General features: G+C 40.0%; 3 protein-coding genes and 8 pseudogenes across 12 annotated transcripts; 5 read left to right on the plus strand and 6 right to left on the minus strand.

Annotated features, from left to right (window-relative positions):
* Nucleotides 1-63651: 63651 nt before the first annotated feature.
* On the minus strand, nt 63652-84051 carry LOC139009549 (protein EURL homolog pseudogene; annotated as a pseudogene).
* Nucleotides 84052-119199: 35148 nt separating this feature from the next.
* INSM2 (INSM transcriptional repressor 2) lies at nt 119200-120876 on the plus strand. Its single transcript, XM_070407187.1, has one exon. It carries the CDS (start codon nt 119200-119202, stop codon nt 120874-120876), a length of 1677 nt encoding a protein of 558 aa, XP_070263288.1.
* A 2035-nt stretch (nt 120877-122911) lies between these two features.
* Nucleotides 122912-406534, minus strand: RALGAPA1 (Ral GTPase activating protein catalytic subunit alpha 1). 9 transcript variants are annotated; one of them, XM_070428048.1, is made up of 43 exons: nt 406029-406534; nt 359741-359851; nt 359137-359186; nt 348038-348095; nt 339322-339365; nt 337845-338022; nt 335498-335613; nt 332690-332828; nt 330986-331194; nt 328361-328600; nt 314412-314609; nt 312148-312285; nt 306242-306390; nt 302371-302500; nt 300507-300744; nt 298746-298907; nt 288865-289005; nt 277081-278622; nt 275190-275314; nt 273615-273831; nt 272354-272530; nt 269781-269897; nt 264747-264899; nt 261570-261763; nt 261220-261318; nt 258314-258469; nt 256350-256478; nt 246617-246742; nt 243433-243491; nt 238686-238794; nt 237282-237392; nt 224317-224385; nt 220156-220290; nt 219330-219513; nt 208991-209852; nt 205458-205529; nt 187352-187475; nt 177757-177912; nt 162000-162158; nt 160454-160581; nt 133713-133837; nt 126103-126167; nt 124095-124238 (listed from the first exon to the last, which is right to left on the minus strand). In XM_070428048.1, the coding sequence occupies exons 1-43, from the start codon at nt 406132-406134 to the stop codon at nt 124188-124190; spliced, it is 7851 nt and encodes a 2616-aa protein (XP_070284149.1). In that variant the 5' UTR covers nt 406135-406534; the 3' UTR covers nt 124095-124187. The 9 variants fall into 9 exon arrangements, with proteins under 9 accessions (XP_070284140.1, XP_070284195.1, XP_070284176.1 ...); XM_070428066.1 differs by lacking the exon at nt 126103-126167 and adding an exon at nt 133085-133115 and having other exon boundaries at nt 124181-124238; XM_070428039.1 differs by lacking the exon at nt 126103-126167 and having other exon boundaries at nt 122912-124238; nt 406029-406533.
* On the minus strand, nt 142427-143106 carry LOC139004292 (large ribosomal subunit protein uL6 pseudogene; annotated as a pseudogene).
* On the minus strand, nt 163162-168736 carry LOC138992608 (eukaryotic translation initiation factor 3 subunit C pseudogene; annotated as a pseudogene).
* Nucleotides 323422-324419, plus strand: LOC138992817 (SWI/SNF-related matrix-associated actin-dependent regulator of chromatin subfamily E member 1-related pseudogene; annotated as a pseudogene).
* Nucleotides 406535-434994: 28460 nt separating the features above from the next.
* BRMS1L (BRMS1 like transcriptional repressor) lies at nt 434995-474311 on the plus strand. 2 transcript variants are annotated; one of them, XM_070428122.1, is made up of 10 exons: nt 434995-435248; nt 439265-439355; nt 445543-445670; nt 447736-447815; nt 464362-464458; nt 466011-466094; nt 466775-466839; nt 468338-468377; nt 471195-471342; nt 472761-474311. In XM_070428122.1, the coding sequence occupies exons 1-10, from the start codon at nt 435107-435109 to the stop codon at nt 472876-472878; spliced, it is 993 nt and encodes a 330-aa protein (XP_070284223.1). In that variant the 5' UTR covers nt 434995-435106; the 3' UTR covers nt 472879-474311. The 2 variants fall into 2 exon arrangements, with proteins under 2 accessions (XP_070284223.1, XP_070284230.1); XM_070428129.1 differs by having other exon boundaries at nt 471216-471342.
* Nucleotides 474312-522023: 47712 nt separating this feature from the next.
* On the minus strand, nt 522024-522638 carry LOC139004298 (large ribosomal subunit protein uL6-like; annotated as a pseudogene).
* An 8618-nt stretch (nt 522639-531256) lies between these two features.
* LOC139009689 (ADP/ATP translocase 2 pseudogene) lies at nt 531257-537446 on the plus strand (annotated as a pseudogene).
* Nucleotides 537447-541913: 4467 nt separating this feature from the next.
* On the minus strand, nt 541914-542674 carry LOC139004305 (14-3-3 protein sigma-like; annotated as a pseudogene).
* An 8790-nt stretch (nt 542675-551464) lies between these two features.
* On the plus strand, nt 551465-555761 carry LOC139009798 (elongation factor 1-beta-like; annotated as a pseudogene).
* Nucleotides 555762-576716: the final 20955 nt, after the last annotated feature.

The following is a 576716-nucleotide window of genomic DNA, read 5'->3' on the forward strand; positions in this document are numbered from 1 at the left end:
TCAATTCCGGTCAAGGGCATGTACCTTGGTTGGGAGCACATCCCCAGTGGGGAGTGTGCAGGAGGCAGCTGATTGATGTTTCTCATCGATGTTCCTAACTTTTTATCCCTCTCCCTTCCTCTCTGTAAAAAATCAATAAAATATATTAAAAAAACACACAAAACGCTCATGTATGACTCAACCCTGGCTCTACTTACTTGGCTCAAGTAATAACAGGCAGCCTAGATCTATTCATTGTCTGGTTTCATCTGTTCCTATGTTCAGTCAAAGGACTTCTTAAGATAAAGAAAATGTGCCCTGGCCGGTGTTGCTAAGTGATTCGAGTGTCAGCCCATGCGCCAAGGGTTGTGGATTCCATTCCCGGTCAAGGGCATATACCTGGGTTGCAGGTTTGATTCCCCGCCCTGGTCTCTCTCTCTCTCTAAATCAATGGGGAAAATGTCCTTGGCTGTCTGGCCGCTGTGGCTCAGTGGTTGAGTCGACCTATGAACCAGGAGGTCATGGTTCGATTCCCAGTCAGGGCACATGCCTGGGTTGCATCTCAATCCCCAATGTGGGGTGTGCAGGAGGCAGCCAATCAATGATTCTCTCTCCTCATTGATGTTTCTATCTCTCTCCCTCTTCCTTCCTCTCTGAAATCAATACAAATATATATATATATTTTTTTAAAAAGAAAAAATATCCTTGGGCAAGGATTAACAACAATATCAACAACAAAAAGATAAAGTAAATGTGAAATATTGATACATGTGGCTAATATGAGAAAACATCTCTAAAGGAAAAAAGTATGATATATGAAAAAACACACGTTAATTTGTCAAGCATTTACTTTGTGCCAGGCACTGTGCTGGGGTCTGGAGGTACAAAGAAAATAAAATAGGGCTCCTGTTCTCAAGGAGCTTGTCGATTGGTGGGAAGATAATCAGGTAAATGAGCGATTCTCGTGAGGAGTGATAAGGGCTATGGTTTCGGGAAGAACAAAATGCTCTGGGAGCATGGAACAGGGGAAGCTCAGACAGACTGGGAAAGTTGGTCAAGGACAGCTTTTAAGGGCCAAGTAGGAGTCAGAAAGGGGGAAGGACATGCCAGTAGAAGGGCGAGTCTGTGGCGAAGAATGGAGGCATGAAACAAGCCGTTGCACGTGGCTTGGTGGGAGGTAGAGGGAATTGATGCGCGGCCATGGGACTGAGCAGGGAAGCTGGAGCAGCACCTGAAAGCCACAGAGAGCCACTGAGGGACTTTACACGGCGCTGTCCTCACTGTGTGTTTTGGAAGACAGCGTGGCAAGCAGGCTGCAGTGGGTTAGGCATGAAGCTGGTGACCAGGTAAAGGCAGTGACTAGAAAATGGAGAATATAGATGCTAAATAGAGATCCCAGAACAAGGATCTGCAGGTCTTGGTGACTGACTGGATGAGAGGGAAGGAGAGAAGGAAGCTTCTAGGAGCTGTTTCTGACGTGGGCTACTTCATGGGAAAATAGGAGAAAGAGTGGGTTGGGGGAAAGATGGTGAGTTTTGTCTTGGACATATTAATTTGAGGGGCCTGTTGGATATAAACAGGTGATTTACTGTGAGGAGTCTTAAGAGAATACAGAGCCAGTGTGGCTCAGTGGTTGAGCGTCAAACTACGAACTAGGATGTCATGGTTTGACTTCTGGTCAGGGCACATGCCTGGGTTGTGGCCTCGATCCCCGGTAGGGGGCGTGCAAGAGGCAGCCAATCAATGATTCGCTCTCATCATTGATGTTTCTATCTCTCTCTCCCTCTCCCTTCCTCTCTGAAATCAACAAAAATATATTTTAAAAAAGAGAGAGAATGAAACATTTTGAAGTCATCATCTTATTCGAGAAATAGCTAATGTCCAGGTGTGGACAGAGCCACCCAGGAATTGTGTATTGAGTTCCTAGGACCAAGAAGGGAACAACAGCATCTAATCCAGTTACATTTAAAGTAATTGTTGATAGGTTTGTAGTTATTGCCATTTTATTGTTTTCTGATAGTTTTTGTAGTTCTCTGTTTCTTTATTATTCTCTTGCTCTGTTCTCTGGTATGTTGAAGGCTTTTGGTAGTGTGTTTGGATTCCTTTCTCCTTATTTCTTAAAAAAAAAGTCCATTGATTTTTTAGAGAGAGAGGAAGGGAAAGGGATTGAGATAGAAACATTGATGAGAGAGAAATGTCATCGATCAGCTGCCTCCTGCATGCCCCCTACTGGGGATTACCCCAAAACCTGGGCATATGCCCTGACTGGGAATTGAACCGTGACCTCTTGGTTCCTAGGTCGATGCTCAACCACTGAGCCACACCAGCTGGGCTCTTCTTGTTTCTTGATTACATCTTATAGATTTTTGGTTTGTGGTTACCATGTACTTCATATATACTGAGCTATGTATGTATCAGTCTACTTTAAGTTGATGGTTGCTTAAGTTTGAATGCATTTGAAAATCACTACCATTTTTACTCACTCCATTTGTGTTTATGTTTTTGTCATTTTTTACTTCTTGTGTGTGTATTTGTGTGTATCCCTTAATTTACTGTTGTAATTACACATGATCTTCCTACTTTTGCCTTTTAACCTTTGTACTAGCTTGATTGTTGGTTGATTCACTACTTTTATTATGTGTTTGTCTTTGTCAGTGAGAATTTTTTCTTTGTGAAATTTTCTTATTCATATTTTTATTTTTTTCTTCTTCTTAAAGAAGTCCCTTTAAATGATAGCTTTGCTGAGTAGAATAATCTTGGTTGTAGGTCCTTGCTTTTCATCACTTTGAATATTTCATGCCAGTCCCTTCTGGCCTGCAAAGCGTCTGTTGAGAAATCAGCTGATTATCTTATGGGAATTTCCTTGTAGGAAACTAACTGCGATTTTCTTGCTGCTTTTAAAATTCCTTCTTTGTCTTTAATCTTTTGCATTTTAATTATGATGTGTCTTAATGTGGGCCTCTATGGGTTCATCTTGTTTGGGACTCCACACTTACTGGACTCATGTGTCTACTTCCTTCACCAGGTTAGGGAAGTTTCCAGTCATTATTTCCTCAAATAGGTTTTCAATGTCTTGCTCTCTCTTCTCCTTCTGGTACCCCCCTATGATGTGCATGTTGGTATGCTTGATGTTGTCCCACAGGTTCCAATTTTTTAAAATTCTTTTTTCTTTTTGCTGTTCCAATTGGATGGTTTCCTCTGCTGGTTAGATCCCCTGGTTCATCTAATTTGCTGTTGATTCCTTCTAGTGTATTTTTTTCTCTTTTTTTTGAATTTGAAATTATTATCTTTATTTTACAGATAAAATGTGTTTATCCAGAGGGTTTGAAGGCTGCACAATTACTAAGAAACAAAATCTAAGAGTCCAAGGTCTGGTCTCATTCCATTCCTTTCATGTGTATTTTTCATTGCAGTTATGGTATTCTTCATTTCCAACTAGTTCTTATTTTTTGACTGATTCTTTGTTTTCTGTCTTTTATTTTTCCTATCTCTTTGTTTAGTCTCTCACTGAGATAATCTATTCTTCCTCTAAGTTCATTGAACATCTTTATGCCAGTGTTTTGAATTCTGCATCTGATAGATTGTTTGCCTCCTTTTTGTTTAGTTATTTTTTGGAGTTTTATCCTATTCTTTCATTTGGGGCATGTTTCTTTGTCTTCTCGTTTTGGCGGCTTTCCTGTACTTGTGTTGGTTTCTATGTATTAGGTAGTTCTGCTCCATCTCCCTATCTTGGCAGAGTAGCCCAACATAGTCGGTGTCTGTGAGGCCCAGTGGTGCAGTCTCCCTGTTCACCTGAACGAGGTGTTCAGGAGTGTCCCTGTGTGTGCTGTGTGCCCTCCTGTTGTAGTTGAGCCTTGACTGCTGTTGGCACATCAGTAGGTGGGACTGACCCTTGGGCTGACTGGCCATGACTACAGCAGACTAGCTGTTGGGTGTGGGCTGACCTCACAGACAGGATTTGCTTGAATGGGGTCTGGTGCCTGCCAAGTTCATCCTTTGGGCGTGTCATTTGCGGTGTCAGTTGGGTGGTGTTCTGGTGTGGTTTGAAGCTGGCCACCAGGTATGTTGGTTCTGGGGCCTCTGGGGAAGGGCTCCAGTGCAGCCAAGTCAGCCGCTGCTTGTGTCCATCCTGGGCCGACCAGATAGGAGCTGTGGAGTGATTTGCAGTTGGTAGCTGCCTGTGCTGGGCTTGGAGGCCCCTGGCAGAGGATATGCTGTGAACTGAGGCTGGCGGCCACTAGTGCCAGGCTTGGGGCTGCTTAGCAAGAGGTACAGGGCACGCTGAGGCCAGCCGCTGCTTGTTTTGGGCATGTGCCCCTTTGAGAGATTTTAGGAAAGTCTGAAGCATGGGCCCAGGCCAGCCACTGGTGTTGATTAGCCTCTGAAAAGAGGTTGGGCCTGGTACAAGATGGGTGGGGCAGGGTACCAGGGAATCATCAGGGTGGGGCGAACCGCGCCAGCCAGGCTCATTAACACAGATTGGCATCCACCTGCCCCTGATGGAGGAGGGCTCAACAGGGGAACAATGGTACCTGCCTGTGCTTTGTCCCAGAGAGAACTGCCCCTTCAGCTTTCACCCTGAGGCCAGACAACTCAGCCCCTCCCTGTATGAAATTGCTGCGCCTTCTCTGGAGCGTAGGTGAGTGTGAGGGGTGAGTCTGTATGCGGGACCTTTAAGAGAGGCTGTGGCAGAGCTAGTTCACCTGGCGGACTCCCTGCTGGGTTTCACAGCCGGACCATACGGGACTCCTTTCCCCTGCACTGGGCTCCGGGTTGGGGAGCCCAGTATAGAGCTGGGAGCCCTGGTTCCTCAGGGCGGCCCGCAACCTAGATATCCCTCCCAATTCTTTTTTTTTTTTTTTTGATCAGCAAGGCAACTTCACTTCTGCAGAAGGGTGCAGCTGCTGCCTGAAAATCATGGGCAAAGCACACTGAACCCTAAGTCCATTCGGGTTTTATTCCCTGACTCAGTCTGCCCTGCTCCTCACTCTGACTCCGACTTGATTGGTCAGAGCTCAGAGCTCAGATTCACATTATTGTGCGATTGGCTAACTCAGAGGAAGGGGAGGGGTAAGGTGGGGCCTAAGGTGGCAGCTGTTCCTTTCTGTGCCTCCCTCCCTATTCTCAACCACCACAGGTCGGGGTGGGACTGGTTAGTGACTCCACCCCTCCTCCCAGTCTCCAGTGGCTTCCTTCTACCCTTAGTTACAGGAGTTCTGTTCAACTTGTCTTCAGGTGATTCTCAAGGGTGGTGGTTCTGTAATTTAGTTGTAATTTTGATGTGGTTGTAGGAGGAGGTGAGCAGGCATTTACCTACTCCACCATCTTGACCAGAAGTTCTAGAGTCATATTTTGCTGAGCCCCACCCCCAGCAGTTTTAGTTCAGCAGGTCTGGAGTGGGGCTTGAGAATGCATTTTTTAAATTAATTAATTAATTAATTAATTAAAATTTTTATTGATTAAGTTATTACATATGTGTCCTCATCTCCCCATTGCCCCCCAACCACCACCCCCCCACACACACACTCATGCCCTCCCCCCCTGGTGTCTGTGTCCATTGGTTAGGCCTATATACACGCATACAAGTCCTTTGGTTGATCTCTCCCCCTTACCCCCACCCTCCCCTACCTTCCCTCTGAGGTTTGACGGTCTGAAAGAGAGAATGCATTTGTTTTAAATTCCAAGTTCTCCATTGCTTCTGGTTTGAGAACCATTGTTCTATATGCTTCTTCCATAAAATGTCACGTTGTTTCTGTCGTTCTAAATTGTACTCTTTACATTCGAGGGAACTCTCGGTCCCAAACCTGAGCTGAAGACCTAATACTGAAGGGTTATAGCCGTTCCCTCCACAAAGTGTCTAATGAGTTTGTTCAGATGCTTGTTTTCCCAAACAACTGGATACAGACCAGTCTGTAGAGACGGATGGAGAAGGAAATATATGTCTCCGGTCACCTTCCACGTGTATTTTTGCTTTGCTCCATCCTCCTTCCCTAACCCCGCCCCCCCCCCCCCCCCCCCCCCCCGACTGAGTTTGAGAGAACTGCCCTGGCAATGTCGCCGCATTTTCCCTGTATTACAGAATTCCATTGTCTGCACTTCTGGGAAACATGGACCCCACCCTATGACTCGTGGGCGGTGGCCAATCTTCAGTTTGTCAGCCTACATTCTTTTTATGGTCAAATCTTTTCTGGTCCCACCCCCAGCCCCACAACCACCTGTACGAGACTCATTTCTGGAAGTTTACCGAACTTATAACCAAACATAAAGAAATCTTTAAAGTAACAGTTGCCACAGTCAAAAGCAACCCTGGAAGGTGGATGGAAAGTTTTGCGTTTTCTTCTCTTCTCACGTAAACAATGGGACTGGGAATGGAATTGGGTCTATGATACAGTGAGGTGCTTGACTGCTGCCTGTGGGGTTTCAGGCCAGGTGCTGCACAAAAACATAGGTTCAAAGGACACCATCCTAGACTCTATGCGGGTATGTCCTAGACCTCTGAGAACGTAGGGGTATTTATGAGGATTAATATTTCCACATTGGTACACGAGAAATATTTTCTAGAAGAACAAAAGAGAATTCTAAGCTTCCCTCAAAATTTGGTTTTGAGTCGTCAGAGACCACATTTGTTTCCTTGAACAGATTATAGTTTTGAAGCCATATTGGCAAATTATCAAATTATATAAAATGCAAATTATGTCAGAATTATAAAGTATCTCTATATATAAAAGCCTAAGCGACAGGCCAACCATCCGACCATCCGACTGGTAGCTATGATGCACACTGACCACCAGGGGGCAGATGCTCAATGCACAGGCATGGAAACATGGAACAGACTGATGAATCTCAGAGGGATGTAGGGAGAGGGGGGAGGGTGGGAAGAGATTAACCAAAGATCTTATATGCATACTAGAGGCCCAGTGCACAGATTCATGCACCATTGGGGTCCCTCAGCCTGGCCTGCGGGGATCGGGCTGAAACTGGCAGTTCGACATCCCCCAAGGGGGTCCCGGATTGTGAGAGGGCACAGACCAGGCCGAGGGACCCTACCGGTGCATGAATCTGTGCAACGGACCTCTAGTTGCATATAAAAACATGTGAGATTTCATTGATGAGTTTTATCTTTTCAGACTTGAATTGGCTGTTAGTAGCCCACAAAGAGAAGAGGGTGACTTTCTGTAGGTGAAGTTTGCCACCTGTCTAGAGCAGGTCCCACCCAGAAAAATATACCACATGGGTGGCTCCAAGACTCCAGGCAAATAGTCCTATTTCTAGGGCTCTTCGGGGCAGGAGCAATTTTTTTTTGTTGCTCTCTAGAATCTTAGGCTGTAGAGGCTGAAGTGACTTAAGGTCATTTATCCGACCATTCCTTTTATGTTTTAAAGCTTGTCTCAGTAGCCTCACCATGTGGTCTAGCAACTGGGGTACAATACCTTAGTGTTTGCAACTAGGGAGAGTATTCGGTGAGAAGGGAGACCCCAATTCCAGTCACTCAGGAAGACCTTTGTGCAGAAGGTAAGTTTTGATGTGGTTAATTGGCTCAGTACAAAAGTATTCAGCTCAATTAAAAGAGAGGAAAAGGAAACTTGGCTAATTCCTCTTTTCCTTTGCCAAATGAAACAATATTGTAGATGGAGAATGAAGAATATCTTTTTGGAAAATAGCTAAATGGCAAACAACTTACACTCCTATTTCCCTCCTAATGAAAAAACACTCCCAAAGGCCAGACCACAATAGCAAAATGCTTAATAGTACCCCGCATCCCAGTAAGCCATCATTCCTTGTCTCTACCAACAAAAACACATTTTATGGCCCAATTTACATGAATCACTCTGTGAAAATGATAGCAAATGTAATAACTCCAGACAGCTGCAATTGTCTAAATGTTTCCCTATTAGCCATTTGAATGGCTAAAGCATTATAATCAAATCAGAATGAATGCTAATTGAAATCTAATAGATGGGGGAACGGGAAGAGATTAACCAAATAATTTATATACATATATGTATAGCCCATGGACACAGACAATAGTGGGGTGAAGGCCTGGGGTGGCGTGGGGGCTGGATGGAATGGGGAAGTGGGGGATTATAGGGGGCATCTGTAATACTGTCAATAATAAAAAAATAAACTAAAAAAAAAAAGAAGTCTAATAGAGCTTATATCTGTGTGATTAGGTATCAGAATTTGATTCCAATATTCTTAAATTACAGACAATGTCCATCAAGTTACCCTAAAAATAAATATTGTAACCTCAATGGCAAAGGAGATGGATTATTTCAATAAACAGAAATCAAACTGGAACTGGTTTGTGCGGTGTCACAGCCACCTAGTGGGACTTAGTGGAACTGCAGAGACAATCTTGCCTTGGGCACAACTATTTTCCTAACCCAGACGTTTCTTGACAAACAAGAGAAAGTGCCCCAATTTGTAATTCTATGGTTGAACGTAATTAGTGATGATGGAGAATATTAATAAAGATATTTTCTGGAAGAAACAGCCACAATATTACAGCTGGGAGGCATGTGCTGGCAAGAATTAGAGGTGAAGTTGGATGGATTTGTGAGGAGAGAATGGAGTGCTGCTGAGTGGATCGCTTGGGAATTGAGCCTTCACACTCCCCATGTCCCAGGTGACTCCCTTCCTCCCCTGGTCTCTGCTAATGGAAGATTCACTTACTGTGTGTAATATCTCTAGAATAAATAACATTTCTTGAATTTCGAATATGTATGAATACAGTCTCAAAACCCGGTTGAGTAAAAGAAATGTAAAATATGGCCCCTTCCTTAGGGTGTTTATGTTCAGTTCTGTGGAGAGATTAGATAAAAATACATGATACCGCCGAAACCGGTTTGGCTCAGTGGATAGAGCGTCGGCCTGCGGACTGAAGGGTCCCAGGTTCGATTCCGGTCAAGGGCATGTACCTGGGTTGCGGGCACATCTCCAGTGGGAGATGTGCAGGAGGCAGCTGGTCGATGTTTCTCTCTCATCGATGTTTCTAGCTCTCTGTCTCTCTCCCTTCCTCTCTGTAGAAAATCAATAGAGTATATTTAAAAAAAAAAAAAAAAAAAAAAAAAAATACATGATACCGTCCACTGGCAATTAAGTACTGACTTTTGTCATAGCGTAGTCTCCTAGAAAGATACCTGGGATGTACATTTTTGAGTCTTTACATGTATAGCAATGCTTTTATTCTAAAACCATGCTTGAGAGAGTGTGGCTAAAGTGTGATTTTCTCTCACTTGTTGAATGCATCAAGAAGCTTGATTGTAAAATGTATGCCCCTGGAATGTGAGAAGAGGGATGGCAAGTCAAATTTGTTGCTTAACTTACTAACTACATAGAAACTTAAGATGTACATATATGTATATTCGATTTGGCCTGAATTAGCCCTGATTCTCTGCCCTCCCCTCATATTATTGTAAAATACACATAACATGAAAATTACTGTCTTAACCATGTTCAAATATACAATTAGGTGGTATTAATTACATTCATATTGTTGAGCAACCATCACCATTGTTTATCTCCAGAACTCCCTTCATCTTGCAATGCAAACTCTGCACCCATTAAACAATAACTCCCCATTTCCCCCTGCCCCTGGCCCCTTGCAACCACCGTTCTACTTTCTGTCTCTGTGATTTTGACTACTCTAGGTACCTCACATAAATGGAATCACACAGATATACTTACCTCTTTGAGACTTTGTTTTTAATTATTTTGGGTATCTATACAGAAGTGAATTGCTGGATCATATATGCTAAATTTATTTTTAATTTTTTGAGGAACCACCATACTATTTTCACAGTGGCGGTAGCATTATACATTTATACCAACAATGCACAAGGGTTCCAATTTCTCCACATCCTTGCCAACATTTGTTATTTCAGCTTTTCTGATGGTAGCAATTCTATCAGATATGAAGTGGTACCTTATTGTGGTTTTGATTTGCATCTCCCTAGAGATTAGTGGTGTTGAACATCTTTTCAGATGCTTATTGGCCATTCAAATATCTTCTTTGAAGAAATGTCTATTCGAGTCCTTTGCCCATTTTTGGACCAGGTTATTTATTTATTTATTTATTTATTTATTTCTTGTCTAAATCCTCACCTGAGGATATTTTTCCAGTGATTTTTAGAGAGAGTGGAAGAGAGAGAAAGAGACAGAGAGAAACATCAATGTGAGAGAAACACATTGATTGGTTGCTTCCTGCACATGCCCTGAACAGGGCCCCAGCACGGGAGGAGCCTGCAACCGAGATACGTGCCCTTGACTGGAATCAAACCTGGGACCCTTTGGTCCGCAGGCCAACACTGTATCCACTGAGACAAACTGGCCAGGGCCCAGATTATTTGTTTTTTGTTGTTGTTTAGTTTTAGGAGTTCTATGTATATTCTGCATATTAATCCCTTCTCAGCTATATGATTTGCATGGGTTGCCTTTTCACTTTCTTCAAAGGCTTAGCTGTCATTATCACTATCTCCCTGGGTGGGCTTGTCAAAGAAACATTCTGCCATGCCAGATTCCCGGGCTGCCATCTTGCACAAGCTGTTTTTGTGGTTCCTCAATTCTCTGATGGATTTCACCTGCTCAATCAGGTAGTGAGCCTCAATGAAGTCACACAAATAGGGGCTGTATTTGTCAATGGCCAGTTTGTACAGTTTCAGTAGTGACTGATTCATGCTTTCCAAGGGTAAGGCATACTCCATGTGCTCAGTCCATTCTCCCAGTCCTCACCGTCTGGTTTCTTGATATCCTGAAGGAATATTGGTTTACCTTGTTGGTTCTGCAGCTTCATTAGTTTCTCAGCATGTTCCCTCTCCGCATGAAATAGGTGAAGAAAATATTTGGCAAAGTTCATTCTACCTAGAATTTGTTGAGTTTTTTGGATGTTTATATTTACATCTTCCATCAAACTTGGGACATTTTCAGCCATTATTTCTTTAAATAATATCTTCCCCTTTCTCACTTTTCTGAGACTTCTTCAATGTGTATGGTGGTTTGGTTATACCATAGTTTCCTTAGGCTCTGTTCACATTTTAAAAATCTATTTTCTTTACATTCTTTATATATGATCATTTCCATTGTCCTAGCTTCGAGTTTGCTTATTTTTTCTTCTTTCTATTCAAATATGCATTTGAAATCTTCATTTCAGATATTGTACTTTTCATTCTAGAATTTCTTTTTGGTTTCCTTTTACATTTTCTATCTCCTTATTGCTGTTTCAATTTTGTGCTCATTCATTGTTTACTTGACATTCTCCATGCCCTATTTTAGTTCTTTGAGAATCTTTAAGACAGTTTTTTTAAAGTCTTTGTGAGGTAGGTCTATCACCTGTTTTTTCTTTGGGACAGATTGGTTCATGTTTGTTTGTTTGGTTGGTTCCTTTGGATGGGCCAGACAGTCCTATTTTTTTGTATGTTTTGTGATATTTTTGTTGTTGAAAACATGAAACTTTTTAATCTAATGATATGGTAGCTCTGGAAATCAGATTTTTCTCCCTTCTCCAAAGTTTGCTAGCTTTTTGTTTTGCTTTTAAAAAATTGTTGTAGGCTGTCTCTTCTGAGGATCAACTTGAGGTATAGACTTAAGGTATTCTGGAGTCTTTTTAAAGCCTGTTTCCCTGGGCATGTGTGGTAACTTTCTAATTCCCCCCTATATACAGTTGCTTTTTGAATGTCCTGGTGTTTGTCTGGCTCTTAAAATGGTGAAAAGAGAAAAATGGAGGGGGGCGGGGAAAAGGGGCCGACCCTTTCAGTTTCACAGAATTGCTTCAGTCAGCAAGGGAGACGCCTGCAACCATGCAGGGAAGCCGCAACCATGGCTGCTGATCTCTGCTTCTGCACCTCTGATCAGACACAGCAGTTAGTGACCAGGGCAGTTAGATATCTGGAGGACAGGATTCTTATTGCTCACTCTGGCTCCCACAGTCTGTGTGCAGTGTGCTCCAGGAGGGCATGCACAGCTACTTGCCACGGGACTCTGAAATGGGGCAATCTATGCAAGCCCTTAGCACAGTAGCACAGTGCCTTTGATAAGCCCTAAGATACATGAATTGCTAAGGCGGCTCTCACCACTTCTCCCTTAGCTTTCATATGGGGTCGCCCCCTCCCGATGATTGGGTTTTTATTTACGAAATCATCTATACAACATACACATATTTAGCCCAAATTCACTTTCCATGGGAAGTAATACAGTTTAAAATTACATTAGAATTTTGTATATAACAAGGTTTTATTTAAGAGAACATCCAATTAAACCCGCTTCCTCTAATCACATTGCAGGCTAGGTGGCTCCCGCACAGCAGGTGGCAGGCCTTGCCTCCCAGAGAGTGAACACAGGCCACTTCAGTGGCAGCAGCTATTCCTGAAACCCTACTGGCAACTGTGGCTCCAGGTTAGTAAAATTAAATTTGCTTCTTATTAATCATGATTATCAGGTACCAATTTAGAGTGTCACTCTTATTAAGGTTTTTGGAATGATTCATAATATTAAATATGGCTCTAATATTTGCAATTGAGGACCTTTTCTATGTAATTTTTTTTACTTGATAGCTCTCCTAATTAAAAGTCAGTCATTTTGTGTTAAATATACAATTCATATAATTACACATAATTTCAACTTTTTATTTTAAAATAATTTTGTACCCACAGAAGTTGTGAAAATAGTAGAGAGAGCTCTGTGTATCCTTCACTTTAGCTTCTTCCGATGATAACATTATCAAAAACAGAAATTTATGGCCTTAGCCGGTTTGGCTCAGTGGATAGCACATCAGCCTGCAAACTGAAAGGTCCCAGGTTTGATTCCGGTCAAGGGCACATGCCCGGGTTGTGGGCTCGATCCCCAGTGGGGGACTTGCAGGAGGCAGCCGATCCATGATTCTCTCTCATCATGGATGTTTCTATCTCTCTCTCTCTCCCTCCTCCTTCCTCTCTGAAATCAATAAAAATATATAAAAAAACAGGAATTTGTAATTAACTATGGATTTTATTCAGATTTCACAGGTTTTGTGTGTGTTTGTTAATCCTCACCAGAGGATATTGATGTTTAGAGAGAGTGGAAGGGAGAGAGAAACATTGATGTGAGAGAGACACATTGATTGGTTGCCTCCTGCATGCACCCCAACCAGGGCTGGGGAACCTGCAACCAAGGTACGTGGCCTTGACTGGAATTGAACCTGGGACCCTTCAGTCCACAGGCCGACACTCTATCCACTGAGCCAAATCAGCTAGGGCAGTGTGTGCATGTTTTAAAGATTGTAAATTGATTTTAGAGAGAGAGGAAGGGAGAGGGAGAGAGAGAAACATTAATTGGCTGCATCCTGCATGGCCCCCAGCATGTGCCCTGATCAGAATGGAACTGCAACCCTTCTGTGAAGGGGACAACTTCCAATAAACTGAGCCACACCAGCCAGGGCAGATTTCACAGTTCTTACATGCCCTGGTTTATTTTATTTGCGTTGCTGTCCAGTTCTATGAAATTTGATCAGATGTATAGATTTGTGTAACCAGTAGCACAAGCAAGATACAGAACTGTTCCATTGCCACAAGACACTCCCTTGTACTACTCCGATAGTCACATCTTGCCCTGGCAATGACCCATCTGTTCTCTGTTACTAAATTTTGTCATTTTAATTTTACAATATGTAAACTTTTGTTGAATTGTCTTTTTTTCACTCAGTATAATGCCCTTGAGACCCATCCGGGTTGTTGCATGTGTTAATACTTTGTTCCATTTAATTAATGAGTAGTATTCCATCATATGGGTGTTCCCATAGTCTGTACATTCCCTTATTGATGGATATTTGAGTTGTTTTCAGTTTTTGGGTCTTACAAATAAAACTGCTATGAACAGTCATGTACAGGTTTTTATGAACATACGCTTCTTTTCTCTAAGATAAATACCCAGTTTTATAAGGTTTTAAGGGTTAAATAAGATCATAATGTTAAAATACTCTATAAATGACAATGCTCAATTTAAACTTAAGGTATGTTACTCTGAGTGATATTAATAAGGATAAATACTGACACAAGTCTGGAAAAATTATAGGAAAAGAAGTGGTAAGAGTTGCTGACAGATGGGCTGTGAAGAGGGGACCAAGTTTTGTGTATTTTCTTTTATAAGAAACAAAATGATGTTTATTAGGTAACAAAGGGTGTGAGTCAGTGGAAATGTGGGGTTGAACTGTGTTGGTCCATTGGTGAGCCTCTGGAGGATATCCACAATGAGGGGAGAGAATGTTAATAGGAAGAAAGATGAGCAGAAACAGAAAAAAAAATGGCAGATTCATTCATTCATATATCTAACAAATATTTACTGAGTTCCTATGTTTGCCAATAATTATTCTGGACCCCGGATACACCAGTGATTTTCACTACTGGATAAGGTCCCTGCATTTATGAAGCTTATAGGCTAGAAAGAGTGTAAGACAATAAACAAGTTAATAAGATAATGTCAGGTAGTTATAAGTAATACTAGAGGCCCAGCGCATGAAATCATGTGCGGGTATGGTCCCTAGGCCTGGCCTGCGACCAGGGCTATCTTCCCCAGCGACCTGCAGCCGGCCCTGCACCCCACCGCCACCCATCCCCAGTTCCCCGTTCGCCATCGGGTGATCGGTGCCTGATGGCCGGGGAAAGGTACCAAGAGGTGGTCAGTGCACCTGGTCCAGTGATCGTTCTGGTTGTTCTGCCATTAGGGTCAATTTGCATATTACCCTTTTATGATATAGGATAGAAGCCTGGTGCAAGGGTGGGGGCCGGCTGGCCTGCCCTGGTGCCCAGATCGGGGTGTGGGGTCCCCGCTGGGGGTGGGGCCGGCCTGGGCGAGGGGCCTTCATAAGGTCAAGCTTAATTATGCTAAGAGGGCTGTGCCCTCTAAGCTGGGACTTGTTTGTGGCTTTGCCAACAGGTCAGTCCGAGGCTTAATCCTATAGCCGCTCCTTACAATATAGTTATTGTATTCTTAATTTATGACTGGTACTTTTTATGATTTTTAGCTCCATTTTTTTATGTTTCTTATCTCATCATTGAAGTTCTCACTAAGTTCATCTTCCCCTAAGTTCATTGAGCATCCTTGTGACCAGTGTTTTGAACTCTGCATCTGGTAGATTGCTTATCTCCTTTTTATTTAGTTCTTTTTCTGGAGTTTTGTTCTGTTATTTCATTTGGGACATGTTTCTTTGCTTCCTCATTTTGGCTGCCTCCTGTGTTTGTTTCTATGCATTAGGTAGAGCTACTACATCTCCTGGCCTTAGTAGAGTGGCCTAATGTAGTAAGTGTCCTGTAGGGGCCACTGGTGCAGCCTGCTGGGCATGCTAGGTGCACCCCTGTGTGGTTGCGTGTATCTTCCTGTTGTAGTTGAGCCTTGGTTGCTGTTAGTACATCAATGGGAAGGATTTATCCTCAGGTTGATTGGCTGTGAGGACTGGTCACAACTACAGTGGAGGATCTGCTATGTAGGGGCTCACCGCATGGAGCAGAACTCATTTCAGTGGGGCTCTGGTGCCCAGAGTCTGTGCCTTGAGTGTGTGGTTTATGGAGGTAGTTGGGTGATGCTCTGGCATGATTTAAAGCTTTCCAACAATGCCCTGGCTTTGGGGCCTCCTGGAAGGTACACACCAAAATCAGCCACCCCTGTGTCCTGCCTGGGGCCGCTTAGCATGAGCTACCAAGCATCTGCAGATGTCAGCTACTTTTGCTGGGCTTGAAGGTGCCTGGGAAAGGCCCAACTGCAAACCAAGGCTGTCTGCCACTACTGCCAGGCTTGGGCTGCTTAGCAAGATGTATGGTACACACTAAGGCCAGATGCTACTTGTTTGGGATTTGTGAACCTTTAAGAGATTTTAGGAAAGTCCACAGAATGAGCTAAGACAGGCCATTCATGCGGAAAAGTCACTGGAAACAGCTTGGGTGGGCCCACAATTGGGTGGGGCGGTGCCTCAGGGAACCACTATGGTTGGATGAACAGTGTTAGGTTGATGGAGATTCAGATATAGTGGCCACCTGTGCCTGCAGGGGAAAGGCTCAGCAAAGGAACAATAGGCTCTGCCAGTACTTCAGTCATACTGGTCGGCAAACTGCGGCTCTCGAGCCACCTGCGGCTCTTTGGCCCCTTGAGTGTGGCTCTTCCACAAAATACCGACTTCTGTGCATGGGCCACGAAGTTTCAATCGCACTGTACGTGCTTGCCCGCACGTGGTATTTTGTGGAGGAGCCACACTCAAGGGGCCAAAGAGCCGCATGTGGCTCGCGAGCCGCAGTTTGCCGACCACTAGTCTAGGAGAAAGCTGCCTCTCCAGCCCTTGCCTCAAAGCCAGACAATTCAGTTTCTCCCTGTGTGTCCCTGGCACCTTTCAAATTACTGCTCAGTGCTGGAGCTCAGTGTGAGTGAGTCCAAGTAAGGCCAATGTGCAGGCCCTTTAAGAGGAACACCTGGGACCCCAGCAGTTCTCTGTCTCAGTCAGCCACAATCCCTACTGGTTTTTACAGCTAGAAGTTATGGGGATTTCTCTTCCTGACACTAGAACCCTGGGCTGGTGGGCCTGGTATGGGGCTGGGACCCCTCACTACTCGGGGGAACTCCACAGCTGAGATATCCCTCCCGATTTTTAACTACCATGTGGTTGTGGACCAGCCCATTCTGCATCTATGTCCCTCCTACCAGTCTTGATGTGGATTAGTCTGTAAATCCTTAGTTATAGGACTTCTGTTCAGCTAGATTTCAGGTGGATCTGTGCAAAATTCTTATCTTAGATTTAAAAAGGTAAAATTCCTCAATCATATTGTTACTGGTCCAAAGTCAGAGTTTAGAGAAAGGAATGTTTATTGATTGAGAAGGCACCAACTGAGAAGTTGGGAGCCCACCTTAAGAAAGTGCAGAGTTCAGGCTTCTTTTATGTCAAGAGAAGTTGAAGTGGGAGGGGCTAATTTTTTGTAAAACTCAAGCTGTAAGCAGAATTCCTCTAATGATTAGCATGTTTATATGCAGGACAAAGCAGATAGCCTGAAGGCCATGGGAACAGCTCACATTTGAATAAGACAGAGTCAGAGAGACCAAGCATTTCACTATGTTACAGAATATCTAAGCTGCCCTAGCTGGTTTGGCTTAGCAGCAGTTCTCAACCTGTGGGTCGAGAGCCCTTTGGGGGTCAAACGACCCTTTCACAGGGGTTGCCTAAGACCATCGCAAAACACATATATAATTACATATTGTTTTTGTGATTAATCGCTATGCTTTAATTATGTTCAATTTGTAACAATGAAAATACATCCTGCATATCAGATATTTACATTACGATTCATAACAGTAGCAAAATTATAGTTATGAAGTAGCAACGAAAATAATTTTATGGTTGGGGGTCACCACAACATGAGGAACTGTATTAAAGGGTCGCGGCATTAGGAAGGTTGAGAACCACTGGCTCAGTGGATAGAGCATTGGCCTACAGACTGAAAGGTCCCAGGTTCCATTCCAGTCAAGGGCACATGTCTGGGTTGCAGGCTCTATCCCTAATAGGGGGTGTGAAGGAGGCAGCCAATCAATGATTCTCTCTCATCATCAATGTTTCTCTCTCTCTCTCTTCCTCTCTGAAATCAGTAAAGAATAAATAAATGTCTAAGCTGACAGCACACAATATTCCTAGCAGGCCTTATGGAATTGGGTAAGTGATTCAACAGTGAGAGAAGCAGCGCTTCAGAGAGCAGAAGTGAACTGCATGTTGGTTGGCGGTAGGGAATCTGGCAAACAATTATTATTCTAATACACCATTACACCTTACAAAGCCTGGAAGAATTTTCCTAACTAGGGAGTGACTTCTACTTCCTGACTAGGGAGTGACACTGCAGGGCTCTCCCATCTACTGGTGATCAAAATGTGTTTGCTAGGATGGTCCATTGTGCACAAGCACCCTTCCATCACCCCCCAATTTATTTGTTTTGCTTTGCCTGGCTCAATTCAGGGGCCTTGCAATATAATGCCTAGAGGTTCAATTTTGTCACTGTAGAAATCAAATGAGCTTAGAGGTTATTTGGTTTTAAGTATCATTTATTAAAACAATCAATGTAGAGGATTTAGTCATTCAAATGGTTAATGGGGGGACATTTAGGTAATTACAACTGTTGAATGTTCTCTCTTCTGCTAATTGTTTTTATTGAACAAGATTTATGTCTAGGTCTTGAAAAGAAGTGGTTGAAGCTGTGGGTATCACAGGCCAACATTTTGGAATAAGTGGTGGAGAGAGATCTGGGTCCTAAACCTGGTCCCACTTTCCTCTCTGCTTCAATCTGTTTGTATTCCAAAGAATAGAAGGACAGTAAATAATCCCGTGGGGCTCAAGGAAAATACCCAGGTCGATTCTGGCTGTATTTGGACACTTGTGCCCTCAAGTAGCCTCCTAAATTAGCACTAATTAATAATTAGTCTATGTACTTGGTATCATGTTGTCTTTGATAAATGGCCTTAGCTTATATACTCAGCTCACCCTTTCTCAAATATTCTTCTCCATGTTTTTTAGCAATCCAAATCTTACCCTTTGGGTTCAGCCAGCGTCCACGGCTTGGGCGCCATGAGCGGCCTCTTAGGTGGCGCGGTGCTGAGGGAGGTGTTGTGCAGCTCGCGGGCCTGGGTCCCCAGCCTGCTTGTGCGCCCCAGCTCAGGTCTGGGAAGGCCCCAATGTGGTCCGCACCTCAAGGGCCATGATAGGGCACATTGACTCAGCTGAGGCTGCCCCCGGCACCATTCGAAGAGACTTCAGCTTCCACATCAGCTGGGACAAAGTCGCCTTCATCACAGGCGGTGGCTCTGGGATGGGATTCCGGATTGCTGAGATTTTTATGAGGTGGGGCCGGAAACTTCCTGGGCCCAGCCAGCTCATTGTCTTTCAGTGCCTTCAAGGCTGTGACGGACATCGATACCTTGGGCACATTCAATGTGTCTCCTGTGCTCTCCAAGAAGTTCTTCCGGATGCAATGACGTGCCACTTGGCTGTGGAGTGGGGTCCCCAGAACATCCGAGTCAATAGCCTTGCCCCCGGCCCTACCAGTGGCACAGAGGGGTTCCAGTGGCTAGAGAGGAAGGGAGAGGAAGAGAAAAATAGAAACATCAATGAGAGAGAATCATCGATCAACTACCTTCTGCACACCCCCTCCTGGGGATTGAGCCCACAACCCCGGCATGTGCCCTGACCGGGAATCCAACCGTGACCTCCTGGTTCATAGGTCGATGCTCAACCCCTAAGCCACACCGACTGGGCCAGCAGCCTCTTCATGGAACGATGAAAACCAGCGCTGCAGGAACGCCCCTTTCCTGTCTCCTCTGGACCTCTGAACATCTCCTTCCTGTTTCCTCACAAACCTGTGCATTGGAAGGTACAGGAGTGGAAGTGCTGTATTAGGAATGTGACTCCCCATACTCTGCTAGGATCAGAGTTAATTTTTACTCTGGTTGGTGTCAAATGCTATCTTTATTCATTCCCTTGAGTACCAATGTAGTTCAGCATCTTTTTTATGTTTACTAACCACTTGAGTTTCCTCCTCTGGAACGGCTGATTCATATTCATTGCTCATTTTTTAAGGGGTAGCTGTTATTTTACTGTTGTTTTTTTTTAGGACTTCTTTGTGTATTCTGCAAATGAATCCTTTATTAGTTATATCTGTTCTAAATCTCTTCCAAGTTGCTATGGACTGAATTGTGCCCCCAAATTCATTAGTTGAAGCCCTAACCCCCAATTCTATGGTATTTGGAAATGGAGCTTTTGGGAGATAATTAGGGTTAGATGAGGTCATATGTTGGGGCCCCAATGATGAGATTAGTGGCTTTGTAAGAGGAGGAAGGGAGAGAAATGGCTCTTTCTCCCAGGTGAGGATACACCTAGAAGGAAGCCCTCACAAGCCAAGAAGAGAGCTCTCAACAGGAACAGATTTGCTGCCATCTTTTTTTGTTTTTAATATATTTATTGATTTCAGAGAGGAAGGGAGAGGGAAAGAGAGAGAGAAACATCAATGATGAGAGAGAATCATTTATCGGCTGCCTCCTGCATGCCCCCTACTGGGGATCGAGCCTGCAACCCAGGCATGTGCCCTTGACCAGAATTGAACCTGGGACCCTTCAGTCCACAGACCGATGCTCTGTCCACTGAGCCAAACCAGCTAGGGCATGCCATCTTGATCTTGGATTTCTCAGCTTCCAGATTTGTGAAAAATAAACATTTGTTTAAGCCCCAAACAAACAGACAAACAAATCTTACCCTTTTTTCACAGGCTGATTTTAAAACCACTCATTCATTCAAATTCAATCACTTTTTAGTCATTTATTTAAATTTATTATTTCAACCAACCAGCAATGTGCCGGGTCCTGTGGATGGCCTTAGAGAGTACAGCAGGGAGAAACTGAGAATTTCCTGGCAGCACCCACGCTTTCGCTTATTGTGAAAAATTCTTTCCATGACACTAGTGTTGTGCTATTTTGTTTGAATATTACCTGTCTTTTGTCAATGAAAGAACACCCAGCCTAAGGAAAGGTCTTTTAAGAGTTTATTTGAGCCAAACTGATGACAATAGCTGGGGAGCAAAATCTCAAAGGACTGAGGAAATGCTCCAGAGAATGGCCAGTTTTTCAGCTTATTTTGTACAAAATAATTAAAAGAGGAGACCTAAGGGGGGTTAAATGAAATTCATTGGTTGTAGATTAGGGAGGTGGGAGAAAGCAAACAAACAAACAAACGAACAGAGAGATGCATACTACTTTCACGCTGTGGGTACAGTATGTTAACATTTACCGCACATATAGGTGTATGTGGGCAACCAGAAAACAATGTGGTCTCATTCTCAGGGACAGGCAGCTGTGCCTTCGAGGGGTCTGGAAAAGAAAATTGCCCTGACAGTTCAAAGGTATAATTATCTTAGGTGCACAAAGACAATAGACAAGTTCTAGGTTAAAAATTGACCTTTGTCAAGGAAGCTACAGGCCTAGGATGGGACTACTCATCACGACCGGCTTTTAGTTAGGAATTTTTATGTTCAGACCACCCTGTGTGGTTACTTTGGTTTCTGTAAGGCCCACCATGCAGGCCTCCCCTGATCTTGTCAGATAGAATATGTGGCCCCTTTTTTGTCCACAACCTACAGTTTCAAACATAAAATTATGATAACAATACCCCAGTAAAATCCTTAAAAGTACTAAGTGGTAATAGCTGAGGTTAGAAATAGAATAAATTAAATATGAAATATGACTGAGATCCTGATAGGAAATAACTCACAGAGACTATGCTAAAAGAATTGAAAAGACTGATTATTTTAAAGTCTCCTTTACGTCCATGTGGTATTAAGTCCAGGTTTGGCCATATATAGACATATTGTTATTCTACACTGCTGCCTTGATCCTTATTACCATATCTATATCAAAAAGTCTCACCAATTCTATTACCTAAATATCTTTTGGAAACAGCTCATCTCTATTTCCTTTCCTTGGGAAGACTTGCTGAGTACCCCACCCTACCTTCTAAAAAACACACAGGCTGATTTAGGTGGCCCAGCAATCCCTTGAACTTGTCTTCATCATCACTATATTATAAATGTGGCCATTGATAGCCTTCCTTAATGTATGAATTCCTTAAGAGTAGGCATCATGTCTTATTCATTTTTGTATTATCATCACCAGCAGAGTACCTGGCACAAGAGAAGCATTTCGTAAATGTTTGCTGAATTTAAAAAATACATTTAATAAACTAAGGAACAGTTTTCTTAAAACTCACAAGGGGGCAGCAAGGAATACAATTCTTTCTATCATCTGCAAAATCAAACATCTTGTGAACTAGAAAAAACATTAGAGTAGTTGAATGAGCTTTTCTTCTTAGAAGGTTTAAACTTTTGTGGGTTTTTTTGAGTAACATTTCACTTCACTCATTGGGACCCTTTGATAGTGGCCTCACTTCCAGGCTTTTGTTGTTGTTGTTGTTAATCCACACCCGAGGATATTTTTTCCATTGATTTCTTAGAGAGGATGGAAAGGAGCATGGGAGGGGGGAGGGGAAGAGAGAGAGAGAGAAACATTGTGAGAGAGACATGTCGATTGGTTGCCTACAACTTGCACCCTGACTGGGGCAAGGGATGAACCTGCAACCCAGGCACACGCCTTTGACTGGGAATCAAACTCGTGATCCTTCTGTGCACAGGCTGGCGCTCTAACCACTGAGCACACTGGCCAGGGCACTTCCAGGCTTTTAATAAAATATCATGTAAGCATAGAGTCTATTGGCCATCCTCACAAACATGTAATTTGGCCATAGTTTCCTTAACAGACTGTCTTGAAATTATCCAATATAATAAAAGGCTAAGTCACCATGACGTGCGCTGACCACCAGGGGGCAGCGCGGAACATGGTGGGCAGCAGCAGGAGGCAGAGCGTGGAACATGGTGGGTGTGGGCCATGGTGGGATGGTGGAGCAGGTGAGCGGGGCACCAGACTAAGGCGGGGTGCTGGTCGCTGTAATCAGGGTGAGCCTCTGGTGGTTACTAAACATTCTTTGCTCTCGCATGCTGTGGTCCTGCCCAGTGCTTGCGTCCGCTGCTGGCGCCAGCCCCACTCACACCTGCTGCCTGCACCTGGCGCCGGCCCCAATCGCTCGGCACTGTCAGCAGGTGACAGGGGTGGCAGCCAGCCCCAATCGCTCCTAAGGGCTTCTCCACCTCCCTCTGCTCCTGAGGGGCGATTGGGGCAGCGGCCACCGCTCGCACCCGCTGATGGCGCTGGCGACACTCACACCCACTGCTGGCGCCAGCCCCAATTGCTCTGTGCCATCAGCGGGTGCAAGTGGGGCTGGCGCCATCAGTGTGTGGAAGTGGCGGCAGTGGGAGTGGGGCTGCCGGCAGACAGGGACCGGGGGCTATGGTGGGAGGGGCCGGGCAGGGGCATGGAGGATGGATGGAGACCTGCCCCTGTGCCCACAGCAGCCTTGCGGCCCACAGTTCCTTTCAAGGTGCACAAATTCGTGCACTGGGCCCCTAGTATAAAATAATAGGCACAGCTATAAATGGAGTGTAGTAATTGTTTGGCTTCTTGATTTCTTCCATATTCACATATTTTTACCACTCTAATTTTTTAGTACTATCTTCCCATTTTCAGAGATAAAGAAATGAAGGCCTAGAAAGGATAAAGGGTTTGATTTTGTTCACACAGCAAATTAGTGATTGAGCTGGAACCAGACTCCCAATCTCCTGACTCTGAGTTTTATATTTCTGCAGATCAGGACCCGGCAGAGGCTTTGGCTGGAAGCAGAAACATAATGTGGGCTTTAGTCACCAATTCGTACAAGACAAGCAAGTGTTTGCATTTCAGCCTCAGAGAAGGTTAGTTTTAGCATCTAACAATGGTGGACAAGGATTTAGACATGTTCTCCTTCTTATTCTTTATTGAATAAGGAAATGCAAACCAAAAAAATAACACCTTTACAATCTCTTAATTCTGAAATAATTCAATTCCCATTACAGGGGACGAAAAAGTTTTCCTCAACGCTCTTATGTTCCTGGCTCAGTCTGAAAATTAAACCAACAAAAACAGATTAGCAGGAGAAAAGCATACGCATTTAATTGAATTTTTACACGTACATGGGAGCCTTCACAAGAGAATGAAGACAGAGAGACGTGACCAGAAAGACGTGACAGAGCAGAAAGCTTTTGTACTTTTAAAACAAGGAAATGATAACTTGTGAAGAATTTATAAGACAAAGACACACAGTATGTACAGATACCTAAGAGTAGGTTTGGGCCTAGGAGTAGCAAATGGTAAAGAAGAATCTAGAAAAATAAGGGTTAGTTTAGCAAATACCATGTCTGGGGATAAGAATGTCTTCTTTCCTCCTGGTACAAGACAGGTCCCTTTCACGTGGGAGTTTTATGTCCTGTTTCAGGGAAGAAGGGCAGGCAGGGAAGGTCAGAGTGACTTTTCTACCTCTGCTATTTTTAAATTACTTCAGCTTAAGATATTTAATATGCCATATTTTTGAGGTAGCGTGTACTAAACTCCATCATAACTGAAATAGGTATTTTGAAATATCTCTGATGAAAGGAATATTTTACTGGTTCAATTATACTTAAACAACCAGACTTTTGCTTCCTAGAAAGGGCTATTCTTCTCAAATGATTTAATATATATTTTATCTGAATATAAATGCTCTTTTACTAGAAATGCAAACACTAGAGATATATGCAACATGGACATTGGCAATACACCATGTCTATCACCCTCAGAGATAATCACTATCAATTATTTAGTATCTCTCTCTCTATGCTTTTTTTCTATGTACGTACTAATAGTATTATTGCTTTCCCAACAGAAAATAGTATCATGTTATCCATATTGTTTTTTTAAATTGAGGTAAAATTCACATAACATAAATTCACCATTTTGACCATTTAAAATTGTTCCGTTTAACGGTTTTAGTATACTCACAATGTGTGCAACCATCATCACTATCTAATTCAGGAGCATTTTCATTGCCCATTAAGGAAACCTGTACCTTATTGTTACCAGGTGGAACTGGGTCTGAATGCTCAGTATTTGCCAGCCAAAAGACAACCCTGAGGTGATTTTACGAGAAGGAACTTTACTGCAAGCCAGCACGGGTCCCTGAACAAAGCACCCAATCCATCTTTATGAGGGGAAACCATGCATAAACATCAAGGTAGACTTCCTCAGTGCTTGCATAGGTGGGGGCGTTCCAGCACAGGTGCAGTCAGAAAACATGTCTGTATAGACATCGCATGTTCAAAATATTGGAAAAACTCCACCTTGATGGAAATTGTATTATTATAATGAGGGTATAATGAGGAAAGGTCACTAGAGGGTCCTTCAAGCTGCTCCAGGTGGCCTCAGCTGGTTTCAACCAGTTCACCCCCTGGTCCTGCAAAGTCTCCCGGGCTTGTTCCAGGTGATCAGCGTCAGGGATTGTGTCGGTGTGAATTACATCTGGCTAAGTCTTGGGCTCTCTGTGAGACTTTCAGCAAATTACAAGATAGCAGTACACAAACCTTATAAATTTTAGAGTGATCTAAGTGGGGTTACAGGTTAATTGAGGCAAAGTTATAAACTCGAAATAAAGGTTAATGTATGCTAGACTACTTGCTAGGCTACATGTGTAGGTTAGGTTATGCTATTCACACTGTTTTGCAACTTGCTTTATTACTTAATGCATCCTACTACATAAAAATATGTCTTATTTTTAAATAGCTTTATAGTATTCCATTATAAGTACCATAGTTATTTAACCAACCTTAATTAATAAATGGTTGGGTTATTCTAGATTTTAAAAATATTATGAACAATGCTGTATTGAACACCCTTAACACTTGCATACTTCTTTGAGACAAATGACGAGAAATTGAAACGTTAATATAACTAAACTACAGAATAAGCACCATTCAGAACCGCCTGAAATCTAGCTGAATAGAAGTCCTGCAACTGGAGATTTAAAGAAGCCACATCAAGACTGGTAGGAGGGGTGAGACACAAAACAGTCTGGTCCCACACCCATGTGTGGTGGTTTAAAATTGGAAGGGATACCCTGGCCAGCATAGCTCAGTGGTTGAGCATCAACCTATGAACCGGTAGGTCATGGTTTGATTCCTGGTCATGGTACATGCCCAGGTTGTGGGCTCGATCCCAGTGTGGGGCATGCAGGAGGCAGCTAATTAATGATTCTCTCTCATCATTGTTGTTTCTATCTCTTTCTTCCTCTCCCTTCATCTCTGAAATCAATAAAAAATATTTAAAAATAAAATAAAATAAAGTTGGGAGGGATATCTCAGCTGTGGAGGTGTCCCCCTGAGGAATGAGGGGTCCCAGCCCCAAACCAGCCCCCCCCCCCCCCCGCCCCAATCCCAGGATCCCAGAGCCAGGAAGAGAAGTCCCTATAATTTCTCACTGTGAAAACCAGCAGGGATTGTGGCTAAGACTGAGGGCTGTTGGAATGCCAGGCATTCCTCTTAAAGGGCCCACATATACGAACTTACTTGGAGTCACTCACGCTGAGCTCTAGGGCTTGGGCAGCAGCTTGAAACAAACCAAGCACATATGGGTAGGAACTGAATTGTCTGGCATCAGGGCAAGAGCTGGGGTCCCGCTTTCTGCCGGACAAAAGTGCTGGCAGAGGCCATTGTTCCTTTTCTGAGATGCCCCCACCCCTCACTTGTCATATCTGAGTCTCTATCAACCTGGTTCACACTGTTCACCCAGCCCTGGTGATTCCAGGAGACTCCACCCCACCCAACTTGCAGAGCCCACCCAAGCCCTTTCCAGCGGCTTTTCCATACAAATGGCCTCTTTTGCCTCATGCTTCAGACTTTCCTAGAATCTCCCAAACAGGAAGCATCTGGACTCTGTGTACTTTGTACCTCTGCTAAGTGGCCCAGGCGTGGCACTAGTGGCAGGTGGCCTTGGTTTGCAGAGTGACCTCTCCGGGGCACATCCAAGCCCCACACAAGTAGCAGCTGCTCTAACTCGTGCCAGGTGCCCAGACAGAGCACAGGCAGCGGTTGACCTTGCACCTCCTAGGAGGCCCCAGAACCAGTGCAACCAGTGGGCAGTTTTAGACCCTGCCGGTTTACAACCCTACCACCTCCAAGAGTGAAGAAAAGTCCTGCTTCAGTGTCAACTCCTGCACAGAAGCTCTTTCTCTGTAGTCACAGTCGATTCTAGCAGCCGATCAGCGCTGGGGAGTCAATCCCTTCCAGTGATGCCAACAGCTGTCAAGGCTTAAATATGACAGGGCAGTGCACACAGCCCACACAGGGGTGCACTTGGAGAGTCCAGTTCAGGTGACTGGGGAGTCTGCACACTGGACCCTTTAGGACACCTACTACACAAGGCTACTTTACCAAGTCTGGGAGATGTAACAGTTCTACCTAATACATAAAAACAAATATAGGGAAGCAGCCAAAATGCAGAGACAAAGATAAAGGTCCCAAATGAAAGAACAGGAGAAATCTCCAAAAAAATAACTAATGAAATGGAGGCAAGCAAACTACCAGATACAGAGTTCAAAACAATGGTTATAAGGACACTCAGGAACTTTGTGAGAACTCAACAACATGAAAAAGGACATAAAAGCCATAAAAAAGAATCAGTCATAAATATAGGATACACTAGCTGAAATAAGGAATAATTTAAAGGGAATCAACAGTAGACTAGATGAAGCTGAGAATCAAATCAGCGATTTGGAATATAAGGAAGGAAAAAGCACCCAATCAGAATAGCAAAAAGAAAAGAGAATTCAAAAATATGAAGATAGTGTAAGGAGCCTCTGGGACAACTTCAGGCATACCAACATTCTCATCATGGAGGGGATGGAAGGAGAAGAGAAAGAGCAAAATATTAAAAACCTATTTGAAAAAATAATGACAGAAAACTTCCCTAACTTGGTGATGGAAATAGACTCACAAGACTAGGAAGTGCAGTGAATCCCAAATAAGATGAACCCAAGAAACCCACACCAAGACACATTATAATGAAAATGCAAAAGGTTAAAGACAAAGAGGATCTTAAAAGCAGTAAGAGAAAATCAGTTATTTATGAGGGAGCTCCAATAAGATTGTCAGCTGATTTCTCAACAGAAACTTTGTAGGCCAGAAGAGAGTGGCAAGAAATATTCAAAGTGATGAAAGCAAGGACCTACAACCAAGATTACTCTACCCAGCAAAGCTATCATTTAGAATTGAAAGTCAGATAAAGAGCTTTACAGACAAGAAAAAGCTAAAGGAATTCATCACTGGCAAACCAGTATTACATGAAATGTTAAAGGGTCTTCTTTAAGGAGATGAAGACAAAAAAAGAACAATAAAATGGCAATAAATACATATCTATCAACAATTGAATCTAAAAAACAAAATAAACAAGCAGAACAAAAACAAACTCATAGATACAGAGAACATTTTGATGGTTGCCAGATGGGTAGGAGTGAAAAAGGTAAAGGGATTAAGAAGTACAAATTGGTAGTGACAGACTAGTCATGGGGATGTAACATAGACAACAATATTCTAATAACTATGTATAGTGTCATATGGGTGTGAGATTTATTGGAATGATCACTTAGTAAGTTATATAATGTCTACTCACTGGATGTACACCTGAAACTAATATAATATTATATGTCAACTGTAATTGGAAAATAGAGAGTTTTAAAAAAGAAATAGAAGCCGAAACTGGTTTGGCTCAGTGGATAGAGCGTTGGCCTGTGGACTGAAAGGTCCCGGGTTCGATTCCGGTCAAGGGCATGTACCTGGGTTGCGGGCACATCCCCAGTAGGAGATGTGCAGGAGGCAGCTGATCGATGTTTCTCTCTCATCGATGTTTCTAACTCTCTATCTCTCTCCCTTCCTCTCTGTAAAAAATCAATAAAATATATGAAAAAAAAAAAGAAATAGAAATGTTGAGTGAAAGGAGATTAAAGTTAAAAATGTAATAAAAATGGCTACATTTTCCTCCAAAAGACTTGTACTTATTAATAATTCTAACAAGAATATTTTCCCGTTTATGTTTTCCTATCCTTGCCAATTTTTACATCTTTGTTAATCTGATCGGTAGAAATAATTACATTTTTGTTTTAATTTTTATTTAATTAATTATAAGGGAAGTTGGGTGGCTTTTAATGTTCATTCACAATTTTGAGTATGTGTATGTGACTTGCCTGTTCATGCTCTTTGCCCATAGTTCTCCTGAGGTGTTTTACTTTTCCCTGTTGATTTGCAGGTAGTTAAGAAATTTTCGTTTTGAAAAATATTTTGTGTTCCCATTTTAAATAAGCTTTTTCCTTTCCCTGTCCAGGAAACATGTTCTCTGATTCATCTGTGTTAAATGCTTCTAGGCCATTTAGTTAATGAAACCCTTTTCCTGCTGAAGAGGGCTTGGTCTGTGATCATCAAAAGGATGATAATACCCCATTTCCGTTTCCTTGAGAGCCATCATCCTCTTTCCCTCTCACATTAATTGCTTTGTGTCCTCCCTGCTTGATGCATTTGACCTTAGGTTTTTCATGTAGTTCTTTCTTGCTAAAACCCAGCTGCATTGTTTCAGAGGAAAATTAATTTCTTTGGAGTTTTGAATACATTGCATAAGGAAACTCCATTGTATTATGTTATGCCCAGATTTCAAGATTCCCAAGAAACCACATCAGGGAGCCAGCCAATCCGATGCAAAAGCATAAGAATCTGTATTTCAAGCTAGCTTGAGCTCCCCTCCACCAGACTCACCAACACAACGGCAAACCAAGTGGCCGAGAGACCGAACCCCGCCTAGAGACGGGTTTTAAAGGGGGGGTTGGAGTAAGGGGAGGAGGAAGGACTGTGCTCTGCTGATTGGCCAGGCGCAAGTCGATGTCTTGTTCCTGGGTGTGGCTAGCAGACTTCCGGGAAGAACCTTCTTGCCAAGCACGTGGCCAAGGTTGTAGCCCTTACCCTGGGGCAAGGTGGAGGGTGTAGCCCTCGCCCTTTCATATTAGTGTTCATTTCAAGATGTATCAAATTTTTGTCTCAACCAAAGGGTACCCTTTGAGGTAAACTTCATTCTTTGCAGTCCACCTGTTCTAAATGTTTATGGACGCCTGTGGTGAGCACCTCACCTCAGAGTCCATGACAGCCATTATTTCTTTGTCAGGGTAAGAATAACCGGCTAAATACCAAGTTAACTGGTCATATGCAGTTTTCCTGAGGTCCCTATAGTGGGAATGCTTTTCTGTTTTTTAATTCGAATGGCCATCCTGGGTTTCTGTGTGCTATCTGGTAGTGTGTGGTTCAAAAACAGCAGCAGTGGCCTCTGGGGCTTGCTTGAGAAATTAACGAAGCCTTGTGGGATCCTTGGCAAAGGGAGAGTTGGCATAAACGTGAGCTGGGTTCTATGCGTTTCTCAGAGGAGCTGAAACAAACCAAGGATGAAAATATGCTACCACAGCTGCTATTGTCTGTGAGTAATGTGAGGGCAAAGTGTTGACAACACCCAGATCCCCAGAGAAAACCCCTGAGTGAGACAGTCACAATACTGCAATGCTGTTTTCATGGTCTTAGCATTGATTTTTCAAACAACACATTCACTTAAATCCAACCTGACCACCGTGTGGGGTGGGTTGGTTATGCAAGGCCCACAGCAGCATTATTATCTCTACTGACCTGGGATTTTTGGACTGGAACACGTGGTATTCCTCTGGGCAGGATGGTTCCCGGGCTCTTTGTCCGTCGAAGTCAAAGAATGAATCCACGGACGGAAGATGGTATAGCAAAGGTGGAAATTTATTGAAGAACAAGTACAGACTCCCACATGGGGAGAGGGAAAGAGTCCCACAGAATGGACTCCCACATGGGGAGTCCCACCCAGTCCCTTCTTCCACAGTTTATAAGGGCTGCAGGTTTCTGTGCATCAATATCCCTCCTGATTGGCCACTATCCCCTTTTGATTTGGTCACTATAGTAACTTCTCAGCTCAAAGGTCAAAACCTCACCTGGGACATGTGAGGCCCTCCTCCCTCATTGTTCTCCTATTCCCTCTGGGCTTTCTTCCTCCTTCTTTATTTTGTAAATATAGACCTTTTGCTACTCCCAGCTCCCTTATCTTATGGAAATGTAACTGTTGCTTCTCCCTTGTCTAATGGAAATGTAACTTCTCCCAGTCTGTAGCCCTGCCTATATCCCCTTAAAATTCCCATTACACTACCACCAAGCATCAGTGTGAGAACAAATCACGGATTCTCAGTCTATTTCAGCTCCCAGCTCATAAGTAAGATTTATTTGTAGATGGGCTGAAAGAGGCAAGCCAACAAGACTTCCCTTCCATGCCTTTCACAATGAATAGAATGAAGCTCTGATCTGTTTTGTTTTTATAACTAAGCATAATATTATTGTCACCTTTCTGCCACCCACCATTCCAGAGGGAGAGCCCATGTACTCAACTAGGTGTCTCTTTTCTATGGTTATTTATGCCACTGGTACCTTTAGAAACATTTATGTCCACTCTTTATGGCTTCCTGAATGTCTTTAATTAGTTTAATCTATTTTCATGGTCTTACATTTACTTATTATATAACCAACTTTTCCTTAATTATATATATTGCACATGTTGCTGATAGAAAATCTGGCAAATATAGTGAAGAATAAAGAAAAAATTTAAAAAAGCAACCACATTCATATTATTAAAGATAGCCATTATTAATGTCTTGATATATATCCTTCCATATTGCTCATATATATCCTATATAATAAAAGAGAAACATGCAAATTAACCGCCCCTCTGCTGTGCTCAAGCCACACCCACTAGCCAATCAGGAGTGAATATGCAAATTAACCCAACTAAGATGGCAGCGGCCACGGAACTGGAGTGAGCAGGAGGCTTGGGTTGCCCCCAGCAATGGAGAAAGCCAAGCTTCCCGCCTGCCCTGGCTGGCCCTCGGCTCAGCTCAAGGCTACAAAGTTTCAATTATAGAAGATAAATAAATCCCAGAAAAAGAAAAAGAAAAAAAGGAGAGGCTGGGAGCTTGGGTTGCTGGGGGGCGTGGCCAGCCTGAAAACAGCCATCAGCCCCTCAGGTTGGCTAGGCACACAGCGGGACCCCCCACCACCCTGAAGGGGCTGTGGCAGCCTGAAAACAGCCCTCAGCCCCTCACCCAGGCTGGTCACATCCTCATGGGGTGAGGGTCCCCACTGGAGGGCTTGGCCAGCCTGCAAACAGCCATCAGCCCCTCACCCAGGCTGGCCAGGCACCCCAGTGGACCCCCACCCTGATCCGGGACACCCTTCAGGGTAAACCAGCTGCCCCCACCCGTGCACCAGGCCTATAATGAAAGGGTAATATGCAAATTGACCCTAATAGCAGAATGACTGGGAATGACTGGTCACTATGACACACACTGACCACCAGGGGGCAGACGCTTAATGCAGAATCTGCCTCTTGGTGGTCAGTGCACTCCCACAGGGGGAGTTCTGCTCAGCCACAAGCCAGGCTGACGGCTGCCAGCACAGTGGTGGTGGCGGGAGCCTCTCCTGCCTCCTCAGCAGCACTAAGGAAGTTGGACTGCAGCTTAGACCTGCTCCCCACTGGCAAGTGGACATCCCCTGAGGGCTGCCGGGCTGCCAGAGGGATGTCTGATTGCCAGCTTAGGCCCGATCCCACGGGGAGTGGGCCTAAGCCAGCAGGTGGACATTCCCTAAGGGGTCCCAGACTGCAAGAGGGCACAGGCCGGGCTGAGGGACCCCCCGAGTGCACAAATTTTTGTGCACTGGGCCTTTAGTATGTATGTGTGTGTGTATATATATTTCTCATTATTTGTGGTAGTTATGTTCCATAAAGTCCCCCTGATCCTAAGAGAAGCACAGGATTAGGTTCCTATGAGCCTCTAGTCACAACATTTTCACTTATCCATCAATGTATAACCTTGTTTTATACATTGTGTTTCAGTTTGAAGGCAGTTTATTTAATATATATTGTTAATTTGTTAACATGGAACTCATAGCCAACAGAACTAAAACTCATGCCTGAATGAACCTTACTGAATGCATGAATTTTCTTTGTGAGGCCCACACAACCTTCTTGCCCATAGGAACACTAGACAAGTCTTCAGCAGTACACTTGGGCACCATTTAAAACAGTTAATCAGGAGAACCAGGATGGCAGCCTAGGTAAACACTGGTACTCATCGTTTCCCACAACCACATCAAAATTACAACAAAAGTACAGAACAACCATCATCCAGAACCACCTGAAAGCTGGCTGAATGGAAGTCCTACAACTAGAGAAGTAAAGAAGAAAGTGCATCAAGGCTGGTAGGAGGGGCAAAGGTGTGGAACAGGCTGGTCCAACACCCACGTGGGTGTGTTTTTTAATTGGGAGGGAAATCTTCGCTGTGGAGGCCTCCCATGAGTAGCAAGGTGTCCCAGACCCATACCAGACCATCAGCCCAGGGGTCCAGAGCACGGAAGAGAACTTCAGGCTGTAAAAACCAGTGGGGCCGAAACCGGTTTGGCTCAGTGGATAGAGCGTCGGCCTGCAGACTGAAAGGTCCCGGGTTCGATTCCGGTCAAGGGCATGTACTTTGGTTGCGGGCACATCCCCAGTGGGAGATGTGCAGGAGGCAGCTGATCGATGTTTCTCTCTCATCGATGTTTCTAACTCTCTATCTCTCTCCCTTCCTCTCTGTAAAAAATCAATAAAATATATTTAAAAAAAACCAAAAAACCAGTGGGGCTTGAGGCTGAGTGACACTGAGGCTGCTGGAGACTCAGCCTCTGTGTCACTCAGCCTCCGTGTCATTTAAAGGGCTGGAACATGAACTTACTCAGATTCTATCGCTTTGAGCTCCAGTACTGGGTGGCAGTATTGGGTGACCCAGGGGCATATGGGGAGGAACTGGATTGTCTGGCACTGGGGCAGGAACTCAGAGGTGGCTTTCTCCCAGACAGAAGTTTGCAGGGGTCATTGTTGCTGTGCTGAGACCTTCCTTGTCACAGAGCTGACTGGCAGGGGCCCTATCTATGTTTCTATCAGCCTTGCTTAGTCTGTTCCTTTGGCCCTGGTGATTCCCTGAGACCACACTCCACCCAATCTGTTTGCAGTGGCATTTCCATTTGAATAGCCTGTCCTGGCTCAGGCTTCAGATGTTTCTAAAATCTCTTAAACAAGTAGCAACTGGCTTATTACCTATCAATAAGAGGCCCAAGACCTGGCACTAGCACCAGCCTGCCTTACTTCACAGCTTGGCCTCACCTGGGCACTTCCTAGCCCAATATAAATAACAGCCAACTGCAGATCCTTCTGTAGCTCCTGCCAGTGGCTCCAGGCAGTGGCTGACTTTGAACCTCCTGGGAGGCCCCAGAGCCAGTGCACTCAGTGGACAGCTTCAGACCATTCCAGATTACAACTCTACACATCCACGAGGGACACACTCAAGGGGTAGACTCAGTGAGCACCAAAGCCCCACTGAAGCAAGTCCTGCTCCATAGGGGTGTCTCCTGCACAGCAGCTCTTCCACTGTAGTCACAGCTGGTCCTCACAGCCAAGTGGCCTGGAGGTCAACTTTTCCCAATGATACCAACAGCAATCAAGGCTCAACTGCAACAAGGCTGTGCACACAGCCCACACAGGGGCACACCTAGAATGCACACTCAGGTGACTGGGGAGGCTGAGCCATTGGGCACTACAGGCTCCTACTACACAAGGCCACTCTACCAATTCCAGCAGACATAACAGCTCTACCTAATACATATAGTGTGTCCCAAAATTCACGCAAGAAGTAATTTTGATAGAAAACACAGGTTTATAATTAAAAATTGTAAATTTTTTATTGCTTCATAAAGTATACAGTATAGGGTTATGTGTGAAATAGCACATCAGGTAAATGGCCTCCATGGCTTTGCTGGCACATACGTAAAGCCATGGTCTTCATTGGTCTTCATTGTCTCTGCTCCTGGGCCATAATTGGTACTTGGTAATGCTTATCAAATTGAAGGGATTGAAATCAAAGGGCAACAGATATTAGAATCTGATTCAATAAACCAAGTAAAATTAGGATTTTATTTTTTGTTGTTGTTGTTGTTAATGCTCACGCAAAATTCAAATCTTGCGTGAATTTTGGGACACCCTATAGAAACAAACACAGGAAAGCAGCCAAAATGTGGAGACAAAAAAACAACCTGGAAAAAAGATCATTGGCTAGAAGGGTGGAGCCACTTCAAGCAGGGGAAATCTTGGAAGGACAAAATCTCCAGACAAAGAGTCCCCTCTCTCTTGCTCCCTTGCTCCCTCTTGCTCTCTTGTTCTGTGACCCTCACTTCTATGCCTCCATAGCCATGTGGCTTTAAGCAGCTGCATGGCCAAGGGGACCCCACACACAATGGACTGCAGCTGGGAACACAAGCTAAGCTAGCCAGATGCTGGACTGGACAGTACTTTAATATGGAACAGAAACTCTGGGCAGTGACCTAACCCTGGCCCTGCTGAAGACAAAATTGGACTTATTCCATGGAGGACGGAGATGGGACCTTGGAGGGGAACCCCCTTATTTTATATCATCAATAAAGCCTTCCACAAAACCCTATCCGCCCATGGAGGCATCAGGTACCCTGAGAACTCCACTTCCACTGATAACACTCCTGGTGAATTATTGAAACTGAGGGTGGTCTTGGGGACCAACATAATCTATTACATATTTATGCATACATGTAGGATTCTGTTTATCAAATCGTGTATACTGTATTTTGGGGAGATTTAAGAGATTTTCAAGGGTAATTAGCTATACTGTACTTGATTTTTGCCTTACATTCTGTTGTTAGAAATCAATCTCTCTTAGCTGCAATTGCACTATTAAATATATTTTCAAATGTTTATTGACCCTTTGAATTTCTTCCTCTGTGAATTGTCTATTCAGATTCTTTTTCTTGGCTGAGCTGTTCTTGAATTTAGAAAACAGTAAGCAAGCACATTCACATATACACAAAGGAAATAAAATTTTATTTTTCTATTGGTGCATGGAGCTTGGTGCACTATTTTCCAAATAGTTAGGGATTTGCTTTATCTAAATGATCCCTAAAATTGCTCACCCCCTCAGGAATACCAGCTTTCTTCAATATCTGATTTACTTATGTCCTGCCTCTATTGTTAAGTCATGTCAGTCCCGCCAGCATTCTCTCTTAGGCCTTCTTTTTCTTTGTGCAAAACTTATTCACTGAGTTTGTTGGTTTTTCTTTTCCAGTGTCTCTAATATAGGCATCTTCCTTTACATTACAACCTTGCAAGTTTAGACTTTAGACTCATATAAATGATTGTTGTAATAACCCTCTCATGAATTCAGCAACTATTAGTTTCAAATCCATCCTATAGATTTTATACTAACACTCTTCTTTTTCTTTCTTTCTTTTTTAAAATTATGTATTGGTTTTGAGTGTACAGCTTAGTGGTTAGACAATCATATATACTTTACATAGCGTTCCCCTTGATATTTCTAGTACCCCAACTGGCACCATACACAATTATCACAATACTAGAGGCCCGATGCACGAAATTCGTGTAAGGGGCTTGTTCCTTGCAGCCCCAGCTTCGTCTGGAAGGTTGTCTGGAAGGACATCCAGTCTAATTAGCATATTACTCTTTTTTTTAAAAAAAATATATTTTATTGATTTTTTACAGAGAGGAAGGGAGAGGGAGAGGGATAGAGAGTTAGAAACATGGATGAGAGAGAAACATCGATTCAGCTGCCTCCTGCACGCCCCCTCCTGGGGATGTGCCCGCAACCTGGGTACATGCCCCTGACTGGAATCGAACCTGGGACCCCTCAGTCCGCAGGCAGATGCTCCATCCGCTGAGCCAAACCAGTTAGGGCAGCATATTACTCTTTTATTATGATAGATTATTGACTATATTTTCTTACTTCCCCGTGACTATTTTGTAACTACCAATTTGTGCTTCTTAGTCCTTTCACCTTTTTCACCCAGCTCCCTAATCCCCCTCCCTTCCTGCAACTACCAGTTTTCTCTCTGTTTGAAGTCGGTTTCAATTCTGTTTGTTCATTTATTTTGTTCTTTAGATTCCACATGTAAGTGAAATACACGGTATTTGTCATTCTCTGACTGACTTATTTTACTGGACATAATACCCTCTGGGTGCATCCATGCTGTCAAAAATGGAAAGATTTCATTCTTTTTACAGCCAAGTAGTATTTTATTCATTTGTCTAGTATGAACACTTGGGTTGTTTCCATATCTTGGCTACTGTAAATAATGATGCAATGGACATAAGGATGCATATATTCTTTTGCATTAGTGTTTTGGGTTTCTTCAGATAAATCCCCAGAAATGGAATCACTGGGTCATAAGGCAGGTCCATTTTTATCTTTTGAGGAAACTCCATGCTGTTTTCTACAGTGGCTGCACCAATTTGCATCCCCACCAACAGTGCACGAGTGTTCCCTTATCTTCACATCCTCGCCAAAATGTGTCATTATCTTTTTTAAAGCACAGATTTTATTGTACCACTCTCTTGCTCAAAATTTTGTAAAACTTTCTTTAGGTTCTCTTATTAGATGTGAAACTTCTGAGTGTGCTATCTACTTGGTTACTCATGGAACCAACTTCCAAGAGAAGTTGTATCCAGCCAGGAAAAAGGTGAATTGTGACCTCGGAGGTTGAAGTGATGGAAGATGTTACAGCTGTGAAGGTGGTTCAGGCACCTTATGCTGAAACAAGTATGCTGTTTCCTGGAAGAATCAAGCTTGAAGCAGGCTGAGAAGAGTGATATCCGTGATAGCAGGATTGTGTGTCATAGACGCCACGTCCTGATCATAACATGTTTTTATGTTTGGCCTTTTCTTCCAGGGGTCATACTCCTGTTCTCTACTTTTGGTCTTCACTGTGAATTGGGGTAGACTCTGAGTTTTTACAGATTCTTTCCAGGGAAGCCTGTCAAAGGGTTAGGAGTATGTGTCAGGCAGGCTACAGGTCTCCTAGGCATTGCCCTCATGATCTACCCATTCCTGTCTGTTTGTATTTCACCTGGAAACTCATGTGTAGACCCTGCAATGGGTGGAATGTTGTGAAATGTGTTTCTGGAAGAACTAGTGGATCAAGTATGGCCCCATAACCCCAGTCCAGACTTGAGTTTGGACTTGAATGGCTAGGACATAAAAACAAAGTTTCTGCTATAAGAGGCCTTAATCTCCCGCAGAACCATACCGGATAAAGTGGCCGGAGAAGGCCACTGGGTGAATGTCAACAGGACCAGATGGGGCTACATTCCTGTGAAATCTCCAGCTGAGCTGATGGAGTGGCTGGGACCCTGATATCCTGTCCTATAATCCACTTCTGGGTGAGACCCCCTTTGCCTGTCTGCCTGTTCCCTTCAGAAAAGGATTTGAGACTACATTAGACATGGGTACTCGAAAAACAGCCAGCTGTGCCTGATTTGACTCAACGTGTAGGAAACCCACAGTCCATGGCGATATCTTAGATGTTACGGGGGGCAGGCCTCTCCCAGGTAGTGCTGAAGGCAGCTACTGTAGGAGCTTTCACCCAAATGAGCTGGGCTTAGACAAAGAGGTGCATTTACAGAAGTGGGTTTTGGCTATAAAAGCATTCATCTAGAGTGGATTGCCAGATCTCTTTCCTGGAAATTGTCATTATTGATCTAGGTTTGGGCCCAGGAATCTGAGATTCCTATCTTCAGGGAGGTTTAGAAAGCACTGGCCTTGGGTTCATTTATGAAAAAATAGCCCTGACGGATTTTGAAAGTGTTGGCCTCTTCCAGGAGCAGGCATTGTGGGGTTGAAGGAGGTTAACACTGTAGCATCAGCGAGGCCTCTTTATTTTGCTGAATAGCTTGGATTTATCCATCCAGGAACCGGATGCATAGCCCCCCTTGAGTAGATCCATCAGCAGGGCGGTCACACTGATGAGATGTGGGATGAACCCCAGGAACATCCTTGAAGATTTAGGACTGTGGAGACTTTGTTGGGATCCGTCATTTGCACTTCTTGGGTTAGGAGACGGTAAGCCCTAAGAACTCCATCTCACAGGCTCCTATAGTCATTTCTTTGAGTGTGCATTCCCAGAAGGAGCCTCTCTGGGTGATGGCAAATGAGGGCTTATATAAGGCCACACAAGGCATGTGTTTGTATATAAAAAAAACTTCACAAGTAATTTTGATGTTTCAGTTGAGAATTCGTGCTTTAGAGGTATCTGTGGCTTCAATTATTATAACCTGGCCACAGACTCAGCCTTGCCTGGATGCCTCACAATAACTCTTGCTTTAATACTTTAGAATCTGGCATCCGGACTGAATAGATTCCCGGACTTTATCCACAATGACTTATGTGGAGCTTTTTAATATTCCTTTTCTTTGGCTTGGCCTGGTAGTCCCGCTAGGTTTACTCTCAGAAGCAAACTTGTATGGAGCAGCTCAGCATCCTAGGCTTCCCCCTGTTCCATTCCAGTCTCAGGAAGCCAGGCCCCAGAGGGTTAAACTGGCATTCAAGGCCTTCATCAGCTCCTAATTCACTTTTCTCAGTTTCTCTCCCACAGTCTCTCAGGAGAACCCTTGGAATCAGTCAGACTGACCCCATTGTTGCATCCAGACTATTATGTCTACCCTATTATGCTATTTTAAAGCTATTTTACCCCCATAACTTTGCTCAATGCAGCCCATATACGTGGAATGCCCCTTTCCTTTTCCTTAATCTGTTTGAACTCCTCTGATTTTTAGAATAACTTTTTCCTGATTTAATACATGTTTACAATAGATAATTTGAAACACATGGTAAATTATGAAGGAAAAAATAATGCACAGAAAAGATAACCCACTGTTGTTTCTTCCAGCCTCTATTTTTTTCTTTTTTTTTTTTTCAAATATATTTTATTGATTTTTTACAGAGAGGAAGGGAGAGAGATAGAGAGTTAGAAACACCAATGAGAGAGAAACATCGATCAGCTGCCTCCTGCACATCTCCCACTGGGGGTGTGCCCGCAACCCAGGTACATGCCCTTGACCGGAATCGAACCTGGGACCTTTCAGTCTGCAGGCCGACGCTCTATCCACTGAGCCAAACCAGTTTCGGCCTCTATTTTTTTCTTATGTGCACAAGTGTACATGTGGGATTAACAGTTATTGATAATAATAATAGCTTTGTATTTACATATCCTTTTTCCTTGTCCACTTGTTTTTCACTCCCTCCCCTTCTTACTTTTCCTCTCCAAAACAATGAATTCCTCATTCAGCCTCACATAAGGCATATTTACCTCTTTCTCATAATACCCTCAGGGCACCATCTTCTACTGTACTTTGCAAAGAAAGTTTGTATTTAAAAAATTCTGATGCTAGCTCTCAAGAGAATAATAATTTTATAACAAGAGTACAGATAAGGAAATTAATTCATGTATTTAGAAATATTTTTTCTTATAGAATGACTAGAGGCCCGGTGCACAAAAATTTGTGCACCTGGGGGGGTCCCTCAGCCCGGCCTGTGCCCTCTCGCAGTCTGGGGCCCCTCGGGGGATGACCACCTGCTGGCTTAGGCCTGCTCCCTGGGGGGATTGGGCCTAAGCTGGCAGTCAGACATCCCTCTGGCAGCCCAGGAGTCCTCGGGGGATGTCCACTTGCCAGCCGGGAGCAGACCTAAGCTGCAGTCAGACATCCTTAGCGCTGCTGAGGAGGTGGGGGCTCCCGCCACCACCGCTGTACTGGCAGCCATCAGCCTGACTTGTGGCTGAGCAGAGCTCCCCCTGTGGGAGCACACTGACCACCAGGGAGAAGCATCTGCCCCCTGGTGATCAGTGTGTGTCATAGTGACCAGTCATTCCCAGTCATTCTACTGTTAGGGTCAATTTGCATATTACCCTTTTATTATATAGGAGTGTCTGGCTAGCCTGGGTGAAGGGCTGAGGGCCATTTTCAGGGTGGCTAAGCCCCCCAGCAGGGACCCTCACCCTATGAGGGTGTGGCCATCCTGGGTGAGGGGCTGATGGCTGTTTGCAGGCTGGCCACGGCCCCCAGCCACTCAAGCTCCCAGTGGAGGCTGGCTGGAAGCAGGTACCTGGGATTTATTTGTCTTCTATAATTGAAACTTTGTTGCCATGAGTGGAGGCCACAGCCGGCTCAGGGCAGGCAGGAAGCTTGGCTTCCTCCATCACCCGAGCAGCCAAGCCTCCTGCTTGCTCCAGCTCCGTGGCTGCCGGCTGCCATCTTGGTTGGGTTAATTTGCATATAGTCGCTCTGATTGGCTGGTGGGCGTGGCTTGGGGTGTAGTGAAGGTATGGTCAATTAGCATCTTTGTCTTTTATTAGTGGAGATTGTAAATTCATTAGGGCCAACAATCAATTTTTGTTGTTAATCTTCACCAGAGGATATTTTTCCATTGATTTTTAGAGAGAGTGGAAGGGAGTAGGAGAGACTAGAGAAATATCGATGTAAGAGAGAGACATCGATTGGTTGCACGCACCCTGATGGTGCATATAACAAGGGCAACTGAGGTATATGCCCATGACTGGAATCGAACTCAGGACCCTTCAGTCTGAGGGCCAATGCTCTATCCACTGAGCCAAACCAGCTAAAGCAACAATCAATGTTTTGATGTTGGGGGAAAATAAAAGGAAGGACAATTTCTAAATGATCCAAATTTTGAAACTATAGGAAAGTTTATACTCCATCTAATCCAAGAATCCAGAAATGTTATTAATGTTTTGTATATGTTCTACAGTCTTTTTTTGGTATACATTTAAAAAATAGAATTGGCTTGTATGCATGTATATAAGCATAACCAATGGACATAAGACACTGGGGGGTAGGGGAGGCCGGGGGATTGTCAAGGGCGGGGGAAAAAAAAGGACACATATGTAATACCCTTTGTAATACTTTAAGCAATAAAAAAAAAAAAAACCAATTAACAATGAATAAAAAAAAAATGTAACCCAATAAAATAAAGCATTTAAATGTAAAAAAAAAAATAGAATTGGAATTTTATCATAGTTGGTATCCTATTTCATTACTACAATATCACTAACACTTAAATAATCTTTAAAATAAAATTTTAAGGTAGTCTTTAAAATATAATTTTCATAATGTACATAATTTAATTATATATATATATATAAAGCCAGTGACCGTAACACCATAACAACCGGTCTCTATGATGCCCACTGCGGCCAGCGAACTGGTCTAATGGGGGGTGGGGGGGTGGGGCTGGCTGGCCAACCTCCTGCAGCCCCTCCCCCCAGCTTCCCTGCCCCCAATGGGACCCTACCACCCCGATCAGCCCCCAGCCCCTCCCCCCAGCCAGCTCCACCCCTGATCGCTCCCCCACACCAATTGGGGGTGGGGCTGGCTGGCCAACATCCCATGGACCCTCTCCTGGCCACTGACCCCTGATCAGCCTCCCCCACCCCATTCAGGGGTGGGGCCAGCCGGCCCACTGCCCACGGCCCCTCCCCTCAGCTGGCCCTGCCCCCAGTCGGCCCCCCCACCCCAATCAGGGGCAGGGCCTGCTGGCCAATTGCCCGAGGCTCCTCCCCGCAGCCGGCTCGGTCCTGATCGGGCCTCAATCAGGGTGGGCCGGCTGCCCAACCTCCCACCATCTCCTCCTCCTGACAGGCCCAGCCCAAATCCGTCCTGATTGGGGCTAGGCCAGCTGGACCCCCCCCCCCCCCCCCGCACGAATTTGTGCACTGGGCCTCTAGTATGTAATATAATTAAATCACACTAATCAAAGATGGATTTTTTAAACAATTTAACAATACTTACCATTGGCTTCTTCTTTTTTTTAAAAAAATATATTTTTATCGATTTCAGAGAAGAAGGGAGAGGGAGAGAGAGATAGAAACACCAATGATGAGAGAGAATCATCGATTGCACGTACCCTCCTAGGGATCGAGCCCACAACCCAGGCCTATTCCCTTGACCAGAATCGAACCTGGGACTCTTCAGTCCATAGGCCAATGCTCTATCCACTGAGCCAAACCAGCTAGGGCACCACTGGCTTCTTAACAGTTGATCTCTCCAAGATCATTTCTGTCCCATTCTATTTTTGATTATGTTCATGTTATATTTGTCAAATGTAAGTATATGTGGTTGAATGATATAAAATTGTGTATGCTTGACCAGTTTTCACTACAAAAATGGCAGCTTCATGCACACGCATATGCATACAAACACAGAAGTACTTAGTGTTTGTCCTGTGCTTTGCAACTCCAAAGGTTCTTCAAGAGAAGCATTCTTCATTTGTTACTCGGCCTGTGCCTCATAAGTCATGTTGCATGCCTGGCACTCACTCTCAGTGAGTCCTTATCATCATGAACTCAGCTCTGCATATGGGAGGTGGGCAGAGGGAGAGGCAAACAGTGAAGAGAGTGGGATAAACCTTCTGATCCAGCTTTTGTGCTGTGGTCTGCTGTCACTCTGCGTTTGCTCACAGCGTTTTCTGATGATAACCCTGACTGGCTTAGAAATGTCAGAGGCAGCTGTGGTTGAATCAAGCTTAATAGTGAGGCCTCTCTCAATGGCTTCTGCTTCTTGCTTTCCTCTGGGGAGACACACTTTAAATGTGCCTGAATTGTGTTTTTCTGGCAGGTTGCTACAGTAGAATATTGACTCTCTGATTTGAAGCCAGGTTTGTCGCAGGGATTGTCTGCTTTTCTAAGAGCTAATAATGAGAATTGATCAATGGTGTTGGTGGTGGGGGGAGGGGGCTAGGATGGAGGGGGAGGGAGGAAGAACAAGCCCTGATAATTGTACAGAGACCGCTGAATTATGTTTGACTATTTATCTCTATTATTTTGCATTATTTGTTTCTCATCAGAAATAAAGCAAGTTTTTAATAGACATTGTATAACTGAATTAAAGCAAAGTAAAGCCAACATAGCCAATCTAAATGTTGTCCTTTTCTTCCTTTTAATTTCCTAATCCTTTCATTCTCATCACTACTGTGTCCATATAGGTCAAGTCTGATTACAACTAACCCCATAGGGAGTTACATAATTTTCAATGTAATGGAATTTCATTATTGCAATAGGAAGCCTGGGAAGATGGAGGATCAGGTTCCAATTTACCCTGGGGAAAGAAAGATAGATAACTTACCCTTCTGATTAATCATTAGTCCTCATCTTCAAAACAAACAGCCAAAGGAAATCCATTTGCATGGGAGGGGACGGGGTGGTGGAGATGCAAGCCAATAATTTTTTTTAAGTCCCCCTTTTTGATAAGTGATCTTATCTCATCTTATCTTATCTTAGTTAATCCTCCTGTGAGGCTATTTTTCCATTGATTTTTAGAGAAAGGGGAAGAAGAGAGAGGGAAAGGCAGAGAGAAACATTGATGTGAGAGAAACACATTAATTGGTTGCTTTCCTCATGGGCCCTGACCAGGCCCTGGGCCCTGGAGGAGCCTGCAGCCAAGGTACATGCCCTTGACATGAATGGAACCCGGGACCCTTTGGTCCACAGGCCTACGCTATATCCACTGAGCCAAATTGGCTAGGGCAGGTTTACTTTATTTTAAGCAATATTTCTCTGCTCCCTGTCCATCTCAAGCTCCTTTGTTAAAGGTAACTGTCACATGCCATCTCTCCTGTAGCCTGCCCCCGGATTCTGATATGACTCTTACACGTGGCATGCCCCTTGTTGGGAAGCACTATATCTTCTGTGCCACCTGAAGGCAAAATAATTTTCTTAAGCTTTACTTTCTTTGTTTGCAATATGTGAACAATAGGATATTTTCTTCCAGATATAAAATTATAATATTGTTGCCCGGGCTGACGTGGCTTAGTTGGTTGGAGCAGTGTCCCATACACCAAGAGATTGTGGGTTAGGTTACTGGTCAGGGCACACACCTGGGTTGTGGGCTCTATCCCTGGTCGGGATGGTCTGGGAGGCGGCCCATGTTTCTTTCTCTCTTTCTTCTCCCTTCTCTAAAGTCAGTGAACATATTTTTGGGTGAGAATTAAAAAAATTTATTTTTCAAAAAAATTATAATATTGTTGATTCAGTGTTTGTTTTTTCAAATTAGATGTGGTTTTTTCCCTTGCTAGCCTTTCAGACCCTAAAATGATGATAAGCCTCCAAGATACTTCTCAAAGGAAAGTTCTGAATAAAAATTTTTTCTTTTGTTTTTGAGTGTGTTTGTGTACAGCATATAGATAAGCTTTCTGTTTTTATATTTCTTTCTTTCTTTTTTAAATTGATATATAGCCCTAACTGGTTTGGCTCAGTGGATAGAGCGTCAGCCTGTGGACTCAAGGTCCCAGGTTCGATTCTGGTCAAGGGCATGTGCCTTGGTTGTGGGCACATCCCCAGTGGGGGGTGTGCAGGAGGCAGCTGATCGATGTTTCTAACTCTTTATTCCTCTCCCTTCCTCTCTGTAAAAAATCAATAAAATATATTAAAAAAAATGAGATATAGTTGACATATAACATTATATTAATAGTAGAGGCCCGATGCATGAAATTTTGCAAGAGTAGGCCTTCCTTCCCCCCGGCTGCTGGCACCAGCTTCCCTCTGGCACCCAGGACCAGGGCTTCCCTTGCAGCCTTGGGTTTGTCCGGAAGGATGTCTGGTCTAATTAGCATATTATACTTTTATTATTATAGATTAGGTGTACAACATAATGATTTGATATTTGTATATATTGTGACATGATTACTACAATAAGTCTAGTAGACATTTATCTTGTGATGAGAACTTTTAAGATTTTCTCTCTTAGCTACTTTAAATATACAGTACAGTATTATTAACTACTAGAGCCCAGTGCACTAATTCGTGCACCAGTGGGGTCCTTTGGCCTGGCCTGTGGGATTGGGCCAAAACCTGCTCTCTGACATTCCCCAAGGGTTCCCAGATTGTGAGAGGGCTCAGGCCAGGCGGAGGGATCCCACCAGTGCATGATTGGGGCCGAGGACGCAGGAGGTTTGGCCAGCAGGGGAGGGACTGCAGGAGGGCTCCAGAGCAGGTCTGGCCCATCTCGCTCAGTCCCGATCTGCTGGACCCCAGCAGCAAGCTAACCTAGTGGTTGGAGCATCTGCCTCCTGGTGGTCAGTGCACATCATAGCGAGCGGTTGAGAGACCTTAGCATATCATTAGCATATTACACTTTGATTGGTTGAATGGATGACCGGACGACCGGACACTTAGCATAATAGGCTTTTATTATATAGGATAGTCATCATGCTGGGCATTATATCCCATGACTTATTTATAACTGGAAGTTTGTACCTTTTGACTTTCTTCACCTATTTCACTCATCCCAGCTCCCGCCTGCCCTACCTCTGGCAACCACCAATCTGTTCTCTATATCTATGAGGTTTTTTTTAGTTTGTTTATTTTTTAGATTACACACATAAGTGAGATCATACAGTATTAGTCTTTTTCTGTCTGACTTATTTAACTTTGTATAATGCCTTCAGGGTCCATTAATATTGCTGCAAATGGCAAGAATTTTTTTATATGGCTGCATAGTTTTCCATATATATAGGGTGTCCCCCCAAAATGTATACACTTTGAGTAATTATAAATACATTTCATTTTCAAAATTGAGCTATTAGCTGTTAAAGTGTATATACATTTTTTGGGGGAACAACTGTATATATTCACATTCTCTTTATACATTCATTCATTGATGAACACTTGGGGTGCTTCCATGTCTTAGCTATCTATAATAATAAAAGCATAACATGCTAATTAGACTGGACAGCCGAACGACCTTCCGGACATCATTCTGGATGTCCTTCTGGATGAAGCTGCGGTGGTGGGGGCAGAGGCAGAGGCGGTTAGGATTGATCAGACAGGTAGCCAAGCGGTTAGGGGCGATCAGGCAGGCAGGCGAGCAGTTAGGGGCGATCAGGCAGGTAGGTAGAGTGGTTAGGGGCAATCAGGCAGGCAGGTAAGCAGTTAAGGGCTATCATGCAGGCAGGCAAGCAGTTGGGGCAATAGGGCAGGCAGGCAGAGTGATTAGGGGCAATCAGGCAGGCAGGTGAGCGGTTAGGAGTCAGCAGTCCTGAATTGTGAGAAGGATGTCTGACTGCCAGTTTAGGCCTGATTCCTGCCAGGAGTTCCGGTTAAGAGCCAGGGGTCCTGGATTGCAAGAGGGTGAAGGCCAGGCTGAGGGACCAAATTTCATGCACTGGGCCTCTAGTCCTATATAATAAAACCCTAATAATAAAATTGACCGAACAGCTGAACGACTGGTGGAATGACTGGTTGCTATGATGCGCACTGACCACCTGCATTGAGCATCTGTCCCGCACACCCCCCCACCAGAGGGAGGCGACCGGCGGCGGCAATTGGGGGCGGGGCCAACCATTGGTTGGTGCCAGGCCACCAGCCAAGGTGGGTGCCAGTGGGGCCCCCTGATCACCCCACCTGCTGGTTGCCCCACAAATGGCCCTGATCGCCATACCCTATATATTGGGAACAGTCTCTTAGATTTAAAAATTAAAACCTGGCAAGGCTACTCTAACACTGAAAAAAACAGGATGATACAGCGATGACATGCATGGACTCTGGCTTGCACATCTTGTGGTCAGCCCTGGGATTCTGACACTTATAACTGTGTGACAGAGCCAATTACTTAACTTCTCTCTGCTTCAGTTTTTCCACCCATAAGATGGGGAAAATGGTACTACTGCCTCAGAAGGATCATGTTACTGGTATGTACTACTTTTTATAATCAGGGCAAAAAAATGTAGCTGCCCATGCAACAGCAAGATACCTTTCACTGATATGAAAAGTATGTTCACTGAAAAGTATGTGCATGCAGCGTCCCGGATTGGGAGAGGGATGTCTGACTGCCAGTTTAGGCCCACATCCCCCGAGGTGTCCTGGACTGCGAGAGGATACAGGCCTAGCTGAAGGGCCCCCCCCCCCCCCCGCTCCCCGCCCCCCGCCCTGTGCACGAATTTCGTGCACCAGGCTTCTAGTTGTAAATAATGCTGCAGTGAACATGGGGATGCAGTTATCTTTTCACATTAGTGTTTTTGTTACCTTTGAATAAATATCCAGAAGTGGGATTGCTGGATCATGTGGTAGTACTATTTTTAATTTCTTGAGGGACTTCTATACTTTTTTCCATAGTGGCACTCTCACCAACAGTGCACAGGGGTTCCTTTTTCTCTACATCCTCGACAACACTTATCTCTTGTCTTTTTGATAATAGCCATTCTAACAGGTGTGAGGTGATGCTTCATTGTGGTTTTGTTTGCATTTCCTTGATGATTAGTGATGTGGAACACCTTTTCATGTACCTGTTGGCCATCTGTATGTCTTCTTTGGAAAAATGTCTATTCTGATCCTCTGCCCATTTTTTATTTTTTGTATAATTTTAAAAATAATTCTTTATTGTTGAAAGTATTACATATGTTCCTCCCCCCCCCCCCCATTCATCCCCTCTCTACCCCACTCCCTGCCCTAGGCCCTCACCACCCCATTGTCTGTGTCCATAGGTTATGCATATATGCATACAAGGTCCTTGGTTGATTACCTCCCACCCACCCACCCTCCCCCATCTTCCTTCGGAGATTCCACACTCTGTTTCATGCTTCCATGTCCCTGGATCCACCTCTGCCCATTTTTTTTTTTATTGGATTGTTAAGTTTTTTTTGAGTTGTATGATCTCCTTACATATTTTGGATATTAACCCCTTATTAGATATGTGATCTGCAAATATTTTCTCCCAGTAGGCAGGTTGCCTTTTCATTATGTTGATAGTTCCCTTTGCTGTGCAGAAGCTTTTTAGTTTGATGTAATACCACTTACTTATTTTTGCTTTGCCTTTTTTAAAAAAAAATCTCACCCAAGGATATGTTTTTATTGAATTTTAGAGTGAGGAAGGGAGAGAGAAAAAGAGAGAGAGAAAGAGAGAAACATCAATGTGAGACAAAAATATCAATCAGTTGCCTCCTGTATTCGCTTCAAATGGGGATCGAACCCACAACCCAGGCATGGGCCCTGACAGGAATTGAACCCAAAATCCTTTTGGTGAATAGGACGATGCTCTAATTAACTGAGTCACCCATCCAGGGCTGCTTTTTTAAATTATTAAATTTATTGGAGTGACATTGGTTAATAAGATTATGTAGGTTTCAAGAGTACATATCTATGATACATGATCTTCATATTGCATTGTGTGCCCACCTCTCAAAGTCAAGTTATTTTCAGTCACCATGTATTTGACTTTATTTTTGCTTTTCTTGCCTTTGCTTTGGTGTCAAAATAAAAAAATCATTACTGCCCTAACCGGTTTGGCTCAGTGGACAGAGCATCGGCCTGTGGACTCAAGGGTCCCGGGTTCGATTCTGGTCAAGGGCATGTACCTTGGTTGCAGGCACATCCCCAGTAGGGGGTGTGCAGGAGGCAGCTGATCAATGTTTCTCTCTCATTGATGTTTCTAACTCTCTATCCCGCTCCCTTCCTCTCTGTAAAAAAATCAATAAAATATATTTTAAAAAATCATTGCTAAGACTGATGTCAAGGCTTTTATTGCTTATTTTCTTCTAGTTTTTATGATTTCAAATCTTACATTCAAGTTTTTAATCCAATTTGAGTTAATTTTTTGTGTATGATGTTAAGATAGTAGTCCAGTTTCATTTGTGGGGCTAACAAAAATAAAGCTTCCTCCCCACCACCACCTTCTATTCTTCTAGCTGGGCTAATATTCAAATTATCAGAGACAGATTAAGAGGAGAAAATAAAATTTTAATTACATGCACATGGGGGATTCACATAAACATGAAAATTCCAAAGACAGTGAAGCAAAATTGGGTATATATGTCATTTTGGACAAAGGAGAAAAGGGGAAACAGGATTTTAGATTTCAAAAGTAAGAATACAGTTATTTAAGTCTAGAAACCTGAAAATTTTGAAAGATGAACAGTTATTTTAGATTTAAAATTTTAAAGTCATTCCAATTTTATAAACAAATAAAATGACCAGAATTTATTATAATTTATAACTCATAGTTAAGTAGTAGAAAGGATCACAGAGAACATATGTGTATGTGTTTGAAGATTAAAAGATACATAGTAAGAGTACCATTATGGCGATTTGAGTACACCTGTCATCTCTGGCCCCATTTACCTGGTTTCTACCTCCCCAGCACAATCACTTCCTCTAAATCTTTACAGAATTTTTACATATACAAGCAGTTATGAATATATATTTCCCCCCTTTTTTTACACAAAATATAGGACTATTCTACACTTTAAAAAATATCTTTAAGTATCCTGGAGGTTTCCCCCTTATCAATATATACAGCATTCTCATTGTTTTCATATATCTGCAAAATATTTCAATGTATAGATGTACTATAATTTAGTTAGCAAATTCTCTATTAATAAACACTTAGATTGTTTTCCAATATTTTGCTATTACAGTGTTTCAGTGGATAATGTATTCAAGGGTATCTAAAGGATAAATTCCCAGCAGTGGATTTGCTAAGTTAGGGAACATACACATTTGTACTTTGGATAGATACTACAAATAGCCCTCCATAGGTGTTGTATTAATTTACACTTCCACCAGCAATGTATGAGAGGCCTATTTCCCTATAGCTTTGCCAACAGTGTGCATTCTCAAACTTCTGGGTTTTTGCCAATTTAATAGCTGAGAAGTGATATTTCAGTGTAATTTTAATTTGCATTTCTCTTACTATAAGTGTAGTTAAGTATCTTTTTCTGTATTCAAAATGTTTTTATTTCTTTTTCTGTGAATTATTCCTATTTTTAGTTCATTTTACTGTTGAATTGGATTAATGGTCTTTTTCCTTATTTTGTTTAAGGATCTTCTTCTAGATAAACATTTATCTTTTGTCTGTGGCAAGAATTATAAACATTTTCCTCCAATTTGTAATTTGTCTTTTAATATCATATATTGTTTTATTTTTGCCATCCTGAATTTAAAAATATTTGTATGAGACTATCCATATTTTCTTTAATGATGTCTGGCTTTTGAATTAGAAAGACCCTACCCTATGCCAAAGTTACAAAGGAATTCTTCTACCTTTTCATACTTTTATGGCTAGCTCTTTCCTTTTTTTTTCTTTCTTCATTTAGATCTTTAATCTATATGGAATATTTCTAGTATGTGGTATGAGGTATGGATAATATTTTGTGATATTAACTGTTTTTATATCCATACATTTTCTTTTTTACTTCTTCCATTTTATTAAATAGCCTGCTCAGGGTCTCTATAGGGCAGAAAGTGGAGGTATTATGCAAGACTTTTTGACTTTTGTTTCCAAAAGCTTAAGCTCTTGGAAAAATTTAGAGAGTTTGTGGAAAATGAAAAAGAGAGGAAATTTCCAGGTAGGCATAGAGTGTCTTGGAGAAGTGAAGAAAAGTGACGCTTCTCCAGAACCCCAGATTTATGGGATTTAGTCAGTTTGGAGGAAGATTCTAAGTCCCAAATATGAAGCAAAAGAGAACCACTGATACCACATTTACACAGATCATGGGAGACTCAGTGGTAACCTGTGTACAGAGGTGACTGATTGCTAGAATCAGTTCTACCTCAGTTTGCCCTATCCCAAAATGCAGAAGATCAGAATCTTGACACAACTCAGAAGAGGTGAGGGAAAGACTTTAAAAATAACTAATCCTAATTTTTCCAGTAGTCCAGGAGATTAGGAGGCCTGGAGTCAGAAATTAAGTTTTTATATAAATAAAGTGATATTTCTTGCTACCTGAATTTTTTATTATACCCACTACATTGATGTTAATTTAGGTGTGCACTATTTGTTATATATTGTGATGGCTGCATCCATCTGCAGCTAGGGTTCAAGGTCTGGAGAAGGGGCTGCGCACAAACGGATACACTAGACAAGAAATATAAATTTAGAAGGCATGGGGGGAGCCAGGCAGAGACTTACTCTCTAGTGGAGAGGTTCCCCGAATGCCCGGACCCATTGGCTTTAAAAAAAATATATATATTTTATTGATTTTTTTACAGAGAGGAAGGGAGAGGAATAGAGAGTTAGAAACATCGATGAAAGAGAAACATCAATCAGCTGCCTCCTGCACACCTCCTACTGGGGATGTGCCCACAACCAAGGTACATGCCCTTGGCTGGAATTGAACCTGGGACCCTTCAGTCCACAGGCTGATGCTCTATCCACTGAGCCAAACCGGTTAGGGCCCCATTGGCTTTTTATTTACTAGAATACACATTTGCCTTTTAGCAAAGCAAACACGCATATCAATGGTAAGGTTTGGTAAGCAGTAAAAGATTATCAGGTTAGGGGATTGCCTTGAGCCACCATTGTCTCGACAGAACAATTGGTGCATAGCTTTTAGCCCTTGCTGAAGCCCAAGGTCCATCAGCCTTCTGTGTTCCCTGTTGCACTTTCATGGTAGTGTAGACCAGTGGTTCTCAACTTTCCTAATGCCGCAACCCTTTAATACAGTTCCTCATGTTGTGGTGACCCCCAACCATAAAATTATTTTCATTGCTACTTCATAACTGTAATTTTGCTACTGTTCTGAATCATAATGTAAATATCTGATATGCAGGATGTATTTTCATTGCTACAAATTGAACATAATTAAAGCATAGTGATTAATCACAAAACAATATGTAATTATATATGTGTTTTCCGATGGTCTTAGGCGACCCCTGTGAAAGGGTCGTTTGACCCCCAAAGGGGTCGCGACCCACAGGTTGAGAACTGCTGGTGTAGACAATGGGTAGCTTCCAGCAATATATGATAACTTATACCTGATAACTCACAAAATCTGCTAAAATTTAACATAAATGATTAGATAATTATAAATTTAAAAAATTATTTACTTATTTATATTTTAAAATTTTGCAATTGCAGTTGACATACAATATTATATTAGTTTCAGGTGTACAATGTGGTGATTTATATTTCCTATGAAGTGATCACCCTGATAAATCTAGTACCCATGTGACACCATATATATTATTACAATATTATTGACTATATTCCCTATGCTGTACTTTATTTTTTTTAAAAATATTTTTATTGATTTCAGAGAGGAAAGGAGAGAGAGAGAGAGAGAGAGAGAGAGAAAGAGAGAGAGAGAGAAACATTAATGGTGAGAGAGAATCATTGATTGGTTGCCTCCTGCACATACCCACTTCTCCCCCCCCCCCCCCGCACCTGGGATGGAGCCCACAACCTGGGCATGTGCTCTGACAGGAAATTGAACCATGACCTCCTGGTTCATAGACTGATGCTCAACCACTGAGCCAGGCCCGCTGGGCCCTATGCTGTACTTTACATCTCCAGAACTATTTTATAACTGCCAATTTGTACTTCTTATGTGCATCAGTAGATGAATAGATAAAAAAGCTGTGGGAGCCCTAACCGGTTTGGCTCAGTGGATAGAGCATCGGCCTGCGGACTCAAGGGTCCCAGGTTCGATTCTGGTCAAGGGCATGTACTTTGGTTGCAGGCGCATACCCAGTAGGGAGTGTGCAGGAGGCAGCTGATCGATGTTTCTGACTCTCTCTATCCCTCTCCCTTCCTCTCTGTAAGAAATCAATAAAATATATTAAAAAAAAAAAAAAAGCGGTGGGACATTTACACAATGGAATACTATATAGCTGTAAAAAAGAGGGATCTTTTATCCTTTGGGAGAGCATGATGGACCTGGAGACTATTATGCTAACTGTAATAAGCCAATATGAGAAAGACAATTATCACATGATTTCACTTATTTGTGGACTCTAATGAACAAAATGAATTGACTAATAAAATAAGAACCAAAGCAAAAGCCAGTTCTTGTTGACCAATATAGGTGATTGTAGAACAAGCAGCGCCAGTGTAATAAGCAAGTTGCAAAAGGAGCATAACTCCTTTTGGATAACATTCTAGTGGTCTTTTTTTACCTATAAAAATGAAGTTAATACTGAGGTTAGCGAACAGGTTCCATATCTAATTTAAAAATATACAATAAAGAAAAATGAAATAATTATGAAATGTTTATGATTTTGAAGAGAAAAGTTATATAAATATCAAGCGAGCTTTCAATTATTGAATGAGCTAAATAAAGAAGCAGCAGAAATCTTTGTGTATTAATGGGAAACCTCAGAAGTCTTTACTTATTGGTACGTCAACTACTCTAAGATTGTGAGGTTAACTCACTGATCTGAAAAAACACATTTTAAACCAGTGTGAGATGCGGCTAATTGACTAATCAGAGTAAGAAAGGCCCAGATGACTTTTTAGAATAATTCACATCAGAGTGGATATTGACAGGGCAGATGGTGGATGGCACTGAAAGGCAGATTTAATTTATTTACTCTTGGTTTTCTAGTGTTGGTAATTTTAATTAAAGTGAGTAAAACACAAAGTCTTGTTTAAGCATTCTTTTCCTTCTCAACATGAAAGGTGTTGACACATCCTCTCACTGAGTTGGGAAGATAAAGGCAAGGGAAAGGATTGGAATTTGGTGTAAATTAACATATCACAGGGCCCTTGTGTCTGTAAAAGGTGAGGAAACAAACACGTGTTAATGTAACTCCAACTGTAAGGAAGGCTGTCAAGGCATGTGTGTGTGTGTGCTTGGCCAAATGCCATGGATTCCACACATGTAATTTCATTTGATGAATTCTATTATAATTAACACAAGGAGCTCCACCAACTCAGAACTCTTAACTCGATTATCTTGGGACAAGAATCATATTTTGCAGAGATTTGGGAACCTTCTGGGATTATGTCCTCAAAGTTGCAATTAGGGTTTCTGCTTTGCAACCTCGTGTGGTTTACCTGGAGCAGCTTATCTTAAATGGTACAAATAGAACTTGGGAGCTCCTCAGGGTGGGGCCTCGGATGTCACTGTTGTTTGCAAAGCACTAAGTTCACTGCTGGAGAAAACTGGCAGTCACCTTTGTGTACATGCCATCATTCCTTTAAGTCTGGTAGAGCTCATCTCTATCTAACATTTAGCAATTCATAAAAGCAATACAGTTTACAGGAGTACATTAATAGTATGTAGAGGGTTATCCATTTTAATAAGCAAAATTTTTGAGGTAGACAAGGTAAACAAAAGGGAAATTAATACAGGGAGTTATTTCTTCACATCGTGAATAGGGACAGTTCATTTCCTGATGTGTCTGGAAGAAAAGCTTGGGTTTGGAAAAGAGCTGCCTGGAAATACGGAAGCTCAAGCTTTCGGATGGGCTCTTCCTGCAGCGCCGGGCTCAGCTCACAACTTGGATACTGTCAACGCAGAGTCTGCCCTTTCAAACTCTCCTTGGGAAACTAATTAGCAGAATAATAAAAAGGCAAGATCAGCTCTTGTCTTCCAGGTTGGGGATATAAAAAAACAGTAGTTCTAATTAGCAATAATTAAAATTTAATTAAGAAGCTCTTTGCAATCCTTCCCCCTCCTCCCTCCTTCACGGGTGCTTGCCAGCTCTTGGCCGCGGAGCTGTTTTTATGCCTGTGGTGCTGAATCACAGCTTAATCACAAGCCTTAGATCACAGCTTACCCGGCCCTTCACGCTAATCACCAGTCCTTCCATGAGTGGCAAGTAAATATTCTAGATTTTAATAACGTGGGCGATTCACTTTTTTCAATTTTATAATCATATATTGTGATTCTTCTCCCCTGTTTATCAGCTGATTACAAATACCATTGCTTTCCTTTTTAAATTCAGTATTGGTTCCCCCATTTCTACCCCTTGTTGAAACAAGAGGACAATAGGAGATCTCCAAGAGTATGAAATATTTGAACCCAAATGTCAACTTCTATGCTTTAAAGTAAAGCATAAAATTGGCTGAAAAAGAAAAAAACTAAAACATTGGTGAAACCATACATTCAAAATATGAAAGTATTTGACTGTTAAAAATAAAACAGCACACTGTAGACAAAGGTTAAGGAAAGCAAATACAATACTTGATGCTCATCACAAGCTTTATAGAGTCATCTAAGTCTTAATTTGAATCTACAATATTTCAAATTATAAAAAGGAACTCCTCTGAATTGTATGCTTTAATGTGGTTACAATGGTGAATTTTTTTGCTATGTGACTATTATCTCAATAGTAAAAAGAACTCAAATTTTGATTTTGTCCTAATTAAGTCACATAGTTTACAGAAAGGGGACCCCCCCCCCAAGATTTGATAGATCATTATGAGCAAAAGAAAAAGGAAATAATCAAGAACAGAGAAATTAGGTTTTTAAAAGCCATTGGACTAAGAAATATAACCCCAGTTCTTTAATTATTAAGGGAAGGGCTCTGAATCTGCTCCATTATCTTAATTATGTTTCTGAAGCAAACATTATTTCAAGGTGATAAAAGATGACATGACACTAAAGGTAAAACCACAGCAGATGTTACATGAGTAACAAGCCAATAGGCCCACATTCTGATAATTTCTTCCCCTCTAGACATGTTCTCATTAATCTGTGATTAATAGGATTTGAGTATAGTAAATGATGATGATCTATTGTCTGTCTTTGTTGAACACCATGGAGAGAGTAATTTGTCAGCTCAGCTTTTGTGTGACTATTTAATAGCAAAGAGGGAGAGAGGAGAGACGCTAATCTTCTAATTGGCATCTATAGAGAAGGTCTCGGTGAATACTGCCTGCATGGGAACAGCCCAGTCTAATTCCTATGCCTGAGGAAAGCAAATGTGGACTGTATGTTTCTTTTATGTAATTGTGTCTTATAGGGAAAAAGGCAAGGTTGGGATAAAGAAAAAACAACAGTGGTGAAACAATCTTAAGAGATAATAAGCCAACATTTACTAACCTATTTATGAGCCTTTTACAATTGTAGTGACTTGCTAATTTTTGCTAAAAAGTAGACAAAAATTTTAAAAATCACTTTTGGTTTAAAAACAATTGCTCAGATGGACCGAAAAAACAATATATAAAATAAAAAGCCACCACCATCATAGTTGTCACCATCAACAATACAGAATGCCTTAACATTATGATTGTAAAAATTTTAATTAAGTCATTAATCAGATATTTTGAACTAAAATGATTTGATGATTAGTCCTATCAAATCTGTGGTAGAATATTCTTAAAATGCCTATATCTTAATCAGAACAAGATGTGAAATTGCTTTTCTCCTTTCTCTCATTTTATCTTTAAAAACTTTTGGTACATTTTTTCTGTATTTTATGCACTCTTCAGGTTGCTGGAAATGAATAAAACAAGGGCTCACTGGGAAAACATATTTACAGTGTGTTATGCCCAGATTTCAGGATCCCCAAGAAACTACATCAGGGAGCCAGCCATGTCCGATGCAAAAGCATAAGAGTCTTTATTCGAGCTAGCTCGGCTCCCCCACCTTGCCGACACAGCAGCAGGAAGCAGAGAGAGAAAGAACTCTATGTGGAGAGGGGTTTTATAGGGGGTTGGAGTAAGGGGAGGAGAAAGGGCTGTGGCCTTGCCGATTGGCCAGGCGCAAGTCGGTGTCTTGTTCCTGGGTGTGGCTAGCAGAGGCTTAGACTTCCGGGAAGAAGCTCCTTGCCAAGCACATGGCCAAGGTAAGATAGAGCACTTACCCTGGGGCAAGATGGAGGGCGTAGCTCTTACCCTGGGGCAAGATGGAGGGCCTATCCCTTACCCTGGGGCAAGATGGAGGGCCTAGCCCTCGCCCTTTCACAGTGCATAAAAGCAACAATGATTAGCATATGTAGACTATATAAAAAACTATTATTGATCAACTGTTAGGAGAAATTGGCAAAGAATAAAAACAGACAATTGACAAGAGAAAATCTAATATGGGTCATAAACATATGACTAGATAGGTGCTCAATACAACTAATCCAGGAAATTTAACACAAAACGATAAGACCCCATCTATATCCATCAGGCTGGCCAAAATTAAAAATGTTTGTTTAGACCAAACTGGGGACTCAAAATCTGGTGGGAGTAAAAATCAATCACTCTAGAGAGCAATTTTTCAATATTTAGTAACTCACCTTGTTGTTGTTTTGTTAATCCTCACCTGAGGATATTTTTTCCATTGCTTTTTAGAGAGAGTGGAATGGAAGAGAGAGAGGGAGAGAGAGAGAGAGAGAGAGCTGTGAGAGAGACACATCAATTGGTGGCCTCTCTTACGTGCCCTAACTGGGCCCAGGGACTGACCTGCAACCCAGGTATGTGCCCTTGACCAGGAACTGGGTCTGGGAAGTTTCAGTGCATGGACTGATGCTCTAACTACTGTGCCACACCAGCCAGGGCTAGTAACTCAGTTTTAATTTGTCAATATTTATAGCAATTCTATTTCTAGAACTATACCCCAAAGAAACCCTTGCACATGTGCACAAAGAGACCTGTAGAAGAATATTCACTGCAGCTTTGTTTATAAGAGTGAAAATAGTGGGTTTGGCATTTTGGGGGGCAAAAGGACAAACACTAGATTCCAGCTTCTAGGAATAGTGCTAATATCATTAGGCAGACTTCTTGTTTTTCCAATTTTTTTTTGTTTTCATGAACTTGAAAATTTAGTTTAATTTCTTGGTGCTTCAGTTTCTTTATCTATAAAATAAGGGGTTGGATAGACAATCTTTTTATTTGCCACAAATTTATGTGGAGGTCAGAAGCCCAAATTCAGTTTCCCTCGGCTGAAGTCAAGGTGTCAGCAGGGCTGGTTCCTCCTGGAGGCTGAGGGAAGAGTCCATTTCCTTGCCTGTTTCCAGCTTCCACAGTCCCTGGCTTGTGGTCCTTCCTCCACTTTAAAGCACACCACTCCGATCTCTGCTTTTATCATCACCAGACAGACAGTCTTTTAAGGTACCTTCCAGTTCTACAGCTTTAAGATTCTATCCCCTCCCCCAAACACTAATCCTTATTTGTATGAAACCAAAACAGATAAACAAGATTTTCCAAGATTTATTACCAAGTTAGTAATGAGGCAGGATAAGAAGAAGCTAGGAGAATTCCTGGGCAAGTGGAATGGGGAAACTAAGACAAGAAAATTAAACAAGACCAAGCAACTAAAAAAAATTATCTTTATTGTTGAAAGCAATACAGATGTACTTCCCTCCCCCTCCCCCCTCATTGATCCCTTTGAGCCTGCCCTCAAGGCCAAACGATTTGAACAACTTGCAGACAGCTAGTGAATCACAAGACCTTATCTTCCCTGGCCATCCTTGGTCCTTACTTGAGAGCAAATGATTTATACCTCCCCTCCCTAAACAGAGAATATATAGCTTAAATTATCCTGGTTGGCGAAATAAAGGACAGAGACCCAATTCATGCCATTTGTGCTGGATAAACTCAAGGATGGGTGAAGTCAGGGGAACAAATACCAAAAACCTGATTAAAGCCAGGCAGACCCATGATAAAGGTAAAACAGTAAAGCAGACCAAAGGATAATCCCAAACTGCCTTATGTGCTCATTTTGACTCATCAGCATATTAAAAACACATCTGGAAAGCTGATGAATATTATAATAAAAGCCTCCCCTAAGATTCTCCCCCCAGAAGAGAGATAAAAACCCTCAAAACAAAGACCCAGTGAGGGCTCACTCTAGAGCTTGCCCATGCCCCTTCTGGAGAATGAACTTTTTTTTTTTTTTAATTAAATCTTTATTGCTCAGATTATTACAGTTGTTCCTCTTTTTTCCCCCCATAGCTCCCCTCCACCCAGTTCCCACCCCACCCTCTGCCCTTACCACCCCGCCCCCCACTGTCCTCATCCATAGGTGTACGATTTTTGTCCAGTCTCTTCCCCCACCCCCCACACCCCTTTCCCCCCTGAGAATAGTCAGTCTACTCCCTTTCTATGCCCCTGATTCTATTACATTCACCAGTTTATTCTGTTCATCAGATTATTTATTCACTTGATTTTTAGATTCACTTGTTGATAGATGTGTATTTGTTGTTCATAATTTGTATCTTTACCTTTTTCTTCTTCTTCCTCTTCTTAAAGGATACCTTTCAGCATTTCATATAATACTGGTTTGGGGTGATGAACTTCTTTAGCTTTTTCTTATCTGTGAAGCTCTTTATCTGACCTTCAATTCTGAATGATAGCTTTGCTGGGTAAAGTAATCTAGGTTGGATTGCTATTCATCACTTTGAATATTTCTTGCCACTCCCTTTGGGCCTGCAAAGTTTCTGTTGAGAAATCAGCTGACAGTCGTATGGGTACTCCCTTGTAGGTAACTGACTGTTTTTCTCTTGCTGCTTTTAAGATTCTCTCTTTGTCTTTTGCTCTTGGCATTTTAATTATGATGTGTCTTGGTGTGGTCCTCTCTGGGTTCCTTTTGTTTGGGGTTCTCTGCGCTTCCTGGACTTGTAAGTCTATTTCTTTCACCAGGTAGGGGAAGTTTTCTGTCATTATTTCTTCAAATAGGTTTTCAATATCTTGCTCTCTCTCTTCTTCTGGCACCCCCATAATTCAGATGTTGGTACACTTGAAGTTGTCCCAGAGGCTCCTTACACTATCTTCATATTTTTTGGCTTCTTTTTTCTTTTTGTTTTTCCGGTTGGGTGATTTTTGCTTTTTCGTATTTCAAATCTTTGACTTGATTCTTGCGATCCTCTAGTCTGCTGTTGGAACTCTGTATAATATTCTTTTATTTATTTATTTATTTATTTAAATTAAATCTTTATTGTTCAAATTACACTTGTTCCTCTTTTTTCCCCCCCCATAACTCCCCTCCTCCCAGTTCCCGCCTCACCCTCCGCCCTCACTCCCCACCCACTGTCCTCATCCATAGGTGCACGATTTTTGTCCAGTGTCTTCCCGAATCTCCCATTCCCCTTTCCCCCCCAAGAATAGTCAGTCCATTCCCTTTCTATGTCCCTGATTCATTATAATCACCAGTTCATTCTGTACATCAGATTAGTTATTCACTTGATTCTTAGATTCACTTGTTGATAGATGCATATTTGTTGTTCACAATTTGTATCTTTACCTTTTTCTTCTTCCTCTTCTTAAAGGATACCATTCAGCATTTCGTATAATACTGGTTTAGTGGTGATGAACTCCTTTAGCTTTTCCTTATCTGTGAAGCTCTTTATCTGACCTTCCATTCTGAATGATAGCTTTGCTGGATAAAGTAATCTTGGTTGTAGGTTCTTGGCATTCATCACTTTGAATATTTCTTGCCATTCCCTTCTGGCCTGCAAAGTTTCTTTTGAGAAATCAGCTGACAGTCGTATGGGTATTCCCTTGTAGGTAACTGACTGTTTTTCTCTTGCTGCTTTTAAGATTCTCTCTTTGTCTTTTGCTCTTGGCATTTTAATGATGATGTGTCTTGGTGTGGTCCTCTTTGGATTCCTTTTGTTTGGGGTTCTCTGTGCTTCTTGGACCTGTAAGTCCATTTCTTTCACCAGGTGGGGGAAGTTTTCTGCCATTATTTCTTGAAATAGGTTTTCAATATCTTGCTGTCTCTCATCTTCTGGCACCCCTATTATTCTGATGTTTGTATGCTTGAAGCTGTCCCAGAGGCTCCTTACACTATCTTCGTATTTTCGGATTCTTTTTTCATTTTGCTTTTCCGGTTGGGTGTTTTTTGCTTCTTCGAATTTCAAATCTTTGACTTGATTCTTGTGCTCCTCTGGTCTGCTATTGGGTGTCTGTATAATATTCTTTATTTCAGTACATGTATGCTTAATTTCTAGTTGGTTCTTTATCATAGCATCGAGGGTCTTATTAGTTTTTGTGAGGCTCTCATCAAGTTTATTGCTGCTTCTAGCACATTATTGCAAGCCCTCAAAATTGCGTTTTTTAGCCCATTTCCTCCATTTCTGTCATGTTTTTTTGTCTCCGCATCTTTTATGCTTTCTTGGTGCACCCCCTTGTGGTCTTTGTGCGCAGTCTTGTTCTAGTTAAGCCTTGATTGTTGTAGTTAATACTAGAGAGATTTGACCACCAGGCCGACTGGCTGTGAGAATCAGCTGTGTGGAAAACTTCTGTCCTCTGGGGAGGTGCTAATCTAGCCTTTGTATGTATTGTGAAATGGTAACAATAATAAGGCTAGTTAACATCTGACACCATATATAGTTATAAATGTTTTTTGTGTGATGAGAACTTTTAAGAACTACTCTCTTAACAACTTTTAAATATGCAAAATACAGTACAATTAACTATAGTCACCATTCTGTACTTGACATCCCCATGAATTACTTATTTTTCTATATGTTTTTATTGATTTCAGAGAGAGGAAGGAAGAGAGATAGAAACATCAATGATGACAGAGAGTCATCGATCAGCTGCCTCCTGCACATCTCCTATTAGTGATCGAGCCTGCAACCTGGGCATGTGCCCTGACCAGAAATTGAACCATGACCTCCTGGTTCATGGGGTCAATGCTCAGCCACTGAACCACACCAGCCAGGGCTGAATTACTTATTTTATATTGGAAATTTGTACTTTCTGACCCCATTCACCCATTCTGTCATCTCTTACCTCCCTTCCTCTGGCTATCACCAATCTGCTCTTTGTTTCTATGAGTTTGTTTTTGTTGTTGTTGTTATTGCTTTTAGATTCTGCATGTAAGTAAGATCATATGATATTTGTCTTTCTCTGTCTAATTTATTTCACTTAGCATAATGTTGTCACAAATGGCAAGTTTTCATTCTTTTTTATGGCTGAATAATATTCTGTTGTGTACATATAGCATTTCCTTCTTTAATCTCTTATTTTTTGGCTTTTGTCTTCACTCTACAAGACATATTCTAAAATTAACTGTTCTTGGCTTGCAAACCACATATCTAATAAGGGGTTAATATCCAAAATATATAAGGAACTCACATACTTAATAGCAAAAAAAGAAATAACCCAGTTTAACCCAGCTGGGGTGACTCGGTGGGTGAGCATTGTGCCAGGCACCAAGAGGTCGCTGGTTTGATTCCTGGTAAGGCACATGGCTGGTTTGTGGGCTCAATCCCCAGTGGGAAAGTGCAGGAGGCAGCTGATTGATGTTTCTCTCTCATCAATGTTTCTATCTCTCTCCCTCTCCTTTCCTCTCTTTCTAAAATCAATACAAATATTTTTTAAAAAGAAAAGAAATGACCTAGTTTAAAAATGGACAGATTTCCAGTCAAAATGCAGGCATAGGTAAATGTGGTACTTACATCCTCCCACAACCACGCCAGAATTCAACTAAAGTACAGAACAACCATTATTCAGAACCGCCTGAAAGCTGGCGGAATGGATGTCCTGCAACTAGAGAAGTAAAGAAGAAAGCATGTTGAGACTAATAGGGGGACGGAGGTGCCAGGAAGTGTTAGGAGACCCAGACACATACAGGGGAGGAACTGGATTGTTTGACAGCGGGGCAGGAGCTAGGGGGTGGCCTCCTACCAGATGGAGGTGCTCGCAGGGGTCATTGTTCCTATGCCGAGACCTCCCCTGTCCCAGGGCTGACAGGAAACCATATCGAAGTCCTCATAAACCTGGAGCACACTGTTTGCCCTACCCTGGTGTTTCCCTGAGATCCTGCCTCATCTAATTTGCAGCCCCACCCAAGCTGTTTGCAGCAGCTTTCCCATATGAATTAACTATTTTTAACTATGTTTAATAAAATTATACTGTAATAATATATTTAAGTAGTCATATGTGGTAAAAGTTAGAAAATTTAGTAATTATAGGAAAAAAAAAAGATTCCCCAAATGATTAATCCTAGAAGACTAGAGTGTAATGATCTGCTTTATTTGACAAAGATGTTAAATACTGCTTCGAAGCTTTGCAAATTTAATGACCATAAAAAAAATGGACCTTAACTTTCTTCAACTTGTGCAAAGTTTGTTTGCCTGGCAGACCAGTGAACGGTAGGGCATAGGAAGTAAGTGTAAGTTTAGTTCCGTTGTTTAGGGGTTGCATGACTTCATTCCTGCTCACCCAGGTAACTTGCAGACATGGTAACTTGGAATAGTTCCTGCAAAGCTGTTTGATGGCAATGGGGTGGACAAGGAACTCTGAGGCCAAAGAATCTTTTTCTTTAAAAAGAAATTTTTTTTATTGATTTCAGAGAGGAAGGGAAAGGGAGAGAAAGATACAAACATCAATGATGAGAGAGAATCATTGATCGACTGCCTCTTGCATACTCCCTACTGGGAATTCATCCCATAACCTGGGCATGTGCCCTTGACTGGAATCGAACCCGGGATCCTTCAGTCCACAGGCTGACACTCTATCCACTGAGCAAAACCAGCCAGGACAAGAATCTTTTTCTTGCACTTGGTGTGTTAACTAATTCTTCAAGCGCTCACTGTTTTTGCCCTCAGAACTTTGCAGTCAGTTGCTTTACTCTCTGCTGTAATGTGGATGCTGGGCCTGTGGGTTAGGGATTGTCTCTTTTTTTCTCTGTGCCTGGTCATGACTATGAGGCAACAATACACTTTTGTGGCATGAAGTGGCACCTGAATCTTGTACCTTAGCAAGCCCAGAGTCTTATTTTTTTCTGCTCTGATATTCTTTGTGTGCAGCCCAAGAGGCCACCGCACTGCCCATCCATCCACTTTGCTTAGTACTTTGGTACTTGGGAATCAAGCTGTGGGAGTAACTTTCCATCTGGCTTATGCCTGAAATGAAACAGGTGATGCTGGGAGTTTTAGAACATTTAGAATCTGAATCCACATCCTTCTTTTCTGTGTAGTATGCAATCCAGTTTATCTTCTTACTCAAAATGGTGTTAACAACTTCACAGTAAGTACTTTTTGAAAGCTTAGATCAAGGACAATTCGGGCTTGCAATCAAATGGTATTTTTCAAAGCAGTCTTTATGGCCCCTTACTGATATGGTGTGCAAGAGATTAGATTGGTACTCTCAATATTCAGCTCAAAACAAACGTGGCAGAAGGAGAGTGTTTCTTTGCCTGTTACCAGTTGACAAACACTGCAAATGTTGTCATCACAAACTGTTCCTCTTTATTTATAGTGCCTGTCCAGCTCAGCGCACCACCGCAGCCATTCTGTGCATTGGGCTCCTGCAGTATGTCTTTGTTTTAAATAAATAGCAGTTGAACATTGTTGTACACCCCTGAGTGGTTGGGAAGTCTTATTATGAAAAATGACAGAGTAGAATAGAGTCTGTGTTTATAGCTACAGTGGATGAATCAAAGGAAGAAGATAGGATTGGATTAACATCATTAAAGTATCCCTAACAAAAGCAGAAAAGTTCAGACAGTTATAAAATTAAGTTAGCCCAGCAAATTGGCTCAGAGGTTGAGCGTCGACCCATGAACCAAAAGTTCACTGGTTCACATCCCAATCAGGACACATGCCTGGGTTGTGGGCTCGATCCCCCGAAAGGGGGCATGCAGGAGGCAGCTGATCAATGTTTCTCTCTCATTGATGTTTATCTCTCTCTCCCTTTTGCTTCCTCTCTCTCTAAAGTCAATAAGAACATATTTTAAAATTATGTTAAGTTCAGACATAAAATTATATTAAGATAGACTTCAGCTATAAAGAAATGAAGAGGTTGACAAGTCCTCTCCTCAAAACACAGCTATGAGCCCTGACCAGTTTGGCTCAGTGGATAGAGCATCGGCCTGCGGACTGAAAGGTCCCAGGTTCGATTCTGGTCAAGGGCATGTGCCTTCGTTGCAGGCACATCCCCAGTAGGAGGTGTGTAGGAGGCAGCTGATTGATGTTTCTCTCTCATCGATGTTTCTAACTCTCTATCCCTCTCCCTTCCTCTCTGTAAAAAATCAATAAAATATATTTTTAAAAAACACAGCTATGAAACTGAACAAAGTTTTTAAAATCACTTATTTCAGGGTGATGAGAATCTATAGGGCTTAGCAAACAGCAAATTGAAAACTGTATATTTGTTAAGGATTGCTGAACAATGGAAGTCTTCAATTGAAGAATGGGTGTTCTGGCCGAGGGCTTCCTCCTTCTACATCCTAATTTGTTGGAGCTGTTGTCCTATTAGGGTGGTTGTTAGGAACTCAGTTCCTTTATCCTGCTCCACTACAGCAATTGTTGGGTCTGAGTTATCCCTTTGACAGGGACTGGACCTCCTTGGATATCTGGTATCAGAAGACAGAGAAGCCATGAGAAGTTGTGGGTATATAAGAAAGTCTTTATTATAGAAGCCAGTGGCCATGTAGCCATTGCTAACAAGGAGCCATTAGACAAAACAGTTCTTCAAAGCCAAGTCCCACACAGTAGCCGCACACCTGGTAGGTAACAATACATCTTTCCCACACAACAGCAGCAGCCTCTGTACCTACAGCAGCCTCACATAACAGCAGTTTAGCCTGATATAGGAGCAGCCCTCAGGCTCTACATAGCAGCCGCACCTGAGCTGCCGGAGGGTCAGTAACAACTTTACACTACTTAGACAAGAGAGGCTTCTTTCCAAAAGAGTGACCTCAGTCTTTTGGGCTATAGAAGGGCACGCTTGCGCAGTGTACATAAGCAGATTACTGTGGCCTTGCTCTTGCAACTGTGTAAAGTCCTTGGACACCCTGAGTAAGATTCCCACGCTCAGAGCGGCCTTAAGCATCCGGTGTACTCTGAATAGGGTACCCACAGTGGTGTTGGCTGTGAAAGCCAGTTGCTTTGCTGAAGCAAGAGGCTAACTTGATTTGGAGTCGTGGTTGGAAAACCCACACCCAGCAAATAGGAAATACCTGCAGCTCTTTTAGCTTTAAGGCAGATAGGAGGACAATCCAGAAATTTAACAGAGATAAATCCCACCCCCCAATTTTATTGAGATATAATTGACACACATCACTGTGTATAGCATAATGGTTTGACTTACACATATGTATTGTAAAATAATTACTGATATAAATTTAGTTAGCATCTATCATCTCCAATAAAAGGGAAAGCAAAGAAACAAATTTTCCTTATGATGAAAACTCTTAGGATTAACTCTTTTAACAACTTTCACATCCTATATAATAAAAGGCTAATATGCAAATCAACCGAACAGCAGAAAGACTGGTCGCTATGACATGCACTGACCACCAGGGGCAGACGCTCAATGCAGGAGCTCATGGCTGGCGAGCACAGCCACAGTGGCAGGAGCCTCTCCCACATCCGTGGCAGCACTAAGGATCTCTGACTGCTAGCTTAGGCCCGCTCCTTGTGGGGAGCGGGCCTAAGCCATCAGTCAGATATCCCCCGAGGGCTCCCGGACTGCAAGAGGGCGCAGGCCGGGCTGAGGGACCTCCCCTCCGAGTGCACGGATTTTGTGCACCGGTCCTCTAGTATATCATAAGCAGCAGTGTTAACTATAGTCGGCATGTTGTACATTATATTCCTAATACTTATTTATCTTATAACTGGAAATTTATAACTTTTGACTACCTTCCTCCAAATCTCCCTCTCCCACCTCTGCCTCTGGTAACCACAAATCTGATCTCTTTTTATGAGTTTTTTATTTTATTTTTAAAAATCTTTATTGTTGAAAGTATTACATAGGTCCTCCTTTCCCCCCCATTAACTTCCTCCAGCCTGCTCCCATCTTCCCGCCCCCGCCCCAGACCCTCACCACCCCATTGTCTGTGTCCACAGGTTATGCATATATGCATACAAGTTCATTGGTTGATCTCTTCACATATAAGTGAGGTCACACAGCATTTGTCTTTTTTCTGACTTATTTCACTTAGCATATGCCCTCATGGTCCATACATGTTGTTGTAAATGGCAGATTTCCTCATTTAAAAAAGTTTTTTATTGTTGATAGTGTTATAGATATCCATCATTTCCCCTTCTCCTTCTGCCCAGCCTCTACACCCCTCCTCTCCATGCCCCCAGCCTTTACCACTCTATTGTCTGTGTCCTATGGGCTATGCATATCCTATATAATAAAAGCCTAATATGCTGGTTGGCCGGTCAGCCATTCAACCAATCAAAGTGTAATATGCTAATGATATGCTAAGGCCACTCAACCACTCACTATGATGTGCACTGACCACCAGGGGGTAGACAGTCAACCGGTCGACCAGTTGCTATGATGTGCACTGACCACTAGGATGAAGATGCTCTGACCAGTAGGTGAGCTTGCTGCTGGGGTCTGGCTGATCGGGACTGAGCCCTCCCGCTGTTCCTCTCCAACTGGCCAACCTCCCATAACCCTCCCCAGCCCTTATCATGCACCGGTGGGGTCCCTCAACCTGGCCTTCACCCTCTCACAATCTGGGACCCCTTGGGGGATGTCAGAGAGCCTGTTTCTGCCCGATCCCACAGGCCAAGCCTAGGGACCCCACTGGTGCATGAATTTGTGAACAAATTTGTGCACCAGGCCTCTAGTAAGTATATAAGTTCTTTGGTTTATATCTTCTGGCCTCCCCCCTTCCCCATCTCAAGGTATGTCACTCTGTTCAATGCCTCCATGCCTTGGGACTTATTTTGTTGGTCAATTCATTTTGTTCATTAAATTCCACATATAAGTGAGGTCATGTGATACTTGTCTTTCTCTGACTGGCTTATTTCACTTAGCATAATAGTCTCCAGGTCCCTCTATGCTGTTCAAAGGGTAAGAGATCCTTCTTTTTTACAGCTGCATAGTATCCCATTGTGAAAATGCAGCTTTTTTATCCACTCATCTACTGATGGGCATTTGGGCTGTTTCCAGATCTTAGCTATTGTAAATTGTGCTGCTATGAACATAGGGGTGCATATATCCTTTCTGATTGGTGTTTCAGGTTTTTTAGGATATATTCCCAAAAGTGGGATCACTGGGTCAACTGGCAGTTACATTTTTAACTTTTTGACAGAACTCCATACTGTTTTCCATAGTGACTACACCAGTCTGCATTCCCACCAGCAGTAAATTGGTGTTCCCTTTTCTCCACATTCTTTCCAGCACTTGGTGTTTGTTGGTATATTATCAGAAAAGGGATAGATGGGGAAAAAAGGGTACATCTACACATTGTATACTCTCAACAGTTAAAAATGGTTAAGTAGTTCTCATGTGTTGACATAGAAAACTAAGCTGTTGTTGAATAAAAACTGCCAGGTGGCTTTTTAAATAATGCCATTTATATAAATCTCAATCTCTTCCTCCACGGGGTGTGTGTGTGTGTGTGTGTGTGTGTGTGTAGGCTTGAAAGGTTCTAAAAGAAACAGAGGTTTACTCTAGGAACTGGGACTTCAGATATATTATACTTTGTTATTTTTTTGTACTATTAGAATGGGGAAAGAACATGTGTCATTTTTAAAATCAGCAAAAGCTATTTTCATTAAAAGTGTAATTGCAACCATCACTAAAGAAAAATCCCAAAAGTGTTCATAGCATACACTACTTAATATACAAATTGCATAAATGAATATGCAACATAATAGTCAATGCCATCTTTTGGTCACCTAAGTAACAAAAAAAAAAAAAAATGAAAATAAAATAAAAAATGATTTCAGGAAGGGAAAGAGAGAAAGGGAGAAGAGCAGAGGAGAGGAGAGGGAGAAACATTAATTTGTTGCTACACTTATTCATACATTCATTGGTTGGTTATTGAATGTGCCTTGACTAGGATCAAACCTGCACCCTTGGTGTATGGGATGATACTCCACCCCACTGAGCTACCCGGACAGAACACATAAGCACTTTGGTGCACGCTCAAGCACTTTTTCATGTGTTACTAAATTTCATGACCGGGTAGCACAGGCTGTCTTGCCCCAAAGTACTCTGCCAAAGAGTTTGATTACTATGAAATGACATGCTATAATATAGTATCATCAGTTCTAGAGCTATCTGGCTGGGAAATCTAGGCAAGTTCCTTAGCCTTTCTGAATCTCAGCTTTCTCCTTTATAAAAATAGTATCTGCACTGTTTACTTAAACAAAATTGTAAGGATCAAATTATCTAATTTGATGTGTTACCTAATTACCTAATGTATGTGAAAACATTTTCTAAACTCTAAAGTATAAGGGTTTACTCATGTTTATTAAGAAAGGAAACCTGCCTTTAATAACCGAGAGGATGGATATTACCGCATTTAAAACCATGTCAAGCAGAGAACTTTGGAAGAAAGTTCCCAGTGAAATGGGAAGGGTAAGCCTTAACTCTATAATTAGAATCAAACTTTAACTCTGGCATCTTTATACTAAAAATGATAGGATAATATTTTGATGCTTTGAACCAAATAAAACCCAGAAGCAATTGCTCCATGGTGATAGGTAAGGGAAAGTGTAATCCAAGTCACTAGGAACACTTCGATCCAAAATGAAAGTTTTCTTTCCCTGCTAGTCAGGCAGACATCTAATTACTCTTGTTTGATATACATAATTTTATTGATTTTAATGTTAGATATCCACAAATGAAGGTTTTGCATTTGCACGGAGTTATTTAGCTGGCATTAAGAATAAAACCCAGTCAATAATAGTAATTTTTGTTTTACTGTGATTTGTTCTAGTTTCAATTAAGGAGTTGGCTATTTCATAGGCCCTTTCTTTATGTGAATGCTTTAAAGATAATCTCTCTCTAGTAAAGGGTTTAATGTGGAACTATTTTTCATCTTATATAATGTTTCAGACACAAAACCAGAACAAAAGAATCTTAAAGACAAGCTATGGGAATGTTGGGATAAGAAAGATGAACTGAAATGAGTCTCTTCCCCTTTAAATTGTGTCAATGCTCACTACTGTTTGCCTACTTCAACCCAACGAGGCATGAGAATACTCTCCCTTCCCTCTTGCTGTCCTTTGAACAATGGGACAGTCAGGAGACCTGGGCTCTGGACCCAGACCTGGTCCTTAGGAGCTGAGCGACCTGATGGTGAAGGATCATGCGGCAGAGGGCTAAGAGCTAGCATCCACTGATCCTTCACGCCAGGCATAGGGCTGCACTTTATCCACTTTCTTTTTATCTTCACTATTCTGTAAAGTAAATGGTATTGTCCCTTTTTAAATATTTTTTATTTTTATGTTAATATGTTTTTATTGATTTCAGAGAGGAAGGGAGAGGGAGAAAGAGATAGAAACATCAATGATGAGAGAGAATCATCGATCAACTGCCTCCTGCACGCCCCCCACTGGGGATAGAGCTGACAACCTGGGCATGTGCCCTGACCCGGGAACTGGCGACCTTTTGGTTCCTGGGTCGACGCTCAACTGCTGAGTCATGCTGGCTGGGCAGAATTGTCCCTTTTTTACAGATGAGGGAATTAAACTTGTGAGAGTTAAGTTTACTTGGCCAGGTTGCACAAAAGAGATCTACTTTGAAGACTAGATGAAATAATGTTTAAGAAAATGCTTTGACAATTGTAAAATGCTATACTGATTTGAACTATAATTGTTTTAGTTCTCAGGAAAGTAAAAATCTGTCTTTTCCAAGTGCTCTTTCTAGATGGGCACCCACCTATTTTGCATTCATATAGCAGCTGCTTCCATTTCCAAAAAGGGCAGGATGAGTATTTGCAAGGTTTTCTGCTGGCCCTACCGTCAAAACCAGCAGAAACAAGTATTTTGCAAAGATGACAGTTCTGAGAGGAAAGCAAAAGGAAATTTACATTCCTCACTACACTGTTAGGGTGTAATGCAATCGCAGTGTGCTAATGAAGCAGTGAATTTTATTGTATGCGTGGGAATCATTGGGCTCAGAATGGCCTTGCATCTAATCGGTGGTCCTTCGGGGAGGCCAGTCTGCTCCTATGACTTTACTGTCTTGTCTCTTTATTCACACAAGCAGTGCACACACAGCCTATTTGTCAACTTCACAAGCACTCAGCTGTAAACATAAATGACTCTCAGATGATCTTGATAGCTGCTGTGTCCAGAGAGAGAAGACCGTTGCATCCAGCTGCCTCGCTCTCAGAATGACTGGCAACTTCTTTAGAAGAGGCTGCAGCCCTTTCTCTCATACACAGGTTATCAAAACGCCCACCACGCAATTCTGTTTTCCCTGAGGGTTGTAACTACTATGAGAACAATTAGCCTTCTTATGGTCATATGACACCAAACAGCAGGGAAAAAGAGGCAAAACCTCATTCCCATGTTCTAACTAGGACCATGTAGTTTGTTATCTCTTTTCTCAGCCCAATCTTACTAATGATATTTCTAGCCTGTTTTGCTTCTCAGGAGTCAGATCATCAAGTATAGCATTTTGCTTATTCTCATGATCCTGATGCATTACGATCCTCATTTATTTAGTTGGAAAGACTGAGGGAATTCTCAGCAGCCAATTGAGAAAGCACCAGAAGCCTTGGTGTGAGAAATCTGATTACTTGACCCCCCCATACTTATGCACGTCACATCGAGTGACCTCTTTTAGTACTGCAATTTTCTTTCTATATAAAAGAAGCTAGTTTTATGGATTTAAACAAGCTGAATGAAATATATCTCAGAGTTGTTTTGCTACATTGCTGTGCCAATAACAGGTTTTTGCCAGTTAAAATTCTTTCTTTTTTTTTTTTTTCTTCTTTTTAAAACTCTGTTTGGCCCTAGCCAGTTTGGCTCAGTGGATATAGAGCATCGGCCTGTGGACCTAAGGGTCCGGGGTTTGATTCCCATCAAAGGCACGTTTCTCAGTTGCAGGCTCATCCCTGGCCCGGGCCCTGGTAAGGGCTTGTGCAGGAGGCAACCAATCATTGTGTTTCTCTCACATCGATGTTTCTCTCTGTCTTTCCCTCTCTCTCCCACTCTCCCTAAAAATCAATGGAAAAATATCCTCAGGCGAGGAGGATTAACAAAACAAAACAAAAAAACCAACAACAAAAATAAAAATAAAAAACCAGAGGCTAAAAAAACAACAACTCTGTTTGTTTGGAAGCAGTGTGGGCATTGACAACTGTGGGCTTTTATAAGGGGCTCTCTGGTCCAATGTCTGGGACTTGGAACTTACTTACTTTTAACCTTAAAAAACTTGAGAGCAGAGCTTGATGGATTCTCAGAGTCATGGAACAATCTTATTCATGAAGCCAGAACTAAGGGTCAAGTCAAAATATGGAGGAAGCCCCAATGGATTGTCAGGGAAGGCTTTCCAGAGGTGGAGTTAATTAACTGTCCTATCCATTATAGATTGCAGCAATAATCCCAGCCAGCTATTTCTTAAATGTATTCTCTTGGTCATGTGATGTCATATAAGGAGACTTGAAGGAGTTGAAAAATGAATGGTAAGACTTATTATTCCTTTGGTAATATTCATTTATTTTTACCTTTTTAGAGAAACCACTTACTGAGCACAAGACTGATAGCTTTATATATATTATCTCATTTAATCCTCATAACAACTTCATGAGGTTTGTGCTGTTATCCCTGTGGGGCTCCAAAGTTCAGGCCTTTAACTATGATCTTATATTTTATTCTATGATGTAGGTTTATTATTCAAAGCTGTAAGTAAACCATATTTTTATATAATATATCATAACTTAAATTCACCAAAATAGCTTGTTTCATATAGGAATTCTAGTGTAAAAATATTTTAATATATTTTTATTGATTTTAGAGAGGAAGGGAGAGGGAGAGATAGAAACATCAATGATAGGAGAGAATCATCGATCAGTTGCCTCCTGCATGCCCCTTACTGGGGATCGAGCCCACAACCCTGGCATGTGCCCTGACTGAGAATTGAACGGTGACCTCCTGGTTCATAGGTCAACGCTCAATCACGAGTCATGCCAGCTGGGCTATGTGAAATTTTTAAAAAGTGAGTATCAGATTTATCTGAGACCACATTTTCTTAGACATTAAATTCTTTTTACTGTGATAGTCATAAGTTTTAAAAAATTCAGCAAATATTGGGCACCTACTGTGTGCCAGATATTGGGGAAAGAATAGTTGTCAAACTGTACGTAATTTTTAACCTCTTGGAACTTACTGTATAGTGTTGAGTGTTGTGTCTACATTTCTTTGGAAATCCTTATCTGATTATTTCTTTGGGCTTCAGTACACCTTTTATGTGCTTTTATAATACTCTGCTTTTATGATAAATATGTAATACAAATTATTTTACTATAAATATATAATTAAAAGTATAAAAATATACTAAAATATTCATGTACTCATCATACAGTTAATAAACAGAACATTAGCAATGAACCCCTATGAACCTCCCCCAATTGTATCCCCTCCCCTTCTCTATAGACAGGAAAGCCATATCCTGAATGACAGCCATTAGTACTTTTTCTTTCTTTTCTTTTTTATTGTAGTAGAATACATAGATATTTACATATAACATAAATCTGCCATTTTAAGCATAAAATTCAGTGACATTAATTACATTAACAATGTTGTGCAACCATCACCACTATTCTGAAAACTTTAAAAAATCACCGCAAACAGAAACGCTATAACCACTAAGCAATATCTCTTCATTCCCCCTTCATCCAGCTCCTAGCAGCCTCTAGTCTACTTTCTGTCTCTATAAATTTGCCCGTTCTAGATCCCTCCCCCACCAACATATTTTGGGCCAAAAAGAAGAGATTTTAATAATAGGGCTGGGTCAACCAGATAACATTTGGAAAGTATCTTCTCCCTCCCCGTTTTATTGAGATATAATTTACATATAACACTGTATAAGTTTAAGGTGTACAATGTAATGATTTGATATATGTATGTGTTGTAAAATGATGGCCACAATAAGTTTAGTTAATATCCATCACTTCACAGTTACACATTTTTTTCCCTTCTGATGAGAACTTTTAAGATTTACTCTCTTCAGCAACTTTCAAATCTATAACACAGTATTGTCAACTATAGTCACACACTGTACTTATCTATATTTATAAAACCATAATATGCAAATAGACCGAACAGTGGAACAACCGAACAACTGGTCGCTATGACGTGCACTGACAACCAGAGGGCGTGGGTGGAACATGGCAGGCGTTGGCAGCAGGCGGCAGAGCGCGGAACATGGGGGGCATCGGCTGCGGAGGGATGGTGGAGCAGGTGGGTGGGGGGCGCCAAATCAAGGCGGGGCGCTGGTCGCTGTCATCGGGGCGAGCCTCTAGTGGCGCTGGCCCTGCTCACACCCACTGCTGGTACTGGAGCCACTGCTTGCACCTGTTGCCGGTGCTCAGCGCCGGCCCCAACCACTCAGTGTTGTCAGCGGGTGCAAGCAGTGGCTGCCCTGATCGCCTCTCAGGGCTTCTCCACCACCCTATGCTCCTGAGGGGCGATCAGGGTTGGCAGCTGCCACTCGCACCGCTGCCAGCGTCGGCCCCACTCACATCCGCTGCCAGTACCAGAGCCACTGCTCGTACCCACTGCTGGTGCCTGGCGCCGGTGCCAATTGCTTGGAGCCGTCAGTGGATGCGAGCGGCGGCTGCCAGCCCTGATCGCCCCTTAGGGCTTCTCCACCTCCCCCTGCTCCTGAGGGGCAACTGGGGCAGCAGCTGCTGCTCACACCTGCTGATGCCACTGGTTCCAATCTCTCAGTGCCATCAGCGGGTGTGAGCAGGGCCGGCGTCGTCAGTGCATGGGAGCAGTGGTGGCAGGAGCGGGGCTGCTGGCAGACAGGAGGCTGGGGGCCATGGCGGGGCATGGAGGATGGGCCAAGACCCATCCCTGTGCCCACTGCAGCCTCGTGGCCCACAGTTCCTTTCAAGGTGCACGAATTTGTGCCCTGGGCCCCTAGTTTACCTTATAATTGGAAGTTTGCACCTTTTGACTCCCTTCACCCAAATCCCTCATTCCTCACCTCCTGCCTCTGGAAACTTCAAATCTGACTTCTGTTTCTATGAGTTTGATTTTTTTAGTTTCCATGTAAAGTGACATCATACAATATTTGTCTTTCTTTGTCTGACTTGTTTCACTTAGCATAATACCCTTCATTCCATCACTGTTGTTGCAAATGGCAGGATTTCCTTCTTTTTTATGGCTGAATAATATTCCATTGTATATATACCACATTTCCTTTATCCATTTATCTGTTTATTGACATATAGGTTGTTTCCATGTCTTGGCTATTGTAAATGATGTTGCAGTGAATACAGGGGTGCAGATATCTCTTTGAAATAGTGATTTCCTTTGGATATACAGAGGTGAGCAAATATAGGTTTATAATTGTGAGTATGTGAAAGTTTATTCTTGTGTTATTATTTATTTATTAATTATTGTATTACTTATTGTTATTATTATTAACCTACTTGTGCCCGCCCCTGTATACCCAGAAGTGGGATTGCTGGATCATATGGTAGTTCTTTTTTAAATTTTTTGTGGAGCCTCCATATTGTTTTCCACATTGTAGTCCAATTTACAATCCCACCAATAGTGCGCAAGGGTTCTCTTTTCTGCACATCCTCACCAACACTTGTTAGCCCTTGTCTTGATGATAGCCATTCTAGCAGGTTTGAGGTAATATCTCATTGTGGATTTGATTTGCATTTCTCTGATAATCAGTGATGTTGAGCACATTTTCATGGACCTCTTGGCAATTTAGATATTTTATATAAGTGGAATCAAAGAACATTTTTTTCTTTTGTGTTGGATTATTTCACTTACCATGCTTTCAGGGTTCATTCATATTGTAGTATGTTTCAGAACTCTATTCCTTTTTAAAACTGAATAATATTCCATTGTATGTATATATCACATTTTGTTTATCCACTCATCTGTTCATAAAACTTGTGTTGTTTCCATCTTTTGGCTATTGTGAGTAATGTGCAATAAACATTGGTGTATAGGTATTTGCTTGAATCCTTGTTTTCATTTCTTTTGGGTGTATCCCCAGGAGTGGAATTGCTAGGTCACATGGTAATTGCATATTTACTAGTAGCTTTCTGAGGAGCTGTCAAGTTATTTAGCATCGCAGCTGTACTACCTTACACTTTCATCAGCAATGCACAAGAGCTCAACGTTTTCTATTTCCTCACCAAAACTTGTTATTTTCCATTTAAAAAATTATAGTTCAAAACAACAATGAGGTACCATCTCACACCTGTCAGACTGGCTATCATCAACAAATCAACAAACAACAAGTGCTGGAGAGGATGTGGAGAAAAAGGAACACTTGTGCACTGCTGGTGGGAATGCCGACTGGTGCAGCCACTATGGAAGACAGTATGGAATTTCCTCAAAAAACTGGAAATGGAACTCCCATTTGACCCTGTGATCCCACTTCTAGGAATATATCCCAAGAAACCAGAAACACCAATCAGAAAGGATATATGCACCCATATATTCATAGCAGCACAATTCACCATAGCTAAGATCTGGAAACAGCCTAAATGCCTATCAGTAGATGAATGGATTAGAAAACTGTGGTACATCTACACAATGGAATACTATGCTGCTGTAAAAAAGAAGGAACTCTTACCATTTGCAACGGCATGGATGGAGCTGGAGAGCATTATGCTAAGTGAAATAAGCCAGTCAATGAAGGAAAAATACCACATGATCTCACTCATTCATGGATAATAGAGACCATTATAAACTTTTGAACAATAATAAATACAGAGGCAGAGCTGCCTCACACAGATTGTCAAACTGCAGCGGGAAGGCCGGGGAGGGTTGGGGGGCAAGAGGGAGGGGGGTAAGAGATCAACTGAAGGACTTGTATGCATGCATATGAGCATAACCAATGGACATAAGACACTGGGGGGTAGGGGAAGCCGGGGTATTGTCAAGGGCGGGGGGGGGAAAAAAAGGACACATTATTACATATGTAATATGTAATATTGTAATGCTTTAAGCAATAAAAAAATAAATAAAAAAAATAAAATAAAAAACAGTAGAATATTAAAAAAAAAAAATTATAGTCATCCAGTAGGTATGAAGTGGTATTTCATTATGGTTATTCTTTGCATTTCTCTAATGACTAATGATGTTGAGCTTCTTTGCATGTGCTTATTGGCCATTTGTATATCTTTGGGAAAACATCTATTCAAGTCTACTTCCCTTTACCTCTGACAATCACCATACTGTTATCTGTGTCTGTGAGGTTTTTATTTTGTTTGTTTTTTGTTTTTTGCTTAGTCTTTTTAGATTTTCACCCAGGCCTCCAACCCCTATCCTCTCTGACAGTTGTCAGTCTGTTTTCTATATCTCTGAGCCTGTTTCTGTTTTGTTTGTTAGTTCATTTTGTTCACTAGATTCCACATATAAGTAAAATCATGTGGTACTTGTCTTTCTCTGACTGGTTTATTTGACTTAGCATACATAATACTCTCCAGGTCCATCTATGCTGTCGCAAAAGGTAAGATTTCCTTCTTTTTTCACAGCTAAGTAGCATTCCATTGTGTAAATGTACCACTGCTTTCTTTTTCTTTTTTTTAAATTGAATTTATTGGGATGACACTGGTTAACAAAACTATACAGGTTTCAGGTGTACAATTCTACAATATATTATCTGTACACTGTGTTGTTCACCACCCTAAGTCAAGTCTCTGTCCATCACCATTTATCCTCCCACCTCCCTCATCCCAGCAGTCACCACACTGTTGTCCGTGTCCATCAGTTTTTTCTCTCTTTTTTTTCTTTTTTGCTCAATCCCTCCAACCCCACCCCCAACCCCCATCCCAGCTCCCTGACAGCTATCAGCCTGCTCTCTTTCTATGAGACTGTGTCTATTTTGTTTGTTAGTTCATTTTGGTCATTAAAGTCCATGAATGAGTGAAATCATATGGTACTGTCTTTCTCTGACTGGCTTATTTCACTTAGCATAATACGCTCCATGTCCCTCCATGCTGTCACAAAGGATACGATTTCCTTCTTTTTACAGCTGAGTTGTATTCTATTGTGTAAGTATACCACAGCTTTTTTATCCATTCATCTACTGATGGACACTTGCACGTTTCCAAATTTTGGCTATTGTAAATAATGCGGCAATGAACTAGGGATTCATATGTTCTTTCAAATTAGTTTTTCAGTTTCTTTGGAAATATTCCTAGAAGTAGAATTGCTGAGTCATAAGGTAGTTCCATTTTTAATTTGTTAAGGTAACTCAATACTGTTTTCCACAGTATCTGCACCAATCTGCATTCCCACCAACATGCACAGGGTTTCCTTTTCTCCACATCTTCACCATCACTATTATTTGTTGATTTATTGATAATAGCCTCTGTGACAGGTGATTTCTTATTGTGCTTTTAATTTGCATTTCTCTGATGATTAGTTATATTGAGCATCTTTTCATATATCTATAGGCCTCTTTGGAGAAGTGTCTATTTAGGTCCTTTGCCCATTTTTAAATATGACTGTTTTTATGGTGTTGAGTTGTATCAGTTCTTTATAAATTTTGGATATTATGCCCTTATCAGATGTATCATTGGCAAATATGTTCTCCCATTCAGTGGGTTGTCTTTTCATTTTGTTGATGGTTTCCTTTGCTGTGCAAAAACATTTTAGTTTGATGTAGTCCCATTTGTTTATTTTTCCTTTTGTTTATTTTTTCTGATATATCTAGAGGAGATATATCAGAAACAATATTGCTATAAGAAATGTCCAGGATATTACTGCCTATGTTTTCTTCTTAGATTTTTTATGGTTTTGATTCTGACATTTAAGTCTTTAATCATTTTAAGTTTATTCTTGTGTATGGTGTAAGAAGGTGTTTTTGTTTCATTTTTTGCATGTATCTGTTCGATTTACCCAACACCATTTATTGAATATAGTCTTTACCCCATTGTATGTTCTTGCCTCCTCTGTCAAATATTAATTGACTATAAAGGCGTGGGTTTATTTCTGGGCTCTCTGTGCTGGTTCATTGATCTATCTGTCTGTTTTTATGCTAGTACCATGCTGTTTTTTTTTTTTTTTATTACTATGGCCTTGTAATGTAGTTTGATATCAGGAAGCATGATTCCTCCAACTTTGTTCTTTCTCAAGATTGCTGTCTTTTGTGGTTACAAGTACATTTTTGGAATATTTGCTCTAGTTCTGTGAAATACACTATTGGTATATCAATAGGAATTGTGTTGAATCTACAGATTGCTTTGGGTAGTATGGATATTTTAATGATGTTAATTCTTCCTATCCACAAACACGGTATATGCTTCCACTTAATTGTATCTTCTTCAATTTCTTATAATTTTCGAAGTACAGGTCTTTTACATCCTTGGTTACATTTATTCCCAGGTATGCGATTTTTTAATGATGCAATTGTAAATGGGACTTGTGTGTGTGTGTGTGTGTGTGTGTGTGTGTGTGTGTGTGTGTTTTAGTTTCCCTTTCTGATAGTTCATTATTGGTATATGAAAATGCCACAGATTTCTGAGTATTAATTTTGTATCCTGCTGCTTTGCTGAATTTATTTATTAGCTCTAGTAGTTTTTTTGGTTGAGTCTTTAGGGTTTTCTATGTACACTATCACGTCATCTGCGAAAAATAACAGTTTCACCTCCTCCTTTCCAATTTGGATGCCTTTTATTCTTCTTGTCTGATTGCTGTGGCTAGGATTTCCAGTACTATATTGAATAAGAGTGGTGGAAGTGGAAACCCCTGTCTTGTTCTTGATCTTAAGGGAAATGCTTTTAAGTTTTTGCCTATTGAGTATGATGTTGGTTGTGCATTTGTCATAGATGGACTTTATTATGTTCCCTCTATTCCCATGTAATTGTTTTCTTAATTGGCGTTTGGGATTGTTCATTAAAGTTATATAGAAACACACTGATTTTTTTGTATTGATTTATACTCTGCAAATTGCTTAATTCCTTTATTAGCTCTAGTAGCTTTCTTGTGGTTTCTTTGGGATTTTCTATACGTGGGACCATGTCACCTGCAAATACAGATAATTTTATTTATTTATTTCCACTCTGGATGTATTTTATTTATTTTTTGTCCAATTGTTCTGGCTAGAACTTCTAGTACAATGTTGAATAGCATTGGTGAGAGTGGACATCACTGTCTTGTTCCTGATCTTAAGGAGAAAGCTTTGTCTTTCACCTTTGAGTATGATGTTAGGCATGGGTTTTCATAAATGCCCTTTCCTATGTTGAGGAAATTCCATTCCATTCCTAGTTTTTTCTAAGTTTTTAGAGAAATTATAGTTGACAATAATATGTTAGTTTCAGGTGCACAGCATAATGGTTAAACATTTATATAACTCACAAAGTGACTCCTTCACTAAGTCTAGTACCTACCTGACACTGTGCATAGTTATTATTGTTGACCTATTCCCTAAGCTGTGCTTTATATCCACGTGACTATTTTGTAATGGCCAATTTGTATTTTTTAAGCCCTTCACCTTTTTTTACCCAGACCCTCAACCCCCCTGCTATCTGGCAACCATCAGTTTATTCTCTGTCTATAATTTATTTTTCTTTATCATGAAAGAGTGTCAAATGCCTTTTCTGCATCAATTCAGATAATCGTGTTTTTTCTTCATCCTATTAATGTGATTTATTCCATTGGTTAATTTTCATATGTTGAATCTATTGCATTTCTAGGATAAACCTACTTGGTCGCAGTGTATAATAATTTTAACGTGCTGTTCAATTGGGCTTCTTGTGTTTCATTGAAGATTTTGCATCTACATTCATAAGGAATTTTAGTCTGTGATTTTCTTTTCCTGCTTTGTTTGTATCTGGCATTAGTATCTGAATAATGATGGCTTCATAGAATGAGTTTCAAGTTTTTGAAAATGTTTGATAAGAATTGGTGTTAATTCTTCTTTAAATATTTAGTAGAATTCACCTTTGAAACCATCTGGTCCTGGAGTTTTCTGTGTGTTTTTGTTGTTGTTGTTGTTTGTTTGTTTTTTGTCTTTTATCATATTCAGCAAGTTTTCTGCCATCATTTTTCAAGTAATCGTCCTGCTCCTTTCTCTCTCTTTTCCCTCTGGGACTTCCATAAATTCATGTTTGTCCATCTGGTGGTATCCCACACATCCCTTAGACTTGGTTCAATTTTTTCTTTTTTTTTCTCTTTGTGCTTTTCAAAATTGGTAATTTGAATAATCTACTTTCAAATTCACTATTTTTTTTCTTTTGTCTGCTCAAGTCTGCTATTGAATCCCTCTAGTGAACTTTTTTTGCTTCAGTTATTGTATTTTTCAGTTCCAGAATTTATCTTTGGTTTCTTTTTATACTTTCTATACCTTTATTAATATTCTCATTTTGTTCATACAGTGTTTCCCTGATTTCCTTTAGAGATTTGTTCATGTTTCCCTTTTACAATTTGAGTGTATTTAAGATAGTTGTTTTAAAGCTTTTGTCTAGGAAATCCAATACCCAGGCTTCCTCAAGGATGGTTTTGGGCACTTGAGTGGGCCATAATTTCCTGTTTCTTTGTACGCCTTGTGATGATTATTGAAAACTGGACATTTGAATATTATGATGTGATAACTTTGGAAATCAGATTATCTCCCTTCTCTAAGGTTTGCTGTTTTTTGCTTGTGTGTGTGTGTGTGTGTGTGTGTGTGTGTGTGTGTGTTTAATCGAAGGCTGGAGTAGTCCATTGTTTAGTGACTTTTTCAAACTATTTTGGAAAGACTGTATATCTTGTCATTTGTAGTCCCTGAAGTCCCTGTTCCTTCAGAGAATTCCTTGAAGCCCAGGGGACAAAATAAAATAAAATACACAACCTCCCTTAAAGAAACAGAAAACAAACAACCCACCAGACACCTGTCCCTGTCTTTACAGATGGCTCTGTGCTGGGGCACTCCAACACTTATCCAGACTTGCATTGAGCCTAGGGATCAGCTTTAGATGAAAACTTAGGGTCCTTTCAAGTATTTCTGAGCATCTGTTTTACCCTGGCCATGTGTGTGGTTCTTTAAATTCTCCTCAGTATTCCTTGTATACAAGGATGCCCTTGACCGGAATCGAACCCGGGACCCTTCAGTCCACAGGCCGACGCTCTATCCACTGAGCCAAACCGGTTTTGGCTGACTTTCAATTTTAAATGATAGCTTTGCTGGGTAGAGTAATATTGGTTATAGGTCCTTGCTATTCATCACTTTGAATATTTCTTGCCACTCCCTTCTGGCCTGCATGGTTTCTGTTGAGAAATCTGCTGACAGTCATATGGGCACTCCCTTGTAGGTAACTTAATGCTTTTCTCTTGCTGCTTTTAAAATTCTCTCTGTGTCTTTAGCCCTTGGCATTTTAATGATGATGTGTCTTGGTGTGGTCCTCTTTGGGTTCCTTTTGTTTGGGGTTCTCTGCACTTTCTGGACTTGTAAGTCTATTTCTTTCACCAGGTAGGGGAAGTTTTCTGTCATTATTTCTTCAAATAGGTTTTCAATATCTTGCTCTCTCTCTTCTTCTGGCACCCCCCATAATTCAGATGTTGGTGTACTTGAAGTTGTCCCAGAGGCTCCTTACACTATCTTCATATTTTTTAATTCTTTTTTCTTTTTGCTCTTCTGGTTGGATGGTTTTTGCTTCCTCATATTTCAAATCATTGACTTGATTCTCAGAATCCTCCACTCTACCATTGAATCCCTGTATGTTATTCTTTATTTCAGGCAGTATATGCTTAATCTCCAACTGGTCCTTCTCCATTTTTTTAGAGGTTCCTAGAAGATTATTGAGTAACCGGTTAACTGTGATTTTGAACTCTATTTCCAGTAGTTTGCTTTCTTCCATTTTTTTCATTTATGACATGTTTCTTTGTCTCTGCATTTTGGCTGCTTCCCTATGTTTGTTTCTATGTATTGGGTAGAGCTGCTATGTCTCCTTGAGTTGGTAGAGTGGCCTTGTGTAGTAGGTGCTCTATAAAACCCAGAGCTACAGAGAGATTTGCAGATTCCTCCTCTTTGTATCAAGTTTGGAAGTGCCCAGATTAGGCCCAGCCACAAAGCAAGGCAGGCTGGTGCTGGTGTCAGGTCTTGGGCCCTCTACTGACAGGTTTGGAGCTCCTTGACCCAGCTGCACCTTGCTTGAGAGACCCTAGCCTGAGCAAGGACAGGCCATTCATATGCAAAAGCTGCTGCACACAGCTTGGGTGGGGTTGCAAATTGGATGAGGCAGTGTCTTAGGGAATCACCAGGGTGGAGCAAACAGAAATGGCTGCCAGTCAGCCCTGCAATCAGGGAGGTCCCAGCATAGGAACAATGATCCCTGCAAGCACCTCTATCTGGGAGAAAGCCATCCCCGAGTTCCTGCCCTGGTATGTGTCTGTGTTCCCCAGAGCCTCGCCCTGGTGCTGGAACTCAGAGGAAGCAGGACCTTGTAAGTACAGTTTGTGGTGCCAGCTTTTTAAGAGGAACAGCTGGGTTTCCAGCAGCCTCTGTGTCACTGAGCCCCAATCCACACTGTTGTTTTTTCCCTCAAAATGTCTAAAACACTTACGACGTTTTATTTGAAAATAATAAACTACAGAAACACCAGATTCTTGTTTTAAAGCAAAATTGACAGCATTTCCCAGAACTTTCCTAGTACTGCATCATTCTTATCACTATTAAAAAGCAAAACCAAGTTCCAAATCCAAAATAATTAATGAACTTGCTGGTAAACATTCTTCTCATGGTTCTAGTTATTTTCCTAAACTTTACATTTGCACCTTTTCAAGAATGAGGTGTGTTTTTTTTTTTATTTGACTGATTAATATTTGTGAGAACTGGACTTACTTTCTTCATATTATTTTTTAAAAAAATAATATGTATTTTTTTAAAATACACATTTGTTCATTAAAGTTCACCTGCTTTAGATAATTTTTCATCTTCATACATTAGCATAGAAAGCCAATGTTTGATCCATGCTGCAAAAGCCTTTAGAGTCTGAACTTCTGAATTAAGGTCATGTAAAATTCTCATTGCATAACCTTCAAAGTCGCTGTCTTCCCTCTCCAGCGCCTGCAGCCCGTGGTTTCTGTCCCAGGTGACCGCCAGAGACCGCAGCTTCGCACAGAAACTCGGGATTGGGTCCATGGTGACCACACAGCGCCGCAGGGCCCGCCATTCCTTTGAACCACAGCGCCGGAAGCTCCCGCCCTGGTTTTCACAGCCCGAATGTGGGGGGACTTCTCTTCACAGCGTTAGGGGCCCGGGCTGGGGCTGGGACCCCTTGCTCCTCCGGGCAGCCTCTGCAGAAATGATGCCCCCCATTAAAAAAGCGGCACACGTGGGTGCCGGACCAGCCCGCTCCCTGCTTTCTTCTTTACTTCTCTAGTTGTAGGACCTCCATTCAGCCAGCTTTCCAGTGTTTCTGGATGATGGTTGTTCTGTATTTTAGTTGTACTTTTGATGTGATTGTGGGAAGCGCGCGTACAGGCAGTTACCACCATCTTCTCCAGTCTCCTCAGCAACCCTAATTTCTGTAGAGACTCAGAGTTTCTGGAGTGGTTTGAGACCTACTCATTTGTCCAGTTTATTTATACTCTTAAAGAAAGATATTGATCCCAAGGATGACCACAGTTTCTACACTCATGCTCCTTTAAGTCAATAGTTCTCAACCCTGGCTGCACGTTACACTCACCTATGGAGCTTTCAAAAAACGGAGATGCTCAGAGTCCTCCTCAGACTTGGAGAATTAGGAACTTTGAGGGTGAGCAGCAAAGTGAATTGAACATGCATCCTTTTTGGTGTATGAGACAACACTCCAACCAACTGAACCGCCTGGCCGGGCTCTTCTTAAGTATTTTGCTTCAATAAAGACAGACCATGCTATTTAAAGTTAATAAATTATTAACTTTGACAACAGTAATGTACAAACTTGAATTAGTTTTTCTAATAGTGTACTTATTACATATATGTATCTATATCTGGTTCTATCTATCTATCTATCTATCTATCTATATATTTAGATAAGTAGTTATTCTAAAAACTAGAATCTTTAAAGTAATGTTTAATTTTGCACTATTATACATTAATAGGGTGAAAAAAACCCCAATACAATGTACGACTAAATATATAGTTCCATGACCAGTAGTAGTGTTTATTTATGTAAGGTTATTCTGCTTAGGACTTTTAACTTTTAGGAAATATCAGTCTAAAATAAATCATTAATTCAAAAATGATAAAGACATTTTATGGAAAAAAGACGCTGGGCCCTACTGGATCGCAGACTCTCAGCCTGTTCCTCAAACCTTCCTAATACTGGCCAACTCCCTTTCCACAGTCAAAAGCTATCTCGACCCTCTCCCTTTAGTTTATTCTCCAGGGGAAAGCTGGGGCCCATTTATTGATCACTATTCAGCTTCTCTCTTTCTTCTACAAGAGCCAGTCTGTTTATCATTCTTTTTCTCTAATGGCTAGACAAAAGAGAGAGAGAGAGAGAGAGAGAGAGAGAGAGAGAGAGAGAGAGAACTTCAGACTTTGTTAGCAGCCAACACACATTATTAGTTACTCCCTTAAGCAGGAGTTTAAAAGAGAATGCCTCAGAACAACCCTTTAAACCAATGTCACAAATGCTTCCTTTAAAAAAAGAAACCCTCTGAAATGATGCTGTTCCCCAGAGGGCCGTCTGACAATTTTGTTGCTATCTTCTCATTTCTACTACCTTTGCGTAATCATTGTGGTGAAAATTAGTGGAGAAAATAGATGCTCTACATTGAATCTTCACATCAGGGTCAACTTCCCTACACCCTCAAACCCACCTGTCATTCATGGGCACATGGTATTATCTCTGAGAATTTACATTTTAACTTACTGCACTCAACTTGTATTTTTATCGGATGGAGCTCTGATTGGTTTGCTATATGACGAATAGTATATTTTTAGAAACTCAAGTTGCTCTCTCTTTGTTTCTCACTGGTTAGAGGAGCAGGTCTCAAAGCACAGAACTGGGACAGCCACTGCTTATGTTTGTGCTTTATCTCATTAAGTGCTGGTCGCCAGGAAAGCAAACAGCCTGTCATGAAATTTGCCTTGCAAACAATGTCACAAAGAAATCTTGTGAAAAGAGGCTGAACAGAAGGGGGCTTTAATCTGTTGTAGTGTTGGTTAGCCCCAGTTTCAGACTAAGAGTGATGACACTTGGACAAAAATTGGGAGGCTGCCTGCAGGCAACATTTACCTCTGATGTAGAGATTGTTACAGAAACCTAACCATTGGAAGTTTTCAACATACAAATAAGGATTTATTAAAGGAATTATCTTTGAAGGCTCACAAAGCAATCCTGTTTTCTTGCAAGATGGATGAAAGGCAGAGATTTCAAAACATTTGCTAGAAAACATCAATAGCCAATCCTGCTGATTTAATTTCTTCAATCCCTCAGGCATCAAAAGAAGTTGTGACTTGTCCACATTTGCTTCTGAAGAAAAGCAATATTGTAAATTAAAAATGGCTGAAGCTTAGCTGGCCGCATTTCATTTTTAATTAGTTGGAAATTCATAATATTTATTATTATTTCTTCAGCTCAGCAGCTAAGGAACTTCCTCCTCACATTTGTTGTGAACAGGGTACAGGGAATATTGGTGACATTCACTTATACACCAACGAAAAGTTCTTAGATTTAGCTGTCCATCACAAATACTGAAAGAAACAATATTTAGTCAGCTCCATTTATTTTGAATTTTTATTGAATTTATTGGGATGACACTGGTTAATAAAATTATATAGGTTTCAGGTGTACAATTCTATAATACATCATCTGTATGTGTACTGTATGCTCACCATCCAATGTCAAAACTCTCTCACCATTTATCCCCCTTTAGCTTTTCCTATTTCCTCCTACATGCCTTCCCCTCTGGTAATCACCATATTGTTGTCTGTGTCCATGAGTGTTAGTTTTGTTTTGTTTTTTTGCTTAATCCCTTCATCCTTTTCACCCAGTTCCCCCAAACCTCACCCTTCTAACAGCTATCAGTCTCTTCTCTGTATCTATATGCCTATTTCTATTTTGTTTCTTTTGTTAATTAGATTCCACATATAAGTGAAATCATATGGTATTTTTCTTTCTCTGACTGGCTTATTTCACTTAGTATAATACTCTCCAAGTCCATCACAAAAGGTAAGATTTCCTCCGTTTTTACAGCTGAGTAATATTCCATTGTATAGATGTACCACAGCTTTTTAATCCTCTCATTTATTGATGGATACTTGGGCTGCTTCCAAATCTTGGCTATTGTAAATAATGCTGCAATAAACATAGGGATGTATATATTTTTTAGAATCAATGTTTCAGGTTTCTTCAACTATATTCCCAGAAGTGGTATCACTGGGTCAAAAGGCAGTTTCATTTTTAACTTTTTGAGGAAACTCCATAATGTTCTCCACAGTGGCTGCACCAGTCGGCATTCCCACCAGCAGTGCACGAGGGTTCCCTTTTCTCCACATTCTTGCCAGCACTTATCGTTTGTTGATTTGTTGATGATAGCCATTCTGACAGGTGTGAGATGATATCTCACTGTGCTTTTAATTTGCATTTCTCTGATGATTAATGATGTTGAGCATATTTTCATATGTCCATAGGTCATCTGTATGTCCTCTTTGGAGAAGAGTCTATTCAGTCCTTTGCCCATTTTTTAATTGGATTGTTTGTTTTTTCTGGTGTTGAGTTGTAGAGGTTCTTTTTGAAAATGTTTTTTTTTCAGAGAGAGGGGGATAAAAACACCAATGATGAGAATCATTGATTAGCTGCCTCCTGCATGCCCCCTACTGGGGATAGAGCCAGGGAATCAAACTGTGACCTCCTGGTTCATAGGTCGATGCTCAACCATTGAGCCACACTAGCTGGTCAAGTTGTACAAGTTCTTTATAAATTTTGGATATTAACCCCATATCAGATTATATCATTGGTGAGTATGTTTTCCTATTCAGTTGTTTGTCTTTTCATTTTGTTGATGGTTTTCCTTTGCTATGCAAAAAGTTTTTAGTTTGATGTAGTCCTATTTGTTTATTTTTTTCTTGTGTTTCCCTTGCCAGAACAGATATATCAGAAAAAATATTGCTATGAGAAATGTCTGAGATATTACTGCTTATATTTTCTTTTAGGATTTTTATGGTTTCAGTTTGACATTTAAGTCTTTAATCTATTTTCAGTTTATTCTTATATATGATAAAAGAAGGTGGTGTAGTTTCTTTTTCTTTTTCTTTTTTTTTTGGCATCTATATTTTCAATGTTACCAACACCATTTATTGACTATACTGTCTTTACCCCATTATATGCTCTTGCCTCCGTATGGTCAATATTAATTGATCTATATGCCTGTTTTTATGCCAGTACCATGCTGTTTTGATTATTATGACCTTGTAGTATAGTTTGATATCAGGTGGTATGATTCCTTCAACTAAAATATATATTCCTTCAATATATATTTTATTGATTATTTACAGAGAGGAAGGGAGAGGGATAGAGAGCCAGAAACATCAATGAGAGAGAAACATTGATCAGCTGCCTCCTGCACACCCCCCACTGGGGATGTGCCTGCAACCAAGGTACATGCCCCTAACCGAAACCGAACCCAGGACCCTCCAGTCCACAGGCCGGCACTCCATCCACTGAGCCAAACCGGTTAGGGCTCAACTTTGTTATTCTTTATCAAGATTGTTGTCGCTACTTGGGGTCTTTTGTGGTTCCACGTAAATTTTTGGAATATTTGTTTTAGTTCTGTGAAATACACTATTGGTATCTTGATAGGAATTGGGTTGAATCCATAGATTGCTTTTGGTAGTATGGTCATTTTAATGATGTTAGTTCTTATCCATGAACATGGTATATGCTTCCATTTATTTGTATTTTCTTCAATTTATTTCTTCAGTGCCTTAAAATTTCTAAGTACAGGTCTTTTACATACTTGGTTAAATTTATTCTCAGTTATGTAACTTTTTAATCATTCAATTGTAAATAGAATTGTTTTTTTAATTTTTCCTTTTTTTTTTGACAAACCACCTCTTTTTAAAAATATATATTTTTATTGATTTCAGAGGGGAAGGGAGAATGAGAGAGAGATAGAATCATCAATAATGAGAGAGAATAATTGATTGGCTGCCTCCTACATGCCCCCTCTGCCCCCCCCCCACCCCCCCTCACACACACACTGGAACTCGAGCCCAAAACCCTGGCATATGCCCTCTTGACTGGGAATTGAACCATGACCTCCTGGTTCATAGTTTGATGCTCAACCACTGGGCCATGCCAGCAGGGCTTTATCCTTTATTTTTTTATGTGGTGTTCACAACTATTGATTTGCTGATACTGTACCAACCTTGCATCCCTGAAATAAATCCCATTTGGTCATGATGTATCATCTTTTTAATATATTGCTGATTGGATGTGCTAATATTTTGTTGAGGAACTTAGCATCTATGTTAATCAGGGATATTGGCATATAATTTTCTTTCTTTTCAGTGTCTTTATCTGGTTTTGGAATTAGGATAACGCCGGCCTCATAAAATGTTCTTAGGAGTCTTTCCTCCTCTTGAATTTATTTGAATAGTTAAAAATATATATATATTTTATTGATTTTTTCACAGACAGGAAGGGAGAGGAATAGAGAGAGTCAGAAACATCGATGAGAAACATCAATCAGCCGCCTCCTGCACACTCCCTACTGGGTATGTGCCTGCAACCAAGGTACATGCCCTTGACCGGAATCGAACCTGGGACCCTTGAGTCCGCAGGCCGATGCTCTATCCACTGAGCCAAACCGGTTAGGGCTATTTGAATAGTTTGAGAAGGATAGGTGTTAGTTCTTTTTTGAATGTTTGGTAAAACTTACCTGTGAAGCTGTCCAGTCCAGGACTTTTGTTTGTTGGGAGTTTTTTTTATTACGGCTTCAATGTGATTAGTTGTAATCTGTCTATTCAGATTTTCGGTTTCTTTCCTGATGTATTTCCCTGATGATTAGTGATGCGGAGCACCTTTTCATATGTCTGTTGGCCATCTATTTACATGTCCTCTTGGGATCCAGAGATCGGCTACTAACCCGGAAACAACGGAACCCAAGCAGCGCGACTACGTGAACTTAGAGGAACCCTGCTTCTCCCCACGGAAAGCTGTGTGTGAAGCCTCCCCCCACCAGCCAGAGGAGCCACCACAACTGTGAACAGCACCCACCAGAGGAGCTGCTGCCAACTGAGGAGCAGCTGCTACCACAACCACCCGAGGAGCAACTGCAGCCAGAGGAGCCACTGCCACCCAGGGAGCAGCCACTGAACAACTCAACATCTAGATATGTCGGTGAGATCAAACATGGGTAGACAAAGAAACCTCCAAAGGAAAGAAAAGGAGGACTCGCCAGAAAAGCAGCTAAGTGATACAGAGGCATGCAACATGACAGAAAAAGAATTCAGATTAAGGATCCTAGAGTGCATAAACCGGATGGAGGAAAAAATCAACAACTTATGTAAGAAGAAAAAAGAAATGGATGAAAAAATCAATAACTTAGGTAAGAACCAAGAAGAAATGAAGAGTGATATAGCTGCAATAAAAAACACCATTGAAAGTTTCAACAGTAGCCGAGGCCGGTTTGGCTCAGTGGATGGAGCGTCGGCCTGCGGACTGGAAGGTCCCAGGTTCGATTCCGGTCAAGGGCATGTACCTGGGTTGCGGGCATATCCCCAAGTAGGAGATGTGCAGGAGGCAGCTGATCGATGTTTCTCTCTCATCGATGTTTCTATCTCTCTCCCTCCCTCTCTGTAAAATCAATAAAATATATTTAAAGGAAAAAAAAAAAAAGAAAGTTTCAACAGTAGACTAGGAGAAGCAGAGGACCGAATTAGTGAATTACATGTCCTCTTGGGAGACATATCTACCCAGATCCTCTGCCCACTGTTAGTTTTTTTTAAATCCTCACACAAGGATATGTTTTATTGATTTTTTGAGATAGAGAGACACCCACAGAGAGAGAAAGAGAGAAACATCGATTGGTTGCCTCCCATACTTGCCCCAATCGAGGATCAAGCCCACAACCTAGGTATGTGCCCTGACTGGGAATAGAACCTGCAACCTTTTTGGTGTATGGGATGATGCTCCAACCAACTAAGCAACCTGCCTGGGCCCTCTGCACAATTTTTAATTGGATTGTTTTAATTGGTGTTAAGCTGTATGTCCTTATATATTTTGGATATTAACCACTGATGAGATATATCATTATGAATATCTTCTTGAATTTAGTAGGTAGTCTTTTCATTTTGTTAATGGTTTTCTTTGCTGTGCAAAATATACATATATTGAAGGTTGATTTGTGTGTGTGTGTGTGTGTGTGTGTGTGTGACAATAAACAGCATTTCAATTCCTTGCCAAATGATAGGTAAGTAGCATTTATTAAGTTGTAGAATGCACTGAGCTGCACAAGGCTACATCTTTCCCGGCTCTTTAAGTACCAACAATACAAAACTAAAACCAAAAGGAAGCTATTCAATGCCCTGGCCAGTGTGGCTCAGTTGGTTGGCCCTCGTTCTAGGCACCAAGGGATTGCCGGTTCAATTCCAGGTCAGTGCACATGCTCAGGTTGGGGGCTCAATCCCTGGTAGGGGGCATGCAGGAGGCAGACTATCGATGTGTCACTCTCACATTGATGTTTCTCTCGCTCTCCCTTCCTCTCTCTCTAAAAATCAATTAAAAAATCTTTAAAAAAGAAAAGCTATTCAAAACAACAGTCAGGTCATCCCAGAGATATCCCCAATAGCACCCTTCATTTGCCATTTTCTCTTAAAGATCCAATGGTTAGGGAGTATGTGGGACAATCAAACCAATTTTGCTCCTCATTCTTTTAAAAAAAATATATATATATATTTTAACTGATTTCAGAGAATGGGAGAGAGAGATAGAAACATCAATGATAAGAGAGAATCACTGATCTGCTGCCTCTTACACACCCCCTACTGGGAATTGAGCCTGAAACCTGGGCATGTGCCCTGACCGGGAATCGAACTGTGACCTGGTTCATGGGTTGACATTCAATCACTGAGCCATACTGGCTGGGCTCAAACCAATTTGAAAATAAGTCTCACACATCCATTTTAATACTTTTATTTATATTGCTATGGTCTCAGGCATCCTCTTATTCTTTTTCAAACAGGTGTCTATAATTTTTTTCTATTTAGGACCTTCTGTAAACTTTAAAAATTGAGCTGTTTTGTTAAGCAGCATCTGCTAAAACCTGGGCCTACCTAATATCAGTAAATGTGCTTCTATTTAACTTTCTATTTACAGTCATAAGAGAAATAAACATATAAAATAAATGCATCTCAATGCATAGCTGTGCAGAAGTACAGATGTTTTATTAATGAAAATGAATCCAGCTTTTTGTAAGTCATGGCAGCAATATAACATTTCATTGTTTGGTTCGGTGCTAGACAGTCCCTGCTGTTTCTACATAGAAATTCCTGTAATGCTTAATGGACATCTGGAAGAATTCAGGCAATTAATCGAATTCACGTAGGAGCTGGGCTAATGGCTGTCTGAAAGGCAGATTACATTAAATCAAACTTGCAATATGAATGAAAGCACTTAATCATACATGCAACATTCATTAGATGCGACACAGCAAGTGTTTTGATTACTTTAATGAAAGATCAGGTAAAGTGCATCAGCTGAACAGATTGAAGAGACAGCATGCTTACAAATGTTTGATTATGCTGAATATCAACAGAAACAGTGCCAGTAATTTATAGCAAAACATATTTGTAGGCGGCTAGAGCTGGTGAACTCAGCGAAATTTGGGGCCTTTGCTTAAAACAATAATTAATATGTGATAAAAGTTTAATCAAATGTCAGGAAAATAGACAGATTGCCAGAAGTTTAGTAATTTATAGTCACTGGGTATCCTCATGATTTGAGTGACTTGAAGTCTCCTTGAACCCCATTGAGGTACACAGTTCTTGTTTCTCAGTTTTGTTTTTAAAAAAATATATTTTATTGATTTTTTACAGAGAGGAATGGAGAGGGATAGAGAGTTAGAAACATCTATGAGAGAGAAACATCGATCAGCCGCCTCCTGCACACTCCCCACCGGGGATGTGCCCGCAACCAAGGTACATGCCCTTGACCGGAATCAAACCCGGGACCTTTTAGTCCGCAGGCCGACACTCTATCCACTGAGCCAAACCAGCCAGGGCTTGTTTCTCAGTTTTATGGGGCTATAGTAGACATATGATATTTTGTAAGTTTAAGGTGTATAATGTGATTATTTGATATACATATAAATTATGAAATAATTACTACAATAAAGTCAATTAACACATCCATTACCTCACATAGTTACCTTTTTTTGTGTGTGTGTGATGAGAACATTTAAGATTTACTATAATGTACACAGTTCTTGAGTGGAGAGGTATTGCTATACTGAAAACATTGTATTAAAAGAAGAATTAACTTTGTATGTTGGGCTTTAAAATCTCATGCCAAGAATCAAAATGCTATTCTTAATAGTTGTTCCTGCCTTCTAGATTCATGAATATTTTTCACCTTTTCTTCACTAATTATTGATTCCCGCCCTCCCCCCCCGCCCCCGATATTCTGTAGAAAGAAACCTTATAAGATACATTTCCTACATAATATTAATGTAGCATAGGCCATTTGCAGATTTTTGGATAAACAAAGATAAGTGATTTTTCTATCTATCTATCTATCTATCTATCTATCTATCTATTCATCTGCTACCATTGTAATTAGCTAGTTACTAATAATAGGAAAGGAGCAAAAGGAAAGCCAGACATCATAAGCATGGCCATTTGGGCAGCTTCACCAGGAAGCTGCAATCTTACACTCCCCAGGGAACCACTGGCCCATTCCCCACAGACCACTGGAGGAAGGGATCCAACAAAGGGGAGATGGGTGCATGCGCATTAAAGTCGGGATGACATAGGGAAGATGCCTGTCAAACCTGGGGACAGAGATCATTGGCTAGAGGGGGCAGGGCCAATGCAAGCCTGTGAAAATTTGGGAACACATAATCCCCCGAACAAAGGAGCTCACACTCTGGTGATCTCTCTGGGCGCTTTGGTTTTGCTCCTACTTCCTTGCATTTACCCATGTTCCCTCCATAGTCATGTGGGCCTGCGGACTCCACATGCAATGGACTGATGGACTACAACTGGGAACACAAGCCAAGCCCGCCTGGTGCTGGGTTAGACTGTGCACATATGGAATGGAAACGCTGGGCAACTGCTTTAATCCCAGCCCTGCTGCAGTTACAGTTACACTTTTTCCTTAGCAAGACAAAGGGAAATGAGACCTTGGAAACCCAGGGGTGTAATTCCACAGAAACAAAGCTTTCTACAGTATCTCATCCTCCTGTGCAAGTCTCAGAAAATTCCTTTCCTCGAGATATTGCAAGAAGCCCACATCCCCACAACAGGTGGGGAAATGGAGCCTTCCCCACAGATTACACATCTATCCATCCACTCACCTACCTATCTATATCTACACAGACATAATTTCCTGTCAGTAATTACTTTTGATGTTAGGCAGGACTGTCTTTAGAGGTGGTGGAAACTCCTTTGTCCTGCAGTTTCATCAAAGGACTGATTTTATCTCTCTAGGTTGATGTGTGATCCTGAAAACGAAGAAATGGATATAAGACCTTTCAAGTCCTTTTTAGAAATGTTATTCAAGTCAAGCCAATGAATATGTAGTAAGTACTGAACTGTTTTAGATGATATCAACATGTGAAAGTGATGGTCATGGCAACCACGAGTTTATAATATTCTATCCACCAAGCACACAAAGAAAAAATCAAAGCGATAGCCTTAATGAACAAGAGAGCAACATAGTCCAGAATATAGCCAGTCAGTAGAAGGCAAAGTGCAGATTTGTAAATTTTGTAGAAAATCAGAGAAGAGCTAAAATAATGGGGAAGTTTGCACTGAATGGCTTAGTTCACTTGTTAAGAGATGTAATTTAGAGAATTAAAGTTTTATTATTCCAGAATTAAGCATTACAAAAAAATCTATGAATACTGTTTTTAAAAAATATATTTTCATTGATTTCAGAGAGAAAGGGAGAAGGAGAGAGAGATAGAAACATCAATGACGACAGAGATCACTGATTGGCTCCTCCTGCATGCCCCACACTGGGGATTGAGCCTGCAACCTGGGCATGTGCCCTGACCGGGAATTGAACTGTGACCGCGTAGTTCATAGGTTGATGCTCAATCACTGAGCCACACCAGCTGGACTATGAATACTGTTTTGCTTTTTTGGAGAGATAAAAAATTGAGTGTATCTCCAAGTACTTTTCAAATATCAAATTGCACACTACATTTTTAGGCTAGATGAGTTGATTATTTTTACAACTGGCTAGAAGTCTTTCTCAAATTCCTCTCATTACACACATTCACAAAAAGGGAAAGAAAAACAAGCTGGCCCAGAATATAACCATTAATGATAGTCTACCAACTAAGTAATTATTTTCCACCTAAATGTTAGCAACATACTAGGAATGTAACTAGAAGAAAAGCCTCTTGAAGTGCTACTGACTCAGGACTTCCCAAAATCACTTAGTTCATGTCACAGTTACTTCAAAATGTCCACATTGCCAGCTATTAAATGTATCTGCACTAATAAAAGAGAAACATGCAAATTGGTGTCACTCTGCTACACCCACCAGCCAATCAGGATGAGTATGCAAATTAACCCAACAAAGATGTCGATTAATTTACATATGCAGGCACGGAGCGAAGACTGAAGATGACTGAAAATTGAAGACAACTGAAGACTGAAGAGGCTTGGCTTCTCCACTGCAGCCGGAGTGGAGAAGCCAAGCCTCACTGTGGCCAGAGCGGAGAAGCCAAGCCTCCCCAGTGCACGAATTTCCCTCCCCAGTGCACGAATTTTCATGCATCAGGCCTCTAGTATATATATATATAATTAAAAAATGGCATTGCTGTTCTGAACTATGTTGCCCCATTTAGTTGTCCAATCTCTTATTACAGTGGGTTATGTGATCTTAGCATTCTAAGCTTCTGTTTGGAAATGGAAAAATATTTGTATTAGCTCAAGTAGGTTCAGACAAACTAAAAGACTTTATGTTTCTCCACACTGGCAAGTCTTCACCTATTTATTTGACTGATTGATTGATCAGGAACGGTCACTTCAAATACATTTTTAATCTCCTTTGAAGCATTAAGTTTGATATTCTTCACCCTGGGAAGCCTCCTATGATGGGATTTTCACTAATAACAGTTCTCATCTGTCAGACTATTACTACCTATCCATCCGATGATCTATTTGCCTGTATCTTTAATTCTTCTGGGACTTTGTTCTTCAGACAGTTTAGAGGAAAAGGCATCTGTAAGGATCTACATCTATTGTGATTTATGATTGTATTTTCCAGGTATTTGTGACCATATGCTTCTGAGGTATCTGAAAAACTGTTTGCATCTAAAATATATTCTTTGGTATTCCTCCAATTTACTTTCTTAAAAATAAACTGGAGGAATACCCGAGGATGGAGGAGGCAGGTCTCTGTGTCTGGGACATGCCCCTTCTCCCAAGATTCTGGAAGAAAACATAAGAACCTATAGGAATAAGACATGGACATTTTATTAGATCATATGTTTGCCTCATTGCACTCCTTTCTTCTCCTGTTTAATTAAAACTGGCTAGATAATTGAAGGACTTGTAAAATCTAGCCTTCATCCTTTTCATGGTGGGCCCCTATGAGAAAAGTGAAAATCATTTTATTCAAACTCAGTGGTTTTATATTCTTGATTTTGTAATTCTTCTACCAAAGGCTTCATTCTCTGAACCCAACTAAGAGTGAGATAGGACAGAGAGAAAGCTGTGCGTTCCTTCCTAGTCACTGATAAAAACTTCCTGCTGTTAAGTCTACTAGGCTTATCCTACGGCTATTTGTCAGTAGGTAAGTGTTCACTGTTGCTTTGGTTAAGGTGACTCTTCAATTGTTCATTTTTATGAACCCTTAAGTTATGAATTGTTCATTTCATGGTTTGTTTTTTTCCATAATAATAACAATGCCTTTTACTGAACTTCTGGCTTATGTTAGTATTATTTACAGTAAAATTATCATCACAGCTCTCCAAGAAAAGTATTATTTTGAGGATGAGAACACAGAGCATCAGAGAAGTTGTTCAATGTAACACAGCTAGTAAGTTGCACAGCCAGAGCATAAACTTGGGTCTGTCCAACTTCAAGGCCTCTGTAGCTAACTAATCACCCAACATCATCCTTTCCTTGTGTACTTTATGTACTCCTCTCTTCACTTGCTCTTTCATCATGTATTTTGATTCATTCTACAAGTACCTTTCTGGAGAAATGGTTTTGTAGTAGATAGAAAAGGGGCTCATATCCTTAAACCTGACAACGGAGTCCTCTACTAGCAGCTCCAAAGACAAGAGTTCAGTCAGCATGTGGCTTGCAGACACATAAAAAACATCCAGGTCAATTCCTAGAGCTTTGTCGAGCAGTTCTCAACACTGGGATCTCTCTGAGTCTGGAAGTAATGAGTAGAAGCATTGCTAGGCTCAGTCCAATTTGGCTCCAAAAACATCCTCAGCGTAGCTAGCTTAGGAAGCATTAAGGTTCGTTTTAATTACTTTCAATCACTTGTAAGTAATTACTAGGAGTAGAAAACTGTGCTAGGTACTTTGGAGACAGACCCAGTTACTTCCCTCAAGGGTGTTCATAATGTAATAAGAGAGAGAATATATTTAATTAGTACACATGTAGGACTGGTAAACAGAGGTTATGGGTATAAGGCAGGGGTGGGCAAACTTTTTGACTCGAGGGCCACAATGGGTTCTTAAACTGGACCGGAACAAAAGCATGGATGGAGTGTTTGTGTGAAGTAATATAAATTCAAAGTAAACATCATTACATAAAAGGGTACGGTCTTTTTATTTTTTTAGTTTTATTCATTTCAAACCGGCCGGATCCGGCCCGTGGGCTGTAGTTTGCCCACGGCTGGATAAGGTCATGTAGTGGCCACGGTGTCCACCCAGTAACGCCATTATGAAGCCTTAAGTTATGAATTGTATTTGGGAGGGTCCTTCGTTGTAATATTAGACCGTATCTGATGCTCCTGCTCTAAAACACATCACTTGAGTTAGCCCGTGTGGGTTCTTGGAAGCAATCTTCGAGTCTATGGTAATGAAACCAGAGAGGAGTGGAAAGAAGTTGAAGGAAATAAAGCTAAGCTTCAACATTCAATAACAAAACAATATTTCTTCTTAACACTCAAACAACGAACAAATAAAAAAGGAAAAGGCCAACTTGAGAGGAACTGGAAGAATAGATGGCAATACAGTTATTCCCATTAACCCTCAGCTCTAAGGTTTTAAAAGTGCTTTACAAAATATTATGCCTCACAATAGCTTTATGCGTGAGGCAAGTGTGATTGTCGCCATGTAGAGGTGGGGAAAAGAAGGAACAGAGGTTTGCTGCTTTTATGCCAAGTGAGGCCAAATATTTTGTGGAGTATTTGAAATGAGACTTGAAAATAGAGAAGGAAAGAGAGAGAAGGCTGGAAGAATTTGTAATTGAGGGGCATAATTTCACACCACATAAGTGTCTAGAAAACGTTAATATAGTGAATCTTCATTTCCAGTGAAGTGGAATGAAAGCCTTGAATTGCTTCATGCACCACATCGGGTAAATAGCAATTTCAGTTTCAGAAAATCCTCTACTCACAGTAGAGTTGTTCAGTGAAAATGGTCATGATGAGGATTTCACACATAATTGTCCGAAATATATTCATAGTTGTGTGTGTGTATATGTATGTGTGTATATATATATATATACACACATACACACACAAAATATATCTATACAGACTTTCTCAGTTGAAATATAAATATTTATGGGCATTGGGTGTACTCTTAAAAACTGTTATTTGTTCACACATTTCTTTTCCTTCCCCTCCTTGACTTTTTATATACTGCTTTTCTGTGGTCTCTTTCATTTTGGAACTTCCTTTAAGGGATTCTACCCAGGGAAGACAGATGCAACAGCTTAGTAAAAATAAATACTGCAGTTCTAGTTTCTTATTTATATAAAAAAAAAACATAAATACATATTGATTTACTTTATGTAAAGACTTTAAATCTCAACATTCCCAGTGAGAAAGGCAGTTCCCATGGGTTTTGGTATATATATATTTTAAATTTAACTAACTGGGGTGACATTGGTTAATAAAGTTACACAGGTTTTCAGTATATAATTCTATAATACATCACCTGTACATTGTATTGTGTGCTTACCACCCCAAGTTCCTCCTTTATCTTCTTCTATCTCCCTCACCCCTTCTTCCCTCTGGCAATCACCATACTCTTGTTTGTGTCCATGAGTCTTTTTTATCTTTGCTTAATCCCGTCACCCTTCTCACCCAGCCCCAGGTTTTTATATTTTTCAGCAGAGTGTTTGAAGTCAAAATATTTAGAAAGTTAGCTTGTCTATCAATAAATTTCTGACAAGACTAGGAATAAAATCTATGATCTTAACACCAAGTTAGGACTTTTCAAGCAGTTAGTGCTAATGAATATACTACGCGGCTCTTGTTTTAATTAACTAGCACCGTAATTCTTGTTCCATAAAAGATTTGACGTAACAATGATGCTTTCATTGTTAAACTAGTTTCAAAGTATTAATCACAATTAACCCTTTTTGAGGAGCAAGTCAATCTCTTTATAATATATTAAAATTATTAAAGCTGCTTACATCTGATTTTTTACTATATTTTAAAGTTACAATGTACTACTTAAGGAATTATAGTTAAATATAGCTGTAAGCCTTTCTCAACTGGTTTAGGGGGATAATTAAACCCTAATGCTCTAAGGCAGCCATTGCGTGTAACAAATTAACTTTTCTCCTGAGCGTCTAGAATGGCACTGCTTATATACTATCTTGGGAAAATTGATAAAATAGTCAAGTAATTTTCTGTATACTGTAGCTCAGATGAGGAATCTTGGTTGAGAATGCTAAAGTTCTTTGCATCACTACCCTCTTTTAACAATCTCTTCTCCCTGGCAAAAAAAATTAACAAATAAGCCTTTGGGAAAATCTATTTTATTGGAAAGCATAACAGTGCTTACATATCAACATTGTAGTTACAATGTACTAAGGCAGGGAGAGGTTTTATTTATTTACTAGAGGCCTGGTGGGGTCCCTCGGCCTGGCCTATGGGGATCGGGCCGAAACCAGCTCTCTGACATCCCCCGAGGAGTCCAGGATTGTGAGAGGGCAGTTCTCGAGTGATGCACCCCTGAATTGGGCTCCCTCCTCTCTGGCTCCAGGTGTGTCACCTGAGAACCACAGCTGCCAACTCACCGCAGCTCGGCAGCTCCTGTGTTGTGGTCATAATGCATCATAGCTACTGGTCAGAGCATCTGCCCCCTGGTGGTCATTGCGCGTCATAGCTACCAGTCGGATGGTCAAACGGTCGGATGGTCACTTAGGCTTTTATATAAATAGATTTATTTATTTATTTATTTATTTATTTATTGTTAATCCTCACCCAAGGATATTTTCTCCATTGATCTATTAGAGAGAGTGGAGGACAGAGAAACATCGATGTGAGAGAGACACATTGATTGGTTGCCTCTCACACCAACAGGTATGTGCCCTTGGCTGGAATCGAACCCATGACCCTTCAGTCAACAGGCCAATGCTCCAACCTGTGAGCCAAACTGACTAGGGCAGGAAAAGGTCTCATTAATGACAGGGAACTCTATTAGACAATAGCAGCCAGGCCAATATTCTAATTATCTCTATGTAAGGTCCCTACAGAAATATAAAGGATGTAAAAGAAATGTAGTTAATTTTGAGATGGTCTATCCTGCTCTCTCACAATAATACTGTCTTCTTTAATTATCATTTTCAACACACACAGTATATATTTTTATTTTTTTAAATATTTTTTTATTGATTTCAGAGAGAAAGGGGGCGGGGGGAGAGAGATAGAAACATCAGTGATGAGAGAGAATCATTGATCGGCTGCTGCCTCCTGCACGCCCCCTACTGGGGATCGAGCCTGCAACCTGGGCATGTGCCCTTGACTGGAATCGAATCCGAGACCATTCAATCCACAGGCTGATGCTCTATCCACTGAGCCAAACCGGCTAGGGCCACACACAGTATTTAATGTCTTTCAATAAACAAGCATAATTGATATTTAAGTAATAGAAAATCAAAAGCCAAGAAAGATGTTACTATAATTGATCTCATGAGCTATGATGTCCTTAGGTTAAAAAGAAAACCAACTTACCAATAAAAACAACAAAGATTAGAGAGTACAATAATTTCATATTATACATATTCACTCTAGTATTTATTCATATTTCTCATGAGTTTTGATTAATTCATTATTGGATAGCAAAACTTCAACTATACTCTATTAGTAACAGAAATACTTTTAGTGAGTAAATACTCTATGCTGCCTTTAGTATCTTCTTCCAAATTACTCGTTTCTTGGGCTGTGTGGATTTGGTGCTAGAAATGCTGATCAAAATGGCTAAAAGCAAAAAATTACACATACATTCTTCCAGTGGGTGAATTACTTCTTGGAAGTTCTGACTGAATTTTGGATTCTGGGTTTATTTGTTTTAAACAAACAACAGTACATGTCAGTTCAAACAGAAGCTGGTTTAGATAATGGAACACGAAAGGGAAGCAGAAGCATGTTCATCTCTCCCGGAAACAGGCTTTGCAAGTCCATGGAATGTGTTAGCCAGCCTAGCGCCTCTTTCCGTTAATCCCAAATTAACATGCACAGGTGACCCTTGAACAAGAGGGTTTGCACGGTGCAGGTCCACACCTATGTACGGATTATTAAAAGCTAAATACAGTCAGTCTTTCCTATCCGTGGGTTTGCATTTGTGGATTTAACCAACCACAGGTGGAAAACAGTATCTTTTACATTCCCAGTCGTGGATTGAAGACTGTTTTTGGTCTGAGGTTGGTTGAACACATAGAGGCCAAGATCTGATTACAGAGTCAAAAGTTATTCGCAGATTTTTAGATTTTTGACTGAACAATGGGGGAGGTGCCCCAACGACTCCTTATTCAAGGGTCACCTGTAGTTTTAGGTGAATATCATTATAGAGAGAAGCCACAGGTTTCAACGGGTATCATATAAATGTAAGAGGAATAGCATTAACAAATTTATACATTTTATGTAATGACATGGTAAGTAATTAATGGTTTGTTCATTTACCTTGAAATACAGAACCATAATTTTTCTTGGATAAAGCACAATGATCATTCTCTCTTAGTATAAGATATAAGAAATTTTTCAATGAAATAATCTCATTACTAATCCAGTGTGTCACATTATTAATTTCTGATATAAAGCTCAATGTCAACTATATCTAATTATGTAGCAGGGAATCTAGTGTTAGTATGTACTCTAAGTACAAATGAAAGGAAAACATTTTTTGTTTTGCCTACATTTCCAAATGATGTGACATAAAATATTACTTATGGCATCTAGTACAATGATTTAGGTAATAATGCCACTAGTTAAAGCTATGACATGGATGTAATACATAGTTTCAGCTAGCTTATCAGACACAAATCTTCAGGAAAATAGGCTTTATTGGTTCAGATACTTGCCTGCTTGCTTTACAGAACACTTTGTTAAGTGAAAGGAAGAATAATGTCTCCAATTGAAAAACAGAGGGAGTTTGGGGCTGGCAGAATGCAATTGCCCAAGTTAGAGTGAACCAAATTGATCTGAAATCATTTAGATAACAATGTGATGGGCAGCGGACAGCATTTGTTATGAAGACAGATTATGCCAGGCAAATCTGATTTCTTCGGTCTTATAAAATTACTCAACAAGTTTGTGGATAAAGAAAACTCCATGGACAAACAATATATCTAAATGTTTATAAAAGCTTTTGATGTGGGTCTGTATGAGATTAAGATAATTGAAATGCTGGGAAGATGTTGTCTGGATAGCAATGCAATGGTGTGGTTATCAGATTTAAAACAGAGTAATCATAAAAAATGGATCATGATATCTAATTGGCAAAAAAACATAAAAGAGCCAGCGTCTTTATAGATCAATATTGTAAGCAAGTATGAAAATTATTTAATACACAAAAATTAGTTTATTCTTTCTTTAGGAAGTAACATATCATAAATAAAAATTAGTTCAAAATACTCTATTACTTGTCCAAAATGAACTATTACTTTATTTTGGCCTCTACTGATATTTACAAAATTTGAATTTGTGGTGTCTGCCAAAAGTATTAAAATAGATAATCATAGGTTTGATAGGTTTCCAAAACACAGTAAAATTCAATGAAAATATGTTTGTGAAGAAATTCCTTTATAGATTTTTAAGAGCTGAGAGATTATTTAAAAGAAAATAGCTGTTGTAATGGTAATAACTCTGAGAGAACAACTAATTATAAATAAGAATATGGAAGGAAAAAGGAATACAGTGCAATGTGTTTTAAAGTCTTATTGTCAAGTGGAAAAAATGCTTTCAATATATATGCACATGGGTTACACTAAAATATTTAACAATATCTATACATGGTTATTAACCAGTCAGAACTGATATTGTCATAGAGCTAGAGCAGGTGCTAAAGACCTCTTGTTATGCTGGGCGTTAACTCTTCAGCTGATGGGTGATGGGGAGGGGTGGTGGTTTGGAGAGGCTGGAGTGACAGGGAATTAAGGGGAGAACATTTTGGAAAGGTAGTGGCTAGTTGTTAATTGAGATGGAAGCATTTAAATATTTAAAACATAAAAATAAATAATATTTACATTTAAAATACTTAAATATTTAAAATATTTTAGTATTTAAAATATTAAAATACTTTAAATATTAAAAACTGATAAAGCTTTTCTGGTGGGTACCAGCTTTATAATAGCCAAAGGATCTATGAAAAATAACAAACTGGTTGAAAATTTGAATAAGTTAAATTATAAAAAGTGGAATATACCAGTAATTTCAATAAACCACCTACAAGATGTTAAACTTCATTAGTAATTAAATAAGTATAAGTTTATTTTAATAGAACAATAATTTTTATTTAATTAAGCAATAAGTATTGTTTTTTAAGTTTTTATTAAAGTATAATCAGCATATAATAGTATATTAATTTCAGGTGTACAACATAGCGATTTGACATTTATACACTTTACAACATAATCACCACACTAAGTTTAGTAACCATCATTGTGCAAAGTTATTACAATATCATTGACAATATTTCTGTACTGCATACTACATCACAGTGACTTATTTATTTTATAACTTATTCCCCTTCACCTTTTTCAGCCATCCTCCATTCTCCTTCCCTGTGGCAACTATCAGTTTGTTCTCTGTTTCTATGACTGTTTTTGTTTGGTCATTTTTTTTTTTAAATTCCACATATAAGTGAAATCATATAGTATTTGTCTGACTTATTTCACTTAGCATAATACACTCAAGGCCCATCCACATTGTTGCAAATGGAAATATTTTATTATTTTTTTATTGCTGAGTAATATTATAATGTACTGGTATATATATTTTTTATTTTAATCACATATCAGATATATCACTTGCAAATATCTTTGCCTATTTATAAGTTATATTTTTGTTTTGTTGATAGTTTTATTCACTGTGCTTTTTAGTTTGATGTAATCCATTTGTTTATTTTTGCTTTTGTTTCCCTTGCCCGAGGTGTTATAGCCAAAAAGATACTGCTAAGACCAATGTCAAAGAGTTTACTACCTATGTTCTCTTCTAGGAACTTTATGGTTCAGTTCTTACTTTTAAGTTTTTAATTTATTTTGAGTTTATTTTTGTATATTGTATAAGAAAGTGGTCCAGTTCCATTTTTTTTTGCATGTATCTGTTCAGTTTTCCCAACACCACTTATTAAAGAGATTGTCATTTCTCTATTGCATATTCTTGCCTTCTTTGTCATAGATTAATTAATTAACCACATAAGTGAGGGTTTATTTCTGGGCTCTGTATTCTGTTCCATTGATCTATGTGTCTGTTTTTATGCCAATACCATGCTATTTTGATCATTACAGCTTTGTAGTATAGTTTGAAACAAGGAAATGTGATACCTCCAACTTTGTTCTTCTTTCTCAAGATTGCTTTGGCTATTTGGGGTCTTTTGTAGCTCCACATAAATTTTAGGATTATTTGTTCTAGTTTTGAGAAGAATGCTATTGATATTTTAATAGGGCAATATTTTTTTCTTATAAGTCACAGAATATAGTTAAGGGAAAGTGCCATTCTTAAGCCTGCTGATAGAAGTATGAACAGATACAACCTTTCTAAAGGACAGTTTCTCAATATTAATTTAAAAAAAAAAACCATTTAAAATGTTAGGTAAATGGTTCTTGTAGTGTTAGGCTAACTTAGATGGATCAGTTTTCTCAGTGAAAATAACTAAAATATCTGGATTTAAAATATATTCTTAAAGCATAAAAAGACATGAAAAGATAGTATAGAATTACCAGTCTCAAGGCAAAGGAGAAATGTGGAAGCTGTTCTGCCTTGAGGGAATTGGTGGCAAATTTGTGAAAAAATTAGAATCTTTATTTTGATGGACTTTCAGTGCAAGGGAAACAAGAAGCAAGACCCAGGACCTGTACATGATGGGGAGTCTAACAGGAGACCCTTCCCCCTGAGACACTGGGACTCCAGAGCCCGTGAGTATTTACCGCTTGTATTCAAATTGCTGGGTCAGTGAACCTCAAGCCTTGAACTTGGGTTAAAATATTTCTGGATTGACCGTGCCTCCAGGTACTTGGCAAACACAAATATAAGGCTACTCTTAAGTAAGATACCTCCATCATAAGCTTAAATAACTTCCAAAATAATTTTTAAAGTATAATGTGCAGCATATTCATGATGATAATCAGGTACAAACACAAAAAAAACTAGATTAAATGAGCAAGAATCAGCATATACAACAAACAACAAAAATAGACTCATGCAGAGTTTAAATATTGAAATTATGGGGCATGGACTATACAACAAGACTATTACACAATTATGCTGACTATGTTTGAAGGCACAAAAGACCAGCATGATGATACCTAGTGAGAACAGGAAACCACAAAAAGTAACATAGCAAATTTGACTTTGGAAAAGAACCAAATAGAATTTTATTGCGATTTTAAATATTTTCATTTTATTTTAAATAACATTTATTTTAAAAATTTAATAAATATATTTATATTTTGTAAATAAAAATAAGTTTTACAAGTAAAATTTATAAATAAAAACTTAAAACCCAGCAGGATTTTAAGTGTAGCTTCGACATACCTTAAAACTCAGCGAACCTGAAGATACAGCAAGAGAAATGAGCCAGAATGCAGCGTGGAGAGGGGGAAAAAGGGAAACATATATGAGAAGGTAAAAGACACAGAAGATATAGAGGGAATGTTCAACATAGGTCTAGCCAGAGTTCTAGAAGGAGGAGAGAATGAGGTGAGCAGTTATTTGGAGAGTTTAATTGCAGAGTAATTTCCAAAATGACAGAAGACTCCGGACGCTCATTTATAGAACTCTTATCAACCTGAAAGCATGATAAATTAAAAGAAAACTATACCTACACACACTGAAGCAAACCATTTAAAAACCAAAGACAAGGAATAAATATGCATTAAAAGCAGCCAGATAAAAAGATAAATTACTTTAAAACGAGCAACAAAAATACCAATATGCTGACAGCTGACTTCTCCCTAATAAGAATGGGAGGCAGAAGACAGTGCAATGTTATTTTAAATGTGCTGAAAGAAAATAATTACCAACCTAAAATTCTACAGGTAGATAATAAAGATATCTCAGACACACTGCAGCTAAGATATTTAGTCCCTAACAAATTTCCTAGTGAAGGAAATTTCAAAGCATGTATTTCAGGCAGGAGGAAAATGATTCCACATGGAAAGTCTGAGGTACAAGAAAGAATTAGCAGCTAAGAAAGTGGGAAACATGTGGGCAAATCTAATGAATATTAACTATATAAAATAATAATAATGTCTTACGGATTTTTAAAAATACAAAATAAAAAACACAACAATAATAGCACATGTGAAGAGAGAGTAAACGCAGTTAAAGTGTTCTAACTTTTAAAGTATTATGTTAAAACACTTTGATAAATTAGAAATGTGTGGCCCAGCCAGTGTGGCTCAATGGTTGAGCATCGACCTCTGAACCATGAGGTTGGGGCTCAGTCCCCAGTGAGGGGCATGCATGGGGCAACCAATGGATAATTCTCTCTCATCATTGACGTTTCTATCTTTCTCTCCCTCTCCCTTCCTCTCTCTCAAATTAATAAAAAGAAACAAAAATTATAAATGTGTGATATAATTTTAAAATTAATAAAAGGATTCAAACAAAAGGTATAATTTTAAACTGGTAAAGAGAGGGAATTTGATAAATGAAAATTGGAAATCTATCTAAAAGATAAAGAAGAACAAGAGATGTAACATTAGACAAATGGAAAACACTTTTGAAGATGGCAGATTTAATTAGAAATATAGTAGAATTATGTAAATGTAAAAGGATTAAGTGCTCCAGTTTAAAGATTGTATATCTGGTTAAAAAATCCAACTACTGTTGCCCTAGCCAGTTTGGCTCAGTGGATAGAGCATTGGCCTGCGGACTGAAGGGTCCTGGGTTCGATTCTGGTCAAAGGCACATGCCCCGGTTGCATGCTTGGACCTCAATAGGGGACAGCTGATCAATAATTCTCTCTCATCATTGATGTTTCTCTCTCTCTCTCTCTTCCTCTCTGAAATCAATAAACACATATTTAAAAAAAATCCAACTACTGTTAATAGGAGACACATTTAAACACAATGATAAAGAAACATTGAAATCAGAAGGAAAATATATACCTTCCAAACACCAACCAAAAGATAGGTGATGTCTCTAGAGGAAAACAGACAAAACAGACTTTAAGTCAGAAAGTATTTCTACAGACTAGAAGCCCGGTGCATGAAATTCGTGCACTCGGGGCATCCCTCAGCCCGGCCTGTGCCCTCTCGCAGTCTGGGAGCGGGCCTAAGCCAGCAGGCAGACATCCCCCGAGGGGTCCTTAGTGCTGCCGCGGAGGTGAGAGAGGCTCCTGCAACTGCCACTGTGCTCACCAGCCATGAACCCGGCTTCTGGCTGACAGGCACTCCCGCTGTGGGAACACACTGACCACCAGAGGGAAGCTCCTGTGTTGAGCATCTGCCCCCTGGTGGTCAGTGCGCATCATAGCGACCAGTCGTTCTGCTGTTCAGTTGATTTGGATATTAGCCTTTTATTATACAGGATAAGAGGGATACTTTATACTGATGAGACATTCAGCTAACCAAACAGATATTGCTTTTAATTCATATGCCTATGAGCAAAAATTGAGAGAATACCAAGTGAAATAAAATAATGTGGGAAGGGACATATACATATACTAGAGGCTCAGTGCGCAAATTCATGCACAGGTGGGGTCTGGCCAGCCCGGCCCCAATTGGGGCAGATTGGGGCCGGGCCTGTCAGGAGGAGGAGACGGCTGGAGGTTGGCTGGCTGGTCCTCCCCAATCGGCCTGATCAGGGCCTGGCCAGCTGGGGGGAGGGGCTGTGGGCGATTGGCTGACGGGCCCCACCCCCAATTGGGGTGAGGGCAATTGAGGGTGGGGCCAGCCATGAGGAGGGGCTGTGGGTGGTGGGCCAGTTGGCCCCACCCCCAAATGGGGGGGTCTAATCGGGGGTTAGTGGCTGGGGAGGGGTCGTGGGAGGTTGGCCGGCCAGCCCCACCCCAGCCAGCCCTGCCCTGGATCAGGTTGGAGGGGCGATCTGGGGTGGGGTCAGGTGGGGGAAAGGGCTGCAGGAAGTTGGCTGGCCGGCTCCACCCCTATTGGGGTGGGAGGGTGATCAGAGGCGGGGTTGGCCAGGAGGAAGGCTGTGGGGTGTTGGCGGCCACCCCGCCCTCGATTGGGGTGGGAGAGTCCGATCAGGGGTGGGGTGGTCTGGGGGGGGAGGGTCCGCGGGAGGTTGGCCAGCTGGCCCCATCCCCTGATTGGGCTGGTTCACTGGCTGCAGTGGGCGTCATAGCGACCAGTCCTTCCGGTTGTTGACTTTTTATATATATAGACTAGAGGCCTGGTGCACAAAATTTGTGCATGAGGGGGGATGTCCCTCAGCTGGCCTGCACTCTCTCCAATCTTGGACCCCTCGGAAATGTCTGACTGCCGGTTTAGGCCCAATCCCAATCGGGCCTAAACCGGCAGTCAGACATCCATCCCTCTTGCCATCCAGGACTGCTGGCTTCTAACTGCTCGCCTGTCTGCCTGCCTGATCACCCCTAACCCCTCTGCCTGCCTGCCTGATGCCCCTAACTTGCCCCCCTGCCAGCCTGATCACCCCTAACTTGCTACCTTGCCAGCCTGATCACCCCTAACTGCCTCTGCCTCAGCCCCCAGCCTAAGCCACAGTCTGGCCTCCCTCTGCGGGAGGTGACCTGGTGGATCAGGGGAAGGCACCGCCCCCATTACCCCGCTGCTGCTGCCACTGCCAGCCTGAGCCTGGGCCCTTCACAGCTGGCTGAGCCTGGGCCCTTTGCAGCCAACCACGGCTGCCTGAGCCTCGGCCCTCGCAGCTGCTGCAGCTTTGTCAAGAAGGATGTCCAGAAGGTCGTCTGGAAGACGTCTGCTCTAATTAACATATTACCCTTTTATTAGTATAGATAATACTTGGTATGTACAAAACTGCAAAATACACATTCTTTTCAAGCATATTAATGGAATTTATTTATTAAATCTAAATATACAGATACAGATAAAGATTGATAAGGCTTTTTTTCCCCCTCCAACCCAGATAGATTACCTTCATTTTTATTCTAGAATGTTTTTTGAAACACACATACACATTATTCTGTATAGTAAAAAGGTGGTTACATGGTCAGTTTCTACCCGTATACATTTATAAGCAACATCAAGTACATATATACCAATACTGAGCACTAGTGTGACCCAGTGCTAGAGAGAATATTAGTTTAGCTCAATCACTTTAATTCTCATTCTGTGATGCAGGCATTGTTATGCCTAATTTATAGATAAATAACTGAGACTCAGTGAGATTAAGAACATTTTCTAAGATCACCTCTTTAGTAAATGACAGCGCTAGAATTCAAATCTACTCTTTCTATGAGCAATGGACCGGCTTCAGAAAATACTTAATCCTTTGAGACTGGAAGTGAGGAGAATTTTTTAGAAGAACCTCTATAAAATTAGGAAGATGCTGTCCTTGTGCAGCACTGACAAAGGTTTAAGTGTCTGCTGTATAGGATAGTTATATATTCAGCCAAAGAAGTGGCTAAATAGATTGATGAGGGAGAGTTATCTTAGAAAACTGAGATGATACTAGTGATTTGAAATGTGAGAATAGCTGAGGATAAAGAACTGTCATGTACCCAGCATAACAGAAAATAAATGCTTCTCCATTAAGGTATCTTATGCCATTGAAAATCCTTTTCCTCTAGCTCAAGTTCGCTCCTTTCCAATTACTTATAGTTTCTGAAGTGAATCCCGATTTCAACAGGCAGTCTGTCATGACCAAGTGAAAGTCAAGTGGTAAGTTCTCTCTACTTACCAGTTTTTAGAATGTCTAAGTTATCTATTTACTCCCTAACAAGGGAGAAAAACACGCATAGAGATAATATAATTACATTCTTCATCAGCAATTTATTTAAATCCATTCAATACGTAAATAATTAGGACTATATCATCTTCTATTAACTATTTTAATATTCTCCTGGCTGAACTCCCTGCCTCAAGTCTCATCCCTCGCTCCCAACCTTCTCCACATCTTCACCGCAGCCCCAGAACTTTAGTCTGACACAGCCATTAGAGTTCTTTCCGAAGCAAAGATGTGGTTATGTAATTTAAACGCTTTAGAAAAATCAGTGGCTTTCAGTGAATAATACCCATGCTCCATTTTAGTGTGAGTATATAATTAATGCTCTTTGCAATTCAGCCCCAACTTATCTTCCCAGCCCAGCTCCTCCACTTCCTATCATATCCCCTTACCGTGAGAAACCACAGACCCACACCCTATGTATGGGGAATGCTATGCTGTTGTGCCTATGAGATAAGAAAGTGGGGCCAGGGAGGTTAAGTAACCTGCCCGTCCACGTCTACAGCAAGTAAACGGCAGAGCCAGGATTCAGGCTGAGCCTGACTCCAAATCAAAGGCTTCAGCCAGTTAAACTACATTGTCTTCTTTTATATGTTTCATGAATCTTGTTTTAACCCTGTGAAACAAAATTAATTTTGAGCATATTAAATGTTATGCATAATCAATGCTGTCTTCTTATATCATAATTGTATAAAATATGTCAGTCACATAAATTATTCTGTTATTTTGTAAAATTTACAGTTGCCATTAATGTCAATAGTTTTCTTTTACCTCAGACACATAAATAATAACAATATCTTCCACTCATTTAGGGCTCATGATGTGCCATGCATTATGCTAGGCATTTTTTATACCAAATATTTAATGATCAAAATACTCTTTGAGGTAAGTATTACTATTTCAATTTTGTGACGTGGAAACTGGCTACAGAAGGCTAAGCAAGTTGCTTAAGATTAAACAGCCAGGCGGTCTCACTTTACAGCCTGTGCCCTTGACCACCACCCTATGCCATCTCCCTTTGAAACTTCTAGATTGAACTTCTCCATAAACAACCTGGACCCTACCTTCTATGCCCAGTGCCTGAAATTCCTTGTGTTGCACACATATAACCTCATCTTGCAAGTCTTGTCTTTACACCCAAGTCACTAACAACTTTCTGCTCCCATTCACCTAGTTTCATGGATACCGAACACCCTAAGAGAATAGAAAGTCTGGTTCTGAGCTGGGGTTCATTTTCCCTGTAGAGAATGGTTTCAGAGGCAGAAAATGGGAGTGACCTAAGTGATGGATCAATTGCCTGAGGTGGGGAAGAAAACACCTTCCAGTGGGTATATGATGCAAGGAAACCCTTTCTATTCCTCTCATTTTTCTGCACCAAGATTCCCCAGTGCCTAGAATCTGGGCTCCTATGACTTTATCTTCCCTCCCCTGTTCTCAGGCAGAGTGGGCTCTAGATCTGTAGGTTGCAGCAATAAAAAGCAGTGATGGTTTTTTGAATCATTATACAGCCATCAATTCATTTACCCATATGCCGGGCACTGTTCTAGATACTGGATATGCAGCTGTGAACAAAACAAGTAATCTGTCCTCGTGGACCTTGCAGCCTGCTGGGGGACAACAGACAATTAACAAATAAACAGATAAATCTATGGTGACAGACAAGCGCTATGCAGAGAAGAAAAGCTGAATAAAGGGAGAGAAAATGATGAAGGGTAATGGTGGGTGTAGGGCTGCTCTTTTGTTAGGGTGGTCAGGGAAGATCTTCCTGATGTTGTAGTCTTTGAAAAAAGACCCAAGTGAAGTGAAGGAATAATTTGTGAGCATATCTGAAGAAAGAACATTCTGGCAGAATAAATAGCCTTGAGATGGCAGTGTCCTCGTCATGTTTGAGGAAAATAAGGAGACCAATGTGCATGGAACAGACAGACTGAGGGAGATGTGGGTTAAGAATAGCCAGGGCCCAGCCAGTGTGGCTCAGTGGTTGAGCATCAACCTATGAACCAAGGGGTCATGGTTCTATTCCCGGTCAGGACATATGCCTGGATTGCGAACTCGATCCCTAGTAGGGGGCGTGCAGGAGGCAGCCTCTCAATGAGTCTCTCTCATCATTGATATTTCTATCTCTTTCTCCCTCTTCAATCCTCTCAGAAATCAATAAAAATATATTTTTTAAAAAAAGAATAGCCAGGGATTTGAATTTTATTCTAAATATTAGAGGGCTGGTGCAGGAAATTCGTGCTTGGGTAGGGTCCCTAGGCCTGGCTGGCGATCAGGGCCGATCGGAGTCTTCTGGCTACTGGCCGGGGCCTTCCTTCATTCCACACCGCCCCCTGGTGGTCAGCACATGTCATAGGGATCAATTGAACTCCCGGTCTCCTGGTCAAACTCCCAAGGGGACACTTTGCATATTAGCCTTTTATGTATATAGGTGGTGAGAAGTCATTTGAAGATTTTGAACAAAAAAGTAAAATGATCAGATTTACATTCTAATAGGACCCATCGGGCTACTGAATGGAGACACACTAGCAGGCAAGAGTAGAAGCAGGCAGACCAAGGGGAGCACAGTGGGAGAGGATCTGAAAACCAGATTCAGAAAATGCTTTCAAGGTAGAGTTGATAAGAATTGCTAATGGACTGAATATGGGGTGTTTGGCTTGAACCAAAAGTTGCTGGGTTTAGGTTTAGGCCACTAATTGAATGGAGGTGTCATTTACCAACATGAGGTTTAGGGGAGGAAAGCAAGAGTTGTTTGAGATTTGTGAGAGAGTTTGACCTCCAAGTTACAGGCCTGCAGTAGCTGCCACTGGGTTTAACCTTTCACGGGGGCATATCGAGGCAAGGGAGCGAGAAATAGAAGAAATACAGTTCCTTCTGAGTAATCCTTCACTGTTCCAGTGACTGAGAAGTAGGCCAGTAGTCCGAGCTTCTCTTATACTCACGATGATGCCAGGGCAAGAAGTCTCTCTTCAAAATTTTCTGATTACTATTGTCTCAAAATTTTTGAATTTAAATCAAAGTAATTTATTCCACAATTAGAGATAGCTTAAAATGCAAATGGCTTGAGAGATAATTCACTGTTTATGAATTTTTATCAAAATAGAGTAGATGAAGGTCCTGAGTGCTTAACAGGGGGAATTCACTGGCAAGAGAAAGAATGTAGATAAAGAAAGCAAAGATTTCACTATCATGCCAGGGGTTTCCCTGTTTACCATAATTTATTTATTTTTATTGTTGAAAGTATTATATATGTTCCCCCTTTCCCCTCATTAGCCCCCTCCAGCCCAGGCTGCCACCAACTGATTGTCTGTGTCCATGGTCATGCATATATGCATACAAGGTCTTTGGTTGATTACTTCCCACCCACCCACCCACCCTCGCAGCCTTCCCTCTGAGATTCCACACTCTGTTCCATGCTTCTATGTCTCTGGGTCCTCTCTGTTCATCAGTTTATTTTGTTAATTAGATTCCACATATGAGTGAGATCATGTGATGCTTGTCTTTCTCTGACTGACTTATTTCACTTAGCATGATACTCTCCGGGTCCCTCCATGCTGTCTCAAATGGCAAGAAATTCTTCTCTTTCACTGCTGCATAGTATTCCATGGTATAAATGTACCACAGCTTTTTTATCCACTCATCTACTGATGGGCACTTGGGCTGTTTCTAGATCTTAGTTATTGTAAATTGTGCTTCTATGAACATAGGGTTGCTTATATTCTTTCTGATTGGTGTTTTGGATTTCTTAGAATATATTCTTAGAAGTGGGATCGCTGGGTCAAATGGCAGTTCCATATTTAATTTTTTGAGGAAACTCCATACTGTTTTCCATAGTGGCTGCACCAGTCTGCATTCCCACCAGCAGTGCACGAGGGTTCCCTTTTCTCCACATCCTCCCCAGCACTTGTCATTTGTTGATTTGTTGATAGTAGCCATTCTGACAGGTTTGAAGTGATACCTCATTGTCGTTTTAATTTGCATCTCTCTGTGTTTATCATGATTTCCAAGTGGGAGGATGGAGAAAGAAGAGTACACACATTAAGGATCTAGGGTTATACCCAAGTGGAGGGCATCCATCAACTCTTTCTCTCTCCTGCCTTTTAGCCCTTCGTCTCTTCCCCAAAGTGTTCCTCCACCGGAAGGTCTGCGGCACGATAGAAGCTTGTCGCCTCTGTTCCAGGGCCAGGGTGCAAGCAGGTGACTCTGGAGAATGCTGCTTACCTGTGTGGCTCCCATTCGATGTCGCACTGTCATTTCCCCCGCAGTGTCTAAGGGAAGGGGCACCACAACTACCACCAGAAAGGCTCCAAGGCAGCTTTTACTTGACTTGTTTCTGATATATGCTTATTGCAAAATAATTCTAACAAAAGTTTAAAAGAACTAAAATCCCTACTAACTAGAGGCAACACCAACAACATTTTGGCATATTTCCTTCTGGTGTTTTATTCATTTTGTTCTTTCATAATCGAGCTCTTTATTGTGCATGCAACTGTTTTTGCTTAACATTATGGCATATATATTTGTCCATGTCATTTTGTTTTCATGGCTACGGAATTATCTGTAGAGTAGCTGCACCACGATTTACTCAAGTTATTTTCTGATTTTTTACAATTACAAATAACACTGATAAACAGCCTTGTGCGTAAATCGCTGCCCTTCTTTTGGGTGATTTACTAAAAGAGTAATTGGTGAATAAAAAGGTATGTTTTTATTTTTTTCTTCTTTGGGTATATATGGTTTTTGTGTGTGTGTGTTTTCTTTTGGAGGGGTGTCACTTTTTTTAGAGATAGACAGTGAAAGGAAGGAGGGAGGGAGGAAAGGAGAGAGAGAGAGAGAGAGAGAGAGAGAGAGAGAGAGAGAGAGAGAGAGATTGGTTGCTTCCCACACACGTGGACCTGGAGCTGGAGGCGAACCCGCAATCCTTAGTTAACCTGCAACCCTTCCATGCACAGGCTGCCGCTCTCACTGCTCCCGGAGTTTTTAAAAACTCCCAAATACAGTGCCAAACTGATTTCCAGAAAGATTATCAAATTATACCGGGGCCGGGGCGGGGGGGGGGGGGGGGGGGGAGAAATTACTGGATTTGTTAGAAAATGTGACAGCAATTCTCTTTTTTCTTTAAATAATGAGGAGACCCAGCTGTGCATTATTACACTAATCATGGTGTGCTGTTGCATGGGACTCACGCAACGGTGCTGCGGGTACAAGTGCTACAGGGTGCGGAGAATACAGACGCACGTGGGCAATGGAACTCAGGAGGCCGTCCTTTCATGGAGTCTGGCTGCTCACTGGGTGTTGGGGGTTGAGGGGCCGAGGAGCAGAGAGGGCAGAGAAGGGGTGGAGTGGGAATGCCGCCAGGAGAGCGGAGCTGCGCGGTGGCAGCGCGGCAGCACCCAGCCGCCCCCTCTCGCAGGAAGGACTGCAGGGCGCCAAGGGCGGCGCCGAAGCAAACCCTTTGGCCACCTGAGTGATGATGATGTCCTTTGGGTTAACCAGAGATTTCGGGGGAAATTTCTGTAAAATGGTGGCCAGAAATAAAAATAGCTGCTGGCGGGCCTTCTCCTACACAAATTAGTTTTCCTGAAAACGACAGGAAAGTTACTCCTTGAACTGACACAGAAAGAATACACAGCGATTATCTGATGAGTGACTGAGTAGATGTACACAGGGAAGACAGGACGGCTGGATAGACGGCTGCACACGTCTGCTGTCCACCTAATAACTAGCACCATTCATTCCAAAATGTTTATTGCACATCAGTCCTGTCAATCGCTTCATTAAACATTCCACATCATTAACTGCTCTTTTGACTTTGTATGTTTTCATCTTTTTTTTCTTTTCTAGAAACAGACACCCATTTTCAGTTGTTTAAAAGGGTCTGAGAGGAAGAGGCCCACATATTGGCATGTCCCTTTTTCTCTCTGGCAGGAAATATAGCTAAAGATATTTTCCCTCATGCAATTTCAAACCCAAATGTCACTCCCTAACTTTAAAACTTTAAATGGTTCTCCTTGCCTGTCACATGTAATAAAGTTCAAATTACGTTACCTGCTCCTTTATATTCTTTTTATAATCTGACATATATCATGATTTTTCCTTCCATTCTTTTGTGTATGTGAAAATTTTTTGCGTGGTAAAAAAGTATAACAAAAATGTTCATTTTAACACATTTTAAATGTGCAATGCAGTGGCATTAATTGCATTCACAATGTTGTCCATTAATCACTACTCTTGATTAACAAAACTTTATCACTCCAAAACAAACTCTATAACCAGTAAGTTCCTATTTCCCCAGTGCCTGATAGCCAATAATCTATTTTCTATCTTTATGAATTTGCCTATTCTAGACATTTCATATAAGTGAAATCTTATGTTTGTCCTAGTGTGGCTCATTTCACTTAGCATAATTTTTGCAAGATTCATCGATGTTGTAAGTATCAGCATTCATTTTTTTATGGCTGAATAATATTCTATCATTTGTATATATCCCACCTTTTGTTTACACATTTATCTGTGATGGACAATGGTTTGTTCCCCCCTCCCCCCCATCTTGGGGCTATTGCGAATAATGCTACCATGCACATTAGTGTACAAGTATGTGTTTTAGATGTCTTCAGTTCTTTTGTGTATATACCCAGAAGTGCAAATGCTGGTTTAAGTAGTGATTCAGAATATTAATTTTGATTATAAAGTGTCAGGTTTATTTAGTTAATTTTATGCTATTTAGTAGAAAATACCATAGTGATGGTGTTTTTCAAACTTTGGGCCCTAATCTATTAGTAAGTTATGAAATCAATTTGTTTGCTATGATCAGCATTTTGAAAAATGAAATAGAAAAACAAGAATGCAATGGACTACTTAAGGGCATTATTTTGTGAATCTTTTATTTCAGTCGTGTGTGTACTGTAAAATATGTCTTATTGTGGGATGTGATCAGAAAAAAATGAGTTGAAAAGTGAGGTTTGGAATTAGCCAGGACTCCATGTGAGTCTGGGCTCCTGGGGACTTTTACCAGTTATCTAACTTTTTTTTGTGGCTCAATCCCTTCATCAAAAAAGGAGAGTAATAATATGTACTTGTTTTTTGTGCCACTGTGTGAAAATATTAGAGATTACTTAAGTAGAGTGCCTAAAATATAGCCAATGATTAACATACTTACTTCCAAATCTGCTTAAAAATAATACTCTCCCTGTAAAAACACTTCATTCGCTGGAAGGGAGACAGTATGTGTTACTGATGACTAGACACATTGCTCAGGCTGTTTCTCCAATTTGGTTTTGTAAGGAGACTCAGACACATAGCCCTTTCCCCTTCTTATTCTCACACTGTACTTATGTCTATATTATGGATTTGGGCACTTTATTATACATCTGTCATGTATTTCCTAATTATTTCACAGCTCGGCTAGTATTACACACTTTCAAATATCTTCCAGTGTTTAAAACAGTGTGGGGCACATTACAGGGTGCTGGATGGAAATCTAGGGAGTTTGGCCTACGGCACACTTTTTGCAAAGTATCACTTCTGTAAGGGGAAGCAGACATAATCCTGATTCCACCGGTATTTCTCACTCGATCTACTCCATGCTAAACATGCCAGTTAAGCACCAAGTCATGTCTCTGGGCAGTACAAGTGGAAGGTGTGAACAGAGAAACCACTTTATCTGAGGACAGTGGAAATTAGATTCTAGCTCCCCCTCCCCACGCCTGTTCCCATCGGGCGGGGGGCGTTGATAATCCCCGAGGACCGGGGCCCAGAAGCGCGCCCGCTCTGAGCCCCAGCAGCCGGCCAGCACGCACGCTCCCCCGCGCTGAGAGCCCTTCTCCCCAGATGAATCCTCATGGTGTCACAGACGCGCGCAGTCTGGATCGATACTGGATGGCAGACGTGCTCCCGCCGCCGTCAAGTGTAGGAACCGGGCGGTGGATTTAGCAGCCCTGCCGCCCGGGCGCAGCTTCTCATCAGCTCGATCCAGGCAGAGGGCCTTAACCCATTCCCCGGCTGACACCCACCTGGTCGCCTCCCTGAAACCCGCCGCCCCTTCCTCGCAGCTCGGCTCCGCACGGCGGGGCTTTGCCATCAGGGCCCGCGCTGGGGCAGCAGGGCCGCGGCGCACGGGAGGGAGCGCAGGCGGGAGGGCGCCGGTAGGTGGCCCCCAGCAGGGCTCCCTGTACAGTCCCCGGAGGGGCTGCAGTGGGGAGCGCGGAGCTTCCTCACACTCCGGGCCACCTTCTTCCGTCTTTTCGCTCTCCGGTGGGGCGGCGGCGGGGGCGGGGGGCGCCTCGGGCAGCCCCTAGGCCGGCTGCTGGGGCCGGAAGACGCGCAGGTCGCGGGGAGGCGGGCAGGGGCGCGCTCGCCGCCCGCGGGCCGACCCCGAGAGCCGGGCTCCGCGAAAACCCCGCCCCGGAGCCCGCTCCCACTCCTGATTGGCCAGCGCAGCCCCCGGGCGCCGGCGGTGCGCGGGCCTGTGTCTCAGCTATAAAGGCGGAGCAGGCATGACCGCCGCAACGAAGCTCTCCGGGCAGCCGCGGTGACCGCCCGCTCAGCCCCCGTAGCACCCCCATTCCTCCCTGCCCCCGAGCGCTCCCGACTCCACCATGCCGAGGGGCTTCCTGGTGAAGCGAACTAAACGGACAGGCGGCGCGTACCGAGTGCGCCTAGCCCAGCGGGTCTTCCCCCTACCGGAGCCCCAGGGGGCGCCGCCCTTCGCCAAGGAGGCTTCCCGGGCCCCCCGGCCGGATGCGGAGCAGGCGGCACCCTCTAGCCAGGAGCCCGGAAGGGGGCTGGAGGAGGCGGCGGCCCGGGAACTGTCGGGGTCGCCTTGTCGGGCAGCTGGGGTGAGCCCGGGGGCGGGTGGGCGGGAAGGTGCCGAGTGGAGGGCGGATGGCAGGGAGAGTCCCAGGCCCAGCTCCAGCCCTGCAAAGCCGGTGGGCGTGGAGCTGCGCCGGGCGTTTTTGGAGCGCTGCCTCCGCTCGCCGGCCTCCGCTGAGTCCTTCCCCGGGGGCGCCGCTGCCGTGGCCGCTTTCTCCTGCTCACTGGCACCGGCAGCCGCACCGACCTCGGGGGAGCAGTTCCAGCTGCCGCTCCGGGCTCCGTTCCCAGAGCCCGCGCTCCATCCGGACCCCGCGCCGTTCTCGGCCACCCTGCACAGCCTGAAGCGTCCCGCCACCGGCGAACGCCGCGCCAAGGCGCCTCCGGGCTGCGTGTCTGGGCCTGCGGCCGCAGGAGTCAAGAAGCCAAAGGCCATGAGGAAGTTGAGCTTCGCTGACGAAGTGACCACATCGCCGGTCCTAGGCCTGAAGATTAAGGAGGAGGAGCCCGGAGCCCCGTCCCGGGGCCTGGGGGGCAGCCGCACGCCTCTGGGGGAGTTCATCTGCCAGCTGTGCAAGGAACAGTACGCGGACCCCTTCGCACTGGCGCAGCACCGCTGCTCCCGCATCGTTCGCGTTGAGTACCGCTGCCCCGAGTGCGATAAGGTCTTCAGCTGCCCGGCGAACCTCGCCTCCCATCGCCGCTGGCACAAGCCGCGTCCCGCAGTGGCAAACGCCGCCACAGTCTCCTCGATTGACGCGAAGCTTCCTCCTTCGTCCTCCCCGGATTCCGGGGCTGTTGCTTCTTTTCTGGCGGAGGGAAAGGAGAACAGCCGGGCAGAGCAGACGGAAAATCAGCACCTGCAGGCCAGGGACAGCTCCGGGGTGGAGCCGCGCCCAGACGGCGCCCCATCCCAGGGCCTCCAGGTGTTGTCCCACCTCGAGGCACCGCTGCCTCGGGTCCCCTACACGGAAGGGGTACTGGGGCGTCGACTGCCTGGGCCGGGCAGTGCCAGTGGTGCCGGGGGACCCGAGATCTTCGTGTGCCCCTATTGCCACAAAAAGTTCCGTCGCCAAGCCTATCTGCGCAAGCATCTGGGCACTCACGAGGCGGGTTCGGCCCGCGCGCTTGCCCCCGGCTTTGGCTCCGAACGCGGGGTCCCACTGGCCTTCAGTTGCCCATTGTGCGGGGCGCACTTCCCGTCCGCAGACATCAGGGACAAGCACCGGCTGTGGCACGCTGTCCGGGAGGAGCTGCTCCTGCCAGCTTTGGCTGGGGCAGCCCCGGAAGCTCCGAGCCCAGGAGGGGCATCCGACGGGAGTGCTCAGCAGATTTTCTCGTGCAAGCACTGCCCGTCCACTTTCTTTAGCTCCCCGGGGCTGACTCGGCACATCAATAAGTGCCACCCCTCCGAGAGTCGGCAGGTGCTGCTGCTGCAGATGCCATTGCGGCCAGGCTGCTGAGGGCCCGGAGACCGGAGAGTTTGCGAGGTTGGCCCCTGAGGAAACAGATCATGGGAATTTCTGTAGGGCTCTCTTCAACTTGCAAGTTTACCTCATGTCCTTCCTGTATGTTCTCTCCTGAAAGTCTCAGTAGTCGATGTTCTGACATAGGAGCGGACAGCAAAATGTAAAATCCCTTTCCAGAGCAGGTTATGTATATGGATGGTTATAAACATTCGAGGCCAAGGACTGCCAGCTTTAAATCCTTCTCTTTCCCCATGAAAATAGGATCCCCCTCGCCTCCCAAACTCTGAAGGTCCTAATGAATCCCATATGACTTGTAATTCCTATGGAAAGTCGCAGTGAATGCGTGCATGTCTCAATGTCTACAGTCATTTTTTTTTCCTGTTGTCATCGCAGGCACCTATTTAGTTTCTGTTTCAATAGGGTCAGATATCTTGCATTGTATATTCTGTGAATTAAAAGTTGTGACTGGTGCCAAACTTTTGGGGTGGGGGGAGATTCAAGACCTGTGTCTGTAGGTAGGAAATAGGAGGATATTTTTTGCTTTGGGGGATGTGGGCGTCTCCCTGTAAGCTTTCCTTTTCTCAGTATTAGTCTACTTTTAAGTTAGTGTTTGGAGGTGGGGAGTGAGCTACTTGACAGGAAGCAGCTGACATATCCCCAAGATTCTCACCTTTAGCTATTTTGTGTGTAGTAGGCAGGAGGAGATACTTTAAACCGGAAAAAAAAAATAGCTTTCTGGGAATATAGAACTCATTTCCTGAAGTTGAACTGTTTTAGTAGGGTTTCATCCAAATTGTTTGATACTTCCGTTGTAAATCTTGTACTGTGTATTATAAATTAAACTATGTTCAGTTTAAGGAAGATGTTAATACCTATAATCCACAACGGAGCTGAATGGCAAGCCATTCAATATCTAGTATTTTCTTTTTTATGTAAACCATAACCGGTGCACATTCTGTACCCATGTCCTAAGAGCCAGAGTGTAGGACACTAGCTGAGTGAGTATCGCTTGACAGACCGCCTGTGTTTATAAGATGCTCACCACCAAATAAATGTCCATAGCTGGTGCTTTGTTGTGTTCTGTTTGTCTTAAGAATTCCATTAAACACAGCCTATTTTTCAAAGCTACATCTCCCCAAAGCCGGTATCCTACTTTATAATTTTAGTGACCCACTTAGATTACAGCCAGGAGAAATTATATTTTGTAATTGAATGTGATGGTGAGGAAATGCAATGGAAAAATTTCCTTTAAAGTATGGCTGTGCAGATAGAGCTCCAAAAGGCAAAGAATATGCACTATTCTTTCAAGACACTTCACCACCCCAAAATATCAACAGAAAAATATTAAAAATTTTTTAAAAATCTAGTGGTTATCTTAAGATGAAAACAATCATGTTAATTGTGCTAATTAACTGCTATTTCAAGTTGGCATTTTCACTCCATTTTGTTACATATCATGAAACCATTAGCTGTTCATTAAAAAAATTTTGAAATCACTGTAGAAATGTGTAAGCTGTTACTTTGATTTTTCCTCTTTGTAATTCTTTACCTAGGTTGTGGGAAACTGTATTGTTTAATCTTGTTCCAAGGGACATGTTTATTGTCTTTTGTAGGAATTTTAGTTTATTTTCTACCTTGTTTCATAGGAATTTTTTATTTATAAAAAAATTAAAAAGTACACAGGTTTTAGAAACTATAAAAGTTTTGTTCCTGAATGTATACTATAAGCCAAGTAAATTTAAGAAATCAAAGAAACATGAGGCTGAGATAAAATGATGCTTTAACCAAGTGCACTGGGTGATGTTTCTAGCCAGCCCTTATGAAGGATAAAATTTCCTGCATTTTTAATGATTGTGGTAGGATTCCTGTGAAATAAGTTAGGGGTGTATCCTGAAAATTCAAGCCCATTTTTCATGATAATCTAGATTTATGCTTCACATCTTTCCATTAATTATATAGCCCTGATTATTAAATCTGAAAATACATAAAAGACAAAAACACTAATGGACATAAGTGATAATATTTTTATTGTATTACTAAATACTATATATTTTTTTCACTGTTACAAATTTGTAGATACTACATGAAAGATGATACATAATTTATATTTTATAGTTTGCTGTATGATGTATTTACACATGCAGTTAGTACCGATGCCATGCTACATTTCCTTAAGAGATGCCAGTTTAAAACAAAATATAAGCAAAATGTGAGCAGCTTATCTACTGTAGGAAAATACCTCTGGAGAGTGGAATGTATACCAACTGCACCTGCAAGTTCAGTATTAACAATATTAGATTTAATTTGGACTCCTGGGTCATGTTCCTTTTTTTTAAAAAAAAATACACATAATTTAATTAACACATTTATATCAGAAAAGTTTTTTCCTTCTTTTCTTTTTTCCTCCCAAGTCCTCCCTTGATGGTATTTAAGAAAGAACATAGGTACACCAGGATCCACCAGCCAATAATAAAGGGCCACAATCTCAAAAAAAAAAAAAAAAAAAGAGGCATTTAACAGTGATACCATTTAAAAAGCAAAACATTAGAAAGATATTGAAGCTAAACTTATATCAAAGTTAGCACAGTGATTTTTCTGGTTACTAGATATGCCACGGCGTCACCACACAGCCAAGAAACGAGGCATTGCTTTGGGAAGAAAAAATTAATGCTAAAATTATTTCAGTTAGAATTTGTGATGCTAAAAGACCATTTATTTTAATGTTTTATTTTCATAACATAAATAATCCATACACATCCTGTGTATTAACAGATTTGCAACTTTTGCTATAACTTTACAAATGCTTAAATTTAAAAATTTACATTTGTAAAAAAATTATATATTTACTGAGCCCATAAAGTTGCAATGGGGCATGATAAATAAAATAACGAGAACCATTCTATTTTGGTTCACAGGTAATCATGAAATTAAAAGTAAAACTTCTTAGACATAATTATCTAGAAAGGTGAAGGGATATTGAATGCCCCTCTCCCCCAAGGCAGTTTGGAGTGTGGGGGGGAAACCAAGTGAATAAACAACTCAAATCTAAAATATTAAGTTACAAATTATTTAAATCCAGTGTTCTTTTTACAATAAATGTTCAGGAAGGAACATGCATGCTATGGCAAACATAAGAGCCCGAAAGGGTTAACACTATGTTCATGCTAAGGTGGCTACTGCTGATCTCTGCTTGGGCTGCTCGTCTCCTTAGGATTTATTGGCTGAGCCAGAGGATCGACGCAGCTTCATGGACATACGGCTTTTGCTAGTTCGAGGAGACATTGGAGAGGCCAGGTCGGCCCCATCTACCTGCGTTGCTGTGGGAGTTTCACTGGGTAGAACCTCTGGGTAGGAGCCTGTGGGAAAAAGCAAGAGCATTAGTACAGGTCAGGTTATCCAGCCTCTAATCCCATATAAAACAACCTGTCGCTACTAATCTGTAGCAATGGATCCCAACCTTGAATGAGGTCTTTTGAGAGGAAAGAACAAGCCCCAAACTTGCTTGTTATAAGTTAACTAATATTTTATTTAAAACCCAATGATCTGGTGGCTCATGCCATCATATTAGCAAGAAAGCGCCAATCCTTATTTCCAGAGCCAGAATCAAGCAGAGAGCTCCCCAGAAAAAGCAATGGGAAGCAAAGTCTTTGGGCCAGAAAGGACAGGGATCCAAAGCACTATTAGCATGCAGGACGGGCTTAAGAAGCAGGTAAGAAGGACCAATTCCCATCTCTAGGGCATAGGGTATAACCAAGAAAAGGGCCTTCACTGCCTAAACTTGAAAATAACAAAGCAATCAGTTTCAAAAGGAATTCAGCACGATGAGACCACTATACATCTAGGTATTAAAATATGCTTTCAAGAAGGAGGAAGAGGACAAGAATTCACATTTGAAAGTCAGTTAAAAAGATAAACTAACCCCCCAAAATGTCTCAATTTAGAAGAGATAAACAATACTTTCTTTTCCTTAACTTAAACTTTTGCAATTATATTATCCAGTCCTAGGAAATAGGCAACCAGTAGAATTAGAAGATATAAAAATTTAAAAGCAAAGTTAAGTTCAAATTAGAAAATTATTTGTGTCATTTATAAAGTAGTTCTTCACCTCTGTACTTTATTTCCATGAATTGATTCTTTAATATACAGCAACTCTACAGAACTTTGCACATTATAGGCTCTCAAATATTTTCTGAATAAATAAGAAATTATATTAAAAATAAAAGCCCTTGCCTGGCTGGTGTGGCTCAGTGGTTGAGCGTCGACCTATGAACCAGGGTTGATACCCAGTGTGGGGAGTGCAGGAGGCAGCCGATCAGTGCTTCTCTCTCATCACTGATGTTTCTGTCTCTCTCTCCCTCTCTGAAATCAATAAAAATATATTGAAAAATAAAAAATAAAAATAAAAGCCCTTAAAAAAAAAAAAAAACAAACAAAGGAAATCAGCAAACATAACAGAATAACAAAGTTTAAAAAATTCTGTATATTTTAAAACACTTTAATCCAGATTTTCTGGGCCCTGTGTACATGGAAATTTTCTTTATATGTGTCACAAACAGATAGACACACACCATATAGGTTGCAGGCTTAAATTTACACATCTCTTTACTCTGTAGGGAAAGCTTTGGCATATTTGTTAGCCAAAGTAGCACCTCACTGACACTTTAAGCTTGGATATAATCATACTAGAACTTCCATATAATAAAACATTTGTGCCTAAATTGAAATTATGAGTATTTATAAGAAAACACAAGACCATTCAATAGGGATACCGGTCCTACTGAGATGTATCCCTGTTATTAAGAATGTGTCTTGGTAGGACACTTCAAAATGTTTTAAAGGCCAAATGTTCTCATTATACTTATGAATAAACATACATTGTCGAAGAAAAATATTTTATTACTCATAATCCAGGTCAACTGCCCTGCTTTTCAAAGCAACTTCTTCAACATTATTTTTTTTCTAACTGAAATGAGGTTGGCCTTCAAAATACAAGGAAAAGGAATATATATATTTCTGTTCACCTTTACTCATCCTGAAGATCTCAATTGGTTGATCCTGGACCCCTACTGGAAAACCTCAAGGAGAATATGAACCCATGGCCCTTTTTAGGAAAGCACTGCAGATGGACGGCAGAAGGAAGGTGAAGAGCAGTGGCTCATGCTTTTCTGGTAATGCATATTATTCCCGCCAATCATGACAGGCTTTCCCATGGCTATTTACCTTGAGATGGCCAATGTTTTCTAGCGGAGGTTTTGGGAGGAAGAGAACTATCACTGCATTTCTTTCTTTGTTGTAAATGAAGAAATGGAGTAGCGAGCAGAAGTGAGAAAACAAAAGAGAAGATAGATAACAGATATGAGAGACACTGCAGAATTTTACAGGTGTTAACCAAGGAGCAGAGAAGAGAGTAATCAGGTTTTTAATATGAAATACAATTGGTCATGCAATGTGTTAGAGTGATGATGTATCACAATGAATGCTTTGTAATTTCAAATGTTATACTTACCAACTAACACAACAAGTTCAAATAGGAAAAAAGAAAAGAAAAAAATTGTCTATGAGAGATGCTATAAACATCTATCTTTCAAAGTGCTCACTGTACTGGAGGTATGTCATCCTGATCACTCAGTCATAGAATCTTTAGAGCTATATTTACTGCCCCACATGTTAGCCATAGCTGCCACATAAATTAAGTTAAAATTAAATATAAAAAATTGGCTTCTCAGTACACTGAGTGCACTTGCCACATTTTAAGTGTTCAGCAGCCACATGTGGTTAGTGGCAAGCATACTGGACAGTGCATTCAGAATATTTTCATCATCATACAAAGTTTTATTGGAGAACATTGCTTCAGAGCAGCGGTTCTCAACCTGTGGGTCGTGACCCCTTTGGCGGTCGAACGACCCTTTCACAGAGGTCGCCTAAGACCATCCTGCATATCAGATATTTACATTACGACTCATAACAGTAGCAACATTACAGTTATGAAGTAGCAACGAAAATAACTTTATGGTTGGCTCACAACATGAGGAACTGTATTTAAAGGGCCAGAAGGTTGAGAACCACTGCTTTAGAGTATGCCAAATTCAAAGAATGCTTTACTCAAAAACAGGAATTCCCATGTCTCCCTTACAGGCAGCTCGAAATCCCCACTTTAGTAAACTGAGTCAAATCAGGCTTCTTAGTGTGTGTAGAATATAGCTACGAGTACCTCTTCACATTTTAGCAAACAATTATGGTATATACTCAGCATTCCCGAACTCTATAAATAATTCAGAGTAGACAGATCTCAACTTTATTTATTTATATTAAAAACATTTTTATTTATTGATTAGAGAGAGAGAGAGGGAGAGAGAGAGAGAGAGAGAAACCAATTTGTTGTTCCACTTACTTATGCATTCTTTGGTTGAATTTTGTATATTCCCTAACCAGGGAATGAACCTGCAACTGGCATTTTGGGATGATGTTTTAATCAACTGAGCTCCCTAGCCAGGGTTAGATCTCAATTTTAGATGTAAAGAATACAGTGATACCTACACTTCATTTCACATCCTATTCTGCCTGAGTACTGATTTATATCACCTGAGTTATAAAGAATGTTAATTTATTTCTATTATTAATATATCCTCAAGTATAAAGTTTACAAAGTATCTATGGACTCCTATATTTATGCATACTGCATCTGTTACTAACACTGGTACAGTACTCACACAGACTGTGTCTGTATCTTAAAGGTATAATAAATTGACTCATATATTGTGCACAGATTACAATAAACTATTATTACAAATACATGTAACATGATGACTATGACTGTGGGGATCTATACAGATTATATATGGGAACTTAATGAATAATTTATTGTGGCTGACAGGCATGACCAGTTTAAACTGCTAAAGTTATAGGGTAGATATAGGCTTTAAAAATACTGTGACTTTGAAAGCGATTCCAATTAATACTAAACTAAGAGGCAATGTGATCTGTTAGAAAGCATGGGCATGGGTTAGACAGGTATCATTAAATGCCAAATTTGTCATGTTATTAGCTTTGGATCTTGGGCAAACTGACACCGGACAGTTTTTTTATTTGTAAAATGGAGACAACACTAGTTATTTTGCAAAGTTGTGAGTGATAAATGACGACATATGCAAAGATCCTGGCACAGAGCAGGTACCCAATAAGTGTAGCCCTATAAGATTACTAAACACATACGAGTGACAATTAACATTCTTTGAATCAGAACAGATGAGGATTAGAAAAGAAGGAATAGAAATTAGAAATATTTTTGAAGAAAATGACCACTTATAAAATATAATTGTTGAAATGTGGAGAACACAGCATACCAAAAAGTTTAGTTTTGGGGAAATTAATTTATCTACTCTTATGCTAATATTCCTGTAATATATAAGCTTATATTAAAGGATGCAGATTACCTAAATAATCTTACTGCTTTAATATTGTTACAGGAGGTGATAAGCGATTAAGATTAGCATGGATTCACCACTGAATGTCATAAAGTAAATAACACATTTAAAATAAAGTGGCACAGAAATATAGGCAAAGTGGTTTCATTTTAAGATATTCAAGAATTACCATTATTGCAACTTAGAACATATCTAAGCTTGTCATATTTTACCTCCTTACAAATGGGAAAACTGGGTTTAAGATACATTAATTTATTTGAGATCATGCAGATAATAAACAGCAGAACTAGGATTTAACCCAGATCAGTCTGATTCCAAAGCCCATACTTCTCCATGGCAACCTTAAAACTATTTTTAAAAAAAAGAAGAAAGAAGATTTTTCAATGAGTGGTAAAGTAGAACCTTAAAAATAAAAATCTTTTATAATTTCTAATTTGTAAATATGACACGTGATTGGGCATTTTCTCTCTTTCCTCTCTTTCAACAGCAAGAAGGAGTTGAAAATATTTAGATAAAATGGGTAATTATAATAGTTGAGATCATGGATTCTGAAGTCAGAGCCTGGCTTTAACAAGTACCAGCTGACTCTGGATAAGCAATTTTTTATTTGGTAAGCATATTTTTTAAAAAAACACCTCATAGACTTGCCATAAAGATTAAATGAGAGAATGCATGTATAGTACTTAACACAGTGATTATTCAATTATTTTACTATTATCATTACAAAAATTTTACTCTGAATGAATGTTTTATATGGAAATTGAGCATAGTAATTATTGTCACAAAAGGTTAATGGGCTCTAACCGGTTTGGCTCAGTGGATAGAGCGTCAGCCTGTGGACTCAAGGGTCCCAGGTTCAATTCCGGTCAAGGGCATGTACCTTGGTTGCGGGCACATCCCCAGTAGGGAGTGTGCAGGAGGCGGCTGAATTGATGTTTCTCTCTCATCAATGTTTCTAACTCTCTATCCCTCTCCCTTCTTCTCTGTGAAAAATCAATAAAATATATTAGAAAACAAAACAAAACAAAAGCAAAAGGCTAATGGTTAATAATTTTAGGCTAACCTAGTGATATGATTAGGAATCTGTTTTTAAAAACATAGTAAACAAATTTATAGCTTATGCTATATGTTGAAGGAAACTGATTTTCCTGTTGGCATTTACAAATATTATTTTAAAGATTATATATATAAATATATATATAAAATCTTCTGAGTTCCTAAAATATATTCTTCCAGGTTACTTCAGAGCCTGGAAAGTAAAGTGCAAAATGACTTTTAAAGGACACTGAGCTTAAATGGTTACCTAAAGCAATGGCTAAATTTTGATGATTCGTTCTATCCAAAGGTTCAAAGAGATGGATCTGATCATCATAGCGCTATCCCATCTACATGTGGCAATACAGATTTTGTGAAATAATAGTAAAATAGATTAGAATGAAAGATGATTTGACACTACCCTAGGTTTTCATAATCACTCTTATCTAGATTAACTCTTACTTTGATGGCATACATAGAAATATTTGAATCTTATTACTAATTTTTATAATATTTATTTAAATAGCAGCCTAACTCAGTTAGATTCCACCAGGGCACATGCCCCCATTGAAGGCTTGATCCCCAGTATGGGGCATGCAGGAGGCAGGAGGCAGCCGATCAATGATTCTCTCTCATCACTGATGTCTCTATCTCTCTCTCCCTCTCCCTTCTTCTCTGAAACCAATAAAAACATATCAAAAAAATAGCAGCCTATACGTTTTCTAAAGGTTATTATACAGTTGTATGTAGGTATTGGTATGTATACTTATGTGTGTATATGATTATGTGTATATGTGCATATACAGTCAAACACCGATCAATCCTTTAATTTTTAAAGTACTAACATTTCTACACTTAATTTGCAGAAAAACAATAAATCCAAGTGGAGTTATATACTAGTTCAATACTACACAATAAATATTAAACATATTTATGGCCGGTGATACTAAAAAGACAACACTGGAAAAAAATGAGTGTTATTTTTAATTTTGAAATTAAGACAATATTTATTGCACTTTTCCAGCAAAAAAAAAAATCCTGTCTTTTGTTGGCATTCCATAATTTCTTTTATTAAAATAAGACTTGATTTGAAAAGACAATGTGGTATTAGGGAAAAATATCTAGATTTTGAACTACCAATGTAATTTGGTCAAGAAGAGGAGTAATTCCATTGCAGAGTCAGAGGAGAGGTGTTCATGAATATAAAAAAAGTTAAAAAAGAAGGTCACTGTAAAACTTTTGATATTTTCTACACGCATGCCTGACAAAGATAAAGGGATTTTTTCTGTAATTTTTTTAAAAATAAGGGACAAGAACAATCTAATAATGTTTTAATGTAGTTATCATGATGTCACACTTTGTTGATCTCCCATATCTCCCCTCAATGACCTTAGGGATAAAAATAATTTCCCGTATTAGTCTACTGCCACAGAGTCCATTTTGAGAAAACACAGTTATGAAATTTATGGAGCAACTATGATATATCAAAAATGCTCTTCATATCTATTTAAATAACACTAAAAATTATTTTTTTAAATCTTTATTTTTGTATTTTAATGTCATCACAGTTGGTACATTACTGTTAAATAGAAAGTAGGTTTTAGGTCAGCTTAAATCAACTTGTCAACTTAAAAAATAGTATTTTTTACATTATTCCACCAAATAAAATTATGTTATAGGATTGGTTAGAAAGATGATATTCTTTATATGATTATCATATTGGCATTACTTTAAACTTAATTTCAAATTATTGCATTTGTATTGATGAGTATTATTTTATATACATGAAGTATGCATAGAATATTTAAAGCTAATTTTCACTTGCAATTATGAATGCATTTCCTCAATATGGCAAATTTTATGTAAAAAAGTAAAAATGAACCAAAAAACTTCCATACTGCTATTATGTAGTTTATTTCATGTCTTCTCTCCCCTGCTTTGACTTACACTTTTAAAGAGAATTCTATATGTATGGGGTGGTTTAGGACAGAAAAATTTGAGGTGACTGGAAAAAAAATAAAACAATCATTCATCAGGTAACACAATGCTTTTGTTACTACAGAAGTAAATATTTAATTTTTATATTGTGTTGAATTGAGAACCACTCTGCTAAAAATTTCTATCTTTAATAACTACGCAGTCTGCAAAAAATATATAAAAAGGTATTTGGTAATACTGGACCAAATTATTTACAGGCAAAAACAACCTCTTACAGTGTTTGTTTCTAATGGTTCCTAAAGGTAAAGACAATTTAAAAAAATTAACTGAACGTTCTACAGCATGCTGTAAAACGATTGAGCTGTTTTGCACTGAATAAAGTTTTCTTCTTCACTGCACCCCCAAAAATATTTAACTGAAAGAATTTTTAACATGGCATTAGGTTTACGTTAAAATTCACATCTGCATTACTATTTAGATAACTGTCAGTTTTATGTTAAACAAATTGTAAATAAAACACTGAAAACATTAAAAAAATGAAGCCAAAAGAGCCTTGACTTGGTTACTGTATCATCCTTTACTTAATGCCTCAGAAAGTGAGAATACTATTTACTTCCCATATTATATATATATATGTATCTGGCAAAATATGCAGGATAATATGCAAAATAGAAAGGAACATGAAGAGGAATGTGAAGGACTCCAGTTGGTAAACAACTAGAACATTAAAATCGACACTCTATCTACATTTAACGGGAAAACTTAGTCTGAGTGTGGTCTCATTATCAATATTTTTCAGTTGTGAAATATATAGCTTGACTATGTGATTTACAAAAGTATTATTCATATCTATTTTAATAATCTAGTCTATTTATCAGATATTCTCTATTATTAAAAAGGACATTTTCAGGTAAGAACTTAACTAGTTTTTATTTTGTTGTTCATTAATTTACTCTTATTATCTTTCTTTTGCCATCTTTCTTTATGCTAAACTGAATAATTTTAGATAGTATCATTCCATTGAAGTGAATCTTAGGTTTTTTAATCTTTCTTTCAAAAGATTCAACCTAGTCATCATTGCTAATAAGTCTTTTATATTAATCAAAAGAGCTCTAAGATTTTAGGTATAGTTATTTTTATAATGCCCAGTTAAATGGTCACAGAAATGGAAGCTTTAATTTCATCAACTAAATCTCAATTGAGAATTACAGTAATTTTTTTCCCAAATAAATTAGGCAAGAAAAATAGTACTGTACCTTTTAAACTTATTTAATATAAAAAAACTTACAAAAGAGAATTTAAAGAGTTACTATAATAAACTTCAAGCATATTGTATTATCTTTTCCTGCTTCCTTTGAACACCATTAAAATAGTCATCTTTATATTTCAGGTGCCTAGTACAGTGCAAGGCACACAACAGAACAACTATTTTGTGAGTTAAGATACTCAATAAAAATGCAACACATTATAAAATACAAAGACATACCATTTCAGTTCAGTAGTACTACTTTTTCATGCTGATAAACAAAGAAGGTCAATATAAGAAGATGTAACTAATTTCAACCAAGGGGTTTATTATTAGTTATTTTTTATACCAGAACCAGTGTTAGTGTTTCATGCAGACTTGGGTTAGTAAGTATAATTCTGGAAAAAATTTAGTGACCATTTTTGAAATGTTTAGTATGAACCAGGGCAGTGTTAAGTTTGCTTATTGTTTGAGTTACAAGCTTGGTGCTTGCTAATTAAAAAAAAAAAAAGGAAATAGGGGAAGAACAAAGAATGTTTTGGTTGACACTTTGTCTTACCTTCAGATAAACAGAACTGATATTTAATGATCTAAAGAGGGAAATAAAATAAATGAAACAATCATAAGGAGTACAAAGTATTACAGAATAGGAAGGCCATGAGTCATTTATTTTTTACTGATTTCTTCAAAATTAGTTAATAGTAAAAATGCAGTACCCTTTTATACTCTTTAAATATTGTAAAATAATTAACTATTTTAAGTACTTTTAAATCTAGACCATTCAACTTTATTTGTAAAATCAGAGATAAGACAATATTCTTGGCCATGAAATCTGATGCTCTAAAGTTGACAGTACATGCTCAACTTATGTTTCTTTTGCAGATACTTCCTTCAGTAATGATTCCGTGAAACACAATAGTCACCGTCCATTAACTCAGATAAAATGTGGTGTATGCACTTCTATGAAGATTTTCAAAGGAATTCCATGTAGGTAAAAGAAAATATGAATCAAATTTATAGGCCAGATTCAAATATTAAATGATGATGAAAAATATTTATATTTCAATGTTGGAACTGGAATTTTATTCAGGCATGTTTTCTATTATTTTAAGAGTTTTTAGAACAAAAGGGCATTGCATTTCAAGTTCAAATAATGACAAGTAATGAATACTTGCTTTTACCCTTACCAGCATCCGGTGGTAAGTGATGGTAGGGAGCTGGAGAAAAAACCTGCGCCGCGAAATCTTCAAACGTCGTTGGTTCTAAATGGTGCTGGACAATTGTTTGCAGGTACCGTGCTCTCTCCTCATAGCTGATTTCCTTCAGTTAAGGATGAAGTTAATGCAGCTTATATTGAAAAAGAATAGGCTCATCAAAAGGGACTATTGTGATTGCTAAGCCATCAGTTCTTGATAAATATAATGATTCATTAACCTTGCATATATCAAAAGTATGGCTTTTTAAAGAGTAAAAAATACGGTTTTTAACATATTTACATTTCTGGATATCACTATAAATGGCAGCTTAACAGGGAGACATTTATTAGAAAGTAATTACTATACTGAACTGTTGGAAGAAAGAAAGTTAAGTTTACTTGAGAAAGGATTCAACTGCTATCAGGTCAGCCTCTTTTTAGTCAGCTTCAGATCTGCAGATTTACTCTGAGAAGCCACACAATAAATACGATAATGCTGTTGAAAATACTATGTCTGAAATTCTATATTTTTCATTTGTAAAGATTTATTGTGAAAAATTCCTGCATATCTTCCTTTTTTTTCTAAAATCTCTGCATTTTCCCAACAATTGTCCTCATTTTGAATGGAAGACTACTGTTGCTATAATCCTCGAATAACTCCATGCGGTTAAGATAAATACATAGTTGAATCTGTATGTCAGGAAAAATCCCCAGTCAATTATAACACTGAAACAAGCAGGAATATTTGTAAAGAGACCACAGGACTCCTAAATACTGTCTAACAAAGCATCTACAGGGCACTGACACTGACAGAAAAACATTGTACTTCCCTTTCACCACATTTTCTTCTCTGATATTATTGACAAGCAACCAGTACCTTGAAGTGTTGTTGCTTTTGAACAACCCACTCCAGGCTTCCTGTTTCAGCAGGCCTGATTGTGCTGTTAGCACAGAGAGGGCGAGAAAGAGAGAGAATATTTCTGTTGTTCACGAAAGCAACTATGGAAATGGCTGTCAAAATGTAGAGCAGCAGGCAGCAACATACAATTATCAGGAAAAGCTCACATGCTGACTTCATGTCGTATAGTTCCTGAACTGAGAAATCAGTTAACCTTTCTTCTACAACTTTTAAAAGTTTTCCTGCTGTACTCAATATGCTCTGTTGATAGGCTTTACATAAGACGTTTAAGTAAGTATAAAGAAAAATAAAAAATCTGCCTATTGGTTGTTGTTTTTTTCACTCTGATTTTCTGAAACTCATTTAACTATTTTCTCCCCAAAATTCCTTATTCTTTTGAAAAGAAAATTACAATTCAATTACTGTAGTTCTATAATTCTAGCAATTGTATCCCAAGTCTACAATCAAGATCAAGAAGAAAAGTTGTGAAAGATAATTTAAAATTCTAATTCAATGGGAGCTACCATAGTCAGTTATATTTATAAAAGTTATTAAGAAGAGGGGAAAAAAAGCATAAGAGTAAAGGGAAGCCTATTATCAATAGGTACTTGACTGAGACTGTGATATCCTTTGCCCTCTAAATGGCTAGAGTACTTTCTCCTTGTATTAAAATTTATTTTATGCACTGAAATAATCTAAATTCCAATTCCTTGCCATCCATTATTTTCAATTCTGCACACTGAGGTTGAACTTCAAAAGAATTTTACTTCTGAAATGAGTAGCAACAGGACAAGATTATTAAAATGATCAATGGTAAGAGTTTTAAGGAAGGATCATATAGACATTTTTGAGTGTTAACATAGAAAAGAAATATAGCACACTTTAAAAAGAAGGTATATGGTTATAAATGGAAAAGGATGAAACTGATGGTTCAATCTAAATAATACCACATATCTCACAACTTGTTGGAAAGTACTTTTTTCATTGGGGGAGATTCACAGCTGCTGAATTTTCTGCAGTTAATAGAGTCCTTTGATTCACAGCAGTGCCCCTTGTACAAAAAATACTGGCCTTTGTGTATTACCAGAAACTAATTTTCTATTTGGCTGAAAAGGGAAAAATGGGGTTATTGCTTCTCCCTCCTACAGAGCTTTTCATTATGCCTGATGCACTCAACTTCTAAGCTCTTCTGAGAAAAAAAATAACTGAAGAGGCAAGAGGTAGAAAAATGAGCTTGTTAGCACATTAGAAGTGAAGTATCTTGGTGGGCCCTAGAAATTCCCAGTGGTGTGTTAACTTATCGCTCTATGCACGCTGGCACTGACAGTCTCCCAATTGATCACTCTCTTCTCGCACCAAAGGTGCTGCCAGGAAGCAAAGGCTGCAGGCCCACAGGAGAGCAGTTTGCTATCAAAACAAGCTGTGTTTAAAAGTCTGCCTGAATGGGTAAAACGCTTCATGGAAAGTAGGGTGGAGGCACCTACCTGCTTTTAAAATGCTCTACTTTCAGAGGGCTTATAAACGAAATATTTCACTTTATCTTATTATATTTAGAGTTTACACAAAAATTAAGCAGAAAGAAAGCAAATGTTAATATTTCTAAAGCAGAAGGGTATTTCCAATGTAGTAAAATTTATAAAAGCAAGACATGACTATCTAGGTAAAATATATTTTGGAGTATAATTCTGCTTCACTATACAAAAAAAAGGAGATATAAAACTATACAAGCTAAAATGATCCAGATATAATATATTCATTTATATAAAAACACAGGATGTATTTAATAAAATTACAAAACATCTTCGTTAGTGAAAATGATGCTTTCTAAAACGATTCTTAAAGAGTGAAACAATCAACCCTAGCTGGTTTGGCTCAGTGAATAGAGAGTCGGCCTGAGGACCAAAGAGTCCTGAGTTCGACACGTTGGTTACAGGCTCTTCCCCGACCTGGGCCCTGGTCAGGGCTCATGCAGGAGGCCACCAATCAATGTGTTTCTCTCACATCAATATTTCTCTCTGTCTTTCCCTCTCTTTTCCACTCTCTCTAAAAATCAATGGAAAAATATCCTTGTGTGAGGATTAAAAAAAAAAAAGTGAAACAATCATTAATGATTGAATTTAAATTAGGCAGGCTAATGTCTGAAGTTTTCTTTTTGAGGGATTATCTTCAGAAAACACTGCTAGCTTAGTAAATAATTAGGGTTTACCTACAGTAACTCATCTTCTAAACATTTTTTATAATTTTCAAAGTTTGATGTGGCCAAATAAATAAAACCAACCAACCCATTCTATAGTATTTAAATATTTTCCTCTCTTTACTTCAGAAAACATATAATATTCAGGAGATTTAACAAACCCTGAGTACTTAAACACAGTCCTAAGTCCACAAACAAGGTGCTTTATGTGATTGCGATAAGATAAGGTTCCAAACAGTGCTGTTAGCATCTGCATTGGTAATCATAATCCAAAGTGGTTAATTCCTATTTCTCATATAATAGGTTAGACAAAGTTAGACATGTATTCCTTAAAAGGCAGCTCTCTAGGAAAGAGTTATCAGTATCTATAAATTAAGTGGCATACACAAACTTGAGGGCTAGCAATAACAGGATAGCTCAAGCTATATTCCTTCTGTGAGTGCGTGTTGCCATTGGCATTGAAATTAAAAAACTGAAATGGGTGAGATGATAAAAAGGTAATGGTAAACTAACAAATTCAGAGCAAAATTTAAAGTATAAGTCTAAACTGAATTAAGAAGGTTTTTATTGTAAATTTAAAACCACCCAAGCCAAACTAGCTAATAAAAAGCTATTTGATGAGGGAGACTTTTAGCTGGTAGGAATCTTTAATACAAAACTAGCCAATCAAAAAAAATAACACACAGGTGCTGCAATCACAGCAATACAATTATCCACTAATCCTTCCTTCTACTTTCTGCAAAAGCAGAAAAGGGGGGAGGAATATTGCTATTCTAAAAATAATAAAAAGAGCCAACCAAACATTTTCTATAGTACAAATAATTTAAACCTAATCTGTACTTCATAATATTAAGTTAACATTATTACTCATTTTAAGTAACTCCTATTGATTTTAAACTTATGTATGAAATTATTTGTGGTCCCCTGTAACTGTGTTGAGACCAGCTGTCAAGAAAATGGGGTTCAATTTCAGCCCAGTCCTGGAAAGAGGTGCATGAATCCTCTGTGCCACAGTTTACTTGTATGTTAAATGGGGATACCACCACCTGCTCTTATGTCACAGGGATGTCAAAGATAAAGAATATAAATACAGGGTAACCCAAAAGTCCCATGACATCTGTGTTAAAAATAGTTTATTTTGACCTTTGGGTCAAGCCTTTATAAATAGCAGGCGCTGTCTCCAGGAGGGCAATTTTCAATGCCAGTTTAAGAAACATCTGTATTGATATGCAAGAACTCTTTGCTAATATTTCTTGTTTGTAGTATATATAGAGGGACTTATGTGGATGAGATGAAACTGATTTCTCATGAAAAAGACAATATGAAAAGGTATAATAAAAGGTTAAGTAGTACCACAATTTTCAAATTTTACTAATGTATATAAAAATAAATAAAAGGTAGATCTGGTTATAAAAAAGCAACAAACTTTCATGCTCCACAATACATTTTTTAATAATATAATGTAAGTCCTAGCTGGTTTGGCTAAGTGGATAGAGAGTCGGCCTGCGAACCAGAAGGTCCAGGATTCAATTCCGGTCAAGAGTACATGCATGGGTTGCGGGCTCGATCCCCAGCAGGGGGCGTGCAGGAGGCAGCCGATCAATGATTCTCTCTCATCATTGATGTTTCTATCTAACTCTCTCTCTCCCTTCCTCTGAAGTCAATAACAATATTTAAAAAAAAAACAATGTAATTTTGAACTGCTTTTACTGTCAGAAAAGGCAAAACTTTCAGTTTTGTGATCACTACTTCCATGGCATGCCCATTAGGTTGTTCAAACATTTAGCTCCCAAGACCACATCAAAATTACAACTAAATTATAGAACAACCATAGCTAATTATAAGTCCAAAAACCAAGAATTATAAAGAGGAAGCCAGGATGACACTAGAGGGGTAGAGACAAATAAAGGGCAGGTCCCATACGATTAAGAAGCAGAATGCCTATCTTGGATGCAGAGGTTCCACCTCAGAAGTGAAGGGTCCCAGCCCACTGCAGCAGTGCTGAAAAGAGGAGTCCCCATGACATCTGGCTTTGAAGGATTGGGGCTAAGTAAGATGAAGGGTTGCTGGAGTCCCAGGTGTTCTCCTTAAGGAGCTACGCAAGGACTTGATGTCTCAGATTCACTTGCTCTGGGCTCCAGTGTGAGGGCTGGAGGGGCAGGGATCAGGGAGGCTCTTTCTAGGGACTAAGTGGCGACAACACCATTGCTCCTTTGTTGAGCCCTCTCCAGACCAGCCATGAGGAGCAGGTGGGTGCCAAATCTGAGTTCTCCATTAACCTGGCTAACACTGTTTGCCCCAACAAGGTGAGATTACCTGAGACTCCCCCCCCCCCCCCAACACTCTAGCTGGCCTGAGCTGCTTCCAGCAGTGTTCCCCCAGGAACAGCCTGCTTCTGGCTCATGCTGACAACTTGCCTAAAATCTCTCAAGGTCCACACAACCCAAACAAGCAGCAGTGGCCTCAGTTCGCCCTGTGCCTCTTGCTAAGCAGCCCTGAGCCCAGCACAAGGGCGACTGGTCTTGTTACAACTTGCATTGTAATTTCCTTCAGATAGTCCCAAACCTGGCGTAAGTTTCAGCTAGTGTTGGCTGGAACGTAGCTTAAAGTAAGTGAGTTCCAGAATAAGAGGTGGCTGGCCTCAGCTCACATCATGGTGTCCAACAAAGGGTCCCAAGGCTGGCACTAGTGGCAGCCAGCCTGGTTTGCAGCAATAGCCTCTCCTAAGGCCCTCCAAGCCCAGCACAAGTGGTGACCAAGTGCAGGTCACTTTAGTAGCTCCCACTAGGTGGCCCCAAGCTGGGCACAAATGTCAGCTGATCTTGGCCTGAAGTGGAGCCCTTCCAAAGCGTCTCCAGAACCAAAAGAACTGCTGGATAGATTCACACCACAAGAGAGCATCACACAACCAGCTCCACAAACAACATACCCAAAGGGCACGCTTGGATGGCACCTGAGCAACTCCTGCTCTGTGGGGTCAGCCCCCACACAACAGCTTGTCCACTGTAGCCATAGTCAGCTCTCATAGCCTGTCAGACTGAGGGTCAATCCCAACTACTGATATGTTAACAGCAATCAAGTCTCAACAAGAGGAGGAAACCCACAACCCACACAAGGGACCATGTTGGAGCATCTGGCTCAGGTGAACAGGAAGACTGCACCACTGGGTCTCAGAGTATAACTACAACATTGAGGCCACTCTGCCAAAACAGGGAGATGTGGCAGATCTACCTAACACAAACACAGGTAGCTAGTAAAAACAAGGAGGCAAAGAAACATATACAAAATGAACAGGATAAAACTCCAGAAGAAGAACTGAATGAAATGGAGGCAAGTAATCTACCAGATACAGAGTTCAAAACACTGGTTATAAGGATGCTCAATGAACTTAGAGGAAGAATAGATGAACTCAGTGAGAGCCTAAACAAACAGGTAGAAACCATAAAAAACTACTCAGAAATGAAGAATAACTGAGATGAAGACTACATTAGAGGGAATCAACAGCAGATTAGATGAAGCAGAGGACTGAATAAGCGACTTAAAGATAAGGCAGTGGAAAACACCCAATTGAACGAGAGAGAGAGAGAGAGAGAGAGAGAGAGAGAGAGAGAATATGAATATTTTGGAGGGGACCTCTGAGATAATATACAACATAACATCACTCTCATAATAGCTGTACCAGAAGGAGAAGAGAGAGAACAAGGGATTGAGAACCTATACAAAGAAATAATATCTAAAAACTTTCCAAACAAGTGAAGGAAACAGACACATAATTCCAGGAAGTGCAGAGTCCCAAACAAGATGAATCCAAAGAAACCCACAGCAAGACACATCATAATTAAAATGTGTAAGGTAAAAACAAAGAGAGAATCTTAAAAGTAGAAAAAGAAAAGTAGTTAGTTATCTACAAGGGAACGTCTCATAAGACTGTCAGCTGATTTCTCAACAGAAGCTTTGTAGGCCAGAAGGGATTGGCATGAAATATTCAAAAGTGATGAAAAGCAAAAACCTACAATAAAGATTACTCTACCCAGCAAGGCAATCATTTAGAATTGAAAAAATGATAAAGAGTTTCCCAAACTCCCCTCACCACCTCCCCCCAAAAAAGTGAGAGTTCATCACTAAACCAGTATTATGATGTATGTTACAAGGACTTTAAGTAGGAAAAAAAATCAAGTGCATGAATAAGAAAATAAAGGGAAAAAATTCTCACTGACAAAGGCAAACACTTAGAAAAAGCAGTGGATCAACAAACACTAAAGCTCTATAAAGGTTAAAATAGCAAAATCATGAATAACTACAACAATGAATTAAGGAATATACACAAACACACACACAAAAGAAGTAAAAACTAATGACAAAAACATAAATATGGAGAGGGTGAGTAAAAATGGTAGTGATTTTAGAATGGGTTTGAACTTAAGAAGCAACCATCAACCTAAAATAGGCTGCTATACACATAGCTTGGTACATATGAAGTATATGGTAACCACAAACCAAAAATCTACAATATGTACACAAGAAATAAGGAGAAAGGAATCCAAACACAACACTATAGAAATGCATCAACATACAAGAGAAGAGATAATGAGAATAAGAAACAAAATAGAGAATTTCAAAAACAACCAGAAAACAATTAATCGAATGGTAATAACTACATACTATCAATAATTACCTTAACTGTAAATGGACTAAATGCTACAATCAAAAGACATAGGGTGGCTGAGTGAATAAAAAAAACAAGACCCATTCATATGCTGCCTAAAAGAGACCTACTTCAGATCAAAAGCCACACATACAGACTGAAAGTAAAGGGATGGAAAAAGATATTTCATGAAAATTGAAACAAACAAACAAACAAAAGGTGGGTAGCAATAGTTATATCAGACAAAATAGACTGCATAACTGAGGCCACATCACTTTCACACTGTAGATATTTTTACTCATATAAATGTTCTTTGTAATGCTGTATTTTGTGGCATTAAGTTTTTTAGTTTCCTTTTCAGAAAAGGAAACTAAAAAAAAAAAATCCCATTTACAATAACATAAACATACCACCTCCCATCCCCCCAAAAAACACCTAGTAATAAATTTAACCAAGGATTTAAAAGACCTGTACTTGGAATATTATAAGACATTGAAGAATGAAACTGAAGAAGATACAAATAAATGAAAGGCTATACTATGGTCATGGATAGAAAGAATTAACATTGTTAAAATGTTCATAATACTCAAAAGCAATCTACAGACTCAGTGTAATCCATTTGAAAATACCAGTGGCCTTTTTCACAGAACTAGAACAATTAATTTATATAGAACCACAAAAGTCAAAACAGCATGATATTGGCATGAAAATAGATACATAGATCAATGGAACAGAAAAAGAATCCTAAAATAAACCCATGCCTATACACTGAGTGGCCAGATTATTATGACCACCCCATCAGTACTTCGTTGGGCCACCATTTGCCTTCAATACTGCAGCGATTCTTCTTGGCATTTACTCCACGAGATGTTAAAAGGTGATGCGAGGAATCTGACACCATGCCTGATGAATAGCACTGTCCAGTTCTGTGAGATTTTTTTTTTCAATACAAGGCTTTTATTATACATCTTTATAGTTTCACAAACAAATGTGGCAAATCATTCGGCATCTCGGTGTTTCTATAGCTGGACAACTTAGATCTTATTCATCAGCCTGCTGAACTGTTCCTTTTTCAGAAACATAGATACCATCCAAAAATTTCCTGATATCCTTGTTTTTAACTGTTGTGGCTTGCTGAATCAAAACAGCTGAATTTGATATAAGTTCAATGTCATTTCCTTCAAGAATCAACTCATCTTTCTGGGCTTGAGATACTGAACAAGCAATGCCTGACCTCATCCGAACTCTGCGGATGTATTTTTCGCCCAAGAAATTTCTAATTTCAACAAGAGAACCATTCTCCTGAATAACGACGTCGATGGGGAAGTGAGCGTACACAGACCTCATCTTGTAACGGAAGCCCAGTGTAACACCCTTGATCATGTTCTGTACATGACTGCAGATAGTACGAACTGTGGTCAGTTCCTTTCTATTTCCCCACCATTTGTCAACCCGGAGCCTCTTCTTCTTCTTTCTGAGGAGACTGAGCTCTACATTGATGTGGTTGAAGTCCCTCCGCAGGGTGCCTCTGGGGCCCTTCACAATAACAGCGCGCCTCTTCAGAGTGATGTCCACATTTTCTGGGATGTCCACAGTCTGATTGCTGAGAATGGTCTTCATCCTCGCAGTAGATGCGGCAAAAAAAAAAGAGAGCCAGTTCTGTGAGATTTGATGGTTGTGGAACCAGCTGCCTGATGGCTCTTTTAACTTTGTCCCACAAATGCTCAATTGGATTGAGATTGGTGATTGTGGGGGCCACCTAAGCAAGGTAAAGTCTTCCTCATGTTCTTGAAACCACTCCCGCACAATACAAGCACCATGGCATGGCGAATTGTCTTGTTGGAAGAAGCCATCTCCATTGGGATACACCATCAACATGATAGGATGAACTTGATCAGCAACCATACTTAGGTATGTTGTGCTATTCACACGTTTATAATGATTTGGCCCTCTAGCAACTTCAGCGTGAAATTATAGCTAATTTGTCTACAAACGTCAGGTGGTCATAATAATCTGGCCATTCAGTGTATATATGGTCAATTAATCTATGACAAAGAGGGCAAGAATACACAATGGCATAAAGACAGTCTCTGCAATAAATGGTGCTGGGAAAATGGACAGATACGTGTGAAAAATAAAACTGCATCACTTTCTTATACCACTTATGCAAATGAACTAAAAATGAATTAAAGTCTTAGATGGAAGAACGAAACCATAAAACTTCAAGAAGAAAACAGGCAGTAAACTCTCTGACATCACTTAGTAATATTTTTTTTGGATATATCTCCTCAGACAAGAGAAACAAAACACCACTAATCATCAGGGAAATGCAAATTAAAACCACAATAAGATATCACCTCACATCTGTCAGAATGCCTATCATCCAACAAGTGTTGATGAGGATGTGGAGAAAAGGGGACCCTCATGCACTGTTGGGGGATTGTAAACTGGTTGCAACCACTACCAAAAGCATTATCGAGGTTCCTCAAAAAATTAAAAATAGAACTACTATATGATCCAAGAATTCCACCTCTAGGTAATTATCTTTAGAAATCTAAAACATTAATTCATAAGGACCTATGCATTCACAAATCTAAAACATTAATTCGTAAAGACATATGCATTCACCTGTTCACTGCAGCATTACTTACAATAGCCAAGATATGGAAGCAACTTAAGTGCTCATTGATTACGAATGGATAAAGAAGATGTGTTACATATATACAATGGAATATGACTCAGCCATAAAAAAGGAATGGAAGCCTGGCCGGTGTTGCTCAGTGATTGAATGTTAACCTATGAACCAGGAGGTCATGGTTCAACTCTTCTCAGGGCACATACTGGGTTGCAGGCTCTATCCCCAGTAGGGGGCATGCAAGAGGCAGCGGATAAATTATTCTTTCATCACTGATGTTCCTAATTCTCTCCCTCTCCCTTCATCTCTGAAATCAATAAAAATATATTAAAAAAAGAATGAAATCTTGCCATTTGCAACAACATGAATGGACCTAGAAGGTATTGTCAGACAGAGAAAGACAAACACCATATGATTTCACATATTTGTGGAATCTTAAAAACAAAATAAACAAACAAAAGAGAAACTTATAGATACAGAGAACAAATTGATGATTGCCAAATGGGCGATGGTTTGGGGGATGAGTAAAAAAGGGGAAGGGATTAAGTTGTACAAACTTTTAGTTATAAAAACAGTCACAGGGATGTAAAGAACAGCACAGGGAATACTGTCAATAATATTGTAATAACTATGTATGGTGTCATTTAGGTACTAGACATATTGGGGTAAGGAATATAAGTGCCTAATCACTATACTGTATGCCTCAAACTAATATATTGTATGTAAACTGCAATTTAAATAGAAACTTAAAGATAAAAAGTAATTTGTCTCAAAGAAATGGAAATTTGTATATGTATATGTGTACATATATATGCACATATATATGTTGTACACATGAAGAATGAAAGCATAATTTTTCACAAAAGGGCATTATGAAAAATAAATGTAATTGTAAGGAGACTTCAAAGACATAGCATTGCTTAACTAATTTCCTCTTAAATTGAGGTTTAATGTTTTCTTTGCTAAAAAAGAAAAAACTATTGGCTCCTTTTTAAGTAAAGGCAAAGTATGAAGTGTATAGATCTGTGCTTAGTATTAGAGCCTCAGGGATTTAAGACCCATTCTGAAATTCCTAATTCAGTAAGCACTCCCTACACTCATATTTCTGTGGCTTCTTTGCAGTTTTAGCACTTAGAATTTCATCTCCCTTCTTTGTATGAAGATTCCATTAATAGTAATTATTGGAAGAGGGAGAGTTTTGCCTACTGACTTAAATTTCTTTTTGGAGTACTACTAACAACATTCACAAATTAAGATGGCTGGTAGCTTGAAATTGGCAATGGTGGGAGTTTTTGCCTCACAGAACTTGATGAATGCCATAAATTGGGGCCTCTCCCTGCTCTCCAGAGTCAGTTGTTAAACACTAAATGTGCCTCTTTCCTCGTGCTTGTTCTTCTAATAAACTAGTGGGGAGACTAGTGTCATGGGAACAGAGGCCATGTCTTCTTATCTTTACATATATCTCTAGCACTTAACACAGGGCCCAGTAGTACTCAATGACTATTTATAAATTATAGAATGAATAAAATTGGTTAAGAGATTGGTATCCAGACAGCCTCCTTCCTCTAATGCCAATTTTGCTCTCCAGGGGCAAACCCCTTTTGGGGCAAATATATATGGGACTTTCCTATGATTGGTTTACAGAGTTTAAATCTTACTTGTGAGAAAGAGTTTGGTTCCCTCATACCTTTGATCTTGCTGACCACCTTTGGAAGAACAAAACTGAATAAAGTATAATGTATATTAAAAAAGTGAAAAAAGCACACAGGTAAGATTTGATATTAAGAGAAAACTGGTAACTTCTCAAAACAAGTATAATAATTGCCTAAAGAAAAAAAATCTATAAATGTTGAATGTAATTATAACTCACTACAATTAGGACTGAAATAAACATTTTGCCACATTGGTTGTAACAATTTTTTTAATTAAAAATTTTTAAAAGTTTTTATAAATTATATAATGGTATGAGGCAACAAGTTTAGTTAAACTATTTCCATTCATTTAAATGGCCATCTATAGAAAAAAGGGAAACAATTTTATAAAAATGCTCATAGAAAAAATCAAACGGAGGGTAAATTCAAAAAATTTTTAAACAGATCTCCAAAACTCCTCTAGGTACCATAAGAACAGAGGTAATAATATCTTTGAAAAATAATACTTAGAAAAAAAAGTTAAATATTTAGGTTCTTCAAAAGGCCATCTTGAGAAGGTTTGTATCCAGGCATCATTTATTGAGAATATTTTAGAACAGTTTGAACTAAAGGAAGGATACAATAATGATCCCTTAACATTATTTTCAGGAAACTCAGCAAAATCAGGCAAATGTTTGTTTAGCAATAAGCCTTGCCTCGATGGAGAATATAGCCAGAGCTTTGCTTGGAAAAAGAAAGCTGCTAACTGGTAAAGTTGGGACTAGAACCCTGGTCATTCAATGGTCCAATGCTCTTTCTACATCCAATCTCAATGACCTGAGTTTTATAAAAAGAAAAAATATATAAGAGGTATTTTAGTTAGCTCAAGAATGGCCAATACAGTGAATATTAGCTTAAATTATAAGATTCATAGTTTTTGGAAAATGTTTATATACTAAAATATCATATATAGCATATTAAAAGTCCCTGATGTACTTTAGAGAAAAGTGAGAAAAGAATCAATCTACATTTGGCTTTTTAGTTCTAAGAGGCCTTGAAATATCTTCAAACATCCTGAGGCAGTATCATTACACAGGGTCTTGAAAAAATAAGAATTTTATTGAGATATAGAATATGGGTAGAAATATTTTGCAAGTATATCTCAAGGATTTCCTGACTGCTATTATCAGTAGTAAAGTGGCCAATTTTCCTGAAATACCCAGGGCAATTAAGTATCTCATGGACTAATGTGCACTACTCATTTGTAAGATGAAAATAAACTGTAGTGCTACCCTTAATAAATTAATACTCCATTTCTTTCCTATTGTAGCTAATTTCTTCAAGAAACATGCTGTCTAGTTCACATGCAGTAAAAATAAAAGTCCCTTAAATAAATAGCATGAATCTTGGTATAAGTAATGTTTATTTGTACTATGTTAATAGAAATTCTTCTGAAAGTCTGCAACAAGTTATCCCAAATTATTGTGTATAATTTTTATGATGCCTCATATTAATGAAATTCTTTGGTAGTTGATACTATGCACGCCATGAAGGAAAAGCTGTGATTTGTCAGAATAGACAAAGCTGGGCTTTAATCCATCCTTTTAACCCTACTGCCAAGTCTATATTGTTTTCACTGCGTCTCAATTAGGAGACAGGCAGGACACCTGGTACTTCTTTATCTAAGTCCCATGGGCTGCCAGATGACTCAAAATCCATAACAGGTGCTAAGGCAGTGTGAGGATAGACCTATTATTGAAAGCTGGAGTTGAATAAAATTTGAACCATATATAATTGCTCATAAATCAGTCAATTACTAAATGAAAACATTAAGTAAAAAGTTTATAAAAGCCCAATTCTACCAAAGTTCATGTAAACACATTTAAAAATATCAATCTTAAATAAATAGGATTAAAAATTTAAACCTACCAGAAGGTTACGAAAAATCCTTCCTGAACCCAATAACCACTGGTTTCTAAAAAGCACAAACATGATTATTAAATGTGTACCTATTTTACTTTCATGCTATTTGTATGAAGCAAAACATCTAAAAGAAAAGCAAGTTACCTAGATTTCAAATTTAAGGAAATTAAAATTATGGACTCTCATTCTTGATAAGGTCTACTTGAAAATATTATCATTAAGTAATAATGGGACTTTCATAGTCAACAGAGAACTGTTTTAGAATCACCAGTCTTAGAGTAAGAGTTTAAAAAACATGGAGGGGGAGACTAGAAACAATCACCTTTGTGTTCTTCCTTTTGGGAACAAAAATTTCAGTACATTAATATTGAGGAAATGCATATATGTGTTTGAACTAAATACTAAACTTGGGATCTGCTAGAAGATTGTAAAAAAGGGAAAAAAAGTAACTAAATAAAGTGAAATTTTACAGTGTACAATTACTTAAGTGTTATCTCTACCTAAATGTGCACTAACTAAATTAAGGTTTTGTTTAAATGCTAAAATTACCAGGAGTACAAAAAAAGTGATTTATTATTATGGTAAGTAGTTACAAAGTACAGCAAACTGTCATTTAAGACCGTGCCATAGAATCTATGATAAACAGTATATTGGCTTAAACTAATGCACTATATGCCTCCAGGGAACGATAGGCTTAGAGACTGGACTTTAACATCAAAATCTACCCATTAATCTTGACTTAAATATAATCTACTCTGCAGTAAAAGGAAGAATGGGCATTCAATGAATTACTGTTTTTGAAATATTGCACTGGAGCCCATTTACTAAAATCATTTAAGAGGACATGAGGAGATGGAATACTAGTAAATTTTATAGACTGCTACAGATTTACAAAACGTGCGTCTTATTTTCCCTCAACTTAGCAAGAGAATTATCATTTAAAAATTTTCATAGATTAAAAGTTTTCTTAAAATTTCTTCCTCTAATCCTTTGAAAGAACATATTTTATAAATTATAACAATGCAATATAATTTAGTCAACTAATGTTCAATTGAAAAAAAGAATTGCCTATGGAAATATATAGTAAGGTTCAGGATCCTGAGGGCTAAAATAAGCTTTAATATTTTAAAAATATTGTAGATCCTGTTTCTTTGAATCAGAATCACTAACTACATGATTAGACTGACCAGAAAAAAATGGATAGGCCAAAAGTAGTGTTTATAGAAATATCATGGCATACAGTGCTTCAGAAAAAGGAAACAACCCTCACATTTTGAAAGATATCCGAAATAAAATTAAATAAGAGATAACCATGATGACTAAAATAAATGTTACTCACTTATATGATAAATCCAGTATTTAACCTTAAGATTTGCTGACTAGTTTATCTTTAGTGCATTATTTTAGCACTTGCAATTGTTACCCATAATATTAATTTACATTTCTATATTAATATAGCTCATATATTTTCAGGTGATATTTGGGAATTCTAAAGGGCACAGTATAAAGAAAATTAAACCAAATTCATCTTTAACCTCACCTGATATATGAATTGAGGTGGTTTTAACCCATTTTCCCTTATTTTGAATTTTTATAAAGATTAAAAAATACATTTTTTTTCTTCATTTAAACACAGTATCATAAAGCAAAACTGAGTTTTGCTCTGCTATAATCTGGTGGGTTGAAAATACTGATAATGACACGTTAACAAGGAATTACTATAAGTGGTTGCTTAAATGTATTTTTTTCTTTTTTCTTGATAGTAGGTATGTGCTAAATAAAAGTCAACACTCCTATCAAGAGAGGAAGTAAATGTAGAAACATCAGTTCTGCAACAGCTATTTTTGTTCCTTCTCTTTTCTAAACAGCAATTAGTAAAGCAACCCCTTCCCCTCCTCCCTAGTGCTGTCAAGCTGTTCAGAGCAGTTTGCAACTCGACAATGGTACCATTGTGAATGCTCTCTGGGCTTCCTTCCCACAGAGAGTTAAATGGGCAGTTCCTGCTGCCCATGATTGGTGTCCAGTGAAATAATACTCAAGAGCCAGGTTTTATCAGCTTCACGCCAAAGAAGTGAAGCCAGGGAACCCAAGCCTTCATATCATACTGAACCATATGCCAACCCTGATGGCCCCAAAGGTTTATCACTAAGAATCAGGATCCATCATGTCCCTTGTGAAATTTCACTTCACATACCTTATGTGAAATGCAAAGCTTCACTAAAAACCAAACCTTCCTTACAATTGGTAAGAACAGATGGACGGTAACAGTGGTTTGGCAAGCAAAAGTTAAGATTTAAATAGGCTGTATTCTAGTGTTTGAGAAAAAAAGCAGAAGAAAATGGGGGAGATTTGTGACCCGTAGCTTAATTTTAATTCCATTATTGAGTTATTAAAAATTCAATAGCAAAAGCCCTTATGTTTATTAAAAAGAAAAGAATGGATATGGATTAAAAACACTGCAATTCCTATGTCAAACAAAGTTAGACTAATTTCAGCTTCACAATTCTTCATTCTTTGCTCTGAAATCCCCAAACAGCATCTCAATCTACTGCTGCTTTTATATGTAAATAATGACTAGAATAAAACTTGCACATCAAGTGGTAGGTGTGGTGAATAATAATGTGAGCATACCAAATGCACCCTCATCATAATATCAACTTAAGGGTTTAAAGGAGAAAAAAAAAATCTCCGTTCTAGCATAGGTGAGAAGTTGCTAAAGACAGAAGTAGAGAAATTTCAAATTTTGTTGTTTTTAGGGAACAGTTTGCCCATCACCTGATAGAGTTCTCTATCTTCTTTCTCGTGCTTTATGATATGACCCAACTGTCTAGATTGGCAAATGTGAACAATACTGTCACACTGGATTTGACAAAAGAGAAAAAATGGTGATAGTACTTTCTTTTCCTTTGATATTTTTGTTGTGAAGCCAATGTACTATCAGAATAAGATAAAAATACTTCATTTCTCCATAATGTGTAAAATTATAATAGTGCATAAAAGCACAATAATGTATAAAAGTACTTTACATGAAAAAGTAAAAAGAAGGATTGTTATGCAGAAATGAAGAGTCTATCACGAAACTTAAGAATAATGAAAATCTCAAATTGTCTTTTTAAATTGGCAAATATGTGTAAATATTACCAAACATTTAGAGACCTTCTTAGTCTCATTAAGAAAAATAACACTAGCTATTATTAGCCTGGCAATTACTGTACAACTAATTACCATAAAAACAGAGACTTTATTTAAATACTGATCTATTTATTTGGAAAGGATTTACTAGAAAAAGAAAATAATACATTCAAGCCTGTGTTCTGCTACTCAACAGGTAAAAATTATATCAAAGCGGAAGGAACTGTCACAGTACACACTGGTTGTTAATATTATTGGAAGTAGCATTAGAAAAACCAAGTTTATGTTGGTTTTCTTTCTGCTTGACTACATTATCTGGTTTTGACTTACTTCTTGGATCTCATCTGCTACTATTCTTCCCTTTGTTGTGGAACTCCTTGAATTTCTTGACCATATCACACTTTTATCCCTTCATGTCCATTTCCTATCCTTGAAAAGCTCTTCTCTGGCCCTGTCTGAATGGCAAAATCCTATATAGCTTTGAGGTAATTAGCAGAACATGCTTCCTCAGTAAAGCATTCCTAATTTCTCCCCGCCACTATCCTCTTATACTTTAATACCTTTACCATCCTACTTTGCAATATCACTATTGTTGGGTCCTTCAGAGTGCACTTCAATCATTGATTCATCCATCCATCCATCCATCCATCCATCCATCCATCCATCCATCCATCCACTCACAGGGGTCTTCCTCTCTCCTAAACCAGACTGTAAGCTACTTGGTTGTATCCCTAGCTTTTCTCTCACAGTGCCTCACATATAAATATTGGTGAATAAATGAAAGATTGAAAATTGCTTGGTGACCATTTTTTTTTGGTTGAAGAAATAAAATCTTTAAAAAATACTTAAATTTGCCCTAACTGGTTTGGCACAATGGACAGAGCGTCAGCCTGCGGACTCAAGGGTCCCAGGTTCGATTCCGGTCAAGGGCATGTACCTTGGTTGTGGGCACATCCCCAGTAGGGGGTGTGCAGGAGGCAGCTGATTGATGTTTCTCTCTCATCAATATTTCTAACTCTCAATCCCTCTCCCTTCCTCTCTGTAAAAAAATCAATAAAATATATTTAAAAAATACTTAAATTTGCCATAAGTGCACTGAATTCTTGGTAGAGAATAAAAATTTAAACTATTGCTAGAATTTGTACAATGATAATAGAAATAGCAGTTGATCATGTACTAAAGTCCTTTTTGTGAGTTCCCATAGTTTAAACAGAAGAAAAATAATTATTACTAGTCCACATTAGCAAAACTTTCAAAGAGATCATCACTAGAGAATATTAAGAAACAAATGCTATTTTCAGACATACTGGTTTCATTTCCACAGAATACATTTCCTTCATTATTATTAAAAATGTATTACATGCCAGATAAATTTATATTTGTTGCTTTTGCATCTTTTTGAAAAGACACAGACAGACTGGTTAGAACCAAACTCACATCTTTGAAGGTATGTAATAAAATATTACTACAGTGATTGTAAGGAAGCCTCTAAAATACCAGCAACATCATCAATAAGCATATATTGCCATTCCTCAAAAAGAATAGCTGAACAAATTAAAATTGATGTAGTAAAGAATATATTAGAGTCACAACAGAAGTTTTGCACATATCCAGGGCCCCTGTTTAAATAATGCTCTGTGTACATACACAGACTATAAAGGTTTGGCAGCAAAATCCAGGCCAGGGTTATGTTTAATCAAAAGCTTTTCAGCAAGAAATTCTTCAATAGCAATGCCCATGTCTTTGACACACAAAACTTAAACGCTCCCATTACAAAGCAGATTGTTAGGTAAATGAGAATGTCTGCTCTAAGGTCCTACTGCAATGATTAATATCAAAGGCACAAGGGCTATAAGCATTTCAGAGGCCACAAAAACCTGGATCACTTAGTTCAGGAGTGGGGAACCTTTTTTCTGCCAAGGGCCATACAAAATTATCAACTTAAAAATTAGCCTGCTATATTTGGTCAAACATTTAATTAATTCACCCCTAATGCCTTGGCAGGGCCAGACCAAATGTTTCTCGGGAGTTATGTGGGCCAGATGTTCCCCACCCCTGACTTAGTTGGTGAGACATTTTATTTTAAAAATTGCCTTCTCTTCTTTTTATTAGGTTTTACACCGCCGCAAGGAAAAACTGTGAGTCCAATCAGAGACCAGATTAAACAGGCTTTATTGGGAGCACACGGGTGGGTTCACCAGCTCGGAGAGGGGAGCTGGAGAAGCCGCGCCAAACTGGAGCAAGGGCAAATTTTTATGCTGGCAGAAATTGGTGGCAGTGGGGGTTTTCCGGGGTCAGATGAAACCTGCAGTCTGTCCTGCGGTTTTGGCCATTTCCAGGAGCCGTTTGTCCGGCAGGGACTTTCCACCGGGGTGGGGCAGTTTCTGGACGTCAGTGTGGTGAGGTCAGTTTCTCACCGGCCCAAGAGAGGGAGGGGGTCTTTTCGCCCCCAGGGGCAGGGTGCCAGCGAATACCGGACACTTTTGACGCATGAATGACCATAACCATAGATCTTAGGATATTTAACAAATAACCAATTTGTCCATGAAGTTTAAGACTTTCATTTAGAAAGCATGTAGAACAAATGACACTTAAAAGATACTGAGACTGCCTAAAGATGTAGATAGTGCTAAAGTTCAGAAATAAAATTGAGGACGTCAACAGTGCCTAGACTCCCACAGCTGACCCCCACCCCACCGTTGCTCTCCTGTGGGTACCCACCTTCCTTGTCATTCAGCAGGAAGTGTGAGTCTTCAGGGCTTTAGCTATGTACTGCCTTGTTCCTGGGGAAGACACAAAACTGTACTCTCCCCACCTGTCACTGTCATGAAGTCAAGTCTCTTAGTATACTTAGATTTGTGTTTTAGAAGAATATTTCCAGTGTCAATGTAGAGGATAATAATAATGATAAATCATCAACAACCAGGTAGCTATCATTGTCTGAGCTCTTGCTACATGACAGACAGGCTGCTTAGTGCTTCAAGTGGATAATTTAATTTAATCCTTACAATAATCCTGAGTTTTGTACACTTCTAACAGATTTTTAAAAAATAGACATAAAGACAGTGGCACATTTAATAAGTGGTTCCAGACTCTGTAGCCCAATGCTTACTTCCCAACAAACAGCTTCCAAAATTTAAAATATAGCTGATACATAAATTAAGCGTACTTATCAATATTATCTTCTAAATCAATGACCTACAAAAGACAATAGATCCATAAAATTATGTAGTTTCTTAATAAACACACTTTCTTCTAACATGAAATGGCAGCAATATTGATGAGCCTTCCTAAGAGGTTTTATAATGTTCTATCATAATGAACGGCAAACTGCATTAGTGGAGCCAATCAATTACACTTCATTTCATTTTGGCTCTCATACTTTTGCAACAGGTTCTTTACATTTGAGAAGTAAAACTGCAGGGATAACAAACTGTGACTAATTGAAGAATGATCATTGACTTCTGGTAATGTGTCTGATAAAGTTAAACAGAAAACCAATTCTGGCATTTAAGAAAGAGTCAAATCTAAACAGATTAGAAAAAATCAAATAATATTGGTTTGGTGGGAAAGAATAATAAACCTAGGAAGAAAGTGTTTTTTAAAGATGACATTTAATTCTAGAACATGCCGCATACTGACTATTTCAGAATATTACATGTATATTACATACATATATGCATATACATAAAGCCCCAAAATGTAAATTATAAGAAATGATAAATGACATGCTGCATTCCATCTACGCGAATCTCACCATTTCAGGCCCAGATTTTCTATACATTCTCCCTGGAACTACCACAGCCTTTCATATATAAACCTACTATGACACATTGTTCCTTGTGATATAACAATGGACATATTATTCTCTCCCCATTAAATTATAAGCTTATTAAAGACAATGTTACCACCTAATTTGTCTTTGCATCTCTCAAAATCTTTACCACTACCATGTTAGTGATCAATAAATATATGTGATAGAAAAAAAGCACTAAAGTTCTATTTCTTGACCTGGTGGCAGTTAAACTGTAATTATTCATATATAGTACATTTAGAATTAATGTACTTTTCTCAAATTACATTTTGCAATAAAAAAGGTTAAAAAAAACTTATGAAAAAAGAGGACATGTGAGATGGTTAAATTTTTTTAAAAATCCTCATCCAAGGATATGTTTATTGATTTTTGTGAGAGAGAAAGGGGGAGGGAGGCAGGGAAGGAGGGAGGGAGAGAGAGAGAAAGTGAGAGTGAGAGACATCAATGTGAGAAACACCGATTGGTTTCCTCCTGCATATGCCCTGACTGTGGATTGAACTGCAACCTAGGTATGTGCCCTGACCAGAAATCAAACCCACAACCTTTTGGTGTATGGGAGAATGCTATAACTAACTGAGCCACCCACCCAGGCAAGATGGTTAATTTTATGTCAACTTGGCTAGGCGATGGTACTCGTTTTGGTCCAACACCAGCCTAGAAACCCAATTCTGGCATTTCAGAAAAAAGTCAAATCTAAACAGATTAGAAGAAATCAATCTGCTTTTAAATCAGGACTCTAAAGCAGAATACTCCCCATAATGTGGGTGAGCTTCATCCATCAGCTGAAGGCCTTACTAGAACAGATGAGGTCCCCAAGGAAGAAAGGAATTTTATCTCCAGATGCCTTCTGACCCAGACTGCAACATCAACTCTACTCAGGAATTCTGCAGATTTCAGACTTGCTAGTCAACAATAATATGAGTCAATTTCTTAAAATCAGTCTTTCTCTATGTATGTATACACAGATTGTATTGAGTCTGTTTTTCTAAGAACTCTAATACAACATGATTGTATGCTGTAACTTCTGAAAATTCCTATGTATAATCTCACATTAAATTTCTATGTATAATCTCTGGGTCAAAATAAATAATTGATTTAAAATTTTTATTTAAGAAATAGAGAGCCCTGGCTGGGTAGTTTATTTGGTTAGAGTGTTGTCCCAATATGCCAAGCTGGCGGGTTCTATCCCTGGTTAGGCACATAAAAGAAGCAATTAATGAATGCATAAGTAAGTGGAACAAATCAATGTCTGTCTCTCTCTCTCCCCCCTAAAATCAATCAATCGAAAAAAAAAAATAGTCATGATAGCTAAGAGCATGAAATTAATGTTTTGAAATTATTATTTCCAATGCAAAGAAGCCAAAAAACAAACAAACAAAAAACCCAAACAACTTCCTCCCAAAACTCAAATCTCTCTCTTTTAACAGGTAACTGATAAATGATAGCTAAAATCAACTTGAAATACCCCACAGGTCCAATGGTTACCCAGAATCTGCCTCCTCTTCCTCTCTAGTGCTATACTTCAATTGTAATTACATGCTCAAACCAAGAAGTTGAGCTTGAGGCAAAAAAAGTATATAGCTGACAAAGTCAGAGACAGCAAAAAATATGCTTTCCAAGTACAAGTAATGCAAGAAATGACAAGTGAAGTGAAGGAGAGATTTCAAAGCTTGAAAAACAGTCATCAATACTGACAGATTACTGTAATTCTAGCTGCTAGCAAGATCGATTTGGGCAGCATTTGACAATCAATATTGTCCTCATTTAGTGAACAACATTAGATTCATAGTTACAGAAGATGTTCCAAGGATAAAATTTAAACTGTATTTAATGATCATAAATAGCACAATTTATGCTGTGGAATCTTAGTGGGTACTTTTATTGGGCATAAAATAAGTGACAAAGCAGTGTAATTATCAAATATAATTGAGTTTATTACATATTATTTTACCCCTTCACTTCTCTTATGAGGATTAAAGTAGTAACTCTGGTGATTTTCAAAGCCTACTTCTATCTCAATTTCTAAGTTTTATTGATCTGTTTTAGATCACATAACATTTTTCCTTATCCAGATTTGTCAAAAACATACATTTTAAAATTTAATATATTTCTGAAATATTTGTTATTTTAAATTAAAAGACATACTCATATTTCAATATCTTAAAATAAAACATCACTGTAATTTAGTATGTAAATTTTCACTTAAAAATCAAGTAATTCACTTGTATCAAGTCTTTCCTCCCAATGTTTAAAATTAATATAGAATTTTGTGAATCTTTGTCAAATATGACTATGTGTTCTTCAGATTAGCAAAGGCTAGGAGTATCTCTACATTTACTTAAAAAGCATGGGAAAATAATTTCCATAAAGCTTCTAAATTCAAGCTTCCAAGTCAAGAAAAATTTGATCTGTCTTATTTAATGTTTTTACTCTGTTCAAGAATCGATTTTGCTGATAGAAATTGCTCATATTTGCTGTGTAAATAAAGTGTTCATGTTTACTGTTTTCATCTGAAATTATCTCTCTTCATCTTAGATTTTCCTCCAATGTGGTATCCATTAACGTCTCAGCAAGATTTAACTATTACGAACTTCTCTAAGCAGACTTGAAAATCCAATCCAATCAATTAACTTACCAACCAAGCAAACACAAAAACCCAATTAGGCAATTCCATGGTGTTGGGAAGAGTTGTTTTATATTGACTGTAATCTTTACACATAACAGAATTAATCACTGCACACAAAAATGTACCTTATTTTATTTACTAAGTACATCCAAATTCATTATCTCATTTAATCTTCACAACAATTCTGAGATGGGTATTAGCATGTTTTTTACAGAAGAAAAAAGTGAGGTTTAGAGATTCTGTGACTTCGCCAAGGTCACAAAGCAGAGCTTCAATTAAAAGCAGTGTTTTCTAACTGCAAATCTAGTTATCAGACCTCTAGTGTAATGTGCAAATCTGAAATAGCTCTCAAGAGTATGAACTTAGGTGCAGGAAAAGAAATGAAGCCATATCCCCAACACTTTTAATTTTGCATTTAAAACTACTTTGTAAAGTGTGCATATTAAATGTTACTTGTACCTTGGGCCAGAAATAGTGTGTGTTTGCCCAATAAATCCAGTTCCTGCTATATAATACAAGAGGCAAATAGAGTTTGTATTACAATCTAATCTCTCTCTTACCACTTTCCCAAAAGATTTAAGGCATTCTTTCCACCATCTCTTTTTATTTTATTTTTAAAAATATATATTTTATTGATTTTTTACAGAGAGGAAGGGAGAGGGATTGAGAGTTAAAAACATTGAAGAGAGAGAAACATCGATCAGCTGCCTCCTGCACAGTCCCCCTACTGGGGATGTGCCCGCAACCAAGGTACATGCCCTTGACCGGAATCGAACCTGGGACCCTTGAGTCCGCAGGCCGACGCTCTATCCACTGAGCCAAACCGGTTAGGGCTCCACTATCTTTTTAAAAAAATATGTTTTTACTGATTTTAGAGAGAGGAAGGGAAAGGGAGAGAGAGAGAGAAACATTGATGTGGAAAAGAAACATCGATTGGCTATCTTCTACAAGCCCCCTACTGGGGATTGAGCCCACAACCCAGGCAGGTGCACTGAAAGGGAATTGAACCGGGGTCAAGGGCACATATCTCGGTTGCAGGCTCCTCCCCGGTAAATGGGACGATGCTCAACCAACTGAGCCACATTGGTCAGGGCTCAACTGTGTTTTAAATAAAACGGAAGAGGACGCTAACCTCAGGATGAACATCAGAATCAGGCGGGCTATAAAGAAGCAAAGGTCAGAAAGAAGACAACCTCAATGGACCTGACAATGTGGAGAAATTAGTTAATGGGTAATAATCTGTATATTCCTTGTAAGATTAATTACTTTTGTAGAGCTATGCCGGGAATAATAAACCGAACTCTTATATTTCACTACAATAACCACTTCAAATCTGAGTTTTCAACTTAAAGTGAAGCTCTAACTGCCATACCAGGTAAATAAGAAATGCTATATAAATGTCATTAATGTTAATCAATGTAACATGGCATGATCCACCTATAATTCCATTTCATGGTGTCAGAATACATGAAAAATTACATAAAATTCAGATAATGTAAGCTAATTTTCATCAAAAGAAGAAAATGCGGCAGACTTGTAATAAATCCATTTCATATGGAAAAAAACATAGTATATATATATTTTTAATTCTTATCTGAGGATATTTTTCTAGTGATTTTTAGAGAGAGTTGAAGAGAGAGGGAAAGACAGAGAGCAATATTTTTTTTTAAAAATATATTTTATTGATTTTTTACAGAGAAGAAGGGAGAGGGATAGAGAGTCAGAAACATCAATGATGAGAGAGAAACACTGATCAGCTGCCTCCCGCACGCCCCCGACCGGGGATGTGCCCGCAACCAAGGCACATGCCCCTGACCGGAATCGAACCTGGGACTCCTCAGTCCGCAGGCCGACACTCCATCCACTAAGCCAAACCGGTCAGGGCAGAGAGAAATATTGATGTGAGAGAAACATTGATGTGAGAGAAACACATCATTAGTGGCCTCCTGCACAAGCCCCGACCAGAGCCCTAACCAGAGCCCAGGCCGAGGAGGAGCCTGCAACCGAGGTACGTACCCTTGACCAAAATCAAACCTGGACCCTTTGGTCTGCAGGCTGATGCTCTATCCACTGAGCCAAACCAGCTAAGGCTAGAATATTTTTAAAAACCTTCCCTGTAAAGCTTAAATCCATAATCCTATAAAATAAAAGGATAATATGCAAATTGTCACCTCGACCGGGAGTTCAACCAGTGTTTGACCAGGGGGTGGGGCCAGCCGGCCAACCGTGCATGGGGCCCCTCCCCACCGCCAGCCCACACCTGATTGGCCCCCTACACCCCTCCCCCCAGCTGGCCTGGCCTGGTTGGCTCCCGATCAGGGCAGGCTGGCTGGACCCCACCCGTGCACAAATTCCTGCACCAGCCTCTAGTTTATTATATAAAAAGAAATAAAATGCTTTTAATCATATAGGAAAAGTAAAAGAAAACATAAACCTATTTTACAAAGGAATATCAGAAAACAATTTAAAATTTAAAACTGTGTGCATATCGTGTCCCAGGCACTGTTCTAGGAGCTTTACACATATTGCTTCATTGAGTTCTCATAATACCATGAGCTAGATATTATCATTCTCATTTTATATACATGAAAAATTAAGACTGACTGAGATTAAATAACTTGTCCAAGACTAGCTATATAGCATTTGAGGCCAGGCAATCTGGCTCCAGTAACCATATTCTTAAACACTCAATTTCCTCGCAAACTTCCATGTCTCTCTGTTGTTCCCTCTGCTTCTGGAATGCTCTTGATCTCACCCACCCAAAAAACTCAATCATCCTTCAAGATTGGTTCAATCCTCATATTTCTCAGAAATGTTTCCTGATACCACAACTCCTTTCAGCTAAGTAAGGCCCCTTGTTATGATACTTCCAGAATATGCTGCATAACTACTATAGCACATGTAAGCACATATACTGAAAACAGTATATTTCTTTAACTAGATTGAGTACTCTCCGATGACTGTTTTGGTTATTTCTGCACATCCAGAGTAGCAGAGTGCCTAGCACATAATGGGGCTCTAATTAATTAACCAAAAGGCAATTAAGCACTGATTTAAAAATATATAAAATAAATTACCCCATTCAACTATCGTAAGTGCTCAAATTCATACTGGGGAGGAACTCTACCACCTATATATCAGTAAACAGAAATTCAAAGGTCTTAAAAACAGAAGAAACATTTACCTTGGAAAGTAGACAAATATTAGAATAAAAACCATATATTAAAAAGGATACAAGTTTTGATACAGTGGAATCAGTGATTTCAGAGCACGGCTTGCATTTATAGCTGTTGCTCGAACCATAATGGGTAGGACCTTTCCATTCACAATAGCACCATCAAAAAGTGGGCCAAAGAAGGGAACCTAATTGAAAAATTAGAACATAATTTTATACTAAAATTGAAGAAAGGTTTATGTAAGAACAATCAAGACACTGCATACAACAATGTTTCTGCTTTCCCTTTAGTTCTTTCTTCTGTAGAAATACTATTCAAATTCAATTATTTTCCATGATGGGTCATTCACACTAGAACAATAAACAAGAAATGCAAAAGGTCTACATGGTTTCATTCAAAAGAACTGTGTACTTGATGTAACAGACTAAAAAATTTATATTCCCTGCCAACTTTCAAATTTTTGTAGCCTCAATTGTACCAAAAAATTCAACACTGGAAATAAATTCCTCTTTCTCCATTAGTAAACACAGGCAAGCTATACATTCTTATAGGCAGCAAGTTAATTTTTTAAAAATTATTTTTGTGTGATATCCAGCTTTATTACAAAACCTGAAACATTTCTATTACAGAATTTCTTAGAAAAATCTTTGTTTTGATAATTGTCATTTTTATCACATGACTGACAATTTCAAGTTATTCTGTTTGACTATGGTTGGTACAAATGGCAGCTGAAGGCAAGCACATGAGCTGTGAATAATACAGTAAATATTTTAAGCTTATGGCCACATATTGTCTCTGCTGCATATTATTTTTCAATTTAAAAAAACACACATTAAAATGTAGAAAACATCCTTAGCTTGTGGGCTATACAAAAATAGAAAGTGGGCCATAGTTTGCTGACCTCTGGTTTAGATGAACCTTATAAAATCTGGCCATAAGCTTAAATTCACACATAGGGAACTTAACTAAAGGAATTCTTAAGATTCATGATCAAATGTCAAAAAGTAAGTTTTCTATAAACTAAAAGTATTAAATTAAAAAAGTAAGAAACATGAAAATACTACCAAACATTTATTATTTTGAAGGAAAATACTTACACAGGTATGTTTCAATCCCACAGTATAACACATCCAACCAGAACAACTTACTTGGCTTTAAAAAACACACTTTTTAGAACACATAGTTTTAGTACTCTAACTTATTAAGTGACATAACTAAATAATCACATAATCTTAACAAGATATATCAACTAAAATATAGGAATCACATGTTCTAGTTATAAAGGAAATTATTACTTCTGACTGTGTCTTTTAGGAAATAGTAATCATTCTTTCAATAAAAGGTAAGCCCTTTTGTGAGCTTAGCATAAAAGAACTTGCACTCTGGTACTACCAAGCTTTCTCCCTTTTGAACATAGTTTCTTGCTACTTTTCCTGTTTTAGCTCCTTCTGAACCAGACTAAGACAATTCACATAGCTACCAGAGTTTGTCTCATTTCCCACCATTTTCACAACTTGATGTCTAGTCTAAATCCTTCTGAAAGAACAAACAAAGCCATATAGAACTCAAAATATATTACTAAAATGTAAGATAAGAAGTTCTTACCTCTGGTTTTTTCATTATCTGGATACTGAACATGTGATTTTTCATTGGATATATTACAATAAGGACATCACCAAATTCTGTAGGAATAATTCCTCTTCTGTAGTCTCGAGTATGCTCTGACCAAACAATGTGTACTTCATCATTTCCTAAATGTCTCAACTAGAAAACCAAGAAAACAGTTCAGAGTGCTTTAGAAAAGCTCTGTATTTATGTAACTACTGTTAACATACTATAAAAAGATGAAAAGGTAAATAAATAAAAAACCATATTTTAAAAATTTCATTTGACCATTTTTTACAACACATGAAACACAAACATTCAAAGACATCAGGTGACACTACAGAAAACCAGACAGTTTTTAATGATCTATAGTTAATGGGAAACAGAGAACTTAGATTAAAAAAGATTCATATACATCCCCAATACTCTCCTTAACTAGCAATTGCACCGATTCTCCACTACCAAACTTTTTAAAAGATCGTTTAAAAGATTGTTTTTAAAGTGATTGATTTAGCCCAGCTGGCTTGGCTCAGTGGTTGAGCATCAACCTATGAACCAGGTCACAGTTCCATTCCTATTCTGGGCACATGTCTGTGTTGCAGATTCGTTCCTCAGTAGGGGGCGTGCAGGCGGCAGCTGATCAATGATTCTCTCATTGATGTTTTTATGGCTCTCTCTCCCTCTCCCTTTCTCTCTGAAATCAATAAAAATTAAAATAAAATAAAAAGTGACTAAGATTCCTTTTTTTTAAAAATCATTCTCTGGACGTGCTAATAAGCAGTGAACTGGTCTAAAAGAGGTAACAGGAAGAGAAATAAAAGAAATAGATCATTCATAAATTGGGTAATCACCTATTAAGTATGAAAAAGTTGACTATCTGGTTTAACAAATTTATTTCCAGGTTTTCTTTGTCTATGAAACTATGCCTATGAAATTTATCCAAATAGACTTCTTTAGAGTTGGTAGACTCTCAATATGTTATTTAAATATTTGTGATGCTTACTAAGATGTTTTTGGCAATCAGAGAGAGATCATTGTTATTAACTTAATTAGGGTACTCCTAAGGCTTAGGAAGAGCCACACTCAAGGGCCCAAAGAGCCGCATGTGGCTTGCGAGCCGCAGTTTGCCGACCACTGGTCTAGGCCATGGGGACAGAAGTGGTCAGTAGGCTGTCTGAGACTGCTGCTGGCAGTAGCCACCCCAGTGCACGTAGCCTTTGTTTTTGCAGTAGCCATCCTTCTGGCCTCGGAAGTAGCCACCACAGGTACCCTGCTTGTGGTCAAACTCCACTCATTGTTTTCTACAAGGCTGCTCAGCTTCTCCGCCAGCTTACAGAGCCATGTAAGCTGGTCATGTTGGGCACTGGGCTCCGTGTTGGCTGGTTCAAGGAGGCCATCAACTCTTCATTAATAATCATCTTGCTAGTGATGGCGTGCACAGTGGGCAGGTTCAGCCTAACCAGTGTCTCCATGCTGGTGTAGTCATAGATACTGCTGTAGGTAAAGCAGGTCTGCAGTGACTCTTCCTGGATCTTCCTAACCAGTATGATTCAGACTTTGTTGGCCTCAAAGACAAGGTCCCCATACTTTGGGGACCTTATCTTCTCATTAAAGGTCTTCCAGTCGCCCATCTTCATTGATTCAGGGGGATCCAGGAAGGGCTGTCATTGGCCCACTCGCAGATGGTAATGGAACTGCTTGCTGATCATATATATGTTGGTGGGCATCACTCTGTTGGGCGGCCATGTAGGGGATCTCCAGGAGCACGGCAGACAACATGTAAACACACTCCAGTAGCTCCAGGTTGATGTGCAGGTGGAAGGGCACCTGCCATTCCACCTTCTCCCGCTCCTGGCTGGGCTCCTTTACGCGGTGTAGTAGAGACCCTGGCCCAGAAGTTTCTGGGCCTGACTCCTTGACTGGATGTCCAGCAGGGCATTGTGAGCATCATTGGACAGTCCTTGGTGGAAGGCACGGATGCACAGCTGTACCGTGGTGTGGTTTTACAGGATCTGTACTGGACGGACTGTGTGCTGTCTTTTTTTGTTGTTGTTTTTTAACTTTTTGTGAATGCTGTCTTGTAGGTGTCTCATAGCATGAGGTCGTGGACCTGGTACCAGTGGGAGATATAGCAGAGGATGGCGCACGTGCAGTCTGTGCAGTTTTTGGCATAGATGTACTTGCAAAGTCTCTCCATTAGCACAGCTGAGTCCTTGCCCTCATTTTTTGCTTGATCTTGGTTGGACTTTGAGGAGCCCTTAGGGAAGGTAAGCTGCTGCTGATGGGCCTTATAATTAAACTTGCAGGTGTGCAGAATGCACCTCAAGCAGACATGACAGATCTCCTCAGTGGTGCCCTTCTCTTTCAGGTAGCGCTGCACAAGCTCAATGATTGGAATATACCTGCGCCTCATCCTTCAGGTGCTCCACATACTCTTTGGAATGAGGATCAGTATTTTGCATTATTTTGGTAAATTCTTCATCCATTCATTCCACCAGAGTTAGGATACAGCCATAAACACGCAGTGGCTGGTCAACATTATGTGGCTTTTCACTCTCTTCCAGAATGTTCTCTTCAACAAAGATGTTAGGTTTTGCAAACAGGATGTCCATCAGCTCATTGATGCAGTCCAGGCTTCATGTATGTGGCCAGGTTGGCGTTGTAGTCATAGAGAGAACTTGATTTTGATGATGACATCCTCCCCAAGGTTATTTTCAGAAGCAATCTGAACCAGTAGCTGTAGCAGCTCAATCTGGGTTGCACAATCAGTTCCCTTCTTGCCTTGTACCTGTAGGATCTCATTCAGTTTCTTGATAACAACAGTGTGGATGGATGATCTCAGTTCCTCTGGCAAACATTTTTGGTTTCTCCTTAATGAGCACACTCCATCTCGGACCCTTTCCCACTCCCCACATTCATTGTCCTCCTCCTCATCCAGGCGCTTTGATTTCCTATCGTGCTGCTTCTTGGCTTTGTCCTCCCATTTCTTCTCAGTAGCCCTCTTGTCCTCCTCTGTGGCCAGAGCCGTTTTAATGAATCTTGAGGCCAACATGGTCTGTTTCCCTTCCTCTTCCTCCTCCTCTGAGTCAGAAGACGTTGAACCTGTGTCCCACCCTTCATCCTCTTGAGTCCTCATCTTTATCCTCCATCTTTTTTAGAAACTTTGACTCTCTCCAGAAGAAGTTTCTGGTTTCTTCTTCAAGAAAGCTGCAGCACTGACTCCGTCTTCATCCCTATCTGAAGAGCCTTTTGAATCCTTTCTTCTCAGCATCTTCATCTGCAGACTGTTCAGGGTTCTGCTTATAATTTGTAATAAGGGACTCAAAATCTTAGTGTGTTTTTGGATCCTGTGGAGCAGGGTGCTCAAGGCCTTGGCATTGTTCTTATTCATCTTCTTCTTCCCTTCCTTATCTTTCCATAACTCATTAAGATAGTCTCTTAAATCAGCCAGGATATGGATATAGAACTGGGGACACCTTTCTTATCCACAATGCTTTTAGCCTTCCCATATGCTTTTGCCAGGAGCTCAAACTCTTCCAGGCACTTAGTGACATCCTGAATCTTCATGGCATTACCAAGGGTCTGATAAGGTTGGTCAACTCCTCAAACCTGTAGTCCTTGGCACTTCGAACCACTCTCTTGATATCTTCTTCATCTTCACTCAGCAACAATGGCTGTTTGTGGTAGTTACGCCTGACAGGTTTGGTGACAAGCTCCTCCCTGAACAGGGACAACTGATGCTGAAAAACTGTGATATGGCAGATCAGCTGAGCCTACGAGTCACACCACAGAACTCTAATTGTTCTTAAAGTCCCCAATACTAATCTATCTAGAAAATCCTAATCACTATGGATGTTAAGTATTTGAGAATACAAGGTAAATTCCTGAACTTTAAAATTTGTATTACTAAACAAGAAATGTCTTCTCAGATACTTTGATGGATTATAAGATATAGGCAGCTATTATTATTCTAAAAATAATAACCAGCTAAATCTAGACACCAGAATCTATTTTAGAAATATAGTATAAATATTTTTTCTTTTAAGGAGGACTTTTTTTTATAGGTTTAAGTGGATTAAATAACTTTTTTTTTTTTAAATTTTGGAAACCATAAATGTGCTTATTGCTCTAAATAAATGATGGTAGACCTCAAATATCAAAATATTGTATAAGTTTTAATTCCCATTATTTATATCACACACAGACTTGAATGATATACTAGTAAATGTAGGACTTAGGCTTTGTGACATATTTAAAAACCAAAAAAGATTACACAACTCAAAAGCCATGGCTCTATAATTTCATTTTTTAATCAAAATACTTTAAAAATATCCTTCCTATACAGCCATCCCCATGTGTCAGTTTTCCTAATAGGTTTATGTTAACTGAATACAAAAGAAATGTGAAATAAATTTAACCAGGAGGGATGATCCAATCTAATTTTGATACATTAATGTCATATGCTGTACATGTTACAATAGCAGCCAGATCTAATACTAAGCTCCAGGCTATACTGAGATTTCCAAATGGCAGATTGTTCTAAGTGATATCAAGTATAATTGAAGTAATAAACGATAGCAAAAGCTGAGCACACTGTCAGGAAGAATTTAAGTATTTACTTTTTAAAATTAAGTGAGTTAGGTTAGGAAAGACAAGACAATTGAAATAATGCAGGTCTCAATTTACAGAAAATTCCTTTTATTTATCTGCTACATTAACCCTTGAACTCTTGCCAAAGCTATCTATAATTTCTACTGTTCACTTATCTAAAGAAATGAGAGAAAAGGGCAACTGTAGTTTTATCTTATAACCAAAGCTTCCCTTCAAATATCTACTACAGAGTATTAAAAGTCTGTTTAATGGAAAAGAACAATACATTTTTACCAAGATGTTGTAATGAAGATATTTGTGGTCCAGAACCATGTGTATAACAAAGTTATTCTAAACATGGTCAAGCAATTTAAGGGAAAGCTTCAAGAATATCCCTTATGATTTATATTCAAATGCTAAAAAAGTAATTATTTTATTCTGTCATGACAAGGCATGCTTTTATATCTATATATAGAATAATCCTACTATATAATAAACACAAATTGAGAAATTACTAATCATTGTTATATATCTTAGAAATTTCTGAAAAGACTACTAAAAAATCAATTTTGAGTGCTTAACAGTTAACAGAAATTTCAGAAGTGTGTTTGATATATTTTATTTGACATAAAAACTTTATATAAGATTTTATATTTACTTATTTCTTATCTCTCATGGATTTACAAGACTATGTATAGTCAACGAGTTTTTCTATACTCTGAAAACACTCAAAGGGGTTCCTAACTACATGTACTACATTTGTACCAGATATCAATCACTTCTGAAATAGAGTACAAGACTTATGTATATAGGGTAGGTATGTTAAAATCACTAGCAACCAACTACTCTTCCAAATTCACTTCAACTACTGCTGAAGTTATTTTGGAATTCAAAGTATATAACATTGGCTGTAGATTATCATTACCAGTTTATGAAGACAAAGCAGTTAAATGAAATTCAACATGTGTAAAATCGAAGTCCTCAAACCATTATAGAATATTAGCACGAGAAGAGACCTTGAAGTTCTATTTTCCTACCCAATACAGGAACTTCCACTGCAATATTCCTGACAAGTAATCCTGCCTCTGCTTAAATACTTCTAAAGTTAGGTAGCTTAAAAATTCATAAATCAGTTCATTTATTTTTAAAGAGCTTCAATCATTAGAACATTCTTTTTTTTAAATATATTTTATTGATTTTTTACAGAGAGGAAGGGAGAGGGACAGAGAGTTAGAAACATCGATGAGGGAGAAACATCGACCAGCTGCCTCCTGCACATCTCCCACTGGGGATGTGCCCGCAACCCAGGTACATGCCCTTGACCGGAATCGAACCTGGGACCTTTCAGTCCGCAGGCCGACGCTCTATCCACTGAGCCAAACCGGTTTTGGCATTAGAACATTCTTTATGCTAAGCTAAAATATCCCTTTCTGAAGCTAGTTCTGCCAAAATGAGAAGGATTATCAAGTAAATCCAACCTATATTCTATATATTTTCAGATCAGTCTAATAATATATCTCAACTTTACTTTTCCAGGCTAAGTGTTCTTAGTTCCTCTTCTTACAGTTTACAAACCAATTCATTATCCTGAATTATTACCTCAGTTTATTGATATTTCTATTAAACTGTGGTGTTCTGACAAAGAGCACTGGCCTATCTATCTATAGTGGCATACTACTTTGTTTTGTTCATTACATTTAATTTTCTGCATTTTTATATCTTTGGCTCAAATAGAAGTTGCAGTCAATTCAAACCCCTAAGTCTTTTTCTACACAGTTCCTTTAAGCTGGTACAACTGAGTGCTAGAACTGAAGAGGGGATTTCATATTTATTCTCATTAAATTTTACCTTGTTAGGTTCAGATTATCTTTAAGCCTATTAAGGTCATTAATCTGATTCTGCTACTCAATGTGTTGCCTCTCTCTTTCCCAGATTTGTGTTATTCTTAAATTCAGATTCTTGTGTCTTCATGTAAATTTTGGATACCAATGTCAAATGGGACACAGGTTTGGGTAAGAGCCATTACAGATGTTCCTCCTGGTTAAAAAAATATCCACACTTACTAAATATTTACCAAGTGCTTTGTGATAACTTATTTAATTTTTACAACAATGCTACATGGTAAATATAATTATAATTACCTCCATTGTTATAGGTGAGGCACTGAAGCTTAAAAAGATAAAGCAAGCTTGGCAAAGGTCACATAACTAGTTCCAGAAACCACACTTTAACCACTTCCCTATATTGCCTCTTATTAAATAATTAATTTATGTCTCTAGATATAATTACACAACTAGTTATGAATATACTAACTGAACTATTATAAAGACTACATTTCTTCAATTTGTCCACAAGAAATGACTTTGTTAAATGCTTTATACTGTCTATGGCTTTCCCTGATCTAGTAATCCTATTAAAACAAATTAAGTTACTTTGATGCAATTTGTTATGGTGAACTCATCGTGGCTCCTAGTGATCACTACTTCATTACCTAAGTGCTCACAAAACATCTGTTTAATAATCCTATTTTGCCAGGCATTGACATGGAGTTCATGAACGTTAGTAATTTTTGTAGTTGGTGGCCTGTTCAATCTCTTTTAATGAAAATCGGATGCCTGACTATCTTATGGTAGTGTTCTCATTTTCCATGATTATGAACAGAGAGAGATTCCAGAGTCAATTCTAGATTTCCTCATGGCCACAGAACATCACTCTTCTGGAGTTGGAGACTAAAATTCATGTAAAGTAATTTCATAAAATCAGCTTACTCTATGACTTTCCCATTTCTGTTAAAAGCACCAAACAATTCATTATACTCAGGGTCAAAACCTGAAAATCATCAATTTCTGTTTTCCTTACTGTATCTCTAACAGGCTCTTCATTAAAAAAAAAAAAAATTATACTCCTTTTTTGTACTTTCCTATTTCTTCTACTGTTGCCCAAGGTAAGATGCCAGTCATCCTACAGAACTGAACTAGTTCATGAGTTTCTAAAAGGCCTTCTTCTCTCCTCCTTCCTGTCGTCCTTCCTACCCAATTCTTTCATACGTTAGAAAATACTGAGAGCTGAGTAAATGCACTGTGCTAGCTACTACAGATACAATGGTGAGGAAAAAACAGACATAGTCTCTGCTCTCACAAAGCTTCAAATCCAGTGGAGGAGACAGAGTAAAATAACTAGGCAATCTAATCTAATAAAAGATAAACATGCAAATTGACAGTACTTTCGCTATGCCTCAAGCCACGTCCATCAGCCAATTAGAGTGACTATATGCAAATTAACCCAACCAAGATGGCGGCCGGCAGCCACGGAGCTGGAGCAAGCAGGAGGCTTGGTTGCCCCAGTGATGGAGGAAGCCAAGCTTCCACCTGCCGCAGCCAGCTCTGAGCTCCACTGAAGAAAACAAAGTTTCAATTATAGAAGGTAAATAAATCCCAGAATAAAAAAGAAAAAAAGGAGAGGCTGGGAGCTTCGGTCGCCAGGGGGCTTGGCCAGCCTGAAAACGACCCTCAGCCCCTCACCCAGACTGGCCAGGTACCCCAGTGGGGACCCCCCACCCTAAAGGGGGTGTGGCCAGCCTGAAAACAGCTATCAGCCCCTCACCCAGGCGGGCCAAATCTCCATGGGGTGAGGGTCCCCACTGGGGGGGGGGGGGGGGGGGGGGGGCTTGACCAGCCTGCAAATAGCCATCAGCCCCTCACCCAGGCTGGCCAGGCATCCCAGTGGGGACCCCCACCCTGAAGGAGGTGACCAGCTGCAAACAGCCATCAGGCCCTCACCCAGGCTGGCCAGGTACACCAGTGGGGACCCCCACCCTGAAGGAGGTGTGACCAGTTGCAAACAGCCATCAGCCCCTCACCCAGGCTGGCCAGGCACCCCAGCGGGACCCCCACACTGATCCGGGACACCCTTCAGGGCAAACCAGCTGGCCCCCACCCATGCACCAGGCCTCTATCCTATCTAATAGACAAACATGGTAATTGACCGTACCTTTACCACGCCTCCCACTGGCTAATCAGCACGATATGCAAATTAACCACCAACAAAGATGGCGGCTAATTTGCATACTGCAAGCAGGGCGGGACAGTGTAGCCGCCAGCACGAGCCGCTGCCATCCCGGGCTGCAGGCCGGCCCCAGAAGTCGCCCAGAAGCCGGTGATCTGGGGGAGATGGGGGTCCCCTGCCCAGGCCTGACACCTCTGGCGGAGGCGTCAGGCCTGGGCGGGGGGGCGAAGCCGGCAATCGGAAGGGTCTGGGGGTCCCCTGCCCAGGCCTGACACCTCGGCGAGAGGCGTCAGGCCTGGGCAAGGGGCTGATCTGGCGATCGGAGGGTGATGGGGGTCGACGCCTCTGGATGAGGCGTTAGGTCTGGGCGAGGGTGGAGCCGGTGATTGGGGGAAGATGGGGATCCCCTGCCCAGGCCTAAAGCCTGGGCCAGAGGCGTCAGGCCTGGGGCGGGGGGGTGGAGCAAGCCGGCGATTGGTGTGAACTACAGAGGAAACACCTTTTCTGACCGCTCATTGGTTAAGCTCCCTGTATGCCACTGGTAATATTCTTAGTAACTTGGGTAATAAGAATCCAAAAAGGTGATCTAGGGTTTTTCACCACACTCCTGGCGAAAAAAAACGAAGGTCCGCTGCTGGAGGGGCTAAGAAATGTCATATCCTGCCCTAGCCGGTTTGTCTCAGTAGATAATGCCTTGGCCTGCTGATGGCAGGGTCTGAGTTCAATTCTGACCAAGGGCATGTACCTAGGTTGCAGGCTCCTCCCTGGCCGGGGCCCAGGTCAGGGCTCATGCAGGAGGCAACTAATCAAAGTTTTCCTCTCACTTTGATGTTTCTGTCTTTCCCTTTCTCTTCCACATTCTCTAAAAATCAATGGAAACATATCCTCAGGTGAGGATAAAAAAAAAAATAATAAAGAAATTATTACTTTATGAAAGACACATCTTGAAAATGCCTAAAGAAAGTTGTCATTTTTTCATGGTGAAGGGACTGGAGTCCATGTTGATGAAAAAACCTTGCTGGCTGTGGTGACTGGCAGTGGCTGCAGCAGCGGGGTGATGGGGCTGGTGCCTTCCCCTGATCAGCTCGGTCACCTCCCACAAAGGGAGGCAAGACTGCGGCTTAGGCCCTATCCCCAAGGGGAGCAGGGAGCGGGCCTAAGCCGTTACTAGGACATCCCCTGAGGGCTCCCAGTATGTGAGAGGGGGTAGGCTGAGCTGAGGGACCCCCCCCCCCCACCCAGTGCACGGATTTCGTGCACTGGGCCCCTAGTCCTATATAATAAAAGGGTAATATGCAAATTGACCCTAACAGCAGAACTACTGGGAATGACTGGTGACACACACTGACCACCAGGGGGAAGACGCTCAATGCAGGAGCTGCCCTCTGGGGGTCAGTGCGCTCCCACAGGGGGAGCTCTGCTCAGCCACAAGCCAGGCTGGTGGCTGCTAGTACAGCGGTGGTGGTGGGAGCCTCTCCCGCCTCCTCGGCAGCACTAAGGATGTCAGACTGCAGCTTAGGCCGGCTCCCTGCTGGCAAGTGGACATTCCCCGAGGGCTCCCGGGCTGCCAGAGGGATGTCTGATTGCCAGCTTAGGCCCAATCCCCTGGGGAGCAGGCCTAAGCCAGCAGGTGGTCATCCCCCTAGGGGTCCCAGACTGCGAGAGGGCACAGGCTGGGCTGAGGAACGCCCCCCCCCCCCCAGTGCACAAATTTTTGTGCACTGGGCCTCTAGTCTATACTAATAAAAGCCTAGGTGGCCCTTGCGCCCTTGCACGACGCCCTCACGTCATCACAAGTTAACCGCCCCCACGCTGTCATAAGATGGTCACCACAAGATGACTGGCAGGGGAGGGCAGTTGGGGGCAACTAGGCCTGCAGGGGAGGGCAGCTGGGGGCAACCAGGCCTGCAGGGGAGGGCAGTTGCGTGCGACCAGGCCTGCAGGGGAGGGCAGTTGGGTGCAACCAGGCTGGCAGGGAGGGCAGTTCGGGGCAACCAGGCCAGCAGAGGAGGGCAGTTGGGGGTGAGATCAGGCCGGCAGGGGAGGGCAGTTGGGGGTGATCAGGCCAGCAGGGGAGCAGTTAGGCGTCAATTAGGCTGGCAGGGGTGCCATTAGGGGATGATCAAGCTGGCAGGTAGAAGTGGTTAGTGGCAACCAGGCAGGCAGGCAGGCAGGCGAGCAGTTAGGAGCCAGCGGTCCCAGATTGTGAGAGGGATGTCTGACAGCTGGTTTAGGCCCGATTGAGGGGTCCCAGATGGGAGAGGGTGCAGGCCAGCTGAGAGACACCCCCCCACCCCCGTGCACTAATTTTGTGCACCAGGTCTCTAGTAAATTAATAATTAACAATATAGACAATGCTCTAAATATACTCCCCCAAATGCAAGTATCAAAGAAAACTAAGCTATAATGGCAACTTGAAGAATGCAAAGAAGGTAATTAGGTTAGGTAGTTACTTCAGCAGATAGTGGGTATACATGCAGAAATTGAAAATGAGTAATACTGCCCCACACCCTCATGTTTTCCCTAATCTTCCAGACACGCGTATGTAGCAAAACATACAATATCATATACTCCTCAATCATGTGAAAAGCATACGTTCATACACATTCTTATAGCCACATACGTTTTCATACATTCACTTCCTGTGTGGATCATTCATTTATTTTTTAGTAACTAAGAAAAGCATCTTGCTCTAGCTGGTTTGGCTCAGTGGATAGAGCATCAGCCTGCAGACTGAAGGGTCCTGAGTTCGAGTCCAGTCAAGGGCACATGCCTGGGTTGCAGACTTGATCCCCAGTAGGGGGTGTGCAGGAGGCAGTTGATCAATGATGCTCTCTCATCATTGATCTTTCTATCTCTTTCTCCCTCTCCCTTCCTCTCTGAAATCAATAAAAATATATATATTTAAAAAAAAGCTTTTTGACGCAATAGGCATAGCATCTATCTATTACATGATACCTTAGTAGAGTAGACACTCAATAAATAATACTCAATTAATAATTAAAAGGATAATACCACAGTACTAGTTAATTTTTCCCCTATCATTACATAGTGTAAGCATAAAAACAATTATGGCATTTATTTTAATATGCCACTTTGAAGGTGATAAAGGCTATAAACAAAATAAAATTGGGTATGTGATGGAGTTACTGGGTAGAGGGGGCTACTTTGCTAGGATGATCTGGAAAGGATTCTCTGAGGAACTGTCTATATGAGTCTGAGAATAGGACAATGAAAATGAGAAAGCCTGATGATGTGGAGAAAGAGCATTTCAAATAGAAAGAATAGTAAGTGCATACTCCTGAGATAAGAACAAACTTGACATGCTGGCAGATTAGAATGACAGCCAGTAAGGCCACATGTGGTAAAGGGAAAAGAAAGCAACAGAAGATGAGACCAAAGGGGTAGGCAGGAAGGTGGCCAAGTCACGTAGGGCATTGAAGGCCATAGTGGGGAATTCAAATTTTATTCTACATGCAATGAGAAACCATTCCTATACCACACAAATTATATCATTTCCAGTAGTGAGATAAATTTACTCTGGAGCATTTGTATTTTCTGGTTTCTCTATCTATTCTTATCATTAGGAGTATATTTATAGAAATTGGGGTTAAGGATAGAGTCTATGACATTAAAATAGAATTATTTTATGTAAGGTTGTTATATTTTGGGACTGAAACCATGGGTATAATTCCATAACATTTATTAACTATTATATTACTACACTTTTACTAAAATAATTAAAATTTTGTTATTCCTTAAATTTTTTTGAACTAATTCTCCAGACTATATTTAGCATATAGTTCTTTGGAAAGTAAAGTATATTGCAATTGTATTCCCAAATAAAATAAAAATAGGAAATATTAAAATCAGACCAAACGGGTCTATAAAAGCTCACTCATTTGCTAAACTATTGTGACCAAATTTTTTTTAAAAAAATGAATTGCTGTCCATTACACTAACAGTATTTCAGAAGAAACTGACATCAATAAAAGGCTTCTTTCCCCTCTTTTGGCGGGGGGGGGGGGGGGGGGGGGGGATCCAGGAAATGAAAGATAGACTAGAGAGTCCAACTAAATATGTTACAATTATCTGAACTTGATCTTTATCAAACTCGTAAAAGGATGATTCAGCTACCTATGAAGCAGAGTATCAGCAAGTGGCTAGAACAAGGAGACAGAGGAAATGAGACAAGCTCCTGTGAACACTTTATACCAATGCTTGCAGCACTTTTGATTTTTTTTAGGGGTGAATAAACTCAGTTAAGTGGAAATTATTTTTAACCATTTTCCATCAATCCTCCTCAGGTAGAGATAATTTATAGAACAGATGATTTGAACTAGGGTTATATCAGGATTTTTGATATGGTGGAATAATATTTCTGAGAGAGACTACTTTGTTAGGTTGAATGTTTGGTTAATTTGTTCAAGAAGTACAGTCTAAAAAAAAAGAAGTATAGTCTATATTGTAAAAATTCTGTTCCTACTGTCTTGAGCCTTGAAAAAGCTCCTCATCACAAGAAATAAAAGGATATATTTAAATATGTTCAAAGATATTTACCTCTTATTCTGAGAAAATAAAATGCTTAAAAATAATGTACAAAATCACCACATATTTTAAATAAAAAGTGAGATCTCAAATTAGTTTCTGTAAACTAGATATAAATGAGTTTCTCCTTTCAAGTTTAAAACAAAGAACCAGAGTCATAAATAATTCTAGCTTGCCAGAGGCATGGCTATTTCTTTATACTGACTGTCGACTATCTAATTTAATTAGAGGTATTAAACTCCATGCTGAGGTCAACGAGCCTTACATCCTCCAATATTACACTTCAACCAGTGCTCATTAATGTGTCTACTGAATGGATTAACACACTAAAGATATATGTACAAAGGAAAGGGGGACAACCTAATGATATCCAATTGTTCATTTGTAATAGGACACATGTTCTAGGCCTCAACTTATTACCTCTAATGTGGAATTTATTAAATTCAGGAGAAAAAATGCCAATACAGAAAGTGATTTTTTATTAAGGGGAACTGGTATAAGACAACTGGTTTCTATGATTAAATTTAAACATTTAACCTTTTATTAAAAAGAAATTGATACTATAATAGAGCTAAAATATAAGCCTGTTACTTAGAAAAATCTTACATACTAGCACTCTGAAGAGCAGATTAAGGACAAGAGTAATAAAGAACAGGAAAAAGGAAAACTCAGTATATAGAGTAATAAATATTAAGTTGACAGGTTTTACTTTTATATGGTAGGTACTATATATGTGAAAGCAGTGACATTTACAGTTTCAAAATACTTAGAGATTAAATAACACACTTCTAAATAACACATGGGTCAAAGATTCTCAAGAGAAAATAAAAAATATTTAGAACTAAATGAAAATAAAAAAGTTCTGGAAAAGGATACTAGTGATGGGTGTATAACAGTAAATGAATTTTATGCCAATGGACTGTACATTTAAAGTAGTTAAAATGGTAAATTTCATGTTGCATATATATTTTATATTTAAAAAAACACCTTTCTATACTTATATGAAACTCTTAGTGTTCAAGGTTTAATCCCTCAAAATTTCAGTATTTAAAATTTTCACCATTTAAAAGTATAATTTCAAATAGAACTCAACTGTTTAACAATTCTTAAATGGTGTTATCATTTCCAAAATTAATTTTGTTGTGATACCTGATTGTTAAACATCCATTTCAGATTCTTCTTATATAGAGACAAACCATTGTGAATGTTTTGATGAAATAATAAATCTTACTTGACATTTCTACAAAGGTCACAGGTACGAAAGTTTAAGTACCATATAATGATCAGGTTTGATATAGTGAAGTAAAAATATCCTGACATAATTTTTAAAAAGTATTTTAACAAAAAATGATATACTTTATTCTGCTCTTATGCTTGCAATCTAAGGTACTATTAATTTTAGACTGTTCTGGGGTTTAAAAGTTGTATCCATGGAGCCAAAAAATGATGATGATGATAAATATGAGTCACTGCCAAGTTCTTAATGATTAAAATTATTTATCTTTTTGTATTATACTCATACTTACATACCTCCTCCTAAACCTACCACACTATTGTCTGTGTCCATCATGGCTCTTTTTGTAATTCTAAAAACTACATGCCAAGAAATTCTATAGCAAACCTCTATTGAACATGCTTTCCTACATTTACCAATTATCTTCACCTTTATTACTCATTTCAATCTAATTAGCATCCTTATATTACTTTTACTAACCATTACTGATTTAGTAAGCATTTTCCAACAATATTCTAAAATATAAACAAAATGCATCAAGGATATTAAATCAATCTTATAAAATATTTGAGAAGAGTTCTGAAGTTCCTTTTCAATAGTATGATAAGAGCACTGTTTTCATAGCTTATTAATGAAGTGTACAGAGCTTTGATATCAAGCAACAAAATATCAAGTAAAATGACCTATGATATTAAGTTGGTTACATGCAGCAGTTTTGAATAAATGGAGGAGGAAGAAAGGATGGAGGAGGAAGAAAAGATGGAGGAAGTGGAGAAGGCAAAGAGAAGAAATGTTGGACAAGATTTTAATTTTAAAGTGTTTCTTCCTAACAAAACCATATACACACAACTGTTCTCTGAGGTATCCCTGTGGTCATTAAAATGATTTTTGAATAACGGTGCCAGCTACAGTAAAATGGTGTCATAGGTTTTAAAAGGTGTGGGCCATCAAAATTACTCCACTATTTCTCTCGTAAAAATTTATTTAAATTAATTAAGGCTTATTTTATCTGCTATTTTAGTTTTAATTAAAATTTATAATAAAGAATGTTATATTTTAAGTGCTTTTGTAATAATTTACTTTTTCCCCCCCTCCTTCAATCAATATAAATATACCTATCCATACAAAGGGACTTGAAATATAATTTCACAACTTTGTATACACAAGTTTTTCAATTTGTCAGGTCTCCATTTTCTTGAAGGCAAATTTTTAGTTAAAACTATCAATCATATCATTAAAGAAAATAGAGTTTGTTCTATAACAATACTGTTTCTGAAGATATTGGGTGAGTACTCAGAATTAGTGTTTGATCAACTAGATTACTAGTACTTACATATTTTATATATTAATTTTTGTAAATACCAGGATTTTAACACTTACTTTTTTGGTCAAAGAGTCATCAGACTCAGAAGGCATTCTTGTTGATACATGAAAAATTACTTCCATTGTAGAGGTAGCAAAATATGGTGTGGTCAATCCAGTGCTTTTGTTTTTTTGTAGTCCTCCCATGAAACCACAATGGTTTGTAAGATTTACCTAGAAGCAATGAAGAGACACAATATTAATCAACTAAACAAAATTAAAAAAAACTCAGTTGAAAAAGAGCAAACTTTTCACTTTGCAAAAACAAGGGGAACAAAGGGATCAATCAATGCTTGACCCAGAATTACCAGTTAGAGCTGCTCTATTCACTTTAGTATTTTTTCTTAAGTATTTGAAGATCCCTAATTAATAGGAGTTAATTAGAAAAGAAATGAACTGCTGTGTACTATGAATCTTTAGTTAGGCTACTAGGTGTTAATGGTAAATTATAAAGGCTGTGGGGGGACACCAAGGCCACAGAGTGAAAATCAAGTAGCAAAAATCAAGACTGGAAATGATTTTGGGAAAAGTTAAAACAGTAATGCCACTTTGATAAAATTATTCATTAGGTGTATCATATTTACTCCTCAAAACTGCCTTCCTAATTATTAGTACGTATCATTAGCCCAAAACAAGAATATCAAAATGCAGAACTTAAGCATACTTCAAATGCATCGAACTAGGAATCAATCTGTGCAAAGATTTTTAAATATCTTTTTTTCTAATTCTAGATACAATAAAGGCTAATATCAGGGCTGTTGCATTGAATTATATTCCCTGGATCTCTGTGATGCATGGAAGTCAGCAACTTAAGTTCATTATAGAAAATTAAAGAAATAATGGTGAAAAAAATTTTAAACACTGCTTAAATTTCTCCTTTCAGAGAAACCACTTATACATATGTTTTTAAATAATAAATCTGGATATCTGATAAAGTGAAGAATTATAAAAATAAAATCTCTGTACTTTGTGAAGAGATATGTCTTTTAACCATCAGTATCAGCTACTAATGGGTGAACATACCACTAATTTTTTTTTTTTTTTTTTTTAAATATATTTTATTGATTTTTTACAGAGAGGAAGGGAGAGAGACAGAGAGCCAGAAACATCGATGAGAGAGAAACATCGACCAGCTGCCTCCTGCACATCCCCCACCGGGGATGTGCCCGCAACCGAGGCACATGCCCTTGACCGGAATCGAACCCGGGACCCCTCAGTCCGCAGACCGACGCTCTATCCACTGAGCCAAACCGGTTTCGGCAACATACCACTAATTTTTATACCATTACTATATGAGATTGATTCAGTAATACATTCATATAATTAACAATTCAAAAGATATACCTTCCATATCTCATCTCTGGCTACTCAGCTTTCCCAGAAAGCAATTTCTTAAGTATCCTTCCAAAAATGTTCTCTGTATATACAATTAAATTATTTTATGTATGTGTGTATATACATACACATAGCACGCATATACAATGTTCTGCACTTTGCTTTTTTTGCACTTAAAATGTCTTGAAAAATACTCCTTATTAATAAGTAAAGAGTTTCCTCATTTTTTGTTTTCATAGCTTCACAGTTCATTTTCTTGATGAACAATAATTTAACTAGTCCCCTACTTGAAGGATTTCTAAGTGGTTTCCAATCTTTTGCCATTATAGTCAATGCTGCAGTGAATAACACTGAACACATCATGTTGCATTTGTGAAAGTAGATCTGTAGGACAAATACTCCAAAATGGAACTGTAAGTCAAAGGGCATGTGCACTTTTAATTTTGAAACCCACTAGCCAAATTGCTTTTCATACATGGCACCAATAGTGTATGAGAGTACCTGTTTCTCTCACACCATTTCAAATTATCAAACTTTATGATCTTTGCTAATCTGATAGGTGAAAATAGTATCTTAGTGTAGTTTTTTTTGTTTTTTTTTTTAGTGACAAAGTTATTTTCAAGTCAATTATCTGATTTATGTAAAGGAGAAAGTCTCAGTTTAATGTTCCCTTGCTGTAAACACTTCGGTAACACTAGCTGATCTCTATTCTTTTTAAATAACCTTTTTATCTGGAGATCATTGAAAATTCACATGAAGTTTTAAGAAATAATAAAAAGAAATCCCATGTACCTTTTACCCAGATTCCTCCAGTGAAAAACTATATTACAACCAGGCTACTGACATTGATAAAGTTAAAAGACAACATTTTCATCATGAGAGGATCCATTATGTTGCCCTGTTACATGATTCACTCCCACCCTACTGCCTCCTTAATCCCTGGCAATAACTAATCTGTTCTTCACTACCAAAACTGTCATTTCAAGAATGTTACATAAATGAAATTATAGAGTATGCAACCCTCCCAAGTGTTTGCAGATTTTTCAGTTAATGATTTCCAATTTGACCCCATTATATGATTTCAATGCTTTTAAATTTGAAGTTTGTTTTATGGTTCAACATATGGTCTATTTTGGGAACTTAAAAGAATATGTATTCTGTTCTTGTCAGGCAGAGTGCTGTATAAATGCAATTAACCCCTCCTGATGATGGTGTTGAGTTCTTCCACAGACTTGCTGATTTTCTGTCTGGTTCTTCTTATAGTTGTTGAGAGAGTGGTGAAGTTTCCATCTATAATTGTGGATTTGTTCATTTCTTCTTTCAGTTTTGTCAGTTTTGCTTCACATATTTTGCAGTTCTGCTGTTTACTGCACATACAGGACTGTTATGTCTTCTTGGTGGAGTGACCCTTTTATCATTACACTAACTGCAGCTCGTGAGCCACATGCGGCTCTTTGGCCCCTTGAATGTGGCTCTTCCACAAAATACCACGTGGGGGCGCGCATGTACAGTGCGATTGAAACTTTGTGGCCCATGCACAGAAGTCGGTATTTTGTGGAAGAGCCGGTATTTTGTGGAAGAGCCACATTCAAGGGGCCAAAGAGCCGCATGTGGCTCACGAGCTGCGGTTTGCCAAGCCGCAGTTTGCCGACCACTGCACTAGAGGCCTGATGCACGAAATTTGTGCGAGGGGCTTGGCTCTTGCAGCCGCGGCAGCTGCCTCAGCCCTCACAGCCCTGGCTTCATCTGGAAGGTCGGTTGGCTGTCCTTTCTAATTAGCATATTATGCTTTTATTATTATAGACTAGAGGCCCGGTGCACAAAAACTTGTGCACTCGGGAGGGGAGAGGGGGTCCCTCAGCCCGGCCTGTGCCCTCTCGCAGTCTGGGACCCCTCAGGAGATAATGACCTGCTGGCTTAGGCCTACTCCCGGGTGGCAGAGGGCAGGCCCAATCCCTAGGTGCAGCCCCTGGTTGGGCTCAGAGCAGGGCCGATTGGGGAGTTGGGGCGCCGCCCCCTGTCATGCACAGAGCAGGGCGGATTGGGAGGTTGTGATGCCACCCTCAGTCACGCTCAGGGTAGGGCCGATTGGGGGGTTGGGGCACCGCCCCGTCACACTCAAGGTAGGGTCGATGGGGAGGTTGCGGCACCACCCCCTGTCATGCACAGAGCAGGGCGGATCAGGGGGTTGGGGCTCCATACCCTGTCACACACAGAGCAGGGCCGATCAGGGGGTTGAGGAGCTCCCCCCTGTCACTCACAGAGCAGGGCCCATCAGGGGGTTGAGGAGCTCCCCCCTGTCACTCACAGAGTAGGGCCGATAGGGGAGTTGGGGCACCGCCCCGTCACACACAGAGCAGGGCCGATCAGGGGGTTGGGGCGCCACCACTGTCACACTCAGGGCAGGGCCGATGGGGAGGTTATGACTCTACCCTGTCACACACAGAGCAGGGCCTGTGGCGGGGGGGGGGGGGGGGGGGAAGGGGGGTTTGGGTCACCGCCCTCTGTCACCCACTGAGCAGGGCCGATCAGGGGGTTGGGGCGCTGCACCCTGTCACACACAGAGCCGCAGGGCGATCAGGGGTTGGGGAGCTCCCCTCTATCAGGCACAGAGCAGGGCTGATCAGGGGGTTGGGGCACCTTCCCCTGTCACGAACAGAGCAGGGCGGATAGGGAGGTTGTGGCCCCGACCCCTGTCACACACAGAGCTGCAGGGCGATCAGGGGGTTTGGGCGCTGCCCCCCGTCACGCTGATCCCGGTGCCGAGAGGCATATTACCCTTTTAATATATAGAATAGAGGCCTGGTGCACGGGTGGGGGCTGGCTGGTTTGCCCTGAAGGGTGTCCTGGATCAGGGTGGGGGTCCCCACTGGGGTGCCTGGCCAGCCTGGCTGAGGGGCTGAGGGCCGTTTTCAGGCTGGCAGGTGACTGAAGCTCCCAACCGCTCCTTCTTTTCTTTTTTTTTTTAAATTCTGGGCCAGCTTTAGCTCTGAGGGCTCGGCTGCTGAAAGCAGGTTTCTGGCCTTTGTTTACCTTCTGTATTTGATACAATGTTGTGGTCCGGCTGGCTGAAGCCCGGCTGACTAAAGCAGGTTTCTGGGGTTTGGTTTAGCTTCTATATTTGCAACATAGTTGCTCAGAGTTGCAGCTGAGAGGCCGGCAAGTCAGGCAGGGAACGTTGGAGTCCGCAGTCACTGGAGCAAGCAAGCCTCCCTGTTCGCTTCAGTGCATGGCTGCCGGCCGCCATCTTGGCTGGCAGTTAATTTACATATCTCCCTGATTAGCCAATGGGAAGGGTAGCGGTTGTACGGCTAATTACCATGTTTCTCTTTTATTAGATAGGATAATGTTCTCCCTGTCTATGGTAAGTTTCTGAAGCCAACTATTAATTGTAGCCACTCTGATTTTTCTTTGATTAATATTTGCATGATATAACTTTCCATCCTTTTACTTTCTAGTAGCCTATATTTTTATATATTAAGTGAGTTTCTTCTTCCTTTTTACTTCTTCGAAATACAAACATAGACTTTATTACAAAGCAGTTTTTCACACAATTGCAAGTTAAGATATTAGAATGGTATTCTGGTAACAAAATTTGTGAGAAATACTTGACCAAGAAAAGCATGTAAGACTTCTCTATAGTCAACGTTCTCAGACCTCTACAGAGGAGGACAACTGCATTCCCTCTAAGTAAAGCCAGGCAGTGACAATGAGCACTGTGCATCACCCCGTTGTGGGGCTCAATGCCTCCATCCCCAGGACTAGAGAAAGGGCAGGTTATGAGGACTGGAAGGGCCCTGCCTTCAGCCTTTGGGGGAAGGGGAGGAGGAACAAGCGAAGTAGGAGAGAAGGAAAAGAGGAGAGAAGGAGGAGGAGGGGGAGGAGGAATGAATTGAGAGGCAGCTGAGTGCTCACCTGTGCTGCCTCCACTAATCTGTGCTCATCACTCTGGGGAGTTGCAGATGAAGAGGGATGTTGGTGAGGAACACTAAGAAAAATTTGGTTTACTTTCCCAGCTTGTATTTATATTTTGTGCTTTAAAAATCCTGGAGATTTAAGCTTCTGCTCAAATTCCAGAGTACAGTAATATCTCTAATGAAGGAAGGCTTAGGGCAGGTAATTCCCATCATATTTCTGAGAGGGACAAAGGTTAGGAAAGGATTATAACTTAGTTTTATTTTAGGAAAATACTCTTTTTCCTAGTGCATATGTGGATTTTTTAATCCAGTCTGCCAATTTTTAAGTGGTATATTTAGACATATTTAGCATACTTATATAATGACTAATATGTTAGGGCTTAAGCCTGTAATTTTATTTTTTGTCTTCTGTTTTATTGTTTCTCTTTTATTTTTCCTGCCTCCTATGGGTTAAAATTATCTAGAATTCCATTTTTATTTCTCTTGTTTTTAAATCCTCACCCCAGGATATACTTAGAGGGAGGAAGGGAGAGGAAGGGGGAGGGGGGGGGGGAGGGAGAGAGAGAGAGAGAGAGAGAAAGATTCTCCCATACATGCCTCTACCCAGGATTGAACCTACAGCGTTTTGGTGCATGGGATGACACTCCAAACAACTGAGACACTTGGTCAGGGCTTATCTATCATTTTTGAGAGTATTTTTAAAGTGTATTTCTTGGTATGTTTTTTAGTGGTTGCTCTTGGTATTATATGTACACTAGAGGCCTGGTGCTCGGCATTTGTGCATGGGGGGGGGAGGGACTGTGCCCTCTCGAAGTCCGGGCCATCCCTGAGGGGTCCTTAGTGGTGCTGCGAAGGCGGGAGAGGCTCCCGCCACTGCCATTGTGCTTGCCCGCCATGAGCCCGGCTTCTGGCTGAGCGGTTTTCCCCATGGGAGCGCACTGACCACCAGGGGGCAGCTCCTGCATTGACCATCTGCCCCCTGGTGGTCAGTGTGCATCATAGCGACTGGTCGTTCTGCCGTTCGGTCGATTTGCATATTAAGGTTTTATTATCTAGGATAGCTTATCGTAGTTATGTATATACTAATGCCCCAGTGCATGGATTTGTGCACATTGAAAGACTTTCTATTTTTTTCATTTGTTTCAACTGTGTTCCCAATTGCTTGTTGAAGCATTTCCATTATGTCACTTTAAAGTCTTTGTCATTTTTCCCTGGCTGGTGTGCTAAGTGGTTAGAGCGTTGACCAGTGCACCGAAGGGTTGTTGGTTCGATTCCTCATCAAGAACATGTACACCTCGGTGATGGGTTCACTCCCTGCCCGATTGGAGCACGTATGGGAGGCAACCAGTCAATATCTGTCTGTCTCTCTCCCTCCCTCCCTCCCTCCCTTACTTCCACTCTCTGAAAAGCAATGGGAGAAATACCCTTGGAGAGGATTAACTAAACAAACAACCAACCAAAATCTTTGTCCTCTTGGTTTTGGCATCTATTGTCTTTTCATTCAGTTTGAGACTTTCCTGGTTCTTTGTATAATTTCTGATTGAAGCCTGAATATTTTCAGATGTCAGTACTTCATTCCTTTTCATGGCTGAATAATATTTTCATATGGATATACCATATTTTGTTTAGGGTTCAGACTGCTCCAAATCCTAGCCTACAGTTATTATTACTGCTATAACTATTTGATTCTAGTCATCCTAGTAGTGGTATCTCTGTGGTTTTGATTTGCATTTCTCTGATAATGATAATCGGCATTTTTTTCATGTGCTTACTGGTTGTTTATCTTCTTAGGAAAAATGTCCTTTGGCCATTTTTTAAACTGGGTTGTCTTCTAATTATTAATTTATGTAAGTTATTTGCAAATTTTAGAAGTGATTTGCAATTATAGTTGCCAATTCTGTGGGTTGTCTTTTTACTTTGTTGATAATGCTCTTTGAAGCACAAAAGTTTAAATTTTAATGAAGTTCAATTTATTGTTTTCCCTTTGCTGTTCATGTTTTTAGTGTCATATCTAAAAATTCCCATTATTTATAAATTATACTTCAATACAGCTGGAAAAAAAAAAAAGAATCCCTTGCCAAATCCAAGGTCATGAAGATTGACCCATTTTTGTCTTCTAAGAGTTTTTTTTTTTAAAATATATTTTTGTTGATTTCGGAGAAAAAGGGAGAGGGAGAGATAGAAACAGCGAAGATGAGAGAGAATAATTGATCGAATGCCTCCTGCAAGCCCCCTACTGGGGATTGAGCCCAGAATCCGGGCATGTGCTCAATTGGGAATCAAACTGTGACCTCCAGGTTCTTAGGTTGAAACTCAACCACTGAGCAACACTGGCCGGGCCTAAGAGTTTTTTTTCCTCTTTTTTATTGTTAGATTTTTCAAACATACAGCAAGGTTGAAAGAACACTCCTACATCTACCACTTAGATTCAACAACTGAAACCAGTCTTCTAAGAGTTTTATAGTTTTAGCTCTTACATTCAGGTCTTTGATCCATTTGAGTTAATTTTTATATACAGTGTGAGAGGTAAGAATCCAACTTCATTCTTTTGCATGTGGCTTTCCAGGTGTTCCAGCATTATTCATTAAAAAGAGTATTCTTTCTCCACTAGATGGTCTTGGCACTCTTGTTGAAAATCAGTTGACCATAGATATATGGGTTTATTTCTGGAATCTCAATTGTATTTAATTGATAGATATGTCTATCTTTTTTTAAAATATATTTTATTGATTTTTTACAGAGAGGAAGGGAGAGAGATAGAGAGTTAGAAACATCGATGAGAGAGAAACATCGATCAGCTGCCTCCTGCACATCTCCTACTGGGGATGTGCCTGCAACCCAGGTACATGCCCTTGACTGGAATCGAACCTGGGACCCTTCAGTCCGCAGACTGACGCTCTATCCACTGAGCCAAACTGGTTTCTGCGATATGTCTATCTTTGATGCAAGTACCACATTGTTTGATTAGCACTGCTGTGTACTAATTTGTTCCTTTTTCATATGTCCCTTGCTTTTACTAATACTTATTACCAATACTTTTCTGCTTTGTATTTTTTAAACTGTAAATCTATTTACAATGTTTCTTTATACTTTCCACATACATAATCTCAGCTGGACTTCACATCACATCTGATGGGTAAAAAAAGTATATTACCTTTGACAAATAAGCAAACAAACCCAGAGAGCTCAAATTAACTTAGGGTGAAATAGCAGGTTAGATCAGCCATAAAATATAAACTGAATGATAAAGGCTTATGTATTGGACACTGTGCAAGAACTGGAATTTAAAAAGAAAACAAAATGGGGTAAAAGTGTCTGCCTTCTAGTAGCTTACAGTCTAATGCAGTGGCCTTCAACAATTTTGCTTATGTATTCTCTACAAAAATTTTGAGAAACTATATATTAAATTGACAACTACAATGAAAATTTTCATCATGTTTAATGATGCAAGAGATAATTTCTAGTATACTGTATGTTTCATATATGTGCTTTAAACATATTTTCATCAAAATCTTAGAGCTAAAGATTTTGCTGAATACTTATAAAATGTCTGCTACTAACTTAATGACATATCAATCAGCCACATCAAATTCACTTTCTTGTCAGAACATGTCTGACACTTCATTTTTCAATTAAAATAAACATATTAATATAAGTTTCTGTGGTAAATATCTCACTGCTGTTTTACAATTCTAAGATAGATTTGACATAGGAAACTTGATGTGAGTTGGTAGCCAGAATGACCTAAAGTGCAGTACCTTTCCGTATTTCTTGCTTTGCTTTTAGAAACACACCCTCTCGGGAACATGATCTCTTGAATGAACTGTCTTTTTTTGGTTCTAAACCTTCTGGGGCAATGCAGGACTCGGTGGGTGAGTGGTAAGCCTTTCTTTTACCAAAACAAAGAATAGAAAAGGAGAGGAAAGAGACTGCAAAAGGGTTCTCAGGCATTAACTTTAGTAAAGTTGAGAATCTATCTGAAAATTAATCTCCTTAAAACTAAACATGCTGATGTGCCCCCTAGAGAGCCTTGGTATAGTTCCAAGGATATTTGTATCTTGGTTTGAAGACTAATAGTCTACTATTCATAGCTGTGAAGAAAAGCCAGATCTCTAAACCTATGTGTTTCATACTCTCTGACAATATATTGTCTCATAAAGTAGTCAACAATTTCTGTTCAAAGTCCCAACTGCTGCTGTCTTTGCAGATGAGATATAGGATAGAAACAATAATAAACCCACCGTATAGTTATTGAGTCTCCTAATATAATGCTTCTAAAATAAGCTAGAAAAAACCCCACTACTGCTTCCAAACAGAAATAAAATATGATATTTGGTATACTAGTAATTTAACAACAGTACCTCCCAACCAAGACCAGCTACAAAATCTTCATATGCTTGACTTCCTCCTGTATTTGTGAGAATGGAATGTTTATCTTCTTGTCCTTCAGCAACATAAAATACTGCGATCTTGTGTGTCTCTCGGCTATAAAATAAAAGATTAATTTATCGGTTATTATCCAATAATGATGTTCTGTGAACAAAGTATGTGGCAATAAAAAGATGAAAACGCTTTAAATCTTATAATCTGTAGAGGGAGAAGAGTAATTATAAGTAAAAAAATTATAAAAATTACAAAATTGCCATTGGAACAGAAGAAAGGTATGATTACTTCAGGCTGGAGAAACTTGAAGAAGAAGGTAATATTGAGTTGAGTCAAAGTAAGATTTGACGAAGAAGAGGAATTATATCAGGAAAGACACATAGGTGTGAGGGCATGAAGCATCTTAAGAGTTGCCTGCTGTACAATGTGGCTGAATCCCAGAGTTAAAGGAACTGTTGTTTAGAAATAATATAGGAGAATAGAGATGAGAAATGATTCATTTCTTCAAAAGTACTTATCATACAGAAGAAATGTGTACACAAATATTATAAAACTCTCATCCATGGCAGTCTGGAAGACTGTGCAAGCCCAAGGCAATACCTTCTTTGGAGCAATCAGAGAGCGAACCTCCAAGCTACTAATCTCTGGGTGAACATGGGGCAAAAAAGCACTGGAACATAATAGCTGCCTCAAAGCTACATCCACAGTAAACAATAAAAATCTAACTGTTAAAGGAAATAAAGCACAAACTTTTATTAATAAGTAGATTAGGTCAACCGATGGAGAACCCTTGGTAGCAAGACTAAAAGAAAAAAAAATGAGCATGGAGATCAGAGGCACATACCCTGGGCCTGGGGAATAGAGTTTGCAACATTAGCTCAGCCAACTCACTAGAAAATAAACAAATAATCAAGCAAACCACCACCACCACCACACTTTTATTTTTTTAAAATATATATTTTTTATTGATTTCAGAGAGGAAGGGAGAAGGAGAGATAGAAACATCAATGATGAGAGAGAATCATTGATCGACTGCCTCCTGCACACCCCCTACTGGTTTATACTAGTAGGTATGTGCCCTTGACAGGAATAAAACCCAGGACCCTTCAGTTCACAGGCCGATGCTCTATCTACTGAGCAAAACCAGCCAGGGCCCCCACAAACACACTTTTGATTCAAAGACACAGATAAAGTTGATAGCAAAAGAAATGGAAAAAGATACCATGCAAAGAGTAACCAAGAGAGCTGAAGTGGCTATACTAGTATCAGACTTGAAAACAAAAAATGTTATTAGAGATAAAGAGACATTTCATACTGTTAAAAGGTTAATCTAACAGGAAAATATGAAAATTAAAAACATATATGCACCTACCAACAGAGCTTCAAAGTACATGAAATGAAAGAAGACAGAATTGAAGGCAGAAGTAGACATTTCTACAGTGTAAGAGACATCAATACCCCACTTTTTTTTATTGATTTTTTTTTTTACAGAGAGGAAGGGAGAGGGATAGAGAGTTAGAAACATCGATGAGAGAGAAACATCGGTCAGCTGCCTCCTGCACACTCCCTACTGGGGATGTGCCCACAACCAAGGTACATGCCCTTGACCGGAATCAAACCTGGGACCCTTGAGTCCGCAGGCTGACACTCTAGCCACTGAGCCAAACGGGTTAGGGCAATACCCCACTTTTAATAATGGGCAAAAAAACCCTAAGAGAATATCAACAAGGAATGAGAAGATTTGAGTAACAGTATAAACCAACTAGACCTAACAGACAACTACAGAAAACTATCCAACAGTAACAGAAAACACATTCTTCTCAAGCATACATCGAATATCTTTCAAGACAGACTACATGGTAAACCATAAAACAAGCCTCAATAAATTTGAAAGTCCTGAAATTATGCATAGTGTATTTTCTAATCACAATGGAATAAAATTAGATATCAGTAAAAGAAGAAAATTTGGGAAATTCACATGTATGTGGAAATGAAACAAAGTACTTCTAAATAACTGATGGGTCAAAAAATATATCTGAAGGGGAATTAGAAAATATTAGAGATGAATGAAAATGAAAGCATAACATACCAAAACTGATGGCATGCAGGTAAAGCAGAGCTCATTGGTAAACTTATGGATGTAAATGCCTATATTAAAAAGAGGAAATATCTCACATCAATAACTAAATTTTCCACCTTAAAAAACTAGAAAAAGAAAACCAACTAAACTCAAAGCAAACAGAAAGAAAAAAAAAATAAAGGCTAGCATGGAAATAAATGAAATAGAATAGAAAAATAATAGAGAAAAATCAAGGAAACCAAAACTTGGTTGACATGATAAAAAAAAAAATTTGACAATCTATCAGTAGATAAGCAAGAAAAAAAGAGAAACTCAAATTACTAAAAATCAGGGAAAAAAAGAAGAGACCTCACTACATAGCTTACAGAAATAAATACCTTATGAATTATAAGGGAAGTAGTGACCTGGTGCATGGATTCGTGCACATTGAAAGGAAATTAATTAGAAGATGGCTGGTGGGGTGGGATTGGGTGAGAAGGGCTGGACACGCCCTGGAGCCAACTTTCCTCAGTCCCCCCCACCCCCTCCCTCACCTGCAGAGTGAGCAGGGTCCCTCCAATAGGTGGGGTCACTTGGGCTGGTCTGTGGGGACCGGCCAAAACTGGCTCTCTGACATCCCCCAAGGGGTCCCGGGGGATGCAAGAGGGCACTCTGCAAAGTTGCTGTCGTACAGGGTGTGGAACACAAATGCAAGTGTGCAGTAAACCAGATTCGGGGCCGACAGTGCCCCAGCAACAACATAACCCACAGCCGAAGGTAGAACTGTGTGGCCCTGTGAGGAATCGGACTCCCTCCTCTCTGGTTTCGAGGTGCGTCACCTGAGAACTGCTGCTGCCAAGTCACTGCAGCTCGGCAGCTCCTGCGTTGAGTGTCCTGGTGGTCAGTGCACATCATAGCGACCGGTCGGACAGTAGGAGGGACACTTAGCATATTAGCCTTTCATGTATATAGATACTACCAACAACTGTATGCCAACAAATTAGATAAATCAGATTAAATGGACAAATTCTAGATAGACACACATTACTAAAACCAACAGAGAAGAAATAGATGCCTGAACAGATCAATAACAAATAAAGAGATTGAATTAGTAATTTGATTGAAAAGGAAGAGGTAAAATTACCTCTACTTGCAGATGAGATGATTTTGTACACAGAAAATCCTAAGGAATACATCAAAAAGCTATTAGAGCTTTCAATAAATGAGTTCAGCAAGCGTTCAGGATACAATATGTATATAGAAAAACCAATTGTATTTCTATACACTAGACACCTAGGATTTTGATGTTTCTATCTCTCTACATTCCTCTCTCTAAAAATCAACAAAAACTTATTTTAAAATTTTTTTTAAAAAAGTTAAGCTCCTGCTACATATTTCTAGTCACAAAACCATCACCAAACTCTTAAATACTTTTAATAAACATTAAAGTAAACGAGCTATACACACACTTAAGAAAAACTGATAAAAAGAAGATATTATTTTTCAACCTGCTTATTCCAGTTCAGAGTTACAGGTGGCTGGAGTTTACCCAAGTAACTCAGGGTACAAGACAGGAACCAACCCTGGACAAAATGCCATTCCATCACAGGGAGCACTCAGACACTCACCCACACTCACTCATACTTGGGACAATTTAGATATGCCAATTAATCTAATGTGCACATCTTTGGAATATGGGAGGAAAATGGAGTACCTAGAAAAAACCCACTCAGACGTGAGGAGAATGTGAAAACTACATAAAGAATAGATTTTCCCTCCTCATCAATGATATAATGAACATAGTTAGCTCTAGCTGGTTTGACTCAGTGGATAAAAGGGTCCTGGGTGCGATTCTGGTCAAGGGCACATACCCGGATTGTGGGCTCGATCCCCAGTAGGAGGCATGCAGAAGGCAGCCAATCAATGATTCTCTCTCATCAATGATGTTTCCAACTCTCTCTCCCTCTTCTTTCCTCTCTAAAATCAATAAAACATATGTTAAAAAAAAGAAACATAGTTAAACAAAATGTTATTCGAGGACCTGCTGTACTCTGAAAACTATAAAACACTGTCAAAGGAAATTAAAGATCTTAAAAGAAATCCCACATTCATGGACTGGAAAACTCCCCAAATTGATCCACAATCCTAATGCAATCCCTATCAAAATCCCAAGTGTCTTTTTTTGTAGAAATTGGCAAGCTGATCCTAAAATTCACAGGAAATGCAAAAGATTCAGAATAGCTAAAACAATCTTAAAAAAGAAAACAAAGAGGAGGACTCATAATTCCTAATGTTAAAAGTTGATACAAAGCTACTGCAATCAATGCATTGTGGTACTGCCATAAGAACAGAAATGTAGATATATATGGAACAGAATCTTGGGTCCAGAAATAAACCCTTATATATGTCATCAATTGCTTTTTGACAATGTTACGAAGACAATTCAATCGGGAAAAGAATAGTATTTTCAACAAACGGTGCTGGGGCAACTGGATAGCTACATGCAAAAGAATGGAGTTGTCATTATATAATTACATTTTTCTCCCTTTTGACCATATTTTTAAAATTCTGAGTGGCTTTTAGAATTACCTTCTTTGTTTTTTCAAATATGTTTTTATTGATTTCAGAGAGAGGAAGGGAGAGAAGAGAGGGATAGAAACATCAATGATGAGAGAGAATCATTGATCGGCTGTCCTCCTGAATGCCCCCTTACTGAGGATTGAACCTGAAACCTGGGCATGTGCCCTGACCTGGAATCAAACTGTGACTTCCTGGTTCATGGGTCTATGCTCAACCACTGAGCCACACCTGCCAGGCTCTTTTGATCATTTTTAACTCAAAGTCTATTTTGATACATGTATAGCTACCCTTGCTTTTTTTCTGTTTATCATTTGTTTGAAATATCTTTTTCTACTGTCGTTTTGTTCATTGTTTTCTGACTGTTTTATAGCTCCTTTGTTCCTTGTTTCTTCTCTTGCTGTCTTTACTTGTTATTTGATGACTTTTTGTAGCAGTATGCTTTGACTCCTTTATCATAATCTTTTGTGTATCTACTGCAGGTTTTTCCTGTGTGGTTACCATAGGACAAATATAAGTTCCTATTTTTAAGCTGATAAATTAATTTTGAAACATACAGAAACTTTTTACTTTTCTCCTTTCATTATAGATTATTAATGCTATAATTTACATGTTTTTTATATTATGTACCAATAACAAGTTATTTTTTGGGGGTTATTTTTTAAACATTCTTTTTTTGTAAACTAGGGTTTTAGGAGAATTAAGCACTACCACTATAGTGGGCTTTTATTTTTATATGTTTTTATTGATTTCAAAAAGAGGAAGCTCATTTTAAAAGGCCTGCATTATCCTGATAAAAGGACAGATAAGAACACTACAAGAAAACTATAGGCCAATGTCATTAATGACTGTAGATGCAAAAATAACAAAATGTCGGCAAAATATTAGCAACAGAATTGAATAGCACATGAAAGAATCATATAACATTATAAAGTGAGCTGAATCCCTTGTATGCAAGGATGGTTCAACATCTGCAAATCAACAAATGCAATACATCACATTAACAGAATAAAAGATAAAAATCACACATTTATCTCAACAGATTCAGAAAAAGCATTTGACAAAATTCAACATCCATTCATGATAAACCCACAGCTAACACAATACTCAATGGGCTTTTACTCTAAGATCAGGAATTAGATCAGGGTGCCTACTCTCATTATCACTATTCAAAATAGACATCAAGCAAGAAGAAGAAATAAAAGACATCTAAATCGGAAAGGAAAAAATAAAATTATGTCTGTTTACAGAGGACATAATTTTATATGGAGAAATCCAAAAAATTTCATCAAAAAAACTGTTAAACTAATAAACAAATTCAGTAAAGTTTTAGGACACAAAGTTGACATGCAAAAGTCACCAATAATAAGTTATCTGAAAGAGAAATAAAGAAAACAAGCCCGTTTATAACAGCATCAAAAAATACTTAACAATAAATTTAACCAAGGCAGTAAACAATCTTTACAATGAAAACTATAAAACAACAATGAAAGATACTCAAGAAACAAATAAATAGAAAGATTACCTATGCTCATGGATTGGAAGAATTAATATTGTGAAAATGTTCATACTATCCAAAGTAATCTATAGATTCAGTACAATCCTATCAAGATTCCAATGGTATTTTTTACAAAGTAGAAAAAAAAAAGTCTAAAATTTGTATGAAACTACAATAGTCTATATAGGCAAAGCAATCCCGAGAAAGAAAAACCTAGCTGGAGGTATCACACTTCTTGATTTCAAGCTACCATATATTACAAAGCTACGGTAAGTGAAACAGTATAGCACTGGCATAAAAACATATACAGGTATATCACAAACATTAACTTGAAATGGATTAACGAATTCAGTGTAATACCTGAAACCATAAAATTCCTAGGAGAAAAACAGTATAAGTTCCTTTATATTAAACTTGGCAATGATTTTATGGATATGATATCCAAAGCACACGCAACAAAACAAAACAAAAAAATGAACACAAACAAGTGGGACTACAAAGTAAAAAGCTTCTACACAGCAGGCAAAAGAAATGATAAACAAAATGAAAAGTAAACATATGGAACAGAATAAAATATTTATAAACTACATATCTGATAAGGGGTTAGTAAGCAAAATACATAAGAAATTTATATGCCTCAAATGCAATAAAACAAATCACCCAATTAAAAATGGATAAAGGACCTAAATAGACATTTTCCCAAAGAAGATATTCACATAACCAACTAGTACAGGAAAAGGTGCTCAACAATCTTAATCATCAGGGAAATGCAAATCAAAATGACAAGGAGATATCACACCTATTAGAATGACTAGTATCAAAAAGACAAGAGATAAAAAGTGTTGGCAAGGATGTAGAGAAATGGGAATATTTAGATACTGTTGGTGAGAATGCATTTTGGTGTAGCCACTATGAAACAGTATGGAGGTTCCTCAAGAAATTAAAAATATAACTATAATATGATCCAGCAATCCCACTTCTGGCTACATAGCCAAAGGAAACAAAATCCCTGTATCAAAGATATATCTATACCTCATGTGCACTGTAACATCTATATATATGAAAGGCTAAGTGACTGACCGTCTAGCCCAGTGGTCGGCAAACTCATTAGTCAACAGAGCCAAATATCAACAGTACAACGATTGAAATTTCTTTTGAGAGCCAGATTTTTTAAACTTAAACTATATAGGTAGGTACATTGTTATTGATTAGGTTATGCCTAAGCTGGCCTTTGCTAAAATAATAATAAAGCCACCAACACAAAATAATTACAATTCTTAAATTGATGACAAAAATACCTGTAGGATTTGCAGCTGGTTGGAAAAACATAGGTAACTTTATGCTTCGAGTAGGTACTTTTGTCACCTGCGTGCGATTTGCGGACGCAACTAGCACTAACCACTGCACAATGATATTGCTGACTGGCTCACTCAATTCCTGCATGAATCGCGCACACCTCCCCCGCGCTGCATATCCCGGGGCCCACATGCACCACGTCCCCGTCGCCCGACTGACCGACACCCCCCACTTCTTCTAACGCCATTTCTTCAAAATAGACTTGCCCAGGCCGAAAACCGACTTCTGTGTATGGGCCACGAAGTTTCAATCGCACTATACGTGCACGCCCGCACATGGTATTCTGTGGAAGAGCCACACTCAAGGGGCCAAAGAGCCGCATGTGGCTCGCGAGCCGTGGTTTGCCGACCACTGGTCTAGCCGGTACATATGATGCACACTGGCAATCTACACTAATAAAAGAGAAACATGGTAATTGGCGTACGACCGCTACCCTTTTCACTGGCTAATCAGTGAGTATATGCAAATTAACTGTCAGCCAAGATGGCGGCGGGCAGCCAGGCAGCTGAGAACAGGATGCTTGGCTGCCCCAGCGATAGAGAAAACCAAGGTTCCCGCCTGCAGCTTCGGGGCTCTGAGCTCCTGAAGCAACAGCTCCAAAAGATACAATGTTTCAAGTAGAAGCTAAAAGATGGCGGTTAATCTGCAAACTCAGGCTCCAAGCGGTAGAGTGAAGCCAAACAGCCCTGAAGCCGCAGAGCAGAGAGGCCTCCCAGCCCGGGGATCAGCGGAGCCGAGAGGCCTCCAGGCCGCCTGGATCAGTGGAGCCGAGAGGCCTCCCTGCCCGGATATCAGCAGAGCCGAGAGGCCTCCTGACCCGGGGATCAGTGGAGCTGAGAGGCCTCCCGGCCCGGGGATCAGCGGAGCCGAGAGGCCTCCCGGCCCGGGGATCAGCGGAGCCGAGAGGATTCCCGGCCGCCTGGATCAGCGGAACCGAGAGGCCTCCCGGCCGCCTGGATCAGCGGAGCCGAGAGGCTTCCCAGCCCGGGGATCAGCGGAGCCGAGAGGCCTCCCGGCCCCTGGATCAGCCGAGCCGAGAGGCCTCCCGATATCAGCGGAGCCGAGAGGCCTCCCGCCTGGATCAGCGGAGCCGAGAGGCCTCCCAGCCCCGGGATCAGCGGAGCCTGATGGAAGCCCTGTGTGTTTATGCACCCTGGGGGTGCAGAGGTCCTGTCCTAGGCAGAGGCCTATGGCGAAATTTTTGACTCTGATAAGCAGCCTATGGGCTGGAAGGCAGCTCCTCTGACCTCAGTGCTGGAGAAGACGATTAAGCAGAAAACTAAAGAAACCGATTTTACATCATTTCCCAGGTGGAGAACAGTTGGCATGTAAGCCCCTGACCAGTGCCCAGCCTCTCCTCTGTCAGTCTATCTCACTCTTAGGTACCATGTTCTTTGTTCTGTCTTAACTGCAACTCATTTTTAAACTAGATTGCTTTTAAAAGAAGACTAAATAAAGTTTCCCTTAAGTTATTTAGGTGGTGCTGGGGCTGCTGGGGGCCTGATAGAAGACACAAACACGCAACAGGTGGCCTGTACCCAGCAGCTCCAAGGCCGGCCACCTTGGTGCTGGGGCTGCTGGGGGTATCAGAGACACAAACCCGCAGGCCCGGCACCCAGCAGACCCAAGGCCTTTGTGGCAGCACTAAGGAGCAGCAAGCCAAGTGGTAGGAAGCAGCAAGCAGCTGGGCAGTAACAAGGGAGGGGTCCCGGACTGCAAGAGGGCACATGCTGGGCTAAGGGACCCCCCACCCATCCCCAGTGCACGAATTTCGTGCACCGGGCCTCTAGTTTAAAAATAAACGTTGACTCGCGCATGCGTGATACATATAAAGCTCTCACTGGTGCCAATCACACGCGTGTTTTAATTTTATAACACTATATTATATATACTATTTTGACATGTAATTTTTTGCAGTAACGTAATTACTGTGCAAATCTTTTAATTCATTTTCTTTCAATGTGCAAGAATCTGTTCACCAGGTCACTAGTTATTTATAATAGTCAAGACAAGGAAACAACCTAAGTGTCCATGGATGGACCAAGAAATTGAGAAAAAGTTATCTATATTTATATCTAATCTATACTTATACCTATGAATTCAGCCATAAGAAAGAAGGAAATCCCTTCATTTGTTAACTTAAATGAAACTTGAGAGCATTACATTAAGTGAAATAACACAGTGAAAGAAAAATACGTATGAATGCCCTCATTTATATATGGAATCTAAAAAAAAACTAAACTCATAGAAACCAAGACAGAATGGTGGCTTCCAGGGGCAGAGGTTGGGGGTGGGCAAAATGGGTGAAGGTGGTAAAGGGTACAAAGTTCCAGTTACAAGACAAATAAGTTATGAGAATGTAATGTACAGCATGATTACTATAGTTAACAATACAGTATATTTGAAAATTATTAACAGCAGATTTCGAAAGTTCTCACTACACAAAAAAATTGCACCTGTGTAAGGTGATACAGAAGCTTACTAACTTTTTTATGGCAATCATTTGACAATATATACATGTATAAGTCATTACATTTAAACTTATATAATATTATATGTCAATTATATTGCAACAAAGCTGGGGAGAAAACTCTGAAGGGATGATATGAGAATACATAAATAAATTAATTTGTTCTTAAAATGAAAAAGCAATAAATAAATAAATAAATAAATAAAACCACCCACCCCCAAACCTAAAATAAGAAAAGAAATGTAACAAAATTATAGCACCACATATGAATTTCTAGGAGTATTTATTTTGAAAGTCTCAATGAATTGGATTTTTGTAAAAAACAAAACTACTAAAATTGACCCAAGACCTAAAATAAAACCTGAGGAGGCTAGTAATAATAATAATAATAATAAAAGCAAACTAAAAGAATTAGAAATTTTACTTATTCTTCCAAATTTTCAAAGAACAGATAATACTTTATAAAACTGGCTATAACTTTAATTTTAAGAATCTAATAAGGACAAACAAAAAACTAACTATAGAATATGCTAACAGATAGATTATATGCCCTAATTCAAAATAAAATTCTAGTAAATTTAATACAACAGGAAGTCAAAAGACCTAGCAGAGTTCATCCCAAGAATGTAATAATTATTTAATATCAGTAATCTAGTGATATTGAAATACAATATCCATCAATTAGTCAAGAAAGCAACACTATATGAAAATCTGAACCAATGCTGAAAAAAATTCTGGTAACATTTAACAACCTTTCATTATAAAAACTTCCAGAAAACAGGCTATTTCCTTAGCATGATAAAAAAAAAAAAAAAGTACCTATTTTAAACCAGCAACCAAAGATATCCATTCTTACTATAACTATGTAACACTAGTGCAATTTCTGGTCAGTGAAATAAGACAGGATATAAGCAAAACATGCATGATGTTTAGGAAGGAAATTATTTGCAGAAAATGACCACACAATTAAACAAATCCTAAGAGGGATCTAAGATGGCAGAGGAGCAGGTAGAAGTTACACTTATTTCCTCCCAAGACCAAATCAGAATTACATCTAAATTATAGAGCAATCAAACTGAGTAACTAACTAATCACTAGCTGAACAGAAGTCTTATAAGAGGATATACAGAAGAAACCCATCAAAAGTGGTAGGAAGTGTAGATGCTCCAGTGCCAGAAGAGGAGCCCACAGGGCACCTGACTGTGAAAATCAGCAGGGAATCCATCCATGAGGGTGAGACAGGATACTGCTAAAAACCCAGGTGCCCTCTTAAAGGGCCAGCATACACGATCTTGATGGGAGACACTCACCCTGGGCTCCAATGAGGGATGGCAACTCAGAGTAGACTGGAGTCATACCGGGAAAAATTTGGTTATATGGCTTTAGGGAGAGGAATAGAGGGACAGCTGCCAATGTCACTGTACTGAGTTAGACGCTATCTCACCTGGGATGAGCCCAGCCTAGATACAGCATAGTTTGGGGAGATGCACTAGCCCAGGGGTGGGCAAACTTTTTGACTCGAGGGCCACAATGGGTTCTTAAACTGGACCGGAGGGCCGGAACAAAAGCATGGATGGAGTGTTTGTGTGAACTAATATAAATTCAAAGTAAACATCATTACATTAAAGGGTACGGTCTTTTTTTTTTTTTTTTAGTTTTATTCATTTCAAACGGGCGGATCCGGCCCGCGGGCCCTATTTTGCCCACGGCTGCACTAGCCCAACCCTCCTGATTCCATGTAGAGCCATCCTGCCAATCACCAGGCTCTGCTGGGGCAAAGTCCACTTCATGGGATTAGGCTCTGAAAAGTCAGCCTGAGGGTCGATCACACCCACAGATGGGCCAAGATAAATTAAGACTCAATTGCAACCACTCTAGCTGGTTTGGCTCAGTGGATAGAGCACTGGCCCTCAGATTGAAGAGTCCCAGGTTTGATTCTGGTCAAGGGCATGTACTTTGGTTGCAGGCACGATCCCGGGCCCTGGTATGGGTGTATGCGGAAGGCAACCAATCAATGTATCACTCTCAAACATCAATGTTTCTCTCTCTGTGTCTCTCCCCCTCCTTTTCACTCTCTCTAAAAATCAATGGAAAAATATCCTCGGGTAAGGATTAACAAACAACAACAACAAAGAAGAGTCAATTACAACAGAATGGAACATATAACCCACACAAAGGACAATCTTGGAGCACCTAGCTCAGGTGATCAGGGGCAATGCACTACTGAGTCCCAAAGGACACCCACTACATATGACCACCATACCAAGACGAAGATAGAGTAGATCTACCTCATACACAGAAACAAACACAGAGAGACAGCCAAAATGGGGAGACAAAGAATCATGCCTCTAATGAAAGAATAGGAGAAAATGAACTCAATGAAAATGGAGAAAAGCAATCTATCAGATACAGAGTTCAAAACAATGGTTATAAGAATGCTCAAGGAACTTAGGGGAAGAATGGATGAACACAGTGAGAACTTAAAAAGAGAGATAATAAGCATAAAAATGACATAGAAACCATTTAAAGAAGTCAGAAATGAAGAATACAACATCTCAAATGAAGAATGTACCAGAAGGAATAAACAAGTACCTATTAGAAGGAATAAAAAATAATCTAATCAGCAATTTGGAAAACCAGGTAGCAGAAAACACCCAGTCACAACAGGAAAAAAAAAAGAATTTTAAAAAATGAGGATAATTTAAGGGACCTCTAGGACAATATGAAATGTAGCAACATTCACATCATAGGGGTACCAGAGAAGAGAGAGAGCAAGCAATTGAGAACCTATTTGAAAAAATAGTGACTGAAAACTTCCCTAACCTGGTGAAGAAAATAGATATACAAGTCCAGGAAGCACAAAGAATCCCAAACAAGATGAACCTGAAAAGGTCCATACCAAGTCACATCATAATTAAAATAGCAAAGGTTAAAGACAAAGAGAGAATCTTAAAAGCTGGAAGAGAAAGACAGTTACCTACAAGGGAACTCCCATAAGACTGCCAGCTGACTTCTCAACAGAAACTTTGTAGGCCAAATAAGATTGGCACAAAATATTCAAAATGATTAAAATCAAGGACCTAAAACCAAGATTACTCTACCCAGTACAACTATCATTTAAAATTGAAGGAGAAATAAAAAGTTTGCCAGACAAGAAAAGGCTAAAAGAATTCATCACCACCAAACCAGTATTACATGAAATGCTAATGGAACTTCTATAAGAAGAAAAAAGGGGGGGGGGGGGGGGGAAGAACATAATTATAAAGAATAAAATGGGAATAAATATGAAACTATCAATAATTACTTTAAATGTAAATGGCTTAAATTCTCCAATCAAAAGACATAGAAGAATGAGTAAGAAAGCAAGACCCATATATAAGCTATTTACAAGAGACCTATGTCAGAACAAAAGATACACACAGACTAAAAGGGATGGAAAAAGATATTTCATGCAAATGGAAAGGAAAAAAAAGCTGGGGTAGCAATACTTATATCTGACAAAATAGACTTTAAAACAAAGGCTAAATTAAGAGACAAAGAAGGACACTACATAATGATAAAGGGAGCAATCCATAAGGGGTATATAAACATTTATGTGCCCAACAAAGGAGTGCCAAAATATGTAAAGCAAATCTTGATGGGCATAAAAGGATTGATCAACAGTAATACGGCCATAGGGGATTTTAATACTCTAATGACATCAATGGATAGATCTCCCAGACAGAAAATAAATAAGGAAATGGTGGCCTTAAATGACGCACCAGATGAGGTGGATTTAATTGATATCTTCAGAGCATTTCACCCCAAAGCAGTGAAATATACATTTTTCAAGTGCAGATGGAACATTTTCTAGGATGGACCACATGTTAGTACATAAAACAAGTCAATAAATTTAAGAGACTGAAATCATATCAAATATATATATATATATATATATATATATATATATATATATATACATACATACACACACACACACATACACACACATATTACCATAATGGGATGAAACTAGAAATCAATCACAAGAAAAAACTGAAAAACCCACAAAGACATTAATAGTAAATAATATGTCATTAAACAATGAATGAGTTAACAATGAGATCAAGGCGGGAAAAATCAAGATACTTTGACACTAATGAAAATGAGAACACAACAGCCTAAAATCTGTGGGACACATCAAAAGAAGTCCTAAGAAGAAAATAGCAATACTGGCTTACCTCAAGAAACAAGAAAAATCTCAAATAAACAATCTAAACTTCCACCTAAAGGAATCAGAAAGAGAACAACAAAGTCCAAAGTGAGAAGGAAGGAAATAGTAAAGATCAGAGTGGAAATAAATAACATAGAGTCTAAAACAAATAAAAACAATGTAAAAGATCAATAAAACCAGAGGATGGTTCTTTGAAAAGATAAACAAGATGGATAAACCTTTAACCAGACACATCAAGAAAAACAGAGGACCCAAGTAAATAAAATGAGAAATGAGAGAGGAGAAGTAACAACTGACACCACAGAAATACACAGGATTATAAGAAAATACTATTAATTATATACCAACTAATTGGACAATCTGGAATAGATAAATTCCTTGAAGCAAGGCTGAATCAAGAAAAACTAGAAAATCTGAAGAGACAAATTCCAACCAACAAAATTGAAGCAGTAATCAAGTAACTCCCAATAAAGAAAAATCCTGGATCAGATGGCTTCACAGGAGAATTTTACCAAACATTCAAAGAACTAATACCTATTCAAACTATTCAAAAAAATTCAAGAGTAGGAAGGTCCCAAGCTCCTTTTCTGAAGCAAACATTATCCTGATTCTAAAACCAGATAAAGACACTACAAAGAAAGAAAATTATAGGTCATTATCTCGGATGAACATAAATCCAAAAATCCACAAAAAAATATCAACAAATCAAATTCAACAATACATTAAAAAGGTGATATACCATGGTCAAGTGAGATTTATTCCTGGCATGCAAGGTTGGCAAAATATCTGCAATCATCAAGAAATCAACAAACAAGTGTTGGTGAGGATGCGGAGAAAAGGAACCCTCATGTATTGTTGATGGGATTGCAGATTGGTGTAGCCACTATGAAAAACAGTGTGGAGGTTCCCAAAATAAAAAATGAAACTGCCTTATGACCCAGTGATTCCATTTCTGGGTATGTAATTGAAGAAACCCAAAACAGTAATTCGAAGGAATATGCACCCCCATGTTCATTGCAGTGTTATTTACAAGAGCCAAGATTTGGAAGCAGCCCAAGGTCCCATCAACAGATGATTGAATAAATATGTGGTACATATATACAATGGAATATTACTTAGCCATAAAAAAAGAATAAAATCTTACCATATGCAACAGCATATATGGACCTAAGTGCAGTAAGTCAGAGAAAGACAAATACCATATAATTTTACATATATGGTGAGGTTGAAGTTATATAGGTATTCTTATACAATGTTGGTAACACTAGAAATTAGTATGCTTTGGCTTAATAATTATATTTCTAGAAATCTACTATAGGGTAAGACATTTTAAAAAAATTAAATGTCCAATAACTGAGCATCATAAAAAAATTTTTTTGAAGAATATCAAAATGGCTGAGAAAAATGTTTACAATATAATATAAATTTTAAAAAAGATAACTTACTATATATTACTGACTCCAGTTTTGTAAAATAAAAAAAATTGTAAGTATATGTCTATCAAAAAAGAAATAATAAAAATACATAAGCAATTGTTAACAATAGTTTTATAAATATATGGTTTATTTTTGTTTTATAATAGCCAAAGAAATGAAACATTATTTTAAAAAGATCATTCTAAGGAAAGTTTTTTAAACAAGCACCTATCAGTTAGGAATTAAGGAAACGAATAAAGATTATACTATTCCATAAATCTGGTAGTAATAGGCATGAAGAGATAGACTATAACTTGGAAGGATAGTAACAGGGAAGTTTTGTTTTCTTTAACGGCAGATTACAAACATGCATATGGTAAGAGGAGTAAGTAGAAAATCAAGATAAAAAAGAGATAACTTTTTGAAGATCCAGAGCAGGCAGAGAAGGTGAGAAGGAAAAGTATAGATGGGGGGCGGGGAGGCTTTTCTGAAACTGAAAGAGAAGAGAAGATGGTTCAACATAGAAATTTTAAAGAGACACAGATGTAAGGCAGAGTGTTTGATGTGGGAAAGACCTGAATGATCCTATTCAAGTTGCATTCCTGTAATATATGTAGTGATGGCATGGTGGATGGCTTGTTTCAAACTAGTTCCCCAACTGTCAGAAATCACTGGGTTTAATTAATGACACTGTGTGTCAAATGTGAATGTGTGGAGGAAGACTAAAGGTTAAGAACTGCTGTTCTAGCACACTGTTCTTTCATACAGGAGGTCAAACATTTGAACTGAATTCTTAGTGAAGTTAGAATAAAGAGACCTTTTGACAATAAGGAAGGTTTTGAGTGAACAGGAATAAGAAATTTGACAAACAGTTGGGAAGACTGTTGAAGTAAAGAAGTATTAATCTACAGTAAGGCTTTATATCACACTGGTTTGATAATTTTCTCTAGTAATGTACTGCTGCCTTGGAGTAGAGAAAATACATATTAAAAATGATTCTGGCTCGGCCAGTGTGGCTCAGTGGTTGAATGTAGACCTATGAACCAGGAGGTCACAATTAGATTCCTGGTCAGGACACATGCCCAAGTTGCAGGCTGGATCTCCAGTAGGAGTGTGCAGGAGTTCGCCAATCAATGATTCTCTCTCATCATTGATGTTTCTAGCTCTGTCTACCTCTACCTTCCTCTCTGAAATCAATAAAAAAAAAAAGATTCTGATTATAGAATTGATTACTGCCATATATATAAAGTCAAATATAGAACAGTTTTTAGGGTCTTAAATATGGCATTTTAAAAGTAGGTGACAGTGTGTGAGTTTGCTAGACAGAAAGACAAGTGGAATCAGAGGTGGATGGGCATATTTATTGTGGGAAAAGTAAAAGTAAAAAACTGGAGATATGAAAGTATAAAACCCAAGTTGAGTTAAAATGTGAGAGTGAGAAATGTGGATGTTAAGGAGGTTGTAAATTTTAGATCTAAGAAATACAGGTATTTGCCCAGCCAGCCTGGCTCAGTGGTTGAGCGTCAACCTAGGAACCAGGAGGTCAGAGTTCGATTCCCGGTCGGGGCACATGCCCGGGTTGCAGGCTTGATCCCCAGTGTGGGGCGTGCAGGGGGCAGCCCATCCATGATTCTCTCTCATCATTGATGTTTCTATCTCTCTCTCCCTATCCCTTCCTCTCTGAAATCAATAAAAATATACTTTAAAAAAAATACAATTATTCTTAATAATGATGATATCCAAAATGCCGCTTTATTAATGAATTTCTAGTTATATTGCCCAAAAGCACCTATCCAAAAATTTCATTTTTATGAATCTAGAAAGGAAAGTAGCACATATACATGGATTAACCCTATGAGAATTTCAGTTAAGTAATATTTTGTTGCTTCTAGTACTGGTTTCCCATTAAATTTTATCCAGATACACCAGGAAACTATGATATAATGGGGTTTTATGCATAAAAATCCACATTACCCAGCTTGCAACCTGGGCATTTGCCCTGACCGGGAATCGAATTGTGACCACCTGGTTCATAGTGGCAATTAACTGTATTTGGATATACCAAAAGGCATATCCAAGGGCTTAAAGAGAAATCAGATTTATAGCAATAAAACCAACTACATCCATTTTCTTTATGCCATTAGTATTTTTTGTTAGGTACTAGCTTGTATTCATCAGTCATTTCAATTGGGGCCTCTTAGACTAATCAAAAAGGTATATTTGCGCCGTCTAAGTATGGGAAAACAAACAAAAAAATTTATAGGTTCAATTAAATTTCTGTAATTCAAAAGATGATTCTGAAATGCATAAAAAAGGTATAAATAATTCAAATATACCTAACATTTTGATATTTTCATATAAAAGTTTATTATTTCTAAGGTATACAATACAGTTTCTGCTCAGAAAGCTGTAACTCAGCAATACAGTACTATTCATACAAACAGAGAAATAGCTGACAGTTGACAGTTATAAATTTGAGATTTTCCAACAACTTACCACTGTCTTGAATCCAAGTTCCTAAGTTCTCTAAGTAGTTTTTCATTTTTCTTTAGGAGATGAAAGCTCCTCCTAAACAGATAAATTTATAAACATTTTCATCACCTTTGCAGTGAGTGACATGGCAGTCCCAGAAATATTTTCTATTCTACTCATGCAATTCTTCATAGTTGACTTGCCTTACCATACTTCTAACACAAAAGAGAACAGACCTTAAAAAACAAGTAAGGCCCGAGCTGGTTTGGCTGTGAATAAGGCCTATAGACTGAAGGGTCCCGGGTTTGATTTTGGTCAAGGGCACATGCCTGGGTTGAGGGCTTGATCCCCAGTAGGAGGCATGCAGGAGGCAGCTGATCAATGAATGATTCTCTCTTATCATTGATGTGTCTATCTCTCTCTCCCTCTCCCTTCCTCTCTTGAAATTAATGAAAAAAAAAAAATTTTTCAAAAAAGAAACATATGTCATTATTTCTACCCAGACCCTCATATATTTCTATCAGTGGATCATTATCTATTTCATTTTTCTTTGCAGATGCTGTGAGCTTCCCAAACTCATATCCAGAAAAAAAAAAAGAAATAAAAATACTTGTAGATTCCTTCTCAAGAGTTTCATTAGGTTAGAAAGTTTTTTCCTCATGAGAAATAAAATATTCTCAACATTGAAATCATTACCAAGTAAGCATGTGTAATATAGATGGAATTTGCTTTGTTCCTTGATTTATATTGTATTTTTTACATGTAAAAATGTATGTATAAGTTTTACCAAATATGTTCTATAGGTACAAAATGCAGCAGTCTCCCCTGCCCTTTATCCTGGTTTCAGTTACCAGTGGTCAACTGAGGTACGAAAACATTAAATAGAAAATTATAGAAATAAACAATTCATAAATTTTGCATGCCCTTTTGAGTAGCATGATGAAATCTCACTGTCCCGCTCCATCTTGCCTGGGACATGAATTATCCCTTTGTCCAGTGTATCCACATTGTATACCCTACCTGTCAGTCACTTAATAGTCACTTCGGTTATCAGAGACAGAGAAACCACATTCACATAACTTTGTTTACAGTACTATTTTATTATTAGTTATTGTTAATCTCTTACTGTGCCTAAGTTAAAAATTAAACTATTTAGAGGTATGTCTATATATGTATATGTGTGTGTGTGTATATATATATCTATATATATATGAAAAAAATATTCCATATATATGTAATACATATGAAAAAATATTCCATATACATGTAGTTATGTAGCACTATCCCATTTTAGGCATCTACTGGGAGTCTTGGAACTTATCCACTTCAGATAAGGGAGGATTACTGTATTTACAAATTGTTTATTTTAATTTTAATATTTATTGATTTTTAGAGAGAGGAAGGGAGAAATAGGGAGGGAAGAAAGATAGAGAAATAGAGACAGAGACAGAGACAGACATCAATTTGTTGTTCCACTTACTTAAGCAATCATTGGTTGATTTCTGTATGTGCCCTGACTGGGGATCAAACTGTCAACCATGGTGCATGGGAACAGTGCTCTAACCAATTGACCTACCTGGCCAGGGCCTATATGTACAAATTATAATCACAAAATCAATGCTTGCTGAGGTAAAATACAGCCTCCTGACCTTTAATTTTTCTTGAGATAATATAGACCATTCTATAGCAAAAGAGTAGAATGCATTTATATAAGTAGTAATTAACTATATTTGGACATACCATAAGGCAAATTTGTTCCTGATATAATGTGGCTTTCCCATAAGGCAGAGGATATTGCCTTCTAATAAATGGAAGGGTTTAAATCAAGTTAAACACTAAGTAAGCAAGTAGAACTACATTTCAATGCTTCACATGCATGTGAATTACTTTGATTTATTCATCTACCGATATCTTCCCACCTACTACAAATTGAACAGAAGCAATAAATTAAATGATGCTTCTTCTATTTTCCTAGTTTTCAGTTTCATAGAAATTTAAAAATTAAATGTATATTAATAACGCTTTATAACAGTGTACAATTTTAGTACTTTACGTACATTAACTAATTTAATCCTCACCATTATGTTAGTTGGGAGTTATTTCCTCCAAGTTTAAGTGACTCCAATCTGGGTCTTCTTATTTAAGTCTATGTAATGCCTTTTCATTTAACTCCTACCTAACTTACTTGAATACTTTGTGTGTTGATTGCAAGTTTTTACAACATGCATAAAAAAAAAATGATATCCAGATTCTTTTCTTGATTTGATGTTAAATCTTGAGTTAATTCCTCTGATAGAAACAAGAAAGGATCATATTAGTATTTGTCTAAAAAAATTTGTGAGGCTTCTGTGAAATAAGAAGAAATATATATTGGCTCTACCCCCAGTCCCTGACACAGAGCTCCTAAAACCCTTGTAAATTCCCGATGATGGAGGTGACAGGAACATCTTCACAGAGTTCCTAAATCCCTTAGGATTTCCTGGGTAATTGGAGAGCTTTTGTTCTAAAGAGGTGACTCTTGGTGGGCTCCTGGATAACTTCAGGATGAAGCCTTGTCACCAGAAAGAGTAACCATGATTAAAAGGTTGGTAAGTGAAATAAGCCAATCAGAGAAAGACAAGTAGCACAGGATCTCACTTATATATGGAATCTAATGACAAAATAAACTGACGATCACACAATCCAGAGACATTGAAGCATGGAACAGACTGATGAATCTTGGGGTGGGTGTGGGTGGGGAAGTGGGAAGAGATTAACCAAAGAACTTATATGCATAACCCATGGACAATAGTATGGTGAAGGCCTGGGGAGGGGGCAGGAGTGGGATCAATGGGGGGGACAAATGGGATATCTGTAATACTTTCAATAATGAAGATAAATTAAAAAACAAAACAAAAAAGTTGGAACTTTCAGCTCTAACTCGGAGTAAGGGTTAGGGCTGGAGATTGAGTGAATATCAATATGGCCATATGATGAAGCTCCATAAACATCTCTAACTATGGGGCTCACAGAGCTTCGAGGTTGGAGAACACATTGAATGTTCTGGGAGGCGAGCACACTCCAACTCGACAGAGACAGAAGCTCCTACACAGGGGACCCTTCCAGACCTCACCCTATGTACCTCTTCATCTGGCTATATGTATCCTTTAACTATCCTTTATAATAAACTGGTAAGTGTAAGTAAATGTTTTGGAGCCATTAGAGCTAATTATCGAATCCAAGGAAGGGGTTGTGGGAACCCGATTTACAGCTGGTTAGTCAGAGTATGGGTGGTCCACAGTGGGGGCAGTCTTCAGGTCTGTGTTAACTCCAGGCAGTGCTGGAACTGCATGGTGTGGAAAACCCCACATTTAGTATCAGAAGTGTTATGAATAAGAATAAAGTTTTTCCTATTAGCTTCCGTGAAGGTTGGAAAAATAAGATTATTTTCAATTGTATGCCCTATAATTTCTAAGTCAGATAGTGAGGAAGAGAACTGAGACTAAAATGCTTGATCAAAAGATAAATAAGACTAATGTATAAAAATAAATTAAGAAAAACTTCTGCTTTATTCTTACCTTTTGTCCCAGGAATTCATTCCCAATATACTAAGAAGCAATCTGCAATAATAAAATGCTGACTGAGGCTTTTGAGGTGCTGGTTCATCTTGCTCCACAGCTTTCATGTTTAAGTCATTAAAGTGTTTCTCAACAAATTCTTTTTCCTCTGTATGTTGCTTAAGGATAGCATTAATAACATCATTTTCCTGTTTTTCAGAAATGCACACAGGTTGTGGAGCAGGAATATTAAGTGAAATTCCAGTTCTCTGTAAGCACTCAGGACTGGTTACACCTAAATACTGCAAAAGTTCATCAAGGACATCTTCATCATCTCTGATTGTATCCCAAGTTGGTACAGTTTCTCTAAATCTTTTAAACTGACAGGAAATCCCATCTTTTATTGTTATATCTTCTAAGCATTCGTTAGATCTAGGCGGCTCTTCTGGCTTCTCTTGGTGAGACAATGAAAGTATGAGAGATGCAGGTTCTGACAAGCCACTTACAGGAGGTGGTCCATATAGGATGGCAGAATCCCATGAATATTTTCCAGAAAGATCACGTACTATGATTCTGACATTTGAATTGGCTGATGCAAGACCAGCAGATAAACCTCCTCCAGGTATACTCTCTTCTGATCTGATCTGAATACAGGACACTAAGGTTGTATTGTTCAACACGAAGAACTGGATATTTGGACTCTCAAAGAGTTCAGGAGAAAGTTCAGTACTTTCACTGTAATGATTGTCATGATTTTCACACACCTGACTTGTTAACATAGCAGGACCACCACTCATTGGATAATGGCCCAAGTGATTTACCAGATGTGTAATAACAGTGCGAGCAGCTATAGAAATTAATCCTTGTTGCATCTGAGTTTTCACTAGAATAAAAAAAAATAAGTGAGTGGGAATACTGTTGCTTCCTAGGATGTCATATAGCAATGAGACACTAGACAACAAATAGGGACATTATCAAAATCACACTCAAATACTTCAGTAATTATTATTTCCAATATAGGTTATATTACAGAAATGATGGCAAATAACAAAACTGTTCTTTAGTGAAGTTTTGCTGTTAATTTTATAAAGAGCCCCTTTTTGAAATTTTTGCTTATGGATTCTTAATTTAAAGTGAAGTCTTTAAATGTACATCATGCCTTAAAAGAAGGATCAAAAGTATTAGAAATCACTTGAAATCACTTAGCACATAGATTAGAAAGCCAATGAAATCCAACTGATAAGTTTATCTCATGAGCAGATTCAGAACAGTTTGCAGCATGCCTTAAATTTCACTTAATTATGACTTTTATCAATGATGTAAAAGTTTCAGAGAAAAGTGATCTTTCACTAAACTTTAAGAGTTGTGATCAATTTAAACAGTGAGCGTAGCCAGTATATGCTAAGGAAGCTTTATTTTAAAGAAAAAAATATCTTATGGCCCTGCATATGTTTTTTCCCTCCTAAGGTATCCTTCAGCACATTGTGGTCTAGTCTGAGCAGTTAGTTGTATGTAAGAAGCATTTCCCCCCTTGCTTAAGCACATTAGAGAAAGCAAATAGATAAGGAGCATATCCATGTGAGTAACTTAAAAAAAAAATCATAGGAAACAGTAAAAAAGAAAAAAACTCAAAAAACATTGCAATATGAGGCCTGAAAAGGCAGGGTGCCTAATGGCAGAACCTAAAGAAAGAAAAGAGAGGGGACAAAGAAGACAGAGAACACAAAAAGAGGGTGTAAAGGGAGGAAGAAAGAAGTAGAGATAGACAATAACTTGTCAAAGTCCACTAGTCCAAGAATGCTAGTGTCATTCTAAGGAGGGTTGATGTGGAAACCAATTTTGGAATGAATGGTGTCAAGAAATGGGGACAATTTAGTGATGTTTATCTTGACACTTTTTACCTAGGAGATGGAAGGAGAGCTGCCTGTGGTAAATAAGTACTAATCATTTATGTAGGAAGAGGACTTTGGTTGGTTGTGTGTGTGTTTACAGTATTCTGGTCTTAGTTATAGACATGATTCAGAATGATTGTGTCTCTGGATTTACAGAGTGATCAGAGTATTGTTTATATTCTGGAAGTGAATCATTTGGGAATACTATAGTCTAGCTGCTAGAATAAATATAGGTTGATCAAAGTATTATCTATATCAATAAATTCCTTAATTTTAAGTGTACTTTGTGATGAATTTTGGTAACTGTATAGAACTGTGTAACCACAAACATAATCAATATATAGTAAAATTACTACATGAAAAAAGGATAAATCTACCCTAACTAGTTTGGCTCAGTGGACAGAGCATTGGCCGGAAGACCAAAGGGTCCCGGGTTCGATTCTGGTCAAGGACACGTACCTTGGTTGCAGGCTCCTCCCTGGCCCGGGCCCTGGTTGGGGCACGTGCAGGAGGCAACCAATCAATGTGTTTCTCTTACATCGATGTTTCTCTCTGTCTTTCCCTCTCTCTAAAAGATCAATGGAAAAATATTCTCAGGTGAGGATTAAAAAAAAAAAAAGGACACATCTTAGTTTATGTAAATTATATCTCAATAAAACCAATTTTATAAGTTTAAAAGGAGACTAGCTTGTGCATTGCTGGTGATTACTTTATAAAAAAAGGCAAGAGAGCTCTGGCAGGTGTTGCCAAATGGTTAGAGTGTGAGCCCATGCACAGGAGGGTCGCAGGTTCGATTTAGGGTCAAGGGCATATACCTGGGTAGCAGGTTCAATCCTTGGCCCAGCTCAAGCGCGTGCAAGAGGCAACCAATTGATGTTTCTTTCCCTCTCTATCCCTCCCTTCCACTCTCTCTAAAAAATTAATGGAAAAAAAGGAGTGAAGATTAATAACAATAAAAAAAAAAAGGCAAAAGAGAACAGTTACATTTTTAAGGCTATAGCCATAAAGATTCAGAACACCACTGGGTATAGGCAGAGTTAGCAACAACCCAGCCACTAATATTAATAACATCATCTCCATTATTCCACTCTATAAAAGAACAGTTTTCTTTGTTTGGGCTATGGTTGATTTTGAAATGTTGTCAAGCATCAAAATTTCAATCTTCTTCCATTATCAATCAAGTTTTACGTCTACATAGATGTACATATGAACATTTTTCAATTTACTTAAAAACTCAATTACACTGAGCTGTTCCAGCCATTATATTTATGGCTAGTTTCAAAAACCAGTTATCCAACACTAGAGAACAACACTAAATAATTAACCTTAATTCAGTTCTACATTTTCAAGACTATAAGCAAAGTAAAAAGATATGTCACTAGCTGATGAGAAACAGGGGGTAGCTTGCTTTTTCTTCTCTAATTACAACTTAGAGTATAATAAATATTAACACTATAAGGGGCCTTACAGATACCCTAGCCAGTACTTATTTTCTATCTGAGGACAAATAGGTTCACAGAAGTTAAGCAATATGCCTGTTTTCTATAGAAGATTTTTACATTAGTACTAGTCTTTTGCTTCCCAGTGCAGTGTTATTTCCAACCACAACTCTGACTTACATATTTTTTTCTCTTTTGTTCAACTGCCTTTTCTTTTGGCAAATCACTGACATATGCAAACACCGAATTCCATTTTTTCTGTGTACAGTAACTTCAAAAAGCATTACTTAGCATAAATAATTAAATATATGGCCATTATCAACTGAAAACACTCATTTAAATAAGACTAAATTTATTTTAAACTAGAGCCTGGTGCACAGATTTGTGCACCAGTGGGTCCCTCGGCCTGGCCTGCAGGGATTGGGCTGAAACCAGCAGTCCAACATCCCCCGAGGAGTCCTGGATTGCAGAGGGCGCAGGCCAGGTCGAGGGACCCCACCGGTGCATGAAACTTTGCACTGGACTTCTAGTATGCATATAAGATCTTTGGTTACTCTCTTCCCGCCCTCCTCCCTTCCTCCTTCCCCCCTTTCCTCTGAGATTCATCAGTCTGTTCCATGTTTCCATGCCTGTGGTTTCTTCTCCTGTGTTGAGCGTCTTTCCCCTGGTGGTCAGTGTGCATTATAGCTACTGGCCGGTCAGCCGGTAGCTTAGGCTTTTATATATATAGATGGTAATAAAACATAATTAAAGATTTAAAAATTTTTGATGTAGCAAAATACTTTTCTGTTCTTTATTTTCTTTTTTATTTTGAATAAGCTTACAACGGTGACATGTATTTTTTATTTGTTTTCAACACAGAAGCAAATTATCTTTGTTTCTAGCTAAACCAGGGCAATGGGAACAACAGATCTTTCTGATTCAAATTCTCTAGAGAGCATTCCTTTTGCAAGTTTACAGATGAGTAAACCTCACATGCTAATTAGGACCCATGGACCTTTGTTTTAAAATTTTTTTTGTATATTTTATTGATTTTTTACAGAGAAGAAGGGAGAAGGATAGAGAGTTAGAAACATCCATGAGAGAGAAACATTGACCAGCTGCCTCCTGCACACTCCCCACAGGGGATGCGCCTGCAACCAAGGCACATGCCCTTGACCAGAATCGAACCTGGGACCCTTCAGTCCGCAGGCCGACGCTCTATCCACTGAGCGAAACCGGCCAGGCCTTAACATTTTTTAAAAAAAAATACGTTTTACTGATTTTAGAGAAACAAGAATGAAGAGAGAGAGAGAGGGAAGGAGAGAGAGAAACACTGATTAGCTGCCTCCTGCATGGCCTCCACTGGGGATAGAGCCTGCAACCTGGGCATGTGCCCTGACCAGGAATCGAACCTGGGACCTCTTGGTGGATGGGTTGACACTCAAACACTGAGCCACATCAGCCAGGTGTGACCTGTTTTATTTAAGCAGAGAATCATTTTTTGCAGAAGCAAGAGAGTATAATTTAATAGATCACAGAAAATAGAGAATTCTTGATGTCTCTGACTTGCTCTGTGATCATGGACAATTACATAAACTCTTTAAGACCCATTTTTCTCTAAGAATAACAGACTTTTTGTAAAAATAAACTGAAAACTCATAGACAAAGTTAAATATAACAAAATAATATAAATCCTTCAATTTTGAGAGCATTCTAAATAACATAGGTTTTATGAGTTCCTTTTTAAAACCTGCTTATAAATAAACTGTAGGAATGAGCCAGCTCTTTCCCTAAATCATAAACACCTAAGTCCAGGTACCAGTCCATCTATAGATTCTCTTCCCAAAGGAAGTATTAGTGGGCATGCAATATAAATGAGTTTATTCATAAATCTGTCATAATTATTAATATTATTCATATTAAAAATACATTTAGATTTCAGATATAGGCAAAAGCATTTTCTTTCTTAAGTAGTTTCTCTAAATTTAGAATATGTAAATACAAAATGATAAAAATCTCTCAACATTTTAATTGGGAGGATAGATTTATTTAGATTTACTTTTGAGTTATAAACTATAGAACATATCTCTCTTCTATAAATATGCTTAGATATAAAGAAAATGTATGAAATGCTCTAATTTAGAAATTCAAAATGAAATTCTAAACTAACTGGCCTTGTGAGAATATGCAAAATGAAGATATCAATGCTGCTAAGGCTTTGTGTAACCAGCATTCATTTAAAAAGTCTATTCAGGGTTGTCTTTTCAGATTGTCAGATTAAACAAACCTAACAGCATTTGCAGCAAATCCATAATTACAGATTATTATGGCACACAAAAGCAACAAGACATAAAAAGCTGCTGCAATTCACTGCACTCTAATAGAACATGCAGAGGAAGTTAATTTTGGCAAATGCTTTAAATATTAGCTTTGCATAATATGTATAGGTGAAACTATAATTAGGACAGAATGAATTCTTTGGAGCCTCCTTTCACTCCGACTCTGCAAATGATGACTTTTTGCTAATAAGACTACTGCCATTTGACAAAAAGCCAACTTCACTACCTTTCTTTATTCTTTAGTAAATTTAATAATTACAGCTACTCCTGCCAATAGTTCTGAAATCAGACTTGTTCAATCCAATACTGAGCTTATTAGGGACACTTTATGTTTAGAAATCTTTGGCCAAAAAAGTACTTGAAGATGATGAAGCATGCCTTAGACAAGGGCACAATGATTAGTCATTTTCTCCACATTAAAAAACCCAAAATGCAGCATGTAGTCACCACAGATCACAGAATCACCTGCTGTTAGTTCACAGCTGTTCCTAAAAGCTTCTGCATTTATCTGGCCCTTGATACCTTTAAGAAAGTCCAAAGGGAATAACTGAATACATTTAGAATAGTATTCCACAGAGTATCTGGTACCAATATAAAGTTCATCTACTTAAATTTTTACCTTTGTGTCTTTAAAGTGACTGTTGTTAACAGTACAGTAAATTTGGTGTGAAATACAATAAAACTTCCCTTTACATAGTAAACCATTTATTTCACTGTTTAAGAAATACACTATACTGCCCTTAATCAAACTTTCATCATTTTACACCTTTAAAAATGCAAAAACTGTGCCCACCAATAGACAAGTGGATAAAAACAGCTGAGATATCCTATATAATAAAAGGCTAATATGCAAATCAACCGAACAGCGGAACAACCGGTCGCTATGATGCACACTGACCACCAGGGGGCAGACGCTCAACACAGGAGCTGCCCCTTGGTGGTCAGTGCGCTCCCACAGCCAGAAGCTAGGCTCACAGCTGGTGAGCAAAGCGGCGGTGGCGGGAGCCTCTCTTGCCTCGAAGGCAGCACTAAGCCGTCAGTCGGACATCCCCTGAGGGCTCCTGGACTGCAAGAGGGTGCAGGCCAGGCTGAGGGACCCCGCCCCGAGTGCAAGAATTTCGTGCACCGGGCCTGTAGTGTACACACACACACACACACACACACACACACACACACGGTAATAAAAAGGAATGAAATCTTACAATTTCTGACAGAATAGATGGGCCTAGAGAGTATTATGCTAAGTGAAATAAGTCAGAGAAACAAATACCATATATATATAGTCAGACAGAGAAACAAATACCATGTGATTTCACTTATATGAGGACTCTAAAGAACAAAATAAAGAAACAGAAACAGACTCACAGACAACAGAAAATAAAAATAAATTTATAGTTATCAGAGTGGAGGGGGTTGGGGGACTGGGTGAAAAAGGTGAAGCGATTAGGAAGTACAAACTGGTAGTTATAAAACAGTTATGGGGATGTAAAGTACAGCATAGGGAATATAGTCAATAATATAATAACTAAGAATGGTGCTAGGTGGGTACTTGAAATACTGGGGGGGATCACTCCGTAAATTAAAATTTTCTAAACACCATGCTGTACACCTGAAACTAATCTATAATAATAAAAGGGTAATATGCTAATTAGACCAATGTCTTCTGGACGTCATTCCAGACGTCCTTCCTGACAAAGCTGGGGCCGGAGGGAAGCCAGCCGGGTCCCAGGCGCCTGCAGGTGGCTCTGGGAAAGCTAGCCCAGGTCCCAGGTACCTGCTGGCAGCTGGAGGAGGGAAGCCTAAATCCCGGGTGCCAGAGGGAAGCTGGTGCCGGCAACCGGGGGAAGGAAGGCCTATTCTTGCACGAATTTTCGTTCCTCGGGCCTCTAGTATAAAATAATAGTGAATGTCAATTTTAATTGAAAAATACATTTTTAATGCAAAAGGCAACTAACTTTTTCATATAACTTTGTTTTTAGATAAAATAAACTCTATTTTACTATGCCAAATCTAGAAAAATAATTATAAGTTGAGATATTAATTATTGTCTAAATATTTTGTACTGTCCAGTATATCTCTATTATATCTGAACTATTTCATTTGTATATTATGTGGTAGACAAACTATTACCAACTTGTGGTCAACTCAAAATACTATCATGATCACATCTTAGATGTTTTAATCATTTATAACTACTCTGCCTTTAAAACTCAAACCTTCCTTTAATTTTGTTTTGTAGAGTCTTTGGAGTTGGATAGGACAGAAGTTGGTAGGATCCCAGACACTATCCTGCTGCAGCTCTACTTTAAAAAGTTTTACAAACAGGGCTTCCTTGTGAAATTTATTTGAAGAAGTTTCACTGCTTAAAAACTCACTTTAGAAACCACTGTCCTAACATACTGATTCCCTTAAGTCAGTAGTGGTTCTCAATCTTGGCCGCACATTAGAATCACCTGGGAATCTTTTTAAAATCCTGATTTCTGGGCCTCACCCTCCAGAAATTCTGTTTCTTTGTTACTAATGTTGTGGCACCACCCCATAACAAAGAAACAGAATTTCCGGAGGATGAGGCCCAGAAATCAGGATTTTAAAAAGATTCTCAGGTGATTCTATTGTGCAGCCAAGGTTGAGAACCATTGCCTTAACTAGTCTTCAACTTTGGCCGCATATTCATCACCTGCAAGGCTTTTAAAAATCCCAGTAATCCCAGATCAATATATCAAAATCTTTATTGACAGGATGAGTGAGCATCAGTATCCTAATGTGAAGCCAAGGCTGAGAATCATTGTTCTAACTTCTTATTACCAACCATATCTACTTTCTGACTCACTGGATCACTCCATTTTCTTCCAATTTATTAGCCATTTACCAAGCTTAGATTCCATGGTTACACCATATACCAATATTCTGAAAGTCATAGTTTGTGTTTCTGCCATATCCACCTTACTGAATGTTGATTGGTGCAAACAAAACTTTGTAGTTTTTTCTTTTTCTTTCAGGCCCTCAAAAACTTCTCTTAATCCCCCTAGTTTACTTCCATCTTCTTTTTTCTGGTCTCAGAAGAAGGGCTAATGATAGCACCTACACTCTCCAGCTCACATGTCAGCAACACTTCACTCTACTAATGCTGATCACCTTCCTACCTTCCTTCTCACCTTCTTCATCTTATAATTAATTTCAACTCCCTTAATCCTTAAAAAAATCCCTTAACCCCAAATCATCCTTTAGTTTACCTACTGTTTTATCACTTATCTTTTTTAAAGTAGTCAAGCTTCTTTAAAGAGTAGTTTTGACAGATGGCCCTACAGTACTTCCTTAACTCCTTTTGTTCCTCAACCCATAGATATCCGCTTCTGCCTCCTACTTCTCTGCTGAAACTAAAGCAGACATACTTGTCAGTGTTTTATACCTGACCTCTCTATCATTTAATACTGCTGGCCAATCTTTTAAAAATCTTTCTCTTTGTTTCTGAAAATTACTCTCTCCTGTTTTTCCTTCCTTTCCAACTTTTTCTCCTCAGAACACACACAAACGTAAATATATATTCCTCTCTGCTAAGATCTAGACCTGTATATACAACAAAATGTCCACTAGATATCTTCATGCAAATATCCAATGGGCACCCTGAATTAAACCATTCCCAACACTGCCCTCATTTCCCCTCCCAAGCCTCTGAACTCTTTCGCGTTCTTGGTCTAGTTTGGGGAAAATCTATCTAATTTAAGCCTTTAACAACTCTTGGTTGGACTATTGCAACAGCCTCATGATTTGTCTCTTTATTTCTGAGTTAACTTCCCTCAAATCAGTCTAACATACTAGATCAGCAAACTTCTCTGTAAGAGGCCAAATTATTTTCTGCTTTAGGGCCACAAAATCTCTGTCGCAACTACTCAACACTACAGTTTTTGTACAAAAGCAGCCATAATGATACATAAATGAACAGCATGGAGATGTCCCAATAAAACCTTATCTATAGAAACAGGTGGCAGGTGTGGGCCATAATTTGCCAACTCCTGTAAAATATTGTCAAAGTGCTCTTAATACTAATTCTATCATGTATATCACCTCTTAACCCCTTCAATAAACTGGATTCCTCTGAGCTACCTCTGTATCCTGAATGCACTTTTATTTTTATACTCATAAGGTTGTTTACATCTTTGCCTTACCCTTATATCAAATAGTAAACTCTGAATGTAGAAGCAATGTGGCTTTAAAATACCTTACTGAAGTCACTATGGACCAAGAACTGTGCAAAAGGTTTTATACATATTATTTTATTTAGTACTTAAAACGACCCTATGAGGGAATAAATATTATCCGCACTTTATAAATAAGAATACAGACATAGTCACTCAGCTATTTAATGAGAGTCAAAATTCAATACCATGCCTGCCAGACTCCAAAGCTAAATCTCTTATTCAATCATAGAAATCCTATGATATAGAAAGTAAAATATCAAAAATAATTTATCAGAATAACTTAGTTAGAAGTATAAAGGGAATGTCATCACATGTAATCTTAGCAATTGTGTATATAAAGTTATTTCTTAAACTGAAAATAAAATTTGCAGTAATATACATGGTGAGGTAAACAACTACAAAGTAAAATATGTAACATCCATCCTCACTCATCATTTCTACCCAAGGTCTAAAATCATGCCTTGAGAGAACCCAAACAACAATACTGTCCTGAAGAAAATCCATTTTACCTTCTGTCACTGGTTGGAGTTTAGAAGATCGTTCTGAATCAGGAGAGTGCAGAGGTTCAGGTTCTTTCAGACTTTCCAAATGCAGAAAGGGATCATAATCTACAGATGCCAAGTCTGATAGGCTTATTGGAAAATACTTCGGATTGCTAAAACATTGAGCTCCATAAACACATCCATGTAGTACCTGAAAATACAGGGGAGAAACATACAAGTTTTCCTTTTCAGTAAAAATAAATAAATTAAATTAAAAAGAGAAAAAAGTCCACTGGTAATAGAAGAGCTTGACAAAATTTTAAATAGTTTAAAACTTAGCTCTTTGATCACAGTAAAATTTAATACCTCGTAAGAAGAAGTAGTAAAATTTAACTAATGATGCTTATATTCAACAAAGATTTGACTTTTCAAAATCTGGCAATAATATAACAGTGTACTGTAGAAACTACTTTTTAATTATCAAGGTACTATAAGATAAATTTATGTTCTTATAAAATACCTAGTCTAAATGAAAACACTAAGAAATGTTATTTCTTTAGATTTTATAAACCCTTGGTTGCCAAAACCGGTTTGGCTCAGTGGATAGAGCGTCGGCTTGCGGACTGAAAGGTCCCAGGTTCGATTCCGGTCAAGGGCATGTACCTGGGTTGCGGGCACATCCCCAATAGGAGATGTGCAGGAGGCAGCTGATCGATGTTCCTCTCTCATCGATGTTTCTAACTCTCTATCTCTCTCCCTTCCTCTCTGTAGAAAATCAATAAAATATATTTAAAAAAAAAAAACAAAAAAAAACCCTTGGTTACCAAATAAATAATAAAGCAAAGAAGTTTACCTTATAAATGCAATTAAGGACAGATTTTTCTATTTTATCATTTTCTGCTCCCGATGCATGGACTGGTTGGAGCAGTGTCTTGAGGGGTAAGGCCATGATCCAGTCCAAAAGGCACAGAAGTAAAGATACCACCAACTGTAACAACAAAAAAGATCATTATTATTGTCAACTCATAAAGTAAGAGTTTAATACTTAACAGAAATTCACCAATTAATTTTTTTGTTGTTAATCCTCACCAGGATATTTCCCCCCACTGATTTTTAGAGAGAATGGAGGGAGGGATGGGCTGGGGGTGGGGGGGGGGGGTGGGGGGAGGGAAGGGGGGAGTGCAGCACTGGGGAAGAGAGAGAGAGAGAGGGAGGGAGTAACATCGACGTGAAAGAGACACATTGATTAGTTGCCTCCCGCATGTGCCCTGACCAGGACTGGAGATTGAATCTGCAACCCAGGTACATGCCCTTGACTGGAGTCAAGCCCGAGACCCTTCAGTGTGCAAACAGATGATCTAACCATTGAGCACCACCGGCCAGGGCTCACCACCTTATTTTTTGTTTTCCAAATTTATTTCAGAAACTATCGATCCTAAATTGCAACATTAATATTTATCTAAACCTAACTTTTAAGATGTTTTTATTGTGGGTTTCAGTGCAAGCACAATGAAAAATAATAAAATAATGAAAATAGGAATATTAAATTTCTTTAATTAAAACACACATTGAGCTTAAAAAATAATAGGCTTCAATTAGCTATACTTATTTAACTGCTCAAGGAATGAAATACAAATGAAAAGTTTTAGTCCATAAATATTACAATCACTTCCACATTCCTCTTCTAATTTAACACCTCACTGAGTACCCTGCCAGAAAGACTAGACTATCTTAACCATATTCTGAAACTGTTATTAATATTTAAAATAAATGTTTCCACTAGATTCTTTTAAACTAATGGATGTTATAACCAAAACACCTTTATCAAAATGTGAAGTAAAATAGCAGTACCTCTGTGGCCCATTTTGTTGTACAAGGAATCACAATTAGAGCCTTAAAAGCATTAATCAAGTAGCAGTAAGAGATCTGTTGATTTTTAGACTGAAAGACTAATTTTCCAACTCAAGGAGTAACGCTGGTCTAAATCTCCCAACATGTTCTCCAAAAAAACAATAAAGAACAAAAAGAACCAATAAGACATCACAAAACCAGTAAGACATCACAAAACCGCAGTTTAACCAGAAAACAGAACATCCAAATTTCAAATTATATGTAAGTAGAAAGTATCAGAAATCCCAGCAAGCTTTTTCCCATTCTCCTAGTGTAAGCTTTCATGAAGAGCAAGGGCAGTTTGGGGAAAACTGCAAGGAAGAAGGGAACTAGGTACAAACGTAAAACCACTCAGAAAGAAAAAGACCACCCTAAGTGTGAGTACTGTGGTACTGACCACCACCTGTTAATAACAAACATTATCGTAAAGCTAATGAAGAGCACTAACAGAATTGCAATGCCAAAATATAATTCCTGATGGATTTAAAGGCCACAGAGAAAACAGAATTGCACTGTTAAACTTAATTAAGTGAGAACTAGAACTGTGGGCTGAAACTAGGAATACTATTAGGGAAGAATGTTGAAAGATAATGCCAGAAGTAAAAAGGAAAGAAAAATTGAGATGCATGACAGAGAAACATGAAAAAGAGGTAGGTGAGATAAAAGGTGACAAAAGCAGGGTTGGAATCCTGAATGCAATTTTTTCATTGACTATCACGTAGTGATAAAAGAACTATTACAATAGTCAGTGTAAGGAGACAGAAGAGAATCAACCAACTAAACAAAAGACATTAAACAACAAAAAATAAATAAAGAGAAAGAAAAAATAAGAGATCTCTACCAGAAGATTCAAGAAATAAAAGGGAAATTCAAACCCAGATTAGGAATATCAAACAACCAACAAGGAAGGATATTATCTACACTAATAAAAGAGAAACATGGTAATTAGCGTACGACCGCTACCTTTTTCATTGGCTAATCAGTGAGTATATGCAAATTAACTGTCAGCCAAGATGGCGGCCGGCTGCCAGGCAGCTGGAAGCGAACATGAGGCTTGCTTGCTGCAGTGACTGCAGACTCCAACGTTCCCCGCCTGTGCTGCCGGCCTCTGAGCTGGCAGTTTGAAACATTCTAACAAATATAGAAGCTAAACAAAACTGCAGGGATCTCAGAGCTGGAGTTATACATTGTTTCGATTATAGAACCAAACAAACCAGCAGCGGAAGCCTCAGAGCTAGAGCCAGAGCTAAAGATGGCCCAGAATAAAAAGAAAAAAAAAGAAAAAAAGGATCGGTTGGGAGTTTCAGTCAATCGCCAGCCTTAAGGCAGCCCTCAGCCCCTCACCCAGACTGGCCAGGCACCCCAGGGGGGACCCCCACCCTGATCCAGGACACCCTTCAGGGCAAACCAGCCAGCCCCCAGGCCTCTATCCTATATAGTAAAAGGGTAATATGCTTCCCAGCACCGGGATCAGCGGAGCAGCGAGGCCTCCTGGCACCGGATCAGCGTGACAGGGGGCAGCGCCCAAACCCCCTGATCGTCCTGCGGCTCTGTGTGTGACAGGGGGCGGCGCCCCCCCCCCCCGCCACAGGCCCTGCTCTGTGTGTGACAGGGTAGAGCCATAACCTCCCCATCGGCCCTGCCCTGAGTGTGACAGTGGCGGCGCCCCAACCCCCTGATCGGCCCTGCTCTGTGGGTGATAGAGGGCGGCGCCCCAACCCCCTGATCCGCCCTGCTCTGTGTGTGACAGGGTAGAGCCATAACCTCCCCATCGGCTCTGCCCTGAGTGTGACAGTGGCGGCACCCCAACCCCCTGATCGGCCCTGCTCTGTGGGTGATAGAGGGCGGCGCCCCAACCCCCTGATCCGCCCTGCTCTGTGTGTGACAGGGGGCGGTGCCCTAACTCCCCTATCGGCCCTACTCTGTGAGTGACAGGGGGGAGCTCCCCAACCCCCTGATGGGCCCTGCTCTGTGCATGACAGGGGGGAGCTCCCCAACCCCCTGATGGGCCCTGCTCTGTGAGTGACAGGGGGCAGCACCACAACCCCCTGATGGGCCCTGCTCTGTGCGTGACAGGGGGTGGCGCCGCAACTTCCCCATCGACCCTGCCTTGAGTGTGACAGGGGGCGGTGCCCCAACCCCCCAATCGGCCCTACCCTGAGCGTGACTGAGGGTGGCATTGCAACCTCCCGATCCACCCTGCTCTGTGCATGACAGGGGGCGGTGCCCCAATTCCCCAATTGGCCCTGCTCTGAGCCTGACCAGGGGCTGCACCTAGGGATTGGGCGTGCCCTCTGCCACCCGGGAGCAGGCCTAAGCCAGCAGGTTGTTATCTCCCGAGGGGTCCCAGACTGTGAGAGGGCACAGGCCGGTCTGGCCCCCCGCCCCCCGAGTGCACAGATTTTTGTGCACCGGGCCTCTAGTTAATAGATAAAAGTGAAGATGAGCCCTAACCGGTTTGGCTCAGTGGATAGAGCTTTGGCCTGCGGACTGAAGGGTCCCAGGTTCGATTCCAGTCAAGGGCATGTACCTTGGTTGCGGGCACATTCCCAGTAGGGGATGTGCAGGAGGCAGCTGATTGATGTTTCTGTCTCATCGATGTTTCTAACTCTCTATCCCTCTCCCTTCCTTTCTGTAAAAAATTAATAAAAAATATATTTAAAAAAAGTAAAAGGGAAGACGAATATGGAAGAGTCATTTGTTAAATGACATATGATGTATATTATGTGTAGAAATAAAGTAACTAAAAATGGAGGTGAAGAGAGAGCTAGAGAAAAGTAAAATAAGATCATTTATCTTTATTGTTGAAAGTATTATATATGTCCCACTTTCCCCGCCATTAATCCTGTTCAGTCCGCCCCCACCCCGTCCCAGGCTTTCACCACCTAATTGTCTGTGTCCATGGGCTATGCATATATACATACAAGGTCTTTGGTTGATTACCTCATACCCACCCATCCTCCCCCGTCTTCCCTCTGAGATTCCACACTCTATTCCATTACAGTCGATTTTAAATACAAGATGAATTAATATTTACCATGTAAATATATATAACTTTGCAATTTTAAAATATAAATATTTTACTATGTAAGAATATTAAATAGCAAAGAAAGTTTTTAATTACTCTCTTGTCCATTTCATAAGATGAAGCTTCTGTACTTGGCAAAAGATGGGTAATAGTGGCTATCAGGATCTATAATCAAAAAAAAAAAAAGAAAAGAAAAAAAAGCACAAAATATATTAAACTAATGTTCATTCTAAAACATTAATGTTAATGTAAAAACAATATAAAATCTATTGCGGCAAGGTTATTCTGAAACATTAACATTTATTTCAAGGTAATTTTTAATATGTAATCTTTTCAAGTACATTAACTATCAATTATTTACAATCTTCATTTATAGAACCAACATTATATATGTGTTAACTATGAATGGATTTCTCATAAACTCAACTCATGAATCAATATGTATAAACACACAGTAATATATGTTCTAATAGAAAATTAAAATACATATAGAAAAGCAAAAAGATTTATAAAAATCATCTGCAATTCTGTCACTGAAGATATCTATCCTACTCAACATATTAGGTATAGAAGGAATATACGTCAACATAAATAAAGGCCATAAATGACAAGCCCATAGTTAATATCATATTCAATGGTGAAAAGCTAAAAGCCTTTCATCTAAGTTCAGGAATACAAGGATGTCCACAATTGCCATTTCCATTCAACATGGTACTAGAAGTCCTACCACGGCAAGTGGGCAAATAAATAGCACCTAAATCTGAAAGAGAGAAGTACAATTATTTGTTTGCAGATGACATGATATTATATATAGGAAACCGTAAACACTGCACCAAAAAACTGTTACAACTATAAATGAATTCCGTAAACTTGCAGGATACAAAATCAAAATACAAAAAACTGTTGCATTTCTATACACAAGCAACAAACTATCATAAAGAGAAATTAAGAAAGATATCCCTATTTACAGTAGCATCAAAATCAATAAAATAGGAATACAGTTAATTAATGAGGTAAAAGACCTGCACACTGAAAACTATAAAACACTAATGAATGAAGAAAGACAGTACCATGTGAATCCACTTATATGTGGAATCTAATGAACAAAATAAACTAACAAACAAAGTGGACAGACTAATGGATACAGAGAACAGACTGACAGCTGTCAGAGGAGTGGGGGTTGCGGCCTGAGTGAGAAGGGTGAAGGGATTAAGAAAAAAAGAAAAGAAAGAAAGACTCATGGACACAGCAATTTTCACCATTTCATTTAAAGGAAGCACTCTACAGCTTCTCTTTGGCATATCTGAATTGTCAGCATCACTATTCTTACACTTTGCAGCCTTTATTAGTAAAATAAGGTTTACTGAAAACAGGCATTGGGATACCATGACAGATGATCCAATAACTGAGATGGCAACTAAATGACTAATGGTTGAGTAGCATGTACAGTGTGAATACGCTGGACAAATTGATGATTCATATCCCACTGGAGAAGGACAATGTGAGATTTTATCATACTACTCAGAACAGTGTACTATTTAAAACTTAGTATAAATTGTTCATTTCTCAAATTTTCCATTTAATATTTTCAGATTACAATTGGCCATGAGTAATTAACATTGCAGAAAGCAAAACTGTGGATAAGGGAGGACTAATGTAAATGGAAAGATATTCCATGTTTTAGATTGGGAAAATTAATATTGTTCAATTGTTCATACCACCCACAGCGATTTACTCATTCAATGAAATAAAAAATTCCAATGGCATTTTTCTCAGAAACAGAAAAAACTATTTTAAAATTTGTATGGAACCACAAATAAAGAGCCAAAGCCATCTTGAGAAAGAAGAAAGCTGGAGGCATCACACTTCCTGATTTCAGGTTAATTATAAAGCTACTAGAGGCCTGATGCACGAAATTCGTGCACAGGAGGGGGGTGTTCCTAGCCTGGCCTGAACCCTCTCCAATCTGAGATGTCCCTCTCACAATCCAGGAACTCTGGCTCCTAACTGCTCACCTGCCTGCCTGCCTGATTGCCACTAACCGCCTCTGCCGGCCTGCCTGATCGCCCCTAACCGCCTCTGCCAGCCTGCCTGATTGCCCCTAACCGCCTCTGCCTGCCGGCCTGATTCCTCCCCTGCCGACCTGACCGCCTCATAACTGCTTACTCCCCTGCACCAGCCTGATTGCACCCCTAACTGCTTGCTCCCCCGCACCGGCCTGATCTCGCCCCTAATTGCTTGCTCCCCTGTGCCAGCATGTTCTCACCCCTAACTCCTTGCTCCCCTGCTGGCCTGACTGCCCCTAACCACCTCTGTCTCAGCCCCCACCTCTGTGGCTTTGTCTGGAAGAAAGTTGGATGTCCGGAAGATGTCTGGTCGACCTGGTCTAATTAGCATATTACCCTTTTATTAGTATAGATAGTAATAAGAATGATGGTAAGGTACACAGGCAAATAGAAAAGCAGATCAGAATAGAAAGCCTATACACAAACCCACACTTACATGGTCAACTCATTTTTAAAAAGTTCACCAAGAACACACATTGAGGAAAGGAAAGTCTCTTCAATAAATGGTGCTGGGAAAACTAAGTAGCTATATACAAAAGAATAAAACTGCATCCATATCTTATACCACTCACAAAAATTAACTCTAAATGAATCAAAGACTTAAGTATAAGGCTTGAAGCCATGAAACTCCTCGAAGAAAACACAGGGAAAATGATTCCTGACATTGGTCTTCGCATTGATTTATTGGAAAAGACACCAAAAGCAATGGTAATAGAGCTAAAACAAACAGGTGGGACTACATCAAACTAAAGAGCTTTTACAAAGCAAAGGAAAAAATAAAAATTAAAAGGATAACCGATGAAATGGGAGAAAATATTTGCAAACTATGCATTGAATGTAGGGTTAGTATCCAAAATATATAAGAAACTCATACAACTTAATAGCAAAAAACCAAATAATCCAATTTTAAAATGGGCAGAGGACCCAAATAAACATTTTCCAAAGAAGACATTGAAATCATTACTAGCTATAAGAAAAGTGATCAACATCACTAATCACCAGAGAAATGCGATTCAAAAGCACAATGAGAAAGCACCGCATATCTGTTAGGAGGGCTATTTTCAAAAAGACAAGAGGTGCCCTAGCCAGTTTGGCTCAGTGTATAGAGCATCAGTCTGTGGACTGAAGGGTCCCAGGTTCGATTCCTGTCAAGGGCACATGCCCGGGTTATGGGCTCGATCCCCAGTAGGGGGCAGGCAGGAGGCAGCCAGTCAATTATTCTCTCTCATCATTGATGTCTCTCTCTCTCTCTCTCTCTCCCTTCCTCTCTGAAAACAATAAAAATATATTAAAAAAAAAAAAGACATGAGGTAACAGATGTTGTCAAAGATTTGGAGAAAACGGAAGCCTTATATACTATTGGCGGAAATATGAACTAGTACAGTCATTATGAAAAACAGTATGCAGTTTCTCAAAAAATTAAAAATAAAACTACAAGATAATCCAGCAATCCCACCTGATGGAAATGAAATCAGTATCACAAAGAGATACCTGCACACCCATGCAGCATTATTCCCAACAGTCCAGATATAGAAACAACATAAATGTACTTCAACTCATGAATAAGGAAATGTAGTATCTATATATATAAAAGCCTAAGCGACCATTACGACCGAATGACCAGAATGACCGGTTGACCAGTTGCTATGATGCACACTGACCACCAAAGGGCAGATGCTCAACACAGGAACTGCCCACAAGTGGTCAGTGCGCTCTCACAGCCAACCTCCCGTGGCCCCTCCCCCTGGCCAGCCGGCGCCCAAATTGGCCCTGGGGGGCTGGCTGGCCAACCTTCTGCGGCTCCTCCTCCCAACTGGCCAACCTTCTGCGGCCCCTAATCCAGCGGGCCCGCCTCCTATATCCCCTCCCCCTGGCAGGTAAACTTCCTGTGGCCCCTCCCCCTGGCTGGCCAACCTCCCACAGCCCCTCACACCTGCTGGCCAGCCCCCTGATAGGCCTTGATCACCGGCCAGGCTGAGGGACCCCACTCATGCACGAATTTGTGCACCAGGCCTCTAGTATGTATGTATGTATTCAGCCATTAGAAAAAGAAGGAAATCCTGCCATTTGTGACAACATGGATGAACCGAGAGGACATTATGCTAAGTGAAATAAGCCAGATAAAAAAGCCAAATACTGTATTGTATCACTTATATGTAGAATCTAAAAAAATATTTAAAAGCTGAAATAGAGAGTAAAATAGTGGCTGCCAGGGGCTGAAGGAAGAGAAGGAAAATGGGGAAATATGGGTCAAAGGGTACAAACTTTCAGTTATAAGGTTAAGTTCTGAGGATCTAGTGTACAACATGGTAACTATAGTGAATTATATAGTAAGTAATGAATATCTGAAAGTTGCTAAGAGTATATTTAAGTATTCTCATCATAAAAAAAAGTTAACTGTGAAATAATGAATGTGTCAATTATCTTGATTTTGGTCATCATTCCACAATATCAGATCATGTTATGTTGTATACCTTAAAGATATATAATTTATTTGTCAATTATTCCTCAATAAATTTGGGGTGGTGTATTAATCTATTCCCTTGTCTTTCTAAATGTGTGTGTGTGTGTATGTATGTATGTGTATATATATATATATATATATATATATATATATATTAGAAGCCTGGTGCATGAAATTCGTGCATAGGGGGAGGGTCCTTCTGCCCAGCCTGCACCCTCTGGCAATCTGGGACCCCTTGGGGGATGTCTGACTGCCGGTTTAGGCCAGATCCCACAGGGACCCTGCGGGATCAGGCCTAAACCGGCAGTCGGACATCCCTCTAGAAATCCAGGACCGCTAGCTCCTAACCACTGGCCTGCCTGCCTGCCTGATTGCCCCTAACCACTCTGCCTGCCTGCTGATCACCCCTAACCACTCATCTGCCTGCCTGATTGCCCCTAACTGCCTCTGATTGCCCCTAGCCGCTCACCTGCCTGCCTGATCACCACTAACTACTTTGTCTGCCTGCCAGATCACCCTTAACTGCTCGCCTGTCTGCATGATCACCCCTAACTGCCTCTGCCTTGGACCCCGCTGCCGTGGCTTCATCGGGAAGGATGTCCGGAATTACGTTGGAAGGTTGTTAGGCTGTCTGGTCTAATTAGCATATTACATATATATAACAAAAGTCTAATATGCTAAGTGTCTGATTGTCCAGTTGGCAGTTCAACAAATCAAAGCGTAATATGCTAATGATATGCTAAGGTCGCTCAACTGATCGCTATGATGTGCACTGACTACCAGGGGGCAGATGCTCCAACTGGTAGGTTAGCTTGCTGTTGGGGTCCAGCTAATTGGGACTGAGCGAGATGGGCCAGACATGCCCTGGAGCCCTCCTGCGGTCCCTCCCTGGTTGGCCAACCTCCCACGTCCCTCCCCGGCCCCTATTGTGCACTGGTGGGGTCCCACGGCCTGGTCTGCACCCTCTCGCAATCCGGGACCCCTCTGGGGATGTCAGAGAGATGGTTTCAGCCCGATTCTGCAGGCCAGGCTGAGGGACACCAATGGTGCACAAATTCGTGCACCAGGCCCCTAATAAATAAATAAATAAATAAATAAATAAATAAATATATCTCTACACTAATAAAAGAGAAACATGGTAATTAGCGTACGACCGCTACCCTTTTCATTGGCTAATCAGTGAGTATATGCAAATTAACTGTCAGCCAAGATGGCGGCCGGCAGCCAGGCAGCTGGAAGCGAACATGAGGCTTGCGTGCTGTGGACTCCAACGTTCCCCGCCTCACTAGCGGGCCTCTGAGCTACAACTCTAAGAAACTATGTACTATGTTGCAAATAAGAAGCTAAACAAAACACCAGAAACCAGCTTTCATTCAGCCAGGCTTTAGCAACATTGTATCGATGTTTTTAGCAGCGAGGCCTCAAAGCTAAAGCTGGCCCAGAATAAAAAAAGAAAAAAAAAGAAAACAGGGAGCGGTTGGAAGCTTCAATCACTCACTTTGGGAAAACAGCCCTCAGCCCCTCACCCAGACTGGCCAGGCACCCCAGTGGGGACCCCCACCCTGATCCAGGACACCCTTCAGGGCAAACCAGCCAGCTCCCACCCGTGCACCAGGCCTCTATATAGTAAAAGGGTAATATGCCTCCCAGCACTGGGATCAGCGGAGCAGCGAGGCTGTCGGCACCGGGATCAGCGTGAAGGGGGCAGCGCCCAAACCCCCTGATCGCCCTGCGGCTCTGTGTGTGACAGGGGGCGGGGCCACAACCTCCCTATCCATCCTGCTCTGTGTGTGACAGGGGGCTTAATATGTGCATTTCAAGCTATAAATTTACCTCTATCCACTATTTTAAATGCATACCAGACATTTGTATCTCATTTTCATTATATGTTAGGTTAAAATTGTCTAATTTCCATTGTGATGTCTTCTTTGACCATGAGTCATTTTAGAAGGATATTGTTTAATTTCCAAACATTTTGGGATTTTCTATTTCTCTGTTACTGATTTCTACTTTGATGCACTGAGATCAGAGAATACAAGTGTTCTTTCAATACTCTAATTTATTTAAACTTGATTTGTGGCCTAAGCACTTTATTCTTGCAAATAATCTGTTAAAAAAGTATATTCTGCCATTGATGATTATCATCTACACTAATAAAAGAGAAACATGGTAATTAGCGTACGACCGCTACCCTTCCCATTGGCTAATCAGCATATCCTTAAGCAAATTAACTGTCAGCCAAGATGGCGGCCGGCAGCCAGGCAGCTGGAAGCGAACATGAGGCTTGCTTGCTCCAGTGACTGCGGACTCCAACTTTCCCCGCCTGACTTGCTGGCCTCTGAGTTGCAATTCTAAGCAACTATGTACTATGTTGCAAATGTAGAAGCTAAACAAAACCCCAGAAACCAGCTTTCAGCCTGCCAGGATCTCAGAGCTGAAGTTATACATTGTTTCGATTATAGAACGGCAAACAACCTAGATACGAAGCCTCAGAGCTAGAGCCAGAGCTAAAACTGGCCCAGAATAAAATGAAAAAAAAAGAGAAAATAAAGGAGCGGTTGGGAGCTTCAGTCAACAACCGCCAGCCTGAAAGCAGCCCTCAGCCCCTCACCCAGACTGGCCAGGCACCCGAGTGGGGACCCCCACCCTGAAGGGTGTGTGACCAGCTGCAAACAGCCATCATTCCCTCATCCAGGCTGGCCAGGCACCCCAGTGGGGACCCCCACCCTGCTCCAGGACACCCTTCAGGGCAAACCAGCCAGCCCCCAGGCCTCTATCCTATATAGTAAAAGGGTAATATGCCTCCCAGCACCGGGATCAGCGGAGCCGCGAGGCCTCTTGGCACCAGATCAGCGTGACAGGGGGCAGCGCCCAAACCCGCTGATCGCCCTGCAGCTCTGTGTGTGACAGGGGGCGGGGCCACAACCTCCCTATCCGCCCTGCTCTGTTCGTGACAGGGGAAGGCGCCCCAACCCCCTGATGGGCCCTGCTCTGTGTGTGACAGGGTGCGGCGCCCCAACACCCCCCCCCCCCCCCCCCACGGGCCCTGCTCTGTGTGTGATGGGGTAGAGCCATAACCTCCCCATCGGCCCTGCCCTGAGTGTGATAGTGGCGGCGCCCCAATCCCCTGATCGGCCCTGCTCTGTGGGTGATAGAGGGCGGCGCCCCAACCCCCTGATCCGCCCAGCTCTGTGTGTGACAGAGGGCGGTGCCCTAACTCCCCTATGGGCCCTACTCTGTGCGTGACAGGGGGGAGCTCCCCAACCCCCTGACGGGCCCTGCTCTGTGTGTGACAGGGGGCAGCACCCCAACCCCCTGATTGGCCCTGCTCTGTGCGTGACAGGGGGTGGCGCTGCAACCTCCCCATCGACCCTGCCTTGAGTGTGACAGGGGGCGGTGCCCCAACCCCCCAATCGGCCTCACCCTGAGCGTGACTGAGGGTGGCATCGCAACCTCCCAATCCGCCCTGCTCTGTGCATGACAGGGGGCGGTGCGCCAACTCCCCAATCAGCCCTGCTCTGAGCCCGACCAGGGGCTGCACCTAGGGATTGGGCGTGCCCTCTGCCACCCAGGAGCAGGCCTAAGCCAGCAGATCGTTATCTCCCGAGGGGTCCCAGACTGCAAGAGGGCACAGGCCAGACTGAGGGACCCCCCCCCTCCCCCCCCCCCCCCCCCCCGCCCAAGTGCACAAATTTTTGTGCACCGGGCCTCTAGTATGTATGTATGTATATATGTATATGTATATATATATATATATATATATATTTATGCTTTTTATTTTTTTATTTTATTTTTTATTTTTAAATATATTTTGTTGATTTTTTACAGAGAGGAAGGGAGAGAGATAGATAGTTAGAAACATCAATGGGAGAGAAACATCGATCAGCTGCCTCCTGCATATCTCCCACTGGGGATGTGCCCGCAACCCAGGTACATGCCCTTGACCGGAATCAAACCTGGGACCTTTCATTCCGCAGGCTGACGCTCTATCCACTGAGCCAAACCAGTTTCGGCTATTTATGCTTTTTAAAGAAAAAAACAAGACATATTATGTGGTTTTAAATTTACATACACTGGCTAGTATATGAATAAATTTGATACAGAAATATCAAATAGTAACAGACATTATTAAAAGATGGAAAAATATTAATATACTGTGTTATTTATCCTAAAAATCTCTCTTTTTTTAAATCCTCGCTCGAGGATATTTTTTCCATTGATTTTTAGAGAGTAGAAGGGAGAGGGAGAGACAGAGAAAAACACTGATATGAGAAAGAGACATTGCTTGGTTGCCTCCCGCATGACTCCCAACCAGGGCCAGGAGACTGCAACCGAGGTACCTGCCCTTGATCAGAATCAAACCTGGGACTCTTCAGTCCACAGGCCAATGCTCTATCCATTGAGCAAAACTGGCTAGGGCCACCCTGAAAATCTCGTGATCACATTCAATTTTTTATGTGCTTGTTAAAAATGTACAGGGATAAATTTATTGTAAGATATTTTGTACACGTTATTCTGTACATTAATTCCCGAGGAAGCCTATCTCTGAGAGACTGCTCCTTTTCCTCTAGAAGCAGGCTGGCGGTGGAGAGCTCGGGACCCTGGGACACAGCCTTGGGGTGCTATTATATTTTTATAAATTATTGATTTGATGCATCAGGTAGGAAAAAATCCTCAAAATATACTGTATATATAAAGGTTTACCAGTAGAATCTAGTATATTAGATGCACCTGCTTAATGATACTAGAACTGAGCTCTATTCCTAACTATGTAAATAGGTAATAATTAGTGAAATGCTCCATTATTTTGGGATTCTAGTCCTAAATTCGATTAGAGGTGAGTTATAGTAACTCTTCATGTTTAACTGTAGCCGTTGGCCACTATAATCTACGGTGAAGCAATTTGCAACAAATCTTCACGCTTAAGTACTTAGTTAAGTATTAATATACTAGAGGCCCGGTGCATGAAATTCGTGCTCTGGGGTGGAGGAGGGTGTCCCTCAGGCCAGCCTGCACCCTCTCCAATCTGGGACACCTTGAGGGATGTCTGACTGCCCATTTAGGCCCGATCCCACCAGGCAGTCGGACGTACCTCTCACAATCCAGGACTGCTGGCTCCCAACCGCTCACCCACCTGCCTGTCTGATTGCCCCTAACTGCTTCTGCCTGCCAGCCTGATCACCCCCTAACCACTCCCCTGCCAGCCTGATCGACACCTAACAGCTCCCCTGCCAGCCTGGTCGCCCCTAACTGCCCTCCACTGCCAGCCTGATTGCCCCCAACTGCCCTCCCCTGCTGGCCTGGGTCCCCCCAAATGTCTTCCCCTGCAGGCCTGGTCGCCCCCAACTGCCCTCCCCTGCTGGCCACCTTGTGTGTTGGAGTGATTGTCAATTTGCATATTACTCTTTTATGAGATAGAATAAACTGATACAGAAAATAAGGGAAAGGATTTGAAAGCTTCAAATGAAAAAAATCTGCTTAAAGAACAAACTTAATTTTCAAATAGAATAAGCAATCTTAAAGGGTAGGTAAAATTTTCAAATGTTTTCTTACTAGCATACAGATGCATAGTTACATTTTCATCCAGTTATTATAACCCCATTGATAATAACAGCTGCAGCCAACGTTTATTAAAATTTATGTATTCCCCCATCTTAATGGCAAAAAGTGTGAAGTGCTTCATATGTATTTTTTCATTAATCTTCGGAACAATTCTGTGAGGTATATACTTTTATCCCAAATGTAAAGATAAGAACACAGAGTTCAGAGGGCAATGTAACTTGTTCATAGTTACAAAGTTAGTAATTGGCAGACTCATGGCAGGTGTGTCTATCCCTCAAATCCAACCTCTCAACCTACATTAAACTCAACCAATATTTATTGAACAGATTCTACATGAAAGTGATGCCCCTGTCTTTAAAAAATTTAGAATTTGTACACAAATATATTTACTGTTACAACATGGTTGCATTGGAAAAGCCTGGACTTGAAATCTTACAGACTTGAGTTTGAAAACTGCCCGGTCAGCTGTGACTTTACATAGTTACTAAATGCTCAGTCCTCTCATCTTAAATTAAGGGGGACAAAACAGGGAGCAGGAAGATAATTGCTCATCTTAAAAGATTTTTAAAAATTAAATGAGATAACATATGGAGATGACTGGTGTATTAGCTGGTACATAGTAGGTGCTTAATAAATATTAATTACCATCTTTCCTAAAAATGTTACAAGAATATGAAGAACAATAAATTCTGGTTAGAGAGAACAGATAAGAGTTTTAATTTTTTGATGAGATAGATTTAAACCCCAAACTGAAAATGGGATGTAAAAAGGAAAATCAGAGCAGTTCAGGTAAGAAGAGTGAGGGGTATGTTTAGTTGATAGTAAGCGAACTCAGGTGCCTGGACTACAGTGTATTTCAAAGGAATATGTATGTGATTCTGAAAAGATGGATTGGGTCCTCATCAGAAGGCCTGGAAAAGCCTAAGTAAATAAATTGGATCTTATTTTATAGGCAAATGAAAATCACTCAAGAGATTTTGTTTTTTTCAGGTAACTGACATAATAGTCATGTAAATGTGAATGATGATTTGATAGGGAAGACCTCAGAAGCCAGGAAATCAATTAGAAGTCTATTATAGTATACTAGAGGCCCGGTGCACAAAACTTTGTGCACTCGGGAGGGTCCCTCAGCCCGGCCTATGCCCTCTTGCAGTATGGGACCCCTATGGGACCCCTCGGAGGATGTCCACCTGCTGGCTTCCTGGGGGATCGGGCCCAAGTTGGCAGTCAGACATCCCTCTGGCAGCCCAGGAGCCCTCAGGGGATGTCCACTTGCCAGCGGGGAGCAGGCCTAAGCTGCAGTAGGACATCCTTAGCGCTGCTGAGGAGGCGGGAGAGGCTCCCACCACCACTGCTGTACTGGCAGCTGTCAGCCTGGCTTGTGGCTGAGCAGAGCTCCCCCTGTGGGAGCACACTGACCACCAGGGGGCAGCTCCTGCATTGAGCATCTACCCCCTGGTGGTCAGTGTGTGTCATAGTGACCAGTCATTCCCAGTCGTTCTGCTGTTAGGGTCAGTTCGCATTTTACCCTTTTATTATATAGAATAGAGGCCTGGTGCATGGGTGGGGGCTGGCTGGTTTGCCCCGAAGGGTGTCCTGGATCAGGGTGGGGATCCCGCTGGGGTGCCTGGCCAGCCTGGGTGAGGGGCTGATGGCTGTTTGCAGGCTGGTCAAGCCCCCTCCAGTGGGGACCCTCACCCCATGGAGATTTGGCCAGCCTGGGTGAAGGGCTGATGGCTGTTTTCAGGCTGGCCACACCCCCTTTAGGATGGGGGGTCCCCACTGGGGTGCCTGGCCAATCTGGGTGAGGGGCTGAGGGTCGTTTTCAGGCTGGCCAAGCCCCCCGGCGACGGAAGCTCCCAGTCTCTCCTTTTTTCTATTTTTTTTTTTATTCTAGGAATTATTTATCTCCTATAATTGAAACTTTGTAGCCTTGAGAGGAGCTCAGAGCCGGCCAGGGCAGGTGGGAGGGAAGCCTCCTGCTTGCTCCAGCTCCGTGGCCATGGCCAGCTGAAAGCAGGTATCTGGGGTTTATTTACTTTCTATAATTGAAACTTTGTTGCTTTGAGTGGAGCTCAGAGCCGGCCGCAGCAGGTGGGAAGCTTGGCTTCCTCCATCATTGGGGCAACCAAGCCTCCTGCTTGCTTCAGCTCCGTGGCTGCCGGCCGCCATCTTGGTTGGGTTAATTTGCATATAGTTGCTCTGATTGGCTGATGGGCGTGGCTTAAGGTGTAGCGAAGGCACAGTCAATTTGCATGTTTTTCTTTTATTAGTGTAGACTAGAGGCTCGGTGCACAAAATTCGTGCATGGGTAGGGTCCCTAGGCTTGGCCAGTGATCAGGGGTGATGGAGGCTTTTCTTCCAGCTACTGGCCAGGGCCTCCCTTCCCTGGCTGCCGGTTGGGGCCTTCCTTTGTTCTGTGCCGCCCCCTGGTGGTTAGCACACGTCATAGTGAGTGATCGAAGTCCCGGTCTCCCTGTCGAACTCATGAGGGGACACTATGCATATCAGCCTTTTATATATATAGATCAAGACAGAAATAATGAATGGCTGAAATAGTTCAGATATAGTAGAAAGTATAAAAGACATGGAATTAAAACAAAATAAAAACTATAAATAATTGGCTGAAGAGGAAAGAAAAGTAATGAATCAAAATAATGTCCTGATATGGTAACTGGACAGATGGCATGTTTTCTTAACCTAAGAGATGAAATGAAGCCAAATCCACATTCATATAGACAATGGCAATTATAAATTTGCAGCTAACATTTAAAAACAAGAACACAATCTCCTAACATAAAACACAAAGGAACTGTCATGAACTTTTGATACTCAAAAATGTACCTTAGGTTGCCATTATTTACTTGTGCAAAATTTGAAAACTATTAAGTAATTTTATATTTCAAGGTATCCAAATTTTAAAATCCTTAACAAAGGTCATTATGAAAAATAAATAAGAAATTACTTACTTGAATAATTTTCAAAGGAGAATCAGGCTGGTAAATCTGAAGTCTAGGTACATAGTGAACGAGCATGTGAAGCATGTTACAAGCTACATGGGCTACTGTTTTATTAGTAAACTGTAAAAATAACAAAAGAAAGAAAAACACATAAAAATTTCTTCCTGAACTATTATGCATCAATGCATTAGCGGCTAAAAAATTTTAAACTTCATATTTTTTGTCATTCTATATTTATGTATTTATTAAAGTATTATTAGAAAGATAAATATACACACAACTGCAAAAGATAAAAAACACACAACTCATTCCAAAGACACAACATTATTTTTTCCTTTGTAATGCTTGACTGTCCTCATTTAAGCCTTATTCCATTTTCTCTTACCTAGATTTTTACAACAGCCTCTAATCATATTACCAATCTTTCCCCATTCAAATCTACTAGACACAATACTTCCAAAATAATCTTCTGAAGAACTCCTCTGATGTTAATATTCTCTATGCTTAAAACTCTTAAATGACTCCCCAGTGGCATAAAGTTATGCTTTTTATGCTTATCTCTCTATGATCAAATCATACCCCTCTTCAAGCCATGACCAAAAGTTTCCTCTTTCCAAAGTCTTCTCTGGTACCTAAGTCAAAGTGATCTCTGCTTCCTCTGAACTCAATCAGCAGTTTACATACACCACTCATTTGGTTATCTCAGCTTTTTATACTTTATTCCTCTTATTTTAATCTTTTTCAGCATCAGAGCATTAATCTCTTGAATCTAGTATTTACAATTCTTTTCATTCTGGTATCCCTTGCTCTGCCTAACAAAGCACCTCAAACTAGTATATGCTCAGAATTATCTGTCAAATCGGTAATATTTGTACATTGTATCTTTGGAGTCCTATACAGACAGTGTATTAGAAGTCTTAAGACAGAAAAAATATTATGCTTCTGTTCAGAAACAAACAAAAAAAATATCCATTTATTCATTTAGACTCCCGAAATAATTAGGTTATTTCTGAACAAATCTTATTTTGGCCACAAGGAGGCCATTTAACTTGAAGGATAAAGTAAAAAAAGTTGAGCAGCTCAAGAATTCAGAAGTAGTAAAGATCAAATAGTAGGTTAAAAAAAATACTGATAAAGAAAAAACAAACAACCCATGTTGTTAAATGACTGGTTTCCTTTTTTAAGAGCCACCCATATGTTTCCTATGGACAAAGCCAAATACATAAAAAGATGACTTAGGACCACTCTTAAAGAAAAAGTCAGGAGCAAGCAAATAATGTAATAATAAATTAATGAAAACATTTATTAAAGAGCACAACATTTAATTAACATTTGGAGAAAAATAATCATGATTCTATACTATTTTAATATATTCCACTAAATAGTTTTTTGTTTGTTTGTTTGTTTTTTTACCTTCAAGGAAACACAAATTACATTCAGAGCTTCCTTAATTTGAGGATGATGAGACTCATGGACTAGTTCTTCACAAATCCAAATACCTAAACTGCAAAGTGCTACACATCTGCAAAAAAAGGCAACCAATAAAAATGTATGAGCTTTTAAAGAAATGAAACCACCATCACAACCAAACATCCACAACTAGCCAACATAGAATGAACATGCACTGTTTAAGTAAATTGATCAATTTGTTACTTTGTACGTTAGCTCTTCTTAGGAAGAGAAAGGAGGATGAAAGCACATCCCTAAAACTTTAAATCTAATTTTCAATTATAATTTATTAACAAAATCAAAGGCAGAGATAATATAAAGGATTTTTCTAACAAATCCATATTAAGAAATTGATATTTTCATAAAGATTCCCAAACATATATGAAACCTGCTTTCAAAAAGGAAAGAATGTCATTTGATTAACTGATAGTAGCAAAGTGAATTTAGGCAAACTCAAACTCTTTAAAAAAACAGATTAGGTACACAAATAAAATGTATATACTTCATAAAGGGATTCCAATAGAAATAGAACTTGTAGGATTTTTGCTTTGTTGCTTAATGTCTTCATTTCCCTACTTGAATTGTATCAGCTTGAAGGGAGTACTTTGCGATCACAATCAGTGGAATTCCATTAGTGTGTTCAAATATAAGCTTCTGATGACGAATATAATGGTTCTATGAACAAAAAAAATTGGCTCCTTCTAGGATCCTAGTTATATACGTGGCATGTCCTGGTACTGATATTCTTAAATTCAGCGGAATGCTAAATTCAGAACAATTCAATGCAGTAACATTTTACTGAACACATTGAATCAGAAGTTCTTAAGCTTCTCTTTTAGTCTAGCATAGTGTCAATGCTAAAAATTGTTTACTATCAAAACTACCAGAAAGTCTTTTAAGCAAGTCTACCGCTTTATTTCTTCTCTACCATTGTCTATCTACCCATGAATCTTAGATAATATTTATAGATCTAAATAACCAAATTTCATGGTTAGCAGTAGAAAGAGCTGTAATCATCAAGTAACATTAAACTCTAAAGTGAGGCAAAGCTCTCCACAGAAGCAGCTAACTAAAGGCACAGACTAGGAGTACAAGTGAGTAACAGGCTTTTTTCTTTTTCTTTTGTGATCACACACCTGCGTACACAGTTTCCTACATTCCTAAAGATGTCCAAATAATCTAAATTATTCCCAATATTGCTCAACTCTCTGCTCCATATCAATTTTGGGGGTATAAGCATCTGAGGCAGTGGTTCTCAACCTTCTGGCCCTTTAAATACAGTTCCTCATGTTGTGACCCAACCATAAAATTATTTTTGTTGCTGCTTCATAACTGTAATGTTGCTACTGTTATGAATCGTAATGTAAATGTCTGATATGCAGGATGGTCTTAGGCGACCCCTGTGAAAGGGTTGCTCGACTGTGAAAGGGTCGCGACCCACAGGTTGAGAACCACTGATAAGGTCTATCCTAGCTAAAAAAAGAGAAACATGGTAATTAGCCGTACGTCCGCTACCCTTCCCATTGGCTAATCAGTGAGATATGCAAATTAACTGCCAACCAAGATGGCGGCCGGCAGCCAGGCAGCTGACGGGAACAGGGAGGCTTGCTTGTTTCAGTGACAGAGGAAGCCAAGCTTCCCCACCTGCCTTGCCGGCCTCTCAGCTGCTCTGTAAGAAACATTGAAACAAATATAGAAGCTAAACAAAACCCCGGGCTTCAGCCAGCAGGACCGCAACATTGTTTCAAATACAGAAGGTAAACAAAGGCCAGAAACCTGCTTTCAGCAGCAGAGTTCTCATAGCTGGAGCTGAGCCTCAGAGCTAAAGCTGGCCAGAATAAAAAAAAAAAAAAGAAAAAAGGACAGGTTGGGAGCTTCAGTCACCCGCCAGCCTGAAAATGACCCTCAGCCCCTCACCCAGGCTGGCCAGGCACCCCAGAGGGGACCCCCACCCTAAAGGGGGTGTGACCAGATGCAAACAGCCATCATCCCATCACCCAGGCTGGCTAGGCACCCAAGCGGGACCCCCACCCTGATCCAGGACACCCTTCAGGGCAAACCAGCCAGCCCCTACCCGTGCACCAGGCTTCTATCCTATATAGTAAAAGGGTAATATGCCTCCCAGCACTGGGAGCAGCGAGGCCTCTCGGCACTGAGATCAGCGTGACAAGGGGCAGTGACCAAACCCCCTGATTGCCCTGCGGCTCTGTGTGTGACAGGGGGTGGGGTCACAACCTCCCTATCCGCCCTGCTCTGTTCGTGACAGGGGGGAGCTCCCCAACCCCCTGATCGCCCTGCAGCTCTGTGTGTGACAGGGTGCGGCGCCCCAAACCCCCCCCATCGGCCCTGCCCTGAATGTGACAGTGGCGGCGCCCCAACCCCCTGATCCGCCCTTCTCTGTGTGTGACAGGGGGTGGTGCCCCAACTCCCCTATCGGCCCTGCTCTGTGAGTGACAGGGGGTGGCGCTGCAACCTCCCTATCGACCCTGCCTTGAGTGTGACAGGGGGCGGTGCCCCAACCCCCCAATCGGCCCTACCCTGAGCGTGACTGGCGGTGGCATCGCAACCTCCCGATCCGCCCTGCTCTGTGCATGACAGGGGGCGGTGCCCCAACTCCCCAATCGGCCCTGCTCTGAGCCTGACCAGGGGCTGCACCTAGGGATTGGGCCTGCCCTCTGCCACGCGGGAGCGGGCCTAAGCCAGCAGGTCGTTATCTCCCGAGGGGTCCCAGACTGCAAGAGGGCACAGGCCGGGCTGAGGGACCCCCTCTCCCCCCGAGTGCACAAATTTTTGTGCACCGGGCCTCTAGTTCTTAATAAAAGTTCTTGTGTTAATGATTCCCAAGTCTTTCTGGGCATCTATGTTTTAGACTTCAATATTTTTTACTTGAGAGGCAACACAGTTAAAAAGAAACACACAGAAAATCTAGAATCTGAAACTCTGGGTTCAAATCTGGTTCAGCCATTATTATTTATGCATCTAATAAGGCTCTGAAGACAAACTATCATAGTTTTAATCATGGCTCTGCCATTGCTGGGTGATAGGGATAATTATTTAAATACTCTGGGCTCCTATAATAGGGAAGATACAAATTGTAGCTGTCTTCTAGAGTTGTTACAAATGAGGTAATAAAGTATTTAGAACAGTGTCTGGCACTTAGAAAGGATTTAATACATGTTGGCTTTCTAAGACATCGGTTTCATGCTAGCAAACTTGGAAGAATAATGATGGTTCCATTAATTTCTTAGAATTGTGATGAGGAATAAATAAAACAATATTATAGGAAAATTCTTGGAAACTTAAAAGATTGTCATTATTAACATAGAAAATACTAGAGAATTAATATTTAAAATGATCACATTTGAGGGTAAAGCTACCAGAAATGAAAATATGGTATAATGGAAAAGACAGTGTCATTTTCTAGGGATGTCCAGCATTAAAATGAAATTAAAATAAAAAATTTACTCAAAAAGATTTGGGGTTTTTAAAAAACATTTTTTTTATTGATTTCAGTGAGGAAGGGAGAGAGAGAGAGAGATGAAAACATCATTGATAAGAGATAATCATTGATTGCCTGCTGCCCTCATGCCCCCTACTGGGGATCAAGTGTGCAATTCGGGCGTGTGTCCATACTGAAATCGAACCCTGACTTCCTGGTTCATAGGTTGATGTTCAACCACTGTACCACACCAGCAAGGCTCAAAGAGATTTGTTTTTAGTTAATTTGACTAATAAGTGAGAAAAATATGGAACTGAATTAAAAAGCTGGAGCTATGTCTCATTTAAGCAAACTACTCATTTTACATTACTTTTACTGGTGGAAAAAATAAGAGACTTAAATTAGAATTAATATTCAAATGGTCAAAGCCATGATCTGCACTTTCATTAACCTGGGTCAAAAAAATATGTAGGTAATTGGAAAAGAGAAAGCTTTGCAGAGATGTAGGTCAGAGGAGGAGTAACATCGGCTACTTTTGAAGCTAATGACATTTTATTAGAATTAGATTCAAGAAATATAATACTGTATGAATTAAGGATATTTGGGGATGAGAAGAAACATGATGCGATATTGGCAACCAGCTGATTTAAGTCTCAACCTTTTTTAAAAAAGTTTAGTAAAATAGAAAATGATAAGTTTTTGCCCCTAAATAAGGCATTTAAAAAGGTTATCTTATATTTATAATGGAATACACATTTATATAATATATTATATATGTAAACCACATATATATTACTTATATTCTACTTTTTAAAAATCCTGATCAAATATTTATTAATATCAATATATACTATTTTCTTAAATACAGTCAGTACATTATATTCTGTAATAAAAATATTTTATTTTAATTCAATTTAAGTAACATTCACTGGGTAACTACTACTACAATTCAAGGTATTGCAGAAAAGACTGTGAATATATAATCTAAAGGGAAAGCAAAATATATTTAAATATATAATTGAAAAAGTCATTTTCAATACTGAGAGTAGAGGTACTAAAACGGGTGACTAATATTTTATCTTTTTAATGAAAGAAGGTTCATATTTAAGTCATGATAAAAAGTATTTAATCATACAAATAATTTGAATTTGTAATTCAGAATAGCTTTTGTGTATCTGAAACAATGTGGACTGCTAAATAATCCAACCAACTTCTAAGGTGAGACTGCAAACACAGAATAGTTATAACAAGTCTTAAGAATATCTGACCTACCGTGCAGGGCCAGAGGGCTCATCTCTTGCTGAGCTTAATACAGTTTTGATTATAAGTTCCTAAAGTAAGGAGGAAATAGTAGCAATGAGTAAGAGTTCATTCGTTAATTCAACAAATATTTATTAAATGGCGACTATGGCAGTTGCTAGGAATACTATCTACAGTAATAAAAGACAAAGATGCTAATTAACTGTACCTTTGCTATGCCCCAAGCCACGCCCACCAGCCAATCAGAGCAACTCCATGCAAATTAACCCAACCAAGATGGCGGCCGACAGCCACGGAGCTGGAGCAAGCAGGAGGCTTACTTGCCTGGGCAATGGAGGAAGCCAAGCTTCCCGCCTGCTCTGAGCCGGTTGTGGCCTCCACTCATGGCAACAAAGTTTCAATTATAGAAGACAAATAAATCCAAGATACCTGCTTCCAGACAGCCTCCACTGGGAGCTTGGGTGGCTGGGGGCCGTGGCCAGCCTGCAAACAGCCATCAGCCCCTCACCCAGGCTGGCCACACCCTCATGGGGTGAGGGTCCGCGCTGGGGGGCTTGACCAGCCTGCAAACTGCCATCAGCCACTCACCCAGACTGGCCAGGCACCCCAGCAGGAACCCCCCCCCCCTGAAAGGGGTGTGGCCAGCCTGAAAACGGCCCTCAGCCCCTCACCCAGGCTGGCCAGGCACCCCAGTGGGGACCCCCACACTGAAGGAGGTGTGGCAAGCCTGCAAACAGCCATCAGCCCCTCACCCAGGCTGGCCAGGCACTCCTATATAATAAAAGGGTAATATGCAAATAGACCCTAACAGCAGAACGACTGGGAATGACTGGTCACTATACACACACTGACAACCTGGGGGAAGATGCTCAATGCAGGAGCTGCCCCCTGGTGGTCAGTGCGCTCCCACAGGGGGAGCTCTGCTCAGCCACAAGCTAGGCTGGTGGCTGCCAGTACAGCGGTGGTGGTGGGAGCCTCTCCCACCTCCTCAGCAGCGCTAAGGATGCCTGACTGCAGCTTAAGCCTGCTCCCTGCTGGCAAGTGGACATCCCCCGAGGGCTCCTGGGCTGCCAGAGGGATGTCTGACTGCCAGCTTAGGCCCAGTCCCCTGGGGAGCAGGCCTAAGCCAGCAGGTGGTCATCTCCTGAGGGGTCCCAGATGCGAGAGGGCACAGGCCGGGCTGAGGGACCACCCCCGAGTGCACAAATTTTTGTGACTGGGCCACTAGTCCTATATAATAAAGAGGTGATATGCAAATTGAGCATCACTCCAACACACAACGTGGTCACCCCCATGTGGACACAGATGGCCGGCAAGGGAGGGCAGTTGGGAGGGACCAGGCCAGCAGGGGAGGACAGTTGGGGGCAACCAGGCCTGCAGGGGAGGGCAGTTGGGGACAACCAGGCCTGCAGGGGAGGGTAGCCGGGGGCGACCAGGCTGGCAGGGGAAGGCAGTTAGGGGTGATCGAGCCAGCACGGGAGGGCAGTTGGGGGTGACCGGGCTAGCAGGGGAGGGCAGTTGGGGGCAACCAGGCTGGCAGGAGAGGGAAGTTAGGGGCAATCGGGCTGGCAGGGGAGCTGTTAGGCGTTGATCAGGCTGGCAAGGGAGTGGTTAGGGGGTGTTTAGGCTGGCAGGCAGAGGCGGTTAGGGGCAATCAGGCAGGCAGGCGGGCGAGCGGTTGGGAGCCAGCAGTCCCGGATTGTGAGAGGGATGTCCGACTGCCCGGTGAGATCGGGCCTAAACAGGCAGTCGGACATCCCTTGAGGTAACCCAGAATGGAGAAGGTGCAGGCTGGCCTGAGGGACACCCCCCACCCGTGAACAAATTTCATGCACCGGGCCTCTAGTATTGAAGTAAAACCAACAGTCTTTGTTCTCATGTACATACTTTTAATAGTCTAATATTACTCATAAAATTAGCTAAATAAATAAAACAATGGTATAGTCTGAATGTTTGTCCCCTCAAAATTCATATGTTGAAATCCTAACTTCTAGAGATGATGGTATTAGGATGTGCTGAGGTCATGAGGGTGGAGCCTTTATGAGTGAAATTAATGCTCTTACATAAGAGACTCACACAGAGCTCCCTGGCTCTTTTTACTTTGTGAGGCCACAGGGAGAAGGCCCAGGATGAACCAGGAAGAGGTCCCTCACCTTAAAACGACTATGCTAAACCTTTGATCTTGGACTTCTCAGCCTCCAGAAATATGAGAAATAATTTTTGTCATTTTTATAAGCAACCCAGTCTGTAATATTTTGTCATAGTAGCCAAAGATAACTTTTTACTGATTTTTCACTTGAAATTTTGAAAAAGGTTTATAAACAATTAGAAGCATATCTGCTCCTAATCAGTCACTATTATTTTTATTTTTAAGTTTCAGTATTTAGAGTGAGTTCCATCAGCAATTATATAGTCACTTTAATTGTGCACCATCTCCTGTTCAAGCCTATTAATGCTTTAGGTACATGGGATCCCAAACCTCAATTTCTACAGCAGAACAGAATATTCCATTACATTACATTTGATTCTTCACATTGGGAAATTGGGAGAGGGGAGAGTCAATATGCAGGTTTAATGCCATCTTAATCTAAGAAGCCTATATTACCAGAATAGGATCTGGCACATAGAATCTTACCTAATGATAGACAAACCTGTAAATTGACCATACCTTCGCTACGCTAACCAGCCAATCAGGAGAGTATGCAAATTAATCCAACAAAGATGGCGGTTAATTTGCATACGTAGGCTCCAAGCGCGGAGTGAAGCCAGGCGGCCCCAGTGCTGGCGGAGGGAAGCCAGACAGCCTCGGGGCCAGCAGAGGGAAGCTGGACAGCCCCGGGGCTGGAGTAGCGAAGCCGGACGGCTCCAGCTAGAGCCCGGCCAGAGCGAAGGCCTGGGTCCCGGGTGCCAGAGGTAAACTGGTGCCAGCAGCCAAGGGAAGGGAAAGCCTATTGCACGAATCTCTTCATGCAACAGGCCTCTAGTGTTTCAATAATAAGAAAAAACATTTCCAAAGAAGTTATAAACACAAAAAAGGCTATGCTCCTAATAAATATTCCAGCCTGTGTTCTGAGGCTGGTTAATGTTCTTTAAAAATTGTGTGGATTTCTAAGAAAAGAAAGAATACACATTTTATTGAATATACATTATTATTATACATCATTTAAATGCTAACAATTAACACCTGATTTCTTACCTTAACATCTGTAAATTGAGACACAGCAATATCAGGAATATTGGGATGAAGAGCAGGCAGTTCACAATATAAGTTAGGAAAGCAAACTAAAGATCCCAGAAGAACTTGCGCTTCCACTCTTGGTGCCTACAAGTAACCAGATTTTTTAAATCTTTAAAATATATTAGTATTATTAAGTTATCAGAAAAATTACTTCATCACCTAACCATGTTACACAGAGAAGTAAGCGAATAAGACAAAATTAATAAAGAAACAGGGAAACACAAAAAGATTCACGTTTTCATTTATGTTTTCCATATAGACTCCAATCATTCTCAAGGGCAACAAATAGCAGAGCTTTCCTCAAGAGCAGCTAATAAGCCGAAATTACCCTCAGTTAATAAGACCATAAACTTTTAAAAAGCTTAACAGCACAAAATTACCCTAGTTTTAAGGAAAAATATACTTTTGTTTTAAAGACAACTCATACATCATAACACACTGATCTTTTTTTAAAAAGTTTTATTACATTCATTAGGATGATACTGGTTAATAAATAACACATTGTTCTAAAACATTCAAACACATGGAGACTAAATAGCATGTTATTAAACAATGAATGTATTACCAATGAGGCCAAGAAAGAAATAAAAAACTTCCTGGAAACAAATGAAAATGAACACACAACAACCCAAAAATCTCGGGGCCCAGGAAAAGCAGGCATATCTCAAAAAACAAGAAAAATCACCAATAAACTATTTAACCCTACAACTTAAAGAACTAGAAAGAGAACAATAAGAAAAGCCCAAAGGAAGCAGGAGGAAGGAAATAAAGATTAGAGCAGAAATAAATAACATAGATACTAAAAAAAAACAATACAAAAAATCAATGAAACCAAGAGCTGGTTCTTTGAAAGGATAAACACAATTGATAAACCATCAGCCAGACTCATCAAGAAACAAAGAGAGAGGACCCAAATAAATAAAATCAGAAACAAAAGTGGAAAAGTAACTACAGACACCACAGAAATACAAAGGATTGCAAGAAAATACTATGAACAACTATATGCCAAGAAGCTAGACAATGTGGATGAAATGAAAAATTCCTAGAAAAATACAATCTCCCAAAACTAAATCAGGAGTAATCAGAAAACCTGAATAGGCCAATAACAACTGATGAAACAGAAGCAGTAGTCAAAAAACTCCCCCAAACAAAAGCCCAGGTCCAGATGGCTTCACAGGGGAGTTTTACCAAACATTCAAAGAAGAACTAACACCTGTACTCCTCAAACTATTTCAGAAAATCCAAGAGGAAGGAACATTTCCAAACTCTTTTTATGAGGCCAGCATTATCCTAATTCCAAAACCAGATAAAGACACTACAAGAAAAAGAATTACAAGCCAATATCCCTGATGAATATAGATGCTAAAATCCTCAACAAAACATTAGCAAATCACATCCATATTAAAAAGGCCATACACCATGACCAACTGGGATTTATTCCAGGGATGCAAGACTGGTACAATATTTGCAGATCAATAAATGCGATACATCATGTAAATAAATTGAAAGTCAAAAATCATATGATCATATCAATTGATGCAGAAAAAGCATTTGACAAAATCCAACACCCATTTTTGATAAAAACTCTCAGCACAGTAGGAATAGAGGAGTACATCTCAACATGATAAAGGCTATATATGACAAACCTATAGCCAACATCATATTCAATGGGAAAAAACTAAAAGCATTTCCCCTAAGAACAGGAACAAGACAGGAATGTCTGCTTTCACCACTCTTATTCAACAGAGTGCTGGAACTGCTAGCCACAGCAATCAGACAAGAAGAAATAAAAGGAATCCAAATTGGAAAGGAGGAAGTAAAACTCTCATTATTCGCAGATGACATGGTATTGTACATAGAAAACCCTAAAGATTCCACAAAAAAACTACTAGATTTAGTAAATGAATTTGGCAATGTAGCAGGATACAAAATCAACACCCAAAAATTGATGGCTTTATTATACACCTATAATGAATTCTCAGAAAGAGAAATTAAACAATCCCATTTACTATTGCAATAAAAATTAAGATACTTAGGAATAAACTTAACCAAGGAGGCAAAAGACGTATACTCAGAAAATTACAGGAAGCTGAAAAAAGATACAGAGGGAGATATAAACAAGTGGAAGAATATACCATGTTCATGAATTGGTAGAATCAACATCATTAAAATGTCCATACTACCCAAGGCAATCTACAGATTTAATGCAATCCCTATTAAAATGCTAATGGCATATTTCACAGAGCTGGAACAAATACTCCAAAAATGTATATGGAATCAAAAAGACCCTGAATAGCTGCAGCAATTGGAGAAAGAAAACCAAAGTTGGAGGAATCACAATACCAGATTTCAAGTTACACTACAAAGCCACCGTAATCAAAACAACCTGGTACTGGCTTAAGAACAGGCATATAGATCAATGGGACAGAATAGAGAACCCAGAAATTGACCCAAGCCATTATGCTCAATTAATATTTGACAAAGGAAGCAAGAGCATATGTTGGAGTCAAGACAGTCTCTTTAATAAATGGTGTTGGGAAAATTGGACAGATACATGCAAAAAAATGAAACTAGAACACCAACTTACGCCATACACAAGAATAAACTCGGATAAAAGACTTAAATATAAGTCATGAAACCATAAAAATCCTAGAAAAAGCATAGGCAGCAAAACCTGAGACATCTCTTGTAGCAATATGTTTACAGATACATCTCCTAAGGCAGTGAATACTAAGGAGAAAATAAACAAATGGGACTACATCAAAATAAAAAGCTTCTGCACAGCAAAAGGAAACCATCAACAAAATGAAAAGAGATCCCAGCGTATGAGAAAACATATTTCGCAATGATACATCAGATAAAGGGTTAACAGCCAAAATATATAAGGAACTCAAGACAACTTAACAAAAGGAAGACAAATAATCCAATTAAAAAATGGGCAAAGGACCTCAATAGACACTTCTCCAAAGAGGACACACAGATGGCCAAGAGACATGAAAAAATGCTCAAAGTCACTAATCATCCAAGAGATGCAAATCAAAATGACAATGAGGTACCATCTCACACCTGTCAGAATGGCTACCATCAAAAAATCAACAAATGACAAGTGCTGGCCAGGATGTGGAGAAAAGGAACCCTAGTACACTGCTGGTGGGAATGCTGACTGGTGCAACCATTATGGAAAGCAGTATGGAGTTTCCTCAAAAAATTAAATATGGAACTGTCATTTGACCCAGTGATCCCACTTCTAGGAATATATTCTAAGAAACCCAAAGCGCCAATCAGAAAGAATATATACACCCCTAAGTTCATAGCAGCACAATTTACAATAGCTAAGATCTGGAAACAGCCCAAGTGCCCATCAGTAGATGGGTGGATAAAAAAGCTGTGGTACATTTGTACCATGGAAGACTATGCAGCTGTAAAAAGAAGGATCTCTTGGCTTTTGAGACAGCATAGACGGACCTGGAGAGTATCATGCTAAGTGAATAAGTCAGAGAAAGACAAGTATCACATGATCGCAGTCATATGTGGACTTTAAGTAACAAAATAAACTGATGAATGGAGTGGATCCAGAGACATGGAAGCATGGAACAGAGTGTAGAATCTCAGAGGGAAAGCGGGGGAGGGTGGGTGGGTGGGAGGTAATCAACCAAAGACCTTGAATGTATATATGCATAACCCATGGACACAGACAATAAGGTGCTGAAGGCCTGGAAGAGGTCAATGGGGGGAAAAAGGAAACGTAATTTTTTCAACAATGAAGAATTATTAAAAAAAATAATAACACATTGTTCTAATAAGCATATGATTCAATGCCACTAGATTATATTTATTACTACCAAAGGATGAGTAAAATAACTAAGGATGAAAATGTTAACTATATTTTAAAAGACACAGGCACTAATCTAGATAGTTTTTATATTATGCACTTGACATAAAACACTGCCTGTACTACTTACTAAAAGCGAAATTAGAATTTATGCTTGGAGTGAAGCTAACTTTTCATCTTTTTTCCCTTAGCTGTACTGAGCCATTTCTGAAGTACCAGCACTGAACATTTCTTTTTCTTCTCTGAGTTCTTACATGCCTACCAAACACTAACATCAACCTACTTATACATTGCAATGTTTACTAAAATAAGTACAAATTGATTTATATATTTAATACCTAACAAAGATTCTAAATGAATCTATTAGAAATATAATACTTCTATTCACATAAATCAAGAACCTATCTTCAAGAGAATTAATTGCCTTATGTTAATAAATGCCATAATAGAGGCAATGGAGTACTTACTCTATTATGATTTTCAACAGAACTCATTTCTGTATGTAAAAAATAATCAAGATTTATTACAAGACAGCAGCATAAATGGGCAGGTTAAGCTGGTAGCCACTGTCCCAACCTAAAGTTATCCTGTAAAAATGAACCTGATTTAAAAAACACGCACACAATATTTAATGAAAGAGATTACCTACAGATTTTTCTTGACAGGTGAATGAAGTAACCAGGAATGTTCAGGTATATGGATAAAATGGGGGCAGGCCTAAAATGCGATAGTACTTAAGAAAAGCAAAAACTAACCAATTATTTTGTAATCTGCCTTGCAGGGGATGGGATGGGCGTGATTAACAGGAAGAAGTTGGTATGTTTAAGATCTAAAATGGAAATCCAAAGAGCAAGGTTTAGACTGTGTACTGCCAACATTATCCAGAGGAAAAAAATGTCCTTAACCTTATAGTGGAGATGTGGATATCAGGTTTGATTCCTGCATTTATTTTTTGTTTCCTATGCTGCCTATCTCAACAGGTATTCCTCATGTGAACCAGAAAATGACTATTTTCTAAATTTTTCCAAGATATTGCATACATAGTCTTCTAGATGTGTAGGAGGGTTGTGTAGTCACATGAAATGGATGCCTAAGGGCATTAGGGTTTAATTCTCCTGCAGAACCTTGAGAAAGGCTGCAGGAAATATGCTGACTAGTCACCTGGAATAACTGGCCCATTGAACAGTAATGGTTTTCATGATAAATTGATAAAAAATGACATTGGTTTAGCCCAGCCGGCGTGACTCAGTGTTTGAGCATCGATCTATGAACCATAAGATCACTGTTCGATTCCAAGTCAAGGCATATGCCCAGGTTTCAGGCTCCGTCCCCAGTAGGGGGCATGCAGGAAACAGCCAACCAATGATTCTCTCTCATCATTGATGTTTCTATATCTCCCTCTCTGAAATTAATCTACACTAATAAAAGAGAAACATGGTAATTGGCCAACTACCCATGGCCCCTCCCCCGGCCAGACAAGCCCAATGGCCCCCATCAGGGCGGGCCAGCCAGACCCCACCTGTGCATGAATTCATGCACTGGGCCTCTAGTAAAAATATATTTCAAAAACAAAATGACATTGGTTTATGTACTGGTCTCCCCTGAGTTCTGTAAACTTTTTGCCAGTATCCAAAAGATTGATAATCTGTGTGTGCTGATAATTCTATATAATAAAAGGCTAACATGCAAATCGACTGAATGGCAGAATGACTGGTTGCTATGATGCACGCTGACCACCAGTGGGCAGACGCTCAGACCAGGAGCTGCCCCCTGGTGGTCAGTGTGCTCTCATAGGGGGCGCGCTGCTTGGCCAGAAGCCGGGCTCACAGGCTGGTGAGCGCAGCGGCAATAGCGGGAGCTTCTCCCGCCTCTGCAGCAACTCTAAGAATGTCCGACTGATGTGGGGAGTGGGCCTAAGCCAGCCGTGGGCAAACTACGGTCCGCGGGCCGGATCCGGCCCGTTTGAAATGAATAAAACTAAAAAAAAAAAAAAAAAAAGACCGTACCCTTTTATGTAATGATGTTTACTTTGAATTTATGTTAGTTCACACAAACACTCCATCCATGCTTTTGTTCCGGCTCTCCGGTCCAGTTTAAGAACCCATTGTGGCCCTCGAGTCAAAAAGTTTGCCCACCCCTGGCCTAAGCTCTCAGTTGGACATCCTCCAAGAGCTCCTGGACTGCGAGAGGGCACAGGACGGGCTGAGGGACCCCCCCCACCCCCCCGCTGCCCTCAGTGCACAGATTTTGTGCACCGGACCTCTATATATGATAATAGCTTTATAACTTGTTTAGCATTCTTAGTTTGTCTACCATTTAATCTACTCCTAAGTTAATATACTTATTTAATACTAGAGGCCCAGTGCACAAAATTCGTGCACGGGGTGGGGAATGTCCCTCAGCCTGGACCGCACCCTCTCCAATCTGGGACATCCCTCTCACAATCCAGGACCACTGGCTCCTAACCGCTCACCTGCCTGCCTGCCTCATTGCCCCTAACTGCTTCTGCCTGCCAGCCTGATAGCCCCCTAACCGCTCTGCTGCTGGCACGATCGCCCACAAATGACCTCCCCTGCAGGCCCGATGGCCCACAACTGCCCTCCCCTGCCGGTCTGATCGCCCCCAACTGCCCTCCCCGGCTGGCCCGATCACCCACAACTGCCCTCCCCTGCTGGCCCGATTGCCCCCAACTGCCCTCCCCTGCCAGCCTGATTGCCCACAACTGCCCTCCCCTGCTGCAACCTGCCTCCTTTGCCGGGGCCTGCCTCCTCCACACAAGGTGGTGGAGAAGCCAGGACCAGCCTCCTCCATGCCACATGGAGCAGTGGGACCCCCAGGCCTCACCGCGCGGAGCGGCTGCCGGGCCCCACCTCTGCTCTGCCATCTTGTGGCGGCCATCTTGTGACAATGTCATGCGCAAGGGCATGAGGACCACCTAGGCTTTTATTAGTATAGATTCCCAAAGCACAGATTCTCTCTCTTTAAAAAATTTACTGTAACCTAGGATAGAATTATAATCTGAATCCTAGAATTCAAAACCTTCCAAAATATAGTAGTCTGAAGCAGTGCTTCTTAACCTTTAATGTCCATATCAATCATTTGAGATACAGTTAAAATGTATATTCTATTTCAGTACGTCTGGGATGGGGTCTGAGATTCTGCATTTCTAACAAGTGCCAAGATCATGACAGATGTTTTTAGTGTGCAGATCACATTTTGGGTAGCTGGAATCTAAAATACCTTTTTGTTCTTTCTGTCTACTACTCTCTAGTTAGGTTAACTAGCTTCTAAATAAAACGAATTATTTGTCATTCCTTGACAGCTTACTCATGTTTCCCCCTGCCTTAGAATACTACCCCTCATCTTCATCCTGACTTATAAAAATACTAATCTACCAAGAATATATTCAAGTATCTTTTACATGAAACCTCCCCTAAAAAAGTAAGATCTCTTCTTTGTCTGAATTACCATATAATTTTATTTAACAAACTCTCTTATTGCAAATTGTGTCAAATAATGTCCCAACCATGTTACAATTATTATTTTAATCCTTATAAAATAACCCTATGAGGAAGGTCATCTCCATTTTATAATTAAAGTAAGTGAGATAAAGAAATTAAGTAGTAACTTGCACAAGGTCTTAGAGTTAGTAAGTGGCAGAGCTGAGATTTTAACCCAGGCTGATTAACTATAGACTCCATGCTTTTAACCACTATACCAGCGGTTCTCAACCTGTGGGTCATGACCCCTTTGGGGGTTGAATGACTCTTTCACAGGGGTCGCCTAAGACCATCGGAAAACACATATATAATTACATACTGTTTTTGTGATTAATCACTATGCTTTAATTATGTTCAATTTGTAACAATGAAATTGGGGGTCACCACAACATGAGAAACTGTATTAAAGTGTCGTGGCATTAGGAAGGTTGAGAACCACTGGACTATACTAAGCTCCTCCTACTGGTACCTATTTGTTGTCCTATATTCTATAGATGTTAATATACTTTAGAATCTTATCTCATTTATTCTATATCCTTCTGTATTCTACCCAAAGGATCACAAGGTGAAACAAAAGTTTAATAATCATAGCTTAGCACTATGTTTAACACATACTAGGGTGCTAAATAAATACTCACACATCCTATCTAATAATAGACAAACATGGTAATTGACTGTACCTTCACTATGCCTCCCATTGGCTAATCGGCGTGATATGCAAATTAACCACCAACAAAGATGGCGGCTAATTTGCATACTGCAGGCAGGGTGGAACAGCGCCATCCCAATTGCCCTGCCGCCATCCGGGCCTGCTATTTGCGATCTGGGGTGGCAGGCGTCTGTGAGCGACCCGACCCGGGGTGGCCGGGCGGTGCAGCAGCGATCGGCCAGCCCACCTGGCCTCCATCTGGGCGTCCCTTGTGTGACCCGACCCGGGGTGGCCGGGTGGGGCAGCAGCGATCCGCCGGCCCGCCTGGCTTCCCGCGTACAACCCGACCTGGGGCTGCACCCCAACCCCTGGATTGGCCCTGCCGTGTGTGTGACCCGGGGAGGAGGGGCAGGCACCGAGGGATTAGGCCTACCATCTGCCACCCGGGGAGTGGGCCTAAGCCAGCAGATGGTTATCTCCTGAGGGGTCCCAGACTGTGAGAGGGCACAAGTGGGGCTGAGGGACACCCCCCCACACCTCCCCTCCCCCGCCAGTGCACAAATTTTTGTGCACCGGGCCTCTAGTTCAATTAATAAAAATCTGTAAGTATGATGCTGGGCTAGGCCCTGGAGATGCAAGATGAGTAAGACATGATCACTGTTCTCAGGGAACTAGAGAAATGAGATTAATAACTAGCTATAAACACAGGTTTTTCCTTTATTTGCACATTTCCTCTGGTGATTGCATCCAGTTTCATGGGTTTCAATACTATCTCAAAAGCAATGTTTCCCAGCTTTACATTTTCAGTCCTGATGTCTCCTTTGAGCTCCTGACTCAGGCATACGATGGACCTCCTGACATCTCATGCAAGTCTAATGGGCAGCTTACTATGTCCCAAATAGAACTCCCCCTCATTCACTGTTGGTCTTTTGCAGCTTATAAATGAAAAAATGTTTGTAAAACTGCTTTGCAAGTTATAGAGTGCTAGTCAAGTATTACCGATTTTTCTTTCCCAAACACTCTTTGAATTTTCTAGTAGGTTTTCAGTAAATTATTTCTTATTTATACTTTGCTACAGAGTGATCTTTCTAAAATACAAATTTGATCATGTCACTCTTTCCTTAAAATTCTTCAATGGTTCTTCATTATTTCCTTAAGATGAAATCTATTCTCCTTAGCACTATAAACAGTCACTGTCTTTCTCTTCAGTTCACCCCTGCCTCTTAAAATGAACATGTTCCAATTATACTGAGTTACTTGGCACCGCCTCAGCTCCATAGCTGCATAAAAAAATCCCACATGCTGTTTAGAGGTTAAAGTGTATTCCTAAGAGCATATTTCTGGGTTATCTCACCTCTGTTTCTTTCTTTTCTTTTGCTATAGTCCATTGCCTTTTCTTTACTTTCTTCCCTCCTCCTGTCCGTTTCCTTAGATTTCCTCGGTTTAAAATTCTGTTTTGCTTATCAGATTTAGTCCATTTTTATAGTCCTTGGGTCAATTCCTCAACAAATTTTAGTACTTTCTTATACATTAGAACTTCTTACTTTTTTAATGCAGAAGACACAATTCCAATTAAACTGTGAAATTTCCTGAACATTAGATTGCTATATTTTTATCAAGAACAGCTTAGTTCTTCCTTTGTTGCTCTTTAGTAGCATCTTGGTTAACTAATATTTGTTATATTATGAAGAACAGGAAATAAAAACTTACATTGAGAAAAGCTGAAGAAGCCACTCTGCCAGCTGCTACAATAAAATCCATAATAAGCATTGTGGCACCAGGCAAACCAAGTGAAAAAAACTGAGGTGAGCAGTGCTTGATGATTGTATTGACAATATCCTGAGGAATAAGGAAAGAAGGGAGAATGTCACAAACGTAATTTTGAGTATCAGCTAATCAATATCCTTAAAAATAGATATCACATGAAATAATAAAACAGGTATTCCTATATAATAAAAGCCTAATATGCTAGGTGTCCGGTCGTCCTTTCAACCAATCAAAGCGTAATATGCTAATGATATGCTAAGGCAGCTCAACCGCTCGCTATGACATGCACTGACCACCAGGAGGCAGACATCAACCGGTCGATCAGTCGCTATGATGTGCACTGACCACCAGGGGGCAGTAGACCGGCCGACCAGTCACTATGACATGCATTTACCACCAGGGGGCAGACGCTCTGACCAGTAGGTTAGCTTGCTGCTGGAGTCCAGCCGATTGGGACTGACTGAGACAGGCTGGACACACCCTGGAGCCCTCCTATGGTCCCTCCCTAGCTGGCCAACCTCCGGCGTCCACCCTGGCCCTGATCATGCACCGGTGGGGTCTCTCAGCCGGGCCTGCACTCTCTCATAATCCGGGACCCCTCGGGGGAATGTCAGAGAGCCAGTTTTGGCCTGATCCCACAGGCTAGGCAGAGGGACCCCACTGGTGCACGAATTCGTGCACCAGGCCTCTAGTTACTATATATTGGCTGACTAATTACAAATACTAATTTTAATTCCTCCAAATAATCCATACTTATTATATTCTGTCAAAGGAGAATACACTTAAAACATATTTGTTTAACTGACATCAATACAGCATTTTTTTTCACACTACAGAGGAAGTTGGAAGGATCTTTGTTTCAGAGGGTTAAAACTGAATTGCAGAGTAGTTCCTCCTGTTACCTATTTGTTTCCATGTGATGATTTTGATCTCTGAAGTTGCATGACCTGTTATATTACAACGGAAGAGATTCTCTTTTTTAGATAAACTGAAGTCCTTTGATGATAGATATCTAGCAATGGAAATCTAGATGTAGTCACCTTTGAGGGAATATTCTTGACTTGATTAATAATCCACTTTGCCTTTGGAATTTACAATGAGAATGTGGCATATTACCTTGTATTACTCAATGTGATTTATCTTACACAAAAGCTCTCTTTTTCTAGTTATCAAGATCATCGATTTATCTGAGACATATTATAAGGTAGAACATTGTAATTAGTTCTAATTAATGCAAGAAGTTTACTCATTTTTCAGAAAGTAAAACATCTTTTAATATAAATTTAATGCTCTCTAAATGAACTCAAAGTGAAATTTAACCATATTTGATAGAAATGCTTGCATTACTTTGACTTGTAACCTACCACTTTTCAGTTTTTTGGCCAGAATCAAGACACCTGAAGTAATGTTCTAGAGTCATAATTATGACTATATAATGTAATGATTGTGATTGACACAAATGCTAAGTCAATATAATTGTCATTATGCTCATACAATTTATGGTAATAAGAAAATGTGATGTGCTGACTCTTAGAGTAGAAAAAAACCTCTGAATACTACATGACTAGATGAGTAAGTCCATATGCCTCAAGTACCAATTATCAAGTAAAAATTACAAAATGTTGTCAACATAAGCAAAGGATGGCTTAATCTCTTCAAAAAGTGAACTATTTGGTATAACACTAGAGGAACAATGCATTTAATAGTCAAGTCAACCCCTTGTTACAATAGCTTGTTTTTCCACGTACATTTCAAAAACAAATAAGGTCATATAATAAAAAAACTTGTAAATAAACCACTACATAGGAAAAAATTTTAATTCTAGACTTTGAATGTCAGGAGTTAAACAGAATTGAGAATCAAAGATAAACATATAAAGCAACTTGCTAGAAAGTGCATATATTTACCTGATCAATATGAAGTAATCCACAATGCATTATGTTATAAAAATGTGTCAGAAAATCTCTATTTGGAGAAACATCTTGTCTTCTTTTCATTGTATTGCAAATAAGTTTATAAGCATGTAATTTACCTTGCTTATATTTATCAGTCAACATGGTTGCCTACAATTTAAAAATATTGGCTTTATTACTCAAAAACAAATACTGTTTATTAAATACTTAAACATTTAAATATATCAAGAAATATATATACATATATATATGTACACACACACACACACACACACACACACACACACACTGGAGGCTTAGTGCATGAATTTGTGCACGGGTGGGGTCCCTTGGCCTGGCTGGTGATCAGGGCCATCTCGAGGCCAGCTGGCCAGGGAGAGGTACCGCAGGAGGTTGGCCGCCCAGGCAGTGGGAGCACACTGACCATCCGACCGGCCAGGGGGAGGGACTGCAGGAGGTTGGGCAGCCATGGGAGGTTGACTATGGGAGTGCACTGACCACTCGGCCGACTGCGGTGAGGGACCCCGGGAGGTTGGCTGGCTGGAGGGAGGGACTGTGTAAGGTTGGCTGTGGGAGCACACTGATAACCAGGGGGCAGCTCCTGTGTTGAGTGTCTGTCCCCTGGTGGTCAGTGTGTGTCATAACAACCGGTTGTTCAGTTGACTGGTCCTAAAGGTCATTTAGGCTTTTATATATATATTTTTCAAAGCACGTATCTTATTTATATAACAAAGAGTTATTTATATATCCCTTACAGTAGGATAGTTTTGTTAGTAAGTTTTCTGTGCCTGTAACATCAAATGCTTTACTATTCATTTTTGTTTTGTTTTTAAATAGACTTTTTAGAAGAATAGTCTTAGGTTCATAGCAAAATTGAGCATAAAGTAGTTTTCATATACTCCTTAACCCCACACATGCTATTTTTTTTATAATTTAAATTCTTTATTGTTTAAAGTATTACATAAGTCTCCTTTCTCCCCATTGACGTCTCCCTGACTGCCCCCACTCCCCTGTAAAGCAATATATTTATTTTCATTTATTTCTATGTTCGCTCAATTTCTTTGAACTAAATATCAGAATTACCTAAACCATTACCATTAAAATGGTACAAAATAGTATGAATAACCACACAGTTTCGCTTAGAAAAATGTATCAAACATATCAAGTGATACTTAAAAGAATCACATCTTTAAAAGTACATACATACTGTGACACAAATTTAAGATTAATATTTCATTAAATATAATCTTATATAATAAAAGCTTAGTATGCAAATTGTCCCCTCCACCAGAGTTCTTCTGGGAGTTCAACCAGGGGGCGGGCAGCTGGGGAAAGGGAGGGAGTACCTGGCCGGTGGCCGGCAGCTGGCAGCTGCTAGGGACCCTACCAGTACACAAATTTCTTGCACTCGGCTTCTAGTAAAAACATAATCCTATATAATATAAGCCTAATATGCAAATCTACCGAATGGCGGAACAACCAGTGGACCAACTGGTCGCTATGATGTACACTGACCACCAGGGGGCAGACGCTTTAATGCAGGAGCTGCCTCCAGCCCACAGGCCAGACCAGCAGCAGCAGCAGCGGGAAGGGGGGGTGGGCAGTGAGTGGGTAGTGCCAGGCCAGCCAAGGTGGGTGCCAGCAGGGCCCCCCTGATTGGCCCACCTGTCACCCCAAAGATCAGCCCTGATCGCCAGCCAGGTCTAGGGACCCTACCTGTGCACGAATTTCGTGCACTGAGCCTCTAGTTTTCTATAAAAATGATGCATCCTGTACAACAAGCATATCAAACTCATGGCCGGCGGGCCACAATGAATATTTTTGCAGCCCCACCAATGTAATGGTATGTAAGAAATGTTTAAAAAATTTTGTAACTTAATTTTTACAATTTCCTGTTATACATAATCTTACCTAATAATAGACAAACATGTAAACTGACCGTACCTTCACTATGCTAACCAGCCAATTAGGAGAGTATGCAAATTAACCTAAAAAAAGATGGTGGTTAATTCGCATACGTAGGCTCCAAGCGGTGGAGCGAAGCCTGGCGGCCCCGGGCCAACAGAGCAGCAAAAGCCTCACGACCGTGGGGCCGGCAGAGCAGCGAAAGCCTCACGGCCCCGGGGCCGGCTCCAGCTAGAGCCCGGCAAGAGCGAAGGCCTGGGTGCCAGGTGCCAGAGAAAAACCGGTGCCAGCAGCCAGGGGAAAGGAAGGCCTATTGCACGAATCTCTTTGTGCAACAGGCCTGTAGTTATTAATAACAAACTATAATGTTCGCTAATGACTGATTACTATAATCATGTTGCATTCATTTCCCTTATGTGCCTTACGTGCAGGGGCACCATTTCTTTCCACTAATACTAGCAGGGTATATTTTAGCAGCCGAATGCCATGCTATTAGTCTTATACTGATTCATTTGGTGTGCGCAACAGGAAATATTTCGCTTTTGGAGAACCAGAAAAATAGGTTTATTTGCGTTATTAATTTGTGCTGTTATTCAGTGTCTGGTAAGTTAATGTTCAAAAAAAAATATTAATTTTTATTAAAATGTTCTATTATTTTATGTTAATGATTACTCATTTATTTCAGCTCTTTGTATTCAGCATGTCTCTATTGAAATAAACCTACATTTCTATGAAAATTAAAGCTTTTGTTTTTTTGCGGCCCACATAAACTTAACCCCTGTTTATTTAGCCCATGTTAGCCTTTGAGTTTGACATGCTTGCTGTACAATAATTTTGCTATGCCCACTCTCTTTGCTGTATAACCCCTAGTGACTAAAAACTAAGTGTGCTAGAAGACTACACAACAGCTCAAACATCTGTCAAATGTGTAAGACTGACACATACTTATATCCTAAATGAAATGTTTCAATTAATATTTTATATATTAAACTTACCTTGAAAAGCCAAGGTGTAAGAATTCTCAATGGAGGTATCAAAATTGGTGGAGAAGGGGAGGTCAAATTATCAGTCGAAATGCCGAGGTTATCTCTAATCTGTAATTTTCAAAAAAAATGCAATAAACCAACGAAAGGTGTTCTTTCTTCTAATTTGTTTTACCTTAAACTTGAGATCAAGTCCAGTATCTATCACTAACTACATATTTAATCATGGTTAAGTGACTTTATCATGGTAAGCACCAGTATATAATAAGGGGGGGAAAAGGATGGTGTGGCTATGTTATTTAAGGCTTCTGCTTCTTAATACTTTATTTTACTTTCCTTCTCTTATATCTTTTCTTTTTTACCTTAGCTAAATTCTGCCAAAGTTCACAGAGGTAATCAAAAACTTGAGCATGTATTTCAGGATCCATAATAGCATTGACGTCTCCCAAAATGCCTAGCATTCTCCGCCACATTACAGTAGCAACATCAGCATGCCATCCTGTAAGAGTACCCCCTGCCATCACACTACAACATTCAGATGGAAATTCACTGATTTCTATAGAAAAAAATAATACACAAGTATTAGTAATTTTTCTGGAGAATTGATCATAAAAACACAAAAGAGATGAATTAACTATCTTAAATATCTATAAAAGTAAATAAAAGAAATGTCAATATGCATTAGTGTTATTTTTTTCTTGATAAGGTAACAATATTACCAGTTCATAATTCCTTATTATGGCAATAATTACTTATTCCATAGTGCTTCTATCTAGCTTTAAATAAAGAAGAAATGATGAAGATACCAGATAAAGAAATTTATGTTTGATATAAAGATCATATTTACAACTACATACTCTATCTAATAACTATTTCAGATTATATCATCAAATTAATATAAAATCTCAGGCTACAGGCAGATCTTGTAGGAAGTCTTTATAAGCCAGTTTTTTTTTTTTAGTTAAAACTTCCAAAGAAATACATTTCACAATTATATCAGACCTACCATTAAAAGGATATCACAATGACATTGAAAAATACACATTTTTACTAAAATTTAAACATAATCTAAAATTTCCATATTTATATTCTTATTAATATTGGAAAGATTATATGTAAAAAATGTTACCTTGGATCCTAGTCACTTCTATCACAAATTATGTGATGTATAAGTTATTTAATAACCTCCCTACGGCTACGCTTCTTCATTTGTTAAATAGATGGTATAGCTGAATATCATTATAGGCCTCCTCCAGCTTTAAAAAAAAAAATCTATTACTCTTTAAAAAATTTTTTTATTAAAGTTATTGGGGTGACATTGGTTAATAAATTATATAGGTTTCAGGTATATGCCACATTAAAAAACTCTTTCTATTCAATGTATATAATAAAAAAGGGAAACTCATTTTTCAGTAAAAATGAGTAAACAATTTTCCTGCTTGATAAAAATCTTAATTATTTATGTTTATTAGCATATGTACATCCTTTACTCTTAATGTTTACCTTTTTTTTCTTTGCTTATAAGGTATACAATAACTGATTGTATTATTAAAAAGCTACTGAATAGTCTTTCACAATAATAAAAAATGGGCTCTGGTATAAACTCACTAAACTAACAGAAAGCGTGCAGTTTTTACTATCTCTGTTAACATTTCCCCTCTCTACAGGCCCTTCATAATATAGTGATAAGTCAACTTTGTCTCTAATTTATCCTTCTCAAACTAAACAAAATTTTAAATGATTACAAAGCAAGCAACAATTTGCTTTTATTTTTTAATCCTCACCCGAGGATATTTCTAAAAATTGATTTGAGAGAGAGAAGAAACAGAGAAAAACATTGATGTGACAGAGAAACATCAATCTGTTGCCTCCCATATGTGCCCCAACTGAGGATCAAACCCACAACATTTTGGTGTACAGGATGACACTCCAACCAACTGAATCATCTGGCCAGGGCACAATGTGTGATTCTAGATTGGGCTAATAGTGGTATAAGGTTGCTATAAAGGATATTATTGGGACAACTGAGGAAATTTAACTATGAACTAAAACTGCAGTGACATATCAACATTAAATACCTTGAATGTGGCCATTATATTGTGGGCATGCAGGAAACTAATGTATACTTATTCTTAGGACATTCTCGCTGAAGTGTTGAGGTGTGTAGAGTCTGTTATTTCTAATTCACCCTTAAATGACTTAGCAATGCCGAAACCGGTTTGGCTCAGTGGATAGAGCGTCGGCCTGCGGACTGAAGGGTCCCGGGTTCGATTCCGGTCAAGGGCATGTACCTGGGTTGCGGGCACATCTCCAGTGGGAGATGTGCAGGAGGCAGCTGGTCGATGTTTCTCTCTCATCGATATTTCTAACTCTCTATCTCTCTCCCTTCCTCTCTGTAAAAAATCAATAAAATATATTAAAAAAAAAAAAAATGACTCAGCAAAAAAATAAAATTTAAAAAAAGGGATGGTGGGATTTTTTGTGTGACTGTGTGAGTATACACAAAGGGATAAAGTGGCAAATATTAACAACTGGTGAATTTAAAGGATTTATGGATATTTATTTTACTAGCCTTGCAATTTGCTAAAAGTTTAAAACTTATTCCAAATGCCAGGAAGAAAACTGAAAACAAAAAATTGTAGACCAAAGGAGGAAAAAAAAGGTTAGAAACAACGCACAACCAGAAATAGGGCTATGTAATTCCAAGTTAATTGCATGCTAAGAGAATGAGTACCTTAAAAAAAAGTGTGTGTGTGTGTGGGGGGGGGGACAGAAGCTATATGGCTTAAAATTTCTTCCTTTGGTCAGAGAACAAACCTGCTGCATTATCAATGAAACTGGTATTTTGTATTATTTATTGTAAATATCTCAACAATGATGTCCTTGACCAAAGTTTTTAGCACATTTGCAAAATGACTTCTTATCCTGATGCTTATTACATCATGCAGGACTTAGCAAAAATAACTTTTGTTTTTAAATTTATAGTTTCTAAGGTTTCCTACTTACTTTTTAACATTTACTTAAAAATAAAGTACTTCATTTGGATTGCCTACTTTTTAATTAAATTTAGTTGATATACTTGAAGAATCAAGTTCAATGAAAAATTATTGATTTGATCAATTGTTTTGCTGAAAGCCTGATTAGCAAATGATAATTCTACTTTCTCCTGTGAGTCAGCAGGTTCTTCAGATACAACACTAAGAATAATGATGCCAAATTATGTATTTCCTGTTTTAGAAAATGAATGGCACTATATCAATGATAATATAACACACAAAATTAATGTAATCACTAATGCTAGAACTGTAATCAACTATAAAATCACAAATAACAAAAATCAGAATATAAATATTATTCTTTAAGTGTAAGAAAAAATGTTATAGTAACAAATTTCCAAGATTAGAAAACCCCAATGACAGAATAATACATAATAAATATGTATATAATACATAATCAAATTTAAGATGCCTTATTTTAAGATCTCTTAACACTAATGCCCTGAAAGGAGAAATGGCAAATATCTAATTTCCAAATATTGCCTAGGTCATCTGGCGTCTGAAGAACAGAGTGGTGAAGTTTCTCATCAAGCTGCAGATCTTTCTGTTCCATATGTTCTATATTCAATGTAGAAGGAGAAGGTGTTTGTGACCTGGATCCCAGAGCTGAATGAACTGGAGAAGCACTTTCTGAACCTGTAGATATAATTTCATAAAATTAGCATAAAGAAGATATTCAATACCCTCTAGGATGTAATGCTTAAGCCCCAATAAAATAGAAATTAAAAATATCAAGATTAAAAAAAGGTTATAAATTAGCCAAAGAGGTAAAATTAAAGTATTATACAAGACTGTATCTAGTGGTCTCATCTTATGTCTACCATGGAACTAGTATGGAATCAGAATTGGACATATCAGCTAATAGAAGCCATCAATGAAGGCAAGAATATCTACTCCCATTCCTGGTCCAGCTATAGAGATTCTGGTACCCAGTGCTATTCAATTTCATTTACTTCAACCTTGGGGCAATTAGATTTATTTTATGATTATTTTTTCATATATTTTTTATTGATTTCAGAGAGGAAGGGAAAGGGGGAAAGAGAAAAACCAATGATGAGAGAGAATCATTGATCGGCTGCCTCCTGCATGCCCCCTACTGGGATTGATCCTGCAACCCGGGCATGTGCCCTGACCGGGAATCAAACCCTGACCTCCTGATTCATAGGTGGACACTCAACCACTGAGTTGCTGATCAGGCTCTTGGGGCAATTGAAGAAGAACTTGCTCCTTAGGCTATATATACCACTATGGTTGCTAGCCTGAATTACAGTGGTCCCTGGTGGTCCTAGTCTTTAGTCTCCCTCTAACCCCTAACCCTTCTTCCTAATCTATTCTCCATAAGGCAAAAAAAACACCCAAAAAAAACAAAAAAAGCAAGAAACAAAAAAAAACAACAACCCAAAATAAAAAACCCTAAAAATGAATCTAATCATATCATTCTCTTATTTAAAATCCTTCTATGGCTCTTTAGGGGACTCAGCATAAGCCCAAACTTCTTAGTGGTTTTCCAGTCTTTCTGCAACTTTCTTACCATTCTACTCTCCCTCTAATACAGCGATTTTCAACCTTTTACATCTCATGGCACACATAAGTTAATTACTAAAATTCTGTGGCACACCAAAAAAATATTTTTTGCTGATCTGACAAAAAAAAGGTATAATTTTAATTCATTCACACTGAACAGCTATTGCTGTGTTGGCTGTTGTCATTTTTTTAAAACTTGACAATCTAAGGGAAAAGAGGTAGGTCAGTGTCCCTGACTACAAAGTCAGTTACTGCATGTTTTAAAAATTCTTGCGGCACACTGGTTGAAAATTGCTGCTCGGGTACTTTTAAGTTCTAGCCATAGAAAGTAAACTGGTATTTATCAGAATGCATCATACCTCTGGCCTTTTTCACATGTTTTCCTTTACATGGAGCCCTAACCCTCTTCTTTTAGGCCTGGTTGAATTTTATTTATTTTTCAAGTCACAGCTTAAACACTACTTTCTAAGAAGCCTAATCCTGACTTGACCTGACCAGTGTGAATAAGGATTCTCTGCTATAACACCTTGTATCTCCCCATTATATCACTTATCACAATGACTTGAAACTGCCTGTTTAGTTTTAAATATTCTTCAGTAGCACATATATTCTGTAAGAATAGGGACTGTATCTATGTTATATACTATAGTATTGCCAGTGTCTACTACAATGTCTGGCACATAGCAGGCATTCTTCTTATTTTATTTTTTATTTTTTTCATTCTTCTTATTTTAAATGATATATAATGCAAATTAATATCGTACTGAATAACTGGTGGTGGATGTAGTGGAGTACTGCGAGTACCAAGCAAGTAGTTAAAATATTAGGTCTTTTCATTTTATTTTTAAGCTTCTTTCTAGCAGAGGCCCTAGCCTGGTAACTCAGTTGGTTAGAGAGTCATCCCGATACACCAAGGTTGCTGGTTCATCCCTGGTCAGCAATCAAACACTGAATGCATTACTAAGTAAAACAAACTTTTGTTTTTTTTCTCTCTCTTTCAAAAAATCAATAAAAAAAGCTTTCTAGTAGAGAAATATCAATATTCTGTACTCAATAATCATGAAACTCTCCGATAGTTACCTCTTTCCATACAATAAAGCAAAAAGCACATAAATGAAATACATGTGTATTATTTTATTTCCACAAATGTGTCATTTCATATTATTTATATAATTTTTAAATATAACAGAGTTAAGTCCCTTAAAAAGTACATATGGAGGTATGAATGCCTTATTTAATGATAATCATATGAATTAATCTAGGTTAAATTATGATACATAGTATGTGGTAAGTTTCCTGTCCTTCATTTGGAATTTGGTGTAAATTAATATGATACAAAATCATGTTAAAGGGCAGCTACAGAAACTTAAGGATACTATACCTTAATACAAACACAAACTGCTGAGGGCACAATGAAAAAAACCTCCTTAACATTTATCAAAAAATGTAAGTATGTGACAAAAACATTCATTAGCTTCGTAGTCAAAAGCAAAAGAGATTTTTTTGCTTTGTTATAAATATGTACAGTATATCCAAGATATGACATTAAATATTATTTACATTTTTTTATCCTTACCCAAAGATATTTTTAAATTGATTTTGAGAGAGAGAGAGAGAGAAACTTGGTTGTAAGAGAGAAACATCGGAAAGTTGCCTCCTATAGCCACCCAAATTGGGGATCGAACCCGCAACCTAGGTATGTGCTCTGATTGGTAATTGAACCCGGTTCAACCAACCAAGCCATCCGGTCAGGACTAAAATATTAATTTTTTTAAAATAAAGATATTGCTTTAAATATAGCCATGCCCACAAAACAAGCTATTTAGTTTTTGTTTTTATGACCTATATGAGATTTTATTTTGTAGTTCAAAAAAAGTTATAGGAAAACAGAAGGGTATTTCAGGACTACTAACATTCTTTGATAGAATACAGCTATTCTTAAAGTAAACAGTGTGATAACATGCAAATTTCACCTTCAGAAAATACTGTGTTGAATTGTTTTTATATTGAGTATATGAAGTTGTATACTTCGCTGAATTTTATATCTTCTAAACAAATTAATCCAAGAACTGGGTTAGTTTTTTAGAAAAACACCCCTGGCACTAATAATAATGGCCCCATTAAGATTAGAATACCTAATAAAACTTCCTAGTAGAGTCCTAGAAACAGTCACTATGTATAGCAAACATACGTTACATAAATATTAAAAATTCTTAGAAATTGAATTAGCCCGAAATCATTGTGAGGCAAAGGCCTAAAATAAGTTCTCTATACATATCAAGTTTTATTTTCAGAGCTTTGTGTGAAACTTTATTTTTGGTAACTAAAAAGAAATAAGAGCTGAACCGGTTTGGCTCAGTGGATAGAGCGTCGGCCTGCGGACTGAAGGGTCCCGGGTTCGATTCCGGTCAAGGGCATGTACCTGGGTTGCGGGCACATCCCCAGTAGGGGGCGTGCAGGAGGCAGCTGATCGATCTCTCTCATCGACGTTTCTAATTCTCTGTTCCCCTCCCTTCTTCTCTATAAAAAAATCAATAAAATATATATTTTTTTAATATATTTTATTGATTTTTTACAGAGAGGAAGGGAGAGAGAAATAGTTAGAAACATCGATGAGAGAGAAACATCGACCAGCTGCCTCCTGCACATCTCCCACTGGGGATGTGCCCGCAACCCAGGTACATGCCCTTGACCGGAATCGAACCTGGGACCTCTCAGTCCACAGGCCGACGCTCTATCCACTGAGCCAAACCGGTTTTGGCATCAATAAAATATTTTAAAAAAATTAAAAAAAAAAAGAAATAAGAAAGAAAAAGTGGGGTCATACTTCTTTTACATATTATAATCTTTTGAAGATACAATAGTCTGATAAATAGCTTAAAGAAAACTAGAATATGGCTTATATGGTAAACATCCCTAGTTCACTCAGAGCAAGATGTTTAGAAACTTTTCTTACCTTCAAAAAAGTAACTCGCCTCCAGATTAAGACAGAGGCACATATGGTGGGATTCTGAGTCATAAGCTGGGATGGTTATCAGGAGATCTCTAAACTACTGAGCAAACTTCTCAGGCATTTTATTATTTCTACTTTGAAATTCCAATCTTTTCAAGGTTCAATAATCTCTCTACACTGTCCAAAAATTTAGTTTTGATAATATTAAAATGTGTGTCACAGTAAAATCTAAAATCTTACTTTTTTCCCCACACATTTTAAGTGTACAATTATATAAAATTGGCAACTGTATATAGTCCTATATTCAACACAATAAAAATATATAACAGATCACCATTAAAAGCTTTCTTATGCCTATTTCCAGTTGATCCCCTTCCCTAACCAAGTTATAACTGATCCGCTTTGTCACTACAGTTTTGTCTTTTCTAGAATTTACTATAGATGGGAATAATAAAGTATGGTATGTAGGCTTTTGTATTTGACTTCTCTCATTTAGCATGTTTTTGAGAGTCATGGTTTTCATATATTAACATTTAATTCCTTTTTCTTGAGTACAATTCCACAGAATATTCAATGAATGAATACATAACATGAAAAGTTGCTGAATATAATTATTTACTGTATAAACATAGAATATTAGTATATTGAAAAATAAGCTCAATAGCCAGTACGCTTTACATTTTTTATAATACTTGCCAAAGAAATTTATAAAAATCTAGGCTGATTCTGAAAGACAATGAAAAAGGTAGAGTGCAGTAATTCTTAACTTTTGTTTGTTTGTTATCTATTTAAAAATTGCTGCAGAAAATGCTCTAATGTCAACATACACAAAATTTCACATACAATACTAGGAGTTCACAGAATCCCCTGAAGCTTATGCATGATTCTAGGTCAAAAAACTCTCATTTATTTTTTTCTCTATTATTACATAAAGGTGAGTGAAAAAATAATACTTAGCCCTACCCGGTTTGGCTCAGTGGATAGAGTGTCAGCCTGCGGACCAAAGGGTCCTGGGTTCGATTCCAGTCAAGGGCACGTACCTTGATTGCAGGTTCCTCCCCGGCCCGGGCCCAGGTCAGAACTGGTGCACAAGGCAACCAATTGATGTGTTTCTCTCACATCGATGTTTCTGTCTTTCCCTCTCTCTTCTACTCTCCCTAAAAAAAATCAATGGAAAAATATCCTCGGGTGAGGATTATAAACCACAACAAAATAATAATAATACTTAAATAGTTATAAGTAATACTTAAAATCTATCAAAATTGGAGAAACAAAGATGGCGGCATAGGTAAACACCAGAAATTGCTGCCTCCGACAACAACTTCAAAAATACAACTAAAAGACAGAATGGTCATCATCCAGAACCACAGGAAGGCTGGCTGAGTGGAAATTCTACAACTAGAAGGAAAAGAGAAGAGCACACAGACTCAGAGGAGCTACGAAAGTAAAGTGCAGAGGTACGGAGGCTCCGGCGCGTGGGGAAAGGGGCAGGCACCTGAGGACGCGGCTGTCTTTTTGAATCGGGAGGGAGTCACAAGCTCCCGATTGCTCTGAACTCCGGTTCCGGGAAGTCTCTGGGGTCCCAGGGCTCATACGGGGAGAAATTGGACGGTCTGGCAGCGGGCAGAACTCGGAACTTGAGGACGGCTTTCCCTCAGAGGTGCTGGCAGCAATTACCAGGACACTGAGACGTGGGGCCTCTTAGGGCAGGGCTGAGAATCAGCCATAGCTGCTTGCTCCGCCCTGTTGATTCCGAGACCCTGCCCCGTCCAGGCTGCTGCAAAGGCTTTTGCATATGAATGCCCGAGTCCTTTGCAACCTGAAAATTACCTAACAAATTGCAGCTGGGCCAGACAGACCCAGAACTTCCAAGAGAAGGCCCAAGGCCCCACAGCAGCTTGCATTGCTACACAGCTGGGCCTCATCTGGGCACCCCCAAACCCCCCAAAAAGGAAGGGGAATCTGCATATCTCTTCGTAGCTCCTGCTGGGTAACCTCAGGAAGAGGCTTAATTAGCACCTCCTTAGATCCAAGAGCCAGTGTACCTAATGGTCAGAGTGGGACCATCCAGATTACAACTCCTCAGATTCATAAGGAACACACTCAGGGGGCAGACTCAGTGAGCACCAAAGCTCCACTGAAGCAAGTCTTGACCCAGAAGGGTGTCTGCAGCACAGAAATTCTCCCATTGCAGACACAGCTGATTCTCACTGCCAATTGGCCTGGAGGTCAATTCCTCCCAGTGACACCTACAACAATTAAGGCTTAACTACAACAAGACTGCGCACAAAGACCACAAGGGGGTGCACCAAGAAAACATAAAAAATGCGGAGACAAAAAAACATGACAGAAATGGAGGCTATAGAGCTAAAAAACACACTTTTGAGGGCTTTCAATAATTTGCTAGAAGCTGCCGATAAACTTGATGAGAGCCTCAAGAAATCTAATGAGACCCTCGATGTAGTGATAAAGAACCAACTAGAAATTAAGCATACACTGACTGAAATAAAGAATATTATACAGACACCCAACAGCAGACCAGAGGAGCACAAGAATCAAGTCAAAGATTTGAAATGCGAAGAAGCAAAAAACACCCAACCGGAAAAGCAAAATGAAAAAAGAATCCGAAAATACGAAGATAGTGTAAAGAGCCTCTGGGACAGTTTCAAACGCACCAACATCAGAATTATAGGGGTACCAAAAGATGAGAGACAGCAAGATATTGAAAACCTATTTGAAGAAATAATGGCAGAAAACTTCCCCCACCTGGTGAAAGAAATGGACTTACAGGTCCAAGAAGCACAGAGAACCCCAAACAAAAGGAATCCAAAGAGGACCACACCAAGACACATCATAATTAAAATGCCAAGAGCAAAAGACAAAGAATCTTAAAAGCAGCAAGAGAAAGAAAATCAGTTACCTACAAGGGAATACCCATACGACTGTCAGCTGATTTCTCAACAGAAACTTTGCAGGCCAGAAGGGAATGGCAAGAATGTTCAAAGTGATGAATACCAAGAACCTACAACCAAGATTACTTTATCCAGCAAAGCTATCATTCAGAATTGAAGGTCAGATAAAGAGCTTCACAGATAAGAAAAAGCTAAAGGAGTTCATCACCACTAAACCAGTATTATACGAAATGCTGAAAGGTATCCTTTAAGAAGAGGAAGAAGAAGAAAAAGGTAAAGATACAAATTATGAATAACAAACATGCATCTATCAACAAGTGAATCTAAGAATCAAGTGAATAAATAATCTGATGTACAGAATGAACTGGTGATTATAATGAATCAGGGACATAGAAAGGGAATGGACTGACTATTCTTGGGGGGGGAAGGGGAGTGGGAGATGCGGGAAGAGACTGGACAAAAATCGTGCACCTATGGATGAGGACAGTGGGTGGGGAGTTAGGGCGGACGGTGGGGCGGGAACTGGGAGGAGGGGAGTTATGGGGGGGAAAAAAAGAGGAACAAATGTAATCTGAACAATAAAAATTTAATTAAAAAAATAAAAATAAAAAAATAAAATATATCAAAATTAAATTCTAAACAGGTTCTTTGGTGGATTTAAAAAATGCATTTAAGAAATACATTCCCTTGAGTAACTTTACCAGTAACCGTTGCAACTTCAGCAGAGAAAGCTTGTTGATTAAGACTGCTTGTTTCAGAATCTATGTGAAGCGTGGTTAGACTAGCCACTTCTTGCTCTTCAGTACTCTGATGGTGACCAGAACCTGAATCCACATCAGCAGATGATGCAATCCCAGTATCAGCTCCAAAGCCAAAATCTATAGGAAAAAGAAATGCTAGTACATAAAAGTCCCAATCACAAAACAAAAATATCTACAAGAGACACAGCTACTTCAGCAAAATAATTAAACATTGACATTCTCCCTAAATCTATTCTATTTATATACCACTCACACAAGTGTAAATAATGTTAATACTTGGAAGTTTACAATTAGAAAATTTTTTTAAAAGTTCTCATAGATAATTATTAACAAACAACAATGATAAAAGACACCCAGACATATATCATCACTATTCTTACCCATGTTTCTGATAGTTAGTAATACACTTACTGCTCTTAAAGTACTTTATAATCTTTAGTGTGTGTGTGTGTGTATACATACACACATATATATAGTAAAAATAACACATATGTGGATGATAAAAATCATTTTTCTTTTAAATCATATTTCTAGTCTGAGGTAAGAGCAGTATATATCCATAAGGGTGGCAAACATGTAATTCTCCAATGTATCTCCCAGCTCTTCACAAACTTGGTTCCCAAGGTTTTGACTTCTTTTTTTAAAATTTTGGTGCCCTTCACTGACTGCCAAGTGTAATACAGAATTACAGTAGAAAAGATATATGGTAGTGATATAATACCAAATAATATCACTGATGTCATTTTAACATGAATTATTCAAGAAACATTCTCAATAGTGTAGCAATAAACATAACTATACTGAACATACTGAAGCACTGAACATAATTAGGTTCCCAAATATGAGTATATAAAGTAGTAACAACTCATAATCATGACTATCTGACCTTTATTCTAATATCAAGTTCATACTAATTTTTTTCCTTCCTACATTTTTGGTCTTTAAATCATTCATTTTATAAAAGGACAATATATTTGGTCTTTTAAAATGTCTTTAGTCTGCCAAAATAAAGTGGCCCCAACTTGAAAATGATTCCCTAAAAATTCCTTTGGAATTTCACTGAAAAATGAAATCAAAATATGTAGAAATCCCCTACATAATATTAGAGAGGAAGGTGATGGTCATGTGATTCATAACTCAATCTCGAACAGAAAACAGTCAACAAAAAAATAATAATGCTCAAATAGAAAAAGATACTTGCTGTCAAATTTTCGTCCATCATATTGGAAAGCACTGAAAGAATCCGAATGACTATCTGAGCTGATAAGATCACTGCTCCCTGCACTGGCAGGAGAAGTCCATTCTGAGGGTACACCGGGGTCATCAATAGGGCGCATTTGGTTCTGCTTGTTTAGAATATCAGGGAGGTCTTTGGGAATTTCGAGGCTGCCTGGACTACTTCCTCTTCTTGTCATAGTCTAAAAATTTAAGAAACATTTACCATTTTAAAAAAGCTCTTAAATTCTCACTGGACATCTGAAATCTTTCATTCCTGAGACAATTATCACAATAAATGTTGTGAATTAGGGCCTGAAGCAGGAGGGGAAAAACATACTAATGGTACAATCTATATTAACTGTATGGAGCTGGGAGCTGGAACCTGAAACTATTAGTCCACCTAAAGCAAAGACCCAAATATCAGATGGTGCTGGGCCTAATACTCTTAAGCCTCAAAAGTATCCATAAAGTAAATATAAGTTAAGAGAGTAGAAAGAGGAAAATATTCAAATGGAAAAAGAAGAAGCAATAAGAGATAGTGAAAGGAGGAAAGAATGCCACTCTACAATAATGTCATTCTATAATGATGCTAGAAAGATGTTATTCTATAATGATCCTATAATTTTTTTCCCACTCAAGAAAAAAAATAAGGGTGGGAAATGTAATGGTCCTGCAGACTTTCATTAAAGACAAGTTGAGTTGGTGAAAGAGGGTATAGGGGGTATAAATGGTGATGAAATAAATTAATTAGTTAAAAAGAAAAGTTGAAACCCAATGGAATATGACCATTCTTTTTGTTGTTGTTGTAAATTTTCACCTAAGGATATTTTTTCCATTGATTTTTAGAGAAAGTAGAAGGGAGGTGGAGAGAGAAACATTGATGTGAGAGAGACACATCGACTGAACTGAGGGGCCAGTGATTGAGCATGCAACTAAGGTACATGCCCTTGACCAAAATCGAACCTGGGACCTTTCAGACCACAGGCCAGCACTCTATCCACTCAGCCAAACCAGCCAGGGCTGGACTATGACAATTCTAAAAGGCAATTCCACATATATTTATCTTTCCTTAACAATTAAGCATTATTAGGGATAAAACTGCTTCTATTTTCATTTGGCCATAATTCTAATACTCAAAACAAAGATAACTTTTAAATCTATCTCAAAATTATCTGTAATGACTGAGAAATTTATGCTCTCAGTGTTATGGGAGTTTGGCCAGAAGACCTCCACTGTTATCTTTTCTGCTACGGGCTGGCAACAGGTATGAGGGTAACCTACGAGCAAATAGAGGGAGGGTTAAGAAGGCAGTCGTTTATAGTTAAGTAGTGGAGCAAACACCTGCTTTACTCTGGTCAAAACTATATGCCTGCTTGTTTTATTCTTTGAATATGAAAATATAATTTAAAATGTTTAATTAAAAAGGGTTAAATTTGGGGGGAAGGCTGTTTTGAATAAAAATTTCCATATATTATATATAGATGAACATAGTTATACATCTTTTAGTTTCTCTACCTTCCTCTCTAAAACCAGATATGTAAAATAAAATAATACTTACTGAGGCATTACCACTTCGAAGTCGTTCTGCTATAAACTCATCCATCAGATCAGGAACATTAGCATTGCTGCTGCCAATATCACTATTAAGAGGAGGCAGTTTTGGGCTCATATCCTCTTTATTGACTAAAAATAAATAAATAACTATATATAGTGAGGAAAGACTTAACCGCATTTTCTAAATTTGAAACAAACAAGAACAACTCAAAACAAATTACCTATGCCATATCAATTATTTGCCAAACATGCATTTATAAATAATTTCTCTCCCTTTAGATTTAATTTTAAGAATTAGTAAATTGATATTTACTTTAACTAAGCAGATGTTAGTCAATCTTCAGTATAACCTTAAATAGCAAGAAAGCTTATAGATAAGCACTAGTTGGAGTTAGGTTAATATTGATTATAAAGAAACTGGTATATTTATCTTTCTTTCTGCCTCTATGCTTCTATTTAGTCTTAATTTATAATTCCCCTTTTTTCCGAAAGAATATTTGCAATAAATATATCCCTTGAATCTATGCAAATCTCAGTGGGACATAAATGCATTTAAATTTAGATATTTATAAATAAAAATTCTATGATTTTGACATGTTGCTTCTATTCACTACAAAATCTAATTTTATTGCTTTAATAAAAGGTATTTTCACAAAGGTTTTTCTGTAAAAAGAAAAGCCCAAAATAATTTTCTTGATATTTTTTGTTATCTTGATTTTTTAATGTCTACATTCTGATTAACATTACCAAGAAAGTGTTAAACTTGGGAATTTAAATTACAGAAAATAAGATATTTCACTATTATGCCATTTAAAAGTTGATTTCTCTTCAATTAAAAGAAAATCAGCACTTGTTATATTCCTAATTAACTACAAAGCATTTCAGGTTAAGAAAATACACTGATCAGGAGCTAATTGTGAAATACCATTATCTTTATAGTAATGGCCAGGCTTTGCTAAGCTGTCAAATACTGCCCTCAAGTGGCATTAATGGCTCAATGCAAGTTGCATTCATTGTTAATCATGCTAACAAAACCATGTTAAACAAATAAAATCAAAACCTACCTTACTGCTGAAAGCTAATTCTCTATATATGTAAAGTTATTATAAATTTGAATCAAGACAAAATAGTTATCACAATCTCGCTTTTTTAAATCTGTCCATAGAGGTTCCATATTTAAATCATGATTGGTTATCATGAAACCTTTATGCACATCTAAAATCTCAGAAAAGAGAAAGTAACAATAAGTGTTTCAAGGACATAATTTGCATTCTATACAAATGAATGCAAAACTAAATAGTCTATAGCTTGTTTGGAAATCATTTAAATAAGAAATAACTATATACACTTTTAGATTTAAGAAATAATTTCCTTTTTAATTATAGTTAACTAAAAATGTTGGTGCTGATTATAGGACCTTGATTTCCATTATGTTACAAATGTCAAAGTAACATTCTACCAAGAAAAAAATATAAGCAGTAAAAATAAACTCAATGATATAGCTAGTGCCCTTTTAAATATAAACTATAGGGGTGAAAGTATTCTAGCTCCTCAGAAAACTTAATTTCAAGGCTCATGTAGTAAACACTCAGAAAAAAAATATTTTATTTAGATAACCTTTGAAAGGTTATTGAAATTTTCCTATATCTTCCTTTTTCTTATCTTGTTCAGCAGCAAAGAGGTTTAACTAAATGCCTTATAAGGGAAATTAGTAATTTAAATAAACATTTTATGCTGGGAAAAATATAGCTGGGAAAAGGCGCATGCATAACCAAACAGAGAGAAAGCAGTGACCATCCCAAAGCTTTTTGATTGCTTATAGCTTGCTTCAGTTGCATTAAGCCAAACTGGTGCTGTCTTTCTCCTTTTGCGCTCTGCACATTGTTAGTGCTCACCTGCAGCTTTCCTTCCAAAATAGCCCATTACATGACTGTACAGATCCCTCAGTGGAGCCTCTGGTGGCATTCTGTTCTGCCTCTGTGGGGAAACATTTGCCTTCGGCTTTGAAAGAGCATGTACAACAGTTTTATAAACGCCACCCAGGGAGCCCTGCGGTAGTCCTGTATCATGACTTGATGATCTAAGAGTACTACGACTACCTAGCTGATTACTTGCAATTCCTTCCTTTTGTAATATGGTGGGAATTTCTGTAGCCTCCTTAATTGTTTTACTACTTACTGATGTTGTACCAATTGTATCTAGAGGTCTGTACACACCAGGTTTTACTAGCTCAGAAACACTATTTGAGCCGGTATGGGGGGGGTTACTGGTGTTGCTATTGCTACTACTACTGAAGCCACCGAGCTTTCGCAGTCTCATCTTCCATGGGGCCTCTTTGTTTTCCATAGGATTATAAAACTGAACTGACTCAGTAGATGGTCTAAAAGTAACATGAACACTAGTTCGTTTTTTAGTAGCAATTTTCATGATTTTGGCTCTATGAGTTACTGTTTCAGATAAGCTCCTTTTGGTTGGAGAAAGCTTGCTAGTGTTTGTAACATGAGGCATTCTACGGTTAACAGGTGCTTTTAGTGTGGTTTTCTTGGCATGCATAACATGAGGGACAGTTTTGTTTTCATTAATTTGCATATCCATAACCTTTTCAACTAGTGTTATATCTACACAAGCATCTAATTCTGTGGCTGCTTGTCGATATAGATATTTTCTCTTTTCTTTATCACAAGGGATACCTGAACTAGGTTCCGATGACTGTTTATCACTGTTTAGTTGCTTAGATTTTTCAGAAGTCTTTGTTCTCATAAAACTATCTAATTGGTTAGATGAAATATTATTCATGAAGACAGATGAGTTTTGTTCTTTTTGAAACTGTATGTTTACAGGAGTCCCAACAAAAGAGGAGATATTTTCTAATTTATTTTCTTGATCTAAGTATTCTAATTTATCTAAGGATGACCTTTCATCCCTATTTACTGCAATAATCACTTCCTGAGAAGCTGCATCTTTACCTAACTCATTTTTACTGTGATTTTCCTGGTTTTCCTTAAAATATTCTTTCAGGGAGGAAAGAAGATCGTCATCTCCTTCAAGGTCAATGTACTGGATTTGTTCAAAAGCTGAATCTGCGAGTTCTACTGGATCTATTAAGTGACAAAGGTGGTCATATATGCTATCACCAACTTCCAGAGAAGACTCTCTACTATGAGTATCAGTGACGTGGCTTTCAGTGGATCTAGTTATTGAAGAAGCCTCTGTGGAACTCTGCAAGCTTGGCGCATGACGGGACGAACTGTCAATGACAGGAACTGCACCTTTGGCTCGTTCAACAGTGAATGGTTCCAAGATGTCAGAAGTGCTGCTACTTCGAGGCAGTGGCTGTTCCTCATTCAATGCACCAAAAACTTCATTCCCAGTGTCTTCACTTTGTGAAAAATGTCTGACTCTAGTTGGGCGGGGAAGTATTTGAGTATCATCAATATCTGTAAAAAAGAAATATTACATAGAGTAGAATGATATGAATATGAAAAATAAGTATTACTTTCGACCATACCCTAGTCATATGCTTCAAAATAAAAAAAATTCTGAGATTTTTGTAAGCTCAATGAAAGAAAATTTATTAAAAGTACAAATCCGTTTTTAAATAATGATGGGCACAAGCCAATACAGCAGTGTCAATGAATTAGAAAACTACCAGAATATATTTTAAAATGTTAACATGCATAGAAAGAGACAGTAAGGTGATGAAACATTTGGAAGTGCAGTTAAAGATAGAGCTGTGCCAATAAATCAAGCAATTCAAACTGCTGTTCAGTTTTTCCTACTTAAGTTCCAAGCAGAAAAACTAGATCTTAACATAGAAAGCTGATCTAAATATACCATTGTAAAGTCTTATAGGGCCTCATAAATTCCCGTTTTCTTCCTTATCAGGCAAGAGTCATCATCTTTTTTGCAAATCTAGCCTATCTGTTTGATCATATATTACAAATGAAAATCTCCACCCTCCTCCTAAACTTCTCTTTGTCAGGAAACTATCTGTTCTATTAAGTATTTTATTTAATTTTATTATAGCATCAACATCTATTCATCCCTATCAAATAAAATCAAAACATTGTTTTTAAAAAAACTAATTGTATTTTTAAATTTCTGACTAAAACACCATTTAATCCACTAGGAAGAAACCTCCTCTGCCTATCACTAGCCCTTTCCATTAAACAACCATCAAACCTTAAAAACTATCTGTTTTCTTACATCTTTTTAAAAATCACAGATTTTTTAATAAAAGTGGACATTACAGACTGTCTACTTTAACTCTCTCACTGAGGAAATCGAGGATTAAAGAAGTGAAGCCACTTTCTCAAATTTATAATCATAGTTTGAGAAGCAGGCTTAATGTTCCATGTTATTACATTGTTTTTGCTGCCTGAATTGCTAAGTATATGGTAAAGGCTCAAAAATATTTATGAAATCAGAAATAACAAAATGAAATACTATTTAACTGTACAGATATATACAAATTAGAAATATTAGAAGTAAAATACATCTTTGAATTTACCATGGCCTTTACATTACCTAGAAATAACTAAAATATTTTTTTTCAGAAGCCAGCAAAATACAATGAAAAAAAAAGGACGAAGTCAAAAAGTCAGATGTTGCTACTCTTTAGGTTTGTAACACAAAGGTAATAAGCAACAGGACAGTAACTGAACATCAAAACGAGAATTCAGATGCAGAGTAAGATAGATCTTGTCCAAGATCACATAGTAATTTATTGATGGTGCTGTCTAGAATTAGGCTTTCTTACTTAGACTGAGACCAGTTTTCTCATTTTTAAAATGGAGAGAGCAATTCAAAATATTTTCAGGATTCATGCTATGGATGAAAGGAGACTAGTCTTGCTGCTACTTCATTCACATCATCCTCTTTGTATGATGTCCAAAAGGAGCCACCTTATACCAAATTCAGGTCAAGAGAAATTTGTATTATGCCAAGATTCCACTATATTCCTGAAAATATACATTTATACTCCCTACATAGGTCAAATTTTACAAAGTTAAATTTCTTTTATTATTAAGTTGAGAATATAATACTAAAATGATGCTGGCTTTCTTCTTCATTACCCCCACCCCTAGAAATTCTTCTAAATGAGAAGTAAAACATCTAAGAATCTTCACGTTTATGCATATATACTTATTATTTATTATTGCAGCAGATAACTAATGCATATTTGTGCATCTGGATGGATGTAAATATTTTGGTTATATCTCTCATAATGATCATAAGAATCTCTGTGCAGAGGACAGAGATTATGTTCAACATGCATAAATATTCTTTTTTTTCTTGCACAAAATATTCTTTCCACAAAATATTCTCATAGGACTCAGCAAAGTTTATGGCAAATACTATATAACTTTTCTACAAAAATTCTTAAGAATTACGTAGTTGAAAATTTATCAGCTCCAAATTCAAAATCAAGATCATAGCCTTATTAAAATCTAATGTTATGAGACTAGCAAATAAATGAACTTCAGAAAAAAAGCAGTTTTAATTTTTAGTTTCTTTTATTGATATCTCATTCTAAAGAAGCTAGTAAAAATTACTATAAAGTTCTGATTTTAGAAATTTCTTCCCAAACCCAGTTTCCCCCTTGCATGTTAGAAAATTTAACCATTTATTTTAGCCTAAGTTTTTTCCTAAGCTTTTGTAACCACATATGAATATCCAAAACTTTTATGCAAGTTTGAGAGCTTTTTAAAAAAATATTTTTCTATCAATAATACAGTGTTAAACAATTTAAATTTAAACAAAAAACTTTATGAAAGTTTTAAGCTTTAAATACAGTTCTTACAGCAGCATATGACAATACTAATTGTATAAAATCAAAGAAAATAATTGCTAACAGGAAGCCAATGTCAGCACTTGCATAATTGACTCTAATAAGCCTTAAATTGAAAGAAACACAGTAAAACCTTGATATAATGAACTATTCTGGCGAGGGGTTGTCTGTTAAAGCTGAAGTCCGTTATATAAAAGTAGGTTTTCCGAATGCATATGTTAAAAATTTGACAAATTAATGAGTTTAACTTTTTTACTTATGTAGACACATTAATGTAATTAACACTTGGAGTGCGGGAAACGAGTTAAGTCGGCTCGCGTGAATTGCGCGTACTCCGCAGGAGCCGTCTTAACTCGGTTCATATAGATTTGCGGTGGAGTGCGGGAAACGTGTAAACTCGGGCCGATTGTAACTGCGTATTACCAAATATTTGTTTGTTTGCCGTTCACAAAGATACCTACCTGCGTATGCGAACCGTTTCATACCCATTGGGGTAATGGGTATCATAAAAATCCCTGATTTTGCGCGGGAAACCTAAATAATTGCCCGCGCCATCTTATATTTTGGCGGGAAATTCACCCGACATATATTCACCAAAATATAAGATGGCGCGGGCAATTATTTAGGTTTCCCGCGCAAAATCAGGGATTTTTATGATACCTATTACCCCAATGGGTATGAAACGGTTCGCATACGCAGGTAGGTATCTTTGTGAACGGCAAACAAACAAATATTTGGTAATACGCAGTTACAATCGGCCCGAGTTTACACGTTTCCCGCACTCCACCGCAAATCTATATGAACCGAGTTAAGACGGCTCCTGCGGAGTACGCGCAATTCACGCGAGCCGACTTAACTCGTTTCCCGCACTCCAAGTGATAAGTATGTATGAAAGTTTAATTTCACAGAAAACTGTTCTATATGTATTACAGTAATTTTAAATTCATACTGAATAGGTCTAATAAATGTATGCATTCAACCAGTCACCACGAGTAAACAAATGCACACAGCTGGGGTGTGGCTTAGCGCATGTCGGAACATAAGCCAGCACGCCATAAACTGCTATAGAAAGTCATGCCACGCGCCAACAGAACCAATTTCTGGGTGTGATTCGGTGTGGTCATGTGCTAATCATTCAAACACTGTTTACAAGTAGTGACTCTTGTATTTAAATATGTAAACTATAGTTGTAGATATATAATATTTATGTTGGCAAAGTTACAGTGTTTTTTCCAACATATGGCCTAGTCACTATGATTTGTTAGAAATAACAGTGAACAACAAAAAAAAACCTTGTTGATTTAATTATAAGCAAATCTTCATTAAAAGCATTTTAAGATTAACAAGGTGTTAATTTTACATATGGACTGTTAAGTTTTGTCCATTAAATCTGAAGTCTGTGAAATTGAAGTCCACAAAATCAAGGGTTTACTGAATAATTAAACTTTAAGGAGAAAAGGCCAAATAATAGCTAAACCATATATAGTCTTTCCTACACTGTACGCATTGTTCTAAGAATCTTATATATACTAACTCATTTGATTCTCATAACAACTCTGTGAGGTAGGTGTTATTATCTCCATTTTATAGACAAAAAAGCTATTTAAGTGATTTACTTTAGGTTACACAGAGAGTGGAAAGTTGAGATTAGAAGGCAAATATTAGTGCATGTCTTTATACTCTTGAATAATATTTATATATTTATGAAATAATTCATTAATTTTTTTAAGTTGGAAAAATTATATTATTAAAGCAGCACAGTGAGTTATCTCCATAAAGATAAAAATCATAGAAGTCAAAACTTAGTCAAATACAATATTTTTAAATTGTACAGAAGAAAACGATTGACAGTTTGTATTAGATTGCTGAAAATAATGGTGGCATCAGGTTAAAATAAAAATGGCCTTCACAATATTCTAATTATACTGCTTATATTTTACCTTAAAAAGTAACAGCCTCTAAATTAAATTAATTTAACCTAAAGTGTTAGTAAGCACTAAATGAGCAAAATATGAAAAAAGTTTTTTTAATAAACTAAAAAATACTAATACTTTTGAACACTGAGAAAATGGTTCCTACAAAATATTGGAAATGTCAGTTTTATCTCTGGATAGCCTTAAAATGTTTAGCATTCAAGTTTTCTGAATTAAAAAGTAATTTTTTTTACAATATCCTGCTTCAGAAAAAAACAACCTTTGCTATTTCAAAAGATAAGCTGTAAATTAAAGCATAATGTGTAAAATAAATAATTCCTTACACTATAATTTTTTATTAACATAATAATATCCCCATTGCTTAAAATAGCTCATCACAGAGTAGGAGCTCAATAAAATTTTTAATAATTTCTAAAACAAGGTACAGAATCAAGTGCCAAAATCCCTTTTACCAAAGTTAATTTCTATTATCAGTCAATCATAATAGCTATCGGTAATAATACATATTTTTATAGCTCCTAAATTCATTAATATCATTTACATTATACCGAAATTGATGCCACTCTGAAGCTCAATATTGTTTTCTGGAACTGCCTAAAGGAAATGACAATGTCCTTTATGTAATTTTTGCCTATTTGGGTAATAATGGTAATGTACCTTCAAGGTAACCAAAAACTATAGAGCATTCTGTTTATAATTTTACTAACAGAGGCTAGTAAAAAATTCTACATCTTTTTAAGACTAGATGTTCAGTTTGTAGGTAATTCAAAGCAGTTAACTACATCACTGAAATCATGAAATGACTAAAAAACAACAAACCACATTTAATTAATTTTCATTTTAGACCACTAAAACTTAAACCACTAAACTATCTTTTGTTCTTTTATCCTTCTAATAATTTTTTCCTTGACTCTTAAATTTTGGAAACAGGCAAATAACCACTGATCACCTTTTATGATAAGAAAAGTATATTGTTTAATTTGTTCATAAACATGTTATATAATGTCATGTTTAAGTTAGCTTCAGATTTTTCCTTGAGATGTACTTAAAAAAAAATCAGCACAAAAGTTTTCAGCAAAAAATTTCTAACTTAGAATTATGCTTAAACCAGCAGATTATAGGCAGTAAAGCTGTGAAATATTACTACCACATATTGATGATAAGAAGAAAGTTCTTTGTTGTATAAAGAAGGGCCTACTTGTTTGATTAGAGATGAAAAATTCTCTTCCTGATCAGGCAGAATTTAGGAACAGGATGGGGTGTGAGAGATACCATCTTGTTTCTCCTAATACTCAGAAAATAGAAACAAAAAGATAAAAATATTTTGCTCTACAGAGCTCAATTCAAATAATGAAGCATTGTTAATAGCATTAGCAGTCTATATTATATGGCCTAGACAGACTAGACTCTGGGGTTAATAGCAACAAATATGGCAAACAAATTAGCATCTTTGATAACTTATTGAAAGAAAGTAGGTCTGAAAACTATTTCAGGGTGAGAAACCCACAGTGCTTGATTAGAAAGTAATAATAGTTGCAAAAGTATAAACAAAGTCAGTTGTACACAACATGCTTATGTTCTTTTACATCCCTTCTTTCATTAAAGTATTATTTTTTATAGTAAAAGCTAATTTGAATAATTATTGAGATTTCGAACTTCTCTCTAATCTGTTTATCAGGAAAATTAAAGACCGTTAGGCTGGGTTAACAAACGTGTAGAAGTAGAAATTAGTACAGAGGAAGAACAGGGAGTGTGCTTGCCAAAACACCAGTTTAATTTACAGAACTTTAAAAATGATGTCGGATGCTTGTGCAATGTCCAACATATAATATCAAAACCTCAGGCAGGAGCCTGGAAAAAAATACTTTTCAGCATCAGATGTTAAGAATTAAGGTCATTGACACAGTGCCAATGCCCTTGAACCAGTCTCCAGAGCTCAAGAAACTCTTCAAGGATATTCAGCTACTTAACTAAGTTTAGCCTGTAGAAAGCTATAACAAACACATAGCATCACACTGACAGTGAAGGCAGAATGGACATCTTAACCAATATTTGGAGGAAAAGAAGAGGAGAAAAAAAGGTTGGACAAAATAAGGTATTTTGAAAACTGGTGGTTGGTTTTTTAAATCTTAGTGTGTTAAAAAAAGAAGGGAATTAAAAGGAGTTTCTTTTTACCCCCATAAGAATCCAAGAATATCAGGTAAATATTGTTCTGAAAAATTCTACCTCTAACCAAAAGCCAGAGTGATTATCTATGAGTAGTTTTGCTGTTTTTTTGTTTTGTTTTGTTTTGTTTTTCGGTGTGTGTGTGTGTGTGTGTGTGTGTGTGAAGTTGTTATAGACATCTCAACTCTCTATCTTAGATGACAAGCCCAGGATTTGAGTTCAATTATATATGCTCTCATAAGATACAGAATTGTGAAAAACATTTTTTTTTATGTACTAGGTCACTTTCCTTATTATTTTTCTCTGTACATTAAACTATTTTAAAGTAAAATTTATTCAAACCTTGGAAGAAAATAGTTTAGTTGAGGATCTAAGACTGTGATTTCCTTTAAATTTAGCACTGTTAATACAACTTCATTTTCTTCTCTCTCTCTCTCTCTCTCTCTCTCTCTCTCTCTTCTTCTCTCTCTCTCTCTCTCTCTCTCTCTCTCTCTCTCCCTCCCTCCCCCACCCCCTCAATATACCTAATACCTGAAGAAGCAAACTCTAAGCTTCAATTTGCCTCCAAGAACCACAGGAGCAATAAAAAAATCCAGTAATTCCAATTTCTACTGTGTAAGCTTATGTTAGAATAATCCTGTCCAATTTTCATAAAGCTAATATTTAAAATTATGACATTGGTTCGATATCTTCCAAATTTGCTCCCTCTGAAAACTTAGTGTTATAGGACGAAAATATGTGTACCTGGAAAAATTTTCCATGATTAAATAAGTTTGAGAAATATCAAATTAAACAATTTCTTAACAGGACTTCTGGGGGCCTTTAATGTATTGATGTACACTATAAATCTTTAACCGTTTTTATGCCTATTAACATCTCCTTGAAAAGGTTTTCAATTTACACATCAGTTTCGAAAATGCTGGATTCATTCACAAGTCAGTTCTCAGGAAAGGAGAGTTTTTGCTGCTACTTTTTGTTCCTTGCTTCTTTTAAGTCCTAAGAGAAAAATGATTTTTACTCAAAGTCTAGTTATGGTTTTATACTTTATATATATATATATATATATATATATATATATAAAAAAATGGAGGAAATTTTTTTTCAAGTTATCAATAAAAAAACACTGGTTTGGAGGATTATGTATATTATTCCCTTTACTGTCCCATATAATCCATATTTCCTAAAATTAACATTATTTTCATAATCAGATATAAAATTTATTTTTAGTAAATAGTGTCTCACTATTATATAAATCTTTAAAACTACCATAGAAGGAATTTTATCCCAAAAGGGGGAAATGAAAACAACAATTAAAGCATCCATTTAGAAAATTCCTTTCAAACATTCTACATAAAACAGCCCCCCATCAAATTATTAAAAGGTAATTTTCCTGAATTATGTTTTGACAGCAAAGCAAGAATTCTGAAACAGGAATTGATCCTGGTGAAGAAACAACTTTAGAATATTTTAAAGGAAACAACCTCATCTTTATTTGAGCGTTTTAATATTTTAGCACTTAGCATGCATATTTTCCAAAATATTACTTAAGTTGCAGACAATAGATTTTGTAAAGCCCTTAAGACTCTGAAAAAAATAAGTCTTCCTGACAGTTTTAAGATGGTTGTAGAATATTTAATCCAAGCAAACATTTAAGAATTAATGGTCAAACCTCATTTTATTTTTCTAAGATGGTAGTAGAATATTTAATCCAAGCAAACATTTAAGAATGGTCAAACCTCATTTTATTTTTCTAAACACATCAAAAGTGGTTTGCATTAAATGCTTTAACTGTATTTAAACAAAGCTTGAAGCAAAAAATATATCTAAGAGAAGTTTACAACAAATTGGGAGTATCTTTTATTTGTATCTAATTTAGTTAAAAGAACAGAAACATTATTTTATTTGCCATTAGGATAAATATTATAATCTGATATAAGCAACCAAAACCAGGGCTGCTTATATAATAAGGTATAGTGCTTCCATGGAGCACTGAAAAGAAAAAATATCCTAATTCTTTATTTGGAGGTAAGTATCAAATGTAACAAAAATATGTGTTATTAAAATTCATAGTATTCCATTTATTTATTTCCAATTTTACTACTTTTTGTACTAATAGCTTAATTAATTCAGGTAGCCTAATTTTATTGGGATAAAATACATTCATTTGTCATCAAATACTTATTGAGCATCCAGATTTAGATCTAAGGTCAAATTTTCTATTTTATTATTGTCATCAATAAAACTGCACAACTGTATCATAAAATTCATTATTTCTAATTAATTATATTTTGGGTTCAAAAATAATATTGAATACCTCTCAAAAATATCATAAAGAATATATTAAAGTAACCTTCCCAATCAAGATATCCTGAAATACAAAAATATTACATCTGATAATTGACTTTTATTTTCTCATTTTAGAAAAAGCCAATACAAAAATTTTTTTTAAGTGAATACTAAGTTTTTTCATTGACAGTATTTCCAAAGAATACCAAACACAAGAATGTCTGTGTGTCTACATGTTATCTAACTCTTGGTTTTGAGAGAAACCTCTGATCTTAACAGTTTTAGAGATGGTGGAAGGGACTTCACCTGAAATCTTAATAAAAATGCACCTTCCCTCACATAAGCCTAGTCATTAGGAACTGAAAGGGAGATAGGTTGTTTTAAAAAAACAAACCGAAACAAAATCAGCAACCTCACCATAAGTGGCAATGTACTCCTAAGAAGAGAGATAGGAAATACCAAGAATGTACAGGTAACTTTCTTTGAGCTAGCACATTTTGCATAGTAACTACATTCAACACAGGTTTGCTTCTTTCTAAAAGACAAGACATTATATGATTTTATTCATTGAAAACTTATTTTTAAAAGAAAAAACTTATCTATGGTGATAAAAATTAAAGTGGTTGTGTGTGGGGGTATGCATGTGCATGTGCTAGTACATCGGAAAGGTACTGATTTAGTGTTACTAAGAAATTATAGGGGGAATGGAAACTTTCAATATTTTGTTTCTGGTGATGGTTAACAGACGTGTGTACAATTCTCAAAACTCATTAATCTGAACCTGGATCTATACATTTTATTATATATTAATTAAACCTTATTAAAGAGACCATACCAGTAACTGGGGATCAAGAACATGAGGTAGAATTGAAAAGTTGAGCGGGTTTTAAGGCTCCTTAGAAATTGAGGCTTCACAGAATGGTTTCTTTGTTTGGTTTTAAAATGAGTGAGTTCTTAGAATTCAATATATTATTATAAGCTAATATAAATACAAAGATTTATTATAAAACAACTTTTAGATTATGTACTTTTCTTGATATTAACTCGCCTTGCTTACTTCCATTACTATAGATGACAGAGACTGCATTATTCAAGATATACCAAAGTGTTAGTGAAAACAATGGAAAATTAAAAGTCAAGGCTCTGACTATCTTCCAAGTCATCTTTTGTGAAACATTATAATGACATAAATATATACTATTACATCTTTTAACCATCTAAAAAGAAAAAAATCAAAACATGAACAGAAAAAAATTGGCCATTTACAACCAAAAATACTAGACATTGGCACAGCACTAAACTTAGCACTTCCAGAATGAACTGCAAGGATAGCATTAGAGTTCAAATAACTCAAAATGTTGATTTCTCAACCACTTTCCCAGTTTCCCACACCTCCCCCAAAGAAATTAACTTTGAAGAGTTTATTTGATTAAGCAAAATTTGAAAGCAGAAGGATTAAAAAGTGAAAAAGGTGGTGCAGAAATTAGCAGAGGTGGCACTACCTGAAAGCTCATCAGAAAGGGGAGTGAGAACAATATCAGGCAAGAAGGGTTTGGAAGTATGGATCAGAACAGGAGCACTTTTAGCACTGCGTATATAGGCCGATGGCAGAGCACATTCACCAATGGATCGGCTTCTCATGGCTTTAAAAAAAGGAAAAGAAAGAAGTGGGAAAGGAAAAAAGAAGAGTGACTATAATGAAAGGCTTGTGTCACAGAAAAAGCAGCAACAGAGAAAACTAAAAGATACAAAGGAAGGAAATTTTAAATTAAAACATTTCAGCACGGCAAATATTGGCAAGCTGTAAGAAAAGAAATCAGAGAACACATATGACCTTTCGAATGTAAATATTTTGGTGTAAAGCAGGAAAATGCTTTTTATTATTAGCAGTTACAATGGTATAGCATTAAAAAACAGCAGACACTTTAATACGCCCTATGTTCTCAAAACCAAGGGTTGATAAGTTCATTGAATGGAAACATCGAAAAGAACTCAGTATTGTTAGTTCAAATAAATTTTTGGTACCATATTTGGGCCTTTCTTTGAGCCATCTGAAGCAATTCTGAGCCATTCTTCTTAATAAAGCTGAATTCCAAGAAAAATAATCCCTGCTTTCATACACTTCCCTAATAAACTGTCAAGGACATTCACAGATTTTTTTTTAGAAAATTGTATGTAATTCATAATCTGAAGAATTGAATCTTATGGTTAGTATTTGTTTCTGGTAAGAGAATACTTAATCAAATCAGTATCTCTTATTTACATGAAAGTTAATACAATTTTATTTATTTTTGCAATCTTTATTGTTGAAAGTATTGTATGTGTCCCCCTTTTCCCCCACTGACCTCTTCTAGCTTGCCCACGCCCCCACCCCCACAATTTAAAAAATTTAAATAGAAACACTTACAGAATATAGAATTTGTAATCAGCATGAAGAATCAATTACTAAGGAAAGTAGACAGTTTGTGCTTATTCAAAATCTTAAGCATAGTATATAAAAACTTAGCACTGCCCAGCTGGTGTGCTTCAGTGGTTGAGCGTCCACCCACTAACCAGGAGGTCAACAATTCAATTCCCGGTCAGTGCACACACTTGGGTTTCGGGCTCGTCCCCAGTAGGGCGTGTGCAGAAGGCAGCTAATCTATGTTTCTCTCTCGTTGTTTCTATCTCTCTCCCTTCCTCTCACTCTAAAAATCAATAAAAACAAATTAAAAAAAACAAAACTTAAAAACTGGATTACTTTTTAAAAATTGCATTTGTAGCTGTATGTCTTGAAAGGAGTGTCACAAGTTCACAAGACTAAAGGCAAATTTTATTATATTTAAAACGAAATTAATAATTAAGTTTAGCTCAGCCAGCATGGCTTAGGTTGAGCATCGACCTATGAACCAGGAAGTCACGGTTCGATTCCTGGTCAGGACACATGCCCAGGTTGTAGGTTCGATCCCCAGTGTGGGGTGAAAGAGGCAGCTGATCAATGATTCTCTCTCATCATTGATGTTTCTGTCTTTCCCTCTCCCTTCCTCCCTGAAATCAATAAAAATATATTAAAAAAGAATAGCTTTTAATAATTAAGTTTATACTTCCCAAACATTTTTTAACGTGACTACTAGTTTAGAAATTTTTTAATAAGTAGTTATGTGTATTGTCGTGTACAGAGGACTTTTAAAAAACAATATTGCATAATATACAGTGAAATCGTGTTTGGTAAAAAACATTTGGTTCACTGATACCTAAATTCCTTAGCCTGTCACACAGGCCTTTGCAGCTAGCTGCAATAAGAACTGAAACTTCATCTCCAACTCTTCTCCCATCCTGCTGTCACACAGAATTTTACACTGTTCCCAGAAAATTTCATGCTTTCACAACAGCACGGCTTTGTGAGTTCATGGCTTTGTACTTGGTCTTTTCTTCCTGAGACACCCCTTCATACTCAAAATGGCATTTCATCTGTGAATCTTTTCTCACTCTCCCACATAATTGACTTATTAGCAATAAAGCAATGAACAAAACAAACAAGAACTCCTGCTTTTACAAAGCTTACAATTTATTTTTAGTGGGTTGTATGTTTCCTGTGTCAGCCTCCCACCTTTTCAAATGTAAAAACTATATCCTCTTATCTTTATATCTCTTCAGACAGGCTCATATGAACTTAATAAATGTTTACTGAGTGAATACGTGTATTTGAGCAGCCCAACATAATCATTTCAAAAAAACAAAACTTTCAGTTGTGAACATATAGGGGAGAAAACCAGAAAAATTATTAACCAAAAACTAAAGGTATGTCAGAGTTTATAACTGAAAAAGATAGATTTTTCAAAAATTTTTATTTATGTTGACAAAATAAATAATTCCTGAAGAGCAGTTTTTAGATAAATTTATGTGCAGCAAAACATGGAAGGTAGAAATATATTAAGACAATGGCAACAATTTTTCTTCAGTGTATGGCTGGTATTAAAAATAAGTGTATTTTAAAATGGAACACATATACAAAATGTTAGAATCTGGCTCTACTCATATTTTCCTGCTAGCTTCTTGTTTTTGTGAAAGTGACCAATAATTTTATAATCCAATCTGAAATAACTGTTCTGTTGATTTCAAGATAATCACTCAGTAAAACTTGTTACAGCAAAGACACACACAAGGCACAACTTGAAGTGCTGCTTGTTAACACATACCACCTACAATTATAATCAGATGTGATTTGCAGAGATAATCTTTTAAAACTAAACTGAATCAAATTTTTGATTACACAAATGAATTATAATATGTTTTCTCCTATTTTTTCCCTTGGGTTAGATAATTCCTTCTGTTCCTCTTTTCCACCACCAATTTGAAGAGATGGGGCATTTCCCTTAGAATTTCTTCCATAATTGCAGTGGTATGTCAGTGTTATGACCTGGGATGAATTCTTCAAATACCGACCACTACGTTTGTTACTATACTACAGGTCTTTATGCATACCTGTAAATCTGGCAAGTGCCTCTCAACCATGCAACCCCCAGTATAGAAAATTAGAATAAATTAACTACTGAAATTTTTGAGATGTAGTAATCTAAAGCTTAGGTCAGAGAATCTCTGTTAAGCCACTAACATTTCTATTGCTGCATACAATCCAAGACCACATTCATCAGTGATCTTCTTACATCTGTAGTATCCTTTTATATATAGATGAAAGGGCACTATCAAAATATAACATCAAAAAGTAATATCAGCATGGCTGATGTGGCTCAGTGGTTCAGTGTCAACCTAAGAACCAGGAGATCATGGTTCGATTCCAATCAGGGCACAGGCCCGTGTTGTGTGCTCAATCCCCAGTAGGGGGCATGCAAGAGGCAGTGATCAATGATTCTCTCCCATCATTGATGTTTCTATCTCTCCCTCTCCCTTCCTCTCTGAAATCAATAAAACTGTATTAAAAAAAAAAAAAAGTAAAAACACATTTTCAAAACTACAAGCATGCCAATTTTTAAAGGATTCTTATCTTCACTTCACCCTTCTAAAAATAATAAATAAGAAAAATAGATCCACTCTAATAAATTCATTTTGGACCACACTATCAAAACCTGTAACCTTCACTCCAGAGTTCCCATGCAGCATAAGAATGTATACAGCATATGTGAAGGATCACTAAAAGCATACAAACATATAAAATAAACAGGAGGAAGACAACTCTGGCCTTTTCTCACTTCCAAAATGTAACACATATTTCTCACTAATTTGAAATTAAATTCACAATATGTATGCATGTGTGTTCACTGGAAGAAATATACCTATAAGTCCTCAAATTTAGGCCCAAATCTATAATAAACATAAACTAAGAGGAGAATTTGAAAACAGAAGCAGTGATATATTTATTTCAAATGTTGAATACCAGGTTCTAAATCATAACTGCAAACATTTAAAATTGCTTCTCATGAATATATTCTATATTAAGTCCTAAATTCACTGTACCTCCTTTTAATATTTGCTGGCATAGCAAAACCTTAAAAAATTTAATTACATTTTAAACTCAATATGAATAATAGAAAATTTCTTATTAAGGCCATCCTGAGAAATCTGAGGGCTAGAGGATTATGGAATGTTTAATATTTTTTTAAATGAAGACAAGTTGCCTTTAAGTGAAAAATAAATCCTCTTAGCATTATTCCAATCTGAAAACTCTAGAAAGCAACCAATAAAATAAGTGTTTGGATATAACAAAGTTACTATTTTATAAATTTCACCAGAGACTACACTAGTGCCCTCATGAAATATAAGGACATCAAATGCATAGATTAGTTTAGGCTACAAGTATAAACAAAGCTGCTTAAAGTTAAATTAGTCTTTAAAAGTTATATATTTTATCACTCTATCAGGTAAGTCAGTCGTGAGAAAAAAAATTCTTTTTAAAAAAATATAGTTTTTATTGATTTTCAGGGAGAGTAGAAGGGAGAAGGAAAGAGAAAGAAACATCTATCCGCTGCCTCCCGCACGCCCCATATAGGGAATGCAGCCCACAACCCGGAAATGTTGTGCCCTCACTGGAAATTGAACAGGCAACCTTTAGGTTCACAGGACAACCCTCAACTGAGCTACATTGGCCAAGGCAAAATATGATACTTTTAACAAGAGGAATTTAGGTTTGTTATTTAAAGGACTATTGCATAAAAGAGAAATGTAAAGTATATTCCCAATGTGATTTATTTCTCCCAATTCAAGTCATACAATTAAGAAATAGAGAATGATAGACTTTTAAAAATAAAATTTTCAAAGGCAAATCTGTGATTATTTCAAATGTCTAAATCACTTTCTGTTCCTAATGAATATTATATATTTTTTAAATTAATTGGGGTCTACAGAAAAACTGAGTGGCAAGTACAAAGAGTTCTAATATATTCTCTTCTCGCCAGCACCAGGTTCCCCAAATATTAACATCTTGCATTAATCAGCAAGGAATATTTGCTACAACTGATGAGCTAAAACTGATAGCTTATACCAGGGATCACTCTTTGTGTTGTGCATTCTATGGGTTTTGGACAAATTTATAATGACACATATACACCATTACAGTATCATACAGAATAATTTCACTGCTCTAAAAACATTCTATGCTCCCCACCTATTCAGCCCTCCTCCTTGCCCTGCAATACTGCCTTACCCCATAACCAGTGACCATTTTACAGTCTCCTTAGTTTTCCGTCTTTCAGAATGTTACATAGTTGAAATCATAGACAGCCATTTCAGATTGGCTTCTTTCATTTAGCATTTGGGACTCCTCCATATATTTTCATTGTCTAATAGCTAATTTCTTCACATCCTATATAATGAAAGCCTAATATGCTAAGTGTCCAGTCATCTGTTTAACCAAAGTGTAATATGCTAATGATATGCTAAGACCGCTCAACCACTTGCTATGACGCGCAATGACCATTAGGGGGCAGGCAGTCGACTGGTCACTATGATGTGCACTGATTACCAGGGGGCAGACACTCTGACCGGTAGGTTAGCTTACTGCTGGGGACCAGCCGATTGAGACCGAGCGAAATGGGCCAGACACGCCCTAGAGCCCTCCCACGGTCCCTCCCTGGCTGGCCAACCTCCCAAGTCCCTCGCCGGCCCCGATAATGCATTGGTGGGGTCCCTCGGCCTGGCCTGCACCCTCTCGCAATCCGGGACCCTTCAGGGGATGTTGGAGAGTTGGTTTTGGCCTGATCCTGCTCCACGTAGGAACTGCCCCCTGGTGGTCAGTGTGCACTCCTCAGGAGGAGGGTCTCTCAGCCAGAAGCCAGGCTCACAGCTGGTGAGTTCTCCCCCTGTGGGTATGCACTGAGGGATCCCAGATTACAAGAGGGTGCAGGCTGGGCTGAAGGACCGCCCCCCTGCCCCCCCCCCCCCCCACAACGTGCACCACTTCATGCACCAGGCCTCTAGTCTCTAAATAATATTCTGTGTGTGGATGTACCAGTTGTTAATCTATTCACCCACTAAAGAACATCTTGGTGTTTCCAAGTTTGGATAATCCTCCTATACAATAAAAGGCTAATATGCAAATTGTCCCCTTGACCGGGAGTTCGACTGGGAGCTCGACCAGCAAACTGCCCACGGCCCCTCCCCCTGGCTGGTCCCGCCCCAGATCGCCCCCTCCAATCGGGGGTGGGGCCAGCTGGCCAACTGCCTGCAGCCCCTCCCCCAAGCCCTCCCCTATTGGCCAGCCCACCAACCACCCGCAGACCTGCCCCTCCCCGGCCTGCCCCATCCCTGATCGCCCCCCCCCACCTGGATAAGGGGCGGGGCCAGCTGGCCAACCTCCCACGTCCCAGGCCCGATGGGCCCCGATCAAGGCAAGCTGGCCAGACCCCACCCGTGCACGAATTCGTGCACCAGACCTCTAGTTATGAATAAAGTTGCTACAAATACTTGGGTGCAGGGGATTGTATGGATGTCATGTCTTCATGCTACCTGAATAATTATAAAGGATGGTAAGAATATGTCTAGTTTTTTAAAAAACTAACAAACTGTCTTCCAAAGTGGCTGTACCATTTTGCATTACCACCAACACTGATAGTTACTATTGCTCCACCACTTTATCAGCACTTGCTGTTCTCAGTGTTCTGGATTTTAGCCATTCTAATAGGTATGTGGTGGTATTTCATTGTTTTAAGGGCAATTTATTTTTAAATCCTACAGATTAAACCTATAGATATATCTGCATATATGTATAAAGTATGTAAGTATACATAACTGTATTCTGTACTGCCGGGAGCCAGTCCATCCTTGCTGTTTCAAGGGACCTGGCATATATAGCATACTGTTCTTAATATGTTTGCTCACCTTCTTGGCGCTATGTGTTTTAACCAAGGTCACCTCTCCGAGAAAGGTTGTTTCCCCAGGTAGGGATTTTTCCCTGAGGTTAGGGAGGGGATACAACCCCTTAATTAAGTGCCACGCGGGTAGTTAAGCTACATAATCTTTACTCCCTGGAATGGAGATAAGAAACGCCCTAACCTTTGTAATAGAAATTGACAGGATTAAAATCGGCTGGTATAAATACGGATGTAACAAGACAATAATCATCAGATCCACATCAGCTCCACATCAGATCCACATCAGATCCACATCAGCTCCTCATCAGCTCCTCATCAGCTCCTCATCAGATCATCATCAGAACCTCATCAGATCCTAACCAGAACCTAGCCAGAGAACATGGCAAAAGATCCTGGACAGAACCTGGCTACAGAACTTCACTGGAGAACCTAGACAGAACTTGGCAAAAGAACCTGGATAGAACCTGGCAAAAGAACCTGGCGACCGAACCTGGCTGGAGAATTTGGAAACCCTGGCTGGAGAACCTAGCAAGAGAACATGGCTACAGAACTTGGCTGGAGATCCTGGCTAGAGAACCCAACTCTGCTGATGAACTGAACACTGCCTTCATGTCACTCCTTCTTCGCCGACTCCGTCCACACCTTTGGGGACCCCTGGACCCGCTGGGATTGGACCCCAGCACTGTACCATTTTAATAGCACAAAATTGAAAATTAACTAAATGTTCATCTTCAGGATATGGTACTTCCATGTAATGAAATATAATGTAAGAAATTCAACAATTTCTGATATACAATAATCTTTAAAATGTATCATTATAGCTTGACTTCACTTCCTAGCACTCTCTTCGTTTCTTATCCCATACTCCAGCCACTATGACCCCTTTATTCTTTCTTCCTCAAATACCCAAGCACACTCCTCCTGCAAGCTTTTATGTTTTTTCTTCTGCTTAGAACACTCTTTCCTCTAGATATCTGCTCTCACTTTATTGTGGTCTCTGGTCTTAAATAATATTAGATAGGCCTTCACTGACTTCCCTATCTAAAACAGTCTCATTTTATATCCTATACTCTCTTGTCCCTTATTTTACTTTACTTCATAGCACTACTTCCTGCAATTTTTACTGTTTTATCTATTTTTTTATATGTCTCCCCAACACTACAACTGTCAGCTTCAGTAGAATTTGTTAGCGTTGTTCCTTCCAAAAGCCTCAATGCTTAGAACGGTGCTTCCATAATGAGTACTTAAAAATACTTTTTTTGTTTGAAATGTCTAAAAAGCCATGGTTCACAACAGTGTGTATATTATACTATATACACAGGCTATATGTAGAAAATATCTTTAGCAGCATGCTCAAGAAACTGAGAATAGTGGTTGTCTCTAATGAAATGAAGTGGGAAGGTGAGGAGTAGTAATGAGGGAAAGGCCAGAATGTATATACTTACATAGTTTGAATTTTTAACTAAGTTCATTAAGAACACAAAATATTAATTTCAAAAACTAAAGAAAATATATGTCCAAAGAATATCCTAATTTAATTTGCTGCTTCTTTTAATATTTTCTACCTTTAGCAGGTACCTTTATTACCAAAATTTTTAATGCTTTAACTTTTTACTTCATAGGTTTCTTCAATTAACAGGTATGATTTAAAGACGAATGTTACTCATATATATAAAATGTCTTTTAAAAATTAGAGATATACCGAGATGTTAATAATGATTACTTCTAATTAGATAGCTAAAGAGTCTTTACATTTAAACTTTTACTCCCCACACTAAGCATAAACTACTTCTATAAAAAATACATGAAGAATCTAAAGATATTCAAGTAAGATTTAAAAGACCATGATTTTGCCTGGCCAGTGTGGCTCAGTGATTGAGTGTCAACCCATGAACAAGGAAGTCACGGTTTGATTCAGGTCAGGGAATATGCTCAGGTTTCGGGCTCGATCCCCAGTAGGGGGTGTACAGGAAGTGATTATCTCTCATCATTGATGTTTCCATCTCTCTCTCCCTCTCCCTGAAATTAAAAATAAAATAAATAAAAGACCATTATTTTTAAATCTTTCAAATGTTTAATTTCTATATTCTCTTTCTAGTTTTGTTTCTTCATTTAGAATGTAATTCTTAACACTTGAGAACCCATCATCTTATAGATGACATATCCTTACAACAATGGTTTAAGTTTCTTTTAATTAATAGTGTTTTCCAATGATTACCATTAAATACAGATACATTCCTACAGAAAATTCTCCTTCCATAGAATTGTAGATTGTAAAGCCTGAAGTAACTACAAGCAATTTTGTTTCAGGCACTACATAGATGAAATAAGTAAAGTCTAGAAAGTTCAGTAAATTTTCTAAGGTTATCTAGCTATCTAGTAATGAAAGAAGAGTAAAAAAAGAGATTAGAACGCAGCCCGATTGCTTTTCCTTATAGCACTCATTCTACTACAATTCAAACCAAGTTAAAAATCTCTGAGAGGAAAAGGAATAAAATGGAGCTAAATCTATAGTATCCTGAGTGATCCTCCATCCAGAAAATCTTCCCATCACTTACTTTGTTGCTATTCCCAAGATTATAGAAATTTTTTCCATGTCTGTTAAAAGCAGCAAGGAACCTAGCAATAGACTCCACCTTGGACTCAGCTGTCTACAGGTAGAGAGCATGTATTCCTTGCTGAAAGTCTGAAGCCAATCTAAATATGTAATTGTAGTACTGAAAGTTTTCCATGTTTGTGAGTATATTCACTTAGTAGAAACTATACCAGTTAATGCATGAGTTCTGGAAAGTGAATCAGTTCTATTTCAACTCTGTAAAATAACAGTTTGGAATTATTGACAGTACAGTAAAATAAACTACAAAAAAATAATGTAAGATAAATCTTAATACCATAAAGTAATAACACAGCATGTCATTGGACTCTTGAGTACTACTAAAAAAAAATGGTTTTGCTATAAAAGTGTTTCATTTAACAATAAAAATCAACTGATGAGAAAAATGCATTTAGATACATTGTTACCAAGGATTATAAATGGATTCCCCTGTACAATTCTCATGATTTTAAGGAGTACATACCAACAGTTTTTTGTCGTACTATACTCCTCGCCTTTTCAGTTCCTGGGGAACCAGTGGTTGTTGCACTTCTCTGTCTCATTGGGGCTTGGCCAGGCTGATCACGACTCCATCCTCTAGAAAATGACTTGTCAACTGAGACTTTCTGAAATTCATGTCCAACTCCTAGAAATGTAGTTTTGCAATCTTAATATATCTTATCAATAATCTTTTCAGATTATGTGTGCTACCTAACCTCAGATTCTTAGATTTATTCATAATATATATATCTAAGTGACAGTTTGACTGGTAGCTATGACATGCACTGACCACTAGGGGGCCGATGCTCCAACCAATAGGTAAGCTTGCTGCTGGGGTCCGGCCAATTTGGACTTGGTGAGAAGGGCTGGACACACTCTGGAGCCCTCCCGAGGCCCCTCCCCAGTTCGCCAACCTCCCACGGTTCTTCCCTGGTCAGCCAGCCCCGATCAGCCCAATTGGGACTGGGCTAGACAAGCGAGACACGCCCTGGAGCCCTCCCACGGTCCCTCCCCGGCCCCAATCATGCACCAGTGGGGTCCTTCAGCCTGGCCTGCACCCTCTCGCAATCCAGGACCCCTTAGGGGATGTCGGAGAGTCAGTTTCGGCCTGATCCCTGCAGGTTAGGCCGAGGGACCCCACTGGTGCACAGGCCTCTAGTATATTATAAAGTAACAAGATAAAATGCTTGTGTACTGTAAGGATTTACTGAACTTATTTTATGTAGAAATCATATTCTAAAACAGATGCAGAGTTTTTAAAATATGCCATCGACAATAACTATTATAAATTCTCTGCCACCCAATTGACTCATAATAGAAATAAAACATCTGGATAAGCCGAAACCGGTTTGGCTCAGTGGATAGAGCATCAGCCTGCGGACTCAAGGGTCCCAGGTTCGATTCCGGTCAAGGGCATGTACCTGGGTTGCGGGCACATCCCCAGTAGGAGATGTGCAGGAGGCAACTGGTCGATGTTTCTCTCTCATCGATGTTTCTAACTCTCTATCTCTCTCCCTTCCTCTCTGTAAAAAATCAATAAAATATATTAAAAAAAAAAAATCTGGATAAGCCAAAAGAATAGGAAATGAGCTAACCAAAAACCATCCTGACGTGGAAGTTACTAAATATCTACCTGTCAATAATAGTTACTTGGGAAATAGTCCTGGAAAAAGTAGTTTGGTCACATACTTACGATCTAGTGTTAAGTGTGAAATGTGACTTAGATATAATCTCTAGTTAGAAACTATTAAGAATGGAAAGTACTAACAAACCAAGGATCATAAAAACATGTATTAGTGACATAATCACTGTTACTGCCCCTCTATCCCTTTTAAATATTAGGGAGATATGCAGTCCACATGTAGAGTGTTTGCTTTTAGTTAAAAACTAAGAAAATGTTTTCAAAATAATTTTCAAATAATTATTTTTAAGTAGAAAAATACAAAACCATCATCTAACAAAAATTTATGTATGATAAAGGAAGAGTGTTTGATACATTTCAAGTTTGGCTAACTATTAAAAATAAAATATTTAAGATTCTGACTTATTTATCTATAACTCTTTATGTACAGAACACTTTGTCCCATATCAACATTATTACTGATTTTAAGGTTCTTCAACCTTCAGGATAAATGAAGAAGGAAATAATGAAGAGAAAACATGACTTTTAAACTCAGCTCTCTCCCTGAGGAGACCAAATTATTTTAACAAATTTATATGGAACATCTCTGTGAACAACTCTTACCTTTCCCTTTATGCTTTTTTTGCTTCTGTTCACTCAGCTTATCCAATGGTAAATCACTGAGATCCAAACTATATAAATTTCTAGCTAAAACTTTAGTTAGTGTCTCCATAGTCAGTGACCATTCAGTGGCTAATTCTTCCCAATAGGTCAACGATGACAAAACTGAGAGTAAATCATCCCAAAGTTCTCGGGATATGTACACATTTAGATTTGCTTTGATCCAGGCAACTATAAGAGTCTATAAAGACAAATAATCAGAAATAAAAATGAAACATACTCAAACTCATATATATTCAATTATTTTAAAATTACTTAAAAACAAGTAGAATAATATCCATGACTTTTTCTTGGTACATAGTAATTCATGCAATCATTAGTATCTACTATATATTTCAATTCAACAATTGCCAACTCTCAACATTCTAGCAATTAAGACAAGGTGCCAAAACTGAAGAGAAATCTCCTTAAAGTTGCTCTTTTACGTTAATATTAAATAAATGCTTTTTATAAAGATACAAAATCTTCCCCATACTATTAACCGTTGAAATTACTGAGTAGTTAATAGTTACTGAACTAAAAAAAAACCACACTACACCCTCAAATTAAAGCTAGAAATCACTAACTATAAAACTTGAACGTTCTAAAAATAAAAATTAGAGATGTACTTAACTTAGTGAATGTATTTTTGAAAAATAACATGTAAACTGAAGAATAAAATTAAATTTCATTGTAAAGATACCAGAGGAATTAAGTGTTCTGTAATAAATCCAAGCATAGTAAAAAACTTATACTGATACTGCAGATATAACCTATTAAAGAAATAAGTCAAAAAATAGTTTAAAAGCTGAACTCTAAAAATTTTATTAAGAAATTAAATTTACACATTAAGTGTAAAGATGAAAATGAGCAAAGTTTATAGTACAGAAGAGCCTCCATTCTATCTTTAAATGTTCAGATTACAAAAAAGTTATTCCATATAGCAAGGTAAAATTTTATCTTCCTATAGCTCCCACCATTGGGTTAGTTCTAACAGTGGGAAAATTAAAGAGAGAAAGAATAAAGGCTAATGAAGTCAAGAGGAGTTTAGATAATAAATATAGCTGGTTTCAAAGGATTTTTCACTAACAGCATAGAATTTTAGGTAAACTAGCATATTTGAAAATAAATTAATTTGAATGGTTATACTTATGGTCAAGAATTAGATCTCAGATTTTGACATTAAGAACTATTTTTACCCATATATTTGTATTCAATGTGTCATATTAAGAAAATATTTTGCTTTCTATTTTCCAAAAAAATTCATAATACATTCAAAGTCAGTATTTTATCCTCAGGTTGGAAAACATGATGTATAAATTCCTATAAAATCAAACTACCACTGATACTTCAAATAAAGAAGTGAAGAGAATAACATCTTATGAAACAGCATAAGTAAAAATCTTGATTATTTACTACTTTTCATTACTGTGGAACAATATAAAAGAAAGTTTTGGCTCTCCAACAGGACCCGAGACTTGGAAGCTCATAAAGCAAACAATCAGGCTGCTACTACTACTCATGAAGCCCTCCAGCAGCTTTTTGCAATCATACAAGTATGCTACACAAAAGATAAAGTAAATATCATCAGCCTGGGTTAACCCTTTTTTCTCAGACTCGATATTTCCTCCACTTTTATAGTAGATTATGAATTTGTATATATGGCAAATAGCATATTTAAAAAAGCAATTTTTAATTTAGCTTTACAAAAGATACTTTAATATAAAATGATCCTTCCCCCCCAGGTAACAAATACAGAACTCAGTGAATCTTAAAAAAATACATATCTATCCTTCTATTTAACTATCTATTTATTTATTTTTATTGCCTGAAAAAGTGGTCCTGCAAGTCGACCTGCCAAGGTCATATTTTTTTTCCCCTGGAACTGTAGAAAAGCTTGTGATGGCATCTTCAGTACAGACTCTGTGACTCTGAGCAACACAAGCAGCATCTGTTCCCTTAAAGTAAAAAAATTAATTAGTTTCCTTCTTGCATATGTTTGCTTTTGATTAATGAGTAACTTTCAAATTATTATTTGTTTTAAAAATTGTATTATCTTTAAATAACTCAAATAGCAAATATCTTCCAAAATTTTAGAATTCTGAAATATTAAAATTTTAAATTCTACTTTATAAATCTATATCATTTTAATTTTTCAGCCACAATACCCTCTCATCAAATAAATATTTATGCAAAAGCTGAAAATTTGGGGTGAAAGTGGTGAGACTGTTCCCATTCTACACCCCACAAATTAAGTAGTATACTTAGGAAACTGTTTGAAGAACATTCATTCAACTATATAATATAGTTCTGCCTTGATCCATCTTTACAATAGGGAGAACCACCACATATCTAGAATTGAAACAGGCTCAATTTAAAAAACTACATGATTTTATTAACCAATGTCATACCAATAAAATTCAATTAAAAAAGAAACACTACATGATATTTTAAGATTAATAAATTATTATGAGCCTGACAAGTAATCAAGGACCATCACTCTATTGCCTCTTCCCATCTTTTAAGTTTGGCCATTTAAAAAATATATATTTTTATTGATTTCAAAGAGGAAGGGAGAGGAAGAGGGAAAGAGAGATAGAAACACCAATGATGAGAGAGAATCATTGATTGGCTGCCTCCTGCACGCACCACATTGGGGATTGGGCCTGCAACCTGGGCATGTGCCCTGACTGGGAATTGAACCGTGACCTCCTGGTCCATAGGCTGGAGGTCCATAGGTTGACGCTCAACCACTGGGCTGGCCATTTTTTAACCCTTATGTTCTTCGTGTATTGCAAACCAAGCCATCCTAATAATACCTTTACCTTTCCTCTTTCTCCTTGATGTTTATTATTAAGACCACAAAACTACCATATTTGCACCTAATAATTCAACCATACGTGAAAAAGAGGCTGACAAGGGAATTACAGTTGGATGTATAGTGAGGCTAACAGCCTAAGTTCCTATCACAGCCCCTCCTCTTTGGCTTTATTTGCTGGCCCATTTTAGACATAGCAACACATGGAGCAGTCCATGTGAGAAAAAATACAGCAGAAGCAGCAACCGATTCCATATTTAGATGTCATGGTTATTCTGGAAAGTGAGGACAAAATAAAATAGAAAAGTATCATTCAATGAAAAATATCCTGAATTTATTAACAAATGAATGCATGGAATCATTCATAAAATAAAAATCAAAGGTGCCACATTTGTAATCCTAGGCTTCTAGCTTAGCTTTATGAAAAGCTATTTGAAGTAAACTGCATATGCAATAAAGTATAGATTTCCAAATAAATCTTATCTGATTTGTGGTCAAACCTTAACTCATTCATGTATTAGATAACCTTTCACTTTATGATACAATAATAATGATTTTAATTCATAAAGACTTGTAAACTCAATAAAAATATGTGGGTAATCTTTCATTATGCTTTTACTTAAAGGAATTGATAACATTTATGAAAAGAATTCTAAAATTATGTTCCAATTTTAAAATAAGACTCTCTTTAACCTGGCTCCACAGCACTGATCAAAGCATTTAAAAGGTAAAAAAGGGCAAACTAACAAAATAATTATTCAAAGTATTTTAGTTACTGGCAAATAATAACTAGGGCTCTGAAGTCAGAAGGACCACAGTTCAAAGCTCAGCTGTGTGAACAAGGATAAATTACTCAATCTCTTGTGCCTAAGAATCATAAAAAATAGGTATCATCAACCTCATAGGATGCTATCAGGATTAAGAAAATACATGTAAAATGCTTGAAAAAATACCTGGCACAAAAAAGTGCTCTAAATAAGTTAATAACAATAACTACTTATAAATACAATTACATTAATACTTTTAATAAAGATTTTTTCAAAATAAAGCCATTTTTTCATACAGCAAAATGTAAATTAAGCATGTTCTTTGAATAAGAACTTCCATTCTTTAAGAATGAATCAAGGAGAAAAATTATATGTATAAGGATTTTGACCGTCCTCCCCTCCTCAAACAACAAAATGGAATAACTACATATCCATCAATAGGTGACTGGTTACGAAAATTATGGTACACATATATGGCATAATACTATGTAACTGTGTGTGTGGTTTGGTGAGAGAACTTTTGGCCATCTTTTATTTTCTTTTTCAAACTTTTCTTTGAATTTCATAATGAACATGTGCCATTTTTATAAAAACGGAAGAACAGCTCTTCTCATCTCCCCCAAAGGCCTATCTTTTTCCATTCAATTAAACAAATCTTTATAGAGTACCAATACTAGCTAAGGTACTATACTAAGAAATGTAGGAAATATAGAAACAAAACAACCAGTAATATACCTTTTAGGGCCTCTCAATTCAGTGAGATAAACAGAAATTTATACAAGTAATTTAGGGATTAAGACAATTTGACAACTATAACAGAGGTACAAATACAGAATTAAAGGAAGAAAGGAAAAAAGTACAAGGATATGTGGAAAAATGAAGCTGAAACTAAGGACAGTTAATGATAACAAAAAAGAATGGCAGGAATTAGACATTGTAAAGGAAAGTTCAGATGTGCTCAGGAAATTTGATAAAGCTGGAGGCAGAATCCCACCCTGCAAGACATTTAGGTTTGAGGAAGGGCTGGAAAGTAAGTAAGGGCCTGACTGTACATGGCCTTAAATGCTAGGTTGAGGAATCAGGCATTCATACATTCCATATTTACTTATTCATTCATTCACACATGCATACATGCATTCAATCCTGGGGACACAGGAGGTTATCATATGCTCATTTTAGAAAAATAAGCCACGGGGCCTTTGGAAGTTTGTACAAAGATGTTGAGATAGCCCGGCTAGTGTGGCTCAGTGACTGAGTGTCAACCCATGAACCAGGAGGTCACAGTTTTATTTCCAGTCAGGGCACATGCACAGGTTGTGGGCTTGATTTCTAGTAGGAGGCGTGCAGGAGGCAGCGAATCAATGATTCCCTTTCATCATTGATGTTTCTATCTCTTTGTCCCTTTCCCTTTCTCTCTCTGAAATCAATAAAAACATTTTTTTAAGATTTTTTTTAAAATATATATTTTATTGATTTTTTTACAGAGAGGAAGGGAGAGGAATAGAGAGTTAGAAACATCCATGAGAGAGAAACATGGATCAGCTGCCTCCTGCACACTCCACACTGGGGATGTGCCCGCAACCAAGGTACATGCCCTTGACTGGAATCGAACCTGGGACCCTTGAGTCCGCAGACTGACACTCTATCCACTGAGCCAAACCGGTTAGGGCTAAGATTTTCTTAAAAAGATGTTGAGCCGAAACCGGTTTGGCTCAGTGGATAGAGCGTCGGCCTGCGGACTGAAAGGTCCCAGGTTCGATTCCGGTCAAGGGCATGTACCTGGGTTGCGGGCACATCCCCAGTGGGGAGTGTGCAGGAGGCAGCTGATCGATGTTTCTCTCTCATCGATGTTTCTAACTCTCTATCTCTCCCCCTTCCTCTCTGTAAAAAATCAATAAAATATATTTAAAAAAAAAAAAAAAAAAAAAAAAGATGTTGAGATAAAGTGAAGGAGACTATTGTTGTCATCATAATTATATAAAATGTTATATTCATTTATTCATTAATGGAAGCCTATAAAACATTTTAACAAGCCCTATTCACAGACACTGTTCTCTAAAAATTACTATCCCCATACACACAATATAAAAAACATAAAGAATAAATATTTTTACCAAGTCTTTTTGTCCATTGATACTTGCACAACCATGAACCGATAAATGTTAAGAATACGTTTACACATATCTGTGTGCTCATCCAGAAGACTTTTTATTTCATTTGCAGGTTCAAGAAGAAATATATTTGATGAGTTTATAATAAACACCTAAGACAAAAGAAATCATTAGCCATTCATTATAGAATTTCAATGACAAATTTCTTATTCAAAGAAAAAAAAACCTTAGATGCTAATAAATTTAATAATAATAAATTTAAAAGCATAAGACGATAGATTAACCCTACACAATAAAGAGGTAATATGCAAATTGACTGTCACACCCTCTCACAAGATTGCCGCCACCATGTGGTCACAAGATGGCCAGCAGGGGAGGGCAGTTGTGAACGAGCAGGCTAGCAGGGCAGTTAGGGGGGACTGGGCCTGCATGGGAGGGCAGTTAGGGGGGGGGGGGACCAGGCCTGCAGGGGAGGGCAGTTAGGGGTGACTGGGCTGGCAGGGGAAAGCAGTTGGGGGGGACCAGGCCTGCAGGGGAGGGCAATTAAAGGCGACCGGGCTGGGAGGGGAGGACAGTTGGAGGAAATCGGGCCTGCAGGGGAGCAGTTAGGTGTCAATCAGGCTGGCAGGGAAGTGGTTAGGGGGCGATCAGGCTGGCAGGCAGAAGCGGTTAGGGGCAATCAGGCAGGCAAGCAGTTGGAAGCCAGCAGTCCTGGATTGTGAGAGGGATGTCCCAGATTGGAAAGGGTGCAGGCTGGGCTGAGGGACATGCCACCTCAGTGCACAAATTTCGTGCACCGGGCCACTAGTTACATATAATTCTACTTCTACCACAAGCTTGATACCTTTAAATATTAAATCTGTGTATTTTATGTTTATCTAGACTAATTTTAAATTACTATTAGGCATGCCCCAAGTAAGTAAAAAACAGCATTTTTTAAAACTGAGAGCTTTCACATAATAATGCTAGTGCTGTCATAAAATGAAAAGAACAATAAAAAATACAAATAGTTTAGAATAAAAATGATACCCAAATCAAGAGTTTTCTGAATGAGGTGTTCAAAACCATCTTTCCTCTTTTTACATGTTTATTGGCAATGTCTGTACATCTCTTTTGATAATAAACAGACTGTATAAACAGACTATATATTATAGTACTACTAATTAGGATCCATCAATATGTATCTTCAATTAAATTCATTACAATCAAATCATTAATTATACTTTGTTATTGAGGACAAAATTATCATGGTAACAGGTATGTGGCAAAGGCACTCAAGGACACTTTGCAAAAGAGAACATTGCATCCATTATAAACCTAGGATATTTACATCTTTTACATTCATAATTCTGATTTAAATCCCCTGGATGAATTACGAAACAAAATACGTTGTAAAATCATGTGAGAAAAGTACATTAAGCTAACTTTAAAAATAGTTAAAAATAGAAAAAAGTTGACTGTAAGCTTAGCAACACTGACCAAGAAATGCAAGAGAGATACAAATAAACATTAGAAATAAAATAAGGATACAACTATATATCCAGAAGAGAATTTTAAAATGATGATAGTTCACTGGATAACTTTATGCTAATAATTGAAATTTAATGCTTTTTAAAAATATATTTTGACTGATTTTTAGAGAGAGACAAAGGGAGATGGAGAGAGAGAGAAACATTGATGTTAGGGAGAAACATCAATCAGTTGCCTCCTGAACCCCAACGGGGGATCAAACCCACAATCTGGGTATGTTTCCTGACTAGGAATCAAACTAGTGACTTTAGGTGCATGGGACAACACTCAACTAACTGAGCCACACTGGCCAGGGCAAAATAAATTATTTTGTAGACAAACATAAATTGCCAAAAGTGACTCAGGAAGAAATAGAAAAGATGTATGCATTGAAACCATGAATGAAAGTGAACTGGTAATCAAGATCTCCCTGACCCATCTCTGAACACCAGGCCTGGAAAGCTTTACAGGTAAAGTTTTGCCTAACCTTCATGAAAGATGAGCCCTATTTTACACAAGCTGTTTGAGAGACAAGGATGAAGAAAAACCACCCAACTTATTTTTATAAAACTACTAGAGGCCCGGTGCACAAAAATTTGTGCACTCGGGGGGTGGGGGTCCCCCAGCCCAGCCTGTGCCCTCTCGCAGTCTGGGACCCCTCGGGAGATAACGACCTGCTGGCTTAGGCCTGCTCCCGGGTGGCAGAGGGCACGCCCAATCCCTAGGTGCAGCCCCTGGTCGGGCTCAGAGCAGGGCCGATTGGGGAGTTGGGGCGCCGCCCCGTCATGCACAGAGCAGGGCGGATTGGGAGGTTGCGATGCCACCCTCAGTCATGCTCAGGGTGGGGCCGATTGGGGGGTTAGGGCACCGCCCCCTGTCACACTCAAGGCAGGGTCGATGGGGAGGTTGCAGCGCCACCCCCTGTCACGCACAGAGCAGGGACCATCAGGGGGTTGGGCGCTGCCCCATGTCATGCACAGAGCAGGGCCGATCAGGGGGTTGGGGCGCCGCCACTGTCACACTCAGGGCAAGGCCTAGGGGGAGGTTATGGCTCTACTCTGTCACACACAGAGCAGGGCCTGGGGGGGGGGAGGGCACCTTCCCCTGTCACACACAGAGCAGGGCCAATCAGGGGGTTGGGGCGCCTTCCCCTGTTAAACACAGAGCCACAGGGCGATCAGGGGATTGGGGAGCTCCCCCCTGTCAGGCACAGAGCAGGGCTGATCAGGGGATTGGGGCCCCTTCCCCTGTCACGAACAGAGCAGGACGGATAGGGAGGTTGTGGCCCCGCCCTCTGTCACACACAGAGTCACAAGGCGATCAGGAGGTTTGGGCGCTGCCCCCTGTCACGCTGATCCGGTGCCAGGAGGCCTCATGGCTCCGCTAATCCGGATGCTGGGAGGCATATTACCCTTTTACTATATAGGATAGAGGCCTGGGGGCCAGCTGGTTTGCCCTGAAGGGTGTCCTGGATCAGGGTGGGGGTCCCCACTGGGGTGCCTGGCCAGCCTGGATGAGGGGATGATGGCTGTTTGCAGCTGGTCACACACTCTTCAGGGTGGGGGTCCCCACTGGGGTGCCTGGCCAGTCTGGGTGAGGGGCTGAGGGCTGCTTTCAGGCTGGTGGTTGTTGACTGAAGCTCCCAACCACTCCTTTTTTTTCTCTTTTTTTTATTTTATTCTGGGCCAGCTTTAGCTCTGGCTCTAGCTCTGAGAGCAGGTATCCGGTTTGTTTCGGTTCTATAATCGAAACAATGTATAACTCCAGCTCTGAGATCCCGGCCTATATTTGTTAGAATGTTTCAAACTGCCAGCTCAGAGGCCAGTAAGGCAGGCGGGGAACGTTGCAGTCTGCAGTCCCTGGAGCAAGCAAGCCTCATGTTCGCTTCCAGCTGCCTGGCTGCCGGCCGCCATCTTGGCTGACAGTTAATTTGCATAAGGATACGCTGATTAGCCAATGGGAAGGGTAGCGGTCGTACGCCAATTACCATGTTTCTCTTTTATTAGTGTAGATAATCTTATTACCCAAAACAAAAAAACACTATATAAGGAAAGTAAATAAAAGACCAATACCACTTATGAACATATGAAAGAAAAAAAATAGTAGCAATTCAAATTGAGCAAAATATAATACTTTATGACCAACTAGTATTTACTCCAGAAATGATAGGATGTCTTGACATCAGAAAAGCCTGTTAATATAATATACTCTATCAATAGATTTAAATGGCAAAAAAGTATGATCATCATAATGTATTCAGAAAAACCATTCAGCATTTATTATTAAAATAAAATACTTTATTTTAGCAAACTAGGAAAAAATGTATAATTCCTTAATTTGAAAAAGAGTACTTATCAAAAATATAACAAATGCTATAACAGCAACTGAACCTGAGAAATACTGCCAAAAGTCAAAAACAAGACAAGGGTACTCACTATCATCTCATTGTCCTCAATGATGCCACTCATTCAAAAGAAAGTGGTGGAGCGCGGAGCAGAGAATGAATATAAATAGGAATAAATTGAAAAGGAAAAGACAAAACTGAACTCTGTAGCAATCTGGGAGAAAAGCTTTCCAGACAAAAGAAGATGCAGATATAAGGTAACTGAGGTGACAGCTCGTGCAGCACATATGAAAAACAGCAAGGAGTACAGAATGAGGTGAGGAAGGAGAAAAGGGAAATACATCAAGAAACAGAGACAGAGCATGTGAAGCATAGATTCTCACACTACTAGTGGTAAAAGAACAAGTTTCTTCCACCAATCTTTAGCAGAAAGTTTCTATTATAAATATGATAAAAAAAAAAATAGGAAAAAGGAAATGCAAAAAGACATACAAACTCAAACTTTCATTATATTCAATGACTCAGTTTATAAACTTACTCCCAATTTTACGATTATGTTGTGGGCCAGCACTAGTCAGTCTATGGATTACACTCTGAGGAACAATCTACACTAATAAAAGACAAAGATGCTAATTAACCATACCTTTGCTACGCCCACCAGCCAATCAGAGCAATATGCAAATTAACCCAACAAAGATGGTGGTTAATTTGCATATACCGGCTGGAAGCGAAGACTGAAGACAACTAGAAGGAAGCCAAGTGCTGCAGAAGGGAGGAAAGTAGAGGTGGCAGAGACGTGGTGGCAGGCGAGAGGCGGCAGGCAATGGGGGGGGCGGCGGCGGGAGGCGGGAAGAGGAGGTGTCGGCGGGAAGCGGGAGGCGGCGGGAGATGGGAGGAAGGAAGCCAAGGCGGCAGAGGCGGGAGCAAAGCCCTATTTTTGCAGGAATCTTCCTGCAACAGGCCTCTAGTCCTTTATAATCCTATATAATAAAAGCCTAATATGCTAAGTGTCCGGTCACCCGTTCAACCAATCAAAGCATGATATGCTAATGATATGCTATGGTCGCTCAACTGCTTGCTATGATGTGCACTGACCACCAGGGGCAGATGCTCTGACTGGTAGGTTAGCTTGCTGCTTGGGTCCGGCCAATCAGGACTGAGCTAGACGGGCTGAACACGCCCTGGAGCCCTCCCACGATCCCTCCCCAAGCTGGCCAACCTCCTGAGTCCCTTGCTGGCCCTGATTGTGCACTGTTGGGGTCCCTTGAGGGACGTCAGAGAGCCGGTTTCGGCGTAATCCTGCAGGCCAGGATGAGGGTCCCTACTGGTGCACGAATTCATGCACTGGGCCTCTAGTGATGTAAATAAAACCTTACAGACCATTAAAAAGGCTTTTGCTTTTATGATTAATGATAAACTTACTAGAAAGTTTTAAGCAGAAAAATGACATGGTCTGACTTTTTTTAATAGGATCATTCTGGCTATTATTTTGAGATTACCAGGGTGATGGGTGGGCAAAACTGGAAGCAAAAATACTAATTAGGAGTTTATTGCAGCCTGGCCAGCATGGCTCAGTGGCTGAGCATCAATCTATGAACCAGGAGGTCACAGTTCAATTTCTGGTAAGGCACATGTCCAGGTTTCAGGCTTGATCCCCAATGGGGGGCATGCAGGAGGCAGCAATTTATGATTCACTCTCATCATTGATGTTTCTATATCTTTCACCCTCTCCCTTCCTCTCTCTGAAATCAATAAAGACATATTTTTTTCAAAAAGGAGTTTACCGCAATAATCCAGATGAAAGATTATGGAGGCCTGGACACAAAAGGTAATGTGAGTGCTCAATCCTAGTTCCAATACATTAGGAAAACTGACAGAATTTGTTGTCAAATTGGATGTAAGATATAAGAGAAAGATAGGAAACAAGATGGGCTGATAAAGGTGGTCGGCAAATTTATTACATTTAAAAAATTATACTCTACATTGAAATACTGAACTATGTTCAAAATATTTAATGATTATGTTATTTTTAAAAAACAATCAAAAAGTGATCCACCTGCAAAACTGCCTGGGTACCAGCTCGTATGTTTTGTTCTGTGGCTTCTTCAGAGGCATTATGAAGAACATCTTGGTAAGTGCCATTTTTTGCCCAAGTGGAATTTCGAACATGATCAGCAATATTGGTCCCATTTTCCTGAAGCAAAATACCAAGTTTTTAATATGTCATTAATTAAGAATGCTATGACAAATCAGTAAGTTGAAGTAACTGGAAATTATTGGATACCACTGCTAAGCATCTTCTCAAAACAGAAGATGTTTTATTTGATTACAAAAGCTGTTTGTTCACCAGAGATTACTGTATCATTTCAGATATAGAGACATTTTCCTATGTACTGAATGAATAAACCTCCACTCTGTATACTTACACACTTACACAGCCTTGAAAGAGATGAATTTCATTCCAAAGTAAATGCCTTAATCTAAAAAACTTAAATAAAATAGAAAATTGCTTCTATTTATCCTACTTAAGATTAGTAAAATTCCCTTTATCTGTAGAAATATTCTGATACTTGAAACCACTAAACTTGCAGCTTTCTGCTTGAGTTTTAGCTGTCAAAATCTTACTAGAGATTTCCCTTATCTGTGAAAAGCCACACAAACAGAAATTTCACTCAACATTGTTCCCTTTCTTAAAGTTACTCTCTAGTTTCTTTCAGCTTTTGGTCACTCACCAGTATCTTCAAATAGTTTGTTTTTTTAAAATATTTTTTTCTAGAGCTTATTATTATAAAAGGCAGGTGGTTTCATCTAATACTTTGCCATTGCCAGGAGCAGCACTGAACTCAGCTCTGAGGAGCCAAAACAATACCTTTCGCATAAGCTCCAGATATCATCTAAATAGCTCTTCCTGAATGATCCACAAGCACCTCAAATTAAAAATGTTTAAAAGGAAGTTTATTAACTAAGTCTCCCCCATCCCCACCCCCCCCACCCCCTGCCGCCCCAACTTCCTACCAACAACCTCTCTAGCCTCCTTGGCCACCACCACCAAACTTGCATTTTTAAAATTCCTATTCGAGTGAATGGCAACTACCCAAAGAAAGAAACTTGGGCCACCTCCCCATTTCTCATTTCTCTCAGCGAATTTAATCATCAAGGTATATTGATTTTACCACCAAAGTAGCTCATATATCAGTCTTTTTCCTTATATTCCCATTGCAACTGCCACTGTCCTATCTCTATCAGGTACTTAGCATCTCCCTTCTGAACTTGGCTAATATTTCCTAACTAGTTTCTTGCCTCCAGATTGGCCTCCGATCTATCTTCCACCTGAGACTTGGTATAATACTCCTGAAATATGTAACTACTCATGCATTCTTCTATTTATAATCCTTTGAAGGCTTTCCAGTGTCTAGAACAGTGATGGCGAACCTTTTAAGCTCAGCGTGTCAGCATTTTGAAAAACCCTAACTTAACTCTGGTGCCGTGTCACATATAGAAATATTTTGATATTTGCAACCATAGTAAAACAAAGACTTATATTGTTGATATTTATTTTATATATTTAAATGCCATTTAACAAAGAAAAATCAACCAAAAAAATGAGTTTGCGTGTCACCTCTGACACGCGTGTCATAGGTTCGCCATCACTGGTCTAGAATGTAATCAAAGCCAATTACAATGGTATACCTGTCACTGAACAGAGTCTAGTTCTTGCCTATCTCATATTTCCTATCATTCTCCCCCACCTGCTCATAGCTACAGCCAATTGAAAAATATTTTAAGGTCTCTCACATTTTTGTAGATTCTATTCACACTATGCGGTTCCTTTCCCATTTGTTACCTGCTCTTTACATCACGCTACCTCCTCCATGAAGCCTTCCCTAAACTGTTAGATATTACCTCTTTCACACACTAGATCACAGAAATAATATTGTTTTATACTATTTATTTTGTATATTTGTCTTCCTGCTAAATCATAAGTTATGTGAAGATAGAAATGATGTTTTTTCAGGCTTGTATCTCCAAAACTTTCTCAATTGGCATGTTTTATAGAACACTTTGAAATTTGTGCTAGTGTTTTGTTGTCACAAGAAATGAGAAGACCAGAGATTTTTAATAAACTGATCTACGGAATGCTAAAGGTACCCGAGAATCTGCACATAAACAAACTATCCTGTATCCAACATGTCTTACTGAAATTATAAAATATACTGTTATCTTTACATTCCCATTTAGTAAATATATGTGTGTTAACATCACACTTTTTAAAAATCTAATCTATTAAATGAATAATAAAGTATGTAAGTCTTATTTTACCTCTTCTCTCTTTTCTCCTTCTTCCATTGAAATATCATGGTCTGCAACACTGTCAATGCAAGGTAAGTCAGAAGAAGAAATCACATTTTCTTCAGGCTCTTGCATGAACAAAGGTTTTTCCTCTTGCTGAATCCATTCTTGATATACTTTTACCACTTTCCTCATTGCTGCTGCTTCACAAATTGGTAATAAAAATGCCTAGTGAAAAAAAAAAAGGAATGATACTTTTTAGATGCCTTTTACTTTGTCAAAAACCACTAATACATACCTTTCTATCCTATTATAAAATGAGATATAGACCATATAAAAAATATATGTTTTATTGATTTTAGAGAGAGAGGAAGGGAGAGGAAGAGAGATAATGATGTCAACCCATAAACGAAGAGGTCACCAGTGTGATTCCTGGTTAGGGCACATGCCCCGGTTATGGGCTCAATCCCCAGTATACATGAGGTAGTCAATGGATGATGTTTCTCTCTCATTGATGTTTCTCTCTATATATTCTTCTCCTTTCCTCTCTCTAAAAATCAATAAAAATATATTTAAAAACAAGATTTTAATTGAAACAAAACAAAATCTAACTCTGAGAATAAAAATCACATGAAACAAGTCAACTGAGATTTTCTAAGCATATAAAGAAAAAAAATGTTACAACTTTCTTATTTTTTTTTACATATAACAATTTATATAAATTAAATAATAAGGCAATAATACTTAGAAAATTAAAAGAAATACTTTACAGTTATTCTTTTCTTTAGGTACTTTCCCGGTTGCCTTAACTTTTTAAAAAAGAAATATGTCCTTGTCACTCACAAGAATACCACATTTTCATATCAAAATAATTTTTTTTTAAATCCTCACCCGAGGATATGTTTCCCATTAATTTTAAGAGAGCATGGAAAGGAGAGGGAGAGACGGAAAGAAACACCAATGTGAGAGACACACATTGATTGGTTGCCTCCCGCATGCCCCTGACCAGGGGCAAGAGCCTGCAGCTGAGGTATGTGCCCTTGACCAGAATTGAACCTGGGAGTCTTCAGTCTAATGCCCTATCCACTGAGCAAAATTTCAAAAGAAATTTTTTATACAATTCAGGCAACAAAAGTAAAACAGTAAAAATACTCTTAACCTAATTATATAAAAAGGGTTGAAAATACTTAAAAAAAAAGACATGAGGCTAATTCTAATAAAAAGAAAGCAATATAAATGTACTAATAATAGATAAAATAGATGTTAAGCAAAAATAACTTCTACAGATGACAAAGGCCATAAATAAAAGGTTTAATTCACCAAGATCTATATATATAAAAGGCCAGCGACCAAAATGGCGGAACGACCAGAATGACCGGTGGCTATGATGTGCACTGCAGCAGCCAACCAGCCTGATCTGAGCCCTGGTCAGCTCTCCGACCCCACCGGGCCTGGCCCCCGATAGTCCCCCAACATCCCAATTGGGAGCAGGGCCGACCAGCCAACTGCCCAACAGCCCCTCCCCCTGACTGGCCCTGCCCCAGATCGGCACTCCACCCCAATCAGGGGTGAGGTCGGTTGGCCAACCGCCTGTGGCTCCTCCCCCCCACTGACCCGGCCCAATGGGCCCCCATCGGGGCAGGGTGGCCAGACCCCACCCATGCACAAATTTGTGCACAGGGTCTCTAGTATGATTATAAACATGCCTGTTATTTAATTACATAGGTTCAAATTATATATATATTATATATATATATAAATCTATGAGCCCTAGCCAGTTTGGCTCAGTGGATAGAGCGTCACCCTGCGAACTGAAGGGTCCTGGGTTTGATTCCGGTCAAGGGCAAATGCCTGGGTTTCGGGCTCTATCCTCAGTAGGGTGCGTGCAGGAGGCAGCCAAATAATGCTTCTCTGTCATCATCGATGTTTCTCTCTCTCTTTCCCTATCCCTTCCTCTCTGAAATCAGTAAAATATACATTTAAAAAAATACATGAAACTATAAAGGAAAACATAGGTAAATCACCATCAGAGTAGTAGATTTTAACACACCCCTCTCTCTAACTTGATGTCAAACTGACAAAATATCTTAAGTGTGGACATAGAAAAGTTAACAAACACAATAAGGTTGATTTAAGACACTTTAATAATTACTGAACTCAAAATAATACATTATTTTCAAGCACATAGGATATTTATGAGAATTGACTACATATTGAACTATACATTTTAATAAACTTTAAGTAATTAGTACTATAAGGACTATATTCCTGACCAAAAAAACTGTTAGCAAAAAGAAAACTAGAATTATATAAAATGTTTGAAAGATACACATTGATAAGTGACTCATAGGACAAAGAAGGTATTAACATGAAAATTAAAAAATATTTAGAAGTAAACAATAACATCAAAATTAGTAGACTGTAGCTATAACATTATTAAGAGGTAATATCATAGCCTCAAAAATGCTTATATGAAAAAAAATGTGAGGCTAAGATTAATTAGCTAAAAAAAAAAAAAAAACCCACCAAAATAAAATCAAGAAAAAGGAGAAAGAAAAAAGCAAAAATTAGTAAGAGAAAAACAAACATAAAATGGAAAAAATTCTATTTTATTTATTTTTTATTTTTTAAATAATTTTTATTTCTTAAAGTATTACAAAGCGTATTACATATGTCTCCTTTTTTCCCCCCCTTGACATTCCCCCGGCCCCTACCCACCGCCCCCCCCTCCCGCCCCATGTCTTGTGTCCATTGGTTAATCTTATATGCATGCATATAAGTCCTTTGGTTGATCTCTTAATCCCCTCCAAACCCTCCCCAGGCTTCCCACTGTAGTTTGACAGTCTGTTCAATGTTGCTCTGCCTCTGTATCTACCCCTGTTCATCAGTCTATACTGGTCCCCTTTATCTGCCCCAACATCACTGGAGTAATCTCAACCTCACCAGGGCCATTTCAACCTCACCGGGGCTGTCCCGACCTCATTAGGGCCGTTTCAACCTCACCGGGGCCGTGCCAACCACACCAGAGCCGTTTCAACCTCACCGGGGTCGTCCCGACCTCACCGGGGCTGTTTCAACCTCACCGGGGCTGTCCCGACCTCACTGGGGCCGTTTCAACCTCACCGGGGCCGTCCTGACCTCACCGGGGCAGTTTCAACCTCACCGGGGTCGTCCTGACCTCATCGGCGCAGTTTCAACCTCACCGGGGCCGTCCCTACCTCACGGGGGCCGTTTCAACCTCACCGGGGCCGTCCCGAGAAAATTTTAAAAGCAAAAGTTAAGTCCTAACCAGTTTGGCTCAGTGGATAGAGCGTCAGCCTGCGGACTCAAGGGTCCCAGGTTCAATTCCGGTCAAGGGCATGTACCTTGGTTGCGGGCACATCCCCAGCAGGGAGTGTGCAGGAGGCAGCTGATCGATGTTTCTAACTCTCTATCCCTCTCCCTTCCTCTCTGTAAAAAAAAAAAATCAATAAAATATACTTTTTTAAAAATAAAAGCAAAAATTAATTCTTTGAAAAGACTAATGAGAGTGAGGGAGTGTGAGTGAGTGAGGGAGCGAAAGGGGAGTACATATGTAGTATATGTGTGTGTGAGTGAGGGACAGTTATATCCTGCAGGACTCTCAGGGGCTGGCAGACTGGGCTCTCCTAGATGGGAAGACCCTACCTCTGCTGCGAACACTCCTAGAGCAACCAGCTCTGGCACAGAAACCACACCATCTTGAAGGGGAGAGCTGCTGTGACTAGGAGCCCAGCCTCACCACCACCCAAACTGGCCTCAGACACCATCCTGGATCCTCTAGCCCAGTGATGGCGAACCTTTTGAGCTCGGCATGTCAGCATTTTGCAAAACCCTAACTTAACTCTGGTGCCGTGTCACATATAGAAATTTTTTGATATTTGCAACCATAGTAAAACAAAGACATATTGTTGATATTTATTTTATATATTTAAATGGCATTTAACAAAGAAAAATCAACCAAAAAAATGAGTTCGCGTGTCACCTCTGACACGCGTGTCATAGGTTCGCCATCACTGCTCTAGCCACTCTGACCAAAGACCTGCCACCTCATCTGCAGACCCACAGACTCCGAGACTGCAGCCTCCCCGGCCACAGGCTCCTGTGAGCCTAGAGTGCGCTCCCCTCCCGCTAAGCCTGATGTTTCAGACAGAGGCCCCATGCAACTTGGCGCCTGGAACATTCAGTGAGTCTCAGAGTACATGACCCCTCCCTTCCCCTCCAACACCGCTGCTTCAGCCTTAGGACCCAGAGAACTCGGCTCCTGCACCCCTTGGTGAGACTTGGAGTACGCACCCCTCCCGCCAAGCCCGCTGCAGGACCCATGCTACTGGGCACCTGGGCCCCTTGGTGAGAGAGTGCACACCTCTACCACCAAGCACACTGCGGGCTCCGCAACCCAGTATAGTCAGGGCCTTTGGGCAGTGTAGGCTCCGACCCCGACACAGATAGAGCTTTCACCTGGTGCACGCCCTACCCCCAGCCCAAGTCAGAGCTGCTAGTGCAACCTGGTGTGCCCAGCCACAGGTCATAGTATCACGCTGCATGTACGCTGCCAGAGGGACCTAGGGCACCATTCTGCCTTGGGTGCCGGTGCCGCACAATGAATTGCACGCTAGAAGACTCTGGGCCCTCACAGGAAATCACACACCAGAGATTTGTGCATGTGCCCCCACTGACCCCGTGAATCTGAGGTGGATAACTGAGGGTCCAGGACCAGGGGAGAAGGGGGTATATCTCAGAGCTGAAACAATAAAGGTGTGAAACTCAAGGCAGACCCAGTCTCCGGTCTATTGAGTCCCAGATCATTGAACCACTAGGGCAGGGGTCCTCAAACTTTTTAAACAGGGGGCCAGTTCACTGTCCCTCAGACCGTTGGAGGGCCAGACTATAGTTGAAAAAAAAACTATGAACAAATTCCTATGCACACTGCACATATCTTATTTTGAAGTAAAAAAACAAAACGGGAACAAATACAATATTTGTATTTGCATGTGGACCGCGGGCCATAGTTTGAGGACCCCTGCACTAGGGTCTTCAACACCTGAGACCACAAGCAAGGAGCCCAAGGGCAGAAAGAGACAGCAAAAAAAGGGGAGACAAAGAAACAACCTCCAAAGGAAAGAAAAGGAGGAAGCGCCAGGAAAGGAACTACATGAGATGGAGGCATGCAATATGTCAGAAAAAATTCAGCCTAAGGGTCACACAGTTCATAAACCAGATGGATAAGAAAATCAACTTATGTAAGGTGCATAAGGAAATGAATAATGATATATCTACAATAAAAAACACCATGGAAGGTTTCAAAAGTAGACTGAAGAAGTGGAGGACCGAATTAGCGAATTAGAAGACTGGGCAGTAAAACACACCCAATATTAACAGCAATTGGAGAAAAAAAATTAGAAAGCAGGAGGAGAGCTTCAGGGAGCTTTGGGACAACATGAAACAAAGTAACATCTGCATAACAGGGGTACCAGAAGGACAACAAGAGGAGCAAGGATTAGAAAACCTATTTGAAGAAATAATTACAGAAAACTTCCCTGATTTTGGCACGGAGGTTAGGGGGAAGTCACACAAGCACAGAGACTAACAAGATGAATCCAAAAAGACCCACACCAAGACACGTCATAATTACAATGGCAAACATTAACAAAAACAGAGACTCTTAGAGGCTACAAGAGAGAGGCAGAGAATTACATACAAGGGATCTCCCATTAGATTATCAAATGATTTCTCAACAGAAACACACCAGGCCAGAAGGGAATGGAATGAAGTATACAAAGTGATGCTAAGTAAGGGACTGAATCCAAGAATACTCTACCCAGCAAGAAGAAATCAGGAGCTTTGCAGGGAAAAAAAAAGGCTAAAGGAGCTAATCACTACCAAGCAAGAAATGCTAAAGGGATTGCTCCAGAAAGAAGAAATAGAAATGGCAGAAGGAACACAGGAATACAGAATAAAAATAGCTACAAACAAGTATCTATCAATAATACCATTAAACATAAATGGATTAAATGCTCCAATCAAAAGACACTGGTTGGCTGAATGGATAAGAAAACATGACCCAAATATATATGCTGTCTACAAGAAACCCACCTCAGAAAAAGGGACTCACACAGACTGAAAGTGAAGAAATGGGAAAAAAAATTTTTCAGGAAAATGGAAATGAAAAAAACAAGTTGGGGTAGCAACACTTGCATCTGAAACAATAGACTTCAAAGTGAAGGCCATAACAAGAGATAAGGAAGGTCACTTAATATTAAAGGGATCGATACAAGAGGATATAACTCTAGTAAACATATATGTACCCAATGCAGGAGCACCCAAATACATAAAAAAAAAACTTCTGGAAGATATCAAGGGAGAGATCACAGTATTACAATCATGGTGGAGAACTACAATACCTCATTGACATCACTGGATAAATCCTCTAGGGAAAAAAAAAATCAACAATGAAACAGCAACCCTCAACAATTCACTAAATCAGATGGACTTAATTGACATCTTTAGAACATTTCACCCCAAAGCTACGGAATATACATTCTTCTCAAGTGCACATGGGACATTTTCAAAGATAGACCACATAGTGGGACATAGGCAAAGTCTCTTCAAATTCAAGAAGATTGAAATCCTATCAAGCATCTTCTTATATCACAATGCCATATTAGATATCAACTACAATAAAAACAATTTTTAAAAAATCAAACACTTGGAGTCTAAATAGCATATTATTAAACAACTAGAGGCCTGGTGCGTGGATTCGTGCACATTGAAAGTAAATTAATTAGAAGGTGGCTGGTGAGGCAGGACTGGGGGAGATGGGCCAGACAAGCCCTGGTGCCAACCTCCTACAGTCTCTCCCTGGCTGGTCGCACCTGGGGCAGTGTGCCGGGGCTTGAAGGGTACCTCAGGCAGGTGGGGTCCCTCAGCCTGGCCTGCGGGGATCAGGCCAAAACTGGCAGTGCAACCTCCCCCAAGGGGTCCTGGAGTGCGAGAGGGCATTCTGCAAAGTTGCTGTCCCTCGGCAGCTCCTGTGTTCAGCATGTGCCCCCTGGTGGTCAGTGTGTGTCATACCTACCAACCGGTTAGCGGTCACTTAGCCTTTTATATATATAGATGATTGGGTTACCAAAGAGATCAAAGAAGAAATAAAAAAGCATCCTGGAAACAAATGACAATGAAAACACAACAATCCAAAATTTATGGGACACAGTGAAAGCAGTCCTGAGAGGGAAGTTCATAGCATTACAGGCCTACCTCAAAAAAAAAACAGCACAAGAAAAAGTGGTAATAAATGATCTAACTCTACAACTTAAAGAATTAGAAAGAAAGCAAGAAAAGCCCAGAGTGAGAAGAAGAAAGGAAATAATACAGATCAGAACGGAAATAAATGGCATAGAAATAAAAAAAAAATACAAAAGATCAATGAAACCAAAAGCTGGTTCTTTGAAAGGATAAACAAGACTGATGAACCTCTAGCAAGACTCAACAAGAAGCAAAGAGAGAGGACCCAAATAAACAAAATCAGAAATAAAAGAGGAGAAATAACAACAGACCCCACAGAAATACAAAGGATTGTAAAAAAATACCATGAACAACTCTATTCAAACAAACTGGTCAACCTAAAAGAAATGAACATATTCCTAGAAAAATGCAACCTTCCAAAACTCAATCAGGATGAATAAAAAAAATCTGAATAATCTGATAACTGAATAATCTGAAGCAGTAATCAAAAAACTTCCAGCAAATAAAAGCCCTGGGCCAGACTGCTTCACAGGGGATTTTTACCAAATATTCAAAGAACTAAAACCTATCCTCCTGAGATTATTCCAAAAAATTCAAGAGGAAGGAACACTTCTAAGCTCTTTCTATGAAGCCAGCATTGCCCTAATCCCAAAACCAGATAAAGACACTAAAAAGAAAGAGAATTACAGGCCAATATCTCTGATGAACATAGATCAGGGGTGGGCAAACTTTTTGACTCGAGGGCCACAATGGGTTCTTAAATAGAACCGGAGGGCCGGAACAAAAGCATGGATGGAGTGTTTGTGTGAACTAATATAAATTCAAAGTAAACATCATTACATAAAAGGGTACGGTCTTTTTTTTTTTTAGTTTTATTCATTTCAAACGGGCTGGATCTGGCCCGCGGGCCGTAGTTTGCCCACGGCTGACATAGATGCTAAAATCCTCAACAAAATCCTAGTAAATCAGATCCAGCATTACATTAGAAAGATCATACACCATGACCAAGTGGGATTTATTCTGGGGATGCAAAGATGGTACCGTATCTGTAAATCAATAAACGTGATACATCACATAAACAAATTGAGAGACAAATATCAATTAATGCAGAAAAAACATTTGACAAAATCCAACACACTTTCTTGATAAAAACTCTCAGCAATGTGGCAATAGAGGGATAATACCTCAACATAATAAAAGCCTTGTATGATAAACCTACAGTCAACATCATACTCAATGGGCAAAAACTAAAACCATTTCCCCTAACAATAGGAACAAGACAGGGATGCCCACTCTCACCACTCCTGTTCGACATAGTACTGGAAGTGCTAGCCATAGCGATCAGACAAGAAGAAGAAACAAAAGGCACCCAAATTGGAAAAGAAGTAAAACTGTCATTATTTGGAGATGACATGATATTGTACATAGAAAACCCTAAAGACTTCATCAAAAAGCTAGATACTTAACAAATGAATTCCGCAATGTAGCAGGATACAAAATTAACACCCAGAAATCTATGGCTTTTTTATACACCAATAATGAACTCACAAATAGTGAAACTAAAAAAACAATACCATTTACCAATGCACCAAAAAAATTAAGATACCTAGGAATAAACTTAACTAAGGATGTAAAAGACCTATACTCGGAAAACTACAGGACATTGAAAAAAAGAGATATAGGAAGACAAACGAATGGAAGAACATACCATGTTCATGGATTGGTAGAATCAACATCATTAAAATGTCCATACTACCCAAAGCAATCTATAAATTCAATGTTATCCCCATTAAAATACCAATGGCATAGGTTGGTTGGCGAGGCGAGGCGCCGCAGCCGAGAGGTCTGGGAAAGTTTCTTTGGAGGTGCGGCCGGGAGCGGCCATGTCCCATGGCCCCAAGAAACCCGGCATGGGCGGCGCCGCAAGGCTCCTGCAAAGCATGGGGGCCCGCGAGCCAGTGAGAATGGGGTCCCACGAGGAGGAGCCTGTGAAGAAGCGAGGCTGGCCCAAGGGAAAGAAGTGAAAGAAGATCCTGCCAAATGGCCGCAAAACACCTGTCACTGGCTACGTGCACTTCCTGAACCAGAGGCAAGAGCAGATTCACAAGCACCACCCGGACCTGCCCTTTCCTGAGATCACCAAGATGCTGCGTGCCGAGTGGAGCAAACTGCAGCCCACAGAGAAGCAGCGGTACCTGGATGAGGCCCAGAGGGAGAAGCAGCAGTACATAAAGGAGCTTCGCGCTTACCAGCAGTCAGAAGCCTACCAGATGTGCACCGAGAAGATCCAGGAAAAGAAGATCAAGGAAGAGGACTCAGGCTCCGGGCTCATGAATACCCTCTTGAATGGACACAAGGGTGGGGACTGCGATGGCTTCTCCACCTTTGATGTCTCCATTTTCACTGAAGAGTTTTTGGACCAAAACAAAGCTCAGGAGGCGGAGCTGTGGCGCCTGCGGAAGATGAACGTGGCCTTCGAGGAGCAGAATGCGGTGCTGCAGAGGCACACCCAGAACATGAGCAGCGCACGCGAGTGCCTGGAGCAGGAGCTGGCGCTGGAGGTGCTGCGGACACTGGCGCTGCAGTAGCAGCTCCCGGCTGTGCGCCAGGCACTCGCTGCCTGTCCCTGGGACCTGCGAGACGCCCACACTCAGCACGCTGGACTTCTACATGACTCAGCTACACGGAGCCATCGAGCGGGACCCCGCCCAGCACAAGAAGTTCGTGGTCCGCATCAAGGAGATCCTGGCCCAGGTTGCCAGTGAGCACCTATGAAGGTGTTGGTCATCTCGTGGGGATCCAGAGAAGACCAAGCTCTGCTCATGGCCCCCACCCCATGGAGGAGGGATGGAGGTCCACCCTTTGGGGCCAGGCCCAATACTGCACCTTGGGAGCTCCAGCCCCTAACATTATTCTACACCATCCCATAGCTTTCAACCTCCCCAGCACCCCAAATCCAGAAAAGTCAGCTGCCATGCACAACACACATAGAACCCCATGGCCTCATAGAGCATGTCATACTACAGGGCAGTGGGAACACCACACATGGGCAGCATGACCCAGGACACAAGAGGATCAACAGCAACTCTCCACACTGGTGTAGGGAGGGTTGACACAGGCTACAGTGGCTCTAGGGATCTGCCCCAGGACACAGGGCAGTGAAAACCCATACCTGACACACAAGGAGGGACTCCCCGAAGGTGCTGACCACAAGTGCCCCACACAAGCAGGCACACTGCAGGACATGCTCTCATGCTTGGGTGAGAGCCTTCTGCCTGTGGTCCTGGACTTCCTGCACCTCAGAATGCAATAAACAAATTCCTAAAAAAAATAAACTTATTCAAACTGACACAAGAGCTAGAAATCTGAATAATTCTATAAGCTTTAAATGTTCCCACAAGGAAAATATTCCAACAACATTAGTCAAATATCTTCTCCTTCCCATTTATCATATATCTGTCAACACAAACCCTAAACTTGGCAACTAGAACCACTGCCAAAGCTGGACAAAATATTACAAGTTTGTTTCTTTTCCAAGGCTAATGCTGTCTCATACTTTGTTTCACATATTAATAAATGTGTAGGACATGAAGATTTGCTTTGCCTATAGAGCTCCTGGCATGTGAAGGAAATATTGCATAGACTAAAGAGCACTGACATGGGAACCAGATCTGGGAATTTTAGTCCTGGGTCTACCACTTACTTGCTGTGAGATTTGAATAATCCCCCTCAGCTACAAAACTCAATGACATTTACCTGCAAAAGTTAAGTATCTTTACTATTAAAAGCAAATAATCAGTTTTCATATGGTTTATTTTCCACAAAATTTTTATGTAATTGAGAATATGCATTTAGAAATTTCTAGCTATATTTATGTAAAATAGCTTTCACTTTTTAAATTTCTCTCCTTTATTTTATTCCCCAAATAATATATGCCTTAAGCAACTTTAATTTCAGAATGCCTTCGAGGACAAAACTAAGCCACTTATAGGGAGGATAAAGGCAAGTAAAACATTACTTCTTATATTTATAAACCACTTTATTGATCGGAAGTGAAAGATGAAATGATTTTATTGTAATTTACTAATCAAATGATAGAAAGAAAAGTTTCAGAGAAACCAAGATGGCGGCATAGGTAAACACCTGAAATTGCTGCCTCCAACAAATTCAAAAATACAACTAAAAGACAAAACGGACATCATCCAGAACCACAGGAAGGATGGCTGAGTGGAAATTCTACAACTAGAAGGACAGAGAAAAGCACTGAGACTCAGAGGAGCTGAAGAAGTAAAGTGCAGAGGTACGGAGGCGCATGTGGCAAAGGCTGGCAACTGAGGACGCGGCTGTCTTTTTGAATCAGGAGGGAGTCACAAGCCCCCGACTGCTCTGAACTCCAATGCCGGATGAGTCCCTGGGGACCTAGACTCATACGGGGAGAAACTGGACTGTCTGACAGCGGGAAGAACTCGGAACTCGAGGGTGGCTTTCTCTCAACGGTGCTTGCAGCGATTACCGGGACACCGGGGCCCCTTTGGGCAGGGCTGAGGATCAGCCATAGCTGCATGCTCTGCCCTGTTGATTCCCTGAGACCCCACCCCACCCAAGCTGAGGCAGAGGCTTTTGCATATGAATGCCCTGGCCCTTTGCAATATGAAAATTACCTAACAAACTGCAGTTGGGCCAGACAGACCCAGAACTTCCAAGAGAAGGCCCAAGGCCCCACAGCAGCTTCCATTGCTTCACAGCTGGGCATCATTTGGGAACCTCCAAACCCCAAACAAGGAAGGGGAATCTGCAGATCTCTTCGTAGCTCCTGCTGGGTAGCCTCAGGCAGAGGCTAAATTAGCACCTCCTTAGATCCAAGAGCCAGTGTACCCAGTGGTCAGAGAGGGACCATCCAATAACAACTCCTCAGATCCATAAGGGACACACTCAGGGGGCAGACTCAGTGAACACCAAAGCCCCACTGAAGCAAGTCTTGCCTCATAAGGGTGTCTTCAGCACAGAAGTTCTCCCACTGCAGACACAGCTGATTCTCACAGCCAATTGGCCTGGAGGTCAATTCCTCCCAGTGATACCTACAACAATCAAGGCCTAACTACAACAAGACTGTGCACACAGCCCACAAAGGGGTGCACCAAGAGTGTCCACCTCAGGTAATTGGGGAGGCTGAGCCACTGGGCACTATAGGACAACTAGAACACAAAGCCACTCTACCAACACAGGGAAGCATAAAAAATGCGGAGACAAAAAAACAGGTCACAAATGACAAAAATGGAGGAAAACAAACGACTGGATATAGAGTTCAAAACCACACTTTTAAGGTTTTTCAAGAATTTTCTAGAAACCGCCGATAAATGTAGTGAGACCCTCAAGAAATCTAGTGAGACCCTCGAGGTTATGATAAAGGACCAAATAGAAGTTAAGCATACACTGACTAAAATAAAGGATATTATACAGAGTTCCAACAACAGACTAGAGGATCACAAGAATCAAGTCAAAGATTTGAAATATGAAGAAGCAAAAAACACCCAACCGGAAAAGCAAAATGAAAAAAGAATCCAAAAACACAAAGATAGTGTAAGGAGGCTCTGGGACAGCTTCAAGCATACCAACATCCGAATTATAAGGGTGCCAGAAGAAGAGAGAGAGCAAGATATTGAAAACCTATTTGAAGAAATAATGACAGAAAACTTCCCCTACCTGGTGAAAGAAATGGACTTACAGGTCCAAGAAGCGCAGAGAACCCCAAACAAAAGGAATCCAAAGAGGACCACACCAAGACACATCATCACTAAAATGCCAAGAGCAAAAGACAAAGAGAGAATCTTAAAAGCAGCAAGAGAAAGACAGTCAGTTAGATAGAAAAGAGTACCCATACGACTGTCAGCTGATTTCTCAACAGAAACTATGCAGGCCAGAAGGGAGTGGCAAGAAATATTCAAAGTGATAAATAACAAGAACCTACAACCAAGATTACTTTACCCAGGAAAGCTATCATTCAGAATTGAAGGTCAGATAAAGAGCTCCACAGATAAGGAAAAGCTAAAGGAGTTCATCACCACCAAACCAGTATTATATGAAATGCTGAAAGGTATCCTTTAAGAAGAGGAAGAAGAAGAAAAAGGTAAAGATAAAAATTATGAACAACAAATACATATCTATAACAAGTGAATCTAAAAATCAAGTGAATAAATAATCTCATGAACAGAATAAACTGGTGAATATAATAGAATCAGGGGCATAGATAGGGAGTGGACTGACTATTCTTGCGGGAAAAGGGGTGTGGGGGATGCGGGAAGAGACTGGACAAAAATCGTGCACCTATGGATGAGGACAGTGGGAAGGGGGTGAGGGCGGAGGGTGGGGTGGGAACCGGGTGGCAGGGAGCTATAGTGGGAAAAAGAGGAACAACTGTAATAATCTGAACAATAAAGATTTAATTTAAAAAATAAAGAAAGAAAAGTTTCAAATCACAAACTAAGAAAATTTTTCTGATAACAAGTATGAGGGGGTAGTTATTAAACTAAAATCATCATAAACTAAAAATATAAAATACTAAAGGATTACATGTAATAAAATTTAAAAACTAAGTATGAACTTTAAAAACCATTTTTAAGAAGAGTAAATTTTAAAGAGCTAAAAGTCAGTACAGTATATTCAATATTAAAGACAAAAATGTGTATTATAAGTTAAAAATACTGAGAGGTACTTACCTGACGAAATATCTCCGTGACAAAGTTTACGTTACTTCTTTTAGAAGAAAAAACTCTGCGAACTATTTCAATGTCTGTGAGATGTTCCTCATCAATACTACAGAGGCTAGATGAGCTAGGTTCTCGCTCCGTCAGAGTGCTTGTATTAGAATGAGACTGTTCTGGTTCTGTAGTTCTATCTGTTTTATCAGTATTATCATTTTTGTTTTCTTCTCTGGATACCAAACTAGCTGCTGCTCTCTAAAATAAAAACAAAATGGGGAAAATATAATCATTAACTAGGTATTTTATCTTCTAATAACAAATACTGGCAGAATCCAAAGAATTTATTCTTAACTAGAGGCCCGGTGCATGAAAATTCATGCACTGGAGGGGGGTTCCTCAGCCCAGCCTGCCCCCTCTCACAGTCCGGGAGCCCTCAGGAGCAGGAGGTGACCTGGCGATCAGGGGAAGGCGACGCCCCATCACACCTCTGCTGCTGCCACTGCTGGCAGCACAAGCCTCGGCCAGCCCTGGTTACCTGAGCCTCGGGCTGGACCTGGGCAGCTGAGGGGCCTGGGGGACTCTGGAGGCAGGCACGTGGAGCGGCGGGGCCCGCTTGGGGGCAGGGCCAGCCTTGCTGCGCACCTGCCACCCCGGTGGGGCTGAGGGGACTGGGCGCCACCATCTTTGAGGGCGTGGCAGTAAATTAGCATATTCCCTCCTTATTGGCTGTGGGTGCCACCATCCTTGAGGGCGTGGCAGTAAATTAGCATATCCCCTCCTTATTGGCTGTGGGCGCCGCCATATTTGAGGACGGGGCAGTCAATTAGCATATTCCCTCCTTATTGGCTGTGGGCGCCTCTATCTTTGCGACACATGAGTGTCAATTAGCATATTCCCTCCTTATTGGCTGTCGGTGCCACTATCTTTGCAACTGTGTGAGGGTCAGTTAGCATATCCCTCTTTATTAGATAGGATAATTAAATGGCAATACAAGTGATTCAACATCTAAGTGACACAGTGATAGTTGCCACTAGTCATCTACCCATCTATAATTAGATTTGTTTTTCAGCATGTCTGTAGTACAAATAAGTTACTAATTAAAGCTGGGTAAGAAATTAATGCAGATAGAGTTAGCTCAGAACTTCAATCATAAATAAAAAAAACATAACACTGGACTGCCTGTTCAATAAAACCTTAATGTTTAAAATCATCTCTAGACAAAAATTATACAAGTTTTAAACAAAAAACAAAGAAATTGAAGAAAATTTATAACAGAAATAGAAATGAAGCCAAAAGGTTTTTTAGAAAAGTCTATATTCTAATAACAATAAAATTTTTACCATGACTGGAGATGAAAAAGTAAAAGTGTTAAGGTGGTGATGAAGAAATGACTACCATGATGTATGATAGGAGAAGCACTATTCTGTTAAGTATCATAAATTACTTTGGTAAGTTACTCAATTTTTGGTCTCAGTTTTGCCATCTATCTAAAATAAGAAGTTTTTAGGTAAATGATCTCAAATATGCCTTCCCAATAAAAAAACTCTATGATTTTAGACTATTAAGTTCTGAGATCAGAAAAATAGTTCACCTTGAGTTTCCACATTTAATAATTCTTATTAGAGAACAAAGTTTTGGGGAAAACACACACATAGCCATATAAATAGAAGGCTAAGGGGACGATAAGTCAAATTTTCTAAATGCTAAGAAACTAATAACACATTATAATTCCACTTAATTTTTAAAGATTTAAGAAATCATACAAAATACACACACAGTATAAGATTTTTAAAATTAAATGAGAAAATCTGAGAAAATTAAAATAGTAATATGGACAAGTTAGGAAAAATGTACATTGAGGGGAAAATTAAAAGAGGAAAACTTTAATTAAAAATAACAGATTTTTAAATATTAGCTCCACCTTTGTGGAACTGTATACTTTTACATAACATTTCTGGACTCTGTGTTTATTAAAAACAACAACAAAAGGAATAAAATGGTGACAGAATTTTAAATCAGCATTCTATGAATGCCTAGAAATCTAACAAGAATTATAAAGGTCCTACAGCCATTTGATTGCAAACTGTTTCCAATTGCAGGAATTTATTGCAAAATTCAGAATATTTTTATTCATACAATTCAGGATATTTTTAGTACTATAAAATTAACATAAACTACAGAAATAAATTAAAAGCTGAGACTCAGCTCTGGCTGGTGTGGCTCAGTTGGAGCATTGTCCATACACCAAAAGGTAGCAGGTTCGAATCCCTATTAGGGCACATATCCAGGTTCTGGGTTCAATCACTGTCCTCCGGGCTCATGCAGGAGGCAACCAATCGATGTTTCTCTCTATATCTCTCCCTTCCTCTCTATAAAATCAATAAAAATCGTTTAAAAAAAAAAAAAAAAAAAGCTGAGACTCAGAAATGACTGAAATTATCTTCTATACCTTAAAAGTCTTATATGTTTGCTAAGAAAACTATTGGTCCTATAATTATTGTTAAAATTTAGATTTATAAAATATATTTATACAAAATAAATATTATTATTATTTTATTTAAATGTGTTCTACACCTAAAGCAAATCAGTGGACAAATCTCTTAAGCCATTTCTAACTTTAGCAAGTTATGAGTGTATTACCTGAATATTCTTTGGCAAGATTTCACCTTCCATCCCAGGAATATGAGGTCCTGTATGTGGCTTTGGCTCAAGCCAGAAAGAAACCAGCCAACGAATGACAATAACACGAGCCTTAATGAAAGGCTCCTTCGTACAATATATTGCTTCATTTGTTTCAGCATCCTTTTTTATCATGACATAATGTGGCTTTGGTCTCATCTGTGGAATATCTATGCAAAATAAAAGAGGAAAAAAACAAAATAAGAAAGGAAATATGCTTAGATAAATCTACATTTTTAAACATTTGAGAAACCTCTATGACAATACCCTGATTTTAGAAGTAGATTTAGCACAAAAATGACATTTTAAAATAATTTGCACCCTGGTGGTTTGGCTCAATGGATAGAGCCTCGGCCTGAGGACTGAAGGGTCCCAGGTTCAATTCCAATCAAGGTACATGCCTGGGTTGCAGGTTCAATCCCCAGTGGGGGACATGCAGGAGGCAGCTGATCAACAAATCTCTCTCATCCTTTATATTTCTGATTCTCTCTCTCTCTCTCTCTCTCTCTCTCTCTCTCTTCCTCTCTGAGATCAATAAAAATATATTTAAAAACAAATTTTAAAAAATTTGCTACATATAAGCATAGAATCTAGAAGAGTAAAACCATACATTGCTGATATATAGAAACATGTCCTTTTGAAAAATATCATGAAAAGGCTCAATGAATTCTAAGAGCAGAGAAACTTCAGAGCCATTTAAAATTAATGAAAGCTCATTTCAATTAACCTAAAATTTAGACATATTTTTTTTTAAATATATTTTATTGATTTTTTACAGAGAGGAAGGGAGAGAGATAGAGAGTTAGAAACATCGATGAGAGAGAAACATCGACCAGCTGCCTCCTGCACATCTCCCACTGGGGATATGCCCACAACCAAGGTACATGCCCTTGACTGGAATCGAACCCGGGACCTTTCAGTCCGCAGGCCGACGCACTATCCACCGAGCCAAACCGGTTTCGGCAATTTAGACATATTTTGAAGTTATACAAAACATGACATTTTTTTTCTTGATTTTTAAAACAAATAATATTCCCAGTGGCAAAGGCTTGCTACCTTGACTATTTCTACTAACCATAATGGTTTTGCCTATACCTGTTAGTTGCCTAAACTTGGCAGAGCTTAAAATAGAAACACCTTTCTCAAAAAGGACATTTTCACATAGAACTACCAATGCTTTCTATATATAGCAGATGTCTGCTTCTAACCCAGGATTTTCCCACGAGACTCTAGCTTTGAGGCTCCAACAGACATCTTGGCACTGCTACTAAATAGTGGACAAGACATGATCAAAATATATGACAATGTAATTAATTATTCATAAATAATTTGAGTAAGATATATTAAATTGAACTCCTGGGGAACCTTAAAAAGAAGATTTGTAATATAGTAGTGAGACCTATCTCAACCAATAGGTGAGATCCAGAGAATAAGCTTTTTAAAAAAAAAAAATCTCTTCACTCATTATAAAAATGTGCTAGTAATAAGTTTCCACTTTGGATATAATCTACATCTCTAATCAATCAATACAAATATTAAATATTATCAGTTTTCTGCAGGTAAAAATGTCAACTTTACACTGAGGTATGTTTTATTCTTAACTTAACATTGAGGTATGTTTTATTCTTATGCATGATCTTTTAGAAAATTCCAAAGGCAACCTACCAAGTACAGGATGATATAAACTGCTCTCCTTGCACATGTTTGGAAAAATATAAGACAAGTAGTACTTCTTAAAATGTGAAAACAGAAATGAAAATCCCCTTTCTTGATTTTCTTTGTTCTTCCATTCTAAACTTTTTACCTAAAAGACACAATTAGAATCATCCCAGGAAAAGGAAACAATTATCTATAATAAACAAACTTATAAAAGGTTACTTAAGCAATATACTAAACTATTACACTATGAAGATATACACACACACACACATAAATATATATATATGTATGTATGTATATACATACATACATATACATATATAAAGAAGAAATTTTAAAAACTGGTCTAATGACACACAAATACATTATATTCCCAAAATCTTAGAAGTTAAAATGTGCTCTGAAAAGCTGTCAAAGTTTATTTAAAACTCAGTTCTATTAATGACAGAGATACTAATGTTCTTTCCTCTTTGCCTTTTCTAGAATAATTCAGTCTAAAAGTTATACAAAGTATGTGAGGAGGTGGGGGATGTAAAAGCAGTGGCCACCAAGTAAAGGTAAATAGAGCCTGACCACAGGAAGTAGGGTATCAATAATGGGAGTACAGCAGAGATAGCAGTAGCCAAGTGGGGACTCAGAGTCTAAGAGAGATGAGATGAGGACAGTGTCCATGAAGTGGGGGGAGATAGGGGTTGGGGAGGAGCAGGAGGAAACAGAGCAGTAAAATATACCATGTGAGAATTCCAATAGGGTGAGAAAGTTACCTAAGTAGGGGGATGGTAAAGGCAAAAAGTAGGCCACAAAATGACATATCACTATATAATCACTTTAGAATGGCTAAAATTAAAGACTGACCATACCAACTGTTGGTTAGGATGGGAATCAACTTTAAGTCTCATACATTGCTGGCAGAATGTAAAAAGGTATAACCATTTAGAAAACAGCATGGTAGTGTCTTAAAAAGTCAATACATACCAACTCTTCAGCCCAGCCATTCCACTACTAGGTATTTATCCAAGGAAAAGGAAAGTTTATGTCCACACAAAGACCTGTTTACCAATATTCATAGCAGTTTTACTAGTAATAGCCAAAAACTGGCACAACTCACATTACCATCAGCAGGTGGCTGGGTAACAAATTATGGCATATCACTAAAATGGAAAGCTACTCAGCAATAAAATAGACCAAATTACTAATACATACTATATAAATAATTTTCAAAATAATTATGATTTAAAAAACCAGACCAAAAGAAAGCATATACTATATAATTGCATTTATATGAAATATAGAAAAAATGCAAACTAGAGAGACAAAAAATCAGATCAGTAGTTCCCTGGGGATGGGGTAGTAGAAAAGGATGGATTACAAAGGGATCCAAGAACTTTTAATGGTATAGATAGGTTCATTATCTTGACTGTGATGATGGTTTCATGGGTGTATATAAGTAATAAAATTAATCATATATATTTCAAATATTGCAGTTTATTGTATGTTAATTATATCTCAATAAACCAGTACAATTTTAACACTCTTTATTAAGTACAAAAGTATTTTAAAAGCAAAAAAAAACTGATAATACTAATGATAGTAAAAACTTCCCACTATAGCACAGCAGGTGTTGCTCAGTGGTTGAGCACTGACACATGAACCAGGTCACACCTGGATTTCTGGTCAGGGCACATGCCCGAATTGTGGGCTCGATCCCCAATAGGGGGCATGCAGGAGGCATCTGACTGATGATTCTCTCTCAACACTGATGTTTCTTTCTCTCCCTTTCCTTCCTTCTCTGAAATCATAAAAAAAACAACTACCCACTATAGAACATTTTTTTATTCTAAGTTCTTTACGCTAATTATTTAAGCCTCAAACACCAAAATGAGATAGGCATGATTTTTATCTGTTTTAAACACAAAGAAGTAGTCTGTCAAAGGTCACACTATGGCAAGATGTAGAACAGGATTGAAACCCTAGCAAACTCATTCAGAATCCTCGTAATGTTTGAATCATAGAGAATTTTTGTGTTTGGAACAGTTACAAGAAATGTGTATGTGCTAAGAGCGTTTCCATCAGTCAGGACATGCCCATTTCATGTCTGTAGATAAATAGGTTGCTTTACAAAATACATGCACCTGGCCAAGCCAACATGGCTCAGTGGTTGAGCTTCAACCTATGAACCAAAAGTCAAGGTTCGATTCCCAGTCAGGGCAAATGCCTGGGTTGTGGGCTCGATCCCCAGTGTGGGATGTACAGGAGGCAGCAATCAATGACTGTCTCTCATCATTGATGTTTCGCCTCTCTCCCTCTCCCTTCTTTTCTGAAATCAATAAAAATATATTAAAAAACAAAGACAAAATATATGCACTTGAAAATTTTAAAAGTACAACTAGGTTTAAGAGCAAATTACATTTCCCCACTCCCACCCCATCCTCAGCCCACCTCTCTAGTTGCTGCCTCTTGGCAGACTGTTCCTTAATCAAAGATATTAGATTTTCATTTAAAGTACCACAGCTGCTAATTATAAATGAAAGTATTAGAAAGTAAACTCAATTGACTCACATAAGAAGGTATATACATGAAAAGTCTACTATAAAAATTTCTCCTTCTAGCTTCCTTTCTAAGAGCTTCATAATGTCTCCAATAATTTTTATTTCAGAAAAGACATATTAACATGTTTTCAAAAGTAAAAATTTGTCACTCCTTCTTTAGGATAATAAGCAAATATCTACTATAACAGAATAATGGTAAAAGAGGGGAAGGGGGATTACCCACACAGGATAATAATGGGGTAATATCAAAGAAAATAACATGTACCTGAATTACTATATATTTTAAAAGTGCTTCAAGAAAATAGCTTGTGAGATCTTCTTGTCCTTTATCTCCTGATTGTGGGGGGACAAGAGGAGTGATTTCCTCTATAGTAACTTGAGCTATCCAAAGACAAAAAAAATAAATAAATTTAACAACGCAATAATATAACCCAAATAACATTTAATTGCAAAACATATGCAATACTGCTTGAAAACAGTCTAATGATTAAACCTTGAAATAAATCTGTCATTCTGATAGTCCATCACAATAATCATAAACTTTAATAATCAACTCTTTCATGAACCCTTGATTGAGGGAATGTAACAAGGACTAGACAAAGAGATATGTAGGAATTACAAGTAAATAATATCTCACCCTCACTGGTTTAGCTCAGTGGATAGAGGGTTGCCCTGCGGACTAAAGGGTCCTGGGTTTGATTTCAGTCAAGGGCACACACCTCGGTTGTAGGCTCAATCCCCAGCCCTGGTTGGGGCTAGTGTGGGAGGCAACCAATCAATGTGTCTCTCTCACATTAATGTTTCTCCTTTCTGTCTCCCTCCTTTTCACACTCTCTAAAAATTGATGGAAAAATATCCTTAGGTGAGGATTAACTAACACACACACACACACACACACACACACACACACACATACACATTCAAAAAAAGAGTAAATAAAATCTTACTTGGGAAAGACCTTCTCACGTTATTTTAAAATTCACATTAAGAGCATCTATTACAAAAGTTCCATAATAAGATGAGAAACATAAATAAGAATGTGCTCGTTCATCAATGAAAAGACAATCTGATTACTCTAGGTCAGTGGTTCTCAACCTTCCTAATGCTGTTACCCTTTAATATAGTTCCTCATGTTGTGGTGACCCCCAACCATAAAATTATTTTCGTTACTACTTCATAACTGTAATTTTGCTACTGTTATGAATCGTAATGTAAATATCTGATATGCAGGATGTATTTTCATTGTTACAAATTGAACATAATTAAAGCATAGTGATTAATCACAAAAACAATATGTAATTATATATGTGTTTTCCGATGGTCTTAGGCGACCCCTGTGAAAGGATCGTTCGACCCCCAAAGGGGTCACGGCCCACAGGTTGAGAACCGCTGCTCTAGGTAAAGACCATGCTTACTGTTTAAGGTAGCTCCTTTATTCAAAGGATGAAATACTAATTTCCCTCTCAAAAAAAAAGAAAAAGAAAAATTAACATCTTAGTTCCTTGATTGCAAAAGTGCACTTATAAAATAAAAAACTTTGATATATTTTTACTTCTCAGATGTTCAAAAATATTCATGATAACAAAAGCAAATTCAAGAAAAATCAACCCACAACTAGCTGAATTCTTTTCAATGTTTAGTAAGTAGCAGTACCTGGTTTAGTATAGGCAGATCTCTAAATCTATTCCTCAGTAACTATCAGCTAAGTAATTAAGCTCACAGAAATCAATTTTTTTTTTCACAATCCTCTTTGCACCAAGTGAAACACACTTGTGCTTTTTTAAAAATATATGTTTTTTATTAACTTTTAGAGAGAGAGGAAGGGAGAGGAATAGAGAGAAACATCATTTAGAGAGGAACATCATCAACCAGCTACCTCCTGCATGCCTCCTACTGGGGATCAATCCTGCAACTCTGGCATGTGCCCTGACTAGGAATCCAACTGTAACCTCTTGGACACTCAACCACTGAGCCACATGGACTGGGCCATACATGTGCTTTAATGCACATCCAAATTAACTCAAGGATTCAAGATGATATGTGAGAATCAGATATCAGAGATAAATGTAAACAGCCTATATTAACTATGTATTTTTGATGCTTTGACACCAGGGCCTTGATGGCCCTGGACAGAATCTCTCTTCCACAACTACTTATTTCCCAGAGATAGTAAAGATAGGCCTGACAGTTCACCTTTTATATGCAAACCAATCAACCCAGAGCTCACACCTCCACTGCCTCCTCTACTTGGCTCACACTCAGGGCCACTATTCATCTGACCCAATCACCCTAGGGCCAAGAACCAGACAACTAGGGACAACTCACCTCCCTCACTCCATCTGACTAACCCTGGTGCTTCCCAGTATGGCCACTCTCCCTAGTGTGGCATGCCCTCTCTTATTAGGAACTCTGAATAACAAAATATTTTTTTTTAATGGCAATTGTCTCCTGATCTGTTGTTGGCCTCACCATACCTGAATAATAATGAAGCCTACATTTTAAAATATGGCCTTGGATTACTGTTAATAAATGTACAGACATTTAAAAATATATATATTATCAAACTACACAGAAAATTTTAAATACTAATGTATAAGATCTCATAATCTTACTTTCCTGAAGATTGAGTGGAGGATTAATGAGATTATCTAAAGTTCGAGGTCCATATTCGGATTGTGGTGCCGAAAATCCAGGGATTAAGCATGAAAACATCCAAAGCTGCTCTTTGCTACAGTTACTCTGAAGAGCTTGCAACCATAATAAGAAAAGACGAACACCTTCCCGCCTGATCTAAAATAAAATGAAAAACAATATTTTTACTTATCATGGAAATACTTTCTTCTTTTTAAGGCCAAAATCCTCTATAACAGGATTACAGAATGATGCTTTGCAAAAGATAGGTAGGAAAGGTAGAAAGAAGGTGGAAGGAGAAAGAAAGGGAGGGTGGATATAACACCCATGACCTTTCTTAAACCCTCAATATCTGTAAATCTAAATTCAAAGATTTTGTACAAATAAAGAATGAACTTGACCTATATATAACAACTTAAAACCATCAGGTAATTTTTCATTCTACAATTTCCAATTATAAAAAAAATCAGAAAATCATTTCCTTCTTGTTTACTTCCCTCTCCTTCCCTCCTTTACATAACCCCCAGTCTAATCTAAGAAGCAAGAGAGAGGGCAATTACAGTTCCTTGCTATAATGAATTCAGTAAAAGGAGGAATGATTATGGGGATCTTGGTGAGCTAACTTGCGATTGTTCTTAAAAAGTTTTTCACTGTCTGAAATTATCTCATTTACTTATCATTTGCTGCTGAGCTGCAAAACATGAATTTTGTCCTATTACTATATACTAAGTACCTAGAACAATGCCCTGTACACAAAAGACAATAAATATTTCAATCAATGAATGAATTCTCTCCCAGGAAAAGATTTTTTTTTTAATTCAACTCAGATAAGCAAAACACAAAGTTCTTCAATAACCTAACCTCACTGTTAGCTCTGGAAATTACCCTAACACAGCTCTGTTAACGACCACTGTCATTTATTTAACTGCTTCCACCTCATGGTTTAGCCAAATAGCAGAATAAAGATATAGGAAGGCTTTTTCCTTTGTACTGATACAACCACGTCTTGATGCCAAAAGTACCTACAATATGACTTTTATCTAACCTACAGCAAGATACTTTTGACTGGGTAGCTTCCCTTACCAGTGTACAAGGAGATAATAAAAAAGAAAAAAAATTTATATACATTCCCTACTTTCCTCTACAACTAAGAAAAGCTGTAATAAATGAAGAATAATTTGCTGAATGACTAACTTTTGTCTTCTGGAGACCACAGAATAAAGTATTTCTGGCAGTGGCAAAAGTAAAATAGTTGTGTGTTTTTAACAATAGTTTTCCAACAGACTGGTCAACCTAGTATGTATTCTCATATTGAATATGTTGATATATTTTAAGTGAATTCAGTTCAATTAAGTGGACTACAGACAATTCAAAATTCTTTAGAAAAAAGTAGATATAGGAAAATTACTATATGCTTTAGTTTTTAAAAAGTCATAGAAAAGAAATATAATAATATACCTTCAAGGAGTTTCCTGTGTGAAGTAGTTTCTTTAAAATCAATCCTGAAAAGAAAAAATTATTTTAAATATTCACATCTTAATTTTTCTAAATGTCAGAGTTCTCGGTCAGACTTGAAAACACTTTAAAACAAGTCCTTGGCAACCTCCAAATTATTCTTGGTGACCTTGCTGTCCCTCTGGCCATAATCTTGGGGCCAGAAGGGCATATAAAAAGTCACCTTTTTAACACGTGGCTTACTGAAATTAAACATGATATCATCTATTGAAACAAATTCTAAGCCCCCAAATTATATTTAATACAACAATCTATGTATATGTCTTATTTATACTGAGAATATAATTAAATATTTCTCCATCACTAATTCAAATAAAAAACCACTACAGAGCCCTAACCAGTTTGGCTCAGTGGATAAAGCGTCGGCCTGCGGACTCAAGGGTCCCAGGTTTGATTCCAGTCAAGGGCATGTACCTTGGTTGCGGGCACATCCCCAGTGGGGAGTGTGCAGGAGGCAGCTGATGGATGTTTCTCTCTCATCGATGTTTCTAACTTTCTATTCCTCACCCTTCCTCTCAGTAAAAAATCAATAAAATGTATTAAAAAAATAAATAATAAATCTTAAAAAAAAACCACTACAGAAAATTTAAATTTAGTTAAGCACATAAACATCTATAACTCTAATATTTTCTAAAAATATTTCCATTGTATTAATTTTTTCAAAATGTTCAAAACCATCAAGATATTCAAAACCATATTTTTTCTTTTAAATTACACGTTTCAAAACAACAATAAAATACTGAAATAACAATAAAGAAAAAAAAGAAAATACTGAAATAGCATTAACATAAACCCAGAGGTCCCCATTTTTCGGAACAAATGTCAACAGTCCCATATTTCGTATACTTTCAAAAATTCATTTGTTCACATTATTTATAATGCTTTGCCTAACAGTACAAGTATCACTGAAGCCCCCTGCGAACTCATTCTGAGTCATTTTCCAGAAGAAACCATTACCCAGATTTTAGTATTAATTATTTCCAAAAATATTTTACATTATCACTACTTATTGATGTCCATAAAATATATAGAATTGTTTTATATGTTTAAAAACTTATACCAGTAACAAGAATTTGTTCCACAGCTATTTGTTCTAATCCTGCATTTTTTTTTATTTGTTCTAGGAACATTTACTAGTATGTATAAATGATCAAGCCTGTGACTTTATTTGGTTTAAATTTCATTTGTCGTATAAAAATAAGGTTTAATGTTTCAACAAATTGTGTTGATTTATCTGCATTCCCTTCCTTATGTTTGAACAAATTCAATTTTTTAAAGTAATACTATGTAAACACCAGTCATCAGCTCTCTTAAAAATCTATTAACGCAGTTTGGTATCATGTATTGGATCCTGGAACAGAAAAAGAACATTAGTGGAAAACTAATAAAATCTGAGTAAGTTCAAAGTTTAATTAATTGTAAAAACAAAACAAAATCTTATATATGTGGTACATACAAAACAAGTCATTCTATAGAAGTTGCTTTTCACATCCAACCTTACCTTCTGAAATTTATATTGATGTGTGTACTCTAGTTAATTCGTTTTAACTGCTGTATTATTCTATTCCATTGTGTGAATATACCATTTACCTTCTTAATGTTAGGACATTTGGCTCATTTTCAAAATTTTGCTATTCCCAAGAATATTATCGTAAATGTTTCTGTTCATGGCTCACTGTGTGCATGCGTTTCCCCAGAATACAAAACCAGGAACAAAATTACTCACTTTCAGCTTTACTAAGTATTGACAAACTCTCTCCACACATCTGAGAAAACTACTCAGTGCATAAGGGTGCTGTGGCAACACAAGAAACTGGCAAATGCTCTATTACCGCCAGTCTGAAGAGTGTTAAATATCTTAATGTTTTCATTTGATAACTCCTAGTAATGTTCAGCATCTTTTCATTTGCCCATTCGAGTTTCTGCAAATGGCCTGAAACATTTTTTTGTATATTTTCCAGTTGGGTTATTCTGTTTTGTTTAATATGAGAGCTCTTCATACATACTGACTACTAATACTAAGTCACTTCTATGAATTAGAAATATATTCTTCCGAACAACTCAGCCATGTTTTTGACTGAGGGGATGGTATCTTCTGATGTACAAAAGTTTTACATTTCAATATAGTCAATTCAACAGGTTTTTCTTTTTACATGTAGTTACTGTGTCTTACATGTAGTTACTACCCTACTTTAAAGTTATAAAGATAAACGACACAGTTTCTTCAAAAAATTAAAAATAGAACTGTCATTTGAGCCAGTGATCCCACTTCTAGGAATATATCCTAATAATCCCAAAACACCAGCCAGAAAGAATGTATGCACCCCTATGTCCATAGCAGCATTATTTACAATAGCTAAGATCTGGAAACAGCCCAAGTGTCTATCAGTAGATGAGTGGATCAAAAAGCTATAAAAAAGAAAGATCTATTATCCTTTGAGATAGAAGGGAGGGACATGAAGATTATGCTAAGCGAAATAAGCCAATCAGAGAAAGACAAATATCACATGATCTCACTTATATATGCAATCTAATGAACAAAATAAACTGACGAATAAAATAGAACCAGTGGCGTGAAAACATGGAACAGACTGACTAATCACAGAGACAAGGGGAGGATGGGAAGAGATTAACTAAAGAACTTACATGCATATATGCATTACCCATGGTCACAGACAATATAGGGTGGTGAAGGCCTGGGATGAGGTGGGAACCAGGAGGAAGGGGACAATAGGAGAAAAAAGGGGAGACATCTCTAATACTCTCAACAATAAAGATTAAAGAAAAAAAAGTTTTGCAGTGTTGCTTTTCAAGTTTAGGTCCTGAAATTTATTTCTGTGTAAAGCAATAGAACTTTTTTTCCCAGATGGATAACCAATTCCAACACTGACTCTTTCAGGGTTTATAATGAAATGCTATCACAATCATATTTCAAGTTTCCATTTATAAGCCTAGGTCTGTGGTGGGCCTCGTTGTCCTTTTCCATTAGTCTATTTGTCCATCCTTACATCAATGATAGTGTCTTAATTATTAGAACTATATAATACATCTTATTATTGGGTATAGAAATATCCAACACCATCCTCCCCATCTCAGTTGCTATTCTTCCAAGTTACTTTGGCTTTAATTTTCCACATAAATTTTAGGATAAACATATCAGCCTACATTAAAAAGTCTCTATAGAGATTCTGAATGAAAATTGTTATCTTTACACTATCCAGTCTATCATCCATAAGTATTGAGATTCCATTTACTCAAATCCTTTCTTATTCTTCAACTAAAGGCCTGGTGAACGAAATTCATGCATGGGGGGGGGGGGGGGGTCCTTCAGCCCGGCCTGCACCCTCTCGCAATCCGGGACCCCTTGGGGGATGTCCAACTGCCAATTTAGGGCCAATCCTGCAGTCGGACATCCCTCTCGCTATCTGTGACCATTGGCTCCGAACCGCTCGCTCGCCTGCCTGCCTGCCTGATCGCCCCTAACCACTCTGACTGCCTGCCTGATCTCCCCTAACCACTCACCTGCCTGCCTGATTGCCCCTAATGGTTCGCCTGCCTACCTGATCTCCCCTAGCCACTCTGTCTGCCTGCCTGATCGCCCCTAACCACTCTGCCTGCCTGATCGCCCCTGAACACTCACCTGCCTACCTTGTCTCCCCTAACCACTCTGCCTGCCTGCCTGAATGCCCCAAACCACTCTGCCTGCCTGCCTGATCGCCCCTAACCACTCGCCTGCCTGCCTGATCACTGCGAACCGCCTCTGCCTCGGCCCTTGCCGCGGCGGCTTCATCCGGAAGGTCATTCGGCGGTCCAGTCTAATTAGCATATTATGCTTTTATTATTACTAGTATAGATAATCGTATCATTGCCAAATACTGATGTAATCCTATCTAATAACAAACATGGTAATTGACCTACCTTCGCTACGCCTCCCATGGGCTAATCAGCATGATATGCAAATTAACACTACGGTGTTGGGTGAATTTCCCGCCAAAATATAAGATGGCGCGGGCAATTATTTAGGTTTCCCGCGTAAAATCAGGGATTTTTATGATACCTATTACCCCAATGGGTATGAAACGGTTCGCATACGCAGGTAGGTATCTTTGTGAACGGCAAACAAACAAATATTTGGTAATACGCAGTTACAATAGGCCCGAGTTTACACGTTTCCCGCACTCCACCGCAAATCTATATGAACCGAGTTAAGACGGCTCCTGCGGAGTACGCGCAATTCACGCGAGCCGACTTAACTCGTTTCCCGCACTCCAAGTGTTAACCACCAACAAAGATGGTGGCTAATCTGCATACTGCAGGCAGGGCGGGACAGCGCAGCCGCCAGCACTAGCTGCCATCCCGGGCCGCAGGCCGGCCCCAGAAGCCCCAGAAGCCACCCAGAAGCCCCAGAAGCCACCCAGAAGCCGGTGATTGGGGGGAGATGGGAGTCCCCTGCCCAGGTCTGACACCTCTGGCGGAGGCGTCAGGCCTGGGAAAGGTGCCGATCCGGCGATCGGAGGGTGATGGGGGTCATGCCTCTTGCCGAGGCGCCAGGCCTGGGAGAGGGCAGAGCCGGTGATTGGGGGGAGATGGGGGTCCCCTGCCCAGGCCTAAAGCCTGGGCCAGAGGCATCAGGCCTGGGGTAGAGGGAGGGCCAAGCTCGCGATTGGTGTGAACTACAGAGGAAACACCTTTTCTGACCGCTCATTGGTTAAGCTCCCTGTATGCCACTGGTAATGTTCTTAGTAACTTGGGTAATACGAATCCAAAATGGTGATCTAGGGTTTTTCACCACACTCCTGGCGAAAAAAACAAAGGTCTGCTGCTGGAGGGCTAAGAAATGTCATATCCTGCCCTAACAGGTTTGGCTCAGTGGATAATGCCTTGGCCTGCCGATGGCAGGGTCTGAGTTCAATTCTGACCAAGGGCATGTACCTAGGTTGCAGGCTCCTCCCTGGACGGGGCCCAGGTCAGCGCTCATGCAGGAGGCAACCAATCAAAGTGTTCCTCTCACTTTGATGCTTCTCTCTGTCTTTCCCTTTCTCTTCCACATTCTCTAAAAATCAATGGAAACATATCCTCAGGTGAGGATAAAAAAAAAAATAATAAAGAAATTATTATTATATGAAAGACACATCTTGAAAATGCCTAAAGAAGGTTGACATTTTTTCATGGTGAAGGGACAGGAGTCCGTGTTGATGAAAACACCTTGGTGGCTGCGGTGACTGGCAGTGGCTGCAGCAGCGGTGTGATGGGGCTGGTGCCTTCCCCTCATCAGCCTGGTCACCTCCCACAAAGGGAGGCCAGACTGCGGCTTAGGCCCTATCCCCAAGGGGAGCAGGCAGCGGGCCTAAGCCGTCACTAGGAGATCCCCTGAGGGCTCCCAGTATATGAGAGGGGGCAGGCTGGGCTGAGGGATACTCCCCGCCCAGTGCACGAATTTCGTGCACCGGGCCCCTAGTATTTTAAATGAATACAGAATACACATTCTCAAGCACAATGCAACATTCTCCAGGAGATACTATAGTCTGAACCACAAAATATCTCAAAAATGTTAAAAGCAGCAATACTATTATCAAGTTTATTTTCTAACCACAAAAGAATTATTAGAAATCATACAGGAAAAAAAAAAAACTGGGGTAATATCAAATATTTGAGAAGTTAAAAAAGAAAAACACTCTTAAGTAAGCCATACAGGTCAAGGAGACCAAATGGAATATTAGAAAGTATTTTCAACTGAATGAAAATCAACTAGAGTTCCTGATTTATTTTCCTTTATATGTAAGACAAAAAAAAAAACACACAAAAAAAACACAAGAGTTTTAGCATTCTTCAGAGTGACGAAGAAAAATAACCACTATGTATAATCTCAAGTTAGACATTTATTGGAATACTAAAGGCCCGGTGCATGGATTCGTGCACTGGTGGGGTCCCTCAGTGTGGCCTGAGGGGATCAGGCCGAAACCGGCAGTGCAACTCCACCTGCCACTCCTGCCTGCCGCTCCCACTCATCCTGGCCCCACTGCGTCTACCACGGGCTCTCGCCTAGTCAGTCCCAATCGGGAAAGGCTTGTGCCATCGCAGAGGTGCTTGCCAGCCCTGAGCCCTGCGTCTGGCACCCATCGGTCAGCTGAGCGGTGCTCCAGTTGTGGGAGTGCACTGACCACCAGGGGGCAGCTCCTGCATTCGAGTGTCTGCTCTCTGGTGGTCAGTGCGTGTCACAGCAACCAGTCATTTGGTCGCTTAGGGTTTTACATATATAGATTATCCTAATATATAAAAAACCCAGGGTTCATAACGACCGACCAAAGGCTTGACCAAGCACCAAAAGTCAGTCCTGCAGTCAGTGCTGGGTTGCCCACTGCTGCTGGTATGGGCACAGCGACCCAGCACTGACTGCCAAGGGGGCTGCGGATCAGGCCCAAAGAGAGGCCAGGAGAGGCAGGGTCTGATCCGCAGCCTCCATGGCAGCTGTTGATCAGCCGTTGCCTCTTTCTTTCTCTCTGGGCTTCGCCAGCAGCCGCGACTCTTTTTCTCTTTCTCTGCAGGCCTCTGCGGGGGCTGCTGATCAGCCCCACCTCTGTGATCAAGCCCGGAGACACTGACTAGCATAGAAACTGACCAATCAGAACCAAACTGACCAGCAGGGGAGGGCAGTTGGGGGCAAGATTAGCCTGCAGGGGAGGGCAGTTGGGGGTGAGAACAGCCCAGCAGGGGAGGGCGGTTAGGGGTGATTAGGCAGGCAGAGGCAGTTAGGGGCAATCAGGCCGGCAGCGGAGGGCAGTTAGGGGCAATCAGGCAGGCAGGCAGAGGCAGTGAGGGGCTATCAGGCAGGCAGGCAGAGGGGTTAGGGGCAATCAAGCAGACAGGCAGAGGCAGTTAGGGGTGATCAGGCAGGCAGGCAGGTGAGCGGTCCAGATTTCGAGAGGGATGTCCCCAAAGGGGTCCCCAATTGGAGAGGGTACAGGCTGGGCTGAGTGAACGCCTCCCCCTCCATGCATGAATTTTGTGCACCGGCCCACTAGTTAATCATAACTAGATAGCCTACAGGTCCTATGGAGATTCCTTAGGAGACACAATAATCTTCTAAAGTTCAAATGTCTCAAAAAGTTGCTTCAAGACAACCTTCAAGGACATTTTTATAAGATACAAAATAGGATTTCACTATTCCATTGAGCACCTTATTAGCAATTCATATGTCTTCTTTGGTATAATGCCCATTCAAATATTTTGCCTATTTTTAAAATTTGACTAATCTTATTATTGAGTTGTAAGAGTTCTTTATATATTATGGATGCATTATTTTTAGTCTCAAACTTTTATCTAAAAAGTTTAGCCCTGACCAGTTTGGCTCAGTGGATAGAGCATCGGCCTGCGGACTCAAGGGTCCCAGGTTAGATTCTGGTCAAGGGCATGTACCTTGGTTTTTGGCACATCCCCAGCCGGGAGTGTGCAGGAGGCAACTGATGGATGTTTCTCTCTCATCGATGTTTCTAACTCTCTATCCCTCTCCCCTCCTCTCTATAAAAAATCAATAAAATGTATTTTTAAAAAAAGAGAAAGAAACATAGGACCTAAATAAATCTGACTTGTTTTTAAAGAGAAAGAAACACAATTTTTACACATGAACATAAGGGTTATAACATTCTACTTCAACAATATAGATCTGGTGGCTGTCTATATATTCCCCACAAAAAGGGTAATGAGAATCACTAACAGTCAGTTCTGACATCATTGAGACAGTGAACCAAAGCCAGTAATTGCCTATCTGCAAATTCCTCTAGAATATGAGGGGGGCAAGTGTCTTATTATGACACCTTGAGAGCACTGTGATACTGCAATTGTTAAAGAACCAGACTCAAAACCAGCAAAGCATCTTGGTTTAGTGCCTGGTAACAGAAAGTCTATGACCTCCTATCTGCTTTGTCTGCACAGCAAGGTTCCCTCCCCCCCTCTCCCCCCCCTTTTTCTTTTCAGCTTTGTTACATAATCTGAAAAGCTCCCTTTTGATCTTTCAAGCATAAAGCTTAACTCTAGTTCTCCCCCTTTTTGTGTGGGGCAAACTACCAGTTGACTTTGCTTGCTTTCAAACCTGGAGCCATTGCTTCTGCTCTACTTGGCACTTTGCATTACCTTTTCATTCCTGGTTCACAAAGATATTTATTTTGATGCTGAGCCTGCTTTTATTATTATTTTTTGGTGTTATAATATTACCATCATTGCTAATGTATTCAGAGTACAAGAACAAGTGAAGCCTCTCAACCAGCCAGGCTCAATGATTGAGTGTCAACCACAGGCCAATTCCTGGCCAGGGTGCATGCCTGAGTTGTGGGCTCGATCCCCAGAGAGGGTCAAGCAGGAGGCAGCCAATCAGTGATTCTCCTTTATCATTGATGTTTTTATCTCCCTCTCCTTTTCTCTCCGGAATCAAAAATATATTTTTTTAAATAAAAAGGGGAAACAAAGAAATGTAATGTACCATTTTGTCAGGAAGTCATCTATGTTTTTATCTTTTATTCCTAATAAGTCTAGTCCTGAATCATTTTTGTTTTTACTGAAGCATAAACTATGAATTAATTTCAAGTAATGACCAATCAATTGAAAAGCATTTTCTTATATTATCATTTATTTCAAATGTGAAATACACATTTAAATTACTTACCAATACTATGAAATTGCCATCGCTGATGAATTCTTTCCGGAAGAAGTTGTAAAATTTTCTAAAAATCAACATAAATAAAACAACAACAAAGAAAAAAGAATGAAAATCTAGGAATGCGTCCACATTCTGTGCAATGTGAAAAATTAAAGAGCTTACACTAAAGCTTTAAGAGTTTCTTAGGTAAAAGGTAGTATTACAAATACAAGTTTGTCTTTGAGCTAAGCTGATAATACTGGCATTATTTCCGAAATGGCATATAATCAACATTTGAAAACCCCCAAAAGAACAAACTATACTAATAAAGACATGAAACAGTAAATTAATTTTAACTTTTACAATGATGTGGAAAGTAAATATATTTCTCCATAGTGATTAAATACTAACTGCAATATATTTCAAAATGCTTATTTACCATTTTTAGAATTTCTGCATTGTGGATACTACTGATAAATTTTTAAATTCTTTCAGATGTTAAGATTTGTGACATTTTCTTTTCAAGTAATTCTTTCTGCTGTTTTGATAAATCATGAGAAAATATTTTGATTTCACAAAAATCCCATGAAATATTTATACTGAGTTAATGTATGCAAACCCAAAGGCACTTATATGTTATGACAACTATAGGCTGAAGAACAAAATTTTTAAGTTCAAAAGACCTATTTAGTTAAGCTAATATAGGTTTCTAGTAATTGGAAATAAACACTTTTTACATATAATACTTTCATAATTTTGCCTTTAATTTCATTTACGTGTTGCATATGTGTGGATTATTCTAAATCCACAGCTGCTGTATGTACTATGCTGCTGAACTAAGCTCTCAGTACTCTACTTACTAAATGACACTTGTGTGTGTTTGGTGTTACTGCTGCTCTTACTACTGTAGTTATTAGAAACACCATTAATTGGATGTTCATAAAGGCTAAATACTAAACTAGACACTTCATATAATTGTATCTTATTAATCTTTACACCCAACCTAAAAAGAGTTTATTAATCTCATTTGACAAATGAGAACATGCGTTAAGTAATGTGCTTAGGTTAGAAAGTAAAAGAGCCCAGCTGGTGTGGCTCAGTGGGTTGAGCGTCATCCCATGCACCAAGAGGTTGCTGGTTTGATTCCAGGACAAGGCATATGCCTGATCCCCAGTGAGGGGCATGCAGGAGGCAGCCGATCAATGTTTCTATCTTCTCTCCCTCTCCCTTCCTCTCTCTCTAGAATACCAATAAAAAACATATTTCTTAAAAAAGAAAGCAAAAGATATGCCTATTTCTAAAATTTGTGCTTTTATACTACTCTGCTCAAAGGATAGTATACATGTTTTACTCTTCTCTCATATGATCTCACACAAGAAGAAGATGAAGAAATTACAAAGTTCTTCATAGATCAATGCTGATCTCACATGAGATACATAAACTTCTTTACCTTTGCCCTCTTCATATTTCTCTCATAGCGAGCCAACAGTTGCATAATTATAATTATTTTGAAAAGCAATAAAATTATTTTGAAAAGACAACTTTATGACTATTCAAAAGCATTCCTAAATTATGACTATGAAATTATAATTTAGATTTAACCCCTTATAATATGTAAATGAGGAAGGCGAAGATGGCGGCGTAGGTAAACACCGGAGACCGCTGCCGCAAACAACCATTTCAAAAATACAACTAAAAGACGGAACGGACATCACCCAGAACCACAGGAAGGCTGGCTGAAGAGAGACTCTACAACTAGAAGGAAAGAGAACAGCAAATCGAGGCTCAGAGGCGGCGCAGTGTGGAAAATACAAAGGTACCGAGGTGCGCGCGCAAAGCGGGCTGGTGGCTGAGGGCGCGGTTGTCGTTTTCTGTCGGGAGTGAGTCTCACACTCTGGGCTCCAGATCCGGGCGAGTCTCTAGGGACCCAGACTCAAACGGGAGAAGCGGGATTATCCGGCATCAGTTGGAACCTGAGGGCAGCTTTCTCTCCGAGGTTTGCAGCGGCTGCCGGGGTTCTGAGAAGCAGAGCCTCTGGGAACGGGACTGAGCGTGGCCATAACTGCTCCCTCCGCCCGCCCTGTTGATCCCGCCCCGCCCAAACCCTGCGCACAGCCATTTGCCGATCGCCTCAGGCAAAGGCTGGATTAGCGCCTCCCCAGAAGGCAGACGTTTTCCATACAGCTGATTCCTATAGCCGGTCGGCCTGGTGGTCAAATCCCTCTAGTGTTAACTACAACAATTAAAGCTTGGCTAGAACAAGACTGCGCACAGAGACCACAAGGGGGTGTGCCAAGAAAGCATAAAAGATGCAGAGACAAAAAAACATGACAGAAATGGAGGATATGGAGCTAAGAATCGCAATTTTGAGGGCTTGCCATAAATTTGTGCAGAGCCTCACGAAAACTAATGAGACCCTCGATGCTACGATAAAGAAATTAGAAAGTAAGCATACACAGACTGAAATAAAGAATATTATACCCGCCGAAACCGGTTTGGCTCAGTGGATAGAGCGTCAGCCTGCGGACTGAGAGGTCCCGGGTTCGATTCCGGTCAAGGGCATGTACCTGGGTTGCGGGCACATCCCCAGTAGGAGATGTGCAGGAGGCGGCTGGTCGATGTTTCTCTCTCATCGATGTTTCTAACTCTCTATCTCTCTCCCTTCCTCTCTGTAAAAAATCAATAAAATATATTTAAAAAAAAAAAAAAAAAAAAAAAAAGAATATTATACCCAATAGCAGACCAGAGGAGCACAATAATCAAACCAAAGATTCGACAAAAAACACCCAATTGGAAAAGCAAAATGAAAAAAGAATCCGAAAGTGTGAAGATAGTGTAAGGAGCCTCTGGGACAGCTTTAAGCGGACTAATATCAGAATTATTGGAGTGCCAGAAGATGAGAGACAGGAAGATATTGAAAACCTATTTCAAGAAATAATGGCAGAAAACTTCCCCCACCTGGAGAAAGAAATGGACTTACAGGTCCAAGAAGCGAAGAGAACCCCAAACAAAAGGAATCCAAAGAGGACCACACCAAGACACATCATCATTAAAATGCCAAGAGCAAAAGACAAAGAGAAAATCTTAAAAGCAGCAAGAGAAAGAGGCTCAATTACCTACAAGGGAATACCCATACAACTGTCAGCTGATTTCTCAACAGAAACTTTGCAGGCCAGAAGGGAATGGCAAGAAATATTCAAAGTGCTGAATACCAAGAACCTACAACCAAGATTACTTTATCCAGCAAAGCTATCATTCAGAATTGAAGGTCAGATAAAGAGCTTCACAGATAAGGAAAAGCTAAAAGAGTTCATCACCGCCAAACCAGTATTATATGAAATGCTGAAAGGTATCCTTTAAGAAGAGGAAGAAGAAGAAAAAGGTAAAGATACAAATTATGAACAACAAACATGCATCTATCAACAAATGAATCTAAGAATCAAGTGAATAAATAACCTGATGTACAGAATGAACTGGTGATTATAATAGAATCAGGGACATAGAAAGGGAATAGACTGACTATTCTTGGGGGAAAAGGGGTGTGGGAGATGCGGGAAGTGACTGGACAAAAATCATGCACCTATGGATGAACACAGTGGGTGGGGAGTGAGGGTGGAGGGTGGGGTGGGAGCTGGAAGGAGGGGAGTTATGGGGGGAAAAAAGAGGAACAAATGTAATAATCTGAACAATAAAGATTTAATTAAGAGAATCGAAGATGGCGGCATAGGTAAAACACCAGAGACTGCCGCCGTGGACAACCACTTCAAAAATACAACTAAAAGTCGGAGCGGACATCAACCAGAACCACGGGAAGGCTGGCTGAGGAGAGTCTCTTCAACTAGAAGCAAGAACAACAGCATTCCGACGCTCAGCGGAGGCGCAGTGTGGAAAATTTAAAGGTACGGCGGTGCGGTGGTGAGGGGGCGCGCGCAAAGCGGGCTGGCGGCTGAGGGCGCGATTGTCGTTTTCAATTAGGAGCGAATCTCAGACTCTGGGCTACAGATCCGGGCGAGTCTCTAGGGACCCAGACTCAAACGGGAGAAGCGGGACTGTCTGGCTACGGCCCCTCCGAGGTTTGCAGCGATTGCTGGGACAGAGAGGCAGAGCCCCTGGGGACGGACTGAGAGCGGCCATAGCTGCTCCCTCCCCCCCGCCCTGTTGAGCCCGCCCCGCCCAAACCCTGCGCACAACCATTTGCCGACCGCCTCAGGCAAGGGCTGGACTAGCACCTCCCCTGAGGACTGAAGTTTTCCCACAGCTGATTTCCACCGCCAGTCGGCCTGATGGTCAAATCCCTCTAGTGTTAACTACAACAATTAAGGCTTCGCTAGAACAAGACTGCGCACAGAGACCACAAGGGGGTGCACCAAGAAAGCATAAAAGATGCGGACACAAAAAAACATGACAGAAATGGAGGATATGGAGCTAAGAATCGCAATTTTGAGGGCTTGCCATAGATTTGTGCAGAGCCTCACGAAAACTAATGAGACCCTCGATGCTACGATAAAGAAATTAGAAAGTAAGCATACACGGACTGAAATAAAGAATATTATACCCAATAGCAGACCAGAGGAGTGCAAGAATCAAACCAAAGATTCGACAAAAAACACCCAATTGGAAAAGCATAATGAAAAAAGAATCCAAAAGTGTGAAGACAGCGTAAGGAGCCTCTGGGACAGCTTTAAGCGGACTAATATCAGAGTCATTGGAGTCCCAGAAGATGAGAGACAGCAAGATATTGAAAACCTATTTCAAGAAATAATGGCAGAAAACTTCCCCCACCTAGTGAAAGAAATGGACTTACAGGTCCAAGAAGCGAAGAGAACCCCAAACAAAAGGAATCCAAAGAGGACCACACCAAGACACATCATCATTAAAATGCCAAGAGCAAAAGACAAAGAGAAAATCTTAAAAGCAGCAAGAGAAAGAGGCTCAATTACCTACAAGGGAATACCCATACGACTGTCAGCTGATTTCTCAACAGAAACTTTGCAGGCCAGAAGGGAATGGCAAGAAATATTCAAAGTGCTGAATACCAAGAACCTACAACCAAGATTACTTTATCCAGCAAAGCTATCATTCAGAATTGAAGGTCAGATAAAGAGCTTCACAGATAAGGAAAAACTAAAGGAGTTCATCACCGCCAAACCAGTATTATATGAAATGCTGAAAGGTATCCTTTAAGAAGAGGAAGAAGAAAAAGGTAAAGATACAAATTATGAACAACAAATATGCATCTATCAACAAATGAATCTAAGAATCAAGTGAATAAATAACCTGATGTACAGAATGAACTGGTGACTATAATGAATCAGGGACATAGAAAGGGAATGGACTGACTATTCTTGGGGGGGAAAGGGGAATGGGAGATTTGGGAAGAGACTAGACAAAAATCATGCACCTATGGATGAACTCAGTGGGTGGGGAGTGAGGGTGGAGGGTGGGGTGGGAGCTGGAAGGAGGGGAGTTATGGGGGGAAAAAAGAGGAACAAATGTAATAATCTGAACAATAAAGATTTAAAAAAAAAAAAAAAAGATTTAATTAAAAAAAAATATGTAAATGAACATGTCTACATGTTTTTATGTGGTTAATATAAAAATAAATGAAATTTTGTGTACTCGTAACTGCACAGAAAACATCTTACACCATATTATTAATATTACATAATGAAGTTTTTTTTGTTTGTTTTTTAAATATATTTTTATTGATTTCAGAGAGGAAGGAAGAGGGAGAGAGAGAAAGAAACATCAATGATGAGAGAGTATCATTGATCGGCTGCCTCTGCACACCCCCTACTAGGGATCGAGCCCGCAACCCAGGCATGTGCCCCTGACCGGAATCAAACCCGGGACTTTTCAGTCCACAGGCCGATGCTCTATCCACTGAGCCAAACCAGCTAGGGCAAAGTTTTTTTATTCCCAAAGGAAGAGATCACTTTATAATTTCTTCATTAAAAAAATTATCATTAGTCTCCAAAGGAATAATATTTATTGTCTCCATTATAAGTAGAAAACATAAGCACACAAATTAAATTTTTCAAAAGATGAAAACCCTGTATCTAACATCATTTTTTCCTAATAAAATTTAGTGAATCATTAAAGACAAAGATTACTGTTCAAAGAATTATATAGGGTGTACCAAAAAAATGTATACATAAAACTTAAGTAATTATGAAGGCAGTGTTTATTAAAATACATTTCATTTTTAAAACTGAGCTATCAGCTGTTAGTGTGTATAAATTTTTGGGATACCCTGTATATCTACACTAATAAAAGAGAAACATGCAAATTGATGTCACTCTGCTATGCCCACCAGCCAATCAGATGAGTATGCAAATTAACCCAACAAAGATGGCGGTTAATTTGCATATGCAGGCGCGGAGCGAAGACTGAAGACAACGTAGAAGGAAGCCAAGCGCTGCAGAAGGGAGCGAAGCTGCAGAGAAGCAAGCGGGGCGGCGGAGGCGGGAGGGAAGCAAGCGGGATGGCGGAGGTGGGAGCGAATCCCTCCTCAGCGGGTTTTGCTCCCATCTCTGCTTCACTTGGCCACAGGAAGCCCTATTCTTGCAGGTATCTACCTGCAACCGGCCTCTGGTTACATATAAAAAACTAAATATTACTTTTTAATAGCAGATATATCTTGAAAAGCTTCTATTACCTTATTAATTATTTCAGTTTCCAGAATACAAAGTAAGCATGAATGAACACTTTCTAGCAATTATCATCTTGCTTACTCTGTGGCTACTTTTATTTGTTTATTGGAAAACAATTCAGGCAAACACTTGAGGAGGTAAATATGAGCGATTTCTTCAGGGTTAATGACTAATGAAATTAAATGCAGGACAGGTACCAAGATCAGTTACTTATATCTGGAACCTTGAAAAAAAAACTTTCTTTTTCTAGCTGTGACTAAATCAATATAAATCAACAGCTAAGAGAGATATCAGATTGCTCAAATTCTTCTAAACTATATCAAAATACAAAGCAATGAATTATCTTTAATTCACAGCACATAGAACAGCTCAATCTTTAAAAGTGATTTCCAAATTTTTTACTATGCCTTTTAAGCCACAAGGTCTAAACCTGACTTTCTTCAGATCTCTGAATTCTGGATAAAGATCAGAAAACTCCTATCACTGTTTGATTTCAAAGACAAAAGGCAGAGCAAAGACTTATTTTAAAAGCAGGTATGCAGTGGGTGTGGGTGAGGGCACCCTAATTTTTATTAATGTGGTAAAAATAAAAGACAAGCTTTAGCAAAGTATCAAATGTTATTGTTTCCTTCTTTTTATTTAGTAATAAAGACTTGTCCTACACCACTCCAAAATAATATAGAACAATAGTTTATAAAATATTTAAAACTATTTTATACAAGTTTGCAATGAAAACTAGTTAAAGCAGGAACTATAAATTCCTTAGGTATATAACAGTTCCATAAAGTTATCCTCTCAGGTAAAAATGTTTTAGAATTTTAAAAAACCCAGGCAGGGATGGGAGAAACCAAGATGGCGGCATAGGTAAACACTTGAAAATTACTTCCTCACACAACCACTTCAAAAATACAACTAAAAGATAAAACGGACATCATCCAGAACCACAGGAAGGCTGGCTGAGTGGAAATTCTACAACTAGAAGGAAAAAGAAAAGCACACTGAGACTCAGAGGAGGTGCGGAAGTAAAGTGCAGAGGTATGGAGGCGCACGTGGAAAGGGCTGGCAACTGAGGACACGGTTGTCTTTTTCAATCGGGAGGGAGACACAAGCTCCCGACTGAAGATGAGAGAGAGCAAGATACTGAAAACCTATTTGAAGAAATAATGACAGAAAACTTCCCTTTCCTGGTGAAAGAAATGGACTTACAACTCCAGGAAGCGCAGAGAACCCCAAACAAAAGGAATCCAAAGAGGACCACACCAAGACACATCATCACTAAAATGCCAAGAGCAAAAGACAAAGAGAGAATCTTAAAAGCAGGAAGAGAAAGAAAATCAGTTACCTACAAGGGAATACCCATACGACGGTCAGCTGATTTCTCAACAGAAACTTTGCAGGCCAGAAGGGAGTGGCAAGAAATATTCAAAGTGATGAATACCAAGAACCTACAACCAAGAGTACTTTATCCAGCAAAGCTATCATTCAGAATTGGAGGTCAGATAAAGAGCTTCACAGATAAGGAAAAGCTAAGGAGTTCATCACCACTAAACCAGTATTATACGAAATGCTGAAAGGTATCCTTTAAGAAGAAGAAGAAGAAGAAAAAGGTAAAGATACAAATTATGAATAACAACCATGCATCTATCAACAAGTGAATCTAAGAATCAAGTAAATAAATAATCTGATAAACAGAATGAACTGTTGATTATAATAGAATCAGGGACATAGAAAGGGAATGGACTGACTATTCTTGGGGGGGAAAAGGGTGTGGGAGATGCGGGAAGAGACTGGACCAAAACCGTGCACCTATGGATGAGGACAGTGGGTGGGGAGTGAGGGCGGAAGGTGGGGTGGGAACTGGAAGGAAGGGAGTTATGGGGGGAAAAAAAGAGGAACAAATGTAATAATCTGAACAATAAAGATTTAATAAAAAAAAATTTTACAAAAAAAGACTTAACTACAACAAGACTGTGCACAAACCTCACAAAGGGGTGCACCAAGAGTGTCCACCTCAGGTAATTGGGGAGGCTGAGCCACTGGGCCCTATAGGACACCTAGCACACAAAGCCACTCTATCAACACAGGGAAGCAGCCAAAATGCAGAGACAAAGAAACACGTCACAAATGACAGAAATGGAGGAAAGCAAACAACTGGATATAGAGTCCAAAACCACGGTTATAAGGTTACTCAAGAATTTTCTAGAAACCGCCGATAAATTTAGTGAGACCCTTGAGGATATGAAAAGGACCAACTAGAAATTAAGCATACACTGACTGAAATAAAGAATAATATACAGAGATCCAACAGAAGACTAGAGGATCCCAAAAATCAAGTCAAAGATTTGAAATTCAAAGAAGCAGAAAACACCCAACCAGAAAAGACAAAAGAAAAAAGAATCCAAAAATATAAAGATAGTGTAAGGAGCCTCTGGGACAACTTCAAACGTACCAACATCCGAATTATGGGGATGCCAGAAGAGAGAGAGAGCAAGATATTGAAAACCTATTTGAAGAAATAATGACAGAAGATTTCCCCTACCTGGTGAAAGAAATAGACTTACAAGCCCAGGAAGTACAGAGAAACCCAAACAAAAGGAATCCAAAGAGGACCACACCAAGACACATCATAATTAAAATGCCAAGAGCAAAAAACAAAGAGAGAATCTTAAAAGCAGCAAGAGAAAAACAGTCAGTTTCCTACAAGGATGTACCCATACCACTGTCAGCTGATTTCTCAACAGAAACTATGCAGGCCAGAAGGGAGTGGCAAGATATATTCAAAGTGATGAATAGCAAGAACCTACAACCAAGATTCCTCTACCCAGCAAAGCTATCATTCAGAATTGACGGTCAGATAGAGAGCTTCAACAGATAAGAAAAAGTTAAAGGAGTTCATCACCACCAAACCAGTATTATATGAAATGCTGAAAGAAGAAGAGGAAGAAGAAAAAACTAAAGATAAAAATTATGAACAAATACATATCTATCCACAAGTGAATCTAAAAATCAAGTGAATAAAAAATCTGATGAACAGAGTAAACTGGTGAATATAATAGAATCAGGGTCATAGAAAGGAAGTGGACTGACAATTCTCAGGGGGAATGGGGTGTGCGGGGTGCAGGAAGAGACTGGACAAAAATTGTACACGTACGAATGAGGGGGGGGTGGGAGGGTAGAGGGTGGGGTGAGAACCAGGGCGAGCTGGTGGGGGAGAGGAACAACTGTAATAATCTGAACAATAACGATTTATTAAAAAAAAAAAAAAAAAAAAAAAACCCTGGCAGGTATTGCTCAGTTGGTTAGGCTTCGTCCCATGCATGGAAGGGTTGTTGGTTCAATTCCTGGTCAGGGCACATGCCAGGATTGTGGACTCAATCCCCTGATAAGGGGCATACAGAAGGCAGCTGATCAATGTTTCTCTCTCTCCCTCTCCCGCACTTCCTCTCTAGTATCAATAAAACTATTATTTTTAAAAAACCACAGTTGTGTAAACCTCCCTCAAATTAAAATTTTCATGGTTTACAAACATATTTTTTATATATACATATATGTGTGTGTGTGTGTGTGTGTATATACACACACACACACATATATATATATATATACACACACACACACACACACACACACACACACACACATACATACTAGAGGCCCAGTGCACAGATTCGTGCATTTGGGGGACCCCTCAGCCTGGCCTGCACCCTCTCGCAATCCAGGACCTCTCAGGGGATGTCAGACTGCCGGTTTTGGCCCAATCCCCAGGGAGCGGGCCTAAGCCGGCAGTTGGACATCCTTAGCACTGCCATGGAGGCGAGAGAAGCTCCTGCCACTGCTGCTGCTCTCGCCAGCTGTGAGCCCGGCTTCTGGCTGAGTGGTGCTCCCCCTGTAGGAGCACACTAACCACCACGGGGCAGCTCCGGAATTGAGCGTCTGCCCCCTGGTGGTCAGTGTGTGTCATAGCAACTGGTTGTTCCGCTGTTTATTTGATTTGCATATTACCCTTTTATTACGTAGGATACCAATTTCCTGGTGTCAAATGTATAAAAACATAACTGTATCTATACCTAAAAATAATATATGTACCTCAAAAAATAATTACGAATTAAGGCAGGTATATTTTTTAGTTTAAAAAATGTAATTCAGTTTTTCAAAAGCACAGCAGATTCAGTATTTCATTTATTTAATATATTTGTACTGCTTTCAGTGAGGAAGCGAGAGGGAAAGAGAAACAACAATGATGAGAGAATCACTGATTGGCTGCCTTCCGCACACCCCACAATGAGGATGGAGCCCACAACCCAGGAATTTTCCCTGATTGAGAATCAAACTATGATCTTCTGGTTTACAGGCTGACACTCAACCACTGAGCAATACCAGCCAGGCCACAGTGTTCTATTATATAGTTTATAGTTCAACATATTCCTTTGTATGATCCAGGTACTACTTTTGTAAAGATTAGCAGGTTCTTACCTCAAAAATAAAAAGTATAGCATCCAATTCCTCCCTTTGAGACTTGTGACCTAAAACATTTTTACAGAAAAATATTTTAAACATTATCATTTTATCCTCACTGTTAACATTCACTTAAATACTCTAACATGTCTCGCACTAAAATTTTTTCTGATTTTTTAAAATAAAATGGTTAAAAGTATATTCTGCTCAATGTGAACACAGTATCACAGCATCTCTGTCTACTCTTTTTCAACAACTAAATTTAGACTACACATACTTATGTCTAAAAACAAGTCATAATATATTGTGGAAAACTTTAAATGAACTCTGAAACTAAAAATATAAAAATGACTGTTCAAACCTGATACAAGCCTCTAGGGCAGACCAAAGAATGTGAGGAAACAAGCAAATCATCCCAGAAAAAAAGCAAATCTGCTAAGCCTTTTCAAAATAATAATAGTACTATGAATCCATAGTTGTGCAAGGAGTATTAAAAGCTGTCTGCCAAAATCAAAAAACAAAAGAAAAAACAGCCATTGTCCAAGAGTCTATTTTAAAGTGAAAATATATGACAATTATTGGAAACATCAACATAAACCAGAACCAATTATTAACATCTTACCTTTCTGTTTAAGACTAGCTTCAATAGTCACGAAATTCTCAAAGAACACATAATATATATGTGAAAAATGTTGGTCAAAAAACTGCTTGAGATCGATAGACTCTGCATTCTCTGAAAAATAAATGAAAACAATTTTAGTGGTTACTATTTACAAATATATGTTAAATTATGTTCAGTAGATATGACAGTGACAAGTTTCCTTTAAAGATTTTAGCATTAATTTTATAAAATGATTTAGTCATCATAATGTTCGTTTTGCAAAAGAAAACAATGTCTCAGAAAGACTTATTCAAAACCATTAACCAAACCAAAAAAAGAAGCCAAGTTCCATTTTTAATTCACAAATATGCCGCTAACTTCTCCCTTAAGACAGTTTAAAATCAGTATTTCCACGAGTAATAATGTATTGTGCCTAAAATACATGTTTTCTAAATAGGTATCTAACAACATGTTTTATAAATAAGTATTTTAAGTATTATAAAGCTTAAATAGAGATAATAGGGCTCTAAAAGAACTGTCAGTGTAGTCCAGGAGACACAAAACTAAACATACCAGAGTGGGCTTACAGTTGTGAGAATGTGAAACAGAGTTTATTCTTGTATTAACTAGAGGCCCGGTGCATGAAATTCATGCATGGGGGTGGGGAGGGGGTTCCCTCAGCCCAGCTTGCACCCTCTCCAATAGGGGACCCCAGAAGGATCGGGCCTAAACTGGTGGTCGGACATCCCTCTCGCAATCTGGGAACGCTGGCTCCTAACTGCTCACCTGCCTGCCTGCCTGATCGCCCCTCACCTCTCTGCCTGCCTGATTGCCCTTAACCCCTCTACCTGCCTGCCTGCCTGATCGCCCCTAACTGCCTCTGCCTGCCTGCCTGCCTGATTGCCCCTAACTGCATCTGCCTGCCTGCCTGATCACTCCTAACTCTCCTCCGCTGCTGGCCTGATCTCGCCCCTAACTGCCTCTGCCTCGGGACCCACCACCATGGCTTTGTCTGGAAGGAAGTCGGATGTCCGGAAGATGGCTGGTTGACCTGGTCAATATAGTATATTAACCTTTTATTAGTATAGATAGATTATATAGGATAGGATTGCTTAAATGGGAGGAGGGAGCCTTTTTCAATAGGAGAAGATGCTCTTGGCAGACAAAAATACATAATCCCTATATCTGGACTGATAGCCAGCCATATGCACTATACTGCCAAAGTCGTCATTAAAAAATTGAACTGCTTTCTTACACCTTACACCTAACAGCTGTTGCCCTTAAAACCCTTCCTCAGCCCCCACCTTAGGTTCCACCTTCGCAGTTCACCCAGATTAGGTTCAGATTGGTTGGTTTCTATGCCAGTCAGCGTCAAAAGCTCTACCTCCTACGCAGCCATTGGCTCCTCACACTTCACCCAGATTTGGTCCTGATTGGTCGGTTTCTATGCCAGTCAGCATCTCCGGGCATGATCAAAGATGTGGGGCTGATCAGCAGCCCCGCAGAGGCCCAGAGAGAAACAGAGGCGCAGCTGCTGGTGAAGCCGGAAGAGAAAGAAAGAGGCAACGGCTGATCAACAGCTGCCACTGACGTTGCAGATCAGACCCTGCCTCTCTCTCTGCAGGCCTCTCTCCGGGCCTGATCCATAGCCCCCTTGGCAGTTAGTGCTGGGTCGCTGCCCCGACACCAGCTGCAGTCAGTGCTGGGTCGCCACGGCAACCCAGCACTGACTTCCTTGTTAGGTTGAGCCTTTGGTCGTTAAGGACCCTGGCTCTTTACAGATACAGACTAGAGGCCCGGTGCACAAAAATTTGTGCACTGGGGGGGGGGGGGGGGGGGGAGGGAGGGGTCCCTCAGCCCAGCCTGTGACCCCTCGGGAGATAACGACCTGCTGGCTTAGGCCTGCTTGCGGGTGGCAGAGGGCAGGCCCAATCCCTAGATGCAGCCCCTGGTCAGGCTCAGAGCAGGGCCGACTGGGCAGTTGGGGCGCCGGCCCCTGTCATGCACAGAGCAGGGCGGAATGGGAGGTTGCGATGCCACCCTCAGTCACGCTCAGGGTAGGGCCGATTGGGGGGTTGGGGCACCGCCCCCTGTCACACTCAAGGCAGGGTCAATGGAGAGGTTGCAGCGCCACCCCGTCACGCACAGAGCAGGGCCCATCAGGGGGGTTGGGGAGCGCCCCCCTGTCACGCACAGAGCAGGGTGGATCGGGGGGTTGGGGCACCGCCCTCTATCACCCACAGAGCAGGGCTGATCAAGGGGTTGGGGCGCCGCCACTGTCACACTCAAGGCAGGGCCAATGGGGAGGTTATGGCTCTACCCCATCACACACAGAGCAGGGCCCATGGGGGGGGGGGGGGGGGGTAGGGCGCGGCCTTCTATCACCCACAGAGCAGGGCCGATCAGGGGGTTGGGGCGCCGCCACTGTCACACTCAGGGCAGGGCCGATGGGGAGGTTATGGCTCTACCCTGTCACACACAGAGCAGGGCCTGTGGGGGGGGGGGGGGGGGGGAGTTGGGGCGCCGCACCCTGTCACACACAGAGCAGGGCCGATCAGGGGGTTGGGACGCCGCACCCTGTCACACACAGAGTCGCAGGACAATCAGGGGGTTTGGGCGCTGCCCCCTGTCACGCTGATCCGGTGCCAGGAGGCCTTGCGGCTCCGCTGATCCCGGTGCTGGGAGGCATATTACCCTTTTACTATGTAGGATAGAGGCCTGGGGGCAGGCTGGTTTGCCCTGAAGGGTGTCCTGGATCAGGGTGGGGGTCCCTACTGGGGTGCCTGGCCAGTCTGAGTGAGGGGCTGAGGGCTGCCTTCAGGCTGGCGATTGACTGAAGCTCCCAACCGCTCCTTTTTTCTTTTTTTTTTTTTATTCTGGGCCAGCTTTAGCTCTGGCTCTAGCTCTGAGGCCTCGGCTACTGAAAGCTGGTATCTGGTTTGTTTGTGTTCTATAATCGAAACAATGTATAACTCCAGCTCTGAGATCCCGGAGGCTGAAAGCTGGTTTCTGGGGTTTTGTTTAGCTTCTATATTTGTTACAAAGTTTCAAACTGCCAGCTCAGAGGCCGGCAAGGCAGGCAGGGAACGTTGGAGTCCTCCTTCACTGAAGCAAGCAAGCCTCATGTTCGCTTCCAGCTGCCTGGCTGCCGGCCGCCATCTTGGCTGACAGTTAATTTGCATATACTCACTGATTAGCCAATGAAAAGGGTAGCGGTCATACACTAATTAGCATGTTTCTCTTTTATTAGTGTAGATTATTGTATTACTTGTTTGTATTACAACTGTAAACCTACTTTTGCCCACTGCTGTATAATTCTACCCACAGTAGAAAGTGTTAGAATCTGAAAATGAAGTGACAAAGTATAGTGCCAATTTAGAAACACAAAATTTCTTTCAAAGCTCAATGAGAGGTGAAAGTGGAGGAAAAAAATGCCTGAGGACATATTCCTTATAAAGATCTTTAAGGATAGAAGGACTCTGGATATGAGTTGGTGGGGTTTAATGGGAAGGGCATTCTACACATAAACACATAGAGTGATGAACATGTTTAGTGTAATAGGATTCAGAAAAAATGATTCATTTTGGCTAGAGCTTAAGAGCATTTTAATAAAAATGAAACACTGAAATTTCATACCAACTAATTTCAAAATGAGTTGCTGATTCGTTGACTTGCATATTTGCTACTGAAACCAAGTCTCAGTGTAGCCCAATGCATTCATGGTATAGAATCAAAACCCCTGGAGATAATGCTTTCATTGTATACTTTATGACAGAATACCTGCAAGACTAAAGACATTGTACTCATTCTAAACACCTTTTTCCCCTTACCCACCACTTCCGTGTCTTTCTTATTTTACCAACACAATGTATGTCAAATCTGGACCAGTTCACACTCAGTACCTGGCAGGGGAGGGCAGCTGGGGGCGAGACCAAGCCGGCAGGAATGGGCAGCTGGGGGTGAGACCAAGCCGGCAGGAATGGGCAGCTCAGGGCGAGATCAGGCCAGCAGGGGAGGGCAGTTAGTGGCAATCAGGCAGGCAGGCAGAGGCAGTTAGGGGTAATCAGGCAGGCAGGCAGAGGAGTTAGGGGCAATCAGGCAGGCAGGCAGGTGAGCAGTGAGGGGCCAGTGGTCCCAGATTGTGAGGGATGTCCCCCAAGGGGTCCCCAATTGGAGAGGATGCAGGCTGGGTTGAGGGAACCCCCCCCCCCCCCGTGCACAAATTTCATGCACCAGGCCACTAGTATGTATATAAAAGCCAAGCGACTGGAATGACCGAAACGACTGGTTGCTATGACGTGCACTGTGGCCAGCCAACTGGCTCAATCGGGGGGCGCCCTCCCCCAAATCAGCCCTTAACACTCCAATCAGGGGCAGGGCTGGCCGACCAACCATCTTTGGCCCCTCAGATCGGCTTGGCTGGCCCGACCCAAGATCGGCCTCCCCAGTCTGATCAGGGGTGAGCCAGCCATCCAACTCCTGCATCCCCTCTCCCCCCACCAGCCTGGCCCAAGCGTCCCCCATCAGGGGGGCCAGCTGGATCCCACCCATGCATGAATTCGTGCACCTGACCTCTAGTTATTAATAAAATAAACTATTATAACTTTATTATATTCATTATAATCAGCTTGGAAATTTTTACCTTGGAAAAGATTGCATAACCTACTGACAGACAAAATGACATTCCTTCATCTCAACTATATCTAGAACACCCAAATTTCACTCCTATCTGTGACACAACCTGTTAACTTTACACAGAACTAGCGGGAAAATAATGAACACAAACTGAATGTTTCCTATATGCTAGACATTCTTCTAAGAAGTGTGTAACATAAAATCTGTTTTATAGATGAGAAAATAAGCAGAGAGAGTTTAAGTAATTTAGCTAGTCAGAAGCAGAGCCAGGGATTGGAACCCCACAGAGCCTAGATCAAATGTCCATTTAACCTCTATGTTTTTCAGCTTCCAGTAATTTATAATAATAAAAGTGTAATATGCTAATTAGACCGAAGAGCTGAATGACCTTCCAGATGTCCTTCCGGTTGACCTTCCAGACGAAGCCAGGGCTGCAAGGGCTGAGGCAGCTGCTGCGGCTGCATGGGCCAAGGCAAGCTGCGCAGCTGCAAGGGCTGAGCCCCTTGCACAAATTTCATGCATCAGGCCTCTAGTATATCATAAAAGCAAGCTGCAAAAGATTCAAACTGTTTTCAAGTAAATAACTCAACTGTATCCCAGAACAGAGGTCAAGAAAATTCATCCATAATAATAAAAGAGTAATATGCTAATTAGACTGGACAGCCTTCCAGATGAAGCCAGGCTGCGAGGGAAGCCCGGGTACCAGGTGCCTGCCGGTGGCCGGAGGGAAGCCTGGGTCCTGGGTGCCGGCGGCCGGAGTGAAGCCCAGGTCCCAGGTGCCGGAGGAAAACCGGTGCCGGCTGCCAAGGGAAGGAAGGCCTACTCTTGCATGAATTTCGTGCATCGGGCCTCTAGTAGGTATACTAGAGGCCCAAAGCACAAAATTCGTGCAAGGGGCTCGCCCTTTAAGCCCCTGCCAGCTCTCACAGCCCCACCTTCTGGAAGGTCATCTGAACGGTCACCCAGAATGTTGTCTGGACGGTCGTTCTGCTGTTCAGTCTAATTAGAATATTAGCTCTTTTATTATACAGGATACTGAACCAGGCATGCAAAAAAGTGAGAAAACCTAATTCATCTGAAGAGAATAATCAATCAAATTTAAATTAGATATTAATACATGTTAGAATGAATACAGAAAGGCATTGAAATAGTTATTCTGGACCTAACCGGTTTGGCTCAGTGGATAGAGCGTCAGCCTGCGGACTGAAGGGTCCCAGGTTCGATTCCGGTCAAGGGCATGTACCTTGGTTGCGGGCACATCCCCAGTAGGGGGTATGCAGGAGGCAGCTGATCAATGTTTCTCTCTCATCGATGTTTCTAACTCTCTATCCCTCTCCCTTCCTCTCTGTAAAAAAACAATAAAATATATATTTTTTTAAAAATAGTTATTCTGCCCTGGCTGGTGTAGCTCAGTTGGTTGGAGTGTTATCCCAGACACCAAAAAGTGGCAGGTTCAATTTCCTGTTAGGGTACATAGCCAGGTTGTGGGTTCAATCCTCAGTCAGAGCACATATAGGAAGCAAACAATTGATGTTTCTCTCTCTCTCTCTCTCTCTCATCAATGTTTCTCTCTCTCTCTCTCTCTCTCTCTCTCTCTGTCTCTCTAAAATCAATTTTTAAAAAGTTATTCTAACTGTATTCCATACACCCAAAACACTGAGGACAGAATATACTTCTATAGATAAAAACTACAATGTTTAATGTGAAAAGTAAACTAGATGAAATTAATAGCAAATTGATGCTGCAGAAGAGAAAAAGTGGATCTAGAAAAACTGAAAAGCACATAAGTGAGCTGTGACACAATTTCAAGTGATCTAACATACAAATAATTGAAACACCCAATGAAGAAGGGCAGAAAAATATTTGGAGAAATAATTTACAAACAATGAAAATCACAAACCCACATATGCATGAAGCTTAACAAATACCAGGAACAACAAACGTGAAGAAAAATTCATAAAGGCACATTATAATTAAACTAGAGGCCCAGAGCATGAAATTTGTGCACGGGGGGGGGGGGGGGGTGTCCCTCAGCCTAGCCTGCACCCTCTCCAATCTGGGATCCCTCTCACAATCCAGGACTGCTGGCACCCAACCGCTCGCCTGCCTGCCTGTCTGATTGCCCCTAACCGCTTCTGCCTGCCAGCCTGATCACCCCCTAACCACTCCTGTGCCAGCCTGATCGACATCTAACTGCTTCCCTGCCGGCCCGGTCACCCCTAACTGCCCTTCCTTACCTGCCTGGTCGCCCCCAACTGTCCTCCCCTGCTGGCCTGGTCACCCTTAACTGTCCTCCCCTGCAGGCCTGGTTGCCCCCAACTGCCCTCCCCTGCTGGCCCGGTCACCCCTAACTTCCCTCCCTTGCCAGCCTGGTCGCCCCTAACTGCCCTCCCCTGCCGGCCTGACTGCCCTCCCTTGCCGGCCTGGTCACCCCTAACTGCCCTCCCCTGCTGGTCTGGTTGCCCCCAACTGTCCTCCCCCTCTGGCCTGATCACCTCCAACTGCCCTCCCCTGAAGGCCTGGTCCCCCCACAACTGCCCTTCCCTGCAGACCTGGTCCCTCACTACTGCCTTCCCCTGCTGGCCATCTTGTGGCGACCATCTTTGACCACATGGGGGTGGCCATCTTGTGTGTTGGAGTGATGGTCAATTTGTGTATTACCTCTTTATTATATACGATAACTCAAAATCAGTGAGAAAAGAAAATCTTGAAAGCAACCAGAAGAGCTCTGGCTGGATGGGTCGGTTGGGAGCTTCATCCCATGCACCAAAAAAGGTGTGGTTTGATCCCCACTTGGAAGTATACAGGAGGCAACCAATTGATGTTTCATCTCTCTCACTCTCTTTCTCCCTGCTTCTCTCTCCTAAATCAATAAATATATCCTCAGGTGAGGATTTAAAAAAAAAAAAAAAAAAAGAAGCAGCCAAAAGAAAAAAAGATATATATTACAAATAGAGTAATTAAGTAAAAAATGACAACAGACTTTTTTCATCAAAAATAAAGCAAATAAGCCTGGCCGGCGTGACTCAGTGGTTGAGTGGTGACCTATGAACCAGGATGTCACAGTTTGATTCCAGGTCAGGGCACATGCCTGGGTTACAGGCTCAATCCCCAGTAGGGGGAGTGCAGGAGGCAGCCAATCAATGATTCGCTCTCATCATGTTTCTATCTCTCCCCTCCTCCCTTTCTCTGAAATCAATACAAATATACTTTTTTAAAAAAAAATAAAGCAAATAAAAAGACAAAGCAACAATATCTTATAGACACATAAGGATAAGACAAAGGCAAACAGTTGTAATTACTTTTACTTAACTTTTGCATTTGGGAGGTAGAACTTTTACAGTTACACATACATGATATTACTTATTTCCCAGAAATATATTTTTTAAATAGGTGTATTAATTCAACTTTATAAACTATTTCTGGGAGAAGTTAGGTAACTTGCCCAAGTCACACAAAGCTACTAAATGGTTCCAAATTAGCTCTTCTGAGTCCACAATGAACAATGCCAGAATAGCCATACTTCACGCAATAGGCCAGAGCATAAAATAAACTTGAATGATTTTTTCATCAAATGCATTCCGGAAGAATGGCATTTTTAAAGAATTACTTAAAAATACACAGTCCTCAGGTGGCTAAGATGAATTATTTAACGTTTTAGAAGCATTTAGACTACTCATATGTATACTACTCTAAAGTAGCTTTACTTACATTGGTTGATTATATCAACTCTTATTCACAATAATTAAAAGTTCACTAATTAAATTCATTTATAATAAATAGTAAACCATTCCATCACATAGTATAAAGAGTTAAGCACCACTCATAGGTTAGTATAAATTGGTAACAACTACTTTCCTTACAACATATAGTAAAGAAAAAAAGGAATTCTGATATGGGTATAAAGATGGGGAGAAAAAATTATATCCTTTACTGAGTAGTATCCACTCATTAATAAGGACTGGGCTAGACATTTTTCTTTATTTTATTCATCCTCACAGAAACTTTAAAGACCAGACTGGCTACCATCAGATGAAATCAGGCACATTCAGGGTGGTATGACCATAGACATAAGAATGGCTACCATCAATAAATCAACAAACAAGTGCTGGCAAGGATTTGGAGAAAAGGGAAACCTAGTACACTGCTGGTGGGAATGCAGAGTGATGCTGCCACTCTGAAAAACAGTGTGGAGTTTCCTCAAAAATTAAAAAATACTGCTGTTTGACCCAGTGATTCCACTCCTGGGAATATATCCTAAGAATCCTGAAACACCAATCAGAAAGAATACATGTACCCCTATGTTCACAGCAGTGTTACTTACAAGAGCTAAAAACTGGGAACAGCCCAAGTGCCCATCTGCTGGGGTCCAGCCCCATGGGGTCCAGGGGTTCCCAAAGGTGTGGACGGAGTCGGCGAAGAAGGTTTTACACAGAGACAGCGTTCAGAACTCTCTAGCTTTCCTTAGTCTCCGTGGATCTTCCTGTGCCTGGCTGAGGCCACAGAGAGAGGATCCCAAGGCAAGCTGAGCCTTTATTTTATAGTGAGCGGTAAACGAGGTAGTGGTTTCCATAGTTACACAGTTCTTGTAAGTTTCACTTGTTTTTGTTCTTGTAAGTTTCACTTGTTTTTGTTCTTGTTGCACTTCCCTCAGCCCATTAGCTTCCCGAGTAAGATCTAGGGAGCGTCATAAGGTCAAGCCTAATTATGCTAAGAGGACTGTGCCCTCTAAGCTGGGAATTGTTTATGACTTTGCCCACAGGTCTGTCCTAGGCTTAACCCTATATCAGCTTCCCACACCCATCAGTTGATGAGTGGATAAAAAAGCTATGGTAGAGAACCAAGATGGCAGCATAGGTAAATGCCTGTACTTGCTGCCTCCAACAACCACATCAAAACTACAACTATAAGACAAAATGGATATCATCCAGAACCACAGGAAGGCTGGCTGAGTGGAAGTCCGATAATTAGAGGGAAAGAGAAAAGCGCATCTAGACTGGTAGGAGGTGCAGAGGAGCGGAAGAGCGAAGGTATGGAGGCAGGCGAAACGGGCTGGCAACTGGGTACACTGTGGTCCTTTTCAATCGGGAGGGAGATACAAGCTCCCGACTGCTCTGAAATCCAGTTCCTTGTGAGACTCTGGGGACCCAGACACATATGGGGAGAAACTGGACTGTCTGGCATCGGGCTGGAACACGAGGGCGGCTTTCTCTCAGAGGTGCTTGCAGCGTTCATTGTTCCTGCAAAAGGCCACAGGACACAGAGACCCAAAGACCTATCGGGGCAGGGCTGACGGGCAACCATTGCTGTTTGCACCACCCAGTGATTCCCTGAGACCATGCCCCACCCAATTTACAACCCCACCCAACCTGTGTGCATCAGCTTTTGCATATGAATGGCCTGGCCTTTTGCAACCTAACCTAACAAACTGCAGCTAGGTCAAAGAACCCCAGAACTTCCCTAAGGCTCATCAGCAGCCAGCATTGCTTCACAGCTGCGCCTCATCTGGGCACTTCAAAACCCCAAAGAGGAGGAATCTGCAGGTCTCTCTGTAGCTCCTGCTGGGTGGCCTCAGGAAGTGGCTGACTTTGCATCTCCATGGAGATCCAAGAACCAGTGTACCCAGTGGTCAAAGTGAGACCACAACAGATTACAACTCTTCACATCCATAAGAGACACACTCAGGGGCAGACTCAGTGAGCACCAAAGCCCTACTGAAGCAAGTCCAGCCCCTTAAGGGTGTTTCCAGAACTGCAGTTCTCCTACTGTAGACACAACTGGTCCTCACAGCCAATTGGTCTGGAGGTCAATTCCTCTCAGTGATACCAACAGCAATCAAGGCTTAACTACAGCAAGACTGTGCACACAGACCACAAAGGGGTGCACCAAGAGCATCCACCTCAGGTGACTGGGGAAGCTGAGCCACTGAGCCCTATAGGACACCTAGCACACAAAGCCACTCTATCAACACAGGGAAGCAGCCAAAATGCAGAAACAAAGAAACAGATCACAAATGACAGAAATGGAGGAAAGCAAACAACTGGATATAGTCCAAAACCACGGTTATAAGGTTACTCAAGAATCTTCTAGAAACCTCAGAGAAATGTAGTGAGACCCTCAAGGATATGAAAAAGGACCAATCAGAAATTAAGCATACACTGACTGAAATAAAGAATAATATACAGAGATCCAACAGAAGACTAGAGGATCCCAAGAATCAAGTCAAAGATTTGAAATATGAAGAAGCAAAAAACACCCAAATGGAAAAGCAAAAGGAAAAAAGAATCCAAAAATATGAAGATAGTGTAAGGAGACTCTGGGACAACTTCAAGCGTACCAACATCCGAATTATGGGGGTGACAGAAGAGAGAGAACAAGATATTAAAAACCTATTTGAAGAAATAATGACAGAAAACTTCCCCTACCTGGTGAAAGAAATAAACTTACAAGTCCAGGAAGTGCAGAGAACCCCAACCAAGAGGAACCCAAAGAGGACCACACCAAGACACATAATAATTAAAATGCCAAGAGCAAAAGACAAAGAGAGAATATTAAAAGCAGCAAGAGAAAAAGAGTTAATTACCTACAAGGGAGTACCCATATGACTGTCAGCTGATTTCTCAACAGAAACAATGCAGGCCAGAAGGAGTGGCAAGAAATATTCAAAGTGATAAATAGCAAAAACCTATAACCAAGAATACTCTAACCAGCAAAGCTATCATTCAGAATTGGAGGTCAGATAAAGAGCTTCACAGATAAGAAAAAGCTAAAGGAGTTTATCACCACCAAACCAGTATTATATGAAATGCTAAAGGGTATTCTTTAAGAAGAGGAAGAAGAAGAAAAAGGTAAAGATAAAAATTAAGAACAACAAAGTGACAACAAATATCTATCAACAAGTGAATCTAAAAATCAAGTGAATAAAAACTCTGATGAACAGAATAGACTGGTGAATATAATAGAATCAGGGGAATAGAAAGGGAGTGGACTGACAATTCTCAGGGGGAAGTGGGTGTTGGGGGTGGGGGAAGAGACTGAACAAAAATCGAACACCTATGGACGAGGGGAATGCGGGGGGGGGCGGGTAAGGGCATGGGGTGGGGTGGGAAGCGGGTGGAGGGGAGCTATGGGGGAAAAAATGGAACAACTGCAATAATCTGAACAATAAAGATTTCTTTAAAAAAATATATAGCAATACTCTTCTAAACATATCTAAAGATTCAACGTAACCTCTATTGAAATCCTAAGTGGCTTTTGTTGAAGTTGAGAAGTTGATCCTAAAATTCATAGTAAAATAAAAGGGACCAAGAATAATCAGAACAATGTTGGAGGGAAAAAATTGATACACCTCTGGTTATAAAGTAAGTATTGGGTGCCCTAATGGGTTTGGCTCAGTGGACAGAGCGTCAGCCTGCGGACTGAAGGGTCCCAGGTTCGATTCCGGTCAAGGGCATGTACCTTAGTTGTGGGCACATCCCAGTAGGGAGTGTGCAGGAGGCAGCTGATCAATGTTTCTCTCTCGTCAATGTTTCTAACTTTCTATCCCTCTCCCTTCCTCTCTGTAAAAAAATCAATAAAATATATTAAAAAAATAAGTATTGTAAAATAATGTACAATATTGTGACTATAGTTAATACTGTACATTGTATTTTTGAAAGTTTCCAAGGTTAGATCTTAAAAGTTCTCACAAGAAATAAACTTTGCAATTATAATATGATGACATGTTAACTAGATTTACTGTGATGATCATTTTGCAATATTTACTAATAGCAAGTTTCATATTTGACGTTTCTTTTATTATTTCATTAACTCTTTTAGTCTTTTGCAGTTGCCCAAAACCTAGCAAAGCACTCTATATCATTACTTAAGTATTTGTTCAGATCCACCATTTTCAGATTTTTAAAGATGAATAATAATTTTTCTTAAAAGCATTTTACAAGAAATGGCATGTCTAAAATAAGTGGCTTATAGTAATAACCAACTTTCCTCTAGAAGGATCTAAGAACAACTGATGAAAAAGCACAGATGACCGGAAACCTTGAAGCTACTGATTTAAAACTAGTGACCTGGTGCAAGGATTCATGCACACTGAAAGGAAATTAATTAGAAGGTGGCGGGTGGGGCAGGACTGGGTGAGATGGGCTGGACACACCCTGGAGCTAACCTCCTGTGATCCCTCCCTGGCCGGCTGCACCTGGGGTGGCGCCGTGGCTCAAAGGGCATCTGCAGAGTGAGCAGGGTCCCTCCGGCAGGTGGGGTCCCTCGGCCTGGCCTGTGGGGATCGGGCCAAAACCGGCTCTCCGACATCCCCCCAGGGGTCTCGGAGTGCGAGAGGGCACTCCGCAAAGTTGCTGTCGTACAGGCTGTGGAACGCAAACGCAAGTGTGCAGTAAACCATATTCAGGGCCAACAGTGCCCCAGCATCAACATAATCCACTGCCTAAGGTGAAATTGCGCAGCCCCGTGAGGAATCGGGCTCCCTTCTCTCTGGCTTTTGGGTGCGTCATTTCCTTTGATTAATTCAATTCTTTGTTTTCCCAAAATGTTACTTTTAAATAATTTTCTAATTTACCCTTTTTAAAAAAATAGTTAAAAGACTGAGAATAAAGTACAGAATCTAGGCCAGGGGTCCTCAAACTACGGCCCACGGGCCACATGCGGCCCGCCGAAAACATTTATCGCCCGCCGGGTGTTTTTGCCGCCGCTGTGTGCATAGGAATTTGTTCATAGTTTTTTTTTAAACTATAGTCCGGCCCTCCAACGGTCTGAGGGACAGTGAACTGGCCCCCTGTTTAAAAAATCTGAGCACCCCTGATCTAGGCCATCATGAAAATCAGTCAGGGGTTTGTACTCTATCTCTTAAGAATAAATTTTTACTTGACTTTGAAAGGTCATAATAGCTCTGATTCAATTTTATCACCATTAAGGTTCCAATTAAAATTCAAATAATGTTTTTAATTCTTCCATAAATTCTGTGCTTCAAATGCATTTTTTTCATGTAATCTTCCAACAATATCTAAGGTAATATTACTTTAATTTTACATATAGGTAAATTATCTATATAAGTATTAAATAAATAATAGCTGAGATCAGAATTCAGAAACTCTGACGTTCTCCACTATATCTTCCTACTTACTAGTTATTTAGTACTCAAGTTTCTTGGGGATTAATTACTTTCTACCACACTGGCTGTTGCAGGGATTAAGTCATATAATACATGTAAAATGCTTGGTCCAAGTCAGCCACATAAAAGTGGCCAACAACATTAGCTATCATTACCAATATATGACAGCTGCTTCTATAAAAATGTTCACTCCTTAAAAACTTCTCAAAGATAGTGAAGAAATGAAATCATATCTGAAATGCACTTTTGTGAAAAAGTTGAATTATTTACTTAGTAATTATTAGAATGCTAAAAATCCTGAGAATAATACTCAGCTGTAAGAATATACTTAAAGGGGGGAGGAGAAAATGGCGGAGGCTTAGATGGACGTGTTGGTGCTTTGTCCCAGACCAGATAGGGGCGAGCAGCTGAAACGGGTAACAATCAGCCCGATCAAGCTGGGGAGGTTCAGCTGAGAGACAGTCTGCAGCCAGGAAAGACAGAAAACTCCTAAAAAATGCGGATGGTTAGAGATTGAGGCTGAAACCTCCCTCTGGGCGCCAACGCAGCGGCGAGACCGCGCCATCTCAGGCAGCGGTTACCGGCATCCAGAGATCGGCTACTAACCCGGCAGCTACTAACCCGAAGGCAACGTTTCGCAAACAGCGCGACTGCAAGAGCCAAGGGGAGACCTGCATCCCTCCACGGAAAGGTTAGACTTACCTCAAAGGTGCGGTTCGCAGTTCAGGTTGGAGCGAGGAACGCGCGCCCGGGCGCAGGGGGAAATCTGCGTCCGCCAAAATCCGCGCTCTCCAAAATCCGTGCCCATAGAGGCCAGCGTGTCTCGCAAGTGGGGAGGGCTCCCGCAGGGCTGCTGCCAGAAGGTAACACTATAAATGAGCCCATAGTTGGACTGGATGCAAAAGGGCTGCCTCAGAGTTTCCCTGAGAGCCGGCTACTTGTTGCCAGGGGCTTGAGCGCGCGCAGACACTCCGCGCGGTTCTGGAGGGTGGAACCCTGCGAGTTCGAACAGCTTCCCAGGCCCTTGTTTGCACACTTCCTCTTACTTCTGTGAGTTTGATTGTTGAGCCCAGTGCATGTGAGTGCCCAGTTGGGGTCACTAGCAGAGCTTGTAGGGGAAGATTGTTTTTGGGGAGCCTGGGAACAGAGCTGGGAGTGGCGCCGGGGGAACCACCTCTGGGCGGAGCTGGTTCAGGTACAATAGTCAGCTCCTGGTCAGAGAGAACTTATAGCCTCTGAGGTCAACCCAGACACACTGCCACCCAGAGGCAGAGCCACGAACTGACTCCTCTGTAAATACAGATAAGGCAATAAGGACTGTGGCTTACAACAAGGAGGAACAGTGTATCAGAGGGAAAGTCAACATTCTCCTGAATTCCGGGCGTGCCAATAAGAAGAGTAGAAGATCTGAAGCACCTGCATTACTGCACATTTTTATTTTTATTTTTTTAAATTACTTTTTCTCCTTTTAACTAAGAAAACATTTTTTTTTTCATTTTTCTTTTTCTCCATCACCCGATTTTGCCCTTTCAGCTACTACATTTTTATTTTTAACTAGTATTATTACCGCTACCATTTTACCATTTTTTAAAGTGTCATTTTATCTTGTCTTTATTTTATTTTGGGACAAATGTTCTCCATTCTATTTTCATCGTTCCTTTAGCAACATTTTTCTCTACCTCAATTTGCCTCTGTGCTAAACAATCTTCCCGACTTTTTCCCTTTTGCTGTCCTGTTTCTCTTACCCTACTCCAGCTTTTGATCTTCCCTATTCTTTTTACCCTCTGTCAAAATTTAACCCTGCTTAAATATCCTATGTCCAATCCCCTGTTCTAAATCCTTATACACCTTTCCCTTATCTTCCTTCACTATCCATTTTTTTTTCTCTCTCTTCTTCTTCTTTTCTCTCTCTATTGTTTTATCGTTGTTTGCCTGATTGACGAGTATATTGTTTTTTTTTTGATTGTTTGTGAGGTTAGACTGCTTATTCTTTTTATTTTCCTGCCCCTCCCTCCCCCCCCCCCCCCCCCCCGGTTATTTCTGCGCTTCTCTGTCCCCTTGCGTCGCTTGATATTATTGGTTGTTTGTAGTTTGTATTCATCTCCAGGACTCTGTTGCTGCAATTTGTTGGTATTAGTGGCGGACCTATAGGAGTTTTCTACTCATATAAATAGTCTCTACCCCTCTTACACTTCACTCTCTTTTCTCTCTTACTTTTTTTCTTCTTTTTTTTTTCCCTCCTCTTTTTCCCCTCCCTTTTCCAATCTCATTTTTGCACTCCTTTTTTTCTTTCTTTCTTTTTTCTCTTCTACCTTTTTCTCTTCTTTCCCCCTTATCTCCCAACTCTCTTAGCTCGGGTGGCCACCTTTATTTGGGGTTAGTAATATCGTAAATACAATAGTGTTCAGTGCCTGGTACGTTGTGCCTTGTTGTGTTGTATTTTGTGCCTCTAAATCAACGCAACAGATTCAAGCAACAGCGGCCTCCTGATCACCACACGCTCTGCCTGGGGAACAGTTGCTGCGTCTGAGGCCTCCCTCCACCAGCCAGAAGAGCCACCACAACTGTGAACAGCACCCATCAGAGGCTCTGCTATCAACAGAGGAGCCGCTGCTACCACAACCACCCAAGGAGCAACCACAGACCGAGGAGCCACTGCCACCCAGGGAGCAGCCACTGCCACCCAGGGTCCAGCCACTGAACGATTCAACAACTAGTAATGTCAGTGAGATCAAACATGGGTAGACAAAGAAACCCCCAAAGGAAAGAAAAGGAGGACTCGCCAGAAAAGCAGCTAAGTGAGACAGAGATATGCAACATGACGGAAAAAGAATTCAGAATAAGGTTCCTAGAGTACATGCACCGGATGTTCAAGAAGCAAGAAGAAACAGATGAAAAACTCAACTACGTATGCAAGAAGCTAGAAGAAACAGATGAAAAAATCAACAACTTAAGTAAGTCCCAAGAAGAAATGAAGAGCAACATAGCTGCAATAAAAAACACCATTGAAAGTATCAACAGTAGACTGGGAGAAGCGGAGGACCGAATCAGTGAATTAGAAGACAAGGAAGCAAAACACACTCAAACTGTACTGCAAATGGAGAAAAAAATTAAAAGACAGGAGGAGAGCCTAAGGGAACTTTGGGACAACATGAAACGAAGCAACATACGAATAATAGGGGTGCCAGAACAACAGAAAGATGAACATGGATTAGAAAACCTATTCGAAGAAATAATATCAGAAAAATTCCCTGAGGTGGGGAAGAAAAAAGTCACACAAGCCCAGAGAGTCCCAAACAAGGTGAACCCGAAAAGACCCACACCAAGACACATCATAATTACCATGGCAAATGTTCAGGATAAAGAGAGAATCTTACAGGCTGCAAGAGAGAGGCGGAAAGTAACATACAAGGGATCTCCCATTAGATTATCAAATGATTTCTCAACAGAAACACATCAGGCCAGAAAAGAATGGACGGAAATCTACAAAGTGATGCAAAGCAAAGGACTGAATCCAAGAATACTCTATCCAGCAAGGCTATCATTCAAAATTGAAGGGGAAATAAGAAGCTTCACAGACAAAAAAGGGCTAAGGGAGTTTATCACCACCAAGCCAGCCATGCAAGAAATGCTAAAGGGACTGGTGTAAAAGAAGAAATATCAAGCTCAGAAAGAAAACAGCCACACAAACACACAAAAAAGAAATGGCTACAAACAAGTACCTTTCAATAATAACTTTAAATGTAAATGGACTAAATGCTCCAACTAAAAGACATCGAGTGGCTGAATGGATAAAAAAACATGACCCATACATCTGCTGTCTACAAGAGACCCACCTCATTGGAAAGGACTCACACAGACTGAAAGTGAAGGGATGGAAAAATATCTTTCACGCAAATGGAAAGGAAAAGAAAGCTGGGGTAGCAATACTTATATCTGACAAAATACATCTCAAAGTGAAGGCCATAACCAGAGATAAGGAAGGCCACTTCATAATACTAAAGGGATCAATACAACAAGAAGATATAACCCTGGTAAACATATATGCACCTAATGCAGGAGCACCCACATACATAAGAAAACTTCTGGAAGATATCAGGGGAGAGATCGACAATAACACAATCATAGTAGGGGACTTTAATACACCACTGACATCACTGGATAAATCCGCTAGACAAACAATCAGCAAAGAAACAGCAATCCTAAATGACTCACTAGATCAGATGGACTTAATTGACATCTTCAGAACACTACACCCCACAGCTGCGGAATATACATTCCTCTCAGGTGCTCATGGGACATATTCAAAAATAGACCACATATTGGGTCACAAGCAAAGTCTCCACAAATTCAAGAAGATTGAGATCATAAAAAGCATCTTCTCAGACCACGATGGCATAATGTAAGAAATAAACTACAATAAAAACAACCCAAAATACTCAAACACTTGGAAGCTGAATAGCATGTTATTAAATATTGATTGGGTTACCGATGACATCAAAGAAGAAATTAAAAACATCCTGGACACTAATGACAATGAAAACACAACAATCCAAAACCTCTGGGACACAATGAAAGCAGTCCTGAGAGGGAAGTTTATAGCTCTACAGGCCTATCTCAAAAAACAAGAAAAAATGGTAGTTAATCATCTAACTCTACAACTCAAAGAATTAGAAAGAGAGCAACAAGAAAACCCCAGAGTGAGCAGAAGGAAGGAGATAATAAAGATTAGAGCAGAAATAAATGACATAGAGACCAAAAAAACAATACAGAAAATCAATGAAACCAAGAGCTGGTTCTTTGAAAGGATAAACAAGATTGACAAACCCCTCGCCAGGCTCACCAAGAAGCAAAGAGAAAGGTCCCAAATAAACCAAGTCAGAAATGATAGAGGCGAAATAACAACAGACCCCACAGAAATACAAATGATTGTTAAACAATACTACGGGCAACTCTACTCCAACAAACTTGACAACCTGGAGGAAATGGACAAATTCCTAGAAAAATACAACATCCCAAAACTCAATCAGGAAGAATCTAAAAACCTCAATAGGCCAATAACTATGGAAGAAATTGAAGCAGTCATCAGAAAGCTTCCAGCAAACAAAAGCCCAGGGCCAGACGGCTTCACAGGGGAGTTCTACCAAACATTCAAGGAAGAACTAAAACCTACCCTCCTCAGACTACTCCAAAAAATTCAAGAGGAAGGAACACTTCCAAGCTCATTCTATGAAGCCAGCATCACCCTAATACCAAAACCAGGTAAAGACATCACAATGAAAGAGAATTACAGGCCAATATCCCTCATGAACATAGATGCCAAAATCCTCAACAAAATCTTAGCAAATCGGATCCAGCAGTACATCAGAAGGATCATACACCATGACCAAGTAGGATTTATCCCAGAGATGCAAGGATGGTACAACATCCGTAAATCAATAAATGTGATACATCACATAAACAAATTGAAGGAAAAAAACCACATGGTCATATCAATTGATGCAGAAAAAGCATTCGACAAAATCCAACACCCATTTTTGATAAAAACTCTCAGAAAGGTGGGAATAGAAGGATCATACCTCAACATAATAAAAGCCATATATGACAAGCCCACAGCCAACATCATACTCAATGGTCAAAAACTAACACCATTTCCCCTAAGAACAGGAACAAGACAGGGATGCCCACTCTCACCACTCCTGTTCAACATAGTACTGGAAGTATTAGCCATTGCAATTAGGCAAGAAGAAGAAATAAAAGGCATCCAAATTGGAAAAGAGGAAGTAAAACTGTCCTTATTTGCAGATGACATGATATTATACATACAAAACCCTAGAGACTCCATCAAAAAGCTACTAGACTTAATACATGAATTTGGCAATGTAGCAGGATACAAAATTAACCCCAAGAAATCTGAGGCATTTCTATACACCAATAGTGAACTTTCAGAAAGAGAGATTAGAAAAACAATCCCATTTACCATCGCACCAAAAAAATTAAGATACCTAGGAATAAACTTAACTAAAGAGGTTAAAGACCTCTACTCAGAAAACTACAGGACGTTGAAAAAAGAGATAGAGGAAGACATAAACAGATGGAAGAACATACCATGTTCTTGGATTGGTAGAATCAACATCATTAAAATGTCCATACTACACAAAGCTATCTATAAATTCAACGCACTTCCCATTAAAATACCAATGGCCTTCTTCAAAGATCTAGAACGAACTCTCCAAAAATTCATCTGGAATAAAAAAAGACCCCGAATAGCTGCAGCGATCCTGAGAAAGAACAAAGTAGGTGGGATCTCAATGCCAGATATCAAACTGTATTACAAAGCCACTGTTCTCAAAACTGCCTGGTACTGGCACAAGAACAGACATATAGACCAGTGGAATAGAATAGAGAGTCCAGAAATTAGCCCGAACCAATATGCTCAATTAATTTTTGACAAAGGAGGCATGAACATACAATGGAGCCAAGATAGTCTATTCAATAAATGGTGTTGGGAAAATTGGACAGATATATGCAAGAAAATGAAACTAGACCACCAACTTACACCATACACAAGAATAAACTCAAAATGGATAAAGGACTTAAATGTACGACAGGAAACCATAAAAATTCTAGAAGAATACAAAGGCAACAAAATCTCAGACTTATGCCAAAACAATTTCTTCACTGATACAGCTCCTAGGGCAGTTGAAACTAAAGAGAAACTGAACAAATGGGACTACATCAAAATAAAAAGCTTCTGCACAGCAAAAGAAACCATCAACAAAACAACAAGAAAACCCACCTCTTGGGAAAACATATTTGCCAATGTCATATCTGATAAGGGCTTAATCTCCAAAATTTATAGGGAACTCATACAACTTAACAAAAAGAAGATAAACAATCCAATCAAAAAATGGGCAAAGGATCTAAATAGACACCTTTCAAAAGAGGACATTCAGAAAGCCAAGAGACATATGAAAACATGCTCAAAGTCACTAATCATCCGAGAGATGCAAATCAAAACAACAATGAGGTACCATCTCACACCTGTCAGAATGGCCATCATCAACAAATCAACAAACGACAAGTGCTGGAGAGGATGTGGAGAAAAAGGAACACTTGTGCACTGCTGGTGGGAATGCAGACTGGTGCAGCCACTATGGAAGGCAGTATGGAGGTTCCTCAAAAAATTGGAAATGGAACTCCCATTTGACCCTGTGATCCCACTTCTAGGAATATATCCCAAGAAACCAGAAACACCAATCAGAAAGGATATATGTAACCTGATGTTCATAGCAGCACAATTCACCATAGCTAAGATCTGGAAACAGCCTAAGTGCCCATCAGTAGATGAATGGATTAGAAAACTGTGGTACATCTACACGATGGAATACTATGCTGCTGTTAAAAAGAAGGAACTCCTACCATTTGCAACATCATGGATTGAGCTGGAGAGCATTATGCTAAGTGAAACAAGCCAGTCAATGAAGGAAAAATACCACATGATCTCACTCATTCATGGATAATAAAGACCATTACAAACTTTTGAACAATAATAGATACAGAGGCAGAGCTGCCTCAAACTGATTGTCAAACTGCAGTGGGAAGGCCAGAGAGAGTTGGGGGGCAGGAGGGAGGGGAGTAAGAGATCAACCGAAGGACTTGTATGCATGCATATAAGCATAACTAATGGACATAAGACACTGGGGGGTAAGGGAGGGTAGGGGTTTGTCAAGGGCGGGGGGGAAAAAAGGACACTTATGTAATACCCTTTGTAATACTTTAAGCGAAAAAAAAAAAAAAAGAATATACTTAAATTCTGAAATCAATACATAATAATGAGTATTTAAATTGGTTCAAATTTTTTCACTATTCTAAAAATCAGTGCACAGATCCTACAAACTTAGCCACTTAACATTCTCAGAACACTAAGAAATAAAAATGGTGGTTTCAAAGGGTATACATATGTTCATTTTAGATGTTGTAACTTTGACAACGTTATAATCTTTTCTAAATTTTATAAATTTTTAACGGCCCATAAACTAAGAGAATTAACTATTTTAAACATGTTGCAAATGTTTCTTAGTTTGCAATTCCTGCCTTTTGACTCTGTTAATGATGAGCTGTACTATTAGAAATTTAAAGTATTTTATATAGGCAAATTTATCAATCATTGCTGTGACAATTTCTAAGTTTGGTGTAAATGCTAAGATTGGCCTTCCCTATTCTAACATTTAAATATATCAGCCCTAGTTCAGTTGGTTGAGTGTTGCCCTGTGCACCAAAAAGTCACTGAGTTTGATTCCCAGTTAGGGTCCACACAGGAGGCAGCAGACTGATGTTTCTTTATCTCCCTCAGCCTTCCTCTCTCTCTCAAATCAATAAGAAAAGCCCTAGTTGTTTTTGCTCAGTGGTTAGAGTATTTGGCCTGTAGACTGCAGGGTCCTGGGTTCAATTTTGGTCAAGGGCATATACCTTGGTTTCAGGCTTGATCCCTGGCCCTTGTCAGAGTGTGTGCGGGAGGCAACCAATTGATGTAACTCTCTCTCACATCCGTTTCTCTCTCTCTGTCTCTTCCCCTCCTTTCCACTCTCTCTAGAAAAGTCAAAGGAGCCCTAGCCTGTTTGGCTCAGTGGATAGAGTGTCGGCCCTTGGACTAAAAGGTCCCAGGCTCGATTCCTTCCGGTCAAGGGCACGTACCTTGGCTGCAGGTTCCCAGGCCATGGTTGGGGTGCGTGCAGAAGGCAACCAACTGATGTGTCTCTCTCACATCGAAGTTTCTCTCTGTCTCTCCCTCTCCTTCCACTCTCTCTAAAAATCAATGGAAAAATATCCTTGGGTGAGAATTAAGAACAACAACAAACACACATACACACACACACACACACACACACACACACACAAACCACACAAAACAAACAAACAAAAAGTCAATGGAAAAATGTCTTCGGGTGAGGATTAGTAAAAAACAAAACAAAAAATCTGTAAGAACATATTTAAAATAAATAATAAAATACGCTTATTTTTCCTTCTAGTTTATACTGAAGAATTAGAACTATTTAGATTTTATTCTGTTATAAGATATAAAGTACTGATTTGTGTGTTTTTATCCAAGTGACATTCTTTCTTCTTGACCTTTATCAAAGTCACCTTTTAATGAAGTACTAGTCACATGAGCTCCTTCTGTAGGAAACAGACTCATCCTTTTTAAATTTAACATCCTTTAAAAAAATGTTTTTATTGATTTCAGAGAGAGGAAGAAAAAGAGAGAGAGAGAGAGACATCGATGAGAGAGAAGCATTGATTGACTGCCTCCTGCATGCCTACTAGGTATTGAACTGAGACATGTGCCCAGACCGGGAATCAAACCATGACTTCCTGGTTCATAGGTCAACACTCAACTACTGAGCCACACTGGCTGGGGCTTAACAACCTTTTTAAAAATTATACATATATATATTTTTTTATTAATTAAAAAAAGGAAGGAAGGGAGAGGGAGAAAGGGATAGAAACATCAATGATGTCATTGATTGGCTGCCTCCTGCACACCCCCTACTGGGGATGGAGCCCGCACCCCAGGCATGTGCCTTGACTGGGAATCAAATAGTGATCTCCTGGTTCATAGGTCAATGCTCAATCACTGAGCACGCCGGCCGGGCTTAATGTACTTTTTATTTATTTATTTTTTATTATTTTATTTTATTTTTTATTTTAATTTTTTAACATCCTTTTTAAATGTACTATCTTGACTACCAAAAAAATGTACAAATCTTTCTTAGAGAAAAACATAAAATTTTAATCACCTTCTTCTCTATGTCTATCTACAGGTCAGTTTATTCTGTTAAATGAGGAGTGAGGGGTGTATACTTTAAAACTAACATGTTGTTAGGCTCATTGGACATAAGTTTTCTAATAATTAGATGTTATATAAGGGTCATGAAGATTGCTTTCAATAATGAGAAAGATTATGATAACCTCTGCCATAATGCCATAAACATTTTTCAGTTAATGTTCTGTGTGGATTTTTTTGTATGTTTGTTTTTCATTGTTTTTATATTTTACATAGTGTTGACTTTAGATTCTGAACCATTTTATTTTACTTTATTTTATTTTATTTGCACAGGTACTAAAGACAACCCAACATTTATTTCTGATGAGAATGCTGACTTTAAGTGTTTTTTATTTTACAATTGTCAACTGAAAGGAAATTGCTCTCAAAAAAGCAACTTTGCTCTCCTCATACCTAACATATTCATTCATCATGCACTATATACTATTTACTGAGTATTATATGCCAGGCACTATGCTGAGTCTAGCGACATGAAGATAAAAAGTACACCTCTGCCCTCAAGAAGGTATGAAACTAAATAATTAATTATAATAAAATAAACAAATCACTAGAAGTAAATATGTACAATGCAGAAAAAAACCCTGTACCTACTTGGTAGGGAAGGAAGATTAGAAGCTTTCAGGTGTAAGACTAAAGGGTAGGTATTATGGTACAGTAATATTATTAGCAAAGGCATAGACATCTCAGAAAGTGATTTCTGGTTCAATGTTACTGAAATGGAAAGTACCAGAGAGGGGTAACAAGAAGCTAAAGAGGACAAGATGGTAGACAAAGATAAATTTATATTGGGATACTTGGAGTTTGAGGTGTCTGTGGGACACCCTAACATCCATTTACCTTTTTCAATCAACGTCGTAAAAGATAAAAAAGTAACCTGGAGATTGGTGATACCATATACAGAAATATAGAAGGGGGAAAAAACCCACATTTAGATTGTGTAGACATTTCATTTTGGAAAGAATAGATCTAACAAACGTACTAGTCACCTATTTCTATATTTTCTCCAATGTCTATTTCTATCACAATAGTACTTCTAAAAGAAGACACATTAGATAACATATGAACACATATACACACAAATTGTGATGGGAATTAGAATGAAGAAAAAGTGTTTTAACAACAAAAAGCATGCTATCTTTACTAAGACATTGAAAACATGTAACCCATCATGTTTCAATTTTCACTTTAGCTGCTAGGAAATCTAAGAACCAAATTCAATGCCTACAGCTGTAATCAGCTCATCTCTGAAATCTGATAATGTTTCCTTTCTTTAAGTAGTAGGTATTCAGTTGCTTATCACTAACTGTGCTATTTCACATTTTATTCAGTCCTATAAGCCATATAAAATCCTTTAGATGCAATAGAATCATTTAAAAAAAACTGTTAATGCAAAGATGACTTGCAGTATTTGAAACAGCTTGTTTTACTAAGCAAATTAATCAGTAACATTGTTTATGAAGATAACTTGCTCAGTAAATCACTTCATCAAAAATAACAAAGATAAAGTATTTAAGAGGTCAAATTAATTTTTCAAATCAAATTTTCAAATGAGTGATATTCAAATTAAAGAACATAAATTAAAGGGTATACAAATATTAAATACAAAAGGGTCTAATGTCATGCATATAAAATTACTAATTTTGCATTATCAAATCCTTAAAACATAAAATGCCACATTAGTTTCTTTTTATAGGCAATTTATAGTTTACAATGATGCATGCATTTTCAGATTTCCAGCTATATTGGTTCCAAGTTAATCTATACCATTTTTAAGTTATTTATTTAATGAGCATACAATATTTGCTTCTGTCCTTATATATTACCACTTATACCTACTGAACATGAGTGTTCATGTTTCTGATTTAAGATATTTTAATATAATTTTCATTGTATTATATTGAAAAAATTAATATATTCAGGTTTGAGGTATATCAGATATATTGCACTAATCAACTGATTAAAAATTTCTTCTCTAAATATAAAAAAGTAGCCGAAACCGGTTTGGCTCAGTGGATAGAGCGTCGGCCTGTGGACTGAAGGGTCCCAGGTTCGATTCTGATCAAGGGCATGTACCTGGGTTGCGGGCACATCCCCAGTAGGAGATGTGCAGGAGGCAGCTGGTCAATGTTTCTCTCTCATCGATGTTTCTAACTCTCTATCTCTCTCCCTTCCTCTCTGTAAAAAATCAATAAAATATGTTTTAAAAAAAAAAGTAAAAAATGGGAACCAAGTTGCTTTCTATGAAGCCAATTTTTAGTCTCATTCACTTAAGAGAAACTCTTATTATCAGCATCTGAGATCCAGTGTCTTGAAATCTGTTATGTTTCAGGATTTTGGGGGTTTGTTTGTTTGTTTGTTTCAAGCAGGTGTGGACATTAGATGGAGTAATTGTGATAGAGAACAAACAAACAAAATGCACTTGACTTCTCCTACTTAAGAATTTCCAAGCCTTGGTGAGAGGAAAGAAACTCCAGGCAGAGCCAGTGATATCCAGGAGTTGAGAAAATGGCCTGAGAGTCCAAGAAGACCAAGGTAATTAAGAGATCACAGAACAGAGCATCAAAAAGGAGAAAGCTGCATACAGTGAAAACCCAGGGAACTGGAGAATCCCTTTCCAGTATGATCACACCTTGTAAGGAAACTTCCCAAGAGAGGAGAAAGAACTATGTGAAAGAATTTGAAAGAACAAGTACCAGATTCTTACCTAAGACCAAGAACAGTGCCTGTCCCTAAGAGCTGGGCTATAAAAATTATTCCTCATAATTTAAAGAGTATTTTGGTAGAATACATACAAAGGTATTAACACTCATGTAGATAGTAATTAGCCCTAGATGGACCCATTCAACAAATTGTAAAAGAACTGAAATGATCAAACTGTTTCAAGGCAATTTAATAGCACCACCCCCCACCCAAAAAAAGCTCAAGACTTAATAATAATACAAAATTATTTAATAACCAAGAAGGTAAAATTCACAGTATCAAACCATCCAGAGATTACTCAACATACAAAAAAGCAAGAAAACAACCCAGGATGAAGAGAATAATCAGCTGATTGAAACTGATGCAGATTTGACAGATGTTTGAATGAGCAGAGAACTATTGTTACTTTAATGGTATTTTGTAGACACAATAATTAATACATACTGACAATATAACTTGCACACATAATTTAACATATACAAAATGAACTAGATGAAAACTATAATGTCTGAGATGAAAAATAAACTGGCTGACTGCATATAGCAAAAGAAAAGAGTAGTGAACTTGAAGACATAGAAATAGAAACTATCTAAGATAAAACAAAGAGAATAAAAAAATTAAAAGAATGTCAGTTGTTTTCCTGCTATGAGACTTTCCAATATACTAATAATACTTTCTAATAACCTAATCTAATATTATAGTTACTAAAGCACTCATAAATTTCAAAAAGGGATGGGAGAACTAAGTAGGGAAAAATGGCTAAAATTTTCCCAAACTTTATGAAAACTATAAACCCACAATCTAATAAGCTCAATGAACCCCATGCCAAAAAATATTTTTAAACTATACTCAGCACATATTGCTCAAAACTAGTAATGAAGAGAAAAATCTTAAAGGTAGCCAAAAAATGAAAATGATGTAAACATAAAATAAGATAGCAGAGTTCATATCAGAAACAGTACGAGCACAAAGACAACAGAATAAAATCTTTAAGGGACCAAAGGAAAAAAGCTACCCATCTAGAATAGTAATAAACAAAGCAAATCTTTCAAAAAAGAATGCAAAATACATTTCACACCAACAGGGTCATAAAGAATCCATCACAAGATCATCATCATAGAACAAAGGTATCCTTCAGATAGAAACAAAATGATAATGGATGGAAGGAAATATCTGTCTCTACAAAGAAATGAAGAATGCAAGAAATAGTGCTATACGGGTCAATATATGCTTTTATCTTATTTTAAAGTCTTTAAAAAAATAAGCGTTTACTTAAACAAAATTAAATAGTGTAGGTTTCACAACATGTATAAGAAAATGACTGAAAAAGCATAAAAGCTGAGGTGAGAAATGGAAGTACACACTTGTAAAGTTCTCATCCTATCTAATAAAGAGGGAATATGCTAATGGACTGCCCTGCCCTCAAAGACGGCAGCACCCACAGCCAATGAGGAGGGAATATGCTAATTTGCTGCCCCGCCCTCAAAGATAGCGGTGCCCACAGCCAATAAGGAGGGAATATGATAATTGACTGCCATGCCATCAAAGATGGTGGCACCCACAGCCACAAGATGGCGGCACCCAGTCCCCTCAGCCCTGCAGGGGTGGCAGGGGGGCCCGGCCGCTCCGCATGCCTGCCTCCAGAGACCTCCAGCCCCCTCAGCCCCCTAGCCCCCCAGGGCCAGCCCGAGGCGCAGGCAAGCCTCGGATGTCAGCTGCCCAGCTGCCCAGGGTCGCCCGAGGCTTACACTGCCAGAGTGGCAGCAGCAGAGGTGTGCTGGGGTGTCACCTTTCCCCTGATCGCCAGGTCGCCTCCGCCCCTGAGGGCTCCCGGACTGTGAGAGGGGGCAGGCTGGGCTGAGGGAACCCCCCTTCCAGTGCAATATAAAAAGCAGTATAATATCACTTAGTAGTAGACACTGGAAGATTAGAGATGCATATTATAAATCATAAAGCAATCAATAAAATGATAAAACAAAAGAATATAGCTAATAAGCCAACAAAGGAGATAAAAAATGAATCATAATTTACTTAACTAATAAAAAGAAGGCAAAAAAAGACAGAGAGGGGAAAATGGAAACTGAGAACAGATAAGCCAAATAGAACACAGAGCAAAATCACAGATTCAAACTTAACCAAATCAATATGACATTAAATGTACATTATTCAGATCTCTATAACTAGTTATAGGTCTGAATCAAAACAGAACAATTACAAATAAGGAGATTGGATCAGTGATCAAAAAGCTTCCAACAGAATAAAGTCCAGAACCAAATAACTTCAATGATTTTTTTTCCCTTTTATTTTATTGATTTTTAGAGAGACAGGAAAGGAGAGAGGGAGGGAGGGAGAACATCAATGTAAGAGTGTATCATCAATCGGCTGCGTCCTGCACGTCCCCTACTGGGGATCTGGCCTGCAACCCGGACATGTGCCCTTACCAAGAATGGAACCAGCATCTTTTTGCTTGGGACAATGCCCAACTGGGACACACTGGCCAGGGCTCACTGGTGAATTTTTAAAAGAATACATACCAGAAAACCAAGATGGCAACATAGGTAAACACCTATATTTGCTGCCTCTCACAACCACATCAAAATGACAACTAAAAGGCAGAACAACTAGCACTCAGAACTGCAGGAAAGCTGGCTGAGTGGAAGTTCCACAACTAGAGAGGTGAAGAAAGCACATTGAGACTGGTAAGAGGTGCAGAGGCGTGGAAAGTGGTGGCACCTGGATGTGCTGCTCTTTTAATTGGGAGGGAGATACAAGCTCCCGCTTGCTCTGAACTCCAGTTCCGGGCGAGATTCTGGGGGACCCAGACACATACGGGGAGAAACTGGACTGTCTGGCATTGGGACAGGAACATGAGGGCGGCTTTCTCTCAGAGGTACTTGCAGCGATCATTGTTCCTGCCCAGGGACCTCTCCAGTGCAGGGCTGACTGGCAGCCATTGCTGCCTGCTCCATCTAGGTGATTCCCAGAGACCCCGCCCCACCCAATTTACAAACCCACCCAAGCTGTGTGCATCAGCTTTTGCATATGAATGGCCTGTCCTTTCTCCACCTAAAACCTGTCAAACTGCAGCTGGGTCAGAGAGCCCCAGAGCTTCCAAAACAGTGGTTCTCAACCTTGGCTGCACATTAGAATCACCTGGGAATCTTTTTAAAATCCTGATTTCTGGGCCTCGTCCTCCGGAAATTCTGTTTCTTTGTTATGGGTTGGGGCCACAACATTAGTAACAAAGAAACAGAATTTCCGGAGGATGAAGCCCAAAAATCAGGATTTTAAAAAGATTCCCAGGTGATTCTAATGTGCAGCCAAGGTTGAGAACCACTGTTCCAAAAGAAGGCCCAAGGCCTGGCAGCAGCAGCCTGCCTTGCTTCACAGCTGGGCCTCGTCTGGGCACTTCCAAACTCCATACAGATCTCTCCGCAGATCTCTCTGTAACTCCTGCTGGATGACCCCAGGCAGTGGCTGACCTTGCACCTCCTTGAAGGTCCAAGAGCCAGTGTACCCAGTGGTCAGAGCGAGACCATTCCGGATTACAACTCTTCACATCCATAAGAGACACACTCAAGGGGCAGACTCAGTGAGCACCAAAGCCCCACTGAAGCAAGTCCTGCCCCATAAGGGTGTCTCCTGTGCAACAGATCTTCCAATGTAGACAAAGCTGGTCATCACAGCCAATTGGCCTGGAAGTCAATTCCTCCCAATGATACCAACAGCAATCAAGGCTTAACTACAACAAGACTGTGCACACAGACCACAAAGGGGTGCACCAAGAGCGTCCACCTCAGGTGACTGGGGACACTGAGTCACTGGGCTCTATAGAACACCACCACACAAGGTCACTCTATCAACTCAAGGAGACATAGCAGCTACCCAGTACATAGAAACAAACACAGGGAAGCAGTCAAAATGGGGAGACAAAAGAACATGTCACAAAGAAAGAAATGGATGAAAGCAAAATACTGGATATAGAGTTCAAAACCACAGTTATAAGGTTACTCAAGAATCTTCTAGGGGGAGAGAAAAAAATGGCGACGAGCAGGAAGGTAGGGAGGGAGAGAGTGTGAGAGTGCAAGGAAGTGATAGAGGAGTGTGTGGACGTGTATGGTGTGTGTGTATGAGCTAGGGATAGTTAGATTCTGCAGGTCTTCTAAGGGGCTGCTAAACCGGGCAGTCTTAGGCGGTGGAGTCCCGCTCCCGGCGCGGACACTCCTGGGCGGCCAGCACAGGCACAGCGACCACGCCATCTTGGGAAACAGAGCTGCTTGAGACTAGGATCCTGGCCTCAGTACCACCCAGTCTGATCTCAGACGCATACCAGGACCCTGCAGCCACTGGGGACAGAGACCTGCGACCACAGCTACAGGCCTGCGGACACCAAAAGTTCAGAGATCCCCGCGGCAGATCCGTGAGTACCAGAGCCCATCCCCCCTTCCCGCAGGCTCGCAGGCAGCACCAGAGCAACTAACCGATAGACCCACCCCTTGTCGGGGCCTCAGCGCTGCAGGAACTTTGGCCTGGAAGTGCGCGAGCACCTTGGAACTGATCCTTCCCGCACTGCTGGCTTCGGAGCCCTGGGCTGGGAGCAATCCCGTGAACGGGAATTTGTCCGCCTAGCACAGGCCCCAGGGACTCCGTTTCTCGGGGCAGGAGGCAGCACCAAGCACCAGTGACTTGACTGTGTTTCTTATCACCTGCGCCTGAGATCCAGATTCCCTGTGCATTCAATTCCTGGTGCAAGGGCACACAGGAACCCTGATTCTCAAAGCAAGGTCGCGCGAAGCAACAGAGTCTCTGATACTGGACTCTTGGGGAACTCTGACTCCTGGAGAAAGCTAGGGGGCTCTGGTTTTCAACACGCTCCAGGGGGGCCTCTATTTCAGCACGGTGCAGGCAGGGTCCCTAATTCTAAGGGCACGTACGAGGCCACATTGAGCGCTGGCAACACTGACACAGAGTGAGCCTGGTTCCCACCAACCAACAACAACCACACATCTTAGTGTCAGAGCTCTTCAGTGACACTAGGGTGGTGGGAGCCTCCCACTGCACATGGCCCAGGCCCATGCAACTCGACCTTTGAACCATCAGGAGATAATCAGAATGAAGAAACGACACAACACCCAGAGGAAAGACAATGAGGAATCACCAAGAAAGGAAATTAATGAAGTTGAAGCGTGCAACATGACAGAAAAAGAATCTTCTAGAAACCTCTGAGAAATTTAGTGAGACCCTCAAGGATATGAAAAAGGACCAATCAGAAATTAAGCATACACTGACTGAAATAAAGAATAATACACAGAGATCCAACAGAAGACTAGAGGATCCTAAGAATCAAAGATTTGAAATATGAAGAAGCAAAAAAACACCCAAATGGAAAAGAAAAAAGAAAAAAGAATCCAAAAATATGAAGATAGTGTAAGGAGACTCTGGGACAACTTCAAGCGTACCAACATCCGAATTATAGGGGTGCCAGAAGAAGAGGGAGAGCAAGATATTAAAAACCTATTTGAAGAAATAATGACAGAAAACTTCCCCTACCTGGTGAAAGAAATACACTTACAAGTCCAGGAAGCGCAGAGAACACCAACCAAGAAGAGGAATCCAAAGAGGACCACACCAAGACACATCATAATTAAAATGCCAAGGGCAAAAGACAAAGAGAGAATCTTAAAAGCAGCAAGAGAAAAACAGTTAGTTACCTACAAGGGAGTACCCATACAACTGTCAGCTGATTTCTCAACCGAAACTATGCAAGCCAGATGGGAGTGGCAAGAAATATACAAAGTGATGAATAGCAAGAACCTACAACCAAGATTACTCTACCCAGCAAAGCTATCATTCAGAATTGAAGGTCAGATAAAGAGCTTCACAGATAAGAAAAAGCTAAAGGAGTTCATCACCATCAAACCAGTATTATATGAAATGCTGAAGGGTATCTCTAAGAAGAGGAAGAAGAAGAAAAGAGTAAAGATAAAAAATTATGAACAACGAAGTGACAACAAATACATATCTATCAACAAGTGAATCTAAAAATCAAATGAATAAAAAACCCGATGAACAGAACAGAGTGGTGAATGTAATAGAATCAGGGGCATGGAAAGGAAGCAGACTGACAATTCTCGGGGGGAAGGAGTTGTGGGGGGTGCAGGAAGAGATTGGACAAAGAGCTTACACCTATGGACGAGGTCAGTGGGGGGAGGGGGGAGGGGAAGGCCTAGAGTGGGGTGGGAACCAGGTGGAGGGGAACTACTGGGGGGGGGGGGGGGGAAGAGGACTATCTATAATAATCTGAACAATAAAGATTTTTTAAAAATACAAGAATACATACCAATCCTTCTCAAGCTCTTCCATATAACAGAAGAACAGGAACACTTCCAATATCATTTTACAATTAACATTACTCTCACAACAAAACAAACAAGGACACTACAAGAAAAAATTACGATATCCCTGAAGAACACAGATGTAAAAATTCTCAACAAAATGTCAGCAACCAAAGTCAACAATACATTAAAAGGATCACAACCATGACTAGGTGGCATTAATTCCAGGCATGCAAGGATGGTTTAAAATCCACAAATGAATCAATTTAACACATTAACAAAATGAAAATCAAAATCCTAGTAGGTACAGAAAAAGCATTTCACAAAATTCAACATCCATTCCTAATAAAAACTCTCAACAATGGCATTTTTCACAGAAATAGGTAAAAACAACTCTAAAAGTTGTGTAGAGCCGAGACCGGTTTGGCTCAGAGGATAGAGCGTCAGCCTGCGGACTGAAAGGTCCTGGGTTCGATTCCGGTCAAGGGCATGTACCTTGGTTGCGGGCACATCCCCAGTAGGAGATGTGCAGGAGGCAGCTGATCGATGTTTCTCTCTCATCGATGTTTCTAACTCTCTATCTCTCTCCCTTCCTCTCTGTAAAAAGTCAATAAAATATATTTAAAAATAAATAAATAAATAAATAAAATAAAATTTGTGTAGAACCACAAAAGATCCCAAATAACAATGCAATCTTGAGAAAGAACAAAGGGGGAGGCATCACACTCTCTGATTCAAACTGTATTACAAAACTATAGTAATCAAAGCAGTATAATATTGGCATAAACTAATTGGTATAAATAGAACAGAATAGAGAGCCCAGACAAAAACCTATGCATAAATGGCCAATTGATTTATGACAAAGGAGCAAGAATACACAACAGAGAGAGGACAGACAGTCTCATCAATAAATGGGGTTGGGAAAACTGGATAGCTACATGCAAAAGAATAAAACTAGACCCCTATCTTATACCATATACAAAAATTAACTGAACGTGAATTAAAGACTTGAATGTAAGACCTGAAGCCATAAAATTCCTAAAAGAAAAAAATGGGCAGCAAGCTTCTTGACATTAGTCTTGAAGATTTTTTTAAATCTGAAAACCAAAGCAAAGCGACAAAAGCAATAAACAAACAAGTGGGATTACATGAAATTTTAAAAGCTTCTGCACAGCAAAGAAAACCATGAACAAAATGAAAAGGCAACTGACTGAATGGAAGAAACTATTTGCAAATCATATATCTAATAAGGAGTTAATGCCCACAATATATAAAGAACTCATACAACTTTATAGCAAAATAATAAACAATCCAACTAAAAAATGGTGAATTATTACAAACACTTAAGGAAAAATAATACCAATTCTATGTGAACACTTTCAGAAAATTTAAAAAGAACACTTACAGGAATTAAAAATGGTGACGGAGTTAGTGGATGCTACACAGACGTGCTCTAAGGACCAAACTGGAAATCCAACTAAAATACAAAAATAAACAAAGAAACCAACCCATCCTGAATAATCAACTGAAGACTAGCTGGAGAGAACCCTGATAATCAAGGATGGAAAGTGGAGACTGCATGGAGAGTGGTAGGCAGGGCAGAGGCGAGAAAGGGCTGGCTGGGCTCCCACAGACAGCAGCAGAAGTTCTGGAGAGTTATCTCAGCTTAGGGGGTTTGCCACTAAGAACTCTGGGCTCTAAACCCTAGCTGGGGCCCCCAGCAGAGAGCACCTGGCTACGAAACGCAGCAGGGTTGCTGTCTGCCAAGGAGACAGCTGGAAATGCAGATACCCTCTTACAGGGCCAACACACAAAATTTCGTGTGCAGTCACTCACCTTGGGTTGTGGTAGAGGGAGGGCAGAGTGGACTGGAGTCATGTGAGCAAAAGCCAGGGTTGGGGGCTCTTGGGTTAGAGCTCAGAAGGCAGACACCCCGGTTTCCTGTGCTGAGTGATTCCCTCACGCTGCACAGGACATCATTCCCAGGCAGACTTTTGCTATCCAGGTTTTTGTGAAGAGGGAAGACAGTTGGCCCACCCTATTAAAAAACCCCTTTCCCCACCTTGTGGAGTTTCTGAGGGCCATTAAGAGACTGACACTTTCCCAACCAAGTCATCAATCTCCCTTAGGTAATTTGTACTGGGAAGACCCAACATATGAACCTCCTCATGAGATGTCTCTGAAGTATTCTCACACAAAAAAATGTTTGACTCACATTTAATCAAGCCTCCAAGCCTAACTTTCATTTTAAGGGAAATACAGACTTAAAAGTAAAAATTAAAGGACACAATTAGAAAGCAATTAGGCAAACAAAGAATGTACAACTTTCTGTAAGGCACCTACCCAGGAATCTTCAAAAGGCAATGTCATAAATCAAAACCAAGCAGAAGTTAAGATGGAAGATTTTCTAGAATCTATAGACCTTGATTAGATCCTGGGGAAACTGCATAGAAATCCTTAGGGGACAGTTGGAAAAGTTTGTCTTGTATATTAGTTGTGATTGTAGAATGCTTTTTACTTTTGTAGGTATGATAGTGGCATTGTGGTTATGTAGGAAATTGCCATTCTTAAGAGACTCATGTTGAAGTATTTAGGGATTATGATATCATATTGACAACTTATTTTGAAAATGTGTATGCATCAGTTTGTGTCTGTGTAGGGTGGAGAGAGAGAGGAGAGAAAGGAAATGTAAAACATTGTGGCTCTATTCTTTAAACAACTTTAAGTGTTTTAAATTTTTCACAATAAAAAATAAAACATTTTGGTAAAATTTAAAAAAAGAGAGACTGAAAACAATTAGCCCCCAGGCAAAAGCAATTGCCCCACCCTGTTGAAAAAAACTCTTACCACACCTGTGGACAATTACCTGAGGGCTACTCAAGACGAAATCCTATTAGTCTGTAGGCAGAGGGAGTACCTGAAGGCTTTGAGTCTTTGCCTGATCTAATTAGTCAGAATCAGCATTTAAAGCTGTCCTGCACTAGAGACTGGGAGGCGTAGCAGATCTACCTTATACACAATCACAAACCCAAACAGGCAGCCAAAATGAAGAGACAAAAAAACAAAAAGACCCCAAATGTCCTACTCGGTTCAGCTCAGTGGATAGAGCATTGGCCTGCGGACTGAAGGGTCCCAGGTTTGATTCCGGTCAAGGGCACATGCCCGGGTTGCAGGCTCAATCCCACTGTGGGGAGTGCAAAAGGCAGCTGATCAATGATTCTCTGTCATTATTGATGTTTCTATCTCTCTCTCCCTCTTCCTTCCTCTCTGAAATCAATAAAAATATACTTTAAAAGAAATTTTAAAAAAAACAACAATCCCCAAATGAAAAAACAAGAGAATTCTCCAGAAGAAGAGATAACTGAAATGGAGATGAGAAATGTACCAGACATAGCGAGTTCAGAACAATGATGACAAAGACACTCAACAGCATGAGAAAAGACATAGTAACTATGAAGAATGAAATAGCACTAATAAAGAACACAGTGGAAGGAATACACAGCAGATTAGGGGAAGCCAAGGAAAGGATCAGTGAATCAGAAGATATGACAGAAAAAAATCACGCAATCAGAGAACCAAAAAGAAAAACAATTAAAAAACAGGAGGACAGCTTAAGGGAACTGTGGGACATGAACTGTAACAATATTCACACAATAGATGTACCAGAGAAGAAAGTGAGCAAAAGATAGAGAACATTTGAAGAAATAATGGCAGAAAACTTCCACAACCTGGTTAAAGAAAAAGTCACACAAGTACAAAGGCACAGAGAGTCTCAAGCAAGAAGAACCCAAACAGGCCCATGGCTAGACACATCTTAATTAAAATGCCAAAAAGTAAAGACCAAGAGAGAATCTTAAAGGTAGCAAGAGAAAAGCAAACTGTTAACTACAAAGGAGTTCCCACATAAGGCTGACACCTGATTTCTCATCAGAAACTCAACAGGCAGAGGAACTGGCATGAAGTATTCTAGGTAATAAAAAGCAAGGATCTGAAACCAAGATTACTATATCGAGGTAAGATATCATTCACAATAGATGGTAAAATAAAGAGCTTCACTGATTTTTTTTTTAAGGGTTAAATGAATTTATCACCACCAAACCAGCAGTGCAAGAAATGCTAAAGGAACTGCTGTAATGAGAAGAAAAAATAGAGAAAGATGGGCATACAAAATTAAAATGGCAATCATTAAGAACCTATCAATAATAACCTTAAATGGTAATGTAGACTGGTCTAGCTATTATGGAAAACAGTATGGAGTTTCCTCAAAAAATTAAATATGGAACAGCTATTTGACCAAGTGATCTCACTTCTAGGATTAAACCCTAAGAAACCCGAAACACCAATCAGAAAGAAGGTATGGCCAGCAGGGCGTGGCTCTGGTTGAGCATAAATCTATGAACCAGGAGGTCAGTTTGATTCCTGGTTAGGCTAGATCCCTGGTGTTGGGCTCCCAGTCTGGAGCATAGGAGGCAGCCAATCAATGATTCTCTCTCATCATTGATGTTTCCCTCCCTCTCCCTTTCCTCTCTAAAATCAATAAAAATATATTTTTTAAAAAGAAGAAAGGAAAAGAAAGAAGGTATGCACCCCTATGTTCATAGCAGCACAATTTACAATAGCTAAGATCTGTAAACAGCCTAAGTGCCCATCAATAGATGGGTGGATAAAAAAGCTGTGGTACATTTATACCATGGAATACTATGCAGCAGTAAAAAAAAAAAAAAAAAAAAAAAAAAAATCTCTTACTCTTTGAAACAGCATAGAGGGACCTGGAGAGTATTATGCTAAGCCAGTGGTTCTCAACCTTCTGGCCCTTTAAATACAGTTCCTCATGTTGTGACCCAACCATAAAATTATTTTCATTGCTACTTCATAACTGTAATGATGCTACTGTTATGAATCGTAATATAAATATCTGATATACAGGATGGTCTTAGGCGACCCCTGTGAGAGGGTTGTTCGACCGCCAAAGGTGTCGTGACCCACAGGTTGAGAACCGCTGTCTAAGCAAAATATGCCAATCAGAGAAAGACAAGTATCACATGATCTCATTCATATGTGGAATCTAATGAACAAAATAAAGTGATGAACAAAATAGATCCAGAGACATAGAAGCATAGAACAGACTGTGGAATCTCAGAGGAAAGGCGGGGGAGGTAGGGAGGGGAGAAGTGATCGAAGAACTTGTATGCATACATGCATGATCCATGGACACAGACAATAGAGTGGTGGAGACCTGGGGTTGGGGAGGAGGCGAGAGAGAGGAGTGGGAGGGGTGGAGGGCAGAGGGTTAGAAGTAGTCAATGGGGGAGGGGAAAGGGGACATGTAATACTTTCAACAATAAAGATTTAATTTTAAAAATAGAACACTTATAATATTGTAAGGCTAACATTACCTGGTATCAAACAAAACAAAACAAAAAAATCACAGGAAAATTACAGACTAATATCTCTCAAGAATATAAATATGTAAACAATAAACAAAATTTTAGCAAATCAAATCCAACAATATAGAAGGTTATAGGGCGAGACCAAGATGGCGGCGTAGGTAAACACCGGAGACCGCTGCCGCAAACAACCATTTCAAAAATACAACTAAAAGACTGAACGGACATCACCCAGAACCACAGGAAGGCTGGCTGAAGAGAGACTCTACAACTAGAAGGAAAGAGAACAGCAAATCGAGGCTCAGAGGCGGCGCAGTGTGGAAAATACAAAGGTACCGAGGTGCGCGCGAAAGCGGGCTGGTGGCTGAGGGCGCGGTTGTCGTTTTCTGTCGGGAGTGAGTCTCAGACTCTGGGCTCCAGATCCGGGCGAGTCTCTAGGGACCCAGACTCAAACGGGAGAAGCGGGATTATCCGGCATCAGTTGGAACCTGAGGGCAGCTTTCTCTCCGAGGTTTGCAGCGGCTGCCGGGGTTCTGAGAAGCAGAGCCTCTGGGAACGGGACTGAGCGTGGCCATAACTGCTCCCTCCACCCGCCCTGTTGATCCCGCCCAGCCCAAAGCCTGCGCACAGCCATTTGCCGATCGCCTCAGGCAAAGGCTGGATTAGCGCCTCCCCAGAAGGCAGACGTTTTCCATACAGCTGATTCCTATAGCCAGCCGGCCTGGGGGTCAAATCCCTCTAGTGTTAACTACAACAATTAAGGCTTGGCTAGAACAAGACTGCGCACAGAGACCACAAGGGGGTGCACCAAGAAAGCATAAAAGATGCGGAGACAAAGAAACATGACAGAAATGGAGGATATGGAGCTAAGAATCGCAATTTTGAGGGCTTGCCATAAATTTGTGCAGAGCCTCACGAAAACTAATGAGACCCTCGATGCTACGATAAAGAAATTAGAAAGTAAGCATACACGGACTGAAATAAAGAATATTATACCCAATAGCAGACCAGAGGAGTACAATAATCAAACCAAAGATTCGACAAAAAACACCCAATTGGAAAAGCAAAATGAAAAAAGAATCCGAAAGTGTGAAGATAGTGTAAGGAGCCTCTGGGACAGCTTTAAGCGGTCTAATATCAGAGTCATTGGAGTGCCAGAAGATGAGAGACAGCAAGATATTGAAAACCTATTTCAAGAAATAATGGCAGAAAACTTCCCCCACCTGGAGAAAGAAATGGACTTACAGGTCCAAGAAGCGCAGAGAACCCCAAACAAAAGGAATCCAAAGAGGACCACACCAAGACACATCATCATTAAAATGCCAAGAGCAAAAGACAAAGAGAAAATCTTAAAAGCAGCAAGAGAAAGAGGCTTAATTACCTACAAGGGAATACCCATACGACTGTCAGCTGATTTCTCAACAGAAACTTTGCAGGCCAGAAGGGAATGGCAAGAAATATTCAAAGTGCTGAATACCAAGAACCTACAACCAAGATTACTTTATCCAGCAAAGCTATCATTCAGAATTGAAGGTCAGATAAAGAGCTTCACAGATAAGGAAAAGCTAAAGGAGTTCATCACCGCCAAACCAGTATTATATGAAATGCTGAAAGGTATCCTTTAAGAAGAGGAAGAAGAAGAAAAAGGTAAAGATACAAATTATGAACAACAAACATGCATCTATCAACAAATGAATCTAAGAATCAAGTGAATAAATAACCTGATGTACAGAATGAACTGGTGATTATAATAGAATCAGGGACATAGAAAGGGAATAGACTGACTATTCTTGGGGGAAAAAGGGGTGTGGGAGATGCGGGAAGTGACTGGACAAAAATCATGCACCTATGGATGAACACAGTGGGTGGGGAGTGAGGGTGGAGGGTGGGGTGGGAGCTGGAAGGAGGGGAGTTATGGGGGGAAAAAAGAGGAACAAATGTAATAATCTGAACAATAAAGATTTAATAAAAAAAAAAAAAAAAAAAAAAAAAAAAAAAAAAAAAAAAAAAAAAAAAAAAAAATCCAACAATATATAACAATACACACAGGACCACTGAGCTTACTCCCAAGATTGCAGAGTTGAGTAAACATTTGAAAGTCAATGACTATAATACATCATATCAACAAATGAAAAAAGAAAAAAAAAAACATCTTTCCATCTCAACAAAAGAAGAAAAGTATTTGATAAATTTAACATCCATTCCTGATGAAAAGTTTCAGCAAACTAGGAATGGAATGAAATGTTTTCAACATGATAAAGGCTATCTATGGAAAACCTATAGTTATATTGTATGGTAAAAAATTGATTGCTTAACCAAGATAAAAAAACAAGACAAGGATATCCACTCTCACCACTTCTATTTTACACTTTACTAGAGGTTCTAGTGAGTTCAAAAGGCAATAAAAAGAAATAAAGGAAAGGAAGATTAGAAAGGAAGAAGCAAAACAGTCTTTATTCACAAATGAGATTGTCTATGTAAAAAATCCAATGGAATCTATAAAAAGCTAATAGAACTAATGAGTTAATAAAGTTTTTAAAATACAAGGTTCATGGGCATAGGATATGAAAAAAAAAATTAACTTTTCCAGCAGTCATAATTGGTGATAGTAAAACCAGCATTGTAATCTGATATTGTGTGTATAATGTGGGATAAAAAAATATACAGATCATGTATCACTTGAAACCTACATAATCTTATTAACCAATGTTACCCCAATAAGTTTAATTTTTTAAAAAAGATACAAGGCTTAATATACAAAAATCAATTGTATTTCCTTACACTAGCTACAATCAGACACAAATATAAACATGTCATCATTTACAAGAGCATCAAAAGTAGAAAATAGCCCTAACTGGTATGGCTCAGTGGATAGAGCGTAGGCCTGCAGACTGAAGGCTCCCAGGTTCAATTCCAGTCAAGGGCATGTACCTTGGTTGGGGGCACAACCCCAGTAGGGGGTATGCAGGAGGTGGCTGATTGATGTTTCTCTCTCATGGATGTTTCTAACTCTCTATCCCTTTCCCTTCCTCTCTATAAAAAATCAATAAAGTATATATTAAAAAAAATTTTTTTTAAGTAGAAAATATTTAGGAATAAGTAACAAAAAGACCTGTACATTAAAAACTACAAAACACTAATAGAGAAATTAAAGAAGCCCTATATAAATGGAGAAACATACCTTGTTCATGAGTCAGAGATTTTAATATTGTTGTTAACTTTTCCCAAATTGACCTACAGATTCACCATAATCCCAATCAAAATCCCAGCAGGAAAATTTATCTTATTTATTTTAGAAATTGACAAGCTACATCTTAAAATTCATATGGGAATGTAAATGACATGGCATACTGCCTCCCCCCGCCCCCAAAAGAAAAACCTTTGAAAAGGAAGAGCAAAGTTGAAGGGACAACACTACCTGATTTCAAGATTTACTATCAAGTCACAATAAATTTGAAAAACCATTGTGGTACTAGCAATAACACAAATAGATCACAGGAACAAAATAAGAGTCCAAAAATAGATCCACACATACAAGTCAACTGAGTTTTGGAAAAACTACAAAGGCAATTCAATGGTAAGACAGGGCAGTCTTTTTCAACAAATGGTGCTGGAACAATAGGATATCCATGTGCAAAAAAATAAACTTCAATCCATATCTCAAACCATATTTACAAAGTTAACTAAAGAAGGATCATAGACCAGTGGTTCCCAAACTTATTTGGCCTACCGCCCCCTTTCCAGAAAAAATATTACTCAGCCCCTGGAAATTAATTTTTTTTAAATTTTAATAGCAGTTACTCATCGCCCCCAAATGCACCTGTGGCCATCACCGCCCCCCTGGATCGCTGCAGCGCCCACCGGGGGGCGGTAGCGCCCACTTTGGGAATCACTGATCATAGACCAAAATATAAATCATAAAATTATAAATCTGCTAAAAGAAATCATAAAAGAAAATCTTTGTGACCTTGGGTTAGATAAAGATTTTAGATACAACACCAAAAGTATGAACCATAAAAGAAAAGTTTGATTATATGGAATTAAAAGTAAGAATTCCTCCTCCTTCAAAGAAAATGTTAGGAAAATTAAAAGACAATTCAAAGCTGGGGAAAAAAATCTGATAAAATACTTTTATCCAGAATACAAAGAATTTTCACAGCTGAATAAGGAAACAAACAATTTAAAAATAGGTAAAAGATTTGAGCAGACACTTCATCAAAGAGATTATACAGTGATAAAAAAGCACATGAAAAGAAGCTCAATGTTATTAGATATCAGGGAAATATGAATTATACCACTACATAGTTCTTATAGTGGCTGAAATTAAGAAGACTGGCAACAAGAAGTGGGGTTGGTGCATTTGTAGAGAAAATGGTACTCTCCATACACTGCTGCTGATGATGATTAAGGGCTATCTAGCTAGCTTAATTAGGCAGAAGACAGGAAGAGGGGGTCCAGGGAGGATAGAGGCATTTCTGGCCTGAGCAATTAAAAGCAGCCCTGGCCTGAGCAGCTGGGAGAGCCGTAGGGAGATTAAAAGCAACTCCAACCTGAACAGATAAGATGGATATGTGAAGAGCAGAAATAGCTCCAAGACTTTGAAACTAATACTATGTAACAAAATGACCAATGAGGAAAGCACAGGGGTCCTAAATTGAGGAAGGGTCCAATTAGAAAGGGTCAGGTTCAGACGAAGAACTACAGCCTTTATAAAGCCAGAGACAAAGAGATTTACAGATTTTTTAGATTTAGATTTTTCCCACTAGAGAGAGAGAGCAGGCTTTTCCCATTTGGGGGCCCTTTCTCAGGGCGTCCCCTTTGGGGACACCCCTGCCCAGATGGAGTTTGTATATGCTTCCAATAAACTTATACATTGTTATTTTTAAAATCTGTTCGTTAGTTCTCGAATTTATTCTTCAACTTTGTTGGACAAGGACCCACGAGAAGAAGTCTGCACCCCAAACCGCATGTTTCAATGAAAATGTAAAATGGTAAAAAACAGTATGGCAGTTTCTTTAAAAAGTTAAGCAAACAACTGCCACATGATTTCAGCCATTCCATTCCTAGGTATTTATCTAAAAGAGAAGAAACGGTGCTATACAGGTATACCTCATAGGCGCTTTATTTGCAATAGCTGAAGCTGAAAACCCACATGTCCATCAACAGGTGAATGGGTAATCAAGTTGTAGCATATTCATACAATGGACTACTACTCAGCAATAAAAGCTATGTGCTACTGACATACTTGACAACAATATTGATGAATTTCAAAAGAATAAGGCTGAATAAAAGAAACTACACAAAAATAAATATTGTATAAATACACACACACACACACAAAATGCAAACTACTCTAGAGTGACAGCAGGTCAGTGACAGACCAGGGAAGAGAGTAGGTTCAAGTAGGGATGGAAGTAAGGGATTCCAAAGAGGCAAAAGTAAACTTTAGGGAGTTATTATTCTACTTGTCTGGATATGTTCTTAATCTTAATTGTCATGATGGCCTCACAAAGTATATATATGCCAAATGCCAAAAATTATTCAATTATATGCTTTAAAAATATGTGCAATTTATTGTATGTCAATTATACCTCAATAAAACTATTAGAAAGAATGATCCAACAATAATCAATATATTTATTAGCTAAATAAGAACTCATCTTTTTCTTTTTAAATCTAGAAGGCTGAACTGTTACCTTGCCATAGATGATGAAAAGTAACATTTAGTCACTATATGCCAGGCATTATGTTAGCCACTTTACATGTGCTAACTTAGTGTCATTATCTTAAAGCTATCAGTTATATATATATAAAAAAGGGAGGGGAGATAAGAGGAAACTTTTGAAACTAGACAAGGTTTTATTTCTTTAAAAAATAATAACTCTTAACTTCCAGTTCCTACATATCAAATATATAGCAGTATTTTCAGAATCAAGTTCTATAAATTCAGCTGGAATTGTCCTATAGTGGGAACACAGGCCTGAAAAAAGTTTACACTGGATGTTTGAATATGTTATATATTTGGATCCACTGAATTGTATAAGTACCCTAAATAAAAGGCAGTTCAATCTAAGGGTTAAAAATATAGTTCTGATGGAACCAAATCAAAATCCTGTGTAACTGGCAATACTCAATTATTTTATGTGAATCTTGTACCTGTTTCCAAAAAAGGGTCTGAAGTGTCTCTCCTATACTAGTACACTATATTTTGACAAGGTTTCCAAACCTCAGCACCATTGACATCTAAAGCTAGAATATTGTTGTGAGAGATTATCCTGTGCATCGTAAGATTCCCCCCACTTCCCCCCAACATTCCTGCTACCTACTAGATGCTGGAAGCACCTCTCCCAAGTTTTGACAAGCAAAAATGTTTCCAAACATGAACCTCCTCAAAGCCTAGGGCAGGGAATCTGAAATCACAATGTTCTCTATTTGAAGATTCTTAAGGATATTTTAAATGTTTTTATACAGTATATGCTGTATTTTTTTTTTAAAGCCCATAAGTTACTAAAAGGTAACAGGATTTGTTTAATTGTTGTTTTGTTTTCAAACCAAGGAAACCAGGCCATACCAAATATGAGATATGCGTGACCACTTAATTTAGACCTTGTCTCCTCTCTCATGGAAGAAATTTCTCTGTCAAAAAAGTATATATGAGCCATTCCTTCACTGTAAAATTAAAGAACTATGGCTTAATTTAGGAAATGTCAATACTCCACTGGAATTCAACTTTATAGCTCTGCCATTACTCAACCTACAATTTATCCCAAGTAGGTGCCAAATTCCATGAAGTCTTCATTATCTGTGATACATCTCCTACACTCACACATTCTTTTCCTCACTCTCTGAGCCAAATGTTTTCTTCAATGAGTTAATTCTCAAGTAGAGTGAATATCATAAATTAAAGGATCACAATCTCAACTACATTTAGAAAATTTATATTTTCTTGAAAACTGGGCTTCTTTTTATACCACTAAACTGTATTTAATTGTTTTCTTTCTATTCCACAGGAATAAGTACAACTTACTTGTGATAAAGATTTGCTGTCATAAATGTAGGAAAAGTAAAAAAACATATTGGAGATATGAAATCCTGGCTCCATTTCTGGCTCTGCCCTCTAGTACCTGGATGACCGCTTAACATTCCCAAACGTCAGCTCTCTCATTAGTAAAAAAAAAAAAAAAGGAGGATAATATCTACCTGTAGGGTTATTGTGAGGATTAATTATAATTTATGTAAAATGATTTTGAAAACAGCAAAGCACTATACAAACGTTAGGTGTTACTGGTGGTATCCTGGTGGTGTGATGGGGTGTGGTATGTATGGTATGGTAGTGAAACAGGCACCTCAAATAAGGGACTTACATCACTGAATAAACTCATTAGGAAGAAAGTTTGAGATAAATTCTAAGCTAGAATTCATTCAAACATTTGGGTTCAAAACTCCATTCTGACATTAACTCTGTATTAACTCAGGCAAACTAACTTTCCTTTTCACCTCCTATTTCATCAAAAAGATCCAAGTATGGAACCAGATATTCCATAAATATTATTACAGCCCTATGAGTCTACGAAATGACCCAGTATCCAAGATCCCTTTAACACTATATCCAAAATGCACAGCACTCTTTGGTTTGCCAGCAAAACAGAAGTAGAGGGAAACAGAAGACAAGAAATTTTTAATTAAATAAAAGTAGAATTCTATGTAATTCTCTAGAGGCAAAGGAAGCTGTAAACTACCTTGTTTGCTCTAATTAATAATAGTTCTCCCTACATGACAGTAGTGACGGACAAGGTGCATTAACCCAGGGCGGGGCTCCTTCCCACAAGCTTTTTTTGGGAACCACCCACTTCCCAAAAAAGGTATCACTGCTTCCTCCGGGCCCTCAAGAGGCAAGAAACTTGAAAAATACAGGTCTATGTTGTCCGAGAGAGGATTATTTTCACTTGGGCACGGATGATGGTAGTCATCGATCTGACAAACACATCCTATAAACACCATTATCCACAGCACCACGTCTACCGAAATTCTGAAAAAGATCTGTTTTTAGATAACACTAGGTTAAAAAAAAAAAATGACTCCGGATTATTCACTCAAAATGAGTGGTGATTAGTGGTTGACAAGTGCAAGTTTTCTCTTCCCCAAATTAACCGCCCTCCCGCTTCCCCACAGAGGCGCCGCCTCCCCCTCCGCTCCCGCAGCCCCGCTCCGCGCCGGGACCGGGGAGTCCCCGGGGCCCCCGGGAGGCAGGCCGGCCCCCCAGGCCGCCCGCGCTCCTCACCGATGACGCATCGCAGGTGCTTGAGTCGGGTCAGCGCGTCCTTCTTGGTGTCCAGCACCTTTTGGGTAGATTTCTTCACGTCCCCGTGCGGCTTCTTGGAGAACATCCTGCCGCCACGGCCGTCTCCGGCCCCGGCCCGGCCCGGTCCCGGCGGCGGAGAGCGGAGGGAGTGGGCGGGGAGGAGACTAGCGCGAGCGGCTCATTCACTCCCCAACCCTGCGGGCCCCGGGGCAGCCGACTCCTCCCAGACCGAGGCCGGGGCCGGGGCCGCCACCTCCACCCGCCTCGCGCTGCCGGGCGCCTTCGGCTGCGGCCACAATATGGCGGATCCCTCCTCCGGCCGTGCACGGAGCTGGGGAGACCCGGGGAGGCCGCCGCCGCCGCCGCCCGCTTCCTGTGGCCGCAGCTCGCCGCCACAGGCCGGCGCAGGACCGGCGCGGCGGGGGTGGGGCTCCCGGCGTCGGCAACCCCGCTCCCCTCTCCCGGAGGCCCCCTTAAGGTTAAAGCGTCTCTAGCAGCCCAGATCCTGCAGGAGCCGCGAGGAGACGGAGTGGAGGGGATTTCACGACTCTGCCGTCAGTAGAGTAGGGTCTCCGTGGCAACCGCCTTCTGACGTCGACGTCAACATTTCTTGACGTCATGCCAGCGTGAGATCATCCCTCCCCTTTGGTTTCCCGTGTAAGCAGTCAAGGGAGGAGCCCAAGAAAGTCGCAGAAGGTAATGACTGCGTGCGTTATTTTAAGCAAACTCCCAGAAGAGCATCGTAAATTTTTTGTTTATAAAGGTCCTTCATCTCTGCTGTGTGCTATGTCATAGTAACTTAAGGAAATAGCTCCAAAATATCAAAGCAGAAGTGCAATATATTTTAGGTGCCAATTCTGAAGGCATCGGTTGTAACACCCCTTCATGTACTAAGTTGAATTTTGTTTAAAGGATTTCTGTTTTGCAAAGCGATGATTAGCAATTTACTGTAGTTTAAAGATGTGTAGGGTTCTAGTACATCCCTCTTGATTAAAATTATCTTGTACAAATAAATGAGTTATGCCGTGCCAGAAAAATTACAGGGAAAACACATATGGAGAACTTTAGGGTGAATTTTCCTAATATGTAAAGAGTACACAAATCCAGGAGGAAATTAAGGCACAGGTAGAAAAATTAGTAGAGAACATGGGAAAAAAATCACATAACTAAAACGTGAAAAATATTCACACTCATTAGTAATTTCAAAAATCAGATTAAAACAAATTTTAAAACAATTTTAAACAGCTTTATTTAGGTGTAATTGATAGACAATAAACTACACCTTTTCAACGTGTACAGTTTGGTAAGTTCATTGTTTGCATACAACCATAAAAACATCACCACAGTGAAAATAGTGAACAAACTATGCATCACCCCCCAAAATTTCCTTTTGCCCCTTTGTTATCCCTTCCCCCATTCCCACCCCCCTGGCCCCCAGGCAACCACTGAGCTTTCTTTCACTTAGAGTTTGCATTTTTTAGAGTTTTATATAAATGTAAGCATAAAGTATACTCTTTTTGGAGGGGTCGGGGTGGGGGTAGTCTGGTTCCTTTTACTCAACATATATAATTTATTTTTTAACAACAATGTAATGTTTTATCAGTGAAATTAGTAAAGATTTTTAAATTATCCATCTTACTGATGCTGAGTTTGACACCAGACACTCCTATTGCTTGCGGAGAAGAAGCATTAATTACTACAAACTTACCGGAAATTAAAATTTGGGGTTATGGCCCTGGCCAGATGGCTCAGTTGGTTGGAACATCATCCCAATATGCCAGTGTTTTGCGTTTCATCCCTGGTCAGGGCACATACAAGTGTCACCCAATAAATGTGTGAATGGGTGGAACAGCAAATCAATGTTGCTTACACTCTCTCTCTCTCTCTTTCTCTTTCTTCCCTTTCCTCTCTGTCTCTAAAAATATTTGTCATTATGTATCATGACACAAAATATTTATATACCTTGATTTATTAGTTCCACTTTTAGAACTCTATTCTAAAAAAATTGAAATGGGAAAATTATTTATGTAGCAATATTAAAGCATAATTAGTAACACTGAAAGACTGGAAACAATATGAATGTCGATCAAAAAGGAGATGATTATTCAAAAGGTGGAATGTTATGCAGCCATGAAAATTACTAATGTGAAAACTTTTTAATGACATGGAAAATACTCAAGACAATGTTAAGTGAACTTAAAAGCAGATACCCAAACTGAAAGTATGTATGTTATCAAAGCTGGGAAATATTATGCATATAAATTATAGTTAGAAAAAATATTTTAAAATACTCTAAAATTGTGATTATATCTGCAAAGTATAACTACAGGTGATTTTCATTTTCTTCTTTATAGTTGCTTAGTTTCTTTCATTTTTTACAAAAAGCATAAATGGCTTTTAAAATTTTAAAAACAAGTTTTTAAAGAAAATGAAAAATTCTAATGCACCAATTTTAAACTCACAACATAAATTAAGATATATAGAAACAGAAACTCCTTAAAATAAGGGCTTTATTAAAAATTTATCTTTATGTCCTATAGCACAGAATAAGTATTTTTCTGATATTTAGATTGTTATGCTTACATTATAAAATGTGTTCTTTTGATAATAGAAGAGTCATTCTGACTATCATTTATTTGGTGATTTTAGACACTTGTGTCCCTGCCTATAACCCAAGTCTCTTTTCTGAGATATTAATTGGACCTCGTCGTTTAGAGATTCCACAAACTACTCAAATGTAATATATATACATAAAACTGTACTTGTAGTCTTTGTCCTGCCTCTTCCCAAATCTTATCTTTCTTCTTCACCAACTGTCTTCACTGATAATACCATTTATCAATCCAGTTTATCAATCCAGAAATTAGTATCATCTTAAGGCTTCTTCTCTCTTGTCCAGTCAGTTACCAACACCTGATGATTCTACTTTCTAAACATTTCTTTTTTTTTTTTTTTTTTTTTTTTTTTTGGATTTTTTTTTTTTTAATTAAATCTTTATTGTTCAGATTATTACATTTGTTCCTCTTTTTTCCCCCCATAACTCCCCTCCTTCCAGCTCCCACCCCACCCTCCACCCTCACTCCCCACCCACTGTGTTCATCCATAGGTGCATGATTTTTGTCCAGTCACTTCCCGCATCTCCCACACCCCTTTTTCCCCCAAGAATAGTCAGTCCATTCCCTTTCTATGTCCCTGATTCTATTATAATCACCAGTTCATTCTGTACATCAGGTTATTTATTCACTTGATTCTTAGATTCATTTGTTGATAGATGCATGTTTGTTGTTCATAATTTGTATCTTTACCTTTTTCTTCTTCTTCCTCTTCTTAAAGGATACCTTTCAGCATTTCATATAATACTGGTTTGGCGGTGATGAACTCCTTTAGCTTTTCCTTATCTGTGAAGCTCTTTATCTGACCTTCAATTCTGAATGATAGCTTTGCTGGATAAAGTAATCTTGGTTGTAGGTTCTTGGTATTCAGCACTTTGAAAATTTCTTGCCATTCCCTTCTGGCCTGCAAAGTTTCTGTTGAGAAATCAGCTGACAGTCGTATGGGTATTCCCTTGTAGGTAATTGAGCCTCTTTCTCTTGCTGCTTTTAAGATTTTCTCTTTGTCTTTTGCTCTTGGCATTTTAATGATGATGTGTCTTGGTGTGGTCCTCTTTGGATTCCTTTTGTTTGGGGTTCTCTGCGCTTCTTGGACCTGTAAGTCCATTTCTTTCACCAGGTGGGGGAAGTTTTCTGCCATTATTTCTTGAAATAGGTTTTCAATATCTTGCTGTCTCTCATCTTCTGGCACTCCAATGACTCTGATATTAGACCGCTTAAAGCTGTCCCAGAGGCTCCTTACACTATCTTCACACTTTCGGATTCTTTTTTCATTTTGCTTTTCCAATTGGGTGTTTTTTGTCGAATCTTTGGTTTGATTATTGTACTCCTCTGGTCTGCTATTGGGTATAATATTCTTTATTTCAGTCCGTGTATGCTTACTTTCTAATTTCTTTATCGTAGCATCGAGGGTCTCATTAGTTTTCGTGAGGTTCTGCACAAATTTATGGCAAGCCCTCAAAATTGCGATTCTTAGCTCCATATCCTCCATTTCTGTCATGTTTTTTTGTCTCCGCATCTTTTATGCTTTCTTGGTGCACCCCCTTGTGGTCTCTGTGCGCAGTCTTGTTCTAGCCAAGCCTTAATTGTTGTAGTTAACACTAGGGGGATTTGACCCTCAGGCCGGCTGGCTATAGTAATCAGCTGTGCGGAAAACTCTGTCTTCTGGGGAGGCGCTAATCCAGCCTTTGCCTGAGGCGATCAGCAAATGGCTGTGCGCAGGCTTTGGGCGGGGCGGGATCAACAGGGCGGGCGGAGGGAGCAGTTATGGCCACGCTCAGTCCCGTTCCCAGAGGCTCTGCTTCTCAGAACCCCGGCAGCCGCTGCAAACCTCGGAGAGAAAGCTGCCCTCAGGTTCCAACTGATGCCGGGTAATCCCGCTTCTCCCGTTTGAGTCTGGGTCCCTAGAGACTCGCCCGGATCTGGAGCCCAGAGTCTGAGACTCAGTCCCGACAGAAAACGACAACCGCGCCCTCAGCCACCAGCCCGCTTTCGCGCGCACCTCGGTACCTTTGTATTTTCCACACTGCGCCGCCTCTGAGCCTCGATTTGCTGTTCTCTTTCCTTCTAGTTGTAGAGTCTCTCTTCAGCCAGCCTTCCTGTGGTTCTGGGTGATGTCCGTTCAGTCTTTTAGTTGTATTTTTGAAATGGTTGTTTGCGGCAGCGGTCTCCGGTGTTTACCTACGCCGCCATCTTGGTCGACTCCTCTAAACATTTCTTGATTCGGTCCTCTTCTCTCCATTTTCACAACCTTTATTCGGGTTCACTTGTGCTAGAAATGGCAGTGACTTACTCCCCACCCCCACAACGTGGCAGGATTTGAGCACCCATTCCTTTCTAAGGAAATTTTAAGAATTGAAAACACACAAACACAAACCATGCTCCACTGTCCAAGTTAGACTTCAGCATTCTAGCACCCTGGGCAAAGCAAGTGTGTTGGTAATGGGGCACATAACCAGGTCAGTCCAATCACTCTCCTGCAAGTATTGGAAAAGAGAAACTCCTTTTTTCCAAGATGATGGCTTGGAATTGCTAGGAACAAACATGTGAAAGGAATTGCTGAGGATTAAGCAACAATCCAAGAACAGAGGGGATAGTTAGAAAGGAATAGAGTGCGTCTTGATAACATTCTTTGGGCATTTGGAGCCAACTTGCCTAAGTACAATGATCTTTTCTATTTCACAGGCCAATAAAGTCCTTATTTTGCTCAAGCCAGTTTCAGTCCTTTGCAATAGGAAAAATCCTGATTTATACATTTTAAAGTTATTCTCCTAGGCTGAGTAGGGATTACAAATTTTAAAAAGCAAACAAAAACAAAATTGCTTGTAAATAATATTGCAGTATTCTTCTGAAATCCTCCAGCAGTACTTCCTTTTGTCTTTACCATGACATTCACCACACTCTGTTGTAGTCATTCTATGCTTCATCTCCATTATATTGGACTATAATCTCTCCTTAAGACAGGTTTTTGGGTATGGCTGGTGTGGTTCAGTGGTTGAGCATCGACCTATGAATCAAGAGGTCACGGTGTGATGCCAGTTGGTCGGGGCACTTGCCTGGGTTTTGGGCTGGATCCCCAGTGTGAGACATGCAGGAGGCCACTGATCAGTGATTCTCTCTCATCATTGATGTTACTATCTCTCTACCTTTTCCGTCCTCTGTGAAATCAATAGAAATATATATACTTTTTAAAAGGGGGGGGGGCGGTTGGAAAAAAAATTATAAATAAATAAGGGCAAGACACTTGGGCCCCCTCCCTGTTGCAGGGAACCTGCAACAACCTTTGCTTCCACTTAAAAAAAAAAAAAAAAAAAGGACAGGTGTGTGTGTGTGTGTGTGTGTGTGTGTGGTGTGTGTGTGGTGTGTTTCATGTTCCACAATTCAAGGCTCCAAGGGTTGTCTTCTTCTCTCTCTTTCCCTCCTTCCCCCTCTCTCTTTCTGTCTCCCTCTCTATATATCTGTATCTGCTTCTCTCTTTCTCTGCCCTCCCAATGGTTCCAGGCACGTGGTAGACATTTTCATGGAAAGCATGAGTAAATACTAGACACTCAATAAATGCTTACTGAGTTTATGCAAATATAATAAAGTTGCTGTTTTTTTGCTGTCAATTCCGGAACAGTAATCTGCCTGTCGGGGGACACCAGAAATGCAGAGAGGATGATGGAAGGAGGACAAAGACAGGAGCAGACCAAAATGTAAGCAAAGCCAATCTTTTACTTCACAGGCTTTGATTCATTGGGAAACATGCTTTATGCTTTTCTTAAGGTTTGAGGTGGAATTTTTTTTAAAAAAATACGTTGATCTATTTAAATGTTGGGTGTTAATATTAGGATCGTAAAATATCAGAATGTTGTATATGGTTGAGAAAAGAATAAGGATATAAAGAATAGGATAAAAGGAAAAGAAGAAGAATGTTAGCCTTTATTAAACATTTCCATGATTTATCTGTGAAAATGAGCATAAGTTGTGGTCACCAGAGACAAACAGAAAGATAAACTTGGAGGCTATAGTTGGGGCAATTTATTGTGTCCTAAATCTATTACTAAGAATTATTTCCATATGCTATTTATGTGTTTTCTTTCATACATTTTTTCTGTTTGCTATATCATAACCGAGCTTTTTAGCTGCAAACAACTTGACAACAAAAAGACTTTTAAGCAGAACTTCGTTTTCTATAAAATTAATCTTGGTTTTCTTTCTATTACTTATATTCTTTTTTAAATCCTCTTTTCCTTATTTGTACCCCGTGTAAACATGGATATGTTGTCACTTTTTCATCTGCAAAGAAAAAATTGATATCCTATCACATTGATGGAGTCAGCCAAAGAATCTGCAGTAACTGAAAAAATCAGTGAAATTCTGCGTGCTACAAATTAAAATTGTGCTTGGAAAACCTCCTCTATAAAATAATTTCATTAGGAGTGAGCCTGCTTGTTTGTGAAGTTGTTTCCTCCAGCGTTCTCACTCATAGTGTTGTGGGTGGGTACTAGGCTCTCCCATGGGATCAGGAGAAAAAGCATTTCCGGTTACATGCATGGGAGATTGTGGTCTTGTGGCAGGATTTATTCGGGAAATCTGCCCCAGCCCCTTGGGTTTCCAATGTCCCAGCTCTTTCTATCCCACCATGGGAAAAAATCCAGGCATGTCTTCAGCAGGACCAAAATAAAAACCAGTTTCCAGAATTTGTGCTTCATCTTACTCCTTGGGGGTCTGCACAGTCTTCTGCAGGCCCCAGATGGCCACTAGACCTGCATAGCCATGTTTTCCTGGGTGAGTGCAGACCAGAGGGGCGGGGGTGGGGGAGGGAGAGGCGGGAGAGAAGAGGACAGGGATTAACCAGGAGCTTTCTCTAAATAACCAATCAACTTTCCAAGTTTTCATAGGCTTCTGATGGAGTCCACCCCCTAGCCAAAGATCTTTTTCTCAGTTAGACTGACAGGCCTCTATGGCCAAGCACCTCCCCTTGTGCCATTTTGACTTCTATTGCGCATGTCCTCATCTGCTCCTGCTTCCCCCTTAATCCAGTACCAGAGGTGGGAAAAGGGAAGGGTGTTAATCCTTGGCCAGGCAATGCTGGAACCCCTGGAATGTGTGTGAAACTGTAGCTTCCTGGAGAAGCAAAACAGGCTCAGTGTTCCCAGCTGACCATGCTTAACAATGTCTGGCTTCCCTTGTTCTCTTCCTATTAATAACTAGCTAACTACGGTAACAATAGTACTAGCCCTTTCCAAAATATTTGATCAGCAAAGAAAAATTTAAAAATACAGCAAAGAAGGGAGCTGGAATACTTTTGCCCAAATTAGGTTTAAAAACAATACTTTGCTTAATTGTAGCTTGTTTCAATGACAATATTATAATTTTTTTTAGGTTTACAAAAATCTATTTAGTTCCTCCACGCATGGCTTACATGTTTTTATCATCAAGGTTACAGGGCTTGTTTTGAGGAAGCATTATGATATATTGGAAAAATAATGAATTATTCAAGGGATTTGGGTTCTAATTCCTTACAGTATCAGTTTTCTCATTAGTAAAATCAAGATAGGGTTTTGTGAAATTTAGAAATTAATACTGTGTTTTCAATTATGATTTTTATAATTACATCTGAATTAGACATTCCATTTCAGCATTTACTTGCTCTGGGATCCCTGGCATATAGTTTAATCTCTTTGAGCCTTGTTTTCCTCACATGTAAACTATATCAGTACTTGTGATAATTAGGTGAGAAATGCTATTGGAAGTTACTTCTATAATGGCTGACACATCTTATAACATTCCTTTCCTTCACAGAATTTTAATAAGCCCATTTATGTAATTGTTTAAAGATTTGCTCTCCCACTAAACTGTAAACATCCTGAGGACAGACACCATGTAGGTTTGTTTAAAGCTGTATTTCAGTCTTCTTGCAAAGTGCCCTTTGCAAAATGCCTTAATAAATATTTGTTGAGTAGGAAGACTGAATGCCAGTTTGCCTCCCTTTCTCTTGCACAGGCATACAATAACTCTTTGGTGAAAGAATTAAAAATTTTAGTATATAAAAAAATGTAACATGCCATTAATAATCCTATATAATAAAACCCTAATATGCAAATCGACCTAACGGTGGAACGACCTGTTGCTATGACTCGCACTGCCCCCCTGAGAGGGAGGTGACCAGCAGCAGTGAGAGCTGCACCAGGCCACCAGCTAAGGCGGGAGACAGCAGGGGTAGGGGTGGGGGGAGGGGGGCGGGGGGGCGATTGCCCTGCCTGCTGGTCACCCCACAGATGGCCTTAATCGCCGGCCAGGCCTAGGGACCCTACCCTATATATTGGGAACAGTCTCTTAGATTTAAAAATTAAAACCTGGCAAGGCTACTCTAACACTGAAAAAAACAGGATGATGCAGCGATGACATGCATGGACTCTGGCTTACACATCTTGTGGTCAGCCCTGATTCTGACACTTTTAACTGTGTGACAAAGCCAATTACTTAACTTCTCTCTGCTTCAGTTTTTCCACCCATGTGATAGGGAAAATAGTACTACTGCCTCAAAAGGATGTTATGTACTACTTTTTATAATCAGGGCAAAAAAATGTAGCTGCCCGTACACAGCAAGATGCCTTTCACCTGTATGAAAAGTATGGTCACTGATGCATGCAGCGTCCTGGATTGTGAGAAGGATATCCAACTGCTGGTTTAGGCATGACATCCCCCGAGGAGTCCCAGATTTCGAGAGGGTGTAGGCCAGGCTGAGGGACTCTCCCCTCTCCCCCATGCATGAATTTCGTGCACTGGGCCTCTAGTAATTATATAGCTGGCATACTTGAGAAAAAAAGAAATACTATTACAAACCAAATTGGCATAAATGTAATTTAGATATAACATATCCAAACCACTGCCTGATTTTCTCTTCCCAAGGACTTAAATACTAAAATGTTTTGAAAGTATAAGCCAGCCGTGGGCAAACTACGGCCCGTGGGCCAGATCCGGCCCATTTGAAATGAATAAAACTAAAAAAAAAAAAAAAGACCGTAACCTTTTATGTAATGATGTTTACTTTGAATTTATATTAGTTCACACAAACACTTCATCCATGCTTTTGTTCCGGCCCTCTGGTCCAGTTTAAGAACCCATTGTGGCCCTTGAGTCAAAAAGTTTGCCCACCCCTGGTATAAGCTCTCTCCACTAGAGACATACTTACTATGAAAAGAAAACCCAGAAAATTATCTTTGAAATTTTTTGCTCCTTAAAACTTGAATTCAAACTTATGCTTAAGCCATGAACATTCCAGGAAAAATAGGTCATCAAATTTGCCAAATGTGAACATACTATATTACTATTTTATATAAAACCAGGTTTATTCCAATTTAAGAGATTTTTTAAAACTAATAGATTAGTTTTTAATAGACTTTATCTTCATGAATCAGTTTTAGATTCACAGCGAAATTGAGAGGAAGGTGATTTCCTACGTATTTCCTGCCCCCATACATGCACAGCCTCCTTCTGTATCACTATTCCCCACCAGAATGGGGTACATTTGTTACAACTGATGAACCTACATTGACATATAATTGTCACCAAGGACCATAGTTTACAACAAGATTCATTTTTGGTGATATACATTTTATAGGTTTGGACAAATTTATGATATATGTCCACTATTATAAATATCATACAGAGTATTTTCACTGCTCTAAAAATCCTCCATGCTCCACCTATTCATCCTTCTACCTAATCCCTGGAAACCACTGATCTTAAGTAGACTTACTTTTTTAAAACAATTTTAAAATTTACAGGAAAATTAAGCCAATAGTATAAAGAGTTCCTATATGACTAATTCCCACACAGTTTCCCTTATTATTGTCTTATGTTATTATGCAATATTATCATTGAAGCAATAATATGTCATTATTAACTAACTTTATAGTTTATTCAGATTTCCTCATTTTTTATCTAATGTCCTTTTTCTGTTCCATATTCTTATCCAGGATACCTTATTATATTTATTTATTTATCAACTTCTTATGATCCTCTTGGCTGTGATAGTTTCTCATATTTTCCTTATTTTGATAACCTTGAGAGTGGTGGTCAGGTTTGTTGAAGGATGCTCCTCTATTGAAATTTGTCTGATGTTTTTCTCATGAGTAGGCTGAAGTTGTAGGTTTGGGGGAGGAAGATCACAGAAGTGTAATTGATGTTGACCTTGATCAACTGGCTGAAGTGTTGTTTGACAGATGGGAGAAATACACTCACCAGTCCAAAATTTTAAAAAATGGACATGGAGACACGAATTAAGGCGAAAGCTAGGCATTTAATGTCGGTCTTTCAAGATCTAGTGTCTGGTGGAAAGACATGCCCAAAGTGGTTACAACCAGCATTTTATTCCCTAGTGCACAGCTCACTCCCCTGGTTCCTCATTGGCTGAGTACTGTGGGTGTACAATCTTCCCAGATGTCATTTAGGTTTCATTATTTCCTTATAGGGTCTTCTTTCTTTCCCCTTCCCCAATTTAAATTCCTTTGTTAGTTGATCCCTCCCCAACGTCCTGTTTCCCCGAGGACTCTCCAGGTGCATGAACTTTGTCACATCTGCAGTCCGCAGGCCACTATGCAAGCAAACTAGCAGTAATTTTCCATTCAGGGTTAAATGCCTTGTCTTAAAAAAATGGACCACCACTGACTTTATTTCTAATAAATTCCCTCCTCTTTTCTTTTTACTTTTACTGGTCTTATTTTCACTCTTGTATTTTCTGCTTTTCAGATTGTAGAACCTGTTGACTTTCCTCATCATAGGAGAGTGAATCTAATTTGGTTTCTAATAATAGCAAATTATTTTGTTGATAAGTCATGGGCATCTGCTTGTTAATAGCTGCCTCAATTAGTCTCTGTGCTAATCCTCTTACACAGGGGATTTTACAACACCCTATCACTGTCAGGACTTCTGCTACAATGATGAGAGATGGAAGAATCGAGGCCTTTAAGCCTTTGCATTTTACAAACCATTCTTCCAACCATCCAGTGAAGGGGTCATCAATTCCAGCATTTTCGGCCAGTTCATTAGCCAAAGTCGTTAGTCCTTGGAGTGCCTTTGTGATTGTGCCATCGGGAGCTGTGTTATTGGGAATGAAGGCACAACACTTTCTCCCAACATAACACAAACCCCCCTTTCTCTGCCAGTATCATGTCTAGCACTATTCTGTTTTCCCAAGCCATCTGGCTAGTGGCATCCAACTGACTAGCTACCCACTGAAGAGCATCCTGGGTGTAATTGATAAATTTCTTCTGATTATAATGGATGTAGTTAATCCCAGTCCACATTTTTTTGATAGTGGACCATCAGAAGAGTGCAGACTCAAATCTAGCAGCTACCTGCTTGTAGGCCTTAAATTCATTGGGAACCCCTGTTGAGTCAATATATATATTGGAGTCAAAAGATCTGCTATTCTCTCCATGCCGGTGCTTACTTTCATTCTTTTTGGGTACCTGGTGGAATGCCAGGGTGAATGGAATGGCCAATTGAACTAGGGCATAGGTCCCAGTCCAATTGGATGGTGATGAGTCATGGAGGTTCCTTTTCCCACAAACCACCAGATGTCAGCCTGGGGTATGTGGAGAGCTGAGTAATTGCCAACACTTGACCCATTGGTGACATTTAAGACACTGGTGCAGGTTGTCTGCTCTCCCACAGGTCTAGTGAATTCTGCCCTCTGCCTAGAGAGGCAAGAGGAGTAGTTCACGTTCCCTACAGAGAAAGAGGGGATTATTCTAAGGTCTGATCTTTGGAAAGTGGGAAGGACCAAGGCAGACTCTTATAGGACTCATTTCCCCATGCATCCTGTCTTGGCACAGGGCCAGCATGCAATATGTTCTGCCAGGATCAGTATCCCATCCGAGGGGAAATGGAACCATTTGCGCTTGCGGCCATCCAGCAGCATATGCATAGCAATTGCTCTTGTTAAGTGCCTGTACTATACACTGAGTGGCCAGATTGTTGTGACCACCTGACGTTTGTAGGCAAATTAGCTATAATTTCGTGCTGAAGTTGCTAGAGGGCCAGACCATTATAAATAGGGAAGCAGGTTGTTTACCAAGACAGTAGAAGTGATCTTTTCCTGAAGATATGGGTAAACAATACGATTTAACAGCCTTTGAATGTGGGAGATTATACACACACACACACACACACACACACACACATATACACATATACATATATATATACACATACATATATACATACACACACACACACACACACACACACACACACACACTGAGTGGCCAGATTATTATGACCACCTGACGTTTGTAGGCAAATTAGCCGTACACTGCATCGTATGGGATATGGAAGCTGAAGGCCTGTTTGAACACCTTTGCTGTCTGCAGTTACCAAGATAAAACGTCTCCAATTCACACAGGAACACAAGGATTGGACAGTCGAGCATTGGAAAAAAGTCATGTGGTCCAATGAATCACATTTCCAGTTGCATCATGCAGATGGCAGAGTGAGAATTTGGCAGAAACAGCATGAAAGCATGCACCCCACATACATGAGTACAACCCTTCAAGCTGGTGGGGGCAGTGTTATGGTTTGGGGAATGTTTTCCTGACATGATTTGGGCCCTTTAATTCATGTGGAACAACGTCTGAATAGCACAACATACCTAAGTATCGTTGCTGATCAAGTTCATCCTATCATGTTGATGGCGTATCCCAGTGGAGATGGCTTCTTCCAACAAGACAATGCGCCATGCCACGGTGCTCGTATTGTGCAGGAGTGGTTTCAAGAACATGAGGGAGACTTTACCTTGCTTAGGTGGCCCCCACAATCACCAGATCTCAATCCAATTGAGCATTTGTGGGACGAAGTTAAAAGAGCCATCAGGCAGCTGGTTCCACAACCATCAAATCTCACAGAACTGGGCAGTGCTATTCATCAGGCATGGTGTCAGATTCCTTGCATCACCTTTCAACATCTCGTGGAGTCAATGCAAAGAAGAATCGCTGCAGTGTTGAAGGCAAAAGGTGGCCCAATGAAGTACTGATGGGGTGGTCATAATAATCTGGCCACTCACGTTCAAATATATCCCATGTTCAAAGGCTGTTAAATCGCGTTGTTTACCCATATCTTCAGAAAAAAATCACTTCTACTGTCATGGTAAACAACCTGCTTCCCTATTTATAATGGTCTGGCCCTCTAGAAACTTCAGCGTGAAATTATAGCTAATTTGCCTACAAACGTCAAGTGGTCATAATAATCTGGTCACTCAGTGTAAACCAGACCCATTCAACCCAGGCATTTGTATCACCATACCCAGTTTCTATTTCTAGAGTCTGCCTTAAATCACTTACCTCAACTAATTCCACTCTCCTGGGGTCTATATTAGGTGATGTTAGTTCTGGTTCAGATGTATTAGAAATTGTATTCTTTTCTACTTTAGGAGGGTTTTGAATTTCTATTCTAACCCTAGCAGTTGGATCTCTACCAGTAAGATCTATCCCAAACCCATAAGTTCTATTAACTTCATTATCTGGAACTTTTATAGTCAGAAGGATAGGGTTATATCCTAGGTTTTGACAGTTTGGGCCTGGGGACCTTTCAAACATATGTCATTTTGACTTTAGAGGTTTTCCCTGTGAATAGGAGGCAGTCCAGCCTTGATATTGAGTAGTCCACCAGACATTGCTCCAGCCTGGGCATGGTGGACCTGTGTATCGAGGACTGGAAGAGGAGGTTTGCTGTTCAGGGCATAAATATTTTTCAGAGCTGCTTAAGGCTCTCTGGTCTTCTAAATTTCCACAAGATATAATTTGGCAGGCATCAAACTTAATAGTTTGGGGCGCCAAAGTCGTAGTTACATTGATCACTTGTTTGACCAGGTACCTAGCTTTTGCACTTTGCACAACAACACATCCAAGACAAAGTAATCTGGGAGACAGAGAGCCAGGCCATGATTGGGAGGAGGATTAGTGTGTCTTTCTTTCTTTTTTTTTTTTTTTTAAAATATATTTTATTGATTTTTTACAGAGAGGAAGGGAGAGGGATAGAGAGTTAGAAACATCAATGAGAGAGAAACAGTGATCAGCTGGCTCCTGCACACTCCCCACTGGGACGTGCCCGAAACCAAGGTACATGCCCTTGACCGGAATCGAACCTGGGACCATTGAGTCCACAGGCTGACACTCTATCCTCTGAGCCAAACCAGTTAGGGCTAGTGTGTCTTTCTTTTTAGGACTACCTTGAAAGGGTTTTTTTTTGTTGACACTAGCACCTTCCACTGATCTCCTTCCCTGCCTCCCAGATTATCTTTTACCGGTCCCTTGACTCAAGTGTAATGAGTCCACCCCTTTTCAGCTGTTTATATGGTTGTTTCGGTAGTCAGGAACACCTGATAGGGACACTCCCTGGTGACCATGATGAACCACAAACTCAAGAGGTGGGGTCTGGGCAAGGAGTCCTTTTAACCTGAGGAATGACAGGGTAGAGAATATGGCCAGTATGTAGTTTCTCAAAAATTGATCTTTGGTTTCTGTGGTAGGAGATCTGGAGCTCTGCCCAGGTGTGGGAGCCCATATAACATCTCATAAGGGGACAGCCCCACATCTTTCCTTGGAGCTGGCCTAACCCCGAGGAGTGCTATAGAAAGATATTTTGTCCAAGGTAGTTTGGTTTCTAAGATTATTTTGATAATTTCCCTCTTAAGGGTCTGGTTCATTCTTTCCACCCTTCCTGAAGATGAGGGATACCTGGGGGTATGATAGTCCCAATTAATGACTAATCCTTCCATTCTCCTCAACACTCTTGAGGTAAAATGACTTCCATTGTCTGAGTCAGTGTTCTCCACCAGGCCAAACCTGGGTATGATTTGCTCCAAGATTATCTTTATGATACTCCCTGCAGTGGCGGCCACAAGGGGAAAGGCTCCCACCCACCCAGAGAAGTGATCCACTATTATCAGTAGGTATCTTTGTCATCCCACCCTAGGCATTTCTGTGAAGTCTACCTGAATGCTCTGAAATGGTCTTAACCCTTTCATCTGTCTCCTTACCACCTTTTTGTTATTCTTTGGCAAGTCACACATCCCCCCCACACCTGTTTAGCAATGGTATAGATACCCACACACCCATAATTCCTAAATACTGTATCACACATGGTTTGTGGACCCTAATGACTCCCCCTATGCAGTATGGACATCAGCTTCCTCATCATGGGCTTATCATTTTCCATCAGGGAGCACCCATCTTCTATCTCCTGTTTTAATTGCTCCTATTTTATCTAATTCCTTTTCTTCCTCTTTAGTAAACTGGGGCCTTAATGTTACCTTTGGACGACTTGGGATCAAACTAAAGACTGTTTCCTTCCTCCAGAGTGGCTTGTTTGGCAGCCTCATCTGGGAGTCTTTATCTACAGCCTCCATAGAGCCTCCCTTCTGGCGTCTGTTTACATGGACAACAGCCACTTCTGTCAGGAGTAAAAGACTTTCTAAGACTTGCTTGACTAATTCTCCATGGACCAATTCCTTTCCCTTGCTGTTTATGAAACCCCGTTCTGTCCAAATTTTTCCAAAAGTATGCACTACTCCACAAGCATATTTAGAGTCAATGTATATAGTGCCTTCTTGGCCTTCAAGCAGTTTTAAGGCTTAGTTAAGAGCGTATAATTCACAGGTTTGGGCTGACCAACTGTTAGGTAGTCTACCTCCCTCACACAAGGAATGTTTGGTTCCATTAATGATAGCATAGCCATTTTGTCTCTTTTCCTCGATTACCCAGGATGACCCATCAACAAACAGCTTGGCCCCGTCATGCAGTGGGACCTCACTTAGGCCTGGCCTGACCTTAATTTGGTATTCCATGATGTCTAGGCAGTTGTGTTCGGATGCTTCCTGGTTTTCCTCTACCTTCCATAGAAACCTGGCAGTGTTCAGGCAGCCATAGGTGGTCAAAACCAAATCATCCCTTTCTAGTAATATGGCCTCATACTTCAGAATTCGGGAGTCAGTCAGCCGTCTCCTGGTTCTTTGATTTAGTATGCTCCTGACTTGATAGGGATTGCTTACTATTAAGGCTCCTCCAAAAGTTAATTTCCTGCTCTCCTCTACCAGTAAGGCAGTAGCCACCACGGCCTGCACACATTCGGGCCATCCTCTGGAAATGGGGGTCAAGGAGTTTGGAAAAGAAGGCTACAGGTTGTTTTTAACCCCCAGGTCTGGGTGAGCACCCCAAGGGCTACTCCCTGGTCCACTGTTACAAACAAATGGAACAGTTTCTCCAAAGATGGTAGGGCTAGGACTGGGGCTGAAATGAGAGCTTGTTTTAGTTCCTCTATTGTCTGAATTTCTTCTGGAGTCCATATTAAGGGGTCAGGTTCTTCTTCTCACAGCTTGAGATATAAAGCCTTTGTCTTTTGAGCATATGAGTCAATCCACAACCAGCCATAACCAGTTATTCACAAGAACTTTCTGAGCTCTCTTTTCATTTTGGGTATAGGCAGACTCACTATGTCTGATATCTTCTCTGGGTTTATTCGTATTTTTCCTTCACTAATGAAATGCCCTAAGTACTTAACTTCTTTTACTACAAATTGTAACTTATTTTTGGAGATGCGCAAACCATTTCCTCCCAGAAAGTTGAATGGATTTGTGGTAGTTTCTGACACTTTATCTTTCCTTTCCCTAGATATGAGGAGGTCATCTACATACTATAGAAGCTGGGCCACTGTAAGAGGTTGAAACTCCTCTGGTACTCTTCAGAATCTGGCCAAATAAATTTAGGGGCTCCATAAAGCCTTGTGGTAACATGGTCCAGCTGTACTGTTGTTTTTTCCTGCTTGTTGGATTCTCCCACTCAAAGGCAAAGAGGTCTCTGCCCTTAGGATCTAGACGACATGCCCCAAATGCATCTTTTAGCTCCACTACACTGAACCATTTGTGTTCAAATGGGGTTTTGCTGAGGAGAGTATAGGGGTTAGGCACAATAGGATGGTGGGCCTGGACAATCTGATTTGCAGTCCTCAAATTCTGCACTAGTCTGTATGACCCATCAGGTTTCTTGACCGGGAGGATTGGAGTGTGGTACAGTGACATACAGGCTCCAACAGTCCATCTTTAATTAATCCCTCCATTAATGGTTGTAGGCCCCTCCTTTCTTCAGTAGGGGTGGGGTATTACCTTCTACAAACTATTTTCCCCAACTGTTTTAGCTGAATTTGTAATAATGTGATTTTTAATCCTCCCCTGTTGCCTTCCTTTACCCACACAAGGGAATCAATCTTCTTTTCCTCCTCTTCCATCAGAAGGACCATCATTATTTTTATTTGTCCTTCTTCTACCCCTAATCCTAGACCAAACCTCACAATCAAGTCCCAACCAAGAAAGTTAACTCCTGCCTCAGGGACATATAATAGTAACCCCTCAATTTGTTCTTATCCCATCATGAGTAACATTTTCATGAAAAATGGAACCTGAAATCCCTCCCCTTTTACTCCTGATGCAGTTAATTTTTCCTTAGATAATTCTGTACCCTTTGGTTGATACATAAGAGAGGAGAGAGCAGCCCCGGTATCAATAAAAAAAGTCACCTCTTCTCCCTCCGGTCCCACCTTCAAATTTACCAAGAGTTCTGGTGGGATCTAGTCAGAAAGAACCTCTGACCACCCCCTAATCCTCATCGAAGGTCATGAGGAGAATCACCTTTTCCACTTTTTTTAATTTTGGGCACTCTCTTTTAAAGTGTCCCGGATTTCCACACTTGTAACACGCATTTGTATTTTTAGAAGTCTTCCAGTGCATTTCCCTTTGGTCTTTCTGCTGATACCTAGGGTTAGCATTTCTCCACTCCTGCCAGGAGAAGTCTTAACCTGTTCACTTTCTGACCACCTCTTCTACAGTGGAGACCATGATTTTTGCCTTTTGTTTCTCCTTTCTTCTTACAAGGACTTTCTAAGCCTCTTAGTAATTCTTCTATTGTTTTTTCATTCCAACCCTCAATCTTTTGCAACTTTTTGGTAATGTCCAGCCAGCTGTTGGTCACAAAAGTGACCTTCAAAAGACCCTATCCTATTGGGTCTTGGCCCCAGAGTATTTTCTCATCTGATCTCTGAGTCTTTGTAAGAAGGCCAAAGGGGTTTCCTCCTCCTCTTGTTGGACCTCAAATGTCTTATACACATTTTGTGATATAGGCGACTCTTTTATCCCCTTAATTATAAGTTCTATGAGGTCCTGCATTTGTGCTCGGTCCCTGAGGTCATTGTTATACCAGTTGGGGTTGACATTGAGGAACTTTTGTTCTGCTAGCAAGACCCCTTGCCCGGGGAGGATATTGTCTCTCCTTGGTCATGGCTGCCCTTCTGATCATTCCTCTCTCTTCCCCTGTAAATAAGATGTTCATGATGGATATCATCTCAGCCCAGGTATAGAAGCTGGGTCCTGAGAACTGGTCCATCTGTTCTGCTAAACCCAGGGGATCTTCTAAAAGGGATTTCATCTCTTTCTTAAAATTTCAACCTCTGTACCTGTGAGGGGAGCATTCACAAAACCAATTTCCCTTGTTCCATGGGGACCTCTTGGAGAGGAAACATTGGTTGCTTAGAAGGGATTGGCAAGTTTTCAGTGTCTTTCTTCCATTGCTCTAATTCTTTTCCTAGATTCGGGTTAGGAGCAGTTGGCTGAGCTCCCCCACAATCTTTAGTCCCTGTCTCTTCTGGCTCCTTGGTTGCCCTCTGCTCCTCCTGCTCCCCAGTCTGTGGAATATAAAAAGGAGGTAAGCATGATAAGGGCCCCCAGGGTTTTTCCTTAAGGCCTTCCTCTTCTTCTTTAAGAGGAAATATGCAGGCCTGTCACTGTAACCAGCAAAGGGCATAATGTTTCTCTGCCTGTGTGGACAAGGTCTTTTCATTTACATAAATAACTAGAGTTTGGCACACCCGTCTTCATCTGAGCCAAACTTGGGCCAAAAGATAAAAGGTCTATGAATTGGGTCTTTAGGCCATATAAAACAACAGTATTTGATCATCTTTTGTTTCTTCTTGCTTTGGTTCGGGGGCTGTCTCCCCAGAACCTCAGCATCCTCCCCACTGGACTATCCAGGGGAATGTCTAAGGGATCCTCCTTGGCTGCACTTCCATTGGTTTCCCTAGGCCTAGAATTCTTGTTCCGCATTTTCAGCAGGTCCCTGTGACTATCCTGTGTGCTCAACTGCCTATACTGGAGGATTCTTGCATGCTCTGAGATTCACTTTGTCTGTCTCCAGTCATTTCCCTCACAGGAGAACAAATCCACAGATCAGGACTCCGCACTCGCTTCCTGCCTAGGACACGTCTCAGACACACACACTCAACCTCCGAAAATACGCAACCACTCAGGCAGTACTTATAGGCCAATTTTCCTACCTTGGCTTATGCACAGGGTTGCCTGATTGCTGTGGTGCTTGCTTTTTCTCCCCTGTGTCACCCTCACTGTCTTCCAAATAAAAGTCTCGGGCTTGCCCTAACCGGTTTGGCTCAGTGGATAGAGCGTCGGCCTGCGGAGTCAAGGGTCCTGGGTTTGATTCCGGTCAAGGGCATGTACCTTGGTTGCAGGCACATCCCCAGTAGGAGGTGTGCGTGTACCTTGGTTGCAGGCACATCCCTAGTGGGAGTGTGCAGGAGGCAGCTGATCGGTGTTTCTCTCTCATCGATGTTTCTAACTCTCTATCCCTCTCCCTTCCTCTCGGTAAAAAATCAATAAAATATTTAAAAAAAAGAAAAGAAAAGTCTTGGTCTTGTCTATGGCTTCCGCAGAGAGTCGGGGCACACAGGCAGAGCAGGCCACCCAATATTGGGTGGGATGCATCGTCCCTTCAACTGGGGTCATGCTCCATGCAGACACAGAGATCCTGGACAAGGCCTTAAAATTGTGAGAAACAGGCTCACCAGTCCAAAATTTTTAAAAATGACCATGAAGATACGAATTACAGCAAAAGCTAGGCATTTAATGTCTGTTTCGCAAGACTGGGTGTCTGGTGGCAGGCACGCCCAAAGCGGTTACAACCAGCATTTTATTCCCTAGTGCACAGGTCATTCTCCTGGTTCCTCATTGGCTGAGTACTATGGGGTGTACAATCTTCCCTGACGTCACCTAAGTTTCATTATTTCCTTACTAGAGGCCCAGTGCATGAATTCGTGCACGGATGGGGTCCCTCCGGGTGGATTGCAGAGATCAGGCCCCAGTTTGCACCCGTAGCCTTGCAGCTCCGCAACCCCGCCTGGCACCCCACCTTGGCCTGGCACCATCCCCGCACCTGCTCCACCATCCCACCTGCGGGGCGATCTGTCGGGGCCAGCCCCTCACCCCCCGTCACCGCTGCTGGTCGCTGTCTGTGGGGCGATCGGTTGGGCAATCGATGGGGCATTCAGACCCCCACTCGCACCCACCTTGGCCTGGCGCCGCCTGCTCACCTGCTCAAATAAGCAGCAGTTGGTGTGAGTGTGCCCCATACCTCTCAATAAGAGGCTCAAGACCCAGAACTAGCACCAGCCTGCTTTGCTTCACAACTGGGTCTTGCCTGGGCACTTCACAAGCCCAATACAGGTAGCAGCCATCTGCAGACCTCTCTGTAGCTCCTGCTGGGTGGGCCCAAGCAGTGGCTGACTTTGTACTTCCCAAGAGGCACCAGAGCCAGTGCACCCCATGGACAGCTTCAGACCACAACAGATTACAACTCTACACATCCACAAGTGACACACTCAAGGGGCAGACTCAGGAGCAACAAAGCCACACTCTGTTGCAAGTCCTGCTCCATAACGGTGTCTCCTGCACAGCTCTTCCACTATAGTCACAGCTGGTACTCACAGCCAATTAGCTTGGTGGTCAATTCCTCTCAGTGACACCAAGAGCAATCAAGACTCAACTACAACAAGGCTGTGCACACAGGCCATACAAGGGCATACCTAGAATGCCCACCTCAGGTGAGTGGGGTGGCTGAACCACTGGGCCCTACAGGACACATATTACACAAGGCCACACTGCCAAAACAGGAGACATCGCAGCTCTACCTAATACATAGAAACAAACACAGGGAACAGCCAAAATGCAGAGACAAAGAAATATGTCACAAGTGAAAGAACAGAAGAAATCTCCAGCCCAGAAAAAGAACTAAATGAAATGGAAGCAAGCAAACTAGTGATGGCGAACCTTTTGAGCTCGGCGTGTCGGCATTTTGAAAAACCCTAACTTAACTCTGGTGCCAAGTCACATATAGAAATTTTTTGATATTTGCAACCATAGTAAAATAAAGATTTATATTTTTGATATTTATTTTATATATTTAAATGACATTTAACAAAGAAAAATCAACCAAAAAAATGAGTTCGAGTGTCACCTCTGACACGCGGGTCATAGGTTTGCCATCACTGCCATAGGGATAGATACTGGGGAGGCCAAAACAAGATACCCACTCTACTAACTCTACAGAAAAATTATCTGAAGAGGAATCATATGGATTAAAAATCAAGCTGCATACACAGTATTTAACCTTGAGAAAAATATTAGAGAAAAGGAAATTTCTCTACTTAAAAAAATTAGATAATGACTACAGAAAAGCATATAATTTGAACCATGAGATAGTGGAATAATAATAGTAACATAACTATTGTAACAAATGTTATAAAATTTATAGTTAAAATAACTAATTTCTGCAAGTAGGTAGTTAATGCAAAGATGGGTCCTGTACCAGTGAACAGGCTATTTCAATTACCTTTAGGTTGTTTCATCCTTAAAAAATTGAAGTCATATCTTATATAATTGGCAATAGTTATAAATTGGTCTCATTAGTTGTTATCTAAGTCCCTAAAGTTCCTTTAGTTTGAGTAGTTAAAATGTTTACCATGATTTTGAGTACTAGTTATTAGTTGCAGCCTAAGGTCTTCTGACTTTTGTTTTTCCAGGTACAGTACTGAGCCAATCAGAAATGACAAGATTTGTTGATTTTACAGCTGATATCTCAGCTCCACCTAGTGGTGGTGATTGGATTTTAAGTTTCTTCCCTCAGAGACAAGATTTGCTGATTAAAAAACAATGGAGCCCAAGGAATATAGGTAATGAGTATGAGTGAGAGTAAAACAGGGACTTCTAGCTGCTTCCCTATATCTACTTTATTCCCAACAAAGATGAAATTGAAAATTATATAAATGGAAGTTTTAATATTTTCTTCCTGCACCAGATATACTCCCTGGATTACATATGTCCCACTTTGGAGATCACTGACCTAGAGAAGACCAATCTTCACACCTATGCCCCAAAAGATACATACAATAATATTCACGATTTTTAATAATGAAAAAAGGAAACAATATAAATGTCTATTAACAGGTTAATGAGTCAAATTTTTAATATTCATTAAATGGAATATCTGTACTCAATGGAATACCTTAGAGCATGTTGAAATAACTGGATTTATCACAATGGATAAATCTTAAAAACATTGTTAAGGAAAAAGGAAGCTGTAGCATGATATGTATGTATGAGACCACTTTAAAATGTGAGCCTTTTAAAACATGTTGAAGCAATCCTACATATTACTTATGTACACAAACATACAGCAGTAGTATGCACACATGCAAGGCAATAAAAAACGCCAAAGTCTTCTGAGGTTACTCTGGAAAGAATTGGAATTGAGGAGGGATCTGGAGCAAATGTAGTAAAATGCTAAGACTTGACAAAGTTTAAAGGTGGGTACTGTGTTAGATATATAATACTAGAGGCCCGGTGCACAAAAATTTGTGCACTTGGGGGGGGGGGGGCCCAGCCCGGCCTGTGCCCTCTCGCAGTCTGGGACCCCTCGGGAGATAACGACCTGCTGGCTTAGGCCTGCTCCCTGGTGGCAGAGGGCAGGCCCAATTCCTAAGTGCAGCCCCTGGTCAGGCTCAGAGCAGGGCCGATTGGGGAGTTGGGGCACCGCCCCATCATGCACAGAGCAGGGCAGATCAGGAGGTTGCAATGCCACCCTCAGTCATGCTCAGGGTAGGGCCAATTGGGGGGTTGGGGCACCACCCCCTGTCACACTCAAGGCAGGGTCGATGGGGAGATTGCGGCGCCACCCCCTGTCACGCACAGAGCAGGGCCCATCAGGGGGTTGGGGAGCTCCCCACTGTCACTCACAGAGTAGGGGCGATAGAGGAGCTGGGGCACCGCCTCCTGTCACACACAGAGCAGGGCGGATCAGTGGGTTGGGGCACTGCACCCTGTCACACTCAGGGCAGGGCCGATGGAGAGGTTATGGCTCTACCCTGTCACACACAGAGCAGGGCGGATCAGGGGGTTGGTGTGCTGCACCCTGTCAAACACAGAGCTTCAGGGCAATCAGGGGATTGGGGAGCTCCCCCCTATCAGGCACAGAGCAGGGCAGATAGGGAGGTTGTGGCCCCGCCCCCTGTCACACACAGAGCCACAGGGCGATCAGGGGTTTTGGGCGCTGCCCCCTGTCACGCTGATCCCGGTGCTGGGAGCCTCGCTGCTCCGCTGATCCCGGTGCTGGGAGGCATATTACCCTTTTAATATATAGAATAGAGGCCTGGTGCACAGGTGGGAGCTGGCTGGTTTGCCCTGAAGGGTGTCCTGGATCAGGGTGGGGGTCCCCACTGGGGTGCCTGGCCAGTCTGGGTGAGGGGCTGAGGGCTGTTTTCTGGAAGCGAGTGACTGAAGCTTCCAACCGCTCCTTGTTTTCTTTTTTTATTCTGGGCCAGCTTTAGCTCTGAGGCCTCGCCGCTGAAAACATCGATACGATGTTGCTAAAGCCCGGCTGACTGAAAGCCTGTTTCTGGGCTTTTGTTTAGCTTCTTATTTGCAACATAGTAGATAGTTGCTTAGAGTTGCAACTGAGAGGCCGGAAAGTGAGGCGGGGAACGTTGGAGTCCGCAGTCACTGAAGCAAGCAAGCCTCATGTTTGCTTCCAGCTGCCTGGCTGCCGGCCGCCATCTTGGCTGACAGTTAATTTGCATATACTCACTGATTAGCCAATGAAAAGGGTAGCGGTCGTACGCTAATTACCATGTTTCTCTTTTATTAGTGTAGATTCTGAGTACTTTTTATGTGTTAAATTATTATGTAGTATTAAAGTATTTAATAAAACAGGTTAGAAAAAAGTTACCCCAAAGAAGATATGGGAGGGAAACTAAAAGGAAAAAGTTCAATTTATTTTATATCTACTTTGTACCAGAGCAAACCCAGTAGGAAATAGAGTGGCATAGGATTATCTACGAATCCAGAAGGACCAAGAATACCAAAAGGACCAAGAATTATGATAGGTGGACCATTGGAGTGAAAGGAGCAAGAATTATGATAGGCAGATCATTGGAGCTAAAATATTAAAAAATAAGGGAGAGTGACCTTAGGGCCGTGGTCGGCAAACTGTGGCTCTCGAGCCACATGTGGCTCTTTGGCCCCTTGAGTGTGGCTCTTCCTAAGCCTTAGGAGTACCCTAATTAAGTTAATAACAATGTACCTACCTATATAGTTTACGTTTAAAAAATTTGGCTCTCAAAAGAAATTTCAATCGTACTGTTGATATTTGGCCCTGTTGACTAATGAGTTTGCCGACCACTGCCTTAGGGGTATGTTTTTTTCCAGCCTTATGTTTTTCCTTATGATTCTGCTTTTATTCCCTACACATCTTTTCTAAAATCTGTTTGGGGAGAAACTCTCCTTTTTTTAAAAATGGGGTGACATTGGTCAACATGATCATATAGGTTTCAGGTGTGGGTTTCTATGTTACAAGATCTGTATATTGCACTGTGTGCCCACCAACCAAAGTCAAATCTTCTCAGGTCACCATATATTAGGCTCTCCCTTTTCACCCCACCCCCTTCCCTCTGACAACCAGCACACTGCTATTTGTGTTCATGAGTTTCAGAATTTATATCCCATATATGAGTGAAATCATATGATTCTTAGCTTTTCATACTGACATTTCACTTAGCGTAATGTTCTCAAGGTCCATCCATGTTGTTTCAAATGGCGCTATTTCATCCTTTCTTATGGCTGAGTAGTATTCCATGGTTTACTAGTATATGTACCACATCTTTATCCAGTCCTCGATAGAACACTTTGGTTGTTTCCATGCCTTGGCCACTGTGAATAATGCTACAATGAACATAGGGGTGCATATATCTTTGCAAATACAACCTCACAAGCAATTAGGGAAATGGAAATCAAGACTACAATGAGATACCACCTCACACTTGTTAGAATGGCCATTATTAACAAGACAAGCTATAACAAGTGTTGGAGAGGTTATGGAATAAAGGAAACCCTCAGCCTGGCTGATGTGGCTCAGTGGTTGAGCATCAACCTATGAACCAGGCAGGTCATGGTTCCATTCCTGGTCGGGGCACATGCATGAGTTGCATGCTCCATCCCCAGTGTGGGGCCGTGCAGAAAGCAGCTAATTAGTGATTCTCTCTCATCACTGATGTTTATATCTCTCTCTCCCTTCCTTTCTGAAATCAATAAAAATATATTTTAAAAAAGGGAACCCTCATTTACTGCTGGTGGGACTGTAGACTGGTACAACCACTATAGAAAGCAGTCTGGTGATTCCTCAAAAAATTAAGAATAGAGTCACCATCCAACCCAGCAATCCCTCTCCTGGGTATACCCGAAAAACTCAAAACTCCCTTTAAGCAAAACACTGTCATGCAACTCTAATTGCATTATCTCCTATTATCTGTGTGCTTTACACACAAATATAATGATGGCAAGAATTTTAGAGCTGTAAGAAAAGTTAAAGATCATATAATGCAACATTCTCATTTTACAACTGACCAGAGATGAGATGGTTTGCCAGATTTAATTGGCTGGTTACTAGCAGAACCAAGATGCCTCACATTCAATTTCCTCCTGTATTTCTTTGAAAAGCAGCAACATATAAAACACCTCCTAAAGATGTACTGTATGCTGTCATTAAGTGCAGGCTCTGAGTCAAACTGCCCAAGTTCAATCCTAAGTCTACTTATTAGCTGTATGACCTCGGCCAAGTAATCTAACTACTTTGTGCCTTAGTTTCTTCATCTGCAAGATGGAAGGCATAATCATATCTACTTCAAAGAGTAGTTGTGAGGATTAACTGAATGAATGTACTTAAAGCACATGACAATGCTTGGCACATAAAGAGTGACCAGAAATCTAAGCTATTGTTACTATTTCGCACACACTCTGCTAGCTGCTGATAGAACAGCCATTAACAGAGGTTGGGATTTTACCCACAGCTGTTATTCTTTGGTCTGGAGTTTACGAAACCAAACCAAAACAAAATCCACAGTTGAGATAATGTTTACAAATTTGGATATTTCACATAATATCTAAATTTCCAGTTTCTCTTGAAAATTGGAAGGTGTGACATCTAAGCCAGAATTCTGAGGTAGTAACAACAGGCTGGAACGACAAGCAATTGCTCCCTTTAGTCCGCACTATTCATATAATGTATGTGCATGTGCTCACACTCTTCCAGGTTCCATCTTTTAAAAGATGTACTTCTTTTTAAAAAATGACTTATTTTTTATAATCCTCACCCGAGGATACGTTTTTATTGGTTTGAAGAGAGAGGAAGGGATGCTTTTTGGTGCCCAAGACTAGGCTCCAACCAACAGAACCTCCTGGCCAGGCTCCCGTTTCCATCTTTTAACTTCACCTGCCTGACCACTGCATTCCTTTGAAATTGTATCTGCTACCCATTACACATACAGTGTGACAGAAACAATTACAAAGTTGCAAAGTACAGAAGTAGCCTGAAAGAACACGAGTGTGTGCTGTAGGGTGGAGGTGCTGCTGGTGATGTATGTTGTCAAGAAAGTGGCTTTGGCCCTAGCTGGTTTGGCTCAGTGGATAGAGTGTCTGCCTGCGGACTGAAAGGTCTGGGGTTCGATACCGGGTTGCGGGCTTGATCCCCAGTAGGGGGCGTGCAGGAGGCAGATGATCAATGATTCTCTCACATCATTAATGTTTTCATCTCTCTCTCCCTCTCCCCTCCTCTCTGAAATCAATAAAAATATATTAAAAAGAAGAAAGTGGCTTTGAAAAAAAAAAGGAGCAGAGGAGGGTTGCAGAGAGAATAAGATGTGCAAAGATATTGAAATGGGAAAGTTTGTGTGTTTAGCAACTGAGGGGTTCAGTTATGAAGAACATAGTAAGAAGAGGAAAAGTAGACTGACACTAGATAATAAAAGCCTCTTAGTTTGCATTTTACCCTGTAGGAGATGGATAGCTCTTGAAATGTTTTCTGTCACTAAATCTAAGTCTAACTTTAATGCAATTATCGCTGGATACCCTTACCATCCTCCATAAAATGTCTTTGGACCTCATGTTTGAGAATGAAATACACAATATTCTATGAAATGTCTTTCAATAGCAAATTGGCACTTTAAGAAGAAGCTCTCTCTTTATAAAATACAATTTAGATTTGTCTGCAAATGAAGTTTCCTCATTTGTAAAATAGGGATGATAATAGCACCTACCTCTCAGCTATTAAAATTAAGAATTACATGCAGTATAAACCATGGATACCTGATACAGAGTAAAAGTGTCAACTAATTTTAGTTATGATTGTGATTTTTATTGACTCCTCCTCATGTATCATCTTTCTCATTGAGGAAACAACATTTCACTAAGTCAATTAAGTATTTTTATTGAAAACTAAAGTTAAATCCAGACTAGTGGCATTTTGGGGCTGTATTGGTATAAATGTAAAAAATACTAGATGAATTGCCCAGATAAAACTTCCTTCTATATTATTGATTGCAAAAGCTTCAAGAACAATGTAAAGATTTTTGTGCAACATAGAAAGTGTAAGTTATCGCCTGCAGTTACTAATACAACACTTAATAGTTTATTGGTGGTAATAAAGCTGCTTAGGTAGTAGAGACGTTTTTCCAGTTCCCTCCGGCTCAAAGAGGAGGGAAAACACTCGGAAAATACCTTTTCACAGCTGACAGTAACATCTTAGATAGCTAGGGAGCTCAGACAATCACTTGGCGGGAAAATAATAAATACAGACTAAATTCGCACAATCTGTTTCTATTTAGTTTATAAACTGCGATCGAGACTGTCAGCTTTCGTGCCTTGTGGGACTTGAAGTCCAAGGGGAAGAAGTGCTCAGGGCCATTGAAGCTTGGCAGGCAGCAGCCCCTGCAGGTCTGAGCTGTAAGGACTACAACTCCCAGCAGAAACTGTAGGGCCGCGCTGTAATTACGGGCAACCAACCGTACCTGAGCAGGGCAAGCCCCGCCCCCCGGCTCTGAGGGCTGCCTCCACCAATGGCAGAGCTCCCAGCGCTGAGCCTCTGGGTTAGGTTGTGCGGCTCTGGCTGGAGGCGGGGCGGAGCCCAGAGGTTCAGAACCAGCTCGGCCGCTGGGTGGGTCGGGGCGTTCGGCGCGCCCTACATTGAAGAAGCAGTGGCCGGGCTGGGCGCCGGGAGTGGAAAGCGACGGCGCGGCTGGAAAATGCCAGTCCATTCCCGTGGGGATAAGAAGGAGACCAACCATCACGATGAGATGGAGGTGGACTATGCCGAAAACGAGGGGAGCAGCTCCGAGGACGAGGACACGGAGAGCTCGTCGGTCTCCGAGGATGGGGATAGCTCAGGTGTGCAAGCCGGCGGGGCTGGGACCGAGTCCCCGCGCCGGGCTCGCGACAGGCCGCTCCCCGCACGCCGGGCAGCTGCGTCCTGCTGGGAGAGCGGGGCGGGGAGAGAGGGAAGGGGCGGAGACTGGCTCCCGGCCCTCCGCTGCACCCGGGCGGTCTCGGGGCGCTGTCTGGCTCCAGGCGGGTGCCGGTTGGCGGGGCGGGGCGGGGCAGGACGCGGGCCTGAGCTTGCCCAGCCGGACGCAGCGCCGTCTGCTCTTGGCCCTAGGACCCCGGGCAGTGCCCCCAGGCTGTCCACTCGCCGAGGCCGGGAATGTCCCGCAGCTTGTCTGGGAGGCTCTGCAAATAGCTCCTCTCCCCGAACCACAGACCTCTTTCCTCCTTTTTCATCCCTGCAAGCCTTCTCAACATGGGTGGATTGTCGGGGCCGAGCTTAGATTTGTACCGGATCTTGGATGGTTTAGAATAGACTGTAACCTCAGAGTTCACGTCAACCTGTCATTCCTCGCTTGACATCAATCAGTGCTCTGGCGGGGAGGGGCGGGGGGGGGGGGGGGGAGATCGTGTATGTGTGTGTGTGAGAGACTTGGGAGTTGCCCTGTTTACAGCATCTCTGAAGTTTTCAAGACCGAGAAGAGCCCAACATCAAGGGGTGATTGGGAATCATGCGAATAAATTGGCTGATTTGTGGCAACTTTGAAATTCTCCAAATCTTTTCTTCCCTGCAACCTTTTCTAACTTTGGGCTGTTTTCAGTGTTTTTGTTTTGGGGGTTGTGTGTGTGTGTGGGGGGGGGGGGGGGGGAGAGCAGATTAACACTACAAATCAATTTTGCAAACTTTTACGAATTAAAAACAAATGCAATTTGTGATACCTGAATTTTTTCCCTTCTATCCATATGATGAGGATGAGACTTTTTTTTTCTTAGCCTGATTTTGGCCATGTAAAGCAAGGATTGATGACATTGTGTTACAACACTGACATTCTCTAGGTTTCCCTTTCAAAGCAAATCCCTATGGAAGTATGTAATTTCAATAAGTAAAACAGCCATCCAAAATAAGTATTTATGAGTGACTTAATTGTGGAGCACTTAGTGTGAGCTGTAAGTAAATAGTTATGACCTGTTCTCTATTAAAGAGCAGCCATAAGTCTCCACTTGATTAAATTGCCAAATGAATGCTCATAAACAATGCTGTTGGAATTCAGAGGTGGAGGCAGTCTTTTCAGAATAGGATGAGCAGCAAAGGTTAGTTGAAGAAGGTGGGACCGCCTTCTTTATCATGAAGAATGGGTAGAATTTGGATTGGGGTGGTAATTGTCAGGTGTTTCCGTAGGAGGAGGAATTTAAGAAAAAGTATAAAGGCCAGAGCTTAAGGTTTATTCAAAAGAATGAGAAAACCAGTTCGATTGGGAGAAGGATTTGAGCTAGGAAAGGAAAAGGAAGGTAGAGATGTCAAAGATATTTTTAGAAGCACAAAACAGGATTGATGAGTGCAAAGAAACTGGTTGTAGGATGAACAGAAGAGTAAAGGATTTGAGATGAAGATGGAAAATAGAGTAGTTCAGACATACTGCATAGAGGTGATGGTGGTATATTTAAGTTAGAGTGCCCAACTGAGAGGTGGGAATGTGGCTTTGGAACCTGCCTGGGATGGGAGGCATACTTTAGATGTCATCTGGCAAGCTATGAAAGTAAGTGAGATTGCAAAAGTGAGGAATACAGGGAAAGAACATCTAGGCTGTGAATACATTTCCTAGATCTGTAAAACATTTTATTTTCAAGTGTTCTTTTTTTGAATGGGAGTTAGGATCTCACAAAGTGACATCTATTGCTTAAAATTCTCCCTCTCTAATTTTTGTTAACTCTTCTGACTTTTTACTCTTTTTTATTCTATCCCAGAAAATAATGAAAACCTTTATTATTTGTGAGGAATGTAATAATAATTTGAGCTATAAGTCAAACTTTAAAGAAAAAATATATTTTTTTTTATTGATTTCAGAGAGGAAGGGAGAGGGAGAGAAAGATAGAAACATCAATGATGAAAGAATCATCGATCAGCGGCCTCCTGCATGCCACCCAATGGAGATCAAGCCCACAACCCAGTCATATACCTCTACTGCTAATTGAACCGGTGACCTCTTGGTTTCTGGGTCAATGCTTAACCACTGAGCCACACCCGGCTGGGCATAAGTCAAACTTTTTTAAGTGCAAAGAAATTGTAAAAATAAATTTTGCAGTTTTACTACTTGTAAAAGCATATTTTTTCTACTATTGGCTTACATGTTCAACTTCCACAGTTTTATTCTTCTTAAACCTTGATACTGAGCAGGTCCTAAGGCTACAGGAAAAACTCTGCTATGCAGAGATATTGGGGACTGAGTCATCCTGAGGGACCAAGTTTTGAAGAGCTGAGTAATAAGCTATTAGAAGCCAGACATAATTTAAATGGTTTAGGAAAGTTTTTAAAAAAAGAATCATATACTTCCTCGCTATGTGAAAATAACAGTACATAATTTAGCTCTTGCTCATAGTTTGACTTTCATTTGATGAATATCAATATGCAGATCATTTTATACAGACTGATGGTTACCAGAGGGAGTGTGGGGAATTGGGTAAAAAAGGTGAAGGGAGTAAGAAGTACAAATTGGTAGTTACAGAATAATCATGGGGATGTAAAGTAAGGCATAGGGAACATATTCAATAATATTGTAGTAACTATGTATGGTGCCAGGTGGGTATTGGAAATATTAGGGGAACACTTTGTAAAGTGTATGCTGTACACTATGCTGTATACCTGAAACTAATAGAACCTTGAAGGTTAAAAAAATGATGTAGATTAATTTTACACTTTAGTTATTTTGATGTGTTGATTATATATGATGTAAAAATAGAAAATATGGAATATAGGACAGACCTGGTAATTAAGTGTCTTTCTTAAAATGTTTGCTTGTTTTTCTCCTCATTTCCCTCTTTCTCACCGATTGACAGTAATTTGGGGAGAGGGAACAATGGGAGTATAAGAATAGTAGATGAACCCTGATGGGGTAGCTCAGTTGGTTAGAGTGTCGTCCTGATATGCCAAGGTTTCTGGTTTGATCCCTGGTCAGGGTACATACAAGAATCAACCAATGAATACAGAATAAGTGGAGCAACAAATCGATGTTGCTCTGTCTTTCCCTTCTTCTCTCTCTCTCTTTTATTTTTCAATAAGAAAAATAAAAAAGGAGATAAAGATATCCTGTGGTTAACAAAATTAGATTAGTTTTCTTTTTCATATGATTGGCAAATCAGCCATATGAGCAGTTCTAGAAGAATTCCAAAAGTGTTTTTGAGCAATATTAACCTTTAAAGGATGTAATCATTTTGGTGCTTAAGTTCTGGTGGGTTGGTGGAAAACAAACCAAAAGTAGGTTATTTACTTTATAGTCAGAGCTTAATGTCAGCTCTTTAAAATGATTTAAAAATGAGTAAGAAAAGAAGGCCTAGAGACTGCTACAGTTTTAACTCCCATCTGTATTGTAGGTTAAAACCTATAGTGGAAATTATTTTGGACAAATGTTGTTTTTTGTTTTTCTCTTAAGGCTTAATAGAGGCCTTGCATATCTAACTTCATATTAAAGTTTTTTTTCTTTTTTAACCATTTGAATTAACATGTAGATATATTTGGAGCATAAAACTAATATTACTAAATTACATTAATTAATTGATTTTTGAGAGTACATTTGTTAAAACTAGGGACAGTAAAACAAGGAAGGGTTTAGAATAGAAGAGGCAGCCGGAGAGAGTCTGGGCGGGGCTCCTTAGGCTCAATGAGAAGTCAGAAAAGGAGGCCTGAGGCAGGTTCAGGGGGTTAGGAGCTGCTGCTGCCTATTGCTCCCCTGGTTGCAAGCGTCATGGTGACGCTTAGAGTTTAGGAGTTTCATGCCTATGGGGGAACGTGATGGAGAAGGGAAAGGTGTGGGCTTGCTCCGGCGGGGAGAGTGGAATGTGCCTAATTTTATTTTTGTTATTAACAGAAATGGATGATGAAGATTGTGAAAGAAGAAGAATGGAATGTTTAGATGAGATGTCCAATCTTGAAAAACAGTTTACAGATCTCAAGGATCAGTAAGTAGTGGCTTTAGAAGGTCATTGTCACCAAATCTCAACCATGTCACATGTATAGTAGCACAGGAGAAATTATATTCACTCTGAACTGTTTTCTTCTTTGTGTGTTGTGGGACTGACTGATCTGAAAGAGGCTTCTGTTATTGTTTGCTTAAGACTTTATTAACTAAACCGAAGGTTTTGAGGCAGGTTTTTTGAGGGGTGTAATAAGATTTCTATGTGGATGTTGGGTCTAATCTGCTTTATTCATTCCTTTGTTAAATAATTGGGTAAAGGTAGCATTTTTAAAATTTGAGTATAAGAGAGAGTATTTCCCAAAGATGGCAGAGTGAATTTTGTTTATATCTTAACGTTGGATAGTACATACATGATTTTACATGCATATTTAGTTTGATTCTGGCAGTAACTCTATAAGGTTGGAAGATAGTCTTATCTCCATTTTGCTTGTGAGAAAATTAATGGTCAGAGAGGTTAAGTGATTTGCCCATAGTTCATCAGAGAGTGATAAATTAAGCCAGGCTTTTTGCCTCCTCATGATATCATATTCCTTTCACTAAGACACATTACTTTGGAGGAAATGTAGTGGAGTAGAAAGAGCACAGGCTTCACATCCAGGCTTTCTCAACTGATTAGAACAGTATAATAATAGCTTCTTTATTATTGAATGAGCAATGTATACAATTCTTAGCCATTTGCTTGGTGTGTAGTAGGTGCTTATTTGATACACCCGACTCCCCTTTATAATACCAAATTCTTATGTAAAATTGGTAACAATGAGAATAGGCTACACTGATTTGAAAGAACAAAATAGATGATGATACAGATTTTTAAAAAACTCTTAAAGGTGAGCTTTCAGTTATGATGTTGCTGGCAACGTCATGGGGCGGGCATAGCTATGTATTAGGAATTGTAAATGAAAGAGAGAAATTTCTGAGAATATAGATACCTTCTGTGTGTGAAGACACTTTGGTATATGAATTCTTTGTAGTTTTGCTGCTTATTCTTTTTCCCCCAACCATTTCCCTAGAGAAGCCCAAAGAAGAGATGAAAACTCATTTAATATCTGGAATTGACAGGCTAAAATGGGACAGATTTGTTTACCATAGGAATCCGGCTATTTATGCAATTTCTGGTCTTAACTTTCATTGGTGGTAGAGATGAATATGTAGATAATATTCCATGCTAGTGTAACGCATTATTATAAGCAATTCAAAATCATCCAAAGTTTAAAATTTTGGCTTTAAAAAACATGGTATCATTTTCTTATTCTAAATATTTACATTATTAATATTAAATTAAAATGAGTTTAGATCTCCAAAGAATCCATTATTTGGGAAACATGAAGAGTTCATCCATGATCATTCTGGTAAAAAGGAAACAAATTTGTATTTTTCTATTTTAGCACAAGTAATCAATGAATGAATAATTCTCATACAATTAATTAAGATATACCTGTTAGGTTTTTAAAGTTTATTTTATAGTTATCCAAGAAATGAAAATTATTGTAAAGCTCTAGTATAATATATTACACTAGTGGCCTGGTGCACAAATTTGTGCACATTGAAAGGAAATTAATTAGAAGAAATACTTTAATATCGCTATTCGCCCTTTCTCTATAATAGAAGTGTCAACCAAATTCATGATTGACAATGACAGGTCGAAACACACACATGCGATTGGTGCCAGTGAGAGCTTTACACGTATGTGCATGTGCGAGTCAACTTAGGCTTTTATATATATACTAGGGGCCCAGTGCATGAATCCTTGCACCTTGAAAGGAACTGTGGGCCACGAGGCCATGGTGGGCACAGGGGTGGGTCTCGGCTCATCCTCTGTGCCCCCGCCCAGCCCCTCCCGCTGCGGCCCCTGGTCCCCTGTCTGCCAGCAGCCCCGCTCCTGCTGCCGCCGGTCCCATACATTGATGGCACCAGCCCCGCTCACACCCGCTGATGGCATGGAGCGATTGGGGCCGGCACCAGCAGCACGTGCCATCAGCAGGTGTGAGCGGTGGCTGCTGCCCCGGTCACCCCTCAGGAGCAGGGGGAGGTGGAAAAGCCCTCAGGGGCGATCGAGGCAGGTGCCGGGCGCTGGCAGCGGGTGTGAGCGCTGGGTGGGACTGCGGCGCACAGGAGCAAAGAATTTTCAGTAACCACCAGAGGCTTGCCCTGATGACAGTGACTGGTGCCCTGCCTTGGTCTGGCGCCCCCGCTCACCTGTTCCACCAACCTGCCGTGGCCAATGCCCGCCATGTTCCATCCGCTCCCCTTGGTGGTTAGCGAACGTCATAGCGACTGTTGTTCAATTGTCCCTCTGTTTGGTCTATTTGCATATTAGCCTTTTATTATATAGGATATACTAGAGGCCTGGTGCATGAAATTCGTGCCCTGGGGGGGGGGCGTTGTCCCTCAGCCCAGCCTGCACCCTCTTCAATCTGGGACACCTAGGGGGATGTCCAACTGCCGGTTTGGGCCTGATCCCACAGGGATCCCTCTCGCAATCCAGGACTGCTGGCACCCAACCGCTTGCCTGCCTGCCTGCCTGCCTGATTGCTCCTAACCGCTTCTGCCTGCCAGCCTGATCACCCCCTAATTGCCCCCCCCTGCCGGCCTGGTCACCCCTGACTTCCCTCCCCTGCCGGCCTGGTCACCTCTAACTTCCCTCCCCTGCCGGCCTGGTCACCCCTAACTGCCCTCCCCTGCCAACCTGGTCACCCCAACTACCCTCCCCTGCAGGGCTGGTCCCCCCCAACTGCCCTCCCCTGCAGGCCTGGTCCCCCCCAACTGCCCTCCCCTGCAGGCCTGGTCCCTCCCAACTGCCCTCCCCTGCCAGCCATCTTGTGTGTTGGAGTGATGGTCAATTTGCATATTACCTCTTTATTAGATAGGATTAGAGGCCCGATGCATGAAAATTCGTGCAAGAGTAGGCCTTCCTTCCCCCAGCTGCCGACACTAGCTTCCCTCCGGCACCTGGGACCCGGCTGGCTTCCCTCTGGCCCCAGCTTTGTCAGGTAGGATGTCCAGAATGACGCCCGGTCTAATTAGCATATTACCCTTTTATTATTATAGATAGAATAAACTTGCTTAATTAGACTTGCTCTCTGATTTAGCTAAACTTTTTCCAGCCCAGTGAAGCACCCCAACTTCTCTTTCAGGTAATTGTCAGCAACACAGCAGTAAGTATCAACACAAAGCAGATTATTATTGTAGATCACACAGGGAGAACAAAGGGTAACATATTTAACTGCAGTAGTGTTTGACTATATTCTGCGCAGGGAGAAAACCTGAAGTCATTTTCAAGGTCTACCATTTCTTCTTTTCAGTCGAATCAAGTTTCTAAGCTTTCTAAATCTCCATTTTCCAGCTAATGAAAAGAAAGTAGGATTCTATCAAGTCTCCAATCTACCTACTCCAGGGCTTCTGTGAGGATCAAATGAGATGAGGCACAGGGAAACACTTCACAGACATTTGGTTAAAGTGTAAATCTTTCCACCTGGCTATAAAGCAAGTGTATTCCTGGGCTGAAGAAACTGCAAGGAGGCTAGTTGCTAGGGAGAAGAAGGACACCGTTACCCGGATGGACACTTAGCATACTAGCCTTTTATACATATAGATAGGAAAACTTTGCAGCTAGTAAGTCATTAAACCTAATCTTGTTCATCTTGGGGCTGGCAGTTGCCTTGATTTTTGCTTTCTCATGACTCACTATATCCAACAGCCAGTTACCCCTACCAGCTTCATTCAACTCTGAAAGTTTTAAAAGTAGACCCATTATCACCATTTAATAGGATTCTTTCTCAAAGACTTGGTATCTAGAATATGTTATAGGAAAAAAATTAATCTTTGTGTCTGGTTTATACTTCCTCTTTTGTCTTATCCCATTTGCCTTGTTTGTTATTTTTATCCTGTGTATCTCTGTAAGTTGTCTCAAATCCTCTTTAGAAGGGTGGGAAATAAACTAATATGATAATAATAATGTAATAGTAATGATAGTAATAATAGTAATATAATTATCCTGCTTCTCCGGTTCTAGTACTACAGGGCACAATAGCACTCCTTTCATAAGGCAGAAAGTTCACCATTTGCAGTTTGTAAAGTGGTGGAAGGTAAGTTCTTCCACCTTCTTAAAAAGGTAGAAGAACTTACACCACCCAAATTTCCATTCATTTCAATATTCATTGTCCAACAAACATGAATTAAACATCTACTCTGTGACTGGTATTGTTGCTGCTGAGGGACTCATGATCCTTGACTTCGATGAGTTTATACTTGAGTTTTAAGATTGTAGAAATTGGACTGATTTTGAGGAACCTATTTTTTAAAAGGGTAGTTAATTGAATATTGTTTATTCACATACCTCTTCATTCAAGATGCTGTACATCTATTCAGGATACCTTATCAATGTTTTGTGTAAGTTTGGTGTTTTTAGGTGGAGTCATCCTTTGTATCACATTTTTATCATTTTGTTAAAGTACAGTAAATCCTCACTTAACATCATCAATAGGTTCTTTGACCTTAAGCAAAATAACATATAACAAAACCAATTTAAACATAGGCTAATTATATAAACAAGAGTTAAGTTTCTATAATACCTCATTAGTATTATAACAAAATGACATTGAACGAAATTGTTATTTGAAGATCTGCTGTATTTATAATATCAAAAAGTATTATCATGTTGTACTTTTCTGACATTATACATTTGTTTATCATTGTATTTTGAGTTTAGAAAAATTTAACCCAGACATGATAATGTACTGTTTTGGCGGTTAACTCAGATTATTTTTTCCCTTTTTGTTTATTCTAAAGAATACTTATTTCATTAACACACAAACTTGCTTTCTCTCTTCAGATTCATTATATAAATCTCTATGCTAATTATAATGATCATCAACCAAAGGACTTGTATGCATGCATATAAGCATAAGCGATGGACGCAGACAGCAGGGGGTGAGGGTGAGGGCAAGACTAGGGGGAATGAGGGACAATGGGGGAATAAAGACACATTTGTAATACCTTAATCAATAAAAAATTTTAAAAAATTATAATAACCAATTATAGACAATATTGACTGTCTTAATTGTATTGCTTTATATTTTCAAGAGGAAAAGCAGAATTTTATATGAAAGCCAGGTGCCATGTTTTCAAAAGCCAATGCTAGTTATACCTACAAGCTTAATCAGTGGTTTCTTTTGGAAGTTACTACATGCCATCCTGGTGACATATTATGGCATATTCTTCACCTATGATAAAAGTAATAACTGGCAAAAAAGATAATTCACAAAATGATTTAAAATTTTTAGTCTGCTTTGGAATTTTTAGGGATATCTTGAAAGTGCCGCAAAATTAGGATTAGAAGTGCCTTTCATAAAGAATGACAATGTAAACATTTTCCTGTTAAAAGAGTTCTATCATGCAGAATTTATTTCCAAAAATAAACATTGAGTTATCTCACATACTCATCGTTGATAAACTAAAGGTATTGGTATGATAGCTGGCAAATTAGAATATTTGTATGTGGACTCGAATTCGACAATAGGAATCCCCTGTCCCATTTTCATTCCCTATCCATGGGACAACTCACTTTATTAAGCATCTTGAGTTGTAGTCCGGATGAACTGGGTATGCCTGATCACAAGTTCTATAGTTTTTCTATTTTCTATAGTACTATTGGTTTTACCTTCATCACTCTCCTTCCTCTTTGTTCTTTTTTAAAATCAAGCAGGCTAAATATTTTACTCCTGACTCTTTTTCAGGAAAGGTGGAGAGAAGCCAGGGAACTATTTCTTTTGACGACTAGTAATGTCTCAAGTTGTTCAGAATGATTTCTTTGTTTCTTTTAAACTCAGTGCTTAAATGACCTTTCTGTTAGACTCAACTTATTGTTATGCAATTAAATAAATCCAAAAATCTAGAGTGCCAAAAAGTAGTTATTTCAGTTATGTTTTTTTGTATTGTGAGTTAACCATTAAAGAATAATATATCTATAAAAAGATAGAAAAAAATTTATTTTATGACTAAGTACATAAAGTCAAATAGTGTAATTGAGTTTTTAACTTGAGATCAAGGCAAAAATACATTTGGTAGGTTATTAGAATATGAATATTAGGAAGAGGTAATATTTAGAAATGGTAAATTGTTAGCCTTTGTTGGGCTCTTTAAATTAATATCTTAATTTTTGCTTTGTTAAGACTTTATAAAGAACGATTAAGTCAGGTGGATGCAAAACTACAAGAAGTCATAGCTGGAAAAGCACCAGAATATTTGGAACCACTGGCAACTTTACAAGAAAATATGCAAATTCGTACAAAGGTAGCAGGTAGGAAAGTGAAACATCTTTTTCATATAGTAGAATACGAACTCTTCAGATTTAAAAGGTGTTTGTCAAGTGAGCGTTTGTTGTTAATGGAATCACAAATATATTTACACTGTGGACCACAGTGTTTCACTGTCAATCACTGTCAATCAGCCCACAGTCATTTATTAAATGCCTCTTGCTTTTCTCTGCTGCTGTGGGGTATCAAAAAAACAAAACAAAAAGAAGGCCCTCAAGTTGCTTACAATGTTACAGTGTTGTTAAGATATTTCCGAAAGTGAAACAATTAGTAGTTTCATTAAGAGATACCGTTACTATCACAGTTTCATTTTCAATTAAAGTCCAATTTTAATACTCTTAGTAGTTTTCATCATAAGAGTGATAGGTTTTTTTATTTATTTATAAAAATATTAAAAAGTGTTTGATCAAGATATAGAGAACAGGGAATTAGCCCTCAATCAGATAATTTAATGGTAATTTTGATTGTTAACTCATTTGTGGCTATGAATAAATGAAAATGTACTATAGTATTTGTATGATTAAAATTTCACTCTTCTGTTTGTAAGTGGGATCCTACCTCAGAATTGTGTCCTAGCACTCATCACAAGGATATATCCATTTAAAGGTCACTTGGTTTGTCATAGTCAAACTAAAAACTGAATTTTAATTAATGAAGATGCTGATTGTTTTCTTTTTTCAAACACTAATTGATCCTCATGTACTTGTGATACCAAATGCATTATTGGTAATAGTTTCTTTTTGTTACTAAACCTATCTTAATCCAAATTTTATTCTTGAGTGCTTAATATTAAATACGTAAATATGTAGATGATACTCAACTTGCTTGCTGTCTGCATAATGGTGTAGCACACCCTTAAAAATAAGCATATCTGTAATTTTCTTTGACATTCTGAAAGAACTGAGATTTACTGGATATTTAGGAAATAATACTTGAGTCAATAACTCAATTTTCTAGTCTGTGGCCTTTCTTTAGTTTTTTATTGTATGGAGAGTAGTGTGTATGAATGTGTTGCTAATGGCATAGTTCTGAATATCTGTCCCTTGCTTTTACTATACAAGAAAAACATTTCTAGGGCCAACTATGGCATGGAGTTTAGTATGTACATCTAGAGCCCTTTGCCATTTTTGTGATGGCATATTTGAGTGGCCATGTTGCCTTGGTACCTCTAAGTTAAACTCTCTTGAGCATCCATCCTGTAGGTAAAGCCTGGTTAGAAGCATTCAAACATCACAAATTTTGTCATATTAGTTTATACATTTAGTCCTCTTGGGAGCTTTGGACTCTAAAAATACATAGTACTTAAGGTTATGGTTTTGATGGCTAGAGTATCCAGTTGTTTGAGTATATATGATTAATGAAACCAGAGCTTATTTACTCTGTTTCCATTATGAGTCCTCAAAGATTGTTTTTCATAGGAGAAGAGTTTTATTTTCATTTTGATCATTCTCTATCAAACATTTAGGAGTATTCTCTAGATTCTAAGAATGAGGTAAGAACTAAAATTTGCAGTGTAGTTTTTTTCTAGCTCTTCTTAATATATATATATATATATATATATATATACACACACACACATATACACACATATACATATATATATATATATATATATATATATATATATATATATATACATATTTAAATTGATTCAGAGAGGAAAGGAGAGGAGAGACAGCTAGAAACATCACTGATGAGAATTATTGATCGGCTGCCTCCTGCACGCCCCCTATTGGGGATCGAGCTCGCAACCCAGGCATGAGCTCTGACTGGGAATGGAACCATGACTTCCTGGTTCATAAGTTGACGCTCAATCACTGAGCCACACTGGCTGTGCTCTTCCTAGTTCTTAAACTCTTAGTTTTCTACTCTTCTTTAATAAATACCTTAGCTGAGCCTTTTAGTTTTAGATTTTAAAAGAATAAGTTAGAATCACTGGTCAATTTCTTCTTAATACATCTTGGAAAATTCAGTTAGGACTATTTCTGTAGGAAAGTGATATTGAAACTTTGTTGTGAACATAATCAGAATAATTGTGTTTGGTTGCAGGAATCTATAGAGAGCTCTGCTTAGAATCTGTAAAGAACAAATATGAATGTGAAATTCAAGCTTCTCGCCAGCATTGTGAGGTACTGTTATTTTGCTTAATCTTTAAGCTAATTTCATTTTTTTAAGCCTTTTCTGAGTGTAGAAGTCTAAAAAGTAAATAAAATAAGTTAAAAAATTTAAATAGTACTTTAGTTCATCACTTGTGTGAATTAAAAAAAAAAATACAGTTGTACTGGAAGCTGTATTGGAAATAGGACACAAAGGAAGGACCAGAGAAAAGAACTAGTAGTAAGTGAGATAATTTTAGAAGTTTTGTAGCTGTTACCTTAAAAAGACTTGGTAATGATTATGTCATCTAGCATTACTGAAAATACTGTAGTGTTATTTACAGTAGCCAAGATCTGGAAACAGCCCAAGTGCCCATCAGTAGGTGAGTGGATGAAAAAGCTGTGGTACATTTACACTATGGAATATTATACAGCTGTGAAAAAAGGAAAGAACTTTTACCTTTTGCAACAATATGGATGGACCTGGAGAATATTATGCCAAGTGAAATAAGCCACTTAGACAAAGACAGATACCATATGATCTCACTTATATGTGGAATCTAATGAATGAAATAAACTGACGAACCAGAGGCATACATACGTGGAACAGATAGACAGCTGTCAGAAGCAAGAGAGGTAGGGGGACTGGATGAAAGAAGGTGAAGGGATTAGCCAAAGAACATATATACATAACCCGTAGACATAATAGTGAGGTGATGGCCAGAGGGAAGTGGGGGTGGGGACTGGGTGGAGGTGGGCAAAGTGGGGTGGGGGGATGGATTGGGACATCTGTAATAGTGTCAACAATAACAGTAAAGTTAAAAAAAAATTAGTGTAATGTTCAAGTTAAGACTCAAATATGCATATTCAGTAGTACAGTTAGAATGTTGGGCTATATTATCAATTTCTGACTCTCTAAATCTGTTTTCACATCTTTGGGCATAAATCTCTATTTATGGCAAAAAAAATAGATGTACTTTTCTATAGGTTCTGATTATTTTGAATAGCATTTTAAAAAGAGTGCTAATTTTACAGATAACTTTTAGTAAAACTTAGGTAAGATTTCAAGTGTACTATTGGAAATAAGACAAGTTCTATAATGATTCTTATTTTAAACATACCAAATCTTTATAAATCATTAAAATACTAAAAGTAGATAAGTATGAAAATGGTGGATCTTCTTGTTTCATTTTTCTAATTACAACTGAAATGAAGCATCTTTTTTTAAAAAAATATATTTTTATTGATTTCAGAGAGGAAGGGAGAGGGAGAGAGAGATAGAAACCTCAATGATTCTCTCTCATCAATTCTCTGCCTCCTACACACCCCACACTGGGGATCGATCTCACAACCCCGGCATGTGCCCTGACTGGGATTTGAACAGTGGCCTCCTGGTTCATAGGTCGATGCTCAACCACTGAGCCACGCCGGCCAGGCCTGAAACATCTTTTGGATGTTTGCTGGCTGTTTGGATTTTTTTTCCCTAAGAAGCGCCTGTTTATGTCTTTTAACTTAATGTTGGGCTGTTAGTCTTTCCCTCATTGATTTTAGAGGTTCTTCATATATTCTGGATACAAATGCCTTGCTGGTTAAATGTTTTGCAGATATTTTTACCCAGGCAGTGAGGTTTCTTTGAACTCTCTTTGATGACTTGATAAACAAAAGTTTTACATTTTAATGTAGCCAAAGTTATCATCTTTCCTTTATGATATGTGCTTTTTGTGTCTTCCCTACTTTGAGCTGAAAAGATGTATCTTCCTTTAAAATTTGAAAATTTGCTTTTTAACATTTAAATCAATAGACTACCTTTAATTACTTTTGTGTATGGTGTAATGTATGGATCTAATGCATGGCTTGGTAATTTCAACACTCTTATATACTCCATTGTTTACCCACTAATCAGTAATTATAACTCTTTTTTATTTCAAATGTCCATGTATGTAATGGCTGGTTTCTAGCTTTTTTCATTTGTTCTGTTGGTCTCTTCGGCTGTTTCTGCACCAAATATGACAATTCTGTTTTTATGGCTTTCAATCTAGTAAGCCTTGAAAACTCAATAATTTTACCTTGTTCTTTTTGTTCTGACAATTGTTATTGTTAAAACATTTTTTATATTGAATTTATTGGGGTGACACTGGTTAACAAGATTATACAGGTTTCAGGTGCACAATTTTACAACACATCATCTATACATTGTATTGTGTGTTCACCACCCCAAGCCAGGTCCCCATCCATCACCATTTATACCCGCTATACTCTCCTCCACCCCTTCCCACCCCACACCCACAATCAACACACTGTTGTCTGTGCCCATGAGTTTTTTCTCTTTCTTTTTTTTCCCCCTCAATCTATCAACTCCCTCACGCAGCCACCCAGCCCACACTGACAGCTGTCAGCCTGCTCTCTATGAATTGGTATTTATTTTGCTTGTTAGTTCATTTTGTTCATTAGATTCCACATATGAGTGAAATCACATGGTACTTGTCTTCCTCTGTCTGGCTTATTTCAATTAGCCTAATGCTCTCTATGTCCATCCATGCTGTTGAAAAAGGTAAGATTTCTGTCTTTTTTTATGGGAAAAGTATCCATTGTACTAATGTACCACAGCTTTTTTATTTACTCACCTACTGATGGACACTTGGGCTGCTTCCATATCTTGGCTATTGTAAATATCACTGCAGTGAACATAGGAGTGCACATATTATTTCAAAATTAGTGTTTCGGTTTTCTTCAGGTAAATTCCTAGAAGTGGAATCAACTGGGTCATAAGGCAGTTTCATTTTTAATTTTTTAAAAAAAATATATTTTATTGATTTTTTACAGAGAGGAAGGGAGAGAGATAGAGAGTCAGAAACATCGATGAGAGAGAAACATCGACCAGCCGCCTCCTGCACATCTCCCACTGGGGATGTGCCCGCAACCCAGGTACATGCCCTTGACCGGAATCGAACCTGGGACCTTCCAGTCCGCAGGCCGACGCTCTATTCACTGAGCTAAACCGGTTTCGGCCATTTTTAATTTTTTGAGGTAACTCCATACTGCTTTTCACAGTAGCTGCACCAGTCTGCATTCCCATCAATAGTGCATGAGGGTTCCCGTTTCTCCACATCCTCGCCAGGACTTGTTTGTTGATTTATTGATGATAGTCATTCTGGCAGGTGTAAGATGATATCTCATTGTGGTTTTAGATTAAAAAAAAAATTTTTTTTTAAATTTTTATTTTAGAGAAAGAGGAAGGGAGAGGGAGAGAGAGAGAGAAATACCAATGAGAGAGAAACATCAATCGGCTGCCTCCGGCACGCTTCCCCGCTGGGGACTGAGCCTGGAATTTGGGCATGTGGCCTGACCTGGAATCGAACCTGTGACCTCTTGGTGTGTGGGTCGATGCTCAACCACTGACCCACACCAGCTGGGCTCATTGTGGTTTTAATTTGCATCTCTCTGATGATTAGTGACATTAAGCATCTTTTCGTATGTCTATTGGCCATCTGTATGTCCACTTTGGAGAAGTGTCTATTCAGGTCCTTTGCCCGTATTTCATTTGGATTGTGTGGTGTGTGTTTTTTGGTGTTGAGCTGTAAAAATTTGTTGTTGTTTAGTAACATCTTTTTAAAAGTTATTTTTTATTTTCTGCTGCTGAATAGAAAAGTAATTTTGTATATTGATATTATATCCAATCTTATTTATTTCTCATTTTAATTCTAATAATTTCATTACAGATTTTTAGGTTTTCCATGTAGATTATGTCATTTGTGAATAATGCCAGTTTGTTTCTTTCACTCTGATCTTCCTCGTAACTTATTTTACTTGTCTTATTGGCAATGATAGGACCTCCAGTACAGCATGGAGTAGAAGTGGCAAAAGCAGATCCTTGTTGTGTTCTTGATTTTAAGGGAATGCTTTTAACAGTTTTATAATAAATATATTTACTATTGGGTTTTGGTTAATACTATTTTATTAAGTTAAGGAAATTTACTTTTATTTCTTGTTTTCTAAGAATCTTTACCATGAATAATTGCTAATTTTTATTAAATGCTTTGTCTGCATCGATTGAATTAGTCATAGTTTTTTGCTCTTAATATATTAATGTGGTGGCTTACATTATTAATGGATTTTCTAATGTAAAACTATACTTGGATTCCTGGAATTACTATTTTTCTTGTGTATGGCCAGACTCATTTGCTAATGTTTTGTTTTAGAAGCTTTATTTCTGTGTTTATAAGTTAGATTTAATTTTTAATTCTCATAATGTCTTTAATTTGATTTTAAGATTTATAAAATGAGTTAAGAATATTCAATATTTTTCTCTTCTATATTTAAGATTGCAGTCATTAGTTTCATGAGTGCTTAGTACACCTTGCCTTTATGATATATTTTTTAACAGTCTCATAAAAAAAGATGCAAGAAAGTACAAAAGAATGAGTTTACAACATGATGCCCATCACCCTTGAATATGTAACATATACTTCAGAGAAATGAGGGACATTTTCTTATACAACCACACTACAATCATTAAAATCAGAAAATGTACATTAATATGTTACTATCATCTAATCTTCAGCCTTCATTTAAGTATTAGTAGTTGTCCCAGTAGCACCTTCAGAGCAAAGAGATTCAGTTCAGAATCACATGTCTTTGTCATTGCATTTAGTTGTTATGTCTTTTTAGTTTCCTTCAATGTGGAATACCTCAGTCTGTCTTTGACTTTTGTAAATTTTCCATTTTTGAAAATTTTAGGCTAGTTATTTGCAGAATGTTAATTTTGAATTGTCCTGCTGTTTCTTCATGATCAGAATCAAGTTTTGCATCTTTGGTAGGAATATCACAGCAGTGATATTGTGTTTTTCTTATTGAATTCTATTAAGCAGTGCACAATTTTGATATATTCCATTATTGGTGATGTACACTTTGATCACTTGATTTACTTGGTGTCTTCTAGGTTTCTCTAAACTTACTTTTTTTCTCATTGTGATTAATAAGTATACAGGGGAGAAGTTCTTTGAAGCTATACAAATATCTCATTCCTCATAATACTTTCAATTTATTTACTTATGTAAGTCTGGACTCATTGTTCCTTACTCATTCTTTTTAGTCTGCGTCATCTTTCAATTCCAGAGGAAAGTATATCAGAATTTCTCTCTGTGGTGGTAGATTTGTTAATACCTCTTTGTATTTCCTTTCTTTTTGTTCCAATTTTTTTCTTAATTTCCTAAGAAAACACACATGCATACTGTAATTTTCAAAACAGTAAAGTCATTCACCATGTGAAATTTGGAGGCCCAAAATACTAATGATGAGATGTGCCACAGTGCACATCCACTATCTCAGCTTCCTTAGATCAAAACAATTTGAAACTGAATGCTCATGATTCCAGCTGAAATTTACCTCCCATGGAAATTTTTTCTTTTTTTTTAATTGTTATAAGAACACTTAACATGAGATCTACCCTCTTAACACATTTTAAGTGTGCAATACAGTGTTGTTAACTACCCGTTGAATAGCAATTTTCTATTTCCTCTTCCCCGTACCCCCTGGCAACCACCATTCTACTCTCTGCTTCTGTGTGTTTGACTTGTTTATATACCTCATGTATGTATCATGCAATATTTGTCCCTATGTAACTGGCTTATTTCACTTCACATAGTACTCTAAAATTTCATTCATGTTATAGCATATGACAGGACTTAACTTAATATTTTAGACTGAATAATGTTTCACTGTATGTATATATCACATTTTCTTTATCCATTCGTCCTTCAATATACACTTAGGTTGTTTATCACATATTGGCTATTATGAATGGTGCTGTAATGAACACGGGAGTGCAGTTATCTCTTTGAGACCCTGATATAAATTCTTTTGGGATATTCTCAGAAGGGATTGCTAGATCATGTGCTAGTTCTATTTTTAAAATTTTTTAAATTGATTGATTGATTGCAGAGAAAGAGAGAGAGAGAGAAACTCAATTTGTTGTTCCACTCATGTATGCATTCATTGGTTGATTCTTGTATGTGCCCTGACCGGGGATCAAACCTGCAACCTTGGCATATAAGGAGGACACTCTAACCAACTGACTTACCCAGCCAGGGCAGTAGTTCTATTTTTCATAGTGACCACATCATTTTATATTGCCACCAACTGTGCACAGGGTTCCAATTTCTCTATATCCTCACCAACACTTATCTGTTTTTTGATAATAGCCATTATAACAAGTAGGACATGCTATCTCATTGTGAATTGCATTTTTTTGATGATTAGTGACATTGAGTACTTCTTCACATACCTATTGGCCATTATATATCTTTGGAGAAATGTCTACTCAAGTTCTTTGCCCATTTTTTAATTGAGTTCCTTAAAGTTTGGGTATTAGCCCCTTACCAGATATGTGATTTGCAAATATTTTCTCCTATTCTGTAGGTTGCCTTTTCACTTTAATTGTTCCTTTGCTGTGCAGAAGCTTTTTAGTTTGACATAACCACACTTACCTATTTCTGCTTTTGTTGCCTGTGCTTTTGGTGTCATATCCAAAAAAATCATTACCAAGACCAATGTCAAAAGCTTATTTCCTATATTTTCTTCTACTGGTTTTACAGTTTCAGATCTGCTGGCCTGATCGCCCCTAACCGCCTCTGCCTCCACCCCCGCCACTGTGGCTTTGTCCAGAAGGAGGACCAGACGACCGGAAGATGTCCGGTCTATCTGGTCTAATTAGCATATTACCCTTTTATTAGTATAGATATGCATGGGTTTATTTCTGGGCTCTCTATTCCACTGGTCTATACAGTGGGGCCTTGACTTACGAGTGTCCCGACTAACGAGTTTTTCGAGATACGAGCCGTCTCTCGGCCGATTTTTTTGCTTTGAGTTGCGAGCTAAAATTCCGGTTACGAGCCAGCTTCAGATACCCCACCACTAGTTGGCGCAGCGAACGTCACAGTGAACGCCACAACATCAGCCCACATCACGTGTCTCACTCGTTCACTTTAAGATTTGACATACGAGTAATTTGAGTTACGAGCTCTGCCATGGAACGAATTAAACTCGAAAGTCAAGGCCCCACTGTATGTCTATCTTCATGCCAGTATCATATCTTAATTATTATAGCTTTGTAATATAAGGAAATGTGAGGCCTTCAGTTTTTTTCCTTTTTCTTTTTTTAAAATAAATCTTTATTGTTCAGATTATTACAAATGTTCCTCCTTTTTACCCCTATAGCTCCCCTCCACCTGGTTCCCACCCCACACCCTTACCCCCCCCCCTCCTCATCCATAGGTATAAGATTTTTGTCCAATCTCTTCCTCCACTCCCCACACCCCCTTCCTCCTGAGAATTGCCAGTCCACTCCCTTTCTATGCCCCTGATTCTATTCTATTCACCAGTTTATTCTGTTCATCAGATTTTTTATTCACTTGATTTTTCAAAATATAGTTTTTGATTTTTTTACAGAGAGGAAGGGAGAGGGATAGAGAGTTAGAAACATCTATGAGAGAGAAACATCGATCAGCTGCCTCCTGCACACTCCCTACTGGGGATGTGCCTGCAACCAAGGTACATGCCCTTGACTAGAATCAAACCTGGGACCCTTGAGTCCGCAGGCCGACGCTCTATTCACTGAGCCAAACCGGTTAGGGCTCACTTGATTTTTAATTTCACTTGTTGATAGATATGCATTTGTTGTCACAATTTTTATCTTTACCTTTTTCTTCTTCTTCCTCTTCTTAAAGAATACCCTTCAGCATTTCATATAATACTGGTTTGGTGGTGATGAACTCCTTTAGCTTGTTCTTATCTGTGAAGCTCTTTATCTGACCTTCAATTCTAAATGATAGCTTTGCTGGGTAGAGGAATCTTGGTTATAGGTTCTTGCTATTCGTCACTTTGTATATTTCTTGCCACTCCCTTCTGGCCTGCATAGTTTCTGTTGAGAAATCAGCTGACAGTCGTATGGGTACTCCCTTGTAGGTAACTAACTTTTTTTCTCTTGCTGCTTTTAAGATTCTCTCTTTGTCTTTTGCCCTTAGCATTTTAATTATGATGTATCTTTGTGTGGTCCTCTTTGGATTCCTCTTGGTTGGGGTTCTCTGTGCTTCCTGGACTTGTAAGTCTATTTCTTTCACCAGGTAGGGGAAGTTTTCTGTCATTATTTCTTCAAATAGGTTTTTTAATATCTTGCTCTCTCTCTTCTTCTGGCACCCCCATAATTCAGATGTTGGTACACTTGAAGCTGTCCCAGAGGCTCCTTACACTATCTTCATATTTTTGGATTCTTTTTTCTTTTTGCTTTTCTGGTTGGGTGTTTTTTGCTTCTTCGTATTTCAAATCTTTGACTTGATTCTTGGGATCCTCTAGTCTGCTGTTGGATCTCTGTATATTATTCTTTATTTCAGTCAGTGTATGCTTAATTTCTGATTGGTCCTTTTTCATATCCTTGAGGGTCTCACTAAATTTCTCGGAGGTTTCTAGAAGATTCTTTTTTTTAAAAAATATATTTTATTGATTTTTTACAGAGAGGAAGGGAAAGGGATAGAGAGTTAGAAACATCGATGAGAGAGAAACATCGATCAGCTGCCTCCTGCATACTCCCTACTGGGGATGTGCCCGCAACCAAGGTACGTGCCCTTGACCGGAATCGAACCTGGGACCCTTGAGTCCGCAGGCCGATGCTCTATCCACTGATCCAAACTGGTCAGGGCTAGAAGATTCTTGAGTAACCTTATAACCGTGGTTTTGAACTCTATATCCAGTATTTTGCTTTCATCCATTTCTTTCATTTGTGACTTGTTTCTTTGTCTCCGCATTTTGACTGCTTCCCTGTGTTGATAGAGTGGCCTTGTGTGGTAGGTGTCCTATAGGGCCCAGTGGCTCAGCCTCCCCAATAACCTGAGGTAGACACTCTTGGTGCACTCGTTTGTGGGCTGGGTGCACAGTCCTATTGTAGTTAAGCCTTGATTGCTGTTGGTATCACTGGGAGGAATGACCCCCAGGCCAATTGGTTGTGAAGACTGGCTATGCCTACAATGGAAGAACTGCTGTGCTGGAGACACCCTTATGGGGCAGGACTTGCTTCAGTGGGGCTTTGGTGCTTACTGAGTCTGCCCCTTGAGTGTGTCTCTTATGGATGTGAAAAGTTGTAATCTGTATGGTCTCACACTGACCACTGGGTACACTGGCTCTTGGATCTCCAAGGAGATGCAAAGTCAACCACTGCCTGAGGCCACCCAGCAGGAGCTATAGAGGGATCTTCAGATTCCTCCTCTTTGTTTGGGGTTTGAAAGTGCCCAGATGAGGCCCAGCTGTGAAGCAAGGCCGGCTGCTGCTGCTGAGGCTTGGGCCTTCTTTTGAAAGCTTTGGAGCTTTCTGACCCAGCCGCAGTTTGTTAGTTTTTATGCTGGGAAAGGACAGGCCATTCATATGCAAAAGCCACTGTGCACAGCTTGGGTGGGGTTGTAAATTGGGTGGGGCGGGGTCTCTGGGAATCACCAGGGCGGAACAAACAGCAATGGCTGCTAGTCAGCCCTGCATCAGAGAGGTCCCCACGTCTCCGCATTCTGCACCTTTATGCAGGAACAGTGATTGCTGTGAGTACCTCTGAGAGAAAGCCACCTTGTGTTCTGGCCTGATGCCAGACAGTCTAGTTTTTCCCTGTATGAGTCTGGGTCCGCAGAGTCTCACCCGGAACTGGAGTTCAGAGCAAGCGGGAGCTTGAATCTCCCTCCTGATTGAAAAAAAAACAACAGCACACCCAGTTGCCAGCCCATTTCGTGCGTGCCTCCACACCTCCGCACCTCCTACCAGTCTCAATGCACTTTTTTCTTTCCTTCTGGTTGTAGAACTTCAACTCAGCCAGTGTAGAACTTCCACTCATCCAGTGGTTTTGGATGATTGATGTTTTGTCTTTTAGTTGTAGTTTTGATGTAGTTGTGAGAGGCAGCAAGTACAGGTGTTTACCTATGCCACCTTCTTGGTTCTTCTCTTTTCCTTTTTCTTAAGATCGTTTTAGTATCCGGGGGTCCTTTGTGGTTCCATATGAATTTTAGTATTTTTTTCTTAAATGCCATTGGGATTTTTAAAACATATATATATTTATTGATTTCAGAGAGAAAGGGAGAGGGAGAGCGAGAGATATAGAAACATCAATGATGAGAGAGAATCATCAATTGGCTGCCTCCTGCACGCCTCACACTAGGGATCAAGTCCACAACCCACGTGTGTGCCCTGACCTGGAATTGGACCATGACCTTCTGGTTCATAGGTCGACACTCAACCACTGAGCCACACTGGCTGGGTGGGATTTTGATAGAGATTGCATTGAATTTATAAATCACTTTAGGTAATATGAACATTGTAACAATATTAAGTCTTCCAATCTGTGTACAAGGGATATCTTTTCATTTATATGTTTTCTTTAATTTCTTTCATTATTGTTTTATAGTTTACAGTGTACAGTTCTTTCTTTAGTTAAGTATTTTAATCTTTTTGATGCTATTGTAATTTCTCCTTTTATTTCTATCAGTTTTTTATATATGTTATATATGTATATATACTAACTAGTACATGTTATATTATCAGAATCATACATTTTTAGAATTTTTTATATCTGTTAGTAAATGTTACATTTTATCCTTCTGCTTTCTCTGTAACAATTATTTTTTTTTAAAGACTATTTTGTCTGATAATTAAAACAGCTACCCTATTTGTATTTGGCCTGGCATTTGCCTGAGGGAAGGTTTGTCTATCCTTTTTTCACAACAACATTTCTCTGGCCATCTATTTTAGGTGTATTACTTATAAATAGCATATGATTTGATTTATAATAAATCTATTTTAATCTGTCTTTTTAAAAATAAATTTTTATTGATTTCAGAGAGGAAGGGAGAGAGAGAGATAGAAACATCAATGATGACAGAATCATTGATCAGCTGCCTCCTGCACATCCTCACTGGGGATTGAGCCCGCAACCGGGCACATGCCCTGACCTGGAATTGAACCGTGACCTCCTGGTTCATAGGTTGATGCTCAACCACTGAACCACACCAGCTGGGCATGTACAACTATTTTTTTAAACCTTGGAATTAATAATTGTTTAATTTATTGTTTGTTAGTTTTCTCTGTATTTATCAATTCTTCCCAGAGACTCCAGTAGATCTGTGAAGGTTTTCTAATGCCATTTTCCATGTGATTGAATGCATTAGATAATCCATGAGTGCCGTTTTCTTCTGGTGTCCTCCCTCCAGGGAGCAGTCCTTTCAACCTTCGGTCCCCTGTGCTCCCACTCCATCCTGCTCCATCCTTCAGAGTTTACCAGCTGCTAGAAGTATTTGCTCCTTTTAAGAATGTTATTCAACTTTCAGTTATGAGCATAATGTGATAAGGAAGGCCTTCTGCTTTCCAGGCTTGAATGTATTTTCCCCTGGACTAACTATCCAGATTCCACTTCATTTCTTTTAAGATTTGAAGTAGAAAGTACTCAGACTTTTCCAAATAATTGCTCCTTACTCACATTTTTTTCTTTACAAAGAGCACACTTGCATATAGTGTATGTAGTACATACCTTGGGGTTTTATCTTAGTTTAGTTACCATATTCAGAGATCATGGCAATGCGATTGTGCCCATCCCTTTGTTTGATAACTGCAGGTGTTTGTTGATTTATTTTGTACGTTTCATTAGGTCTTAGGGAAGAGACAGTTTGTGATATGTGTTCATTTGTAATGTTACCCTAGAAGTCTCTCCCTGCTTTTTGAATTCTGAATTTTTAGTGTCTGCAGAGCAATAATATGGATATCAATAATTCATGTAGCCAATACTCTCATTGGATTTTATTTTTTCCTAATTTTTGCATTGCAAGTATGCCATCATTAGCATCCTTTTACATACAACTTTGTTTGAGATTGTTATTTCCTTAGGATGGAATCTCAAAGTGTAATTATTAGATCAAAGGATACAATCATTAAGCCCCTTAATACTTGTTTTTAAATTGCTATCCCAAGTAATTGGATCAGTTTGTATACTAGTATCAGTCAACATTGTGGGTTATAATTGAAAATAAAACTTTGCTAAGAGAAAAATAATATCACATAGTGCACATTTTAATTTCCATTTGTGTTTTTTTTCTCTCTCATTTTGGCCTCTTTTGGCTGTGGGGATGGGTAGTATTTATGTTGTCTTGCTGAGTTAGCCATGCTTGTATAATCCATCTTATGGTTATTGAGCCTTAATCATGTTAGTTTTTTATTGCCATTTTACTTTCATTTGCTTTTAAATTTGATTTTTATGTGATTAAATGTATTAGTCTTTTCCTTTATGGTTTCTCCTAACTTTTGTGTTTTGAAAGGCTTCCTTTATCCCAACATCAAATAAAGAGTCACTATCTTTCATTTAGTTCTTTTAGATTTCATTTTGTAAATTTAACTCTGTAGTCCATTTATTTTCATGTATAATGTGAAACATAGACTCCTGAGTTTTTTCTGTATATAGTTGAACTCATTTCTGTTGTTATTTATTATCAGATTTCCAGATGATTTGAAAAGTCACCTTAATCATATACTAAAATTTCCCTGAATTAGGGTCTGTTCTGAGCTTCTGTTTTTGTTTTTTTGTTAATCCTCACTGGAGGATATTTTCCCATTGATTTTTAGAGAGAGTGGAAGAGAGGGGGATAGAGGGAGAGAGAAAGAGAGAGAGAAACATGGATGTGAGAGAGATATGTCAATTGGTTGCCTCCCATATGAGCTCCCAGTTGGGGCCTTGATCGAACCTGCAACCCAGGTAGATGCCCTTGACTGGCGATCAAACCCTAGACCCTTCGGTGCATGGGCCGACAGTCTATCCACTGAGCCACACTGGCTAGGGCTGTTCTCTGAGCTTTTTTTTTTTTTTAAATATATTTTATTGGTTTTTTTACAGAGAGGAAAGGAGAAGGATAGAGAGTTAGAAACATCAATGAGAGAGAAACATCGATCAGCTGCCTCCTGCACACTCCCTACTGGGTATGTGCCCACAACCAAGGTATATGCCCTTGACTGGAATCGAATCTGGGGCCCTTGAGTCCGCAGGCCGACACTGAGCCAAACCGGTTAGGGCTCTTTGAGCTTTTAAATTCTATTCTGCTTATCTTTTTCTCTCTTAAATAAACACAGCAGTGTTATAGTTTATTGATTTTTTTTAGAGTGAGAGGAATGGAGAAGAGAGAATGCAAAATCAATTGGCTGCCTCCTGCACACCCTCTACAGGGGATGGAGCCTGCAACCCAGGCACCTGTCCTGATTGGGACTTGAACCAGCAACCTTTTAGTGCAGTGGGCGGTGCCCAAGCAACTGAGCCATACCAGCCAAGGCCGTTCTGTTTATCTTTTTATTGCAGTGCAGTATACTTTTAAAAAATGATGATAGCCTTATAATATGTTTCATTCTCTGGTAATGCTAGTCCTTCAAAAATCTCCCAGGACTGGAGAGTCCTGAAGGAAGCTGAAACCCGTGAAGTGCCCAAGTCAGGGAACTGCCAAAAGGAAGCTGGTTCTGAACATGGGCCAGGTTGAGACCAGTGCAAAAATGGAAACTTGGAGCTACATTCCTGCGCTCTTTGAAGCTGCCCTGATGAGAAACAGCATAGGTGTCAGCCTAGGAAAGGGCTCAGGGAGCAGGTTCACTCAATCTATATGTGAAGATTGCAGGCATGTGGGGGTCTTAAAGCCAAATATATAAGTAGTGCCTTTATAAAAGCTAAATTACCTGTTGAACAGAAGTCTCTATGGGCACCTAAGCAATTCGAGTTTGGATGCCCCTTTCTTTTCTTTTCCCATTTTCTTTTCTATTATGACTTTCTTTTCTCCTCAAGGAAGCTCTTTGAGACTCTTACTGGGTTCGGGGTAAGGGAGGGAAGAATAAAGAAATAAGAACGAGAATAGGATCATAAGCTTTAAAACACACATATAATATCTTTAGAGATGCTTCCAAAGCTTCAAACGTTTTAGTCGCATTGTCACTTTTTTTTTTCATTGTAAAAAATGATTAGTGGATTTATTTTAGAGTTTCTGCTTGGCCAAGGGCAAACTTATCAGGAGAAAGAAGAGAACATACCAGTTAAACTCTCATAATCTTAACAAAAGCCCTACCACTTCAGCTCTATAGTTAGAGTCATCTTTAGTTGGAGAATCTGGATCTATTTATAGCTGTCACATACACGGTGGTGGGGTCTGCTCTCACTTTTTCTCTGACATAATATTTTCCAATTCTTGTAGCACAATTTAGAAGAGGCTGGAATATTTCATAAGACTTTACCAACGGCCGGGGAACAAGTAAAAGGAAGTAAACAGAGAATAGCCTGCCATGAGATAATTTTTCATGAGATCTAGTATTTGTCATCTTCAGCTTTGCTTTCCTACTAACTCCTGCTTTGCCTCAAATTCACAAAAGTCATCTTTTCCCTACCACTCAGGAGAATCTTCAAACGTGTGTAGACTCTAAATTTCAAACTTGAAAGCTAGGACTTTATGATTGACACTGGCAATGCTGTCTACCTGGGTGTGGCCTGTGCCTTCCACAAGAAATCATAGCCAACTATACTGCAGTCGCTTCTACAAAATAATCATCTAGTTATATCCCAACTAGAGGCCCGGTGCACAAAACTTTGTGCACTCGGGCGGGGGGGTCCCTCAGCCCGGCCTGTGCCCTCTCCCAGTCTGGGACCCCTTGGGGGATGTCCACCTGCTGGCTTAGGCCCGCTCCCCGGGGGATCGGGCCTAAGCTGGCAGTCAGACATCCCTCTGGCAGCCCAGGAGCCCTTGGGGGATGTCCACTTGCGAGTGGGGACCAGGCCTAAGCTGCAGTTGAACATCCTTAGCGCTGCTGAGGAGGTGGGAAAGGCTCCCACCATCACTGCTGTGCTGGCAGCTGGCAGCCTGGCCTGTGGCTGAGCAGAGATCCCCCTGTGGGAACGCACTGACCACCAGGGGGCAGCTCCTGCATTGAGCATCTGCCCCCTGGTGGTCAGTGTGTGTCATAGTGACCAGTCATTCCCAATCGTTCTGCTGTTAGGGTCAATTTGCATTTATTATATGCCTGGTGCATGGGTGGGGGCTGGCTGGTTTGCCCTGAAGGGTGTCTCGGATCAGGGTGGGGGTCTTGCTGGAGTGCCTGGCCAGCCTGGGTGAGGGGCTGAGGGCTGTTTGCAGGCTGGCCAAGACCCCCAGCAGGGACCCTCACCCCATGAGGTATGGCCAGCCTGGGTGAGGGACTGATGGCTGTTTGCAGGCTGGCCACAGCCCCTTCAGTGTGGGGGTCCCCACTGGAGTGCCTGGCCAGCCTGGGTGAGGGACTGATGGCTGTTTGCAGGCTGGCCACAGCCCCTTCAGGGTGGGGATCCCCGCTGGGGTGCCTGGCCAGCCTGGGTGAGGGGCTGATGGCTGTTTGCAGGCTGGCCACAGCCCCTTCAGTGAGGGGGTCCCAAATGGGGTGCCTGGCCCGCCTGGGTGAGGGGCTGATGGCTGCAAGTTGGCCACGGCCCCCAGCCACCCAAGCTCCCAGTGGAGGCTGGCTGGAAGCAAGTATCTGGGATTTATTTATCTTCTATAATTGAAACTTTGTTGCCTTTAGCGGAGGCCACAGCCAGCCAGGGCAGGCGGGAAGCTTGGCTTCCTCCATCGCTGGGGCAACCAAGCCTCCTGCTTGCTCCAGCTCCGTGGCTTCCAGCTGCCATCTCGGTTGGGTTACTTTGCATATAGTCGCTCTGATTGGCTGGTGGGCGTGGCTTGGGCATAGCGAAGGTACAGTCAATTTGCATGTTTCTCTTTTATTAGATAGCCTAATATCCTTACTAGCAATAAGCATGTGGTGAGTGGCTTGGGAATCTGTCTTAAGTACTTTATATAATGAATGTAAAGATATGTTCATTATGGCTTTTCAAATAAGGGGTACAGTGCTATATAAAACAACAATGGACTAGAACTAGTAGACCTGGGTTCTAGTCTGATTTGCCAGTAAACAGCCTTGCCTCTTGTACCAAGTCACTCAATTCTTCCATAGATAGTTTTGTTGCAAGATTTGGATATAGTTAGTCTATAACTTTATGATTTTGACTATAATTGAATTATTATAAAATTTGTACTTGAATCTTTCTCTTTGTGGTATATTAATCTATTTTAATATTATGCTGAGATATTAGTGAGGAATAAAGGCCCAATTACTGTTCCAATGAGGAAATATGATCCATTTTATAAAGTTATACTTTATTGGACAGGTTCTCCATTATGGTGACAGGTGGGACCTGCTTATGTTTAAGATGAGACATGGAGCTTATTATGAGTTTCTTATAAAGTAAATAACTTCTTTAATTATCACATACAAATTTAGATGTCCTTAAGCAGTTTAATTGCATGTAGTTAAATCTGTATTTAGATTCTGTATTTTCTGGTTTTATTTCTTTCATATTTTGACTTTTCATCTTTAAAATACTTAAGTTGGAATAAAAAAGCAAACAAAAGCATCATTTGTTAAAGTACTTTAAGAATAAGTTATTTAGTATTCTTAGTTAAGATAGACCAAATTTTCCTTTCTACTAATGTGTAATCTTTTTTTTTTTTAGAGTGAAAAGCTTTTGTTATATGATACAGTCCAAAGTGAACTAGAGGAGAAGATCAGAAGGCTTGAAGAGGACAGGCACAGCATTGATATTACCTCAGGTAATGGGAATGATGTGACTGTGATGTTTAGTTTAGGTGACACTGAACCTTTGACTTATTATAATGTCTCACTAGAGCAGTGGTTCTCAACCTGTGGGTCGCGATCCCTTTGGCGGTCAAACGACCCTTTCACAGGGGTCGCCTAAGACCATCCTGCATATAAGGTATTTACATTACAATTCATAACAGTAGCAACATTGCAGTTATGAAGTAGCAATGAAAATAATTTTATGGTTGGGTCACAGCATCAGGAACTATATTTGAAGGGCCAGAAGGTTGAGAACCACTGCACTAGAGGCCCGATGCACAAAATTCGTGCAAGGAGCTCAGCCCTTGCAGCCGTAGCGGCTTGCCTCTCCTAATATAAATGTTATGTAAAAGAAGTCTTCTAATGAGAGGGGAGAAGGGGAAACTTCTAAACAATCGGTAAGATTGTGATTGTTGCTTTGATTTGAACTCAGACTTCAGAAAGATGTAGAAAATGGAGCACATTAAAAGGGACAAAATAGAAGTTTGACAGGAACTATAAGAATAAGAATAATATACTATAAGAATGGTAAGAATATAATTTTTTTTATAAATTTACTTACTGATATTTTTTAGAGAGAGAGAGAGGAAGGGAGGAAGGGAAACACAGAAAGAGAAACATTGATTTTGTGGTTCTGCTTATTTATGCAATCATTGGTTGCTTCTGTATGTGCCCTGACCAGGAATCGAACCCACAAGTTTGGTATATTGGGATGACACTCTAACCAACTGAGCTACCTGGCCAGGGCAAGAATATTATTATTTTATGAGAATAGTATTGGAAGATAATGGGAGTAGGCTTTGAAGGCAGCTGTAGTATATATATATATTCCCTCTAAGTTTTGAAACATTGTCATGTGGAAGAAGGAATAAAAACCTCTAACCACACAAACTAGGACAAATGGGTAGAAGTTACAAGGAGGCAGATTTGTGTCTTAGATGAAGGAAAAACTTGCTAATTAGTCCAATGCGAAATTGGCTTTTTCAGGGGTGTTGTGGAAAGGCTTTCTCCACTAAATGGATTACTTACTGGGTTGTCCTACAGTTCTTGCATATGCATTATTTTATTTTTCTACAAATTCTGTTTCTTTGTATAGAGTAGACATAGTGGAGTCAGACAAGCTGAGCTTAATGCCACTGCTCCATTACCTCTAGTCAAGGGTGACCAGGGGTGACAGTCACTTTAGCTTTTCTAATTGGTCTGTTTGTCTGTAAAACTGAAGCAATGAGAATACCTCCCTCAGAGGTAGCTTTGAGGATTAGTTGAGACAATTCATGTATATTCAACAAAGTGCCTGATATATGTTGCCCAGTTATTAGTTATTAAGTGTCAAGTTGATTTTTACTTCAATAAAAGCAGAGAAAACTTCATAAATATATAGCTGCTCATGAAATTCTCGTAGTCACGTATCTACACACATATACATAACCGCCAATGAAATTTTGCTACCTTGAAATTATAGTCTCTTTTTCCTCCTTTGGTCTCCAGGAATCAGCTAATACTTAATTTTTATTTACTTGCCAGAGCTGTGGAATGACGAGCTTCAGTCAAGAAAAAAGAGGAAGGATCCTTTCAGTCCTGACAAAAAGAAGCCAGTTGTTGTTTCAGATATCCTTTTCCGAATTTCTTGGGTTTTTGTTGTTGTTGTGGTTGTTGCCTTATGTATATTTTTGCACTGGACATACCTTTATAACTTTTATTAGTATACATTGCCTTTATTTGCAAGATTGTAATAAGCAAAAGATAATTTATAAAACTGATTAAAGGCATAAGAATATACTAGTAATTTAGATTAAGAGGGACAGGGGAGGAATAGAAATTTAGTTATAATCTCAACTTCAGAAGTTAATATGGCTTTTTAGTTCACAGGAGCTTTGATGTGAAATAGCTGTTTAGTATATAGCACAATTACATAATTCTTGTGTGCTTTTTAACTTTTTTTAATGTTTCTCAATGTGGAGTGTCTTTAAGTTAATATGTGCATGCAATCTTGGCATTCCTTATGGTACCCTACCATTTTCCCCTGACTTTTCCCCCATTTCAAAACAGTGACTAGGTTGGTGCTATATCTGACAAGGATATATGTAGAATTGAGAGAATATGGTTAATAACATCTGAAGTATTGTTTATCCTGGTACTAAGGTTTTTGAAGAATAATTGAAGTCAGAAATCAGCATGCCAAGGGATTATATCCAGAAATTATTATTCTATTCTTTGAAAAACAACAGTTTGAAAGTATAATTCACAATGTGAAATTCTTATAGTTAAAATGTCCTTGACTTTTCAACGTCCATATATAGTTTATATGCTACAAGACCTTGATATTCTTGAAGACTGGACAACAATTCGGAAGGTATGATTAACAAGCAATGGAATACAAGTATATTTTTATAGTTTACTTTTTAAGATTCTATGGTTTTTCACTAGTACATTAAGATATGATTATTATAAATATACTTTACTTTACCACAGTTTCTCTAAGGCAGTTAACACTAATACAGATAACAGTGAATTGAAGGAGTATTTTGAGAAATACTCCTTCAGTTTGTTTTTTTCTTGTAATCCTATCTAGTAAAGAGGGAATATGCTAATTAACCCCATGCTGTCATGAAGATGGTGGTGCCTACAGCCAATAAGGAGGGAATATGCTAATTGACTGTCACGCCCTCAAAGATGGTGACACCCACAGCCACAAGATGACTGGCAGGGGAGTGCAGTTGGGGGCAACTGGATCAGCAGGGGAGGGCAGTTGGGGGCGATCGGGCCAACGGGAGTGGTTAGGGGGCAGTCAGGCAGGCAGGCAGGCAAACAGTTGGGAGCCAGCAGTCCCAGATTGTGAGAGGGATGTCCCCCGAGGGGTCTCAGATTGGAGAGGGTGCAGGCTGGGTTGAGGGGACCCCCCCACCCCAGTGCACGAATTTCATGCACTAGGCCTCTAGTAATGTCATTAATAATATATGTAAAAGTACAGAAGAACATTTATCTAGGTTGCCCCAAAGTAATAATAAATAACCATTTTGTGCCCAGTTCTTAGCCTGGTCCTGGCTCACAGAAGGCACTCAATAAATATTTATTAAATGAATGAAAATGAAAATTTTAACCTTTATTATATGTTTTGCACTTTGTCATCAGAGATTCAAGAATTCTAGGATTTTCTGTGCTTGTTTGAAAGTGGAGCTTTTGTTTTCCTTAATAATTTTTCGATTTTTACAAACTTTTTAGTTGAAAATGAGAGATTATTTCAGGTATTAATAATACTTCCCAGAGAAAAGATCATATATATATATATATATATATATATATATATATTTAAAAACTTAAAAAATATTTTTTTTAGAGCGAAAAAGAGAAAGAGAAACATTGATGTGAGAGAGAAACTTTGATTGTTGCCTCCTGCATGCACCCTGACGAGGGATTGAACCCTCAACGAGGGTATGTGCCCTGACCAGGAATCAAATCTGCCATGTGACCACACTCCAAACAACTGAGCCATACCAAGCAGGGCTAAAACTTTTTTTATTTACTGATTTTTAGAGAGAGAGACATCAATATGTTGTTCCACTTATTATGCATTCATTGGTTGATTCTTGTATGTGCCCTGACCGGGATTCGAACCTGCAAACCTTGGCGTATTGGACCATGGTCTAACCAACTGAGCTACCTGGCCAGGGCTCATATATATTCTTTATGGTCTTAGACATTAACAACTTATTAGAAGAGCTAAGATTATATTTCACTGTGCTTGTTATTGAGCTTATCTATCAGTAGTCACTGTATATGTTAAATAGATACCAAAATACACTTTGTGGACTCAGACAACATCTTTCTTCCTTTTTTTTTTTCTCAATTAGGCGATGGCTACACTGGGTCCACACAGAGTGAAGACAGAACGTAAGTCATTTAGTCTGAGCTCAGAAATCTTTATGGAGACTGTTGAATCAGGGTTAAGTCAGCTACATACAAAAGAGCTTCCCCTGTCAGTGGTTTCATTTCATCAGAGCACACTATACCTGAAATTATGAGGAATCCTCTGGAGTCTTTGCCTCATATAAAAGTTTCAAGATTTCTGAATGAAATGTATTTCTTCTTTCAGTGTTTCAGCTACATTACTATTGATAATAGTGGATCAGTAATTTTAAAAGTATTTATTTAGTCTTTTTTTTTATGGGCCCAATAATTCTATAAGGGAGGTGTTTGGAGTCCACGGGAATCTTCTGGAATTATGGGCAACAGTTCTTCTGTACCTGCATTTTCTGGGAGAGAAATTAGAGTGCTAGCAGTGTAATCCATCAGAAAAATTTACACACCGCTAAGATTTACACATCTGCTATACCTTAGTAAAATTTATATCCAATTATACTTTTTTGACTTCTTTAAAAGTCTGAAAATCACTGCTGAGTTGAGGTCTGAGTCCAACAACCACAAGAAATGAGTTCCAACCACAACCATGTGCCTAGAAGAGGACCCAGGGCCTCCAGCCCTGACCAGCACCCCCAGTGCAGCCTTGTGAGGCCCTGAGCAGAGGACCAGCTCACCTGTGTCTACACCGGGGGAATGTTTAAATTGTCAGTTTTTATTATGATTCCTTAGGACTCAGGCAATGCCTAATAGTTTCTCTTCATTTTCAACTTTCAAATCTAAGTCCAGTTGGCTCTCTGAATCAGGATGTTTTACCAAGCAAAGGAGAAAATAGAGGAATGTGTGACACCCAGGAAGCAGGAGATTCAGCATACATGAGTCAGAGGACATTCTCATGGTTGTGAAAGGGGATCCCAGAGTGTCACTTTGCAACAAGCCCTGATCATAGCTAGCCTTTTGTAGATTCCTTCAAGAGAGATGTTTTTAAGAAAAAAACAACAACAACACACACACACACACAAATAAATACAGATTACCTCACATGTTTGAGGGTATAACAAAATGATTCACATATTTCTTATGGAGAGTCTGGACATGAATTAGTGATAGATACATTATAAAAAATTCAGCAATCAGCATATCATACCAATACCCCAAGAAACAGTGTTTTTAACTCCAGGGGAAAAATAAGTTGTTAAGGAAAAAAAATGCTATTATGTTATTGTACATTGTTTACCACATTTACATTTAAAGTCATATTAATAAAACACAAAATACTGAAAAGAAAAATCACTGTCAAAGTAGTGATGGACATTGTTGTCTAGGATAACTTTCTTTCGTGCCTTCTTTCACTACATATGAAATTTCTAATTCTTCTAAGAACAGTGAAGCTAGATTTTTAAAATACATGTTTTAAATACTAAAAAGTACATTACAACAGATAAAGTCTATAATAATAAAAGCATAATATGCTAATTAGACCGGATGTCCTTCTGGATGTCCTTCTGGATGTCCTTCTGGACGAAGCCGGGGCTTTGAGGGAAGCCCGGGTCCCAGGTGCCGGCAGCGGGGGGAAGGAAGGCCTACTCTTGCACGAATTTCATGCATCAGGCCTCTAGTAATCTATTAGAGCTCAAATTCTATTTTATATTTAACCCAAGGATTAATCTTTAAACTTTATTATTAGGTTATGAAATTTTGGCAGTACTGTACTAAAATGCTTTCCTTAGAAATTAACTGGCAGGGTAACTATCTAAACCTCTAGGTTGTTTACATTTTGAGTCATGAATTCCTTTGAGGATCTTACTATACTATTGCTTAGGTCTCCTCCCCATTTCTGTTGTCTGTAGCATTGTGCCCTGTTTGTTTTCTTCGTGGCACTTACCACAATTAGTAATTTTTTATTTATTGTTTACATGTTTATCTGTCTCCTGACAGGATTGTAAGCTCCACAAAGGTCAGAATCATATTTCTTTCAGTCACAGTGCTCAGAAAACATTTTGTTGAATGAATGAACGAACAAACGAATGAATGAGTGAGTGAATGAATACTTATTGAACACCTTCTGCATATCAGGCACTACTTGAGGCTCTGGGAATACAACGATACAAGAGAAGGACCCCCAGCAATTTGTTGGGGGAGGAAGAAAAATATATATGAAAAGATATAATTAACAAGATAATGACAAATTGTAATAATTGCTATGAAGGAAATATAACGTTGTGATGAAGATTAACTGAGGAGTTAGGGTGGTTGGAGAAGACTTTTCTGAGGTGGTGACATTTGAATGATAAAGAGGTGTCTGCTTCATAGTGTACTCTTGACAATGTTCTTTTATAAAGAACATTTTTTCTCTGCATGAGTTTACCTGATTAATGCCAAATCATTTCTAGGACATAAAAAAAAGGAAGTTCTACTTAGGACATTTCCCTTTTAGGATCAAAGGCCTGGAAACTCTTGGAATATCTATTAAACTCTTTCTTTGGAATTGTCAGCTGCTGGGGAGAGAATATGAAAAATATGATTTTCAATGGAAACATGGCAATTGATATTTTAACTCCTATTTAAAATTGGCCTTAGTAATTGATAGTGTCCTGCTTTTCCTTCTGGCACTTGCCTAGTTAATAGATGATTTAGTGTACATTATTTAGCTTTGTTTAGTACTTATATTGAAAATTTTGTGAATTACATTTAAAAAGTAAGAAATTAAATTTTCTTATTTCTATTAGATTTAGGTTTGTTATATAAGAAACATTTTTAGTGTTTTTTCACATACCGTATATGCATGAATTGGTGTTAATTCTTAATGTTCTGCACTTTTGTTCTGACAGTGTCTTATTAATATAACAGTTTTTGAACTGATCCCTTTAGCACCTGTGAAACTTGAAAAACATCTGCACAGTGCTAGATCTGAAGAGGGAAGATTGTATTATGATGGTGAATGGTATATACGTGGACAAACAATATGTATTGACAAAAAAGATGAATGTCCTACAAGGTAAAACACCTTTATCATTTCAGTGTTTACAACATTGTTGTTAATAAATATTTGCTGCCTCCATAGTATATTCATAATTAGTTGCCTGTGGATCCTTTCTTTCTCTTAATATATCATTTGATTAGCATGTGTGTACAGCATGTTAATCTTTATATAACAGAGTTGCATAGTAAGTTCTTGAACACAAGCATTAGCACAATGGAAATCTTGGAATTATTTAGCTAGGTAAGAGATCCTATTTGTTAATTCTTACAGTAGATGACCTTTAAATCAGAGAATTGTGCATTTGACAGTGTGCTTCCATAGTGTGTGGGTCTATCAATCCTCCCCTTTCTTTTTGGTGTGTGACAGTATTTTGGATAGGAAGAATTTGGATCAATTAAAGTAGGAAAGGAATGGAAAATGCATGAAAACTTTAAGAGTAACAGTAATTAAAGTATAACTTGAAAACTGAAAATAGTCTTTTAAAATACTTAATCTGTCTAGGCTTAAATAAAGTTTATATAATTTACTTATATAGCCTTCTAAGTTTTATCTGGTTGTGACCTTTGAAAAATATTAATGCTAATTACTGCTTTAATTCTTTCAGTAGTTAAAGATATAATTCTCAGAGTAGTAACCATTAACATTAGAAAATATCTTTCTAGATTTCAGTGGTAAGTAAAGTATAGAATATTCAACTTGCATTTAGTATAGAATGTTCATTTTCCAAATACAGTGGTTTTAATTGGATTGTAATTTCATCTTTAAATTTTTAGGATACCAGGAGCATTATGTATAGAAACTTCTCTCAGAAGCTCATTAAGCTGATTACTAAGTTATAGATGATACCCCTGGATTCTTGGCTTTCTCTTATTACTTTGGAAATGTTTACTATTACTTAGTATAATTGTGGTTTAAAAAGATGAAATAGCAGAGGAGACAAACAAAAATCTATTTTTAAAAAGATTTCTATATTGAGATGAGTAGTGTCCAAAAAATTTGTACAATTGCCATAGAGGCTTGACACTGGGAATTAGGGATTAGTATTTGAAAGATTTTCTACAGCTAAGACTGAGATGAGTTGGAGGTGTAATGTCATATAAGTAGTGGTTTTTAGCTCCACTCTGTTTTTTGGGGGGTGTGGAGGGGTAAGGTGGGAATTGAGTAGGGACAATGTATATTTATTTAATAATTCAATAATAAATCTTACCAAGTATTAGAAAAGGAAAGGAAATGATCTATTAGGTGTTGCTAGATGTGCTATTTTTGACAACATGACCAGATGATTGTCAGTATTCTGGTAAAAGGCAATTGTGTACCTGAATCTACTCTTGTCGTCCAGTTATTTCGATTTTATAGCTAGTACTCGGGAACGAGTAGAGGAAGAATGTTGTGATTCATTCATTCATTCCTTTTTTCCCCCCAATCCTTTTTAGTGCCGTAATTACAACAATTAACCATGATGAAGTTTGGTTTAAGAGGCCTGATGGAAGCAAATCTAAGCTTTACATTTCACAGCTACAGAAAGGAAAATATTCAATTAAACATTCATAATCACGATTTAAGTGTTATATAAATCTACCTTATTAGTGTTACCAAATGTGATGTGCCATGGGAGTAAAAATGTATTCAATGACTTTAATAGTCTTGCTGAATCATGAGAGACTGTATTTGTAGGTGGTATTCTAAGTAGACCTTATACTGATATGTTACTAAAAGAGAAAAAATGTTTAATTGTGATCATTACGTTTATTTGCCTTTTAGGTCCAATGACCAATAGGTGTATATGGTAGGGGTTTCTTATTAAATGTTTTTATGCAAATCTGTGTTTAGTGAACTGTGTTGCTAAATGGCTAATTTTATCTGCATTTTTTAAAATTTTCCATATCTTTGTCACTCATTATGTGTTTGTAAATAAGCCTCATAAAACGTTTCTTATAAATGGTTTGTACTAGTATATTAGTGTTTAATCAGGATTGAAATTAATCATATTTATGTATGTATATATGGCATTATCAGCTTGTTTAGAACTGATGGCCTTACTTTACAATCTTTTTTACCCAAAATTAAGCTATTGGGTTTGACAGCTAAAAGGAGCACTTTTGTAGACTAGTAGCTTTCTTTCTCCTCTTCTTTGATTGTATGGTGGTGACCTATTTTTACAAATGATACTTAATGTTAATTAGTAAAATTAGTGTCAAGTAATAACATGCTTCTATGTATATTTCTTGTGAGCCTTTAGAGAGCAGGTGTTTATGCTGCAGCATAAGTGGTGGACAGTAACTGACAGTATTGTGGTGCTTGCTGTGCATTCTGATCTTCAAAACAGATTTTTGGTAAGCATTTTCCAGAGGTAAAAGTAGTTCCTTATCCTAATTTTATTCCTAGGGCAAAATAGACAGCGATAATTTCCTCGAATTCTCAAATTAGAAGTTTTATCTACACTTCTACTAAATTCTATATTTTAAGGGCACTTGGTGCAATTTAGAAAGTATTGGCCTCTCTTCTCTTAGCCACATTCAAAATTAACTTCTGAAACCTCAGGAACAGTACAAATAATCAAAACCCTCAATGTGGCAGCACAGTGGCTGTAGTGTATATTAGGGTACAACCAAATCAAGTATTCCTGTGGTCTTGTGCACTTTAATGTCTGTTATAATGAGACTTAAGAGGATGAGGAAGAGATCTACTTATCAACACTTAGGGCAGGAATAGCTGCATTATTCCGTTTGTTTTCTTACTGTTTTACCTCTGCAAACAGCTTCCTGTGTGGATCACTACTTCATAGTTGCCAAATGTTAAAGTATTTGACATCTGAAATTCATTATCAGTAAAGTTATGTACTTTGTTCTGTTTCTGATTAACTGTGGCAAATGTACATAATGTCGTAATCTGATAGTATTTGACAGTACTTATGTATACAATGTTTCATAAGCATTTTTAATAAGATTTGTATTTTTAAATTTAGTATATAATAAAAAGATGTGTTTGAGTGTCATTTGTAGTGTCTTGAATTACTTGTGTATAAGTTCTTTTGTTATTTATAATCTACTTCTAAGAAGGATTTGAACCAATTTACATTAATAGATACAGAGTGTTGAACAAATGTTTTTGCTTCCCTAAAGCACAATTCGACCTCTATTGGGGCATATTTAGACACAGAAGATAGCTAATTTATACTTAATTTAAAAATATGTGTATGTTTTACTTTTTAAATAAGCATACTGTATAAGTTGTGAAATTCTAAATAGAAAATTTTAATACTAATTTATCAATTTATTAGTTAATTTATTTATTTTGAGAGTATGTTTATTAAAGCTAGGGACAGTGAAACCAAGGAAGGGCTTAGGGTAAAAGAAGCAACAGAGCCTAGGCGGTGCTCTGCTTTGGCTGTCTGGAAACGTTAGAGCAGTGATGGCGAACCTGTGACACGCGTGTCAGAGGTGACACGCGAACTCATTTTTTGGTTGATTTTTCTTTGTTAAATGGCATTTAAATGTATAAAATAAATATCAAAAATATAAATCTTTGTTTTACTATGGTTGCAAATATCAAAAAATTTCTATATGTGACACAACACCAGAGTTAAGTTAGGGTTTTTCAAAATGCTGACACGCCGAGCTCAAAAGGTTCGCCATCACTGCGCTAGAGGAAAGGACTAAGCCATGTTGGGGTTGCTTTTAGCTGACTGGGAATTGAAAGAAAAGGGGGCCTTGGAGACAGGTTCCGGGGGTTAGCTCGGGACCAGCTGGTGCTGCTCGTTGCTCTGCTGGTTGCAAGTCTCCTAGGGACCCTTTAGATTTGTTAGGAGAGAAAAGTAAAGATGCATGCCTGAGAGGGAAAAAAGGCATGGGCATGCTCTTGAGAGAGCCCTCGCTGGGCCTTTCTCTGGCGGGTTCTTTTCTATTTTCTAAAGGCAGGAATTGTAGAGGAGGTCTTAGACGAGGACCTCAATAAAATTCCATCGGCTTTATGCTGATGCACCAAAACGATGTTCCCCTGACTTCGTCCATCCTTGGGTGTGGTTGGCCCAAAAGGCACTGATTGGATTTCTGATAACTGTCTTCCGGAGTAGGATGATGTACACTTTTCCTCCCTCTGGTTGGGGAGGAGAATTGTGAATCATTTACTCTCAAGTGTCTTTGGTTAGGGAAGATAGGGTTTTGCGATTTACTAGATGGCTATAACCTGCTTGGCTATTTAACTATCTGTCTCAGTTTCCCTAATTCCCCTTGTCCTGACTTACCTGTCTCATTACCTCCTCAAAAACTTCCCTGAGATATTTTAGAGATGATGAGGGAGGACAGTCTGGCTTCAGTAACTGTTTGCTGCTGCTGAAGGTCATGGTCCCTGCCTGTGTAGAGTATGGAAGTCTCTCCCTGCCTGATCTAAGGGCGACAAGGGAATGGGATCCAAGACTGGAGCAGAGGAATTGTGAGCTGGTTCTTCTAAAGGAGAGATGGGCCAGAAGCATCGTCCTCTTGGTATGGAATTGTTGCATCCTGGGGACATTACGAGACCTCCAGTACCAGGATTTGGGGCATGGGATGAAGCGTCAATTCAGTTATTCCTTAGAGTGTTATACATCTTCGTCCAGTTTAAAGGTATGATTTGAAAGTTTATTTTTAGAAATCTGTAATTTAGAATAAGAGTTCTTTCCATGGATTTTTCTAAATACATAACACATCTGCAAATGCATCAGAGTAAGGCAATGACTGTTTCAAAATGACGAAAACTTAAAATGACATGGTTATAGAAATACAGGAAAATCCTGGTCCTTCTAACAGAGTGAAAAAAAAACAATTTCCAACTCTGTATTAACTTACTTTTGATGTTTAAATTCACTGACTTAATTAAAATCATTATTCAGCTTAACCATATAACTCTCCCTCAAGATTTCTCTTCACAAACCTACAACTTTCACAAACCTTCTATAGTTTTTATTTTAAAAACTATGATTTAACACATTTACTTTCAAAACTTTAATATTTATATATACCTATTTCATAATATTGATATTATTCAGGTAAACTTATGCAAACCTATGACTATAGAATATATTTTGGCAGTTTGCTGTTAGACTTCTAGTGAAAAGGTCTAGGGGAATTGTTAGAATCTGTGAAGTGTGATGTAGCTGCTATTGCTGCTATTATGTTTAGGTCAGCCTCTGTCTTAGGATCAATTTAAGGGCCTTTCCTGTCACAGCTCCCAGTATTTCATGTTTTCAGTTCACCCCTTCCTGCTATCTCCCATTTAAAAATCCAATCACAACTAACCCAACTTATTGCTAATAATTATTAACACCGTATTGGTATACTCCTCATTCTCTCCCTTTTCTCACTGTTCATTTTGGTAGGCTGGGCACTAAGTACTTTTTATTGCAGCCTCCCTCATATAAAAGTTGTTCTGAGATACATATTGTTACTTAGAACTCAAATACCACTGACAGCCGTGTACATACACCTCACTGATAGTTACTTAAAACGAAGAACAGGGATGTTGGCTGTTATTTCTAAAATTTTCTCTTTGGACCCAGTAAATCCTATACACTAAAATGGAACTAAAATGAAGTTATAAGATAAGGAAAATGGATGTAGGATAAATGAATATAGTAGTTAGGGTTTATGTAGTTTCTTGCCAAATTGGAATGTAAACTATTTTAATTGCTGAAGATAAGGAAATCTAAAATATTTTTAAAGAATACAAAAGCTCAGAATCGGGGTAGAGAAAAGGCACGTTCCTTATATTGTCTTTATGAATGAACTACAGGATTGTGGCTCTTGTGGGATTACTGAGGCAGTTTCCCCTGTTGTTCACTGTGGCCCAGAGTCTCGCCCTTTACTTCATCGGCCCAGGAACTTGAACTTTATATGTATGTCTTGTTGTGAGCTGAATTGTGTCTCCACATTCATATGTTGAAGCCATCACCCTTGGGACCTTACAATGTGACTGTATTTGGAGATAGTACCTTTAGAGATGTGATTAAGTTAAAGTGAAGCTCTTGGGTTGGGGCCCAATCCAATCTGACTATTGTCTTATAAAGAAGAGGAAATTTGGACACCAGAGGAAAGACCAGGCAAGGACACAGCAGGAAGGCAACTATCCGCAAGCCAAGGGAGAGGCCCCAGAAGAAACAAAGCTTCGGACGCCCTGATTCTGGACTGGTAGCCCCCCAACTGTGAGAAAACAAGTTTTGTTGGTTAGGCCATCCAGTCTGTGGTATTCTGTTATGGCAGCCCAAGCAACTGATACATGCCCCGAAGTGACAGCTCTGGGGAAGTTAGACTGACCAACTCACAGGATTGAAATGACAGCTGAGTGTCCACTTACATTGGTAAGCGTAACTGAGAAGGAGGACACTCTTTAAGTCGCTAGTTGGCACATTCCTTCCTTCTAGGAAAATCAATGTGAAAGCAAACTTGTCACCAGAAGATATCTTTATTTTGGAGAAACCAGTAGTCACCTGTCCTCTGGTGAGGGTACCCCCTTCCTGGTATTGTGCTGGACACACTGCTATAATCTTTCTTTTTTTTTTTTTTTCTTTTTCTTTTTCTTTTATTTTTTAAATCTTTATTGTTCAGATTATTACATTTGTTCCTCTTTTTTCCCCCCATAACTCCCCTCCTTCCAGCTTCCACCCCACCCTCCGCCCTCACTCCCCACCCACTGTCCTCATCCATAGGTGCACGATTTTTGTCCAGTCTCTTCCCGCATCTCCCACACCCCTTTTCCCCCCAAGAATAGTCAGTCCATTCCCTTTCTATGTCCCTGATTCTATTATAATCACCAGTTCATTCTGTACATCAGGTTATTTATTCACTTGATTCTTAGATTCATTTGTTGATAGATGCATATTTGTTGTTCATAATTTGTATCTTTACCTTTTTCTTCTTCTTCCTCTTCTTAAAGGATACCTTTCAGCATTTCATATAATACTGGTTTGGTGGTGATGAACTCCTTTAGCTTTTCCTTATCTGTGAAGCTCTTTATCTGACCTTCAATTCTGAATGATAGCTTTGCTGGATAAAGTAATCTTGGTTGTAGGTTCTTGGTATTCATCACTTTGAATATTTCTTGCCACTCCCTTCTGGCCTGCAACGTTTCTGTTGAGAAATCAGCTGACAGTCGTATGGGAATTCCCTTGTAGGTAACTGAGTTTCTTTCTCTTGCTGCTTTTAAGATTCTCTCTTTGTCTTTTGCTCTTGGCATTTCAATTATGATGTGTCTTGGTGTGGTCTTTGGATTCCTTTTGTGTGGGGTTCTCTGCGCTTCCTGGACCTGTAAGTCTATTTCTTTCACCAGGTAGGGGAAGTTTTCTGTCATTATTTCTTCAAATAGGTTTTCAATATCTTGCTCTCTCTCATCTTCTGGTACCCCTATAATTCTGATGTTGGTACGTTTGAAGCTGTCCCAGAGGCTCCTTACACTATCTTCGTATTTTTGGGTTCTTTTTTCATTTTGCTTTTCCAGTTGGGTGTTTCTCGCTTCTTCGAATTTCAAATCTTTGACTTGATTCTTGCGCTTCTCTGGTCTGCTGTTGGGAGTCTGTATAATATTCTTTATTTCAGTCAGTGTATGCTTACTTTCTAGATGGTCCTTTATCACACCATCGAGGGTCTCATTAGATTTCCTGTACATCTCATCAAGTTTATCGACAGACTCTAGAAGCCTCTCAAGAGACCTCAAAAGTGTGGTTCTGAACTCAATATCCTCCCTTGATAGTTTTGTCCTGTTTCTTTGTCTCCGCATTTTTTTACGCTTTCTTGGTACACCCCCTAGTGGTCTTTGTACGAAGTCTTGTTGTAGTTAAGCCATGATTGTTATAGTTAATACTAGAGGGATTTGACCTCCAGGCTGACTGGCTGTGATAATCAGCTGTGTTTGCAGTGGAAGAACTTGTGTCCTCTAGGGACGTGCTAATCTAGCCTTTGCCTGAGGCTATCCGGCAAATGGCTCTGTGCAGGGCTTGGGCGGGGCGGGTCCCACGGGATCAACAGGGCGGAGGAGGGAGCAGTTATGGCTGCTCTCAGTCCATCCCCAGGGGCTCTGCCTCTCTGTCCCAGCAACAGCTGCAAACCTCGGAGGGACCGTAGCCAGACAGTCCTGCTTCTCCCGTTTGAGTCTGGGTCCCTAGAGACTCGCCCGGATCTGGAGCTCTGAGTCTGAGGCTCCCTCCGGATTGAAACAGACAACCGCACCCTCAGCCACCAGCCCACGCCGAGCGCACTCCGAGCGCACTCCGCACCTTAGTATTTTACTTCAGCACTGCACCTCCTCTGATTCTCAGTTCCTCCTAGTTGTAGAACTTCCATTCAGCCAGCCTTCCTGTGGTTCTGGATGATGTCCGTTCAGTCTTTTAGTTGTATTTTTGAAGTGGTTGTTCAAGGCAGCAAACTCCGGCGTTAACCTATGCCGCCATCTTGGTTTCTCCTCCACACTGCTATAATCTTAATGTTTACTCTGTTTTTTCCTGGAGGCCTATTGTTTGAGCTCTCTTCTCTGTTAATGTGCTGTGCAGGCATGGCCCACAGCCCTCTCTAACTTCTTTCTAAACCATTTGCTTTGCTATTCTGGCTAGTGTATTGGACCAGTGTGGCCCCTGACTCATGGGCAGCCAGTGATAATAATACTTACAATTTGAGTGTTTGCCATGTGCCAGGAACCATATCTATCTATATATAAAAAAGCCTAAGTGATCAAACGACCAAACAACCAGTTGACCAGCGGCTGCAACGCGCACTGACCACCAGGGAACAGATGCTCAACTCACAGGATCGGGCTCTCTCCTGTCTGGATTGGGCCTGCAGGGATGGGGATTGGGCCTGTAGGGATCGGGCTCCCTCCTGTCTGGATCGGGCCTACAGGGATCGGGATTGGGCCTGTAGGGATCTGGCTCCCTCCTGTCTGTATCAGGCCTACAGGGATGGGGATTGGGCCTGTGGGGATCGGGCCAAAACTGGCTATCAGACGTCCCCGAGGGATCCCAGATTGCGAGAGGGCGCAGGCCAGGCCGAGGGACCCCACCGGTACACAAATCTGTGTACGAGGCCTCTAGTTTAATGTATAAAAGTCATTTAATAGTGTTCATGTTTAAAACAATGAACACAAATGTAAGAATTCTGATATGATTACTCTATAAATTTATCATATACTAGAGGCCTGGTGCACGAATTCATGCATGGGAGGGGTCCCTTGGCCTGGCCAGCAATAGAGGCCTATCAGGGGGATGGCTGGCCAGGGGGAGGGACCTCGGGAGGTTGGCCAGCTGGCTCCCTGATCGGGGCTGGCCGGCAGGGCGAGGGGCCGGGGGAGGCCAGCCAGCCCTGAAGGGGGAAGGGGTCACGGGAGGTTGGCTGTAGGAGCACACTGACCACCAGGGGACAGCTCCTGTGTTGAGCGTCTGCCTCCTGGTGGTCAGTGCGTGTTATAGCGGCTGGTCAACCGATCATTTGGTCATAACAGTCACGTAGCTTTTATTTATATAGATTAGGACTTTCTGGTCATGATGTTTTTTTGAGGGTATGAGAGGCAAAATCCTGTGGCAGGATTTATAGATTGAGAGTGCTAAAGCTGAGTTGATTATCTCAAGTTGCTAATCTTTCTGAAAAAAAAAATGTGTTATATCTATCTACTTATCTATCTAAAAAGCAACTATACTAAGTATAACATTTCTTTGTTCCTATACTTGAAGCTAAATGTATCCTCTTTCAAAGACACATTTTGTTATTAAAGGAAGGTCAAGGGAAGAAGTTATGCAATAACAGTGTTTAAATTTCATTTCTTTTCTGTATCTAATATGGGTTTGAGGTGGGTGACCTTGTCAGGAGACTGTTGCATTCTCCTGAAGAGAGAAGTGCCGCATGGTAACATTTCATCTCTGCGAGTCAAGATGACAGTTTGTGTTAAACTGCTTAGGAAACCCGGCCTTTATGCAGAGGCTAAAGTACATGTACTAGTAGAGGGATGTTGAAAAAAATAACGTATTTATTAGTGAAAGAATTTGAAAAAGGCATTGTTAATGGCAAAGATAGTACTTTCACTTGATTGATGATGAATTTATGATTTCCTTATACTTAAGTACATCGATGGGTAATTGCTCTTATTAAGGAAAAGTTATTTTTTAAAAATATGTTTTTATTGATTTTAGAGAGAGAGGGAAAGAGAGATCAAACATTGATGAGAGAGAAACATCAACATTCATTGGCTGGGGATCAGGCCCACAGCCCGGGCGTGTGCTCTGACTGGAAATCGAACGGTGACCTCCTGGTTCATGGGTCAATATTCAGTTACTGAGCCACACCGTCCAGGCAGAACTTTTTTTTTTTTTCTATAAGACTTCAGACACTGTATAAATTACTGACTACAGCAGTTTTTTATTTGTCCATGGTATTAAGTTATATTTTATCAATGTACTTCTATAATATGTATATATTATAACATTATTCACTACACCACAGCCAACTTGATTTGGGTCTTTCCTACACACACTTGAACTGCACCCTCCCTCATGCCCAAGGGTTCTTTTGTGGGTCTCAGGCTTATAGAAAGTGGTGCCCAAGGGTTGTGTCCACTTTCCACCCTCCCTCTTTAGAGCTCTCCTCTCCTTCCTCCTGGTGCGGCTGCTCAAGGAGCTCTGAGTGCCGGTCATGGCCCAGGCCCACTCTGTTCCTGGCTCCAAGACAGAAGGAGACTCAAGAGGGTGAGGCTGCTGCTCTGGCCATTGCCTGCAAGATGCCTCCTGTGTCCTCTCCTGGTTCTTGAGATGATCTCCTTTTCTACCTCCTCCAGCTTTAAAGATCCTGTAAGATTCTGTGTGCTAACATTAGTTGTTTTTCTGCCAGGTGAATAGAATAGGGCATAGCAGGATCTATCATTTATACTAAAGGATATTATATGCACTCTGTACTTTTTCTTTTCTTAAAAACACACACACATATCTTGTGATCTTTCCCTATAAGTCCCCAGAGATCTAGCTCATTATATATATAATGTTTTTATTGATTTTTAGAGAGAGAGGAAGGGAAAGGGAGAGAGTGAGAAACATTGATTGGTTGCCTCCCATATGCACCCCCACAAGGGATTGAGTCCGAAACCTGAGCATGTGCCCTGACTGGGAATCAAACCAGCGACCTTTTGGTGCATGGGACAACACTCGACCAACTGAACCACACCGGCCAGGGCAACCTCATTCTTTTTAATGACTGTGTGGTATTCATTTTTATGGAATAGCCACATGTAATTCCATGGTATGCAATACCAACCCAACATTGATGGAATATTTAGGTTCCTTTCCTCTCTCCTTTCTTCCCTCCTCTTTCTTCTTATCACACAAGGCTGAAGTGAATACTCTTATATATACATCTTTGATCATTGCAAAGAACATATTTGTAGCATAAATTTCAAGAAGAATTGCTTGGTCAAATGGGAGGGGAATTTTATATTTTATTAGATATTGCCAAATTTTCCTGCAAATAAATTGTACCACTAGCAGTATATGAGGATGCCTATTTTTTCCTTATCATCAGAAAAGCTGATTCTGATCATTAATTTTCAGGGTCATTCTTTTACCTTCTCTTTAATTGTTCGTTTTGCTTCAGGCTGCATGCTAAGTCCTCACCCAAATCCTTTGAGAAGTTTTCACTCACTTCTTTGATGTCAGCTACCACCTGTGGCCTGACAGTTGCAAATCTAAATCTCTACTCTCACCCCACTTACATATTTCAGGTTGTCTGCTCGGCATTTCCATCTGCTCCTCATACTTTTAAAAATTAACACGCAGAAAACCAAAGATTAGCTCCTCTCTCTATACCTCTCTCCCAACCTCACCGTTTGTTTCCACCCTTGATTCATGCTGACCATCCATCCAAACTCAGACCTTGGAGAGTCTGTGGTAGGTGGTTAAATTCCTGGACCTCATGGACTTTGGAGCAAGACTAACTGGGTATGAATTCTGCCACTTATCTGCTGTGTGACCTTGGGAAATTTCTTAACCTTTGCGTGCATCACTATTCCCATCTGAGAATGGAAAGAATAATACTTAATACTTCACAGGGCTGTGGTGAGGAATTAATGAATAGGTATATGCTATGTGCTTAGCACAGTGCCTGTTATATGATAAATCCTATGTAAGGGCTATTTATGTATTTTAACTCCTCACATCTATGTAATTACCAAGTCCTATAGATTTTGACTCTGTAATCAAACTTTTTTCTCCAGTCCCACTGATGCTGCCCTAGGCCAAGCCTCTAGTACATTTTACCAGGATGATTATAATGGCCTAGTCTCCTTGCTTCTTATCGTTTCCCTCCATAGCAAATGTTGTATCTCTAAAACTCAGAACTGATTTTTTTTTTTAACTTCCTGCTGGACTTCAATTCTTTCACCTACCCAGCACTCCAGTTCCACTTTTTCCAGGAAATACTTTTCCCAACCATGTGGTTCCAATGGGGTTCCATTTCTCTCCTGCTCCACCAGTCCTGGTTGTAGTTGTTTAGACTAGGTGGGCATGAAACTCAGCTGTCCCAGTGAGAACCCTTCCCTGGGGTCTTACCAGCTATAACTGTGGAAAGATAGCCAGTCTTTCTTTCATGTTGAAACTGGGAAGGCAAGAAAGTTTGGGAATTATAGGCAATGAAGTTTCCTGTCCTGTGGAGAAAGATGACAGAGAGCTGAAGAGAACAGAGATGGAGAGGCAGTTTCTTGGCATTGAACTCCTGCTTCCAGCTGACTCATAGTCCACCTGTACACCAATCTTCCTCATGTGACATGGTCTTCTAGTAAATTACCCCTTTTCTGATATTTTATTGAATTTATGGGGTGACATTGATTTATAACATCATACAGGTTTCAAGTCCCCCTTTTCCACTTTTTAAAATCTGGGTTTCTGACTCTTGCAACATTTATTAGGGACATAGGACTTCATATTCTGTTGATTTCCATCTTAAAAACCATAATAAACTTTTATAATCGCATCACACATTCAAGGAATAAAAAATAAAGGTCTTGGTAGAATTGTAGATGTACATGTGAAAAGGAGAAAAGCAGTCCCTGACAGCTAGGAACCGCCTGGCACTCGCTGCTTGTCCTCCTGTTCTGTTGAACATAAACAACCTCATAAAACAGCAACATCAACAAGGCCGCTCTGTGTGCTGGGAGTGAGACATAATCTTGCCTAAGTATGGATAAAACAAGGTCAGGCTACAAAGCACAGAATACCAAGCCTCCCCCTTTTTTGACTAATATGAATGCTGCTGCTTTACCAATACATTCCCTTTGCCTTATCAATAGATTTATTAAGATACCTAATCATGGAATTGTCCCCACTTCCTGACAGTAATCTATCCAGAGCAAAGCCCTACTTCCTTGAGCACAGCCCAAAACCTCCCACTACAAGCCCAAATCCTGTAAGTCCTTTCTAGCACCTTCTTTCTCAGATACCCCCAGTTTCCATGGTGTGTGTTCTCTCTGTCTGCAATGAGCAGGAGCCCAACTTGTTCAACTATACGTGTGTTCTTGGTGGTCTTTGGCTGGAGGGCATTGATACATGGAGCATTTAAACAGTTTTGCTTGAAGAGTTTTCCATTAGATTTGGACTAAAGTTACTTAAGTATATTCTGGACAATTTTCTGGGAGCTCCCAGTATGTAATCTTCTTTGATAATAAAAGCGTAATATGCAAATAGACCGAACTGCTGAACAGTGGAATGACTGTCCAGACACCCTTCTGGACGACCTTCCGGATGAAGCTGGGGCTGCAAAGGCTGAGGCAGGGGGGCTGCGAAGGCCTACTCTTGCACAAATTTTGTTACAATTATAACTAGAGGCCCAATGCACCGCTGGGGCAGCTGTCTTTGCCTTGGCCCCCACTGCCATGGCTTTATCTGGAAGGTCATCCGGTCTAATTAGCTTATTATGCTTTTATTATTATAGACTAGAGGCCTGGTGCACAAAAATTTGTGCACTCGGGGGGGGAAGAGGGGCCCCTCAGCCCATCCTGTGCCCTCTCGCAGTCTGGGACCCCTCAGGGGATAATGACCTGCTGGCTTAGGCCTGCTCCCAGGTGGCAGAGGGCAGGCCCAATCCCTAGGTGCAGCCCCTGGTCGGGCTCAGAGCAGGGCCGATTGGGGAGTTGGGGCGCTGCCCCCTGTCATGCACAGAGCAGGGCAGATCGGGAGGTTGCGATGCCACCCCTAGTCACGCTCAGGGTACAGCCAATTGCGGGGTTGGGACACCGCCCCCTGTCACACTCAAGGCAGGATCCATAGGGAAGTTGCGGCGTCACCCCCTGTCACGCACAGAGCAGGGCCGATCAGGGGGGTTGGGGCTCCGTACCCTGTCACACACAGAGCAGGGCCGATCAGGGGGTTGAGGAGCTCCCCCCTGTCATGCACAGAGCAGGGCCCATCAGGGGGGTTGGGGCTCCGCACCCTGTCACACACAGAGCAGGGCTGATCAGGGGGTTGAGGAGCTCCCCCCTGTCTTGCACAGAGCAGAGCCCATCAGGGGGTTGAGGAGCTCCCCCTTGTCACTCACAGAGTAGGGCCGATAGGGGAGTTGTGGCACCGCCCCCTGTCACAGAGCAGGGTGGATCAGGGGGTTGGGGCGCCGCCCTCTATCACCCACAGAGCAGGGCCGATCAGGGGGTTGGGGCGCCACCACTGTCACACTCAGGGCAGGGCCAATGGGGAGATTATGGCTCTACCCCATCACACACAGAGCAGGGCCCATGGGGGGGGGGGGAAGTTGGGGCACCGCACCCTGTCACACACAGAGCCGCAGGGCGATCAGGGGGTTGGGGCTCCGCCACTGTCACACTCAGGGCAGGGCCGATGGGGAGGTTATGGCTCTACCCCGTCACACACAGGGCAGGGCCCGTGGGGGGGGGGGTTGGGGCGCCGCACCCTGTCACACACAGAGCCGCAGGGCGATCAGGGGCTTGGGGAGCTCCCCCCTATCAGGCACAGAGCAGGGCTGATCAGGGGGTTGGGGCATCTTCCCCTGTCACGAACAGAGCAGGGTGGATAGGGAGGTTGTGGCCCCGACCCCTGTCACACACAGAGCCACAGGGCGATCGGGGGTTTGGGCGCTGCCCCCTGTCATCCTGATCCCGGTGCCAGGAGGCCTTGCGGCTCCACTGATCCCGGTGCTGGGAGGCATATTACCCTTTTACTACATAGAATAGAGGCCTGGTGCACAGGTGGGGGCCGGCTGGTTTGCCCTGACGGGTGTCCTGGATCAGGGTGGGGGTCCCCACTGGGGAGCCTGGCCAGTCTGGCTGAGGGGCTGATGGCTGTTTGCAGCTGGTCACACACCCTTCAGGGTGGGGGTCCCCACTGGGGTGCCTGGCCAGTCTGGCTGAGGGGCTGAGGGCCGTTTTCAGGCTGGCGGGTGACTGAAGCTCCCAACCGCTCCTTTTTTTCTTTTTCTTTTTTTATTCTGAGCCAGCTTTAGCTCAGAGGCCTCGGCTGCTGAAAGCAGGTTTCTGGCCTTTGTTTACCTTCTGTATTTGATACAATGTTGCAGTCCGGCTGGCTGAAGCCTGGCTGACTAACGCAGGTTTCTGGGGTTTTGTTTAGTTTCTATATTTGCAACATAGTTGCTTAGAGTTGCAGCTGAGAGGCCGGCAAGGCAGGCGGGGAACCTGGCTTCCTCCATCACTGAAGCAAGCAAGCCTCCCTGTTCGCTTCAGTGCATGGCTGCCAGCCGTCATCTTGGCTGGCAGTTATTTTGCATATCACCCTGATTAGCCAATGGGAAGGGTAGCGGATGTTTGGCTAATTACCATGTTTCTCTTTTATTAGATAGGATTATTATAGATGATGGATAAACACACAGTAGGCTTTGATTTTCAAGCACATGTTATAGAAAAATCATAAAAGAAAGACAAAGTGCAAGTATTTCATGAAAGACATTTGTACTGCAATCTTAGTATTTTGCTCCCCAAACCAGAAAATAATGTATTTCTGATACATTAAGCACAGGCTGTCTCCTGGAAATGTAAAAGCTGTAGTACCAACGTATTTTGATTAAAACCTGAAGGTGGCAGTAAATTCCTACAAGACTTAGATGCTTAGTTTAGAATTTGTATTTTTCCTTCTGTTTATATAAAATCGTACAGTGAGACTGCAGTTACATTTCATTGTAATGTGTAGTAATTAAGAGATGTTTAGGGAGAAGATAAAATTCTAAACCAGAATTATATTGTTATTACTATTTACTGACTGCAAAGAACTCACCATGTAAAAGGCTTAGGAACATTGTAACATACATGCTTTAGCGTTAATATAGAAAGAAAGTATGTAATTAAATAAAAAGAAACTTTTAATACAAGTCAAAGTGCTCCAAACATTAAATAGACAGTTTATATTTGTCTTTTAAATTTATAACCCTGTTTTAGGCTTTTGTCCCTCATTTCCCCAATTTTATCCTCAAAATTTTATTTTACTTTTATCCTCAACATTTTAAAAACATTTTTGTATAGTTGTGTTTTTACCCAATTATCTACTTATAATCAATAGAATCTCTACATTATTAATCAGGAATATCCTAAGTGATAAATATAATACAAATAGCAAATTAATAAATACTAATTCATATTGGAAAGTGAATTAGTCTATTGATCTTTTATTTCTTTCTTTTTTTCTTTTTTTTTCTTTTTTTTCTTTTCTTTTTTTAATTAAATCTTTATTGTTCAGATTATTACATTTGTTCCTCTTTTTTTCCCCCCATAACTCCCCTCCTTCCAGCTCCCACCCCACCCTCCGCCCTCACTCCCCACCCACTGTGTTCATCCATAGGTGCACGATTTTTGTCCAGTCTCTTCCCGCATCTCCCACACCCTTTTCCCCCCAAGAATAGTCAGTCCATTCCCTTTCTATGTCCCTGATTCTATTATAATCACCAGTTCATTCTGTACATCAGGTTATTTATTCACTTGATTCTTAGATTCACTTGTTGATAGATGCATATTTGTTGTTCATAATTTGTATCTTTACCTTTTTCTTCTTCTTCCTCTTCTTAAAGGATACCTTTCAGCATTTCATATAATACTGGTTTGGTGGTGATGAACTCCTTTAGCTTTTCCTTATCTGTGAAGCTCTTTATCTGACCTTCAATTCTGAATGATAGCTTTGCTGGATAAAGTAATCTTGGTTGTAGGTTCTTGGCATTCATCACTTTGAATATTTCTTGCCACTCCCTTCTGGCCTGCAAAGTTTCTGTTGAGAAATCAGCTGACAGTCGTATGGGTATTCCCTTGTAGGTAACTGATTTTCTTTCTCTTGCTGCTTTTAAGATTCTCTCTTTGTCTTTTGCTCTTGGCATTTTAATTATGATGTGTCTTGGTGTGGTCCTCTTTGGATTCCTTTTGTTTGGGGTTCTCTGCGCTTCCTGGACCTGTGAGTCTATTTCTTTCACCAGGTAGGGGAAGTTTTCTGCCATTATTTCTTCAAATAGGTTTTCAATATCTTGGTCTCTCTCATCTTCTGGTACCCCTATAATTCTGATGTTGGTACTTTTGAAGCTGTCCCAGAGGCTCCTTAGACTATCTTCGTATTTTTGGGTTCTTTTTTCATTTTGCTTTTCCGGTTGGGTGTTTCTCTCTTCTTCGCATTTCAAATCTTTGACTTGATTCTTGCGCTCCTCTGGTCTGCTGTTGGGAGTCTGTATAATATTCTTTATTTCAGTCAGTGTATGCTTACTTTCTAGATGGTCCTTTATCACACCATCGAGGGTCTCATTAGATTTCCTGTACATCTCATCAAGTTTATCGACAGACTCTAGAAGCCTCTTGAGAGACCTCAAAAGTGTGGTTCTGAACTCAATATCCTCCCTTGATAGTTTTGTCCTGTTTCTTTGTCTCCGCATTTTTTACGCTTTCTTGGTACACCCCCTAGTGGTCTTTGTGCTCAGTCTTGTTGTAATTGAGCCTTGATTGTTGTAGTTAATACTAGAGGGATTTGACCTCCAGGCCGACTGGCTGTGATAATCAGCTGTGTCTGCAGTGGAAGAACTTGTGTCCTCTAGGGAGGTGCTAATCTAGCCTTTGCCTGAGGCTATCCGGCAAATGGCTCTGTGCAGGGCTTGGGCGGGGCGGGTCCCACGGGATCAACAGGGCGGAGGAGGGAGCAGTTATGGCTGCTCTCAGTCCATCCCCAGGGGCTCTGCCTCTCTGTCCCAGCAACAGCTGCAAACCTCGGAGGGACCGTAGCCAGACAGTCCTGCTTTTCCCGTTTGAGTCTGGGTCCCTAGAGACTTGCCCGGATCTGGGGCTCAGAGTCTGAGGCTCCCTCTGGATTGAAACAGACAACCTCACCCTCAGCCACCAGCCCGCGCTGCACGCACTCCGCACCTTAGTATTTTACTTCAGCACTGTGCCTCCTCTGATTCTCGGTTCCTCCTAGTTGTAGAACTTCCATTCAGCCAGCCTTCCTGTGGTTCTGGATGATGTCCGTTCCGTCTTTTAGTTGTATTTTTTTTTTTAAATATATTTTATTGATTTTTTTACAGAGAGGAAGGGAGAGAGATAGAGAGTTAGAAACATCGATGAGAGAGAAACATCGATGAGTTGCCTCCTGCACATCTCCTACTGGGGATGTGCCCGCAACCCAGGTACATGCCCTTGACCGGAATCGAACCTGGGACCTTTCAGTCCGCAGGCCGACGCTCTATCCACTGAGCCAAACCGGTTTCGGCATTTTAGTTGTATTTTTGAAGTGGTTGTTCGAGGCAGCAAACTCCGGCGTTAACCTATGCCGCCATCTTGGTTTCTCCCAAACTATTTCTCTATTGATCTTTTATATGAAGATCTAGAAGTAGATTATTTCATAGTTCCTTCTATAAGGAGCTAAACATTGTTATTGGTACATTGAATTATACCAAAAAGTAAAGTGAGGTATAGTGACCTCAGTATATAGGCACAAGATTATTAGAGCTTTGAAAATTAGAAAGTATATAATTTCTATAATCTTTCTAGATACAGTTAAGATAAACAGGTACTGCCTGGCCAGCATAGCTCAGTGGTTGAGTGTCGACCTGTGAACACGGAGATCGCGGTTTTATTCCTGGTCAGGGCACATGCCCAGATTGTGAGCTCGATCTCCAGTGTGGGGCGTGCAGGAGGCAGCCAATCAATGATTCTCTCTTATCATTGACATATCTTTCCCTCTCTGAAATCAATAAAAATGTATTTTAAAAAAATAAACAGGTACTGTATGTGTAAATACACTCAATTAATTTTGTTGAACTAAATAAATGATGCTGGTATTTTAAATATCTTCCTATGACAATGCTGAATAATTATCAGTTTAGAAATTAAGATAGCTGATACGAATTTTCAAGATGTGTTTATCCCCCCACTTAATTTTATTTAACTCAATTTTAAAGGTAGTATTATAATAATAAACTATTAATCACAGCAAATGAAAATTTAATGTTCATAATTTCATAAATTTAATTTTTATTCTTTTTTTATGGCCATTTTTCTTAGTTAGAAATTATACATAAAGACTGAAAGAAGATAGTCATGGGTTTGTTTGATTTTGACCAAGGAATAATGTAAAATTAGAAGCATAGACATGACATATTTATTCCAGAAATATTGATACCTGTTCATAATAAAATATTTCTAAAAATGTTATTTTTAATATAAAAATATCCTCAATAATTGTAAATGATGAATCCATATCATTTTCAAATAGTGTTTAGATTTGTTTGTAATAGTTGAAAACTTTTTTTGTTTTGTCAATCCTCATCTGAGGATATACTGTATATTTTTTGTTTGGCGAAATGAGACTTTTAATAACACTCTCAAGAACAGGTGCCATTGTACAGGGTCACAGGTGGGGCAAGGAACATAGCCTATTTATTTAGACCTCCTCCAGTTCCTCATTGGCTGAGGACTATTTGGTCACCTATTTCCTAATGGGTCGCCTAGGTCTTGCTGCCTCCCATTGGGTTATTTTTAAAAATGGGCTGGGGCCTACTCCAGTTGCCTCCACCTTCCTTTATAGGAGAATCTTCCTAGGACCTGTGCTATCAGCCACGTGTACAGTTCTCATCCTCTCTCCCCACTTCCACATCCTGTTTGCTGTAGGGAAATTCAGCAGCCCCCTAGCCACATGCTGTTTCTTTTCTGTGAAGATAAATCAGAGGCATATTTCTTACAAATTCCCCCCTCTTTTTCTTACACTGATTCTATCTTCATTAGCTGTTCTAAAGCCTGTTGGCTTTCATCCACCAGAAACTCTTAGCTAGTGAGATTTCTGTCTGTGTGTCTGTAATGTAATTTTGGCTTTCTATTTCTTGGGGACTTTAGTTTGCTCTTCCCTCGTTTATGAATATAGGGACAAAGATTATATGGGGAAGTAGGGATTGCAGGCTTGGGGAAGTAAACTAACTATACAGGCTGTGTTGGGACTCCATTGTTTGGGCAACAAGATTAATGTTTCCATGATAATGGGCAGTTCTTGAATGGGAAGGAGCCACATTTCAAGGTTGACTCCCAGGTCTGGGAGGGGTGGCGTAGGACTCCCAGCCTGGTTGGTATGTCCTTTCTTTTAACAGAAAGGGCAATCATGGTTAGCAGCATAATTAATATTTCCCATAACCATAACTAGTCCCCAATGTTCTATTTTTCTCCATAACCCTGGGAGGAACAGATCTGTAGAAGTACCCTCTAGCAGTGAAGTGGGGGCACTCCTGTTTTTATAAAGGAAAATAAAATAGTATTTTCACATTAAAGCCACTGAAGGCTGGTGAGTTATCCTGAGGATATTTTTTTTCCATTGATTTTTAGAGAGAGTGGAAGGGAGGGGGAAGGGAGGAAAGAGAGACAGACAGACAGACATAGATGTGAGACACATTGATTGGTTGTCTCTTGCATGCACACCGATGGGGCTGGGAATGAACCTGAAACCCAGGTACATGCCCTTGACTGGAATGGAACCTGTGACCCTTCAGTGCGTGGGCCAATGCTCAAACCATTGAGCCATGCTACCAAGGCTAGTTGAAAACTTTTTTTAAAGTCTTGTAACTGCAGATCCTGTATAATTTAGTGCTATTTTAACTTATGACAGTTGAATTCCTTTTTTCAGTTGGAAAAAACAATAGTAAATATAAATAGAATTACCTTGTGTGTCATCACCAGCTTAAAATTTATGTATCAATGAAGTCTGCATTATTTTGTATTGACTAGTTGTGGTTAATAATGGCTGCCAGCAGAGGGCGCTTTGAGGTTTATATATTAGAATTCCAAACATTGGTGGCCAAGAGTCCAGACTGGATTGTCTTCAAACTGTTTTCCTGAGTAAAGGCACTTCTAACATTTCTTTATTCCCTATGATTTCCTGTCTCATTTTACAAACTTCCAAACTGTGGCAAGGGATAAGAAGGCCATCTAAAAAAAACAACAGTTTCCAGCTGACAACACAAAACAGGTGTATAAGAGATGGTCCTGTATGACCAAATCTGAAGGAGGCGGGAAACGTCCTGGGTTTTTCCTCCCAGCCCCTTTCAAATTCCAGCACCACTGTCAGCAGTTCTCCCCTAGAGATGTGTATAAAACCCAGAGAGAAAAGCATGGAGTTTATCAGGGATGTAAAGGACAGCATAGGAAACATACTCAATAATATTGAAATAACTATGTATGTTATCAGAGGGGTATTAGACTTACAGAGGTGATCACTTCATAAGTTGTTACACCTGAAACTAATATAATATTGTATGTCAACTGTAGTTGAAAATTTAAAAAATAAAAAGAACATGCAGTTTAAAAACACTCTAATTTAGTCAATAAGTGAAAAATCAGACAGAGGGTGAAAACCAGGACTTCAGGCTTTATTAGAAGAGAAGGACCTGCTGGGCTGTCTCGCAAAGGGAGGACAGCAGCACGTGCAGCAGTGGGCACGCCTTTTGAGGGGCGGAATGGGAAGGGGAGGGGGCTTAGTGTACTCGGCGCGCACTGATTGGTGGCTTACTGCATTGTCCATATAGGACAAGGGCTTAGGGTATTTGGCAGGTGTGGATTGGTGGTCCAATGTATTGTCCATATAAGGTACATAGTTAGTCACTGAGGTATTTCCGGGCTGCAGGTTACGTCATACTCCGCCCACCAGTTGGGGGAAGGGAGGATCTATCAATAAGGAAGTAAACACCAAATGGAAAAGAGAAAGCCCAAGTGGGGACCAGTGCCAAGGTTGCCTCTGGATGACTGAGGACAGTGATTTTCATAATTTTTGACAGGAACATGTCTTAATACATATGTGTGTATGCACAACACAAATTCCACATGCATACACATCTTAAAATGTCTTGAAACAGCATTTATCCTCATAATATAAGAAGGAGGTATATATAATTTTTAAATACTTAAATATAGAAACTAAATTCTAACAGGGATTTTTAAGAAACATGACAAACTTGATTTGGAAATATATATGGAAGAATGAAAGGCCAAAATTAGCCAAAACACTTCCAAAGACAAATAAGGTAAGGAAGTACCTCCTTACCAGATATTCGAATTTTAATAAAGATTTAGTAATTAAAATAGTGAAGTATTCCTATGATTTCACTCATATGTAGAATCTAAACAGCAAAATAAGTGAACAAACAAAACAGAAACAGACTCAGACAGAACAGCTGATGATTGCCAGAGGGAAAGGGTTTGAAGAGCTGGGTGAAAAAGTGAAGGGATTAAGAACCACAAATTGGTAGTTACAAAATAGTTATAGGGATGGAAACTACAAAATAGTCAGAGGGAACATAGTCAATAATACTGTATTGGGGGGAAAATTTTGTAAAATGTGTAATTGTCTAGTCACTATGCTGTACACCTGAAACTAATACAAAATAATATTAAATGTAAACTATAATTGAGAAGCAAAATTCAAAAAAGTAAACAGTGAGATACTGGCATAGGAATAGATGAGCTTCATGGAACAGAATAGAGAACTCAGAAGCACACTCATCATACTTGTGTGATGCTTGATATATGACAGGGAGGACCGTAGGTCACTGAGGAAAGAGTGGACTTTTCAATAGTGATTTTGGAAAAATAGTTACCCATATGGGGAAATATGGAAATTGGACTTCTACCTTTATATAAATATCAGTTTCAGTTGGAGAATTTTGGAGAGATGATGATGACAAGAAAAAGTGGATGTATAATTCAAATGATGTATAATTCTAGCTGCTGTTGTTCCAGAACATGGGAGGTTTGCAGATCAGCTCTCCTGTTTGAGACTTGCCAGAGACGGCAGTGTCCTTGTCTACCACGGAACCTCCAGCACCACAGGATTTGCTGGATGGTAGCCTATATGGCAGGGCTGCTTGTAGCACAGCCTAAATCTGCTGCTGATCCTCTGGATGACTTTCAAAACTGGCAGTGTTTGGAGTTATCTGACCTATGGCTTGGATTCCCAAACATGCACATTGTCTTACAAATCTGAAAAGAGCTGCTATCCACTGTGCCTCTTTCTTAGTGGTATGAGGTGCATGGTGTGATAAGCCGTTCTTTACTTTGGATGGTACGTCTCAGCACGCCCACGCCCCCAGTCTCACTCAGTTTGATGCTTCACTAATGGGGCAGGTCCTTGAATCATTGCAGGGTCTTCTTTTACTATTTGGTGCACGTTTCTTATCAGAGCATTTAGAGTGCTTGCCCCTCTCCATTGTCTTCCCAACACCCCAGCTTGGTTAACAAGATGCCATCAATATAATGGATCTGCACAATGTTCTGTGGAATGTCCAGATAGTAAAAGTCTTTTTGGCCTGGCTGGAGTCGCTGTTTGTTGAGTGTCATCCTGTGAACCAAAAGGTTGCAGGTTCGGTCCTCAGGCAGGGCATGTATGAAAGGCAACCAATCGATGTTTCTCTCACCTCTCTCTCTCTCTCTTACTCTCTCTAAGCATGTCCTCAGGTGAGGAGTAAAAAAAAAAAAGTCTTTTTACTATATTGTAACAAAGAGCAGGAGAATTAATATAGCCCTGGGTCAAGACCATGAATGTGTATTGATGGTGCAAATAAATGTGAATTAATTCTGATTCTTTTTCCTGGTAATGATTAAAAATACTGCATTTGCTAGATTAATGATTGCATACCATATGCCAGAATTTGTCAATCTGTTACATAAACAGCACATTAAAATCATAGCACAGCAGCCCTGGCCAGGTGGCTCAGTTGGTTGGAACATCATCCCATACACCAAAAGGTTGTGGGTTCAGTTCCTGGTCAGGGAACATGCCTAGGTTGGGGGTTCAATTCCTAGTCGGGGTATGTATTGGAGGCTGTCGATAGATGTTTCTCTGTTGGGGTCCAACCCCAACGGGTCCAGGGATCCCCAAAGGTGTGGACGGAGTCGGCGAAGAATGAATGACATGGAAACTGGTTTCAGTTCATCAGCATAGCGAGGTTCTCCCTCCAGGATCTCCAGCGAAGTTCTGGTTAGGAACTCCAACCAAGTTCTGGTGCCATGTTCTCTCGCTAGGTTCTCCAGCCAGGTTCTCCAGGTTCTCCAGCCAGGTTCAGTCACCAGGTTCTTTAGCCAGGTTCTATCGCTAGGTTCTGTTTCTAGGTTCTCTGTCTCTGGGTTCTGTCCCTAGGTTCTGTGTCTAGGTTCTCTGTAGGATCTCCAGCCAAGTCCTGTCTCTAGGTTCTGTCTCTAGTTTCTGTCTCTAGGTTCTGTCTCTAGGTTCTTCAGCCAGGTTCTCTTGCTAGGTTCTGTTTCTAGGTTCTGTTTAGGATCTCCAGCCAAGTCCTGTCTCTTGGTTCTCTCTCTAGGTTCTCTGTCTTGTTGTCTTGTTACATCTGTATTTATACCAGCCGATTTTAATCCTATCAACTTCTATTCCAAAGGTTAGGGTGTTTCTTATCTCCATTCCAGGGAGTAAAGATTATGTAGCTTAAGGGTGATTGTTTGTAGTTAAAGTGATTAACTACCCGCCTGGCACTTAGTTAAGAGGTTTTATCCCCTCCTTAACTTCAGGGAAAAATCCCTACCTGGGAAAACAACCTTTCTCAGAGAGGTGACCTTGGTTAAAACACATAGCACCAAGAAGGGGAGCAAACATATTAAGAACAGTATGCCATATACGCCAGGTCCCTTGAAACATATGCTGTGCAGATGCTTCTTCTCTGCAGCGACTGTGTCAAGCAGCAAGGATGGACCGGCTCCCGGCATTTCTCTCTCTCCCTTCATCTCTCTAGAATCAATAAACAAACATATCCTTGAGTGAGTATAAAAAATAAAGTTAAATTCAAAGCACAGAAGCTATGATTGGGGCTATCACTTTATTAAGTTAGTAGCAGCCCACAGTTCTGCCATGACTGGTCCAGTCCATTTATAGACTGGACCAGTATATCTTTTACCTTTACAAAAATGATTATTTTATTTATTTATTTATTATTTTATATATATTGCTTTTAGAGAGGAAGGGAGAGGGAGAGATAGAAACATCAATGATGAGATAATCATTGATCCGCTGCCTCCTGCACACCCCCTGCTGGGGATCGAACCTGCAACCTGAGCATGTGCCCTTGACCAGAATCGAACCTGGTACCCTTCAGTCTGCAGGCTGACACTCTATCCACTGAGCCAAACCAGCTAGGGCAGAAGAGACTTTTATGAAGAATTAGCTCATGCGATTATGGAAGCTGTGAAGTCCCATGATCTGCCATCTGCAAACTAAAGACCCAGGAAAGCCAGTCGTGTAGTTCTAGTCCAAGTCTAAAGGTCTGAGAACCTGGGGATCAGATTCTCAAGGGCAGGAGAAGACCCATGTTGCAGCTCCCAGCTCCAACAAGTAGACAAGAAGTAAAAAGATGCAAATTTCTCCTGCCTTTGTCTCTTTGTCCTATTTAGGCTCTCAAAGGATTAGATGAGGACCACTCACCATTGGTCTACTTTTTTGAGTTCACTGAATCAAATGTTGATCTCACCTGGAAACATCCTCACAGACACCTTCAAATAATGTTTAATCTGGGCACTCCTTACTCCCGAAGAGGGACTTGGCACATACAATTAATCATCACAGGCAAATAACAATCTTTTCTTTCCTTCTTTGACAATATTTAAATTGTTTCTGAGTGACTTCTTATTTTTTTTATTTTTTTATGGATTTTTAAGAACTTTATTTTCTTGTTTAAAGTATTACAAATAGTAGTACATCTGTCTCCTTTTTTTCCCCATTGACCTTCCCCTGGCCTGAGTGACTTTTTAAACCTTTACGTTTTTAAGCTTTCATTTTTAGAAATATATTATTAGAAGTTGATATCTGTTAGTTTATTTGGGTTTTGCACATTTGTCCAAACAATATTAAAAAAATATTATTAGGTCTTGCACATAATTTTTTCAAAAGTTAAGTAGTTCAAAAAAGTCTAAGATTGCTTATTTATTGCTGTGTATGCTATACTTAATATGATTACTCTTTATATCTCCAGATCCAGCATTTGAACTTCAACACACCTTTACAATTTTTTACTTTAAACATTTTCTCTTCTAATAGTAAAACCATATAACCCTGGCTAGTTGGCTTGGTTGGATGGAGTGTGCTTCTGTACACTGAAGGGTGATGGGTTTGATTTCCGGTCAAGGTACATGCCCAGGTTGTGGGTTGATCCCTGGTCAGGTGTGTGCAGGAGGCAACCAACCGATGTTTCTTTCTCACATCAAAGTGTTTCTCTCTCTAAAAAAAATCAATAAAATAAAAAAAATTAATAGTAAAACCATCTTTTTTAAGAAAAATTTGTACCAGTTCTATTATAGTGTTTTAATTGTCCTACTAGAAAAATGTCCCATTTTCTAGCATCTTTTCTAAAAAGAACACTGAAAGTTTGTAACAAAACTAATTTGAAAGTCTTAAAAATCATAGCACTTTTGCTAATGGTGGAAACATACTTTCATAGTTCTCTTCATAACTATGAATTATATTACTATAAAATGAAACTATAAAATATTCAACATTAATTCTCCCATTAAAGTGAAAAGATCATCACATTCTCTCTTCCTCCTTCCTTCTTTTTTTTCTTCTTAATTGTTTTCCAACAGCTTTTCTTAATTTCAGGTAAAGTCTTCAGTGCCATTCTGAGTGGTGTACAGATAGAAAAGATGTTTGAATTAGCATAGAGCCAAAATTGAAGCAATACTCATGTTTCACCAATGAATTATTGTAACATCAGAATTGCCTACTTTTTAAAAAAAATATATTTTTATTGATTTTAGAGAGGAAGGGAGAGGGATAGAGAGATAGAAACATCAATGATGAGAGAGAATCATTGATAGGCTGCATCCTGCATGTCCCCTACTGGGGATCAAGCCCACAACCCAGGCATGTGCCCTTGGCCAGAATCGAACCAGAACCCTTCAGTCCCCAGGCCAACGCTCTATCCGCTGAGCCAAATCGGCTAGGGAAGAATTGCCTACTTTTAATTTAAAAAGACATCCAGGCTAAACATACCTTCTTAGACCTTCAATGTCAGTATTTTAATTTGACTTTCCCTTTGTACTCTCCAAAGGAAAACAGCATCAGTATCAAACTGCATTGTGGGCTTTTGTCCATAGTCTTTTGAATTTCAGTCTCTCCTCCCTGATTTATCTTTATTTTTTCAGAATATACATGATCTTTTGGTTGTAATTCTCTTTGATTTTCTGTGCTTTCTATTTATTTCATCTTTTTCATAAGAACACCTCAATATATTAAGTTTTCCTACCCTTATCCTAGCCTTGAGATAGATTATATGACAGTCATCTAGTGACAACTACTTTTTATACAGCCCTTTGTGCCCAAAGCTACCTTTGCTTAGCAGTATCTGCAAGAGAAATCAAAGAGAAAACTGTCCTTGTTCTTCTAAGGTAGTTTTAAGGCTTTGGTTGTTAGCATCCGTCTTGTTCCACCTAACTTACTTTTCCCCTTCTATTTCTCTATTTTATGTAGATGTTCACTTGCCTTGATTATCAAGACCTGGTTACCCCTACACTTATCCAGTATAACTTTGATCTCCTTATTTCTAGGTCCTTGACTTCTTGGCAGTTGACATCTCAGATTTCCTTAGCTAAATCGATCTGTTCCCCAACCTAAGGCTTACTCAAGTGAAGAGTCTGTGGGCTCCCTAATGTCTGGTTCCCAGACTCTGGCTTATTTTTGATCATCCAACCAAATGACCAGCTTTTGGACCCTTAACTTATCTCTGATCTTCACCTTTCCTCACACGATCACATGTGGCAATTTTGTGAAATGTAAACTCCTTCTTGCCAGATGCGGATCTAGGATCCTATCAAATCCTTTCTAGGCCTACATCTACCTTTGAATAATTCGACTTTCCCCACCCAATTGATAATGAAACCCTGTCAATTTTTTGTCCTAAAAATTTCTAAAGTGTATTTCCTCAGCATTAGGCAGGACTACATCAGTTACAAATTACGGAAACACAATTCAAGCTAGCTATGCAAAAAAAAGGGAGTTTATTCTTTTCATTACTAGAAAAGTCGGGAGATTTTGAAGATTTGAAGTCTGAGTAGGCTTCAGAGTCAATGAGGTCCTTATATGCAAACAGTGTCATCAGGAACCTGCTGTGCAGTCTTCAAGCAGAGTTTTTTATGGTGGGAAAGACCTCACTCCGTAGCTCCAGGCTTACACAGAGCTGACAGCACATAACCTTTAGGTAAGGAAACTGAGGCACAAGGGTGTGAAGAACACTTATTTGGCAGGATTTGAGATTTTTATCTTGTACTATTGATTAGATAAGTGAACCAATACATCATTAGAAGTTATATTACAAAAAACACACACACACTCCTTTTAATTAGACAGCAGGTGGGAAGAGTATGGTCAACAGTATCAAATGCTGTGTAGGGGACAAGCAGGCAAAGAACTATATAAAGTGTTGATTGAAGTGAACATGGAGGTCAGTGATGAATCTGACAAGGGGAATTTTGTTGAAACTCATAGCCAGAATGTGGTGGATTATGAAATGGAGAGATGAGACAATGAAGAGGAGCAGAAAGAGAGGGAGCTCATAGGAAGGGAGATGTTGGAAGACTAATGGGAAGGAGCCAGTAGAAAGATGCAGTTTGAAAATGTAGGACAAAGTAAGGTACTTGTGAAGTCATAGTATTAGCCACTTATTTCTCTGAAACATGAGGGAGAAAAAGAAGTTTCATATATAGATAAGGTTTGTTTGTTGTTCTAGTGGCAGGAATTTGAGGAATCCTTCTGATGGCTTTTGTTTCTTCATGAAAATAGAAGTCTGATTTCCTCAGATTGCCTGCTGAGTGATTTGGCAGCGTTGGGAGAGGGTTTGCATGTGTGTTGTAGAATTCAGAAGTTAGAAGAATAGAGAAGTTTTTATTTATGTCAGAGAGATGTGAAGAAAACGGAAGACACACGACTAGAAAAACGTAATTCTGAGTTTCTTTTCAGTGCTGTGAGCCCATTTGAGGTTGATGACCATTAACTATAGTAGATTCATCTCCTTGACTGTGATTTTTCTCCAGCCAACCTCAGAGGATAGCTGGAGAAAACACAGAGTGGGTTTTAGCCAGGGTTAGAGGGACAATGGAATTTAAAATGTAGTAGTCACTATGTAGTCTTTTTGGACAGCATTTTCCATTTATTCCATGCATATTGATCTTATTAAGTAATACTTGTCATTTTTATTTTCTTAGAAAATTCTGTATTTCATATATATTATAAAAGTTTTAGCTTAGAGTCATAGGTAGTATTTTGTAAAGAAGAAACCTTCCATATCTATGGTATAATTGCCATTTTGTTTCTTTTTGTATATATTTGTTCTTTTTATTTTATTACCTGGATGTTTATTTGTTTTCATTTTCCTCATCAGAGAAGCTGTTCTTAGAATTATTTTTAAAAAATTTTAAGAGTTGTCTGTTTTTCTTTTTCATTTATTATCCAGCTTTTAGTTGTTGTTGTTTTGTTAATCCTCACCCGAGGATATTTTCCCATTGATTTTTAGAGGGAGGGTGGAAGAGAGGGGGAGAGGCAGAAAGAGAGAAACAGTGATGTGAGAGAGACATAGATTGGTTGCCTCCCACACACACCTACACCAGGGTTGGGGATCAAGCCTGCAACCGAGGTACATGCCCTTGATCGGAATCAAACCTGAGACCCTTCAGTCCACAGGCCGACATTTTATCCACTGTGCCAAACTGGGTAGGGCAGAATTTTTAATTTTCCCTGTTTTTAGGCCACTGTTAGGGTTGTTCATGTCTTTTCTGTTTCCTACATTAGATACTAGTCAAATGTCCTCAATGACACTTTGCTGATGTCTTCCACAACCATCAGATTCAATTCATTTTCATAGGATTGAGTTAAATCTTTATTTTAAATTGAGATGTAATTGACATGTAACATTATATTAGTTTCAGATGTATAACAATGATTTGATATATGTATTTCATATGAAATACTAGTAATCACCACAATAAGTCTAGTTAACATTCATCACCATACATAGTTACAATTTTTTCCCCTTGTGATGACTTTTAAGATCTATTCTCTTAACTTTCAAATACATATACAACATGGTATTATTATGAATATTTAAGATATGTTTTTATTGATTTTAGAGAGAGAGAGGGAGAGGGATAGAGAGATAGAAACATCGATGAGAGAGAAACATTGATTGGCTGCCTGCTGCATGCCCCTCATTAGGGATCGAGCCTACCACTCGGGCATATGCTTTGACCGGGAATCAATCCAGTGACCTGTTGGTTCATGGGTTCATGGTCAAACAGCCACACTGGCCAGGCTGGTATTATAGTTTCCATGCTATACATTATATCTCCATGACTTCGTTATTTTATAATTGGAAGTTTGTAGCTTTGACCACCTTCACCCATTTTACTCACCCTAAACCCCTCATCTCTGGCAACCACTAATTTGTTCTCCGTATCTATGAACTCTTTTTTATTTTTATTTTTAAGATTCCATATATAAGTGAGAGCATACAGTATTTGTCGTTCTCTGTCTGATGTATTTCACTTAGCATAATGTCATCAAGTTCTATCCATGTGGTTAAAAATGACAGGATTTTCTTCTTTTTTATGGCTGAGTAATATTTCATTGTGTATAAGTGCCACATTTTCTTTATCCATCAATGGACACATAGGTTGTTTCCATGTCTTGGCTATCTATCTATATATACGTATATCTACATATATAAAAGCCTAAGTGACCATCCAACCATCCGACCATCCACGTCCGGTAGCTATGATGTGCACTGACCACCAGGGGGCAGACGCTCAACACAGGAGCAGAAACCACAGGCATGGAAACCTCGAACAGAGTGATAAATCTCAGCGGGAAGGGGATGAGGGGGGAGGGTGAGAAGAGATTAACCAAAGATCTTATATGCATACTAGAGGACCGGTGCATGGATTCGTGCACTGGTGGGGTCCTTCGGCCTGGCCTGCATCCTCTCGCAATCCGGGACCCTTTGGGGGATGTCGGAGAGCGGTTTCGGCCCTGTCCCCACAGACCAGGCTGAATCCGTGCACCAGGCATCTAGTTGTAAATCATTCTGCAGTAACATGAGGGTGCAAATATCTTTCTGAGGTTATGATTTCATTTCTCTGGGGTAAATACTCAGAAGTGGAATTGTTGGATTACATGGTAGTTTAATTTATTTTTTTGAAGAACCTCCATATTTTTTTCCATAGTGGCTGCACCAGTTTACATTTTCACCATGAAATGAAAAAGTGCAGGAGGGTTCTCTTTTCTCCACATCCTTGCCAACATTTATTATTTGTCTTTTTCAAAACAGCCATTCTAACAGGTGAGGTGGTATCTTACCCTAGATTTGATTTGTATTTCCCTGATGATTAGTGATATTGAGCACCTTTTCATCTATCTGTTGGCTTTCTGTATGTCTTCTGAGAAATGTTTATTCAGATCCTCTGTCAGTTTAAAAATCAGATTTTCTCTTTCTCTCTTTCTTCCTTCCTTCCTTTCTTTTCTTTTTCTTTTTGCTATCCTGTATAATAATATGCAAATTGACCAAACAGTGGAATGACCCAGGGCTATGGTGTGCACTGACCACCAGAGGGCAGACGCTCAATGCAGGAGCTGCCCCCTTGTGGTCAGTGTGCTCCCACAGGGGGAGCGCTGTCAGCTAGAAGCCAGGCTCATGGCTAGCGAGCGCAGCAGCAGTGGCGGGAGCCTCTCCTGCCTCCTTTGCAGGCGGGCGGTAAGGAGTGAGGGGTCCGGGACTGTGAAAGCCCTGGACTGTGAGAGGGATGTCTGACTGCTGGCAGAAGGACATTCCCCAAGAGGTCCAGGACTGTGAGAGGGTGTAGGCTAGGCTGAGGGACCCCCCGCCTCCCCAGTGCATAAATATCGTGCACCAGGCCTCTAGTTGAGTTATATGAGTCCTTTATTTATTTTGGATTTTAACCCCTTATCAGAAATATGATTTACAAATATTTTCTTCCATTCAGGTTGCCCTTTCATTTTGTTGATGGTTTCCTTTGCTGTATAGAAGCTTTTTAGTTTGATGTCCCACTTGTTTATTTTTGTTTTTGTTGCCTTTGTTTTTGGAGTCAAATCCAAAACAATCATTGTCAAGACTAATGTCAAGGAACTTACTGCCTATGTTTTCTCTTAGGAATTTTATGGTTTCAGTTGTTATGTTCAAGTCTTTAATGCATTGTGAGTTGATCTTTGTGTGTGGTGTAGGATAGGAGTCCCGTTCCATTCATTTTCATGCTGCTGTCTAGTTTTCCTATCTTTTAGTAAAGAAACTATCTTTTCCCCATTGTGTATTCTTGGCTTCATTGTCAGAAATTAATTGACAAAATATACATGAGTTTATTTCTGAAATCTATTTTGTTCCATTGGTCTCTGTGGAATTGACTTAAATTTATAATATGTGATAATTTTCCTTTATATTCCATAAAAGAAACTAAGAATTTATTAAATTGCCTTAGTTAATTTTGTTTAGGACTTATATGTATGGCTTTTTCCACTCCCAAGGAATCATTGGAAACATTTTTACACATTTTATTTTAAGGGTTAAAAGGCTGTCCTTACTGGGAGAGACGTGTGGAACAGGGAAATGTCAGAAAGTTCTATTTTATGGTTTCTGAAATTGGAACTAAGAGCTGATGTTTGAATTGTTATCCAGCTAGCAACTTGGTAGCTTTGGTTCTAGCCTCATTGCACAGTACTAACTGGTATGAATACAATAGAACTGAGGAGGTTAATTTTCTTTCTGCAAAAATGTTTTGGTAGAGTGTTAGTGAGTGGGTGGGATAATGGGCACATGTGCATTTTTGTACATTACATGGGGAGGTGCATATCATTATGGCTTGTATGAAAGGCTATTTGGCAATATCAAAAGCCTTAACTATGCACATACTCTTTGTTGCAGAAATACTGCCGCTAACAATGTATCCTATGACAATAATGCAAACGAAAGGACAAAAATATATGTGTGAACATAGATATTTATTACATCCGTGTTTAGGATAGAAAAATAGAAGTAATATAGATTTTGTATAATAGTAATTTGTATAGATTTTGAAATAGCTATATAATAGCTGGCACATTATGAAGGTATTTTGTAAAAACATGAAGGTGTGTATGTGTATATATAATTTATACTTAAAAACATAAAAATCTAGTACACCTAAAACTAATACAAAATAATATTGAATGTAAACTGTAGTTGAAAAATAAAATTTACAAAACACACAAAAAACCCTTTAAAATCTGGACAGGAGTTAGTCAGGGTAGCATTAGGATAGGATGGCACACTCAACTTGAGTAATTTGAGTGAAGTTCAATATAAGAATTATTTATAAGGTGTAGGCAGGATATAGAGAAACAGGAAAGAATAATATAGAACCTAGAACTGGTAAGAGTGTGGAGGATAGGATGTACTTACCACTCTTAGGTCCACCTGAAAGGGCCAAAGGAAGGGGCTGTATGTGGGATGGTCTTTTTGTAGGACTTACGACTTTTCCTAAAGGGGTGTAGCCTTCCCACAGCAACTCTACATTATGGATGCTGGGAAATGAGTACCTTGCCTCTCTTTCCTTTCTCCCAATACCCCCTTAACAGTGTTTTTCATTCACTGAGCTTAACTAGAAATCAGACTAAAAGGGGGTTCTTTGATGTGGTCCAGTTAGATCAGTCTCTAAAGGCACAGACCAGGATTGAGAGTGGATCTAGAGGGGCAAACAGAAAATATCCAGGTCAACAGATGCAGGCCAACATGTTAGTAGAAGTTTTGCAGGGCAGTGGGATTATGGGTTGATATAGTTGTCTTTTTCTTAGAAACTAAAAAATACATTTCTAAATTCCAAATAACCCATGGGATAAAAAATAAATCAAAAGAAAAGTTAAAAAGGATTTTGAACAGAATTAAAATGAAAACGCAACATCAAAACTTGTAGAATATTGCTGCTAAAGCAGTACTTAGTGGGATATTTATAGCAACAAGTGTCTATAGCATTAGAAAAGAAGAAAAGTCTCAAATAAATTAGCTTCTACCTTAGAAAACTGGAAGAAAAGACACAAAATAATAAAGAGAAGAGTAGAGATCAATGAAACAGAAAACAAAAACAGTAGAGAAAAATCAATGAAACCAAAATCTGGTTCTTTGAAGAGATCAATTAAAGTGACAAAGCTCTAGCCAGAGTTATCAAGGAAAAAAGAGACCAGACACAAATTATCAATAAAAGGAAGGAGAGAGGAAATCACAATAGGTCTTATAGCTATTGAAAGTATAATAAGAGACTATTAACAACTTTATTTATGCCAATACATAACAACTTAGATGAAATGGAAACATTCCTTGAAAGATGCAAATTACTAAAGCTCACTCAAGAGAAATAAGATTACCTGAGTAGTCCTACATCTATTAAAGAAATTGAATGTGTGTTCAATGTGGTTAATGACCTTTTCATAAAGAGAATTCAAGACCCAGATGGCTTCACTACTGACACTACATGAACACTTCCAGAAAACTGAAGAGGAAGGGATACTTCTCAATTTATACTGTGGCATCAGATTACTCTGATACCAATAAGATAAGAAAAATATATTGCCCTACCCGGTTTGGATCAGTGGATAGAGCGTCGACTTGCGGACTGAAGGGTCCTGGGTTCAATTCTGGTCAAGGGAACATGCCTGGGTTGTGGACTCGATCCCTGGTGGGGCGAGTGCAGGAGGCAGCCGGTCAATGATTCTCTCTCATCATTTATGTTTCTATCTCTCTCTCTCTTCCTTCCTCTCTGAAATCAATAAAAATATATTTTTTAAAAAATAAGAAAACTATAGACTAAAATAAAATTTTAGCAATCAAAACCAACAATATATAAAAAGCATATGTTGTGACCAATGGAGCTTACCTCAGAGGTAAAAGATTGGCTTAACATTTGAATGTCAATCAATAAAAATCAGTGTATTAACAAAAGAAAAGAAAATCCATATGTTCATCTCATTGGACACATAAATAACACTTGACAAAATCCAAAATCCATTCTTTTTGAAAATTGATTTCAGAGAGAGGAAGAGAGAGAGAGAGAGAGAGAGAGAGAGAGAGAGAGAGAGAAAGAGATATCAATTGGTTGCCTCCTGCACATGCCTGAACAGGAGATTGAACCCACAATCTGGGTATGTGCCCTGTGCCCTGACTGGGAATCAAACCTGCCACCTTTTGGTGCACTGGATGATACTCCAACCAACTGAGCCACACTGGCCAGGACCCAACATATATTCTTGATAAAAAAAACTCTCAGCAAACTAGGAATAGAAAGGAGCACCCTGAACTTGACAAAGAGCATCTGTGAAAAATTTAGAGCTAACATCATCATAATGGGCAAAGACTCAATGCACTGCCTCTAAGATCAGGAACAAAGCAAGGATGGTCATTCTCATCATTTTTATTCAGATTTTATTGAAGGTACTAGCTAGTGCAGTCAAGCAAGAGAAATAAAAAAAAAGGCACCCAAATTAGAAAGGAAGAATAAAAACATTTTTTAGCAGATGACATGATTATTCATGCAGAAAATCTGGTAGATTCTACAAAAATAATGCTAAATGTGACTTTATCAAGGTTGTAGAATATAAGATATTCAATTGTACTGTTTTATCATATGTATTATATTATATAGTATATTATAATCAATTAGGGGTCCGGTGCATGAAGATTCGTGCACACGGGGGTCAGGGGGTGGCAAGGTGGGTCTCTCAGCCTGACCTGCACCCTCTCCAATCTGGGAGCCCTCAGGGGAGCCCTCTCCAATCCGGGAGTTTCTGTCTGTCTTTGCAATCATATGAGCGAATTGTCTGAGACCCCAACCCAGTAATAGAGGTCTTTTTTTTTTCTTTGCTCCATTGCTGGAGATTTTCTAGAAGTTGCAGGATATCTTCCCTTTAATTTTTCCTTGACACTGTGACTTATGTCTCTCACCTTTGCTTTCCCTCCATCCCCCACCCGCAACAGTAACTTACTCTAGGCTCACTTTACTCTAGTGTCTAGGAGATCCCGCAACTCATCTGCCACCAGAACTACGATTGCCAGCACTCCTGGTGTTCCCTGTGCTCTGGGCTTCTGCTTCTGGTCCAGGGGCTGCCACCAGAACTACGATTCCCAGAATTTCTGGTGCTTCCCGCGCTCTTGGTTCCCACTTCCGATACAGGAGCTGCACAAATGAAAAGGACTGCAAACTCCAGCCGTCCCCAGGCCGGGCTGACAGGACTGGACACTCCAGTGGCGTCCCCGGGACCCTGGACGCTTGGCGTCAGTGCATGCACGCTTGTGCTGCCCACAGGCTTGAAGCGGGCGGGGTCCCAGGGACTCCCACCCCGCCCCCAGCTGCTCAGCGCCTGCGCACATAGGCCCAAGCGGCCCGCCCTGCCCCACCCCCGGCCACTTAGTGCCTACATACCTCCATGATGCCCACAGGCCCACCATCTTTGTTGGGTTAATTTGTATACTTGCTCCTGCTTGGCTGTGGGGCATCGTGGAGGTATGGTCAATTTACATATTTGTCTATTATTAGTGTAGATTGTATTCCTACAAACTAGTAATGAACAATTAGAAGAGGGGTCTTCAACCTTTTTAAACAGGGGGCCAGTTCACTGTCCCTCAGACCGTTGGAGGGCCGGACTATAGTTTTAAAAAAAACACTATGAATAAATTCCTATGCACACTGCACATATCTTATTTTGAAGTAAAAAAACAAAACTTCAAAAAAAAAGGCTCTCCTATCTTCAAAAAAAAAGGCCCTACTAACTGAAAAAAAAAAAAAAAAAAGACCTCCTAACTTCAAAAAAAAATAAATCCTAACTTGTTCTTACCTCAGTCCTCAGGCAGCAGCAGGCTCTGCACAGGCAAGCTTGTGACTTGTCCCATCACACCTGAGACTGAGAGGAGTCGAGAGACAGAGAGAAGGAGGGGAGTCAGAGAGTGCGGCGCACATTCCACACATGTGCACTGTGGGCCTGGGACGAGTCGGCTGCTAAGCAACAGGCAGCGGCGGCAAAAAACCCGGCGGGCCGGATAAATGTTTTCGGCAGGCTGCATGTGGCCCACAGGCTGTAGTTTGAGGACCCCTGAATTAGAAATTGAAATAAATAATACTATTTATATAGCTTCAAAAATATGAAATGCTTAGGGATAAATCTGACAGGAGATGTATAACAATTATATACCAGAAATTGCAAATATTACTAAGGTAAATTAAGGACCTAAATAAATGGAAATATATACCCTGTCATGGGTAATTAGACTTAATATTGTTAAGATGTCAAGTGTCCCTATGTTGAGTATGTTGAGCTACAGATTCAATACAATTGCAATAAAAATCTTAGCACATCTTTTTATAGAAATTAATAAGTTGATCTTAAAATTCATATGGAAATGCAAAGACTATAGAATAGCCAAAACAATTTTCAAAAACAAACAAAGTTCACAGGCTAATACAACCTTTGTTCAATGTTTATTATAAAGCTGCAGTAATCAACACTGTGGCCATAGGGTAAATAGATCAATATAATAATAAATATATCAATGTAACAAAGTTTAGAATCCAGAAATACACCCACACTTTTCAGGACAGGAAAAAATCTTTTTAACAAATAGTTCTGGAATAATTGGATATCTATGTGCAAAAAAATGAACTTTAATAAATACTTTGTACCATATATAAAAACTAACTAAAGATGGCTTATAGAGCTACTAAAAAGTCTAAAATTATAAAATTGAGAGGGCAAAATACACAAGAAAATCTTTGCCTCACTTATGACTGTAAGTGAGGCAAAGATTTTTTACATGACAACAAAAACAAAATCTACAGAAAAGCTTGATAAATTGGACTTCATTAAAATGAAAAACTTCCACTCTTCAAAAGACCCTGTAAGAGAATGAAAAGACAAGCCACAGATTGGGAGAAACTATTTGCAAGGCATCTATATATATAAAAACCCAGCAACCATTACAGTGGAACGACCAGGATGACCAGAACAACTGGTGGCTATAATATGCACTATGGCAGCCAACCAGCCTGATCGGGCAGATCGCCCCCAACACTCCGATCAGAGTGGGGGCCAGCCAGCCAACCGCTTTGGCTGGCAGAAATTTGGGGTCTGGGGACCTTGGAGGTGCTTGGTCTTGGGCAGCTGCGCGGGCAAAGCTCTCCTTTGGCCGAAGTGGACCGGGGATCTGGGCGCTGGAGTTGGGGATGGGGTGAGGAGGCTTTCCTGGTGGCCACAGCAGTCCCCACAGGCAGCGCACAGCACCCGGGTGTCTGGCCCCCATTAGAACAGGGCAGGAATAGGGACCGCGGGGCGCAGGGGAAGGTGGCACACAGGAGCCAGGAGGCACGAGGCCCGACCTGGGCTCTTACCCCACCCACTGGGCCCAGCAACACCAGCAGGTGGGCCATGGTGTGCAGTAAGGCGCTGGACCACCCACCGGAGGGGAAGTGAGCCAGGAAGGCAAGGCCCCGCACCAGCCAGAGCCCTGAATGGCGTGGGCAGGGCTAGAGCTGGAAACCCTGGCGGAGTGGGCGGGGCTGCAGCCCCGCGCCTTTTCAGCCTTGGCCTTGGAATTCTGTGGGCAACCAGTGTACTGGCTACCAGCACATCAGAGGTCAGCACCGCTTCAAGAGAGAGGACATGGCAAAAAGTGGCAAGGCCACAGGAGGGATGGGAAATGCTGTGGCCATCTTTGGGAAACACAGCTGCCACGGTCTTCAGTAACTATACACAGATAATAAGGTTTGGTCTTGGTTCTATAGAAGAGGAAGCTAAGACTCAAAGAAGGGAGCCTCCCACAACACCTCACCCACTTCTCAGACCTGACTCTGTGCAGCATTGTTTTCGTTGAAAGTAGAGGATCCAAAATGTTTTTAGATTTTTGCTATTTTAGGCAGGAAAGAATTTAGCACAGGGAATTGGTGCTTGGGAAATCATCGGAAAGCTGGGGGAGTAGGTATTAGGCTGGGCCCCCAGAAAAGACTCCCTGGCCAGCAGGAGGAGCTGTCCCCTCAGCCACAACTGAATTCTAGAACACTTTGGCACAGCTGTGACCCGGGGATCAGAAAACTGCTGCCCCCACAAGTGCCCTCCAGCTCCCACAAAACAGGTCAGTGGGCACTGCCTCTGCCACAACTGCCTGTGCACAGCCTGGATTCCACTGCAGAAAACCTCCACATCTCTGCAAACATGATCACCAGCAGCAAACAGCCCAAACTGCAGGAAGATGCCTCTGCCCCACTTCTGCCTTCAAAATATTGTGCAAGCACATCCAATCGGCAGAAACGAATTCATATCCAGAAACCTAGCTGTGAAGGAGTGTGGGCAATTTCAGGCATCCGTCTAGGAGTGAGATCTTTCCAATGTACCTCATGTGCCTGGTATTGATAAAAATGGGGCCTGGCTGGTGGGGCTCAGTTGTTGAGCATCGATCTATGAACCAGGAGGTCATGATATGATTCCCGGTCAGGTTTCGGGCTTGATCCTCAGTAGGGGCGTGCAGGAGGCAGCTGATCAATGATTCTCATCATAGATGTTTCTATCTATCTCTCCCTCTCCCTTCCTCTGAAATCAATATATATATTAAATGGGATCATGCTGTGTATATATATATATATATGTTATAACGAGTTTTTCACTTCATAGATCACTAATGTCTTTCCTGTTAAAACCATACTTATAGAACATTATTTATTTACTAGAGGCCTGGTGCACAAAAATTTGTGCACTCGGGGGGGTAGGGGGTGTCCCTCAGCCCGGCCTGTGCCCTCTCGCAGTCTGGGACCCCTCGGGAGATAATGACCTGCTGGCTTAGGCCTGCTCTTGGGTGGCAGAGGGCAGGCCCAATCCCTAGGTGCAGCCCCTGGTCGGGCTCAGAGCAGGGCCGATTGGGGAGTTGGGGCGCCGCCCCCTGTCATGCACAGAGCAGGGCAGATTGGGAGGTTGTGATGCCACCCTCAGTCATGCTCAGGGTAGAGCTGATTGGGGGGTTGGGGCACCGCCCCCTATCACACTCAAGGCAGGGTCAATGGGGAGGTTGCAGCACCACCCCCTGTGATGCACAGAGCAGGGCCCATCAGGGGGTTGGGGAGCTCCCCCGTCACACACAGAGTAGGGCCGATAGGGGAGTTAGGGCACCGCCCCCTGTCACACACAGAACAGGGCGGATCAGGGGGTTGGGGCACCACCACTGTCACACTCAGGGCAGGGCCGATGGGGAGGTTATGGCTCTACCCCGTCACAGACAGAGCAGGGCCCGTGGAGGCGGGGGGGTGGGGGTGGGGTTGGGGCGCCACCCCCTGTCACACATAGAGCCGAAGGGCGATCAGGGGGTTTGGGCTCTGCCCCCTGTCACGCTGATCCAGTGCCAGGAGGCCTCGCGGCTCTGCTGATCCCGGTGCTGGGAGGCATATTACCCTTTTACTATATAGGATAGAGGCCTGGGGGCCGGCTGGTTTGCCCTGAAGGGTGTCCTGGATCAGGGTGGGGGTCCCCACTGGGGTGCTTGGCCAGCCTGGATGAGGGGATGATGGCTGTTTGCAGCTGGTCACACACCCTTCAGGGTGGGGGTCCCCACTGGGGTGCCTGGCCAGTCTGGGTGAGGGGCTGAGGGCTGCTTTCAGGCTGGCGGTTTTGACTGAAGCTCCCAACCGCTCCTTTTTTTCTTTTTTCTTTTTCTTCTGGGCCAGCTTTAGCTCTGGCTCTAGCTCTGAGGCTTCCGCTGCTGGTTTGTTTGCTGTTCTATAACCGAAACAATGTATAACTTCAGCTCTGAGATCCCAGCCGGCTATATTTGTTACAAAGTTTCAAACTGCCAGCTCAGAGGCCTGCAAGGCAGGCGGGGAAGTTGGAGTCTCCAGTCACAGGAGCAAGCCTCATGTTCGCTTCCAGCTGCCTGGCTGCCGGCCGCCATCTTGGCTGACAGTCAATTTGCATAAGGATATGCTGATTAGCCAATGGGAAGGGTAGCGGTTGTACGCCAATTACCATTTTTCTCTTTAATTAGTGTAGATTATTCATTTTAATTGATCTCAGAGAGAAGAAGGAAGAGAGAGAGAAACATTGTTCTGTTGTTTCCTGCACTCACTGGACTGGGTAGTGAATCTGCAACCTGGGCGTGTCCCCTGACTGGCAATCGATCAACCACTTTCTGGTGTATGGGATGATGCTATGTTGGTATCCTGACCCGAAATGCCAGCCTCTAGAACTGTGAAAAAAATACATTTCTGTTGTTTAAGCCACACAAATTTATGATATTTTGTTATGGTTGTCTAAGCTGACTAATCCTATATAATAAAAGCCAGTGACCAAATGGCAGAATGACTGGAACAACCACAGCTCCTCACCCCAGCCGGCCCTGCCGCCGATTGGCCCCCACCAGGGTGGGCCGACTGGACCCCACTAGTGCACAAATTCGTGCACCGTGCCTCTAGTATATCTGATAAAGGATACACAATCCAATTTAAAAACATGCAAAAGATTTGAATACAGACATCACCAAAAATATACACAAGGCATCAAATAAACACATGAAAAGATGCTCAACAGCATTATTCATTAGGGAAATAAATGCAAATTAAAATCATAATGAGTCCCACCACACACTTTTAAAAAGAGAAACCATAACTAATATGTGAAATAGGAATCCAAAAGAGTACAACCACTTTGGAAAACACTGTGGCAGTTTCTGAAAATGTTAAACATACCCTTACCATTTGACCAAGTTATTTTGATCCTAGGTATTTACTCAAGAGAAACAAAAGCCTATGTTTATACATGAGTTGTACATGGATGTTGTTAGCAACTGTATTCATAATAGTAAAAAAATAGAAATAACCTAAATATTCATCAAAAAGAAACTGTATTAATAATTATGCAGCAGAATGTTACTCAGAAATCAGGAGGAATGATACATACAACTACACAAATGAATCTCAAAATAATGATGCTAAGTGATAGAAGCAAGCACAAATAGTACCACTTGTGTAAAATTGTAGAAATTGCAACCTAATCTAAAGTGACACAATGTAGATCAGTGGTTCTCAAGCTTCCTAATGCTGTGACCCTTTAATACAGTTCCTCATGTTGTGGTGACCCCCAACCATAAAATTATTTTTGTTGCTACTTTATAACTGTAATTTTACTACTGTTATGAATCGTAATGTAAATATCCGATATGCTATATGTGTTTTCCGATGGTTGCGACCCACAGGTTGAGAACCACTGATGTAGATGGTGGTTGCCTAGGGATGGGGGAGGTAAAGCTGGGGAGAGACAGGAGAAGAGAATACAAATGGGGTTGAGGAAAGACTGGTGTTGATGGCACCTTGTATACAAGTTAAAATCTGCCCAGTTGAACACTTATATATAACTAGAGGCCTGGTGCACGAATTCGTGCACCAGTGGGGTCCCTCAGCCTGGCCTGCGGAGATCAGTGGATCTCCACGCTGCCACAGCCTGGCCTAACCCGCCAGCTCGTTGGGCTCCAGCCCACTGTCTGCGTCAATCTTGCATAGCATGAAGTAGTGCACAAAGATGCAAGTGGCTGGGGAGAAACCTGAACTCCGGCCGGGTGCTGCTCCCGCTCATCCTGGCCCCGCTGCACCTGCCACCGCTGCCACTCAGTAGGCTCAGTGCTGCTCCACTGTGGTCTCCATGCACCCATCCTAGGGAAATTCTGGCGTGCCCATGACCATGCAGCTGCTGCTCGTCATCGCAGCCTTGCTCCTTGCATGGTGCCAGAAGTGGCCACAGGCTCATACCCAGTCAGTCCCAATGCCCGTCCCAATGCTGGTCCTGGTCCAGATGGGAGGGGCACGCAAGGGGAGTGTCCACGGGAGAGGCTCGCGCAGCAGCCGCTGCGCTTGCCAGTCGTGAGCCTGGCTTCTGGCACCCATCAGTCAGCTGAGCGGCGCTCCCACTGTGGGCGCATACTGACCACCAGGGGGCAGCTCCTGCATTGAGCGTCTGCCTCCTGGTGGTCAACGTGCATCATAGCTACCAGCCAGTCATCCAGCCGTATGGTGGCTTAGGTTTTTATATATATAGATCATTTTATTGTATGCTATGTAAATTATGCCTCAAAAAGTGTTTTGTTTTTAAAAATGTTATATTCATTCTTCATTAGTTAGCTAGTAGCAGATTGTGACTGTGATGAAAAATCCTTAGACTATGTTTTAGAGCTAATTTTTATATAAAATGTTAGTTTGGGAGGCACAAAATGTCATAAACCATTTTAAAAAAAGATTCCCTTTGAGTGCTATGCTGCAGTGTTACCATATAATTACCCTTTGGTTATTATCCATGGAGTGTTAGCTGAGCATTCTAGAGCAACAACAAATTTCAAAATCTTTTTTCTTTCAATGTTATATAAATAATAGAGATAAACACTTTCCAATGTTCACGTTGACAGAATGTGAAGACACCTGAAATTGGCTCATTATCTTCTGACTTGTCTCCTTTCACATCCTCAGCAGGCAGTGTGCATGTCACAGAATTCTAAAAAGCAAGCACATTGAGCTGGTAACTGGTGGGTTGTGTTCCTGGCAATGCCATGAAATTTTCATACCTACACAAAGGGGGCTTTTAGAAATAAACTGCAGATTTGTTTTCTGTGAAAGAATCAATTTGATTTTTGTCTTTAAGTTATATGACATTTTTTGAATCTCAGAATGCAAAACATACTTTTGTACAGTAAGCCTTCTGGAGCCAAAGTTAATTCTGGATAGCAGAGATACTTCATGAAATTTGTCTTAAGGGTCCTTGAAAATTTAGGAGATTCCCCCCTAAATTTCCCCCTTGGGTTAAATATTAGTCCAGATATTGATGTTCACTTAAAGATTGTTCCACAACTTTCTTAACCTTGGCATTTTAGTGCTAAAGGTGTGAAATCAACCTCTTTATAATTTTGTATGCATTCTCAACTGGTCTCCCTCAATTGCCAGTTGCCTCTAATTTCAGCCAAACTATATGGTAGCTGACATGGAATCTAAAAAGATCACTTTTGTTGCATTTAAAAAATGCAGGCATTAAGGAGGTCTCCAAAGGTAAAACAGGGAAATAGATATATAGATGTCAATGAACATTACCTTTCTTTTTCTCTCTCTTTAGTCAGTTATATATATTTATCTCTCATAATGAGCACATGTGGCTGACATTTTTATTTAGAGCCAACTGGGGCCGGTGGTTTGTCACTCTCTAAAATAGCTATTAAATGTCTTTCAGTGCTGACTGCAGTGTCCTAGGCTCACTGACATTCTTACATTTGTTTGGTTTTCAAATCACATGTATATATATATATAACTGAAGATCCTACACAATACTCAATAAATTATTTTACCCTTTAAAAACAATTTTTATGTGTAAATATGTCTTAAACAATTGTTTTGATAGTAAGCTATAAAAATACAACATAAAATTTACCAATTATATTCTGTACCTTATTTTTCAAGTCATAAAATTGTAAATGAACAATTGGTGTTCCTATGAAGTAATTACTAGTTTTTGTGTGTGAATTATGGCATAGGACTCAATGCTTGGTAATTGGAAATTCATATATTTTGTTTTATTTTTGCTCTTGCCTAGAATAATCCAGATATTTGGAATATTTGTGGCTCTTTTCTTTTTAAAGGTCAAAACATTAAAAAATATTTACTTTGCCGAAACCGGTTTGGCTCAGTGGATAGAGCGTCGGCCTGCGGACTGAAAGGTCCCAGGTTCGATTCCGGTTGAGGGCATCCACTTGGGTTGCGGGCACATCCATAGGAGATGTGCAGGAGGCAGCTGATCGATGTTTCTCTCTCATCGATGTTTCTAACTCTCTATCTCTCTCCCTTCCTCTCTGTAAAAAATCAATAAAATATATTTAAAAAAAAATATTTACTTTGAGTATCATCAGAGTTCAGTTCTACTGATAAGAAAGAACTAAAGTGATCATTAGCTAAAGTTTAATACAATGAAATTATACCTAAGGTATATTTATATCTCCTAAACATTTTGGAATCTATCTTAGTCTGGGATATTATAACTTGTCACCTGGACTCTTGAAATATCCTTTCATTTGATTCCTATTGTGCGCAGATTCTAGAATGGCTCCAATGATCCACCCGCACCCTGTCATGCCCTGCATAGTCTCCTCTCCTTGAAAATCAATTGATAACCAAGATCGTCCTGGGTGAGCCTGACTTAATCACCTGAAAGTCCTTAGAGGAGGGTCCAAGCCCTCCGTGAGGTGAGAAGCTTTCTTCTTTGCTGGCTTTGGTTTACTAATCCTCTCTAGGCCTTGGTAGGTGTTATGGTTATTCCCCAGGATTCCTGCTCTCTTACTTCTGGGTATATTGTAGGATGGCACTTTTCTTCCCCATTAAACCCAAGTGGGACCATGTGACTGACTTATTTTGGCAAATAAAAACAGCAGAAGTGACATGGGTCTTATAGGTAGAGACTTTAAGAGCCAGCGTGTGATTTACCACATCCTCTTTTCTTGCTATGGCAACTGGTAATGCTCCAGACCCTGTCAGTCTGGGTCCCAGAGTAAGGAGACATGAAGAGTCCCCAAGTCAACCTGACAAGTTCCGTGAGCAACTATAAATCATTGTTAAAAGCCATCAAGACTTGGGAGTTTTGAGTTCCTGTGGCATAACTACTGGTGGATACATTACTCCCTCTGTCAACATGTGCATCCTATAGTACTTGGTCAAATGTCTGACCTCTCTAGATAGTGCAGTGTTTCCTTCTCAGTGTTCCAACAGATCTTAAATATTCCTCTTTATTTCTTTGGTGTCTATCTCATAGATTGCTGTGAGGATTACTTGAGTAAATATATAAGGTGCTGGCACACTATAAGTGCTCAAAAAGGATCAGCTATTTTCATTATTACTACTTTATAACTCTTCTCTTTCTCTTTAGTTGTTATAAAATCGCTTTAGTGGAATGTGCAGTGCTCCACGTTACAATAATGATCTTGTAATTGCTGGTATCAAAATATACATCTTTGTCACCGTAAAAAACTGCATTTGCTGCCCTTCATGTCTTAAAAACAGGTATATTTATATTATACATATTTATATTATATTTATACCTTGTCCCACCCTGACATGGAAACTCAGGTCCAGGCTCCAAGGTAGGAGCCAGTCAGCATGGGGTCTGCTCACAAGGGAGCCCCTTGGACCATGAGTGCAGGACTATGCAAGGGTGTGGGAACTACGCCAAAGGCACCTGATAGTTAAGGCCAATTAAAGCACAGAGGCCTTGTTGTCAATACACCAAATGTCCAAGGCCACTCTATGCCTAGGCTAAGATACCATACACAGCTCAAGGCCACAGCGATCACACGGTACGCTGTGCCCTTCTGTAGCCGAAATATGATTGATGTCACTGTTGGCAACTAGCCTTCTTTGTCTCTGAAGTAAAATACAGGCTATTTGACCAGCTAGTCAGGTGGAGTGTGAAGAAGCAGAGGCAGTAGGCACAGAGAATGCAGCTCCTATGTGTGCAGGGGAGGTGAGAGAGCTCAGACAGAGCTGAGAGCTGGTACTGCCAGAATGTAAGGCTAAGAGCTCATAGAGAGCTCAGATATAGCTACCATGTTAACCAGCAGTGTGCTGGGAGAGAAGTCAGGAGGCTACAGAGACCAGCCAGTGTGCTGGGCAGGGGAGACAGGAGAAGCTGCTTGGCCAGAGAACTCAGGTACCCCTACGATGTGAGGCGGTGAGTATAGGGGGCAGTATGCAGCTGCTCAGATAATAGCTGTAGGTACAGAGACTAATGCTGCTTTTGTGGAAAAGATGTATCTGTTCACCACCTGGTGTATGGCTGCCTGCCAGTTTGGACTTTGCTGTGAAGGACTGTCTTGCCTGTATAGGACTGTTGTACCACTGGCTTCTGTAATACTCATGCTTATATACCCACAACTTCTCATGGTTTCTCCGTCTAAGACCTGGTGTTCAAGGAGGTCCAGCCGTAGGCAGAGGGGCTCGGACCTAACACCTCTAGCTAGTGAGCAGAGGATAAAGGAGGAACTTGGATTAAGTTCCCAACAGTTAGTACAGTGGACAGGGTTTGAGAGGGACCTGCCCTGGTGTAGTTGAGAAGAATTCAGAGGAATATATAGACTCAGAGCAATTCAAAGAGAGCACCTGAGCACTGGCTATGCTGAGCAGTGCTCCTGCTGGCTCTGACAAAGGGAAAGGAGATAATTAAGACTGTATGGTCATTGTCCCACATTCTGGTTTTACTGCAATTATCTCTTAAACGTTTGTCTTCTTTTAAAAAAAAAATCTTTATTGTTGACAGTATTACAGATGTCCCCCCTTTTTTCTAAACACTGCCCCCCTTCCACCTGGTTCTAGCCCCACCCCAGGCCTTCACCAGACTATTGTCTGTGTCCATAGGTTATGCATATATGTAAGTTCTTTGCTTAATCTCTTCCTGTCCCCCCTTCCCTCTGAGATTCATCAGTCTGTTCCATGTTTCCATTCATCAGTTTATTTTGTTTATTAGATTCCTTGTTCATTTATTTTGATTTTTAGATTCAATTGTTGGCAGATGTGTATTAATTGCCATTTTATTGTTCATATTTTATTTCTTCTTCTTCTTCTTCTTCTCCTCCTCCTCCTCCTCCTCCTCCTCCTCCTCCTCCTCCTCCCTCCTCCTCCTCCTCCTTCTCCTCCTCCTCCTCCTCCTTCTCCTCCTCCACTTTCTCCTCCTCATCCTTCTTTTTTTTCTTCTCCTCCTCCTCCTCCTTCTTCTTCTTTAAGAATACCCTTCAACATTTCATGCAATACTGGTTTGGTGGTGATGAGCTCCTTTAGCTTTTTCTTATCTGTTGAAGCTCTTTATCTGATCTTCAATTCTAAATGATAGCTTTGCTACTTAGGGTAACCTTGGTTGTAAGTCCTTGCTATTTATCACTTTGAATGTTTCTTGCCACTCCCTTCTGGCCTGCAAAGTTTCAGTTGAGAAATCAGCTGAGTCATATGGGCACTCCTGTGTAGGTAACTAACTGCTTTTCTTTTGCTGCTTTTAAGATTCTCTCTTTGTCTTTAACCTTTGGCATTTTAATTATGATGTGTCTTAGTGTGGGCCTCTTTGGGTTCCTCTTGTTTGGGACTCTTTGTGCTTCCTGGACTTGTAAGTCTATTTCTTTCACCAGGTAGGGGAAGTTTTTGGTCATTATTTCTTCAAGTAGGTTTTCAACATCTTGTTCTCTCTCTTCTCCTTCTTGCATCCCTATAATGTGAACGTTAGTATGCTTGAAATTGTCCCAGAGGCTTCTACACTATCTTCATATTTTTTTATTTTTATTTTTTGTTTTGCTCTTATGATTAGGTGTTTTTTGCTTCCTCATATTCTAAATTGCTGATTTGTTTCTCAGAATCCTCTGCTCTACTCTTAAACCCTGTATGTTATTCCTTACTTCAGTTAGTGTATGCTTAATTTCTGACTGGCCCTTTTTCATATCATTGATGTTCTAAGATCCTTGAAATTCTCACTAAGTCCTTTAAAGCTATCATTATGATCCTTGAACATGCTTATAGCCATTGTTTTTGAACTCTCTAACTAGTAGACTATTTGTTTCCATTTCATTTAGTTCTTTTTCTGGTCTGGAGATTTCTTCTGTTCTTTCATTTATGACATATTTCTTTGTCTCTGCATTTTGGCTGTTCCCTGTGTTTGTTTCAATGTATTAGGTAGAGCTGCTATGTCTCCTGGAATTGGTAGAGTGGATTTGTGTAGTAGATGTCCTGTAGGGCCCAGTGGCTCAGCCTCCCCACTCACCTGAGCACCCCTGTGTGGGTTTTGTGCACAATCTTGTTGTAATTGAGCCTTGATTGCTGTTGGTGCCACTGGAATGAATTGACTTCCAGGCCAACTGGCTGTGAGGACCAGTTGCAACTACATTGGAAGAGCTGTTGTGCAGGAGACATCCCTATGGAGTAGGACTTGCTTCAGTGGGACTTTGTTGCCCACTGAGTATGCCCCTTGAGTACATTTTTTGTGGATGTGTAGAGCTGTAATCTGCCATGGTCTTAAGCCCACTGGGTGCACTGGTCTGAGGTTTACCAGGAGGTGCAAAGTAAGCCACTGCCTGAGGCCACTTGGCAGGAGCTTCAGAGCGACCTGCAGATGGCTGCTACTTGTATTGGGCTTGGTAATGCCTACGTGAGGCCCAGCTGTGAAGCAAGGCAGGTTGGTGCTAGTTCTGGGTCTTGGGCCTCTTATTGAGAGGTATGGGGCATGTTGACTCCAGCTGCTGCTTATTTGAGAGATTTTAGCAAAGTCTGAAGCCTGAACCAAGACAGGCCATTCATATGGAAAAGCTGCTGCACACAGCTTGGGTGGGGCTGCAAATTGGATGGGGTTTCATGGAATTACCAGGGCTGAGGGGACAGTGTGAGCCAGGTTGATGGAGGCTCAGATATAGCTGCCAGTCCACTTTGTGACCGGGGAGGTCTCAGCACAGGAGCAATGAACCCTGTGAGCTCCCCTGTCTGGGAGAAAGCTGTCTCCGAGTTCTTGCCCCATTGCCAGACAATCCAGTTCCTCTCTATATATCCCTGGACCCTCCCAAGGCACTACCCTAGTGTTGGAGTTCAAAGCAAGTCCAGGTAAATCCATGTCCTGGCCCTTTAAGAGGAACAGTCTGGCTCTCTAGCAGCCTCCGTGTCACTCAGCCATAATCCCTGCTGGTTTTTATAGCCCGAAGTTAAAGTTATGTGGGCTTCTCTTTACAGTACTAGAACCCCAGGTTGGGAGTCTGGTGTGGGCTGGGACCCCTTGATCCTCACAGGAGCCCTCTTCAGCCTAGGTAATCCATCCTGATTAAAAACACACCATGTTGAGCAATGTCATCCCAATCAATTTAATAAAAATAACACACACAAAAAATACACGCCACACATGGATGTCAGGCTCCCATTCTGTGCCTCCATCCCTCCTACCAGTCTCAATGTGCTTCCTCCTCCTCCTCCTCCTCCTCCTCCTCCTCCTCCTCCTCCTCCTTGTTCTTCTTCTTCTTCTTCTTCTTCTTCTTCTTCTTCTTCTTCTTCTTCTTCTTCTTCTTCTTCTCCTTCTTCTTCTTCTTCTTCTTCTTCTTCTTCTTCTTCTTCTTCTACTTCTTTGTCTTCTTCTTCCAAATCAATACAAGGCTTTTATTGTATCTTTATAATATTGCAAACAAGTGTGACAAATCATTCAGCATCTTGGTGTTTCTATAGCTGGACAACTTAGACCTTATTCATCAGCCTGCTGAGCTGTTCCTTTTTCAGAAACATAGATACCATCCCAAAATTTTCTGATATCCTTATTTTTAACTGTTGTGGCTTGCTGAATCAAAGTAGCTGAATTTGATACAAGTTCAATGTCATTTCTTTCAAGAATCAACTCATCTTTCTTGGCTTGAGATACTGAACAAGCAATACATGACCTCATTCGAACTCTGCGTATGTATTTTTCACTTAACAAATTTCTAATTTCAATAAGAGAACCGTTCCCCTGAATAACGACATTGATGGGGAAGTGAGTGTACAGAGAACTCATCCTACAGTGGAAGCCCAGTGTAATACCCTTGATCATGTTCTGTCATGTTCTGTACACAATTGCAGATAGTGCAAACTGTGGCCAGTTCCTTTCTATTTGCCCACCATTTGTCAACCTGGAGCCTCTTCTTTTTCTTTCCAAGGAGACTGAGCTCTACATTGATGTGGTTGCAATCCCTCTGCAGGGTGCCTCTGGGGCCCTTTACAATAACTGTGTGTCCCTTCAGAGCGATGTCCACATTTTCTGGGTTGTCCACAGTCTGATTGCTAAGAATGGTCTTCATCCTCGCAGTAGATGCGGCAAAGAGAAAGTGTCTCTCTTCTTTACTTCTCTAGTTCTGGGACTGCTATTCAGCCAGATTTCAGGCGGTTCTGAATGATGGTTGTTCTGTATTTTACTTGTAGTTTTGATGTGGTTGTGGGAGGCAGTGAGTACCACATTTACCTACACTGCCATCTGGGTTCTCTCAAACTTTTGTCTTTGCTGAGGTCTCCATGGGTGTTTTCCTGGTGGAGGGTGCACACCAGTTATGGGAAGTCAGCCTGGTCAAGTCAGAAGTTCCACCCCCAGCCCTCAGTGAGCATGTTTGCCGTGGGCTGCATTGTGGGCCCTCCCTTCACTATTAGTGCCTCTGGCTAGACTTCCTGACCTCTGTGTCTGGCCTCTGTGACCTCCCAAACATCCTCAGGAAGGTCTTTGTTGACCAGATGGCCGGGGGTTCTTCTATCCTGGGATGGGCATATGGTACTTATTGGTTCATGGCTGCCTAGAGGACCAAACCCTGAGCAAGAGCTGCCAGGAGCTATGGGACAAGTACTGGGAATTCTATAAGGCTGACTTGGTTCCATAGCTGAGGAACTTTCTCTTAGTAACCCCTCAACCCCATTCCAACCCACTTACATCAATGGTCTGACACTGGGCTGGGACTGTACCTTTCCTACCAGAAGTACCGGATTCTGGGACCCCTGAAGCCTCCAGGCTGAGTGGCCCTGTGCACCATGCAGACCGTGCTGTCGTGTTCCTGAATCGGATGCCAGACAGGGCAGAACTGACTTCGAGCTGACCAACTGCGAGGGCAGGAAGGATGTGCCCTCGAGGCAGGCCTGGCAGGGTCCTAGGCCTAATCCTAGCCCCTTCCTCATTTTGCATCTGTCTGGGTGGCCATTTATAAGCCCACTACTGGGCTTCAGTTTTCTCATTGTAACACAACCATGAAGATGGACAGTCTTCCCCAGCCCTTCTCACTGGAAGCCAGTGACCAGTGATGGAGATGTTCCGTCCTCAGCACTGGGCCCCAGCCAGCCAGCCAGTTCCAAGCCCCAGCCCCTCAACACTACTGTGGGCTGGGCTCTGGCCCATTTTCTCAGAGCAGGACCTCGCCTGGGATCAGTCCCCAGGATCCCAAACCTTAGGCTGTTGCCAGTCTCATTCTCTAGTCATGGACTGTGGAAATTCTATTAAATTTTATGTAACTGAAAAAAAAAGTATCTTCTTTTAGTCTGATCATTTGGAGGGGAAGTACAATATCCTTTTTTATCATTGTATTGTGCACACTGGGACCTGCGGTGCCTAGAACATGCATTTATCTTTTCTAGTAAATTTATATTTAACATATTAGAAACTTATGCTTTTTGCCCTGACTGGTTTGGCTCAGTGGATAAAGCGTCGGCCTGCGGACTGAAGGGTCCCAGGTTCAATTCCGGTCAAGGGCATGTACTTTGGTTGCAGGCACATTCCCAATAGGGGGTGTGCAGGAGGCAGCTGATCAATGTTTCTCTCTCATCGATGTTTCTAACTCTCTGTTCCTCTCCCTTTCGCTCTGTAAAAAATCAATTAAAAAAAATTAAAAAAAAGAAACTTATGCTTTTTATTACTTCTATTACTGTTGAATAATCAACAATGATTAGACTACTAGAGGCCCGGTGCACAAAAATTTGTGCACTTGGGGGGGGGGGGGCTCCCTCAGCCCAGCCTGGGACCCCTTGGGGGATGTCCACCTGCTGACTTAGGCCTGCTCCCTGGGGGATTGAGCCTAAGCTGGCAGTCAGATATCTCTCTGGCAGCCCGGGAGCCCTCAGGGGATGTCCACTTGCCAGCGGGGAGCAGGCCTAAGCTGCAGTTGGACATCCTTAGCGCTGCTGAGGAGGCAGGAGAGGCTCCCACCACCATCGCTGTACTGGCAGCCATCAGCCTGGCCTGTGGCTGAGCAGAGCTCCCCCTGTGGGAACGCACTGACCACCAGGGGGCAGCTCCTGCATTGAGTGTCTGCCCTCTGGTGGTCAGTGTATGTCATAGTGACCAGTCATTTCCAGTCGTTCTGTTGTTAGGGTCAATTTGTATATTACTCTTTTATTATATAGGATAGAGGCCTGGTGCTTGGGTGGGGGCTGGCTGGTTTGCCCTGAAGGGTGTCCTGGATCAGGGTGGGGGTCACGTTGGGGTGCCTGGCCAGCCTGGGTGAGGGGCTGAGGGCTGTTTTTAGGCTGGCCACAGCCCCTTCAGGGTGGGGGTCCCCTCTGGAGTGCCTGGCCAGCATGGGTGAGGAGCTGAGGGCTGTTTTCCGGCTGGCCACACCCCCTTCAGGGAGGGGGGTCCTGCTGGGGTGCCTGGCCGGCCTGGGTGAGTGGCTGATGACTGTTTTCAGGCTGGCCAAGCCCCCCAGCGGGGACCCTCACCCCATGAGGGTGTGGCCAGCCAGGGTGAGGGGCTGATGGCTGTTTTCAGGCTGGCCACAGCCCCTTCAGGGTGGGGGTCCCTGCTGGGGTGCCTGGCCAGCCTGTGTGAGGGGCTGATGGCTGTTTGCAGGCTGGCCACAACCCCTTCAGGGTAGGGGTCCCCCCTGGGGTGCCTGGCCAGCCTGGGTGAGGGGCTGAGGGCCGTTTTCAGGCTGGCCACAGCCCCTTCAGGGTGGGGGTCCCCTCTGGAGTGCCTGGCCGGCCTGGGTGAGTGGCTGATGGCTGTTTTCAGACTGGCCAAGCTCCCCAGAGGGGACCCTCACCCCATGAGGGTGTGTCCAGCCTGGATGAGGGGCTGATGACTGTTTGCAGGCTGGCCACAGCCCCTTCAGAGTGGGGGTCCCCTTGGGGTGCCTGGCCAGCCTGGATGAGTGGCTGATGGCTGTTTGCAGGCTGGCCACAACCCCTTCAGGGTGGGGGTCCCCCTTGGGGTGCCTGGCCAGCCTGGGTGAGGGGCTGATGGCTGTTTACAGGCTGGCCACACCCCCTTCAGGGTGGGGGGTCCTTCTGGGGTGCCTGGCCAGTCTGGGTAAGGGGCTGATGGCTGTTTGCAGGCTGGCCACAGCCCCCAGCCACCCAAGCTCCCAGTGAAGGCTGGCTGGAATAAGGTTTCTGGGATTTCTTTATCTTCTATAATTGAAACTTTGTTGCCTTAAGCAGAGGCCTCAGCCGGCCAGGGCAGGCAGGAAGCTTGGCTTCCTCCATCGCTGGGGCAACCAAGCCTCCTGCTTGCTCCAGCTCCGTGGCTGCCAGCCACCATCTTGGTTGGGTTAATTTGCATATAGTAGCTCTTATTGGCTTTTGTGGGCGTGGCTTGTGGGCGTGGCTTGCAAGTGTAGCAGAGGTATGGTCAATTTGCATGTTTCTCTTTTATTAGATAACATCAAGTATTTTATATTATAAAATTAAATATTAAAATATTACATATTTAAAAAGCTAACATTTATCATTAACATTTATTTAATATTATTAATAGTAATATACAATCAATTGTTCAATTTATAAATCAATATTTATTATATAAATTAATATTTATTTTAATTGATATTTGTTATTAATAAAGCAATATCAAATAGTAATATTAAATGTTTTATTAAAAATAAAAGTAGGAGGCTAATACTTTTCCCTTTTTTCATAGAAATGATGTAGTAATAATTTTTACCACGTGCTTTAAATTTTGTACTCTAATTGTAAGTAACAGGAAATAATATAGTGTTTACTCTAACTATTTGAATTAAAAACAATACCAGATGTTCATTAATATATTTAGCATACTCAATATAATAAAATTCTATAAAGAAAACTGTACTTATTTAAAGAAATGTTAGAAGTGAAAAGTACATCTTACATATATTTCCTGCCAATACCACAATTACATCGTTTCTATCTCAAAGAAGCAAATATCATCTGTGTTAAATCTAGATGTACCATTTTTTACAGATCCTTGCATCTTTAAAGGTGGCTGTCCCAAATAAACTTAATGGGTAATCTTTAACTCATTCTAGAAAAACCTGTTCAGTTCTTTTCAAATGAAATTGCAATCTAAAACTAAGCATCCCCTTAGAAATAGAATAGAAGAGTGAAGATAAAAAAAGGAAATGGTCCAAAATGTGACTCATTCCTTTGCTATGAGGTTTTAAAGAAACATGCAAAGGAGAGCAGAATATAGATTTTCATTTCGTGGTGTAAAAAAATTACCTTAGTTATAAAATGTATAACACTTTGCATGAAATACTGCAATTTCTTAAGAGAGTAATCTGAAAAATTATTTGGATCATTGTTAGCAAAGTTCACAGCAAGTTTCTTAAAAAAAAAAAGCTCCTAATCTTTTCCCAAACTTTTCCTAGAACTATAATAGTAGAATGAGAAAACTATATTGAAAAGTGTTTTCTCTGCATTGTAATAAAATCCCCAATTATCAGTTTATTATTCTAGCAAGACATGTAACTGTAATTGAATTTTTAGTCCTTTTTTTCTTTCATATATATCATGTTCCAAAATCAATTACAATACTCTGAAATATAAATTGTGGTGAATAAGTATTTGGAATTGATTTTTCTTGTAAAATGTTTTATATAAGTTAGAAGTACCCTTAAGTGGTTGGGGCAGTTTTTCATCTATTTGACTTTTAAAAGAAATTAAAATACTTTGTTATGACATTTTTGTCATGATGTTTTCCTTTGTAAAGTGGGAATAGAGTTTTTTGCTACCATAACCAAAAGTGTCAGGATGAATATTTTAAAAATATTATTCTCAGAGAAAAAATGCAGCAGAATAAGCAGACCTATTGTGCATCTTGTCCCAGAGCAAGACTGAAATACAACTAAATTTCAGAACATTCACCTGGAATTACCAACTGAGGTCCATCTGAGGAGGAGACTTATATCAAGGAAGGACAGAAAACACCCGGAGACCAGTAAGAAGGGTGAGGTCAGAGAGGAGCTGACCCAGCTCCCAGGGGTGGCAGGCTGGCAGGTGGGGAGAGAGAGAGAGCGCTGGGCTATGGGAGGGTCTGTTCCCTCAGAAGATAGAGGCCCGGAACCCAGGCTGGGCTCCACAGCCCCGAGCACCAGAGCTGACACCCACGACCCACGTAACATCCAGCCATGAAAGGCAGCGGGGCTGCTGACTGCAGTGGAGCCTGGAAATTATAGACCAGAGTCATTTGGAGAGAAAGCCACAGTTTTGTTTTTGTTTTGTTTTTTCCCTTCAGAGCCCAGGAGTTTTCATTTGCAGCTACTCACCCGAGGCTTTGGTGTAGGAAGGGAGACAAGGACTCCAGGTGCCTAGGGAGAGGCTGGGGCAGGGGTGGGCAAACTTTTTGACTGGAGGGCCACAATGGGTTCTTAAACTGGACCGGAGGGCCGGAACAAAAGCATGGATGGAGTGTTTGTGTGAACTAATATAAATTCAAAGTAAACATCATTACATAAAAGGGTGCGGTCTTTTTTTTTAGTTTTATTCATTTCAAAGGGGCCGGATCCGGCCCACGGGCCGTAGTTTGCCCAGGGCTGGCGTTAGAGGCGTTGCAGGGAGACTTGGAAAAACAGTGGCCAGGAGCATTTGGTCAGAGGCCCCCAAGCTGAAACTCCATTTTTCCTGAGAGGAGCTAGCTGCTCCCAGAAGACACAGGGCAGGAAAATAAAAAAAAACCCGCCCTAGGACCTAGTCAGTAGTCGGAAAACTGCGGCTCGAGAGCCACATGCGGCTCTTTGGCCCCTTGAGTGTGGCTCTTCCACAAAATACCACGTGCGGGCGCGCATGTACCGTGCGATTGAAACTTCGTGGCCCATGCCCAGAAGTCGGTATTTTGTGGAAGAGCCACACTCAAGGGGCCAAAGAGCCGAATGTGGCTCGTGAGCCGCAGTTTGCCGACCACTGGCCTAGGTGATACAGGAGCCCTGCATGCCGCCCCTTGCATTTTGAGCTTTTCACAGGAAAGAAGAGCAGAAGCCAAGCTTACAGGTTTGAACAGCCTCAAGGAGCCTCAGTGACTGGATATGGGGAGGGGCCTTCTGCCCCACTATCCTGGGAACTAGAATGACACTTTCCTTGCATGGGAAAATTGATAAAAATTCCAGGTTTCTAGCCGACCCCATTGGTCTCCAGACAAGGATGTCTGTCCAGCCAAGGTCAGATTAATGCAGTGGTTCTCAACCTTCCTAATGCCGCAACCCTTTAATACAGTTCCTCATGTTGTGGTGACCCCCAATTTCATTGTTACAAATTGAACATAATTAAAGCATAGTGATTAATCACAAAAACAATATGTAATTATATATGTGTTTTCTGATGGTCTTAGGCGACCCCTGTGAAAGGGTCGTTCGACCTCCAAAGGGGTCGCGACCCACAGGTTGAAAACCGCTGGGTTAATGTTTTGGGCCACTTGCAGAGGAGTAGCTCTGGGACAGGGAAACACACCCACCACATTCCCTGAAATCTGAACAGCACCTCCCCCACCTACAGCCCTTTGAGAAACAGACTTTTGAGTGAGTAAGATTGACAGCTGGATAGTAGGCAAAGGAGGGCAGAGGTGAAGCCTGGGGAACCAGGGGAAGTTTGCTGATCCAGCCCTGGACCCCCAGCTGGGAACAAACCTACTTAGAGGGTAGATTGGCCCTGCTTGTTTGTAGCAAAGGTGTGTGGAGACAGACACAAACAGTGGATGGGTGGATTGCTTGGAGCTTCAAGCAGGTTGCTGAAAGCCAAAAGACAGTGCCTGACAGTGGTTAGCAGTTAAGTACTTAACAGGAAGCCCAGAATGGGCAGACAGAGCAGAAGAGTGGGATCCAAAGCAAGCTCCCCTGGGGCACTATACTCAGCTGAAAAGAATACCATTTCACTTTTTTTTCAGTTTTTTCATGACTCAATTTTTTCTCTCTCTCTTTTCTTTTTCTCCTGCTTTCTCATCTTTTCTTTTTTAAAATTTATTTTAGGTCTATCTGCTTTCTCCTATATTTCCCTTTTCAATTTTTTTCTTATCTTTTCATCCTCCCCCTTTATCTTAAAGAATTTTCCTTCCCCTAGTCTAATACTTCTTTATTCTTATTTTCATTTCTGCATTTATATATATACTAGGGGCCCAGTTCACAAATTTGTGCACCTTGAAAGGAACTGTGGGCTCCAAGGCTGCGGTGGGCACTGGGGTGGGTCTTGGGCCATCCTCTGCACCCCCATCTGTCCCCTCCCACCACGACCCCGGGTCCTCTGTCGACAACCCTGATCCTGCCGCCACTGCTCCCAAGCACTGCCGGTGCTGGCCCCACTTGCACCTGCTGATGGCGTGGAGCGATTGGGGCCAGTGTCAGCAGCGGATGCGAGCGGGGCTGTCACTGGCAGTGAGCGTGAGCACAGGGTGGGACCACAGCGTGCAGGAGCAAAGAATTTTCAGTAACCACCAGAGGCTCACCCGATGACAGTGTCTGGGGCCCCGCCTTGGTCTGGTGCCCCTACTCACCTGCTCCACCATCCTGCTGTGGCCGATACCCGCCATATTCCGTGTGCACCCCCTGGTGGTCAGCGCAAGTCATAGCAACCGGTTGTTCAGTTGTTTCGCTATTCGGTCTATTTGCATATTAGGGTTTTATATATATACTAGAGGCCCGATGCATGAAATTGGTGCAAGAGTAGGCTTTCCTTCCCCTGGTTGCTGGTACCGGCTTTCCTCTGGCACCCGGGACCCGGGCTTCCCTCACAGTCCTGGCTTCATCTGGAGGGTCATCTGGAAGGACATCTGGTCTAATTAGCATATTATACTTTTATTATTATAGATAGATTCCCCTTTTTTTCTTGTTTTTTGTTTGCTCTTTCTTTCTTTCTTCCTTTTGTTCATTCTTTCTTTCTTTCATCATTCTTGCTCTCTTTTCTTTTCCCTAATTCTCTCTTCTCTGATGGTTGCTTTTGTTGGTGCTGTAGGGGTATTGTTTTTTTTTCTTCTGTTTTGTTGTGTTGTATTTTGTTCTGTCCAGTCAGAACCTGCACAACAACTCCCACAATGTGGTCGGGGGTGAGCCACAAAGTCAGCCAGCCTGAGAGGAGACTCCATTTATGAATGGGACAATAGCATTCAAGACCCAACTACAACAGGAAAACCCAAATAACTCAAGTAAGGTGCCTTCCTGGAGCACCCAGCTCAGGAGATCTAAGCAACTGCACTACTGAGTTCCACAAAACATCTACTACATAAGACCATCCCACAAAATCCAGGAGGCATAGCAGTTTGATCTAATACATACAAACAAAAACAAAGAGACAGAAAAAATAGGAACACAAAGTAACAACCCCAAATGAAAGAAAAGGAGGATCACCAGAAAATGAAATAAATTAAATGGAAGTAAACAATTTGTCAGATAAAGAATTCAGAGTAGTGGTAATAAGGGTGCTCAAACAATTCAGTGAGAACTACAACCAACTTAATGAGAATTATAAGGGTCTTAATGAGAGTTACATCAACATGAAAAGAGAGCTTGAAACAATAAATAATAATCAATTGGAAATGAGGAATGGCATAGGTGAAATAAAGAATACCCTGGAAGGATTCAACAGTAGAATAGAAGAAACAGAGGACTGAATCAATCAATTAGAATACAAGGTAGAAAAAACACCCATTCAGAACAGCAAATGAAAAAAAAAATGGGAGGAGAGTCTAAGGGAGCTTTGGGACAACATGAATGCTAACAACATTCACATTATAGGAATACCAGAAATAGCAGAATCTGAGAAAGGGATAGGCAACCTGTTTGAAGAAATAATGTCAGAAAATTTCCCTAACCTGGTAAAGGAAAAAGTCACTCAAGTTCAGGAAACTCAGAGAGTCCCAATCAAGATGAACCCCAAAAGACTCACACCTAGGCACATATTAATTAAAGTGGCAAATATTAAAGACAAAGAAAGAATCTTAAAGGCTGCAAGAAAGAGACAGAAAGTTACCTACAAGGGAGTTCCCATTAAACTTTTAGCTGACTTCTCAATAGAGACACTCCAGGGCAGAAGGAAATGGCATGAAGTACACAAGATAATGAAAACCAAGGGATTGAACCCAAGACTACTCTATCTAGTAAGGCTATCATTCAAAATTGAAGGTTAAAAAAAAATCTTTGCAGACCAAAAAGGCTAAAAGAGTTTATTACCATCAAACCAGCACTGCAAGAAATGCCAAAGGGACTGGTGTAAAAGGAAGGAATAGAGAGAAAGGGAAGAACACAGGAATAAAAAATAGGAATGGCAATAAATAAATACCTATCAATAATAACCTTAAAAGTAAATGGATTAAATGCTCCAATCAAGGATATAGTGTAGTTGAATGGATAAGAAAGCATGACCCATATGCTGTTTGCAAGAGACCCACTTCAAAACAAAGGACTCATACAGAATGAAAGTGAAGGGATGGAAAAATTTTTCCAGGCAAATTAAAATGAAAACAGCTGGGATAGCAATACTCATATGTGACAAAATAGACTTCAAAGTAAAGGCCATAACAAGAGATAATTAAGGCAACTTCCTAATACTAAAAGAATTGCTACAACAAGAGAACATAACTCTGGTAAACATATATTCACCCAATAGAGGAGCATCCAAATATTAAAATAACTTCTGGAGGATTTCAAGGGAAAAATTGACAACAATATAATCATAGTAGGGGACTTTAACAGCCCACTTACATCACTGGATAGATCTTCAACAAAAAAAATCAACAAGGAAACAGTGATCCTAAGCGATACACTAGATCAGATGGAATTATTTGACATTTTCAGAACATTTCAACCCAAAGCTACAGAATATACATTCTTCTCAAGTTCACATGGGACATTTTCAAAGATAAACCACATGTTAGGACACAAACTAAGTCTCTACAAGTTTAAGAAGATTGACATCATATCAAACATCTCAGATCACAGTGGCATGAAATTAAAATCAACTATAACAAAAACACTCACAAACATCAAACACATGAAAGCTAAATAGCATGCTCTTAAACAATGAATGTGTTACCAAAGAGATCAAAGAAGAGATTAAAAAATCCTGAAAACAAATGAAAATGAACACACAACAACTAAAAATTCATGGGACACAGTGAAAGCAGTCCTGAGAGTTCATAGCACTGCAGGCTTACCTCAAAAAACAAGAAAAACTTTTCATAAGTAATCTAACCCTACAACTTAAATAATTAGAAAGAGCACAATAAGAAAAGCCCAGCATATGTAGAAGGAAATAATAAAGATCAGAGCAGAAATAAATGACATAGAGACTAAAAAAAATCCAAACAAAACAAAACAAAACAAAAAACGATACAACAGATCAATAAAACCAAGAGCTGATTCTTTGAAAAGATAAACAAGATTTATGGACCTCTAGCCAGACTCATCAAGAAACAGAAAGAGGAACCAAATAAATACAATCAGAAATGAAAGAGGTTAAATTACAGTGGAATCCTTAGAAATACAAAGAATCATAGAGTACTATGAATGACTATATTCCAACAAACTGGGCAACCTGAGTGAAATGGTCATATTTCTAGAAAAATACAATCATCCAAAACTGAATCAGGAAGAATCAGAAAACCTGAATAGCCCAATAACTACTGATAAAATTGAAGCAGTAATAAAAATTTCCAGCAAACAAAAGCCCTGGTCCAGATGGCTTCACAGGGGAGTTTTAACAAACAGTCAAAGAAGAACTAACATCTATACTCCTCAAACTATTCCAAAAAAATTCAAGAGAAAGGAACATTTCCAAGCTCTTTCTATGAGGCCAGCATAACTCTAATTCCAAAATATGATAAAGATATGACAACAAAGAGAATTACAGGCCAATATCCCTGATGAACATAGATGCTAAAGTCCTCAAAATATTAGCAAATCAGATCCAGCAATACATTAAAAAGATCATATACCATGACCAAGTGGGATTTATCCTGGGGATGCAAGGCTGGCACAATATTCGCAAATCAATAAATGTGATACATCACATAAACAGATTGCAAGACAAAAACCACATGATCATATCAATCTATGCAGAAAAAGCATTTCACAAAATCCAACACCCTTTTTTGATGAAAAGTGAGAATAGAGGGATGATACCTCAACATAATAAAAGACATATATGATAAACCTACAGCCAACATCACACTCAATGGGCAAAAACTAAAACCATTTCCCCTAATAACAGGAGCAAGACAGGGATGTTTGCTTTCACCATTCTTGATCAACATAGTACTGGATGTTCTAGCCATAACAATCAGATATGAAGAAGAAACAAAAGCATTCACATTGGAAAGGAGGAAATAAAACTGTCATTATTCACAGATGACCTGATATTGTACATAGAAAACCTTAAAGTCTCCACCAAAATATTACTAGATTTAATAAATGAATTCAATAATGTAGCAGGATACAAAATTAACATACAGAATCTATGGCATTTTTATACACTAACAATGAACTCTCAGAAACTAAAAGAACAATCCCATTTACCACTGCAACATAAAAACTAAGATACTTAGGAATAAACTTAACCACAGAGGTAAAAGACCTGTACTCAGAAAACTACAGGAAAAAATTGGAACTATTGGGAAAAAATATAGAGGAAGATATAAACAAGTGGAAGAATATATTATGTTCATGGATTGGTAGAATCAACATAATTAAAATGTCCATACTACCCAATGCAATCTATAGATTCAATGCAATCCCTAGTAAAATACCAACAGCATATCTCTCAGATCTAGAACAAATACTCCAAAATTTTATATGGAACCAAAAAAGACCCCAAAATAGCTGCAGCAATCTTAAGAAAAAAACAAACAAAGTTAGAGGCATCACAATATCAGATACCAAGTTATAGTACAAAGTTTCTGTGCTCAAAACAGCATGGTACTGGCATAAGAACAAGCATATAGATCAGTGATGGCGACCCTTTTGAGCTCGATGTATCAGCATTTTGAAAAACCCTAACTTAACTCTGATGCCATGTCACATATAGAAATTTTTTGATATTTGAAACCATAGTAAAACAAAGATTTATATTTTTGATATTTATTTTATATATTTAAATGCCATTTAACAAAGAAAAATCAACCAAAAAAATGAGTTCGCGTGTCACCTCTGACACACGTGTCATAAGTTCGCCATCACTGATATAGATCAATGGAACAGAACAGATACCCCAGAAGTCCACCCAAACTATTATGCTCAAATAATCTACACTAATAAAAGAGAAAGATGCAAATTGACTGTGCCTTCGCAATGCCCACCAGGCAATCAGGAGTGAGTATGCAAATTAACCCAACAAAGATGGTGGGTTAATTTGCATATGCAGGCACCAAATGGCCGGGTGTGGGACGGGACACCATGGCAACTACGCAGGCATCCCGCACCGCCCCAGCCTCTCTGGGCCTCTGGGCAGCATGGGAAGGTGGAAAGGCGGCTCCAGAGCGAAGGTGGTGCTGGCAGCCAGGGGAAGGAAGGCCCATTCTTGCACGAGTCTTTGTGCATCCGACCTCTAGTATTTTATATAAGAGGCAAGAACATACAATGGAGTCAAGATAGTCTCTTCAATAAATGGTGTTGGGAAATTGGATAGATACATGCAAAAAACTGAAACTAGACTACCAACTTATACCATACAAAAGAATAAACTCAGATTGGATAAAAGACTTAAATGTAAGTCATAAAACCATAAAAATCTTAGAATAAACCATAGGCAGCAAAATCTCAGACATCTCTTGTAGCAATATGTTTATGGGTACAGCTACGGCAAAGAAAACTAAGGAAAAAATAAACATATGGGACTACCTCAAAAGAAAAAACTTCTGCACAGCAAAAGTAACCATCAACAAAATGAATAGGGAGCCCACTGTATGGGAGAACATATTTGGCAATGGCATATCTGATAAAGGTTGAATATCCAAAATAGATAAGGAACTCATAAACTTAACAAAAGGAAGACAAACAATCCAATTAAAAAAAATGGGCAAAGGACGTAAAGAGACACTTCTCCAAAGGGGACATACAGATGGCCAAGAGACATATCACTAATCATCTGAGAGATGTAAATCAAAACAACAATGAGATATCACCTCACACCTGTCAGAATGGCTACCATCAATAAATCAACAAATGACAAATGCTGGGGAGGATGTGAAGAAAAGGGAACCCTAGTACACTGCTGGTGGGGTGCAGCCATTATGAAAAACAGTATGGAGTTTCCTCAAAAAATTAAAAAATGGGACTGCCATTTGACCCAGTGATCCCACTTCTAGGAATATATCCTAAGAAATCGGAAATGCCAATCAGAAAGGATATATGCACCCCTATGTTCATAGCAGCACAATTTACAATAGCTAAGATTTGGAAACAGCCTAAGTGCCCATCAGCTTATGAGTGGATAAAAAAGCCGTGGTACATTTACACAATAGAATACGATGCATCTGTAAAATGAAAGAACTCTTACCATTTGCAACTTCATGGATGGACCTGGAGAGTATTATGCTAAGTGAAATAAGCCAGTCAGAGAAAGATAAGTATCACATGATCTCACAAATATGTGGAATCTAATGAACAAAATAAACTGATGAACAGAATAGATCCATAGACAGATTGTTGAACCTCAGAGAAAGGGATGGGAAGGCAGGGGAGGCTGGGTGTGTGGGAAAAGATCAACTAAAGAACTTGTATGCATATATACATAACCATGGACACAGACAATAGTGTGGTGAAGGCCTGGGGCTCGGAGTGGGGGTGGTCTAGAAGTCAATGGGGAAAGAAAGGGGACATATATAATACTTTCAACAATAAAGATTTAAAATTAAAAAATATTATTTTCATAAATTTTTAACCAAAATGATTTCATAAAATGCTATTTTATTTATGGGTGTGTTATTTTTGATACTAGGAAGTATCCAGATTAAAAAATTCATATGACCCTTGAACCCTGAAGTCCTGGCCAATTAGGAGCCCAGTCCCAGAATCACTTGTCTCTTCTCTCCTTTCTACATACAGATGATGCTGTGTTGTTTGCCAAGGACTTCCCAGTAGGTGGAGTGGCCATGGCCATCTCCCAGATGGCAGTAGCGTCCATTGGGTGAGTCAAGCTGCTGCTGCAAATGCAACATGGCAGTAAGCAAGTCACTGCAGATAAGCAATATAGACTGCGTGGTTCATATCCACAAGGAGAGGGAGTCCTCTCCTTCTGGCATGGTAATCTGGCCAATGTCATCAGATACTTTCTCACCCAGTCTCTCAACTTTGTTTTCAAAGATAAATACAAGCAGACCTTCCTGGGTGGGGTGGACAAGAGAACCTCATTCTGCCACTACTTTGCAGGAAATCTGGCATCAGGTGTTACTGCTCATTGTGTTTTGTGTATGGTCTTGATTTGAACATACCCATCTAGCAGCTGTTGTGGGCAAAGCTGGAACTGAAGGGAAAGCCAAAGGCCTCGGTATTGCCTGGTTAGTATGTACAAACTTGATGGGATTAAGGGTCTGTCCCAAGGCTTTAATATGTCTGGCCAGGGTATTATCATCTACCAAGCTACCTACTTCGTACCCATGACACTGCTAAGGGAATGCTTCCAGATCCCAAGAACACTCACATCTTTGTCAGCTGCATGATGGCACAGTCCCTCACAGTGGTGGCTGGGTTGATTTCTGATTTATTTGACACTGATCCTTGTTGATGCAGTCAGGGCACAAAGGAACTGATATTATATACAGAATCATACTCAGTTGCTGGAGGTAGATTGCGCATGATGAAGGAGGCAAAGCTTTTTTCAAGGGTTCATGGTCCCATGTTCTCAGAGGCATGGGTGGTGCTTTTGTGCTTGTCTTGTATGATGCAATCAAGAAGGTCACATGAATTGTTTCCTAGTCTTTCCTCCTCCCACCCCCATGAACAGGTATGTTGTATTATGTAACATATCTATTTATTAATAGCAACTATTTACTGATTGAAAATGGGAAGCAATAATATTCATCTGACCAGTTTTCTCCTAAAGCCATTTCCATGATGATGATGGGACTCAATTATATTTTTTATTTCAGTCATTCCTGATAAACAACAAATTTCAAAAAATAAAAAAATATAAAAAATCATATGTATAATTGGCAATTATGTATTTACTTGCATATATAACAGCATTTGATTACAGTGCCACTGTCACCAATATTCTCTGATGCCATAGAGGTTAATATTAAATATTTAAAAATCTAATTTAATCTAATCTAATTAAATATTTAAAAATCTAAACAACAGTGATTGTTTGTGTATATAGCACTTTTATACTCATATGAACAACAAAGTAAGAACTTAAGCAATTTCTCTCTCTTTCTTCCTTTCTTTTTTTCTTTCTTTCTTTCTTTCTTTCTTTCCTTTTTAAATATTTTTTTGATTTTTTTTTTTTAGAGAGAGAAACATCAACTGGCTGCCTCCTGCATGCCCTCTGCTGGAGATTGAGTCCACAATCCATGCATGTACCCTGACTGGGAATCCCCAAGGCAACCTCTTGGTGCACGGGATGATGCTCAACAAACTGAGCCACACTGGCCAGGGTGTTAAGCAATTTCTTCTGGAGAAAAACAGAAAAATGTCAGTAGATGGTGAAACAAAGTATTTTAATTTATTCTAAAAGTTAAAGAGATAAAAACATAAGCTCAACCATTTAAGGGTACTTCTGACTTTTAAAACATTTTTTTTTTGTTACAAAAAAAAAAATCAGTTCCAAATACTTATTCACCACAATTTATATTTCAAGTTTATAATATTTATTCTTTCTTATACAAATAAATACTGTACAAGAAGAGCAATTTAGAAAAAGCCTTTTATGAATATAACTAGAGGCCCAGTGCACAAAATTCATGCACGGGTGTGTGTGTGTGTGTGTGTGTGTCCCTCAGCCCAGCCTGCACCCTCTGTAATCTGGGACCCTCGAGGGCAGTTGGACATCCCTCTCACAATCTGGGACTGCTGGCTCCCAACCGCTAGCTTGCCTGCCTGACTGATTGCCCCTAACTGCTTCTGCCTTCCAGCCTGATCACCCCCTAACTACTCCCCTGACAGCCTGATCGACACCTAACTGCCCTCCCCTGCTGGCCTGGTCACCCCTAACTGTCCTCCCCTTCAGGCCTGGTCACCCCCAACTGCCCTCCCCTGCAGGCCTGGTTGCCCCTAACTGCCCTCTCCTGCCATCCTGGTCACCCCTAACTGTCCTCCCCTGCAGGTCTGGTTTCCCCTAACTGCCCTCTCCTGCAGGCCTTGTCCTTCCCAACTGCCCTCCCCTGCAGGCCTAGTCCCTCTCAACTGCCTTCCCCTGAAGGCCCGCCCCCCCCTATCTGGCCTCCCTTGTAGGCCAGGTCCCCCCCAACTGCCTTCCCCTGAAAGCCTGATCCCCCCAACTGTCTTCCTCTGCCGGCCAAGTCACCCAACTGCCCCTCCCCTGCAGGCATGATTGCCCCCAACTGCCCTCCCTTTCAGGCCTGGTCTCTCCCAACTGCCCTCCCCTGCAGGCCATCTTGTGTCCACATGGGGGCGGCCATCTTGTGTGTTCGAGTGATGGTCAATTTGCATATTACTTTTTTATTAGATAGGATGTGCCATGTTTCAACTTTCTAATTCATAACAACATGTGCATTTTCAGAGTATAAATTGTCAGTCAGAGATCCAAGATGGCAGTGGAGTAGGTGGAAGCTACACCCACCTCCTCCCAGGACCAAACTGAAGTACAACTAATACATAAAGCAATCAATCTGAATAACCAACTGAACACTAGCTGAAGAGGAGTCTTATAGGATTTAGACTTAAGAATTTACAGAAGAAGCCACATTACAGGTAGGAAGTGTGGAAACGCAAGAAGGGCTGCCCCCCCTACCAGGGGCCGGGGCTGAAGTTCCAGAGGGATATCTCAGCCATAGGGTGCGGTGTGTGTGTGTGTGTGTGTGTGTGTATGTGTGTGTGTGTGTGTGTGTGTGTATGTGTATGTGTGAAGGTTTCCTCTGATAAGCAGATCCCAAGCCCAGAGCACCAGAGCCTGGAAGAGACACCCACATGACATTTGGCTGTGACAATCAGTGGGGTTTCTGTCTGCCAGGGAGAGATAGGAGTCTGCTAGAAACTCAGGCACCACTTAAAGGACCAATGCACAAAATCTCTTTCATAGCCACTTACCCTGGGCTCCAGCCGAAAGAGGGTGGAGCAGACTAGACACCTGGGAAGGAGACTGGTTTGTGGCTCTAGGGAGAGAGCTGAGGGTTCAACTGCTGGGACCCCTGTGCTGAGTCACCCTACTGCACTACAGACACTGTCTTTCTTGGGTGGAGCATCCCCCTCCATGTAGCATCAGCTTGCGGAACAGCAACTGCCCCACCCCCTGGCCTCCATGTTGACCCATCCTGCACAGCTTCCGCCCTGGTAAGGAGTCAATGGCCTGGGCTGGGTGTAGAGGTCTGGGCAGATTCAAGGGGTGTCAGTGACTGAGTTGTGTAGCTTAGGGAACCCTTCTCATGCATAATCAGGCCCAGAAGAGGCAGTCACAAACTGTGGATCATTTTGTAGCTCCAAATAGTTTGCCCAGGGTGAGTCACAGGCAGTGTCTGACATTGACTGTGTAGAGTCTCTCACAAGAGTCCCCAGAACCAGCACACCCAGTGGCCAGCTGCAGACATCAGAGTAAGGTCCAATTAGCTTCACAAGTGGCATATCCAAAGAGAGATCTTGGCAGGCACCAGATCCTGCTGAGGTGAATTCTGTTTTGTATGTTCAGCATATGCACAGTAGCTTGTACACTATGGTTGGGATTGATCATAAGTTAGGCAGTCTGAGGTTCATCTCACTCATGAATGGTCCAATCAAGTCTGAATTACAATAAGAGGGCCCACATAACCCACACAGGGGACATCCCTAGAGCACTTAGCAGAGGTGGTCAAGGAGACTGCACCATGGAGTCCCACAGGACACCCACTATGTAAGGCCACCGTACCAAGACTGGGAGTCATAGAAGATGTAACACAGAGAAAAAAATAGAAAAAGGTAGTCAAAATAAGAAGACAAAGAAACATTCCCCAAATGAAAGAGCAGGATAAATCTCCAGAAAAAGAGCTAAGTGAAATGGAGGCAAGCAATTTACAATTGTTATAAGGATGCTCAAGGAAATTAAGGGAAGAATGGATGAAATCAATGAGAACTTAACCAAAGAGATAGTAAACATAAAAAAGGACATAGAAACCATATAAAAGAACCAATTAGAATACAATATCTGAAATGAGGAATACACTGGAAGGATAAGCATAAGGTTAGATAAAGCAGAAGATTAAATGAGCAATTTAGAAACCAGGTAGAAGAAAATACCCAATCAGAGCAGCACATAGAAAAAAGAATTACAAGAAATAAAGGTAGTGTAAGGGACCTTTGGGATAACATGAAGCGTAACAACATCCGCATCATAGAGGGACCAGAAAGAGGAGAGAGAACACGGGATCGAGAAACTATTTGAAGAAACAATGACTGAAAACTTTACCCTACCTGGGTAAAGGAAAAAGACCCACTAGTCCAAGAAGCACAGAGTCCTAAACAAGAAATCAAAGAGGCCCACACCTATACATCATAATTAAAATGCCCAGGGTCAAAAGACAGAGAGAATCTTAGAAGCATCAAGAGAAAAGCAGTTAGTTACCTACAAGGTAGTGCCTATACAATTTGACTGTTGGCTGATTTCTCAACTGAAACTTTGCGGCCAGAAAGGAGTGGCAAGAAACACTCAAAGTGATGAATAGCAAGGACCTACAGCCAAGATTATTCTACCCAGCAAAGCTCTTATTTATTTATTTATTGTCACAGGGGAACTTTATTGAGAGGAAACATGGTCACACCCAGCTTCCCTCTCTTTCTGGTCTCTCTCTCTCTCTCTCTCTCACACACACACACACACACACCTCACTCTCATCTCCAGCCTCTGCCATAGGGTCCAGTTCTCAGCCACTGGGTGGGAAACTCCTCAATTCCTGAGATCCAGAGGCAGCAGGGGATGGAGGGAGTCAAGGGGCGGTGCTCGGGAGGCAGAAGTCGCCATTTCTCGGGTAGGGTCTGGAGGGGGCGCAGAGCAGGGCTGGGTGGAATGACCAGTGGTTAGGAGAACCCGACAGCTGCAGGAAGAGTGGGATCCAATGGCCTCAGGGGGCCTCAGCTCTGCTGGTCCCTCTCCATGAAGCCTCTCTGAGCTGGGGCAGAGCATTCGGGGAGAGGGTCGGGCCTCCCACCCCATTCTAGTCCTCTCTGCTGGGGGTGGGTGGGGCTGGAGCGGGCAGGGCAGGGCAGGGAGGGTAGCAGCGTTGCTCAGCTCTGGGGCCCCTCGGGTGCCTCGCCCCCGTCCCCAGCGTTGTCGGCCGTCCACAGAGTCAGGTTGTCTCACAGCAGCTGCAGGATGAGGGTGCTGTCTTTGTAGGAGTCCTCACTGAGCGTGTGCAGGTCAGCCATGGCCTCATCGAAGGCGGTCTGGGCCGGTGAGATGGCCTCCTCAGTGCTATTTGCGATCTCATAGTGGAAAACGGAAAGGTTCAGGGCCAAGCCCAGGCGGATGGGATTGGTGGGCAGCATCTCATTCTTGCTGATGTCCATGGCCTCCTGGTAGGCTGCTGGGCAGAGTGGATGATCGCTTCTTGTCATCGCCGGTGGCCACCTCGGCCAGATAGCGGTAGTAGTCGCCCTTCATTTTCAGGTAGAAGATCGGCTTTCGGCGTCACCGGCCTCCTTGATGAGGTGAGAGTCCAGCAGGCCAAACATGGTGTTGCACTACCCCCCCCCCCCCCCCCCCGCCCCCCGGGAGCTCAGTCTCCACCTTCTGCAGGTTCTCTCTCACCGCTGGGCCCTTCTCCTCCGAGCCCTCCTCCTGGCCTTTCTGTTCCATACTGGACAGGACCCTCCAGGCAGCCCTCTGGCCACCCACTACGTTCTTGTAGGCCACGGACAGCAGGTTTCGCTCTTCCCAGGAGAGCTCCTCCCCTTCTCCACAGCACTCTCCAGGAAGGCTGCCATGTCCTCATAGCGTTCGGCCTGCTCTGCTAACTGGGCCTCTGGATCAAACTTGCTCTCTCCATAGCTCAGCTCTGGGGACAGACAGGCAGGCGGCAGGCTAAATGGCTGCCTCAGGACCAAGCAGGATTCTGTCATTTATTTTTTAAAAAGTATATATTTTTATTGATTTTAGAGAGGAAGGGACAGGGAGAGAGAGAGAGAAACATCAATGAGGAGAGAGAACTGGCTGCCTCCTGCACGCCCCCCAGTGGGGATGGAGCCTTCAACCTAGGCATGTGCCCTTGGCCAGAATCAAACCCGGGACCCTTCAGTCTACAGTCTGACACTGCATCCACTGAGCCAAACTGGCTAGGGGCAAAGCTCTCATTTAGAATTGAAGGTCAGATAAAGAGCTTCACAGACAAGAAAAAGCTAAAGGAGCTCATCACCACCAAACCAGTATTACATGAAATGTTGAGAGTATTCTTTAAGAAGGAGGAGGAGGAGGAGGAGGAGGAGAAGAAGAAGAAGAAGAAATAAAAAATATGAAAATAAAATGGCAATAAATACATATCTATCAACAATTGAATCTAAAAATAAAAATAAATGAACAAGGAATCTAATGAACAAATAAACTAGTGAATAAAATAGAATCAGAGGCATGGAAACACAGAACAGACTGATGAATCTCAGAGGGAAGGGGGAAGGAGGGGGCAGGAAGAGATTAACCAAAGATCTTACATGTATATATGCTTTACCTATGGATACAGACAATAAGGTGGTGAAGGTGTGGGGCAGGGTGGGAACCAGGTGGAAGGGAGCAATGGGGGGGAAAAAGAGAGGAGAACATCTGTAATGCTCTCAACAATAAAGATATTTTTAAAAAAGCAATGTGAAGAGAAAAATATTTTTAAAAGAGAAAAAATATTTATGTGCAAATGTTTTATGAATGTATCACTTGCTAAAGTGAAAAGGGTGAAGGGATTAAGCAAAACAAAACAAAACAAAAAACCCACAAAAAAACCCACCTAGATAGACAACAGTATATTCATTACCAGAGGAAAATGGGGGTGGAGGGAGGCAGGATAGAGTAAAGGGGAAATAAGTGATGATGCAAAGAGATATGACTGCCCTAACCGGTTTGGCTCAATGGATAGAGCGTTGGCCTGCGGACTCAAGGGTCCCAGGTTCAATTCCTGTCAAAGGCATGTACCTTGGTTGTGGGCACATCCCCAGTAGGGAGTGTGCAGGAGGCAGCTGACCGATGTTTCTCTCTTATCGATGTTTCTAACTCTCTATCCCTCTCCCTTCCTCTCTGTAAAAAACCAATAAAATATATTTAAAAAACAAAGAGACATGACTTAGGATGGTGAACATATAATGTAATACATACAATACAGATGATGTATTATAGAATTATATACCTTAAACCTACATAATTTTATTAATCAGTGTAATCCCAATAAATTAAAAAAAAATTGTCATTCATGACAAACCCAGCATATTCTAATAGGGGGAAAAGGTCAACATTACTGCCATCACAATCCTTTGGAAGTTAGACAGCCCTTGGCTTCTTTTTCCTGGTTTCTCCTTTTTGCTGTGTGGAACAAGCAAGTATCTTAGTATCTCTCAATCTCAGGTTTATCACTTATAAATAGCAAAAATAGCATCTATCTCCTATGGTTGCTGGAAAGTTTAAATAAACCTTTGTAGAAAACATACTGTCTGGTACAGGGTAAGCACTTAATACCTATTACTATTGTTATTGCAAGTGTAGTACTTAATACTTTATGAAGTACTTTTATCTGCAGTCTCCTCATTTGAGATAATTAGCTTCTGGATGACAGTACAACTTTTATCACAGAACCATGTGCAAGTATTTAATAAGCATGATTGCTACTGGATTTGTTCAGGTGAAAAGCAGCTGATTTCATTCCCATGGCTTTGATGTCAGATCAAAACGTGTTCAAGGTATTATTTTTTTAACTCAAATTGTACCTGACTTCAAACCATTTAAAGATGATTTTATTTATTCACGTTTGTCAGGCTTTCTCCCACAAAGCTAATTTTGATCCTTACTTTATGAATGGGGAAGAGAAATGTGAAATAACTTTCGTAAGGTGAGAGGGCCATCAGCTCTATAACTAGCCCTCGCTCGATGATGGAATGCTCAGAATGTGCCATCTTCTGCTCTGGCTACAGTTGAATTCTGAAAAATGTCAAATCTTGTTTGTAAGCATTTGAATGCACAGAAATGAAAGCAGGCATCGGAACAGTGGTTGTGTGAAGTCTTTGGTAGTGGCCCTGCCATCCAGTCTTGGCCACTTATGTCTTTAATTTTCTTACTCATCAGCAAGTGTTAAATCCATTTTAAAAAGTACCCTGTAACCTCCAACCTTAAGGAGATGAAAAATGGTTTGGGGAGCAGTTAAAAGCCTTATATGTTGAGTAAAAAAAATTTTTTTTATGAGATTTCCTGAAAGCACTCACATTTCACTCAAAGGTTGAGAATTTTTTTTCTTTCTTGGACTGGATGAAGTTAGGTTCTTGCCTGAAGGAAATGGGGTAATGTTGGTAGTAGTCTCCGAATGACCTATGAGAACACTTTGCTGTAGGGGGTATTTCTAGAGGCAGAAACAAGTGCTGCCAGTCTCTCACACCAAAGCGTGCTGGTGATAGTGGTGCCAATTTGCACATTCAGCAAAGATGTCTGAGTTGCTACTGGACAAATTTCAGCTTTCTCCTGGGATAAAAAATTGTTCTAAGAGTCTTATGGGCAAAGGGGACATATGCAGAGCCCCTGCTATTCATTCTGATTTATGCGCGTTGCTATTTATGAATGGCTTCCTTGTAATTAACTGTTTAATTTAAAACAGAACTTGTGACTATAATAACCCCAAAGCACAAATTTGAAACATTAACCATTTGAGGAGATTCAAAAAGTCTTTCAATCTCAAGGCTATAATTGGTTGTACAGCACACAAAAGAATTCTTTATTATTTTACAGGATAATTAAGAAAACATTATGGAAAGCAGTTTCTACCACTAAATAAAATCTAATTTCTGTTTTCAGAATTTCAATTTTTGTTCTAAAAAGTTCTACCTTGATGAACGTTATTTCTTTTTAATTTTTGATAAGGTAAGTTAGAAGGGGGACTTTAATTTGGTGTTTAATAAGAAAACTTACTTTGGAAAGGGAACAGTAAAAGTTTTTCTTCTTCTTTTGGAGATAGTTTCCAAATCTGAAGGCATGACTTAGGACAAAAGTAAATGGAAAGGAACATTAAAAAAATCAATGGTCATAGAAAACAAAGCACACTAAATGGAGTCATATATAACCCCAAGACTCTTAACATTCCTGAGGAAAAGAATGCATGGCAAATAATGCTTTTAGTTTTATTTATTAATTTTCTCCCTAAAATGAAAACAAAGGTACTGTATGCAGTCATTCTGAGACAATCCTAGAATATTAGCAAAAAGGAACTAGTCTGTTTTATATGTTGTGGAGGAAAAATCTTTACATTTTAGAATAGCATTCTGTGATTATTTTTAAGGGGAAAATAAAATATAGGTGAGCTCTCCAGGAATCAATATTCTCTTATCTCTATTAGTGTTTTGCAGGCTGATTAGTTTGCAGAGGTTGGGTTTGATTGCTACTGAAGTAGAAAGCATTATAGATTCTCTGCTATTCTTCAATCCACTTGGCTGAGGTCTATGGTTCTATCTCTATGTATTTATCTACCTTCCTACATGGTGCTTAGCACCGCAGCACTGGGCCTCTTCTAAACATATTGTGAAATTGTATTGTGCTGAACTCTCAAGTCTCTTTCTGTGAATAGGTAACTACTCTTCGTCCCTTTCCCCACACCACCACCATCGCCCCCAGGAGAGCTGTTCTGTTAGGTAAAGGCAAATGAGCCAGACAAAAACAGGCATTTAGAAAACAGCTTTGTGTGCATATGAAGGATGTATCCAGCTAAGTTTTGAAAGCAAAATGTGGAGGCACTGAAGGTCATAAAATTTATATAATTCATATAGCAATTAATATAGCAATAAAAAATGACCAAGAGAAAGCTTGCTCAACATCTAATGTGTGGTATTCTTAAATGATTGAATAAAAGAGTTCAATATTTCCAATTTTTAACATCCATGGTGTACTGCCTTGGTTATGATAGTTGGCTATCAATCAATCCTTTATAAATATTTTTTCCGTTTTTAAAGAATGATTAATTAAATGAGTTATATCATCCATATTATCTGAACCATTTATTTTCAAAAGTTTGAGATAGAAATAAAGCATAAAAGAATGATGTTTTCTGTCCAGCCAAGCAAGAAATGTTTTTAATAGATTGCTTCTTTAATCAAATATTTCTCTTTATTTAAAATATTTCAGCATTAAACAGTAAAATTGCTAAGTCCTTTGACTTTAAAAGGCAGGTATATTTGAAGTTGCATAAATGTGTGTTTGAAAAAAAATTGGGTAAAGTTTATATAGTTCTAAAGGTTAAGCTGGTTAAATACAAACTGGGTCAAGTATTATCAGATAAATGCTTTCCAGTTGTTAGTCATACGATGATAACTTATTGTACAAAATGTTAGAGAGATTGTCAAAACCATGTTTAAATACAAACTATTTAAAAGGATTCCCTTTAGAAGGATGACCCATTTATAATCTAAATATATATTTTTATGCAGAAAGAGATTTATGCTTTAATAATTATGGTGGTCTATAAATAATATAAACTAAAATGATTTAATTGGTATTTGCTGAAAGTGTTATTATTGAATTCATTATATTTACTGAAAAGTAAATATAGCATTAAATACTTTAATATAAAGTCTACATATAAAAAAATCTGAGTTCTTTCCCAGAAGCCAATACAGAATCATATTGGTGAATAAACATCATTATTGCTACTGCAAACAGCTGCTTAAGAAATCTGCTCCCAATTAACCTCATAGACAAATGAAAAACCATCTTCTAAAAATGGACACATTTATTTCTGTAAATATATAAATTCCTCAGCATTTCTGCAATGTTGGAATACACTGTTTTCAATCTATATTTATAGGTCAGAATTGGGAGCAATTTCTCTATCCTTTACAAACAGCCTTGACTGCCTACTCTGAGTTCAAAACTGCCTTAAATTGTGTCATTTTTTTATACAAAAGGCATTCTAAAATTGTATTATGCATTTATTGTGCTGAAAGAATGACCCTTGCCATGCTTTGTTTACTGAATGTCAGATTTTCATTTGTATTACAGCTGTGTACCATAGCAGTTTCGGTTTTGTATGAAGGGCAAATAATGCACAAAACAGTCAAACCACAGAGCAGTAATTAGTCTGGAAAAGATCAAAGTGTGCTCTTCTAAATCCAGCCAATTTGCTCTGGGTGTGCAAAACCAATAGTCTTTCTTTTGCTAAGGTCTCTTATTAATTTTTGCTTTCGTTTGTTGCAGAGCAGCTGCTTTACTATCAACCCAACATCCTGCTCTAAAAAAAAAAAAATCCATTTTGATGCCACAAATGCAATTTCAATGGGTTTAGGAATAATAACCAGCTTTTTTTCACCCCACTTCTAGGAGATAGAAACCTGAAATGAAAGTTTTCAGCATCTGTAAAGTGAAAGAAAGAAACATAAGTCATAACACTGTTTGGATTTGTTCCTCTAGAAAAAGCTAAAGAAGAGTGAACTGGAAATATTTCTGCTTTTAGTGCTTTTAACCAGCACCACCCCTTTCAGTGTATGGCTATTGCTCTCTTCTTTTCTTAATATGAGTTCTTTTTATCCTCAGGGTTACATTGTGGTTTTTATAGAAAAATGGAATGATCCAAGTTATTAATTAAATCCAATCCAGCAGAAAAAGAACTTAAACTAATAGTTTATACATTTCAGGATGAAAACAGTAAATAAGATAGTATCAATTGCTATTTTCTTGATGTAATTACTATTATTCTTGAGTGAGTATGGAAGTGACTGTTGAGAATGGTAAGGAAATAAAACTTGTGAAGGAGAAAAGAGTAAAATGTTATAACCTAAACAATGAAATATGATCTTGGAGAATATATTTTAAGTATAGTATATGTATGTCTTGCTTCCCTTCTCCATTCTTGTCATTTTTCTCTCAATATTCTCTTTAGCAAAAAGTAGAGAGAAATAAACTGATTAGTTTATTGATTCCTATTAATGCAGCAGCTTTTCTGTAATTGTTACCTATATATAAACATATACTAGTAAATATATAAAATATATAAGTACATATTTTTTAGTAATTTTTTCTTACCCAAGCAATGAATATTAACATGTATTAGCTGAGTAAATATATTTTTATGTGTCTAGTGTTGCAACAGTTTTCCTGGCTTCACAAGAAACCATTTAAAATTCATTCTGAGTTATACTCCACTTCAAACATGTGCCAAATATTTGTTTTGGTATCAATATAACAAGCCAACTAGATACTAAAATACAGCCAAGCAAAACAAAAAGTGTAATGATACACAGAATTAACATAATGAAAAGAAACACATACAAGTAATTAACAATAATTGATTCATAAACAAATGTATAAATATCCATGAAATGACCAATTGGTTTGTTTTGGAAATGTTTTCAATTGAACAGGAATTTAGTGCTTTTGAAAAGTAACAAAATGATCATACATAGAAGTTAAAGTATCTTTTTAAACAACAGGTACAAATCAGACACTAACTCCTGATTTTACTCTTAAGTAACCATGACATACTAAATGAACTTGAACTTCAGAATTCTTCATTTTTTAAAAATATTATTTGGCATCTTATTAACATCTGTTGTTACCTCTATAGCCTTTATAATGCATTCTATTCTTCCCATTCTCTGTTATTTAAGAGGCCAACTCTGAAGATGATAGTGAGATGGTAATAAATCTATACTAGAAATTAAATAAATATGTGTGACCTTCATTTACAGCTGTTATTAGATAAAGTCTTCAAGTTCATATAAAATTTCCTTGGTTACCTTTGTCCAGCATCTGTAGGACTTAACCTGAATTTCTCTATAAGACAACTTGAAACATGGCATTTAGCAAACAAAATGGCCTCAAAGAATGTTCACACAATCTCATTTAGAAAATCCTGAAAATATTTGGACTAAAATTTTAAAAAATAATATTGAGGAATGAGAAATTCTAGAAGATACAATAGACCTTTTTTTCCAAAGAAGAAAAAATAAAGAAAGCAAAAAAGCAAGAAAGGAAGAAAGAAAGAGGAGAAGAAGGAGAAGGAGGAGGAGGAAGAGGTGAAGAAGAAGAAAAGCTAGTTTGCAAAGTGTAGATTGATGGTTTCATTATCAGTTTAAGTTATTGAGAGGGTAGTTCTAGAATTCTTGCAGAAGTGATTGTCTCTGGCCAATGAAGTAAGGCAAGAAAGACATAAAAAATGTAAGAACTGGAAGGTAAGAGACAAAACTTAAGACAATGAACAAACTGTTAAAACTAATAAAAGAATACAAGTTACAATGGCAAAAAGGCAAAAAAAATTAACAGAGTTCTTCTGTATTTGCACTAACCAGTTAAAAATATAATGGAGTCCTGGTTGGTGTGGTGAAGTGGTTGAGAATCAACCCACAGACCAAAGGGTCTCGGGTTCAATTTCCAGTCAAGGGCATGTACCTGGGTTACGGGTTCATTCCTTGGCCCCAGTCAGGGCAGGTGCAAAAGGCAACCACTCAATGTGTTTCTCTCACATCGATGTTTCTCTCTCCCACTCTCCCTCCTTTCTGCTCTCTCTCTAAAAAAAAAAAAAAATCAATGAAAAGAATATCCTCAGGTGAGAAGTAACAAACAATATATCTATATATCTACATCTATATCTGTATCTATATCTATATCTATATCATCTATATCTACATCAATCTATATACAAAATGGAAAATCTTTTTAAAAAAAAAATATTTTATTGATTTTTTAGAGAGGAATGGAGAGGGGGAGAGAGAAACATCAATGAGAGAGAATCATCGATTGGTTGCCTCCTGCATGCCCCCCACTGGGGATCGAGCCTGCAACCCAGGCATGTGCCCTTGGCTGGAATCGAACCCGGGACCCCTCAGTCCACAGGCCGACGCTCTATCCATTGAGCAAAACCAGCTAGGGCCAAAATAAAAAATCTTATGCCATTTATTATAACAACAAAACTTGAAGCATATAGAAAATTATCTATCAAAATGTGGATAATACAGAAAAATATTTAAAAAATTTTAAAAGACCCCCCAAAATTTGTCTAATGTGATCACAGCTTTTAGAGAAGAGTTTGAAACATGATAAGCATTGAAGAAATATATTAAATAAATGAATGAATATCTGAATAAATGGAGAGATATGCCATTTCCATAGATGGGAAAATTAACATTGTAGAAACCTCAATTCTTTTTTTTATTGTCAGTGCAGTTCCAATATTGTGGGGGAAGCCTTAAGAAGAAATGGGATTGGAAATATATTATAAAAGAAAGTAACAACAACAAAAAGTATAAATAAAATAGTGGTCATTCAGATATTGATGATGATAGGGTGCCATGAATCAATCAACTCAATGATGGGTAACTGAGAGCCAAGAGGAGCATATGTTTGGGTCTTGTTTTCTTACCTGTTTAGCCATCCTGTATCTTCTGATTGGAACAGTTAATCCATTTGGATTTAAAGTAATTGTTGTTAGATATGTATTTATTGTCATTTTATTATTCATACTTTAATCTTATTTCTTCTTCTTCATAAAGAAACCCTTTAATTTTTTTTATGATACTGGTTTGGTGGTGATAAATTTCTTCAGCTTTTTCTTGCCTGGGAAACTCTATATGTCTTTCAATTCTAAACGATAGGTTTGCTAGATAGAGTAATCATGGTTGTACTGGTAAGTCCTTGCTTTTCATCACTTTAAAGATTTCATGCCAATCTTTTGTGGGCTGCATAGTTTCTGTTGAGAAATAAGTTGACAACCTTATGGTGCTCCTTTGTAGGTAACTAACTGCTTTTCTCATGCTGCTTTTAAGATTCTTTCTTTATCTGTAACCTTTGGCATTTTAATTATGATATGCCTTGGTGTGGGCCTCTTTGGGTTCATCTTGTTTGGGACCTTCTTGGACTTGTGTGTCTATTTCCTTCACCAAGTTATGGAACTTTTCTGTCAATATATATATTTTTCAAATAGTTTTCAATTCCTTGCTCTCTCTTTTCTTCCACCACCCCCATGATGTGAATGTTGGTATGCTTGATGTTGTCCCAGAGGCCTCTTAAACTATCCTTATTTTGGGGGGATTCTTTTTTCTTTTTCTTTTTGGATTCGTCTTTTCTTCCACTGGATGTGGAAGGTTTCATCTTCTCCTTCATCTAATCTACTGTTGATTCCTTCCAGTGTATCTTCATTTCAGTTATTTTATTTTTCATTTTTTACTGTTCCCCTTTTGTGTTTTCTATCTCCATTTTTATGTTTGCTATCTCTTTGTTGGAGTTCTACCTGAATAGATCTATTCTTCCCTTAAGTTTGTTGAGCATCTTTATAAGAAGTGTTTTGAACTCTGCATCTGTAGATTGCCTATTTAGTTCTTTTTCTGGTGTTTTGTTCTTTGTCTCTTCATTTTGGCTGATTCCCTGTGTTTCTATGTATTAGGTGGAGCTGCTATGTCTCTCAGTCTTGGTAGAGTGACCTTATGTAGTAGATGTCTTGTGGGGCCCAGTCTCTCAACCTCTTTTGTCACCTGAGTGAGGCATTACAGGTGCACTGTGTGGAGCAACTTTTCAAATGCTTATTTGCATTGTGTATGTCTTCTTTGGTGAGGTGTGTGTTCAGATCTTTGCCCATTTCTCAGTCAAGTTATTTTCTTCTTGTTGAGCTTTAAATATTCTTTACATGTTTTCGATAACAGTCCTTTACCAGATGGTATCTTTTGCAAGTATTTTCTCCAGTCTGTGGCTTCTCTTCTAATTCCCTTGATATTGTCTTTTGTAGAGCAGAAGTTTTACACTTTAATAAAGTTCAACTTATCAGTTATTTTATTTTCATGGAGCATGTCTTTGGTATTTCATCTAAAAAGATATCACCAGGAGGTATTACTAGGAGTTTTACAGTTTTGCATTTTACATTTAGGTCTATAATCTATTTTGAGTTAATTTTTGTGAAAATATTGTATCTAGATTAATTTTTTTGCATGCAGATGTCCAGTTCTAGCACCATTTGTAGAAAAGACTATCTTTATTTCATTGTGTTGTCTTTGCTCCTTTAAAGATCAGTTGACTATATTTATTGGGGTTTCTTTCTGGGTCTGCTATTCTGTTCATTGACCTGCTTGTTTATTCTTTTGCCCATACTACACTGTTTTGATTACTGTAGCTTTATAGTAAGTCTTGAAGTCAGGTATCATCAGTTCTCCAACTTTGTTCTTCTCTTTCAATATTGGTATTCTCTGTCATTTGGCTTTCCATAAAAACTTTAGATCAGTTTGTCAGTATCCATGAAATAATTTGCTCAGACTTTGGTGTTCATTAATTTTTTTAAAAAAATCTTGCTAGGTAGTATGCTAATGATAAAACAGTCTCATCAAGAAAATAGGTAAACAGCCCTACCCGGCTTGACTCAGTGGATAGAGCATCAGCCTGCGGACTGAAGGGTCCCAGGTTCGATTCTGGCCAAGGGCACATGGCTGGGTTGTGGCTCGATACCCAGTAGGGGGTGTGCAGGAGGCAGCTGATCAATGATTCCCTCTCATCATTGATGTTTCTATCTCTCTCTCCCCTCTTCCTCTCTGAAATCAATAAAGAAATATATTTAAAAAAAGAAAATAGGTAAACAAATTTTGGGCATTTGTCTTTATAAAAGAAAAATATGTAAATCATTTTAAAATATGAAAATTCTTTTTAAGTTCTTTGCTATGAGATAGCAAATCTCTATGTAATACCTCAGCTTATCATGATTATGTTTTTACCTATTAAATGTTGATTTAAACATATTGTAAAAATATGGAGTATATTTCAAAGACTTTGTTTTTATAAAATTTAATACCATCAATGAAATGTTACTCTGGGTTCAACATTTTTACACACAAAGTTGCTTATGATGATGTAGGTAATGATTTTACTAGAGTACTGTCATTTGATCCTAGGACAGGGATGGGCAACCTTTTTGTGAGTGCGTGCCAAAACCAGCAAAATCTCTGACTCAAAATTCTGCGTGCCAGCCCTAATTTTTTGAGAACATGTTACGCCTACTTGATATCTCTTAAGGTGTATGTGTGTGAAGAACCTTGAAGAAATAATAAAATTCATTCGAGCGACAAAAACACAGTATATGATGATGAAAAGTACATTTATTTTTTAATGTATACATGTACACTGATAGTCCGACAGAAAACTTTATGACTCCGTTTGATATTATCAGCGGGACTTTTGCTGCTGCGTCACTGATGACAGAGATTTTACATCAGGTTTATATTTCATGACCTTCAAAGATATGCACGAACTACTACTTTCATCAGTCAGGCTACTCCTATTACAAGACTTAACAAAGTTCATCACTGAGAACAAAGATTCACAAGCATATGTGGATGAAACCAAAACACTGGTCGGATCTAGGAAGGCAGGGAAAGTTAAGGCAGAGGCATAGAAATTGCTCTTCCCCTCTCTCGTCAATCCATGTCTGTGGTCTTTAAGATAACTTGTTATGTAAAATTATTTATTTATCTAAGATGCACCTACACTGAATTTATCTGAAAAATAAAAAAGTCGATATTAAGAAAAAAAATTGTAAGTGGAAGATTATAAGAGAGGGTTTCGCGTGCCAGCAAAAGTTACTGGTGTGCCATGTTTGGCATGCATGCCAGGGGTTGCCCACCCCTGTCCTAGGACCTCTTCTTTTCCCTGCACTTTTAGTCAAGTTTGTATGTACATGCAGTAGTTCCTTACCAGAGTGGTTTTAAAGATATCAATACCACCATGGCTGGGTGGTTCAGTTGGTTGGAGTGTTGTCCTCTACACCAAAAAGTTGTGGGCTCAATTCCTGGTCAGGGCACATACCTAGGTTTCGGGTTTAATCCCCAGCCAGGGTGTATGCGTATAAGAGGCAATCAATTGATGTTTGTCTCTCACATTGATGTTTTTTTCTCTCTCTCCCCCCTTTCTCTCTCTCTAAAAATTAATAAAACATATCCTTGGGTGAGGATACAAAATAAAAGATAGCAATACTAATGAGAATGTATATTCTCCATTATATTTTACTTTATTGGGTCACAAAAAAGTTGTTTTTTGATTTCTAAACACAAAGAAAGGCATGTTGATAATTTTTGGCCCATTTAATTCAGAGTCTCTGATTTTTACAATGTGGAATGAGAAGATTAATATATGACCTTTAACCTTTGGCCAGCTGGGAAGGAGGGAAACTCCATCTCTATCCACCTCTGTATAAGGAATTATGTAATGTTTTTCCCTTAGCGCTGGGACCCCCACCTCTGCTCCTCTTTTCTTCTGCTGCTACCCAGCTCCAGGATCAGGTGATGCCCTGGGTTGTGAAGACCTGAAAAACCCTGATGACCTCCAGGTGCTCAGCAACTACCTAGTGGACACAAGCTGTATCAAGGGGTAGATGCCATTACAAACAGATGTGGCAATATTTGAAGCAGCCTCCAGACCACTACCTGCCAATTTGCATTATGCCCTCCGCTGGGATATTCACATCAAGTCTTACAAAAAGGACAAGGCCAGCCTGCCAGGAGTGAAGAAAGCTTTGGGTAAGTATGGCTCTGCCAATGTGGAAGACACCACAGGAAGTGGAGCTACAGATAGTAAAGGCGATGACATTGATTCCTTTGGATGTGATGAAGAGGAGGAAAGCAAAGCAGACAAGAGGCAAAGAGAAGAAAGCTTTGCACAGTATGAGTCAAAGAAAGCCAATAACGTGCACTTGTTGCCAAGTCTACCATGATATTAGATGTAAAACCTTGGGATGATGAGAGGGATATGGCAAAATTAGAGGAGCGTGTCAGAAGCATTCAAGCAGACGGCTTGGTCCGGGGATCTTCCATGCTAGTCCCATTGGGGTATATGATTAAAATACTTCAAATGCATTGTGTAAAGATGACACATTTGAAACAGTTATGCTGAAGGACTATGTGCATTCCATGGATGTGGCTGCTTTCAACAAGATATAAAATCTATCAAGGACCATTGCCCTTAAATAAAAGCTTTGGAAGATAATAATAAAAAAAGGTTGATTTTCATGTATTTCATTATTGACAGAGTCTAACAAATATCAAGAACAGAAACATTTAATGACAATTTTATCCAACTTTTTAGAAAAATAAGGCACAGCAGAAATGAGAAAAGGAAGGGAGGACTGGTCCAGTAAAGGGGGTGTTACCAGGAAGGTCCCTGCACCTGGGACTCACTCCCATTGGTGAGCTCCAGAGCCAGTGCAGAATTTTTCTGTGTTGTTCCACTCCAGGCACAGTAATATTCTCTCTCTCTCTCTCTCTCTCTCTCATCAGCTAGACATCAATCACAGAGTACTTCCGGTTTAATTATTTGTAGATTTGGAATCCTCAGGTGTAAGGATATAGGTGTTGCAGCAAGGTGCAGTGCTCAGGTGCAGGGACAACGTATGCAGGAGGTAATGCATTATCTACTAAGGTCTCCACACTGGTCTTTTGACCTTGTTTTCTAAGACAGAAAGAACAAGTATTTTTAAAGTTATTACTACTAAGTAAAAAACCCTGCAGAAGAGCTTATCAATCTTTATTAAATTAGTAAACATTTGTAAGCTCTTCATATTCTATATTTAAACCCATAACTTAAATAGTCACATATGATATACATATAAATATGTCAATGATATATATTTTAACAGATTTGAATGTATTGTTGCTATTTTTACCTGAGTAAAAGAGAGTATGCAAGGAGTGGAAGGATCAGCTCTGCCTTTGTCTTAGCTCCTCTTGTGCTTTCCCTATTAGTGTTATCTACAGTTTAGGGTTTCTTTGAAGAGATCTTTTTTTCAGTCACTTGTTTATTTTAGGAGGGTTTATTTACTTAAAAGTAGATAATATTCATATATATGTATATACTTAACTAGGCACCATAAAATGCACCTTGTTAAATAGAAACAAAATGAATGATAGAATGATGGTCAACTGTCTAGCCCTCCATATTGTGGATATCCCATTTTTCCTTCAGGGTGCTTTGCTTGCTGTATATGACATGTGACAGTTTGACATTCAAACCTATTGAGGGTGTCAGTGTCACTCTAAATGAAATATTAGTAAAGTTTAATATTTGCATAATTATTGGGGTAAAGATAAAACAATATAGGAGAATCGAAGATGGCGGCATAGGTAAACACCGGAGACTGCCGCCGTGGACAACCACTTCAAAAATACAACTAAAAGTCGGAGCGGACATCAACCAGAACCACGGGAAGGCTGGCTGAGGAGAGTCTCTTCAACTAGAAGCAAAAACAACAGCATTCTGACGCTCAGCGGAGGCGCAGTGTGGAAAATTTAAAGGTACGGCGGTGCGGTGGTGAGGTGGTGCGCGCGCAAAGCGGGCTGGCGGCTGAGGGCGCGATTGTCGTTTTCAATCAGGAGTGAGTCTCAGACTCTGGGCTACAGATCCGGGCGAGTCTCTAGGGACCCAGACTCAAACGGGAGAAGCGGGACTGTCTGGCTACAGCCCCTCCAAGGTTTGCAGCGATTGCTGGGACAGAGAGGCAGAGCCCCTGGGGACGGACTGAGAGTGGCCATAGCTGCTCCCTCCCCCCCGCCCTGTTGAGCCCGCCCCGCCCAAACCCTGCGCACAGCCATTTGCCGATCGCCTCAGGCAAGGGCTGGACTAGCGCCTCCCCTGAGGACTGAAGTTTTCCCACAGCTGATTTCCACCGCCAGTCGGCCTGGTGGTCAAATCCCTCTAGTGTTAACTACAACAATTAAGGCTTGGCTAGAACAAGACTGCGCACAGAGACCACAAGGGGGTGCACCAAGAAAGCATAAAAGATGCGGAGACAAAAAAACATGACAGAAATGGAGGATATGGAGCTAAGAATCGCAATTTTGAGGGCTTGCCATAAATTTGTGCAGAGCCTCACGAAAACTAATGAGACCCTCGATGCTACGATAAAGAAATTAGAAAGTAAGCATACACGGACTGAAATAAAGAATATTATACCCAATAGCAGACCAGAGGAGCACAAGAATCAAACCAAAGATTCGACAAAAAACACCCAATTGGAAAAGCAAAATGAAAAAAGAATCCAAAAGTGTGAAGATAGTGTAAGGAGCCTCTGGGACAGCTTTAAGCGGACTAATATCAGAGTCATTGGAGTGCCAGAAGATGAGAGACAGCAAGATATTGAAAACCTATTTCAAGAAATAATGGCAGAAAACTTCCCCCACCTGGAGAAAGAAATGGACTTACAGGTCCAAGAAGTGCAGAGAACCCCAAACAAAAGGAATCCAAAGAGGACCACACCAAGACACATCATCATTAAAATGCCAAGAGCAAAAGACAAAGAGAAAATCTTAAAAGCAGCAAGAGAAAGAGGCTCAATTACCTACAAGGGAATACCCATACGACTGTCAGCTGATTTCTCAACAGAAACTTTGCAGGCCAGAAGGGAATGGCAAGAAATATTCAAAGTGATGAATACCAAGAACCTACAACCAAGATTACTTTATCCAGCAAAGCTATCATTCAGAACTGAAGGTCAGATAAAGAGCTTCACAGATAAGGAAAAGCTAAAGGAGTTCATCACCGCCAAACCAGTATTATATGAAATGCTGAAAGGTATCCTTTAAGAAGAGGAAGAAGAAGAAAAAGGTACAGATACAAATTATGAACAACAAATATGCATCTATCAACAAATGAATCTAAGAATCAAGTGAATAAATAACCTGATGTACAGAATGAACTGGTGACTATAATGAATCAGGGACATAGAAAGGGAATGGACTGACTATTCTTGGGGGAAAAGGGGTGTGGGAGATGCGGGAAGTGACTGGACAAAAATCATGCACCTATGGATGAACTCAGTGGGTGGGGAGTGAGGGTGGAGGGTGGGGTGGGAGCTGGAAGGAGGGGAGTTATGGGGGGAAAAAAAGAGGAACAAATGTAATAATCTGAACAATAAAGATTAAAAAAAAAAAAAAAAGAAAAGATAAAACAATATAGAGGTTCTCATATTTTCCCCAAGTGGATTTTCTTGTGCATCTCCTGTGGTATGTGCATTCCAGTTTGGAGACCACTCGTCTACAAGCATGGCATACACATTCTCCACCATAGCCCTTGCCTGCTTCTTTAACCTAAGCTCCTGCCTTGTCATGCCTCATACTGGACATTTCAGTTATTGAGAACTTTTTGAAGTTCCCTGAATTTATCATGTTGAGTTGTTGAGTCATGTGTCAGAGATTTACTATTGCTTCTTCCCAGAATGCTCTTTTTTTTTTTTTTTTTGATTGCCTGGTAACACCTCCTCTATGAGACTTTTCCTGGCTCTTTCCCATTCCCAGGGAGCATTGGAAACATACATGCTGTCAACCTTAGCCCTCAGCTCTTTTGTTGAATGTATTTGCTAATATTCTTGGCTCCTCCTGTAGATCATGGTATCCCTGAAATCAAAGATGTTGTCTAATTTATCTTAGTATCACCAGGATATAGCCCCAAACAGCTGCATAATCATGCTTGTTGAATTAATGATGGAGATGGTAGTCCTACTGTACACAGTATTGGTCATCCAGCAAAGAAGGTTGTGCTTAGCTCTGGGTACCTTTTGAAGAAGGACTTAGGACTTGGAAAATTGATGTGTACTCAGAGGAAAATAATTCCAAACAATGTCATGAGAGCAATTCTAGCCTGGGCCCAATGTATAGAATAATAGGAAAGAGGGAGTTGGTTTTAACATAAGGAAGAATTATCTAACAATTAGAGCTGCTTGAATACAGGGTGAATGGCTTTGGGATATGGTGTCTTGCCACTGGAGGTATTAAAATAAAGCCTGAATAAATAACCTCCTTGAGTTGCTTGAGCTGGCTGAGTAAGGGCTTAAAGCATCTGGAGTCATCAAGGTGAGTGGAAAAGAATTTAGAAAATCTTTGGATTATAAACAATCAGATTTGAAATCATTTGATATGTCTAGTGATTGGTCTAAACTTTAATATATATTATTGTTTTAAAAAGTGGTGAGCCTAGTGCCTGGCCACTGTGGCTCAGTGGTTGAGCATCGACTATGAACCAGGAGCTCACAGTTAGATTCCCAGTTGGGGCACACGCCAGGGTTACGGGCTGGATTTCCAGTAAGGGGCGTGGAGGAGGCAGCCGATTGATGATTCTCTTTCAACATTGATATTCTTTCTCCTCTCTGAAATCAATAAAAACGTATTTTAAAAACGTGTTGAGCCTATTTGAAGTATATAGTTTCTCTGTAATTCATAGTTCCTGGATCTAGGTGAGAAACAACAGTAATGCTACTTTGCCTTCTCACGAGTCCGGCTAGGCAAGTCTTTGAGCATGTACTGATGCGGTTATTTTTCTCTGTGAGTGTAACTACAGCCATCTAACTTGCTTCCTTTTTTCATCTCAGAAGTAGGCCACTTTCACCCTGCCCAACCATGGATTTAAATTTAGAGTCCTGAGAGTCTATAACAAAGTGATAGTGTCTTTTGAGATTTGGAACAGAAGCACTTATCTTAATTTTCTATATATTTAGGGCTTTCTAAGACGGAATTTTAATGTATTGAATCAGTTAAACTTAATTCAGGAAATAAATAGTAAGACTCTATCATATATATAAATAACACTAATTATAACACCTTTTAAGGGCATGAATCTGATAACATGGGAACTGAGGCTCAGTGAGATTAAAGAGATTTGGCTAAATGCTGTACAACTAATTACTTTCAGAGCTAGATCACAATCTGTCACATCTGATTCCACTTGCATAGTTTTCTGCATTTTACCACCCTGCCTCAAAAGTCCTGAAGGAATTTTACAATCTCATAAAGGAATAAGACAGATATATAAAACAATTAGAGAGTGACAAAAAGTAAAATCAAGTGTAATACATGTGTTGCAGCTAAGGAGTAGTTTGGAAGGTCAACAAGGTGAGAAGTCACAGGCCGGAGGATATGGACTTTTTTTTTAAGAGCAAATTTAAAAATAGCTGTGAAAGATAATTAGGCTTACAGAATTTTTCTTTGGGTCTCAAAGTGCATGGCAGCTTTGTCCACATTTACCAGTGCACTTCTTCTCTTTTGTTTCTTTTTAGTATTACTACTCTCTATCACACTGGCCAATAGGATGTAAGCATCTAATTGCAGCTAATTATTATACATTCCAGTGACTCCCACAAAAACAGGTTGCCCTGGTAACCAAACAAAAAGAGAGTAGAAAACAGAAGCAAAGTATTTACTTAATGTCTGATGGGCTCTCTGCACCATTTTCAATAGACCTGTTGCTGGCTTTCTTTTTGGTTTGGGTACCAGCCACTGCTTATTTTTTAAGCTATTAAAAGATTGAAAATTTTATCAGGTCTTTTTATATAGAAATTTATCCTGAGTAGTGAAGTCACAGCTATTGATTCTTTAAATATATAAATCTTATTTAGAAATGTTGATTTATTGCATACATTTAATCCGGGAACTTGCAACCCTTGTCAATGGGATTCAAGAGAACAGAGGGTCATTTGATGATGGTAAAAACTCTTTTTAAGAATGTTACAAGAAAGGAAGGTGATAGTATATTTGAAATAACTTTTTTAAAGGCCTTGCTATTTATTCTGCAACATCAATAAGAAAAGTATAGACTAACCAGTTGACATAGAGACTTCATTGCTAATTATTTTATGTACAGAGTCTTTAATTAATAGACTATATAATTAATACAATCTACTGTGTCCTAGCTAGTTTTTTAAAAAATATGTTTTTTTTTATTGATTTCAGAGAGGAAGAGAGAGGGAGGGAGAGATAGAAACACCAATGATGAGAATCATTGATTGGCTGCCTCCTGCATGCCCCCTACTGGGGATTGAGCCCACAACCCGGGCATGTGCCCTGACCTGGAATCCAACCATGACCACCTCATTCATAAGTTGACACTCAACCACTGAACCACACCAGCTGGGCCTAGCTAGTTTCAATCCCTTGGTGAAGAAGATTTAAATGATGAGACAGAAAGCAATTTAGGTTCATAAAATATGTCTAACAGTTTCTGAATTGGGGAATAGGCCCACTCTCTTCATCCCTACTATTGCCTTGGTACCTCTTTGAAGTACTAAAACATGAGAAGTTCAAAGGCAATCCAGGAAGATGGCATCTGCAGCTGATGGCAAACTCTGGAGGTATAGACAAATACACATGCCGCTAGGGATCTTGGCGTAATTGAATTTTCTTAAAGAAAAAAAAAAAGACATTAAAATCTGCATAATCTGTATATAATAAATTGCTTCATCTAACGATTACTTTTAAAAATCACACTTTGTGTATATCTTACAAAAATGTGATTCTACAATGGGAATGTCATTTGTAGGAATAGAAAACAAAGCTGGATGCTTGTTTTGAATAAGCAGGAGGGAAAAAAGGTTGTTCCATAAAGAGGTAGATCTTCTATGTAATGTCACTGCTCTGTGACATAGATCCACCCATGTGTGTATCTGAAATTAGCTGTATTAAACTAAAATACATTCTTTGCATCTTTCTATGCTAATTCTCTTGATCTAGCAGCTGAGTGTGGGATTCTTGGAACAAGATTTTTCTTCAAGGCATTTGCCTTTTAGGAGTAGAGTCAACATTATGCCAAGTTAATTCTGCTCTAGGGTCACAAAGTAGAAAGGTAAAAAAATATAATACAATTTTTCTCCATATAAAGAACACTTGCTTGTAATAGCAATAACATTCCAACCTATGAGATAGTTCAGTATGTAATGCCTCAAATGTGACTTATTTATTTATTTTGGTTAATCCTCAACTGAGGATATTTTTCCATTGATTTTTAGAGAGAGTAGAAGGGAGGGGGAGAGACAGAGAGAGAGAAACACCGATGTGAGACATCAATTGGTTGCCTCCTGCAAGTGCCCCAACCAGAGCCGCGGATTGAGCCTGCAACCAAGGTATGTGCCCTTGACCAGAATCGAAACCATGACCCTTCGGTCCATGGGGCCAATACTTTATCCACTGAACCAAAATAGCTAGGGCATGACATATGTTATTTTTGTACTTTGGGATGAATATATAATTCCTTTGTCTTATGAATTGTTTTTTTTTTTTTATGTGAAGGACTAGAGGCCCGGTGCAGTCCGTGACCTTCGCTCCTTACTGCCCACCTGCTCACTGCTCCTTAGCGGAGGCAGGAGAGGCTCCTGCCAGGGCCGCTGTGCTTGCCGGCTGTGAGCCCTGCTTCTGGCTGAGAGGTGCTCCCCCTGTGGGAGCGCACTGACCACCAGGGGGCAGCTCTGCATTGAGTGCCTGCCTCCTGGTAGTCAGTGTGCATCATAGCTGCCAGTCATTCCACCATTAGGTTGATTTGCATATTAGGGTTTTATTCTATAGGATGCTAATGCAGCTGTAACCTGTATTACCAACATCTTGCTACCACTGTAGCCATAGAAGAAAAATTAGAGTCAATATGATGGCTAATTCCTTTTTGGAATGTTTCTATGTGGCAAACTTCCCATTCACTCATTCTTTGGAAAGGAGGTGGTAGGTTTGAGTGAATTTTTTTGAGTTAAGATCCAATAAAAACAGCTTGAGTTTCAGCCTACAGGAGGCAGATTTTGCTCTGAGAAGGGTTAATAGATAGTTTTCCATGCTGAAGTCTCTGTGTGTGGTATCCAGTACATGCATAGAATAGGTCAGGCTTTAAGAGTCTGAAAGCAACATCAAAAGAAGCTTGTGAAGAGTTCTTTGCTGAAGTTAGGGAGATTGGGAAAGTAATTTTGTCCTTTGTCTATCTCCAGTAAAAAATGTAGGTTGGTGATAAAAAAGGATTTCTGCTAAATTCTTTCTGATTTATCCCACAGCAGCATTTAAATGCTTGTCATTCTAACTTAGGAAATTATTGATGCTGACTTTTCCTCACTAACTAATATTCATTCATTGTTTTATTTCTGTCTATTAATTAAATCTACTAATTGAAGACTTTAAATGTTTCAGATAATTAAGACTACACTCAGCAAAATGCTAACGACTTTTCCTGAGTGTAGTCTTAATTACAGTATCTGAAAATTGTATTTATAGTCTTTGATAAGTGGCCTAAGGATAATTGAAAAACTGAGTCCATATTACCAAATAGTAACAATAACAACAAACCCCATAGCATCCTTTCCTGATTGCATAAAGGATCTCGTAGACTGACCTCAGCTACTTTCCATTTTTTCATTTGTCTAGTGAGCCTTGTCAATAATTTCTTAAGTATCTGAAGGACTCCCTCTCTTTCTTTGGCTTCCTCTCTCCCATGGGCCCATTACCTTTATTAGCCTGCCTTAGAGAAAGAGGAGACATCTGTGACATGGTGTAACTTCTCTGAAGTCAAGAATGCCTCAAAAGCAAAGTTTGAGCAGCCGGAGGAGGGGGAGCAGGAATGGGGGCATCAGGGAGGAGAGAAGAAATTGTAAACAAAGGGATAGCTGGGGAGTGGCGCCTTCTTTCTGGGCATTCTGTGGAGCCTCTTTAGAGGCAGCGAAGGAAGTAAAATCCAGAGGCATCTTTTAAAAAATGCTGTTTAAGGTTCTGACTTCTTAAGCTGATCTGCATAGGGAATAAAGATGAGATAAATAGTGTAAGCCAGATGGCCAGGTACAAACCCAATCCTATTTTACTTATGTTTGCTATTTTTTCAAAGGGACTATCAGCTTCTCTATTTGGCAATATGCCAGAGGACCCAGCACGGGCAAGCTATGGCATCATGGTTGCAGTTTCCTGGACCAAGATCTAAAACCCTCAAATGCTACCCCAGTTAAAGGAGTGTGGGCTCTACAGACATAGATTTTTTTTCTTCAGTTTATATTTTAAATAGCTTTGTGTGAAGTATGATTAAGAAGGAAGGAAATTATGGAAAGAGAAGACAGGATTTTTTTTTCTTGATGGACTAATTTGAATTCTTAAAAAATCCTCACCCAAGGTTATGCTTATTGATTTTATGATGTCAAGTTTGAGTGATAATAATGGGACTATACTTTTGAGGTATTATTCCAGGTTAATGTATGGAAATACTGTATATTTGTGAATAATTCAGAAATCCAGGGGGCTTAAATTGAATTTAAAAATAATTATGAAAATCATTTCTTGTTGGTTCCTTTCATGTTTCTCCTCAGACATATCTATTTAGTAGAAAAAGTGGGAGCGGCTTGATTCTTTTTTTTCCCTTTCATTAGCCCTGATTTTTGTTGCGGTGGGGGGGGGGGGGGGGGTGTTACAGAATTGGTTGGTCATCATACATGCATAACTTAGGTGCAATTCAAGATGTTCTCTTAAGAAAATGAGTTCATGAGACCATAATTGGCATCTGTTTTGCACAATCAAAATATTCCTTTGCTGAGCTAACACGCCCTTTTAATGCTTTGGGGGTGAATCCGGAGACAGTGCTTTATCTGCTTCTGTATGTCTCTGATAAAAGGGCCTTAAAAAAGCTTCTCAACCGGAGGTGTGAACCTCCCATAAATTGGGAACAAATGATACCCATTTCCTCTCCCAAACAAAACGTCTTCTTTGAGCCTGCCCCAGATACAGAGAGAGGGAGGCGTATCTGCACATTTATCTGGAGGTTGGAAGCTGGAGAGAGGATTGAATTGTCAGTGAACTTTGTACTGTGATTTCATATGGAAGTGGCTGCATCTGTACCACCTGTTGATGGCATGATTGGAGCATTAGTCCTGGCTCAGCCTCTGCACCATTGAAAACTCTGCTTAACATCGCCCTGGGGGAGGCTTTATTGGAAACCCAGTCACTTTGCCTCGGCAATGGTGTACATTGGCGCCCCATTCAACCCTTTTTCTGACATTAGCACTTTTGAATGGGCCACCAGTGAAGCCTTTCAGTGAGAACATGCAACCGGGGTTTCTGGGTGGCCTAGGGCTGAGCTGAGAATTCTTGTTAATGGACTGAGAGACTTAGCCTATTGAGGCACATGAACTCAGTGACCAAAGAAAAGTGAGACAAAGATGTCCCTCACAGGAACATGTAGGTCAGAAGTGGACAAAAGCAGACATGGACCAGTCAAGCTATTTGATTACTGAGCTGAATAGGGAACATGGATCCCTGTAAAAGGGGGTGGGGGTGGGGTGGCAGCGTGACTGATTTGACAGAAATCTCAAAAATACCCGCACACTCTGAGCTCGAGACATTTACCAAATTGCAGGTGGTATGTGAAGTTATTCTTAAAATGTTTTTTCCCCTTCACTCATCTTTGTGGTCATTTCCTATTTGGTAGTACTTGGAAAAGACCCTAAATAACTAGAATGAAAAGAAAGGGCCACAAAATTGAACTGGAAAAAGCATGCTTAAAAGTAGAAGGTGACCATGGGCAGCATTCCCCAAAGCACTGGTGCTCTGGGTTATTTTCAAGGCTTAAGGGAACATAAGATGAGCTTTGGGAGCCTGAACTTTTATATGTTTAGGATTATAACTTTAATATATGAGTGTAATTTCAAAACCTTTTTACTCTAAGACATAGGCTAAAAAATATAGGTCTGAAATTTTGCAAAAAACAAAGGAAAAGAACAATAACTCAAAAAGGTTAAGAAATCATTTTGTATCTATCAACATGGTTAATAACAGCATGCGCCCAGTCAGCGTGGCTCAGTGGTTGAGCATCAACTTATGAACCAGGAGGTTATAGTCTGAGTTTTGGGCCCAATTCCCAGTAGGGGGCGTGCAGGAGGCAGTCCATCAATGATTCTCTCTCATCATTGATGTTTCTATCTCTCTCTCGCTCTCCTTTCTTCTCTGAAATCAATAAAAATATATTTTAAAATAATAGGAATAAAAATAATAGCATGCTTAATTTTCATTAATTCTATACTGTTGCTTCTTGCTATATAAGTTTTTGTGGGAGAGTCTCTGGTCCCTTATGTCATCGGTGGAAAGAGCTCCCCATCCCTACCAGTTGCTGGTGGGAGTGGGACTCTTGGGTGCCACCGGAATAAGAGTTTCCAGAGGACCCCTGGGAGGATGAGATATTGTAGAAAGCTGAGTTTCTACGGTCCCATTTCCCTCTGTCCCACCATAGAAGTGTAGCTATGGCTTCAGCAGAGCTAGGATCAAAGCCAGTGTCCAGAAAATCCGCTCCATGTTGGAGCACAGGTAGGTCCAGTCCAGCATCAGGCTAGCTTAGTTTGTGTTCCCCAGAACACAAACAGACCGTCAGTCCATTGCATGTAGGATCCACAGGGCCACATGGCTATGGAGGGAACACAGGTGAATGCAAGAAAGCCACAAGAGTGCCAAGAGAGTCAAGAGCTCTTATCTAGGGGGTTATATATTCCCAAATTTTCATGGGCTCGTAGTGGCCCTACCTACTCTAGCCAATGGTCTCACTTCCCAGGTTTGACTGATAGGCATCTTCCCTATGTTCACTGCACATGTGCCCATCTGCCCTTTTGTTCAGTCCATTCCCCCAGTAATCTTCAGAGGATGGGGGTGGTGCTTCCCTGGGGAGTGTGAAATCGCAGCTTCCTGGTGAAGCTGCCCAGATGGCCATGCTTATAATGTCTGGCTTCCCTTTTGCTCCCTCCTATTATTAATAACTAGCTAATTACAACAGTATCACTTATATTTGAACATGTGCAAATGTCTGGATATAGCCACCTAAACAAATCACTTTTAACTTATTTCAACTATTCCTTTCTAAATTAGTAAATTTTAATTAAGGTTATTGAATCTCTAGATATCTACACTAATAAAAGAGAAACATGGTAATTAGCGTACGACCGCTACCCTTCCCATTGGCTAATCAGCATATCCTTACTCAAATCAACTGCCAACTAAGATGGTGGTTAACCGCCAACAAAGATGGCGGCTAATTTGCATACGGGAGGCGAAAGGGGAAGGACTGAAAAATGGTGATCGGCAACCCAGGCGGCAGGTAAGAGCTAGGGGGTGGGCAAAGGCGACCTTCCCCCACCCCCCAGCCTGTGATTGCTATTGGAAAACCGGGCGGCAACCCCGGACCCCACTGGGGCCTGGGTTGCCGGCTGGCCTGCGCCCAGGATTTCCATGGCATCGGAGGGCGGGAGGGCCCGGCTGGCCCTGCGCGGAGTGATCCCCTTGGTGATCGGAGGGTGGGGACCGGGGTTGCCGACTGGCCTGCGAGGAGTGATGCCATGGCAATCGGAGGGCAGGAGGGCCTGGGCGCAGGCCAGGCAGCAACCCCAGACCCCACTGTGGAGTCCGGGGTTGCCGCCTGGCCTGCGCGGAGTGATCCCCTTGGCGATCGGAGGGTGGGAGGGCCTGTACCCAGAAGCGACTGCAGAGGGAGAAGCCTGTACCCATTTTCTTTGTTCTTCATGTCAAAGACCTGCAGCCCCAAGCCCCGCCATCAAGGTGCTGGGACTGCTGGGGGTATCAGAGACACAAACCAGCAGGCCCGGCACCCAACAGACCCAAGGCCTTCGTGGCAGCACTAAGGAGCAGCAAGCCGAGTGGTAGGAAGCAGCAAGCAGGTGGGCAGTAACGAGGGAGGGGTCCCGGACTGCAAGAGGGCACATGCTGGGCTAAGGGACCCCCACCCATCCCCAGTGCACGAATTTCGTGCACCAGGCCTCTAGTTTTTAAATAACATGAAATACTGAAACATTGATTGCTAAATAAGTCTTTCAATTCACCTGCTTTTGTCTTTATTGCCAAAAATCTGTAAAATGGATTTAAGCTTTTGATAGAATGTCTGGTGCTTGAAGGTATGTTTCTTGAAAGTGAGAGTGTGTTTAAAATGTGTTCATAAACGTCAGTCTAAGGAATGCTGTTCACTTATTTCATTTTATTTTGGTTATTTTTGGAAATTGAGGCTTCAAAGAGTTAAAAGTTCAAATTAAGTTGGAAGAAATTATATGGTTGTGATAATAGAATGCATGAGGAATGAAAATTCATTTTTGAGGAAAAAATTCTTGCATTTTCTCTGCAAAAATTAGTAGTTCAAATTATGTTAAGGTCTTTATGTGTATGGTCTTTATGTGGTATGTGTTTGTGTATTACGTGTGGTAAATTTTCAGGTCCAGATGGCATTACTAGGATATAATCTTTTATTGGTCTAACTAAAAAAAAAGATTAAATACTTATATAAATTAAGCAGAATTCTGTGGTCTGGATAAAATTTTTAATATTAAAACCAGTTTAAGTTTGATTAATGTCTTTTAGAGTTATTACCATCCTATCTAATAATAGACAAACATGGTAATCAACCGTACCTCTGGCACGCTTCCCATTGGCTAATCAGGGCGATATGCAAATTAACTGCCAACCAAGATGGCGGCCGGCAACCAGGCAGCTGAAGCGAACAGGAGGCTTGCTTGCTCCAGTGAAGGAGGAAGCCAAGGTTCCCCGCCTGCTGCTGCTGGGCTCTGAGCTTGCACTCTAAGCAACTATGTTGCAATTATAGAAGCTAAACAAACCCCATGCTTTGAGCCAGCCAGCCAGCTGGAGTTGCAACAGTGTTTCAATTATAGAAGCCAAACAAACCAGATACCTGCTTTCAGCAGCCGAGGTCTCAGAGCTGGAGCCGAGCCTCAGAGCTAAAGCTGGCTCTCAGTTCCAGTGACAGCCATAGAAGGTAAATAAATCCCAGAATAAAAAAAAAAGAAAAAAAGGAGATGTTGGGAGCTTCAGTCACCTGCCAGCCTGAAAATGGCCCTCAGCTCCTCACCCAGACTGGCCAGGCACCCCAGTGGGGACCCCCACCCTGAAGGGGGTGTGACCAGCTGCAAACAGCCATCATCCCCTCATCCAGGCTGGCCAGGCACCCAAGCGGGACCCCCACCCTGATCCAGGACACCCTTCAGGGCAAACCAGCTGGCCCCCACCCGTGCACCAGGCCTCTATCCTATATAGTAAAAGGGTAATATGCCTCCCAGCACCAGGATCAGCGGAGCCGTGAGGCCTCCCGGCACTGGGATCAGCGGAGCAGCGAGGCCTCTGAGCACTGGGATCAGCGAAGCCGCTAGGCCTCCTGGCCCCTGGAGCAGCGTGACAGGGGGCAGCACCCAACCCCCCTGATTGCCCTGTGGCTCTGTGTGTGATAGGGGGCGGGGCCACAACCTCCCTATCTGCCCTGCTCTGTTCGTGACAGGGGAAGGCTCCCCAACCCCCTGATCGGCCCTGCTCTGTGCCTGATAGGGGGAACCTCCCCAACCCCCTGATCGGCCCTGCTCTGTGCATGACAGGGGGTGGCGCTGCAACCTCCCCATCGACCCTGCCTTGAGTATGACAGGGGGCGGTGTCCAAACTCCCCAATCGGCCCTGCTCTGAGCCTGACCAGGGGCTGAACCTAGGGACTGGGCCTGCCCTCTGCCATCCGGGAGTGGGCCTAAGCCAGCAGGTCGTTATCTCCCGAGGGGTCCCAGACTGTGAGAGGGCACAAGTGGGGCTGAGGGACACCCCGCCCCCCGCCAGTGCACAAATTTTTGTGCACCAGGCCTCTAGTAAAATATATGTTTTTCCCTAGATTTACAAAGAGTTATGGCATAATCTTTTGGTTAAATATATTTGACGATCTTTCCAAAGTTTAAATTTTAAGGCTTTTTAACTGAGAGATGACTTTGAGTCATTCCAATGGGCCCTGGAATAATTCAAGGATTTATTGTCTCTTCTTAGAAGAACTATTTTTGAACTAAATTAGGAAGATTTAATATACTTGAAATTACATGGGAATCTTTGTCAAATAAAATTAATAATAACTATATTCTACATATATATATATATATATATATATATTTGTTGTTTTTGTTGTTGTTAAAATTAATGTTATAGAACTTTCAGTCTGCTTCAGAACAGAATTTGAAAATATTCAGAACCAAGTTCAAACAGGAAACTCTCAGGGGTAGAGGGTATCCAGTCAGGGACACCAGGTAAACCAGGAGTGATGATTCCCTGTGGGGGCATCTGCCAGTGATACTCTGGATATTTGCGTTTCACATATTGGGAGTTTATGAATTATTTTCAGTGCTCAATACACCTTTTCAATAAGCCATGTGCCACATTTTAAAACCTTACATATTATTTGTTCTTTATATGCTGAAGTTATATATTGAATATAAATATATACAAATTTTATGTGATTCTCTATGTCATTTTACAGTAATTATTATTTACCAAGAAATTATTGTCATGGAATATTATATCTTATAGAAATCCAAAGTTTTTTTTAATAAATTGCATTATAATCAAATCTATAACCATGCCACTTTTAAGTTTTGTCATTCATGGATAGTCGTGGCTTTAGTCTGATGCATTTACAGGTACATTATATCTTTAGAAAAATCCATGAAAAGGACTCTGACCTACTCTAACTTGCAGGCTTCTAAGCAGGTCATATCTTTGAACTGGATGAAGATTTATAGAACTTCAAGGGATAATTCTGTTAAAAAAAATACTGGCAAATAATCAGGATAAACAAAAATAGTTATGGGACAAACTAAATTGAGAATAATTATTATGACTCTGTTTAAAATATTGTTGATTTTTAAATCCTTTGTTTCCAAAATATAAGGAAAACTAAAAAATAGACATTCTGCATAATAGGAACTAATAAGTTAGTAACACTAATTTCACAGTACTCCCAGGAGACAAAGATTCAAAGGCTACGACAACCCGGAGATATTTTTTTGTCCATTGGGAAATATATTACTTAAAGACTCTCTCCAACAGTGTTAAAGGGACCTTACTTTATCAGGTACCTAACCAGGAATGGACATCTTCCCTTGTCTCTTGACACTCGCTTTCAGCTCAAGGAAGAGAAACCACCAACTATGGAGGAGGTAGACAGCTATCTCAAGACGTCAATTAGGCCTGTATGCTCACAAATTGATGCTGCTCAAACCTTGTTATTAATATCACCTAATTGTTATCAATTGAATGTATATAAAATGATTTTTGATATTGTTATTATCTTCCTTATGGTTTCCTAGTGAAAATAATATTTGTCTCTCCAGACCTCTCTCCTTACTAGACATGAAAAATTTAACTTGGGTACCTGCTAATCTTTCCTCCCTATTAGACAATAATATTCTGATTATCAGCTATGATCATAAACTTAATGTTTTGTTGGCCACACACTGGTGATTTTCTACTATCAATATAAGCTTTGGTACACTTTTTCAGGCTATATCTATTATAAAGAACCTACCTTGGACAAACTTCTCCAAGAACACCTCACTAATAATTCCCCCGGTAGAATTATATATGGATCTAATCTAGATGAATATTGTCTAAATATAGGAATGGATGAAATTAACTGCCCCGAAGAGAAATTGGAACTTCTGTATCATAGTAGGTACTTGTTTCCCCTCAGATCCTTCCTTACCTAATACTAGACATTTTCTGTTCCTAATCAGTGTTACTGGTTTAATATTATTGATTTTGTTCCTGGTATGTAAATGTTATACTAGATGCAGAAAAACAAAACTTAAGACAAGCAGCAAAAGATTTGGATAATGTTGGTTCAATAATTAAGAATGATGCAAGATACTTTTTAACAAGGACATATAGAATTTGACTGCCTCCCATTTACCTGCCTTTTATTTTGAGTAATAATAATAATTTGATCTTAAGTTCCATCTAAGGTTATGGTCTTGCCCCATCCCCAGTAGTCCACCCTGTTCAGCAAGATATGCAGACACTGAGACATCCTAAGAATGAGCCTTCCCGTCGGACTCATTCTCCAACCAAAAGGTTGGTCATTAGTGCAGCCTTTGGACTGATTTATGACCAAAAGGAGGATGTGTGAATGAAAGGGGCCACATGTTAACCTGACAAGCTCAGGGAAGGCCTGCATGGTGGTCTTGCAAACTCAGAGACCTAAAGTAACCACAAAGGATGGTCTGAAATTAAACTTTAACTAGAAGCAGTTATGGTTTTCACTTCCAAGGCAGGTATCTTCCCTGACAAGGTCAATCTTTACCTTAAATGAGCTTATTGTCTTTTTGTATCTATGATAACATATCATTGAAATGTCAGGGTAACTTGTAACTTCCCTTTTTTCCAGATCCCTCAGGGCACAACCTAATGCCCTGGGTGCCAGGACAGAGACCACAAATTCCTTCATTGTTATTGTTATCATGTGAATTGTTGACTGTTAACTATCCTGTGCTCACCTGAGGAAAAGAAGTGTGTGTCTATCATTTTACTCTTTATCTAATCCCAGAGTTCTCCCCCTACCCCCCTTTGCTTTCTCCCACCTCTAATCTATTGCCAATGGATTTCGGGTAACCCACCTATGTCTCCTTCTTTGATTGTAATGTATAAAAATAGGTGAAAAACGACCATTCTCTGGAGCATTATCTCAATCCGTTGAGATTCTGCTTCCCGGCAATTATTGACAGTTTGGCTCAAATAAACTCACAAAAATTCTTTACAGGTTTGAATGTTTTTAAGTTCACATGTGAGTGTTTATTCCAATAATGCCTGCAGGATGGGAGAGCAGTAGGTCATTCATAAAAATCTGCTCTACCCATCCCCATAAGCCATCTGCTTATATTGGGTGGAAGGACAAAGATTACATGGGGAAGTAGGAATTACAGGCATGGGGAAGTAGGCAAGGTATAATGGTTAAAGGTTATAGGCAATGCCGGCTGTGGGGGTGGGAAGGGGGCATTGCAAAGGGTGGGCACCTCCAGGACTAGATTGTTACAGCAACAATGTTGTTAATCTCTCCATGATAATAGGCAGTTCTCAGAAAAGGAAGATGGACTGCATTCTGATGTTGGCTCCAGTGTCCTGGGGGGTACAACTCTTGGCCAGGTTAGAATGTGCTTTCTCTAATCAGAACAGAACAATCACAGTTAACAGAGCATGATTAATATTTCTTATAATCATAACTAGTCACCACTATTCCATTTCTGCCCCTAACAATATGAGGCTATTCTCTGGCCCTCTTGTTTCTCCTCTAAGGGAGTCTACCACATGACTAGCAACATGCTAGGGGAGGAAAGGTCACTCTGGAAGTGAGATCTCACCCTATAATTGTCCATTGCTAGGAACCTGGGGCTTTCTGCCCTGGGTGACCTTCTGCACCTGTCCTATCATCTTTGCTCTGCTCATGCCTATCTTACTGCTGGCTACAGTCTCACTGTAACATCACCTTTGTTGTGATTTTTGGAGGACCTGTCTTAGGTTAGAAGAAATGGGAATTTGTTTATCAAATTTGAAGTCATCTTTATAAATAATTAAATCTTCAGGTTCTCTTCTAAGAGACAATGGCTTTAAATATCTAAATTTTGTTTGAAGATACAAAGTAAGTTGGAATAAAACAATTGCTTATTATCTGCTGAAATTGCAAAGCTTTCTTGCATACAAATGAATGGAAATAGGGATTAATTTTGGTTTCCATATCTTTTTTATTTTTTCTATCCAAGAAACTGCTGGATTTGGATTTATTACTTTACTAGAGGCCTGATGCATGAAATTCGTGAAAGAGTAGGCCTTCCTTCATTCGGAAGGACGTTCGGTCTAATTAGCATATTATGCTTTTATTATTATAGATGGTAATATAGTAATAGTGTTCATTTAGCCAATGATACTATGTATGAGGAACTGTATTAAACATTTGACATGCACGATCTTATTGAATTCTCATAGCAACCTTATGAAGTAAGCACTTTATCATTCCTGTTTGACAGATGGGAAAACTTTGAGAGATGTTAAGTAATATGCCGTGGCTAATTGGCTATTAAGTAGGGAATTGGATAGGTTTTGGAAGTGGTATTGATATAGTACGCAGTGAGACAGCCATGAGCAACGTAGGAATGATAAGCCAGGTACAGAAGGTCACCACGGCAGAAAGCCCTGGGTTCCTAGAAATGGGCAAAACTAGGATGGGACCTTGCCCCCAGGGAGACCTTTCCTCTCCTAGCATATCATCGGTCCTGTGGTTTAGACCTCATGACCTTTTATATTGCTGGTCATGTGGTTTGGACCCTCCCCTGACCTTTCCTCCTCTACCATATCCCTAGTCATGTAGTAGATCTCCTTAGAGGAGGATCAAGGGAGCCAGAGAATAGCCTTACATCTGACTCCCATACAAGCCTTTGCATGACCACTCCCTTAAGCATTAAGCCCTCAAGACAATCTGACCTGCATCTTAGGAACAAAGCCTCCTGTCTGTTGATTGCAGAGATAGAGTTTTGGTCAAAGTAGAGATAACATCTAGGACTCAGTTGTGTTTCAGCTCAAGTCCCAGAAAATCAGCAAAACCAGACAGAGCGCCACCATGGCTGACATCGGTACCACTGCCATGACTAATGATCCTCTGCATTAACACTGACCAATCAGTGGAGACCACAATCCTGAGGAAATACACTGGGAAAGCTGATGAATATTCTATTAAGATCCTCCCCTGAGCCTCCAAATAAAACCCCTTGAGACAAAGGACCAAGCACAATGGGATACTACTTGGCTGTAAAAAAGAAGGAAATCTTACCCTTTTCAACAGCATGGATGGACATAGAGAGCGTTAGGCTAACTGAAATAAACCAGTCAAAGAAAGAAAAGTACCATATGATTTCACTCATATGTGGACTCTGATGGACAAAATGAACTAACAAGCAAAATAGAGACAGACTCATAGATAGAGAGCAGGCTGACAGCTGTCAGGGTGGGTTGAGGGGCTGGGTGGAGGAGTTGACAGATTGAGCTAAAAAAGAAAGAGAAAAAACTCATGGGCATGGACAACAGTGTGGTGATTGTGGGGGTGGGGTAAGAAGAGGTGGAGGGAGTATAGGAGGTATAAATGGTGATGGAAGGAGACTTGATTTGGGGTGGTGAACACACAATACAGTGTACAGAGGATGTGTTGTGGAATTGTGCATCTGAAACCTGTATAATTTTGTTAACCAGTGTCACCACAATAAATTCAATAAAAAGGGAAAAAAAGTAGTCACCAAGATGTAAAGTACAGCATAGGGAATCTATAATAATAAAAGTGTAATATGCAAATCAACCGAATGGCTGAACAGCGGGACAACTGTCCGGACGACCTTCCAGACGAAGCCGGGGCTGTGAGGGCCTACTCTTGCATGAATTTCGTGCATTGGGCCTCTAGTATAGTCAATAGTATTGTCAATAATATTGCCTTTCTTTGCCTTTCTTTCTCTTAAGCTCCAAGGCCCTTCTTTCCCTCTGTAACTGGTTCTACCTCTGTGACTTTCTAAATGAACTTTCACTTGTATTTGAGTTCCTTGGCTCTGAATTCTTCCCCAGCTGAACTCAAGAACTGAAGTTGATGAACTGAGGCCTAACATCTCCGGGCTTTCACCATTAACAATATAGGCCTGCACCCTTTGAAACAGCAAGAGCTTCATTAGTAATTATATTATACCACACACTGGGAGTGCCCTTTCCCTTCATACTTTATTAATGACACATGGTGCTTTCCCAGCAGTTTTGGGTCTGTAAGGGCCCAGCCAAAAGGGTACCTGGATATGCCAGAGCACTATGGTTGCAGCTAAGACTCACAGCCTCAGGTGCATTGTGGTTGGAGGATTGTGGGAGGACTATGTTCAGCATTTGGACCACGGCCTGGATACATTTTATCAGGAACTCGTTCTTTAACGTTAGCAGCTAGCTAACATGCTCTTAATTCTCCTATTCTTATTATGCTTGCTGAGTCTGATTTCTGCTCCCACATGTCTCCCTTTCTGGTATCATTCAGGCGGTCTACTTTCTGATTTGGTTTTTCTGGACAAAAAAGAAAATATTTTCTAAATTGTTAAATAATGTATCAAATAATGTGGTATTACAGTTACATTTCTGCTGTTTGGATGATTATTCTCCTTGAAACCTCACCCAAACTTAGGTTTAGGAAAATGCACCTTTACAGTTTTCATCACCTGAAGAAAAAGTAGCATTAGGTGCAATTATATATTTTATTATCAACTAGAGGCACCAGTGGGGTCCCTAGCCTGGCCTGTGCCCTTTCTCAAT

The sequence above is a fragment of the Myotis yumanensis genome, unplaced genomic scaffold (assembly GCF_028538775.1).
Source record: "Myotis yumanensis isolate MYYU_CA2020_CCGP unplaced genomic scaffold, mMyoYum1.0.hap1 SCAF_1, whole genome shotgun sequence".
NCBI lineage: Eukaryota > Metazoa > Chordata > Mammalia > Chiroptera > Vespertilionidae > Myotis > Myotis yumanensis.

What these genes read in the sequence shown, in the direction of transcription:
- INSM2 (XM_070407187.1), top strand. Translation starts at nt 119,200, where the DNA reads ATGCCGAGGGGCTTCCTGGTGAAGCGAACTAAACGGACAGGCGGCGCG.
- RALGAPA1 (XM_070428039.1), bottom strand. Translation starts at nt 406,134, where the DNA reads ATGTTCTCCAAGAAGCCGCACGGGGACGTGAAGAAATCTACCCAAAAG. An exon ending in TTTGGCAGAATTTAGCTAAG is followed by an intron (nt 261,319 to 261,569) that starts GTAAAAAAGAAA and finishes TGAAAATTACAG; the next exon opens with ATTAGAGATAACCTCGGCAT. An exon ending in TCACTTACCACCGGATGCTG is followed by an intron (nt 124,239 to 133,712) that starts GTAAGGGTAAAA and finishes TTTTTCCCACAG; the next exon opens with GCTCCTACCCAGAGGTTCTA.
- BRMS1L (XM_070428122.1), top strand. Translation starts at nt 435,107, where the DNA reads ATGCCAGTCCATTCCCGTGGGGATAAGAAGGAGACCAACCATCACGAT. An exon ending in CGAGGATGGGGATAGCTCAG is followed by an intron (nt 435,249 to 439,264) that starts GTGTGCAAGCCG and finishes TGTTATTAACAG; the next exon opens with AAATGGATGATGAAGATTGT. An exon ending in CTTCTCGCCAGCATTGTGAG is followed by an intron (nt 447,816 to 464,361) that starts GTACTGTTATTT and finishes TTTTTTTTTTAG; the next exon opens with AGTGAAAAGCTTTTGTTATA.